The sequence below is a fragment of the Canis lupus genome, chromosome 15 (assembly GCF_011100685.1).
Source record: "Canis lupus familiaris isolate Mischka breed German Shepherd chromosome 15, alternate assembly UU_Cfam_GSD_1.0, whole genome shotgun sequence".
NCBI lineage: Eukaryota > Metazoa > Chordata > Mammalia > Carnivora > Canidae > Canis > Canis lupus.
In genome coordinates, this window is record NC_049236.1 from 15,651,688 (window position 1) to 16,222,266 (window position 570,579).

At 47.8% G+C, this 570,579-nt stretch overlaps 7 protein-coding genes, 6 long non-coding RNA genes, 2 other non-coding genes and 3 pseudogenes across 60 annotated transcripts in view; 11 read left to right on the forward strand and 7 right to left on the reverse strand.

The window, feature by feature from the left end:
- Positions 1 to 240: 240 nt before the first annotated feature.
- KIF2C (kinesin family member 2C) lies at positions 241 to 21,424 on the reverse strand. 6 transcript variants are annotated; one of them, XM_038558274.1, is made up of 21 exons: positions 21,204 to 21,375; positions 20,283 to 20,377; positions 16,848 to 16,949; positions 16,629 to 16,677; positions 13,097 to 13,219; positions 11,099 to 11,221; positions 10,464 to 10,564; positions 9,659 to 9,754; positions 9,162 to 9,216; positions 8,911 to 9,073; positions 6,579 to 6,669; positions 6,258 to 6,321; positions 6,088 to 6,179; positions 5,193 to 5,335; positions 4,179 to 4,383; positions 3,951 to 4,061; positions 2,704 to 2,771; positions 2,285 to 2,390; positions 2,076 to 2,189; positions 456 to 579; positions 241 to 356 (listed from the first exon to the last, which is right to left on the reverse strand). In XM_038558274.1, the coding sequence occupies exons 1-21, from the start codon at positions 21,265 to 21,267 to the stop codon at positions 274 to 276; spliced, it is 2,172 nt and encodes a 723-aa protein (XP_038414202.1). In that variant the 5' UTR covers positions 21,268 to 21,375; the 3' UTR covers positions 241 to 273. The 6 variants fall into 6 exon arrangements, 5 of the variants coding, with proteins under 5 accessions (XP_038414202.1, XP_038414206.1, XP_038414203.1 ...); XM_038558278.1 differs by lacking the exons at positions 20,283 to 20,377; positions 21,204 to 21,375 and adding an exon at positions 21,402 to 21,424; XM_038558275.1 differs by lacking the exon at positions 11,099 to 11,221 and having other exon boundaries at positions 21,204 to 21,376.
- Positions 21,425 to 26,872: 5,448 nt separating this feature from the next.
- On the forward strand, positions 26,873 to 26,988 carry LOC119869452. The gene has a single exon (XR_005371011.1). It is a non-coding gene; the product is annotated as a U5 spliceosomal RNA (small nuclear RNA).
- Positions 26,989 to 32,709: 5,721 nt separating this feature from the next.
- ARMH1 (armadillo like helical domain containing 1) lies at positions 32,710 to 82,016 on the reverse strand. 11 transcript variants are annotated; one of them, XM_038558288.1, is made up of 13 exons: positions 81,880 to 81,957; positions 67,241 to 67,366; positions 65,942 to 66,169; positions 59,657 to 59,725; positions 58,791 to 58,957; positions 57,107 to 57,303; positions 54,773 to 54,857; positions 33,972 to 34,112; positions 33,788 to 33,860; positions 33,571 to 33,700; positions 33,404 to 33,481; positions 33,082 to 33,163; positions 32,710 to 32,902 (listed from the first exon to the last, which is right to left on the reverse strand). In XM_038558288.1, the coding sequence occupies exons 3-13, from the start codon at positions 66,145 to 66,147 to the stop codon at positions 32,724 to 32,726; spliced, it is 1,407 nt and encodes a 468-aa protein (XP_038414216.1). In that variant the 5' UTR covers positions 66,148 to 66,169; positions 67,241 to 67,366; positions 81,880 to 81,957; the 3' UTR covers positions 32,710 to 32,723. The 11 variants fall into 11 exon arrangements, with proteins under 11 accessions (XP_038414216.1, XP_038414221.1, XP_038414214.1 ...); XM_038558293.1 differs by lacking the exon at positions 81,880 to 81,957 and adding an exon at positions 81,668 to 81,873 and having other exon boundaries at positions 33,972 to 34,094; XM_038558286.1 differs by lacking the exon at positions 81,880 to 81,957 and adding an exon at positions 81,668 to 81,873.
- Positions 36,826 to 36,938, forward strand: LOC119869454. The gene has a single exon (XR_005371013.1). It is a non-coding gene; the product is annotated as a U5 spliceosomal RNA (small nuclear RNA).
- A 69-nt stretch (positions 82,017 to 82,085) lies between the features above and the next one.
- TMEM53 (transmembrane protein 53) lies at positions 82,086 to 103,679 on the forward strand. Of its 4 annotated transcripts, XM_038558300.1 has the most exons (5): positions 82,108 to 82,264; positions 82,678 to 82,910; positions 83,152 to 83,269; positions 98,403 to 98,524; positions 102,956 to 103,679. In XM_038558300.1, exon 5 carries the CDS (start codon positions 102,992 to 102,994, stop codon positions 103,607 to 103,609), a length of 618 nt encoding a protein of 205 aa, XP_038414228.1. In that variant the 5' UTR covers positions 82,108 to 82,264; positions 82,678 to 82,910; positions 83,152 to 83,269; positions 98,403 to 98,524; positions 102,956 to 102,991; the 3' UTR covers positions 103,610 to 103,679. The 4 variants fall into 4 exon arrangements, with proteins under 4 accessions (XP_038414226.1, XP_038414228.1, XP_038414227.1 ...); XM_038558299.1 differs by lacking the exon at positions 83,152 to 83,269; XM_038558298.1 differs by lacking the exons at positions 82,678 to 82,910; positions 83,152 to 83,269 and having other exon boundaries at positions 82,086 to 82,264.
- Positions 103,680 to 105,873: 2,194 nt separating this feature from the next.
- RNF220 (ring finger protein 220) lies at positions 105,874 to 340,688 on the reverse strand. Of its 7 annotated transcripts, none has more exons than XM_038558283.1 (15): positions 340,435 to 340,688; positions 333,274 to 334,015; positions 141,407 to 141,539; positions 133,498 to 133,543; positions 129,966 to 130,067; positions 124,872 to 124,914; positions 121,581 to 121,702; positions 121,079 to 121,211; positions 113,017 to 113,113; positions 112,741 to 112,827; positions 112,528 to 112,583; positions 112,315 to 112,393; positions 107,825 to 107,933; positions 107,608 to 107,682; positions 105,874 to 106,898 (listed from the first exon to the last, which is right to left on the reverse strand). In XM_038558283.1, exons 2-15 carry the CDS (start codon positions 333,896 to 333,898, stop codon positions 106,827 to 106,829), a joined length of 1,779 nt encoding a protein of 592 aa, XP_038414211.1. In that variant the 5' UTR covers positions 333,899 to 334,015; positions 340,435 to 340,688; the 3' UTR covers positions 105,874 to 106,826. The 7 variants fall into 7 exon arrangements, with proteins under 7 accessions (XP_038414211.1, XP_038414209.1, XP_038414208.1 ...); XM_038558281.1 differs by having other exon boundaries at positions 340,439 to 340,562; XM_038558280.1 differs by lacking the exon at positions 340,435 to 340,688 and adding an exon at positions 339,711 to 339,770.
- On the forward strand, positions 110,422 to 121,526 carry LOC111098987. 2 transcript variants are annotated; one of them, XR_005370294.1, is made up of 3 exons: positions 110,422 to 112,443; positions 113,436 to 120,176; positions 120,787 to 121,526. It is a non-coding gene; the product is annotated as an uncharacterized LOC111098987 (long non-coding RNA). The 2 variants fall into 2 exon arrangements; XR_005370295.1 differs by lacking the exon at positions 120,787 to 121,526 and having other exon boundaries at positions 110,423 to 112,443; positions 114,191 to 116,612.
- On the reverse strand, positions 122,222 to 122,342 carry LOC119869479 (annotated as a pseudogene).
- LOC106559748 lies at positions 141,105 to 149,928 on the forward strand. Of its 3 annotated transcripts, none has more exons than XR_005370293.1 (7): positions 141,105 to 141,816; positions 144,244 to 144,371; positions 145,507 to 145,653; positions 146,253 to 146,453; positions 147,117 to 147,238; positions 149,069 to 149,225; positions 149,699 to 149,928. It is a non-coding gene; the product is annotated as an uncharacterized LOC106559748 (long non-coding RNA). The 3 variants fall into 3 exon arrangements; XR_005370292.1 differs by lacking the exon at positions 141,105 to 141,816 and adding an exon at positions 143,876 to 144,142; XR_005370291.1 differs by lacking the exons at positions 141,105 to 141,816; positions 144,244 to 144,371; positions 145,507 to 145,653; positions 146,253 to 146,453 and adding an exon at positions 146,517 to 146,724.
- On the forward strand, positions 315,057 to 327,117 carry LOC119877019. 3 transcript variants are annotated; one of them, XR_005370296.1, is made up of 4 exons: positions 315,057 to 315,214; positions 318,077 to 318,351; positions 325,190 to 325,316; positions 326,911 to 327,117. It is a non-coding gene; the product is annotated as an uncharacterized LOC119877019 (long non-coding RNA). The 3 variants fall into 3 exon arrangements; XR_005370298.1 differs by having other exon boundaries at positions 318,206 to 318,351; XR_005370297.1 differs by lacking the exons at positions 325,190 to 325,316; positions 326,911 to 327,117 and adding an exon at positions 320,146 to 320,665.
- Positions 340,689 to 353,371: 12,683 nt separating the features above from the next.
- Positions 353,372 to 355,055, forward strand: LOC106559728 (annotated as a pseudogene).
- A 21,891-nt stretch (positions 355,056 to 376,946) lies between these two features.
- Positions 376,947 to 387,272, forward strand: LOC111098884. Of its 4 annotated transcripts, XR_005369912.1 has the most exons (6): positions 376,947 to 377,308; positions 377,607 to 377,659; positions 377,932 to 378,042; positions 378,353 to 378,592; positions 383,772 to 383,900; positions 386,324 to 387,272. It is a non-coding gene; the product is annotated as an uncharacterized LOC111098884 (long non-coding RNA). The 4 variants fall into 4 exon arrangements; XR_005369911.1 differs by having other exon boundaries at positions 376,947 to 377,659; XR_005369914.1 differs by lacking the exon at positions 377,932 to 378,042.
- Positions 387,273 to 390,229: 2,957 nt separating this feature from the next.
- On the reverse strand, positions 390,230 to 391,350 carry LOC111098988. The gene is made up of 2 exons (XR_005370305.1): positions 391,047 to 391,350; positions 390,230 to 390,916 (listed from the first exon to the last, which is right to left on the reverse strand). It is a non-coding gene; the product is annotated as an uncharacterized LOC111098988 (long non-coding RNA).
- ERI3 (ERI1 exoribonuclease family member 3) lies at positions 391,324 to 519,396 on the forward strand. Of its 12 annotated transcripts, XR_005370299.1 has the most exons (11): positions 391,454 to 391,762; positions 393,777 to 393,852; positions 406,375 to 406,652; positions 406,762 to 406,815; positions 424,977 to 425,093; positions 431,555 to 431,614; positions 435,875 to 435,966; positions 458,043 to 458,115; positions 494,069 to 494,168; positions 512,411 to 513,018; positions 518,865 to 519,396. XR_005370299.1 is itself a non-coding variant. In XM_038558312.1 (10 exons), the coding sequence occupies exons 3-10, from the start codon at positions 406,398 to 406,400 to the stop codon at positions 518,945 to 518,947; spliced, it is 834 nt and encodes a 277-aa protein (XP_038414240.1). In that variant the 5' UTR covers positions 391,324 to 391,394; positions 393,777 to 393,852; positions 406,375 to 406,397; the 3' UTR covers positions 518,948 to 519,396. The 12 variants fall into 12 exon arrangements, 10 of the variants coding, with proteins under 10 accessions (XP_038414240.1, XP_038414238.1, XP_038414234.1 ...); XM_038558312.1 differs by lacking the exons at positions 391,454 to 391,762; positions 512,411 to 513,018 and adding an exon at positions 391,324 to 391,394; XM_038558304.1 differs by lacking the exon at positions 512,411 to 513,018 and having other exon boundaries at positions 391,469 to 391,762.
- Positions 519,397 to 519,753: 357 nt separating this feature from the next.
- Positions 519,754 to 528,340, reverse strand: DMAP1 (DNA methyltransferase 1 associated protein 1). The gene is made up of 11 exons (XM_038558303.1): positions 528,248 to 528,340; positions 527,937 to 528,086; positions 527,474 to 527,565; positions 527,024 to 527,219; positions 521,731 to 521,889; positions 521,439 to 521,606; positions 521,075 to 521,260; positions 520,873 to 520,944; positions 520,500 to 520,572; positions 520,112 to 520,407; positions 519,754 to 519,866 (listed from the first exon to the last, which is right to left on the reverse strand). Exons 2-11 carry the CDS (start codon positions 528,039 to 528,041, stop codon positions 519,807 to 519,809), a joined length of 1,407 nt encoding a protein of 468 aa, XP_038414231.1. The 5' UTR covers positions 528,042 to 528,086; positions 528,248 to 528,340; the 3' UTR covers positions 519,754 to 519,806.
- A 30-nt stretch (positions 528,341 to 528,370) lies between these two features.
- LOC100684830 lies at positions 528,371 to 555,973 on the forward strand (annotated as a pseudogene).
- A 263-nt stretch (positions 555,974 to 556,236) lies between these two features.
- Positions 556,237 to 569,846, reverse strand: LOC106559761. Of its 3 annotated transcripts, none has more exons than XR_005370302.1 (6): positions 569,534 to 569,845; positions 567,882 to 568,017; positions 566,729 to 566,859; positions 565,264 to 565,454; positions 558,913 to 559,125; positions 556,237 to 556,295 (listed from the first exon to the last, which is right to left on the reverse strand). It is a non-coding gene; the product is annotated as an uncharacterized LOC106559761 (long non-coding RNA). The 3 variants fall into 3 exon arrangements; XR_005370303.1 differs by lacking the exon at positions 556,237 to 556,295 and adding an exon at positions 556,779 to 558,244 and having other exon boundaries at positions 569,534 to 569,846; XR_005370304.1 differs by lacking the exon at positions 558,913 to 559,125 and having other exon boundaries at positions 556,252 to 556,295.
- Positions 569,847 to 570,002: 156 nt separating this feature from the next.
- The window catches only part of KLF18 (Kruppel like factor 18), a 7,098-nt gene continuing 6,521 nt past the window's right edge, over positions 570,003 to 570,579 (forward strand). The window contains exon 1 of the mRNA XM_038557640.1: positions 570,003 to 570,083. Coding sequence (XP_038413568.1) covers positions 570,003 to 570,083 — 81 coding nt within the window. The remainder of the gene's footprint in view (positions 570,084 to 570,579) is intronic.

The following is a 570,579-nucleotide window of genomic DNA, read 5'->3' on the forward strand; positions in this document are numbered from 1 at the left end:
CTTCTCCTCCTGGAGAGAGGGCAACACCCAGGATAAGTAAAAGGGTCTTTCCGTTTTCTCGGTTGTAGCCATCCAAGGAGCAAAGATGAGAAGAAAGTAGTGTCCTACATCACTTTGACCCCCCTCCCCAGCTGCCCCCATACTTGGCATTTACCAAAGCCTGTCCCAGTTCAGACCCTGACTAGACCCACCAGGTGCCCAAAGTTTGCTGGGGAGGGAAGAGGAGGGGAAGAGGCTAGGTGTGAAAACAAACAGATCTTTTATTTGCAGTCGTCACTGGGGCCGTTTCTTGTTGCTTATTTGTTTGCTGGCCTGCTCTTCCAGCTGCATGGCCAGACGCAAGGCCTTGATGACATCTGGAAGGAAGGGGTGGTGGTGCACTCGGGATTAGTGAGTGTCTCAGAGGCCCCTCTCCCTCAGGGTGGAGGCCCCATCTCCAGCCACACCCACTTTACCTTGCAGGGCTGAGAAGTGCTTGGCTTGCTGGATCATGACAGACTCTGCCTTGTTCACGAAGGTCTCCAGGTCATAGTCTGGCTGTTCAGTCATCTCGGAGAGCTCAAGCCAGCCTGGCCCTTGCTGCAGTGACATGGGGGAAGCTTGTCCACTCAAAAATGACCCAACCAATTTAGCAAATCCTTCCTGGGCCCCTACCCTCCAAAGCAGACAACACACACCAGATGCTCATTCCTCCAGCCATAGCCTGTATTCCACCTCTGGACCTCCTCCAGCAGATTATCTTTATCTTCAGCTTGAATTCCTCCTCTTTCCCACCTTGAACTGTCCCTCTCTCCCCAAATGAATGTCACAATCTGTCTTAACACCAAGTCAGAAATGAGAGCAACAACTTTATTCTTAACCCTCCTTATCCCCAGTATCCCCAGATCCTACCAATTTTGCCCCTAACTGGTACCTGAGTCTCACGTCCTCACTCCAGTCTAGGCCCCGGCCATAATCCATCTAGGCACCAACACCTCTCTTGAACTCTTAACAATCTCCTAACTGCTAACTCTTAAGTGCCTCCACTCATGCCCTCCCACGTTCCCAAACCAAGCTCCACATTGTATCTAAAGCTCTGAGAAGACCAGGTCATCTGATCCCACCACACTCTGCTTTACTCCTTTCAAAGGCATCCACTGCCCTCATAACCAAGTCCAGGTGTTCGGAGTGAACCATAGGTCCCTTAGCATCAGATCTTGCTGACCCAGCCACAGCCTTCATCTCCATCATCTGCTCACTGCTTTTGCTTGACCAGAGCGAACCTCTCATTCTTCCTGAAAGTACCATGTCCTTTCACACGTCTGTAACTCTGAGCACTCCAGGGAGGACATGCTTAAATGCTCACTCTTCATGTTCCCTCCTTGGTTCTAAGTGGCCCATGCTCCTTTCTGTGCTGCACCCTAAGCACCCTACTGGCAGAGTGCACTTTGGCCTCCCCTCACCCTCCCCTCCCGCAGCAGGAGTCACATCAGCACCAGCATCTACCACTTGCTACGTGCTGGGCACTACCTAATCCTCAGATGCAACTCTCCTGTCTTGCCCATTTTAGAGATGAAGAAACTGAGGCCTAGTGATGATAAATGACTTTCGTAAGGAAATCAGCTTATAAATAGAAGAGTCAGGACTGATCTGGTCTTATTTTAGGGCGTACTACCCATACCTCATGTTTTTGGTCCTTGGTTTCAGCACAGTGATTGACATATAGAAAGTACTCCTCAAACACTCACTGAATAAATAAATCAAGGTCTTTGCATATTAAAGTCACCCTCCAAAATTTCAATCAGGAGGACAGAGGGGAGAGACACTAACTCCAGCTAGTATAATGGAGGAGGCAAGCCTGTGTGGGCCAGGCTGGGGGTGGGTGGGGGTGGGTATGGTAATTTGTTGTTCTAGAACAGCTAGATGAATAGATGGGAGAATGAAGGAATGGTAGGTAGGAGGCCTGCCTCATGCCATCCCTATCTGAAGACCCGTGGGAGCAAAGCCCAGTCACGTTCAAGGAATGGTGCTGAGCACTACTGAGGGCCTGTGAGGGTGTATATCCAATCCCACCCCAGCCAGGGCCAGCTCCTCACTTGTATAATCTCCTTGAGCTCCTCCATAGCCCTTTCCTCCAATTCTCTGATCTGAGACATGGCTTCATTAAAGCTGGACATCTGGGAAGATAGTTCCTCATCTTCCTTGGAGAACTGAAGGGGCCAAAAGGAGAGGTACAACAGTGTGGCCTAAGTCCCGTCTCAGTAGGCCATGTTTCTGTTCTGCCTGGCCCCACCCTACACCTTACATTGCCTGAGATCAGGGACCCATGAGAGCTGGATTCCATCTCTTCTGTTTCCATTTGAACTGGCTGCTCCCCACTGGACCCACTGTGGGGGCTCAGCTCCTTGACCCTGAGGAAGAAAACAAGAAGGTGTCAGATCCCATAGGAGCCTTCTTGGCACTCACAAGACTGTAGCACCATCGGCCACGTGGTTCAAGGGGAGTAGCAGCTTTGATTTTGGCCTAGAGGACCCATGCTGGTGCCCAACCAAGGCCTGAAAGGGCAAGGGGACAAAGCAACTAGCATCATGTCAGAACTCCCAAGTCTCAGATTCACTGAGTCAGAGAATATAGAATAGGCCCTGTGAATCCAGGGCTTCCTCTCTCTTCCTTTCCTCCCTCCTGCACCCCTCTCCCCATCCCACTGGCCACGAGTACCAGTACCTGTCTGCATATCTTAGTGTGTTTAAAGTATATTCACAGGAGCTTATGCCTGGTGAGATCATGGCGATCTGCAAAAGGGGTAAATAGGTGGTTAAGGGTTAGGGATCAGAGGGTAAGGGCACCAGATTGCTGCTGGAGACTGCCAGGCATTGTCTATGGGCTGCTGACACCCACAGTATTGGAGCAGGGAGTTAATTAAGCACCTACTCTGTGCCTGGCAACTTGCCCCATGGGTAGTGAAAATTAGGGCATCTTGAAAACTGGTCCCCTGCCTTTTAAGGTGCATCTGGTTACCCCCTGTTGCTTTATCTCTTTATTGTCCCTCTCGCCAAGGTCATATCTCAAGGCTTTGTGGCTCCTGCTGGAACCTTCCATTCACCAAAGCTCAGGAATGATGGTTTTTTTTTTTTTTTTTTTTTTTTTTTTTGAATGATGGTTTAGAGCTTAGTTAGAACTTCCCACCTTCCCTAGTAGGCAGGGAAGAGGAGGAGATTCCCTGGAGGGGAAGGAGGGCAGACCCTAGCTAGCAGGGCTTATAGAGAAAATAAGGAAGGGAACAAAAAGCATTCAAGGCCATGGCCTTGGGCGGTTCAGTCAGTTAAACATCTGCCTTCAGCCCCAGTCATGACCCCAGGGTGCTGGGATAGAGTCCTGCATCAGGCTCCCTGCTTGGCGGGGAGTCTTCTCCCTCTACCCCATGCCTTCCCAGTCCACTCACATTCTCTCATTAAAAAACAAAAAACAAACCATAGCCCTTTCCTATTTACAAAGCTGGGAGCCAATGAACCTGAAGGAAGCCATAGAAGAGATGAGAATTTCTCCTGCTTTCCCCTGGTCCTTCTTCTGAATTCTGGGGCCCCATTACACCAGGGAGTACTGACCATCCCCAAACCAAGAGCTGCCCAGATATAAAGAGAATAGATCCTTTCCTTCCCCCCCCCCCCTTTTTTTTTTCTTTCCTTCCTTCTTAAATAGGTAAAGAGGAACTTGGTACTAAGGCATCGGTGTGGAGGGGACCTGCCTGGGTGGTGCAGTCAGTTTGGCATCCTACTCTTGATTTGGGCTCAGGGTCCTGGGATCAAGCCCCACATTGGGCTCTGCACTTGGTGAGGAGTCTGCTAGAAGATTCTGTCCTTCTCCATGTGCCTCTCCTCCTAACTCACGCATGCTAATGTTCTCTCTCTCAAATAAATAAATTTTTGCAACTCCGTGTCGTCCTACACCTCCTGCAAAGTGACCCTACTCACCATGCAGGTCCTTGAGTTCTCCCCGATAAAGGAGTCCCTCAGCACCTGTGTCAGCTTACTCTCTCGAAACGGGGTGTGAGCCTTGTTCTGTCCGAGGGCTCTGATGCACTCCTGTGGGGCAGACAGCAGGAGCCACTGAGGTCCCTTCTGTCCTTTGGAGCCACCTATTCCCTCTCCCCCTCGGCCAGGAGCCCTCCAGGCCAACCACCTCTGGCTAGGCTCTGTTACCTTCAGAGCCAGGAGACTCTTGTTGATTTCTGCACCCTCCATGCGGGTCTGCCGGTCAGCACTGGAAGTGTCTGCACCTCTCTCATTCCCTGCCAGATCCACCAAAGAGAACTTGCCATGCACTCTCCCTTTGGCTCGAAGAAGAATCTGGAAGCAGGCGTGGGAGCGGGATGAGTTGGAGTTGGCAAATGTCTGCCCAGAGGTCCTGTCAATGGAAAGCAAAGAAAGGGCATGAGCCTGTGAGGTTACCAGCCACTGTGGCTCCCCAGAGTTCAAGCCACCCCATTCCACAGCACTAAGCTCTCTGGTACAAGGGGCACAGGTCAGGACTCTGAACAGTCCTGTGTCCTACCCAGACTTCAGTTTTGTCCTCCCTAGGCAGCAGCTCTCCCTCTAGTTCTGGACTTAGCAAGTTTTCCTGGTAGTGAAAATACTAGACTCTGTGCTAGGGTCTTAGTCAGACCTGAGGGCCCAACAACACACGAGGAAGGAGGAGTTGCCTGTGTTCCTGGGCACATGGGAAGTAGGGGTCATCATGAACCACTTGTCAAAGCTTGATGGCCCTGAGGAGGAGGCCAGCCCCCTCCCCGGGCCTCTGTAAGTCACCCAGCATCCCACTGTACCATGCCGGGTGGAAGAGCATTTCCCTAAGTCTGTATAGAAGTTATGATCCCACCACTTCCAGCCTAGAACAGACCCAGAGCTCCTAGGTTCCTACCACAGAGGGAGGGGAACATCAAGGAAAAACCTAGAGAAGTCAGAAAGCATGCTTTGGGGTAAGAGCCTGGAAATATATCTGCCCTAGGTTAGACTTAAGATACTTTGACTTGTTCCTGATGAGCCTCCGGCCCTGGGTCATCTGTCCTATTGAGAGTCCTCAAGGCAGGGCCCTCATAGCGCTCAAAAAACTTCAGAGAGTGGCGGTGCTGTGTGGAAACAGCAATGGGCTCAGGGCGAGAGTCTGTCACCTGAACCAGGCATCAGGGGGTCCCCTCCCCTCCCCAGGACTCTGACCTGCAGGCACTGCCTAAGTCGATCATCTTGATGACATCATTAGCACAGTTCACCAGGTGCTCCTGCAGCCCCACCACCTGCACCTGCTGCTTGCCGTCCTCCAGCACACGCAGCTTGGCTTTCTTGTTGAGCAGATCAAACAGCTGTGCCAGGCAGGGGAACGAGGCTAAAACCATTAGGTGGCAGGCACCCCACCCGACACCCCATCCCTCTGGGCCTGTCCCAGCTTAGAGAAGGGCTGGCAGGAGGGAAGGCAGAAAGAAGCGAAGCTGGGTGGAGGGCAGTCCACTTGAGCAGAACGGGGCTGCCCTCAAGCTTGCTAGGACTCTGCTACTTTGCCAGCTATGGGAGCCTGGACCCAGACTTATTCCTCATCTGCAGAATAATGATGGTAATACCTCCTCATAGGTTATTGTAATGACTGAATGAGTTGAGATGAGTGCTTAGCACATGATACCGTACCGATAATCAACATTAGCTATAATTATCAAGATCCTGCTCTGGGAAAGGCAACTCTGCAAAAACACAATATAGAAGTGGTGATGGAAGGTACAGAGTGTAAGGGGTGGAGGAGAGAGTGAAAGAGAGTATGAACATGAGAAGGAACATGCATGATCAGGGGAAGGGTAGGAAGGTTATAAAGGGGGTGGGTCAAAGGAGGAACAGGGTACACACAGGGCACACTTCCCATGTGGGAGGGAGCCCTGAGGAGTGCTCCTGTCACACCTGCTGAGCCTGGGCCCCATCGTACCATCAGATGCCAGGGCAGAGCAGCCCATCAAAGGTTTGGCAGCCCATAGGTTGTTTGGTTTTTACAATTTCTAACTAACCTCAAGGATTTAGAAAGTTCAGGGACCCCAGTGGTATAAACAGGAGCTCCCTGGCAGCTAGTTACCTTCCCATTATAGATCTCGAAGAATGTCACATAGACTTCCAGGCCCAGGTTCTGGTAGCGAGGCTGATTCTTCAGGATGAAGACGTCTCGGGCTATGGGAGAGAGCTTGGGTTAAGTCAGCAACCTGCCTGTCTGTGCCCAACCCCACTGTGACACAACACAGTACTTACAGGCCATGGCATAGATCCCTTTGGATGCATTCTGGGCTTTGCCAGACAGGTCTCCGCCCATCGTCTGCAAAGGGAAGGGGCAGAAAACTGTGGTAAAAGGGCTCCAGGCCTAGGCCAGAGCCCTACAGGCTCCACTGCCACTGTGGGCCACCGCACCACAGTGAGAAGCTGCACCGGCTAAGGCATCTGGCACAGCAAGAGCACCTGGGCAGGGGCATCTGTACCAAGGGAACCTTCTGCAAGGAACTTATTTGCTTCTTTTTTAGGGACCCGGTAGGACACCATGGGCAGGTTTGTTCCCAGCCAGGCCTCAATACTCACATGTGTCTTGCCACTTCCTGTCTGGCCATATGCAAAACAGGTTGCTTTTCCCCCTTCAAAGATTGTCTGGACCAGTGGCCTTGCTGTGAACCTAGGAGAAAGCATAGTAAAGAATATTTATCTCTCCCCAGAATGTGGTCCTGCTGTTCTTCCACTGCAGAACTCCTAAGGTCCTCTCCTTCCAAGCATTAGCTCGCACTCTCCTGCAAAGTGGTCCCCCTGGACCCCAGCCCCACTTATAAATCTAAAATTCTCCCAGCCAACTGGGGAGGGCTGGCTGGCTTGACGTGCCAAGAGTAAGCAGGGGGCCTCCACTCCAACTGAGCCACCAGCCCACCCTCCGACCCTGGAGACCCCAAGGTGAAAACCTGAGCTTTGTAGCTGACTGCCAGCATAAGAAACACTACAAAGATCAGTGGAAACTCTATAAAGCAGGAACCTAAAATATTTTAGGCTTTGTAGGCCACATAGGTCTCTGTCACTTTAAAAGATTTTAAAGTCATCTCTACACCCAATCTACACCCAATATGGGTTTGAACTCACAACCCTGAGATCAAGAGTTGCATGCTCCTCCAACAGAGCCAGCCAGGCACCCTGCTGTCACATTGGAAAAAAAAAAAAAAATCCTTCAAAAACAGAAACTATTCATTTTAAGTTTTTAAATTTGAGATCCCTTTTTTAAAAAAAGATTGTTAGCCAAATTTGGCCTGTGGGCTGTAGTTTGTCATCCTCTGGTCTGGAGCAGTTCTGTTAATAGAACTTTCTGTGATGGGGTGCATGGGCAGCTTGGTCGATTAAGTGCTGGACTCTCGGTTTCAGCTCAGGTCATGAGATCAAGCCCCACGTTGGGCTTTGCGATCAGCTTTGCAATCAGCAGGGAGTCTGTTTGAAAGATATTCTCCCTTTGCCCCATGTGTGCATGTGCTCTCATATAAGTAAATGAGTATTATTTATTTATTTATTTATTTTTAATTTTTTACTTCATGATAGTCAGAGAGAGAGAGAGAGAGAGAGAGAGAGAGAGAGAGAGAGAGGCAGAGACATAGGCAGAGGGAGAAGCAGGCTCCATGCAGGGAGCCCGATGTGGGACTCGATCCCAGGTCTCCAGGATCAGGCCCTGGGCCAAAGGCAGGCGCTAAACCGCTGCGCCACCCAGGGATCCCTATTTTTTTTTTTTTTTTTTTTTTTTTTTTTAAGATTTTATGTATTTATTCGTGAGAGACAGAGAGAGAAAGAAGCAGAGACACAGGAAGAGGGAGAAGCACACTCCATGCAGGGAGCCTGATGTGGGACTCAATCCCAGGACTCCAGGATCACACCCTGTGCCAAAGGCAGATACTAAACCACTGAGCCACCCAGGCGTCCTGTAAGTGACTCTTAAAAACAAACAACTTTCTGTGATGATAGAAATGCTTCTAATAGCAGCTGCTGCCACATGTGGTCATGAAGCACTTAAAGTGTGCTAGTATGACTAAAGAATTGAATTCTGGGATGCCTGGCTGGCTCAGTTGGTAGAGCATGTGACTTGATCTCAGGGTCATGAGTTTAAGGAAAAAAAAGAAAGGAAATTCTTAATTTTGTTTGTTATTTAGATAGTCACATGATGAGGATCCCTGGGTGGCTCAGCGGTTTAGCGCCTGCCTTCGGCCCAGGGCCTGATCCTGGAGATCCGGGATCGAGTCCCACATCGGGCTCCCTGCATGGAGCCTGCTTCTCCCTCTGCCTGTGTCTCTGCCTTTCTCTGTGTGTCTCTCATGAATAAATAAATAAAATCTTTAAAAAAAAAAAAGATAGTCACATGATGGAGAGCCTTTAGCTGGCTCAGTCAGTGGAGCATGACTCTTGATCTTGGGGTTGTGAGTTCAAGCCCTATGTTAGGTACAAAGATTACTTAACTCTGAATAACAAACAAAAAGCAAAACCACATGAAGCTAATGGGTGCTATATTAGCCAAAGCAGTCCTAGTATTTTCTGAGTCTGCTAACCTCCGTGGGGAGCAGGGTGGCCACACAAGACGCTGGAAAAGCCCCTACAGCCTGTCCAGCCCAGCCTCAGAGGAGCGCAATGGGTAGTACCTCACTTCTGTCCCATTCAAGGATGGGCTACTACCGATGCAAAATGGGATGTGACAAGCCCAAACTGGGTCTTCCTGGTGCCCAGGAGTCAGAGTTGGAGCTAGAGCTAGCTCGGGGATGGCTGATCCTAAGAAAATACAAGGAGGCCAGGCCAGGAAGGGCCTCAGAGTTCAGTGCGGCCATGAGTAGTGTTACCACAATGTCCCACATTGATAAGAGGAAGGCTGGGGAAAGGAAAAAAGAGGCGAGAAACCAACCTGTAGACAACTTCATTTGAAGCTGTTTCATCAAATGCAAAGTCAAAGCAGAAGGCTTGGTTCTCCAGATACTTTGTTAAGTCCACTTTTAACTTGGGCTCATGGACCAAGAGGAGACACTTGCTGGGAATGGAAATCACATCAATTTCTTTCTTGGCCAATTCTGCAGAAGGAGAGTTATTTCAGGGGATGATTCCTGGACATGGAATCACGGTCAGTCCAGAGCCTCCTCCTGATTGATCAGGGCTTACCTTGTTTATTTAGTGGACGTTTCCTCACACAGACACATATCCTGTGCTCCTCGATCTTCAGAAGGATGAGAGAAGACAACCAACCAGCGAAAGGTCAGAGCAATAGTGAAAGAAGCCCTCCTCTTCTGATCCCACATCCAGCCCACTCAGGGGCCACAACCTGACCCTAGGACCCCTGCCTCCACCATTTGTTATTCTGGAGCACAGCGGCAGCTCTGAATTTCCTTCCCAGTTTTCTCACTCTGTTGCCTACGGGTTTCAGTGCTACTTCCATGATTATTAGTAAGGATCTAGCCAACCTATGGAAGCAAGGAATGTGGGAGTTTGGGAGATCAGACTCTCATCTAGCCTTACTAGCTCCAGTCCACCAAAAGCTGAAAATACTTCAAGGGTGAGTGGAGGTTCCTGCAGGCTCTCACTCCCCTAGAGGGGAGATCTGTCTCTTAATTGTACATTTAGTCAGGAAGGAGAAGTAGAAGCCCTTTGGGTTTACTTACAGGATCAGTCATAGTAAGTGGATGGCATTCCAAAGTAGTCCGAAATTCTTTAATCATCCGGGCAAATTCCCAGTTTGGAAAGTTGTTGTCATACTCCTGTTTGGGACAAGGGCGAAAAAGGATGGACTGTTGACACATAATTGCTTTCAGAGCTCAGTGCTAAGCAGCATCAGCAACAGTTCTTTATATTATGGACACAGCACTTCAGGTGACAAAGCCCCCCCACCCCCCCAATCTTACTTCCTTGGAACAATGAACCCAGTTAAGGGGAAATGCACCAAACTGGAATTCCATTGCAGCACTTCCCCCACCCCACCCCATGCCATACCCATAAGTAGGGGAGAGGAGGGCTGGAAGCAGGCAACTGTCCAGCTGCTCTGTTGCTACTGCACTGTGACGGGTGTGCCTATCAATCAGCATGAAATATTCCTCACCCGAAGTCTTCACAAAAATATCTGACTTATTTTTTCCTCTGAATCCTAATGAGAAACCAGTTAAATCTTCTAGATATCAGAACTGAAGCTTAAGAAATGGTGGGGCTCAAGGTGCCTGGCTGGTTCAGTTGGTTAAGTGTCTGCCTTCAGTTCAGGTCATGATCCCAGGGTCCTGGGATCCAGCCTGGTGTCGGGCTCCCTGCTCAGCGGGGAGCCTGCTTCTCCCTCTCCTCCCCACTCATGCTCTCTCAAATAAGTAACATTAAAAAAAAAAAAAAAAAAAAAAAATGCTGGGGCCCAACTGTATCTCTGTTGTTAGTAAAGGTGCAGTTAAGGAGAGCTGTCCAAAACCCTTGACCTAAGAAAAGTACCTGTGCTCGTTTTATTCTCATTTCAGAGTTCTGGGCCCTCTTCTCTTCTCTCTTGTTCTTCATTTTTTCCATTTCCTTCACAATACATGATTTCCTCCGAACTGTGGGGGAAAGGGGAAAAAGGAAGCCCACTTTTACCTGTCTAGGCCCGCCAGCCTACTCTTCTCCAGCTACTGTACTGAGTCCTGGCCTTTCCCAGGACAAGGCCTTCCCTAGACCCTTGCTCTTAAATGACCATATGCAAGGAGAAGCAGCAATAGTGGGACTATTGGGAGAGCCAAGCCTGCAAAGTAAAGACTTGCACAAGTCTAGGCCTAACCGAAGTTCTCTCCATGCCTTTGTGGCATTTTCTCAAATTTTCCCTAATTGCTCTTGATGGTCATTCTGGGCTGTTCTTCAGGTGTTGGCCAAGACTTGAGCTGTGACAACATCTCGACTACATAAGAGGGCTCTGGTCAGCTGGTGGGGACAGGGCTACTTCTTATGAAAGACTGATGCCACGGCCACAGGAAAACATGCCTCCATGTGACAAACATGGTTTGAACTCAGGTGCCAAAACAGGCCAGGTTTGGGACAGGATGTAACGACGTGTCCCGCACTAGAGAGCAGAACAGCAGACAGCTCAGTGTGTCTACCTGAGTTCACAGGGTTTGCAGAAGAGCTGCCTCGTACAGAATGGACTTGCTCCTCCACCTCCTCGCTGACCATCGTCAATGGTATTTCAGCCACTGCAGGGCAGGAGGGCCTAGGGGGGCCAGCTGTGGGAGAATAAGAGTCATTGGAGAAGCAGGCAGGCATACCAGAGCTGTGCTCCTTTGAGCTTGAGCACGTCATGGGCCAGGAGGAACGCAACTGAGTGCTAGCTCAGCAAGGGCTGAGAGCAGAGCTGGGGCTTTTCTCTTCACTTCAGTCATAACCCTGAACCCAGTCAGTCTCTGCAGGGGCTGGCTCTTGGAATCAAAAATCTTGGGAGGTTGGGCACCTGGCTGGCTCAGTCAGTAGAGCAGGTGACTCGAAGTTTGAGCCCTAGGTTGGGTATAGAGATTAGTTACAAATAAATTTTTTAAAAGATCTTATTTATTAATGAGAGACACAGAGAGAGAGAGGCAGAGACACAGAGGGAGAAGCAGGCTCCATGCAGGGAGCCCAACGTGGGACTCGATCCCAGGACTCCAGGATCACACCCTAAGCAGACAAAGGCAGATGCTTAACCACTGAACCACCCAGGTGTCCCAAAAATAAAATCTTTAAGGGGCGCCAGGGTGGCTCAGTCAGTTGAACATCTGACCTTTTTTTTTTTTTTTTTTTTTTTTTTAAGATTTTATTAATGAGAGACAGAGAGAGAGGCAGAGACACAGGCAGAGGGAGAAGCAGGCTCCATGCAGGGAGCCCGACGTGGGACTCGATCCCGGGTCTCCAGGAGCAGGCCCCAGGCAGAAGGCGGCGCTAAACTGCTGAGCCACCGGGACTGCCCTGAATATCTGACTCTTGATTTTGGCTCTGGTTGTGGTTTCAGGGTAATGAGATCGAGCCCTACGTCAGGGGAGTCTGCTTGAGATTCTCCTCTCTCTGCCTCCACCCCTTTCTCTCTAAAATAAACAAACAGGGGATGCCTGGGTGGCTCAGTGGTTTAGTGCCTGCCTTCGGCCCAGGGTGTAATCCTGGAGTCCCGGGATCGAGTCCCACGTTAGGCTCCCTGCGTGGAGCCTGCTTCTCCCTCTGCCTGTGTCTCTGCCTCTCTGTGTCTCTCATGATTAAATAAAATCTTAAAAACAAAAAACAAAAAAAACTTTAAAAAATAAAATCTTAAAAAAAAAAATCTAGATCTTAAAGGGTATGTGAGTAGCTCAGTATGGACTTTACTATGAAGGAAAAGCCTGAAGACTTTAGGCTTGACCCAAGCATGGGTTCTCAGGCCAGGACTTTATACTCTTTTGGAAGAAAAGCCAGGACTTTCTAACTTCTCCAAAGCTTTGCAGCCTGGATGGCTAACAGGAACAAAGACTGAAAAGGCAGGAATGACAGGAATCTGAGCAACAACTAAACATACTGATTCAACCCAGAAAGGTACATCCTATGATAATTCGTTACTTCCCATACCTGTTTGTGACCCTTTTGTTTCCCTTCATTTTATTAGAGCTGAATTTGATACACGTAAGATGCAATGACTTTATCTTACAAACTCTGCACCTGCTTTAGCTAATAAAAGTTAACAATTAAAAATATTTTTTAAAATTCCATTTATGCAAAGTCCCAAAAGGGAAAAGGTTAATTTATGCTATCAGAAGTCACGAGTATAGGTACTCTTAGGGGATTAGGAACTGGCAAGGAGTTTGAGGGGGACTTCTGGGTTGCTGGTAATGCTCTGTGATCTGGGCGTTAGTTATGTGAGTGTGTTCAGTTTGTGAACTATATACTCAATGAGATGTTTGCATTTCTGTATATATATGATGTTTCAATAAAATTAAAAGAGCAAAACTAATTTCCAAATAAGGGAGCAATGGAGTGGGGGGAAAAACAGAACTGAAGCTAGGGGGAATATAGGAATCTCAGGATACTCCAGAATAGGGACAGGGAAATGTGTGAAGAGCTGTTCCAGAACCTCAAACAGGGCAAAGAGATTCATTACTCACTGGGAACTGAAAGATGCTTGCGGGAATTTGTAGATGCTGGTAGCTCTACCTCCATATCATTCTCCTGAGTGGTAATGCGAACCTCTGAGACAGTGGACATTCGAGTGGAGCGGCTGCGGAGACCTGCAGAACCAAGGGTGACAGCCAGTCGGTGCGGCATGAACAGAAGGGCCAGTGGGGGCCATTAGGGGGCAGCCCTCCAAGATTCTCTATAGGGAGAGATGGGTCCAGACCACCAGGAAAGGACCCTACCCACCAACTTCCCATTCCTTCCATCCAAGGAAAGATTAGAAAGGCCAAGTACTAGTGACCCCAAAACTACTCTGTTCGTTCTGCCAATCTGAGAGCTTCCAAGAGCAAGGACATCTCCCACAAGAACATCTGTCTTGAGTAAATGGAGAAACCCTATAGCCAATCCAAAATCCTTTCTGAAGGGCCAGACCTAATCTCTGGGGGGGGGAAAAAAAAAAAAAAAAAAAAGCACTATTAAGCCTTAAGAGCAGTGACACCCACCACTGTACAATCTTCTCATATATTTTTTTAAAGATTTATTTAATTATTTATGATAGACCTAGAGAGAGAGAGGCAGAGACACAGGCAGAGGGAGAAGCAGGCTCCATGCCGGGAGCCCGATGGGGAACTCGATCCCCGGACTCCAGGACCTCGCCCTGGACCAAAGGCAGGGCAGGCGCTAAACCACTGAGCCACCCAGGGTTCCCCCAATTTTCTCATATTTCAAAACACCACCGTAAGGTAAATAACATTCTTCCCATCTGATGGAAGGGGGGGGGGCATGAAGGCTCAGAGAAATTAAGTGGCTTACTCATTGTCACTCAATTAGTAAATGTTAGAGCCAGTATGTGAACCCAAGAGTGTCAGATTCCAAACTCCGGGCTTTTTCCACTGCTCCAGGATCCTTTACAGAGCCAGGCGCAGGCCATGTCACCAGATCCCTGCATCATCAGGGTCAGCTATACTGATTTTCTGGAATCTTAAAAGAATGCTGAGACCAACAACTGAGCCACATTTTGAATCATTAACTCTACCGACTCACATAGTTTCCCTCCATAAGAGAGAAATGCTTTATCACCTATGAAGTCGGAAACTTGAAAAATAGAATACACGGTACAAAATAAGTAAATATCAACTTTTTATTTTTTTTATTTTTTTAAAATTTTTATTTATTTATGATAGTCACAGAGAGAGAGAGAGAGAGAGAGAGAGAGAGAGAGAGAGAGAGAGAGAAGAGAGGCAGAGACACAGGCAGAGGGAGAAGCAGGCTCCATGCACCGGGAGCCCGACGTGGGATTCGATCCCAGGTCTCCAGGATCGCGCCCTGGGCCAAAGGCAGGCGCCAAACCGCTGCGCCACCCAGGGATCCCAACTTTTTAAAAAAGATTTTATTTATTCATGAGAGACACAGAGAGAGAGAGAGGCAGAGGCACAGAGGGAGAAGCAGGCTCCACACAGGGAGCCCGACACAGGACTTGATCCCAGGACCCCAGGATCACGCCCTGGGCCAAAGGCAGGTGCTAAACCGCTGAGCCCCCCAGGCTGCCCCGTACTGAATTTCTGAGTCTCCTAAGTCTAGGCTGATCTGATGGCTCTGTATAATCCAGGTCTTTCATTAAGAGCATAGATAATTATAATTTTCCTGTTTCTCAAAAGATTTCCTGTTTGGTAATCTCATGTTTCATTTCTACTACTGAATAGCATGCACCTTTATTAGGATGGTTTTTCACTGACAGGGGCTGTGGCAATGTCCTTTGGGGACATACATAAAGACCATTCCCATTTCTCTTGCAGGTCCTTATGGTACAGCTAACAAGGTGGCCAGCACCACACCACTCAGGCCCAGCCCAAGCTTGCAAATGTACCACCTTTCACCTGGGCTCCTCCAAACCTGAAGCTCCTGGCAAGTAGTTCCTGGGCCCCTGTGGTAGCTTAGACCATGTCAGGGCAGTGAGATCACCTCTGGCTGGGATAGGCCATGCAGGCTGCAAGATACAGCTGGCTCTGAGTCCTAAGTTAGATTTCTTGGGCACTTTGCACCTATAGCCACCTCACCCCCTATAGTTAGAGACCACTGTAGTCAGTTGGTTTATGTTAACTACTTCTGCAGAGAAAACCTTCTATACTTCAAGGCAACACTACTATTCCTCCCATCCCACCCCACCCCCAGAGCTCCATAGCACTGTTGATTATACAGCCCAGACCTAGCTTTCCTCAAGGCCTGCTTACCACCTCACTCCAAAGCACACTGTTCTCTTGAGGAAAGAAAACAAGCCCATTAATGGCTGATTATTGCCCTGGATTCTAAAGGAATTGGCAAATCACCCACATGCATCAGGTCCCTGAGAGGTTGGCCTAAACACTGGATTTTTTTTTTTCTGAAAGCACTTCATCAAAGTATGACTGAAATACTGTAGATATTTGGGGTGCCTGGGTGGCTTAGTCAGTTAAGCATCTGTCTTTAGCTCAGGTCATGATCTTGGGGTCCTGGATCAAGCCCCACATCAGGTTCCTTGCTCAGCAGGAAGTCTGCTCTTCCCTCTACCTCTGCCTCTCCCCCTCTAACTGTGCTCTGTCTCTAATTAAAATCTAAAAAAAAAAAAAAAACAAAACAAAACCAAAAAAACCAAAAAAACCCAAACACCTGGGGCTTTTTGGGTGGCTCAAATGGTTGGGCGTCTGCCTTTGGCTCAGGTCGTGATCCCTAGGGCCTGGGATCAAGCCTCATGTTGGGCTCCCAGCTCAGTTGGGAGTCTGCTTCTTCCTTTGCTTGTGCTCTGTCTCTCTCTCTCTCTCAAGTGAATAAATAAATAAATATTAAAAAAAAAAAAAAAGCTATAGATATTTAATGTATTCAAAACTCAACATGTCTAGAGATAAACACCCATGAAACTATCATTATAATCAATGCCATAAGCTTACCCATCACTTCTTAAGGTTTGTTCCTGCTCCCCTTGTTTTGTATTTTATTTTTGCTTTGATTTCTTTATTTTTAAGATTTTATTTATTCATTCATAGAGACAGAGAGAGAGAGAGAGAGAGAGAGAGAGGCAGAGACACAGGCAGAGGGAGAAGGAGGCTCCATGCAGGGAGCCTGACGTGGGACTCGATCCCGGGTCTCCAGGATCACACCCGGGGCTGCAGGCAGCGCTAAACCGCTGCGCCACCGGGGCTGCCCTGCTTTGTTGTTAATATAAGATCTACTCTAATAGAAAAATTTTAAGTATACAGTAGAGAGTTGTTAATCATAGGCCAGATGTTGTACATTAGATCTCCAGAATTAATTTCCCATAAGTGAAGCATCTCATAAACTTTGGACTCTTCGACTACAGTCTCCCTATTTCTCCCTTTCCGTAGGTTGGCTTCTTCCTCATGAAAATGCTTAGAAGACAGGGCAGGACTCAGCCAACATAGAGCCACCTGTCAAAGTGGAGCAATGAGTTTATGTCACAACTTCCTGTGCCCCACGAACATTAATCCTGGCACAAACCCCATGAAAAGCCAATAGAAATCCATTTACCTTCCTTTGGAGCAGGAATTTTGGAGTGGACTGATCTGCGTTTTTGTTTCTGAAAAACAAAACGAACCATCACAATATATGGCTCCTATCAATGTTCAAGGACCTATCTTAGGTCCATGTTTTATACTCAAGTCCTAGGCAGTCCTAGAGAGTAAGCAAAAGCCAACAAGCCAAGCAAATCATCTGGGGCACTGGTTTGACCAGATGACAAGCACCTACCTGGACCGTTACATTCTCCTGCAGGGACAGATTGTCCTTTGGGTGTAAGGGAAGAAGTTGTAAAAGTTCTGGGTTTATTGCGGCCACATCATCAAAATCAATCTGCAAAGAGCAAATAAAAAGTTTCAGTGGAACAATATAGCTTCTTCAATCCAAGTGCATCTCTGCCACCAAGGTTGCCCCTAGATTCAGAATTTACCAACTTTAAGTTCCACCAAGTACCAATAGCTATAAACAAATAGTCCTTAGTCATAGTTTACCATCTAGATGGATATTGGTTTCTGATTGCCAAGCCAATGGTAGACGTCACTGATGAGAACGAGGTAAAGAGCTGGGCAGACACACAGGCAAACAGGTAGTCCACAGTAGATCTAGGCCACTTGGCTCCCCTATTGTTCTGCTGGGCACAGTCTCTGAGCACCTCTTGTTGGCTGACTTGGAGGAGGAAACAAGTTCTAACTGTCCCGGAGATAGACAAAAATGGAGGGCCCTTCAGGATCTTATGGGCAGGGACAAGTTCCCAAGAGCTGTTACCTAACCCTAAGTCTACCTACATTTTCTACTGGGCCCAGAAACTTCTACCTGAGTCAGGGCTGCCTGTTCATGCCTTTCCTACTTCTGCTCATGCCTATAATGAGGTCACAATTCTAGGTTTACATCACCAGAGTCCTGCAACCCTCCAGGAACAACTCAAACTTTATCAGCATACTTCACAGTACCAATAAGCCAACACAGTACCAACTTGGTTATCTGTATCTTGAAAATTTTTAAAAATATTTTATTTATGAGAGAGAGAGAGAGAGAGAGAGAGAGAGAGAGAAAGGCAGAGGGAAAAGCAGGCTCCATGCAGGGAGCCTGACATGGGACTCGATCCCAGGTCTCCAGGATCAGGCACTGGGCTGAAAGCGGCGCTAAACTGCTGAGCCACCTGGGCTGCCCCTCCTGAAATGTTTCAAAGCTGAATCATGTACTCCAGGATGACAGCTTTACCTCCTATATATGCAACCTATATTTATTAACTAGCTTACTTAAACATTTATTAGATGCGATTAAGGCAGTAGGGGGAAAATATTTAAAGATGAATTAAGACATACATTGCCTTTGCCTTCAATTAGCTCATAGTCTAATGGAGAAATCATATGCACAGAGGGCTAGAAACCAAAGCAGCAAAGGACAGACGAAGATAGAATCACCAAACATAAAAGCTGGCAAGTACTTTGGTAACTACACTTTTGTCCCCGTTTCTTGGACAGCTACAAACCTTTATACTACATACTCCTGTTTCTGACAAACCATAGAAAAACAACATAGGAGACCAATGATCTAACCCTAGTTCTGACATTAACTCTGATGCTGATGATTCATGATGAGTATCCCAGGAAGAAGGAGTTAAAGAGTGACTGTGAAGGCAACAAGGTACTAGGCATGGTCACAGAGTGGGCACCTGACCCATTTGCCCCTGGCACAGCATACTTTGGAAGTAGAGTGTATGGTACAAAGAAAAAAGCTGACTGAGGTCAGATCCTGAAAAGGCTTTGAATGCCTCGCTAAGAAGTTTAGACCTTATTCCACAGGCAGTATCTGAGCTGGAGTGAGGCCCAACAAGAGCTATATTTCTAAACAACAAAAATAAGCTAATGAACAAAAATCCCAAGGAATTATTAAACAGCTGGTTGAAAAGAATTTTAGGAATCTCGATTCAAGAGGCAGATAGTGTAAAGTATTCAGTCCTTTTATTTCTCAAAAGTACCCCCTAAATATCTGCATACCTACCATAAGGCACTATGCCAGGCAAGTCCCTTTCATGTGTTACCACATTATGCTCCATGAAAGAGGGTCCAGGTCTATCTCACCTGCCTCAGTGTAGTATCTGGCATTTTGGAACCAGCACAAAAATATCTGTTGAATAAATCCTCACAACAACCTCATCAGGAAGATATTATTATCATCCTCATTTCTGGGTGAGGAAACTGATTTTTTTTTTAAAAAAGATTTTATTTATTTATTCATAGAGACACACACACACACAAAGAGAGAGAGAGGCAGAGACACAGGCAGAGGGAGAAGCAGGCTCCATGCAGGGAGCCCGACGTGGGTCTCGATCCCGGGTCTCCAGGATCACGCCCTGGGCTGCAGGCAGCGCTAAACCGCTGCACCACTGGGGCTAGCCGGAAACTGAATTTCTAAGAGAGTTGGAAACCTGCCTGAGAACACAAAATAGTGGCAGACCCAGACTAGAATCCAGGTTTTCATACTTCTAACCTGGTGAACTTTTTATCACACGACAATGCCTCTAAAACATAAATGCCAGGCAGCCCCGGTGGCTCAGCAGTTTAGCGCCGCCTTTGGCCCAGGGTGTGATCCTAGAGACTCAGGGTTGAGTCCCACGTCAGGCTCTCTGCATGGAGCCTGCTTCTCCCTCTGCCTGTGTCTCTGCCTCTCATGCATAAATAAAATCTTAAAAAACAAACAAACATAAATGCCTTAGTCATATCTTTCCTCTTCTCAAAATCTTTCCAAGGCTCGCTAGTGCCTGCAGAATAAAACCTTAAACATCTTAGTGCAAGAGATGAAGACCCTCTGGTCTCCTTTATCAACTGTCCAGCATCCTGAGCCTTCCACTGCCTGAAGTGAGCTTCTTCACTAGTCCCCATCAGGGCCAGCTCACTATTTCTGCTTAGCCTACCCATCATGCCCCCATTAAGTCAAGCTCATCCACAGTGAGCTACCACCTGAGCTGCTCTAACACTATTCAGCTGTGCCATTTATCAGATACTTTGTTATTTGGTTTCAGAAATGCTTTTGTCTGCTCAACTGGGTTATCAGTTTTCCTCCTGAAGTCAATGTCATAGGTAGTTTGCGCTCAGAAGCTAGTGTACATAAGTAAGGTTTTAGGATTCTGTGCAGCTTGTCTTCCACAAACACACCAGAAACTGTTGATTGCTTCAATTTAGATCAGGCTTGACTAAACAAAATCCCAATGTGTCCAAAGGGGACCATGTTTAAGAAAGGCAACATCAGCGACAAGGACCTCACAAGTTCCATTTCCACACAGATCTTTTTGTTTGTTTTTAAGATTTTATTTGAGATAGACAGAGCGGGTGAGCGAGAGAGCAAGCATGAGCAGGGGGAGGGGGAGGGGCAGAGGGAGAGAGAGCAGCTGACTCTGCGCTGAGCAGGGAGCTCCATGCGGGGCTCCATCCCAGGACCTTGGGATCATGACCTGAGCCAAAGGCAGAGGCTTAACTGACTGAGCCACACAGATGCCCCTGTTTATTTCTTTAAAGTAATCTCTGCCCAATATGGGACTCGAACTCAGGACCCCGAGATCAAGCGTCACATGCTCTACCAACTGAGCCAGCCAGGTGCCCCTTCACACAGATCTTTTAGGGAGGAAGGTGTTAAATGCAGTAGAGGCATTCTCATAGAACTTACCTCTTTGCCCTTTGTGGCATCTCCTTCTGTCCATTCAACTGAAACGCAGGATTTCTCCAAGTTCACAGTCCTTACATTGGCACTGTGAATTATGCCTACAGTATGAAAGGTCCAGTTTACCCATCTTTTCCACTTTTAGGATCCCACAGAGACTCTCAATATGGAGTTGACCTGAAGGAAGGGACAGCTGCCTTTTTCTTTCTTTTTAACACTAAAAGCCAAATAAACCTCCTGGCACCTCACCCTTAGATCACATGATGACGCAGGCAGGGAACAGGTCTTGAAACCGAGCTGCAGGGGATAAGGACTCACCTCCACTCAAAGGAGCCTAGGTATGTCTAGGCAAGGGAGTCCCTCTAGTCCTTAGGTACTGTTCCTCACCACGCACGGAGGGTCTGGCGCCCTCGGGTTTCCCTATCTCGCTCCTGAAAGGTTATGTCTGACTGTCTGACTCCTAATGACAGAGTATTAGACCTGCCAGAGATGCGGCAGCTGTTTAACCAAAAAAAAAAAAAAAAAAAAGGACAGAACTGTAAGCTCCTGAAGAGTCAAGGGTCTTTTCTGCCTGATGAACCCTGAATCCCAGTGCCTGACGTACTGCAAGTGTGGAATATTTGGAGGAGAGTAAAGGGGCCAGGAAGCCGAGGTCCCTACAAAAGCAAGGGAGTTTCAGGGGAGAACTCTAACCCTAACTTCCCTAGCCCCGCCCACTTCCGAGGACAGGCAGGGGAATCCACCGCCGCCGGAGGCCCCCGGACCCGGGTGGAAAAGACCGACGGCCAGTGCAGAGACGCAGACGAGGCGCGGGCGGGGGAACCCCCCGCAGCGTCTCGGCCCCGCCGTTCGGAGCGGAGCAGCAACTGCAGCCGTCTAACCCCCCCCCCCCCCGCGTCCCCTTGGCTTCGCGACCCCGCCCCTCACCATTACTGCGTTGGATATTGATGGTGAGACCGGGAAACAGGCGAGACTGAAGCGACGAGTCCATGGGCAGTCGTCGGGAAGAGAAACGCGAAACGCAAAAGGGAAGAGCAACAACTACTCCACTACAACGCCGCGCAAACCGCCGCAATTTAAACCCCGCGCGCCCGCCTCCCTGGGGAACACCACGCCGCCGCCCACCTCGCTTCCGCCAGTCGCCGGCGCCCTCCACGGCCTTTTGGGATATGTAGTCTCGGCAGGATTCTTCCGGCGCCTAGGCCCGCCCACCCGCCTGGCCACGCCCCCGCCCGCCCGGCGGGAGGGTTCCGGTCGCCGGCCTTCCGCGCGGAGCGGCAGCGTGGTTGAGCTGCCCGGAGCTGAGCACCTGCTGGAGGTTAGAGACCGAGGGCTGTGCACTCCTTCAGCCGTGGGTTCGAATCCCGACTTCTTCGGTTACTAGCTCAGTGAACTTGGGCAGTTTAGAAACTGGACTCTGGGTTTCCTTCTTCGCACAGTGAGGAGCACGCTTTCTTCCTCACGGAGTTACTGCGAATTTTATTTTATTTTTTATTTTATTTTATTTTTTTTAAATTTTTTTCTTGTTGTTATTGTTTTTTTTTTTTTAATTTTTATTTATTTATGATAGTCACAGAGAGAGAGAGAGGCAGAGACACAGGCAGAGGGAGAAGCAGGCTCCATGCACCGGGAGCCCGACGTGGGACTCGATCCCGGGTCTCCAGGATCGCGCCCTGGGCCAAAGGCAGGCGCCAAACCGCTGCGCCACCCAGGGATCCCTACTGCGAATTTTAAATGAGGAACTACGTTTAAAGTGCCTGGGAGACACAGATTACCTGGATGTTTATGGTCTGCCACGTGCGGGACAGTGCTGGGGGCTCAGGACAATAATAGTGACCAGGATACAGTTCTTGCCCTCCTTGACCTAACATTTCTCATATAAACAGGGAACAAAAGAAGTAACAATTATGAATTGTGCTAAGTGCCCCGAGGGAAACTGACGGTGGAGATAGGAAATAATGGAAGGGCGCCTGCCTCCGGCTCAGGTCCTGATCCCAGGGCCCTGGCAGCCTGCCCGCCCCCTCTCCCTCTGCCTGCTGCCGCTCCGCGCGGAAGGCGGGCAACCGGAACCCTCCCGCCGGGCGGACGGGGGTGTGGCCAGGCGGGTGGGCGGGCCTAGGCGCCGGAAGAATCCTGCCGAGACTACATATCCCAAAAGGCCGTGGAGGGCGCAGTAATGGTGAGGGGCGGGGTCGCGAAGCCAAGGGACCCGTAGGGAGTTATTAGACGGCTGCTGTTGCTGCTCCGCTCCGAACCGACCGGCCGAGACGCTGCGGGGGGGGGCTCCCCCGCCCGCGCCTCGTCTGCGTCTCTGCACTGGAGAAACTTGAAGATGGAATAGGTATGAAAGATTTTAGGGAATTAGTTCTAATTTACTGAAGTATAATAATGATGCCATGATTATGTGAGAGAATATTCTTATTCTTGGGAGATGCATGAAATACTTAGAGCAAGAGAGTCATGATGTTTGCAACTTTTTTTTTTTTTTTTAAGATTTATTTATTCATGGGAGACACAGAGAGAGAGGCAGACATAGGCGGAGGGAGAAGCAGGCTCCATGCAGGGAGCCCGATGTGGGACTCGATCCTGGGACTCCAGGATCACGCCCTGGGCCAAAGGCAGATGTTCAACCGCTGAGCCACCCAGGTGTCCCATGTTTGCAACTTTCAACTAGTTCAGAAAAAGTAATGAAGAAAACCAGGATGTCACTCTAAAATGTGCCTCTTTGACATAAGAATTATTTTGAGTTGAAGCCAATTATGAAGCAGCATATACAGAAAAAGTTCTCTTTACCCTTCCCCTTTCTGCCTAAAGCCAGAATATCAATTTTCCTTTACTGGGGGGACTCTAGACCCTTACCCACCCAGTAATGGCACCAGAGGAATCTGCAAACAAGCTTTAACTCCATTAGCCTCCCCGTCCCCCCATATATTTATCTTCCCCGGGGTTTCCTGTTCTTGGAGCCTAAAACTTTTTTCCTTTGTCCTGTTATTTCTCTACAACTTTATCATTCTTTGTTCAAGATGCTATATAAGCCCAAGTTCTGGCCACCTCTTTAAGTTACTAATCCTTAAAATTTTCCCATGTATACAGGAGATACACATGTTAATGCACTACTGTTTGCTTTTCTCATTACTTTTTTTTTTTTTTTTAATAGGTTCCATGCCCAATATGGGGCTTGAATTCAGGATCCTGAGATTGAGAATTGAGAATACATGCTATATGTGTTAACTGAGCCAGCCAGGCACCCCCACCCCTCACCCTTTGCTTTTTTAATCCATCTATTGTTACAGAACCCCAACTGAGAACCTAGAAGGGTAGAAGGAAAGAATATTTTTCTTCCCCTATAATAACATACAAATAAGCTAAGGGTGAGACGGCACAATGTTAAGAGATGTTGAATTAGGTTGGTTGGTATATAGGTGGTTGCTATAGTAGTCCTTCAACCTTATTGTCTGAAATTTTTTTTTGAAATTTTTCATAACAAAAGTGGGGGAAATTATTAAATGGAGCGGATAAGATAGTGAATGAATCTACACTGATAATCTGGGATGCCTGGGTGGCTCAGTGGTTGAGTGTCTGCCTTTGGCTAAGGGCATGATCCCCGGGGTGTTGGGATTGAGACCCACATCGGGCTCCTTGCTTGGAGCCTGGTTTTCCCTCTGCCTGTGTCTCTGCCTCTTTCTGGGTCTCTAATGAATAAATAAATAAATAAATCTTTAAAAAAAATACTCCCGGGATCCCTGGATGGCTCAGCGGTTTGGCGCCTGCCTTTGGCCCAGGGCGTGATCCTGGAGACCTGGGATTGAGTCCCACGTTGGGCTCCCTGCATGGAGCCTGCTTCTCCCTCTGCTTGTGTCTCTGCATCTCTCTCTCTCTCTCTCATGAATAAATAAAATCTTTTTAAAAAAAATCCCCAAATTGTACCAATGTAAATGCATCCACAGTGAAGGTTCTTTAAGGGGAAACTCAGTGGGAGCTATCCATTTAGAATAAAAATCCCATTTGTTGTCTTGGGCTGCGGGAACTTTTTTTTTTTTTTTTTTTAAGTTTATTTAAGTAATCTCTGCACCCTAGGTGAGGCTGGAACTGATGACTGGAAGATCAAGAGTCACATACTCCTACAACCCAGCCAGCCAGGCATCCCTTTTCTTACTCTTATAATGCACTTTCATCATTTTTTAATGTTTTCAGTGCATTATTGTGATTCCAGTATCGTTAAGCGTTATATTAGTTTCAGGTGTACAGTATAGGGATTCAGCACCTCCATAATCACCTGGCCCTCATCACAGCTCCTTAACCCCCATCACCTAGTTCACCCATCTCTCTGCCTTCCCCCAGGAAAATTTTATTTTATTTTTTATTTTTTTTGGAAAATTTGTTTTTAATGAAAAGATTTCCATCAGAACTTTTTCTGAAACAAAAGCATAGGGTGAAGTTGTTTGGTCGTGGTTTTTCATTATATTCCAAAAGGAGAATGTGGTTGGAGGGCCAGCCGGCTCTTCCCACCCCCTACCCCTCTCCCCATTTTCTTCTTCGGCTGGGAGAGGAGGAGCCCCTGGGCCCGCGGGGACTACCCAGGGAGAGGGGGAAGAAGCCCCCAGGGGCCGGGGTGGGTGCCCGCCGTCTAGGTGGGGTCCTAGCGGAGGAGGGGCGGCTGCAGGGCGCGGGGAGCCGCAGGTACGGCGGCTCCGGGCGATGCCGACCTGGCGGAAGGTTGAGGGGTGCGCGGGGGGCGGGAGGCCGGCGGGCGGTCGTCCCGGGGCTGCGCACCCGCACCCGCACCCCGCCTCCCGGACCTGCCCTCCGCTGACCTTGGGGGGCGGGGAGAGCAGGCGGAGGGCTAGCCTGGGATCTCTGGCCTTTCCAGAAAGGGCTCTGGGGCTCCCCGCCTCCGTAGGGTGCCCGCCCCGGCCGCGGGCTCCGTGCCCCCCGGGACCGCCCTGGGCGGCGCCTCCCCTCGGCCCGCGGGCCTCACCACCCCCTTCCCGGGACTGCCCCCTGCTCCCGGTTTTCCGCCAAGTGCTCCCGCCGCCCCTCCCGCGGCCGCTGCTCCCCTGCCCTCCCCTCCCGGCATACTCGCGGCCTTTCCTGCTGGCTCTCCCCGAGGTCGCAAAACTTCTCGCCTCCAGAACCTCCAGGCGTTAGCCCGAGCAGGCGCTCGGTGGTTCTCGCTTCAGCTGCATCAGAATCCCCAGGGGCGCCTGGGTGGCTCGGGTCACGACCCCGGGTCCCGGGATCGAGTCCCGCCTCGGGCTCCCGGCAGGGAGCCTGCTTCTCCCTCTGCCTGGGTCTCTGCCTCTCTCTGTGTCTCTCATGAATAAATAAAATCTTAAAAACAAAAACAAAAACAAAACAAAAAAAACAACCCTCGATTGTCGACACAGACACTTGGGTCCCACCTCCTCCCCCAGTTTCTGACTTGGTAGATCTGGGATGCGGGTCGATCATTTGCGTTTCTAACACGTACCCAGGTGTATTTTCTAGAATTTCATAACAAAGTACCACAGACTGTGGGGCTTAAACCACAGAAATGTGTGGTCTCACAGTTCTAGAAGCCTCAACTAGTCACACCTGGAATGACCCTATTTCCCAATAAAGTCATATTCTGAGAGACTTCGAGTTAAGACTTCAAAAGACGAATTTGGGGAGGCACAATGTAAAGATTTTATTTATTTGAGAGAGAGGAGGAGAGAGCGAGCGGGAGCAGGGGCAGAGGGAGAAGCGGACTCTCCACAGAGCAGGGAGCCTGGAGGAAGGCGATTCAACTCGTAACACCAGTATCGCAGCTGATGCTGATGCTGATGCTGCTTCAGGAATAAAGAGCTTCCGTTGCCCCCCCCTTCCCCTCAAGGTAAGTGCAAGCTCTTTGCTTGGCCTTGAAGGCCCATCAAAATCTGGTCCTTGCCACTGAGCCTCTTGCCTTTCTCTACCTTGTTCGTCCTGCTTATGGGGCTGCCCTGAAGGCCCTCATCACCCGCCTCTGGTGAATCCTTTCATGCTTGGCCCGTGTGTCACTGAACATCGTGCTCACCACGCGTACCTAAGACCCAGCACAGGCTTTGACACAGTGTTCAATACATTTTTGTTGAATGAATGTATGAAGACAATGATATTCAAGAATTTTTTAAATTGTTTTTTATTTCCAAAAATTAAAAAAAAAAATCGATTTTAATTCAAGAGAAACTTCACCTTGGAGTGCCAATTGTAAAACAAAATGAAAACAAAAAACCAAAAGGAGACTTTCTGGTTGGACCAGGCGTCCGATTTCCTGCCAATCTGGCTTCTGCTCTGCCCCCTGGCGGTGGCTCTCGGCCTCAGCGGGGAAAGGAGCTTGGAGGAATTTCCGGCAACCTGGGGCGGGTGACAGCTTCATTTACATACCCACAATGCATTGCACCCGGATTATTACTTATTTTAAAACGGCTAGATTTTTCTTTTTCTTTCAACTTTTTTTTCCCCTCCCAGAAAGGAGACTGCCGTCACAGGATTGACTGAGAGAAAGGCAGAAGTTCCTGGCTCTTTTGGATAAATAACTACCATTGCTGATTTAGGAGTGACAGTTATCCGAGAGCTGTATGAGCAGGACCGCGGGCATACTCTGGTTTCTCTTCAGATCGTATAAATCTTTCGCCTTTTACTAAAGATTTCCGTGGAGAGGAACAATTCTGAGTGTTTACCCAATTTTTTGAGGCCTTGCGCTTGCAAGGCTTATTATCGCGTGTGAAAAACAGACCTTATTTGTGTTCTTTGTCCCTGCTTGGCTTTCAAAAAAAAAAAAATCTTTAAGTAGTTGTTCTGTTGTTACTAAGTTTTTTGTGTGTGGCGTTTGTGATATTTTAAAGTTAAAACTATATGCCTCTGTTAAAGTGTCTATTCCGAGCTTTGATCTAGGACCCTGAATTTGAGGTTCCTATCATATCAGTTTCTGCAGTTAATAGGAGGTCTCGTTTTTTGGCTTCTCTCCTGCACGAAAATCTTCCAAAATAGACATGAAAATAAGGTATGGTTTGGGGATAACTGTGGAAATCTTATCGCTATTTTAGATGTTAGTAGTTGGATAGATTTTATTGCTGCTGCAACAAGAAACTACAAACTTTGTGACTTTATGTATATTGGTTCTCTTACAGTTCTGGAGGTCCGCAGTCTCCAGTTAAGGGCAGGGCTGCCTTCCTTCTAGAGGCTTTAGGAGAGGATGTTTCCTTGCTTCTTTCAGCTTCTAGAAGCTGCCTGTCTGTGACCCCTTCACCACCCACTCCAGCCTCTTGCTTCTGTCTTGTCATCTTTTAGTTCTAACTCTGGATCCTCCTGTCTCTCTCTATAAGGACTCTTGTGATTACCTCTGGCCCACCTGGCTAATCCAGAATAATCTCCCCATCTCGAGACCCTTAATCACACCCACAAAATTCTTTACACCATGTAAAGTAACAGATTCACAGGTTCCAGGCATAGGATGTGGACATATTTGTGAACCATTACTCAGATCACCAAAATAATATTGTAATTACGTGGAATGTCCTTATTCTTAGTAGAAGCATAATGTGAAGTATTTAGTGACGTGTCATGATACCTGAAACTTTTATTTCTTTAAAAAGTATTTATTTATTATAGCCATAGAGAGAGAGGGAGAGACACAGAGGGAGAAGCAGGCTCCATGCAGGGAGCCCGACGTGGGACTTGATCCTGGGACCCCAGGACAGGTGCCCTGGGCCAAAGGCAGGTGCCAAACTGCTGGGCCACTCAGGGATCCCCCTGAAACTTTATTTTTTTTATTTTTATTTTTATTTTTTTTTAAATTTTTTAATTTTATGATAGTCACAGAGAGAGAGAAAGAGGCAGAGACACAAGCAGAGGGAGAAGCAGGCTCCATGCACCGGGAGCCCAATGTGGGATTCGATCCCGGGTCTCCAGGATCGTGCCCTGGGCCAAAGGCAGGCACCAAACCGCTGCGCCACCCAGGGATCCCTGAAACTTTATTTTTTAAAGTAATCTCTACCCTGGATGTGGAGTTTAAACTCAGGATCATGAGATCAAGAGTTGCACGATCTATCGACGGAGCCAGCCAGGTGCCCCAATAACTTCAACTTTCAAATGGAGAGAAAGCAAATGTGTCCAAGAGTGATAGGTATATAGGTATTGGTTGTATTTTCCTTTCAACTTTGTTATAGCTCTGAACTTGTAAAGAGTGGGGAAAATATGTATTAATTTCATGTAGGATGTTTTAGATATTTATATTATATTTAAGATTCAATTTTAAGAGTTCCATTGTTGGGATGTCTGGTGTCTCCGTGTGTGATCCCAGGGTCCTGGGATCGAGTCCTGCATCTGGCTCCCTGTGAGGAGCCTGCTTCTCCCTCTGCCTATGTCTGCCTCCGTGTGTCTCTCAGGAATAAATAAATAAAATCTTTAAAAAAGGTTCCATGGTTCCAATTTTAGTATATGTGCTGCCAAAGCGAGCACAAAAGTTCCATTGTTTTTATTAAATTATGGTCACCTTATCAGAAAAGACCCCGAATAGCCAGGGGAATTTTAAAAAAGAAAACCATATCTGGGGGCATCACAATGCCAGATTTCAGGTTGTACTACAAAGCTGTGTTCATCAAGACAGTGTGGTACTGGCACAAAAACAGACACATAGATCAATGGAACAGAATAGAGAACCCAGAAGTGGACCCTGAACTTTATGGTCAACTAATATTCGATAAAGGAGAAAGACTATCCATTGGAAGAAAGACAGTCTCTTCAGTAAATGGTGCTGGGAAAATTGGACATCCACATGCAGAAGAATGAAACTAGACCACTCTCTTTCACCATACACAAAGATAAACTCAAAATGGATGAAAGATCTAAATGTGAGACAAGATTCCATCAAAATCCTAGAGGAGAACACAGGCAACACCCTTTCGGAACTCGGCCTCAGTAACTTCTTGCAAGATACATGCATGAAGGCAAAAGAAACAAAAGCAAAAATGAACTATTGGGACTTCATCAAGCAAAGACGCTTTCGCACAGCAAAGGATACAGTCAACAAAGCTAAAAGACAACCTACAGGAATGGGAGAAGATATCTGCAAAAGACGTATCAGATAAAGGGCTAGTTTCCAAGATCTATAAAGAACTTACTAAACTCAACACCAAAGAAACAAACAATCCAATCATGAAATGGGCAAAAGACATGAACAGAAATCTCACAGAGGAAGACATAGACATGGCCAACGTGCATATGAGAAAATGCTCCGCATCACTTGCCATCAGGGAAATACAAATCAAAACCACAATGAGATACCACCTCACACCAGTGAGAATGGGGAAAATTAACAAGGCAGGAAACCACAAATGTTGGAGAGGATGTGGAGAAAAGGGAACCCTCATACACTGTTGGTGGGAATGTGAACTGGTGCAGCCACTCTGGAAAACTGTGTGGAGGTTCCTCAAAGAGTTAAAAATAGACCTGCCCTATGACCCAACAATTGCACTGTTGGGGATTTACCCCAAAGATACAGATGCAGTGAATCACCGGGACACCTGCACCCAGATGTTTCTAGCAGCAATGTCCACAATAGCCAAACTGTGGAAGGAGCCTCGGTGTCCAACGAAAGATGAATGGATAAAGAAGATGTGGTTTATGTATACAATGGAATATTACTCTGACATTAGAAATGACCAATACCCACCATTTGCTTCAACGTGGATGGAACTGGAGGGTATTATGCTGAGTGAAGTAAGTCAGTCGGTGAAGGACAAACATTATATGTTCTCATTCATTTGGGGAATATAAATAATAGTGAAAGGGAATATAAGGGAAGGGAGAAGAAATGTGTGGGAAATATCAGAAAGGGAGACAGAACGTAAAGACTCCTAACTCTGGGAAACGAGCTAGGGGTGGTGGAAGGGAGGAGGGCGGGGGGTGGGGGTGAATGGGTGACGGGCACTGCGGGTTATTCTGTATGTTAGTAAATTGAACACCAATAAAAATAAATTCAAAAAAATTATGGTCACCTTAGACCAGTGGCTTCCAGATTTTTGGATTTTCTGATTATTAAAGTTTCCAAAAAATTTCTGGGGTACTTTTTTTTTTTTTTTACCATCATTCTACAAAACAAAGAGCATCTGAAGAATAAAAACGGGCACTTCTTTAAAACAGAAAACCCCTTTAGCTTTATGTAAAGCATAACTACATTTTGTTAACTTTTCTCTCAAAGCCGGGTCGGTTTGAGGGAAACGCTGGCCCGCCTTAGATTAACAATATCAGGGCCGGTGATGCCCTCCTGTGGCCACTTGGGGAATTACGGCTTTCTGATTTCATTTCCTCTGATTTGATGGACAATTTCCTCAGACCTCAGTCATTAACATGGGCATGGCAGGCATTATTCTCAGTGTTAGGGATGTTTTGTAAGGAACAAAAATACCCCTGCCCTCGTTGAGCTTATGTATACATACAGGTGGAGAGACAGGCCATACACAAATAAAGTAATAAATGTGTTTGGGGGGAAAATAGCAGCTTAAGGGACTTGAGGGCCAGAGTATAGGGAGTGGTAATGTAGGTTAGCCCTCATCGAGAAGGTAAATTATGTATAGAGTTGCAAGGAGGTGAGGGGGTTCACCATGTAGCTACACCGCTGAGGTGAAAGGTTCTAAGAACCATGTAGTTATGCTCTCCAGTGAAGGGGAAAGAAGTAGGAGACAGTTCAGAGGTCACAGAAGACTAGATTGCCTACAGTCCTCCCTGCAGGCCACAGGAAGGACTTTAGCTTTACTGTTCCTGAAATGGAGAGCCATGTATGATTTTTTTTTTAAGATTTTTTTTTTTTTTTTTTAATTCATGAAAGACACAGAGACACAGGCAGAGGGAGAAGCAGGCTCCCTGCAGGGAGCCGGATGTGGGACTTGATCCTGGGACCACAGGATCACAACTTGAGCCAAAGGCAGATGCTCAACTGCTGAGCTACCCAGGCATCCCTGTTGTTTTTTAAAATTATTTATTTATTTTTATTTTATTTTTTTTAAGATTTATTTATTTATTCATTCAGAGAGAGGAGAGGCAGAGACACAGGCAGAGGGAGAAGCAGGCCCCATGCAGGAAGCCCGATGCGGGACTCGATCCCGGGTCTCCAGGATCACACCCCAGGCTGCAGGCGGCACCAAACCGCTGCGCCACTGGGGCTGCCCTTATTATTTTTTTTAAAAGATTTTATTTATTTATTCATGAGAGACACAGAGAGGGGCAGAGACACAGGCAGAGGGAGAAGCAGGCTCCACGCAGGGAGCCTAATGTGGGACTCGATCCCGGGACTCCAGGATCATGCCCTGAACCAAAGGCAGATGCTTTAACCGCTGAGCCACCCAGGTGTCCCGTCCCTGTTGTTTTTTAAAAAAGATTTATTAATGTATTTGACAGTGACAGAGCACATGTGCACAAGCAGGGAGCAGTCTCTCCACCGAGCAGGAGCTAGATGCTGGGCTCAATCCCAGGGACCCAGGGATCATGACCTGAGTGGAAGGCTGACTTAGACTAGAATCTAAGTTTAAAAGACTACCCTACTGCTATATTGAAAAGGGAATGGGGTAGAAAGACCACTAGAGGACACCTGGGTGGCTAGTGGTTGAGTGTCTGCCTTTGCCTCAGGTCATGATCCTGGGGTCCTGAGGGTCCTGGGATTGAGTCCTGTATAGGGCTCCCTGCGAGGAGCCTGCTTCTCCCTCTATGTCTCTGCCTCTCTCGAATAAATAAAAACGTTATGAAAGAAAAAAGAAAGAAAGAAAAGAAAGACCTCTAGAGTAGTCTAAGTAGTGGTGGGAAAACGAAGCAGGAAAAATGATGGTGGCTCAGGCTAGGGTATCAGCAACAGAGTAGTGAGATTATGGCTGGATTCTGGATGTACTCGGAAGGTAGAGTCAACAGACAAATGGATACAGATGTTGAAGAGAGACATTAAGGACGACGCTATTTCGTTCGGAGTCGCAGAGAGGATGGGTCGCCATCAGCTGCGTTGGGGAAGGCGGGAGGGGATCAGTTCAGTTTTGGCCGCAGAGAAGTGGAAATATTTAACCGGAAGTAGAAACGTGGGAGTCACTGGCATACAGATGGCCTTGAAAGCGGAGACTGGATGAGATCACCAGGGTAAAAAAGTAGATAAAGAGCGTCAAGGTCACTTCAATTTGAAAGCAGCTGGGTTGAGAGAATGAATCAGCAATAGGGAGTGAGAGGAAGAAGCAACCAGAGGGAGGGGAAAGAGCGGGTGGCCGTGGTCTCCCGGGAGAGCCAGGGGCCGGTGGGGAGCAGGGGGAGGCTCGCCCCAGGCCGGGCCTTAAACCTTCCGGGCTGTCGATGTTGCTTCCCTCTGCACCCGCTTTCCCCCTGCTGAGCAGAGGCGCCCCAGCCCTCCACAAAGCTCTCATTTCCCCCCTGCCCCCACAGAGAGGACAGACAGACAGACAGCAAGACTATTTATTGAGTCCTCGCCAGCCGGCAGCTCCCCCTGGCCCCCCGCAGCCTCCCGCCTGGGGCCGGTGGAGTCGCGGTGAGCGTGACCCCAGGGCCCGCCTGCCGGGCTCCCTGAACCGCGGCCCCGGCCCCTCCGGAAGGCCCGCAAGGCTCCGTCACTCCTTTCCTTCCGTATCTTCCTTCTGGAAGTAGGTGACGTAAGCCGGCCTCTCGGGCTCGTGAGCGCCGCGGTGAAAGCTCGAGTTGCGGTGGGAAACGCCGCTGAAGCACAACGCTGCGGGCGGGGCGCGGGGCGCGGGGCGCGGGGCTGAGCCTGGGGGGCCGCAGCTCCTGGCGCCGGGTCCCCTCGCTCCCCACTCACCTTTGGAGACGTTGACTTTGTTGGCCGCTAAGATGTCCGCCTGAATGCTGTCTATTTTCATGTACAAGTCCTCGGCATTGCTCTGAGGACGGGAGCCAGGGGCCCGAGGCAGTGGGGGCTCCTGGGCTGCGGGGGGCGCGGGGCGGGGCTGCGGGGGGCGGGCGGGGCGGCGAGGGGCGTGTCCGGGATGCGGGGGCGGGGCTGGGAGGAGGGGCGGGGCGAGGGGTGGGCTGGGGAGGGGCCACCGCCCGGGGCGAGGCCACCGGGCCCCCTCCGAGGCGGGGGTCCCGCGGGGTTCCCGCTCGGGGGGCGGAGCACTCACGAGGAAGAGCTGATAGAGCCCCTCTCCCATGGACCTGCGCACGTGCTCCTCCACCACCGGGAACATCTGCACCAAGTACTGCGGCGGCGGGCGGGAGGGTGACGGCTCTGCGCCCGCCCGGGGCCCGCCCGCCGCCCGCCGCCCGCCGCCCGCCGCCCGCCGCCCACCTCGAGCGTGAGGCTGGCCTGCCGCTGGCTGTTGCTGTGGTCCGTGTTGCCCATGGCGGCCATCAGGCTGTGCACCACGCGCTGGTGCAGCAGCTCCTCCGCGACGCTCGTGTTGCTGCGCGCCAGGACCCTGCGCGGGGAACCGGCGGCGGCGACCCCTCGGCACCCCGCGGCGCTCCTGGCTCGCCGCCTCCCCCCACTCCCGCTGCCCGCTTACCCGATGGCCTTGGCCGCCGCGGCCTGCTGCAGGAACACCGGCAGGTGGGCGGTGAACTGGGGAACCGAGGAGTCTGGTGGAGGCCCGGGGGCGGGAGGTGTGAGGCGCGAGGCCGGGCTCCCCCAAGCCCAACACGCACCCCCCTCCACCCCCCTCCGCGACCTCAGGCCGAGCCGCTCCCTACCGTTGAGGATCTTGGGCTGCGGTTTGCTGGTCTCCTTGACGGACGGTATCAACAGCGCCACGAGGCCCTTGAGCAGCGCCTGGCACACGTCGTAGTTGACCAGGTCCTTGATCAGCTCGATGGCTGCAGAAAAGCAGAAGCCTGGGGAGGCCTGACGCTCCAACACGCCCCGTCCCCACCAAGCAAGCCAAGACGCCCTTGAACCGAGTCTCTTCCCTTTACCTGCATCCCCTTCATGCACCTGTCCTAGCACCTTTTACTGGCCAGAACCGTGTGTGTGTGTGTGTGTGTGTGTGTGTGTGTGTGTGGAGAGCTGGGCAGGCAACATCTCAGTTCTGCCGTCCTCTGTCTGGGGCTAAAGAGGAGGAGGGGGCAGAACCTCATCCCCCACAATCAGCCCTCGAAGAACTAGGCGCAGAGGCAGGAGGAAGCGCTGGGTGGTGAGCCTACCCATCAAGGAGGCTTAGAGGCTGGCAGGGCCGGAGGCCCCTCGGCGGTGGCTCAGGGCAATCCTGGTGTCCTGGAGGTGGGAGCAGCTAGGTCTTCAAATGGAGAAAGGATGGGCAAAGACCCTGGGTGAGAGGGAGACAGAACTAGTGGGTGGAGGACGTGTGGCAGGGAGTGAGAAGGGTGGAAACAGGAGAGGCTGCGGTTTGGAGAAACCTTCACCTGGGTTCTCCACACAGCAGCCCATCGAAGGAAGAGCTGAAAAGAGATTTGAAAAGAGGTTTGCTTTGCAATAACCCTGTGACCGTTGGCCCATTTTAGGTTTGAGGGAACGAGCCACAGAGGTAAAGCAGTTTGGCTAAGGTCCCACGGCCAGGATAGGGGTGGAAGCAAAAGGCAAGACTTGGTTAGGGATAGGGAGGGGAAGGGAACTAGAATTTATTGAGGTTTTTCTACAGGTACTTTCCAGGCATTCACTCATTCCGGCATTCACACAGCCTTGGAGCAAATCTGCACCCAACACCTATTGTGCCAGGTGTACAGTGTGGTGTTCTTCATAGGGGTCAGGCTGCGGCGGGGGGGGGGGGGGGCCTGGGAAGGTGGGGGAAATGGAATATTTTTGCAGAAAGGAATCACAGAGAGGCCGAGCTGGAAGGGGACAGGGTGAGTTGGTATATGCTATTGGAAGACAGGATGTGCTGTTCCCCTGCACAGGAGACAGCCCCCCCCCCTCCGCTGACCCCCAGGGGAGCCAAGACTTCAGGAAGGCTGGGGTCTCTGACTAGGTCATTTGCATACCAGAACTCACATAGACACCTGGGAACTATTACCAGTATTATCTCTTCAAATAATGAAAAATTAACCTTTTATTTCCTTGTCGGGGAATTTTTACCCAGTAAGGCTATGCTTGAGATAATTCTCTGCAATGGAAGAAAAGCTTTGGTGGGCAGGTGCAAAGGCACGGCAAGCATAGGGGGATCAGCCCGTATCTGGAGCGGTGGGCATAGGGCTCCCCTGCATATTTTGTTTCTTTCCACTTTATTTTTTTTTCTTTCCACTTTAATTTGGGCCTTTAGTTTTTTTTTTTTTTTTTTTAATTTTTTTATTTTATTTTATGATAGTTACAGAGAGAGAGAGAGGCAGAGACACAGGCAGAGGGAGAAGCAGGCTCCATGCACCAGGAGCCCGATGTGGGATTCGATCCCGGGTCTCCAGGATCACGCCCTGGGCCAAAGGCAGGCGCCAAACCGCTGCGCCACCCAGGGATCCCAATTTGGGCCTTTAGTGTAGCTGCTGAAGGCTTTTGTGGGATGAAGCACGAGAGAATTGGTAGTGAAATTTTTGGAGGCCTTGCTTAGGCGAGGCTAAGTGTTGAGTGTCTAAAAGACAGATGCTTGGCTTGTGAAAGTGTTATTAGGTTCCTGATTTAATGCTTAGCGAATAACTAAGGTTTTTTTTTTTTTTTTTTTTTTTTTTTATAAGATTTTACTTATTTATCCATGAGACATGCAGAGAGAGAGAGAGGCAGAGGGAGAAGCAGGCTCCAGGCAGGAAGCCCTATGTGGGACTCAATCCCGCTGGGTTTTGTTGTTATTTTGGGGTGTGTCTTTTGCAAGCTCAAGGATGAATTAAGAGAGAACCTAAGTTTGGGTCGCCATATGGATTAGGGGCCCAGGCTTCTTAGGGCCCCCAGAGCCTTCCAGAGTTGGGCAACACCTTTAAAAAATATTTTTAAAGTCACTAATTATTGTCCTATCATGGAAATGCTTTTTTTTTTTTTTTTTTTTTTTTTAAGGACTCATTTATTTAGAGTACACGTGTTGGGGGCGAGGGGTAGAGAAAGAGCATCTTTCAAGCAGTCACCCCACTGGGCGAGGAGTCCGCGAGATCATGACCTGAGATGAAACCAGAGCCCCACCCTAGCCAGCTGAGCTACCCAAGCGCTTTTTCTTTTCTTTTCTTTTTTCTTTTTTTTTCTTTTCTTTTCTCTTCTTTCTTTTCTTTTCTTTTCTTTTCTTTTTTTTCTTTTCTTCTTTTCTTTTTTCTTTTCTTTCTTTTCTTCTTTCCCAGGCACTCTTTAAACAATGTTTTGGAAAAAAAATAAATAAACAATGTTTTGGGGTCCCTCACACTCAAAGCAGTGGGTGGGGCAGGTTGTGAACCTTGCACCACTGTCCGCCAACCCTAGCATCTCATCCAGAGGGCACATTTGCTTAACCAGGGTGCCAGCCTCGATACTACATTTAGGTTTAAAACTGCACATTTCCCTGTTTACTTGGACCAACTTACATCTTTTCCCAAAATTCCTTTCACAAGTTTTTCTAGCAGAGTGGCGGTAGCACAGGAATAGACACCAGTCTTGGGGAACTGCAGTCAATTGTGGAAAGAGTGGCAAACATAGCTGAGTATACTCTGGTTTCTCTTCAGATTGCATGTCTTGCCTTTTACTAAAGATTTCCATGGAGAGGAATATTTGTGAGTTTGTCTTATTTTTGAGCTCAAAGGAAAAGTTTCCAATGTTTCATCTATTAGGTATAGGTATGGCATTTGCTATAGTTTTCTGTAGATATCTCTTATTGGACAGACATTACATTTTTTTCAGACTTTTTTCCTATTATGATGATATATGTGCATTCCAAGATGACCTATTATCCTTAGCATATGCTGTTAGATTTAATTTGCTAATATTTTGGGTAGGGTTTATGCAGATTGGTGTATAATTTCTCTTTTTCATGCTATCATTGATGGATTTTTATATTAAGATTAGGCTAACCTTAAAAAAAGATTAGGCTAACCTTAGAAAATGAATTGGGGTTTGTATTCTCTTTTTCTAATCTTGGGAAGAGTTTGTGTAAAACTAGAATTTTATCTTGAATGTTTGATAGATTCTCTGAACTGATTTTATGGAAAAAATTACTGATACATTTTCTTTGTTGGTTAGAGGACTATTTGTGTTTTCTCTTTCGTCACAAGTCCATTTAGTAGGTTATAATTTATAGCACTTTTCATCTACATTTTCAAGCATATTTTAAAAAGTTCATTATATCATCTTTTTTTTTTTTTTTTAGATTTTATCTGTTTATTCAAGAGAGACACAGAGAGAGCAAGAGGCAGGCTCCATGCGGGGAGCCCGATGCGGGACTTGATCCCGGGACTCCAGAATCATGCCCTGGGCCAAAGGCAGGCGCCAAACCACTGAGCTACCCAGGGATCCCCATTATATTATCTTTTTTATCATTTTAATGACTGTAGCATCTTTAGTGATGTCTCCTTTTATATTCTTCATATTGATTATGTGACTTTTCTCTTTTTGCCTCAAATCCATTTGCCCCCAAGTCCCATTGAGGTAACACACACGGATGCCTGCTTGTGCAATGGTGTGCACTACAAAAAGAAACCCTGATCTCAGAGAACCTGAATGTTATAGTCAGTAAGCATGCCTGCCTTTTGCTCTAAAGGGGGAAATATCTTTATTTTCCAAAGCTGTTTGCTCACCAACATCCTAAAAAAGACAGTCTGGGACAAAGAGCAGTTGGTATTTCACTTGAAAGACATGCAGAAATGTGACAGATCTGTAGAGAATTGTCTCCTAGGATCATTTTTCTTTTGGTAGTAGTAATCCTTCAGTAAACATCCTTGCCTTTTTCCTGAACTTAGGGACAAAACACTCAGTGTTTCACTATTAAGTATAATGTTAGCTGTAGATTTTTTGGTAGATGCTTTTTTATCAAGTCGGGGAAGTCCTTCTCTAGTTCTATTTTCTTTTCTTTTTTTTAAATTTTATTTATTTATGATAGTCACACAGAGAGAGAGAGAGAGAGGCAGAGACACAGGCAGAGGGAGAAGCAGGCTCCATGCACCTGGAGCCTGACATGGGATTCGATCCCGGGTCTCCAGAATCGCGCCCTGGGCCAAAGGCAGGCGCCAAACCGCTGCGCCACCCAGGGGTCCCTAGTTCTATTTTCTTTAGGGTTTTTATCATCAATGGGTGCTGACTTTGTCAAATGCATTTTATGCACTGATTGACATAATAATATGAGTTTTTTTCTTTAGTCTGTTAATTTGGTAGATTAAATTTATTTTTTTTGGCTATTGAACCAGCCTTGCATTCTTGGAATGAACCCCAGTTGGTCATGATATATAATTCTTTTTATATATTGCTGAATCCTAATTGCTAATCTTTTGTTAAGGATTTTTGCCTCTGTATTGATGATGGATAGTGATCTGTACTTTTCTTGTACTGTCACTGTCTGGTTTTGATATTAGGGTAATACTAGCCTCATAAAATTAGTTTGGAATTATTCCCTTCCCTTTCTAGAAATATAGAATTGTGTTCTATAAATGTCAATTACACCCTGCTGGTTGATAGTGTTGTTGAGTTCTATATACTTGGTGATTTTTCTTTTCTTTTTCTTTTTCTTTTGTAAAAATTTATTTTAAGTAGCCTCCTTGCCCAATGTGTGGCTTGAACGCACTAACTGAGATCAAGAGTTGCATGCTCTACTGACTGAGCCAGCCAGGCACCTCTACTTGCTGATTTTACTAGTTGTTCTATACATTGTTGAGGGAGGGGTATAGATGTCTCTGTAATTGTAGATCTTTCTTTTCAATTCTCCCATTTTTGTTTCACATATTTTTAAAGTGTCTTGTCAGCACATATGCATTTAGGATCGCTTTATCTTCTTGGTGGACCTATCTTTTCATCATTATATGATGTCCCTCTCCATCTCTGGTAATTTTCTTTGCTCTGAAGTCTACTTTGTCTGATATTTCTTTCTAAGATTTTATTTATTTATTTGAGAGAGAGAGAATGAGCACAGTGGTGAGGGAGGGGTAGAGGGAAAGTCAGAAGAACAAGCAGACTTCCTGCTGAGCATAAAGCCTGACATGGGACTCCATCCCAGGACCCTGGGATCATGACCTGAGCTGAAGGCAGATGCTTAACTGACTGAGCCACCCAGACGTCCTTAGCTATAGTATTTTTAAGTTTGAGAAATTCCATCTGGTTACTTCTTAAATCTATTATGTCACTTTTTATAACTTTTTGTTTCCTAAAGTTATTTACCAGATTTTTTAAAACTTAGTTTTTGAGGGACACCTGGGTGGCTCAGCAGTCAAACGCCTGCCTTTGGCCCAGGGCGTGATCCTAGAGACCTGGGATCAAGTCCCACATCGGGCTCCCTGTGTGGAGCCTGCTTCTCTCTCTGCTTCTCTCTCTCTCTGTGTCTCTCATGAATAAATAAATAAAATCTTAAAAAGAAAAACCCTTAGTTTTTGATAGGTGGAAGTCTTTCTGAGTCAGTCACCTTCTAGTCTACTGGTGTGCATGATTGTCTTATTCTTTGTGTTGCCCTTGTATTTGGAAAATTATTTGTAGGAAAAAACTGCAGGATGGAGATACTTTCTTCCAGAGAGCATTGTCCTTTCTTTCTGTCAGTCACCTGGGCACTAACAGTTCTGAACCACTTTTGTCTAAGTTCAAGACTTGAAGTTTCCTGGACCACACAGGTGTTTGTATAATCCATGCAAGGTCATTTGAGGGCTGGCTTACTTCTGGCTCATCCTTATCAGGAGGACGTTGTCTTCTGGGGTCCCAGCTTAATGTATTTATGCTTGAGGTATCACATCTCCCACCTGAGACAGGCCAATTTTTCTTTTACAATTCTTTTTCCTTTTAGATATTTATGATATGATGGGAAATATTTTTTTTGCCCCTGGTTCCTAACACACATCTTCTAAAAACCCATGGAATCTCCAGAATGTGAAGAGATGTGAAGAGTATCCTTTATATGTCAAATGAAATAACTGGTGACTGGAAGCCTCTAGATGGCATTAGGATGGGGGCTAATCAGTAGAAAGACCAAGGAGTGATTACAGGATTGGAATGTTCAGCTCAATCCCCTGACCTCTGGGGAGGGGAGAGGGCCTGGATAGTGATTTAATCATGAATAGCCAATGATTTGCTCATCAATCATTAATAACCGTGCTTACACAATGAAACTTCCTTAAATACCTTGAAGTGATAGTTTCAGAGAACTTCTGGATTGGTGAACACATTGAGGTGTGGGAGGGTGGTGTGCCTGGGGCAGTCCCCAACCCATACCTTGCCCTATACATCTCTTCCATTTTCTTGTTCCTGAGCTGTAGCCTTTATACTACACTGCTAATAGTAAGCAAAATGCTTTCCTGAATTTTATGAGTTGTTCTAGTAAATGATTGAAACTGAAAGGAAGGAAGGAAGGGTTACAAGAACACCCCTGGCTTTGAAGCCAAGTGGGACAGAAGTATCAATAATATGGGGACCCAATACTTATGACTGGCATTTGAAGTGAGTGCAGTTTTGTGGTGCTGAGCCCTTAATCCTGTGGAGTCTGAAGCTGATTCTGGGTAGTTAGTGTCACAATTGAATTGAAGTGAATTGTAGGATACCCACTTGATGTCTGCGGAGACCTGGACAACTGCTTGGTGTGGAAACCTATTTGGTATTAGAAGTGCTGTGAGGAAAAACAACTCAACATCAAGCCCTCCAGAAGGAGGACTGATCCAAATTTCCTAGTCTACTATTATTAGGAAAAAGAGTTTTTTCCACCTAACTATTGTTACTTATTCTTTTAGACTCACCTCCGAAATTAGCTTTCAAGGGGCACCTGGCTGGCACAGTCAGTTAAGTGTCCAAAGCTTGGTTTCAGCTCAGGTGGTGTCAGGGTGTGAGATTGAACCTTGAGTCCGACTCTGTACTCAACGTGAGTCTGCTTAAGATTCTCTCTCTCTCCTCCTATCCTTCCCCACCATGTGCACATGTTCTCTTTCTCAAATAATTAAATAAATTTTTTTAAAAAGATTTAATTTATTTATTCATGAGAGACACACAGAGACAAGGGCAGAGACACAGGCAGAGGAAGAAGCAGGCTCCCACACATAGCCCAATGTGGGACTCGACCCCGGGACTCTGGGATCACACCCTGAGCCGAAGGCAGATGCTCAACCACTGAGCCACCCAGGTGTCCCTCAAATAAATAAATAAATCTTAAAGAAAAAAAAAAAGAAATTAGCTTTCAAGTAGTGTTGTCTGGCCTGTTCTCCCTCTGCCTCCACTCTGGACCACTCAGGAGTAGATGTCCTGTGTCTCTAGCTCTATGACACCATTTTCTCACCATGGAGTACCGGCGTCATCCAGTAACAGTCTCTCCACTACTGTGAACTCCAGTGAACATATATGAGACATCTCTGCCTTCCCAGAGCCTCAAACCAGTCCAGTCCATAAATGCTGAATAGAATTGACTAGATCCTATGTTCCTGCGCATTAGAGACCACTCAGGTAATGGCAACCTAGAACTCTGCTCAGAAACTGCCAGCCTGGTGGGAGATGATGTCAGGAGAGGCTCTGTGCTGCCCACCGCAGCCCTTGTCCACACTGAGCCATGGAACCATTCCTGGCTCTGCCCCTTCACAGGCTGGAGAGCCAGCCAGCACTGCCACAGTGCCATCCTTCCATCCCCCATGGCTGACTCTGAGAGAGTTCTTTGAAGCCAGGACCTTATACTTCCCAGTCAGCCCAGAACTGAGCCACATACCATGACTACTCGCTCCATATAAAGCAGGTATATGGAGAAGTGAAGGGACTGCAGCCCCTCCTGTATGGTGGGGGACGAGGGGCAGCCAGCAAAATGGCCAGTGACAGGGACCGCACGGATCTGCAGAGCACACAGGAGTGTGTATGGGAGGCTGCCTGCAGCTCTTGGAAGCTTTACTTGCTTAACTACAAACAAACATATGTTGCTTGCCCATGAGCATGTGCTGGTGATTTATAATCTTGTCAGAATACTGTCACCAACAGTCACCAACAGCACAGTGGCCTGTCTTCCAGAGGCAGAGGCTGGGGAGGAGGCCAGTACCCCATCCTGTGTCTCATACGCCCTACACTCTACCCTCCTGCCTGGTGCTGAGCACCAGAAGGAGGAGTGCCGACTTCTCCACCCCAGGGCTCAGAGTGTTCTTTGGCTGGTGAGCTGGTATAAGGAAAGGTACCAGTAAGGCCTCCCCGAAAATGCCCTTGTCTCAAGCCCTGGGGAGCCTCCCATCCACCCACACCGCAGAGCCATGGGGTGCGCAGAGATCCAGGCCTGAAGCCCCACACAAAGCCAGTCTTGTCTCGGCATATTTTTCCCAATCACAGAATCAAAGTTTTACTCTCTGGTAGGAGAACTCTTAAAGACATCCCTGTACCCCTTCTAGTGCTTAGTATTCTGGGGACAGGCCTTGGATGGCAGCCCTTCCCTCTCTGGGTGGTCGGCACCCCCCTCCCACCCACCTCTGGGGGGCCCTGTCAGCTGCAGCATGCTCTGCCCTAGTAGTTGGGCTCTTGGCACACGTCAGTGCCAGGACACTGGGGAAAAACGCTTGCGTCTAAGAGAGACTGCAGAGAGAAATGACTCAGAGAATATTCAGGGTGGAAAGAATGAATGAAAATATTTTTATGAAATTTCCCCTACCACAAACGGTATTCTCAGCCTGTGGAGGACCAAGTACTCCAGGAGATAAATATCTACTTTTGCCTGCTCACTTCACCCTAAATGCTCAAGCCGTCACTGCTAGTGTATCTGCAATACTTGGAACACCTCGGAAAAATGAAGATTTAGTCACTGAATCATTTTTGATTGAGTTTTAAAATTCACAGCTGTCAATGTTTACACCCAAAGTGAAAGTGCTAGACTCTGTCCAAATGTCTCCACAAGAACCGCAGTTACAACTCTTCATACACTGTGCTCGTTCCTAAGCATAGCAGAGTCATTCAGAGAGCAGAGAGCAACAGGGGATTACTGTCTTTGGCAGCTTTGACTGAAACCTGAGTTGCTGACAACACCCACCTTTCCTAAATTGGATCAGCCCCTGATTTATTCATTGGTTCATTCATTTACCTAACAAAATACTGAGCATCTTCTGTGTGCCAGACCCCTGTGCTAGGGCTATGAGGAGGACTAAGATACAATCTCTGCCCTCAGGGATGACACAGTTTAATAGGGGATGCCAGTAAGGAAACTGGTATGTAGGCCATAGCATTGTAAGAACCACGGGAACACAAAGGAAGTCAGTTGGTGTGAAGTATGTTGAGGAACTGGGGATAGGGAATCCGGAGAAGGCTCTCTTGGAGAAGGGGACATGTGAGCTAAAAATCCATGGAGGAGAAGGGAGGGACTGGAATGAAGAATGTGGCAAGTGCATGTCACCATTGTGGCCAGCCAAGCAGAGAGGTGTGGCTGGGACATGGGGTGTTGGGTCACAGAGTGAGAGCTAAGCTTGAGGAGACAGACTGGCTTCTGAGGACTTGGCAGGTGTTTCTTCTTGTCTTTCATTTCAAAGATTTTTTTTTTTTAAGATTTTATTTATTTATTCACAAGAGACACACAGAGAGAGGCAGAGACACAGGCAGAAGGAGAAGCAGGTCCCATGCCCGATGTGGGACTCGATCCCAGGTCTCCAGGATCAGGCCCTGGGCTGAAGGCGGTGCTAAACCGCTGAGCTACTTGGGCTGCCCTCATTTAATTTATTTAGAGAGAGAGAGTGCGAGCGTGCAAGAGCACACCTGAGAGCAGGGGGAGGGGCAGAGGGAGAGGACGAGAGAGAATCCCAAGCAAACTCTGCACTGAGCACAGAACCTCATGCAGGGCTCTATCCCATGACCCCAAGATCTTGACCTGAGCTGAAATCAAGAGTCCGACACTCAACTGGCTGAACCACTGAGTTGTCCCTCTTGTCTTTCATTTCAGAGGAAACTAACTCAAAAAGGTTGAGTAGCTTGCCTAAGGTCAAACATGAAAAAGTAGCAGAATAGCTCTGCTATTTCGGATTCCAAAACTCACATTCTTCACCACTAAGCTCTGCTGCCTCCGTTTGGGTGGAGGGGTGGGAGGACAGTAGCCACTGTGCTGGAGAGATGGAGATCGGTTTAGAGGTGAGAAATACAGAGACATGAGTTATAACAGTGGAAACAGAATGAAGAAGAGGGAGATTTGAACGATATGAAGGTGTTAAAGTTGACTGGTCGTGTTAGACGTTGGTTGCAGGTGGGAAGCAGGAAGAGAGGGCCATGACCTCCATTTCCAGCATTGGGAGCTTTTCACTGAGACTGGGACCTTATAGCCAGAATCTGAGGAGTCCAGTTCTGAACAGGGTCAGAGAGAGGTCATTCAACTGCTCTGTCCGTTTGCCACAACATGGGAATAATAATTGTGTCTACCCTGTCAGCTTGTTGTGAGGCTTCATGTGCAGAGAGCCGCAGCAGTACTGACAGGGAAGAGGCACCTCATAAAGGCCAGCCCTTGGTGTTTCTATCCTTATAGACGGTAATTGAAACCGTGGGAGTAGATGAGGTACCTCTGGGTACCCCTACCGAGAGCAGGGGACCCGGGATGGAATCATGAGAGAAAAAGAAGCCTGCACTTAAGGGATTGGTGGAGGGACCAGAAGGTACAAAGGACTGCGCCTCGGTTTCCAGAGAGACAGGAGGAAACTAGGAGAGCTCGGGCTCAGGGGAGGAAGTGCTCAGTGTGTTCAGGGAGGGGACTGTGAAAGGGGAGTATGATCTGGGGGGGTCTGAGCCACCAGGAGGTCACGGCCCAGGAGGCTGAGAAGCAGCTCCACAGGGCTCAGGCCCTCATGGACAAGCAACTGGGTGGCAGGGCTGCCCTGACAGCAGCAGGCGGCACAGACGCAAAGGCCGCCCTGCAGACTTCAATGCAAGAGACTCTGGAACCCACAGCCTGTCAGCTGCGGAAGAAAGTTCCGTGATCCCCTGTCTGATAGTTGAAGAAACGCTGAAAGAATGCCTTGCTCTGGGAATCACAATGAGGAGACAGGCTTGCAGCAGCTGGCTCAGCGTGGTTTGGGGCAGACACCTTAGAAATGGCATTGCACCCGGGGGCTGCGGCGATGGCATGCAACTATAGCTCTTTCTTTCCTTCTTTTTTTTTTTTTTTTTTTTAAGATTTATTTATTTATTCATGAGAGACATAGAGAGGCAGAGGGAGAAGCAGGCGGGCTTTCTGCAGGAGCCTGATTCAGGACTCGATCTCGGAACTCCAGGATCAGGCCCTGAGCCAAAGGCAGACGCTCAACCGCTGAGCCACCCAGGCATCCCATCTTTCCTTCTGTTTATTTATTTATTTTTAAAGATTTTATTTATTTATTCATGAGAGACACACAGAGAGGCAGAGACACAGGCAGAGGGAGAAGCAGGCTCCATGCAGGGAGCCGGACGGGGGACTCAATCCTGGGTCCCAGGATCACACCCTGGTTTGAAGGCAGGCTGAGCCACCCAGGGTTCCCCTTCCTTCTTTTTAAAGGTTGATTTAGGGATTCCCTGGGTGGCGCAGCAGTTTAGTGCCTGCCTTTGGCCCAGGGCCTGATCCTGGAGACCTGGGATTGAGTCCCATGTCGGGCTCCCTGCATGGAGCCTGCTTCTCCCTCTGCCTGTGTCTCTGCCTCTTTCTCTCTGTGTGACTATCATAAATAAATAAAAAATTAAAGGTTGATTGATTGATTTATTTGAGAGAGAGTGATCGCGTCGGGGGTTGGGGGTGTGGGGGTTAAAGGAGAGAGAATCTTATGTGGACTCACCCTGAGATCAGGGCCCTAAGATCACGACCTGAACCCAAACCAAGAGCCGGTTGCTAAACTGCCTGCACCAATCAGGCGCCCCAGCACGTAGCTCTCTCTAAGGGACTCAGCACTGAGGAAGTTTTTTGTTTTGTTTTGTTTTTTTAATAAGTCTTTGCTCCTGAGCCTCGGGAAGAAAGCCCGAGTTCTGGGCCTTCACCTCCACGCGAGACTGCCACCTCCTGGCCACACGGGAGAAACGCGCTTCAGTGAGGTCCGGACACGGGTTTGCTGCTTCCTTTTGCAGCCGGTAAGAGAGTGAGAACATTGGGCAAGTGGCTACTGGGTGGTAGAGACCCGGGTCAGGCATCTATCTCCCTGACCAGCTGCCTCCTACCTCTGATTCCTGGACATCTCACCACCTCTTTCACCACATCCTGTTCAAAGCTCCTTGTTGGGGGGCAGCCCTGGTGGCTAAGCGGTTTCAGCACCTGCCTTTGGCCCAGGGTGTGGTCCTGGGGTCCCAGGATCGAGTCCCATGTCCGGCTCTCTGCGTGCAGCCTGCTTCTCCCTCTGCCTGTGTCTCTGCCTCTGTCTCTCTGCCTCTCTCTCTCTCTCATGATTAAATAAATAAAATCTTAAAAAAAAACAAAAAACTCCTTGTTGGGAAAAAAAAAAGAGCATATTTTACACACTATTTCTTGTAAAAAAGTCAATCAATAAAGTAACCCATGTTATGTACTCTGGTGGTATATATACTGCTGAATTCAGAATGACTGTCGTGTGTCTTCCATGGGTATTTGCTCCTCTGGGCAAGGCTCACCAAGTCCAGCCAGCCTGTGCACGGGTGCTGTGTATTGGCCCTAACACCCGAGTGGAGCGCCCAGCACTGGTGGCCCCCGGGACACAAGGGGGAGGTGGTGCAGACACAGGTGTGGAGGGCCAGGCAAACCGGGCCATTAGAAAGGAGTGTTCCCCAAGGACTTTCTATTTAAAAATAAACAACTATGGGAGATTTTATTTTTTATTTTTTAAAAGATTTTATTTATTTATTCATGAGAGTCAGAGAAAGAGAGAGAGAGAGAGGCAGAGACAGAAGCAGGCTCCACACAGGAAGCCCGACATGGGACTCGATCCCCGGTCTCCAGGATCACACCCTGGGCTGAAGGCAGCGTTAAACCGCTGAGCCACCTGGGCTGCTCCAACTATGGGAGATTTTATAATAAAACTTATGAACAGTGAATTAAGTGTGGCAGTCAAAGTATAAGATTTTGGGGAGATAACATATCTTTTAAGAATATTCAGTAGATCTTTATGGCAAACTATCCTTTAGTGTCAGAGCCTTGTGGCTGTTGTTCAATGAAGTCACACAGGACAGGTGGCCTCTTACACAGCCCGAAAGGCTGAAACTCCTCCTGCTGATGTGGATTAGCTCAGAAGACGAAAGTAAAGGCACAAGGTTCTATGGGGCAGAAGGTGTAGTTTTAAAAATAAGATCTTACTGGGGCACCTGGGTGGCATCTGCCTTTGGCTCAGGTCATGATCCCAGGGTCTTGGGATCAAGTTCTGCTTCTGGGCTCCCTGCTCAGCGGAGAGCCTGCTTCTCCCTCTACCCCTCCCCCCAGCTTGTGCTCTCTCTGTCTCACACTTGCTCGCTCTCAAATAAATAAATAAATAAATAAATTTTAAAAAATGAGATATTATAGTATTTGCATGACCCTCAGAAGGGCATGAAGCTAAGAAAACATAATTATGTTTTATGGTACTAATAATATTGTCTCTCCTCAGATTTTTGACTGTTTCTCAAAAGTGGAAAAAAATTTAGAAGTCTTGTTTTCATAATACTGGAGAGACAGGAGAGTGTGGTAGTGATAATTCAGGTGCAGAGGTCAGACACCCTGGGTGTGAATCACAACTTTCCCACTTATTGTCCCCCAAGGGATAACCTGTTTCTTATACCTATGTGTTCATTTTTCAGCAATTCTTTTTTTTTTTTTTTAATTTTTTATTTATTTATTTATTATAGTCACAGAGAGAGAGAGAGAGAGGCAGAGACACAGGCAGAGGGAGAAGCAGGCTCCATGCACTGGGAGCCCGACGTGGGATTCGATCCCGGGTCTCCAGGATCGCGCCCTGGGCCAAAGGCAGGCGCTAAACCGCTGCGCCACCCAGGGATCCCCATTTTTCAGCAATTCTTATAAGATGATACAGTGGGGTGTTTTTTGTTTTTGTTTTTGTTTGTGTTTTTGAGATGGTACAGTGGTTTTAAAATATGTCCACAAGGATTCCTGGGTGGCTCAGTGGTTGAGCATCTGCCTTTAATCCAGGGTGTGATCCTGGGGTCTGAGATCAAGTCTCACATTGGGCTCCCTGCATGGAGCCTGCTTCTCCCTCTGCCTGTGTCTCTGCCTCTCTCTCTCACTGTGTCTCTCATGAATAAATATATAAAAATCTTTAATAAAAAAAATACATCCACAAAAGTTTTAGTATGTTTCCTCTCAAGGGGTAGAGCCCATTTTTCCCCTCGTTTCTAACGAAGAGGGTAAAACACAAGTGACAGTGTGCAACTTCTGAGATTAGATTACAAAAAGTAGTGGGGTCCCTTCTTTGCACTCACTCTTGGATCACTCACTCTGAGAGAAGCCAGCTGCCCTGTTGTGAAGACAGTCAAGAAGCCCGATGGAGAGGCCCTCATGGTGAAGACTCGAGGCTTCCTGTCAACAACTGGCTCTAACTCTCCAGGTGTGTGAGTGAGCCACACTGGAAGGGGGTCCTCCAGGCCCCGTCACACCTCTGGATGACCGCACCACCAGCTGACCGCTTGACTGCAATCTCATGAGATACCCAGAGCCAAAACCACTGAGTTAACCTGTTCCCAGAAAAACTGTGAGATAAAATATGTTTATATTTTTTAGCCACTAAGTTTTGAGGTAATTTGTTATATAGCAATGGGTAATGGATATAGATGGATTGATTTAACAGCTTTTGCAGATTTCTGCAAAGTTTGAATAGAATGGCTTTCATTTTGTCTTCAAAGCAGCATTTTAAGGAAACTTCATTTGTGTCTGCCCGAGCTCTGTAGCTGCTGTGGCAGGGAAGGGGGGCCGGGTGCGGGACCCTGCTGGAGGTCATTGTACTGCACGGCCTAGACCCCCCATCCTTGAGAAGAGGAGATGTGGAGAGGGGGGACAGAGAAACAGAGACCAGGGGCCAGAGAGGGCACCCAACAAAGGGCTCATGGGCCGAAAATTCCAACTTCTAGCTTTCAGGCCCTAACGATACAACCAATGCTCTAAACTTTACAAATGTTTATAGATTTTATTTATTTATTCATGATAGACATATATATAGAGAGAGGCAGAGACACAGGTAGAGGGAGAAGCAGGCTCCATGCTAGGAGCCCAACACAGGACTCGATCCCGGGACTCCAGAGTCGTGCTCTGGGCCAAAGGCAGGCGCCAAACCGCTGAGGGATCTCCAAACTTTACAAATGTTTAAAGGAAACATGTTGTCAGTAAATTGGTAATTTGGTGAGCTGGGCACTCAGTTGGTTAATTGATTTTTGGCAGGCATATATTTGGCAAATTAACTTACAGTGATTGGTCTGCTTCTAATTAAGTCATACATAGTAATTTTTATGATCCTGAGGTAATAATTTATTTGCAAAAGATATATTTACACACACATATATGTTTCAAATTCCCAACAGAACTCATTAATTTCTTCCTCTGCGAAACTTTCTATGACTTTGAAATTTCTCTTCTCTAGGAAGCGAGACCAGTGAGCGAGTACTTCTGTGGCTTTAGACTGCTCGTCATGATTAAGTCCCTGCCTGCCACCAATTCCTGGAATAGCAATCCTCCCTGGGAGGAAACCGCCATTTTTCACTTCACAGAAATCATAAATGGAGATAAATTCCAGGCAGTACCACTTTGAAGATGGCCTCTCTTAATTTTAATTTTGGCTCTCAAATGTTAAGTGGGATCATCATTAAAAGAAATTCTAAAATCTCAATTCTAATGGGAAAAAACTCCCTCTGAAATTAGTGGACATCAGTACCCTTTCCCTGGTTATTTCTACTTCAAAGTGAAGAGTAGACAAGAATGGACAACCAGAAGCCCCTGCACCAAGGACTAGAAAGCCATTCTTTGGCGCACAGGTTTCTCTTCTACTCTTTCGGAGGAAATAAGGTGCCATGTGAACCATACTGGGGTCTGAGGTGAAAGGAAGAATCAGTACTAGCCTCGAGTTCTAGTTGTGGTCCCCAGCTGTCTTCCAGGTGGGCCCCAGAAAACGTGGAGCAGAGATCACCCCCCTCTGTTGTGTCCTGTTGTAATACCTAACCTACATATTATGCGAGAGTAAAATAGTTGATAGTTCTATGACACTAAATTTGGGGTGGTTTGTTACAAGTAATAGGTGACCAGAGCATCCACTCTGTGTACTTGTGGCCTTCCCATCTCTTACCTTCCTCCAGGAAACTTTCCTTTTTTCTCCCCTCCAAACCCTCTTCCTTGGCCCTAACAACTCTCAGGAAATAAAGGGTCATTTAATACACACAGCCTCCACTTAGCCATCTGGGCTGAAAAAACAAGGCATTTCAAATTCTATTTCAGTATGATGACTGTCAGTATAAGCCAGGATATACATGATTCACTCATCTCCATTCATTCCTTCAACGAATATCTAAGAGGCTACACTGGCCAATACTGTCTAGACACCAGGGTACGGTGGTAGACAAAGAAGATGAAGTCTCAGCTCTTCTGGAGTGGAGTTTCTTTCTTTCTTTCTTTCTTTCTTTCTTTCTTTCTTTCTTTCTTTCTTTCTTTCTTTCTTTCTTTCTATCTTTCTTTCAAGATTTATTTATTTATTTTTGATAGACATAGAGAGAGAGAGAGAGAGGCAGAGACACAGGGAGAGGGAGAAGCAGGCTCCATGCAGGGAGCCTGACGCGGGACTTGATCCGGGGTCTCCAGGATCAGGCACTGGGCTGAAGGCGGCACTAAACCGCTGAGCCACTCGGGCTGCCCCTGGAGTGGAGTTTCTTACAGAGCACAGACACTAGACAAGTAAATGAACGAATGAGGTAATTTCTGCAGGAGGGAAGTGCAGTGATGTGGTGAGGTGGAGAAAGCCTGAGGGGGGCTGTGGGAGGCAGTGGGCAAACTTTAGAGAGCGTGGTCAGAGGCCTCTCCCAGAGGCGATGTCTGATCTGAAGTTGGAGAAGTTGTCCATCAATCCTAGGTCTAGGGGAAGAGACTTCCGGAAGTTTTGCTGGCCATGGCAAATGTGTAGATTTTAGTGTAGGTGCAATGGGAAGCTATTTTTGAAATGATTGTTCTGGCCACAATGGCAGAATGGATCACAGGAGGCCAGGATGGAAGCAGAAACTAGCAGGCAGAATGGCGGGTTAGCAGAGGGCCATTGCGGTAGGGACAGTGTAAGTAGGGACAGAGCTGGGAGGACTCGGTAAGGGTGGGACAGGGAGGAGGTGAGAGAATGCAGATCATTTGGTACTAGTCCTACACTTTTTTTAAAAAAAGATTTTATTTATTTACTCATGAGAAACAGAGAGAGGCAGAGACACAGGCAGAGGGAGGAAAAGCAGGCTCCATGCAGGGAGCCCGATGTAGGACTCGATCCCTGGACTCCGGGATCACACTCTGGGCCGAAGGTAGGCACTAAACCTCTGAGCCACCAGGACTTCCCTAGTCCTTCACTTTTTACTTGAGCAGTTGGGGTGGTGGTGGCACCTTTTACTGAAAATAGGAGACAGAACAGGATTTGGGAAGAAAGTCAAGAGTTCTGTTTTGGCTATGAATTTCAGATGTCTGGGGAGATATCAGGGGAGAGATCAGGCCAGGGACACAGTCTGGGACTTGAATATATAACATTTATGTGGTGTGTAAAGCTAGGGGGCTGGACAAAATCATGCAGGCAGAAGGTGTTGGTAAAGAGATGCGAAGTAGGCTGACCCAACAGTCTGGTAGAGAAAAAGGAGAAAGTATAGCAAAAATGGAAGACGCAGCTGGCAGGAGGAAAATTGGGAGCGGTATCACAGAAGCCCAGAGAAGAAAGCCGGTTGCTTTGGGCCAATTGGGTCAAAAGCCGCTGTGTGTGTGTGAGATCAAGTAGGAAGAAAATGGAACAATGAGTGAGTGGAGGCGAATTTGGGGTCAAAGAGGGGTATGAGTCCTTAAATGCTATCATTTAATTTAACTTGGGGGTGCAAATGTTTTATTTATTTATTTATTTTATTATTTTATTTTATTTTTTAAGATTTTATTTATTAGAGATACAGAGAGAGAGAGGCAGAGACACAGGCAGAGGGAGAAGCAGGCTCCACGCAGGGAGCCCCACGTGGGACTCGATCCCGGGTCTCCAGGATCACGCCCTGGACCAAAGGTGGCGCTAAACCGCTGAGCCACCCAGGCTGCCCTATTTATCTATTTTAAAAAGATTTTATTTATTTATTCATGAGAGAGAGGCAGAGACACAGGCAGAGGGAGAAGCAGTCTTCATGAAGGGAGCCTGATGTAGGACTCGATCCCGGGACCATGGGATCACAACCTGAGCTGAAGACAGACGCTCAACCACTGAGCCACCCAGGCATCCTGAGAGTGCACGTCTTTTAAATCTCTTTTAATCCCTAGATTTAAGCCCAGGAGAAAGAGAGAAGCTCTGTTTATGAGAAGGCTTTATGAATGTACCTCAGAGAATAAGCAGAAGCAGAAGAGCTGACTTGTGGTGGGAGCAGGGACACAGGGTTGTAATGGGAAAGAGAGCAGAGAATGTGGGTAACAGGCCAGGCAGGTTGGTAGATTTGGTGGAGGTGGGGAGGTGTGGTTCTCAATGAAAAAAGAGGTGAAGCTGTCACCTGGCTCCTGCACCACTGATCCACTATGAGGGAAAGAGTCACTTTGCCCCCTAAGCTTCTCCACTCCATTTTCATTGGACTTTCCCTGAGAATTCCACTTTCTCTGTAGCCTTCTCAGGGGAACAAGGTCACTACCCCTTTCCAGCATGGGAGGAGGGGCGCTCATCCTCTTTCCCCTCCTCCTTCTGAACTAGTCCTTTTTCTCCTCAATGCAAACAAACACAAGCAACCCCCCAGTACTTGGCATGGTGCTTGGCACACCATGTTCAATCAATATTTGGTTTTTAAAAACAAACTAACCCTGCCCTTTAAAAAAAAAAAAAGAGTTTATTTATTTATTCATTAGAGACACACAGAGTGAGGTAGAGACACAGGCAGAGGGAGAAGCAGGCTCCCTGTGGGGAGCCCGATGCAGGACTTGATCCCAGGACCCCAGAATCAGGCCCTGAACCGAAGGCAGACGCTCAACCACTGAGCCACCCAGGCGTCCCCAACACTACCCTTTTAAGGTTAGTTCCTTCAGCTGTATCACCCAATCCTCCTGGTCACAGTCTTCTCTACCATGACTGTGGCCATCACATTGGGAGGACTTGACCTTGGTCTTGCAATTTGGTGTCCTCCAGCTCAGAGAAATTCCTCTCTGATCCTCTCTGGTCAGCACTGTTAGGACCACATCTAAGACCTGTCAGACCTTCCCTCCTCTGCTTTAGGAGGATTTTCAGGGGGAGCCAAACACGGTGTTCTCTCCCTGAACCTCCACTCTGAGAATCGTGTGAAATAACTCCCCCTAGTGGACAACCACACACATACACGCTCTGTGTTCCCAGTCACACCAAGACGACTTTGAAGTCGGTGAAAATAATAATTCTTCATTCAACAGATATACCTTGAGCACCTGTTATGTATGAGTCTGGCCTATTTGAAATTATCTTGGGTCTCACAGTTCACTGTTATCACAGGAGCAGACATCAAGCTTCTCTGCCTCCGCCAGGGTTTAGGGTGTCTGTGCAGGACTCCCTCCCTCTCTCCCTCAACAAACATGCAGAGACTGCTCTGAGGACATCAGGACAGACGTGGCAAGAAGTGCACTGAAACTGGGCGCTTCGGTGGCTCAGGTCGTGATCTCAGGGTTGTGAGGTCAAGCCCCACGTTGGACTCCAAGCTCAGTGTGGAGTCCATTTAAGACTTTCTTTCTCCCTTTCCATCTGCCCTGTCCCCACCCCTCTGGGCAAACGCATACACACCCTCTCTCTCTCAAATAAATAAATCTTTTATTTTTTTTAGCTAAAAAAAAAAAGCATATGCTTTGAAGCCAAATCTGGTTTGATTCTGGTTGGCTGCATAACCTTGGGAAGCATTCTTAATATCTTTGTGTTCAATGCCTTAGCTTGAAAAACATAAAAGTACCTCCATCATTCATTCATCGGAGCATTCGAATACCTAATATGAGCCAGGCTCTGTACTCTTGGGGCTCTTTTGAGGATTAAATGAAGTGACACAAGGAAAGTAGCTGGCACATAGCAGTACCGAATAGGTGAAAACTCATCAGTCCTACCACTGTCCGGTTTAGTTTCTTAGAAGAAGGAGAGTCCTCTGGGTGATTTCTGCTTAGTGGGGAAGTACCACACATGACTGGGAACCAGAGCCAGGTGGACCATAGCAAATGGTAAAGTACCTCGAGGCTGGAGTACCAGCAGTGACTGTCATTGTCTGAATAACTTCTGACCAGACCGGGCCAGCACCTACCATCAGCCAAGGCTCTCCAGCACACCCAACGAGGTTCTTTGTGACTAAGGGAAAACTTTTAATAGCTAGTCTGTCTGGTTCTCAAGGCCACCTTCCGTCATCTGTGAGCAGGAGCAGAGCCAGCTACCTCCCTTACCTTCATACTGGACTTCCAGGTGCATCGTGCACAGTACCTTGAGCACGCAGTCCACGATGCTGGGGTGTGTGGTTCCAATGATCGACTGACAAGACAGACAACAGGACAAGGTGGTTACTCCTCAGATCCAGTCTACCAGGAAGACATGAAGGGCAGACTTCCAAACTGCATGGCAGCCTGGCTGAATGGGGAGCGGGAGGGCTGTTCTGAGTCCCTGGGCCTTGGCCCCTGTGCTGTACAAGGAAACTTCTTCTCCAGATAAAGTACAGAGATGGGCATCCAAGAATCAGACCGACAGTCTGTTGAGGTTGCCACCGACCCCTCTCGCTCAGGAGGCATTCAGTGAGGGGTTAGCCGGTCACCTGCTAGAGGTGCAGGGCCAGGCTGGCTACCGTGCTGGGGGAGGCTGAACTCAGCCAGGATCCTACATCTTCTGTCCTCAGGGACCTCACAGGATTGGGGAAGACGCCTTTCTACCTCTTCAACCTTTATCCTCTCATTTCCTGTCCTTTCACATGAAACACCCACAAGCTCACCCACTTACACACAACTGTCTCCATCCTCTCTTGCTATCATGCCTTTCCCCCACCTCCCCACCCCCGCACCTAAGCCTCCCAGGAGCCCAGGGGAAGCCACTTTGCCCTTCATGCATCCTTTGACAGGCTGCTGCAATTTAAGTTCTGCTATGGGACCAAAGTTGGGGTGAACCCCAACTTTTCATGCAGGGACCATCCTTCTGTTCTACCCATGCTTAGTCTCTGCAGTATTTGACCCACAGAAGTTTCACGTTCTCCCTGTTGGAACTCTTTTCCCTTCATTTATCACAGCCCTGTGTTTTTTCCCCGTTTCCCTTTAATGGCTTCCATTGGTCTTTTTCAAGGAGGCAGAGTGGCATATGGAAAGACTGAGAACTCTGGAGTTAGGGAGAGTTGGATTTGTACCAAGTTGCCTCTTCGTGTGTGGCCTTGAGTGCGTCACAGCACACCCCTCAAGGCTCAGTTACATCATCTTTGAAATGTCTGCCTCCATCAGCTATTGTAAAGACTAAAAGGCATCGCAGAGGTAAGCTCCTGGCACAGTGCCTGGTGGGTAGGAGGCACTTAATAAATGGAAACCTGGAAATAATAATGATAATCCAGCTGTTCCGCTGGACTGTCTTGCTCAGCTCCTCTCTTTAATGCTGGCGATGCTCCTTCTCTTGCTTCATCTTACCGGGCTGAGCTTGCTCCCTTCTGTTGTCTCAGTGATTACTTCTCTGTTCAGGAAACCCAACTGCCATCCTCATCTCGGGTCTCTTTCTGAGGCTTCAGACTTATTTTCTACTGTCGGCGCCTCTAGAAAATATCCTCAACACTAATTCCTCAATTGAGCTAGGAATCAGAATTACTTGGGGGAGCTTAGAAAGAATAAGCATTGCCAAAGGCTGCCTGAGAGCTGTCAAGATCTATGGGAGGGGGTTCCAGGATCCCTTTTTTTTTTTTTTTTTTACACAAATGGCCTATTGTATCTTCTGCAGCCGGCTAGGCCGGCTCCTTTGATGGCAGTTGGGAGCCACCAAGGCTCATGGAGTCAAAACCTAACTCCTCCCAAATTAACTCGGCTTTTTCCTGCTCTCTCCTGGTGGCACACAACTCAGCCTGCTGCTAGTCCAAAGTTGGGTGTCATTTTTGGCTGCTTTTGTTTTACTGCCCTCCATCCCATGCACTCCACCTCAGAAAGGTCTGTCTGACCAGGTCACTTCTATTCCCAGTGCCACAGGTCAGGCCTTACCATCCCTTTGATCTCTTGTCTCCCTGTCTCCACTGAGCATGGGGCTGTTTTGAGAGCTTTTGATAATTCATCTCAAGATCACTCTTGGAGCCTCTCTTACCTCCTTACTAGCACCGAGTATTCATGTGGCCACCGTGTCCCAAATCCGATTCTATTCACATTCAGGAAGGCAGAAGCCAGTAAGAGAAGAGGAGATTTCCCAAGCCCTGGCGATCTGGCCTCTCACTTCCATGCTATCTACAAACGCACGGGGATTCCTTCCCTACCAAATTGACTCCTGTGAGCTTTTCTACAGTCTTTTCATCATCCTTGTTGCTTGTCTCAACCACTTTTAAGTCTGCCAACATCTTTCTGATCCTTAAGTAAACAGGACAAATCACTCTGCTGGGAGGCATGAACTCTTTGCCCTGCCTTGGCCTTCTGGAAGTAACGCTGATTGAATAGCAGACATACAGCGGGAGGCTGAGCTCTGTTTCTCATGCCTGTGTGAAGTGCAACTGTGGTAGGTAATTTTAAGGTTAGTGTGTTGAATCAGAACCACAGGAGCATGCAGCCTGGACTTACCTGCGCAGTCCTGAGAGTCTGCAGGGACAGCTGCTGAGCTTTTGGGGACGCACAGGGCAGCAAAGCTATTAGACCTTTGTACACTTGATTCTGGTACTTGGGATTACCGTGGACCAAAGAATCCATCAGAATCTGCACTTCTTCCTGGGTCTCTTCTGATTTAGACTTTGCCAAAAACTCTGCTATGGATTGTACACCTGAGCAAAGAAGAAAGGAAATGCTCAATTGGAAGAGAGTTATGAAAACAATCCTCATTCAAGATTACATAATATCATGCTCTGGTTTCTCTTCAGATCGTATAAATCTTTCGCCTTTTACATAATATGGGGGAGGGGGACAACTGAGATGTGTTAACCAGGCCTGTTCAAACGAAGCAGAATCCAGGCTCAATTCTCATGTTGCCTCACTGTCTTGTTTACTTTAAGGCTCTGTGGCTAGAGGATTTTGTTTCAACATAGGCATGTCAGCTTGTCAAAGTCTGTTCTAAAGTTTAAAATGGCTCTGCAGGGATCCCTGGGTGGCTCAGCGGTTTGGCGCCTGCCTTTGGCCCAGGGCCTGATCCTGGATACCTGGGATGGAGTCCCATGTCAGGCTCCCTGCACGGAGCCTGCTTCTCCCTCTGCCTGGGTCTCTGCCTCTCTCTCTCTGTGTCTCTCATGAATAAATAAATGAAAATATAAAATAAGTAAATAAAATGGCTCTGCAAAATGCACAATTAAACATGTGTTTGGGATTGCCATATGATAATTATTTTTTTAAGATTTGATTTATTTTTTCATGAGAGAGAGATAAAGGCAGAGGGAGAAGCGTTCCCGGTGGGGAGCCTGATGTGGGACTCGATCCCAGGACCCCAGGATCACAATCTGAGCCGAAGGCAGCCGCTCAACCACTGAGCCACCCAGGCGCCCTGCCATATGATAATTAACACATGTGCAGCATCCAGGAATTTACTAGATGTTCCTGACAGATGCTGCCTCATTTGATCCCAGAAACATACTGAGAGGAAGGTGTTAGTCCCATTTTATGGATGTGTACAGTGAGGCCCAGGAGAGGCCATGGGGAGACATAGACGAGAACAATGATGAAAAGTTAAGAGAGGGAAGTGCTTTGAAAAAGGGATGCGTGGGGACATGATATCTTCCCCATCCACCTCCATCAGAGCACAGGATGGAACATATGGAAATGACAGGGTTATTTACCCTTCTCACCACACTGTAAGCTCTTTGAGGAGAAGGACTGTATTTTATTCATCTTCATATTCTCAGCACTCCCTATCTATCTATCTATCTATCTATCTATCTAATCTATCACACATATTCAATGATTTTATTTCCATTTTATTTCTAGAGTTATTCATAACTCACTTAATTTCACAAAGGATTTTAGGCAATGGCTTAATAAATCTTTGTTGAATGGATGCATGAAAGAGGATATATTTAAAATGGAGAAGTATTTCCAAAACCACCATGGAAAGATTTTGAGCAAATGATGAATCAGGAAAATCATAAATCTGACTCTCATGATGGTGATATGGACAGGAGCTAGTTGACTTCACTGTACAAAGTGCTTCTGTGCAACCTGCCCATGACATGTTTTCCTAGAGCAGTGCTGGGTACTGCCACCATTTCACCCAGGCCCCTAGGGAGACAGGGAATTGCCACCCCTGACATAACACAGTACCCACCATAACTTTCACAGATGAGCTCCTTGTACTTCCTGCCAGTGTTTGCAATAACCTGAAGTAGCCTGATGGATTCCTTCTTGTCCTCCTCCTTGATCTTCTCCATCCCAAGTATTTCCAAGAGTGTCAGGACTCCTCCAACCTCAAGAAATTCTTTAAGGTACCGATTACTGTCCAGAGGAATACAAAAGTAGAAATAAGACACTTGTCATGTTCCTGGGCACTCACCTTTCTAAGGGATCCCGAGGTCCAGGCAGTGTTCATGGGCAAAGTGACACAATAATTTGGAAGTTTTTCCTTCTAGCAATAAATGCAAAAGTTAAGTACATTGGACATTTCTTGTATTTGGTTTTCCAGAATCTGTTCCTCCTCTTCTTGAAATAGCACCTCAACTATCCTTTGGGGAATCACCCCTCTGCCTCTCATGGGCCATGCGGTTTTGGCAGGGTGAGCAGGTTACAGGGCATGCCATCATTCTGACTGCAGCAATTGGTTGGGACCAGCCATGTGACCTCAGTTGGTCCAATGAGGCTCAAAACCTGGAACTTTCGTGGGAACCCCTGGCAAAGATATGCTCTTTTTTTTTGGGTGTGGCTGAGCAAGAAGGATGCATGTCTGGAGCCTCTGAAGGCCACAGCACATGAAGGCCTATGAATACAGAGAGGGAGAGAGCTGAGAAATGAAGAAAGAGAGAGAGAGAGAGAGGCCAAGTACTGATGACATTTTTTGAGCCCCTGGATCTAGCCAGGCCTAAAATATGGATTTCTACCCATGTGGTAGAATGTGGTGGTCCCATGTGGTGTGAATGCCAAGGACACCATGAGCCCATATGCACTGAGATCCCAGAATCTCTCTAGAATGGAACTCACCTGCTCACAGCAGACAGGAAGATGCCAATAGACTTTAGAAGCTTATCTAAACAGGAGCCAGTCATATAGCTGTACGACAAGTTAAAGAGTGAATTCCAGGGTGGTTTTCCACACAGAAACCGGATCCTGTGTTGATTCCTCATAGCATCTGTGGCCCAGGATGACCAACAGTTGAATTGTGTCCTTTATCTGAGAGGGGCCGCTAGGTCGAAGGGGAAGTGGCAACAAACACATAGTGGGGGGACACAAGGGATGGTGCTAGCAGGCATGTTCGCCATTCCCCCAGGAAGCTTTTCTGGGGCAGTTTAGGCACCTTGGGTCTGACAGGCCCCCTAGAGAGCAAGAAGGCTCTGATGAATAAGAGGCGCATGGAGAAAGCATAGTCAATTTTCCAAGCCTTTCTACGCCATGACCATTGCACCCTTGGGTCTCAGCACAGTTCATTACTTTATGCCTCATTTTTAGACTTCTCTAAAAATAATCGGCTTCATCATTAATTCTCAATTTTGTACTTGCTCAAAGCTTTATACTGGAGGTCACTATCTTTATGAAGAATTGCGTGCCTTCCTAATAAGAACAACGGGAGATGGTGGAAAAATTAAACTCTGATTTAAAACAACCTCGGTATTTAGTGTTATTTTTTAATGTGAGCCTTGCAAAAAGCTTCATTGCAATAAAGCATCCAGAGCACGCATCGGCTCGGATATAAGGTACGAAATCAACCCACAACAGAAAAGGAACCAGTCAACAATTACTAGGCTCATAACACATCACAGGCTCTTAGAACACTTAAGAAATTAGCTGAAATTATTGCAGCTCGTGGAGGATGACTGAGAGCTTCCAAGACTGATAAAGGCTAATGTAATGGGTTGGAGGTAATGGTGCTTTGTTGGGGGGGAGGGCGCATGAGGCAAATTATCTCTGCTGCACCCTGGTTCCCAGGATGCCAATAGAAGTGGAGACAGATTGGCTCATTAGGAAAGGCTCTTTACTGCAAACACAGTGTTTGCTCCGGAGCCAGGCTCCCCCTGCCTGTTGCAGCTACAGCTGGAGGCCAGGCTGTCAGCCCAGAGGGTGGTCCTTGTATTCTCCTACACTGTCCTCCACCCATCTCCCCATGACCCCAGACCCTGTTCCTGCCTCACTGCCTTCTCCCTCTTTTCCTCAGTTGCCAGCCAGGCTCACCAACTGCCATCACCTGCTTTTCCTCTGTCCCAGGCTAGTCTTGCTTTCACAGTCACTCATTACACATGTTTCTGGCCCATTATTTCCAGCAATTAGTTCCAGAAGTTTGCCACAATGTCAGCCGGTGCTAACTAGTCCTAAGCCTTTATTGTGTGCCAGGCACTGTGCTGCTCTGCTTGCGTGGTCTCATTTAATTCTCACCGCACCCTGGGGTGGCTGCTATTAATATGGCCATTTACTTCATGAGGAAGCAATCTCAGATAGGTTAATGACCTGTCCAGGTCTCAGAGTTAATGGACAGAACTGGAATTTGAACCTGGCAGTCTAGCTCAGGGTTCCTCTTGTCAGGCCTTCCGCCTGTGGACAGATGGAGGGTGTAGGACTATTTACACAGCTCATCTCTGGGGATGGTGTTGGACATGGAGCTGTGGGTCTGCCCAGGGCCCTGGGGAGGGAGGCAGTGAAGGAGGGTGGATGGGTAAGGGCTTTGGGCCAGACAGACCCACTGCAAACCTCATCTCTGCCATTCGCTAGTAAATTACTCAACCTTTCGAAGCTCATCTCTCTTATCTATAAAACGGGATAATGCCAATCACCTATTAGGCTTGGTGTTCGGCTCCAACAAGATAATATTTGTACATCACATAGCTCAGTGCCCAGAGGATAAAAAGACATAGTAAGTGGCAACTAATACTTTTGTCATTATAATAGATAAATCCTTAGTGTTACTGGTCTCTTCTGGAAGTTCAAGGTTAGAAAAGGGGTTTGAAGCTACTGTGAGATTAGGTGGTAGTCAATTTTACAAAGCATAGTGATGCTGATATGTTTTCCTTCCAAATCCACCATAACTAGAGGGGTGGGGAGGAGATGTGAGGTCATTGATTTAACACACTCTATCACTTCAGCTGCTCTCTTTTCTCTGTTGCATGACAAGGTCACAAAATTTAGGAAACGGCATAATTTCAGGCATAGAAACTGAACATACAGCTATATACTGAAAGCATGGTTCTTCTCTTTTTTTAAAAAAAAAGATTTTTAATTTGTTTATTTATGAGAGACATACAGAGAGAGAAGCAGAGACATAGGCAGAGGGAGAACAGACTCCCTTTGGGGAGCCTGAAGCGAGACTCAGGCCCAGGACCCTGGGATCACGACTTGAGCCAAAGGCAGATGCTCAACCACTGAGCCACCCAGGCACCCCTGAAAGCATGTTTCTTTCAGTCATTCAATAAGTGTGCTTTGAGTGTCTCATCAATATTGGGCATTCTGACCTGCACTTGGGAGATGGGGAAGGACAATACAATGCCTAGAGCGGTAAGTGCAATGACTAAGTAAGAAAACATTACCACTTAAGGGGGAGGGAGGAAAGATCCTGCAACAGAGACTGAGAACTGGCCATGGGAGAAGGTGGGGGACAGGACATTGTAGGAAGGGGCAGTGATCAAGCAGGACTGGGGCTAGAGGGAGGTGAGTGCGCCATTTGCTTCAGTTGTGAAATTTCAGGGGGCATCAACCAACTCAGTAATCAAATAATGTTCCATAGCACTACGTAAAAAAATCAAAATTAATACCAAAAAATCCACGATGAATGAGATACTCCCAAGTTTTAAATGAAGATGGGATCTGCCCCTGCACTTGTACAACCCTGCCTGCCTCATTCACCTCGTCCTGAGGTCACATGGAAGATGCTGCCAAGTAAGATGAGGCGGGAAAAGGGTAGTCTGGATTTGGTGACAAAGAGGTTTCTGCTAACCTTGGTGAGGTTAGTGTCACAAGTTGTGAGGTGGAAGCCAGATTATAGGTGCTGATGTTTCTCAATGTATCATCTTTGGACGGCAGGCATCAGAGTCCTCCAGGGTGCTTATGAGAAACAAAGAGGCCAAGGGACTCTCCTTAAATCTACTAAATCAGAAAGTGTGGTTGGGGTGGGGAGGCAGCCTGGTTAACTGCATTTTATTTATTTATTTATTTAACAAATTATTTTATGGGATGCCTGGGTGGATTAGGGGTTGAGCGTCTGCCTTTGGCCCAGGGTGTGATCCTGGAGTCCCGGGATCGAATCTCATGTCAGGCTCCCTGCATGGAGCCTGCTTCTCCCTCTGCCTGTGTCTCTGCCTCTCTCTCTCTGTATCTCTCATGAATAAGTAAATAAAAAAATCTTTAAAAAATTATTTTATTTATTTGAGAGAGAGAGCATGAGCGGGGTGGGGCTGGGAGGTGGTGCAAGGGCAGAGGGAGAGGGAGAAGCAGATCCCCCACTGAGCAGGGAGCTCAATCCCAGGATCCTAGGACCATAACATGAGCTGAAGGCAGATGCTTAACCGTCTGAGCCACCCAGGCACCCCATGGTAATATGCATTTTAAAGCTCTTTCATGCACACTAATGTCTGAGGACATTGGGTTCAACCTAGAGACACCATCTGTAGTATTTCCCTTGGCCTGTTCCAGGCCTGAGTCTCATTAGTAATTTTGTCAATGACTTAACTGTAAGGAAAAGAGTTGTGGTTACTTTAGCCTTTAGTTCTGTCCAGTTGCAGACTCTGGTTCACTCATTCCTTTACTGAACAAACATGTAATAAGTACCCCTTATGTGCCAGGCATGGTCCTGGGCATTAGGAATATAAAGATGAGAAGAGATGTGATTCCTACCCTCACAGAGTCCAGTGGGGAAGATATATATATATATATATATATATATATATATATATATATATATATTTTTTTTTTTAAGATTTATTTATTTGAGGGCAGCCTGGGTGGCTCAGTGGTTTAGCGCCGCCTTCAGCCTGGGGTGTGATCCTGGAGACCCGGGATCGAGTCCCCACGTCGGGCTCCCTGGATGGAGCCTGCTTCTCCCTCATGCCTGTCCCCCACCTCTCTCTCTCAAATAAATAAATCTTTTAAAAAAGATTTTATTTATTTATTCATGAGACACACACACACACACACACACACACACACACACAGAGAGGCAGAGACACAGGCAGAGGGTTGAGGGAGAAAGAAACGAAGCAGACTGTGCTGAGCATGGAGTCCAATGCAGGGCTTGCTCTCTCACCCCTGAGATCACGACTTGAGCTGAAACCAAGATTCGATGCTTAATCGACTGAGCCACCCAAGCACTCGAGATATATTTTTTAAAGATTTATTTATTTGACAAAGAGAGAGCCTAATGAGGGGCTTTCCCAGGACCCTGAGATCATGACCTGAGCTGAAATTAAGAGCTGGATGCTTAACTGACTGAACTATGCAGGTGCCCCAATATTAAGTAGGTACGAACAATACAATGTTATGGTGACTGAGACAGAGGGGCTGCCATAAGCACATGTAACGGGGGAACCTAGGTCAGCCTAGGCTCAGAAAAGGGCTTCCTGAGGAAGGGATGTTTACACTGAGATCTCAGTAATGGAGTAAGAATTAGTCAAATAAGCAGTAGGTTTATTTTTTTAAATTTATTTTATTTATTATTATTATTATTTTAAGAATTTATTTATTCATGAGAGACACAGAGAGAGGTAGAGACACAGGCTGAGGGAGAAGCAGGCTCCATGCGGAGAGCCTGATGTGGGACTTGATCCCAGGATTCCGGGATCATGACCTGAGCTGAAGGCAGACGCTCAACTGCTGAGCCACCCAAGCGTCCCAAGGAGTAGGTTTAGAGAAGAGGAGAGGGTTCAGGCAAGGAGAAAAATATATAATAAAAGGATCTGAGAGGTGCCTGGATGGCTTGGTGGAGTATGCAGCTCTCAATCTCAGGGTTGTGAGTTTGAGCCCCACATTGGGTGTAGAGATTACTAAAAAATAAAATCCTAAAAAAAAGAAAAAAAAAAGAAAAACAAAAAAGGATCTGAGATGATCCATGGAATGCTGTGGGCACACAGAGCAGGAATATCCTCAAACACATTCATAACCTGAACTTTCAAATCTATCTTCAACCCATCTGTCTCTGGGATTCCTGAGCCGAGGCACTTCACATACGACATGTCCCAAACCAGACTTATCTACACCACCTTTTTTTGTATTCCCTTCCCACATAATGGCAACCCATTTACCTGGTTTCCCAAGCCAGAAATGTGAGTCATTCTGTGGGACAGAAGTGCAGATGGTAGTTGGATTAATAGGTATGGAATCAGATCCCAGAGAGAAATGTGGGCTGGGGCACACAACCGGAGAGCCCTTCAGGTGGAGTGGGGTTGACATCCTGATACTGGATTGGGTCACTGAGGGAGAGGGATGTGGGTGGAGTCTCAAGGAACATCCACATTTCAGGGAAGGCCGAGGAAAATTAGAGATGGGCAGAAAGAAAGGAGAAAACCAAGAGAACTGGTATCACAGACACCAAGGAAGAGTGTGCAGTTTTTTGTTTTTGTGATGATCTCCATGTGCTTTTTCTTCTTCCTTTTTTTCTTTCTTTTTTTTTTTTACTGAAGTTTAATTGGCATAGAACGTTATATGAGTTTAGGGAAGAGCGTTTTGGGAAGTGGTAATCGCTGACAATGCCGCTGAGAGGTCATGTGTAATGACCAAGGATGTGGCCACTGGGTTTTACAATTAGAACAGCATTGGTAACCTTGGTGAGACCTGCATCAGTGATGGAGACAGAAGTCACACTGCAGTGGGCAGAGGAGATAAGGGAGGTGAACTAGTGTAGACAGGGAAAGTCAATAACCTCTTCAACAAACATCACCATGAAGAGCAGGAAACAGGTGGCACACTGGTTTGAGATGGGGATTTAATTTTTTAAGGTAGAGAGATTTGAGTAGGCAAATGCCGATGCAAAAGCTGGTAAGGAGGCAAAAGAGGAGGTCATCAGAGAGAAAGAATAAAGGCCGTGAGGGCAGAGAGAGGATTAACCCCAGACAGAAGGAATACCCACTTCTAATCTGATGGTAGCAGAAGAGGTTACGAGTGAGAATGAGGATACATTTATCGGTTGGCAAGACAGGAAGGGAAGGAGTTCTTGACTTTGGGGATGCTACTTTGATCAGCAGACATCCTGATTTAAAATTTTAGAGAATCGAGAGAAGAGCCCTCTCAGTAATCTTTGTTCCTTTTCTCCTTTGAAGACTTCCCAGTTTATTTCTGTTTGGCAAAGGATACATGAGTCTAAGCCAGGTGGTCAAGCGTACCAGGAACAAGCTGCCTCCCTGTGAAAACTCTTGCTCCAGTTCAGGAGCCGTCTTGCCTTGGTTGGCCTTGATGAAACTGTCAAGGATGTGACTCCTTGCAACTTTGCCGGCGTTGTCCCAATCATGTAAGAAACTCAAGAGCCGGCTAATTGCTGCCTGTTCCTTTATGGAAGTCATGGTCAGTCAGGCCTGAAGTTGGCTACAGGGGAGGGAAAACAGACAGGTTACCAAGATGTTTAGAACCATGCAAGTCCTGTTACTCTGTGGGTTTGACTTTTCCAGCAATCAGCTGGAGGCAGGCGAGCCTCTGTCACCTGTGTGGACGTTGTAACATTCAAAAGTCCCCCCCCCCCCCCCCCGCAAAAAAAAAAATACACCTCTAGAACAGATCACCTCCTACTCGGACAGGGAGGATTTAGCTGTGTTGTCACAGAATTCCAAGGTGGTAAAGGTCTGATTCACGTTTAAGAGCTAGCATTTTAGCTCTTGGGATCCTCTGCTGATGGCAGCAACTAAAAGGACCAGCTGAGATGAAGATGCCTGCTAAAAACCTGGGTCCCGTTTCACCCCTCACTTCACATGGGGCCAGAGATTTGGGGCCTTTAGAGACCTGGCCCTTCTCATACCAATCAGCTAAGGAAAAATGCTCCTTAACCTTGTACCTTGGGCTTTTTATACTAACTCTCTTAAAAACAACTTTAAAAAAAAGTTAGTGAGAAGAAAAAGTTCCCATTCCATAGTTGGATTAATGGGCTGTGGTTTGTAGGAGTCTGTGTCCTTGGGAGAGTGTTTTCAGTGGGGGAGGGAAGGTTTAAAATAAACCCGTTTTCCAAAAATAGTTGTGATTGAAAGTGTTATTATCCATAACAAATGTTAGTGCTGATGGGAGAGAGGCATGTGTGATTCTTTTGTCTAACAGACAAGTGAAAGTCATATTTCACATTATCATGGGGTTTTCTGTGATTTACAGAATATTTGTGAAACATTACTTGCAGGGGCCATGATTGATATGGAGAGAACAGCTTGTGTGTAGGGGAGATGTGTATTTCACGAAGACTGTTCAACATGAAATTTACAGTCCCATAAAGTGCTTCTACATCTTCGCCAGAGATCTAGTTAAAAGGACTTTACAGTCTGAAACATCCTAAAATTGATTCTAAATTAACGTTTCCTCACATGTATTTGAGATATTGATGGGGCCCAGCTATCAGAATTTTATTAGGAAGCAATAATCTGAGGCACACGGAGACAGACATACATACACACCAACCTCCACTACTCCCCAGAGGACACTGGATATGTGCTCCCGGGGAAGGGCGTCCACGTAACCTCGGGAGCGGAGACAACCATGGATTCCTGTCAGCCTTAGCAGCCAGGTGAAGGGCTGTGGATCAACCTAAACACAAAAATGACTAAAATCCCTCCTAGGATCAGGGATCCATCACCGGGAATGACATTATAGCCCTAAGTCTGACAATAACTTTCAAGGGCCATGGCCACTTGCAACAGCCAAACAGGCCTCAAGAAAATAGAGACGAGTGGCTCTTCTGGACCCAAGGGAAGAGGAGTTGAAACACCACCATTGGCTATTTTATAAGGCAGGAAAGCACCCTGTGCCCACCCAGCTGCCCCCACCCCTTGTGTGGGTGGACCCTCCCTAGCATCAAAACTTAAAGTGCCACCAGAGATGCACCCAGCAATTCTAAATTCTAGGACACAGAGGGAGGGAAACTTCTAGCTCCCCGTTATCCCCCTTGGATCTTCCCTATCTTACTCTTTTCTTTTTCTTTCTTCTTTCTTTCTTTTCTTTCTTCCTTTCTCTCTCTTTCTTTTCTTTCTTCCTTTCTCTTTCTTTCTTTCTTTCTTTCTTTCTTTCTTTCTTTCTTTCTTTCTTTCTTTCTTTCTTTCTTCTTTCTCTTTCTTTCTTTTCTTCCTTTCTTCCTTTTCTTTCTTTCTTTCTTTCTTTCTTTCTTTCTTTCTTTCTTTCTTTCTTTCTTTCTTTCTTTCTTTCTTTCTCTTTCTTCTTTCTTTCTTTTTTTTTTTAATCTTACTCTTTTCTTAACAGGAAAAGGAAACCACAAATGGCAGCTTTAAAAGTCACAGCGATGCAGCTGTAAACCAGTGACCCTGCAGTGCAGGGACAGCCTGTGGCACCCTGTGAGGTGCCGTGGGAGATGAGGAGATGAATACGGCACTGCCGGGGCCCTGGGGGAGCCCCAGACCTTGAGGTATAGGGGAAGGACGTGAGATCTGGAGGCAGATCTCATGTTCTGGGAGCCAAGGAGAGAGGCCTCTGAAGAAGCCAATCCTGCAACTCCTTGATCTCAGACACCTTGGTCAGGACCTCTAGACCCTGAGATAACTAAGTCCTGTTGTTTAAGACCCTCCAGCCTATCGTGCTTTGTTATGGCAGCTCCAGGATCGAAGTAGTGCCCTTACTTCACTTAAACCTGTTAGTATTTACATTATTGACCAGATAGAGACACACGGTTCACTCAAGCTATAAACCACCATTACATTTCCTTTCTCTTGCCAGTTGGCTTCACCTGGATTAATATTTCTGACTACCTAGTGGTATTTTCTTCCAAGTATTCCAAACACACAGCAATTTTTCCAAACGTTCAACCCCTAAGTGATCAGTTCCATCTTTCCCCTGGCGACTGCTCTCCCACAGTCCTCTCTCTTTCTGCTCCAGTTTGGACCGGTGGCTTGCTAAGCCTGGCACACAAACATCCTGGGATTTCCCTCTGCCAGTTTTCTCTGTTGACTGTCCTGTTTCCCGGACCTGGCTCTTCCTCCTTTTTGGTCTGCTCTCTTATTTGGTCGAAGCACATTCCTCAGTAGTTTCCTAAGAAATGAAAATTACTTCTTGTGTGTATCCTTGACAGTCTGAAAGTATATTGACTTTGTGTTATACTGGTTGGGTATACAATACATGTCGGAAATAAACTTCCCTCGGTTTGAGCCTCCCTAGTGTTGCTGGTGGAGAAGTCTGACATCATTCTGATGTGGCTTGTTTTAATTCTTGATGCTTTTAAATACTTTTCTGAAATTGTAGTGTTGTATGTCATGTTACAAGTCTTTTTCACTTAGTGTTCTAGGCCCTTGGTGGGCTCTTGATCAGGTGCTATATCCTTTGGGTTTTGGAAATTTCAGGCAATACCTAATCTTTTCATTGAGGAACACATAAATGTTGGTCTGGAGGCTTTTTTTCTGACTCCTGGGGTCTTCGGGACTTTTCTACTTTTGGGTGTGTGTGTGTGATGAGAGGGTGGGGGTGCTGGATGCCTGGCATCTGGCATCCTGGGAGTGGAGTGAGGGAGGGGCTGGGGCTGCCACACACGGTGTGTAGGCTTTCCCTCCATCACTCACTTTCCACCCTATATCTCATTCCTGTCTTTCAAACTATGCCTGAGGTCTCTGAGTATGAAGGCCTCCAGAATTCAATTTCCTTCCTCCTTATGCAGCAAGAGAGCTTAGGGTAGGCATGTGGCTTTTTTTTTTTTAATTTTTAAAATTATTTTTTTATTTTTTGGGCATGCGGCTTTTGAGAAAGGAGAGCTCTAGGGTGGGGGCAAAGTGCTCTGCATACAGGCTTCAGCCAGTCCCCCTATGCTTAGCCCCACTCCTCATGTCTAACCTGTGGTAACTTGGGCCTCCAATGCACTAAGATTTTTGGAGGTTAAACTGGGTGAACTGACTTGCTTCTTGGTAATCTCTCCTGGTGGGCACTTAGTTTGTAACTTCTTAGGATGTTTCAAGCCAGGTAACATTCCCCCACCTGCCTTCTACCTTTCAAATATTTGTTGAGCTTTCATCTGCTGTTGCCTCCACCTCTGAACTTTTGTGACTTAATACCTTCCTATATTTCTTTTTTTTTTTTAATTTTTATTTATTTATGATAGTCACAGAGAGAGAGAGAGAGGCAGAGACACAGGCAGAGGGAGAAGCAGGCTCCATGCACCGGGAGCCCGACGTGGGATTCGATCCCAGGTCTCCAGGATCGCGCCCCGGGCCAAAGGCAGGCGCTAAACCACTGCGCCACCCAGGGATCCCTCTTTTTTTTTTTTTTTTTTTTTTAAGATTTATTTATTTGAGAGAGAGAGAGAGAGAATGAGTTGGGGGAGGGGAGAGGGAGAAGCATGACCCTGGGATCATGACCTGAGCTGATGGCAGATGCTTAACTGACTGAGCCACCCAGGAGCCTTTATATTTACTTTTAAAGGTTTTACTTATTTTTTTTTAGGCAGGGAGGGGCAGACAGGGAGAGAAAAACTTAAGCAGACTCTGCGCTGAGTGCAGAGCCTGACATGGGGCTCCATCTCACAGCCTTGAGACCACAATCAGCTAAATCCAAGAGTCGGTCACTTAACTGAGCCACCCAGGTACCCTGCCTCTGTATTTCTTTAGTGTTATGTCAGGGAGGTTTGGAGAGGTAGGGGAGATACAGGACTATAGTCATGTTTAATTAAGAGTCTCTAGTCATTTATTTTTATCTCAACCTTTCTTCAAAATAAGACCTTTTAAAATTTTTTAAATTTATTTTATTTAAATTAAATACATATAGTGTAGTATTAGTTTCAGAGATAGAGGCCAGTGACCCATCAGTTGTATATAATACCCAGTGTTCATTACATCATGTGCCCTCCTTAACGTCCATCACCTAGTTACCCCATCCTCCCACCCTGCCTCCCCACCAGCAACCCTCAGTTTTTTCCTATGACTAAGTCTCTTATGGTTTGTCTCTCTCTCTGATTTAATCTTGTTTTATTTTTCCTTCCCTTCCCCTAAGCTCCTCTGTGTTGTTTAACTTCTACATATGAGTGAAATCATGTAATTGTCTTTCTCTGATTGACTTGATGACTAGTTCGATCCCTGTCGTTGCAAATGGCAAGATTTCTTTTTTTTTTTATGGCTGAGTAGTGGTCCATTTTGTGTGTGTGTGTGTGTGTGTGTATGAGGATATATATATCCTCCATATATATGTATATATGATACATCATATATATATCATTTATATATATGATATGTCATATATATATCTTCTTTATCCATTCATCTGTCAATGGACATCTGGGCTCTTTTCATAGTTTGGCAATTGTGGACATTACTGCTATAAACACTCAGGTGCAGGTGTCCCTTCTGATCACTATATTTGTATCTTTGGCGTAAATAACTAGTAGTGCAATTGCTAGGTTGTAGGGTAGTTCTATTTTTAACTTCTTGAGGAACCTCCATATTGTTTTCCAGAGTGGCCACACCAGGTTACATTCCTGCTAACAGTGTGAGGGTTCTCTTTCTCTACATTTTCTCCAACATCCATCATTTCCTGACTTGTTAATTTTAGCCATTCTGACCTGTGTGAGGTGGTATCTCATTGTGGCTTTGATTTGTATTTCCCTGATGATGAGTGATGTTAAACATTTTTTCATGTGTCTGTTGGCCATTTGTATGTCTTTTTTTGAGAAATGTCTGTTCACATCCTCTGCCCAATTCTTGACTGGATTATTTGTTCTTTGGGTGTTGAGTTTGATAAGTTTATTATAGATTTTTTCTAGCCCTTTATCTGATAAGACATTTACAAATATCGTCTCCCATTCTGTAGGTTGTCTTTTGGTTTTGTCAACTGTTTCCTTTGCTGTGCAAAAGCTTTTTATCTTGATGAAGTCCCAATAGTTCATTTTTGCCTTTGTTTTCCTTGCCTTTGGAGACTTGTCTAGCAAGAAGTTGCTATGGCCGAGGTCGAAGAGGTTGCTTGCTGCCTGTGTTCTCCTCTAGGATTTTTTTTAAAGATTTTATTTATTTACTCATGAGAGAGAGAGAGAGAGAGAGGCTGAGACATAGACAGAAAGAGAAGCAGGCTCCCTGTGGGGAGCCCAATGTGGGACTCGATCCCAGGGCCTCGGGATCATGACCTGAGCCAAAGGCAGATGCTCAACCACTGAGCCACCCAGGTGCCCTCCTCTAGGATTCTGATGGATTCCTGTCTCATATTTAGGTCTTCCACCACAAAATAAGACTTGATAAGGATTATAAACCTCCCCTCCTTCCAAAAACTCCCAAACCAACCAGTAAATACAATTTTCAAAAGGATTAAAAAGAAGGAAAGAGTGGGAAAAGGAGAGAAATGTGCCAACTTCAGGAGGGAGTTGCTGGGATAAATTCTGTATCTTGAGTTTTTTCTTGAGGGGATACATAATGTGTCTTTCAAGGTGCAGGGAGGAGAGATGATGGCAGGGAGAAGAAACCAACATTTTTTTAGTGTTTATAAGAGCTAGTCACATAGAATATGTTTTATGGACATTATTTGTTTTAATTCTCTTAAGTTCCTGAGGAGGTAGTTATTATTATCCCTACTTCTCAGATGTAAAAACTAAGGTTTAGAGAGGTTTGCTCTTTTTTATTTTTATTTTGTTTTATTTTATTTTTTTAGGTTTGCTCTTTTATTGAAGGTCTCACAGCTCAACAGGGGTGTAAACAAACTGCACTCAGATTGTGTAAAACTCGAGTCCAGGTTCTCTCCCATGTATTGCAAAATGTCATCAGTAACCTTTTTTTTTTTTTAAGATTTTATTTATTCATGAGAGACACAGAAGAGAGAGAGGGGCAGAGACACAGGCAGAGGGAGAAGCAGGCTCCACGTAGGGAGCCCGATGTAGGACTTGATCCCGGGACTCCAGGATCAGCCCCTGGGCCAAAGGCAGGCACTCAACTGTTGAGCCACCCAGGCATCACACCAATAACCTCTTGTTGTCAAATTCCCTGGCTAACTTGCAGTCCAATCTTGCTTGGCTTCTGATGGGTTGTGGATGACTCTCCAAACATTTCTTTCCTGACCTCACTTCCTCCTGGTTCTATCCCTCCCTAGAGCCTCCTCAGACTCCTTCGTATGTCCGTTCTGTTCTCTGTTATTTCTCATGCTTTGTAATCTTCTTCAATCCCATCACTTTGTATTACACATGTAGGCTTCCGGATTCCCAAACCCATGTTGTCAGCCTGGGTCTCCCTCCTGAGGACCAGATGCCTGTATCTAAAGAGCTAGGGGAAGTCTTCATCCTTATGTTTCACACATTCTTCAAATCCTAAGTCCCCAGGGTGGCTCAGTTGGTTAAGCATCTGACTCTTTTTTTTTTTTTTAAGATTTTATTTATTTATTCATAGAGATGCAGAGAGAGGGAGAGAGAGGCAGAGACACAGGCAGAGGGAGAAGCAGGCTCCATGCAGAGAGCCTGACGTGAGACTCGATCCAGGGTCTCCAGGATCACGCCCTGGGCTGCAGGTGGCGCTAAACCGCTGCGCCACCGGGGCTGCCCTCTTTTTCTTTTTTTTTAAGATTTTATTTATATTTATGCATGAGAGACACAGAGAGAGAGAGAGAGAGAGAGAGAGAGAGAGAGAGAGAGGGAGGGAGAGACACAGGCAGAGGGAGAAGCAGGCTCCACGCAGGGAGCCTGACATTGGACTCAATCCTGGGTCTCCAGGATCAGGCCCTGGGCTGAAGGCGGCATTAAACCACTAAGCCACCAGGGCTGCCCAGAATCTGACTCTTGATTTTGGCTCAGGTCGTGATCTGAGGGTCCTGGGATCAAGCCCTGTGTTGTTGGGCCCTGCTCTCAGTGGGGAGTCTGCTGGAGCTCCCTCCCTCCCTCAGCTCACCCCTTCAAATAAATAAACCTTTAAAAATGCATATTTGACAGATGTCCCTACTTTAAACTTTTCGGTTGTTCCTCATTACCCTCAAGATAGAGTTTCAAACATCTCAGCCCAAAGAACTTGTCTCAATTCCGCCACAACTGAAATCTGACTTCCCTTCGGCCCCGCCCCTTGTCACGGCTTCTAGTGGGAATTAAGAGGAGGCTGCCAGCGTCCCCAGGCTTCACAAACCGGTGTCTACATTCCCGAACTAAATCCTGTCTTTTCCTGTAGCTCAAGCCTCCTGTCCTTCCCCCCTGCTGTGCCTTGGCGCTCATTTATGGGCCACTCCCTCCTGCCCACGAGGGCGTGGGCACCTGTCTTCCTGTTTACCCAAGCGCGGCTGGGCAGTGTCAACATCACCATGTTCTATCTTTGCACTCTGGGTGGCTGGTATCGTCCCTGGCACATAACGGGTGCTCAACAAGTGTTATTTAAACTGACATCCGACACAGTGTGCTCATAATGAGCACTTTAATTTCCTTAACTCCACACAGTAATTAATTAAACAGATGTCCTGGGTGCCAACCCCTAGCCAAGCACTGCCATTGGGACTGGTTAACATGACAAACAAAGTCTTTGAACCCTCAAGATTCTCAGAGATTTGGTGGGTGGAGAGAAAGGCAACCTGGTGATTTTAATTAAAAGTGAAAAGTGCTCTGATGGGGTAAATCCCAGGATGTGCTGGAGCAGGTAGGAGAGGCACAAAATCAAGACTATAATGACCTTGAACCTGTACTTCCAACTAACCCAGCACTGATACTCATGATCCACATGCTAAATGCTGTGACTTGCCTGTGATGTCTGCAATCCCCAGCTCCTTACCCTCCCACGTCTTCCATCTGTTCTCAAGACATCTATTCTTGCCACAAAGCAAGAATGTCCTCACAGTCCCTCATGTGATCTGTACCCACACCTGTCCTGTCTTCCTTCCCCTTCCGGAGCTATCCATCCTTCCTGCCTCCGTAGGGCCCTCACTCCATCCACTGCTCTCTCCTCTGTATCCTCAACTGCTCTATTTAGGCATTTTTCTGTTTATGTACTTAAAACAAAAGCAAAACATGAACACCAACCTACTTACCTCAACCACATGACTTCTTCCAGTTACCTCTCTGGTTTTCTCACTTCACAGCAAAGCTTTTTTTTTTCTTCACAGCAAAGCTTCTTAAAAACCTCTATGTACTCTTTCCTGTTCTCCCACTGACCATTCTCTCCTCAACCCACTGTGATTTGACTTTTCCCTCCCTCACTACCCATCCCCCACACTCCACTCCCACCACTATACCCAGTGTCTCTAACCTCCTAATTGCTCAGTTCAGTGAGGACAGTTCAGTCTTTTGCTCACTTGTCCTGTTACTGCAATAACTAACACCACTGACCGTGCCCTCCTGCTCAGAAGGCTTGCTTCCCTGATGCCTCTGCATCATGACATCTCCTGGTCTGCCTGCATCTCGGACAGCTGCCTCCCTCTGTCCCATCTCAGGCCTCTGGAACCTGTCGCATTGCACGAAGGCCTCAGTAAGTTGCTTCAAACACAATTGGGAGTCTCTCTGTCTGACTTCCAGTCTCACATTCCATTAAACATGAAATTCAACAAATCGTGGTAGACAAGTGTGTCCCATCTTTATGCTAGGCTTCTAGAGATAAGTGTGAAAAAGACACGGTTTGGGGTGGCATTGAGCCCTCTAGATAAGCAACTTCAGTTTCAATAGTGTACTAGGGGCACCTGGGTGGCTTAGTGGTTGAGCATCTATCTGCCTTCAGCTCAGGGTGTGATCCCGGGGTCCTGGGATCGAGTCCCACATTAGGCTCCCCACAGGGAGCCTATTTCTTCCTCTGCGGATGTGTCTGCCTTTCTCTCTGTGTGTCTCATGAATAAATAAAATCTTTTTTTTTTTTTTAAAGGGTGCTAAAGCACTACAATGGGGTGAGCACAGGATACTCTGAGAATGTGAACAAAGGCAGACTTCTAACCAGCCATGATTGGGGTAGTGGCTGTTCTGGAGGGCATTCCAGAAAAGATGCCATTTGAGCTGAAAGGTGATCTGTAGATAGCTAGGTGAAGAATGATGGAACTGTCTCTCAAGTAGGCAAGTGGAAGGCAGTACAGGCTGTGGTTAGGAACCCAGACACCAGAGCTCCATGATCTCCTTCCTCCTGGCTCTGTGACCTCACACAAAGTACTTAAATCCTTTAGGCGTCAGTTCTCTTACATGAGAAGAGGTGATACCTCACAGGGCCAGTAGACCACCTCACATAAAAAGCTTAGCTCCTATTTTCATTGCTGAGGTTGTTCAGAATGGCTGGAGCACAGTCTGAGGGTGAAAGCGGCAAGAGATTAAACTGAGGAAACAGGCAGAGGCCAGAGAATGAATGGGCTGTGCGTGCTGTGCTGCAGGGTGGGCCCTTCATCTAGAGGGCCATGTGAAGGTACTGAAGGGTTTGAAGTCCAGAGTGACAAGAAGAGAGTCTGTTCTAGAAATATCATCTTGACTGCAGTGTAGAAAGGTGACCGTAAGGGGGCGAGACGGGAAGTGGGGCACCGGTTAGGAAGCTGGCTGTCTCCCTTATCTTGGGAAAAGATGCTGGTGACAGTAGGGCTGGAGAGAAGCAGAAACGCCAAAGAGGGAGAAGCAACAGGACCTGGTGACGGGCAATGGAGGATGAAAATGGGGGAGGAATCAGGATGCCCATCCCACTGTTTCTGACTTCACAGAGAAAATAGGGCCCATCAGGCGCACCGCCCTTCTCTACCCTATCAGGTCAGTACCCAGCCCTTCCATGTGTGTGCGAGTCCGCCCCTCCGTCTTCAATCTTTCCATCTTTCTGACTCCCCTTAAACACCTGCTCAATTTTCATCAACCAAAATCAGTATGTAAATGGTGTCTTCCAAAAATTTAAATAATAAATAAATAAATAAATAAATAGTGTCTTCCTTGACTCCCTTTCCTGCCAGCTTCTATCCTTTCTCTCTTCTTTTCCCCAAACTTTCTCCTACTGGCCTACAGGGTAAAGTCTAAACACCACATGAATGTACAAGGCCCTTCAAACTTGGTCCCAGGCTAACCTCATCTCACTTCTTAACTTCCCAGGCCTTTCCCAGGCCCTCTGCTTCTCATTGCTGCTCTAACATCAAGAATGGCCAGCTTCCTTTTTGTCCTTTGGCTAATTCCCCAAGACAGCAGGTGCTGTTGGTTCTGTGGTCCCCTATTTCCCCTCTTTCCCTACTATTTTGTAAAACTTAACCATCCATCCCACTAGAGTGTGAGTTCCTCAAGGGCAGGGGTTGGTCTTCCCTATCTTTGTGTCCCCTTCCCTATCTTTGTGGCCTGGCATAATGCCTGGAACAAAATAGATGTTTAATAAATGTGTGCTGGGTGAATGGATGAAGAAATCAGCGAGCTCCTGTTTGGATGGTTATTTCCGAAGGTCCATGATATGTAGGTCCATAAAACTACCAACTTCCCAAAGCCGCCATGTGCAGAGTAGCAGAATCTCTATCCAAGAAGGCCAGTGCGAAGTCTATGAGGCATTTTACAGCTATGACAAGAAATAGCAATGTCAGCAACGGTGTCATCCCTGGACACTGAGGAAGGGATTCAGTGCCATGAACGGTCAGTTAAATTGTAATTGGAGTGAACTGTTCCTCTGCAAACCATAATGTTCTTTAGCTGCAGCCAAATGGCATTCAAGAAGGGGAGAGATTTTTTTGAAATGTCAAGGAAATTATTTCCAATTTGGTGCTCACAACCAGAGACTCTAATGATCAGTGGAAATGAGAAGCAAACAAATTAGCACTAATGGAAAATGGCTTTTGGAAAAGAGGATTTAATTTATAGTCAACTGATCATGGCATGCAGCATGCAGTAAAAGTCAGCCTCACCAGCTTGATCATAAGAATAGAGCACACATGGAATGCAGGAGAAAAATATACGTAAGCCATCACGCTTATTGGAATCTCTCTGTAAGTGGCAGCCAATTAAAATAGTCATTATTTTACCTTGGAGAGAAAATGGTCTGAAAAATCAAAGCACATGAAATTAAAATCCGGATTAGGAACCATGGTCCAAATTGGTTTGTTTGTGGCCTTTTCACCTTGGCAAAGTCTTCTGAAAGGACGACAAACCTACTTTGTCTTCAGCCCAGAGTCAACTCTTTGTTTTTAATTTCCTCTCCATTTTCAGAGGTGATTAATAAATCTGGACTCATCCATAAATCATTTCTATAGCAGGCGAATGGCTCTTCTTCATGCAGGGAAACTAAAAATCACAAAAATCTCAAAAAGCCCAGCTATTGTACTAAGTCAAAAGTCCTTAGTGACAAGAGAGAAGAGGTATTAAAAACCAAAAGGTCACTTGGTCTTGTTTCTAAATAAAATTTCTCAGAGGGCTTTTTTTTCTCCTCCTAAATCAAAGACACGTTTCTAAAAGCAAGAAGCCTCCAGGGCATTGCCAGCCTGGCTCCCTGTCCCCAGATGGCCTTGGAGACAAGGCAGTCACTGTCCCCTGTTCTTGCAAGATCCACCTGCAGAATGTGACAGGGGCCTTCTCCTTGGGCTCCCATCCGAACTCCTCACTCTCAGCTCCCCATTTGGAAAGAGGGAGGGAAGGAGGGAGAAGAGAGACAGAGAAAGAACATTCTCCTTCAGACCTCAGGCCCAGCCAGAGGGTGTTCTGGCCTTTACTTCTCCTTCAGGGCATACACGCTACAACCGGTCACTTCCTTCTCATAGATTCCCTTCCTTCTGCTCCCCCCTCATACCTTCTTCACAGGTCCCTCCAGCCACTCATTGGTTCCCTACAGACTCCCCCATACCCCATCTTTCCCCCCACAGCTGCCTTTCCCTCCATCTTCTCCCCAGAGACCACCTTTCTTCCCATCTCCCTCCTGCAAAGCCCTCTGGCTTCATCCCTCCTCAGACTTACCCTCACTCTCTACCCAGATCCCACTTTTCCTCTCAGATCACTTCTGCCCCCAACTCTGCTCCACAGACCTGCTCGCGTGCTCTCCCCACAAAAAAACTCTCTAGGCCAACCATCATCTTTTACCCACATTCTCCTCACCCCTGCACTGCTCTGTGCTTCCCCTTCCCTAACCTGATTTCCTACCCTCCTTCCTTCCCAGGCTTTTACTCTACCCTCAAAGGCCTCTGTTCCCAATCAGCAGCCTTCTCCACCCTTAGCTTCTGCCTCCCCTCAGCTTGTCTCCAAAGTTGGCTCTACCCCAGGTGCCACTTCTGCAGAGCCCTCCCAGGTGGAAGTTGCTTAAACTCTTACACCCCAGAGGTCTCAGGATTGGCACGGGTGGCGGCGGGTGGGCGGGGGGGGGGGGGGGGGGGGGGGGGGGTGGGGGGTGGGGGCTGGTAGTGTTTTCTGGCCAAGGCCCACCCAGTTCCTTATTCCACTTTTTTCTTGCAAGAACCTTTACTACTTTGAGGGTCATGCCACTCTGCTGTATTGACCATTACCCTTCCTCATATTCATATCATCACCTATAGACTCCAGAACAATGTACTTAATTCATCAAGGGCTTTGGTACCTGGCTCACAAGCATCCTTTCCCTCTTCAAGTCCTGCCATCACCTAAGGGGACTGGCCATGTCAACATCTTGATTGTGTTCTATATTCCACTCCAGCCACCAACTCCCATGGCTACACCCTGGACCTTGTCATCACTTGGAACAACTCAAGCTTCATGATTCCACTTTCTGATCACACCTGTCTCATTCAACTATTTCCAAGATATGTGTTCTATGACTTCACTGGGCCACCCAGTCCATAACACTGTCATACTGCTCTTTTATGCAGTGTAGGGTAGGTTCTAAGCTCCATCATCTCAGCCTTTTGCCAGGATCATCCACTTCCTGTCCTTCGTCCTTCCATTTCATCTACCTGATGAAACCCAAACCTGAAAGGATTCAATTAACCTCTCTGCGCTAGATGGCTGAATAACTTTTGGGGAAAAATATCTCCCACACAACCATGTAGACCGCTGCTGCTACAATGAATGGTCACCAACCTCAACAGGCCTCATAACTGCCCAGAAATCTGTATGCTGCTCAGTCATCTTGCACCCACTCTTCACTCACTGAGGCTAGTTCAGTCCTTCTCTGCTCTTCTCAGATCTCGCACACCACCTCCAATCCTACTCTCACTGTCTGATATCATGTCTGCATTTCAGAGAAAGTACAAACCACCAAACAAGGATTTCCTCAACTTCCTGCCACCAAAACTACTAATGTACTGATCTCACATGCTTCCTTTTTGTCACAATGCGAGTGTCTCTCTGCTTTCTAGATGAATTTCTCCACCAGTGCTTTGGATCCCTAACCTTATTCCTTTTCTGGGGGGTGTTATTGTCTCAGTTATCTCCTTTTCTCTGTTATTTTTTCTTTTTTCCTTTTGCTGGATCTATGCCAACAGCATTTCTCTTATCTGAATAAAAACCTTTGTCTCCTTCCAGCTATTGCCTTCTCCTTTTTTTTTCTTGGGAAGAGCCAAATGTCTCAAAAGTCTTCACTTCCTCACCTTCCCACTCACTTCTCAACTCACTGTAATTTGACCTCTGTTCCCATCGCTCCACTGAAACCACTTTTGCAAAGATCACCAACAACTTCCTTATTTCTAAATCCAGTGGATTTTTTCAGACCTTATTTTCTTGATTATTCATCAGCCTTCAACACTTTCTTCCCTTGGCTTCTGAGACACCATGGTCTACCACTGACTATCTTGCCATCTGCACAGTTCACCTCAATTAACTTTGCAGGTTCAGCCTCCTTTGCAGACATCAGACTTGGGGACTTCTCAGGGCTCTGTCCTAGGCCTTCTTTTCTTACGCCTGTATATACTTTCTGGAAAGCCCAACAAACCCATCCACTGGTGTGGCAGATGTCTACAAGGCACTACAGGCCACCACATTTCTATTTCTGATTTAGACTATTCTCGCAGGCTCCAGTCAGGCGTATTCCACTGCCTATGGGACACTTGCACTTGGATGTCCCACTGGCATCTCAAACTCATCAGAGCCAGAACATATCCTCTCCTAAAAACCCTGCCACCTCTTCCTTCTGTTTACTCAAGCCAGGAATTTAGAAGTCATTCTTCGTTTCTCCTACATGCCCCACCAGGCACCAAGTCCAGCTCTTTTTTAGCTCCCAAGTGTCTAAGGAATCCATCCCCACCTTCCCATTCTTTAGGCCACCATAATCTTTCCTCATTATTGAAACGACTTCCTAACTTGTCTCCCTCCTCCCAATTCCCAATCCATTCTCTGCAATGATCATTGATCTTTCTAAAATGCAAATTTGATTGCTCCTCCTTTGCTTAAAGGCCTTCCGTGATTCCCCACTGTCCTCAGGATATGATTCCCCACTGTCCTCAGGATATCGTCTGAACATTTGCACTCATAGGTATAAAACACACTAGAAGATTTTTACCATCTACCTATAAGCTCACAGCTGAGTTTGACATCCAAGACCCTCCAGGACCTGGGCCGAACTGTTCTTCCAAGTTAACTCTCACCTTAGTATCTCCTCTGGCCAGAAGACGCTCAAAATTTCTGGCACTCACCCCTGCTTCCTGTCTTGGAGTTCCTGCGAGGAGTCCTTTGTTCTCCATATCCCCACAACTGTTCACCGCCCAGCTCAAGACACATCCCCATTGTCATAAATGCCCCTTCAACACTTCCCGAGCCCCTAAAATACTTCGGGCCCACTCCTCTGTAGTATTTATCTCTCACACAGAATTAGAGTTGGTTCAGGCATGGTTTGTCTCCCTCTCCTTTTAAGACTTATGGAAGTCATGGCCAAAAGCTTCATCTTCACTAGAGCTCAGCCACCTAATAGGTGCTCAGTAAAAATTTTTAAATGCATGGATAATTTCAAGAAAACTGTACTCTTTAGCTCCTTTGTGTCGTCCAGGTACAAAGCATTCTCTAGAGCCTTCCCCTGAGGACACCACTCCCCCGCCTACCACTCACCCCACCGGCCAGGATAGGCCTCAACCTACTGGGTGGAGGATGGGCTGGCACGCGTCCCCTTGGCCGTTTTTTGTACGGTTTTCTACCTCCAGCCCTCGGAGCTGCGTCTCGTAAAGGATGGTGGAGGTAGCGGGTGAGGTAAGTCAAGAGGCACTGCCGTCCATCCCGTAGGAAACGACAGGTCGGGAAGGGAGACCCTCTCGTTTGCAGAACACCGCAAATCTCCCGCAGACCCTCTCACCTACACGGGGGGCGGGGACTCTCCCCGACCGGCGTCTCCGCTGACCAATACCTGGCCCAGGCCGGGCGAGCCAGCCAATGGCGGCGAAGCAGGGCCAGAAGGGGCGGGGCACGGTTGCTAGGGCCGGGCCGCGGGGCGCGGCGACGGTCGGAGAGGGACTCGGCGGTTGCTAGGACCGGAGGTCACAGAGCGCGGCTCGGGGATTGGGCGGCGACGGGGGCGGTGGGTGGTGATTGGGCGGCGCCCGGGAGGCTCCCGGGTGAGGCGCGGGCGCGCGAGCGGGAGTTCCGGCGGAGGCCCGTGCCGAGGGCTGGCGCCTTCACCATGGCCTCGGCTGAGCTGGACTACACCATCGAGATCCCGGATGAGCCCTGCCGGAGCCAGGGTATGGAACGAGGGTCGGGCCCACCGTGGGAAGGTGACCGAACGAGCCTGCGGGTCGCGGGCGCAGCCGTGGCCCCGCCCCTCCCGCAGCCCCGCCCCCTCGCGCCCCGCCCCCTCAGGGGGCCGCGGGTCCCGGACGCGGTCGGGCCCCGAGCCCCGCCCCGCCCCCGCCCCGCCCCCGAGTGGTCTCCGCCCCCCGCGGCCGCGGCTCGGCGCCGGGCTCTTTCTGTCCTTGCAGCCGCAGCTCGCAGGCCGCGGGCCTCGCGGCTGCCCCCGCGGCTGACGGCTGCCGAGCTCGGGGGGCGGCCCTGATTCCTGTGTTTGGGATCGGGCCTCCCGCCTCCAGCCTCTGCGGCGGTGTGCGTAGGGGGCCCACCCATTTTTCACCAGCTGTTTTCCCGGGGGTCCTTGCAGAAGCCGCCGGACACGGGACTCCTCCCCGCGCTCTCCGTGGCCGCGGGTAGCCCCGCAGTGCCTGCCGCCGGCAGGGAGAAGTCGGTTCAGACCCTCCGTTCAGTAGCTGGATGACCCTTGGCAGTTTCCTCATCTGCAGAGCGAGGCTCCTGACAGCAGCCTCCCTTCCAGGGCTGTGGGTTGCACAACTGAGGCAACTTGTGTAAAGGACCCAGCATAGTGTCTGGCGTGGAGTAAGTAGAGTGGTTAGCATTACTCCTTCCTACAGTCCTATCATTAAAGACAGGTGTGGGGGAGGCTCCAAGAGATGAGCAGCCTGTAGAGCAGGCCTGGGCCCCTGCAGTTGGGAGTTGGGCTGGGGCCCAGACAGTGGAACGTGTGGCTGGGACAGGGAATGCTGCTAGAGGAGGCTTGAGGCCCGGAGACCAGCATCTGCCTCCCTGCCTTAGTCCCCGTGGCCTCTCCGCCCTCCAGGTTTGGCTACCACAGTGATCGTCCTTAATGTAGAGGTTGGCTCGCACCACCCGTCTCCCCAAGACCCCTCAGTGGCTCCTGCTTGGCCTCAGGATAAATCAAGTCCAGGTTCCTGAAGGTGGCGTTCAAAGTTCTCATCGTTTGGCAGCCCCTGCTTGTCTCTCTGATCACCGTGCCCTTCTACTCACTGATCAATTTGAGTTTTATGTTCTTTTTTTTTTTTTTAAGGATTTTATTTATTTATTCATGAGAGACACAGAAAGAGAGAGAGGCAGAGACACAGGCAGAGGGAGAAGCAGACTCCATGCAGGGAGCCCAATGCGGGACTTGATCCCGGGACTCCAGCATCACACCCAGGTGCTAAACTGCTGAGCCATCCAGGGATCCCCGAGTTTTATGTTCTGGCAACCCAAACTGCTTGTGCTTCCCCACACACAAAGCAAAGGCTTCTCTGCCTTTGCTCCTGCTGTTCCTCTGTCTGAGATGCCCTTTCCCCTCCGCTGGCCCACACTGCCCCCTCGCTTGTCCTTGTCCAGCTTCTCACTGAAGGCTTCGCTCAGACATTGCCTTCTTCAGGAGAACCCTCCTGGCCCCCTCCCATAGCATCCTGTGTTACTTGGTTCAGATCTAGGAGGAGAGGGTGACCCCTAGGCTCCCACGGGACAGCTGGCCCTAGCCCAACTCTGTTTCCTTAGAGCTGGGTATGGTGGCGCAGGGCTCTTGGGCTTAGGGATGTAGAAATGCTTTTGAAGAGTTTTGACATCAGGGGGAGATGAAGCCAGTTAATGTTACTGCCCTCGGAGAGCCACACCAGCTGGAAAGGGCTGGAAGCTGCCCTCCGTGTGGCTAGGAGGGCACGTTTTCCCTCGGTGCAGGTGGGCAGCCTGGTGATCTCGGTTCACAATTCACTTTTACCCTCTACTGACTTTATGGCTTTGGCAAGTTACTGAACCTTCCTGGGCCTCAGATTCCTCCACTGTAGAATGGCCGTGCCTACTTCATGGGCTTGTTAGGGTTCACAGGATAGTGACTGATGTGTGTGCCTGGCATCGGTGTATCCCCTCTGCTAGTGGGTCACCTCACTGCTTCAGGGGGAGAGGTCTTAGAGTTGGAAGAAACCTCGGGGGGGCATTTAGTCCTACTGGCATAAGGGTATTCTGTTGCTTTCAGACCCTTCCCTGACAGGATGCTTCCTCCCAGACATGCTGGCCTGTTGTAGGTACCTGGGATTGTTAGAAAACACTTCCCTTTCTTGAGCCGTGATAGGCCTTCCTGTCATTTCTGCTTTTAGTTCAGTATTTGCTGTGTCCTGGCCACAGGCTCATTGCTGTTGCCTCGGAAATGATTCACACATGGGCTCACTGCAAGGAGCTGTGGTTCTGGGGAGGGGTGAGGATTTATAAGCAGGTCGCAATGATGCGGTAACTGCAGGACAAGAGGGTCATGGTGGGTACAATACAGCAAGGTAATCTCCCTTCCTCTCTCTTCAAGAGGTCAGCTCATGCCTTCCTCACATCTCTCTTCTCCAAGAGAAATAACTCTAGGGCTGTCAACTGCCCTTCCTCTGATGTGGTCCCGAGAGCCTCCTCTGGATGGCTTTAGTTCATCATGCCTTTCCCTCTCAAAGTGCATGCCCCAGAGCTGAGCTGGAGGTTGTAGGACCCCCTCAGAAGGAGATAATAACACCATGATCCCCTGAATCTGTTTCCCATCTTCAGAGAGCTCCCTCCAGGCTGAGATGGCTTCACACGGGGACAGCCTGTGGGGATCCTGAAGATTGTCTTTCTTTTGCATTTAATGGTGGAGAAGTATATAGGACAGTCATATTTGGTTTCTGGAATTTCTGTCCTCCATATTTAAACATCAAAACCGCAGTGCCCAACGCTGCTCTGAGTTGACAGGTGAGCGGCTGCTGCTGGCACATCAGTTAGCTGGAAGGCAGCTGCAGCTCCGGGGTGTTCAGAGCCCAGGCTGGGCAGCCTAGGAACCTTCTGTTGGGAATCCCACCAGCCAGTAGGTTGTGGGATGCTCATGCCGGGAGACTAGTTGCCTGGTGCTTTGCTGAAGCTGATCTCTTGACCTGGAATCTCCCTACATCCTTCTTGTCTGACCAGTGATCCCCTTCCCCTCCTAATACTGTGCTCCCGTCTCATTTTCTTGAGGAAGGTTCTGTTCTGACTTCCACATCAGGGATCCCTTTTGTAGTGCTTTTGTTGGTTTTGCTCACTGTTGCTAGAGCCTGGTATGGATGAGGTGCTAAATGAGCTGAATGTGGGCCTGAGCCAGAGATGCTCTGACATCCCAGGCCAAGGCTACGCTACGTTTTCTCCCAGCCAGAGAATGGGCAGCCAAGTTCTGCCCCAGGGCCCCTCTTTGGCTTGCAGGCAGGCCAGCAGGCCTTCTTAACGGCACTATATTGCTCTCATGTTAAGTAAACATTTTCAGAAATAATTGATTCACAGGGTCTGGGTACAAGGAAGGCTTTCGGAGGTCACAGAAGGGGAAGTGAGGAGTTTATTGTGAGCCCAGGTTTTATTGTGACTCTGCTTTTCTGCTAAGCTCTAGCAAAAAAAAAAAAAAAAAAAAAAGAATGAGGAGGGAAAGGCCATTTAACCTTCAGTTAGCTTTCACTGGCACCCAGGAAACAGTTCAGAGTTTTGAACACCATGGTGGGCTGCATTGGTCGGGATGGCTTCTGGAGAACAGTGGCCCAAGCTGGATCTAGAGCTTCACAGGGCTGATAGGTAGATGGTGTGAGAAAGAAAGTGCAAGAAGTAGGGGCGCTGGGGGAAACTGAGGTGGTCCCACAGACCTGTCACACCAGAGAAGTCTTAGAGACCCAGGTGAAGAGGGAGTTGGGACTCAATCCTCTCTTTGCCTGTGGGGCTCCCAAAGGGTTTTATTTTTTGTTTGTTTTTGTTTTTTTAAACAGAGGAGTTTAATTTACAGGCCTACCTTCTTTTTTTTTTACTTTTTAAAAAGACTTATTTATGATAGACATAGAGAGAGAGAGAGAGAGAGAGAGGCAGAGACACAGGCAGAGGGAGAAGCAGGCTCCATGCCAGGAGCCCGACGTGAGACTCGATCCCAGGACTCCAGGATCGCACCCTGGGCCAAAGGCAGGCACTAAACCGCTGAGCCACCCAGGGATCCCCATAGGCCTACCTTCTTTTATTGTGTTTTGCTTTATTGCACTTCGCAGATGTGCTTTTTTTTTTTTTTTTTTTTACAGATTGAAGGTTTGTGGCAACCTTGCATCAAGCAAGTGTATGGATGCCATGTTTTCCAACAGTATTTGCTCATTTCGTGTCTCTGTGTCACATTTTAGTAATTCCCATAATGTTTCAAACATTTTCATTATTATTATATTTTTTATGGTGATCTATGATCACCTTTGATATTACTATTGTTGTTGTTTTGAGGCACCATGAACCCCGCCAATACAAGACAGCAAACTTAATTGATTGGCTATTCCATCTTCTCTCTCCCTCTCCTTGGGCCTCCCTCTTCCCTGAGACACAGTATGGAAATTAGGTTAGTTAATAACTCACTAGTGGCCTCTAAGTGTTCAAGTCAAAGGAAGAAACAGGAGTCTCTGACTTTCAATCCAAAGCTAGAAATGAGTAAGCTTATTAAGGAAGGACTATGGAACACTGAGAGGCTGAACACCAGTTCTGTTGTGCCAGAGAGCCAAGCTGCGAATGCAAAGGAAAAGTTCTTGGGATCCCTGGGTGGCGCAGCGGTTTAGCGCCTGCCTTTGGCCCAGGGTGCGATCCTGGAGACCCGGGATCGAATCCCACGTCGGGCTCCCTGCATGGAGCCTGCTTCTCCCTCTGCCTGTGTCTCTGCCTCTCTCTCTCTCTCTGTGTGACTATCATAAAAAAAACAAAAAAACAAAAAACAAAGGAAAAGTTCTTGAAGGAAATAAAGTGCTACTCCAGTGAACACATGCATGATAAGAAAACAACCTTACTGGTAATGTAGAGAAAGTTTGTGTCATCTGGATAGAAGACTAAACGTTCCTTTAAGCCGAAGCCTCATCCCGAGCAAGACCCTCGTTCTCTTCAATTCTGTGAAGGCTGAAAGAGGGGAAGAAGCTGCAGAAGAAAAGCTGGAAGAAAAAAAAAAAAAAAAGCTGGAAGCTAGCACAAGTGGGGTCATGAGGCTGGAGGAAAGAAGCCGTTTCCATGACATGAAAGTGTAAGGTGAAGCAACAAGTTATGGTATAGAAAACACAGCAAAGTTATCCAGGAGATTTGGTTAAGATAATTCATGAAGGTGGCTACACTAAAGAACAGATTTTCTTTCTTTTTTTTTTTTAATATTTTATTTATTTATTCGTGAGAGATACAGAGAGAGAGGCAGAGACACAGGCAGAGGGGGAAGCAAGCTCCCTGCAGGGAGCCCGATGCTGGACTCCATCCCAGGAACCCAGGATCATGCCCCAAGCCGAAGGCAGATGCTCAACCGCTGAGCCACCCAGGCATCCCAAGAACAGATTTTCAGTGTAGATGAAACAGTCTTATACTGGAAGAAGATATGATTTAGGACTCTCATAGCTAGAGAGAAGTCAATGCTTGGCTTCAAAGCTTCCAAGGACAGGCTGATTCTCTTGCTAGGGGCTAAGGCAGCTGGTGACTTTAAGTTGAAGCCAATGCTCACTTACCATTCCGAAAATTCTAGGACCCTTAAGAATTATGATAAATCTACTCTCCCTGTGCTTTATAAATTGAACAGCAAAGCCTGGATGACAGCACATCTGTTTACAACTAGGTTTACTGAATAGTTTAAGCCCACTGTTGAGACCTTCTGCTCAGAAAAAAAAAGATTCTTTTCAAAATATTGCTGCTCATTGACAATGTAGCTGGTCACCCAAGAGCTCTGATGGAGACATATGATGAGATTAATGTTGTTTTCATGACTGATAACACAACATCTATTCTGCAGCCCCAGATCAAGGAGTAGTTTCAACTTTCGAGTCCTATTATTTAAGGAATACATTTCTTAAGGCTACAGCTGCCACAGATAGTGACTCTCTGATGGACCTAGGCAGAGTAAATTGAAAACCTTCTGGAAAGGATTCACCATTCTAAGTGCAATTAAGAATATTTGTGGTTCATGGGAAGAGGTCAAAATAGCAACATTACCAGGACTTTGGAAGAAGTTGATTCCAACCTTCATGGATGACTTTGAGGTGTAAGACTTCAGGGGAGGAAGTAACTACAGATGTGGTGGAGAGAGCAAGAGAACTAGAATTAGAAGTGGAGTCTGAAGATGTGACTGAAATGCTGCAATCTCATGATAAACCTGAACAGATGAGGAGTTACATCTTATGGACAAACAAAGTAATTTCTTGAGATGGAATCTACTCCTGGTAAAGATGCTGTGAAGATTGTGGAAATGAAAACAAAGGATTTAGGACATTCCATAGACTTAGTTGCTAAAGCAGTTTCAGGGTTTCAGAGGATTGACTCCAATTTTGAAAGAAGTTCTGCTGTGGGAAAAATGCTATCAAGCAGCATCACATGCTACAGGAAAATCACTTGTGAGAGGAAGAGTCAATCAGTGTGGCAAACTTCCTTGTTGTCCTATTTTAAGAAATCACCACAGCCACCCCAGCTTTCAGCACACACCTCCCTGACCAGGCTGCAGCCATTGACATCAGGGCAAGACCCTCCACCAGCGAAAAGATGATGACTCACTGAAAGCCCAGATGATGGTTTGCATTTTTTAGCAATGTATTTTTAAAGATTTTATTTATTTATTTATTTATTTATTTATTTATTTATTTATTTATTTATTTGAGACAGAGAGAGAGAGAGGCAGAGAAGCAGGCTCCTACGGGGAGGCCAATGTGGAACTTGATCCCAGGACCCCAGGATCATGCCCTGAACCGAAGGTAGATGCTCAACTTCTGAGCCACCCAGGCGCCCCTAAAGATTTTGTTTTTTTAAGTAAACTCTACACCCGATGTGGGGCTTGAACCCACAACCCTGAGATTAAGAGTTGCATGCTCTCCTGACTGAGCCAGCCAGGTGCCCCAGCGATATAGTGTTTTTAAACTAAGGTATGTATGTTGTTGTTGGGTTGTTTTTTTTTTTTTTTTTTTTTTGGATATAATGTTAGTGGCTACTTAATAGACTACCAGTATAATATAAACATAACTCTTGCATGCTCTGGGAAACCAAAAAATTCGTTATTGTGATACTCGCTTTATCGGGGTTGTCTGGAAATGAGCCCATAATAGCTTTGAGGTATGCCTGTGTTTTTTGAATCATAATCTCTTTTACACATTAATAAAAATGCTTTAGACTTTGTTTACTCTATACCAGGCGCTGTGCTAGGCTCTGGATGTGAGCTTCAGACCTGGTGGACCCTTTTCAGGTCTCCTGTCCCTGAGCTTACTGGGGTTTCCGCTGCTCTTATGCCATTGACCATGTCCTGCTCACATGCCAGGCCTGCCAGGAGCACCTGTTGCGATTTGATTAATGGGCAGCCACCTTATATAGGGAGGGCTCTTACACCCTTTTACCTATGAGGAGCAGACACTTGGGGAGCTGAAGTATCTTACCCCACGTGGTCCCAGATTTCAGCTCTGGAGCTCCACTCCTAAGCCAGTGGTGTGTAGCTTTCGGTTGCCATTTGGAAGGTGTTGCTTGAATACAGTTCCATTTCTAGGAAACAATTAAGGACACACACAAGGAAAGAGGTGTCCAATAAAGTTTTTTTTTATAATAGCAAAAATTGGAAACATCATGTCCGATAATGGGAGATTGGTCACCACAAATTATGAAATATTCTACAGTCGCTCCATAGCCACTAAACATATATTTTTTTAAATTTTTATTTATTTATGATAGTCACAGAGAGAGAGAGAGAGAGAGAGAGAGAGAGGGGCAGAGACATAGGCAGAGGGAGAAGCAGGCTCCATGCACCGGGAGCCCGACGTGGGACTCGATCCCGGGTCTCCAGGATCGCGCCCTGGACCAAAGGCAGGCGCCAAACCGCTGCGCCACCCAGGAATCCCTCCATAGCCACTAAAAAGAGTCATGGAGAAATATATAAACTGACATGGAGAGACGTTCACAATATATTGCTAAGTGGAAGAAAGCAGATTACAAAACAGTGGGATTCCAATTTTATTAGACATTTTCTCCTTTTCTCCTGTACGCACGTGTTCCTCGTGAAGGAACGGTGTCTCGGGTTCATTGAACTCTTTCTTTGTGCCGGATACGATGCACAGATATCTTATTTAATCTATATATCAACAGCCCCATTTTACAGATAAGGAAGTTGAAGTTTAGAGAGATTGCTCAAGGTCTGTCTTATAGTTATTCGTGGCAGAGCCAGGGATTTGGATGCAAATAAGGTTTTTGTTTTATTTTTGTAAAGTTTTTTATTTAATTTTTTAAAAAGATTTTATTTATTTATTTGAGACACAGATAGAGAGAGACAGACACAGGCAGAGGGAGAAGCAGGCTCCACGCAGGGAGCCAGATGAAGGACTCGATCCCGGGACTCCAGGATCGCGCCCTGGGCCAAAGGCAGGTGCTAAACCGCTGAGCCACCCAGGCATCCCCCGCTGCCCAACTTTTTAACTTTAATTCCAATTAATGTATCATTAGTTCCATACATACAATATAGTGATTCAGCACTTCCATACATCGCCTGGTGCTCATCACAGCTCCTTAATCCCCATCCCTTGCTTCACTCATCTCCCCCTCCCCGCGCCCTGGTCAGCATCAGTTCTGTATCCTTAAGAGTCTTTTTCTTGGTTTGTCTCCTTCTCTTGAATTCGGATATGGTTTTATAAAGTATGTACTCTTAAGATACTGTGCTACTGGGGCCCCTGGGTGGCTCAGTGGTTGAGCGTCTACCTTTGTCTCAGGGCGAGATCCCCGGGGTCCTGGGGTCCCACCTCGGGCTCCCTGTGGGGAGCCTGCTTCTCCCTCTGTGTCTCTGCCTTTCTTTCTGTGTCTCTCATGAATAAATAAATAAAATCTTAAAAAAATAGATATGGTGCTACTTTCCTAGGTAGGCTATTATTTCAAAAAGTTAAAAAAAAAAGGTAATTTTAAGTAAAGTAATTCAAATATATAAATATGGGAACTGGGGGAAACCTGGCTGGCTCGTTTAGGTAGAGCATGTGATTCTTCAGGCAGGGAGCCTGATACAGGACTTGATCCCAGGACCCTGGGACCACGACCTGAGCCAAAGGCAGATGTTCAACCACTGAGCCACCCAGGCACCTGAGCATGTAATTCTTGATCTTGGGGTCATGAGTTCAAGCCCATGTTTGGGACAGAGTTTACTTAAAAAAAAAAAAGCAAAAAAAAAAAAAAAAAAAAAAACAACCAGAACCAGGTATATGAGATTCTAGAAAGTATTTCTGGGGAGTAGAGGAAACTGAGGATTCTTTTATTCTTTGCATTTTAAAAAGAAAACATAGATTCTTTGCATTTTGATTCTGGCTTACAGATAAAAAGCACATATTGTGCCACAGACCCTCATGCCTTGTCAGCCTTTCCTTTGTCTTCTCCACATGCCCCTGGGATATAAAAAATCTAATTTATGCCTTAGTTTTATGACTTAAACTGTTGTACAATATATGTATCTGTAATTCTTATATTATTGGTGTCAGTGTTGTTTTGTTGAGAAATTCTAGAGGACAGGGAGCCTGTGAGAATAAATTGTTTTGTGCGTGCTCAAGAATTGCCGGGATCGAAAAGCATACTTCTGCTTTGCCAAAGGGCTAAAATAACATTTTAACTCTCATTGCAAAAGTAATGCATTACTGATTTTAGAAAATGGGTAAAAAAAAAAGAATGAAAAAGCAATTGCTTCTAATCCTAGAAATAATTGCTATTAATATTTGATGTGTTTTTTTCTATGTATCAGTATATAGGTGTGTATGTATGTGTGTATATATATATATATATATGTATATTCTGTTACATATGCTGCTTTTCAACTTGCTTTTTCACTTAATTTATTACTACTATTTTTTTCTTAAAGATTTTATTTTTAAGTAATCTCTTGACCCACCATGGGACTTGAACTTACAACATCAAGGTCACGAATTGTACGCTCTGCAGACTGAGCCAGCCAGGCACCCCTATTACTATTAATTTTTTTTAAATGATAGTATTGTTGGGATATAATTCACATGCCATAAAACTCACCCTTTTAAGATGTACAATTCATTGGTTTTTAGTATATTGGCAGGATGGTGCAACCACGCCACTAACTCCAGAACATTTCCGACACCTCAGAAGAAACCCTATACCCATTAGTAGTCACTCCCTGTTCCCCCCTCCCTTCAGCTCCTGGCAACCACTGCTCTACTCCTCTACGGATTTACCTGTTCTGGACATTTCATAAAATGGAATCATGCGGTAGATAGTCTTTTGTGGCTGGCTTCTTTTACTTAGCACAGATTTCCAAGGTTCATCCATGTTGTAGCCTGTGTTGGTACTTGATTGCTTTTTATGACCAAATAGTATTTTGTTGTATGGATATACCATCTCATTTTTAAAGGTGATAGGCATTTGGATGGTTTCTACTTGGTGGCTATTGGCTATTCTGAAGAAAGCTGCTATGAACATTTGTGTACAGGTTTTTGTGTTCATGTCTTCACTTCTCTTTTTTAAAAATTATATTTATTTATTTATGAGAGTCACAGAGAGAGAGGCAGTGATACAGGCAGAGGGAGAAGCAGATTCCATGTAGGGAGCCCGATGTGGGACTCGATCCCGGGACCCTGGGATCACACCCTGAGCCGAAGTCAGATGATCAACCGCTGAGCCACCCGGGTGTCCCCGTCTCTTCACTTCTCTTAAGTGTATATTTACCTAGGAAGAGAAGTGCTGGGTCCTATGATAACTTGATGTTTTATTTATTTATTTATTTATTTATTTATTTATTTATTTATTTATTTATTTATTTTAGGAAATGCCAAACCGTTTTCCAAACTAACTGCACCTTTTTGGATTCTAACCGGTAGTGTACGAGTAATCTGATTTCTCTACATCTTCATCAACACTTGTTAATATCTGGCTTTTTGATTATAGCCATCCTAGTGGGTATAACGTGGGATCTCATAGTTTTGATTTTTATTTCCCTAATGACTGTGATGTTGAGCATCTTCTCATGTGCTTATTGGTTATTCATATATCTACTTTGGAGAAATGTGTATTCAGATCCTTTGCCCATCTTAATCGGATTGTTTTTTTATTGTTGAATTGTAAGAGTTTTTTGGTATGCGTCAGATACAAGCCCCCTATCAGATATGTGATTTGCAGATATTGCCTCCTGTTCTGCAGGTTGTTATTTTCATTTTTTTTGATGCTGTCCTCTGAAGTACAAATGTTTTTAATTTTGATGAAGTCCCGTAAAAATTTTTTTGATGAAGTCCCAATTTATCCTTTTTTTTTCTTTTATTCCTTGCACTTTTGGTCACATCCAAGAAACCACTGCTTAATGCAAGGCCACAAGAGTTTACTCCTGTGTTTTCTTTTAAGAGTTTTATGGTTTTAGCTCTTATAGTTATGTGTCTAATTTGCTTAATGTATTATCAAACATTACCATATGATTAAACATTTTTCTTTCTCAGAAGTGGAATTTCTATGTCAAAGATTGCATATTTTTGAGACTTTTGATATATGTTCCAAAATTACTCTTGTCCCTGTCCTTTCCCTCTACCTGCCTACCTGTCTTCCACTGTTCTGGGTCAGACCTTTGCCATCTCTCACCGTGCATGTTAGAGCAGCCTCCTACCTGTTCCAGATGGACACTGCTTGGCAGTGTGATAAGCGCAGTGACATGGTGATGATGGGTGCTGTGACAGTACAGAGGAGGGGCATCTACCCCAGTCTGGTGATTGGGGTGGGAGATGAGAAGGGGTTGAGGAAGGCATCAGGCGAGGCTTCCTGGAAATGAAGAGTGACCTGACTCAGTAGGTGGAGTGGGCATTAGCCAATCATAAATGTGGAGCATCAGCATCCTGGGCCAGGGAGGGAGGAGCACGTGCGAAGTCTTGGGGGTGGGAGTGGGGTGGCATGGTGGTCCAGAGAGATGGAAGCCGGCTTTGGCTGCGTGTTCTTGGGGGAGAGGGACTTACTCTCTCTCTGTTTTAGTTTTCTTGTCTTTAAAATGGGAACAATAGTGACTGACTCCTAGGATGGTTGCAGAGCCAAATGATGTAACATATGCTGGGGCTCTGGCTGGGGTGACCGATCCCTGAGGAGGAGGAGGAGGAGGTGAAAGAGGTCAGAGTTGGATCTGTTGACATGCAAAGGTAGCTATGTGTACTCGTTTGGAACTGAGGTGATAGAGATGTGGTTCAGACTGTGGGCTTGGGTTTTGTTACCCAAGGCGCCAGCTGGGACAGTGGTTACAAGCTGGTCTCTAGACCACTTAGGTTTGGATTCCACTTTCACTGCTTATTAGTTGTGTGACCTTGAGCCAGTTATCGATTATCTCTGTGACTTGGTTGTTCATTGGTAAAATGAGAATAATGACAGTACATTTTTCATAGGATTGTTGTAAAGATTAAATGAGTTGATATATAAAAAAAATAAAAATAAAAATAAATGAGTTGATATATAAAGTGCGTAGAACAGTGCTTGACACATAATGCTCTTTTTCCTGGTATCATTATTGTTTTTCTTGGTGATGGGAAAGAGGGGGAGGTAAGAGCTGGACGGAGATGTGGATTTCAGATGGGCTGGAACCCGTCTGTGATGGCTTAGGAGGTGGATTTGATTGCCCGCACCGGGTCATGGGAAGTCTTAGAGTACAAATGAGAGATGGAGCCAGTGCCTGAGTCTTGCCCCTAAGGGACAGCAGCCAGAGGCCCTGAGATATCAGCCACAGGAGGGAAGTGGGTGATATGGCCGTGGAATAAGCATAAAGGGAACAGGGGCTTTTATAAAAGGATGGAGGAATCATGATCTGGAGGTGGCAATAAATAACAATAGCCATAACAATCACTTTTATTACTTTGGAAAGGGCAATGGGTAACAAGGAGAATGCTAGCTCTTTCTCCTTGGATCCATCCTTCACTTTGCAGCCACATGTTCATTCCAGCACGTTTCTCCTGAGTGCCTGAATGGGCCAGCTGCGGGGCTAGGCACTGGGGATGCGGTGATAAACATGCCACACTCGGTGCCTGCCTTCACGGAGCCCGCTGGCTAAAGGCAGAGACACACATTAATCGTGCAAGTCATTAATCAGTACAGATGGGATCCTGCTGCTTCCCCCAATTCCAGAATCATCATTTGCTCTCTACTCCTGTGAAATAAAATCCCAACTCCTATGCATGGCCTGAAAGGCCCTGTGGGATCAGGCCCCAGGCCCACTCTGGGCAGCTCTCCCAACCACTGCTCCTCCTCACCCAGGTTCTAGCCCCCCAGGACTGTTTGCTGGGCCCCAGACCGACTGTAGCATCTCCATGGCCTCCTGCCCCCGCTCATGACCTCTCTCTGCCTGGCATGTTCCTACTGGGCCTCCGGGCCAGTGCAGCAGATGTGTCTTCCTTTGGGAGGCCTTTCCTGGTCTCTAGCAATCTCAGCCAGAGCACCTCGGACTTTTCTGGGTTGTAGCCCTTGAAATACAGAATCAGAAGGGACAGCATGGCTCCGGTGGGAGAAGGTCAGGATAAAGGCTTAAGTTAGGAACCAGTATTGAGAATGGGGCCCCGGGAGGAGATTGTTGGGGGAATAGGAGATGCCCATAGACAGAAAGAACACCTGTGGCTCAGGGGAAGCCTCGAGTGCCTGGCTGGAGGGAGGGATCAATCCCCTCCCGTGAGGGGCAGTACGGAGAGGTTGGGGTCAGAGAGGCAGTGTGTTCAGGGTGTCTATATATATATATTATTTTTTTATTTTTTTAGATTTTATTGATTTACTTGAGAGAGAGGGAGAGAGAAAGGGAGAGTGAGAGGGAGAAGCAGGCTCCCCGCTGAACAGGGAGCCTGATGTGGGGCTTGATCCCAGGGTCCAGGGATCATGACCTGAGCCCAAGGCAGACGCTTAACCGACTGAGCCACCTGGATGCCCCAGGATGTCTATATTGTGAGAGTTTCTTCATGGAAATGCCTACCTAAGTCGGTGATGCCAAGGGTTCCCGTAAGACCCGGTGGAGCAGAATGGGGTTCCAAGTCCAGCTGTGGGAGAGGGTCAGGTCAGGCCCAGCAGAAGCTGTTGGAACCTTCCCCAACCCAGAATGCACCATCACTGCTGGTGGGGGCTGGCCTTAACTTCGGGGGCCACCAGGGGTTGTGACGTCCCTTGGCTGCCTTCTGCGTATGTGAGATAAATGCCGAGGCCGTTTGCTGTGTCTTGGTGGTGGCACGGGGGGGACCACTGCAAACCACCGTAGGGGAGGGGAGCCTGTGCTCAGGCGGCTGCACAGAGGTGAGGGAGCCTCCTTGGGGCAGGTCTCAGGAATCTAGTTCCAGGATCTCAGGGATTCCAAGGCAGATCCAAATGGGTGGCTGTTGATTGGTAGGAGGCTGTTGCGGCCTGAGCTTCATGGGTGGTCACCCCCAGTGATGTAGGTCTAGGGCCCCAGGGAGGCGCAGATGTGGCCTCTCCGCCAGAAGGGCCAGGGCAGTTGGAGAGCTGCCCTAGCAGCAGAGGGGGACACCCGATGGGGACACCGGGCCAGGAAAAGCAGTGCGATTATTTGGAGTGGCCTGAGTGAGATCTGTGGGCCCGTCTCCCTCACCAGGGGCCAGGCCAGCATCCGGGGATTCTGGGAGGGCTGGCAGGCGTCTGCAGGGCCTGAGGCGCTTGGCAGCTTCTGCTCCAGGCCAGGTTGCAGTCCAGCCTGGGATCCCCTGGGGGCGGGCAGTTAATCTCTGAAGGCCAGAGTCACCACTGCTGGAGAGCAGGAACACTGAACTTTTCAATCACATTAATTTCCACAGGAAATTGTTGTCTTCCTTTTGTCCAAAGGTTAGTGATTTATATTTACCATCCTCTTAACTAGCCTTGAAATTTACTGTTGCCAGGTCACCACTGGCATCCATAAATCTCGAGGTGGCAGCTGAGCATGGCCAAGTGGCTTGATACTTGGAAGGGCACAGCCCAGCCCTTTTGGGAGGGCAGAGAACTAGTAATGGACAGACCCTGCACAGAAGTCCCCCGAAGTGGCTGGGTCCCTACTCGGCCCGGGAAATGAGTGAGATCTGGCCAACAAGGTTACAGGGAGGCCTCTGGGAAACTAGCCACAGAGGAGGCAGCTGGCTTGTGCCTGGGCACCTCATGATGTGCTTCTTAGCTGGGGACGGTGCTGGTGGCACATAGGTCTCAGGTGGCTTAGTTCGGACAGGGAGGGGGCAGTGGCCAGATTCCCAGCCATATGCTTCCTGTGTGACCTTAGGCCACTACCCTAACCTCTCTGTGCCCTAGTTTCATCATCTGCAATAATATACCTGCTAGTGATGTTCTGAGTGTGAAGGCTCAGTACACATCGGCAAGGATTACAGGATGGGGTGGGCAGGTTGGTACGGGCCCTTAGGGGCTGCGTGCTCTTCCTCCCTGGTGTTACTGACCTATCCCTTTCTCCGTTTAAGGTCCTCTCCTTCCAACTACTTGTGAAATTAGAATAGGGCTGGCAGGCTTTTTCTGTAAAGGGCCCTAAGTATTTTAGGCTTTGCGAACCACAGGGACTCCGTTGCCACTACTCAGCTCTGCTGTTTTAGCATGAAAGCAGCTACACACAGCGAGTAGATGAATGAGCATGGCCGTGTTCCAATAAAACTTTATTGTGGACAATCAGACTGAAATTTTATATAACTTTCATGTGTCACAAAATGTTATTTCCTTTGATTTTTTTTAACCATTTAAAAATATAAAAACCTCTATTATTTTTAGTGTGTGGTTCCTACAAAACCAGACCATGGGCTGGATTCGGCCCATGGCTTGTAGTTGGCTGACCCCTGGATTAGAAGGTGAAATTGCATGGAGAAGGTTCTCACTTCTCTCACCAGGGCTACATCTTTGAGTTGCTAAAGAAAGGTGCCCTCATGTGGGTTTTTCCAGTGACCCCGCATCGCCTCCCGAGAGGCCTAAATGCCACTTGAGGCAGAATTAGAGGAGGGTGCCCCATGGGGACCCGAGTGCCTGCGTCTGGCACCTGTTGGCTCCTGGCCTACAGCTAGGTGGGCTCCGGGCTGGCCAGTGGGCCTCGCCCCACACCCCGCGTGGCCACTCGGTGCTCACAGCCCCACCATGTCTGTGTTTCAGAGAGCAGCTCCGACCCAGGCCGGAAGGAGGTGGGGGCCCGGCAGCCTTTGGTGATTCTCTTGGGCTGGGGTGGCTGCACCGACAAGAACCTTGCCAAGTACAGCGCCATCTACCACAAGAGGGTGAGTACCGCAGGCTCGGGGCGGGGGGGGGGGGGGGGGGGGGGCGCTGCCTGGGGGGCTGCTCTGTGGGGCGCTCAGCCCCCCCACCACCGCCAGCGCGGCAGGCCTGGCACCCAGAACGGCCGGGGCCACGGGGACTTCGGCAGGGTTATCCCGTCTTTGCTGCCAGCTCTGCGGCCGCTCTGTCTCCTTCGACCCGCTTCCCCCAGCCCCACAGCGGGCAGCCCCCAGCTGTGGAGTCGGCCCACACCTCAAGCTCTTGCTGAGCGAGAGCCTGGGCCCAGGGTGCTGGGCGGAGCGGGTACTCCCGGGATGGCCCCTTGCTGACCAGGTCGGTGTCTTAGGGTCGACCTGGCACCGCCACATGCCTCCCGTAGGAGGGCCTCTTGGAAAAGAGACTCAGGCTGGACGTTTTCTGGCTTCTTCTGAGGCCACCCCAAGAGTTCGGGACGCAGAGCTTGTGGTAACCGGAGAGAGCCTGAGGGGGCTCTGGTTATAGTTTAGAGGCCCCTTTCACATCTTTGGCCCCTGGCCGGGGCCTGCCCTCCTCAGCCCAGACCTCCCAAAGCAGGGAGAGCCAGTGCTGACAGCCCTGGTTGGCACCCCGAAGCCCTGGGCTGAGGGGGAGTGGGAATCTTCTGGGAGAAAGGCCAGTGCCGGTGCCCCCAGCCCCTTGCCTCGGCCTCCCTCCCCTGACCGCCGTTTGCAGTGGGCCTGTCGAGTGTGGGGGCCCCAGGATGAGAGAGGGGCTCGGGGCTGGGGTGGGGATTGTAGTTCTGAGCCCGAGGCCTTCCCCCCGACCAGAGGGCCGGTCCTCTGGCATCGCCCTTTACGCCCTTTATGAATGGCCTTGCTCTGCAGGTAGTTTCAGCCACTTCCGAATTCCACTCACTGGGCCAGGTTGGTTGTCTGGCTTCTCCAATGGACTAAGATCCCTGAGGGCAGGGGGAGACTAGGAGTAGGTGAGCGTGGCCAGAGCAGAGACTGCGGGGAAGGGCAAGTGTGCAGAGCGGAGGCTGGGGAAGGTCCTGGGGGGGTTGACGCGGGGGTGTGGGGTTAGATCCCAGGGTCCTCTGGGAAAGGAAGGGGGTCAGGACAGGATGGGTGTGGAGAAAAGCATTTTCTAACCCCAAAGTCTGGATACTTGATTTTTAAAAAGAAAGTAAAAATGCCCTATCTACCACCTGTGTTGACCGGCAGTGCCCATCCTTCCAGCTTTTCTCCGGGTATAGCTTTTCTTTCACTAAATGAGATCTATTTTATTTTATTTTACTTTAATTTTTAAAAATATTATATTTATTTACTCACGAGAGACACACACACAGAGAGAGAGAGAGGCAGAGACACAGGCAGAGGGAGAAGCAGGCTTTACGCAGGGAGCCCGACTTGGGACTCGATCCTGGGACGAGATCTATTTTATATACTTTTTTTGTATCCTGCTTATTTATTTACTTTTTTCAGATCATGATCTCCACCTTGCCATGTTAATCTGTTTTTATCTCCTTGAGTCCCCAGTCCATATTCAGATTCTCTCACGGTCCCCAGAATGTCCCAAACTGGGATCCAATCCAGGATCACCCACTGCATCTAGTTACTTTGTTCCTTAAGGCACTTTTATTTTTTATTTTTATTTTTTTAAAAAGATTTTATTTATTTATTCATGAGAGACACATAGAGGCAGAGACACAGGCAGAGGGAGAAGCAGGCTCCATGCAGGGAGCCCAATGTGGGACTCAATCCATTGACTCTGGGATCACACCCTGGGCTGAAGGCAGGCACTCAACCACTGAGGCACTCAGGCATCCCTATTTTTTATTTTTTTGAAGATTCTATTTTTAAGTAATCTCTATACCCAACGTGGGGCTACCAGAGAGTATAGTCAGGAGTGAGTGGTCACCAGCGCTGCTGGAAGGAGAGTACAGTGGGCATGAGGAGGTGTCATGGGATTTGGCCATTTGGGGAATTGAGGGGTGACCTTGGTGAGAGCAGGGCGGGGGAGTCAGTGGGAGGGGACGAGGTGGAGAGGGCAGGTGTCAAAGATTATCCAGGAAGGTGGAGAGAGGGTAGGAGAGAGTTAGAGGGGAACACAGTATAATAGAGGCTTTAAAAAAAATAGTAATGTTATTTATTTAAGAGAGAGCACATGTGGAAGAGGGGATGCGGAAGGGGCACAGGGAGAGGGAGAGAGACTCTTAAGTGGACTCCCCGCTGAGCACAGAGCCGGATGTGGGGCTCCGTCTCTGGACCCTGAGGTCACGACCTGAGCCCAAACCAAGAGTTAGATGCGTAACCGACTGTGCCACCCAGGTGCCCCGAAGGGGTGGCTGCTGTTGCTGCTGCTGCCACTTTTCTTTGATGAAATTGATTTGACAGGAATCTAGAGAGAGGAGGAGACTGAAAATACAGGAGAGAGAGGCAAGGAGCCACACAGGGCCCCGGGCCCAGTGTGCCCAGAGATGGGGAAATGCTTGGGGGGAACCTGGGATCTGACACGCGGGACTTCTGGGAGCATCTGCCTGGGGAGGTGGCCTCGGGGATGCCAGGCACCTGGGAAGCCTCGAAGTGAGGCCCAGACCCATGGGCACAGGGAGCCTTGGCACATGTGTGCCCTCCCTCAGGAGTGTTGGGCCCTTGTAGGACAAGTCCCGTGTGTGCACCCTCAGATGATGCGGAGCTAGAGGGTACACACCGTGTGTGTCCCCATAGATGACATATTCCCAGGAATTGTGGTTTATTTCTGCATGTGAATGCTCCAGGGGAGGAGTGTGTGTGTGTGTGTGTGTGTGTGTTTTGGAGGGTGTGCAGCATGTAACCATGCACCCACCTGTGGTATGTGTGCATGTGCATCTGTATTCACAGATGGTGTGATGAGTGCACGAGTGAGTGGGGGGTGCAAGTGTCTGCACCTGTGGGATGCGACATGGGTTTAGTTCTGGGAGTTGCGTGTGTGCGGTGGTGTGAGGCGGGAGTGTGTGTGCGTTTGTGGAGATGCTGTGTGTCGGTTGGGGTGGTTGGGAAGTTAGAACAGAGCACTTTATGGAGTGTCCCAGAGCCTGAGGGGCCAGGTGGCATCAGTGACCCCGTCTGCAGAATAAGAGGAGGCGGGCAGGTCAGGGCCTTGGTGAGAATAATGCCAGGAGGGGTCGGAGGCAGATGTCACCCTGGAGTCCGTGGGAAGGGTGAGGCTAGGGGGCTGGTGGCAGGGTTAGCTCGGCGACGTGTTTAGCTCTGGGTCGTTCGTCCTCAAGTGCTGCGGCCGAGCGCCGTGCTCCTTCGCACCGCTGGCCGTCCCGTCGGGTTACTGGGCCAGGGCGGCGTGGGGCCCCTAAAGTGCATTTTGTCATTCAGTCTCCACCTTAACCCTGTGAGATGGATGTCATCCCAGTTTACAGGTGGACGCACAGGCCCAGGAAATTACTCTTCGCTCGTGCTGTTGATAAGTGGTGCCAGGAAGCGAACCCCGACCCGTGTGACCCCCTGGGCCGACCTCAGGCCCCCCTGGCAATGGGCCCTTGGTCTCCCGAGTGGGACAGTGAGGGGGAGCCCAGGCGCATGGCGTAGGCCGTCGTTCTTTTTTTTTTTTAAGATTTTATTTATTTATTCATAGAGACAGAGAGAGGCAGAGACACAGGCAGAGGGAGAAGCAGGCTCCATGCAGAGAGCCTGACGTGGGATTCGATCCCGGGTCTCCAGGATCACGCCCTGGGCTGCAGGCGGCGCTAAACCGCTGCGCCACCAGGGCTGCCCCTAGGCCACTGTTCCTAAATGACCTAGAGGAGGATGTGCGTGGAGACTTGGAGGCGTGCTTGACCTGGGCACGGAGGGGTCCGGGAGCCGGAGAGATTGGCTCAGGTTGTAGAATTTGAGGAACAACAGTGTTACCATGTTCCGAATTTCAGGGCGAGTGGAAGGAGGGAGCCCGGGTTGGGTGCCAGGCCCTAGGCCCTGCCAGGCCCGGGAGGGACCCTGGGGGTCTGCGACGGGGCAGCTGAGGCCACTGGCTATTGCGATGCGGGCCCGGCGCACAAGTGGCCTCTGGCAGGGCTGGGGCATGCAGGCCGTGTCCCGGTGTGGGGTTGCCTGGGGTGCCCCCGGTGCCAGGCGGGGGGCCGGTGCAGAGGAGGGTCACTGCAGCCGGCGTGGCCAAGAGGGAGGCCTGAGTACGCCAGCAGCGTGCAGCAGATGAGGCACAGGGGACCGTAAGAGGGAGACGGGAGACGGGGCACGGGCCACGGGCCAGCCTGGAATGATCATTCCGGACGTGGGCCTTGAGTGCCGCCTCCAGTTGGGAGGGCCTGTGTCTGGGCGGGGAGCCCGTGCCTGGAGCGTGCCAGGCCCGTGGGCCCCCGCGGGCTGGTGGTTGGAGCTGCCGGCCGTCTGCCCCCTCCCCCCCCCCCCCCGGGACCCAGCAGGCCTCTCTCCTCTCCCCAGGGCTGCATCGTCATCCGATACACAGCCCCGTGGCACATGGTCTTCTTCTCCGAGTCCCTGGGCATCCCTTCACTTCGCGTTTTGGCCCAGAAGCTACTTGAGCTGCTCTTTGATCACGAGGTGGAGAAGGAGCCCCTGCTCTTCCATGTCTTCAGCAACGCGGGGGTCATGCTGTACCGGTACGTGCTGGAGCTGCTGCAGACCCACCGGCGCTTCTGCCGCCTGCGCGTCGTGGGCACCATCTTTGACAGCGGGCCCGGCGACAGCAACCTGGTGGGGGCCCTGCGGGCGCTGGCCGCCGTCCTGGAGCGCCGGCCTGCCGCGCTGCGCCTGCTGCTCCTGGTGGCCTTCGCCCTGGTGGCGGTCCTGTTCCACGGCCTGCTCGCGCCCCTCACGGCCCTCTTCCACACCCACTTCTATGACCGGCTGCTCGACGCCGCCTCACGCTGGCCCGAGCTCTACCTCTACTCGAGGGCCGACGAGGTGGTGCTGGCCAGGGACGTGGAGCGCATGGTGGAGGCCCGCCTGGCACACCGGGTCCTGGTGCGCTCAGTGGACTTCGTGTCGTCTGCACATGTCAGCCACCTCCGCGACTACCCCACTTACTACACGAGCCTCTGCGTCAACTTCATGCGCAGCTGCGTCCACTGCTGAGCCCCCTGCCCCACCCACTCACCCCGCCTCTGTTCCAGAAATAAATGCCCAACACCTCCCGCAACCTGTATCCATGGGTGGGGTCCTCTTTTGCTTCAACTCCCCTGTAGCCCTTGGGGACTGTCGTCCCGCAAGTAGAGGATTCCCACTGAAGCTCTGCCGCGGTGACTGGTTGTCCCGGCATCCCGGGAGCGCCTGGACGGGTTAACGTAGGAGTCTCGCAGTGGCTGCATGTGGGCAGGTGCGCGCAGGCTGCTGGTTCCTGTGGCTCTAGGCTCTGTAGGGTCAACCAAGTGGGGACAGTGGGGTTGATGAGCCTCAGGGTTGGTCTCTAGCTTCTTGGAAGGACGGTGAGCCCTGCGGGGAGGTGCCAGACAATAGGGTCAGGCTGGTGCGGGCGCTGCTTCTGCCCCAAAACCCCGGGAGAGCGAGGCCCTGCAGCATGAAGCAGCTCCGCACAGACCCCACTTAGTAGTTCACGTGGAGACGCTGCTCTCTCCTCCCTGCTGGAGAGTCTGAGGTAGGAGCCAGATGCGAAGCTGAGGATGCAGAGGAGGCAGGCCTGCCTGGCCCCCCACGCTTCGCCAGGAAGCCACTGGTCCAGGAAAGCTGCAGGGTGTTTCACAGGCAGGTAGGAAGCCCTCAGTGCCAGGAGGAGCCAGGGCGAGCTAAGTGAGTAGCCCCGAAGACCAGAACTGGGGCCAGGAGCCATTTGGCTAAAACAACGAACTCCCATCTCCTCAAGAGACCCGCTTGGATCATCTCCAGGCAGGAGGGGTGGCTTCCGGGGTTCTCCATCGTCGCTCGGGCTGTCAGTCCCTGCTGCACAATGCTGGCGCGTAGTAGGTAATCAAGGTCAGCTGACTGAGCTTACTGTGGCATTCGGGGACTTGGCTGGGCGGGGATGGGCTTTGGAAGTTTGGCAGTGAGGGAGCTGACCCTTAGGTTCTCCGGGCTGACGCACCCTTTACCTCCAGAGCCGACTCCGTGTGCATCTTGTCAGGCCTCTGGGCCCTCGGGGCGCTGCCACTGATCCCCAAGCTGTGTGGCTGCATTCCTAGCCATGGCCAACAGGTGGCAGTGCTGCCTGGGCCATGAGACCAGGCCTCAGGATCCCGTAGCAGGGTGGGCTTCACGACCTCGCTCAGGGTTAAGTCCCCTCTTAGAGAGCATATGCCCCCCACCCTGGGGGTGGGGAGAGTAACCAGCCATCGGGACCTATGGAGCCCACGGCAAGGCAAGGGGAGAGTCGAGCGAGACCTGAGGGGAGCCAGCCCACTGGGACTGGGCATTACCTACTTACCTTCCAAAACCTTAACCCCACGGGGCCGCTCTGCTGTGACAGGCCACGGACATTCCCTAGAATCTTAGGCCCCAGGATTGTTGTATTCAGGATATTTGGTGCCATCAGGCTGGGCCTGGGGCCATGCAGGGCCTTCGCTGGGCTCCAAGCAGGGTGACTTGTCACCTGGGTGCTGGAGGCTGGAGCTGCCAACTGGGCCCTGTTCTGTAGAATGTACCACAGGCACCCCAGATGTCGGGGTGTCTAAGGTGGGGGGTCCTGGGAAGATGGAGTTTGGGCCTGGGGTATGAGAATGTGTAAAGGACAGGACTCACCTGCAGCTTTGAGCACCCACCTGAGCACTCAGGATGCAGATGACTCACTGGCAGTAGGCAGCCTCAGGGATGACAGTTTGATAAGGTGCCATCTCCAGTGCTGGCTGCCCAGCTTCTGTTCCCGACGGGAGTCCAACTGGACAACTGGGGGTTCCTACCGTAGCCAGCTGAGGATCCAGGCAGTAGCTCTATTGGAGTGTTGGTTGGTCACTAGCAAGAAAGCCTTGGGGGCTGAGATGCTCATTTTGGTCCGTGGCTCATTTGAGGGGACTAGCAGGGTCTAGAGGCTTGGGGTTTGTGTCTTTGCCCAGCTCATAGCTGCTGCTGCTCTAGATTGGGGCATAGAGCTATGTACCCCCAAGCTCTGACCTCTTCTGTGATTAATGAGCTGACGATTCTGCATCGATAAGGAATTAACCTGGAGCCCCTACCCATCAATAGTCAGAGGAGTCCAGGTCCCCGGCCCCACCCCCACTCCTGACAGAGTGCTCCAGGGCCCCCCTGAACAGACCAACCCCACACTGCTTTGCACACCCACATTCTAGTCCTCTCCCCTACACTGCTGCCAGGAATTAACCCCTCACCTGCCCCCTGTCCACGCGGCCCCATCACAGACCCCTCCCTGCACACACACACAGAGGCAGCAGCTGTTTATATCGGTTTAATCCATGTCAAATGTAGTTTACAAAGGGAAAGGACAAGTACCTTTGTATAGAATATACAGACACAGCATCACACCGTGGGGCCCATGGGAGGGGCGGGGGAGACCACTTTCCCTGGGAACAGCAGTCCTAATCCCAGAAATGGTTCTTGGCAGAAGGCTGGGCAGCCAGGAGCACACTCTTCCAGGCCCCATCTCAGCCCCTGCTTCAGCTCGGTTCCCGTTTCCTGTGTCTCCCCACTCCCCCAACTCCTTATAAAGAGCCCCAGGAGCTAAGACTAAGGAGAGGATCGTGTCCCTTGGGGCATGTGCCCCATGTCTGGGGGAAGAAATATACACCACTGAACACCGAGCACATGGGAGAGGGAGAGGGATACCATGGGGGAGAGGCAGGCACCCTGAGAGGTGGATGGGCCGAGCCCCCAGCCAGCCCTGAAGGGGACACTGCTTCCAGGTGTTCTTAAAAAAAGAAGAAAATCATACAACCAAAGGGGAGGGGATGGAGGGCAAGGAGTTGTCCCATTTATACACAACATTGTAAACATACACAGTCTATATTACATGTGCTTCAGTCTGGTGTTTGCATGTCTGTCTGTCCGTCTGTCAGTCTGGGGGCTGGATCTCAGGAGCCTCGCCCCACTACTCCCCCTCACCTCCACCTCCCTGCCCTACCCTGGGAACAGGACCTGGAACAGGTATGGTCCCCAGGCTTAGTGGCAGCTAGCAGGCAGGGCCTGGGCCTCAGCCTCTGCTCTGGCTCCAGAGTCCTGTGTGTGTGTGTGTGTTGTGTGTGCGTGCGTGCACGCACATGTGTGGGCATGTGTGCGCGCATGTATGTACATGGGGAACCTGTGTGCAAGTATGTACAAGGGGGAGGGTCAGGTCACAGAGGCGGGCAGGCGGGGCTGCTTGAGGCAAGGCCTGCCAGGGGTGGCTAGCTCACAAGTAGATTCTCCGCAGGTCTCCGGGCGCTGTGATGGTGTTGCACTGAGGGCAGAGCTTCTTGGCGCCCTGCAGGGAGAACAGGGGGGCTCCGGTTAGACACGCTGCCGCATGTTTGCTCGGGAGAGCACCGGGCCTGCAGCCACGTCTCCCCGCACCAGTTGTGCGCTGGCACCTTGGTCCTGCCGGCCCAGGCCGGGGATGCACGGGCGGCCTCTGCAAGCAGGCAGGCACGCTCCTGTGCTGGGGGGACGCCAGGATCAAACCCGCCTGGCCAGCCCCGCAGCGGGAGCCCCGGTAATGAGAACAAGGCTGGGTCCAGCTGTGGCTGCGGCGGCCCTAACGAGATTACATGCGGCCTTTGATCAGGACACAGAGCCCACGTCCGGGCCTTTTATTGCTGTCTCCGGGCGACATTTTAATGGCTGCTCCGGAGCGAAGAACGGGCAGGAGCAGAAGGAGCTTAGTAATGGCAGGGGGAGGGGCCGAGGCCCCGGTCCTGCTTACCCACACTCAGCCTCCTCCTGACCCGGGATCTCACCACTAGTGTGAGAGTGGGCTTTGGGGGTGGGCAGGCAGTGAACCCACGGAGGGAGGGAATTTAATAAACCTGGTGGGGGAGCAAAGAGTGGGGGGACCTGGGGGGGTGACTATCCTGGCTTCCCGCCGCTGTGTTCGAGGCTCGTGCTCCCCTGGCTGTGTGCATCTCCCTCCCCTTAAGCAGGTTCAAGCATCACCGGAAACAGCCACCCACTCCCCGACCCCCATGCCACCTCACCAGGGTCCGCAGCCAGCACTCCTCGCAGTGCACATGCCAACACTGGATGGACGTGAGGGGCATCGAGTAGGAGTCCTAGGGAGGAGGGGGCAGAGAAGGAGTCACCCTGAGGCTGGCCCGCCCTCTAAAGCGCTCTGATCACAGTGCAGAGGCCCTGTCCACCCCCCAGAGGGCACTGAAGCCTGACCAGAGGCCTCCCAGGTTCCCTTTCTCTCACCATACAGATGAGGCATTTGTAACGGTCCCCACGGGATAGCTGCCGTTCAAGCTCCCTGACCCGAGCCTTCAGGGCCTCAAACGTGGTCACAGCTGAATCTTCGGTGATTCTGTAAAGAGGACGGCATGGTTGGGCAGGCAGCAGCCTGGCATCTCTAATCTGAACCTCCAGCCCACACCTCCCTTGAATTCTAGAAGCACACACATATATAAATGTCTCTCAAATGTCCCTGCCCCCTGCTTGCCCAAATCCCCTATCTGTAAATTCCACCTTCTAGAACTGAACTCCTAGTTCCTCCGCCTCCAAACCAGATACCTGGGAGCCATTCTCCAACTGTCCCCTCGACCCCTCCAATCTGTCCCCTCGTTCTCAGTCTCTCTGTAGTCTCTCCACTGCCACCACTGGTCCAGGCTCTCATGATCTCTCCCCCGATTCCACCGCTGACCTGAATGGCCCTTCTGCCTCCAGATCCCTCATTCTATTCTCTTAGCACCTAGAATTTGGCAAATCTGACCACTTCTACTTCCAACATCCCAGTTGCCCTCAGAATAAGGCTCTACCAAACCCCTCACAAGCTGACCAGGAACTCCTTGGTCTAGCCATCCACCACGTGCTGCTCCATCCACCAAAGAAGAAGCTGCCCACACACAGCACCGTTATTCACTCCCTTGGCCTCTCCGGCACCTTCTGCTTGCTCGGGACCACCCCACCTCCTAACTCACCAGAAGCCTCTCCTGACCCTTCTGCCAGCACCACCGCTGGTGGCTGCTGCCCTGTGCTCTCCAGCACCCTGCGCCAGACCACACAGAGGCACAGCTGCAAACGTCCTGGTCTCCTGTGCAAGACGTAGTTTCCCAAGGGCAAACTGCTCACACTACCAATACGGTCTATGGACATGAGCCCCACGGCGGGCACATGAGTACGAGTAAATGTTTGTTGACTGAAATGCCACGTAATTAAGAGATGTGGGGACTGCACAAGTCTCACAGAATCCAGGTCCTGGGCCATAGGCCTCAAGGGCTCCTTACTGTTTCTTCCTGGGCACATCGGATGCCCTGAAGAGTCCTCACCTGCTGGTTCAAGCCCTGCCCATGAAAGTCCTTGTAACTTCCAGAAGGCTCTGTGGGCCGCGGTACTGAACAGTGAAGAGCCAGGACTATCTCAAGGAGTGGAGGGATCCCTCCCATCCCTTCTAAAACAAGTGAACAGAACCGAGAGGAGCTCCCAGATGGGGAAGAGTAAGAATGCTGCCTGAAGGAACAGAAAAGATGCTACCAGAGATGGGCCTTAGGGGATAATAATGATAATAATACAAATAAAAGAACCAAAATTTATTAAGCGCTTACTAAATGCCAGAAATTGTACTGAGAGGGATTAAAAATTATTTTATTTATACCTCACAAAAACCCCATGAGGAGATTGTAATATTCCCATTTTATATACGAGGAAACTAAAGCAGCAGAGGAACATTAAGTAGCTTGCCTCTGGCTCAGAGTGAGGGAGGTGGGATGCAAACCCCGCAGACCCATGCTGTGATCAACCAAAAACTACGTGACTACCATTACCGCACTGGCAACGCCCAGGAGGAGCTGGGTCTCTAGGCCCAGGCACCACTCGCCCGTGGGCAAGCACAGCGTGCTCCAGTGGGAAAGGAGACAGTATCCGGGCAGACTTCGGGGGCCACACTCAGTGACAACCAGAAGTTGCTGGGCGCCCTGGAGGAGGCTGTGACAGGGAGGAGCCGAGGTTTAAAGGGGAAGTAAGAGCGGACTGAGGGAGAATCGTAAGCGTGGTGCCGTGCGGGCAGCGATGGCCCGTCCTGCCAGCCTGGAGCAGACAACTGGCTTAAAAAAAACCTGAAATCTTACAGGTGGTCTTTCCCTGTTGGGCCTAAGCAGTACTGGGGGGCATGGGGAGGATGGTAGGTAACATTCCATGGACAACAACAAACTCTGATCTCTGACTTTTCTCTCTTATGCACTAGCAGCAACAAAGAATGTGACTTCTTGATGGCTGTCCCTGTATCAGGGATGCCCTCCATCTATTACTCCACGGGTTCCGGACCCTCTCTGCCCTGCCTCTCTCCAGGGGAGCTGCGAAGGGTCTGCACTGGCTGATTTCTCTGGGAGGGTCCATTTGACTTTCCAATCTGGAGGCCTTCACCACCCTCTCGAACCTTACAAACACTGGCACAGCTGACGCTTCCCCTGGCACTCTGCCCAACGCCATGTGTGCCATCCTCATCTGGACTGCTGGTAAATTCCTGACAAGGGGACAAGGTAGCTGTGCTCCCTTGCTCTCCAAGAACCAGGCTGGACATCTGCCTCGTCTTTTGCAGTTATTTATTTATTTATTTTTTTAAAGGTTTTATTTATGAGAGATCCAGAGAGAAAGAGGCAGACACACAGAGGGAGAAGCAGGCTCCACACAGGGAGCCTGACGCGGGACTCGATCCTGGGTCTCCAGGATCATGCCCTGGGCTGAAGGAAAGTGCTAAACTGCTGAGCCACCCAGGCTGCCCTTACACAGTTATTTTTATTATTATTTTTTAAATTTTTAAAACATTCTGTTTTTTTTATTCACGAGACACACACAGAAGACAGAGGGAGAAGCAGGCTGCCAGGACCCCGGGATCACAACCTGAGCTGAAGGAAGATGCTCAGCCTTGAGCCACCCAGGTGCCCCTTATGCAGTAATTTAAAAAATTGAGAAACTAAGGCCTGGAACTAGGGGCACAGGCCGACCCCAGAACAGAGCAGAGCACTCTCAAACCCTGTATCAGACGAGTTAGAGCTAGAAAAGCAAAAAGGATGGGGCCAGGAGAGAATGAAGCCATCCCCTGCTTCATCTTCAAAAGCTCCACAGGCCACATCCAACTGCAGAGCCCACCTTATCGTGGATTTGCTCAGCATACACCTGGCCTGTAATCTCTGCTCTGGTGCGACACCCAATTCTCTAGTTCCTGACCCAGGCTGCTTGTGAGTTGTTATTCCAGAGACCATCCAGGGCAGGGGGTGGAAAATTTCCTGGAAGAAGCCATGGCATCCCGCCTTCCTGCTTCCCCTGGGTTGTGAAAAAGATCTAGGGTAGGAACACACGTTCTGTACCAGGAAGAGAGAAGTCCTAGGGACTGGAGAGTCCTAATCTTGGCAGATCCAGACCCAGTGGAGATCTCTGCATATACCTGGGCTAGTCTACGACTCATCCCAGAGAACCTCACCTACTGGTGCCTGTGCTCACACAGGTGGGACAGAAGTTGCAACTTCCCCCAGCCTTGGGTAGGTAGTACCTTCATGGATGGCCACTGGCTCTGGCCCCCACCTCCCCCTCGGGCGCCATCCCTGATTAATGATCTTGTCTTTCTGATTTATGAGCAGCCCCTCCAGACGAGGGTGGGCGCCCCTTGCGGCCCCGCCCGCCCCGCTCAGCTGGAGTAGGAGAGAATTATTAAATAAACATCCATACGTCATTCCTCCCCCCCCCAAGCTGGTTGCGCCGAACCCGTGCGGCCCGCTCCAGCACTGACACGGAGCAGCTGCGGTGATTCATGGGCAGCCGGGCCCCGAGCCGCGGCCCATACATCATGCCAGCAGCACTCGCGGCCCCAGCCGAGATAAACTGATCAACCACAACGGGCTGGAATGAATTTATGACAACACAAAATGGAGGGAAACAAATGGGAGGTGACCCTGGGCCACCGACCCGGCCTTGCACCGGCCTGCAATCCACTCTCCTGGCAGGAGGCAAGATGGAACACTGGCCCTGGAATGAAGAGGCTGCCTTTTAACCCCAGGCAACCTAGCCTCCAGCAGAGAGAGAGGGGTGGGGTGAGGGGAGGTAAGCAGTGGCCAACAGCAGCAACTCCAGGCAGCCAGAACTGGACAATGCCACTCTTAGGGCCAGAGCTGGCCTTGCTTGGGCTCCCGGAAAGGCAGTAAGACGCTCGGCTGATTCCAAGTCCTTGTGTCGCCTGGGGATCCAGGCCAGGGGCTGCCCAGCCCCATGTAAAGTGCTAACGGATCAGATCCCCTTTCCCCTGCCACTGAACCCAGGCCAAAAATTCCTACCAGAAGTGATGAGACCCAATGCTCCTGCCTAAAACCCACTGCGAGCGCCACCCGGGACAAGAAAAATGAAACCAATTTAGCTCCCGATTAAGAAACAGAAACTAGAGATGAATCAAGTGCGCCGGCTGGGCTGGGCAGCCATACATCACATTCCCGGGCGGAGGCCGCCGCAGCGGGCAGGCAGGCAGGCCGACTGCTCCTCCCTCCGCCAGGACTCCCAGGGCAGTGGCCCAGCGATCAATTCACAGAGTCACGCTTAGCACCAGCTGGGCCCCACTGCCGGTCGTGTGCCCAGGGCTGCAGGACTAAGCTGTGCTCTGGAGAGCCAGGAGCCCTGGCAGCAGACCTTTCTGCTAGCAAAGAGCACCCCCCACCCCCTGCACTGCCCTCCCAGGCGCCCCTCTCTCCTGGCCAGACACTCACTTCTCGATGTCACTATTCTTGCAGGTCTTCTGCATGGCCTCCTGCTTGCTGCTCTCACCATTGCTGGTAGATGGCATCTCTGCTGGGACAGAGGGGCAACTCATACTCTGGCCAGACGGGGCAGCACAGGTGAGGGATTGGGCTTGAGTCAGTCACCACCACCCAAAGGATGTCCCTTCTCCCCCATTACTCCTAAGGTGGGTCAGGACTTACCGTCACTGGCCCATTTAGAGAACTCAGGCGTGATGCGTGTGCTGGGAGGGCCGCCACTAGGGAGAGGAGGAGAAAACAGAGTGAGCCCTAAAGGGGCTCCTAAAGGGGAGCCCTAAAGGGGAGCCCTGGGGTGGGTACGGGGTTGACCCTTGCCTTCAGGACTTCCCATCCCTCTATCCCACCCCACCCACCCAAGCCTATGCCCACACTTGCTTTAGGACTGCGCCCCGAAGTGCCTCTCTTTCCTTGGCTTCACCAGGCTCCTCGCCTGTGCAGGGGATGACATCAGCCTCCGTGTATCTGGCATGGTGGTCAAGGACAACAGATCCTAGTTTGCAATAGGCCATGAAGGTTAAAGCTTTTACACTGACCCCAAGCGGGGGTGGACGGTATGAGCAAGTACCAGAGGTAGAGGTGCTGGCTACTTTTTAAATTCCCTTTGGCCTGTCCCACCAGCCCCCCCCTTGTCCCACAATGCCCCAAGGATACTGCGGCTTCCCGTACTCCAGAGTGTCATCCCCATCCACATCCAGGTCAGCATCGCTGTCCGGATTCTCCTTGCCGCTGCACATGACGAAGCCAGAGCCTGTGGGAAGCAGGATGTGAGCAGGGCCAGGGGCCAACAAGATGACGCCAAGGGTGCCCCTTCTTTGTTTCTAGGTAGGGCTCAGGTTTGGGGCCAGGCGAGGCCCAGATAGAAATTTGGGCCTGGAACACAGAGAGCCAATTACTCAGGTGCTCTTGGCTCTGATGTTTCAATCCCTTTCACTCTGTGTATCTCTTCCTCTTCCTCCTATGCCACTTCTCGCTGCTCCCAGTGGCCTCTACTCATAAACTAGCCCATTCATATACTACGTCAGGTCCTCAGGAGACACTCAAGCTGGCCCTGCTGTCCACCTGTCTTCCAGGTCTAGGACGAGCAGAAAGAGGACAAGAAATTCAGGTCTACGAAGAAGCCACTCGCACCGAGGACCTGGGCATCCCCTGTGGCCCATGGTCCACCGTGACAGTCCATCAGAGGGAAGAGCAAACTGGCTAGGGCCAGTCAGAGCCACACTGCAAGACCCCCAGCCAACGTCCTGATTTTGGCCGCCAGGTCCTTGCCAGCAAAAACACCAGGCAGCTGTTCAAATATTTGGTGTCTGAAGCGCCTGACATTAATTATTCATCTCCACCTCACTCAGCCCAGATTCCTGGACAAGTGCAGTTATAAAGGGATTAGGAAGGGACAGACGAGGGAGGATAGGCACGCACACCTGCTTCTCAGAGCAATCCACAAAGGCAACCGGGCTGCATGGAGGCAGGGCCATGGGCCAGGAAGCTGCTGACCCTACCAAGGTGCATCTGGCCCAGCCTCAGGCAAACCCCTGGCCAACAGGGACGGGTGAGCTGCCAAAGCCACCTCAGGGCTCCTTACCTGCCCTGTGCTCCCATCACCTTTCCTGAGAGCCAGGGTCAGGGGCCACAAAGGTGCTTCTCCCTCCCTGCCCCTGCCTCCTCCTCCCAGTGGTCTCACACCACATCCCCTGGCAGGCACAGCAGCCCCGCCAGGACACAGAGAGATGAGAACAATGGAATCTGTGGCAGGTAGAATCAGCAAGGAAACCCTCAGAGGCGAGGAAGCTCCAGAACTTGTTCTTGTCGTTCTTTCCATTCTCACCAGGACAACAGTCTTACAGGGGGCCCTCAAGCCTCTCATCTGTTCCTCCATCCTGCTTGCCACATGTTCTGACCCTTCTGTTCCTGGCTCCAAAACCAGCTATGGCTCCCACCAGGTGTATAATCTCAGCCAGATCTATCAACATGTGGATGCACCTACTTCTCCACCTTTGCTCATTTCCCTCCATGAGCACTATGCCTACAGACAACGTACTGCACCTCACACGAGCCCATATGTCCTGCTCTTGAGACCTTTGCTCATGCTCTTCACTCCATGTGGAATGTTCTCCATCTTTCAAGCCCACTTTCTTCCTGACCTTCCTTCCGCCACCTACGCTTCCAGTCTCTGGTCTCACGGAAGTTCCGTCCATCCCAAAGGCAAGTAGCACGAAGGAAGGAGAGGCGCTAGGCACTGCCTTGGCTCCACCCCTCCCTGACAATCCTCATTTCCCCTCCACACTGAGGCACCAACAAACTGACACACTGAGGCAGCAGGCAGGTCAGCAGCAGGGCCATTAAGCTGAGAAAACACCAAGTTACAGCTCTGTCTCCTGTTCACGGCCAGGTGTCCTGACAAGCAATTCCCTCCTTGTGGGTGAGTGGCACCTCTATAAACCCTCTGACAGTTTGGGAGACAAACTCCGCCATCAATCAGAATGTAGCTATCAGGTTCACTTACAGCCTGTGCCCCCGAACCCTGCCAACGCCCCCTCCCCCAAGTACACACAGCTCAGCAGTCAGCCTCACATCCTCTCCTCAGCCTGGCCCTGCCCAGCCCTGTCTGGTGAGTGTGCAAAAAAGAAAGCAAAGAACTGGTGGCGAAGCTGAGAGCAGGGTCCCACAAGGCTGCCAGGAAGAGTCCCAGTTTCTCAACACAGAGAGCAGCCCTGTGGCCTGAAGTCCTCTCCTCTGCCAGGCCCTGACCAGGACTCCTGCTCCAGTGGACAGGAGCTTTCCCCAAGCCTGTGCCCTTGCCTTTGTACATCCTGTTAATTCTTCTGCCTCCTGGTCTACAAAACAAACCCGGCTGGCTTGTTCACAAGTCTGACCCAGCTCAGCCATGCCTCCTGCTATGAACTCACAGTGCCTATGCGCATAGCTGCTCCAGAAATACCTCCTGAATGAACTCACCCCAGCAACATTCTTTCAACTTTTACTGAACTCATCATCCTCTGCCTGGTTTGGCATCTGAGACCCAAGAGTTTCAAGACCTGATCTGTACCCTCCAGTGCTGAGGGCAGAGATGTCCCCAGGTATTTCTACATAGCTGTCCTCTTCCTTGGTGTCCACCCAGACTCCCGGGCAACTCCAATCATATTTATTTGTATCGCCATGGTCCCTCACCAGATTCAAAACCCAGGTCTGATACACTGCTGTGGTCTCAGCATCATCCAGCAGAGCTGGCCAGGCCCACAGCAGTGATGGCTGGCCCCAACCTGGTAGGGCCCGAGAGCCCTGTGTCAGAAAGGAGGCTGAGGCCTGAAGCAGGTGACTTCCTGCTCCTCTGACCAGCTAGGTAGGACGGGGAGCATGACACATGCTGTGACCCTGACCCCATCCCCCAGTGCAGACAGGTGTAGGGAACCTCTCCCTGCCCCCACAGGTGTTCAGAACAGGCTGCTACTGCCAATTTCCCTCTTATGCTGCCCTAGCCTGCTCCAATCTCCTTCCCAGCACATTAAACTTTATTTTCTTAATGAAATGTCACTTGCTGACTTCTGGCAGAATCATAATAAAAAGAAACTGCCATAAAGCCGTTTTATGCAGACAGCGCCCCCACCAGCTTGCCCTCCCCCCCTGCTTTGAGAGGAAGGCTCCATAGCTGTTTTATGTTCTCAGCTGCTGGAACATCCCAAGCCAGTACTCAGAGGCAAGATGGCACACAGAGCTCCTTTCCAAGCCTCTGGCTCCTGTTCCATGTAGCTCTGGGGATAACAAGCAAGCTGCCACTCCTGCTGCTGCTATCCAGGGAAGCAACTCAGCTCCCAGGACCTCCAAGATGACCTGGAGTACCCTCCAGTCTACAGGGCAGGCCCCTTGCTGGGGCTCAACCCCACCTCAAGTGGCACAACACGATGGGCTGCTGTCTACAGTCAAGCTAAGCCTGACTGTCAACGACGCTCAGCAGAGTGGGTTCTGGGAGGGCAGGCAGTGTGAAAAACCACTTCCCTCCAAATGAAGACTTAGCAACAGAAGAGATTTAAATGCAGAAATGATAAGCAAGTCTAAATTTTATAAAAATGACCCCTCTCCCATAAACTCAATTCTTCCTGGGTCATCAAGGAGAAAAGGGGGAAAAAAAAAATCAGTGTTAATTTAATCAATTGATTAGGTGATCGATTGAGAAACTGGAGATGCCCGTTTACTGGGGACACTAACGTCCTGGAACCCGAAACCACAAAATAAAGGAGCCATCAATTTCCTCACCTGCTGCTCTTAACAAAACCTGAGCCCAGGGAGAAAGGAAAGTCTTGGGGCCCTCCAGAGGCCATGCTCTTGAGGGGAGGGGCGGGGGGAGAGACTGGGGCAGCAGCTTCCGGAGAGTTTTACACTGGAATTAGTTACAGATGCAGTTACGGTGTCTTGTGTAAACGCCATCGATTGGGGAGCTGACAGTCTGGGGAGCTGCGATGCGGGACAATCAATCGGCCTGCAGTGTCACCTGCCACCTCGCTGAACAGTTGACAATGCAATTATCCAGTGTGGAGGCAGGGAGTTGGCGTGTGTCAAACGCACTTAGCCACTTTCCGGGCCTCCTCAATAACGCGTTTCACTGCCTCACGTCAGGAGAGACGCAGAGAGACAGACGCCGTTTAAAACCATTGATACTTGCTCCTTCTGCCTGCACTCCCTCTGTCCCAGCTTAACAATTGTGTTCCAAAAGGCGATTAAATCCCCGTCAGTTGCCACAGGGGACAGAAGGTGCCCTGCTCCCTGCCACCTCTCCTCACCCCTCCCACCAGGCAGCAGTTAGAACTAAAGGCAGTAGGGAGCTAGAAGGCAGAAGCCCTAGCCATCCCCACTCCAAGACGGCCACCGGTGCTCCAGCACCTGTCACTGACCAGACCAAGCAGCGGGGCTGCACTGGGGGGTGCTTGTAGCCGTGGGGGCTCCCATCTTTTGGGGACTAATGTGCTAAAGGGGGCAGCGGCTAGGGGAGAGCCTAGCTCTCTGTGCCCTGGGACTCCCAGTACCTCTCACCTCCTGACCCAGAATCGGGTGGTTTTAGCAAGCCACAGCTGGTCAAAACATCCGGGAGACCTGCCAGGTCTTTTAGCTGTCCTGCCTGTCCTCTCTGTGAGATCTCATCCCTGGCTACTTGGAACCCGCCTAAAGCTGAGACGGGAACTTGAGAAAGATGCAGTCGCAGGGCAGACGCCTGCACAGCTGATTCTCTAGTGGCCTCATTCTCCCTCCCCTCCACCTGTTTGATTCAAACGTGCTCAGGCACAGAGTCTAGCAGTGTGCCTCCTGTCAGGGCTCACAGATGCAGCTGCGGCACCTTCTAGTTCCTGTGTGGCCTCCCGGGAAATTTTTCCATGTCACCACACTCTTGTGCCTGCCCCATCCCTGTTACCTTTTCTGAAACCAACCATTCCTGTGTCCTCTCTCCAGCCTGTCCATTCCAGACACGACGGGCTCCAGGCTCCTTAAATCCAGCAGGGTGAACTTTCACTAGCAACCAATACAGGGCAAGGATGAAAGCTCAACATAAGTCTCTTCTAGGACCCAGGGGCCAGAGACAGGCAAAGAGGAAAGGTGTGGCTCATTCATCACATACTTCCTTTGCCTACAGATGGGAGAGTTTTGTCCCAAAGGGCTGTGTAATTAGGTTTCCCTGAGGCCTGCTGCTCTAGCCTAGAGGCCCCTTGCTCTGCCCATGCTGGCATGATGTCCCAGAAGAGGATCTTTTTCTTCTACCTGCTAAGCTCTCTCAGGGAGATGTTGGGGAAGCACCAGGCCCTGTGCCACCCTTTATGCAATTCTAATGCTCAGTGGAGGAAATGGCAGGAGCCACTGAGCATCCCTTGGGTTCTGAGAGGACGTCAGCAGCTCGGGCACAGTCCATGACTTCTGAGAACTGGGAAGGCCACCGTATTTCCCAATGTTTTAGGTCTTCCAACCTACTGTCTTGAAATCTTTATTTCCTTTAGCCTCTTAAAGATCTAATCCTAGCTAGACCTATCTTGGTGCTTACTTACCTGTTCTGTCTGGTATTTCATTTTGTTCTAGATTCCAACTCCAAGCAATCCAGGGCCTGAGCTAGCTGGGCTTTGCCTTCGATAGCCACAGGTCCATCTCCAAGGCCTGTTCCCCTCAGCCAAGTGTCTCCACCAAAACTCTTGCTCACTCCCTGGCTCCAAAGCAGATCACATTCAAGGTAACAGATCTGCTCCATCAGACCAGTTCCCAGTGGGCTTGGTGGGAAGCTTTGCTGAGGATGATGAAGGGGCTCTGGTCTGGGAGGAGGGATAGGGGATGATCGGATACAGGAACTTATCTGCAATTCTTCAATTCTTTCATATCTAACAAGGACAGCAATCTCTGTTCTGTCAGCACGCACAGTGCCGCTTAAATGGGCCTCACCACTTGCCCGCTCATCCTGCCTCTGCTCCCTCTCTCTGAAGTCGGCTGGGCAGCTTCTTCAGCCGGCGTTATCACTCCCTCTAACCGGTCTTGGCAGGCAATCTAATTCCTCCTGAAAAGGTCACCGCCATTTTAACTGCCTTTCAATCACATTAAGCACGCGCTGCCCGGCTTGCGGCCCGGCCCGCCCGGCGGGCGATCAATGCGCAGCACTGACACCAGCCCGCCTGGCGGGGCCACACCCAACCCCCCAAGAGTTGAGGCCTACCGGTCCTGGCCAGGGAGGGTAGACTGACAGATGGCCAGCTTCTGCAGACAGGGTTTCAGGGGCAGAGGCAGGCAGGATCAACCAGGGTCTCCTTTGATGCCCCTCCCGCCCCCCCACCGAGGAGCCTCAGCCTCCTCTGCTCCACTGCGCCCCGCTCTCTGCCTCGTGGCCCCCGCTGATCTTGCTGTAAAACAGCCTTTCAAGTCTGCCTGTCTTTTGACTGCACTAAGCTGTTTAAGAGGCGGCAGCAGCTTCTATCAGGCAAGCTGGAGCCATTCTCTGCAGATAAAGGCACCTCCGGCCCTGCTCCCTCTTCAAGCCTCACTCTCATTCTCGCTCTCCAAATCGCTCAAAGAAAAGCCCCCCTTTGAACTACCCTCAGGAATTCTTGAAAGGAACAACCTCACACTGTAAACACTCAGGGAAAACTGACACCCGCCCAGGGCCTAAGAGCACAGCACACCCGCTCTGCAAGTGCGTCCCAGCGCAGGGGAAATACTCTGTCAAACCAGCAGGCCCCATGTATGCAGCTTTACCCCCTGGAAGCCTTGTCTGGTGCCCAGAAGCCATCAGGTCCAGTTCTGTGCCAGGAAACCTAAGAGGTTGCCACAGTCATGGAAGATGTGAGTATCTGCAGCTGCCAACAGAGTGAACCTAGGGCGGCATGCTGCAACAGACCCTGCATGGGCCACCACCAGACACCTGTGTGTGCGATTCCCAGGATCCTCGTTTTTTTTTGCTGCTCATCCTCCCAGGGCCTCACACACTCTAAAACTCTAGGACCAGAATGAAATGGCAAATGAACTTTCTCCAGCTCAGGCTCTGGCAATGGTTTGGGCTGATTTACTGTACTGATTTACACTCTGGATTGCCCCAAATGCTTGGGGGATGGAGAGAAACCCAGAGGCAGAAAGCCTCACCTGGACTCGGAGCCCTTCACGTGTCCAGTCTGCACTGCACCGGTGCTATGGAGACCGCTCCTCAGGACCAGCCCACACAGCATGGCCCCAACAAGGCAGAGACCCTCTGCCCAGCTGCTGTGAGATTCCCCGGGGACCAGACCCACCAGTACTCCCAAGGGTGTTGCCCAGGGAATTGGAGGCAGACGGGAAGCAGATTGGTTCACTTAATGATCGTAAGTTACAGTGCCAGCTGTGCTCGTGCACAGAAAGAGGAGAGCTAGAGGCCAGGCGGCAGACTCTTTCCCTTTCCTCCTGCCCAAAGCAGGGGAGTCTGACAAGAGGACATGACCCTAGGCATCCAACCGGTCGGTCTACTGTCCGACCTGGTGGGAGAATTCCACTGAGCTGAGCCCCTTGGTGGGAGAATTCCACTGAGCCATGTCCCCCTGTGGAGCTGGCAGGGCAATGGAGCTGGGCAAAGCCCTGCAGACCCCTATGCAGCACGGGAGAGAGCCCAAGGGAAGCAACGAGCAGCTGGGCCTAGGCCCTTCTTGCTGCAGGGCAGAGGGCGCCCAGGGAGAAGGGATGGGATCAGAGCTAAAATTAGATTCACCAATGAAGCTCATGGGAGGTCAGATTTTGCCATAACTCACTCTCTCCTCTGCAACTGATTTCCCTGACATGGGGCTGAGGAGGAGGAGGAGGAAAATCCAATGTGTTTGCCTGGAAGCCCTCAGGGCCCCCAGTGCTGGAGGTGTACAGCAGGTTGCTGGATTCTCATTTATCAGCCTTAAGAGGGATGGAGTGATAAATGCATAACCGTCCCTTTAATATTTTATGCAGGTACTAACGCGGCTTGGCTGTCACCTTCAATGCATCACCCGAGGCTGAGAGCCCCCCTCGTCACTCCTAGCTTGCAGCCTCACAATTCCATTTCCCCACCCAAATACATCCATTTTAATATGCACATCACAGGCAGGCAGCACGGTCACAAAGGAGCCCCGCCAGCAGCGGTTCCCACGTGGTGGAACGGATGACCAGCCACCGGCCCTGGCCTCTCAGCTCCCAACAGATGGATCCCCAGCGGAGGCCTGGCCACCAGAGTGCCACTGCTTTATGTGTCAGCTGCTTGTACCTCGGAAACCACCTTCCAGGAGAGTGGTGGCCCGTATCCGCTTCTGCCCGCACCACTCATATTCCTCAAAGCGGTTGCTGTTCTCGTGCTCGATGTCCACGGCATCATCCTCAGCCACGCAGGAGCCTTCCCTCTGTGAAGAGCAGAGTAGGATCATGCGGGTCCCAGGCCACACTACCTGCTCCCCAGAGTGTACGAGGAAGGCACAGGCCTGGCCCCCAGTTTGGTGTGCCAGATGGGCTCCTGGCTCCAGTGCTCCTTTCAAGTAAACAAATCTAGAAGTCAAAGATCTGGGCCTCTTCCCAATAATTTTCCACTGGAGCCCCAGGGGAGGGGAAGAAGAGTAAAAGCAAAGGAAGAGGGTGAAGAACAAAGAGGAAGAAGCTGCTGAGCCCACATGGAGACCCCAACATAGCCCATAAACCTGGGGGCAGCCAGCAGCTAGTGTCAGGGGAAGGGAGGGAGGGAGGGGAGAAGAGGTAGGTAGTGATAGCCCCTCTACCTTAGAAAGGCAATGCTCCACATGCCTACTCATCTCCTGCTCCGATCCTGCCAGGGGGCGGTTGCACAGGGGACATACCTGCCCTTCATCTTGCTTCCTCCGTTTCATTTTCCCAATCCGAGCTGCATGGAGAAACCGAAAACAAAGCACAGAACAGGCAGACGGTCACTGTAGCTCCCAGGGTCCCAGTGGAACTGACACATCCTGACCTCTTGGCAGCCATTAGCCCTTTTGTTCAGTGCCTGATCTGGCCCTCATTATGCAGCACCTTCTGCTCCTTTGGGGACTGGGCCTTGCCAAGGGCACCTGGGAAGGAGATTGGTGCTAGGGCAGCAAAGTGTCCACTTTTTGGCCACAGCTGGCTCAACTTCAACCCATACCTCCCTACCAGCAGTGCTCAGTAGGTCCAATGAGCAAAGACACTCCAAGTTGCTAGGTATCAGCCCAGAAGACCATGGGCTCCCATAGAGAACATCTCTTGGCTAGAACCCAAGGTCCCCCGGGGGGCCAATCTGGCCTGCTGTTCACTCCTCACCTAAAATCCCTTTGTTCTTGGGCCAAGGGCCTTGAGGCACAGCCCTTAGTATCCTACCTAGAATTCCTCAGGAAGATTTTCTCTCATGTCCACTGATCCCTTGTTAATTTTTATGGAACGCTTTATGAATTTGCATATCATCCTTGTGCAGGGGCCACGCTAATTTCTGTATCTTTTTTTTTTTTGTATCATTCCAATTTTAGTGTATGTGCTGCCGAAGTAAGCACTCCACTGGTCCCATTTTACAGAAGAGAAGACTGAGACCAGTCATAAAGGTATAGAGGATCTGAATCAGAGAGCCCAAGCTACTTGAGAAGACAGCCTTAATTGTGCCTACCCAAACCTGTTCCATCATTTCTAATCAGTGCAGGGGGCTGGCAGGCCCCTGAGGCAGACGGCTGCCTGCCATGCTGTCCCGCAGGGGGCTCAATTCCAAAGTGCACACTGTAAGCCCACAGCACTGCTAATTAATGCTGAGAGATGCAATCATTTCTAATTAGCTCACTAATCCCTCTCCGCAGCCCTCCTGTCACTGAAGCAGGAAGGGGTCAAAACAAGGGACTGCCACCTTCCTCATGCACTATCAAGAGCAGAGCTAGGCACTCTGAGATCAGACTGATGGGGGGGGGTGTGTGTGTGGGGGAACCAGCCAGGGAGAAAAAGGTTCCCCCCTGTAGGGCCAGGAAAAACTTTCTCAAGGACACTGACCCTGGTGGAAAGCTCATGAATTCTGTTTAGGGAGGGGAACACAGGTGAAAGCTGATGTTACAATTTAGAGCTTCAGCTGTGTATCAGACTCAGCATTAAATACCTTACAAGGGTAGCTTGTTTAATTCTATGTTCAACCTGAAAGCAAGGTTGCATTAACCATTTTAACAGAAGAAACTCAAGGCTTAGAGAGAACAAGACACTTGTTCGAGTAGCTAAAAAGTGGCAAAGGCAGGATAAGAAATCAGGCCTCCCTCCACAGGTTAAAATGGTCTCCTGTCCTAAGAGGTCTCCCCAGTTCCCCCCACTGACTTGAGAGTAGCAACAAAGACTGATCCCTGAGTGTGCTAGGGCAGTAAGAATGTGCACGTGGGGACCTACCTCTTTCCTGTTGAGTCTGAGAGGCAGGGAGCTACTCCAACTCCAGAATAGTAGCTCTAGAAAGACCCAAATCAATAGGAAAGCCATCACCCCACCAGAGGTGGCATGGAGTTTGAGAAGTCTTGGTCTGTAGCCTGACCCTTATCTTCAATTTCCTGTGTTCTCACTACAGGAGAGGGGACTATGTTCTAGTGATCTCTTTGGGTTTGTAGACAAAGATCTAGATCCCTCCACCTTGACCATCCTAACCCTTGGAATTTCAGGCTTGAGCCACTATGGCACCCTGCAGCCTGTGCTGGGATGGGGAAGGGATGCTAAACATCAGAAAGGCAAGGGACCTTGACAGGTTCTCGAAGACCATGTGGAGCAGTGTGCCAATTCAAAGGGCCTATGATAGACGCTGGTGACTGAATAAAGAAATCAATCTTACAGAACTGCCAAGGAGAGCGTGATACTGGACGCTGTTCTTGCCCAAGCCACTCAGAACAGGAGGTCCCTTATAACGCCAGGAAGGCACCCTCATGGGTTGGACACCACCTGAATAGTCTCAGATATGCAAGGTCGGTTTGGTTTAACTTGCCATTCATTTTGGAAGTCCTGAACTAAGCTTACTAAAGGCACAGGTAGGGAAAGGTCTGTATTTGCTTAAGGAGGTAGCATGACATGGGTACAGAAGCACAGGCTGTCGGAGGTAAACTTCAGTCTAAATCATGGTTCACTAATCCAGCTACGTGATTTTAAACAAATCACCTTCACCTTCTTCCAACCACAGTTTCCTTATCTACAAAATATGTTCCTACTTTCTTCTCAGCGGCCTCATAATGATAACGCTTAACATGGTGTCAGCCCATAACGAAAGCTTTCCTCTTCCCGGATCGGGGCTGGGCCAGGCAGCGGAAACCAAGTGGCAGGACCTGGGGATGGTGACTGTCCATAGCCTCGCTCACTTACCAGCTGGCCCAGAGACCCTCAGCCCCTTGCAGCCGGCACCCAAATGTACCACACCCTACTCAGCACAAAAAACTAGGATCATCCAATTGTGTTCAGCAAATAGTAATGCTCTAGAGGTTTGAATCCAAAAGGGGGGGGGGGCACCAGGTAGTGCATACACGACGTCCTTTCAGAGAAGGCCTCTAAGAGCTGTCGGGCCCACGCTGATCACCTTTGTGAAATGTGGGCCGACTGATAACTCAAAGAGCCCTGGGACGAGTTAGTTCCTGTTGCCGTGGGAACTCCAGATCTCACTGCATTGTCAAGTCTCAGCAGAGAGGCTGTATTCACGCTACTGGGCACTGATTAAAAACTGGAAGAAAAACATTTCCAGCGCCCTGCCGGCTTGTACAGTGAGGTCCCAGCAGTCTGCAAATTCAAAGCTGGGCTCCCGAGTGGAATTGTGTAGCCTGTTCCTCATTCTCTGGTACTTATTGCCCGCCAGGGTTCTTGAAGGCCTTTAGAGAGGCGTGGGCAAGAGCTGGAACCATAACCTCCATTAGACAGACGGGGAAACTGAGGGCGGCCGCCGCGGTTAGCACGTTCTCATGCGCGGTGACTGCGACCGAGCCAAAGGGCCCCAATGTCGAGGAGCCCCAGGCGAGCCTGGAGCCGCTCGCAGCGAGGGAGGGAGGAGGCCGGGGGTGGGGCGGTGGGAGGGGCCGGGCAAGACTCACCATTCAGTCGGGTCTGCCGGTTGGCTCGCACTCGCAGGAAGGTCTGGGAGAAGATCCCGAGCAGAAGCGAAAAAAAAGAAAAAAAAAAAAAGAAAAAAGAAAAAAAAAAAAAAAATAGCGTCAGGCGCGGCCTGGAGCCCTGGCCCCCGCCCCAGCACTAGACCCCGGGCCCCGCCTGCCCCGCCCCAAACAGCCCGTAAACAAACCTACTTCCTCCCTCCCGCCGGCCCCCCTGCTCCGCCGGCCGCTCCGGGCCCTCGGCATAGCCGCCGGGGGATGCTCTAACGGGACCCCGTGGCCGCCGCACGGTGCCGCCCCAACCCCGGTCTCTGGCGCTCTGGGCCCTGCGGCCGCCCGGCCGGCGAGGGCGGCGATGCGGGCGGATTCCCCCCGGCTGCCCGGCGGCGGCGGCACTTCAGCTCCCACCGGCGGCGGCGGCCATGTTGGCCCTGATCACGTGACCCGCTGCCGTCGCGCGCCGGGGTGAAAGTTCACGGGGGGGGTGGGGGCACGGCGGCCGGACCGGGACTAGGAAACAGCTGCTCGTACTCCGGTAGCAACCGGCTGGGGCCGCCCTGGGGCCCCTCCCACCGTCCGCCAAGCCTACCGGCCCGAGGTTCAGCCTGCCGCCGGGTCTTCCCAGCCACCCCCGCGCCCCCTGCCCGCGCGGGGCGTCTTCCGGCCCAGAGCCTCGCGTCGGACCCCGGCCGGGACCCCGCCTCCGCGCGGCCTGCGCTCTGCTGGGGGGTGGGGGGGGCGCCTGGGTCCCGGGTGGCTCCGGGCGATCCCACCGTGTGTCCTGACCCCGGGCTCTCTGCGGGTGCGGGGGGACTGTTAGAGGCCGTGGGACAGCCTCTGGAGGGTTCACCTGCACCGCGCGCCTAGGCCCCCCCAGCCGCGTCCCGCCAGGGGGCTCCGCGTCCCTCCAGGGGGCTCGGTTCCGGGGGAGGGGGGGGAGGCACCCGGGGGGGGGGCACCCGCCGGCCCCACCCTCCTTCAATCCGGCCGCAGATGTGGGACAGCCCAGCTTGAAAGGTCTCCTCAAAGTTCTCTCCACCTCTGTGCAGCTCCGACTCCTCGTTCCAGGCCTAAGCAAAATTCTTTCCCTCCCCCGTTAGAGTACTTCCATCGCTCTCTTCGTTGTAGCTCCTACACATTTTTATGGGGCGCTGACCGCTCCAGGGGTGGGGCCACGTGTGGGTCAGCCGGGTGACCCCAGGGCCCCCCACAAGGCTTGCGAAGCGTGCAGCCTCAGTGGCTGCAGCTGTCTTGAATGTTATTGCTCTAGTTCGTAGTCCCTGAGCTCTCAGAATTTGTCTCTCATCTGGCTTTCTGGCCTTCGGTTTCTCTCCCTGCGACCCATCCCTCAGGCTGCACACAATGTGATCTTTGTATTGTGCAAGATTGACCCCGTCTCCTTCCCCGCAACGTGGTTAAATCCTTCAGTGATTCTCCACCTAGAATATCTGCAGCCTGGCACACGGGCCTTATGTGACCTGCTTTTTTCCCTCAGACTCTCCTTCTTCTACCAGTTTTGCTCTGTTCCTTTGCCATCTTGACACTCAGCTTTGCTGAGTGTCTGGGCTCTGGACTTAATTATCCTCCATGCCTCCATCTTCCCTGCTTGGTAAATGGTTGTTCATCCCTTCAGGACTCCGGGAAGGCTTCGCTTTTCCCCAAAGGTTGAAAACTCCCCCGAGTTTTCCCCATCCCTTGGCTTCCCTCTGGTCTTGAGTATTGTGATTGTTTGCATGTGTGTCCCTTCTACTGGGGGTAGGGTCATCTCTATCTAGTCACCCAGCACAGGGTCTAGCCTTGCAAGAGATACCAGTGGGAAGGGGAGAAGGGTGTTTATGTGGGAAGCCTTTGAGCCTGGTGCAGAGCTGGAAAACAATCTAGGATTCAGGGCCAGACAGATTCCAGTTCAAATTCTGACTCTGTTACTCCTAATTTACATGTTCCCAAAAAAGCCACATCCCCTCTCTAGGCCTGTTTCCTTAGCAGTGAATTGGGGGCAGTGAATCCTAGCATGCACAGTTGCTATGAAGGTAAAATGAGGTCATGGTTAAGGGGGTTAGGTAACCCAGCAGAAGCTAAGTAAATGGGAATCCAAACCAGGAACCACTACCCTCCACTTTCAAAATCTAGTTTGATGATTAAAAAAAAAAAAAATCAAACTTAACTGATCAACTAGTACATGCCAGGCATTGTACAAAGATCAGGGGTTGGGATACCCAGCTAGCCCCTGGGGTACTTTCAGCTTCACCCCCTACCAATTCCCTGTGTGTTTTACACACTAACAAAACGGAACTGCCAGCAGGTCCCCAAATACATCCTTCCGTTATACCTCATGTCCTTTGCACACAGGGTTGCCTTGAAATGGCGGATTTTCTTCTTTGTCCACCAAAGTGAACTCCTACTTGTCCTCTGAAGCCCTGTTCAGTTGTTACCTCCTCCATGAAGCTTGCTCTGATTTGTCCCTCTTTATACTGTGTGGTCCCAGAAACTTATTTATAACTGTCATAGCACTTAAAATACTGGGCTATAATTATTTATTTGCAAATCTAACCCCTTGAAGACAAGGACACTGGGCTAAGCACGTTTGAGTACAGGAAGGGAGTGAAGAAGGATGAGACAAGGTCCTTGCCTTGGAGGAACTCCCAGTCTCGTGAAACAGTCATGCTCACTGTGATAGATTAAATGTGGCCACACTTCTTTGCAGCTCCTTCTGTCAAGAGCTGCATTTCCTCATCCCTTGATTATGGGTTAGCTTTGCGACTTGTTTTGCCAAGTAATGTGTGAGTTCCAGTGTCTGGGCCTCAAGAGGCTTTGCAGTTTTGGCCTTCACCCTCTTGGTGTGACACTGCCCTGAGGCTGCCAAGTAAAGAAGCTGATCTGACCTACTGGAGGATAGGAGGCCACATGAAAGAGAACCAAGGCACCCTGATCTCCCAGAATGCGAGGCTTTTCAGCCTAGTAGTCAGTCCTCCAGCTGAATGAACTGCATAAATGAACAAAGGCCCAGTCAACCAACAAAATCATGAGAAATAATAAATTGTGTTAAGCCACTACGTTTGGGATGGCTTGTTATACGTCAATGAATAATGGAAATATAGCTAAACAGGTGATCAGGGCAGCCCCGGTGGTGCAGTGGTTTAGCGCCGCCTACAGCCTGGGTGTGATCCTGGAGACCTGGGATCAAGTCCCACATCCGGCTCCCTGCATGGAGCCTGCTTCTCCCTCTGCCTGTGCCTCTGCCCCCCTCTCTCTCTCTCTCTGTGTCTCTATGAATAAATAAATAAAACCTTAAAAAAAATAAAAAAAAGAACAGGTGATCAATATAGGATGATAAGAGCAATCATAGGGACATACCGGGGTCATGAGAAGAGGGTAGCTAATTCAGAAAGGCTTCCTAGGGGAGACAGGTTTTGGGTAGGATTTTGAAGGGTAAATAGAAATGTGATGGGGGGCAGCCTGGGTGGCTCAGCGGTTTAGCGCCTGCCTTCGGACCAGGGCCTGATCCTGGAGACCCGGGATCAAGTTCCATGTCGGGCTCCCTGCATGGAGCCTGCTTCTCCCTCTGCCTGTGTCTCCGCCTCTCTCTCTCTCTCTCTCTCTCTCTCTCTGTCTGTCATGAATAAATAAATAAAATCTTAAAAAAAAAAAAAAAAGAAATGTGATGGGGTAAAATAGTCCCATTAGAAGAAAGAGCATGTGTAAAAGCGCGGGCAAGAAAGGAATGGCACAGCCAGAGAGTGGTTAGCATTAATTCTGTGAGGATAGCCCACAGGACTCACGGGGGGCAGTGTTAGGGATAGAAGCTGGAAATACGGATTGAACCTAAATCGCAGAAGACCTTAGTGCCATGCCTATGCCTGATGGCAGTTCTTTTCCTAGTTTGGTGGGTGCTGAGGCTGAACGCCATGACTGAAGTAGACAGGGAGGCAGGATGACCCCTAAGGGCAGGGCTCTGTCCATCCCTTTGGAGTGGAACTCTCTGGTACAGAGCCTTGTCTCCCTGTCAGATTAGGGAGATTAGGTTGGGTCATTTCTCCACTTATACTAGGGTTGTCTGGGTGAGAGCTGTGTTCCCCAGGGGCTGGACTTGGCTGCCTCTCTTGAACCAAGGTCTATGAGGGTGGGGCTCCCTCCCCAGGGCTAGGGCTTTGGGTCCCATGTAGAGTTTGAGTCCCCTATAGAGAGGCATCCAGCACAGGAGGTACCCTTGGAGGCTGCTGTCCACTCCCTTCTCTAAACTCTGCACAATGATGTGCAGTTGGGAGGACGGGGGGGGGTCCAAGGAGAACACCTCTAATTCTAACAGAGGCTTCCTGTGTGCCAGCAGTGACCCAGGCCTCCTATCCAGGATTATGGGCCCTGCTGCCTTGTCTTTGCATGTCAGACTACGGTTTCCAAGTCAGAGCTGTTTTCTCCTTTCGCACTGGGGTCCCTGAGAAGCCCCATTGCCATTTAGACAAATGTTTCTTGGAGCAGGGCTCTGTTTTCTTCCATCTGACCAAGGCTCCCAAGGGCAGGACTCTACCTCTCCTCAGAAGTTCCTGGGGGAGTTCTTTCCCTTTCCTATTACAGAGGAGATCCATATAGAGCTAGGATGTTACCCGTAGGCCCCCTCTTGCTATGATCTTTTAGGATTGTGTGATTACTCCCTTCCTGTCTGCTTGTTTCTCTCTCTGGGTCTGATACCAAGGTCTGGCCGGATTGAGTAGTTATTTGCTCAAAGGATCCTGGTCTTAAAGTCTGAAGTCTTCAGGGGATTTAGGACTACGTCTCTGGGTCCCTCATTAGACCAAACCACATAGGATCTCTCTTGATGAATGAGATGCTTCAGAGGTGCTCAGAGGCTGCCCGAACCCAGGTGACCTTGGCATCACTCCTTAAAACCCGTCCGTTGAGGCCCATTCCCTGACACCTGTGTCTGGGTTCACTTGGGGGACCCAGAGAGAACTAAATACAGCTCAGGTTTCTCTACACACACACCCCCGCCATGAGGAAGGGACGAGTTAGCACCAGGTAAGCCCCTCTAACCTTTCAGCGTGTGAGCTTCCCTCTGCTGCCCACCCACCCCTCCCTCACCTGGTATCTGTCTGAGTGGTGCAGGTCGTCGGTGGCAGAGGAGTGTGGTGACGCTGTTGGAGACTCTCCTTCTCTCTTGATGGAAGCAGACAACAACAGGGACTGGAAGAAGAAAGAGGACATGTCGCCTCAGGCCAAATGAGACCTGCAGTTCAGCCCCCTAGAGTTTCCAGTCCAACAGAGCTTTGGGGAGAGGGGCAGAGAGGAAGGCAGAGGGCATGTCCTCCACTACTCTTGCGCCTCGGGAGGCAGTCTCTGGGGCCCTGGCGGTGTGGTCATGGGAGAGGATGGCTTGATTCTAGGAATGGGTAGGGACCTCCCAAGAGTGTCCAAACCTCCCAGACCCCCGGTGACCTCTGCCCCACGGGAGGCAGGACTCCCTGCCCCCTCCCGGTGGGCTTTGTTCTCCCTTAGCAGACAGAGACTCTAGGACCCCCCTGAAGGGCTGGGGGTAAGGCCACATACCCGCTGCCCTGCCTGCCCCTAATACAGACTGGCGGCAGCCCTGCTAGGGAGACAGTAAATTAAATAGTATGTATGAGTTTCCCGCATGCAGCTTGGGATGTACGCTGGGTCCATTTATCCCTGCGCTGCGGCAGTGACCCCAGCAAGAACCCCGGCGGAACTAACCCCCCCACGTCAATCCTGCGCGGCCTCTCCTACATGCGCCTGCAGTTTAGATTAATAAACTGTCTGCTTTACATTGTGTGCGAGCGCCACAATTCTAAATACCACATGGCACGTTCAGCCTGCACTTGCTGGCTCTTGCCAAGGCCTGTTCAGCTGCAAACGGGGGGCCTGGAGGCCTGAAAGCAATCCCCACTTCCTTCCCCCACCCTCTCCAGCCTGCACAGCCCTGAGCCGGAAGCGTACAATTCCCTAGGAGGCCTCCCCAGCCTAGAAACCATGCCAAATCGCCAGTGACAGCCCAAAGAAAGCAATTTGGGAAAGATGGAGCAGCCATTTATCCTTCATCTCCGACCGAGCCTTAGGATGTGACCCGCATGCGGTGGCCAAGCTTGCACATCCTCAGGCAAGGGCCCTGGGAGGGGAGGGGCAGCTGCTGGTCTGGCAGGGCTCCCTGACTCAGCCTCTCTCCCCCGGAGCAGGGAGCAGGCGGAGGCAAGAGCTGGGAAGGGCCTGCAACTTGGAGCCCTTTCTTCACCCCGCCAGGCCCAGGGCACAGTGAGGTGGGCTTCCAGGCAAGGTCCCTCTCCGCTGGTCCCAGGGAGGATGCTGAGGAGGGGAAACAATGTGGGGTCCCTGCCCCCCCACCATGAGAGAGCTCGCTCTTGTGTGCTTTCTCTCTCTCTCTCTCATTCTCTCTAGGTTAGAAGCCCTGGGAGGCCCCAGCATTATACCTGGGGCAAGCAGAATAAAAAAAGGTCACTGGCGCTTTTTAAACATGGACCAAAAAGCAGTAAAATGTGTTTTGAAAAAAAAATCCAGGCATTAAATCATGACTTTTTGCCTGGCTCTTCGCCTCATTAAAAGTGGCCTTTTGGAAGGTAAAATTATCATTGTAAGCGATAAGATCTTTAAGAAAATAATTCACGGCTTCTTCACCCTTTAATATGATAGCCGCCACCGGCTAATTTTTTTCTTAATGGCAATGAGGCCATCAATCTTGTCTAAGGCCCCCTCGCCCTCTCCTCCTCCCCCCTCCCTCCTCCTCCCTGTCCTCTCAGTCTCTGGTTTGAACCTTCTGCCTCACGCCTCTTCCACTCATGACCTGCTTCCCTAAAGCCTCAGCTACAGGCAGGGGGACAGACCCTGAGATGGTCAGCTTTGGGGGCATGAGCATGAATCTAGGAGCGGTTGGGGGCCCTTGCCTGGGAGTCTGATTATCCACATGCCTGTGTCTGTAGTTGCAAGATCCACGCATGTTTTAAGACCTCCTGTGTCAGTATTCTGACCTCAGCGTGCATGCACCTGCGTTTGCACGGGACTAGATATGGACGTGGGTTGTATCTGTGTTTATCTTTCGAGCACAGGCCTCACTGGGGTCCACTCCCTAGTCCTGACAGACGTGCTCAGGTGTCAGGAGTCAGCAGCTGTGGTGGCTGACCTGGCAGCTTGACCACATGCACCGAATGCTACGGGGCCGGGCCAACCTCGGAGTGTGGCTCCCCCACCTGTAAGGTCCACAGCTGTGCGGCAGCCCCCACCTTTTCTCTTTGGGGCAGGAGGGCTTTGCTTCCTTGGGCAGGGCCTGCATCTGTCTCTGCCCCTCCTCTGTCCAGCTTTCTGTGTTGAGTGATGTCCTGAGTGAAGGTGCAAAATCCACTCACCCTTACTAAGGCCTCCAGGGTACTTGGGCCAACCCCTGGAGGTAATATTATCCCTCTGGCTCCTTTCCTCCAAGCTGCCCTCTCAGATGTCACCAGTGCTTCTCAATACAGTGACCCCCTTCTCCAGACTTTCTCTCTCTGACTGCTGGCCACCCCATAGGTGTTAGAACTTTTCTGCCCTAGGAGTCTCCCCTAGGGCACCATGCTCTCCTGTGCCCCTCCTAACTTGTGACTGTTCCTCCTCTGCCCCTTTCCTGGTACCTGCGCCTTATCTTGACTTCCCAGTGCAGGGGTCCCCAGAATCTCTTCTTGGCTTTTGCTCTGATTTCTCTGGGCTCTCCTCCTGATTGATTCCATCCATTTCTGAAGCTTTAACACTCACTCCTCACTCCCTAGAAAAAGGGCCAGAGATTCCTGCCTTTGCAAGTCATGTGAGAACTTTTAAGAAAGGATGTTGCCTTACCGAGGGTGAGGAAGGGGACACTCAGTGAGTAGGGTTTAGTTCTCCTCCCCATGTCCCCACTCCCTCAAAATCATCACCTTCGGGGAAGCAGTACCATCTGCCTCTGTGGCCACCTATGGGAGTGCTTGGTACAAATCGTGTGTCATTGTGCTAAGACCTCTCTGGCTCCTCCTTCGAGCCAGCTACATGCCCTTCATTTTTCCTTTCTCCATCTGATGCTCTCAAACTTCTCTCCCATAGTATCTGTTTAGAGGGGGCAGACTGTCCCCCCAGAGAAGCCCAACATCCTCCCTGGCTCCCTGCTGCCCTCAGGACAAAGTGCACACCCACGCACACCCACACACCACAGTCTGGCTTCTAAGGCCTGTGCCCTATCTGTCTTGACCTGCACTTCCATATTTTTTCTTAACGTGTTACAGCTCCCTTTCCTCCTTTGGGTCTTGGTGTCTGAGTTCCCCTTGCCCCCAGGTCATTCTTAGCTTTGCCCCCTGTCCTGACTGGAAGGGGAAGAAGTCAGATGAACATACTCTGGCTCACACTCAGACTACACACACACATGCACACGCACACGCGCGCGCACACACACACACACACACACACACTCTCTCTCAAGCACACAGGGCAGCCCTAAGCCTCAGGCTGATGATCAAACCCTGGAGACAGCTGGGGGGTGGGGGGTCCAGGAAGAGCTCCTTTTCCTCAAGGGGAATCAGTTATGGGTAGGCCTAGAGGCCTAGGTTAGGATGCGTAGGAGGAAAACACACAATTGTCCACCTACCTTGGGGGTGCCTGGAGCCATGGCATCCTTCAGAAGGGAATTCTTGCTGCCAAGAAAGAAGAGAACAGGGTGACCATCCCACTTGCTGCCCAGGGCATGCAAGAGAAGAATAGCAAGAAGACCCCAAAAAGAGAAGGCATAGCCAGCTTAGCCCAGCCCCGTTCAGCCAAGCTCCACCAAGGCCATTCAACCCCCGCTGGCCCTGACTAGCTCAGCCTCCATCAGGGACCAGTGGTCAGAGCTGGCCTCTGGGAGGGGGACGGAGACACTAGGCATGGAGGGCTCCCTCGTGCGCTGAGTAGGGGGCTTTACCTGACTCCTGGTATCAGCCCTGAGGATTTTGCTTGTCCTGGATGCCCCCTTCCCTCCACCTCCTGTCCCCAGCCTGCTCTTAGCTCCTATGGGATTGGGGTGATGGAGCTGACATGGCTCTTGTCAATTCTCCCTCCAACACGCTGCAAACTGCGTTAGGCCAGGAATGATCTCCCCCTGATTCAATTTGTCAGCCCCAGGCCCTCCGGCATCGGGCGCGGCAGGCGGGCGGGAGCTGGGCCCTGAAATATGGTGGGCGGCTTGGAGCAGGTGGGGGCGGGGGCGGGAGGTGATGGATGGGCTGTGGGGGAGGCGAGGACTGTGTTTAATAACAAAATTGGTATGCAAGGCCACATCCCGCGCTAAGCATGAGTGATCCAGAGCCACAAAGTATTACAAATCCCTGCTAAACAGATGCTGACAATGGAACAAGACGTATCAAATCAGATCCACTTCAGAAACATTAATATCCCTGTTCCTGTCCCTCCCTCCCTGCTGCCCCCACTGTGCTCACCACATCTGTGCTCACACATTCACGCACGTGCACTCACACACACATACAAATACGTGCACACAGAGGCACTGGCTGAGCCATGCAGGAGGCAGACACAGCCCGTTCACACGGGCCCCTGCACAGGCCAGCCCTGCAGGCCGGGCATACCCACAGAGAGACCCGTAAGGCACAAAAGACACATCGACACACCCAAGGCAGGATGCACGAAGCACGCACGGAGTCACAGGGCAAATGCACAGGGAGCACCCACAGAGGCAGACACAGACACACCCAGTATGTGAGCAAAGGCTTTTAGGCAGATTCAGATAAAGCAGTCGTTGTCGCCCGGGGGACCTGTGGCCACTGGAGACCTTTCTGACCGTTATGACCGGGGGCAGGGAGTTTGCTACTGGCACCTGGTGGGTAGGGGATATTGGCCATCCTACCATGTATGGGGTAGCCCCTCACAATGAAGAATTATCTGGCCCCAAATGTCAAGGGTGCTGAGGTTGAGGAACCCTGGTGTAAAGGCAAATACTCACATACCCACCGTCCATAATTCTGTCAACAGTCACTCTGACACATGTGGTCACAGCCAGAGGCTCAAACGTGTTGTAAATAAAGACACGTTCACAACGGTCACCCAGACGTGGGTGAAGAGCTGCTCAGGCCCCAACATCCACATAAATGCATGCATAGATACAGATACCCACATGCACTGAAACTCAGCCAGATACTCAGGTGTCCACACATGCAGACACATATGGACACACACCCACACAGACACACGCATCACAGTGCAGGGGCCACCAGGCTGAGCAGCAGGGTTGAGGCCAAGGTCTGAGTGTAAAAACAGAGCTGTCTGCCTGTCTGATCACACAGTGTGGCCATCATACACTGGGGAGGACAGCCAGACCAGGTTTCTATTCAGTTCCATTTGGTTCCTGAACAGTCCCTGTATTCCTGTGCCCTGCCAGGCCCTGATCTAGGCAATGGGGACACAGAGAGGAAACTGGGTGCCCTCGAGGAGCAACTAGTTGGTGACTTGATTCCTTTTAGCATCCCTTCAGTCCACAAGGATGGACATCCCATTACACCTGTATCTGGACAGGTACAGAAATGAAGCATCTACCTTGTGACAATGTTCTCACTGGACTCCCAGCCTGAGGTCTGAGCTTTGTCTGAACAGGATCAGGTTGGGACAGAAAAGGAAAGGGTGAACCATGATCGTGCACCAACCACATGTGATGGGTCTGGCAGCTGTGGGCCAGGGACTTTATATGTGTTCTGGTTTTGATCTTCACCAAAAACTTTACAAAGTTGCCTAACAGGTAAATGACACCTCTCTGTTCACACAGTCCACGTAGGGTTTGGGATTTGAGTTCCTGCCGCACCAAGTCCGAAGCCCTGCTTTTCGACTGCTCAAGCTGCTTCTCTAAAGATACTCAGGGGCTTAGGATGGAGGACGGAGCTTGGAGTTCTTTTGCTCTCTCCACTTTGGGGAGCATCCCACTGGCTCTGGGCTTTAGTTTCCTCTGCTGGTGAGCAGAAATAAGGACATCTAGGGGGAGAACATCCAGCCTCTCCCTTTTGCCAATTCTCTTCCCTTTCCCTCAGGTTGGACTGGTACTGCCTCAGGCTCCTTCCCTCTCTGTGCGCAAGTGCCCCCCCTTTCTTCCAACAACCTGATCGCCCCAAGTGTGCTTGGTGCCCCAGGGACAGGAGGCTGGTGAAAAGCCTGCCTCGGGAAGGAGAGGTCCGAGCCCCAGAGCTACAGGCAGATGGCTCCTACCCAGCCCATCCACTCCTCTGCTTTCCATCCCTCCCTGTTTCCACAGCCCGCCCCCAACGATTTCCTCCCTTCTCAGTCACTCGCTGCCTAGTGATCCATGGGTTTTAAATTATAACTGGGACCCAGGAAACGCGTTCCTAAGTACAATATTCATGGGCTGGGCTGACACTTTTAATTAAGGTGATTTACACTGAATTATCCTTGGAAATAAAGAAATGGTGTGCTGCCCGGGAATAAACCATCATCACCAGCCGCCTTTGTAAGTTACACTTCGTTTTAATCTATTTGGGGAATTGTTTATCTAGTTCATTACCCAACCAAACACCGAGGCCGGCCTTAAATAAGGCTTAAGTGGGGGTGGGGGCACTGCCATCTCCATACCCCGCCTTTCTAGAGTCACCCAGCCTCCCTGTGGCTCCTCTCAGCACTTTGAAAGCGCTGACCAGAGAGCTGGCTTCCCATCCTAGAGGCCAGAAGCCTTCCAGAAGAGGTCCCGGGGCTCAGGCCTTTGCACACATCCAGTCTCCACCCCATCGCCATCCCAGAGACATCTTAGGTTTAGCAGAGCCCTGTCCATTGTCTCCTCGTTTCCTCAGAAACTTGCTTCTCTGCCACCATCAGCCTTCGGGTCACCCAGGTCGGGAAGCGCTTCCTAGTGAGTACCTTGTGAGTAATCAGCTACCTCCTCCTGCTTCTCCCTCCACCAGTCTCTCATCATTCCCTCTTCCCCGTTCCCATTGCCACCGCCATTGTCCCAGGTCAGTGGGTCAGTTCGTCATCTGTCCCTTGGCCCTGCCAAACCTCCTCACTTGCCTTCCTGCTTCTCTCCTGGATTCACGCTCCACGCTGGCCTCCGGAGTGATTCTCCTACAGGTCTGCAATCTGGTCAAGTTTCTTGGCGGCTCAGCAATCTTCTAACACCCCCACTGCATCCAGGACAACCCTCCAGCCCTGGGAGCCCCCTACAGTCTGCCCTTAGTCTAACTTTGCCCTCCTTGTTCTAACTAGCTGAGTCCTGGGGTCCGTTTGTGCTCCTGGACAGGACGGAGAAAGGGGAGGCTGGGGTGAAGGAGCGTGCGTGGGCACAGACTCTAATCCCAAGTGTAAAAGTACTTTGAGGGGCGTCCGGGTGGCTCAGCGGTTGAGCGTCTGCCTTTCGCCAGGGTCATGATCCTGGGGTCCCGTGATTGAGTCCCACATCGGGCTCCCTGCATGGAGCCTGCTTCTCCCTCTGCCTGTGACTCTGCCTCTCTCTCTCTCTCTCATGAATAAATAAATAAAATCTTAAAAGCATAAAAAATAAAAGTACTTTGAAAAGTCTAAGTAAGTGCCTTGTCAGCAGGAGTTTTGAGTCTTCTCCTTGTAGGTGTCTGTGCGCCCATTCCCTGTGGGAATGAGCATGGGTGGGAAGCGGTTCTTTCAGGGTGCATGTGTGTGCGTATCTACGTGTGTTGGAATGTGGGGGTGTGCATGTGCCTGTATGTCATGTACACGTTTGCCTGTCTGTGAAAACCAGCCAGCTCTCGTTTGGGAGCAAGAGGTCCCTGCTTCTCTGGGTGAGCCCTCAGGTGTGTCTGAAGTAACAGCCTGCTGGGTGGGGGGATGGTGTTGGTCAGGGGGTGAGGGGTGGGGGGTGGGAGGAGGTTGCTGCTCTGTACTAAGGGAGGCAGGAGGCACACATAACAACCAGGCCCATTCTGAAGAACTTCGGGGGGAGGGCGGGAGGGAGGCGTCCCCGGTGGTGGAGAGGCCCCTGCAGCAGCACCCACAGACTCCCCAACCCACAGGGGTGGGGGAAGAGAGGCAAAGGCGGGGTAAGAGAAGGAAGGGGGCCGCTGGAGAGAAGAGAAGGGCCACGAGGCGGGAGGGAAAGGAGAGATTGGAGAGCCCGGGAGGAGGGCTCCGTGCGGTGGGTGGGGGACGCCCAGGCACACGCAAGCTCCGCCCTCCTGCAGGACTCAGTTTCCCCATCTGTGAAATGGCCGGTTGGAGGTCCCGTTCAGCTCGGGGAGCCGGTGGCTGGGAGGGAGGACGGAGGAGCCCGGGAGCCCGGGAGCCCGGGAGCCCAGGGGCGGCCCCCCTCCCCGCCTCCCCCCTCCGAGGCCCGGCAGGGGCGGGGCAAGGGCGGCAGGGCCAGGCTGTCCCGCCCGGAGGGAGCTGACACGCTCCTCGGGAATTTATCACGCACCCAATTACAATGTTAATTGGCAAGTTCCTGAAATCAATTAATTCGCAAATTTTTTCCAATTAAAAATCCAGATAAATCACGAGGGCGGCGGCGGCCAGTCCTGCCCGCAGCCGGGTGGGCGCAGCGGCCGCAGGGCGGGGCGGGGTGCAGGGGGGCGCGGGCGCGGGCGCGGGGGCGCGGGGGCGCGGCTGCCCTTGAACGCCTTTGCTGGCCGGTCGGACTGTCAGCGCCGGGCGCGGCGGGGCCGAGACAGATAAAACCATCGACCCGTCGCCGCCAGCGCTTCGGCTTTATCGATCCGACGGGAATTTCACTTGCTGTGCAGATCCCGCTGTCCGGCTGTCAGACACCGGGTGGGGGGCGTGCCAGGGGTTAGGGGTGCAGCGCCGGGCCCGCACGTGAGGGGCACAGAGGTGGGGGACGCAGGGCGCGGCCGGGAGGGGCGGGGGAGGGCGTGGGGGTGGGGAGAGGGCCTGGGGGAGGGGGTGCCCCGAGAAGACGTGGGGGCGGGTTGGGGGTGTGGGTGCGGGGCGCGTCTGCGGGTAGATGCGATGCCCCGCGCGGTGCAGGGGTGGGGCCGCCCCTGCCGAGGCCGCAAGAGAGAGCTTGGGCCCCCATTTGCCAGATCCTTAGGGGTCCCCGGCTTTTACAGGGCGCCGCAGGTCCCCCCACGTACCTGTCTCTATGCTCTGTTCTTACTCAGGGGAAGTCCCTCTGCGGGAAGTAAATTACTCGGAGACCCTCCAGACAGCTGCGGAAGGGCATTTCTCACGCTCTGCTGGTTCTAGGCTAGTCCCAGGTGTGTAGGTTTGGGGGTTCAGGGCTGTGTGTGTGTATGCTGGGAATTGGTTAAAAAGCATAAAAGCATGGCACTACAGTCAGAGCGCTTGGATTGGAATCTTATCCTTACCACTTTACAAGCTGTGCAACCTTAGAAAAGTCACCTAGCCCCTCTGATCCTCAGTTTTCCCCATCTGTAAAATGGAGTTAATCATAATCACCTACCCTAGACGGTTGTTGGGAAGGTTACATAGATTAATGGCATGGTAAGTACTTGGCATACAGCAAGTGTTCAAATCGGATTATTATTTTTATCATTTGTACAGTCTGCTGTGGTAGTTTTAAGTATTCTCACAAATTCTTTGATATTCCTCCTGTTAAGGAGAGTTAATAGACTTTAGTTCTCCTCTCTGGGGTCGGGGCTGGACTTGGTGACTTGCTTCTAATAAAGGGAATAGAATACACTGGAAGCAATAGTGTATGACTTCTGAGACTAGATCATGTAAGGCGTTGTGGCTTCCTCCCTGGCCTCTCTCTGGGATCACTTCCTCTGTGGGAAGTCAGCAGCCATGTCCTCGGGAAACTCAAGCTGTCCTCTGGAGACACCCACGTGTGGAGGAGCCTTCTTGGGAATGGCTCCCAAAGTCCCTGCATCAAACCAGAGGACTGCAGCCTTGGCTGACATCTGAACTGCAGTCTCACGAGAGACTGAGCCAGAAGCCACGACGACCCACAGCTACCCAACTAAGCTGTTTCTGAATTGATGGTCCATAGACACTGTAGATAATAAATGTTTGTTGTTTCAAGCCACTAGGTTTGAGGGTAATTTGTAACACAGCAATAGATAACTAATACTTCTTCCTTTAAAACTCAGCTCAGGCTGCCCCTCCCCTAGGAGGCCTCCTCTGCTCTGTGCTAGGGTTGGTGCTTTCTCCACACCCCATAGTTCTTCCCGTAGAGCAGCCTCTACCCCTCACAGTTTCTGTGGCTGCACCCCCCTTACTCCCATGCAGGGAGCTTCTGGGGTGGGACCAGTCCTGGTTCACCTTCGGGTCTCTGCACCCCACAAGGGGGATTAGGTGAGAGGGTAGAAGGAAGATCAGTCAAGTCTGATGACTTGGATTGAACAAGGGATGGGGTGGAGCTGGGAGTCGTGGTGCAGGCTGTCCCCCTCTGGCAGACAAATGTCCCAGAGGTGGCTGCAACCATGTCTCCTATCCCACATGTTCTCCTATCATACGACCTTGCCACCCTCCCATCAAGAGGTGGAGTGTGTGTCTGCTTTCCTTTAGTCCGGCTGGACTGATACTGCCTCGACCAATAGAGAACAGCAGAAGTGGCTTTAAGTGACTTTTGAGGCTAGACTTTTGTAAAAGGTGATCCAGAATCCATCTGGTCGGCTGGACTGTTTGCTTTAGTGCCCTAAGCTGTCATGTAGAGAACATGCAACCACCCGGAGGCTGCCCGGCTAGGAGAGAGCTCAGGCCTCCTGGAGAAACCAAGTGTAGGTGCTTCGGTCACAGCCACAGCTGAGATCCCAGCGGACAGCCAGAATCGGTCATCAGACAAGTGAGTGAAGAGGGCTCCAGATGATCCTGGTTCCCAGCCATTGAGTCTTCCTAGCTGGGGCCCCAGGATCCCGGAGCAGACATAAGCCTGTCTGAATTCCTGAACCCACAGATTCCATGAGTACAGTGAAATGGCTGCTTTAAATCACTAAGATTTGGGGGAAATTTGTCACATCCCTTGCTCTGTTCCTTTGATAACCTGGGTCCTCTATAAGACCCTCTGAGAGGTTGGTCCTTCTCACCTGAGATCCTCCTCACCTGGTCCTTCAGGCAGGGAGGAAGGAGGTAGGGGAGAGCAGGGGCTTAGGGGACACGCCTGAGCACATCCTTGATCGTCACCTTTCAGACCCTGAGATTCACAGAGAAGGTAGGGCTTACTCCCCTGGATGGCAGCACGAGGCCGCACTTCTCTGGTCAGGCTGCCAGGCCCGGTCCCTGCTTCTGTTACCCTACCCTGAGGCTTAGCACGGCCGTGCAAGGCCCGTGGGGCAGTGGCTCATCCCTTTCCAGCTCATCTTGTGCCCTTTTGAGGCTGAGGCCTGAAGAGGGGACCACTCTCTTCCCAATCTCAGAAAAAAACAGCAAGAAGGGAAAAGGCCATCGCCATTCAGCTGGAGGATCCGAGGACTGAAAGGAGAGTAGAGGAGAGTAACAGGAGGGCCTTGCCTTCTACCTAGAGACTGGGGAGTGCGCCAGGCGGCCGTTCCTGGGGCCTGGTGTCTAGAACCCTGAGCGCAATCCTCTGGCAGGCAGGCTCCCCCCGGCGGGTGGCTTACCTGGCAGGCAGCTGGGCCAGCTGTTCCAGTTCTTGCTCCATATGCTCCTGCAACTCACTGGGCCTTAGCAGGACCTGGCAGATGGGGCAAATAGGGGCCTGGCTGTCAAACAATGCTGCTGCCTTTTTCTTACCTGGGGAGGGAAGAAGAAGAGACAGACAGATAAGCTGGGCTAGTCTGTGGATGGAAACCCAGCGTCCCGATCCTGCAATCCAAGCCTGCTGCGTCCCAGGGCTTCCTGGCCTAGAGGAGGGTTGAGCCCGAGGGTCTTGGAGACCCTGACCATTCACTCTACTTTGTGGCTCGGAGCCGCAAATGCCACCTCCTCAGCTGTCTGCTCCTCTGGGAAATCTATCGGGACACAGTGAATGCTCCGTGCAATCCAACCTGGATCGCTTCATTTCATACAGGTTAGTGAAGGTCTTGGTTTAATCATACCATCACCCAGAATATCCAGTGCCCCCTCTGTCTCTCCCTTCTTCACTGGCTTTCATATTCTCCAAATATGGAGAAGGAAGAAAAGAGGGAGAAAGGGGATTCATTCCTGCAGTCATTCAACAAACGTTGTCTGGGGTCTCCTCTGAATCAGCCCCGGTGCAGAACTGTGGGACCACAGAATACAATCGGATCTAGTTCCTGCCCTTGAGGCCCTCACAGTAGAGTGGGAAGGAGCAAAAAGGACCCATGTGACTTTTGGGGGTAGTGTTCTCCAGCAGTTCCTCACCTTCCCAGGACTCTGCTTGAGCCTCTTCTTTCCCTATTCTGCATGCAGGACGATCTTCCTTCTGTGGCCCTAACTCCCATCTGTGCCCTGTAGACTCCAGAATCTGTGTCTCTGCCCCAGATCCCTCCCTGATTCTCTCGGCCCCTGGACCAAGCACCTAATGGACATCAGTGCCTGCATGTCCCCCAAGAATCTGAAACTCGATGAGCCAAAAACAAGTTCTTCAGTTTCTTCACCCCTTGCAAAACTGTTCCCCCTGTAGCACCACCCGTCTTAGTAAATGACACCAGCACTCACCCAGTCACCCAAGCCTGGAAACTATGCCTCCCCTGAGGCCCTTGCCCTTGTCTACTGTCCCTCCCACATTCATTTAACTACCAGGTCCTGTCTGTTCTGCTTCCTCAGTATTCCTGGAATCTATACTCTTCCTGTTTGGGTCTCACTACCTCTCACATGGATAACCTCATTGGCCTCTTGTAAGCCTAACAGATTTTGGGTTTCCCCCTCTAGAATACCCTTCAAATTGTATGGGAATACAAGTGGGTATTGTGCTGGCTTGGGGGCCAGCTGGGAACCTAAACTCTGTCCCAACTCTGTCACTGTCTCTGTCGCTGATGGTATCCAGAGCATACTATTCTAGAAAGGAGGCTGAAGGTTGCATACCTCTTGGGGGACCCTAAACCCTCTCCTTTGTTACTCTCTCTACCCACTGCTCCTCTGCCCTCTGCTTAAGGTGTGGGGCTGAAGAGGCCTATTCGTTCAGAAACATCCTTGCCTATCCATGTAAATGCTGACTGTAGAAAGACTTCTTTAGCTTTAGCCAAACTTTTCCTCCCTGCGTCTTCTTCCCACTTTTGCCCAGGGAGGGTCACAATTAGCTTTCAGAGAGATAAAGGCCCTGCCAGTAATGACGGAGGTGGTTGAGTTGGGTTGCCAGATTAAATATAAAATGCTCAGATTAAATATATTATGAGGCACCTGGGTGGCTCAGTTGGTTCAGCATCTGCCTTCGGCTTGGGTCATGATCTCAGAGTCCTGGAATCGAGCCCTATGTTGGGCATCTCTGCTCAGGAGGGAATCTGCTTCTCCCTCTCTCTCTGTGCTTTCTCTCTCTCTCTCTTTCTCTCAAATAAATAAATACAATCTTAAAAAATAAAAATACTCGGTTACATTTGAATTTCAGGTAAACAACAAATACTTCTTAAGTATAAGTATGTCCCAAATATTGCATGGTACGTACTTATGCTAAAAGTTATCATTGTTTTTCTAAAAGTCAAATTGACCTGGAGGCCTTATATTTTTATTTTTTTATTTATCTATTTATTTATTTTTTAAAGATTTATTTATTTATTTATTTATTTATTTATTCATGATAGACATAGAGAGAGAGAGAGAGAGAGAGAGAAGCAGAGTCACAGGCAGAGGGAGAAGCAGGCTCCATGCCGGGAGCCCGACGCAGGACTCGATCCAGGACTCCAGGAACATGCCCTGGGCCAAAGGAAGGTGCCAAACCGCTGAGCCACCCAGGGATCCCCAGTCTTATATTTTTATTTGCTAACTCTGGCAACTCCATGTCTGAGGGAGCTCCCAGTTCAGGCTGAGCACAAGAACCCACTTCCCCTTGACACAAGGCTGACGTTGGTCACAGCTCTCCTGGATGCCCAGAATGAGTCATCTGAGCACTCAGAGGAGGGCGTAGTTTATTCTGGGTGTACATTTTGAGGAGTGAAAAAAGGGAAGTCTTAACCAAAGAAATGAAATTTAAGTTGCACTTCAGATGTGTTTCAGGCAGAGAACAGGAGCAGACGAATGAGTCGTGAGTTTCTTGTAGGCAGGGGCCATTTCTTATCCAACTTTATAGACAATTGAAAACAGACCCGGCGTTGACTAGATGTGCAGTAATGAAGCGAAGGAGAAGAAAAGAGGAAGGGAGAGGGGGTAGGAACAAAGAGCAGATCGTCCTAGAAGCCAGATGATCTTCGCAGAGCTGGGATGCCCACCGTGGAAGCTTGGTGTGTGCAGGGTGGGGCAGGTGTAGCTCGAGTCTGTGTGGTCAGCTCTCGGAGAGGGGAAGGGGCCCCACTGATCATATGCTTTGGTGGCTACACCTCAGATGCTCAGAGGACAGCTGGAAGGCAGCTCTGAGTAAAAGAAGCAGATGTGGCCTGGTCTGGAAGATGGGAGATGAAGATTCTAGTCTCAGCTCCGCCTCAAACTTCATTTAGCCAGGGACTCTCCAAGGTGAGTGAGACCCTAGACATTCTGCCGGCCACTACCTTTGTTTTACAGTTGGGGAAACCGAGGCTCCAAATTGGATAGTGACCCCTGTACCCAGCTCATGATCTCAATCCTTCATTTATTTATCCACTCAGCAAACATTTTTTAAACAATTATTTAACTTCAAGTATTATTCTGGGAGAAATTGGAATTCAGAGAGAATTAAACACATTCTTGGCCTGAAGGAGGTCACAAAGTAATGGGAAAGCCAAAGAAAGGTCCACGGGTTCATTCAGTGTAGCCAGGGCTGAGGGAGGTTCGAATGGGGGCTCCAGGGTGGAGGCCAGAGGATGGTTGGTGGGGCGTGGGGTGGGGAGGAGGCAGGGCCTGATGGAAGGCATGAAGGGTGAATAAGGGAGAGTTGACAGGGCTGTTGAAACAGATCATTGAGGCAGGGCTTGGGGCATCACTGAGGGAAATGGTAAGGGAGGAGACCTGAGAAAGAGGAGGATCCAGGGCACAGGGGCTGAGGTGGAAATATCAGGGTTTGTGCCCTTTTAGGCTGGGACCCCAACTCTGGTTCTTAGGGATTCCTAGAGCCCAGGGTCTTTCCTTCAAGGCTGGGACCACAAATCCGCATTCCCAGACACTTGTTCTCAGTTCATCTGCTTTGGTGCCACAGAGATCCACTTTTCTGAGCTTGGCCTCAGTTTCCCTATCGGGACAATGGGTCCTCTTCCTGGCCCCAGCTTTAGGAATAGCATTGACAGGGATCAGCAGAGGAACCCTGAGCCTATGCCCTCCATCCCACCCCCATTTTCTCAGGGGTTAGAGTGGCAGGTGTCAGCCTGGCCATGGGCCCCCTGCTTCCCCTCCCCCGCTGTGTTTCCTATAATTTTATATTGAGACCTGTGGTCATGACGTGGGTTTTACTGCACTAACGACATGGCCTGCCCAGGTTTAATGACAAAATCCATACTCTGGCCCTGGGCCTGCTCCTCGTTTGCATAATTCCCAGAATACAGCTCCCTGAAGCTTTTGACCTGGGCCATTACAGTGGCCATAAAACGGGCCATAAAACCGCTGGGAATGGCCAAGAGGAGGGGGCTGTGGTCTTGCGGGGGTGGGAACCAAGTCCTCAACCCCTGTCTCTCCTTAGGCCTGGGAGTGGGCATCCTGGCCCATCTCTTCCACGGGTCCCAGAACCTGAGAGTCCTCCTCAGGCTGGAGAGGCTTCTGGGAAGCCCTAGTTCAGCTGCCCATCCACGTAGGAGGCGCTTCTCCAACGCCAACGCCAGCCTCATAGGTAGGCAGCCCAGGCAGACTGTCAGAACGCATCTCCTTCTGGAACATCCCTCATTCCCCCCCCCCCCAGCCCCCTCCGGGCACCCCAGCAGCCAGGCCCTGGGCCACAGGTGGGCCTGGGTCACTGGGCGTCGGCTCCATCGGGCCCCTCTTCAAGGCCAGGCTCCACGGGGAGGTCAGGAGGCAGGCCGAGCAGCCTAGTGGGGGACGTGAGAAGCACGAGGGACCGGGGACAGGGACTGGGACGGGCTGTCAGTGCTAAAGATGATGAATGGGGGAGGTGAGGCGGGAGGCCCAGTGTTATCGGTGCGGCTGGCGGTGCGGGCGCGCCGCTCCTGCTAATCCCCGGGCGCTGCCTCGGCCCTCGCACTGATAACGAGGAAATGGGACTGACAACAATTTTTAGCTGAGAGATTCTTCACCAAAATGCCAGGCGGCCCGAGGTCTGACAGCGCCTGATTGAGTGTGTGAGTGTGTGGGGGGGACGCCCGCAGCCCCCGCCTCCCACGCAAAGATGGATCGCTCATTCCGCCTCGCGTCCACATTCATTACCGCGCCGCCCCCGCTCGCTCTCGCCCGCCCGCCCGCCCGCCGCCGCAGGTACCCCGGCAGGAGCACCAGGCGCCCCGGCAGGAGCACCGAGCACCCCGAGCAGGAGCACCCGGCGCCCCAGGAGGAGCACCGGGCACCCCGGGAGGAGCACCAGGCACCCCCAGGAGGAGCACTGGGTACCCCGAGGAAGAGGAGCACCAGCTACCCCGAGGAGGAGGAGCATTGGGTACCCGCGTGCAAGAGGACCAGGTACCCCGAGGAGGAGGACTGGGTACTCTGAGCAGGAAGAGGGCTGGTTCAGAGGGCCCCACCCGGTCCTTAGCCCTCCCTAGGGTGCCACCAGCTCAAAGGGAGGGGATTATGGGGTCAAGCTCCCCCAAGCTGTGTGACCTCACAAGGTCCCCACCCAGCTGGTGCGGCTCCGCCAAGAAGTGGCCAACTGGGGGCTGAGAGGCCTCGAGGCCGGAGAGGCATGCTGAGGAGAGGACAGGGGTCAAGCCAAGTAGCCCTCTTCTTTGGGGTGTGTGTCTGGGGGGCCAGGCTCCCAGCAGTCCCGCCCTCAGGCCTTGGGCCTCAGGCACCTGGCGTCCCACATCAGCCCTCTGCTGCCCCCGTCTGTTGGGAAGTGCTGACCACTGGGAGCAGGCCACTCGAGGGCCCACGGAGCTGCTCCTCCTCTGCCATCTTCCCCGGTGAAGCCCGTGCACAGGCTGGAGGATGGGGGCTCATTCGGAGGGAAAGCCCTCCCTTCCTAGCCCTCACTAACCCACAACCCACCCTGCAACACCCTGTCATGGGATTGCTTCTGTGGCTTGGCCTGTTTGGTTGTGTCCTAGTTCTGTTGCCCACAGGTTCCATTCTTGCCTCTCTGTTCAAGCAGCAAGTCCCATCTTCATGATCTTTTCTCTATAGACCACAAGAGGCAGGGCTTGACCACCAGGTGTCTGATTTAAGAAAGAAGCAGGAAGGTTAACACGAGGGCGAAGGTACTGCTAATGACACATGGCGATGGAAGCTGGCCCCTTTAAGAGAAGGTATGTGTGTACATGTGTGTTTGTGTGTACACACGTGTGTGCTCCACCCTTCCCTTCCCTGAACTCCCCCCTGCATAGAAGGGCTTCCATTTCCTGGTGACCAAGACACAGAGGAACCTTCAAGCAGAATTCAACAGAGTTGTCTCTTACTGGCCCTGAGACCTTGGACAAATCACTTAACACTTCTGAGCTTAAGTGTGTGTCACACATTCTTTGTGTGACACAGGTATAATGATATCTAACTCCCAGGACTTTTGTGAGGATTCAGTTAAACCAGGGCTCTGCACAAAGTGATGAGTCATCATCTGTTTTTGTGATCATCATCACAGTTGTTTGTGCTTGTATCTGTCCCCTTCTGACACCAGCCTGTCCTTGCCCTGGATCTGGCCTCCTTCCCTGCAAATTATAGAGCTTGAGACATTGACACGTAGGTAAGACTGTGTATCATTCAGTATGTACCCTGGCCCTGGCCCTTCCGGCCTCCATGGAGGTCCTTCTTCTATCCATCATCCCCATATATCTCTTGATTGGTTTGTATGCCAATATATCCATCTGTCTGTCCATCTAACCATTTATCCGCTGTCTGTGTATTAATAACCATTGGGTGTTACTGTATGCCAGGCTGTAGGCTTAATGTGTATATTTTATCTCATTTCATCTTTACAACAGTCCTGTGGTACAGATACTATTCCTGCGATCACGCTGATGAGGAAAATGGAGTTTGGAACAATGAAGCGACAGTTAGAAGGTTCAGAGCAGGATTTAAATTTGGGTCTGTCTGACTCCAAAGCTAGTGCTCCTAACCACTGCGCAAGACCCAGCTACTTACCCACCTATCCACTCACCTAGGCAATAATTCAGTAGTTGCGTCCTAGTTGACATTCAACCAATGTCAACTGGATATTGACAATGGGTCTGCTATCGTAGGGATGCCACGCAAAAATAAACAAAACAGGTACACTCTTCTGTCCTCAAGGAGCTTAGGAACCAACTACAGATAGGGACATCATACAAACATCTCTGGAGAGGTTTTAGAAAAAGGAAAGCATGTGGAACTGTGGGAGTATATCCGTTGGCCTGGGAGGTGAAGGAAATGACATTCAAGCAAAGGTGTGAAGGATGAGTGGGAACCAGTCAGGTGATGATTGCTCTAGGCACACACAGCATGTTTGAAGGTAGAGAAGGGGAAAAAGCCCAACTGAAGAACTGAAAAATGTCCAGGGTGACTGCAGCAGAGTGAGTGAGGGCCAGAGTGTTGAGATATAATGAGAGAGAGAGGCCAGATCCTGGAGGACTTTTTAATCATGTTTAAATTATCATTACTATTATTATTTTTTAACCTACAGGAGAGTTTTAAGCAGAAGCAAGAGACATATCAGACTTGCATTTAAAAAAGATCATTCTAGGGGCACCTGGGTGGCTCAGTGGATGAACATCTGCCTTCGGCTCAGGTCTTGATCCTGGGGTCCTGGGATGGAGTACCGCATTGGGCTCCCCACAGGGAGCCTGCTTCTCCCTCAGCCTGTGTCTCTGCCTCTCTCGGTGTCCCTCATGAATAAATAAATAAAATCTTAAAAATAAAATAAAATAATAAAAAAGATCATCCTAACTGCAGAGAATGGTCTGAAGGGGCAAAGTAGAGAATGCAGGAAGGCCGTTTAGAAGGTGCTCTCACTAACTCAGGCGAGACGGGCTGGTGCCTTGCTGGAGGGAGATGCTGCTGCTGCTGGTGATGATGATGGAGGTGAACAGAAGGTGGATGGGTTGGATGTAGGGATAAAGGACTAAAGGAGCCAAGGATGACTCCAGGGTTTCTGGTTTGAGCAACAGGAGGAAGAGCTGCAGGCTTGGTGAGGAAGAAAATGAGTTCAGGTTTGGACGATGTGCTTAGTTGGAGGAGCTGTTAAGACATCCATGTGAAAATGCTTTCTAGGCACTCTACGGGAGCCAGAGCCAGAGTTCCAGAGCTGGAGACATTGACACGTAGGTAAGAGCCAAGGTTCACCAAGGCATTCTCTGTGCCTGGCACAATGTCTGGCATATGGTAAACAGCCAGTAAATACTTATTGAATGAACAAACCATTTACTGAAGTTGTGAGTAGGTAAGATCACCTAGGGAGCAAGGATACAGTAAGAAGAGGCTGGAACAGAGCCCTGAATAATTCCAACAGGTAGAGGAAGTTCAAGTCATCAAAGGCTAAGAAAGAACAGTCAAGAGGAGGATGAAAACAGGTGCAATGTCATCAAAGCCAAGAAGGACTGAGTTTCAAGGGGTAGGGAGTGTCACTGATAGGGTCACGTGCTGCTGAGAGGTCAAGAACATAAGGCATGAAGGTGTCCCCTCCACCCATTGTATCCACAACTGTCTACCCCACTTCATCCGTCCATCGCCGTCCAGACCATCTAATTACTCATCCTGCCCCCTCTCACTCGTCCCCTTTCTCCTTCTCTTCCCTCCAGAAAACCATGATTGGTGCCTCTGGTGAGTGTGGGGCAGGAAGAGTTAACATGCTGACAGATGGCATTTTTTACCTTCAGTCAATATGAACAAGGCCCCAAGACTATGATTCCAAACATCTGGATTTCATCAATATGTGATCTGTCATCGTATATTGGCATTCCCCAGTCCCCGCGCCAGAGCAATGCGGCTGGTTTTATTAATACGTCAAATACATTATCCGTGTAATACACTTGTCTGGCTGGGGCCTCCCGCTGGGGCGGGGCGGCGGATTTGAATGTATGATGAATCAGTTTGCATTACATGTTCGTAAGTCATCATTTGTCAGGATTAATAGGCATCCCTGGTCGAGGGGGTGGGGGTGGGGCAGCCAGAGGAGAGATGTGCATCTAGTGATGGCCCGTATTTATCTGCCAGTACCCAAGGATGCCCTGAAAACAACCGTGTACCCTCCTGCCCAGCCCCCAGGGCAGTGGCTGGTGCTCGGGGGAGGGTGACATTTTGAGCAGTTCCCGAGTCACTTGGACCAGATAGGCCCATCCGTCTCTGCTTTGGGCTTGCCACACAACCAAAAAGGATATGGCCGGGGCCATCTGCACAAGCCTGCTAACTCTTACTCTAAAGGACTCACAAGTCCTTCTTCCAGGGAGCCTTCCCTGACTCCCACAGACTGTACGAGGTACCTTTTCTGTGTCCCCACAGCCTCTTGTGCCATCTCCAGTGACACAGTGTTACAATTGCCTATTCTGTGTCGGTCACCCTCTTTAGACTATACATTTCTTGAGGGCAAGGATTAACTTGTTTACTGCTATAGCTTCAGCATCTAGCAGAAGACACAGCCCGAAGTAAGAGAAGAGTAATAGTAATAGTAGAAATCAATACATATTCTTCGAGGGAACGACTGAATAAATGACCACTGACCTTGCTCAACTCCCCAAAGGACGCAGGCATTTGCTGGGAGACGTCGTGGCAGTTTTCTTGACTTCCTGCCTCCACCCTGACCCTTACCCAGCATCTGCTCTGCTCATCTATCCTACTATCTATGCTTGTTCCTTCATTTGCTCCCCATCCTCCCATGAGACGGTGCAGACCCCCTCACACAGCACCAGGTTCTTTACATGCAGCATTTATACATAGAATACACAGGGTGACACATTTCTGCCTGCATACCATTAGCTCAGATTGGCACTGCCCACCCCACACGGCCTCCAACCACCTCTAGGTCCTTAGGAAACAAGAGCTTGGCTGGTGCCCTGACCCCCACTGTTATGGGTACGATTTACACCCTACCCTAGCAGTAGAGGGGGCCTGGATTGAGCCGGGCAGGTCTCCCGGGTGGCCAGTGGCCAACATATGCAGGACAGCCAGGCGGAGGTCAGCCATGGACAGGTTTAGGCTCAGACTTGGGCTCGAACTGGAGCCAAGGGTTCTAGGCCAACACACGATCGAGCTCACTGGGTCTGGGGCATGGAACCCCAGTTGTTGCCACCATCAGCCTTTGCTCCACCAAGGGCACCAGCCAACCTGTTTAGGGACTGATGGGGCTTCGGGGGTCACAGGTATTTCATAGCCCTGACCTTGGCTGTCCCAAACACAACTGCAGCCTCTCTCCTCTCTGGAGCTGCAGTTCAGCTCCCCTCCTCCCTTAGCTAATAACTTCCAGACAGAGCCCTGTGCTGGGCCAGGCCAGTGGTGGGTGGCAGCAGATGTAGCCTCCCAGGGTTCCCCATTACTGACGGTAGGAAAGGGCCCAAGTCAGGAAAATCTCCACATGTGGACACGCACACAGATCCTCTCAAATGTCTGGACACACGTTCACGTGAGGGCACTGGCACACACAGGTAGGGGCTCACACGAGCACGTCTAGAGAACCTCGCCAGAGTGTAGGTTCTACATCTGCGAGTGTAGACAGAGTATACCTGGACGCTCTCCCCGGCCTGCCCACCCACTTCACTCTCCCCCAGCGCCTTCCTTGCCATGGAGCCCAAGTGCTAGGACTGTACTGTTTAAAGTAAAGTAAATCCAAGTGTGCTTTACCCCCCGCTGGCTCTGACTATGGGCTTATAAAAATGAAGTGGGGAACCTCTGCAGCTGTGGGCAATAAATCCTGAACTGCGGAGGAGGGCACGTTACCTGCGTTCTGGGCTGATGGGTGGGACTTGGGGCACTGGTTACAGGGGCCTGCAGGCTGGGTGGGCAGCAGGCCAGCTCCTCGGCCTCAGGCACTGCCTGCTAGCCCAGCCCCGGCCAGCTGTGCCCCACAGACCTGCGGGGTCGGGAGCCTGGAACCCCTGAGCCCAGGCTGGCCGGTGGGCAAGGACAGAGAGAGAGAGAGAGAGAGAGAGAGAGAGAGAGAGACTGGAGCAGAGAGATGTAGGGAGGGGAAGAGGAGGAGGAGGAGGAGGAGGAGGCTGGGGTGGGGAGAGCGAGTAAGACAGGCACGTGCTGCTAAGGCTGAGGGGAGCCCTCGCATCTGGAGATCAATTAGCATCAATTACTGACTTCATTTAATTGTCGTCCAAGATGAATTTGTCATTTTTAGCTGGGAATTAATGGGAGACCTTCACCTCTCCCTGGCAGCAGCCGCGGAGCCCGCAGCGGTCACCCCAGTCTCCTAGGAGCCCTGAATCCTGCTGGGCCGGGCCAGGCCGAGGGGCGGGCAGCGGGCTTCGGGCAACTCCGCCTCCGGGGTCCCCCAGCCTGGCCCACTAGCCCGGGGCGCAGGTGGGGGCCGTGGGGCCCGCGGAGCAGTCCTTTGCTGCCTCTGGCTTCAGCCAGAAATTAATTTGCTGGGCTGAGCGTGTTTACCTTTTCCCAGCAAAGGCGAGACAGTAAACAGCGGACCGGCGGCTGAAATTGAATTGATAACTGCATCAACGTGCCAGATAACGCCTAAAATAATACGCCGATAAGGAAATTCGATTTGATTTGCTGCTGCGCATCAGATTGGCCCCATCTGTAGCTGCCTGTAATCATTTTCAATTGCGTTGGGAAACCTTATTTGTCCTTAAATATTTCTGTCATTTTTCATTGCTGGCGACAGATCCTCGGGCAGGTGGCAGGGGTGCGCTGCCTCTGCGGGCGCGGGGCAGCGGCCCGAGGAGGAGGGGTGGTGGGGACTCTCAGGAAGGGAGGCAGGGAGCCGGCGGCCGGGCGGCCCGGGCGGTGACAGCTGTTCCTCCAATCAATCACGCTGTCGACAGGGAGGGACGACTGGCTGGCAGAAATTGAGTTTGCCTCACAGGGGACGATTGAGCAAATTAATAGCCCATTAGCCAAGCAGTGACCTGAGAAATGAAGGTGCAGGGGTTCCTGCTCACTCAGGCCGGCTGGGGTGGGGCAGGGCAGGGGGAGGGGCTGGGGAGCAGGTGGGGGCACCTGGGGATGGGGCACTCGGAGGTGGGCCAGGGAAGGGAAGGTGAGGCAGGAGCCCTGGCAAGCTGGGGGAGGCCGGCTGGAGGGCGGAGGTCGGAGGAGAGATGCTGGGGGAGGAGAGGGGAGGTGGCTCCGGGGTCTCTGGACATCTCCAGGGCTCTGTGCCCCGCCAGAAGCTCTCCTTCCTCCATCCCTAGATGCTTCCTTCACTTTTTCTCATCCCTTTTCCCTGAAATGGGCCCCTCCCCTGGAGACACCACTCCCTGGAGTCGTCCAGGTGCAGGTGGTCTCTTCTCCCAAGTCCAGGTGGCTCAGGCCCTGGGAGGTGGGGTCAGTGGCTGGTGGGTGCTCACTGCCAGGCCGGCCCTCGGCCTCCCGCGCTGTGGGCTCTGATGTCAAGCACTGCCCTGTGCCCCGCATCCCTGGGCCTGCTCCCACTCGTCCACCCAAGCCCCACCACTGACCTCCCCTCCTCGATGGCCGTTCTTTCCCCTGTACTCACTTCCTCCTGGAGGACCTGCTCAACAGCCCCAATTGCTCTGTGGCTACAACTCCCTCTCCGCCCACCCTCCTAGGGCCTTACGCCCATCACACTTGCTTCTCCCGCTCTCCTCCTCCCACCTCCCGAGACACCACTCACTCGTGGACTGTAGCCCGAGTCCTAGGGCCCATCACCTCAACTCCCTCTTGCATCCTCTGCCTCCACAATCCAACTGTTCTCCTTTTTGTCTCAGACACACAGGCGGCTAAACGCAGCTGGGGAAAATCACAAAACCGCGCAGATATGTGCCAATAAAAATTCACAGTTTCCAATCTCGGCACTCCTAAGCAATCCCTTCACATGCCCTTGGTCAGCTCTGTCTCCCTTTTCCCACAGAGACAATCCAATAATATTTTACTATCTGGAGCCCCCTCCCCACCGCCCCATCTCCTGTCCCCAGCTCTCTTACTAGGTGGCCTTGCTTCCCACTTTGCTCAGAAATCTGAAGTCCTTAGGGAGGAGTTCCCTCAACTTCCAGATCCACACACACCTCTTTTTCTCTTCCAGTTTCAGTGGAAGAGGCATCCGTCTCCCTGTTCTAGCCAGGATCCCTTCTCTTGGGTTTAGAATCTCACTCCTGCCTATGTCTGTGGGGAAAGCTGCTGTGGGTGCCCTCTCTCCTGCGCCCCCCCTTCCCTCCTCAGGCCTCCATCCATCAGTATCTACATGCTTGGAGTCACCTCCACTGCAACAATATCAACAACTCCTCTCTCCCTTCTGTATGGCACCTTGTGACAAAGGCCCTCTTCTTCCCATCTCACCTAAGATGCTCCAAGGAGCCTTGCTTGCTGTCCATACTCCTTTCTCTTAGTAGTTCTTTTTTTTTGTTTTTTTTTTTAAGATTTTATTTATTCATGAGAGACACAAGAGAGAGGCAGAGACACAGGCAGAGGGAGAAACAGGCTCCACGCAGGGCTCGATCCAGGACCCTGGGATCACAACCTGAGCCCAATGCAGACGCTCAACCACTGAGCCACCCTGGTGGCCCTCTCTTAGCACTTCTTAACTCCCTGTGATCTGCACCCCCACTGCCCCACACTCTAATATTTATTGAGGGTCTTCCATGTGCTAGGCACTGCACCGAACTCTAAGGATACAACCAAATCTACGTCCTAATGGAGCTTACAAAGTAGGAGGAAACACACAATAAAATTATACAAACAACTGTAGTCATGCCAAAGAGAGGTGAACAGTGCTCATGCGGACCTGGAAATGCAGTTTTGCCCTGCTCAGAGGAAGCCAGCAAGGCCTCCCTGAGGACGAGACGCAGGCTGAGACGTGATGGGTAGGTACAAGCTGTACAGATGAGGAGGAAGGAAAGAGAATAACATCGATCAAATCCTTCCCTGTGCCAAGTACTTTACTACTTCGTAACTGAGGGAACGGGCAAGAAGCTCCATAACCTGCTCATGGTCACCCTGTAAGCGGTGGTGCTGGACCTCCAGCCTAAGCAGGGCAAGGCCAGAACCCGGGCTCTTAACCCTTCCACCCCACTCCCTGGGGCCAGCTATCACCTTGTCTTCGCCCACTCCTCTCTCTGCCCCCCACCCCCATCCCTACCTCCAGTCCTGTCCCATGCCTGTCACCATGCAGGATCCTCTGCTAGGATGACCCGCAGGCTCTTCAAGCCCAGTGCACCTGAAATAGGATTTACCTTCTCTGGACCTGCCTTCCACCTGCTTTTTCCATTTGCATGAGACACTTAAACCCCCCGCCCCGCCCCAGATTCCCTGCATCTGGGAGTCTTACTCTTTACTCTGGCCCCTCCATCAAGTAAGTCTACATCTTACTTGTCTTTATGTCCTAAGCAGCCCCTGGCACCATCTTTTCTACATTGCTTTGGTTCAGGCATCATCTCCAGTCTTTCCTGTCATCTCCTAACACATCTCTGTCCCCTCTAATCCATTTCTCTCTCTACAGCCAGCAGGATCCTCCTAAAACACAAATTGGGTCCTATCGTTCAGCCACTTAAGACCCTTCTTCGGCTCCCGAAGCCCACAGCATAAATTCCGGACTCCTTATCCCGCGAGCGCCTCTCCAGCCTGTAGCCTCTCCGGCAATGCTGTGTGGACAAGCCCCAGCTCTTCGCATGGTGTCCTTACCGCCAACGGTGCCCACGACATCCATCTCCCTATGGGCAACCCATAATTCCTTATTTATTCCTGAAGACTGCACCCAGACAATCCTTCCTCTTCGCAGCCTTCCCTGGTATTACCCTCCCATGCTATGTCTTACATGTCTTTACCTCTTCTCGCACACATCATGCATATAACATTGCAATGGTTTGTTTGTCCATCCGTCTCCCCTGGTGGACTCTGAGCTCCTTGATGGCAGGGAGCTTCTCTGATTTGCCTGGTCCGCTCAGGGCCTGACACAGGGCCCGGCGCAGAGTGCGTGGCAGTTAGGCTGCTGAAGGACTCAGTGGCCAAGCCAGTGGGAGGAGAACTTGAAGGGGCTGCAGGAGAATGGCTGAAAAGACAGTGAAAGCTGGGGTGGGTGGGAGGTGGAGGTGCGAGGGTGACAGGTAGGAGTAGGGGAAGGTCGGCAGTTGAGGGAATGCTGTCAATTTCTTTTGTTTAAATAAAGCCTGGTTTCATGGTCAGTGACAGGGACGAGGCCCAATGACTTTCAAAGGGAGGAGCCCTTGAAACACAGAAGCTCTAACTGTTCTAGAAAAAATAACAGTGTCCACAGACCTGGTGGGAAGGAGGTGGGCAGTGGTCCCCTGAACGCAGCTGGCCAGTCAAATCCTGTGCCTAGAAACACTGACAGGACAGACAGATACTCACGTGCTCACAGAGGGTCTCCAGGAGCCTCCCCCATCTCCGAGCCCTCCGGGGGCCTCTATGCTAGCCCAGCACCCCACCCAGAACCCCTGGGCTGCTCCCTCTCTCAGCAATTTCCCTACCCAAGAAAGCTCTAAGGGTTTCAATTACCGGCGCATGGGATTTAGTGCCCTGGGCTTCTCTGACTGGAGGAGATTTATTTGAAGGTTTAGTGTCGTGGAGAATTCACGTCTTCACTCCCAGGAGCCCAGCTTCCGTCCTGAGCCCCTAAATCAGGAACCAAGATGGGCTATTGTCACTTACCGCATTAGCCTCGTTAGCGGACCAGGAGGGGTGATTAATAGCAATGCACACACAGCCATCCTGCTCCCTGGCCCGGGAGGGGGTGGGGAAGCGGCTGAGCCTGCTCCAGGATAACCTGGGGGTCCGCATGGGAGCTCCCCCAGACACGGAGCCCCATGGACAGGTGAGCGCCTGGCCCAGACTGCCCCGTGGGAGGCCTCTGGGGCCTGCTCCTGGAGGGGCCGGTTCCAGGTGAAGGCCTGAAGCAGACACCTGTGTGCACGGGGGTGTGTGGGGGGGGGTGTAGGGCATGGGGAGCAGGGGGTCCCTGATTTCATTTCCCAAACACTCCATGAGTGCTGCCTATGGGCCAAGTGGTTTTCTAAGAGCTGGAAGCACAGCACTGGGGAGGACAGACAGGGCCCTGAGACAGAGGGGGTGTGTGTGTGAGCGGAAGGGAGCAGTGTAAAGAGAGAGCAGTTGGGGGAGAGAGAGAGGTGTGAACCCCTGAGCGAGGGAGAGGTTCACAGGAGAGGCAGGAGGAGAGAGGAGGGCAGGTGTGAGGGAGCGCCTGGGAGCCCTTGGTGTGACAGTGGGTGTGTAGACAGGATTGGGAAGGTGCTGGAGAGAGGAGGGAGTGTGTATAGGGGCAGAAGATGTGGGACAGAGGGCTGGGTGTGTACTTTCTTTCTCTGCAGTTTCTAGCACCTCCCAACCCCCCCCCCCCCCCACAGATTTTCTGGGGTCAGGCTAGCCTGGGTTTGAATGTCAGTGCTGGGTACTTCATTCACTTATTTATCCGTTCGCTCGCCTGACGTTTACTGAGCATTTACTAGCTTTTCCCTTCAGTGCCTCATTTTTCTTACCTGTAAAGCGGAGACTAACAGGGCAATGATGAGAACCCAGGGAAGTAATTTATTAAAGTGTCTTGTGAGCACACAGAATTAGGAGCCAGATGCACCGTGGCCCAGCACCTGGCGTGTGGGTCAAGAAGTAGTAGCTACAGAGCTGAGGTTGCCCTGCCCATCCTGTCTCCCCCTCTCTTTTTCCTCTCTCTTACCTCGTGCGCTCACAGTCACAGCTGAGCCATAGTATTAATTATTAGAGCCAATTGACTGTTTAGACTCTGATGTTTTAACTAATCACCACTAATGGCAGACACTGGTGGGCAATCACAATCATTTAGTTCCCAAGCAAACCCCTTCTCATAGTTGAGAGCAGCCCAGGGTGGGGCTGGGGTGTGTGGGTTCAACAATAACTGGGACTAGGAAGGGGAGTGAGGGGGTGACTGGTACCCAGAGGAGGCTCTTCTCTCCCCACCCGGGGTGGGGAGGGGGTGCCCTCTGGGCCAAGGGCCCTCCGGAGCAGTCAGGTCCCCTGGGGTGGGTCAGCTGAGCCCTACCTTGAAATGAGTTGCCTTCCTTCCCCGTCCTCTCACTTCTCTGCCCTTTGGCCTCAGTCTACCCTTTTGACCTAGAATCCTGTCACGGGAATTCAGTCTCCAGCAACCACCACCCTGCACCAGAAATATCCTAGCTGTTCGCCTTCTCCGAGTTGCTTTTCAATTGTAGTTCCTAAAAGACTGCTTCCGGGAAGAGTCGTTCAGACATGGGTTCAAATCCCACCTCCTTGATGGGCAGCAGCTGTAGGCTGGTTGGACTAGGAAGTGGCACCCTGCCCGTTTGGCTGAGGGCCTGGAGAAGAGGGCACGCATGTGCTCTGTGTCGCTGAGTGTGGAGAGCACACCAGGGATCGGGGTGTGTCCTGAGCCCTGTGCACCCGTGTACTTGCCCTGCCTTCTTCACACGGAGGCCTCAGGGCCCTGGCCCGCATGCAGCCCTGACCCATTTGAAGCCCGGGTCCATCCTACATCTGCTCCAGCCTAGCTGGGGAAGTCAGAGCCCCAGATCTCAGGAAAGCCAGCTTCAGGGTAGAGGCCAGGCAGGGCGGGACCGTGGGGTCCAGATGTCCTGGAGGGGGTGGCCTAGGTGCCCGTGGCCAGTAGGTGTCGCTGTGGCTCCAGCAGTGGGAGGGGGTGCCTGGCAGGGGGCCCTGGAGGAGGCCCTGGGGCTCCACGCCCTCTGGCCTTCCTGCCCTGGCCTCTCTCCTTTCTGCCAGAAAAGCTTCCCGGATGCTTCTCAAACTTTAAGTGAACAGAACTCTTGGAAGTTCACGTTAAAATGTAGATTTGGATTTGGTAGCTCTGAGGTGGGTCCCAAAGATTTTTTTTTTTAAGATTTTATTTATTCATTCATGAGACACACAGAGAGAGGCAAGAGACACACAGGCAGAGGGAGAAGCAGGCTCCCTGCAGGGAGCCCGACATGGGACTCGATCCCAAGACTCCAGGATCACACCCTGGGCCCAAGGCAGACGCTTGACCGCTGAGCCACCCAGGAGTCATGAATTACTGTTTTTTATTTGAATTTCTAAAGAGTTCGCAGGTAAAGCTGATGCTGCTGGTCTGTGACCACCCTCTGAGTAGCAAGGTCCTAGGGGAGACAGCTCCCTAGCTGGGGGACCCTGTCTGTCCTCCCTTCCAGAGCCAACACTCACCCTCACTCCCACTTCCTCGACAAAGATCCCAGACCAGAGGATGGGGTACCTAGTAGAGATTCCATCTTTTTGGAGACCAGCACGAAGCAGGCAGTCTACAGGGAAGCTCTGAAGCAAAATCTAACTCCAGTCTTCTGAGTCTGCCCAGCCTCACCACCTAGCTCAACTCCTAAATTTAAACCTAAACCTGAATCTACTCCCAATTTCCCAAAATAACCCCAGTTCCCACCGTCAGAGCTATATCCTGACACCAGCCTCAGCCCAGCTCTCGTGCCCCTTTAATCTAAATCCAACAATTGTACCATCCATTGCTTCAGGCCTGTCCCAGGACTGAATGTCCCCCCAGCCTCCCCGATAATCTTCCTGGCCCCCTGCCATACTCTTCTAGAGACCAGTTTGAGCCAGAACAGTGGGGCAATAGGATCTGAGAACAATTGCCTCATCAAGCTGGTCCAGGCCCGCCTTAGCAGCAGAGCTCAGGCGTTTGCCCCAAGCAGAGGGAAAAAGCAATTTAGCAGCCTGGTTGAGGGTAGGCATTCCCACACATTTTCTGGAAGTTTCCTTTCTGCTGGAGAGAGTGAGAAATCTTGTCCTTGGTCTATATTCTCCGTCCTAAAGGCTCCATTTTTTGGGGTGTTGGAGAAGGCAGGGAGGAAGTATATCCATTAGCCCAGCCTGATTGCAGGTGAAAAAGGAGGATATAGTGTGTGTGTGTGTGTGTGTGTGCACGCGCGCGCGTGCTGGGGAGTGAAGCAAGCAAAGCACCCTCTAGGGCTTTTTTTTTTTTTTTTTTTTCCTGAATCAAGGTTTTTCTGAGAGGCCCTCCTCTTTTCCCAGCTCTGTCTACTATCTGGTCCTCTCGGGAACGACAGAAGCTGATTATTACAGGTCGGACATTTTGTGATTTTTATTTTAAAGATTTATTTATTTATTAGGGAGAGACACAGGCACAGGGAGAAGAAGGCTCCATGCAGGGAGCCGGATGTGGGACTCAATCCCAGGACTCCAGGATCACGCCCTGGGCTGAAGGCAGGCGCCAAACCTCTGGGCCACCCAGGGTTCCCCCCATTTTGTGATTTTTAAAGAAAGAATGCAACTATAAATAGGAATTATTTGGTTTTGCCCTGGTGGACTACCCACTGTGACCCACTCTCCAACTCTGGGGTGCAGGAGTGGCTCAAATCAGAGAAGAACCATTTCTCACACCGTGAGGCACTGAATAACAAAAAATACTTCTACCTGTGTCAAACACTTCTGCCTTTAAAAAGCACTCCCCAGGATCCCTGGATGGCGCAGTGGTTTAGGGCCTGCCTTTGGCCCGGGGCGTGATCCTGGAGACCCGGGATCGAATCCCACATCCGGCTCCCGGTGCATGGAGCCTGCTTCTTCCCTCTGCCTGTGTCTCTGCCTCTCTCTCTCTCTCTCTCTCTCTCTCTGTGACTATCATAAATAAATTTAAAAAATTAAAAAAAAATAAAAAATAAAAAGCACTCCCCTTCTCCATTTATACGTAGCTCTACGTAGGAAAACTAGTTTCTAGAACATGTCCACGTTTACAAAGTAACTCTATAGGGGATCCCTGGGTGGCTCAGCAGTTTAGCGTCTGCCTTTGGTCTAGGGCACGATCCTGGAGTCCCGGGATCGAGTCCCACAGCAGGCTCCTGGCATGGGCCTGCTTCTCCCTCCTCCTGTGTCTCTGCCTCTCTCTCCCTCTGTGTCTATCATAAATGAATAAATCTTTATTTTTTTTAAGATTTATTTATTTATTCATGAGAATACACAGAAAGGAGAGAGAGGCAGAGACACAGGCAGAGGGAGAAACAGGCTCCATGCAGGGAGCCTGACATGGGACTCAATCCCGGGTCTCCAGAATCACGCCCTAGGCTGAAGGCGGCGCTAAACCCCTGAGCCACCAGAGCTGCCCCAATGTAAATCTTTAAAAAAAAAAAACAAAAAACAAAGTAACTCTATAGTTTTACAAATCACTTCTCATCAACCATTTATGGGAAAAGACCCTTTTGGAGACCTTGGAAAAATTCCTTCACTCCCCTGTGCCTCAGTTTTCTCATCTGTAAAATAGGAAGAATAGAAGTAGCTGCTTCACAGGGTTATGCATCAAGTCATTTGAGTAGTTCCTGGCACATCTAAGCCCTTTATGTCAAGTGTTTGCTATCATTATTGCTGCTGTTGTTATTACTAATATCCCGGGATATTTAGCACCTGAGGTAGGGAAAGTCTCTGTAGATCGGGGTAGGTGAAAGTACTTGTCCAAAGTCTGCTGCTGGTAAGCTTAGAAATGAATCTCTTGGGATGCCTGGCTGGCTTAGTGGGCACAGCGTGTGACTGCTGATCTCAGGGTGGTGAGTTCAAGTCCCATGTTGGACATGGAGCCTACTGAAAAAAAAAAAAAAGACTACAAAAATGAAAACTTTGAAAAAAAAAAAGAAAACTTTGGCTTCTTTGGTCCGGTGCTGTATCCTAACCACATTAAACACATCCGGCCAAAGCAATCCCTATCAGGAAACAGAGACTGAGTGGGGAGAAGGGTAGGGTCTTAGACCCTCTGGGGGGTCTAGGGCATGGAGGGAACAGAGGAGGAGGCCTAGCTTCCCCTTGTTGAGTGTGGGAACTGAAGGGGGGTGGGAGTGGGGGCAGGAGACTGGGTAGGCCCTGCTCCTGGATCTGTTCTGTGGCTGTCGGCTGGGCTCCCATGACCCTTAACCACGCAGCTCTAGACCCGATCCCCCCACCAGAAACATTTTCCTCTCCTCAAGCTTGTGTCTTTTTCGTTTCCACATTGGCATTCTCTTCCAGGCCAGGGGTGGGCTAAAGGTAGGCGGTAGGAGTAAGGAGCCTGGTGGGTGGAACGTGAGTTTTGGAGTCAGAGATCTGGTCCCGAAACCTACCTTAGCATTACCAGCCACGCACCCTTTGGGCAAGGGCCTTACTCTACGTGAGTCTCCACTTCCTCACACCTAGAGGCTGAGGGTAATGCTATTAGGCTCCCAGGTTGCTCTGAGGAATGAATCAGCATGCACAGCCTGAAGCACAAAGATCCGCACGGCTAGGTGTCAGCATGCCTCCCTGCCCTGCCTGGAAGTGGGGGTGCCAGGGGCCGCTGCAGGCTGAGGAGTGTAGGGGGCCCAGGCTGACAGCCTGGGAACCTTGGGGTACCCTTGGTCACTGGCTCTAGGGCTCCTCCTTCCACACAGGCCGAACCCTCCCCCAGGCAGAGTGGTCAATGGTCATCAGGACAACACAGGCCTGTGTCATGAGGAAGGCAGCTGTGTGGGGGGCTGGGCTGGAGGTTCTGTGCAGAGAGGGCGTGAGGCGGGGGGAGCTGGGTGGCCTGGCCAGGCACAGCCTGTTACCAGCTGCGCCCTGGGGCTCTCCACCCTGCCCCCACCAGCACCCTGTAGCTGGAAGTCACCAGCCCTGGGCTCCTGTGTCCTAGTTCTCGGTTCTAACTGTGACGTGGGGCTGAGGAATTTGGTGAAGTGTCCCACAGCTCAGGCTGGGTCTGCTCAAGAGAGAGCCTGCCCTCTGCTCCCTCTCCCTCTGTCCACTGGGTTGTCTGTCCCTTTCGCTCTCTTTTCAATTTTATTATGAGCTGTTCCAAACTTAGTCCTGGAACACCCTCAAAGTTTGGGGGCCAGTGCTTGGGAAAGAAAAGCAGCCCATGCTCCAGGGCTGGGCACAGAAGATCCCATTGCAGGGCCGAAGGGGGAGGGACTGAGGAGGACAGGGCTTCCTGGAGGAGGGAGCCCCAGAAGCCTGGCTTGTAGATGAGATGGCAGGAGAAGCAAGGGTGGAGCAGTAACCAAGGCAAAGGCGGGGAGACAGCCCAGCAAGGCTTGAGAACATGGCTGCAAGAGAGGAGGATGGAGCAGTAATGGGGCTGGGTGACATAGGCTGGCGGGGGGGGGGGGGGGGTCCCCTGGGCCTCTGTGCTATAGGCATCAGGAGCGAGGGATGTGTTGTGAGCCAGGGAATAACAAGGCCTTGGCATTTCAGACCATGAAATGGTCTGGGGAGACTTACAGCCCATGCCATTGACCCCCCTCAATCTTTAGACAGGGCATTGAGGCTTGCAACCAGAAGAGTCCTTTGCAGGAGGACGCGTCTTGGCCATGTCTGTAACTCCCATCAGCCAGCCACTGGCAAGCCTGCAGCAGCTGGATCCTTGCACACGGGGGAGGTAGCTGGGATTATCATCCCCATTTTACTGATGAGGCGGTGAGAGGCGTCAGGTGAGATGCCTGACGTCCCCCAGCGGCACATGATGGAGCTGGGACTTGCAAGGTTGGTTCATGGTCGACCACTGTTTACCGGCCAGCCTCGTCTCTTCCCCACTTCCTGCTGTGTACCCCACTGTTCCGGCCACACCGGATTCTTTTGGTTTCTCAAGTGGGCCACTTTCTCTCACCTGTGGGCCTTACCATATGCTGTTCCCTCCGCATGGATGGCAGGCCTCTCCGATCTCGGCTTCGCGGTGAACCGTCCGGGAAGCACTACTATTTTGAATCTTTTGGCTCCACCGTGCGTCCCCGCAGCCTCCAAGCCTCACCTGTCACATTGTGATTACACTCTCCTGGTCTGTTTTCTCAACAGGGCCTGGCGCAGTGATGTCAAGTGAGCTCAGGCCCACCCCAGCCTTCCTATCTAGCTGTGGCATCAGCAGCACCCCTCCACATGGGAAGGAGGGGCACCGGGACCTGACCAACACAGGAGGTGCTAAGGATGCTCCTGGGCCTGCCAGGAGCAAAGGGTCGGGGGGCGGGGGAGCGCTGGAGAAAGCAGAGACGCATGGGTATTTAAGGTCAGTGTAGCACCTGGCCTAACGCAGGCCTGGTGAGACTTCGGGGAGGAAAGGGGGCTCCTCCTAAAGGCTGCAGAGGTGCCTCTGGGACGAAGGCCCTTGAAGGATAGGGAATGCCACGCTTCCTGCAGAGCAGAGGACATCCCGGGGAATGAGTGGGAACAAACACGACAGAGGAAGGAATTCGGCTCCCTACCAAGACTCTCTGCCCAGAGGGCACCATATGGGGTTACCTGGGAGGCTGGTCCCTCTAACATGCTGAGTGGATGCCCCAAGGTGTCATAACTACACCTGTGGGTGCCCGTGCCCCAGCTCAGGGCTTACCACGGAAAGCACATTGTCTGAGGACCATACCATGAGCCAGCACCCCCTGGTCACAGAGCCACGCACATGTCAGTCCCAGTGTGCCCTGCCCATCCCTCCCGGGCCTCCATCCTCATATCTGGCTTTGCCTTGGGCCAGCGACTGCCCTCATTTCTCTTACAGCACTTTGCATCTTGACCTGTGCCAGAGTCCACAGCCCGCTCACCTGTCCATGCAGCCGCAACTCACCCCTACTGATTGCATGCACCCCCTCTGCCTGCACTGTACCTCCTCCAGAGTAGGAGCTCCCTGAATGCAGGGGCTTTGTTTTAGAATCATGTTGTTCCTGGGCGGCTGGGTGGCTCAGTGGGTTTAGCATCCGCCTCTTGATTTTGGCTCTGGTCGTGATCTCATTAGATAAAGCCCCATGTTGGGCTCCGCACTCAGCGGGGAGCCTGCTTCAGGATTCTTTCTCTCTTCCTCTGCCCTTCGCTCTCTCTCTCTCTTTCTCTCTAAAATAAATAAATCAACAAATCTTAAAAAAAAAAAAAGAATCATCTCGTTTTTTTGCAGTTCCCAGCCTACATATTGTTTGTAAATATATGTTAAATTTTAACTATTGGGAGGGACAGAGACGTATAGGATAAGGGATGAGGGCTTTGGCACCCTCAAGCCTGTTTTGCTACATGTATAACAGAGACAGTAATTCCCCATCGCCTGGGATCCTCGGGAAGCACAAGTGAGATTAAGATAGGCATTAGTCCACTTTTAAGAGGTGGATGTTCCTTTATCTCTATTTCACAGATAAGCACTTGGGGCTCAGAGAAGCTTGAGGACTTGCCCAGGGTCACACAGCAGGGAAGTGGAAGCGCCTGGGATTCAGATGAATCCTCTTCCCCTCTCTGCTGCTCTCCAGTTTGAAGCCGGTGGGTGGGGGTTTGGCTGCAGGTGGGGATATGTAAATCAAGAAGGGGAGACAGGTAAGGATCTTGTGGGGTATGGAGTTCAACCCGAAGCACACAGTTTGGCAGGGTGAACCAGAAGGGAGAAGTAGTGGGGAGGGGCCTGCCTGAAGCCAGGGGGCTCCTCAGGGAGAACACATGGCCTTGTCTTCTGGGTGCCGGATTTAATTCTGGGAGGGGAGGCAGGCCCCAGACACAGGAAAGGCAGCGGGTGAGTTGGGTGGCGGGGCGGGATGGTGAGGGAGGCTTGAGATCACAGCATCTGAAGGTGGGAGAGCCATCGGAAATGGGTGGCAGAGATGGGTCCAGCCAGCCCTGGTACTCTTCATACCCTGCTTCCGCAGGCAGGGCTGGCGCCTGGCCACCTGCCAGACTCCTTGCACCTGGGCTGGGGCCCAGCCCGTGGGCAGCCCTGGGCTCCTACTACCTCTGCCCCCTGGCCCAGCAGCAGGCCCAGCTGGCTCACCTTCTCAATCAATACTGTGCTCTTAATGGGCCCAGCCACCAGCACCAACCAGGGGCATTAAATGTTAATTATATCTATTTGGATTTGAAAAATTTTATTACTCAAGTTAATTATGGCTGGAGTCATAAAAAGGTTTCAGAGTGAAAGGGCTGCCTTATTGGGGCCACTTTCCCCAAGACAGATTGGAAAGGAAAAGAAGAAATAAAAGCATCTGGCTCAAAGGGCTGGGTGCTCCCCATCCACTAGGTTGAGAGCTCGGGGTTCCGGACCCGCATCCGCCAAAGCCTGAAGCATAGCTCACCCACCAGCAGTGCTGGGCCCCAGAAGACAGGAGAGGTCTGTCCTGGGAAGGCCGGGCCTCCGCTCACAGCCCGGGTGTGAGTGGTGCCATCAGCAGAGAAGGGCCCCCTGCCAGGGGAGGTCCAGGGAAAGCACTGAGGACATTTGGGCTTCCACAGATCTGGGATTGAAGGATATGCCCGGGGCTCCTCTCCAAGTGGTCTTGATACTGGGAACTCCTCCAGCCCAGCTCCCCACCCAGGGCGGCCCCACCCAGCCCAGTCTGATTGCTTCCTGCCAGCCCCACTTATGATTCATGGGCCTGACCTTCAGCTATAAAGTGCTCACTGTAGCCGGCATAGAGGCAGGATTTACAGCTCTGGGGTCAGCTGTAGGCAATGACACACACAATAGCTGACTCACGAGGGTGCCCCATTTCCAGCCCACACATAACTCTCTTTTGCACACACAGGTACACATGCACACATCTCGACAGAGACACAGATGCACGTTCACGCCCAGGAGCTCTCCTACTGGCACATTCGGTAATGGGAGTTCCATTTGTGGAGCAAGTATGGTGTGTTAGGTGCCTCACAGGCATTTGTCTAATCCTTAACACCAATCCTGTAAGGTTGAAGCAGTGCTACTCGTTTTATAGAAGAGGAAGCAAACCAAGGCTCAGGCAGGTTAAGTCATTTGAGCTCATGTGCCCAACAAGGGAACTGGCTCTGCACAGAGCCGCGATGTCAGCACAGTTGGCCAGGGAAAAGGTAAATCCGTCGGAGAACTGGCACTACAGCAGCCTAGGGAGTGGGGTGGTAAGCCAGGCCATCCCATCCCGCCTCCCTCTTCCCCATCAGGACCTAGAGGCTGGTTCAGAGTGGAAGAGAATGTTCCAGAAGCAGATCTCCCCCTGGGCCCCCTGCAAAATGATAGAAGGGAGACTAAAAACCAGGAGAGGAACGCCTTAACCAGATGAGACTGGAACTGAAAAGTGCACAAACTTTAAAAAGTCACAAGTCATTGCAGGTGGGGGGTGGGTGCCTGGGTGGCTCAGATGGTTAAGCGTCTGCCTTCAGCTCAGATCATGATCTCCAGGTCCTGGGATGGGGTCCCACGTCAGGCTCCCGGCTCAGCGGGGAGTCTGCTGCTCCCTCTCCCTCTGCCTCCGCCGCCCCCTGCTCATGCTCTCAATCTCTCTGTCTCTTTCTGTCTCAAATGAATAAATAAAATGTTAAAAAAAAAAGTCATTGGGAATTAGGTAGGATTTGCCCATGTTGTGAAAAGATCGACTGCCCATCTGACAAAGGGCACTCAAGAAAGGATAGTTGGTAGGGAGGGGAGAAGTTTCATATTTGTGTCTCCCAAGTTTGAGCTACTCAATATACTGGTTTTATTATCATTATTGTCATTCTTGTTCTTATTACTATCCTCTTCCTGGGAAGACCCTGCAGAAGAGGTCCACCATTCCTCTTGGGCTCACATAGCATTTGCCTCTAGCTGCCTCCCATTTTCTCAGGTCTCAGAATTTCCCCAAAGCTAGTGCCTACTGTCCCCGAGGGCCAGCCTGTCACAGTCCTCAGCGGGGGCTCCACTCTCAGGGCCGGTCCTCTTCCTCTCACTCTTGAGTTTTTGCCCGTAGATTAGTTCTTTCTTCGCAGTCTTCAATCGTGTGTGAAATTTCTCCCTGACCAAGGCCAGCCCTTCCCTTGATCTGGGAAATCCCTCTACGCCCTAAGTTTCTTCTGTCTTCTCATCCGCCTCCTGGAGTGAGGGCCTTCACCCTCTAGGATGGAGGGCCCATCACCACTGGCGTCACTACCGTGGCCTCACCCCTGGCTGCTCACCGGTGCCCCACAGAAGCTGTGACCCTTAGGTCCTCCATGGCCTCCTTCTCATGGCATCTGTAGCTATATCTCATGGCCCTGCCCTGCCATCTCCCCTCACCTCTGCTGTCCCTCCTGTCCTTTGTCGCCCCCTCCTCTTCAGCTGACCCGATGCCGGTATCTTGTCTCCTCTTCCCAGTCCTCCAGACTCAAGACTCGCTCCTGTGCTCTTTGCTCTTAGACAATTTATCCTCGGCGACTTTGACTTTCCCCCTCTCTATGTGACTCCCAGAGCTGCCTCCAATTTGATGTTTCTCCTGAATTCCCATCCTGAGTTGTCAACTGTCCAAAGGACATAACTGCTCAGACGCTCTACTGCCACTTCCAATGAAACGTGCTGAAATTGGTGATCACCTTTCTTCAAAATGGCTCACTTTCCTCCACCTCATTTCTATCCATGAAATAACTCTTGTTCTGGCTGCCCCGCCTCCCCAAACACCAGGTCCACTGATTAAATTAATAACACTGAGCAAATATTTTCCAGGTAACTTCATGTGCAAAGCCCAAATAGCCCAGGGTGGTGGGGGTGGAGCTGGGAGGCAGGACAGAGAGTAGTACGATGCCACTGAGGGGGAAGGCTTGGGAATCAGGTTAGATTTGGGTCCAAAGGCTGGCCCCACCACCACTTGTCCGCTACGTGCTATTAGGCAAGTTACTTGAACAGAGAGTGCTTCCTCTTTGCCATACCCTGACATAAAGGCCCTGCCCATCTAATCCACCTCATCCTCACCAACATCTTCACAATATCATCATAATTATTCCATTTTAGATATTGGAAAAACAGAAGGACCTCAGAGAGGTTAAGGAATCTGCCCTAGGTCACATAGCTTAGTAAGTGGCAGAACCCAAGGATGGACCCAGGCAGGCTGGCAGCCTGTACTTATGACCACTTTGCTATATTTAACCTCTTAGGGTCTCGGTTTTGTTCCGTTTTTTTTTTTTTTTTAATTTTTTTTATTGATTTATGATAGTCACACACAGAGAGAGAGAGAGGCAGAGACATAGGCAGAGGGAGAAGCAGGCTCCACGCCGGAAGCCTGACGTGGGATTCGATCCCGGGTCTCCAGGATCGCGCCCTGGGCCAAAGGCAGGCGCCAAACTGCTGCGCCACCCAGGGATCCCTGGTTTTGTTCCGTTTTGCTTACTATTGTGTCACCAGCATCCAGGAACCCGTTAAATATCTGTTGCGTAGAAGAGGACAGATAAATGGCCAAAATGCACCTGTTGGATTTGATAGCTTGAGTAGTTGCTGACCTTGGCAAAAGCGGGGTCAGGGAAGAGACAGGATCGCAGGGAAAGCTGCAGTGGTGTAAGGAGTGAATGGGGGGGGAAGGAGGCTATGGGGGTGTCAGGTGTGGACCAGCCATTCAAGAACTTGGAGGGAGGAGAGAGAGGGGCACAGGGTCTGGGTTGTGACTGTGGTGTGTTTTGTTTTAGTGTACGGAAAAGGGTTGGGGCTCCAGGAGGGAGCACCAGTGCCGGAGCCAGGCATCAGAGAGGACCCAAGGAATAGGATCCCAAGCACCAGGAAAGGGGGCGAATCCTGACCAGGAGGGATGTGGCTCTGTTGGAGAGAGATAGGAGTTAAACAGATCATGGCAGCCTCACTAGGGAAGGCCTGAGCTGAGGAAACCCCAGGGGCTGGAGAGCCTGGAGGAGAGGGACACCTCCTTAACACGATCTTTGCTGGGACAGCCAGTGATCTGGAGAGAGGGGCTCGGGTGGCTGGATCAGAAATGGCTACTTCTGTCTGTGCCAAGACAAGCTGGGGTGGGGGTGGGGGTAGGGGAGGGCAACCCTTGGGCTATGAGAACCCGAGCCCCCAAGCCCCAGTCTTGCTGGGACCAGCAGCTAGCTACTAGGGGACAGCCAGTGAGTATCCCCCCACTGCATCTTACACCCTGACTGGCGGAGCCAACCCCAATTTCCAGAGCTGGAGCCAGCTATGCTTTCCTTGAGTGAAGCAATAAAAGGGGAAAATCAACATCCCAATGATCTTGTTTATGGTGCTAAGTAAGCTGTACAGCTTAATACGTGGAGGTTAATGAATTTACGACTTGCTTTGGAGTTTGACAAGGGCCGTAAAAGAGGAATGAATGCTCTGGGCAGCTCTTTCCCTAGTGGCTACTTAGGGTTAGATCAGCCTGGCCAGGCCCACCCTGGTGAGGGAGGGGAGAAGACTGAAGTGGTGGGTTCATGGCCAGCCATCTGGGGTCTGGGCCGACAGGACCAGAGGAGGGACAATCCAAGGGCCCAAGGACCCTTTCCGCAACCCTCTGGTAGGCTGCAGTGAGCTGGAGCCCCCAGGCTCTCAGGATCGTTGCATCTTGGGCAAGTCATTTAACATCTCTGAGCCTCATCTGTAAGAAAGAGAGGGATGACACCAGCCGTGACAAAGATGTGAGGTACCACGTGTGAAGAAATTAGCATCAGCCCCTAATCAAGGTGATAACCACCGTCCTCGGTCTCACCTTGTCACCTGCTATTTATTCGTCTATGTCCCTCTTACCATTCACCCATTCCTTCAGAAACCCCATAAGTCTTCGTGAAGAGGTTACGCTGTGTGCCAGGCCCTGTGTCACACACAGTTTGGTGCAAGAGGCACATACTTTAAAACCCCTGTAAATGCAAAGAGACCAGTGCTGGGAAGGAGTGATGTGCAAGTTATTCTAGAAGCACAAAGAAAGGAGGGGCCAAGCCTGGCTGTCTCGTCTATGCCAGCCTGAATAATGCCTTGTTCTGATAGAGTGCTTGGCAGGTCACAGAATACTTCCACGTGATTCATTCTTTTGATTCTCACAGCAATCCCATAACGACCACATTTTCTAAGTCAAAAATTAGAACCCAGTGACCACCTGGCGTGACAGTAGCTCAGAACACTTGGAATTTGGGCAGTTTAAAAACTCTGTGACACACCGAGTTCCAGAAGCAAGAGAAGGCAGGGACTTCAGGATCTCTGAGCGGTCAGGAAAATGAAGCTAAAGTTGTCAGCGAGGGAACCGAGGCTTCACCTCATCCATCCACCCATTACTTCGGGAGGTTGCCAAAGTCAAGGGCTGTGCTGCTTACTTCTGGATGCAGAGGGCCGAGGGTGGAAGCTCGCAGAGATCAGGGCCCCAGGAAGTGTTTTTCAGATGAACATGAGAATCTCTGCGTGGATGTGTTTATCTGCTTCTGGGGGCAACACTCCCCAAGAGAGCCATCAATGTATTCCTCATGGTCCCTTCCTTCTCTCCCATCCTCTTTTTTAAAAAATATTTTATTTATTTATTCCTGAAATACACTGGTAGAGAGAGAGGCAGAGACACAGGCAGAGGGAGAAGCAGGCTCCACGCAGGGAGCCCGACGGGGGACTCGATCCTGGGTCTCTGGGATCACGCCCTGGGCTGAAGGCAGCACTAAACCACTGAGCTACCCGGGCTGCCCTTCCACCCTCTTTTGAACGTGCTCTTGCCAGTGTCATCCCATTTGCCAATCGGCGTGGTTAGAACTCAGTGACCCTCGCCTTACTCTACGGGCAGCAACTCTAGAGCAGGAGCTCACTCCTTCCTCCTCGAACCATCTGTTTAACTTGGCTTCTGTCACAACCCGCCCTCCTGGCTTCTTCTTGCCTCACTGGATGCGCCTTCTGAGTCTCCTTGCTGGAGATCCCTCCTTTTCTGATCCCCTAAATACTGGAGTGCGAGGCCAGGTCCTCAGGAAGGTGCACAGGAGCCTGTGAGCCAAGTGTAAGCCAACTCACACGCCGTGGGGGCTGCAGGGTCCTCTGCTTGTGCTGGGGTGCCGGTTTCTCAGGCTTTCCCTCAGGGAGTAGCCCTTTCCAGCTCCCCTCCTCCTAGCTCACCGGCCTCCAGTTCCAGTGTTTTCAAAGTGTCTCTCTAACTCTGACTGTCCTTGTTTTACTGTGAAACTAGAGTTCCTCTGTGATCTGTTGGTAGCTCCCTCCAGACAAACCACCGCAGAGACCAAGGTGTCTCCCATGTGGCTGGTAAAGAGATGGCCTCCCAAGGGGAGGGCTGGGTGCTCCATGTACCAGTGCAGGTCACACACGGGAGGTGGAGAAGGCACAGATGCCGGTGCCTCCTGGCCCATCCCTTGGGCCCACGGATGCCAGCATTGACTGATGCTGCCCCTCCCACGGACCTGGCCAGTGTGCCCAGCTGCTCCGTCCTAGAGATGGAACCTGACAGCATAAGGAGCACAAGGGTGGAGCGAGAAGACCAGGCTTGGGCTCCGGCCTTGCCAAAGAGGAATGAATCAAAGACCAGGAGATCCCAGGTTCTGTCCAGGCTCCCAAAGGAAGACCCAGGATCCTGCCCACTGTGGCCTCCCAGGCCTTTCTCTCCCCCCACATCCTCTATTTACTCAGAGCATCCACTCTGTACCCTCAGCTCTCTCTGAAGAGCTCCTCACATCTCCTTCCTTCTGCCCAAAGGATGATACTCTTGGGGAAACACTGAGGCTTTGGTTCTGTCTTTCCCCTTTCCATGCATTCCTGACCTGAAAGTCATGGTTCCCTGGCCAGAGAATTCATGTTCTGGCTACCAGCCCTCCTTCCTCCTCAGGCATGTGTGGGAAAGAGCTTGGCCAAAGCAAAGATTCCCTGGCTAGTGCCCTGGGGAGTCCTTTTGCTCTCCAGGGAGGGTCCCTGTGGGCTCCACCTGTCCAGCTGGCCCTACTGCAGGGGACAGGCAGCTGGGTCCCGTCCTGCAGGCGTAGAGGCTGAAACAGGCTAATGAATCCTGATGGGAGAAGTGACCTTTTCCAAATGCCACATGTCATTGGATTTTATATCACACAAGGACAATGTGCCATGGGTATTAAAATCGTTTTTCCAATAGTTATATATGTGTGTGAGTGTGGTGCAGAGTCTGTATGACGAGAGGAAAATCCTAATGAAGATGTCATCAGATGAGCCTTCCCTCCTCAAGCCCCAGACAGGCAGTCCTTTAGGACACTCCTTCTCTTAGCCAAGGTTTGGCCCTAGACCTTAGCTCTGGAACACAGATAAACTTTTCTCCCACGAAGTTTCCTGGTTCAGACCCTGGCTCGGCATCTGGCCTTGGCTCCACTTCCTGGTTTAGGAAGGTCTACCTGGCATCAGGGGAAAAAGCAAGACCTAGAGGCGGGAGTCCCCCAGAAGTTGATGTCCTATAGACACAGGCCCTAGGCATGTGGGTCTCCTCCCCTTGGTCTCCTGGAGAACCTAGAGGACACTTCCAGAAGGAAGGACATATAACCAGAGAGAGCTGCCTGGGTGGCAAATGTGATGCTTAGAGGCTTCCAGAGCCCTGAAGGCCAGGAGAGGCTGGACTTGGGGCCGAGAACCCCAGACTCTTCTGTTTAAATCCTCACTGTTCCCATGGTCTAGCTTATCTCTACAATATTCCTGACAGGTGGTCTGCCTAAACACCTCCAAGGCGGGGAGACTCCAGACATCCCCAGGAAGCATTTTGGCTCTGGAGAGCATTGGCTGTTTAGAAAGTTCACACACAGCTTGAACTAGAATCTATTTCGCTGGAAGTTCCACCCGCTAGTCTGTGTTTAACCCCTTGGGCCTCAGACAGAAAAGGTTTGATCTCTGTTTTACACAATAGCCTTTTGGGAGTCTGAAAACACTAAGGATGTTCCCTGGAGTCTTCTTTTCTCCAGGGCAAACATTCCCAGTCCATTCGCTGATTCCCAAGATGACCCCACTTCACATATCACCACCCTTAGGCACCCAGTTCTGTTATGCCCATTTTCTACTGTCATCATGGGCAAAGGAAGTCTGCATGATAAAGGGAGGAAAGAGCAAGCACCGGAGTCAGAGCCCAAAATCCCAGCCTCATTATTTAATAATGATATGAAGTTGAGTAAGGTGCTTCACCTTTTTGAGATACAGTTTTTTTTTATTGTAACACTAGGTGAATCAACAGCTTCCTCCCCGGGACAACCTCTTCAGAATGTGGTCGAAGGACAGGCCAGGACCTCAGTGGAGACCCACCCAGTCAGAGGTCAGCAGAGGTCATAGGATGAAGGGCAGAAAAAGTAAACACTATCCCCAAATAGCTCCTTGTCCCAGATGAGTGCCCAGAACTAACTGCCCCAAATCCCAGTCAAAAGCTTCAAACACACAGTCTGAACCCATTCTTGCCCTTCGTGCTCGGACAAACAAGCCAACGTGCAAGAGACTGCTCATCTCGGTAAGGGAGCCACTTCCTTCTTAGGCCCCACAGCACCAGAATGCAAGTATCTTGGCTCAGAGGGGGCTCCCCAAGTCCAGGGAGAGATTAAGATCCAGCCCTGCACTGCCTGCCCTAGCAACTAGTGCTGATTCCCAGAGAGTCTCCAGGTCTTGGGCTTGCTCAGACTCTTCTGTTACCTGGGTTTGAATCTTGGTCTAACAGCTTGCTAATTGTGTGCCCTTGGCCAAGTTACTTAACCCTCTGTACCTGTTCCTTCATTTGAAATATGCTGATAATTTACCTACCTCCAGGTTGTTGCAAGGATTATGTGATCTTATACATGGAAAACACTTAGAACAAAGAGAGTTGAGCACACGGTAAGCACTCAATAAATATTGGCTATTAGTATTATCCCACACCTAGGACAGCTGTGAAGGTCATGGGTGCTAGATAATAGGAACAGGTCATTCTTGGCAAACAATCAAGCTCTGTGATTCGAGTTGTTGCCTGCCTATTCTCCTGCATTGGACCTAGGCCTCCAGTTGGTCTGATCAGTGCAAAGTGGAGCAGAACTGTCTGTCTCTTCGATTGTTATGGGATCCCAATGATACCAGATACTTGGGGGGTAAGCCTTAGCACTTGCTGGAGTCTCCTGAATTTACTATCAAAGATTCCCCAGAGCTTTTCTAGCTCCCTTCCCTCTGCATGTACTCAAAATCAAATGTTGATCCTGGTTGCATTTCATCTGGCTGGAAGTTTCTACCCATTATTTGAGCCAATCAAGATCACTTGATATTCCGATTCAGTCATCTTTCCTTCTAGAGTTGTGTCTTCTGCAGGTCTCATCAACATGGTTTTAGATCTTTTGTGAAATTCCATAGTTCAGAGCCAGCAGAGAGAAAATATACCCTCTCCCAGGCAGCCAGCTGTTTCAAATCTTCCTTGTTCACCTGGTAAATTCATTCTCGCCCTTCAGGACCTAACACCAATGTCAAGCTTTCTTAAAAACCCTGCACTAAAAACAAAGTAGTAAAAAATAAAAGGCCAAGAATCCCAAAGAAGAAGAGAAAAAAACAAAACAAAACAAAAACAAAAACAAAACAAAAAAAAACCCTGCACTAATATTTAGTTTTTAAAAAAACATTTGTCAGAATACTTTATACTCACTAAGAAGACTATAACCAAAAGGACTATACCAAGTGCTGGTGAGGATGTAGAGAAACCGGGACCCTCATTATTTGCTGGTGGGAACATAAGATGGTGCAGCTGCTTTGAAAAACAGTTTGGCAGTTTCTAAAAATATTAAATATGGAGTTAACATAAGACCAAGCAATTCCACTCTGAGGTGTAACCCAAGAGAAGAGAAAACATGCTTTCATACAAAAACATTTATGTGAATGTTCATGGCAGCATTATTCATCAGAGCCAAGAAGTGGAAACAACTCAAATGCCCTTCAACTGATGAACCAATAAATAAAATGTGCTATATCCATACAATGGAATATTATTCGGTCATAAAAAGGAATGAGGTACTGACACATGGTACAGCATGGAAAAATGGAAAGCATACTAAATGGAAGAAGCCAGTCTCAAAAAATCCCCCATATATAATAGAATTCCATTGATATGAATCGCAAATTTTTAGAGATGGTAGTTTAGTGGTTGCTTAGGGTTGGGGAGGAGGAAGAGGGAGTTTGACTTCTAATGGGGTTTCCCTTAGGAGGGACAAAGTGTTCTAAAATTAGATTCTGGATTCTGGTGATGGTTGCACAGTCCTGTGAATACACTTTAAAAAAATCCCAATTATATTCAACTCTACATTTTAAATCGTATGGCATGTGAATTCTATCTCAACAATGCTTGCATTTGTTTGTTTGTTTGTTTATTTGAGAGAGAGCAGGGGGAGGAGCAAAGGGAGAGATTCTCTGCTTGAGAGAATCTCAGGCAGACTCCATGCTGAGTGCAAAGCCCGGGCAGGGGACACCATCTCACGACCTTGAGATCATGACCTGAGCCAAAACCAAGAGTCAGATGCTTAACTGACTGAGCCACTCAGGCACCCCTCATAATGCTCTTTTTAAAAAATTTATCAGGCATCTACTACATACTAAATATTGGTAGCAGCAGAACTGGGGGCTGGGAGACAGATTGGGGAAGGGGGTAAAGAGACATTCCCTGGAGTGAATGATGCTTGAGCCTAGTCTTCATGGAGGAGTAGATATTAGGCAAAGAAGTAGAGGCAAAGGATGTGCTCAGCAGAAGAACAGTAGGGCAAAAAGCATGAACTCTGTGGTCAGACTGTGTAGATTTGTTTTTTGTTTTTTTTTTTTAAGATTTATTTATTCATGAGAAACACAGAGAGAGAGAGAGAGAGAGAGAGAGAGAGAGAGGCAGAGGGAGAAGCAGGCTCCATGCAGGGAGCCTGAAGTGGGACTCAATCCTGGGTCTCCAGGATCAGGCCCTGGGCTGAAGGCGGCGCTAAACTGCTCAGCCACCCAGGCTACCCAGACTGCCTAGATTTGAATCCTAATTCTACCATGTACTAGCTACCTGACTTTGGTAAAGTTATTGAGCCTCTCTGTGCCTCAGTTTCTTCATCTCCAAAAGGGGGATGATTCTAGCAGAGTGTGCATGGTAAAATATTTTAAGAGTAACACAGTGTAATATGGCCAGGGTGATGATGAAATGAGTTAACACATGTCAAGTGCTTAGAACCAAGACAAAAAAAAAAAAAAAAAAAAAAAGAACCAAGACAAGATACATAATAAGGTCTCAATAAACATTAGTTATGGTGGCTATTGGGTACAGCGTGGTTTGGTGTTAAAGGATAAGGCATAGAATGAAGGGAGATGAGAAGGAAAAGGTAGAAATCGGATCACATGGGGACTTGGATGCAGGCAGAGAAGCTTGGTCTGGAACAAGAGGAGGCAGACCTCTGGAAAAGAAAGAAGGGGAGAAGAAAAGGCTTAAGTGAAGTTGAAGGGAAAAGCTCAAAGTTGAGAGATGTCAGGTATCCTGGGTTTCTATGTAAAGTAGGAAGCGAGAGTGGTAGAGGAATAGAAGCGAATCAACACTGAGGCTCAGATGATGTAGAGGACAGGTCTGTAGAGTTGAGTGATTTTGTTTACCAGCTCTCAGCCATGGGTGTAGAGACAGATTGTGGCAATGATCCAAGAGTTAGGGATTTGCTAAGTAGTGCCATAGGACAGGTGCAGAGGACTTGAGGAGTACTGGTGACAGGAGAGTTCAGGGGTTGAGTCTGGGTAATGAAATAATGAGCAGGGTGTGCTGATATCCTGGGGTAAAATGTTAGAATTGGGTACTGGATGTCTTTATGAGGTCAAAGGGGAGATGTTCAACTGTGATTTATTCGATTATTCATTCCCTCATGCAAGCAACACTTATTGGGAACCAACCCTGGGCCAGGGATACAAGAGTGGAACCTGGTGGATACTGTCTTTGCCCCTCCCTTGGGAGGTGGGTAGGACATGAAGTGGGAGTCTGGGGGTGAGAGACAGGAAAGCATAGATGGCTGGAGTGGACATTTTCAAAGGTAATGCAGTTTTATCCAGTGACTTAATCCTTAGACACCTTCCACTTGTACTTAGAATATACCCAAGCTTCATGCCATAGGCTAAAAGGCCCTACATAATCTGGCTCTTTCCTGCCTCTCTGACTTCATCTTATACCATCTTCCTCTTAATGCATTTTATCTACTCTGGCCTCCTTATCAGGTCTTTGATTACTCCCACTTCTTTCCCTTCCTGGGACCTTTCTTGGCATGCCTGCCTCCATTTCATCTAGCAGTTCTGAGCTCAAACATCACGGAGGAGTCCGTTCCCTGACCATCCTAAGCAGAGGAGTCCCTCCCACTATGACCCTCTATTTAGCTTGCTGTTTATTTCCTTCATAGTACCGATCACTCTAATTACCTGGTGTTTTTTTCATTATTTGTTTTCTGCCTCAAACACAAAAGTTTTTGAAAACAACGGGGTTTTGTTTAGCACTCTATCTCCGGTGCTGAGGACAGAGTAGGCGCTCAATGAACATGTGTGAAATGAATGAATGACATGCAATCAGGGATGGACAAATAAAGTCGTGGTAAAGACCACTCAAGTTGAGGTGGTCAAGCCCCAAGAACAGGGAGCACTGGATGGCTCATCACTTCACGGACCTTGAGATCCCCTAAGATGAGGGAGGGAATGGGGGAGATAAGACTGACACGGGTATATGCATTGGGGAACAAGAAAGAAGCCAGTAGATGACAAAGATAGCAAAGAGAAGTGGTCTGATGAAATATCAAGAGCTTGAAGGGAAAAGGGATTTTCTCTTTACATGAGGGTAGACTAGTGACAGCCTAAAGTGGCCCAGGAGAGGAGCATGAAGCTGGGATCCAGGAGAATGGGGACAAGAGCTGAGATGAGGCCTTTGCAGAAAGCTGCATTTCAGGCAGGGTGAGAAGTAGAGGGAAGACTCAGAAGCTGACGTTGTGTGGAATTGACTGGTGGCTACGTGTGGCAGAGGGGAAGATCTGGGAGACAGTGGGTCAGGGGAGGAGGGACATATTAATTTGGGGATGAAAACCCTGGGGAGAAGACTGTAGGGGCATGTACTTGGGCAGTGACTGGGGATGGCTGGGATGTGACATCAGATAGGAAGGACAGTCCTAGGGTTCCAAATGGAACCTTGGGGTCAAGATCACGGCAAGGTTAGGGTGACCTTGCTTTGCAGAAACAGAGTAGGGGCGTCCGAGACAATGTAGCTCAAGCTGTCTTGACTGGTTGGATCTCTGCTTTATGTTCTCTCAGTACCTTGGACACAACCCCATGGATGCGCGGAAACTTGGCAAATGCCCAGTTCCTTACCCTCCCATCAGCTCCTGGAGCCTGGCCCCACTTGTTTGCAGTCTCCATCTTTGGCCCCTTTCCCAGAAGTGAGCCTAGAGTAGAGAAGGAAGAGGGAGTTGAGGTGAGGGAGAGGAGATGTGGTGAGGAAGATTCCTCAGACTTTAGCTCAGCCCAGCCCGCCCCTGTCCCACAGTCAGCATAGCCACTGTCCGGCTGAAATAACAAGTCAGAGACTGAAAAACTGGCCAGCCCTGTTTGTTTACTCAGCTTTTCCCCCACCTTTTTCTTTGGACAATGCCCTGCTGGGTTGGGGCTGTCCTGCTGGGTTGTTGCTGGGGCTCCCCCGCCAAGATGGAGCCCAGCTGCTCAGCTGTTTACAAGGCGATTCCGGTTTACGCTGGGGCCCATCCTGTCCTGGCTGGGCTGGGAGTTCAAGTCAGAGCCCAGACAGTGGCCTCTCATGGCCCAGAGCTCCTCAGTCTCTTTCTCAGGCTGGGGAGCAATGGGCTGGGGGATCCTGGATGCCCAGTGCCCAGGGAAGGCACTGGCCTCAAGACAGAGTGAGAATGGAGTAAGACCTGGCCCCAAAGCCAAACTTCTGCCCTTAGGAGCCCCAGAGAAAGAAAAACTGCTGGAATCCCATGGCCTCTGTCTCTGTTCTTTCAGGTGGTGAAGTTGTGATAACAAAGATGGCAGCCCCTGCCCCCCCACATTCTTCCTGGTAGCTAAGGTCTGGGAACTGCTCTCTGCCTTATCTGCCACCATCCTCAAAGCTGAGGATCAAAGGAAATTATGTGTATGCCAAGACTTGAAAAGCACTTGTTACTATGATGAAATGATCTGCAGTAATTCATTGAAATGACACAGATGATCTCCAGCCCTAGATCGGCAGCTGCTCAAGGCAAGGCCCTTGTTCCGGTCAACTTGGTGGACTCAGGGCCCATCGTGGAGCATGGCACACGGTGGGGGCACAATTATTTCATTTATTAAACAAATATTTCTCAAGAAACTTTCAGACTGGTGGGAGAGACAGGTCATAAAAACACAGTGTGAGCAACGATAGAACAGGAACGAGCACAGGGTCTGAGTAAGTACAGAGGACAATGCATCCTCCCTGGCCTAGAGGTCAGGGAAGGCTCCTCTGAGGTAGCAGCATCCAAGATACAGTGAACAAATGTGCTGATAAAGTGAAGAAGGAACTTGCCGAATCCCTAAATGGCAGTTCAGGGGCAGGGTAACGTGGGTGATCTCTCTTATTCCCTTTTCCTCCCAAGTAGTACTAAAGGGCCTGGCTTTAGGCTCTTGGGCCCTGAGGTCAGTGAACTGTCTGGATCTAGTGAACCTATTAAGGAATCCTGTGGAGCCTTGGGAAGCCTTTGTCCACACTACCCAATCCTCTTCAACTGGAGCAGGAAGGGGGAAGCGTCAATGCACTTGTGGGCTGCAGGAAGCACACGGTAACCGTATGTTCTCCTGGACTTAGTGCATCAACCTTCTCACGGGCAAGCAATTTGAAGCTTGATCTTTTTTTTTTTTTTTTATGTTTTAAAGATTTTATTTATTTATTCATGAGAGATACAGAGAGAGAGAGAGAGAGGCAGAGACAAAGGCAGAAGGAGAAGCAGGCTCCATGCAGGGAGCCCAATGTGGGACTCGATCCCTGGTCTCCAGGATCACACCCTGGGCTGAAGGCAGTGCTAAACCACTGAGCCACCTGGGCTGCTCAAAGCGTAATCTTTAAATACGATCAGAAGGACAAGTAGGAGTTAGGCAAGTGAAAGAGGGTAGGGAAGAGATAGTTCCAAGCCAGAAGTGGTGGGGAGAGCCCAGGAAACAGGCTGCAGGTGGACCAGCAAGGTCTAGCTAGGGAAATCCAAGAATTACAATGAGGCCAGAGGGGAGAATAACTCTGGGGGAGACAGGGGGCCCTGAGGGCTGATTCCTGAGAGGTAGGCAAAGGCTGGTTGATGAAGGTCTTGTAAACCCAGCTCTTTGTCCTGAATGGGGATACACTTCCATGGAGTCAACTGCAGAATTTACATTCTGTTGATTTTAAATTTGTATCTTTACCCTGGAGCTCTCCTGGGGGTATCAGACTCTCATATCCAATTGTCACTGGTTGTAAACACCGGAAACTCAAACTAATCAATAGGAGCTCCCCCTGGTCTCCTTCCGAACTTAGTCCTGATCCTAGTATAGGCCTCTGCCCTGGTTCGGGTCTGGCCTCTTCCTTCTGACCTGGTGTCCCCATGGACCGATAGCTCAACACCCACCTCATTGTTTTCCTGATCCCAACATCTCCCTTTTTTGTATGCAGCATTCCACGTGCAGGCCCTACACAAATCTGACCGTGCAACTCCCCTCCTTCGAAGCCTTCAATGGATCCCCACGCCTTCAGGATAAACAAGATGAGTTTCAAACTCCTTAGCACTGAACTCGTAGAATTCTAGGGAAGGTGATGTGCATAAAGCATTTGGCATGCCACCTGGGACATTTTGGGCATTCAAGTAATAATAGGTATTATTACTATCATCATAATAAGTATACAATTAATATCATATTATAATCATATTCTAAGCTCCCTCCAACCCACATTCTGCAGCCCGTCTTTCTCTTCAGTCTCCTTTTATGCCATTCTCCTCCATGCTTTCTTCCACAAGCTCCTAGAGAACTCCTCTGTCAAGCCTCCATGTCCTTGTCCATTTTATCCAAACTCATTTCAGCCTGGAGGACCCTTCCTTTTATTTTTTACTCAATCAACTCCTCATCATCCTTCCTCACAAGCGTCTCTCCACAAGCAGAGCAGAAGAGCAAAAGTCTACGAACACGCATTTCTCTTAGACAGCAAGGGTTTCTTGGTGTTGTAGAGAGGAGGGGCGACAGGTGACAATGACTCAAATCTTTAGTGGCAGTAGCTGATGGTAGAGATCAGAAGCCACTCTTGGGGCAGTGAGTCACAGACACCCAGAGAGCTGAGAAGCAGCTGGGCCGGAGAGAATGGGCCTGGCGGGATGGCTGGCCTTACAGCTGTGGCGGCCGGCTGGTCAGGAGGAGAAGAAGGACAGGTATTTACTGGATGTTGTAATGTACCAAGGAGAGAATCAGTCTGTTGTTTAGTTAGCACACATGATTGGGCACCCACTCTGTGTTGACAATTTAGCTGTGAAAGAAGGGCTCATCATTTAGTGAGGGATCAGACAAGTAAACAGGCATTACAGTCCAATATGATAAATATTAGAATAATAGCAGTGGTGAGGTGCCATTGAGACATGGATTTCAAAAAGAATCCCTTCCTTTTTAAAAAAAAAATATTTTATTTATTTATTCATGAAAGACACAGAGGAGAGAGAGAGGCAGAGACACAGGCAGAGGAAGAAGCAGGCTCCGAGCAGGGAGCCTGACGTGGGACTCGATCCGGGACTCCAGGATCACACTCTGGGCCAAAGGCAGGCGCTAAACCGCTGAGCCACCCAGGGATTCCCAAGAATCCCTTCCTTAATGAATTTCAGGGTGACAATTACCTGCAATAAACATTCATGGTCCTGTGTCAGGCACTGTGCTAGGTGCTGAGGACACAGAGGACACAAAGATGAATGAGATGATTTCCGCCACCTAGTGGGAGGAGACAGCCAAGCTTAAAAATGCCACAAAAGCAGTCAAATGTCGCGTGTCTCCAGATTGCCTTTTCTTCCATTTAATGTGATAGGAATCATTATCATTTAATTCCTCAAGCTACAAGCCTGGACATTATCTCTGACTCCAAGATTTATGTTTTAGATGAAATATAAAATATTCTGTAGAGGATGGATTAGAGGGAAAGGAGACTGGAGGCCGGGAGACCAGCTAGAGGCTGATGTAGTAATTCAGCGGGGAGGTGATGGCTCTGGGTTGGATTAGGCCAGGAACCTGAGAGACCAAGATAGCTGGTAGATCTGAGAGCTTTTTAAGAGCAGGATTAGCAGAATTTGAATAGATGATTCAATGGGCGATTGAATGGATATACCGGTAAGAAAGAAGGAGGAGTCCAAAAATGATCCCAGGGTGCGGCACCTGGCTGGCCCAGTTGGTAGAACATGTGACTCCTGGCCTCTGGGTTGTGAAGTTCGAGCCCCATACTGGGTGTAGAGATTACTTAAAAATAAAATCTTAAAAAAAAAAAATCTGGATCAGATGTCTAAGATTATGGTGCCATTTAATGAGATGGGAATGAAAAGAGGGGGGAAATGATATGTACTGCACTTTAGATATCTTTATGAGAAGATGTCCAGTGGGTAGTTGGAAAGTGGGTTGGAAGCTCAGGAGGTTGATTTGGACTGAAGTTGAGATTTGGAAGCCATTGGCATAGTGGAGTAAGATTTATATTTGAGTGGATGAGATCGCCCAGACAGGCTGTGTGCAGAGAAAAGCGGAGCAAAAATTGATTCGTTAATGCATTCATTCATCATTCATTCATTCATTCATTCATTCATTCATTCATTCAATACATTTACTGGGCACTTACCGAATTCCGGGTACTGTTCCAGATGCTAGAAGTAAAACAGTGAACACGGAGTTTACCTTCTATTGGTGGAAACAGACAATGGACAAATAAAAATAGAACAGGAGGTCAGAAAGGGACAGGTACGACGAAGAAAAGTAAAGCAGGGTGAGGAGATGCGGAGAGCAGTGGTAGGCAGTCTGGGAGGGGCTCTCTGAAGAGGTGACATTTGAGCAAACATCTGAATGAAGTGAGCAAGAGACTCCTGGGAGTCTGTGGGAAGAGTGTTTCAGGCAGAGGAAACAAGGTCAAAGGCCCTAATGGGGAATATGCCTGGTGTATTAGGGAGCAGCAGGCCCATGTGGTTGGAGTGGAGGGAGCACTTGGGAGAGGAGCAGGAAATGGGGGCGGAGAGAAGCCAGGGGCCAGACCAGGGGGTCCTGCCGGCCAGGATGAGGAACTGGATTTTCTTCTATGTGTGACAGGAAGGCCTGGAAAAGTTTGGAGCAGGGAGTAAAATAATCTGACTTACGCTGCAAAGGATTACTCTGGTGGCTGTGCCGAGAACAGATTGTGGGAGGGCAAGAAAGGAAGTGGGAGACTGACTACTGCAGTAGTGCAGTGAGACGTGCTGGTGGCCTGCGTGACCACAGGAGCAATGAAGGTGGTGAGAAGTGGTCTGAACGCATTTCCATTGGCTGATGTATTGGACGAGCAAGGTAAGAAGAGGTCCAAGAATCAGAGGGGGATTAGAAAGGAGGAGACTTCGGTTTTCCTCTCTGTTCCGCTCTAACTCTTTGGTCTCGGGTCTGGTATCTGACCATCCTCTGCCGCATTTACATTCATCCAACAAACAGGTAGGGAGCGCCTACGGTATGCAGGCTTTGTCCCAGGTGTGGAGCAGAAGAGCTGAAATTCTAGTAGGAAGGAAAACAAGCAATTTGAGGAAGTAAATAAACATTACCCCAAAAATCAGGCAGAGTCCTGTCATAGGGAGTGACAAGGAAAGGAGGACGTGTAAGAAAAGCTCTCGTGGAGGGGACACTTGAGCTGAGTCAGGAGTCAGAACTGCACCCCTTGCTGAGTCTGTCCCCCAGCTTGGCTGGGTGTTCACCGAGACAATCGATAGAAAAGCACACTGGTGAAAGCAGTTACAGATGATAGTTTTAACTTGGCTCAGCTCTCTTCCCCCAAATACGCATCCCATCATTTCTGGTAAGACCCGAAAAAAACAAACAAACAAACAAACAAACAAACAAACAAACAAACAAACAAACCCACAACTCCTTCTCCAGCCCCTGTCTCTAGGGGACTTCACAGGATTATCCCAAGGATGCCAGGTCTTCCAGGAGCTCTTGGTATCTAGAACCACCACCAAGTGCCGTCCCACAAATCGTCATGGAGCTAAGCTCCCATTGGGGCCCAGGACACTGAAGGCAGAAGGCATCTAAGTAAATGACTATGGAAGGAATAGTCTAGAAAGAATGCCCCTTCTGCCTCCTTTTCTCCTCTCATCTCGCCATGGCCTCCCAGCTCCCTTTCTCTTGTTCTCTCTCAGTGCTCTCTACACCTTCCCACGGGGTCCTGGCCAGCGTCTGCCCCTGGAGGTCGTGCAAAGATCCTGAACTCTGTCAGGGTGGGGTCTAGGCCAGTCAGCCTAAGTCAGCAGGCTTTGCCCACAGCCCCACCCTGACAGGCGGTGCCTCTGGCAGCAAAGTCATGGCCCTGACTCCTCTGTCTCCACGTTTAAGAACATCTCTAACTGCTCCTTGGATAGCTCAATTAGTAAAGTGAATATATTATATAAAGTCTAAAAGATTAAACTATCATCGTCAGCCCATAATTTCATGAAGAAGTCAGGGGACCGTATCCCTCTTATTAACTCTATAACAAATGTGATGAAAATGTTCAAATAGAATGTTAATGCAATGTTACGTGTAATTTTCCCAGGCGATTTTCTGCTGAAATATTTCTTTATTAATAGTAATTGAGGGTATAAATTATGAATGAGGCGATTTTCTCCTTTCAGTAGGAAAGACGTACTAATGGCAATAATTCTTTATAATAATTTTTGGGGAGAGTGTGGCGGGGAGAGAGGCTAGTCTAAAAACAGACAAAAGCCCCCTTCCAAAGTCTCCCTGGGGGGACGACGCCTTTGCCACAGCCACCACTCTTCAGCTCTACGCACCCCAGACTGCCCGCAAGTGAAGTCTTTGTTCTTTATCAATTTTCCAAAAACCTCAAGGTCTGTTTGGAGGGCAGGAAGGAAGTTTTGCCTCTGGTCCTCGAACGGACCAAGTTCCCAAGACAAACTTTTCTGCCTGGAAACCATTCTAATAACAAGACCAAAGCCAGGCTCCTCTGCTGGGCTTCCAGATCCAATCAGTCTGGACCCAAACTGTTTTTATAGCATCCTAGAATATTCAAGGAAGAATGGCCCTCAGAAATCTTTCCATCTAATCCCCCCATCCCTGTCTATAAATGAGAGGGAAAAAAGGGTAGAGAGTGGGGATGGGTTATTCTATGCCACATAGTGAGTCGTGGGGAAAGCAGGGACTTAGCCCAAGTGACCCTCCTTGCCCCTCTGCAGGTGGACAGCCTCCAAGCCTCTCCTCTCCTGTCTCTTCAGCTTGTAGGGGAACATTTTCCAAATTCTGTAGAGTGGTTAGCCTTTCTCCGTGGTCTTTCTTCATTCAGGGATATCCCATTTAACATTTGCCCATTCAGTTATTCAGCAGACATTAAACATCAGCCATGTGCCAGGCACCATCCTAGGCACCAGCATTACAAGGATGAATTTATCCACTAAGAGTTAAGATCACAAGTGGAAAAGACAATAACAGGTACACAAGCACCCATGGAAATAACACATGCTTATTTCATAGCAAGTGTTTATTATTATTATTATTATTATTATTATTATCAATTATATGTTTGAGGAATGGCCTGGCAGCCCGTGTGGCTGGAGCAGAATGAAGGCAGGAGAGGCAGATCCTGCAGGATCTTGTGGCCACAGTAAGGATGTTACCCTGGGTGAGAGGAACGGTCACCAGAATGTTCTCAGCAGAGGGGTGGCATAGTGTTCCCCCCACTGATGGACTGCTAGTTGGCTGTGGAGGTCGAGGGTGAGGAAGCCATCTAGGATGAGTCGTAATTTTGGCTGCGGTGCCATTCACCGAGTTAGGGACACTGATGGGGGAACCGATTTGGGGACAGAGGACATGTTCAATTTTGGACAAGTTGAATCTGAGGAGTGTGGCAGTCAAACAAGTATGAGTGTCCAGAAGCCCAGGTGGAATCTGGAGCGGTGGGGTGAGGTTGGGCTCTGCGGACTGGTTTCAGCCAGGGGCCTCTGGGCTGGGAGGTGCCTTGCATGCTCCATATCGTCATCTGTGTTTACAGGTCTGTTTTTCTCTACTAGTCTTGAGCTCCTTGGGGCAAGAACTGGGCTGGGCTAATTTCTCCATCCTTGGTCACCAGCGTAGGGCAGGTTACACAGCAGTTGCTGGCAGCCAGAGGGCACTAAACAAGCAAATGAACCAATGAGTGAATGAAGGGAGGGGGAGCATTGCTTATGCTCTGTGAGGCACCCCCTGTGGTCTTGGGGGGCGCTTTAGAATCTCTCTGGATTGCTCTAAACAAAGGCTACCCCCACCCCCATCTAGACTCCAGGAAAGGTAGGCTCTCTCCAAGTCTCCAAAAGATCATGTGAGAAGTGCTACTGAGGACCTTAACAACTGCCATGATATGGGGCATTCTTGAGGTCATTCATAGGGCTCCCTCTGTCTGTCACTGCTTTGAGTGGAGCAGGAGAAATGGGCCCCCTCAGATCTGAAACTCTGGGTGGTCAACTTGTGTCCCTGCCCCAGGATCCCGCCCAGCTGGGAACCTCGTCACATGCCCTTCCCTCTACCTTCTTGCTATGTCCTGATCCCCAGTAGCTGGTCAGAAATGGGGCCACTGTGATAAGAAAATCTTGTTTTGTTCAAAATAATATTTTTCTAAGCCTTCTGTCTGGACCCTTCCTGGTTCCCTAACCAGAGTCCATAGCAGGAACATCCCACCTCTTGTGCCCAGATTAGGAACACAAACCCACCCACTCGATTCGGTTGCAAGAGCCCAGATTTCAGGAGAGAAGCCTGACAAGGGCTCTATGGACATATTCCAGGATAATTCTCCACCAGTTCTTCCCTGCCTTTCGCCATCTCTGGCTGTTCCTCCCCTTTAAACACCAAACCCTTAGGAGTATTCTGGGAGTCCTTGGCAGAGACAAGGGCCCAGGTCCCTATAATCAGGCTGGCTTAGTTCTCTGCCCTCTGAAAACAGTGAGGGTGGGGTGGGAAACGGAGCTATGTTAGTGATGTTCTCAGAGTGACATAGTGACCTCTTGACCAGAGGCCCCTGGGGTGACCTCCAAGGGCATCTCTATGTCTCCCCGAGCAGGGCCCTGGGGCCAGAAGGCCATGCAGAGTTCCAGAGGTCTTTCCTCCTCCCTCAGGGAAATCTATCCATTAGTAGTTGCCCTCCGAATTAGGATAATGTATGTGCTCCTGCACAGGCCCAACGCTGTAACAGCCAGCCCTGAGGCTTCCGCAGCTCTGTTTCAGATCCACGCCCCTTGTCTGGAGAGACCCCATCCCCTGTTCAATACTGGGTCACTTCTGGAGAAGGAAAGCTCAAGGCTAGCCCGAAGTGGCCTTGATGGGGAGGGGGACAGAGATCTGCCAGGCAGGGTGGAGGTCCCCAACTCTGGAGCCCATCCTCTGATCCCTTCCATGCCCTACAGGCCGAGGCCTGGGAAATAGGCAGGTTTCCCCGGAGAGGGGCTGGGACTTGATCCACACTCCACCCCCCAACAGGGGAGTCTTGGCTCCCCTGGGCACCGTCCTCCCACTTTGGCCCCCTTCCTTGTTGAGCCAACAGCTCGATCTTGATCTCTTGAACAGGAAGGTTGACTCCAGAGGGGCCTCCTCTGAAAGCCAATGCTAATCGGGTTAGGGGCCAGGCTAGGGCGCTGCACTCCCTCTGTAGGACCAAGTGCAAGTGAAAAAAAACGCCAATTACCAGATGACAAAAAGGGTCCCTGCCCCTGGGGAAGGGCAAGCTGGGGGAGGGACGGGAGGGGCACAGTAACTGAACACCTTGCCGGAAATAGCTCCCATCAGTCCACTTAGGGAGCCATCAGCCCCGGCAGATTTATGGGCAGCGTGCGCCCCTCTGATAGATCGGACTATTTAAAGGCAGCCGAAGCCTCCATTTATATCAATGTGGAGCAGGGAGGGAGGGCGAGAGGCTGTGGCGGGGGAGTGAGGAGCAGCACTGGGGGCAAGCCCCGCGTGGCTCAGTGGCTTCAGAGAAGAGGGGAGGCCCTGGCGGGAGCACTGGCTCAGGCCCGGGGACAGGAGTCGCCAGATCAAGTCCCAGTGGTGGGCACCCAAGCTTTCCGGGGGGCAGCACCTCTGCCCCCCAGCTCCCACCCACCCCCTTCGCCAGCCCCCCCCCCCCCCCTGGCTGCACGGGGTAGCTCGGGCTAAGACAGAAGTGGAACTCCTGATTGCATTTCCAGCCGGGCCCCCACCCTCCCAGCTGCGGGGCATGCTTGCCCTCCCTGCAACCTCCCCCTTGCCTGGGCTCCAAGAAGGAATTGGGTTAGGCTGGGGGCATTAGCGCTGAGGAATGGCCTGCTGCCTCCCGCCTGCTTGTCCCCAGCCTGCACTTCCTGGGGGCAGATTGAGCTGCGCCCATCGCTCTCCCTGGGCCTTCCTCCCTAACTCCATTATTCCCAGGCTGAGGTGCTTACCCGACCCATGGTGCTCCCACTGATAATTCACCTCTCAGGAAACTGCCTTTCTGACCTCTCGTTGCCTCCTCCCCCACTCCCGCCCTCCCCCTGCGCAGCCGCCTCCCCAGGCTTCCAGATCTGGACCCAACTGGCCATATTCTCCTGGCTCTGGGGTAAAGTGCGGTCATTCCCCAACATACTGCTAGAGACAGAACCGACGCCTATCAGGTTGTGGGTCACTGATTCATTAATTCATTCACTCACTCAGCGAGTGTGGACTGAACGCTGTCTATTGAGGGCTCTGGGCTGGGTCCTGGGGGTACTGAGCTGATTCGGGTACATCTCCATCCTGGGGGAACTTAAGATTGAAAGGCAGGTGAGCAAGGGAGCAGCACAACCAAACTTGTCCCCGTGGGGTGGAGCGCAGAAGGAGCTGGGGATGGGAGTAAGGGCAGGAGAGCAGAATAGTTCTCAGCTCTGGCCACACAATAGAATTAACCGGGGAGCATTAAGCGATGATGCTCAGGCCACACAGAGGAATCTCTGGGGAGAGATCCAGGTGTCAGGTTTTAAAAAGCCTACCCTATCAGGAGATTCCAACGTCCCCGAGCCAAGGTTGAAAACCAGTGAACGAGAAGTCTACTGCAATAGTCCAAGCAGAAGACAGTGATCTGAACAAGAGTATCAATGGCGTGGACGGAAGGGAGAGGAAATTTGAGAACTGTTTTTCTTGCAGCTGTTTCTAACTGGTCACACTCTCTGGTCCCCCATTCAACCTCTGCTCCCACCACTCTTATCATCTGACCGCAATCCTGACTTCACAGAAGAAACTGAGGCCACTGGGCAAAACTCTGTAGGATGGTAAGTCCCCGCAGGCAGGCAGCAGTTCTCAATTCACAGGGGTCAGTGGAACTCCTGCAGGATAAGCACCTAATAGACCCTGAACTGAATTGACTAGCGGGCAACCTAGAAGTATGGGTCCCCAGCTCAGGGGACAGATGTGAGGAGAAGACACAGACTGGGGGGACAGCAGCCCTGGGGAAGACCAAGGGGCTTGTGAGAGGAAAGGAGTGCAGGAAGGAGACAGAGGGGATGATCAGAGGGGGGACGGGGTTGTGGAGGAGGGAGCAAACCGACAGTCCTGCAGTGCTGTCCTGGGTGCCCAAGAGTTACCACTGCATTTGAACTTCACCTTTTGAAGGAAGTGCTCTGTCTTTGTTTTATAGGTGGAGATCCAGGCCCAGAGAGCGTAACTCATTGCAGGTTAGGGAACCCAAATTCAGGAGCGAAGATGTGAAACCATGTCTGTCCAATCGTAGGCATCTTGCACGATGGCACACCCCCAGACACACCCCCGCATACCAAGGGGTCACGGAGCCCAGTGACAGGGGATTTCAAGGAACAGGAAGGAGCTTCCCTTTATCCTGTTCATCCGGCCCCACCTGCCTGGACGGCCTTGGAACAGGCACCATCAGGGCTGAGAGGAAAGCACAGCGCCCCCAAGTCCTCAGCTCTTTTGGATAGAGCCCCTTTTTCCACAGTCACTGGGCCATTTCAGGCTCCTCCAGCAGCAGGGGCCCAGCAGCCCAGGCTCTGGGGCAGGGGTGTCAGGGGGTCTGCTTGAGCCGCAGCTCAGCCCAGTTGGTGCATGATCAACTCAGAGAGGGCCCAGCCTAGCCTTACCCTGCGGACCTAGGATGGTGCCGGGAAAGAAGGGGCTGCCTCCTTTCCCTCCAGCTCACAAAATCCTAATTTGGTAAGGCCCCGGTCCCATCGCCCCCTTCTTGGTGCAATATCCCGAATCTACTCCCCACTGCCTGGCCTCCCGAAGCACTCCTGCTCCCTTCCCTGCATCCCCACCACAGCGCTTCATTCATTTGGGCCTGTGAGAACTTGATCACAGTGTATTCCGTGACCTGGTAGGTGTTATTCTTGGCCCGAGTCAGGTCAACCAGCTACCCAAGGGCAGGAAGCAAGTATGATTCTTGACCAGATCCCCGACATTCTCTGTGGTGTGGCATTGGATAAATACACACAGATGGAATGACGCAAGAAACTCTAGGACAAGGCTGGAAGGGGACACGTGGGGTAGAAGAGGGGAAGGTAGGAGAAATGAGGCCTTTTGGGATTTATAATGGCCCAAGCAGCACAAATGGCCCTGGGCTTTCAGGCAACACTTCCAGTCCTTGAGAAGAACCACTGGGGGCGCATAGGGAGCTTGTACCTGCTTTTTTGGGCTTCCTTGAGCTAAGCATGTTCCAGTCCCTTCCAGGCACCCCCACTCAGCCCCCGTGGTTGCCTGGGACCTACTGAATCTGAGGCACAGATTGAAACAGTGGCAGCAACGACATGGCCAGGAGAGGCTGAAGGCGCTCCTATATCTTTGCTCAGGAAATGGCCTCATAAAAGTGACAGGGAGACGCACCTATGGATGCTTGTTAAAGTTTTATTACTAATCACCTCCAAAGTCAGCGAGGCAGAGGGAGGGAGCTGGGAATGGAGTCATCAAGGCCTGGGAGCAGGTGTCAGCTGCTTCCACATTGCATCGGAGGCAGAGAGTGCCCTGTGGGCTGAGGAGGCAACAGCTCCCTGCAGCACCCTGGGTCTACCTGGATGGGGCATGGGCCCAGAGCTCTCCCACCTTGTGAAACAGAAACTTCTGGGATCCCTGGGTGGCACAGCGGTTTGGCGCCTGCCTTTGGCCCAGGGCGCGATCCTGGAGACCTGGGATCGAATCCCACATCGGGCTCCCGGTGCATGGAGCCTGCTTCTCCCTCTGCCTGTGTCTCTGCCTCTCTCTCTCTCTGTGACTATCATAAATAAATAAAAAATTAAAAAAAAAGAAACTTCTTCTTCTTTTCCCGCATCTAGAAGGTCACCACACTGACTTCAAACCTCCTCTGAAGCATCTGACCCATCCTGCCCCTCCTCCCCAGGCAGCTGCCCTGGTCAGACGCACCACCTCTCACTAGGCCCATCCAGGCAGCCTCCCAAAGGGCTGTAGCATTTGGTTTTCGGTCGGTCTCTCTAGGACAACCTCTCCCACTGCTGCTGAGGTGATCATCCCTTTTCAGTGACCTCTAGCTGCCTTTAGAATGGGGCTAAGTCCTTGACCTAGCATGGACATTCCTTCAGGACTTGGGCCCCTCCTTGACCTCTCTCCTCACACTATTTTCCATTATTTCCTCCACGGCCGAGCAATTTGAATTTCCTCCTAGATCCATGTGTTGTCGACCAAGAAATGCCTTGTCCCCAAATGCTTGGTAAACATGTGCTCTTTTATGGGGCCTTAGCTGAGACATTTTTAGGAAGGCTTCCCTAACCCCTCAATGCACTCATCCCAATGTTGGATCATCGCAATTCCTTGTACAAGGGCTTCAGAGACTATGAACTCCTCTAGGGCAGGATTCATGTCTGATTCATTTCTCCATCCCTGGCTGCCTGGCTTGGCATCATGGTTTGCTGAACGAAAGGACGAATGTGGAATCGTTATGAAGTGTGCACTCCACAGGGCTGCACACTACACAAGGGTAGGGGCAGCGACCCTGACCCCGATGCCCCGGCCCAGGGAGAGGGGGTGCATCTCACCAGGGTGGCAACACTGGGGAGGAGGGGCAGGATGGGTCAGATGCTGCAGAGGAGGTTCGAACACAGCTTGCTCACTTGCTAGGTACAGGAGTTGAATAAGAAGAGTTCAGCTATTTATGGAGTATGTGAATGAGGATTAAATGAGACAGTGTATGGGAAAACGTTCAAACTCTAAAGATCCTGTTTTTCTTGTCCTGCTTCCCTGTGTTTCCTGCTAGTGTCCGTTTTCTTGTCTGTTTGGTCACCACCACCTCTATTCTCCTGGAGCCAAACTGACAAAGTCCAGACAGGAATCTGAAAATACTGGAAGACCTTGAGGCTGCTTTTCCTGTTGAGAAACTACACCTGCTCCTCGAGTACCTCATGGTCCTCTCCCCTCTCAGCATCTGAAGGGTGCGAGGGGGTACGGAGTCTTCCCTCACTCCCTCAGCCCCCAAGGTGACCTTCTGTAGAAGAAGCCCAGCTCTGAGCCAGGCTCCATGCTAGTGCTGGGGACAAAGAAGCATCTGACAAGTTCCTGCTCCCCACGAGCTCTCACCATGTCTCTGGAGGCGCTATAGTTAGCCAGTGGCCACCTCACTCCAAGGTGCTGAGCTCTGCTGGAGCTATCCAGGTGAGCATGGAAGAGTGTGGAAGCCAGGGAGCATGGAGGGGGCTCAAGGAGCCATGGCTTGGCAGGCAAGCCCCAAGTCCCACCTCAGGAACAGCCCTTCCCAGAGGAAGCGGGAGGGGGTGGTGCTCTGCTAGACCCTGCGCTCCCTTGGAGGGGGCCACTTCACCATGCTTCCCTGTATAGGTCCAACCTCCCACAAAGCACAGGTCATCCTCTTGCCTTCACAGTAGGCCAGCGAATACGGTCAGAGTTCTTCAGGAACTATGTGCCCAGGGCGAAGGGAATGACATTTGATGCAGAGGAGTGAGCATCCTCAAAGTGCGCCAAGATGCAGGGCACCTGGGTGGCTCAGCGGTTGAGCATCTGCCTTCGGCTCAGGTCGTGATGATCCTGGGGTTCAGGATGGAGTCCCACATCGGGCTCCCTGCAAGGAGCCTGCTTCTCCCTCTGCCTGTGTCTCTGCCTCTCTCTCTGTGTCTCTCATGAATAAATAAAAGTGGGCTCAAATGCCTTGACGACCTAGGGCCAAGTCCCTCCATCCACTGCACTGGATTGACAGCAGCTTCAGTGGTCACGGTTCTCCCCCTGTGCCCTCCTCTCTGCGAGTCAGAGCTTCGGCCCCTCTGCCTCGCAGGCACCACCCACCTGCTCCAGCTCCCACTCCTTTTCCTTCTGGACTCGAGGGAGGTCTCCCCCGACATGCCCCCTGCCTCGCCTACATGAGCTTGGTCAGATCCTGTGGAGCTGCCCGCCCCCCTTCCTCCTTCTCATCTCTATATATCTGTCTAATGAACATTTCAATAAGCCGAGCACAGCTTTTTCCACTTAATAAGCAGAGTGCTGACTTCATTGCGGGTTTGCTCTTCACTTATCTGTTCGGGGTCTTAAATCACTCCTAGGAAAAAGCTTAGCAAAGGGAAACCTGGTATCCTGGCTATTGGCTGCTCCTGTCAGTGCCCTGCCCTGCTGAGGCTGAGCTGAGGGGATGCCCTGCTTCCACAGAAAAGCTAGAAAATGCAAATAAGCGCCTGGTAGCCAAGAGACAGGAAGGCTGAAGACTGAGGCCAGGGGGTGTCAGAGCCACCACTATTGAAGGAAGTTATAGAAGCAAGGTGGAGGTGGCCGGGCAGAGCTGGCCTGGGGTGTCCTGCTCCAAGCGGGGGACGGGATGGGGTTGGAAGCCAGTGGAGCTCCATGGGGGAGACATGCTGACAAAGGTATGTTTAATGAACATCTACTATATGCTGGGACCTGGGCTAGATGCTAGGGGCAAAATGGTGAACGAAATTTTCACGAGCCCTGCCCTCATGGACTTGCTTTCCAGCAAGAAAGGAAAACAGCAGAACAATTTACTAAATAAATCAGGTCTGTGAGAGCCAATGACAAGGTGTCATGGGAATGAATAATGGGGTCTGAGGAAAGCTTCCCTCAGGAAATGAGGTATAAGCTAAAGTCTGAAAAGACTGGCTGAGACAGGTGACAGGTGACCAGGGAGAGACCAGAGAAGCCCAATAACTGCTCTTTCACCAGGGCTACTGCATGTTGTGTAACTGTTATGTGTTTAGACCACGTAATATAGCGGCAAAGGACAGAGACTTTGGAGCAAGACACACCTATACTTGAATTCCAGCTGCGAACTTACTAGCTGTGTGATCTTGGGGAAGTGAGTTAACCTCTCTGTGCCTTGATATCTTCATCTGTAAAATGGGGTTAAAGTACCCACCTTGTGGGGGTATTGTAGATTAAACTTGATCCTCATTGTAAAGAATGTATAAAGTACCTGGCGTGTAGGACATGCTCAATGAGCAGTAGTAGATGTTGCTGCTAATAGTCCCATCATCTGTGTCTATTTCCCCCCCAAGCCTACCATGAGGTCCTTGAAAACTTGGACAAAGTCGTATAGGTTTTGTGTCTGATTAGACATGGAGAACTGGGAGAGATTGCTATTTTACATGGTGCAAGGACTCTCCCAGAAAAGAGCACCAGGCATCCAGCCAAAGAAAGGTATGACCCTTGGAGTGTATGTGTGAATATATACATATATATAGAGAGGGGGAGGATGAGCCAGGGGATGCTGTTTTCCAGGATCCTTCTGGATCTAGTTGGCAGGAAGACTTCAGGGCAAAAGGGTACAGACTCAATTAAATGTGAGCAAGTGCAAGGCAGCGCCTTTTGTGATAAACACATCAAAATTCTCTCTCCAGTGTTCAACTCTGCATGGTCAGCCACGGTTCTGGCAAAGGACCTGGAAATCCTTCTTCATTTAGACAGTTCCCTGAGGCCGTTGGCCAAAAGACTAAGAGAATTGTGAATAAGATATGAAAAAAGAAGGAGAACCTACTTCTCGAGGTGTCCAGCCGGAACACTCCTACCTGCAGGGCTCTGCTGTGTCACTCTGTCCTGTCCTGGAGGAGATCCAGGCGGATGCGAGACTTCCTCAGTGGGAAAGGGTAAATGCCTTACTCTCAAGTCTGCAAAGTTGAAGGCTGAGGGGGGTGGAGGGGATATGCCGGAAATCACAAGCGGTGTAGAAAAGGTGATTAAAGACTTACTCATGAAATCCTGAAACCCTAGGCAAGTGGGTTCACTTTGAAAGCTTGAGCACATTGGAGATGAACAAAGGTGATTGCCATTTTACACAGGGGCCAGTAAACTTCAGAAATACATTAGCCCAAGTGCTGGGTCTAGCTGAAAACATAAATGAATTAAAAAGTATATGGACAAATTTATGAAAGACAGAGTCCTATATGTCCCTTGATCAGGGTTTGTTCAGGGAATGAACCAATGAATATGAATGATCCCAGTTTTTTAAGGTATTTCAATTCAATGCAATAAATATTCATGGAGTACCTACTATGACAAAGCATTGTGCAGGATGTAAACCTGAACAGTTTCTATCCAGAAGCTTACACTTTTATAAGAGGATTAGAAAGCACAGTGTCAACACAGGGAGAGCATCATGAGGAAAAATGTGAGAGGCCATGGGCACTCACAGAAGAGAGATTCCGTAAGGTTTGGAAAAGGGATCAAAAAAGATTTTATGAAGGAGGTGGTATTTAAAGAACAAGTTGAAGAACAAGTTGGTTTTTAGCAAGTGGCAAAGGAAATAAAGGTATCCCAGAAAGATGGAATGACAAATCCCAAGATGTAGAGGTGGAAAAATAAAAGGACATGTTTAGGTATAGATAGTAAGTATAGTAAGAAGGGGTGGGAAGGAGGGGAATGGGGAGCAAGAGAGAGGGATTGGGAGGGAGAGAAGAGACATGGAGAAGAACAGAGCAATGTCTGTTGAATAGTAAAGGAAAGCCTAGGCTGCCCTTTACTAAAGGCAGAGTCTGAATTCCCAAGGCAAGATCCTGAAGATCCTCTGACAACTGGGCCCTGAGATGGAAAGGAGCAGAGATTAGGGTAGCTCTTGAATTTAAGACTCAAAATAGCCAGTAGATTCCAGAGCTAAGCAGAAAGAAGCTCCTTCAGCTCAGCCCCTAGGGAGATGCAGAATGAGGCCCCATGGTTCCCCATTAGTACAGAAATGGTCTTTGCCATGTCTGGCCTCCTGGGGTTCTTAGTGAGCAAGAACATGGAGCTCAGTCACGCTGTGAGCTCCCTGGATACTCCCTCCCTGTCCAGCAACATTTGTACAGAGGGGAAATTTGATTAAAAGTGAACATCAGGGGCAGCCCTGGTGGCTCAGAGGTTTAGCGCCACCCTCAGCCAGGGCCGTGATCCTGGAGTCCCACATCGGGCTCCCTGCATGGAGCCTGCTTCTCCCTCTGCCTGTGTCTCTGCCTCTTTCTCTCTCTGTGTCTCTCATCAATCAATAAATAAAATCTTAAAAAAAAAAAAAAGTGAACATCAGGAGCAGCCAGGAAGAGACAAGAGAGGGAAGAGATATTAGAATTTGGTGCAGCCAGGCTGGGAGAGATCTGTTAAAAAGAGGGCGGGTTTACTAGAAGGCAGCGGCCGCATCTTGGGACAGAGAAGGGAGTCATATGTTCATTCGAGTTGTTATTAACTAGCAACTTATGGAGCATGTTTTATGTGCCAGGCACTGTGCTAGATCCAAGGAAATACAGAACCTGTCTTTAAGAAGCTCACAGTCTGGGAGGGGAGAGAGACATATGGACAGATCATTAGAACATGGTGTGGTTAGAAGAGTAAGTTCTGGGTGAGTACCAGGCAGGGGATGGTCAGCAACATCGAGGAGTGCTTTAAGGAGGCTATGTCAGTTGAGCTGCATCTTGGACCATGAATGGGAGTTCAGCAGGTGGATGAAGGGACAGAGGGCATTCTAGGCAGAGGGAAGAGTATGTGCAGTCAAGGAGGTAAAAATAAGTTAGTATTTGGAAAGGAAGTACTTTAGTATGGCCGGAATTGAGGGTATGCATGGAGGTGCCATAGGGGCTGAGACTGGACTTGATCCTATAGGCAAAAAGGAGCCATTGACGGAGTTAAGGAAAAGGTGAGACATGGTCAGGTTTGAGGTATCAATCCAGAAGCAGCATGGAGGAGAAATTAAGGCATCAGAATTGCTGGCAGGGAGACTAGCTGAGGAGCTATTGTAGAAGTCTAGGCGAAAGGATGAGGACAGGCCTGAGCTTGAACAATGGGAGCAGTTGGAATAAAGAGGACAGATCAAAACAGAGTGAAGAGGCGAGAGGGGAAGGTGAGGTGGGAAGGCCATTGCCTTTTACCTGCTTGCTCTGAAATTCCAGGCAGGACCTAGACTGGCTCTCCACCTGGCTGGTCGTGAGGACCTGCTCTATTCTGGAGCACTGGGTGGCAGGGCCCCAAGGGTTTGCCTCAGATGATTTCTAGGGAAAGGGTAGATCTTTCTGTCTCTCCATTCTCTCGTCAGTTGATTCTGGGTCCCTGGTCAATGCTCTACTCCCTCCCAGCCCACCTGTTTCCTGTTCTTGGGTCTATATCAGAGCTCTTCCTTCTACGCGCTGAAGAAGCTATAGGATGGTTCTTGCCTATATAGGACAGACAGCTCTGTTGAGCATGGATAGACCAGGGAATGTAATCTTGAGATATGTGCCAGGATCCTACTCTGCTTCACTTGGGGCCTAGTACCATGCTTGGGGTGTGAGATAGCAGAGGAGTAGGGCAGGGGAGAAGGACGCTCCCTATACAGTGATAAGAGGTTCTCACTTTTTGGCCAAAGTCTCTTCTCAATGCCCAGCTGGCTGCCAGCTCCCCACATTCTAGACTTTGCCTCTTCAGAGACTCTTGCTCTTTGTCTCAGTGAAGCCTGAGTGGAGGAGAGCCAGCCCTCCTCATCTCCATCCTGCCTCCATTTCAGGAGCAGGGGCTGGTGAAATCTGTTTGCCCCTCCAGTTCCACACACCGGCCTTCTCCATCCTATCCTGTGCCCAGGAAGCTGACTACTACGGATGGCCTCAACCAAGCGCCCTTGCCTTCAGGATTCTTACTGGGTTTGACACATGGAGGACACTGGTGGACAGGAGGAGAGAAGCAGTTGGGATAATATTATCCTGGCTCCTTCTTCCTCTACTGGTGGTCAGAGCTCCTAAGCACAGCCATAGCCCCATAGCCGTGGCCACAGCTCTGTCTGGGATCTGGCGTTTGCTCCCTCAGGCCAAATTGTTAACAGCTCCCCTGCTGCACTTCACCCTCTCTTTGCCGACAGACCCTTCAGCAGACTTTCCTCAGTTATTCCATTTGTGGACCTCTGTTTCCTGCTAGAATCCTGACTAATACGGCAGGCATCCTCGGATATATCATGCTAGCTAGACATACATTTGTTCTAGCAAGTTCTCTTCAGTTCCATCCTATTTTGTCTACCACGGGCCTTTCAGGATTGTATTAGTAAATGTCGCTCCCTGCTGGGTTGATGGGCAGACTGTAGAGCCAAACAAATTAAATTCCATGCTCTTAGTCTAGGCAGCTTCTCAGAGAGCTCTACTTAGATGTTCATTCCTACAGCTTTGCGGAGAGTACAATGGTGAAAAAGAAGTTAAACTGAGACACAGAATGTTAGAACTCAGAAGCTGGAGGGATTGAAGCATTCATTCATTCATTCATTCATTCATTCATTCATTTTTATACTTAGCAAATATTTGTGGAGCACTCACCATGTTCTAGATACTACACTAGGCACCATGGATACAACCAACAGTAAACAAAATATAATCCTGGACTCACTGCACATGTGATTTTGTTGGAGAGACAAAGGAGTAATTAGGCAATTATAGTAAGTTGACCTTATTAGAGGGATGTAAATGGGGTGTAGTGGAAATATATAAATGTGGCACCTATCCTAATCTTGGGGGGTGGGGCAGAGAAGGCTTCCCAGAGGAAGTGAGTCTAAGCTATGATCTGAAGGAAATCTTGAAATTGGCAGGAGCGGAGAGTAGGGGTATGGAGGGGGGAACAGCATGTACAAAGGCAAGGAGTGGGAACCTGGCATGATGGAAAGCTGAAGTAAGCCAGTACGGCTGGAGTTGGTAAGTCAGGGGCAGGGTAGTGAGACATTAGTCTGGAAAAGTGGTAGACCACATCATATAGAGCCTTCTAGACTGCATAAGGAGTTTGGACTCTGTTCCAAGAGCAATGGGGAGCCACTGGTGGTTTTTAACTAGGGAATGCACACAATCAGTTTAGTACCAAAGTAACCAGCTGTACTGTGGGGAATGGGCTGGAAAAGGCAAGATGGAAGGAGGGGACCATCTCAGAGGCTGAGACAGGGACAGGAGCGGGGACGGCAAGACTTGATCAAATACTGGCTAGTGAGTGATCGCTGTTGGGAAGAGTGGGAAGACAGAAGAGTCAGGGGCTGCTCCTATTTCCAACTTGGTGTCTGCAGAGAGTTGAAGGAAGAGGGGAAGAGCTGGTCTGGTGGGAGGTCGAAGATGAGTTTATTTGCATCCTTGAGGAGATGTTAGATGCACATGTCTGAGGACAACCTAAAGGATGCTGGTTACAGGGAACTGGGGTTTCCATATTCACAAGTTCTCAGCCCGCTGTTGAGCATCTTTTTTTGGAGCACCCTGACATGATCCCGGGTGAGGTTTATCAGAACCACTAAGTGCCTCCATACTTCCTGTCCCGATAGCCTGCTGCCTGTTCTTTGATGGCATCTCCTAGCACTGGAGGGGCACTAGCTCCCACTCGCATACATCAAACCAGTTCCAACTCTGGGTCAGGCTCCCGGAGGTGGTGGCTCCCATCCATCTCCCATAAGGAGGTAAAATGGAGGTACATGTCAGGAGGAGACAAAATATATGGTCTAGCTTGTGGAATGTCAGCTGAGGAGCTTTGCCTTATGCAGCACGTGAGCCTAGGAGCAGGACTGAAGATTCTGAGTAGGGAAGGAACATGGTGAAACCGTAACCTTAGGATATGTAACCTGATGGTAAATGGGGTGGAGGTAGGGAAGATGCCACAATAATTCAGAAAATGTTTGTTGGGGCAGCCCTGGTGGCTTAGAGGTTTAGCACTGCCTTTGGCCCTTGGCATGATCCTGGGGGCCTGGGATGGAATCCCATGTCGGGCTCCCTGCATGGAGTCTGCTTCTCCCTCTGCCTGTGTCTCTGCCTCTCTCAATCTCTGTGTGTCTCTCATGGGTGGATAGATAAAATCTTTAAAAAAAAGAAAAGAAAAGAAAAGAAAATGTTTGTTGGTTGTATAGTGTTTTCTAATGCTAATCAATTAGTAAAGGTTTAAAAATTGATAATGTGGTTAATGGTTTAAAAAAAATGGGTGTTGTTGGGGTCCCTGGGTGGCTCAGTTGGTTAAGCATCCAACTCGTGATCTCAGCTGAGGTCTTGATCTCAGGGTTGTGAGTTCAAGCCCCATGTGAGGTTCCATGCTGGGCATGGAGAAAAGAAAAGAAAATGGATAGTCTTCACTGCTGAGGAGACTGTGAATTGATATAACCTTTCTGGGGGAGACAGAACATGAGAGACTCCTAACTGGGAAACGAACTAGGGGTGGTAGAAAGGGAGGTGGGCGGGCAGGTGGGGGTGAATGGGTGACAGGCACTGAGGGGGGCACTTGATGGGATGAGCACTGGGTGTTATTCTATATGTTGGCAAATTGAACACCAATAAAAAATAAATTTATAAAAAAAAAGATATAACCTTTCTGGAAAGCTTTCTACCAATATGTATCAACAAATTTTTAAAAGTTCATACTATCAGATCCAATAATTTCTTTGCTAGGAATCTAATCTAAGGTAATTAATTGTCAGAAATTCTCAAAAATATGTATGCTCAAAAATGCTCATTAATGTATTATTAATAATAGCGAAAGAAAGAAAGAACCATCTAAGTACCCATAAAGGGAGAATGGTTCAATAAATTAAAATGCAAAGAAATAACAAGGAAAATAAATGATGAATTATTTTAACATCATTGGGAAGAAGGAGTTGGAAGCATATTTAAACAGAATTAGGAAATGTTCACGGTAGAGTGATAAGTGGTAAAATCACAATACAAATGAAATTTTGTATCTTGGATTGAATCCTGGACAGAGAAAAGATACCAGTGGAAAAACTGGAAATCTAAATGGAGTTTGTAGTTATAGTCCAATAGCTTGTTAATAATAACATTGTACTGGTGTTAACTAATTCCTAGTTCTGATAAACATGGTGATCTAAGATGTTAACATTAGGGGGAGCTGGATGAGGGGTTTATGGGAACGCTTTATCGATCTCTATAATTTTTCCTGTAAATCTGTAGCTAACATTTTTTGAGGCTTGCTACATGTCAGGCGTTGTGTAAACTACCTTCCTTACAATATTTCTTTCTTTCTTTCTTTCTTTCTTTCTTTCTTTCTTTCTTTCTTTCTTTCTTTCTTTCTTTCTTTCTTTCTTCTTTCTTTCTTCTTTCTTTCTTTCTTTCTTTCTTTCTTTCTTTCTTTCTTTCTTTTTTCTTTCAGATTTTATTTATTTATTCATGATAGACATAGAGAGAGAGAGGCAGAGACACAGGCAGAGGGAGAAGCAGGCTCCATGCCGGGAGCCCGACGTGGGACTCGATCGCGCCCTGGGCCAAAGGCAGGCGCTAAACTGCTGAGCCACCCAGGGATCCCCTACAATATTTAATTTAATCCTCATTACTCTCTTATGAGGTAGGTACTGTCATAGCCCACTGTAGAGACGAGGAAATGGAGGCTCCAAGTCACACAGCCTCTAAGTAGTAGAGCCGGGATTTGAATTCAGATATTCTTGATTCTGCGCTTTTTCAATTCTGCATCGAAAAAAGAAACACAGGGCAGCCCAGGTGGCTCAGCGGTTTAGCACTGTCTGCAGCCCAGGGTGTGATCCTGGAGGCCCGGGATCGAGTCCCACATGGAGCCTGCTTCTCCCCCTACCTGTGTCTCTGCCTCCCTCTGTCTCTTTCTGGGTCTCTCATGAATAAATAAATAAAATCTTAAAAAAAAAAAAAAAAAGAAACACAGTATCAACGGTTAATAGCAGGTTATCTCTGGGAGGTGGAGTCATATTCCTTTCTGTCCCCCTTGGGGGTTGTCGTGGGAAGAGAAAGGACAGGGGGATAGAATGGATAGGACTTCCCATCTGATGAGGTGATGAAGAGTCAAGGATTGAAGATGGAAGCACACGTAGTCGCTACGTCCAGAGAGGGGCCAGTGTTGCTGGGTGCTGGGGGAAGACAATGACTTTGGCTTTTGCTCTGCTGGGATAGAGGTGCTAGGGGATAGCCAATGTTCCCTGAACAACCTGAGTGGGAGGTCAGGGCCTGCCTGGGGGTCCCCATGGTTCTGGGAACCATGGTTTCAGTACACCATGTAGGCTAGGAGAAGGCACACATTCAGGGGTGGAGAGAGGGAATGAGACGAATGGGGCCCACCTACCCAGAGGAAGCATCACAGAGAGGCCCAAGAACTTTCTGTGTGTCTCCACTAAGCTGTAAGCTGCCACTGAAGCTGCTCCCAGGCTTGTGTTGTCCTTATGATCCATACGATACAGGCTTATGATACACTTTGGTACAGCCCCAGCCAGTGTAACCTCGGGGCTGGGACAAGGCGGGGCAGGTGTCTGGGACAAGTCCTCAGCAGATATAATTTTGCTCTCTGGAGAGGTTCTCGCTCACGAGGGTGGAAAAACACATTTTTCTGCATCTCTTTAGAATCTCTGGCTCTCCTGATTTCCCCATTTTTATTTTTCCCCTCAGCTCATCATTGATGACAAGCCCTCAGGTTCTCCCTAGATGCCCCGGGGAGGAGCTTTGCCCTGTTGTCCCTGAGTTCAGGGGACTGAATGCTGCTCAAACACTGCAGACTCAAGGGCGGCTGCTGGCACTCAGTGGCCTTCCCAGCTAATGCACCCTGAGACGGGCACATGGTGGGTTCTCTTATGGATGTCTCCCTGACCCCAAATATCTCCACCCGCCTCCTCATCAAACCTGCCTCACACAGCTGCAGTAGAAGAGGTCAGACCTGAGCCCTCTGGGTTTTTCTCTGGACCAGCCTTGGGCCACCTCTCCGAAACCCCCTGGACCTCCAGGCCTAGACAAGAGGACTATGGAGGGACACCAATCAGCAGCCAGGAAGGCCCAGGCATGCCCTTCCGCTCTCTTCTTGGTTGATTTGCTCTCTTTCTATTCCTCTGGGCAATTGGCCCTTAGGGCCTGAGGGCCTCCCAGGCTTTGGCCCTGCAGGGAACAAACTCCAAACTTCTCAGCTGGCTCCAGGTCCCTGCAGAGCTACGTCTGAGGACGGGGCTCTATGGTGGCTTGGGGCCCTTACTGCTTCTCTTTTTGGAGGTTGGACAGATGGAGCCCAGGCATAGGATAAATAAACCAATTAAATCTGAGAAAACAACGTCCTGCTACTTCTCTCCAGAACCACTGCCCACCCCCTGAGTCAGAGTGAGGGTGGGTCTGTCTGAGAGCTAAGAGGCTGGTGTGAGGACTCTCCCCATCCCTGGCTAGAGACCCCCTCCTTCAGGCTGGCGCCTGCAGCGTGCCGTATTTTCCTAACGTGGTGAACACATGTCTCTGGAGGATCATTGTTTTCTCTCTGAGGTCCTTCAGTTACACTGGAGGAAGGAATGGGAGAGGCCAGGTGTCCCCCAGCTAAGAGGCAGGGAGAGGAAGGGGAAGGGGTTGTAAGGTTGGGGAGGCAGAGTGGGGAGCAGCGACAGATCAGCCTTGGGGAAAGAGGGAGTTCCCAGACTTCAGAAACTTGAGGTTGGTGAATGCCTCCTAGCCACACACCAGGATCGGGCTGGGAACAATTGTGATGCAAGACAGAGATGATCACTTTTGGACTCTGCCTCTTTTGAGAACCTCAGAAAAGGTGGAGAGAAAAAAATGCCAGCTTAGATGAAGTTTCCTTAGGTATGCTGTGCTTCCTTTACTTAAATTTGACCTTTTTTTTTTTAAGATTTTATTTATTTATTTATTCATGAGAGGCACACACAGAGAGAGAGAGGCAGAGACACAGCAGAGGGAGAAGCAGGCTCCATGCAGGGAGCCCGATGTGGGACTCGATCCCGGCCTGAGCTGGGTCTTAAACAACGATTGGGAGTGTATGTGATAGAGGCTGAATGACAAGGTCGGGGTGGGGTGCTCGGGTGGAAGAGCACACGCCAAGTAAATGAGCATGAGCAACTGCGTGGAGAGTTGGGGGGCTTGGGGATTATCCTGGAGCAGTGAGGAGCCCTTCCCGGGCTTTAGACAGGTATGAGAATGGCATTCTAGCAACATCGCACTAGCAGCAAGGTGGAGGATGGCTGGGAGAGAGAAAGACTGGATGGTGAACACCAGTTGGGAGGATTTCTAGATAATATAAGTGAGACATATGGAGGACCCATCCTGAGCTAAGTCGGTAGCACGGGCTAGAGATGAGCAGACATACGCAAAGGATGGTAAGGAGTCCGTAGGACTTAGTGACTGATGGAACATGAGAGATGCAAGGCCCAGAGAGAAGAGAGCGAGGATGCCTCGGTTTCTGGATTACGTGCCTGAGAAAGTGTGGTGCTGTTCATGCTGAGAGAGAAATAAAGGAAAGAGGACAAGTCGTGTGTGTACGTGCGTGCGTGTCGAGGCGTCATAATGCTGTGCGGAGACAGCCCTGGCCCAGCTGGGGATATTCAGTATGCAGTGGGTTTACGGGTCTAGAGCCTCTATACCAAAGATCACTCCAGGATTTCATGACTGGGTAATTGAAAGGATGATAATGTCATCAACAGAAATAAGGACCACTGAAGGTGAATTATGATGGGGTGGGGGCGAGATGATGGATTGAATTTTGTGATGTCTACGGGACGTAGCACCGAAGGTATTCACCAGGCAGTTGGAAAAATGGGATCAGAGCAGCCCGAGGTCAGATTTGGAGCTTTATATTCAGGAGTCCTCGGAGTCAAGATGATAGTTGCAGCTGCAGAACGGATGAGATCATCAGATGCAAGTGTGTACGGTGAGCAGAGGGTCAAAGAGAGAATGCTGGAAGACACCTACTTCTTTTTAGGGTGGGAGGGGGCCACAGAGCCGGAGGAGGAGCTGTCTGCAAGAGCCAGGAGCGGGCCACCAGGGTGGCCAGCAGGTTAGCTAGGAGGTGCTGAGAAGTAGAGGCGGTTAAGTGTAAACAACCCTTGGAGCTGCCACGTGGCAGTGAAGGGTACAGATTTTTAAAATGAGTTAAGACTTGGCCCAGTTGCATTTCTGTGATGCACGCCAGGTCACGTGCACTTCAGTCCTCTCATGGGGCTGTTGGCGGTGCCCTTCCCTTGTCCTGGGGCCTCTTGTGGTCATAGATCCCTGGGGCCAGTGTGCTAGCAATGCTGGGGGAGGGGGCCCCTTCCACCTGCGACTCATGAACCCCTCGAGGCACTCCCCCCTTCTTTCTGCCCTGACTCCTCCTATTCCTTTGCAAAACAAACATTTACTGAACCCCTATTCTGTGTCACCTGCCTTAGGTGGCCCTGTACAGCCGGCAAGGCCTGCAGAGAGGGGAGGCAGGGCAGGGGGTCTGGCCGGGCTGCGGCAGTGAGCGGTGTGAGGTGGACAGCAGCAGGTGTGGGGAGAGGAGCGTAGCTCTGAGGGCTGTGTTTGAGAGAGACTCAGGCCTTTGAGACTAATTGGAAGAGGGCTGAGGGGAAAGAGAGGGGCAGATGTCACCTTAGAAGTTGCAGCTTCGGGGTGCTGGGGCGGCGGGGTCAGGATCGAGGCCCAAGGCCCTTCTGGCCTGCTCACAGCCAGAGCTGGGGGGCGTCAATGGTTCTGAAGCAGGCACTCCATCTCGGGGTAACATGATCCTGTAACGCAGGGCTCCTCTGATGTGGGCTGCTTGCCTTTTACAGCATTAGGGGAGCAACATTTCATGGAAAATTCAATAAATCCCCCTGTACAGCCAGACGTCTGTAAACAATGGCTTCCAAATTCAATCAGGCTGGGGACCCGCAGCAGCATTTATGAGCTCTAACGTGGAATATTATATAGGGGAGTGAGTAGCGGGGGCTGGGGGAAGGGCTTCCTGGAAGATGAGCACTCCTGGGCGGCTCCTGCTCTCCGATCCTGGCAGCGGAAGTGGTCCTCCAGGTAGAAAGCCAGGCCCAGGGGTCCCCCCACCAAGCCAAGGCTCTGAGCCTGGGGAGGAAGACAAGAGATTGAGCCTCTGGTACTGGCTGTGAGGAGGCTGCAGGGTCAGAACAGCCAAGGCTTGGGGGGAGCCACCCACCTGAAGCACGGAGCACCCTGGGGTGCGCATCCTATCTCTGCCACAGATGAAGGCCCTCTGGCTTTCAAATCTCCTTTCTATCAACCTTCTGCCCCTCTGGTTCTGCAGTCTGGCAGGGATCTTTAGAGAACTCGTCCCTCCCTCCTGCTCAGGTTTAGATGGTTCCTCACCTAGAACAGAGAGGTTTGCAGTAGGATCTGGCCGGGACAGGGACTGTAACTTTGAAAGGATAAGAGGGTTGATGGCTTAGGGAGGCTGAGGTCTCACCTGCTTTCCAGGTCCCCCCTACATCTCGCCTCTCCTTTGACCTTTTCACACTCCAAACTCTGGCCTGCTCTCCCCACGTCTCCCCCTCCAGAGTTGCTGCCTCTGGACCTCTGGCAGCCTTTCTCCGCAAACCCATATGGGACCTTACGCAGCAAAGGAAAGGCCCACAGCTCTGGATTCAAATCCAGTTCTTGTCACGGACCAGCTACGGGTCTTGGTTATGTCCCATTCTCTTCTGACTCTCAGTGTCCTTACCTGGGTGGGGAGAATAATATTAACTGCCTCGCAGAGCACCTCTGAGGTGAAATCGGACAGCGTAGGTGAAGTGCCTGACATTCCGGCATGTGATAGGCTCTAGCTTCCTTTTCCTTTTCCCACATCTCTCTTCCTCCCCTCAAGTTTCTCTTCCATAAAGCTTCTCTGCTAATCACTGGAAACTGCCCTCCATGCAGCCAAAGGTACCAGATGTCCCATCATCTCTTCTCTCACATCCTGCACATTTCTCAGGCTCCCTTGTGGGCCTGGATCCGACAGGAAGAGACTCAAAGACCATGGTAGGCCATGGCCACACTGGACAGCCCATGGCAGGGCCAGAGGCAATTCTGAGGTGTTCCAACTCTGAGGTACCTTCCTTATAGACCTGGGGGTAAGCTTCCTGAGGGCAGGGATTTTTGCCCCCCACCCCCTGTTTCTGGCTCTATTCCCTGTGTCTAGAACAGTGCTCAACACTTGGTAAGTGTTCAGGAGGTTTTCTTGAGTGAATCAATCACTTCAGTTTCTCTTACCATTTTCCTATGGTTCTAGAAGGAGAATGGATAGATGGCCTTCTAGAAAAACATACTGCAAACCCTCCTGAAAGTCAGGAATCCTCTCTTCCCTTTAAATGGCCTTGGAATGTTGGCCAGGCTTCTGCCACAGAGTGGGCAGGGAGTAGAATCACTGCCAGCAAGGATTCTCCTTGCAACCCACTGCTAGAAACATGAGTTTCAGAAGGATGAGGCGGAAAGGGTGATTCTTGCAATAAAGACTTTATGAAGGTTCTAGGCTCATCCACGCCTGGTTTTTAGAGACAGTGGAGATATAACTTCTGTGGATGTGGACTGGATATGCACTTCCTTCCCTCTGCGGAGGACAGTTCGATAAAGCAATTCCTCTTGTCAATCTTAAAATACAGGGCAAAAGGGAAAATAAGGTTGGCCAACCCCAGAATACTACTATGTAGCATTTATAAAGGGTTGATCACATGCCAGACTCTACATTCAACACTTCATGCATTAACTCATTTAAACTCCGCATCGGCCTATGTGGAAGGTACTAGTATGATCTCCATTTTACCGGTAAGGAAACCAAGGCTTACAGAGGTTAAAAAACATGCCAAGGTCACAGGGCCAAGAAGAAAAGGAACAGGATGGGATCCTAGAACTGTCTGGCTCCAGGACAAGCTATTAATCACTACTTTCTGCTGCCTCAGAAAAAGGTGGAGCCCAGTCCTTGGCTTGAATGGTTCTGAGGCCCTGATAGAGAGCAAGCATTCTCCATCTGCTTTTGCTATGTTTTGCTGCTCCTCCCACTCCCGACTTCACGATTGTCCCAGAGGTCATCTCCTCTGGGCTTCCAGCCCTCCTGCTGGGCACTCCTGGGGGAAGAGAAGGAAGGTGGGATGGGACCAGGGGAGAGCCCCAGCTCCCTGACCTGAGCTACAGGTACAAGGCGGATGCTCTCTGCTGCCCAGCTGGGACCATCTCCAGCCAACTGGGCACATGCCTGCAGTCTCAGGCTTGGTATATGGGCTTCACCACACTCAACATTCCACTCATCTGGACGGCGAGGTCCTTTAAGATTGGGGCCAATGTTGACCTTTTGGTTTTCCATTTGGCAGGATGGGGGAGAGGGTCCAAGGAGACAGAGCTAGATACCCAACCTCTGGGGCTCTGGGATTCACTCCTGAGGCAGTCGTGCAAAATTACTGTGTTTTTTTTCAAATGTCCAAAATATGATGCCATGTTCACTGTACACCCCCAGTCATGTACCCCTGTCCACGCACATGCGGCTTCAACATTGACTAGCTGGGTCTGTGCTCCAGGCTTTCTCTTTTTTTCTCTCTCTCTCAACTCCCCCCTCCCTCTCTCTCTCATTCTCCCTGCTAGCTGCTGTAAGGATCAGTCCCCAAAGAAAAATGCCCAATTTGTCATGTCATGTCCAGCTGTTAACCTCCCGTCGGTAAGCCATGGGGAAGACTTACTTTCTCCTATTTATTTATTTGCCACTTGGACAATAGAAGGCCCCAGGCCTGCTGAGTTCTCCATAATAAAGCCACCAACGATCTCCCCCATCACCCCTCCCCTCCCCCCAGCCCCATGTCAACAACACTAGCCAACCTGCAGGTGTCACTGGGCATTAACCCCGGGCTTAACTCTGGCTCTGCTGAACCGGAGGGAAGGGGGAGGGGGTGGTGAGCGAAGGTGGGGGGTCTGACGGGGAGGTCTCTGCACAAAGAGGAAGGCCTGGGGATGGGCTGGCTCATAACCATCCCTCCGGAAAGCTCACTGTGCTGAGGCTGGGGGAGGGAGGGAGGGATCAACCAAATAATGCAGCTCCTTCTTCCCAGCCTCCCCAGTGGTCTCCAGGCAGAGCCTTGGCCAGCCGGTGGCAGGCGCCGGGCTCACCGCACCTAGCAACACTGCCGAGAGACGGGGCCCTGCAGGAATGAGGCCCCGTGTGGCTGGCCCTGGAGTAGGCCCGGGAAGGGCTGGGGCAGGGCCTCGAGGCTCAGACCCTCCGGACTCCAGCCTGCTAGGTAACCCCCACTTTCTCTAGCACTCCCTTGCTCCTGTCTCCAGGTTTCTTTGGCCCAGGCCAATTTGCCAAAAAGAACTTGGCGCTCCAGGGAGGAACTGCTAGCAATGTCCAGGTTGGACTGCCAGTTCTCCTGGGGTTTAGACAAGAAGGGAGGGGGTGTAGGGGGAGGGGCTGCTTTTTAGTCAGTGGCCCCTCCTTCTGTTCAGATGTCAGAGTGAGTTACAGATCACACCAGAGTGCAGCTCCTGTGGCCTTTCATCCGGGGCTCCCAGGCCCATGGTGCCAATACCACTGTCCTATCTCCAGGGACTCTAGCTTTCCCTGAGACGAACTGTGGAAGGGAGAGCACGGATTAGGATTAGCTGGACTGTACACCCAGGCCATGGCTCTGTAATTCTGTACATCCTGTTGACCACCTTGCCACTCCCAACATCCTCCCCATCCCGCGAGAGAGGCAGTCTGAAGCATAGAGGCATTAGCAGGGCATTTCCCAAGGCTAGTCATGGGGGGTGGGCACTTGGTTTTTCACCCACCGGTGACTGTCCTTAGACTAGCAGTACTCAGAGACAAATGAAAGATTCGGTGAGCTCCTGCTCGCTGAGATTTCTTAGTTACCTATTTGTTTCACGGTAAGAGCTTGCTACTTGCTGCGTCAGAATGGAAAGAACCAGGAAAGGGAAAATGATAGTTGGCTGTAAACATGTCTTGAGGGTCCGCAGGGGTCCGTACTGGTACCCACTCTGTTCTTGGCCCAGTGCTGCCATTATTTATAGAAGAAGGAACTAGAGAGACTCTAGGGCCTTAGAAGGACCAGAGTGCCAAGACGGAGGTCAAAGCTCAGGAAGACCAGGCAGCCGCAGGTGATCAGCATTAGTTATGTCAAGCCCAGGCTCTCCTGCAGCACCCATCCTGGTCACCACCGTGAGGGAAGCAAGGCTACTTTCCATCTGAGGACTTCAAATGCTAAAATTGTTCTCAAGAGGACTTTCTCAATATTTCATTTTGTGAAATTACCTATATCCAAGAGACGTATGGTAAGAGGGATGCTAACAGTTGCCATGGGCCAGAGTGAGGCGACCAGAATGGGAAAGCATCTGACCAAACTGGAGATGTTCAGGTCACTATCCACTGTGAGAAGCACACATCTAGAACTATTCATTCCACGGGCTGCCTTGAAAAGTAACACCCTCCAGCAGGGGCTTGGTGACACCTATCCAGGACAGAAAAGGGGAAGATTCTATGGCTGGTAAAAGATGGGACTATGATATAGGTCTTGGAGGAGCTTTCCAATTAGTGCTCAGAAGTTATGCTTCTAGAGATTTCATGATCCAATCTAGGAGACAGTGTGTACAGAGGAACACATCCAGACAATGGTATGAGATGGATCTGGACTGGACTCCCAGCTCAGTTGATTACTAGCTACGTGACTTTGGATAAGTTACTTGACTCTTCTGAGGTTCAGTTTCCTACTCCATAAAATGAGCATAAGGATACCTAACTCCCGGTTGTTAGGAAGATTGAGTGAAATAATCTAAGGGAAAACACCTAGAATAAAGCCAGGTTTACAGCAAACATCACAATAAATGTCAATTACTGTCTCCTTTTCCTTATCTGGAACTTCCTTGGTTCAGTCTCTGCCTCAACGAGGAAACCCAATATATTGTACCCAGTGGCCACCATGGAAGGGGGAGATGTGTTAAGCACCCCTTTTCATGGCACCTGGCTTGTCCTCTCAAAGAGTTTGATCCTTCTTCCTCTCTACTTCCACATCACCCCTGGTTCTGGGCAGAGGCGCTGCAGTGGCTGGTTTGTGTGGGATGCATATACACATTTCTTATCTGGCCTGAATAGTAGGCATTAAAATGCATTTTGGTTCACCCAGGACAATAAAGAAAAAAAAGGAAGCTTTAAGTCACTAATAAAAATCAAATGTAGGCAGTTTGCAGGAGTGATCAGCTCAGAGCTTTGCTGTTCTCTTGTTAAGGGTCTGGAGCCATAAATAACTTCCCCATAAGAAGGCAGAGGCGAGGGGGAGTGAGTGAGAGGGAACGCAACAACACAAAATTTTTCATTTTTCTCCATAAATCATTTCAGCGTGCGATAATATTTGTTTTTTCTAATGAGTCTCTTGTGATCCATTCCAGGAGCTAACATCAGGGCCTGTCAGGGGGTGATGTGTGGTACAGTTCAACGCTTTACAAAAACTGCCTGCTACACAGATTTTTTTTCCTCTCTTCCTTATGCTAAGTATTCATGAAGCCCATTATTCTGTGCTCCTGCTTTACAGATTCTTCCTTTCTGTCTTTCTCCTTTGGGCAGCAACTGCCCTACTCTCTCCTCCTGCTTCTACTGAAGGGCTTTGCTGCACCCTGGGAAAGAGATGTAGGCAGTGAGAGAGGACGGTGGCTCAGAAGTATCGGTGGGAGGCCTTCAGGTGTAGACTTTGAGCTTCGGTGGGTGGGGGAGCATTCTTCAAAGTTCAACTGAAGGTATGGGAGAGAATGGCTCTTAGAGGCTGGAGTTCTCATGGCCAACTATGATGGACCCTATCAGAACAGGCAAGACCACCTGCGAGGCAAAAAGCACCCAGAGAGAGCCAAAACATTAACAGAGCCCAAGCTTGTAAGAGAGATTGTGCGTACCACGCTGGAGAATTTGGAGTTTATCTTATAAGCAAAAGGAGTCAAGAAAGTATTTTATAAATAATCGGATTTATCTTTTAGACTCTCATGATGAGCGTGGCGGATAGATTGAGGAGTCGTGCAGGTTGAAGGGAGCAAGGAATGAGACTGGAATCTGGAAATTCTGGAAGAGTGTTGCAGTGATACAGACGGAAAAAGGATAAGGTAGCAGATTCATCAATAAGAGATTTTTTTTTTTAGGACAGTTTAGTAAACCTCTACTCATCCTTTAAGACTCATTTTAGTATTACCTTTGCTGTGAAATCATTTCCACCCTCTCCAGATTGGCTCACTCATTCCTCTTGGCTCCTATAATATCTTTCTCATACCTCTCCTCCCTTCAAACACTCATCACATTGTATTATGACTATTAACTTGAGCTCTTTGAAGGTAGGGTCTGTGCTACATGAATCCTTGAATCTTACCAGCTAACATGTGGATGGCACATAGAATTACTCAGTGGCACCTATTTTGAAAAAGTAAACAAATGAACGAATAAAAAGAAGAGGGAAAACAGAACTAGAGGTAGAAAGCTGAGGGGTCTGGAGCAGGTGCAAGAAGCGGAGCCACCCAAGGAGACTAAGAAGGAATATTCAGAGTTAAGACAGAACTCTGAGAATCACGTCATGGGCTCGTGGCAAGTCATGGGAATAGAGCTTTTTAAGAAGAAGGTAACAAGAGGCGCCTGAGTGGCTCTGTCAGTTGAGCATCTGACTCTTGATTTCAGCTCAGGTCATGATCTCAGGGTTGTGAGATTGAACCCCTCTGCTGGGCTCTGTGCTCCATGGGGAGTCTGCTTGAGATTCTCTCCCTCTCCCTCTGACCTTCTTCTCTCCCTGCTGGCACATGCTCTCTCTCTCTCTCTCTCTTAAAATAAGAAAAGGCAATGGTTTTTGGTGCCAAATGCAAGAGTGAAATTAAATAAGACAGAGAGAAAAACGTCCATGGGATTTGGCAATTCAGAGGTTGTTAGCGATCTTTGTGAGAGCAGTTTAATTGGAGTGAGTGCAGAAGCCGGAGCAGCCAGTTCACTTCTGGATGAGAAGCAAGAAAGTGTGGACTCCTTTTTCAAGAAGGGAATGTGACACATAGGAGTACTTCAGGGGAAATACAGGGTCAAGGGGAGACGTTTTCAGGAAGGAGGAGGGTTTAAAAAACATTTGTAGGGTCAAACCAGACAGAAAAAAGAAGTGACACACATACAAGGAGCAAGTTAGGTAGATCCGGAGCACACTGGATAAGCATATCCACAGAATATTGATCAGGGTTTGGAAAAGAGGTCTTCAGTGACACACAGCAGGATTATGGCCTTTGCCCTGTTCAGCATTTTTATCAACAACTTGAAGTCGTAAACAATAAGGCTAACAAAGGTGTAAGTGAGACAAGGCTAACGACAGCCAGGATGGACTGCAGGATCAGGATTCAAAAGTCACTTCCGGGCAGCCTGGGTGGCTCAGTGGTTTAAGTGCTGCCTGGAGTCCTGGGATCGAGTCCCACGTCAGGCTCCCTGCATGGAGCTGCTTCTCCCTGAGCCTGTGTCTCTGCCTCTCTCTCTCTCTCTCTGTGTCTCTCATGAATGAATAAATAAAATCTCTCTTTTTTTTTTTAAAGAAAGTTTAATTTAAAAAAAAAAGTCACTTCCACGAGTTGGATCACAAGTGAAATTTAACAGAAAAAGTAAGTATTCTACATGCAGGCTAAAAAATATATAAAATTTGAGAAAGTATACGTTGGAGGAGTTCTACCTTGAGAAGAATTCTTAGGACGAAGACCTGGGGGTTCCGGGTGAGTTTACATTTGCTGAAAGACTTGTGAACACTTTGGCCACATTAGTGAGGTACATGCAGTGTACAGAACAAAGGAGTCTGGTCACACCACGGCTCGGTGGAGACGCTCTGCTCTGACTCAGGCTTCACACTACGGGCGGGCCATTGATAACTAGGGCGGGTTTGGTCAGGGTGGAAAGATGTCTTGGGACCGTGATTTGTGATCAATGGTTGTGGAAGCTGGGGAAAGAATAATTCGAGACATGTGATAGGAATTCTTAAGTATTCGTCAGGTTATCATATAGTAAAGAGGAGAGATTTCTTCCGAAGAGATTCACAGGGCAGAACTTTAATCCCAGGGCAAGAATTAAATAAAGGCAAATTCAATTTTGGCCTCATATGAGGTAAGAAGTCTATGGATTTCCCTCCCACCCTATGCATGAGTTTTAGGATTCCTAAAGCCAAATATAAAATGTATGGGGTCCAGTCAGTGATTTTCGACACATTTTTAAAGGGGTCTGCCACACACACACACACACACACACGAGATCTGTCTCTCAATTATGGCAATTGGAATGGAACTATGATTTCCAGAAGGAGCAGGCTTCCCAGTACTAGATATGCTCAAATAGAGGCAGAAAGACCTAGTTAAACCTCTATCAAGTTTGGAGGTCTGATTTGGGAAGAGGTTGGCTGTAGACCATGCAAAGGAAGAGGTGTGAGTGTGTGTGTGTGTGTGTGTGTGTGTGCAGAAGGGGAGAGAGATAGAGAGAGGGAGAGAGATAAAGGAGAAGGCAAGACAGAGGTACTGAGATAAACACTGTCATGGGCCGTTTCCATCATGTACTCACAAGAGCATAATAAAGCCCTTGTAATATACTAGAACTTGTGTGGTCCCGGGGCCTAATTTGCATACTAATTACTGAGTGCAAATGGGACCGAGGGGTAGGGAGGGAGGGTGGGGGAGGCATGCAGGGAGCGAGGGGCCTGGACTGTTTGCTCTGCCATTTCATATCATGCTAACAAGCTAATCCGGCGTGCAGTTAGCTCCTGATATATAACTGCTCATTAGTATTATAATAAAGTACATGAAACAACCATAAAACGTTATATACTGCACAAGTGTTGTTTTCTTGCCAATTATCTGCAGGCGGATTTATCACCACAGTTGTTTCGAATTCCCCTTGGTGAGGTTTGGGCGGAATAAAGAAAGGTGTTGGTGGCGGCAGCAGCAGAGGGGGGCCTTTTCGAGGGGCAGACCATGTGTTTTCTTAAGTAGCACTTACTGATGCGCCATTTCATGAGAGTGAAGCATCGAGATCCCATCCTTCCCCATCTCGGCAGCTGGGGGGCGGGTGGAAAGCAAGGAGGGTGGGCCCCAAGGAGGGCTGCAGGCCCATGGCTCGGGACCTGGAGACACAGCCCCCGTGGCCCTTTGGACAGCCCAGATCCGCCAGGGGCAGCATCCTGAATCAGGCCCACAGGCTGTTTAATGAGACCTTGTAAATCTGTACCACTTGCTTTCCAACCTTCCAGAGCAGTGGCTCAAGTAACCCAGTTCAAAGCAACACTTGGTCCCCACTGCCTCACCCCGCAGCCTTGTTTGGGGAAGACGGTCCAGAGATCAGTGGTTCTTGCGAAGAGGTGCTTTCTGCCTCGGTGCCGAGACACTCCTACACCCCAGTGCTCCACTCTGCAGGGGAAGCTGGTGGCAAGTGAGGGAACTCCCCAGGAATTGGGCCCAGGCCACACCTCTCATGGTCACTCTACTCCATCATCACCAGCAGACACAGGAGAGGCCCATAATGGTGCTGGGATTGGAAAACAGAGAGTCCCCCTTCTCAGTTTCTCTGTTAGATCCCCTTTATTTAGTGATGGAGCAGGAAGAGGCTCTGGGACCCTGTCACCCCTCCTCACCTCGCCCCAGGCTGCCGGACAATCGCTGAGCTCTCACTGCACTTGGCTGGCAAGGTCTCTTTTGGGTGGCACCACAGCATATGACCAGCTCTTGACAGCCTCGTTGTCAGGAATGGGCTGGCCACAGGATCCAAGAAGCCTTAGCTAGGCCCTGGGTGTCCTCTCAGACCTGCGTGGGGACATCGACTTTAGTAGTTCCCCGGGAGCCGTGGCAGGACAATGAGTCAATTTTGTCTTGCTCTGTGCTGTCTTGAAGTACCAAAGGATGCATGTGGGTTCCAGGAAATGCATGTCAACAGCAAAGGCTGGGGGTGTCCATTAATAGCCACACTTCCTTTACTGATCCACAGTGGATCTGCTAATTCACTCATTAAATTCAAACTTCGAATGCATTTGTCCTAGACTCTGGGCTCCTTCCCAAGAACCCAAATGATTATAAGCAAGACAAGGCAATAGCAATAGGAGTTCCACTAAATTCCCAGAAGCCCCTCCCCACATGGAAGGTAGGGATGGAATGGAGCTGTTTGGTCTACATGGCCACCACCGTCACGAAGCCACGTGGCTTTATTCCTAACAAGAGAACATGCTTTAACGACCCACTGGCCATACACATGCTGTATATGTGGTTTGTATATACATACATCCATGCTGTTACTGCCCCCTGGACAACTCAGTAGCTCCCTTTTCTCCCTGTGAATGACATCGCCACTTGAAGAGCTTAATGATATGTCAGAACTTTCTGTTCTAGATACGTTCTTTGTTGTCTTAATTCTACACCCTTTATTTTTATTATTTTTTAAAAAGATTTTATTTATTTATTCATGAGAGACACAGCGAGAGAGACAGAGACATAGGCAGAGACACAGGTAGAGGGAGAAGCAGGCCCCATGCAGGGAACCCGATATGGGACTCCATCCCAGGACCCCGGGATCACAACCTCAGCCAAAGGTAGACGCTCAATCTCTGAGCCACGCAGGTGCCCCAATTCTATACCCTTTAAATATCTGTCTGAATCAGACTACAGATGGCCAGAGAAGTGACTCTTGGACTCTCTTCTAATGCCAGAGGCATGCTTTCATGTCCCAGAGACTTTAGGTCAAGGAAATGGAGGATCAACATTCTCTCTCACACGCAATTCCATTTTATTATTCGGTTATCATGATAACCATGATGCTAACGATGATGGCAAAGATGATAAAAGAACGCCACCTCATCGTGACACCCGATAGTCCCCAAGTCCAAGGAGAGAACAGCAGGCTGAAAGGTGACTTGTGTCTCTAGAATAAACGCAGCAGAGTTCGGGACAAATAAACGGTAGTTGGGATATAGGGGCAATTGTTATGTGAATTGACTAAAGAATCAAGCTCAAGTTCTTTAGCAGAGGCTATAGGATCTCCTGTGGATGGGTACCCACCTTGCTCTTCACTCCATCTTCTGTGCTCTGCCCCTCCCCCAAGGCCCCTGCAACGCTGGGTTGGGTCTAGTTCCCCCTACCAAAGGAGGCTTTCCGTGTGCTTGTTCCGATCCCTCTGCCTGGAATGCCCATCAACTTTTTTCCACTGCCATCTCTTCATGCCTTGGGTTGGGCATTATCTCCTGCAGAAGCTTTTTCCAATACTCCACCCCTCACCTGATCTAATCTGCCCTCATGTGCTGTACTTACCTCTACCTCAGTGTGGACCAGCAGCTTTGGAACCTCTGCGGGGCGGGTGTCTTACTCCCTACAGCCCCAGCACCTAGCATAGGGCCTGACCCAGACCAAGCACTTAGTACATGTTTCTACTTATCGCAGTTTGAGACATCCGCTGTGGATTGAAGTTTTTTAGACTCACACCGGCATCCCAAACCAGACACAAACTTCGGTGGACTTTGGTTTACCCTCTAGTTAACAAACACTAATCCAGCATGTGTGAGGCACTCAAAGCCAAGCAGTCCTCTCCGAAACCAGAGAGAAGTATTACTGTTTCTGTGATACTGAAAGCCTTTTTGCTTCATTGTCATCTACTTTCTCCTTCCTTTGAGTCTCATCCTAAGGGTGCAGGTAGCGACTGACCCGGTCCCGGGACAACTCCACTGTGGCTCGGTCCTGCAGGCCACCACTCCCACTCCCCGAGGACCCTCTTCCTCCCATGCAGTGGGCAGTGGGTGTTCGGGGACTGTTCAACAGAAAGCCCCAGGACCCCCCCCTCTGCTCTGGGCTGCTCCCATCTGCAGGAGCCTTCGGTGGACCAGAGTGGGCTACTGATACCTTCCCCAGGGTAATGACCGAGAGGAACTGAGCCCACTGATGCAGCACTCCTGACACTGTGTCAGCCACCCACCAAGCACTGGCATTGGACCATGCAGTCCAAGCCATAGTCCAGAGGATGTGCTAACCTTCTTCCCCATTGGAAGACACACCAATGGTGTGTTATGATGAGAAGAGGAGGGGAAAAAAAAAGAACATGGGCTTGGAAGTCTGAAAACACTTCTGTCTCTTCTAAGCTATTCATCCTTGGGAAAACTGCTTGGCTTTCTCAGCTCCAGTTTTCCTACCTATAAAATGGAATTAATAAAGCCCACCCATAATGCTAATAAGGGCCAAAAAATTTGATAGAAGTTACCAATATATGCATAAATCTGAAGTGCCTACCCCTGGCAAACAGCAGGGACCCAATGAATAGTAAAGATAATAATAATAATAAAATGTAAAGGTCTGAATTTGGATCTAAAAACCCAACAGCGTAGAATGGGGTGAAAGAGATGTGACTCAGCAATGAACTGTTTGGGGTTTGGGTTGGTAAGCAGCTCAAGAGGAGCCAGCAGCTGATGAGAGATGCCACTGCATTCACAAAGCGGTGACAGGCTCACCCGGCTCTGTCCTTGGTCAGCTGCCTCGGGCAGGGCAGGTCCGGGCACTATTCTCCAAGAGCCCCAATGACCATATATGTGAAGACCTACTATAAACCATAGAGCTTTTATACATGGATAGCAGTACTTTGAGCCAGCAGCAATATATTAATAAGTGAGGTAGAGATAATCCATAGTGACTTCAGAGGGGAGCAAACAGTACTGAAAGGCAGGGCAGGGGACTTAGCACCATAGAAAGAAAGGAGGGATCATCAGTTTGTAAAAAGGAGGCTGATGATCCCAGAGAGAACTGATTCCTGTATGTCCCCCTTAAGGAAAACCCAAGAACAGGGAAGTGAAAGCTCATTTAGACTCCTCAAATTCGGATTCTTTTTAAGAAAAGTATTTTCTGACAGACAAGATATCCAGACAAGGACTGCTTTGAAAAGTAATGAGCTCCCCCTCATAAGAGGTATTCAAGTAGAGGATGGTTGATGTTAGTTGGTCCTAATAGAGGGAATCCAGACAAGGAGGTCGGGACCAGAGCTCTCCTACACTGAAATGTCATGGCTAGAAGGGCTCTTTGCCTCCTGTTCTCTATCACCAAAGGGGCAGGGAAGAGTCAGAAATCCTCAAATCGATCACTTATCCGACATTCATTAGACATCTAGTGCATGCCAGGCACTGTGCTAGATACTGAGAAAATAAGCAAAAATAAGGAAAAGATTTTGGCCTTGGCGCTCTTACAGTCTAATAGGGTTAACCGCCACGGCAGAGGTCTGGCCTAATGCCCGGGTGCAAGCCAGAGAGAATAACTAGGTGCCAGGAGTCCTCGAGCTGAGTCTTGAAGAAATGCTTTTACTGGATGGAAAAGGGGAGAGAGAATACAACAGGTCGAAGCGACAAGACGTGTAAAACCATGGCATCCTGCACAAACAGGGCACAACCAGGGAAGATGAGGTATGTGGGGAATGAGACTGAAGACATCGGTTCGGGTGAGGCACTTGGTGCAACTTACTGAGGACCCCTCTGATGTACGGGAAGGGTTATGGGAAGCATGGTGGGGATTGCAAACAGGGACACAGTCACTGCATTTAAAAATGATCACTGTCACGGGCCATAAGAAAGGACTGAAGTGGAAGGAGACTATGGTAAGTGGAAGCACAAGCAGGGAAGGATGATTGGTGACACATGCTCAGAATTTTTAAAAATATTTATTTATTTATTTGAGAGAGAGAGAGAGATAGAGAGAGAGCACATGAAGTGGCGGGGGCAGAGGGAGACAGAGAATCCTGAAGCAGACTCCCCATTGGGCACAGAGCCCAACACAGGTCTCCATCCCAGGACCCCGAGATCAGGACCTGAGCCAATTCAAGAGTCAGCCACTTAACCAACTGAGCCCCTCAGGCCCCCCCCTCCAAGTTTTTTCCTAATTGTAAATGTAACATATGCCCATTGTAGATAGTTTAGAAAATCAAGAGAATTTTAAGGAAGGATCCCACCACTCAGCATAATATGTTGGTGTGATTCTTTTTATTTTTTTCTCTGCATAGTTTTAACCTTATTTTAGGAGCTCTGCTGAAATATCCTTCAAAAACATGATATTTTAATGGCTGTGCAATATTCCATCATATGACTTTACTATACTTTATGTAACCATTCCTTTGTTGTTGAACATTTAGGTTATTTTCAGATTTTCCAGACTACAAATACTACTGAAATGGTTTGCATAAATCATTGACCACATGTCCAGTTATTTTCTTAGAATAGATTCCAAAAGAGAAATTACTAAAATAAAAGACATGAATATTTTAAGGCTTTTGCAACATATTATGAAGTTGCTTCCAGACAAATATGTGCTTTTACTGATAGTATATGAAAATACCTAACTCCACCTTCATTATTATTGAACTTCATAATTTTAAAAGTTGTCCATTTGTATAGGCAAAATGTTACCTCATCAATTTATACTAGCTGCATTAATTTGCAGGCTTTCATATTTCTTTTGCAAACTGCTTGCTCATGCCTTAGTTCATTTTCTATTGAGCTAGTAATACTTTTTATTGATTTTTTTAAAGATTTTATTTATTTATCCATGAGAGACTCAGAGAGAGACAGAGAGAGAGAGGCAGAAAGAGAAGCAGGCTCCTCCATGCAGGGAGCCAGATGTGGGACTCGACCTCGGGTCTCCAGGATCACACCCTGGGCTGAAGGCGGCGCTAAACCGCTGAGCCACCAGGGCTGCCCCTTTTTATTGATTTGTAAGAGCTCTTTATATATGAGAAATATCAACTGTTCTACTGTGTTTACAGCAAATCTTTGTTTTCCAGGAGTCATTTTGTTTTTGTTTTTTAAGATTTTTATTTATTCATGAGAGACAGAGAGAGAGAGAGGCAGAGACACAGGCAGAGGGAGAAGCAGGCTCCATGCAGGGAGCCCGACGTGGGACTTGATCCCGGGTCTCCAAGATCACACCCTGGGCAAAGGCAGGCACCAAACCGCTGAGCCACCCAGGGATCCCTCAGGAGTCATTTTGATATTTGTCTTTTATTTTTGTTTATAGTGGGACTTTTGTTGTATAGAAATTTAAAAGCTGGGATGCCTGGGTGGCTCAGCAGTTGAGCATCTGCCTTTGGCTCAGGGAGTGATCCCATACTCCTGGGATCGAGTCCCACATCAGGCTTCCTGCGAGGAGCCTGCTTCTCCCTCTATGACTCTGCCTCTCTCTGTGCCTCTCATGAATAAATAAAATCTTAAAAAAAAAAATTTAAAAGCTTTGGTAACTTATTCCATTCTGTTTATGCTAAGAAGGTCCTTCCCTAACCAGATACATACCCATATTTGATACAGATTTAGCTATTGCTTTATCCTTTGCATTTCAGTTTTTTAAAAAGATTTTATTTATTTATTTGAGAAGAGGGAGGGGAAGAGAAAGAGCATGAGCAGAGAGGTGGGGTGGAGGGAGAAGCAGACTCCTTAATGAGCAGGGAGCAGGATGCGGGATTCGATCCCAGGACCCTAGGATCATGACCTGAGCCAAAGGCAGACACTTAACTGACTGAACCACCCAGTGGCCCTGTATTTGGCTTTTTAATTCATCTGGAATTTATTTTGATATGAGGTATAAGGCAAGGGACTTACTCCTTTGCCACCTCCCAATATTCCTTTTCTTTTAAGGTGAAGGAGGAAAGGTAAAGGGCAGGGAAAGGGAAGAATCTAGACTGAACCAGGTTTTGCTTGTGTGTTTAGTTGGATGGTGCTTAAGGATCATTTAAGTTGCAGGCTGAAAAAATATAATGAGGTCACTTTTGAATATGTTGAATATGAGGTGCCCTGCAAGGGTTCAAGGGGAGGTAGTGAGTTGGCAGTCAGAATATGGGCATGAAGCTCAGGTGAGAGGTCGAGGCCAAAGTTGTAGACATGGAGTCATCAGTGTGTGGAGGGCAAGTGGTATGGCATGGATAAGCTCATGCAGGGCAGATGTATAAAGTAAAAAGAGACGAGTGTAGGTATTCTGGGCAGCAAGCATATTGAAGGAACATACAAAGGAGGAGAATCTAGGGAATGAGAAGGAGGAGATAAAATCCAAAGAAATGAGTTGGAGAAGTTGAGGAAAAAGAGAATTTGAAGATGGAAAAGGTGATCAAAGTACCCATAAAGTAGTAAGACAGAACATAGTCTACAATGAGCTGAGCGAGCTGGAGATGGGCCAGTGGACGTGCAAGAGTTATGACTGCTGTTGAACAAGTTTATCAGTAAAGAGGAAGAGGAAGATGGGGCAGCGGAAAGGCACCTGTAGGAAGAGGGTGATTGATGAAGACGTGGTGGTGCCAGGTCTCAAGGAGCAGCGTTGACGCACTAGGGTACGGGGAGAGGATTAATACTGAGTCAGGGTGCAAGGCTGTGAAGATGACCCCCTGGGTGGGGGCCATGGTTAGGAGGAGAGAAAAGTTGAGCTTTTGGCCTCTAGTCTCTCTGTAAAGTAGGAAACGAAGTCATCTAGGGAGAATGAGGTAAACAGAGGCAAGGAAGGAAATTTTTTTCTTAAGAGTTTATTTATTTATTCATGAGAGACAGAGAGAGAGAGAGAGAGAGAGGCAGAGACACAGGCAGAGGGAGAAGCAGGCTCTCTACGGGGAGCCCAATGTGGGACTTGATCAGAGGACTCCAGGATCACGCCCTGAGCTGAAGGCAGACGCTCTACTCCTAAGCCACCCAGGTGCCCCCGGAAGGAAATTTTTTGAGAGAAAGGAAGGCCCTAAAACAAATGCTGTGGGAAATGGAAAAGGGAATGGACTATAGGCCAAGCCCAGAGACTGGTGAGAAGCATTCAGGGCCTGGCTAAGGTTCATACTAGGCACACCGGTTGTGTGATTTTTCTCAGTCAAGCGTCGCAGGGCGGACGTAAAGGAGGAGGCAAATACTCACATGGAGCTGGATCTGAGATAGGCAGAAAGGCAAAGGGGTAAGGAAAGTGGACCAAGAAATTCTTTAAAGAGACCGATCAAAGGGCCGTTTGGGTAAGAAAAAAAGTGAACCCAAGAGGGAATGATGGGCTTGTTACATTGGAAATGGTCCAAGGATTGAGTCCAAAACCAGTGTCATGGGGAGTGAGGAAGGAGCACGGATGTCGGCATAGAAGGTCTGGTTAGAAGGTGGGATCTGAGGTGGAGAAATTCTGGGGTACAGACGGAGGCTGGGGCCACGTGCGTGGCCTTCTGCTACAGGAGTAGAGACTGGGGCAGGGAGTCCGGGATTTGGGTGGTCCCCGTGGGTGCTGAAATCCCCAGGCTGAAGGTGGGAATAGGGTTCCGGGAGACAGAGAGCCAAGGGCCAAAGTCCACGGTGGACAGGGGGTGGGGTGACATCAGGAGACGGCAGTGCCGAGAGGGTGAAGAGGCTGGCACAGGCCAGAGAGCAGCAGGGCTGCTTGTGTGAGGCGGAAAGCTCGACCCTCGACCTTGTGCGCCCCTGGACCCTGGCAGCCTGCACGCATCTGCTGCGGGCACCAGGGGCCAACAGGTTCGGGGCACAGGTAGGCCACCCAAAGCGGGGCGGCGGTGTCCAGGCTCTGTTTATTTTGTTGGTTGGTTCCATCACCAACCGTTCACTCAAAAGGGACTTGATGAGACGGGTCTCTGGGTCCCGAGCACCGTGCCAGGGGTTGCACCGAGCCTACCTCTTCGGGAGCAATGCACTGGAGCCAGCAGCCTTTCCCCTTTTTGCCAAAGGTGGCCCCACTCTCTCTCAGCAAGCCCCCCACACCAAAGTCCTGCCACCAAAGCCAGGCAGGCCCTGACACGGCTGATGGCCGGTAGGGGATCTTCTTGTTACAGCTTTTTCCCCAGAGATAAATAGGCCACAGTAAAAAAGATTGCTACATCCTTTCAATAAAGATTTTTTTTCTTTTCCAGACAGCTTGAGAAATGTTTTAAAAGCTTCTCACATTTCCAGTGAAACCCACAGAGAAGAATTTTGCTTGTTATCAGCCCTGGAAGCCTCTGATAGACGGGTGACATTTTTTTTCTTTTTCTTTCTCTTTTTCTCTTTTCCTTTTTTTCACCAGCTGAAGAGAGAGTCACAGTGTGTTTTATAACTGGCTCTCTGCATTTCAAAAGCTCAACGAGAGCTCTCTGCTAACCCCGATAAGCCTTGGGCTCTTAGCGTCTTAAATACCTCTGACAAGCTATACATTACAGCGCTAATAATTTGCCAAATTTGCGCCCATAATATGATATCTGTAAAACGTCAAGGGCAGTAATGCGATTAGCGGTCTCAAATGAAATATCGAACATTCAGCGTTTAGGTCCTGAATAGGGGGAGAAAGGAAAGGAAATCAATTTCAAAAGCAGGAGGGAAAAAGGCGATAAGCGTGTAATAAAAATAGAGAGAGACAGAGGAGAGATGCGGAGGAAGCGAGCCGGGCAGAGAGAGACCCGGGACGAGATAGAGCCCCGGCTCGTATTCATGTTTTCGGCAGGTAAGAGGCGGTTAAAAAAAAAAAAAAAAAAAAAAAAACTTTTACGAATTAGTTTGAATGCGAAGCTGGGAAATAACCTTTGGTCACCAAGCAACTGGCTTTGGGTGGAAGGCAGAGGCGGGGGCTGGAGGCAGCGAGGGCTCGGCCGAGCCTAGGGAGGGCCTTTCACTCTCTGCCCCCAACAGCCGCTTCCATAAAACACAGGAAGTTGAATTACAAGGAGTCTGAGGGTGGGCTCCCGCCCTGCCCCCACCCACCCGAGGTGGGAGAGTCGTAATGGACTAATTATCTGGCCAGCAGAGGCGGTGGCGGCAGTCGCAGGAGAGAGGGCCCGGGCTGTCACATACCAGGCTCTAGACTAAATAACAACATCTCACACCTGCAGCTTTACGAGCCCTCGCCGAGAGGGGAGCGCGAGCTGCCCCCTCCTCCACCCCCTCCTGCTTCTCCCCGTCCACTGTGGGCCCCCACTCGAGCCAGGCCGCAGTGGGGGCACTGGTGTGTGTGTGTGTGTGTGTGTGTGTGTGTGTGCAGGAGGGGGAGGTCCTGCTGCAGGTATCTCTGCAGGCAGTGCTCCTTCTCCTTCCCTCGGGTCTTCCATCCAGGTGATGTCTCCTGGGCCATCAGCAAGGCAGGGGGGCTGCACCCTCAATCCACCCCCTCCCAGGGCTCTTCGGTGAGCAGGTCTGCCTACACCCACCATCTATCTCAGGTCTCAATACATCCACCATGTATCTCAGGCCGAGGGACTGTCTCTGGGTTGGGCTGCCTTGGAGCATGAGGGCAAAAATGACTAGGGGGTCCTCTTAGACCTGAGGGGACAGCAGAGGCAGGAGCCCTCAGCACATCTCTCTGCTCTGCTCTTTTCATTTCTTGCCCTAATACCATGCTTCACAGAAAGAAGCACTTCTTTCAAAATGTGCTGTGCCTGCCCTTTCTGCACCACTTGGTCTTGGAAGTGACCCCATAACCCCGAACCTCCCTCTTTTGCAAAGAGATGAGACGGAGCTGCATCAAAAGAAGAAAGAAAACGGTGATGGATGTAGGAGCCAGTGCCTCATCGGGGAGATGGCAGTCCAGGAGAGCAGGGTCAAGTCCTTTCCCTGCTCTGAATGCCGAAGTCCTCCAGTCCCACGGTCACCCCGCGGGCAGCTGGAGGATGCCAACCAGGAGGCAGGCCAGCTCACCTAGGCCGAGAGGGCCTGGAAGGTGGTAGATGGGCCGGGGTGGGAGAAAAGCAAACAGGCTGCCTGGGGCCTGTCCCAGACCCTTCCCCGGGGCGGCCTGGAATGGCCATTCCAGGGCCACTTCTTGCGGCACCACGAGCCATTAAAATAGGAGTGCTCAGGGAGCCATCAGCCCAGCACAGATGACTTCCCCAGATGTGGCAGTGGGGCAGGATGTGGAAGCCCCCAACCCCAACTGCACAGACAAAACATTCCCGCACTAACCATCCTCGGAAACCCCACAGCCCAGAGCCCCTCTTACAGATGCTTTCTAGACCATTTAGCAGGAGGCAGTGTTTATTTTTGAACATATGTTCTTTCCCATCTCTCGCCTCCCTTCTCCCTTACTAGTCCTTCCATACCTAAAGCTACCCTCTGGATGGGCTGCTGTTGGTTGTTAGGGCCAAGCTCTAGGGTGGGTAGCATGCTTTGTTTTGGCTTGGCTGCATGCTTTAGTGTGTGCACGTGTGCGTCCGGGCACACATGCACCCGTGCGCGAGAACATTTGCTCAAAGCTCCATTGGTGGAGGGCGTGTACTATACAAGTTCAAAGAGTGCAGGTTCTCAGGAGTTGCCCAAGTTTGTGAGCAAATCCTGAACCAGGCCATAAGTTCCCTACTTTCCAAAACCTGTACACCAGTCAGAGATGGTTTCCTGGGCATTTTATTCCTATTGGGAAGGTGAGATAAGGGATAGAAGGTTGCTGCCCAGAAGGGAAATTTTTGGCCTCGAGTTTGGAATGGGCTTTACTTGGTTCTCTATCCATGCACAGGGCCCAGCATATTGCCGTGCTCGGTAATCGCCCACCCCCTCAGCTAAGGCCTCTCTCTTTTCTTTAATAAAATAGAATCCCCCAGTCCCTAAATGACCTGCTCAGATTTTGCCCCTATCAAAAAGCCTTCCTTGAGTGGTCCAGTCGGCCAGCTCAGGTCATGATCTCAGGGTCCTGGGATAGAGCCCTGAGTCAGGCTCCTTGCTCAGCCAAGACTCTGCTTGTCTCTCTCCCTCTGTTTCTGCTCCTTGCCTCCTCCTCTCATGTCCCTCACCCCCCTCCTGATCATGCTTTCTCTCTCTCAAATAAATAAATAAAATCTTGGAAAAAAAAATGAAGAAGCCTTCCTTAACTCAAATAGTCCAGAGTTCTTTTTCTTCTAATAGACATGTACTAGCTGCCTCTTGTGTACCAGGCACCACGTTAGGCATTTTACGTGTTATTTTATTTAGGTTTCAGAACTCTAGATATTATTTTTTTTAAGATTATTTATTTATTTATTCATGGGACACACACACAGAGAGAGAGAGAGAGAGAGAGAGAGAGGCAGAGACACAGGCAGAGGGAGAAGCAGGCTCCATGCAGGGAGCGCGACGTGGGACTCGATTCCGGGTCTCCAGGATCATGTCCTGGGCCGAAGGCGGCGCTAAACCACTGAGCCACCAGGGCTGCCCAGAACTCTAGATATTATAATTTCTATTTTATAGGCAAGAAAACAGGCTCTAGAGTGATTCGTCCAATCCAGTGAGCAAGTAGTAGAGCTGGAATTCAAACTCGGGTCTGTCTGAATCAGAAATCCCATGTTCTTTCCATTATGTGGTGGAACTTCCCACATGCAAATGTTTTGCAAATGTTTGTCGCAGTCCTTTCTAAAGTGTGGCCCTCAGGAAAGAAAATTACACCCTAGGTTTAGTCTAGCCAGGGCAGAGACTAGAAAGGTTTCTCTCAATGAAGCCTAAGTTTGTAGTCATCTATCTTACTTTGTTGTTTCATACATAGCTGACAGGTAACCAAACCCTGAGCCTGAGCTTTTCTCAGGCTCTAGGTGTCCCCCACACTATGTGGTGTCTCCCCACCCACACTATGTTCCCAGACACACTGGCCTTTGGTGCTTGTTCCCTCTGCCTGGGATGTCTACCGCCCCATTCATTCTCTTGCTAATTCATTCATTTACTCTTTCATTCATTCAATAAACATCAGTTGAGAGCCTACAACATGCCAGGTATGGTACTAGGCTCTGGGAATACACTGGTGAACAGAAAGAGACAAATCTCTTCACTGCACTTACAGTATAGGGACGGAACGGGCATTTGTCAAGTAACAACAGAAATACACGTGAGTCTGCGACAGAGGTAAGTTCTGCAAGAGCCACCCTGGGTGCTATAGGAGATGGGACCTTGTCAGGAAGGTCAGGGCAAGTTGACTTATGGGAAGTAATAACAGAGATGAGATCTGCTGAGAACCACACCTCCTATCCCAACCCCCACCACCAGGCCCCACCAACCCTTGACTTTGCCTAGAAAACTCCAGCAGTCTTTCAGGTCAGCTTTTTTTTTTTTTTTTTTAAATCATATCATAACCTGGTTTTTAAAAAGATTTTATTTATTTATTCATGAGACAGAGAGAGAGAGAGAGAGAGAGAAGCAGAGACATAGGCAGAGAGAGAAGCAGGCTCCATGCAGGGAGCCTGGTGTGGGAATCGATCCTGGGACTACAGGATCATGCCCTGGGCTGAAGCCAGGCACTAAACCGCTGAACCACCCAGGTGTCCCTCAGGTCAGCTTATATAGCACTTCTTCGCAGTCTTCCCTGGTCCTCCAGACCAGGTTAGATCTCCATTGCTCTCTATATTCTTCTCTACAGCGTTTCACTTACATGAACTACTTGTTTAAGATCTATCCTCCCTACAGACTGTAAACTCCATGAGGGCAAAGAATGTATCTCCTTGGTTGCCTGCTTGATATCTATTGTCAAGCACAGTACCTGGCATGTACTTGATATTCAACAGATGTTTGCTGAATGAATAATCTTGCTTTCACATCCTATCCTGGGGCAGCTGAAGTTTGGGATCCAAGTACAGGAATTTGCATTTATTAAATTTCACATTAGACCATCCCAGATATTAGTATTCTAATAAATCTCAATCTTTCTAATATTTAGAGCACCTACTGTTTACCCTGAATGTACCTGATGTTGGGAAATACAAAGAAACTAGCACAGTCTTAGCTCTAGGAGCTGATAGTCTAGTTTGGGAGATAGATAAGAAAACTAGTAGTTCTAGGGGCACCTGGGTGCCTCAGTCAGTTGAGCATCTGAATCTTGGTTTTGGCTCAGGTCACGTTCTCAGGGTCGTGATATTGAGCCTCTCATTAGGCTACACCCTTGGAAGGGAGTCTACTTGAGATTTTCTCTCCCTCTCCCCTCCCCCGGCCCCCTGCTTACACATTCTCTCTCTCTCTCTCTCATAAATAAATAAATAAATAAATAAATAAATAAATAAATAAATAAGTAAGTAAGTAAGTAAGTAAGTAAGTAAATAAATAAATAAATAAATAAATAAATAAGAAAACTAGTAGTTCTGGAGCTGTTGTTATGCCCAGAGAATGGAACTGCTAAATCTGGCTGGGCAAGAGGGGTAGGGAAGGCTGAACTAAGAAATAATTTAAGATGGACACGAGGCAGGGAGGACTTTTCAAGAAGAGGAGGCAAATGTATCTTGGCATAGAGGCAAATCCAGGACATGTGAGGTCAATACATGGCAAGTAGTTCAGTTGACTCACGAGGGTCAGAATAGGGACTTTTGTAGATAGCTTCTTATAATCATATACACACGCCACATTATCTCGGACTTCAAAATTTTCTTACCATTCTTTTTTTCCAATCTGAAGAATGTCTTCTTGGCAGAAAATATGACAGAAAGTGGCTTCTGGTTATGTCTCTGTTACTCCATTTTTCATACTAGCTATGAGTTATGTTTCTAAGATATGTATCTGATCATATCACCACCACCACCCTTCCTGATTTAAAGCTTTCAGTGGTTACCAATTACCCCTAGAAGTCAGATTCTTTATTATGGCAAATAAGGCTCTTGGTGCAAGCTTATGATTCCAAGCCCACTTTCTCCTCACATGCATCACGGGGAGCCACAGTGACTCTACTAACATGTGCACTTGACTTCCAGCATCATTTATTCTCTCTGAATGGGGAGACAGGAGGGATGTTGAAGAGGTCCATGGCTTGGATCTCTTACTACTTCCCATGGAGCATCCTGCTCCCAACACCATGATTCCCACTTGCCGAGTTATTTATAGTTCCCTGAATGCTTTCTTTCTTTTGCCACTGGGCTTTTGCACATGCTACTTCCTTTGCTTGGAACACCCTTTCCCTGGCTTTAAGTCAGGCTGGCACCTCCTTCCCCCAGTTTTCAGAATGCAAGGGAGGTGTTACTTTCTCCAGAAAGTCTTCCTGCCTCCACTTCTGAAGTCCCACAGAACTATGTGCTCACTTTTCTAAGGGCAAAACCACTCTGTTTTAATCTGCTTTCTGATCCCTTTCCCTTATTTGACTTATTTGACTTCATCTGACTTACTGTCTTATGTTAAGCATGTAGCATGGTACTAAACTTTGAATAGACATTTGTCGATTAAAGAATGATCATATAAGTGAATAAATGAATGGATAAACTTCTCATTGTTCCTGAAACACATTCTTATTGATGACTGTGCCTTCTCTGCAGGTCAGTTCTGAAACTGAGCTCTTCATTCCTCCCCACTTCTCCCCGCCCACCAGTGAATCGCCTCCTCCTCTCCCCTGTCCACCTCAGTAAGTGGTACCTATGCCCACTGGTTCATATCAGAAACTGAAGACTTTCTCATGGTTCATTTGTTCATTCAACATTTATTGAACACCTACTTTGTGCCAGGCACTTTGCTAAACAGTGAGGACATAGCCTCTGGCTTCACAGAGTTCCCTATCCAGTCAGGACTAAGTTTCTGAGGGCTCTCCATCCTGTCTCTGAAAAGAATTCCAGGAAGACCACATGCTGCCTGCCTATCTATGCTGGTTCTCACCCATAGGAGGGCAGGATGGTGGAGAGGAAAGTTCCAGGGCTTTGGCCTCAGGAAGAGGTGGGCTTAAATCCAAGCTCTTCTTTACCCTGAATCAGTTTCATTTAATATTATTTTTTAAATGAAACATATAATATTTAAAAATATAATATCCAAATATATGTATATATATACATATATATGTATATGTATATATATACATATATATATAATATCAATGCCTACTCAATGCTTGCTGTTGTGCAAGGTGGCCATGACTCAGTGGAGAACAAATGAGACATAGCACTGCCTGCACAGAATTTAGGCTTAGTGGAGGAGACAGATATTAAACACATAAACAAACATATCACTAGAATTCATCATAAACACTTAAAGACAAAGATAATAAATAGAAAAAATCAGAGGTATTTTTATTAGATTGAGAAGAGTTCTCTGGGGGAAATGGCATTTAAGCTAAGATCTGAAGCATAAGGACCCAGCTATGTGAAGAGGTGGGTGGGATGCAAAGACCCTTAAAGTGAGGGAAGAGTCTGGGCAGACAGGGAGCCCGTCTTGCCAGGTTAGGGATGATGAGCTGACTCTAGGGGCCATGCATGTTAAAGAGATTTCTGGGTTGCCGGGCTAGAGAGTCTGGATTGGGAGGTGGCAAGAATGGAAGAAAGATATCAAGGAAGACTATTTCTGCAGTAACAGATGATAGGAGATGATGGCCTGATTGGGAGTGGTGGAGCTAAGCGGGGTAGAAACGCATGCATTTGAGAGAAGTTTTAGATGCAGCATGGTCAGGATGGAGTGATGCATCGAATGTGGGGCTGAGCAAGAGGGAAAGGTCAAGAGTGGCTCTAGTTTCTTGTACAAGCAAGTGGCTAGGGAGATGGCATGGGAAGAGTGGAGAAGGAGCAGATTTGAGGGGGTGAGTTATTGGCAGCATCTGGACAGGTAAGTTGGAGTGTCTGTCAGAGATCCAAGTGGTGGTAGTAAACAGCAGGTGGGGGCTTCAAAGAAGGGTCGAGGTAAACTTGGAGAGGGAAGGGGGGGAGGGAGGTGGGCGGGAGAGGACGGAAGAGCGAGGAAGGATGAAGAAATTCATTCATCTCTCTGAACCACATCTTCTTCACTTCTAAAGTGGGAGCAATAACATGAAATGAGATCATGTAAAGCCTCCTGGCATATAACAGGCACTCAGTGAATGCTGCTTTCCTTCCTTTTTCTTCCTCTTTCCCTTTAATTTATGCCCACCTTCCTTCCTCCCTTCTTTTTTTGAAGATTTTATTTATTTATTCATGAGAGACATAGAGAGAGAGGCAGAGACACAAGCAGAGGGAGAAGCAGGCTCGCTGTGGGGAGCCTGATGCGGGACTCGATCCCAGGACCCCAGGATCACGCCCTGAGCCAAAGGCAGATGCTCACCCACCAAGCCGCCCAGGCGCCCCCATCTTCCTTTCCCTTAGTGGCTCTTTGAGCCCCTTTCCTTTCTCACTGTCCCTATACCTTGTGCACAATTGTCACAAAAATGAGGAGTGAGCTTCTTAGAAATGGCTAAGGAACTCAGGGCCAGGATTAGTTGACTTAAAATTCATGCTTTCAACAATTACTCTGCCTTCTGCTTGGAACACTCTTCTTTTGCTCTTCGGCTGCTTATCACACTTGTGTTCTCCCTAAAGCATCATTCCCAGTTTTGCCAGCTCTGTGACGCTTTCCCGAGGTCTCTAGCTGACTTAGGTGCTTGCTTCTGGGTGGTGCTGCAACTTGTTCATACATCTATCTTGGCACCTATCATAGCACATTGAAATGAACTCTTTAGCTGGGCTGTCTCCTCCATGAACTATGAATTCCTTGAAGCAGGAACTATTTTTAAATCTCTCCATCTCCAGCATTTAAGTTAGAGTAGGCAGTCTATTAAAAAATGTCGCATGACCTCCAAGGCTCTGAGATCCCATAATTTGAAGCAAAAAGTTTAGATGAGTGAAAAAGCAAGCACCACCCACAGCTCCTTTGATATCTTTTTAGGAGGGTGTATGCTATAACAGCTAAGATCACGTCCAAGGGAATCAGGCTGGAAGGTTTTAGCATCTTGTCTTCAGATCAACACGCTGCATTGACTGGCAAGCCAAGTGGTACCCAGAGGCACCTGCAGCCAAGTCATCATTCCAGATCCCAGTGAAAGGACTGTATTTTAGGAAAATGTCTGTAATTTACAATTTTAATATTCCTACACCGAGGTAATATAGGAGGACAAGGTTATCATCTCTGTGCTAAATGCCAAAAAGAAGGAAAATTCTGTAAGCTGCAGCTGTTCCCCTAGACTCTGGGAGCGTCTACAGAGCTTGGAGAACCCTGAGGTTGCCAAGAGAGCCTTCTCATATTTTGTGATTTTCCTTCAGGGAATGCCAGCCATTTTTTTTTTCCTTTACTCACACTCTCGATTCAGCATATAAAGGGAAAATAAAAGGGAAGTGACTTAAACAGTAGGTCTGGAGGGCTTTGGCCAAGCAGAGTGGGCCTCCCATAAATATTGGCACAAATAAATGATTCTAAAACCCCAAATGCCTCAGTTTTTCTTTTAGAATCTGTATTCTGAGCGTAGACAATCACTTTGTCCTCTCTCCTCCTAGAGAAATCTTATGAATCATTTATATCACTTGTTATCACTGTACCTAATTCCATACTGACCACATGGGCCACACCTGATATTATTCCAGAACTGTCCCCTGAAATGTATCTACTCATCCTCAGTTGGCATCTCAGTGATCGTCACAGCTCCAGGAGTATCATTCCATTCGATTCTAGCCACTGCTGCCCTCTCTGACCCCCAGCAATGTCCACATGGCCAGGGTTCTGGATTCCTCTGGTGGTCTTGGAACCTTCTACTTTGCCTGGGTTGAAAGTTTCTTCAGTTCATGAGGTAAAATGGAGAGGATGTAGAATATTGCCTTGTCTCTGCTGCTGGTACCTGTCCATTCCTGTTCTATACCAGTTTCCTGGACTCTCCTTTCTTTCTTTCTTAAGATTTTATTTATTTATTCATGAGAGACAGAGAGAGAGATAGAGACAGAGACAGAGACACAGGCAGAGGGAGAAGCAGGCTCCATGCAGGGAGCCCAATATGGGACTCGATCCCGGGTCCCCAGGATTAGGCCCTAGGCCGAAGGCGGTGCTAAACCGCTGAGCCACCCGGGCTGCCCTGGACTCTCCTTCCAAAACTGGTTTCCACACCACAGCAACTCCCTGGCACAGTCCCCACTGGGTCTTCCCTTTCTAACTTTGTTTTTTATTAATTTTTTTATTTTTTTATTTTTTTATTTATGATAGTCACACACAGAGAGAGAGAGAGGCAGAGACATAGGCAGAAGGAGAAGCAGGCTCCATGCACCGGGAGCCCGACGTGGGATTCGATCCGGGTCTCCAGGATCGCGCCCTGGGCCAAAGGCAGGCGCCAAACCGCTGCGCCACCCAGGGATCCCTTCCCTTTCTAACTTTGTTCCCCATGACTGACCCATTTCTAAGGACAAGCTCTTGCCCAGCCCAGTTCCTAGCCCCCTCATTTCTTGACTCCTGCTGGACATACCCATCTTTGCATTTTGGAGCTTGAGGGGTCATTGTTGAGGTTAGGGATGCAACTAGTAAAAGCTGGACTTCAATCAGAACCTGTAAAACCATATCCCAATCTGAGATTCTGTGATTCTGGTACCTCACGTTGAGGTCACCTGAAGAAAACATTTGATTTAGTTTCATTCACACATCTCATTACTACTTTAGTCAAAGGGTATACATTTTTTGAAAATCTAGACTTTTTTTTATTTGACAGAGAGAGACTGTGTACAAGCAGGGGGAAAGCAGAGGGAGAAGGAGAAACAGACTCTCCACTGAGGAGGGAGCCCAAAGCATGGCTTGATCCCAGGACCTGGGGATCATGATCTGAGCTGAAGGCAGATGCCACCCAGGTGCCCCTATTTTTTTGAAAATCTAAAAAGTAGCTGGATAGCTGACTATTGCTCAGCTTAGCCCACACCTTGTGCTTAATGTCCAGATCAAACAGGGAGCTACGGTCCATCTTGCAAGGCCCAAGTGGACCAGTCTACACTGGAAATGGTCACTAGCATTAATGAGTTGATTGGAGTTGACTGTAGAGCTTCTAGTACAGTTCACAACGGAGAAAGTCTGAACTACTAAGAACAAGTGATCAACACCTAATGTTCTAGTTTCACCACCACCTCAGAAGTCTTCCTGTCTGGCCACATTTCCAATAAGCAATGAAGAATCAATTCCCTGAATATTTTAGTACCCAAGACAAAAGTCTGATTCTTCAGCATTTTATACTCAGGAAGGTACAGTCTTCCAACTCAGCTACTGTTTCAACATAATTCTGTGATCCAGGGCCACCAAATACCAAATGCCTGCTGTGCGCTGGGCACTGTGCTGGGTGCTGAGATTACGGCACTGAGCAAGATAAAGTCCTGCATTCAAAGGGCTCACAGTCGCAGGAGTAGGAGTCAGACACTAAACAAATACAATTACCCAATCTATTACTTGGTTATATTTAGGATGAAGTGCTACAAGGATAAATGCAAGATGCCAGCAGACTCTATAGTGGATCTGAACAAGCAATGCTAAGGTGAAACGATTAAGGGTGACCTAATATATTACTCAAATGATTCTCTTTTTCTCCCTTCTTGTAGGCTCCTTCTACTTCTGAAAGAGAAACTTCCAAAGCTAACCAATGTTTCCAGTTGAGTAAGGGAGAAAATAGAAGGCATTGACAATGCAGGTACGCAATGCACATGTACCTAGGGGACAGATGCATGGCCATGTGTGCATACACATGTGCATATACACACAGGAGTATGCTCACACACACACACACACACACACACACACACACCCAGCAGAGGAAGACCCATGAAACATGCCCTGGAGGGAAGAAGAGGAAGAAAAAAAAATGAAATCCAAACAGTCTTTTTCACCCCGAAAACATATAATTTTGTGTAAATTTTTACTTTAAACATCTCTCTTTTCCTGAGCTGTGATATGGGCCCTGTCAAAGCCAGGGCCAATTACTGCCATTAGGTTCCCATCATGTCACCGCTTCTCCCCGTCAGGAAGGCCCTCGCCTCACAGGCCTATAATCTGCACTCACTTTCGCTCCATCACTTTCAGAAGGAACAAAATTGTTTTGTGTGTTTTTTTTAAAAGGGCCTTTATTTGGCCCCTGTCAACTCTGAAAAGAAGAGAGAAAGAGAGAGAGGGGGAGAGAGAAAAGAGGAGAAAGAAAGATTGTTTAAGTGTTTAACTGTGAGATTGCCAACAGGAAGCATGACGACAGGCAGCCCAGCTCTCCTGAGGGTCCAGGCTTGGGGACCCCTGGGCCTTGTCCCCCCTTTTTGGACAAGTTCTTTCTGCTCCTAGAGGAGCTCTTCTCACAGGTGCTGATCTCACAGCTTTGGAAAGACTCCATCAGAAGACATCCTGAGGGACTGGCCTGGCTATGAACCACCAGACCAGCTACAAAGAATGTCAGGCCAGAAAGCAGGGTAATCTTTTTGGGTTCCAACCCTCCTAAGTCATTGGCTGTGGTGGGGCCGGTGGGTCAGAGAGGACCCTCAGGAACACGGAAGGTGCTCTTCTTAGCAGAAGGTGAAATGAAAGCTGATCCATTGGGACAGTCTTGCCTGCTAAGAATGTGGGTTGGCTGGGTCCCTCCCTTAGCTCAGCAGGGATGTTCTGTGCTCTCTTCTGCTCCTCTGGTCAACTGGCTACTCCAGGAGCTCTGAGCTCACCGTTGGGAACCCCTCCCTGCATCTCTTTCCAAGGGAGGAGGCCGAGGCCCGTGCCCCACCTGAGCCAGCCGCTCCTCCTGCCCTGGAATTACACCTTTCCGAAATCTGCAGACAGTTATCACACCCCCAGCCCGGCCAGGCAGGCCCAGCATGCCGCTCCACTCCCGCCGCCTCCGTCGTCACTTAGCCAAGCTAAACAGATTTAGCTCCTTTAATCTTTCCTCATTAGCTGGCAATCTGGAAAGGAAACAAATGCTCACCCCATACAGGTTCAAGCTGTTGCTTTAACCTTGTAAAAGCGTGCAGGGCGCTGGGGCTGTGGAGTCAGTTAGGATCATTACCATGAGAGGCCACTCCCTCTCAGCCACCCGTAGGGGCCTTCCCCACTCTTTCCAAGCCACTCCAGAGTGTCACCCCCCCCTTGTAGGCCTGAGAGCTCTGCATCCAAACTTTGTGCATGAAGCCCCCAATGCTATGGCTCTCTTGGAAGACCAGGGAGAGTCGTCTTCCCCACCCCCATCCCCGCATTCATTTGTTCCAGCCCAGAGGGTCCCCACCACACACACACACACACACACACACACACACACACGCACGCACGCGCATAAGTAGGTGCTGACATCCACGACTTGTTCAGGCTCCTGCGTTACTCCCCAGCCTCATCCCCATCAGCTTCTTCAGCGCACACAGTCCTCCCCCTGCCCCACCCGGGACCAAAGTGAGACCTTGTCAATGGGCTCAGAATCCCTGTCCATTGGGAGGGTATCCTCCTCCCTGACTGGATTCTCTGCCACTGATTTTCCCTTTCTGTGCAGTCTTCGCTTCCATGTCTACACCACTGGCAAAAACCTGAACCTGTCTTAACAACAGCCACTTGTAGTGCACCTATTATAACACATCTGTTGTTCTGTTTCCAATTTGCTCACTTAGTACTATTCTGTTTGGTGTGGTTTGGCCCTTAGGCACACTTACACACATGCACAAGCACGTGCACACACGTGCACAAACACATATGCGCGCGCGCGTGCGCGCGTGCACACACACGCATGCACTCCTCTCAGTTCAATTTTCCTCTCGAGGATGACAGATCCCTCCCCCTCCCACTGTATCCAGCTCCAAACTAACTGGATGAACATTTTTAGGGCTGTTGTACCATTTTGTAGAAGTCACATCTGTTTCACTTGCCCAGGCTCCTGATGGCCCCTTTTACTTTCTATGATTTTCCAGACATAATTATAAGTGGTTCAATCAGCTCCCTGCTTAGCATGTTCCCAGAACACTAGCCTTAATACCTCATGATGGATGTCATCCTGGCTTGCTGATTTGTGAAATCCTTTACATTTTCTGAGTATTCTCCTACCTGCTTTCTATCAGTAACGATTTTTGCACCGTCTGCATTTACTTCCTAATTATCCAAATTCCTTTTTGTCATTTTTCTTTTTAAAGACTGATCTAAAAAATGAGCTGAGTATCTCTGCCCTGTAGGAGGTAAGATGAATCTCCCACTTCTCCTCATTTATTAAAGGTCTATATGCTCGCTGGTCTTTCCCCCACCTTTCCCTGCCCCTCACCCTCAATATATTGCAAAACATGTTTATTCCCTTTAACTCTTCACTAGTTCAAGTTTCTCTCCACCTCCTCTGGTTTGTCCTTTTGCCCACAGGCCCCAGGATCGCTCCTCTATTGCCTACCACAGACAATCCTTTTATTTTGCTGAATACTAGGGTGACCTCACCCAAAGCTATTCTAGCCAGCAAAACCTTTCTTGTCTCTTACTCTGCATCAGAACTGGCTGCAGTTCTGAGCATTCTTCAGCCTTCTCCTCTTCAGGGCTCCAAAATTGGACTGGCATCTTTGGAACATAAGGGAAAAACTGAAGCTGGCTGTCTGCCTTGCCTGCCTCACCTGAAAGACCTCAACTATCATTCCCATTTTCTCCCACCCCCTGCCCTGAAAGTGTTCTCTGTACCATTCAGGCTCTCTGGCTTCCATTATGGGGTTCTAAAGAAATTTTCTAGAGGTCAAAGCAACACCCAGTCCTCACTTTTACCTCTGGAAAGACTTGGTTTTCATTTTGCTCATTTTCTCTTTGAGTTGCTACCTTTCCTCCTCCTTCTGCTTGCATTCATTCATTCATTCAACATGTACTAAGTGCTTGAGTACCCACCACAAGCACTGGGGAGAGAGTAGTAAACAAAATGGCAGGACGTCTGCTCTCACAGTTCTTGGGAGAGATGTTAAACATTCTCCGAGTGTGATGAGAAAGTAAAACCGGAGGACCAAACTTACATTGGGAGGATGGGACAGGCTTCTTTAGGCAGTAAAATTTGCAGAACTGGGAAGGATGGGTAAGAGATGGGTGAAGTATACCCTCAGATGCCTAAAATGAAATTTGAGCATTTGATGAACCAAAGGAAAAGTAGTTGACTGAACACAGGGAAGAGGAGAAGCCCTGAGCTGAGGCTAGAGAAGAGTGCCCCGAACTGAGCATGAAATTCAAGACAAGGAATGGGCTTGGGAAGGAAAATTATGCTCTACTGTGCCTTTGAAGAGTTGAGGGACAACTCATTTCTAATACTTTGGAATATTCCAGTATCATCTCCCCTATTGCTTTGATGAAAACCAGAGCTGGTAAAAAAAAAAAAAAAATCAAGTGAAACCGTTGGGTTTATTCTCTCTTTTGCCTTAGCTAACTCAAGTGACCTTCCTGATTTTCTCACCCACAAATGGGACTCTATGCTTAGCTAAAGGAAAATGCGAAAGATACAATTCCATGAAACAATTCTACTCTGGAGTGAAGGTAGAGGTAGGAGGGGTGAAAGTTTTGGAATCTTTGGGGATGGATGGGCAATTTGTAAGAGGCCCCTCGGGGAGGCTGATGTGCCATCTAAGGGTTAATTTTTCAAAATTAACCCCTCTTGAAGTCCCAGTTTCCTCATCATAGAAAAGAGATTAGCCTTATCCACCTGTCTCCACAGATGAAGAGAAGACTCACATGAATCTTTTGAGAACTACAGAGTGTTCTTCAGGTACCAGTAGTTAGAATGGTGAGAGAAGTTTTCACTGTGGGGACCCAGGAAGAGCTGGGGGCCCTGCCATTGCTGTGTGGCCTAGAGGGAGGAAGAGACCAGCAAAGCCCATTGGAAGATCTGCCCCCAGAGCCCCAGGAAGATGGGCAAGGCCACGGGATGCAGCCCTGGGGATGTAAGAATGGTGGTGATTTCTGGCCATATTGTATTGTAGGTAGATTCTACGTTGCCATCGGAACAGGGTTGGAAAGGCCTTTGAGCACATGGAAGTCCAACACCACGTGAGCACAATCCCTTCTATGAGTGTTCTCCCCGTGTTCTGGGGCGCCCCTCCCAAGAGTTGACACTAAAAGGCAGGACTTCTTGAGGCGAAGAAGGGCAGAGGTGTAGAGAACACCGATCGCCATCAAGGGGCAACTGAAGGGTAGTGAAGAAGGTTCTCACTGCCCAGCAGTGGGTCTGCACTCCACCTGCTGCCTCCATGCAGTTACCCCCATCTCTCCTAGATTGGGCACTCCCCGGATTCACGAACAAACCCAATCTACACAGGTGGGACCTCAGGCCAAGGACACCAAGGGCTTCTCAGAATAGTCACCAGAGGAGAGGGTGCTCCGGCTGGCCTAAGGAAACAATCCCACTGCTCCCCACCCCCGCCCAACCCTGCCTCAGGAAGAAAGGTCATTCCCTCCTCCTCGTCTCCACAGCAGCTTTTCAAAGGTTAAATTCAACCAGCCCGCTCCACCACCCCCCTCACGCCCACCCCCAAACAAGAGAGGAAAAGTTAATTGAAAATGCTGTTTAATTTTTCAGCTCCAGTGGATCCTACCCCAGCACAGATGGCTCCCCCAGGACTGTCTGTCCCAAGCCTATCTCTACCACTCCATTGGTCCCCCCTCCCAAGCACGGGGGCAGAGGCACCGCCAGCAGTGGCTCAAAGGGAGAAAAGAGAAGGGGGAGGGTGGGGGGGGGCACCTCCACACAAAAGAGCATTCTGAGCCCTTGGTTCCCTGGCCCAGGGAACAATGCTCCCGACTTGATCCTTTCATAAAGAGAGTTTCTGGTGTCAGGAGACAGCCGTCCAGCGCCCAAGCCGCCCGCACAGGCCACTTCACTGCCCACCACCAACTGCTGTGCTGGCTGGGCTTCATTCCGCACCCCCCTCTGCGTCCAGCTGGAAGCGAGTGCGGTCCCAACCCCCACCCTCACCCCCCCACTTGGAGCAGCCCGCTACTTGTTGCCCCTCAAGGCTCTGACAGGGCCCCAGAGAGGCCAGCCAGCTGAGATGAAAGCCGAGGACTCTAACTGGATTACCCCAACCAGCCCCAGGACTAAAGAGGCCAAGAAGCCCTAATTAAAGCCATCCCCCTGCCCCCGCCCCCCCCCACCCCAATCACCGCAGCATTTCTCCTTTCATCCCAGGTTCTCCACTTTGTTCAAATTTCCGCTATTGATGAGTTACTAGGCTCTGGAGAGGTGGGGTGAGTGGAGAGAGGTACAAATCTCCGCAGCCTCCTGTAGCTTCAACATGCTTGGACTCTGGGGTCCCTCCCTTATAGCCGAGAGGGAGAAATCCTGGGGGCGGGGGCAGAAAAGGAGCTCGAGGCAAAGGAGCCCAAGAAGGAGAAGGGAATGGGCCCGAAGTGGAGAGGGGTTGAATGGGATCCCACTAGGTCCTACGCAGCCGGGGGTGGGGGGGGACCTGCCCTGATGACCAGCTAGGTGGAGGAGAGCGACAGAGATCCGCCCCCAAGGGGAGCCCTGGGGGCGGGCGCTGGGTGGGAGAGCTCTGCCTTCCTCCTCTCCCCTTCTTTTGTACCACCCCAAATCTCCCGGCTCCCATCTTCCCTTCCTTGGCCAGAATTAGCCCCTTGCCTTTGGCTGGAGAGCATGATGGGACATCTGAGCCCCCATGACAAACCCTACGGCAATGGTTCTGGGGTTTGTATTCATCTCTTACCTCCTTCTTGATCTTCATAATCTCACAAGGCAGGTATTTTTGCCTTCACTTTACTTTGAAATTGAGATGGAAAGGTTCCAAGGAACTTCCATTACCACAGTTCACTACCATTTGGTGGGAAAAACTGAGCCAAGAGCCCAGGGCCCCAACTCCTACTGTCGTGTGCCCTCCTCAGCCAAGTGCCCCAAATGTCAGGCCCAAGGAGAGTGCCCTTTCCAGTGATTCTGGGCTCGCTCTTAGGGAAGAGGGAGTTGAGGTTTTACTTTTCTTGGGTCACCCCAGCCTATGGGGCATTGCCAGAGGCTGAGAGATAACCCTCGGGGCAAACAGATGAAGGCTGGGAGCTCTCACCTCTGGAGAAGCAGAAGATTGACCCAGACACCCAGGGCACCTTCCCCCTTCACCATTCCCGGGTCATGACGATGGTCTTCCCCAGCAAGCCAGGGAGATGTGGGGCCTGGTGTGACAGCATGATGAAGACAAGAGGAAGAGTCGCGGTGGCCACTGGAGTCCATTTCCCAGTCCCACCATCAGAGGTTGCTGGCCAACCCAGTCTTCTGCGCACCTGCCCTCTCCGACCCCCGCAGGCCCGTCAGCCTGGACAGGTGCGCCCTAAGGAGATCCGTGTCCTAGTGAGCGCCAGTGCCCCGCTTCCCTGAATGAAGGGACAACCACCTCTGGGCCCGGAGGCCCGGGCATCCCTTGGGCACTGAGTCCATGCGGAGGAAGCCTCGGTGTTTGTGTTTATTCTTTTGTTCTGTCCTGTTTGCTGCCCAGGGGAGAAGTCAGGGGTAGGAGTGCTCTTTTCATCTAATTTTTCAAAATAAGGGGGTGCAGGTAGGGAGGGATACCTTCCTGAGGTGGGAAGGGTGGGGGAAAGCGATCCTACCAACCAGAGCAGGGCGGAGACTGGGCAGGGCATGGGGGGAGGGGAGCGGCCAGGATTGGAGGGAGGTCAAGGGAGAAACGAAGAAAAAGGAAAAAAGAAAAACCCAGCAGTGCGCCATGTCGCATTGTTCATGCTCAGCCCTTCAATTTGCTCTCTGCATTCTCCTGCCGTGGGGAGAATGTTACGCTGGCTTAAGGGACAAATCAGACACAAAATAAAGACCAACACTCAGCAGTAAAGCAATTATCGCAACATTTTATGCCAGGACTGTTCCTTTTGAAGGCAGCCTGGTGCTACCCGCATGTACCTTAACCCGTTCCTAATAACCATAAAGTTACCATTATTTACGGTACAAGACATTAAATAAATAATGCAAACTCAGGCAGGCGAGCAGTCCGGGCAGAGCTAGGCAAGAGCGCTTCCCTGCTGTGGGCCAGCCGCAGGGGTTAACAGGGGATGCAAGGGATGCTCCCAGCGACCTGTCTAGGCCTCCCTCTGCCCTCTCCCTGGGGAGCCCATGAAGGGCCAGGAGGGCACACAGCACAACAAGCCACAAGGGAAGGCCAGAAAGTAGGGAAGGCCTGACCCAGGGCCTAACCAAGATGGAATCGAGCCAGGACCGACGTGGCCCATGGACTTGGCCAGCGACCTGTCTCCTTGATGGCTGCCTGGGAGGGAGCCAGGACCTCCAGGAACTCTCTGAAAATGGTATGGTAAAGGGGTATGAACAGGAGCTCTGACGTCAGTCAGATCTGGGTTCAAATCCTACTGTTCCTTAAAAGCCAGCGGACCCTGCACAAGAGGCAATCTCTTCAAGCTGCAGTTTTCCTAGTGACAAAATAGGGGACAGGACGTGTAGTTTCGAGGGGTGCCATGAAGATAAATAAAATGAATGTAAAGCAGGGATCATAGTGCTTGGCACTCAGTATCTACCTAATGGTGATTTTAGGAATCACCTAAAAGGAAAGGAATTCTTAGCCTCACTTTTATAGATCAAAACTGGTCATGTGATCACAGCAATCTGAAATCCTGAGGATGCCAAAGGTTTCCAGCGCAAGGTGAGAGGCCAGAGACACAGATTGGATAAAAGGAGACATGCCACCTTCTTAAGACAGAAATGGTTATGCGGCCTCCAACAAGACACTGTCCATCTATGGCAAGAAAGATACTGACACCAAAGAGATGCAGGTGCTGGGGTCTCTTGAGCCTTGTTCCTGAGGCATCAGATACTTTGTGCAAAATCAAATATGGAAGAAGGGGCTTTGCGCTTTCCCCTGCCCTGTTCTAACCAACTCTTCATAACCTGTGCCCATCCAGAACCCCAGAGAATCAAACTGCGTTAGGTGTTGTTACAAGTCTGGATTCCTGATGGGAATCTCAAAGGAACCAGCCGCACCAGGTTGCCACTCCGTGCTTCTACCGGCCTCTCCTCCTCTTGCCAGGCCCTATTCTCTGATTTTGAGCACAGGAGGCCAGTGAGGATCAGAAGGGCCTGGGCCCCAGGTATCCACGATGAGGGGCCCTTAAAGCTTCTGTGTGACAGCCACTCATGTTCACACCCTTGGGCAGATGAGCCAACGATCTAACCCAAAGACAGGTGCTGGGCTGGGTGGGCCCACTGGCTTGGCTTCTACCCAGAGCAGGTTATTTACCTTTTTTAAGATTGATTGATTGATTGATTTATTATAGACATAGAGAGAGAGGCAGAGACACAGGAGGAGAGAGAAGCAGGCTCCATGCTGGGAGCCTGACATGGGACTTGATCCTGGGACTCTAGGATCACGCCCTGGGCCAAAGGCAGGCGCTAAACTGCTGAGCCACCCAGGGATCCCCCAGAGCAGGTTATTTTTGAGGCGCATCATGATTATCTAACCAAGAGTAGTTGATCAGCGTGCCTACAACTTTAAGGAGCATCAGAATCCGTTGGGAGCTTGTTAAAACACAAATTGCTGGGCTCACACCCAGAATTTCCGGTTTAATAGATCTGGAGTGGGGCCTGAGGATTCACGTTTCTAAATTCCCAGGTGATGTTGACATTACTGGTCCAGGGACCAGGCTTTGAGAACACTGGCCTAGAAATCTTCCTCTGGTCAACTACTCCAGTGCCCTCTCTTCACCTGTGACCAGGACCTGAAAGATGAACTGAAAGACCCCCTGGTGGAGGTGGGGATGAGGGTTGGGGTTGAGGGGGCCTGGGATTATTTTTTGGCTGCAAACCAGAGAGAGAACAAAATAAGGAAAGTACTTTCAGTGTGCCACTGGATGAAGGGCAGCACAGTTATGGACCTCTCTTAGCACATAAATTGGTGTGCACACAAAAATGGGTGTTTTCCTCCTTTATTCCTTTAGCCAGGATTTGGGGTCCATGCCTCTTCTTGCTCCCTGGGGCAAGTTTTCACCTCTGGAATACTTTTCCTTTGTAAACCTTTCAAATGTACCAGAATTAAAGACAAAAAATGTGGGCACCTGGGTTGCTCAGCGGTTGAGCCTCTGCTTTTGGCTCAGGGTGTGAACTCCAGGCGAAGCCTTGCCCTGTAACTGGGGAGAGGACACACAAATTCACACAAAGCTCTCTAGTATTTTCCTGTCAAATGAAAATAGATGTGATTTATGTCGTTGCGTGGTGTGGTGACAGCATTATTATCTCATTGGATTATAATTATTTGTTAATCTTTTTCTATTCTAGACTGTGAGCTCCTTGAGGACAGAGACAGTTCTTATTCCCTCTTGTCCCCAAGGGCCTCGCATAATGTTTAACATAAGGAATGTTTAACAAATATTTATTATTTATTTAACAAATATTTAATGGACACACACTGCTCCATGAGGAAGAGGCCTAGCACCATGCACAGTGTTTATTAAATGTAAAAATGAGAATAAGTCCAGTCACCGATTCTCCTTCTCTCTTCCTCAGACTCTCTTCCTCTCAAGTATTTCTAGGCTGGAGTCCAGGCTACAGTCCAGGCAGGTCTGTACCCCGTGGACCTAAAAGCACACGGTAGTACCAGTTGGAGAACATGGAGATTCCTCCGCCAGGACTCCCAGAACACCCCACGGACTCCCAGAAAACCCCATCGGATTGTGCCACAGTCTTATAAAGTGTGTGTGAGGGGGTGTATTCCTGCCACCAGTTCAGGGAAGGGAAAGACCAGAGGCCCAGGCCTATGGGTCTTCCCCCAGGCACTGAGCTGGGGAATGGCTGACCCCTGTTTCCTGGCTAGGGGTCCCTCCTCCTTTCTCTTTTCCTGCTGTTCCAAGGACTCCAACAGTGCCCCCGACTTTATGTTTCATTTTTGGGGGAGTTAGGGTGCTGGCAGGGGGGCGGTCAGCAGAGGCCCAGAGCAGGGAAACCAGCTGATTCTTGACCGCCAGGGGTTCCTAAGCCACCCTAGCCTCCTCCCCACCCCCACCCCCAAGCCTGCACTTATCACAAAGTCCTGGCACAGGCGCTGTGGCCCCTGGGGGCGGGGAGGGGAGACAGGGAGGGAACTCTGTTCTTTGCTGGCTTAAAATAAGTCAAAGGCTTGGTAAGACTGGAGAAGGGGAGAAGGAAGATCCTGGGCCCTGCCCAGCGGTGCTTCCCAGCTGACCAGCTTCTTCCCAACCCATCCAAGACTCCCGAGGGAGGCTTCTCTGCTCCTTCTCTAGCTCCTCTCTCCTCAATCCGCTTCCGGTGGAGGGAGCTGGGACTCCTGCGCCTTCCTGCTCTCCCATCCCAGCCTTTCTGCCGGCCTGGGGGTCCCACAGCTGACTGGCCTGCAAACAGGACTCCATCTCCAGAACCCACCCCCTCCCCCTCAACTTTAGCATTAACCTTTCTCTCTCTTACAACAAAAGCCAAACTCTTTCAAAGCCAATCTGATTGAAATTCAAAAACTTTCCAGGGCCTCGGCACCACTCTCTCTACTCCTCCCCATATTGACAGCCGCTCACCAGCCCCCCCAACCAACCTTCCAACCCCTCACCCCCCCCCAGCAATGCATAAAATAGAGGGACAAAGGGCTCTCCCACCCCCTTCCCCCAAGCACAAGACTCTCCCTTTGTATCATTGTATCACTTGAGGCTGGTGGAAAGGAGAGCTGGCTCTGGGCTCTCCATTGTCTCGGGCCATCCCCACCCCCACTGCCTTCTGCAGCTAGGAGGCCTAATGCTGGGACCAGCTTAGTTGACCAAACCAAGAGAAGTTGGGGCCCTCTGTGGAGGCTCAAGGCCCACCCTCTGATAGAAGGAAAAAGAATTGAGAGCAAGTCTAGGGCAAAAGAGGGCCTGGCCTCATGGCTCCTTAGCCACACATGCTGGGCTTGAGAGCAGACCTAGAACAGCAGACCCAAGCTTACTCCCTTGTTTTCCTGGACACCAGATGGAGATCCTCCCTCCCTCTTTCCTGTTTAGAGGCTCCCTCCCTCCCTCAGCTGCAGGAGCAATTAGAATGCTCTGGGAGGCTCTGGGGAGGGGTGGGGGCCCAGGTGGTGGCCAGGAGGCTATTAGAGAATAGAGAAAGGCAGCCTGGGGACACCTCCCTGAGCAGGGCGGCAGCCACTGGGGAGGAAAAATCTAAACAATTTTCAATTAATTAATTAATTCAACAAGTATTTATTGAGCACCTACCATATGCTCACTGGGGAAATGGCAGTGAACGAAATAAAGGTCTTCCTTGCAGAGCTTACATTCTAGTGGGTGAGAGATAATCAAGAGATCGAATCAATACATAATATTCAGGTATAAGTCTATATGGAAAAATAGAGACACAAAAGGGGCCAGAGAGCGCCAGGTGGGGTATTGTTAATGGGGGAGAGAAGGGTGTGTCATGAAGGCCTCCTGATAGAGTCAGAATTTAGATGGAGACCTATCTCGAGGAAGTGTCTGGGAAAGGAAGATCCCAGCCTGCGGGAACAGCAAGAGCAGAGGCCCTAAATTATTGATTAAGGAAGAGAAAGGCTGAAGTAGTGAGATCAAAGGGAGACTGTAAGCATGAGATTAGAGAGGAGCAGGGAGACCAGATAATGTAGGGTCTCTTAAGCCTTGATAAGGGGTTTGGATTTTACTCTGAATGGGTGGGAAGCCTGAGGGGTCAGATAATTTATGTTTTAAAAGTTCTCAGGGCAGGGATCCCTGGGTGGCGCAGCGGTTTAGCGCCTGCCTTTGGCCCAGGGCGCGATCCTGGAGACCCGGGATCGAATCCCACATCGGGCTCCTGGTGCATGGAGCCTGCTTCTCCCTCTGCCTGTGTCTCTGTCTCTCTCTCTCTCTCTGTGTGACTATCATGAATAAATAAAAAATTAAAAAAAATTTAAACAAAAAAAATAAATAAAAGTTCTCAGGGCAGATGCAAAGAGGGGAGACCTTATCAGGAGACGGTTGAAATTACCTGGGTGAGAGAGGATGGTGGCTCGGGCCAGGGACTGTGGTAGAAATGGAGAGGAGTGGCCAGATTTTGGATATGTCCGCTAGTAGAGCCAACAGGATTTGCTGTTTGGTTGTATGGAAGATGTGACAGAAAGGAATCCAGGATGACTTCAGGGTGTGGGGCCTGATCCAAATGAAAGACTGAAGTAGCCATTTATTGATAAGGTAGAGATAAAAGGGATATGTCTTTGGGCCTATGTGCTTAGAAGAATGAGGAGTTCAGTTCTGGGCTTATAAATCTGAGCTGCCTCTTAGACATCCAAGTGGAGATGTCCCGTAAGCAACTGGGGACAGAGGTTTGAAGTTCAGGAGGAAGGCCTGGGCTACAGATGTACATCCAAGAGTCACCAGCACAGGGCTGGTATTAAAGCCACGAGCCTGGCTGAGATTGCCTAGGATGGGAGTGTAGCTAGAAAAGAGGAGAAATCTGTGGGCCAAGTCCAAGGGTACACCAAAGTTTAGGGGTCCGAGAGAGGAAGAGGAACCAACAAAAGAGGAGCAAGCAGTGAGGCAGGAGAACCAAGGGAAAGAGGTGTCCCAAAAGGCTGGTGAAGAAAGGCTGGGAGAAAGGAATGATAGGTTGAGTGTGATGTGGACTGAGGACTGGTCATTGGATTTGGAGATAGGGGAAGTCACTAGGGACCTTGACAAAAGTCATTTCAGAGGAAAGATTGACGAAGAATCTGACTCACATTGGGGCTTGAGTGACAACGAAAGGAGAGGGTGACCACAAGGATGGACATAAGGGAGGAATGGGACAAATGGAAAAGTTCTTTAGAAGGTGATTTATAGGGACGCCTGGGTGGCTCAGCTGTTGAGTGTCTGCCTTCAGCTCAGGATGTGATTCTAGGGTCTGGGATTGAGTTTCACATAGGGCTCCTTGCAGGGAGCCTGTTTCTCCCTCTGCCTATGTCTCTGCTTCTCTCTCTGTGTCTCTCATGAATAAATAAATAAAATCTTAAATAAAAAGAATATGGTCAATATTAATAGATGTTTGCATGTTGATGGGAATGATCCAGCAGAGAGAGAAAAATCTGATGATGAGATGGAGAGGAGACAACTGGGAAAGTGAGTGTCCTTAAGGGAGTGGGAGGGACTGGGATCCAGAGCATAAGTGCAGGAGTTCTCCTTCTAGAGAAGAAGGACAAGTCACCCATACAATAGGAGAGGGCTCAAAAACGAGTACAGACACAAATGAGACGTGGTTCATGAGATGGTGGGAGGAGGTTGAAATTATCTTCCGATGGCTCCATTTTCTCAATTAAATGAGAAGCAAGAATTAAGTAGAGAGAAGGCAAGAGGTAGACTCAACAAGCTTTGGAGTTTTACTAAGAGAGGATAATGAAAGGGAGAGGGGTAATGGGATTGGTTGAGGGTACGCGCAAGGCAACAGAAATAACAGTGGGCCACGAAATCTATGCTAGCTGAGGAGAGAAGTTAGGGCATGGTGTGGTGAGGGACAGTGAAATGCTGGTAGGACCAGCAGAGTATTGTCCCACTAGGGTTGGAACTGGGACACTTAGAGGAAGTGAATTGGTGGCTGGAGGGAAGGATGCTCAACATAGATATTACAGAGGGGGGTACAGTTATTGGTAATGACAAGGTTTGGGGGATGAACTTCAAGGTCCCTGACTGAGGTAGGGTGGAAAACAAGATTACTGGAAGGGAGAAGGTCTAAGAACCAAGAGAGCAGGGAACTGGAAATGGTTCTCAGAGTGGGGTCCTTGGACCAGCAGCACTGACAACACTTGTGAACTTGTTAGAAGCACGCATCTTGGGGCTGCACTCCAGACCTACGCGCTCAGAAACTCAGAGGGGAGGGCCCAGAAATCCAACCCTCCTGGATGAGTTGATGATGTAAAAAATTTGACAATTACTGGTATTGCGGGTTTTGTTGGATTGTGTGGGTTGAGAGGGGGTGAGAGTGGGGTCAGATTAGGGCAGCAGTTCTCAACCCCAGCCACACAGTTTTAGAATCACCAGGAGAGCTTTAAAAACCCCAGTGCCCAGGATGTAGGGTGGAGTCAATGAAATTATAATCTGTCAGGGATGGGGAATTTGAGGATATGAGTATTTAAAAAAGTTTGTCCCATGGTTCCAATATGCAGGCAAGGTTGAGAACCACTAGATTATGGGATATACAGAGCCCTAAGGAATGACAGGGTCCAGCTGATGAAGACGTCCTGGGACCCAGGGGGGTTTTGTGGTGAGTGCAGCAAACAGAAAGCATGATGATACTGGTCCAGGTGGACTCTGGGGCAGAATTTGGTGGTGAGGCTGGCTGTGCTAGCACTGAAGGAGTGGCAGTATGATTAGGAGCATGTGGACCTCTGGAGTTTCCACTTCATACCTGCCAGGGTGTCTTTCTCTTCCAGGAATCCAGAAGAAATGTTGTTTCGGAGGACAGACAGATCTATAAATGAAAGAGGGGGGTTCACTGCACACCAGGTGCACTCTGTGGTAAATGCTGGCTGCCTCTGGGCCTGCCCAGGTCTAGGGAAGCAAGTACTGTCTGAGCCAAGGCCTGGCAGGGTCTCTGCTGATCCACTGCCTCCAATCAGGGAGCTCCCTGGCCAGACCAGGCTTTCCCCAGCCGGTTTGTTCTCACGGAAGCACAAGCAGCTTTTCATGCATCAGGCATCTTGGCCTCCACGTCCAGTCCAGATGCCTTGGGGGTTCAGATAAGAGAAGGAACATAATTAGCTTTGGAGGGAGATGTACCCTAAGAATTTAGGAGGCAACTTCAAGCAGAAAAGGGGTTTTTGAGAGCAGTATTATATGTGCTGAATAAATGTAGATAATCAATAAACTGAGAAATGAGAATTGTTGAATTTGGGAGGAATGGGGAGATTATCATGTACTGGGGAAAAGGAGTAAGGATGATCCTATACTCATGAGGTTTGGCCTCTATGTGGGAGGACTTGACTGGGGGAGATTCTCTCATATAATAAAACACTAAGGCCAAAGAGAAGGATTACCGCCTGGCGGTGATGGGGCGATAAATGATTATCACCCACAGGTGGATAGGAGGACTTGCCATACACTGGAGTCTGATCATACTCTGGTGAGATCTGACATTCACTTAGGATTCCAGATTAACCCCGACAAGTGCGTAAAGATCCAAGAGCATAAAGGGCAGGCGATTTCATACAGGAAGAGCTTGGTCTCTAAGCGTAGGGGAGAACTGTGGTGGTGGGGAAGGAATTATCAAGTACATACATGCCTGGAATCGCTAATACCCTTGAGAATATATCTGGACTGTGGGGCCAGGTGGATACCATCAGAACGGAGGGAACGGACACATGAAATACTCTGTCATAACAGCACTGAAAAGAAGCCCCGGAGATGCCTCAGGAATTCTGGGCTCTACAACTCGGAATTTATTTGAAAGGTAACATGTGTGTAACTCTTGCTCTGTGTCCAGGGAAAGGGGGAAGCGGTCATAGGAGAAATCGTCCTGAAGGTCCTGCCCCCATCCTCGGGCCAGGAGATGTTAGTGGCCAGGACTCTTCATCTTTGAAGCAATAGGCAGGGCAGCCTGGGTGGCTCAGTGGTTTAGCGCCGCCTTTGGCGGGGGGCGTGATCCTGGAGACCCAGGATCGAGTCCTGAGTCAGGCTCCTTGCGTGGAACCTGCTTCTCCCTTGCCTGTGTCTCTGCCTCTCTCTCTCTCTCTGGATCTCTCATGAATAAATACATAAAATATTTAAAAAAATAAAGCAATGGGCAGGAGGAAGGTGCCACTGTCGTTCTGTTCATCAAGGGTTTGGAGAGGGACTACAGCAAAGTGGAAGCACCTTTTGCAGCTCTCGTGCTAGAATTTTCTGCCTAGCGGTTCCTCGTTCTCTAGCGCAGGCTGCAAAATTATTCAGCATTCCTAAGTGAACATGCTTGATTAAGTTTTAATTTTAGCAACTTGCTAGGTGGAAAGGGGGGGCTGGTTCATTGTTGAGGTGGGGGAGGGAAGAACTAGATGAAGAGCGAGGCTCTGGACTGTCAGCCCACATCACACAAATCTATACACATCAGCAACACAGGGATGAGGGAGGTGAACAGGGCAGGGGTAAAAAGTGGGAGCTGCCGAGGTGGCGAGTGGCCCTTGCCTACTCCGTGGCACACACCTGTCTTCTCTTACACCAGCTGTGCAGCATGGGGTTGGGAGGGCGCACTGGTTCATCCATTTAAGCCTTCCCTTCTTTTCATAGCATTCCTCATCCTGCAGGTTTTTAGTCAAAGCTCTTCAGAGCAGGTTTCTGTGATTCATTCATTCATTCATTCACTCATTTTCATGCCATTCCACCCCTCTTCCATATCTCATTCACGTCCACAGCTTTAGTTATTACAGAAATGTTAGTGACTCTATCACCTGCCCAGACCCCTCTTCTCAATTCAATCCTGGGAAAACTGTCCAGCTTCACCAGGAGCCCCATAGGCACCTATCAAAAGTAGAGCTCATTCTCTCGCCCCTTCACATTAATTTGTCCTTCCATCTCCACGGAGGGTCCTTCTGTTCACTCTATCACCTGGTCTATCCTGGAGCTACTCTTTAATCTCCACTCTAGAGCCACACTGCTCTTTCTAAAGTACAAATCTGCGGTGTTTCCTAAAACTTAAAACCCTTCAATGGTTTCCCATTGTCTTTAGGATTCGATCCAAGCTCCTTAACAGGGCTTTTGAAAGCCCCACACGGCTGGCTTTTGCCTACCTCTCCCCCATCATCTCTTGTCACTGCTTCACTTATCCATTCCTTCAGTGACCATGCATTGAGTGCTTACTTTGCGCCAGACAGTATTCCAACCGGTGGGATAGAGCAGTGAATAAAATGGATCTCTGTCATCGTGGAGCTATAGCTATCCTGATTTAACCTTCTGTCCCCCTCTCACCTCTGGGCCAATATATGCAAAGTTTATTTTGCCTAGGAAGCTCACTGTCTTCTTCTACCAGAATGTCTCCCGACTCCAGTTACCCTTGCCTAGCTAACTCCTATTCATCATTTAGGTCTCTCTTGCTCTCCAGACTAGGTTAGGTTCCCTTAACTACACACTTGCAAAGCAACGTGTACCAGCCCCACCACAGCACTCAACCACATTTTCTTTGAACTACGTTTTATTTTAAATATTTTTTTTTAAGATTTATTTATTTATCCAGAGAGAAAGAGAGAGAGGGGCAGAGACACAGGCAGAGGGAGAAGCAGGCTCCATGCAGGAAGCCCGATGAGGGACTCGATCCCAGACCCCCGGGATCACACCCCAGGCTGCAGGAGGCGGCTAACCGCTGCGCCACTGGGGCTGCCCTGAACTACGTTTTAATGTCTGTATTGCCGTAAGACCATACATTCATTGAAGGCAGTTTTCGACATCATCTTGTTGTATCCTTAGTGCCTAGCATTGTGGAATTCTGAGAATATCTTGCCATCCAAACATAGTCTTCTTTTTCTTTTTTTAATTTTTAAAAAGATATTTATTTATTTATTTGAGAGAGAGACAGCATGAGCTATGGGGAGGGGCAGAGGGAGAAGCAGGCTCCCTGCTCCCTGATGTGGGGCTCAATCCCAGGACCCTGGGACCATGACCTGAGCCAAAGGCAGACACTTAACCACTTAACTGACTGAGCCACCCAGGTGCCTCCAAACATACTCTTCTTTAAAAAATCTGTATTTCCAGGCAGCCGGGGGGGTCAGCGGTTTAGTGACGCCTTCAGCCCAGGTTGTGATCCTGGAGACCTGGGATCGAGTCCCACATCGGGCTCCCTGCATGGAGCCTGCTTCTCCCTCTGCCTGTGTCTCTGCCTCTCTCTCTCTGTGTCTCTCATGAATAAATAAAATCTTTTTTAAAAATCTGTATTTCCTGTTCTTATTAGTAGTGTTACTCATTGCATACAGGCACCCAACTTAGAAACTTTATCAAGAATTTCTTTCTTTTTTTTTTTTTTTTTAATTTATTTATTTATGATAGTCACACAGAGAGAGAGAGAGAGAGAGAGGCAGAGACACAGGCAGAGGGAGAAGCAGGCTCCATGCACCGGGAGCCCGATGTGGGATTCGATCCCGGATGTCCGGGATCGCGCCCTGGGCCAAAGGCAGGCGCCAAACCGCTGTGCCACCCAGGGGTCCAAGAACTTATTTCTTCTTATGAGTCCATAACTCAAAATCTTAGCTAAGTCCAATAGATCCTCTAGCTCTGTCCACTTTCTTTAGTTTATCCTCTCTTTTTTAATTCTCACTATTACTGTTCCAGTTCAAGTCCTCAGCTTTCTTGTCTTTTTAAATATATCTTTACTGAGGTGTAATTTACATACCACACAACAGACCCATTTAAAGTGTAAAATGCAATGATTTGGATATATTCAGAGGCAGTTATGTAGCTAACACTACAATGAACTTTAGAACATTTTCATCACCTATCGCAAAAGCTATACCTTTAAGCTATCACCCCCAGTCCTCTTATTCCCCACAGTCCTACCAACCACTAATCTACTTTCTGTCTCTACAGCTTTGCCTATTCTGGAGCTTTCATATAAATGGAATCAAACAACGCATGGCCTGGCCTTTTGTGTGATGTATTCAAAGTTCGCCCATGTTATAGCACGTATCAGTAATTCATCCTTGGTTTTTTCCAGCTTTATTGAGATATAGGTGACATATAACATTGCATAAGTTTAGGGTATACATTGTGTTAATTTGATGCACACATATTACAAAATAATTATCACAATAGGGTTAGTTAACATTTCCATCACCTCACCTAATTACCATTTCTTTTTGTGGTGAGAACATTTAAGACTTACTCCCTTAGCAATTTTCAAGTATATAATATAGCATTGTTAACTATAATCACCATGCTGTACATTAGATCCCCCAGAACTTATCCATCTTATAACTAGATATTTGTGCTCTTTGCCCAACTTCTCTCCATTTCCCCCACCCACCAGCCCTTGGAAATGCCATTCTAATGTCTCCTTCTATGAGTTTGGCTTTTTAATTTATTTTTATTTTTTCTTTTTTAAGTCACCTCTACCCCCAATGTGAGGCTCAAACTCACGACCCCAAGATCAAGAGTTGTGTAAGTTGTGTACTCTACCGATGGAGCCAGCTAGGCACCCTCAAGTTTGGCTCTTTTTTTTTTTTTTTTTTTAAGTTTGGCTCTTTTAGATTCCACATATAAGTGATTTCCTACAATATGTCTTTCTCTGTCTGACATATTTCACTTAGCATAATGCTCTTAAGGTCCATCCACATTACTGCAAATGACAGGATTTCCTTCTTTTTTTTTTATAGTTGAATACAATTACACTGTATATGTATGCAGCACATTTTGTTTATCCATTCATCTGTTGATGGACACTTAGGTTGTTTCTGTGTCGGCTACTGTGAATAATGCTGCAATAAATGCGAGCAGGGATATCTCTTTGAGATTCTGATTTCATTTCCTTTGGATATATACCAAGAAGTGGAATTACTGTTCATATGGTAGTTGTATTTTTAGTTTTTTGAGGAACCTCCATACTGTTTTCTGTCGTAGCTGTGCCAAGATACATCCCCACCAATGGTGCCCAAGGGCTCCCTTTTCTCCAGATCCTCACCAACACTTGTTACCTCTTGTGTTTTTGGTGACAGTCATTCTAACAGGTGTGAGATGATATCTCATTGTGGTTTTAATTTGCATTTCCCTGATGATTAGTGATGTTGAGCACATTTCATGTATTTATTGGACATTTGATGTTTTCTTTGGAAAAATATTCAGATCCTCTGCTCAATTTTTCATTAGGTTTTTTTGGGGCTGTTGAGTTGTATGAGTTTCTTATATATTTTGGATGTTAACTCCTTATCCAATAAATGATTTGCAAATATCTTCTCCCACTCAGTATATTGCCTTTTCATTTTTAAAAAAGATTTTATTTATTTATTTGACACAAAGAGAGCACAAGCAGGGGGAGCAGTGGGCAGGAGAGGGAGAAGCAAGTAGAGAAGGGAACCCAATTTGAGGCTCCATCCCAGGACCCCAGGATCATGACCTGAGCCGAAGGCAGACATTTAACGGACTGAGCCACCCAGGTGCTCCATTGCCTTTACATTTTGTTAATGGTTTCTTTTGCTGTGCAGAAACTTTTTAGTTTGATGTAGTCCCACATACTTATTTGTGCTTTTGTTGTTCATGCTTCTGGTGTCAAACCTAAGAAATTGTTGCCAAAGAACAACATCAAGGAGAATTTTCTCTGTTTTCTCCCAGGAATTTTATGGTTTCAGACCTTACATTTAAGTCTTTAATCCATTTTGAGTTAAAATTTGCGAATGGTGTAAGACAGGAGTCCAATTTCATTCTTCTGCATGCGATTATTCAGTTTTCCCAGTTCAGTTATTCAGTTATTGAAGAGACTATCCTTTCTCCACTGAGTAGTCTGAAGTCCCTTGTCAAATATCAGTTGACTGTATATATGAGGGTTTATTTCTGGGCTCTCAGTTATCTCAGTTCAGCAGTTTCATTGCTCTGTGTATCTATTTTCATGCCAATACCACACAGTTTTGATTATTATAGCTTTGTAGATAGTTTGAGGTCGGGAAGTATGATGCCTCCAGCTCTGTTCTTTTTCAGGATTGCTTTGACTATTCAGTGTTCATTGTGGTTTCATGCAAATTGTTTGCTTTATTTCTGTGAAAAATGCCATTGGAATTTTGATGAGGATTGCATTGAATGCATAGGTGGTTCTGTGTAGTATGGACATTTTACCAGTATTAATTCTTCTGATCCATGAACATGGGTTATCTTTCCATTGATTTGTGTCTTTCTCAATTTCTTTCATCAAAGTCTTATAGTTTTCAGTGTACATCTCTTTTACCATCTTGGTTAAAGTTATTCTTAAGTAATTATTGTTTTTGATGCTATTGTGAATGGAATTGTTTTCTTTACTTCTTTTTCAGATATTCCACTGTTAGTGTATATTGATTTTGTATCTTGTAACCTTACTGATTTTGTTGATTTGTTCTAATAGGTTTTGTGTGTGTGTGTGTGTGTGTGTGTGTGTGTGTGAAGTCTTTAGGATTTCCTTTATACAGTATAATATCATCTGCAAACAGACAATTTTCCTTCTTTCTAATTTGGATGCTATTTATTTATTTATTTAGCCTCAAAGTTCCAGCTAAGACTTCCAGTACAATGTTGAATAGGAGTGGTGAGGGTGGGAATCCTTATATCATTCCTGATCTTAGAGGAGAAGCTTTTTGAATCTTTCATCACTAAGATGTTAGCTGTGAGCTGGTCATATGGCCTTTATTATGATTAGGTATGTTTCTATCATATCAATTTGTTGAGAAAAATTTTTAAGCTTATTTATTTATTTTAGAGAGAGAGAGAGAGAGAGGCAGAGAGGGCAGAGGGAAAGGGAGAGACAAACCTAAGCAGTCTCTCTACAGAGCCTGATGGAGGTGCAGAGCCTGTGGCAGGGCTTGATCTCACAAACCTGAGATCAGACCTGAGCTGAAACCAAGAGTTGGAACACTTAACCAACTGGGTCACCCAGACACCCCAAGAGAATTTTTATTATTAAAGGATGTGGCATTTTGTTAAATGCTTTTTCTGCATCTATTGAGATGATTATATGATTTTTATGTTTTATTCTATTAGTGTAGTTTATCAGACTTATTGATTTGCATATATTGAACCATCTTTCAAACCAGGGATAAATCCCACTTGATCATGGTGTATGATCCTTTTTCTAAAGTGCTGTTGAATTCAGCTTGTTAATATTTTGTTAAGAATTTTTGCATCTATAGTCATCAAAAGTATTGGCCTGTAGTTTTCTTTTCTTATAGTGGCCTTAACTGCCTTTGGTATCAAGGTAATGCTGGCCCTGTAAAATGAATTTGGGAGTGTTTCCTCCTCTTCAATTTTTTGGCAGAGTTTGAGAAAGATTAGTATTAATGCTTCTTTAAATGTTTGGTACTTCATGTACCATCCATTTTATGGCTGAATACTATTTCATTGTATGGATAAAACACATTTTGGTTATCCATTCATCACTTGATGAATATTTGGGTTCTTTCCACTTTTTGGCTATTTTGAATAATGCTTCTAGGAACATCTGTGTACAAATTTTTGGGTGGATATATGTTTTCAGTTCTTTGGAGCAATGTGTAGGAGTCAGAAATGCTGGGTCAAAGGGTAATTTTACATTTAAGTTTTTGGGGAATTACCAGACTGTTTTCCAAAGTGGCTATATCATTTTACATTCCCAATAGGAATTTATAAATGTTCTGATTCTCCACATCCTCACCAACATTTGTTTATCTGACTTTTTGATTATAGCCACCCTAGTGGGTATGAAGTAGAATCTCATTGTGATTTTTTAAAAAAATTTATTTTTCATTTCTTCTTTAGAGAAATAGCTATTCAAATCCTTTACCAATTTTAATATCGGGTTATTCTTTTTTATTATTGAGTTTACTTCTTTCTTCCCAATTGGATGTCTTTTATTTTATTTTCTTGCATAATTGCTCTGGCTAGACTCTCCAGTACAATGTTGAACATAAGTGGTGAGAGTGGACTTCTTGTCTTCTTTTTTAATACTCCCAACCTTTCATCATTGAGGAAGTTCCCTTCTATTTCTAGTTTCTTGAGTATTTTACCATGAAAGGCTGCTGAATTTGTCAAATGTTTTTCCCCCTTCTATTGAGATGCTCATATGGTTTTTGTCCTCTATTCTATTAATGTGGTGTATTACATTGATTTTTTTCAAATGTTAAACCAACTTTGCATTTCTGTTTTTTTCTTTTTTTTAATTTTTATTTATTTATGATAGTCACACACACACACAGAGAGAGAGAGAGAGAGAGGCAGAGACACAGGCAGAGGGAGAAGTAGGCTCCATGCACTGGGAGCCCGACGTGGGATTTGCTCCCGGGTCTCCAGGATCGCGCCCTGGGCCAAAGGCAGGCAGCTAAACTGCTGAGCCACCCAGGGTTCCCTGCATTTCTGTTTAGTTATGGTGCATGATCCTTCCTGTTTAGATGTTGCTGGATTTTGTTTGTTATAATTTTATTGGGGATTTTTGTGCATATATTCATATAGGATCTGTAATTTTATTTTCTTATGATCGATTTACCTGGTTTGTTATCACAGTAGTATTGTCCTCACAGGATACCTCACCTGGGAAGGAAGGGTTCCCTCCTCTTCTATGTTTTGGAAGAGTTTGTGAAATATTGTTCTTTAAAAGTTTGGGAGAATTCACCAGTAAAGCCATCTGGGGTGGGCTTTTCTTTGTGGGAAGTTTTAAAATTATTAATTCAATTTCTTTACCTGTTATAGGTCTACTCAGATTTTCTTTCTTTTTTGAGTCATTTTTGGTAGTTTTCATTTTTCCAGAAATTTGTCCATTTTACCTAGGTTATCTACTGTTTTTGGTATATAGTTGTTTACTGTATTCCCTAATAATGTTTGTTTATTTATTTTCTGCAAGGCTGGTAGTGATGTCTCCTCTTTCATTCCTGGATTTTGGTAATTTGAAAATTTTCCCTTTTTTTCTTAATCAGTCTAGCTAAAGGTTTGTCCATTTGTTGATCTTTCTGAAGAACCACGTTTTGGTTTTGTTGATTTTCTCTTTTGTTTTTTAATTTTGTATTTCATTTATTTTATTGCCTGATCTTTATTATTTCCTTCCTTCTGTTTGCTTTGGGTTTAGTTTGCTTTCCTTTTTCTAGTTTCTTAAGCTGAAAAGTTAGGTTATTGATCAGAGATATTTCTTCTTTTTAAACTATAGGTGACTAGAGCTATAAATTTCCCTCTGAGCACTGCTTTAGCTGCATCTCTTAAGTTTTGGTGTGTTGTGTTATCATTTTAATTCATCTCAATTTCTAATTTCCCTTTGATTTCTTCTTTGATACCTCCTTATGTATCTTTAACTGTCCCTAAGAAACATATCCAGTATTTCCTTTTCTACTTGATATTACATTTTGCTGCCTGACTAGTCTTATGAAGAACAGTTTGGTTTAGTAAACATTTCTTGAGTACCTACTATATTCAAGCTGAGGGTTGGGAATACAAAAATGTTTAAGACAGTTCCTGCACTGAAGTAATTCACAGTACAGTGGGAGAGATGACCCTGAAACAGATAAGTATAATATAGGTTGATAAATTCAATGACAGACTTATGTTTAAAGTTCAAAAGAATTTAGAAAAGAAAATAATTAGCTCCGTTTATCAGAGTAAATCTTACAATAGAGATAATTACTAAGCAGGGTTTTAAAGGACAAATAATAACTCATTAGTTAGGCAAAATTATGAAGGACTATTTCCCAGGCAGTGGAAACAGAATGTATAGACTTAGGTTGTGAAACAAAATATGGAATTCAAGACCACCCTTTCCCCCATCCTCAGACTATGAAATTCTGGTAAAGCAGTTTCCACCCCTCAATCCAGGGTAATGGATGTCACCCAGACATAAGACAATTCGAGCATTATGTTGTCCTGGACAAAATAATTAGCTCAGGATGACACAAGTCAAAGCCAAAAGGAGGTACTGGGACTTCAACTGGGATTTTGAGTAAAACGATTTGCCTTTCCATGCTGGAAAGTGCCTAATGAACAGCTAAAAACCCAAGTTATCCTCATTTGTTGAAACTAAGGAGATGTATGAGAGCCAAGGGAGAGTGCCTGGCACATAGTGAGAACACAAAAAATACTCATCCAACAAATGAATGAATGAACAATATGTTGAACAGAATCCTGAAGGATACCAGGAATTACCAGCTGAAAGCCATCTCAGCTTTCTCTGAATTCCCCCAGCTTCTCAGAATTGTTCTTATAGTGTTTAACAACTTTGATTTCATAGTAATCTATAAATCTACATTATCTGTTCTGTTAGGCTCTAATGCTTTCCTGATCCTACTGGAGATATATCTCCATATATATATTCAGCATCAACTTTTATCACTTCAGCAGTATTTTAAAACTTGAACATGCCATATGCACTTGTTTCTATCCTTCTCATATTCTAATCCCTATTTCAGAATACTTCAACTCAATTCAACAAGCAGTTTTTGAGAACTAACAAAGTAACTATCACAAAGTGAGATCCATTAGTGGAGGGTAATATCAACTTAAGAGTGATCATCAGCACCTTTAAATGAAATACAATAGAACAGAGTAAGACAGAAAATTGTAGAGTGCATCACATAAAGTAAGGATAATGTTTTCTTTGTGAAACTTCTGTTTCAGTTGGTGTGTACTGAGTCACATTGTAAAACATATTTTTTAAAATATAAACCATAAAGTTGGAAGGCTACTACTCTAAGACACCCATATTACCAAGATGAGCAGCTCTTTGGTTTGTAATCAAACAACTAAGAATGCCTGTGAACTTCTCTCCCTTTATGTCTAGTCAAAATTTGTCCTCAAGCCCAAACTCTGAAGAAGGATCTCAAATCAGGTTAGAGTACTTACTTCTGTTGCAACAACAACATTAAAAAAAATAAACCCAAACTATCCTTTCAAATCCAACACACAACCTGGCTCACAGCAGTTCACTGCTGTTAATTGTGCTACTTATAATAATAATTAGCAGTTATTTGGCATTTGGTGTTTGCCAGGCATTTTTCTAAACTCTTTACACGTATAATCATATTTACTCCTCACAGTAACCCTAGAGGTAGATAACACTATCGCCAGTTTCATTTTATAAATTAGGGAGACTGAGGCACAGGTATATTGACTCAATGTCCCCACAGCCACATTGCTACGAGGTGGTGGAGCTATTTGAATCCATGGAGTCTAGCATTTTAGCCCATGCTCTTAATCACTAAGATATGTGGCTTCCCAAGTGGGCATCACTGTTGGGCAGACACATGCATATCTTAAGGAACAACTCTTCTGGAATGGGCTTGAGTAGTTATCTCCTGAAGAATATTCTTTCCACTGTAGCTCCCGTCTTTCCTAACCATCCATTTTGATGAAGAACAGCCTAAGTTATTTGGGCCTGGTTTCAATGTTAATCTGCAGGTTGGTTTCTCTCACTAGTTCCTTTGGAGAGAGAGAAAAGGAGGAAAATGAGGCCAAAAATGCATTTCAATTTTTAGGGCTATTTTTAAAAAGCAAGATGATGGGGGAAGCGAGCATATATCTGTCTCTTGAAAGGAATGAGCCTCTGTCTCTTGCCCGTGGTTTTCTCTGGCTTTGAAGCTCTGCTTCCTGCTGGAGCCTCCGAGCTCTCTCAGCTCTGGGCGCTCTCTCAGCCCACGTGCTCCCGTTGAAGGTGATGAGGACAAAATTGGGCCAGGTCGCCAAAAAGACCCCCATCCTTTGTTCCCAGTGAATGCTCTCTTTCTGAAAATCCTCAGCTTTATCTAAGAAAGGGAAAGGGCAGACCCTATTCATTGGAAGAAAGGAAGAGGGTCTGGGAGACTGTTCCTTCCCCAAGTATTCAGCGAGTTGCTAAATAACAGGGAGAAGAGTCAGAGAAAGGACAAAAAAATAAAAAAATAAATAAAAATAAATAAAGAATAAAATGACACAGCACAGCTCTGAGTCTCTCTCCTATCAGGTTTTACAGAGGGGCAATAGATTTTCTTCATTGCCAGTCCTGACTTATCACAGCCTTGTTTTTAATGAGGTATAATAAGGGGAACATTTTGTAACAACACGGTTCCCCTATTTTATCCCGCAAACAGCTGTGTCATGCTTGTGGCTGGAAGAATGAATCATATCTCTGCCTGCATATGCTAACTCCCATGTAATTACCCCAGCATCTTAAATAAAGCAGGTCCTAAACCTGTCGCTCACATTACAAGCAAACGGTGCAGACCTCGTAACTGGGGCCTCTATCATTACAATTAATTTATCACAGAAGCAACTGAGATTAGAGGCTAGAATTAAAACCCAGAGCATGGAGAGTCATCGTAGTGACACTGAAAAACAGGCTCTTGAGAGGCGGCTGGCTCCAACGGTTGCCTGACTAATGCCTTTCCTGGGGAAAAGCAGCCTTAGTTGGATTTTGTTTTCTTTACATTTTTCCCACTCCAAGATTTTACTAAAGTGATTTCACTGCCTCTCTTGATTCAGAATGATGTTGGAAAGATTTTACCTGATACTTAACCAGAACTCTGAGCAGGAGTCACCATTTCCTCATTCTTAAAAGACCACTGTCTCTCCACACGAACTGATCCCCTGAGACCTCCCATTTGTTTTTGTTATTAGAAAGGAATTTCTCATGACATCAGTTTGTTTCCTTTCAGGGGGCAGGAGGCTGGGGGAAGAGGGGGAAAGAGCCCAGAGCATTTGCTTCAGATATAAAATGCTGTCCGCCCCTCCACAGGCAACGGTTCTCAACCAGGGTTCCTAGACTGAAACCTCAGGGACAGAAATATTACTTGAGTAGCGTTTTTTTTTTCATTCTCCTAAGGATGGTACAATTAGTCCATCTAGACAGTATATGCGTAAGAGAGAAGTTAATCCATTATGTTGAAGGGGGGCTTGGGGCGTCTGCTTACCCTGGTTGGAAAGGCTGACAAACAGATGCCTACAGCATCATTCGGAGAACCCACCAGAGAAACCTCCTCCAGGCCACGTGAGTTTGCCCACCCCCATCCTATTCAGAGTAGGTCTCCCTCATCCCTTCACGGGGGGCTCCTTTCATTCATGAGGTGGATCATGCCTCTACCAGCCATCCACCTAAAACCTGAAGTAGGATATTCTTGGTCTCCAGACACGGAAGTTGAGGGATCCTGTTGCTGCTTCGTTGTCATCATCATTACCAGAGATCAGTAGTCTACTGTGTCAGTTCCGCCTGTTGTGTGGCAGAGTCTACTGTGTGCCCACTGAAACCTGTTTCTTCCTTCTGGGCACACTAGATGGTCTTTCCTAGCTTCCCTTGTGGTTAGAGATGACTGAACTCTGGTCACTGGATCGTAGGTAAAGGTGATGTGTGCTATGCTATTTCCCCTGGGCCAATGGAAGTCTCCTACTTGATCCTTTATACCGGCTAGAACATCCAGCCGAGGATTTTGAACCCCAGGGGTTGATGGATCTGAATTCCAATCACTACTAAGAAGCTGTCCTCTGAACAGGGTTTGCTTGGTATAAAAATGACCTTACCCTGACTAATAAACTCTGAAAGTGAGCTGACCCAGCCCCTTCCTCAGGAGGCTCAACAGCTTGTGACGGGTAGGTGAGGAAGGAGAGTCTGGAGTCCAAGGCTGGGAAGCCAGATTTTGGAGAGGATAAATGACTGAGGATGGCAAAGGCCAGCTGTGAGCTGGACTCTAGGCCTGGAAAAGGGTGTTCGCAGCATTTGGGATTTCTTGGTCCCTCATACAGTTGACAATTTCATTTTGATAGGCTTTGGAAGGCTCGAGGAGAAAAGGTAATGGGGGAGGGCGGGTCTGAAAAATCTGATTCAAACAGATTAATAAACATGTATATGAAAGCAAACTATATATCATAATCTCAAATCTGGTCAAGTTGCACATTTTGGCCCTCTCTCATCTGGTTACTTGTCTACTCTTGCCTAGTACTGCTTGTTCTCCAGCTCCTTGGACATGTCTTCATCAAACATCTTTGCAAGGAAATCTGCTTGCCCACAAGCTTGGGAGCTCTTCAAGGTCAGGAGAGGAGCCTCATTTCACTCTACCCCCCCTTTGGTCAGCCTGGGGCCTGGAACCCAGGACTAGCACAATATCTGCCGAATGAATGGGTGTACAAGACACTGCACACGTTAATGTGATGAGTATATCTCCTGATACAGGCATGGCACTCCCCCCCTCTCCTTACTCTACACGTTGGGGTGCTTTCTAAAGTAGTGCTGTTGATACTGGAGATGCTGATGGTTCCTCCCCATACTTCTTTCAGCTTTCTTTCTGTTCCAGAGCAGGCATCTGCAAGCTGGCCTTCGGGCACTGAGCAGGGTGGAGCAGAGCTAACTGGCCCAGGAGGAGATGAACTGATCCCCTTGAAAGGTGTAGGTTAATTAACACCAAGATTGAATTAGCCACAGGCCACGCCAAGGGCTAGCAATGTGAAATGTGAAGAATCTCATTTCAGATCCCCTAGTACTCAAGTACCTCATGGCTACCAGAAAAAGCCCCTTTTCTTCCTATAGAAAGACTGCTAGCTCCATATAAAATATTCATTACTCACTGAGAGAAGGAACACAAAATGCTTTGAAAAATCTGTAGTATATAAAAGGGAAACAGGGCAGCCTAGGTGGCTCAGTGATTTAGCACTGCCTTGGGCCCAGGGCGTGATCCTGGGGTCCCGGGATCGAGTCCCACATTGGGCTCCCTGCATGGAGCCTGCTTCTCCCTCTGCCTGTGTTTCTGCCTCTCTGTCTCTCATGAATAAATAAATAAAATCTTTAAAAACAAAAGGGGAACAGATCGGTGTTAGCATTGGTCTGATCTGCCTCTTTCCTTTAAATGTCTTTACTGTAGCCCTCTCTCCCTATTCCTCCTGCTCGCTTGAGAAGGGAGCCTACAGAGATCTCATCTAGACCAGTTCTGGCCTTTATGCATTCTTGGTTTATCTTATTAAAAAATATTCCTCTATGGAAAAATGAATTGAATCAGTTTGGAATAGAAGTTAGGAGTGTGGGTTCAGGGACCCCTGGGTGGCACAGGCAGTTGAGCAACCAACTCTTGGTTTAGGCTCAGGTCTGATCTCAGGGTTGTCAGACAGAGCTTTGTGTCAGGCTCCCTGTTTAGTGTGGAGTCTGCTTGGAATTCTCTCTCTCTTTCCCTCTGCCCTCTCCTCCTTCCCCCAAATAAAGAAGGAAATCTTGAAAAGAAAAGAGTGTAGATTCAGAGTCAGACTGATTGGGTTCAAGTTCTAGTTCTGCTACTTGTAAGTGGAACAATCTTAGGAAAATTACTTCACCTCTTTAAGCCTCTGTTTTCTCATCTGTAAAGTGGGGATGAAATAAAACCAAGTTCACAGGGATTGAAGTATTGAATGCAAAACATTTAGCACAATGCCTGACAAATAAGAGGTACCCAGGAAACGTTGGCTATCATTGTTTTGGTTTCCTATCTCTGGATTAATACCCATCTTCCTGTTGAAAACCATGATCCTCTTCCTATTAAACTCTAGCCCTCCACATGTGTGTGCTCTGGATCCTAACCCTTCTTGCCTTTTAAAAACTGCATCATTAATCGTCATCTCTTTTTCTTGCACTATCAGTCATTTTCTTTGTCTGAATCATTTCCATCAGCATTTACACATGTCCTTGTATACTCTATTAAAAAAAAATCCCTCACTTAACTTCCCATCTCTTCACTTGCCATCGTATTTTTATGCTCTTCTTTATAGCCAAACATATCCAGTGTTGTCTACATATGCTATGTACCTTTTCTCACCTTTCATTAACTCTTCAATTCATGACAATTTGAATTTGCCCTGTCACTCCACTAAAATGACTCTCAAGGCTACCAATCACCTTCCATATTGCCAAACCCTGCAGGCACAACCCTTTACTTGATCTCTCAGTAGCATTTGACATAGTTCACCATTTGCTCTTTTCTTAAAACATTTCCCCCTTTTGCTTCTTGGTTTTACTATCCTTCTCAGACTCCTTTCCTCTTCCTCTTCTACTAAATCCTTAAATGTTACAGTTCACTGAGGGTTGGATCTGTGCCCTTTTATTTTCCCCTTTTTAACATGATTTGTCTTGGGGATTTCATCTTTTTTAATCACTCCCAATATTCAGATGGTGCTATAACAAAATAACAAAACATCTAAAATATAACAAAATAACAAAACATCTAAAATATAGGACCATGCATTGGCTTTGGAACTGGACAGAGCTGCAAGGAAGCTGATATAAAAGACTAGAAAAATAGCAACTTGTATCATGTAGAGGTAAACACTTGGTTCAACAATAGTAATCTGAAAGACAGAGAATGTATCTGGTGAACTAGTAGAGTTGGAAGAGATTTTTTTAAAAAGATTTTATTTATTCATGAGAGACAGAGACATAGGCAGAGGGAGAAGCAGGCTCCCTGCACCTGAGCCGAAGGCAGACACTCAACCACTGAGCCACCCAGGTGCCCCGAGTTGGAGATTTTATGGAAAATATTGAAACCATGAGCTGGTTGCTTTGAGCTACATTTGATGAGGCACTAACTAAGAAGAGAGATAAATTTTAAAAAGAACTAGCTAGTCTGCAAGCAGAACTCAGTGGAAATATAAAGAACTCAGAACTTAATGAGTTGAAACATAAAATTTTCTCAACTTTAGCTTCTTCAGTAAATGATTTTCAAAGTAACATCCATCCTGGAGCTAATGATCAAATTCGGGATGCTGCCAGAAGAGATTGTTCAAGTAAAAATTGTTGAAGTAAAAATCAAGGGTCTTGATGAAGCTCTGAGGGAAATAAGATGGCATCTAGCAGGTTCTTTCAGTTGGAAAAGAGGCTCCTAGATAGCTTGTGAGTGTGGTTCTCCAGCAGCCTGACAGGTCCAGACTGCTAGTAATTAAGTCTAGATAGATCAAGTCTTGCAAAAATTATGGATATGGCTTGTGGCACACAGAGTAGACTAGTATCATATACATAGGAAACCCACAAAGTTTGTGAGACAGTTGTATTGGCAAAAGCACTGCCAGCTCCAACTAAAAGAGACTGAGACTGTTCAAGATGTAAAAAGATCTTTTGAGTCCTCAGATTTCTATAGGCAGACAGTAGGCAGAAAAAGCTGCTCAATGATCAAAAAGACATATTATTTAATGCCCCCTTTAGAAGTGACCAAGGCAGGACACTGGCTTGGTGGCTCAGGTGGCTCAGTCAGTTAAGGATCTCTGTTTTTTTAATTTTTAAAATTTTTAATTTTTATTTTTTTTAAGGATCTGACTCTTGATTTCAGCTCAGGTCATGATCTCAGGGTCATGAGATTGAGCCCCATGTTGGGCTCCCTACTGGGCATGGAGTCTGCTTAAGATTCTCTCTCTCCCTCTGCCCCTCCCCACAACCTCCTTCCCTGGCTTGCTTGCATGTGTGCACATGCCCTCTTTCTCTCTTAAAAAAGGGGAGAAAAAAAGCATCCAAGGTTGATGGAAAAGGAAGAACTTCTAGAGGACATAACAAAGAGCCATAGAAAACAATGGATTGGAGATCTACTCTCAGAAAACAGAAACAAGGACTAATCAAAGAATTCCCAACTTTATCAATATTCGTCTGGTAGAATTTCAGAACTGCTATGGATTGATGATTTCTATATGCATCTAGTTATTCCCTTTTTTGAATGGAGTTTATTGCTGTTATCTTGTACCTAATTCCGCCACCGTGTATTAAACGGGGTTGGGGGGTTATTTATTCATTTTCATTCTTAGGTCTTCAGATGAAGAGAAACCATAGTTATGTCCAATGTAGAGATTATAAGATGCTGGACTTTAATAAGCCAGATGCCATGATTTAGATAAAAACTGGGGGAGTCTTGAAATTGTAGATAAGTGTATTTTGCAAGTGAGAGGAATATGAATATTCATGAACAAGAGGTAGACTTGCTAGATTAGATTATTGTCCAAAAATATTCACTACCCTGCTGCCTCCATGGAGAAGTTTACTTTCCTGGTTCTTGACTTTTGGCTCAATTATGTGATTGTCTGGGCTAATGATGGTACATTGGGTCAGATATGTCCCAAGCATGGGCTTGAAATGTACTTATGTGAAGAGAAGTTCTCCCTACATAGCTGCTATCTCTCCAGACCAAGCTGCAGAATGAGCATCCATGTATCAGACTAGAGTTCAACCCATTTGCAAGGCGCAAAGATGTCTGACCAAGCTGAAGCTAGATCAGTGGACTTACGGATGCATGAGAAGCGTGTGTTACTGTTGGATGCAACTGAGATTTTCGTGGTTGTTTGTTATGTAGTTATAGCTAACAGGTTCTTTCTAATTCTTCAAATGCAACAAGCACTCTCCTGCTTCAAGACTATTGAAATAACCTGTTCCTTATTTTTGAATGTGCCTTTTGCTCATTGCAGGTCTTAATACAAATGCATTTCTTCAGAGACCACCTTTAGTAGATCACTCAACTATTCTACATTATTATGACATTTATTTCATAACATTCATCCCATGTGTAATAATAAATATTTTGTTTTTTTTTTTTTTGCTTTCCCCACTGGACTATAGGCCTTGTAAGGGGAAGGACCATATCCACTTATTCACTAATGCAATTTGAAAGGCTTGGATTAGTATTGGTGCATAGTAGGTTATTAGTAATTATTTGTTGAGTAAAGGAATTTTTAAAGTGAGTGAATGAACCTAGATATGTTGGGAAATACTTGGAATATTCTTTGGGCTACTCAGAAAACAGCTTTAGAAAGTGTAATTCAATTTATTTCTATTCTTCATATGTTAAAAAATATTTTTAAAGGTTTTTTTTTTTTAAGATTTTATTTATTTATTCATGAGAGACACAGAGAAAGAGGCAGAGACACAGGCAGAGGGAGAAGCAGGCTCCATGCAGGGAGCCCGATGTGGGACTTGATCCCAGGTCTGCAGGATCATGCCCCGGACTGAAGGCGGTGCTTAAACGGCTGAGCCACCGGGGCTGCCCATATTTTTAAAGTTTTAAAAAAATTAATTAATTAACTAATTTGAGAGACAGCAAGAATGAGAGCACACAAGCTGGGAGAATGGCAGAGGGAGAAGGAGAAGCAGGCTTCCCACTGAGCAGGGAGGAGATGCGGGGCTCAATCCAGGGACCCTGGGATCATGACCTGAGCTGAAGGCAGATGCTTAACTTACTGAGTCAGCCAGGCACACTAAGGTTTGTTTACTTGTTTGAGAGAGAGAGAGAAAGAGCCAGGGGAGGGGCAGAGGGAGGGAGAGAATCCTGAAGCAGACTCCCTGCTTAGTGCAGAGTCCAACACAAGGCGCAACTCCAGGACCCCGAGACCATGACCCTAGCCAAAATCAAGAGTTGGCTGCTCAACCAACTGAGCCACCCCAGGCAACTCTCTTCTTATTTTTAATAGTAACTGCTTTGTTCCCTTCCTAATGAGCTATGCTTCCCAAGGAATTAGGTTGGTAACCAAACCAACCAACCTAGCTAAATTACATAACTAATGGGCTCCTTCTTTATGCTATGTCTGACTGCTTTGGGACAGATATTGTGACTTAGGGTCAAAGATGTAGATGAGGCCACCTGCTGTTCTGCCAAGGTCAGAGCAAATTTTGTCACCAAGCTTGGTTGATGTATTCCATCCACTCCAAAAACATAAGCATACCCATAAAAACACATGCAGATACACAGAACTTTGGTTCAAGGCTATGGCAGAAACCTGAAGCCCAAAGATATTTTCTATCATCAGCCTGATGACTCCAAGCCCAGAGCCTGGCAACCTAACACATTTCTTCCCCAAGCTACCATTAGCTTCCTCCCTGTAGCATTTGCTGCTCCTGCTACATGGTCCCCATGTCAGTCTCTACAATGTTTCTGAAGCCATGGACCACATACTGTGAAGGAACAGAGGGGTTCCAGAGCATGAAGGTCCTCCTATAAGGGAGAAGTAGAAAGAAAAGCCAGGTCCTAGATCCTGGTGTAAGCTACACAGATCGTTTGGCTTTCTAGCTTTTCTAACCCCAAGCCTCTCAAGTCAAGATCTTTGATGTTTTATCTTTTTCTTTTCTTTTTCTTTTTTGGAAGTAAGCTCTGTGTCCAACATTGGGCTTGAAATTATGACCCCAAGATCAAGAGTCACATGCTCTACTGACTGAGCACCAGCTAGGTGCTCCAAGACCTTTGACTTTAATCTCTATACTTTTCTACTTTTTCTTCTTTGTTCAGGCACTCACATTTTATTAAATATTATATGAATTGTATGGTACAAAGATATATTATACAGATATATCCTATATGATATGAAGATATGACCTGAAGATATGAAACATAATAATAAAATGAACATTTGTGAACCATGATCCAAACTTAAATAGAACATAACCACTAATAGTTATGTGCATCTTCTGGATCCCATCTCCCTACCTCTCTTATCCCTTCCCAGACTTGTGTGTGTTCTTTTGCAACTGTTTTTATTTTGTTTTACTCAATATTATATATATTTTTAAAGATTTTATTTATTTATTCATTAGAGACACACAGAGAGAGGTAGAGACATAAGCAGAGGGAGAAGCAGGCTCCTTGCAGGGAGCCCGGTGTGGGACTCGATCGCAGGACCCTGGGATCACAGCCTAAGACTAAGACAGACACTCAACCACTGAGCCCCTGCAGGCATCCCTCAATATTATATTTCTAAGAGTTCTCTATGTTGACTCATATGGTTATAGTGCTTTCATTTTCACCTCTTTATAGTATTCAGTTATATAAATACACCACAATCTGTTAATCCATTCTCTTGTTAATGGACACATAGGTTATTTACAGGCCTTGTTTTGTTGCTATTATGAACAATTCTGCTGTGAACATTCTTGTACACACATCTTTTGGAGTATGTGAGCAAGAGTTTCTCTAGGGAGTATACCAAGGGGTGGAAGTGCTAGGGGATATGATATATACATGTTCAGCTCTACAAGAATGTAAGCTACAATGCATGAGGTCAGTGTTTCCAGTCTATTCTGTTCATTACCATACCCCCAAAATATAGAACAGTGCTTGGCACAGAGTAGGCAACTCAGTAGTTATTGATTGAATAAATGAAGATAATGTTACATTTTTCCAAAGTGTTGACACCAACGCATATTTCCAGCAGTCTACTGGCTTCTACTTATAATTACTTTTTTGATCAAACACAAATATCCATGTGGTCCTGTATTCCACAGTAGACTTTTCATTTATTCTTGGTTCTTTAGCTAATGGACCTGAAGTGGTCACCCTCTCTGTGTGAACTAGCACAACTGAACTATTCTAAGCCTCAGTTTCCTAACTTGTAAAATGGGGATAGCAATGCCTTCCTCCTCAAAGATTTAACACACTCAATAATGATACCAATAAATGATAAATCTTATTACAGGGAAACCCTCTCATCCAACGCACTGGTTGATTATCAAAAAGTCCTGTAAAGCAGAATATCACTTTAAAAGATATATACTTACCTCAAACATTTTATTTTAACTTAAAATATACAAATGTAGATTCATTCTCCAATTTTTTGATGTAAAGCCAAGGAATGTGTCCGCTGACTGGCTTTCCAGATCTCTCCTGCATAAATCACACCCATAATACATTGTCTACAATTCTTGGTTTTAGATTTTTTTATAGCAGAACAAGAACTTAGAGAAATTTGAGTGCAGATTCTCAGATCGTTGTGATGTTTTGCCTCAATCAGTATTACTCACGGCTCTTTCAGCAGCCATTATTTTAAAAACTCACTTTCGTGTTCAACTTGGCTTTCATAAAACAACAGCAAAAAACACCTCTCCAATTTTATTGTTGAGTTTACAAAATATTTAATGAAATTGGGCAGTTGTAATAGCAGGTACCACTGGCATAAACAGGCTTAGGGCCAAGTCTAGCTGGGTCTTGGTTAGCATATAAATCAGCTGGTGGGAGAAGCAGTGAGATGGCATATTGTTCAAGAATAACATCAAAGGTAACCATCACCTGAGAGGACACTACAGGCACTAGTACATTTTACACAGGGCATAGAGAGCGATGGTTAACCAGCCAAGGATGTTAAGTGAAAGTTGGTTAAGAGAGCTACTCAACTACTATTCTCTTTGTTTCTACCACTGACAGTTACAAGGCCCATCTATCTCCTCAGCTGAGCTCCCTGAATGAGATAATCAACTTACATTAAGCTTGGTTCATTGTCTAGGTTTGCCCCTTGGCCAGTGAGGGACAGAGGAAGACATGGACTCCCCAGTGAATGAAGCCTGGTAGGATGGAGGAGATTTCTAAAACACTCAGTTATTGAAGGGTTGCTTTTGCTTTCTAAGGGTTCTTTGTCCCTGATAAACTTGAGATAGGAACAGAGGTAGAGAGAAGGTTCCACCCTTCTACATTGTCCTCTGACAGGGCACAGCACTGCGGTGAGGAAAAAGGCCTGACTTTAATTAGTCAGACCATCACCCTACTAAACTCCACTGCAACCAAAACAAACCAGGCAGTCCCATATGTCATAAGAATTAAAGGCATGGTTCCCACTTCCTAACGATGCTTTTACAGAAACCGTTCCACTGTAAAACTTTATGATTTGAATCTTTATAGCCGCCAGCAGAGCACATGTTCACTGCCTTAAATTATAACTTAATCACAATAGAAGCTGACTTTCCAGCCCTTTGCAGGCAAGACAAGAGAGGAAAGGGCCTACAGAGAAAACTGGCCACTATTCCTCTGCCCACCTGCCTCCTCCTGGGTTGTAGAGTCCCAGGATGTGTAGTGACACAAAGAAACACACAACGTCCAGGATGGCCTAAGCAAGAACCATTCAGTAAGGTCTAGAGACATAAATATAGTCCTATGTGGCACTCACATGGTTTGATCAGGACAAAGTGAGTGCTGCCAAGAGATTAAGAGTAAGAAAGGAAACACCAGCAGGGCTTGCAGGTGTCCTGATCCCACCTCATCACTTCACTGCTCAGATGACTCTTAACTTTGGTTAAGCATCCTCCATTACTGGAGACCGAGTCAACAAAAAAGGATACAAAAAGTACAGTCCCCCTACCTCTCCTCAGTTCAATATGGCAAAAACATCAACCCAGGGGAGGAGAGTAACAGAAGGTGTTGAACAGAAAAAAAGCTGAGGCCATATCCTGAAGGGCCTTGTAGGACACACTGAGAAATTTTCGTTTTTTTATTTAGACAATAGGGAGTAATTAAAAATTTTTAGTACTGAAGTGCCATGATGAAATTGCTTTTTTAAAAAGACTCTGCATCCAAAGAAGATGTACAAGTGGCCAAAAAATGAAAAGATGCTCAACATCATTAGTTGTTAGAGAAATGCAAATTAAAACCACAATGATATGCCACTCCACATCCAGTAGGATGACCATTAAAAACAGACAAACCGGGCAGCCTGCGTGGCTCAGTGATTTAGCGCCGCCTTCAGCCCAGGGCGTGATCCTGGAGACCCGGGATCGAGTCCCACGTCAGGCTCCCTGCATGTCAGGTAGCCTGCTTCTACCTCTGCCTGTGTCTCTGCCTCTCTCTCTCTCTCTCTCTCTCTGTATCTCTCATGAATAAATAAATTTAAAAATCTAAAAATAAAAAAAATTTAAAAACCAGACAAACCAACCAGAATAAAAGCAAGTATTGGATGTGGAGAAAAGTGGAACCCTCATACACTATTAATGGGAATGGTGGCTGTCAATCGTGCAGACACTATGGAAAACTGTATAGCAGTTCCTCAAAATGTTAAACACAGAGTTAATGAATGACCCAGCAATTCCACTCCTAGGTATACACCCAAGAGAAATGAAAACACGTGTCCACATAAAACCTACGCTAGTGCTCATAATAGCATTGTTCATAATAGCTGAGAAGGTGAGACAACCCCAATGTTCACCAACTGATGAATGGATAAAGAAAATGTGATACATCCATATGATGGAATGTTATTCAGCCATAAAAAAAGAATGAAGTATTGACAGACGCTGTAATATGAATGTTCCTCAAAAATATTATGTTAAGTGAAAAAGCCAAACACAAAACCATACATTGTATGATTCCACTTATGTACAATGTCCAGAAAAGGCAAATCCATAAATACTGAAAGTAGATTAGTGGTTGCCAAAAGATGGAGGCTGGGAAGCACAGAGTTTCTTTTTGGGGTGATGGGAAAGTCCTGTAATTAGTCAGTGGTGATGGCTGTACCACATTGTGAACAGACTACACACCACCAAGTTGTGCACTTTAAAATGATAGAATGATGGATTTTATCTCAGTTAAAAAAAAAAAAAAAAGACTGGAGAGGAACAAGATAAAGGCCAGAGAGACTAGTTTAGAAACCTATTCAAATAATCTAGGTGAGCTACAAGAGTAAGAAAAGAAAAAACAGCAGGGATCTGATGAGGGACTGGACAAAGATAGTAGTAGTGGGGATAGAGGAAGATACAGATTTAATCATATTTAGGGGTAAAAAAATCAAATCTTAGTGTTTAATGTGAGGCATTTGGATGACTAGACTGGCAAGCCTACCATTAACCAGAACAGGAAAAGAAAGAAAAAAAAAAAAGAGGAGGAGTGGGTTGGAAGGAAAAGATGATTTCTTTTTTGGACGTGGCAATTGTGAGGTGCTTATGGGAGTTTGTAGGTGCTTCATTCATTCTACCAATATTTAACAAATACCTACCAGGAGTCTGGGGGGACTATCCAGCAGGCAGGTAGAAACACATTTTCAGAGTTTGATAGAGTTCTGAGCTGGATGTAGCTATTTTGGGATTCACAACACAGAGAGTGGATAGGATCAATGGATAGATGAGGCATGAAGGAGGGTGAAGACACTCCTTGAAGGTTAGGATTCCTCAAAAAAGCCGAAGGAAAAGTAGACAGGCAGAAATGCAGACTTCGAGGAATGTAGAGTGTGAGAAGAAAGGCAACAAGGCCAGCAACAACAAAGAGCCCTTATAAAAGAAAGGCTGGAGAGTACCCACTGGATTCTGTCAACACCGCCACTTGCAGTGGGTTAAGGAAGAGGAGACCATCATCCCCTGGATGCCTGCTATGTGTCAGGTGATGATACGGAGGAGATCCTTCTGGGAGGGCTGGAAATAATGGGAAGGAAAGCAACAGGCCAGAACATGCAGGAGGACGTGGACGCAGAGGGGAGGGAAAGTGCAAGGACGGGGAAGCACAGTGCGAGAAGTTCAAGGCTGGTGAGTTCCGAGTGGAAAGGTTCGCGGTGTGGCCGTGGGGCTAACCAGTGACCTGAGTGGTGACAAAGGTCTTTAGAAATTAATAGGCCAAGAGGTATCCATGTCAGGTATTGGATCATTCCATCCAGCTGATGAGGAGGAGAGAAGAGAGTCAGAAAATAGACCAATGACAGAAGAAGGAATGGACAACAGACTAGTGGAACAGAAGGGGCCTCAGAGGGGGTACAGTGTTTAATTCTTTGACCCCCTTTATTACCAATAAGCAAACCCATGAGTCCACCACCAGCTGTGCCGCAGATGCCCCACAGTAGATGCTGCTGACCAAGGTGTCCTCTCAAAGGCATCTGTTTCCACCCCCAACTCTGATGCTTCCCCCCAAACCCAGTTCTCTCTGGGTTATTTTCTGTGAACAGTACCATCATCTCTCCAGTCAGGAAGCATTATTGACATTTTCCTTCCTCCCCGTCACTCCTCAGATGGAGTCCACCATGGGGTCCTGCCCAGGTCGCCTCCCAGGCATCTTTGCACCTGGGTCCACTTCAGCGCTGGAACCCCTGGCGTCCTCCTAGCCCACCTCCAGGGTGCAATCCGCTCCTGCCTCCCCCTCGTCACTCCCCCCCCCCCCCATAGCCAGAGTAATAGTTTAAAGCTGTGCATCTGCTCCAGGCCCTGGTCCCCTTCTCCTCTATCCCCAAACTCTCCGGAGGGTTTCCATGGCCCTGAGGGTTCTGACTGAGCTCCGGAAGGCCAGACCCCTGTCTCCTCAGCCTCCCCTCGTACCACACAGTCATCACCGAGTCTACTGTTTGCCCTCCTAGGCCTTGTGGGGAGCCCTCCTCAGGCACCCTTCCCCTCTCCCTGTTGCCTCACTAAACTCCTATTCAATTTCCCTAAAATCCCCGTTGGGGTCACATCATACCCTTAGGCTTTCACAGCCTGCCACAGTAGCAATTTTACATTTGTTTGAATAAATATTTGATTAATGTCTGTCTCCATGAAGACAGGGGCTGTGCCTGACACACACAGGAGGAGCTCAGTAAATATTTATTGAATGAATGATATAGTAATAAACTTGCCCAGTGTTAACAAGTGGCAAATCTGGGACTGCGTCTCAAGAGACAGAGTGTTAGGTGGCAGGTTCCCTTGCATTTCTGAGATTTTGTGCTTTCTAGGGGACTTTTCATTATTTTCGTTTTCCTTCTTACCCTAGGCCTTGTGAACACCCCTCCATTGGGTACCAGAAGGAATTAAGGCCTCTAAGGACAAGAATGAATTCTTTCCTTCAGATGCTAGAAACTTTTCCTGTGTCAGATGTGTAAAAGAGACGCCTCAATGGCAACCTTAGTAATCCGTCACTGAGTCTCCACATCTAATAACAAAGCTCAGTTGTTCTCTGAAGGAGTCCTTCTGATTTTTCCTTTATTTTCTTTAATAATGCATGAGTTGGGCATTTTTTTTCCATGTAATTACTGGCCTTTTATTTTTTTTCTAAAATTAGTATTTATATCCTTTACCTATTTCTCCCTCTGTCTCTCTCTATTCTTCTTTTTTTTAAAATTGTATTTATTTATTCATGAGAGACACAGAGAGAGGCAGAGACATAGGCAGAGGGAGAAGCAGGATTCTTATGGGGAGCCTGATGCAGGACTCGATCCCAGGACCCCAGGATCACGACCTGAGCCAAAGGCAGATGCTCAACCGCTGAGCCACCCAGGCATCCCTCCCCATGTCTTAATTTAACTGATTTATAAACTCTGTAGGTAAAGGACATTAGCCCTTTGCCATATCATGTTACAAATACATTTTCCAGTTTGTTGATCCTCTGATACTGTTGATGTCATCTAAACAGTATTCTAAATGGAACAAAATGTAAAAGATACACATCCACAAAGAAATCTTCCTCTCATCCTTGTTCTGCTCAATTCCCCTCCCAAAGGCAAGTGCTTATAACAGTTTCTTGGATACCTTTCCAGAGCTTGCTTTAACAACAATAACATACATGGGGATCTGTTTCCCCCCCAACCCCAGGCATAGAAAGTAACCACTGTTCTGTAACTTTCCTTCTTACTTACAACACAAGGTGTACTGGAGACTTCCCTGTGTCAGTCCATAAAGAGTTGACTGGCATTGCCCAGCTGCCCTCCACAGAGGACGAATGATTTACACTCCCATCAGCAGTACGTGTGAATGTGTTTTTCCACACCCTTTACCAATACAATGTTCAAACATTTTTTTGATCCCTGCTAACCTGGTACAAAAAGGCTATATGCATTTAAGAAAGAAGTTAAACATCTTTTTATATATTTAAAGTGCTGATGGCCATTTAAAACTTTTTGTGGCTTCAAGACCTTTCCATTTTCCAAGAATTAGGATTAGGAAGGATTATCGTGATTATGGGAGAAAGAATCTTTACTAATCTCGATCTAGTAGCCTACTTTCCCACTGGTGTAGCAGTGGGAGGGTTTGAGCTTTATCCTTATTTTTATCAGCAACACATCTGTGACTAAGTCTAAATTATGGTAGAGTAGAAAGAGCTTGGGCTTTAAGGTCATGCAGACTTTAATCGGAGTCCCATCTTCCTTCTTTCCTTATTGAAGGATCCTGAAGATTCAAAGATAAGTAAAATGCAGTTCTTGCCATCCAGAAGCTCTCAATACAATGAAGGAGCAAGGTGCATAAACCAGTAAGTGTAATGCAAAATACAAAACAATGATGCTGATGCTGATGCTGACAGGATACTGATGATAGCTGGCAGCTCTGTGGATGATGAATTGGGAAAGGACAAGACCAGAGACAAGGAGAGCAGGTATTAGGCTGTAGCAGCCATCTACGCAAGCATGAAGAAGAACCACATTCTAGATATAATGAAGCAAAATAAGGAAAACTTAGCAGTTTTGGTAAAAGCAGGGAAAGAGAATAGACTAGTACATTGAGGACTGGGAGGTGAGGAAATTTAATCTTTCTTCACTATGACAGCTCTTGTGGCATATTAGATGATGGTTCATCAGATAGTTGCTCTTTCCATGCCTCCACCTCCATCTTCCTTGCTCCCTGATGCTGCTTTGCCCATGTGGTTTGCTTTGTCTTCAAAACAAGGCAGAGTGATTTTTCCTACCCTTGAATTTGGGCCTGGCTATTGATAGGATTCATCCAGGGGAATGTTAGCAGATATTATGCCAGCAGAGGCTTGAACTGTGCTTACAAAGTTGGCCTTGGGCTCTTGCCTTTCACCATGAGAAAAAACATGCCTCTGGTAGCTGCTGGTTCAAGGAGGATAAAGGACACACGGAGCAGACCTGGACCTCACCCACAGTGGAGCCAAGCCTGGCAGAGCCAGCCCAGATCAGCTAAACCTTGGCTGATCCAAATACCTGTGCGCTCAAGAAATGAATACCCACCCACTTCAAGCACTGAATTTTCAGTGGTTATGCAATGTTGTGGTAAGAGCTGCTAAGATAGGTTTCCAACAGAGAGATCTCTTCTCTGACTAAATATCCTCACTTCCTTTCCCTGGTCATCATATGCCTTCTCCTTTCTCAGCAAGATATACCAACTGGGACCAATTAGGAGGCACCCCCAAAAGTCATCAGATTAGAATTCTGTATGCATGAGGTCCTCTTCTCCCTCTTCCCTTCAACTCTACCTCCATTCTAGAGCCAGCCAAATGGCAAAGGAAGAACGAATCTGTCCTTGGGGCCTCGGCTCAAAGAGACTTAAGAATTAAGAGTTTCAAGCTCAAACACCATGAATGAATCAGAAGGGAGTGGTCTTCAGCTCCTGGTTAATTCTAGAAACTCAACTTATTCTATAAACCAAAAAAGGCCAGGAGCCATCTGAAAGGTTGACATGGAAAGAATCATACACCAATTGTCTGTAGTTGGAACGCTAAAGATGATAGTGCTTTTTTATCCCAAACTACGGAACACTAGGAAGATAAAGGAGGATTAGGGGCAGATTCATGTTTTGTGGCACCTAAATCCTAGCATATACAACTTTGAAGGCCCTCTTAAAAAGAAAAGAAACAAAAGTAAAACTATAAAATTAGGTTCAAAAGTGAGTATTTATTTAGCATGACAAATGATAGCACAACAAATAACAAAATTTTTAAAGTTGACCATAAATATCACAAAAATTTTTTAATATGATTTTAAAATTGCCTGATATACCCCTAAGTGATTATTTCCTACAATTTTTGGGCTGCAGACTTTTTGATTGACTCTTCATATGAACAATTTTAAGCGTCATTTTCTATAGACAAATAGAAATATAATTCAGTCTTCTATCATTGTTGATCAAACTTTATTATTTATAATTTAGAAGATTTTCTTTCAGCTTCAAAATTCCTTATCAGTACTGTTATATAAATCTTTTAGGACTATTGTGAAATTTGGGGAAACATCTATCAAGTTTCTTTCATACAGGAGCTGTGAAATTTCAGGGCATTTCAAATTTTCCTTGGACTTTATTGACTCTTCTTTTTTTTCTTTTTCCAGTTTATTATTGATGCCCTAGCTATAATGGCATATTAGGAGTTTTATGTTTCTTTGGGTGATGCCAATATACTGGAGAGATGTAAAATATAGAACTTCACATAAGAATGCACTCATTATTAATAGTGTTGCTATGGGCTTATGCCCTATAAAAACAGGAATTTTAGTAAACTCTATCCTATATGAGTTCCTTTTTTAAAAATGTGTGTGATACCTTTGTCATTGTATACGCTCCACTAAGAAGTATATTCCCAATGGGCAAGAGGCTCTGTTTTGACCAGGCATTAATAAGAATAAAAATTTCCACTGAAAAAAAAAAAAAAACCACAAAATTTCTACTGAGAATTTTACATATATGGTGACTAGTTTCTGGATCCATACAATTTAAGCCTTGTTTCTCTTCTATTGCAGGCTGCCATGGGGCACATTCATGTTCCCTACAAGCTCTGGCTATGCATCTTCGTGTCCTGACACCCAGTGAGTTAGCATAGTGGACAGGAGCGGTACCCCTGAGAGCCATTTCTACACCGAGACAGCCAGTAGTAAGTTGACACAGCATGGAAGAAACTGCAGCCCACATAAATAGATTTCATTAAACCCAAATAAACTAAATATATTCCCAATTCAACTTCCCTTAACCAGGTCCCCCAAACACCCACTGTCACTCCAAAGCCATTCCACAGGAAGGGGATATGTGAAGTCCAAGCAGAATCAGTGATCTCATTTAATTTTGATAAAAGTATTTCCTTTTTGCAAATCTTTTTAAAAAGTGTGACCATATAAAAGTGTTGTTAAGGCCTCTCCCAGGATCTTCAAAGAAGCCCTGTAAGTAAGGGGCCCTTATAAGTTTCAATTTCATTAGCTTCATAGAAAATCTACTTCTAGGGGGTAAAAACAATCTCAGCTTTCCCTTGGTCTAGGCTCCATCAAAAGACAGCAGTACTTGTGGGGTTTTCTCCATTAAGCACATGTTTATTGAATACTGACTATGTGCCAGGCACTAGGAGTAGGGTACTGCTAAGATGAACACAGTCTCTCATGAGCTTATGCTTTAGCTAAGAGATGGACAGCAATCAAAGAGTCATTCTTTAGATCAATATCATGAGAGTATTCTTTTAACATGCCTGTTAATGCCCCGATCAAACTGGTTATTGTGATTTGTGGGCATGAGAGGGGAAGGCCAGGAAAGCAAGGAGCTACTTAGTGGAAGACCCCTCAGGAGCAGCTCTCCTCTGACCTTGTGGTTCTCTGTGGGCTCAGAGTCTGGCCCCTGAGCTCACACCTGCTGCGATCAGCTTGGCATCACCGTCAGCCTCTTCCTCTAGGAACATGAGGCTAGAAAAGGCTTGCTCAGTAGGGCTTCTCCAGCAGGAGAACACAGGTCCCAAAGCCCAGCAGAGGAAACTCTGGATGCTGGTCCAAGGAAGCTGAAGAAGGTCCCTGAAGTGAGTAGTAGTTAGTGCAGCTAAGTACAACTCATCCTAACTAAAAATGGGAAAACGTAAATTTTTAAAAAGATTTATTTATTGGAGAGAGAAAGAGCATGTGTGAGCACACAGTAGAGAGGGGCAGAGGGAGAGGGAGAGAAAATCTCCAGCAGACTCTGCACTGAGCAGCCCACTGCAGGGCTCGATTCCAGGATCCTGAGACCCTGACCTGAGCTGAAACCAAGAGTCTGTGCCACTCAGGTGCCCTGTGAAGCTCTTCAATGAACATCACCAGGATGTTCTGACCTTCTGTTACACCTGCCCTTCTTTCCTCCCCTCTACAGAGTCAGCCTGTTGACCTATCTTCTACCTTCTTTCAGCCAAGCACCTTGAAATAGATACCTACACTCATTATTTCCACTTCTCACCTCCAATTTACTACTAACCTACACACATCTGGCTTCTGCTACTGAAACTGCAGATACCAAGAGTCACAGGTGCTGTCACTGCCCTGTCCATACCTCCGCCCCTACTCCTAGAGTGCACACCAGACTTCCAACTGCCAGGACCTACGTTCATTCGCTTCCTTATACAAGCAAGGTCTGCTCTGTTGCCCAAGCAGCAGGTTGGAAAAGTCACTGAGTTATGCCCTCCAAGAGCAGCTCTCAACCAGTGACCCGCAGGAGTTGGTATATAAATATTCCAGGTCCCTCATCCCTTAAGAGGGATAACTATGAGCTGGGTGTTCTGCACTGATCTCTCGAATTTTCCATGGGAAATTAAACTTTAACTGCTCACTGTGGTTGCTGGCTTGGTAACTCATCCTTTATTGGCTGTTCCCCAGTCCTGTTTCACTCTATCCCACCTCCCAGGGTTTCTTCATCTTCCAAATACACCGATCCTTATCTCAGGGTCTGCTTAGGGAAAACCCAAACCTAGGACCAAGATCACCACCAACATCCTAATCATTTCAGTCCTAATTAGTCAGTTAACAAGTGTGCACTGAGTATCTACGTGGTGCTGGGCACCATCTAATCTTACTTCACCTCTTTGTTATGTTTAATACTGGTAACCACTCCTTCTTGAAGCCCTCTTTCCATGGATTCTGGCTTCCTTCTATCATCGGCAGCTCCTTTTCCACCTATTCCCCACACAGTAGTATTCCCCAGAGTTCTCATGCCCTGTTTTAGTGATGTGACATACTCACATGGGGTCAAATCCCACTTACTTATCGAAGATTTCCAAATCTACTTTTACTTTCTCCTGGGTTCTAGACTTTTATGTCCAACTGCCTGTTGGATATTTTTACCCAGAAGCTGCAAAATCACTCCAAATTCAATATATCCAGTGTTTAAGGGGCTACTGGATGGCTTCTATGTCAAGATAAGTATGTAAGGAAATGGGGTAGAAGATATTGGCAAGAAAGCAGTTAAAGGCAATGGACCATAGGGTCTAGGCTCAAAAAGGAGGAAAGTGATTCTAGAAGGCTGAGAGATTGGCAAGAAAATGGAAGAGTCAAAGGCAATGCGGGATTACCCAATAGATACATTCATTCTCAGGGCACCAGCAAAGGGACCACCTACAACATTTTTGGGGAAAGAATTTGAAATTGAAAAAACAACAAAAAAACAAAGCACTGAAATAATCACCATGGGAAAAGTCAGAACTTTATTGGACTTCCTTATGCTTATTTTACAAGTTAGTATTGTTTTTATTTTAAATTCCATAGGGGAGCATTCTCTTTTCTGGTGCTTCGGAAGATTAAAGGTCTGGCCTGGGTCTAAGAAGTTGATGAAATTAAAACATAGCTAGAAAAAAAAAAAAAAAAACATAGCTAGAATAGGAGCAAGGGAGAGAGGATGCTGGAAGGATAGAGGTTGTCATCCAGGATTAGATGCTCTCTTAACTGATCGTGTCTTTACTGACCTACTGGGCTCACTATATACCTTTTCCTCCCCATTGTAAGATGCACTAATTAATGACCACGGCACCCTGAATATTCCTGGTGAATAAGCTACTCTAGTACGTCCATGTCTGCCTCCACCAGTTGAGTGTAAGTCACCAATTCATGTCAAATTTGTTTATGCCGATGGTAATGGTTACTGAATTGATAAAATTTAAATAAATATTTTGTAAACCAACAGTACAAAAATAAAGAGAATGTTTCCAAGAATACAAAACCAAATGCTTTGGCAAGTCTCAATAAAGGTAAATCCCTTTTTCATTTCATTCTATGTATGTATTTAATTTAGAAAGAGAGAGTGAGGGCAGCTCGGGTGGCTCAGCAGTTTAGCACCGCCTTCAGCCCAAGGCATGATCCTGGAGACCCGGAATGGAGTCCCATGTAGGGCTCCCTGCATGGAGCCTGCTTCTCCCTCTGCCTATGTCTCTGCCTCTCTCTCTCTCTGTCTCACATGAATAAATAAGTAAAATCTTAAGAAAAAAAAAAGAAAGAGAGAGCAAGAGAGCAGAGGTGGAGAGTAGAGGGAGAGAGAGAGTATTTCAAGCAGACTCCACACTGAGCATGGAGCCTGATGCAGGGCTCGATCTCACGACCCTGAGATCATGACCAGAACTGAAACCAAGAGTTGGATGCTTAACGGACCGGGCCACCCAGGTGCCCCTAGATCTCCTTTTAATTAATTTATTATATATTTTTTTATTTTTAAAGATTTTATTTATTTATTCATGAGAGACACAGAAAGAAAGGCAGAGACATAGGCAGAGGGAGAAGCAGGCTCCCTGCAGGGAGCCTGATGTGGGACTCGATCCCAGGATCCTGGGATCACACCCTGAGCCAAAGACACTCAACTACTGAGCCACCCAGGTGCCCCCTAGATCTCCTTTTTATAAAACGCTGTTGAATTAGGGCATGAGTAGGACAACAGGAAAACAGTTAACATCTATAGAACATTTCCTGTGTGTCAGGTACCACATAAAGCCTTTATATCAAATATCTTTTTGATCATTGTGATAACCCTCTGAAGTGAGTGTTGAAGAAGCTGAAGCACAAAGAGACAAAACAACTTGTCCGAGTTAGGAAGCAGTGCATCTGGCATTTGAACCCAGGTGGTTTGGCTTGAGAGGCTATGCTCTTAATCATTATTATGCTATCATGTACAAAACCTGAAAAATCATGCTAAGGTTATTTTACAAGAAATATTTAAGTTTCTTGTTCAACTTTAAAGACTTTAAAGACGTTGAAGCTAAGATCCAAAGATGCTTCCATATGGGTGCAGTCATTTAAGAATCAAGGACTCCACGCTTAAGGAAAGGCCTTGGACCTGTACCTGAAGATCAGTCCATGGTTGTGATTTATATGTTCTAAATTAGAATAAAATGTTGAACACATCTATGTAGTGCTTTTTATGATTTCCTACTTTAACTGAGTTTGATTCATAAACCTAGTAGCGATGCTGTTTTAGAATTTAAAATTTTGGAGATGGAATACCAAGAGATAAAGAATCTGTTATCTTCTGAAAACACAGATCTGAATAACATTCTTTTGCTTAAAAGCCTTTGATTTCCATTCCTTTCCCTCACTCCCAACTGGGAAAAAATCCAAAGATACAAACAGGCTCCTGCTTACCTTTATGATTTTATCTTCAGCCAACCCCCTTATTCATATTTCATATTTTGCCAATTACAGGCATACCTCATTTTATTATGCTTCACAGATAATGAGTTTTTTACAAACTGAAGCTTTATGGCAACCCTGTGTCGTGAAAGTCTATGGGTGCCATTTTTCCAACAGCATTTGCTCACTTTGTGTGTCAGTGCCATAGTTCGGTAATGCTTGCAATATCTCAAAATTTTTCATTATTATTATACTTTTAGGGTGATCTGTGATTGGTGATCTTTGAGGTTACTATTGTAATTGTTTTGGGGTGCCATGAACCCTGCCCGTATAAGACAGTGAACCTAATCAATAAATGTTGTGAGTGTTCTGACTGTTCCGCTAACCTAGCAGTTCCCCTGGTGTCTCTCCCTTCCTATTCCATGGAGACACAATAGTAAAATTAGGCGATGAATAACCTACAAGGAGGTCTAAGTGTTTGAGTAAAAGGAGGAGTTGCACATCTGTCACTTTAAATCAAAAGCTAGAAATGATTAAGTTTAGCAAGGAAGAAATGTGGAAAGCCAACACAGGCCAAAAGCTAGGCCCTCTCATGCCTAATAGCCAAGTTGCGAATGCAAAGGAAAAGTTCTTGAGGGAAATTAAAAGTGCCACTCCAGTGAACACACCAATGATAAGAAAGCAAAACAATCTTACTGCTGATATGGAGAAAGTTTTTTTTTTTTAAAGATTTTATTTATTTATCCATGAAAGACACACACAGAGAGAGAGAGGCAGAGACACAGGCAGAGGGAGAAGCAGGCTCCATGCAGTAAGCCAGACATGTGACTCGATCCGGGGTCTCCAGGATCACACCCCAGGCTAAAGGCGGCGCTAAACCGCTGAGCCACTCAGGCTAACCTGATATGGAGAAAGTTTGAGGGGTCTGGATAGAAGATCAAACCAGCCACAACACTCCCTTAAATCAAAGCCTAACCCAGAGCAAAGGTTCAGGGTTCTCTTCAATTCTGTGAAGGCTGAGAGAGGTGAGGAAGCTGCAGAAGAAAAGCTGGAAGCTAGCAAAGGTGGTCATGAGGTTGGAGGAAAGAAGTCATCCCCATAACATGAAAGTCCAAGGTTAAAGTAGCAAGTGCTGATGTAGAAGCAAATTATCTAGAAGATCTAGCTAAGACCATTAAGGAAAGTGGTTACACTAAACAATAGATCTTCAATGTAGATGAAAACAGCCTTATATTGGAAAAAGATGTCATCTAGGACTTTCATAACTAGTTAGAGTCAATGTCTGGTTTCAAAGCTTCAAAGGACAGGCTGACTCTCTTGCTGTAGGCTAATGCAGCTGGTGACTTTAAGTTGAAGCCAATGCTCATTTACCATTCTGTTTACAACATGGTGTACTGAATATTTTAATCCCACTATTGAGAAAAAAGATTTCTTTCAAAATATTGCTGCTCATTGACAATGCACCTGGTCATCCAAGAGCTCTAATGGAGATGTACAATGAGATTAATGTTGTTTACAGATCTGCTAATACATCATCCATTCTGCAGTCTGTGGATCAAAGACTAATTTCAGCTTTCAAGTCTTGTTATTTAAGAAATACATTTTGTAAGGTTATAGCTGCCATAGAGAGTGATTCCTCTGACAAATTTGGGCAAAGTATATTGAAAACCTTCTGTAAAAGATTCACCATTCTAGATGTCATTAAGAAAGAACATTTATGATTCATGGGAAGAGGTCAAAACAGCAACATGAACAGGAGTTTGGAGGAAGTTGATTGCGACCGTCATGGATGACTTTGAGGGGTTAAAGACTTCAGTGGGGGAAGTAACTGTAAATGGGGTAGAAAGAGCAAGAGAACTGGAATTAGAAGGGGAGCCTGAAGATGTGACTGAAATGCTGTAATCTCATGATGACACTTGAATGGAGTTGCTTCTTATGGATGAACAAAGAAAGTGGTTTCTTGAGATGGAATCTCCTCCTGGAGAAGATGCTGTGAAAATTGTTGATATGGCAACAAAGGACTTAGAATATTGCATAAACTTAGTTGATAAAGCAGCAGCAGGGTTGAGAGGATTAACTGCAATTTTGAAAGAAGTTCTACTGTGAGTAAAAAGCTATCAAATAACATTGCATGCTACAGAGAAATTGTTTGTGAGAGGAAGAGTCAACCGATGAGGATGAGACAAATCTCACTGCTGTCTCATTTTAAGAAATCGCCACAGCCACCTCAGCCTTCAGCACCCACCACCCTGACCAGGCTGCAGCCATCCACATGAGGCAAGACCCTCCACCAGCAAAATTATGACTTGCTGAAAACTCAGATGATTTTTTTAGCAATAAAGTATTTTTTTAAAGATTTTATTTTAAGTAAACTCCACGCCCAATGTGGTTCAAACACGACCCCGAGATCAAGTCATATGCTCTACCGACAGAGCCAGCCAGGCACCTGAGCAATAAAGTATCCTTACATTAAGGTATGTATGCTGTTTTTTTAGACATAATGCTATTGCTCACTTAATAGGCTAAGTATAGTGTAAACATAACTTTTATATGCACTAGGAAACCAAAAAACTCATTTGACTCGCTGTAGTGCAATATGTGCTTTTTTTGGGGTGGTCTGGAACTGAACGTGCAATATCTCTGAGCTGTGCCCATACTTCATGCCTATTCATGCTTCTGTATCTTTGCACATACCATATTTTTGGCCTGGAATTCTCTTACTGTATTTTCCAACTTGAGATATCTTACTGATAATGAATTGTCATTCATTCAACAAATAATTCAGGACATGTATTTGTGTGAATCATAAACCAACATATATAATATATATTTATATGTCCTCACTGAAATGAATGATAAGGTACTTTTTCCCCACAAAGCATTTATCACAATTTCCCATTTTCTTTTCTTTTTTTTTTAAAGATTTTATTTATTTATTTGACAGAGAGAGGGAGCACAAGCAAGGGGAGTGGCAGGCAGAGGGAGAGGGAGAAGCAAGCTCCCCATTCAGCAGGGAGCCCCATGTGGGGCTCGATCCCAGGATCCTGAGATCATGACCTGAATTGAAGGCAGATGCTTAATGGATGGAGCCACCCAGGCATCACCCACAATTTCCTATTTTCTCTTTATTTTTTGGTTCATGTGTTTGGTGTCTGAGGGAAAGGGGAGAGGAGAAGTGGCCAAGTAGGGTACACACAAGTGGAGTACATGCGGCTTACAGGAAAAGGGGAATGGTCAGGAGGACTTCGAGGAATTCAATTTGGAGCTGAGAAAGGGTAAGTGGGACTAACGGGAAAAGTGGGCTAGCAGCAGGGGTCAGGAGGGGCAAGAAGTGCTGTAGGAGGACACAGATTCCTTTTTTTTAAGATTTTATTCATTTATTCATGAGAGACGCAGGGAGAGGCAGAGACACAGGCAGAGGAAGAAGCAGGCTCCTTGTGGGGACCCTGATGTGGGACTCGATCCCAGGACCCCAGGATCACGACCTGAGCCAAAGGCAGACCTTCAACCACTGAGCCACCCAGGCACCCAGGAGGATCCAGATTCAAGGGAACAGCAGGTGCCAAGCTCCTGAGGCAGATGGTGGGAGAACATGTTGGAAAAACTGAAAGAAAGCAATGGTGCAGGATTGCAGGGCGTAAGGGAGACTGCAGGAGGATAAGTCCAGGGCCTTGGGGGCCCCAGGCAGGCTAACATGACTTGGGGATCTTTACCAGAAAGGCAAAGAGAAGCCGTTGGTGAGACAGCAAGGGAATAACCTTTTCAGGCCTGTGATTTTAAAAAATTCTTTCTGAAAAAAAAAAAAAAAAAAAAAAAAATTCTTTCTGGAAAAAAAAAAATTATTTCTGGCTGCCTCATAGAGACAGATTGGGAGGGAGTGTGGCCAGGGTCGGTCCTCCCTTAAGCCTTCCCTGGTCCCAGGCAGACAGAATGATTTCTCCCATGTGTTCCCACCCAACTGAGAAGCTTCCTGAGGGCAGGGCCTTGGTCTGTTTGTCCACTGCTGTATCCTCAGTGCCTTAGACAGTACCCAGCACTAAGTAGGTTCCTAATAAATGTTACCTAAATAACGCCACTCGATGATATAATTTCTCACACTCCACTGTAAGTTATTTCTGTACATAGGAGGGATCCTGTCTCCATGCCTTGTCCAGTGCCTGAGAGGTAAAAGATCTCTCTTGTAAAAGGGAAACCAAAGTTCTACTTAATGCACTGTTAGAGCTGTGAATAAAAACCATTTAATCAAAAAAAAAAAAAAAAAAACCCTTTAATCAGAAGGGAGGAGACATTTGCCACCAGATTCTCTCCTTCTCTTACAACATGGAGTAACCAGACCTCATAATGGGAGCACTGGACAAAAAATCCCATCAATTCTGCCGTGGAAAAGAGTTTCATTCTCTCCCAAGAACTCATTTCCAGGGATGGATGAGAACTGTCTTGGCTCAGATTGCCCAAAAGCCTTTACTTGCTCTTTCCCACTGAAGGCCTTGGGGCCTTTTTCCAAGCCAAGAGAGTCCTTACTCTTATTCCGGGAATGTGACACTTGAGTAGTATTTTCACTAGAATCACAAGATCCTAAGCTAGAGAAGATCATAAGGCTAGAAAAGTGCTTCAGAGTCATGTCATCTACCTCTCACCCCCACCCCAAAGCATAAACCCCCTCAGGAACATTTCTGCTCAACACTTAGCTGTCTGGCCTCAGGGTATCCGTAGACAAGCCCGTAGACACCAACCAGGGTCAGAGGTCAGGTACCAGAGCCCGAGAACCCAGAAATTCATCCTTGGTCTTTGCAAGGTTTCCATGTTTATTCAAAAAGTTTGTGTTAGGGATCCCTGGGTGGCGCAGCCTGCCTTTGGCTCAGGGCGTGATCCTGGCGACCCGGGATCGAATCCCACGTGGGGCTCCCGGTGCATGGAGCCTGCTTCTCCCTCTGCCTATGTCTCTGCCTCTCTCTCTCTCTCTCTCTCTCTCTGTGTGTGTGTGTGTGTGTGTGACTATCGTAAATAAAAATTTTTTTAAAAAACTTAAAAAAAAAAAGAAAAAGGTTTGTGTTATATTTACGGCTTTAAGTCTTGCCAAATCCTTCCCTTACCCTAGACCATTAAAATAGTTCACAGGATTCTTTTCCCCTCTCAACTTACTCATCTTTCTGTATTGTTCTCACTGTTTTCACCTCTTTGGTTCATTTGTTTGTAGTTCTAATGAACTTCTACTTCTGCAACCAACTTAAAATGTCAAGTTCTAGAGGCGCCTGGATGGCTTAGTCGGTTAAGTGTCTGCCTTCAGCTCAGGTCATGATCTCAGGGTACTGGGATGGAGCCCCACATCAGGCTCCCTGCTCAGTGGGGGGTCTGCTTGTCCCTGTCCCTCTACCCCTCCCCACAGATTTTGCTCTCTCTCAAATAAATAAGTAAAATCTTAATAAAATAAAATACCAAGTTCTTTAATTGTTAATTAAAAAAGCATTTATTGAGTACCTACTATATTTTCCATCCCACAATTTTTTCTTTCTCTGGTAACATCATGATCGCCCGAGACTCTTAGAGCAGCCTCACAGCTGGGCCCATCTCAGCCTCTGTCCTTTTCCCAAACTCCAATCTCATCACAATCATCACTGGGATCAGACCATTCCTCTTTCCCAAAGTCCACAGTGGCTTAACCTCTCTACTCATATTGAACCTTGGAACCACAGGCTTTCAGGATCTGCACTAGTAGTTTCTGGCCCACCTCCCCTACCCTACTGCCCTCAAGGCCACTGCTCTAGGCTACCATGACACCATGATGTGACATTAAGGTATTACCCAGTAGCACTTTTATTTTCATTTATTTTCTTCCCCTTCTGCTTTCTTTTTTCATCTTTCCGATTTTCCTCCTCTCCCTCCTATGACCCCCAGGGTTGTCTCACTTGGAAAAACTTAATATCATTTTGCTCAACCACTTCCCAAGTCTTGTCACTGAGGTGTCCTCTCTGGTGTTTTATGCTTGAGGCATTGTGGTGTGCCCTATGCCCTTGCTAAGGTGAATTAGCAAGAGGAGACCAAACTCACATTCTAAAAAAAAGAGATTTGACAGAAGCAAGGGAAAGAACAAAACAAATAGAAATCCAGTAAACAGAGAATGATAGGAAAACGATTTGGCGTTTCTTATAAAGTCAAACATACACTTATCATATGACCTAGAAATTCTACTCCTAGGTATTTATTCAAGAAAAATGAAAACTAAAATTTATACAAAAACATATTTGCAAATGTTCATAGTGGCTTTATTCATAATCACCCCAAACTGGAAACAACCTATATATGCTTCAACTGGTGAATGGATGCAGTGCATCCATATAATGGAATATTACTGAGAAAAAAAAACAAATAAACTACTAAAACAGGAAACATGATGCCAGAAACTGAAGATCAAGGGGGAGCTGACTGCAAAGGGGAATGAGGGAATTTTTGAGGATGACAGAAACTTTTCTGTATCCTAATTGGCTAGTGGTTACATGATTGTATGCATTTGTCAAAACTCATAGAACTGTACACTATAAAGGGTGTATTTTACTATGTGTAAATTATGTGTCAATAAATATGACTTTAAAAATAAATCCACCAAAATAAAAGAATAAGGAGAGATGCAGAAACAAACAAAAGAACAATAAATGTGATTAATAATACAAAAAGTGGTCCTTTAAAATATACCAATACATAACAATACAATAGATAAAATTTTAGCAAACTCAAATGAGAATAAAAGAGAAAACACACAGGCAAACAATATGGGAAATGAAAAAGCAGATTTAATTTGTGACATAAGGAAAATTTAAGAATTATAATTTAAGCATTATCATAACTTATACTTAAAAAATAAAAATCTACATAAAATTGCATGTTTTTCTAGGTAAAGATGAATGTATAAATTGACTTAAGAAGAGATATAAAACCTGATTAGGCCAATAATCATATGGGGAATTGAAATGGTAGGCAAAGATATAACATTCCAAAAACCATAAGTTCCAAATAATTTACAGATAAGTTCTACCTTCAAGACACAAATAATTTCTTTGTTATTTATATAGTACAGGGGGAAAAATGGAAACTTTGCAACCCATTCTGCTAGCCAGCAGTTCTCAAAGTGTGGTCTAGGGATCCTTTAAGATCCTTGGGGCCTCTTCTGGTAGACCATAAGGTCAAAACTATTTTGCTAATAATATTAAGATGTTTTGACTTTTTCATTTTCATTTTTTCACACAACTGTAGTTGGCATTTCTAGAGACTAATGGAATATGATGTAATGATGTCATTGTTCTGGCAGTTGATGAAATGTGTGCTTGTACATTGTTGAATTTTAAAACTTGCTTCATTTTAGTTTTTGACAGGAAACACATAAACAAAAGTCCTTTGAGGTTTCTCAATAATTTTTAAGAGTATATGGGTCCTGGGAGAAAAAAACGCTCTCAGGTAAACTAGTATTACCCCAACATGAAAAACCAAGAGGAAAACTATCCACTTACTTAAGAACATCAATACAAATATCTTAAACTTAATTTTTCTAAAAAACTGTTTTCAGGATGCGTGGGTGTCTCAGTGGTTGCGCATCTGCCTTCCACCCAGGGCGTAATCCCAGAATCCCAGGATTGAGTCCTGTATTGGCCTCCCTGCATGGAGCCTGCTTCTCTCTCTGCTTATGTCTCTGCCTCTCTCTGTGTCTCTCATGAACAAATAAATAAAATCTTAAAAAAAAAAAACAAAACTTTTTTCATGACTAATAACAGATAAGATTTATCCAGAAATGTAAGGGCTGACTCTCTACATCAATAGATTAAAGGAGTGGCAGCACGGGTGGCTCAGCGGTTTAGTGCTGCCTTTGACCCAGGGTGTGATCTTGGAGACCAGGGATCAAGTCCCACATTGGGCTCCCTGCATGGAGCCTGCTTCTCCTGCTGCCTGTGTCTGTGCCTCTCTCTCTCTCTCCCTGTGTCTCATGAATAAATAGATAAAATCTTTTTAAAAAATAGATTAGGGAGATCCCTGGGTGGCACAGCGGTTTGGTGCCTGCCTTTGACCAGGGCGCGATCCTGGAGACCCGGGATCGAATCCCACATCGGGCTCCCGGTGCATGGAGCCTGCTTCTCCCTTCTCCCTCTGACTACGTCTCTGCTTCTCTCTCTCTCTGTGTGACTATCATAAATAAATAAAAAAATTTAAAAAATTAAAAAAATAGATTAAAGGAGAAAAACATCATGATTACCACACAAAAAGATACTTTATTTTTTAAGATTTTATTTATTTATTCATGAGAGACAGAGAGAGGCAGAGACATAGGCAGAGGGAGAGGCAGGCTCCATGCTGGGAGCCCGACATGGGACTCGATCCCAGGACCCCAGGATCATCCCTTGGGCCGAAGGCAGATGCTTAACTGCTGAGCCACCCAGGTGTCCCCAAAAAGATACTTTAAAAAGTGATATATTTTAATTCCCATTTCTGATTCTAAGAGGCAAGCAAGCAGACCAAGAAAAAATGAAGCAAAAATTTAAAAACTCATGGCAAGCCAGCAATAGAAGGAAATTTCTTTAATTTGACAAAGGACATTTACTATTCCCAGTAAAGTCAGGAAGAAGAAAAAAATGCCAGCTTTCATTGCTATCACTGTAACTACTAAACATGGCACTGGAGGTCCTAGCTGGTCCAATAAGACAAGAAAAAGAAATAGAAGTATTACAAAGTCAGACATAAAATGGTCACAATTTATAAATGATTTAATTTTCAACTTAGAAAATCTAAAAATTGGGCAGCCCCGGTGGTGCAGCGGTTTAGCGCTGCCTGCAGCCCAGGGTGTGATCCTGGAGACCCTGGATCGAGTCCCACGTCCCTGCATGGAGCCTGCTTCTCCCTCTGCCTGTGTCTCTGCCTCTCTCTCTCTCTGTGTCTCTATAAATAAAATCTTTAAAAAAAAAATCTAAAAATTAACTATAACAAAACAAATACTAGATTTCAGGAAAAGCTTGATACAAGATCAACAACAACCACTCCTTTCCTACACACCAACTATAACCAAATAGAAAAATGTATTGGAAAATATCTTATTTATCATAGGAAGCAAATTGTAAAATACATGTAACTAAACTCACCAATGTGTCTAAGATTTATATGAAGAAACTGTAAACTTTATTGAAAGACATTAAGAGAAGACAAAAATAAATGAAGAATACATCATGTTCTTGGATGAAACTCAAATTAAACTATAAATTTAATGAAATTCCAATGAAAATACTTATAGAATATTTTATAGAACTTGGCAAATTGATTCCAAAGTTCACTTGGTAGAGGAAATGTACAAAGGCAGTCAAGAAAATTATGAGAAAGAAAAACAATGTGACAAAAAAAAAAGAGAAACATAATAAAAAGGTAGAATATGCAGTTGTGGGGTCCATAAAATGTAAAAATGTCCTATAATGCTATAGTGATTGAAACAGAGTGGTGTTGGCACACACACACACAAAAAAAAAAAAAAAAAATCAAGGGAATAGGATAGAATCCAGAAACAGACCTGTGTACAACCTGGCATCTCAAATCAGTGGGAGAAGGTGGAGTATTTAATTAATTATGTTGGCACAATTAGAAATTACCTTAGAAAAAACTAAGATTATAATCTTAATTCACACTGTTGATATTTATTTTAATTGTATTAAAGATCTAACTTGGACAATAAAACTGTGAAAGCATTGAAAAGAAAAGGATTATATACATATAAAATCTTCTGAAAGAAGGAATGGCATTCTAAGCAAAAGACAAATCTAAGAGATTATCATAGAAAAAGACTGGCAGGTTTTACTTTTTTATTATTATTTTTTTACTGGCAGGTTTTACTAATAAGAAAACCTTTTGTGTGATATAAAAGTGTAAATGAAGACAAGAAAAAAAAAAAGACAAGCAATAGGCTTGGAAAAAATATCTGTAATGTATATAACAGAGAAAGAATTAATATCGAAATGTAATGATGCAAGCCTTCAAATCAATGAGAAAAAGACAACAATCTAATAGGGAAATAGGCAAATAATAAAGACATCCATTTGCAGAAGAAATACAAATGATCAATAAATATATGGAAGCATGCTCAAATTGACTAGTAACCACAGTAATACAAATCTGTAAAAGATGAATAGAGCTTTTTTACTCATTAGATTTGCAAAAACTGAAGAACTGATAATAGCCAGTCTGGGTGAGATGTGTTTCCACATCTGAATGAGTATTCTCATTCACTGTTGGATGGCAGTGTAAACAGATACAGTCTTTTTGGAGCACACTCTAACAAAAACTTAAATTCTTACATCTTTTATCTCAGCCCTTCCACTACCAGAAACTTACTTGCAGAAACAATTAGATACATCCATAAAAACATGTGTGTAAAAAGTTCACCACTGCATTGCTTATAATAGTGAAAAATGAAGCAATAGAAGGATTTCAATAGGGAAGCAACTAAATAAATTATGATAGTTACAAAATATGGAATAGCACTAGGGGCTAAAAGAATAAGATGATTCTATTATGTATTGACATGAAAAAAATTTAAAGATATATTGTTAAGGGGTGCCTGGGTGGCCCAGTTGGTTAGACGTCGGACTCTTGGTTTCAGCTCAGGTTGTGACCTCGGGGTTGTAAGGTCGAGCCCTGCATTGGGCTCTGCAAGGGTGCAGAGTCTGCCTAAGACTCTCTCTGTCCATTGTCCCTCCCTGCTGCACACTCTCCCTCTCAAATAAATAAATACATCTTTAAAAAAAGATATATTGCTAAATAAAAAAAGCAAGAAATATGTTTATGGTACGATCTCATTTGTATAAAAACATATCTTAACCTACATTTAACTATATCTTTATCTATATAAGCATACACATCTATAAATGGGAAAAGGTCTAAAGGAGGTACCTAGCAAACTATAAATAGTGTTAACCTTTGTGGATGCGAGTAGGATTACAGAAGTGGAGTAAAAGAGACTTTAACTTTGTAATTATTCTGTAATTTACTTTTTTTCCCAATGAGCACCTATTTCTGGTTTCCCTATATATTTTGGAAATCAATAAGGAGGAGGAGAGAAAGAGGGAAGGAGGGGTAAGTGGAGGAGGACAGGAGAAGGAAGAAGAAAGAAAAGAGAAAGAAGAGGAAGAGGAAAAAGGAAGAACTCCTGTAATATCCACAGTTGGAGGTGACATAGGTTGAAGTGAGAGCACTTGAAAGGAGGAAAGAATATCTCTCCCAGGCTCTTTTTAATGCACTTTTAATGCACTTCGTGCATTTCCATTAAGTGGATCACTTAAAGGCTGTGACTATGTATGTATCTGCCTTCACAAACACAGAGACTGGTAAGTATTCCTCTCTGTGTCTTTGGAGCCTAACAACGTGTTTGGCATTCAGTAGATGTTGAGTAAGTGTATGTCGAATGAGCCATCATCTGGAAGATAACAAAACAGTAGAACATACAGTTTTAGGTAACTAAGTAGATGAGATGGAGTGAAGGTGAGGGTTGGAGTGGGTAATGGTGTCATTACCAAGTAAAGAACATAGGAAGTTTGGGGGAATTATGATAATAGCTACCATTTAATGATTACTGACTATGTGCAGATCCTGTGCTAAATGCTTTATATCCATTATCATTCTCACAATGACTCCGAGGAACAACCCCACACAAGGAAAGAAGAGTTCAGAGACTTTCCCAAGGTCATGCAGCCATTAAGTACAGGAGCTGCGAATCAAACCAATATCCCAGGCTCCATGCTCTTAATCCTGAGGTTACAGTGCCTCTCCAAAGATGGAAAGTTAATAAAATCAATTTTGACATGTTGTGATTGAGATGCTAATGGGATATTCATTGAGGTGGAGCTGTCCAGGGGGCAGCTGGATATCACAAGCCTGCAGCTTCTTAGGGAGGTCAGAGCTAGAGATATGGATTGGAAGTTGTCTATGGGAGAGTGCCATCTTGGAGGTCAACATTCAATAATCATTCAATAAATATTTATTGAGCCCCCATATAAGCTACAGGCACATATGATATCAAACATTCACTTCAAACCCATTCATAAAATGCTTACTATGTGAAAGTACTGTGATCTTGTATTTTTAATTGTTAGTCATTTCTTTGTTCATGTCTAATGCTCCCAATTATACCATAAAGTATCTTAGAATACTAAATTTCTTGTATTCCCTGTTGTTATAAGGCTCAAAACAGGTTTAAAAAAAAACCCAGAATATGTTTGCTGATTGAATGCTTGAGAAAACATTAAGAAATGAGCAGCCATTCACAAAGGCTAGCCTACCTAAGTCTTGGGAAACCAAGTGCAGATAGTCTCCATCTCTGTTACTATCAAAAAGTCTATAGAGGCAGTCAGGTTTCAAACCAAATAAAAGATTTTTTCATAAAAAATTTTTTTTTCATCACTGTCATCAAGGTTAATGATAGGCATCAGAAAATTGTAGTCTGGAGCAGTAGGCTGGTTGCAAGAAGACTCATCAAGAGATGTTTCCCTTGGCAAATCTATCCAAGCCCAGAATCTGGCCCTCACCCTCACTGGTCCAGAAACTCAATCTTGTCAGTTGAGAGAAACCAGGGAGGTTTACGCATGTTCACTAAGTCATAAAAGACTGAAAAACTAGCATGTTAGTTTATTGATGCACGACTAGGTATTTGCATTCACCATCATCTCCCTATAGCCAAGTGATGTGCAAAGCCAAATTATTAGGAGACCGTATTGTAATCTCAGATTCAGCACACAGGGAGTTAATAATAGGATCAGGATGTTTAACAGCACCAGGCTCTGACAACCTGACGCAGAGGCAGCATGGAACAGGAACAGAGCAAAAACTTTGGAACCAGATTAACCTGGATACACACAGAGCTCCTTGCTTCCCAGCACAGTGGCTGTGGGCAAGTCACTCAATCTCTCCAAACTCTAGTTTTTGAAAGGTGAACGATGATACCTACATCTCAGGTTTATTGTGGAGGATTAAATGAGATCATGCATAAAATGCTAGACCAGCCTCTGTCATGTGAAAAATGCTAGACCAGCCTCTGTCATGTGATAGACACTCAGTAAATGGCAGCTCTATCTCCATCTCCATACCAGGGACATACCTGTTAAGGGTTCAGGTCAGCCTTTGAGAATATTTGCTTTGAAGGAAACAAGGCAAGTAAGGGTGGGAGCAAAAGACCAGTAAGAAGGCTGCTGCAGAAATCTGGAACATGATACTACTGGCTCAAAACAGGGTTACAGCCGGTATGGAGTAGGGAGTGGCGAGAGAGATGTATACAGATTTGAAAGATATTTAGGAGGTAGGCACTATGCTGGGTGTTTTACACAATTATTTATAGTCCTGACAGCAACTTATAAAGTAGCCCATTTTTCAGATGAAAGTCAGAGATATTAAGCAACTAGCTCAGGATCACATGGCAGTGACTACACAGCAAAATGAATCACAATTGGTACCATTCCAAAGTTTCTCATCTCTCTACAAATAAAATATACCACTGTTCATATCTTTGGTTCTCAACCAAGATGTCAATTGTGAGGAATATAGTAATTTCTTACCACTAATAATTAAAGTATTGAAGTTTGGAGAAATGATTGAGTTTTTAGAAAACATAACTTGGAGCACATCGAGATTATCACTATAATAAATTATGTCATGATTGCACACTTCCATTATGATATGCTTTCTTGTGGGGGAGACAGAGAGAAGGAGGCCGAGCTCCAGAGCTCTGGAGGACCAGAAATTATACATCACTGTAGATTTGTCTATGACAGATTACCATGCAAGGGAACTTCATCTACTGTGTGGAGATGAAAATAGCTTAAGAATGGTTACTCCAAGGAAGAGGTGTTCTTTTTGAGCAAAGAAAGTCTTAGCCAAGCCATCTACAAGATGTCACTGTAACACTGACAAGCTCTTCAGACAGCAGACATAGGTGCTAACCAAAGGATAATCTCCTAGGACCTCGTTCTTAGATTTGCATCTTTCCAGTCACACTCACATACAAATTATAATCTGCTGCAAAAGCTTCATCTTTCTAGATGAAGGACAATATCAAATAACAGATTTCAGCTCCTCTTCCACAGGAACGGACACATCAGGCTTTTCCCACTTTTACTTTTACAGCTTAAATTTTTAGCCCAAGCATAAAATTTTACATTTGTTCCTCTAAAATTTCACTCTGAATTTATTTGAGATTAAAATTTCATCCTCGTAAAGTGGATGCAAATCAGCTCTGTTCCTCTGAGAATATAATATACACGGCTTCTATATTCCTACTTCAAATATCACTTTAAAACAATCACTGTTGGAGCACCAGGGTGGCTCAGGGGTTGAGCGCCTGCCTTTGCCTCAAGGTTGTGATCCCAGAGTCCAGGGAGCCTGCCTCTCCCTCTGCCTATGTCTCTACCTCTCTCTGTGTCTCTCATGAATAAATAAATAAAATCTTAAAAAAAACAAAAATAAATAAATAAATAAATAAATAAATAAATAAAACAAGCAATGTTTTCAGAAGTTTTTGTAAGTTATTTATTCATTCAACAAATGTCACTGCTTGCCACCTGTGCGGGGTCCTCAAGGAATTCACAATCTAATAAGGAAACAGGTGGACATGTACTCATAATAACATTAATAATACTAATGACAATGTCTACTATACTATTTACTGCTACTTTCTCTGTACCAGGCACTGTGGTAGGCCCGAGATTAAAGAGAGGAGTGGGATCCCTGGGTGGCGCAGCGGTTTAGCGCCTGCCTTTGGCCCAGGGCGCGATCCTGGGGACCCAGGATCGAATCTCATATCGGGCTCCCTGAATGGAGCCTGCTTCTCCCTCTGCCTGTGTCTCTGCCCCCCTCTCTCTCTCTCTCTCTCTGTGTGACTATCATGAATAAATAAATAAAATCTTTAAAAAAAAAAGAGAGAGAGAGAGGAGTAAGAAATATGGCTCCATTCAAGGGGCTCCCCATGCCTTCGGAGGACGTATGTATAGCCTAGTGGGCAAGGGAGGTATATTAACCAGTATATGCAGTAGAATAAACAGGTAACCTACTAGCAATAATAATGTATTTAATAGGAGGACAAAGGATGGTGAGGTTAATGAAGGATGAGAAAGAGAGCTGGAAAGGTCTTAAAGAAGGAGTGACCTTTGAAATGAATTTAAAAACGGTAAGTAGGTACTCTCCCAATTAAAGACAAAGGGGAAAAAAAGTATAACTCGAACAAAGGCAGGTATAAAATGGTTTTATGTGTGTTCAAGGGACAGCAAGTTTAGTAGAATTGGAGGTTACAGTAAATAAAGAGGAAGAAGGCAGTTGAGTGGATCCAGCAAAAACCGAGGCTTTTAGGGCAGATGATGGAGGGCCTCACATGTTATGTTGTCCAGGAGGCAATGGGGAGACACTAAAGGGTTTCAGGCATGGGAATTACAAGAACAAGGTTTGTCTTAGAAACAAAACTCTCATAGCCATGAAAAAGATGGAATAAAAGGATCTGAGTAGAAATGAGGAGATTAATAAGGATATATAGGGTTGGGGTGAGTGGGTGGCTCAGTTGGTTAAGCATCTGCCTTAGGCTCGTCATGATCCCAGGGTCTTGGGATCAAGCCCCAATTTGGGCTCCCTGCTCAGCTGGGGAGTCTGCTTCTTCCTCTCCCTCTGCCAATCTCCTACTCATGCTCGCTCTCTCTTTAAAAAAAAAAAAAAAAAAAGAATATATAAGCTATCTTTATATAAGGAGCAGTCTCTGAGTAGGAGAAATACTAAGTCTATGTGAAGAAATCAGGGAAGAGACAACCCAGTAGAAAAATGGGCAGAACCCTCAACAGGCACTTAACAAAAGAGAAAATCAAATGGCCAAGAAATATGAGAGGGTGCTGTATCTTATCAGGAATCAGAAGTATATGGGGACCCTGGGTGGCTCAGTCAGTTAAGTGTCTGCCTTTGCCTCAGGTCATGATCTTGGGATTCTGGAATCTGATGACCTCATGGTTCATAGCACATAACAAGTATTCAATATATTTGTGGAATAAGTGAATGAAAACGATGACCTGCTGTTCACTTCTCTTACCATAACGTCTCAAGTATTCTCTGCACTCCACTCCGCAGAGATCAGGAACCTTCTCCACGTACTGTTTCCAACCGTCACTCTATCCTTTCCTCCACAGTTCTCCACAATGTATCTTGCTTCCTACTTTAAATGTGGAGGCCATGGCATCTTCCTCCTCATCCATTTAGAATTTTCTCTTCTATCACTCTTCTTAGATTTGCTGCTCATCTCCAAAGCTAACCATTTTATCTATCACCTTAATTATATCTGTCCCACTTCTTTCTCAGATTTGCAACCTTCATTGTTCCCAATCTCAATGATCATACATGTTATCTTCCCCTTCAATCACTCATACCAGCTCGGAGAATGTGAAGGTAACATACTCACCCTAGAAGATACCAGACTTGGGAATGAAACTAAAGTAGAGTTCACATTCTGTTGGTTATATTCTCTTTAATATCCTCCCAGGTATGACTTTCATTGGCTCAGAAAATGCTTGGTGCTATGACAGCAAATTAAAAGCTTCAGCTCACCCTCTCCAAAAAAATTTTTTTTAATTAAAAAATAAAAACTTCAGTCCCTATGACTGCTTAGGGGTGGGGCAGACAGGGCCTAACACATTCCTCAACTGCTGGACGAGATAGATGGGCTTGTATTAAGGCAAGGACTTCCCTCTTTAGCTGGCGATCAGCACTCTTCCTTTCTGAAGATAGTATCTTGGAAGTGGCCACCACATAGGTTCTAGGTCAGGGATGACTTAAGTCACATATTCTGATACTCATGAGGACCTCTGACAGGTTTCAGATGGGGTTCTTCAAGCTGGTTGCTCTTTTTGGTAATGTAGTCTTGGTTCTTTTTTTTATTTTTTTTTTATTTTAAATATTTTATTTATTTATTCATGAGAGAGACAGAGAGAAAGGCAGAGGCACAGGCAGAGGGAGAAGCAGGCTCCACGCAGGGAGCCCGATGCGGGACTCGATCCCGGGACCAGGATCACACCCTGAGCCAAAGGCAAACGCTCAACCACTGGGCCACCCAGGCATCCCTGTAGTCTTGGTTCTAAAGTCAGCCCCTGGACAGAGCTTCCCCTTGAATTTGCCTAATATCAAGGTCTCTTGGACAGCTGAAGGAGTTTCTCTTGGGAGACTCAGGAATCAAGAGACCTAAAGTTCCAAAGAAAGGGGGCACCTGGGTGGCTCAGTGGTGGAGCATCTGTCTTTGGCTCAGATCGTGATTCCAGGATCCTGGAATTGAGTCCCGCATCAGGCTCTCTGCAACGAGCCTGTTTCTCTCTCTGTGTCTCTGCCTCTTTCTGTGTGTCTCTCATGAATAAATAATCTTAAAAAAAAAAAAAAAGTTCCAAAGAAAGCTCTGCCTCTAAGTTCTCCCTCTCTCTCCCTCTCACACTTCCAGGCTGGGTCCTAAGCTCACCCTTGAGTAATACTCCCAGAATAGAGTACCAAGTTGAGAAGGGATCTGTTCTAAGTCAGAATCCCTTCTATCCTGATCCAATAGATCACTCAGTAGAGCTTTCTGAGTCAACTGAAGTGACGGAAAGAGTACAGATTTTTGGCATCAGACAGGTCTGACTTTGAATCTCAGTTCTGTCACTAACGAGGTGTGTGTTGGTCAAATGTCTTGAGTTCTCTCAGTCTCTGCTGCACTGTCCATAAAACGGAGATAAAATCTACCAGAGAGGTTGATGTATAATAAAAGTTAAATTTATTCCCGTTTCCTTCCTACTTCCTCTATAATAGGCTGGGAACATTGGCCCCAATACCACAGTCAGCTTCGACTAAGTCCCTGCATTCTTTGCTCTGTCCTCTTCATCTTTTGCCACCCCCCTCTGTCGTACACTATGTACCTACTGGAGTGAACTCTTTTCAGTTCCCTGAATACATAAAGCTCTTTCTCCACAGTGCTGTCCCACAGAACTTTCTAAAATAATGAAAAAGCTTTGTACCTGAGCTGGTCACTGTAATAGCTACTAGTCACATGTGGGTAGTCAGCACTTGAATTGTAGCAAGTGGGACTGAGAAAAAAAATTTTTTTAATCTTATTCAATTCTATTTAAATAGCCCCCATAGCTGGTGGCCACATAACTGACAGTTTTAGACTATAGGTCTCTGGGTTTGCCATTCCCTGCGTGAAATGCATTTTGCCTAGCTAACTTCTAATCAGGCTTAAAATCCCAACTTGAACATTTATTCTTCCAGGATGCATATCCTGAAGAATAAAGAAGTTCCCAGTATAAAGAAGTTCCCCAAACCGGACCCAGTTTGGTTTCCCCTTTTTTACCTTTGAAGCATCATCTATGCTTCTCCTATTAGATACTGTCTGTCCATATTTACCATTAGGTTGTGAACTTCTTTGGTCATCCTACCAATGGACTACCTCCCAGTTCTGGATGCCGCCTATACTTCTTTTTAGTGGACATCCACAGGAGCTCGGGATTTAGACTTTTTCCAAAATAATAATAATAATAATAATTTGGGGACCATTATCTTTGAGATAACTATTGCATATTTGAATATGCTTTAGGGATTGATTGATACTAGATTATCCTTATACCTTTCTCAGGATAAGCCTAAGTCAGAAACTAAAAAGAATAGAAACCATAAAATGACCCATTAAAAATTAAAAACTTCTATATGCAAAGTAAACAACAAAACTCCATTATTTTAATATATCGAGACAAATGATAACGGGAAAAAATGTACAACATACATGATACATAAAAAAGAATGAGTAGTCTTCTAAAAAGAGCTCTTAAAGTCTAAGAGAAAGATAGAGAAAGGATACAAACAAGAAATTAAAAAAAAAAGACTAGGGGCAGCCCTGGTGGCTTAGTGGTTTAGCGCTGCCTTTAGCCTGGGGTGTGATCCTAGAGACCCGGGATCGAGTCCCACGTCGGGCTCCCTGCATGGGGCCTGCTTCTCCCTCTGCCTGTGTCTCTGTATCTCTCATGAATAAATTTTAAAAAATCTTTAAAAAAACAAAACAAAAAAAACAACAAAAAGACTAATGTCAATAAACATTTTTAAAATGTTTAACTCCATTAGTAATTAAAGAACGCAGACGAAATAAAGAAAATACAATTTTTTGTCCATTGAATTGACAAAATGGGGGATGCCTGGGTGGCTCAGTGGTTAAGTGTCTGCCTTCGGCTGAGGGCGTGATCCCGGAGTCCAGGAATCAAGTCCCACATCAGGCTCCCTGCATGGAGCCTGCTTCTCCCTCTGCCTATGTCTCTGCCTCTCTCTCTGTGTTTCATGAACAAATAAATAAAATCTTTAAAAAATAAAAAAAAAAGCAAATTGAAACGAAAATGCTTTATAATACATTGATGAGTATAAAATAAAATGAAAATGTTTTATAATACATTGATAAGAGTATAAAGAGGGACACCTGGTTGGCTCAGCAGTTAAACATCTGCCTTTGGCTTAGTGTTGTGATCCTGGAGTCTCCAGATCGAGTCCCACATCGGGCTCCCAGCATGGAGCCTGCTTCACCCTCGGCCTATATCTCTGCCTCTCTGTGTCTCTCATGAATAAATAAATAAAATATATTTTTAAGATTTTATTTATTTATTCAGATACAGAGAGAGAGAGAGAGAGAGAGAGAGAGAGAGGCAGAGACACAGGCAGAGGGAGAAGCAGGCTCCACACAGGGAGCCCGACATGGGACTCGATCCTGGGTCTCCAGGATCACACCCCAGGCTGAAGGCAGTGCTAAACTGCTGGGCCACCGGGGCTGCCCTATAAATAAAATCTTAAAAAAAAAAAAAAAAAAAAAAAAAGAGTATAAAGAAATAGGTAAAAAAAAAAAAAGGTAATGGGGCAATAAGCATAAAAATTTATTTTTTAAGCATAAAAATTTCAATAAATATATATTTTAAAAATATTTTACTTATTTATTCATAAGAGACACACACAGAGAGGCAGAGACACAGGCAGAGGGGAGAAGCAGACTCCCTGCAGGGAGCCCGATGAGGGACTGGTCCCAGGATCCTGGGATCACGACCTGAGCCAAAGGCAGATGCTCAATCCCTGAGCCAACCAGGTGCCCCATATTGTTTTCACTTGATCTTAGCCAAAAGACGGAGAAGCGATGCCCTATATTTTTTTTTACAGCTTGCATATTGGGGGGAGGGGCAGAGGAAGAAGGAGAGAGAGAGAATCTTAAGCAGACTCTAAACCCATTGTGGAGCCAATGTGAGACCCTGAGATAATGACTTGGGCTGAAATTAAGAGAGGACACTTAACCCACTGAACCACCATGGCACCCCAAATATGTGCATTTTTTTATTCAACAATTCTCCTTTCAGGAATATATCCTGAGAAAATAATCAGATACTTGGGCAGCCCGGGTGGCTCAGCAGTTTAGCGATGCCTTCAGCCCAGGGCCTGATCCTGGAGACCCAGGATCAAGTCCCACATTGGGCTCCTGCATGAAGCCTGCTTCTCCCTCTGCCTGTGTCTCTGCCTCTCTCTCTCCCTCTCTGTGTCTCTCATGAATAAATAAATAAAAATTTTTTAAAAAGAAAGAAAATAATCAGATATTTGCTGAAGGTGAAGTTACAAAGATGTTCTATGCAGTGTTGTTTATAACACTGAAAAGCTGGAAACAAAATAATTAGCTAACCAGACATTGGTTACATAAAATGATACATCTCTGCAATGGAATACTAAGTAGCTATTTAAGGGTGGTGCTATAGATCTGTATTTATTGACGTGGAGCATTATCTATAATAAATAAAAAGGTGAGGGACGCCTGGGTGGCTCAGTGGTTGAGCATCTGCCTTTGGCTCAAGGCATGATCTCAGGGTCCTGCGATCAACTTCTGCCTCAGGTTCCCTGCAGGATCAAGCCTGCTTCTCCCTCTGCCTATGTCTCTGCCTCTCTCTCTGTGTCTCTCATGAATAAATAAATAAAATCTATAAAAAATAAGTCAATAAATAAGTGGAAAAGTGAAAAAAAAAAGCATGTTAGTAGGATCCTACTTGTATAAGAATATTTGTCAGCTTACTTATCTATCAACTCATGAAAAGGAATCTGGAAGGACATATGCCAAAATATTAATGATTCTCGCTCTTCCTCACTTAAATTCATGGCGGTTAGCCAGTGGGAGGTCCTACTCAGGATTATCTGGTGTAGGGTTTGGCATCCCCTCAATGGGTCACAGAGAACCTGAGAAATATCCAATACTAGGTTTCCTGGTTGATGTAGATGTAAGTCACTGGGAGCACGGACCCTATCTAACTTATTCCCTGCAGTATCCCTGGTATCTTGAATTGCTTGGCACTTAGTAGGCATTCAAAAAATATGTGTTCAATTAATGAACTGTATCAGAGCACCAATTTTACTTAATGATAAGCATATTTAAACATTGTTGTCATAAATTAAACCCAGAAGGTAAAATCCACAAAAGTTTAAGGTAATACAAGACTCCCAAATGTTTTTTATTTCCTATATACCATTACAATGCTGAGGGCCAGAAGTGCATTTTCTTTTATCATTTGTGTATTCTCCCAGAAGAATTTGAGAAGCAGTGAATAACGTCTTTGTGCAAGGCCTTTCCCAACCACTTTTGAGGCTACATATTCCAACCTCTGACTCACAGATGAGAAAAATGAAGGTTTGGTGATTGCTCAAGGTCACACAGTTAAAAAGCAGGAGAATCAGGATCCAAATCCAGGCCCATTTGTCTCCTAAACTCACGTGTGGCTTGAAAGGTGCAAAGTATGACAATGAAAAGGACATTGCAGCTCTGTGACAGCTAATGTCTGTGCCTCCTAACGAGTCACCACCACTTAGCCCGGAGCTCCCATGTCTAAGAGGTGCTTTTTCTTAACCCTTGGAGAATCCAGAGGACGATTTGTCACCGGGGTTATTAGCATTTTTCCCTGGATATCGACAGCTTGTCTTTCCTCCCTCCAACCAGTGACTGATTTCTTCAAATGCTCGCCAAATACAGCCCAAGTCACCATGGTAAACGTATTGACGGAATCATATTAACAGCTACTGAGCATTTACAGGGTTGTAAGTTATGCAGAGGGAAGAAAAGATAAGAAAAAAAACACAGGAAAATAAAACAAGTTCAATCAGCAGTGACAATTATTTATTTAGAAGCTGTTGGTTGAAACAGTTTTTTAAATATATTTTAATTGCTAATTAAGGTTTCTTCAAGAGAGTGGCCTGAGTCCGTTGCTCCACCTCAGAGCTAACCATTAATATTTTAGCTGCTCAGCTCAGAAACTGTGCTTGTTGCAGTTGACGCACCCACAGCTGTGTCTATGCAGTCGGCTTTAGCTTCAGGGGCTTGCTTTGGTAACAGAAATTCAACCGCACTGGGTAGCTTGCCACACCAATCCTCTAGTCTGCTCCTCCATTTGCCAGAAGGCAGCAGACATTTCCGTCCTTAGTTCTCGAAAGATTGAGGTTGGTTCAATAAGCAAAATTCTGCTCTGAGCCACCAAGACAACTGACAATTTTTCAAAGGAATGACCTATCTTTTCTAAGTTAATTTACACCTTTTATTGGGGAACATAAGTGTGGCCTTAGGCAAGATAGAGAATACAGAAGAGTTTGTTTTCGGTTTCTAATTCCCTGGGTACTCCTAGGTGAACCTTATAACAAATAAGGTCAGCCCCTAGGCCCAGGGAGGTACTGCGGGAACACAGGCATGAGGGCACTCTGGGGTCCCTGTGTGTGAGTGTGTTTGGGCACAGCCTCGTCTCCCGTGTCCAACTTTGCCTGCTTCTTAAGGAGAATCTAATCCTCACGGGAGAATTTAATCTGTTCATTTGCACGCATCTCATCAGCACCCTGCTTTGTTGAGGACTGTTTGATGTCCCAAGGAAAAGACTTCGAAGTCTTTTATTTTTTTATTTTTTTTTTTTTTTAAAGCCTTTTTGATGTGAACCAGAAAATCACGTTTTGTCAAGAGTGCACTCAACTTGAACCTCAAAAGGTTCAGGACTCAGAAACCACACGGTTCAAGTGGGATTTAAACTGGGTAAAATCACTTCCTTGTCTTCCCCTGCAAGGCCCTCCCCTGGCCTTTGTGCCACCAGTTTCTGTGCACTATTGGGCCATTTTTCAACTTCTTCTTATTCTCTCTCTTTCACACACACACACACACACACACACACACACACACACATACATCTTGGCAAGAGAATCTTAAGAAAAAGAAAACTCTATTACCCCCAAAGAAGTAGCTATCTCCCCACTAAGGATAAAAACTGTCTCTAGCTCCATCAAGTCGTCACAGGTTCAGAATGATCATTGCTGCGGCCTCAGAGGCCTGGGCCACTGTAGGTGAGGGTCAAATGATACACAGAGCTGAACAGCTACGACTGCATCCCTCCTCGAGGTGTTTTAACCAGGTACAAGTCTAGAGCTTCCTGTGCCCCCACCAGCTTTTACAGAGAAAACTGGAAATTTGCCTCAGAGGGTAGCTAGTTTGTGTGTGAACGAAGCACATACCTTAGGACTTCACAGTTCAATTTGGGAATTAAGGGACAGGAGATTTCCCAAAATCAGGGGAAAGAACTGAGCTAACCAAGAAGATGCTAACCATAACTGTCTCTCTCCCAAGATTTCTTCTATTTTTTTCCCTTTTAAGACTCGCAAACACAGTTACTCAAAGGCTAGCAAAATTTAGATTCAGGATATGGGATCTCAACTGGTAAAAGGTCCAAAGTGTTCCTGATATCCTAAGGAACACCAGCTGCTCTGTTCCCTGTGGCTATATCCACATCAAAGCTTCCCTGACCACTAGCTCATGTCCTAACCATAATGGTCGCGATTGATTGAGTACTTACTGTGTATCAGACACTATGCTAAAAATACAATATCAATATTTTGTTTCAATAAAAAAAAATGTGTCAGCTTATTCCTATTTTGCAGACGAGGAAACTGAGGCTCCAAGAGTTTAAATTACCACCTCAAAGTAGCACATCTAATAAGTGCCTGAGCTGCAACTGAAGCCCAACCTGTTGAACTACAAAGTCAATGGTCTTGGCTTACCACCTGCTCTACTGCAGTTTTGGTGTTTTTTTTTTTTTTTTTTTAAAGCATTTAGTGTTTATAGATTTATTTATTTAGTATTTATTGGGTACCTACCATGGGAATTGTGGATATTTCAGGAAGTATAAGGTACTATTCCTTCCCCTTCTCTCATTGTGGCTACTGCAACGGCCTTTTTACAATGATCTTTTTTACTAACACCCTACTTCAATCCATTATTCACACAATAGCCACAGTCATCTTTTAAATGATAAGTCATAACATGGTATTTCTTCATTTAAAACACTCTGTAGGGGCACGTGGGTGGCTCAGTGGTTGAGCGTCTGCCTTCGGCTCAGGGCGTGATCCCGGGGCCCTAGGATCGAGTCCCACATGGGGCTCCCCATGAGGAGCCTGCTTCTCCCTCTGCCTGTGTCTCTGCCTCTCTCTGTGTGTGTCTCATGAATAAATACATAAAATCTTTTAAAAAAAAAATAAAACACTCTGTGGCTTCCTGTTAGAGAATAAAATCCTTTTTATCCTGCATAGAGGATAAAATCCAAACTATGATTTAAAAGATTCACGAAGGGCAGCCCAGGTGGCTCAGTGGTTTAGTGCCTGCCTTCAGCCCAGGGCATGATCCTGTAGTCCCGGGATCGAGTCCCACGTCGGGCTCCCTGCATTGGAGTCTGCTTCTCCCTCTTCCTGTGTCTCTGCCTCTCTCTCTCTCTCTCTCTCATGAATAAATACAATCTTAAAAAAAAAATTCATGGAGACCTGGCTGTTCTTTCTTTCTTATACTGCTGTATTTCCCCACGTTCACTCCATCCCAGTCCTCAGACTCTCTGTCCCTCAAATGTACCAGGACCCAAACCCTTATGTAGTTGTCACTTGCTCACCATTCATATTCAATTCAAACATCACCTCCAGGGCCATACTGGGCATGTTGGACACAGCGCATCATTTTTTATGACAAATAAATAATCATGTCATAATCAATGATAACAATTATTTTCTTGATTGATTCTTCAGTTTTAACATAAGTGATTAACAATCTTTTTTTTTTTAGGATTTTATTTATTTATTCATGAGAGACACACAGAGAGAGAGAGAGAGAGAGAGAGAGAGAGAGAGAGGCAGAGACACAGGCAGAGGGAGAAGCAGGTTCCATGCAGGGAGCCTTATGTGGGACTCGATCCCAGTCTCCAGGATCAGGCCTTGGGCTGAAGGCGGTGCTAAACCGCTGAGCTACCTGGGCTGCCCATTTTAGATTAACAATCTAACATTTTTTTTTTAATGTTTTATTTTTAAAGATATTCTAGTCTAGTAAACTGTTTACTAGATGAACTAAAATTTGCATATACCAAATGAAAATGTCACACCCCACTTCTTAGTTTGTATCACTGTTTCAAAATTTAAACATAAAGGACTCCAAGAAGTCAAGAAGAATGGCAGCCTGAGACAGCTCGATTTTTGTTTATCTTTACACTTAATGTGCTTTATTTTGAATTTACTGTTTACATGCAGAAGGGTGCAGTATCACAGGAGCTGGAGTCCTAAGTGAGCTCAACTGCTTCTGAACTGTTAGGCCCCTGCTCTCAAAGCAAAGTGAGCCTGCAGGTGTCATGGATCCACAGTATAACTAAAAGTTCTCTCAATTCTTCCCTATAGAATGCAATGTAATTAAAGAATAAAATTGGGATCCCTGGGTGGCGCAGCGGTTTGGCACCTGCCTTTGGCCCAGGGCGCAATCCTGGAGACCCGGGATCGAATCCCATGTCGGGCTCCCGGTGCATGGAGCCTGCTTCTCTCTCTGCCTGTGTCTCTGCCTCTCTCTCTCTCTCTCTCTGTGAGACTATCATAAATAAATAAAAATTAAAAAAAAAAAGAATAAAATTTAAACATGCTTATTTAAAAGTTACATATATATATATAAGAGTCACTACAGCAATCTTTATTTTTAGAACTTAGGCCAACAAAAGAGATTTTTGGGGAGAAATGTTTTATAACTGACAAACTGATGTTATTTAAAATTGCCAGCACACAATGACATTAAAAAGCAGACCAACTTTCAGGTGACTGGTGTTTTAAAATTCCTCTACAGGCTAACATAGCACTTTACTCCCCTCACCAATGCACATGATACTCTATCACAATAAAAAAGTTGTAAGTGCTGTGATACAGGGAAACACAGGTACTGTGGGAACAGAAACAAGGGCAAAGGAGGAGGAGAAGAACAATGGAAGTATAATGTCCCAGAAGCCAAGGGAGTAGGAATTCCAAGAAATATGAAGTCAGCAGTTAGTTGCAACCAATACTGCAAAGGAGCCCTCCTCTGAATTGGGTGCTAGGGCCAATGTGAGTAAGGCCTAGAGATCTCCCTTTACTACATGGAAAGGTAAAACTAACTCTGCCTTCCTCTGGCCGGCATGTAAGTTAGTTCAAAGGGAAAATTCTTATCTTTGGTCTTAACTATTTCTTATTATCAGAGGCAGAAAGATAGAAGAGCACATATTGGGACACCTGGGTGGCTCAGCAGTTTGGCACCTGCCTTAAGCCCAGGGCATGATCCTGGAGACCCGGGATCGAGTCCCAGGTCGTGTTCCCTGCACAGAGCCTGCTTCCCTCTCTCTCTACCTCTCTCTCTGTACCACTCATGAATGAATAAATAAAATCTTAAAAAAAGAAGAAGAAGAAGAAGAAGAAGAAGAAGAAGAGGAGGAGGAGGAGGAGGAGGAGCACATATTATATTAAGCCAATGGCAGGTCTGCATTCTCTAGACCCTAATCCTGCACAGAACTCAGCTAATGGCCAGCACTGGCCCTGGCCAGTGCCTGAGAAGGGAAGAGAGCCCACTTAGAAGATGGGTTTAGGAACAGAGTCTTCTGGCCTGCTCCTACTTGGCCATAGCGCCAAATCTCATATAAATAACCACAAACAGAACTGCTTAAGTGGAATACAATTTAATCCTCACATCTGCTCTCTGTTCACCCCGCCGTGCTCACTTGAATAAAGCAGGAAGCATTTGGCCACCATAAAGTCTCTTTTCATGTTTAAACTCCCTTCACTAGGTAGCTCCTGCACCTGTACTTTTTGGATGGTGAAGCTGAAATAGCCATCAGTTAATTTAATCTTTTTATAAACTAATTCAGAAAAGAAAATTAACTTTTTAAGAAACAACAACAAAATCAGACACTTTCACAGCAATTGTGACTATCCATCCCATTCCACTTTGCATTCGGAAGAAACAGAACCAATCAGTAATGAGTTCTAGAACTACAGAAATCATCCAGCTTTATCAAATCATCTCTCTAAGATTCAATCTTTAAAGGCTAGGTCATGGGCCTTTCCTGTAATATAGTCTTCCAAATTGTCTTTTTTTTTTTTTTAATTGTCCTTTTTTATTTAAGTGGAGTCCAATTCAGGGCTTGAACTCATGACCCTGAGATCAAGACCTGAGCTGAGATCAAGAGCCGGATGTTTAACTAACTGAGCCACCCAGGTGCCCCCAAATTGTCTGTCTAATATAAACTTCTTTAGAAGTTTTTAAATTTACAGAAAAATTGCAAAGATAGTACAGGCAGTTCCCATATTCCTCACACCCAGTTGCCCCTATGATTTACATCTTATTTTAAGTATGCTGCATTTGTTATAACTAATGAGCCAATGTTGATACACTATTACTAACTCAAGTTCATACTTTATTCAGATTTCTTTAGTTTTTTCACCTAACATCCTTGATCTATTCTAGCACCTCCAAACTACGTTTTAAATCATAAACTGGATTTTTAAATTGTAAAAATAGTACATACATATGTTACCTATTCAAATACTGCAGAAGAGCATAAAATAAAAAGTACTATTTCTACTTTCCTTCCCAGTCATACTCCCCAAATAAAACTACTGTTAACAACCTCTTTTGTTCCCTTCCAAAAGTTTTATACGCATATAAAGATATATATGTATGTATCTTCTTTTCTGTACAAAGGAGTCCTGTACTTTTCTGTACCTTGTTTTATATATAAGCACACCCGGCCCTAACTTACTTTTTAAAACCATGACACAGTTTTCTACAAGAGAGATGTATGATAACTTATCAATTCCCTATCAATGTACATTTAGGGGGTTTTCAAATTACTAACAATATTATAAAGTACATACATCTTCCTACAGTTGAACTGCATCAAAGGATATTTGCATTAAAAAAATTTTTTTTTTTGCATTTAAAATTTTCATAGATATTGCCAAATTGCCTTCCAAAGAGACTAGGCCGGGATCCCTGGGTGGCGCAGCGGTTTAGCGCCTGCCTTTGGCCCAGGGCGCAATCCTGGAGACCAGGGATCAAATCCCACATCGGGCTCCCGGTACATGGAGCCTGCTTCTCCCTCTGCCTATGTCTCTGCCTCTCTCTCTCTCTCTCTCTCTGTGTGACTATCATAAATAAATAAATAAAAATAAATAAAAAAAAAACAAAACAAAGAGACTAGGCCACTTTACATTCCCACCTATGCATACAGGGCCTGGTGTCCCCACAGCTTCACCAACAAGGGGTATGTTATGAAACAAATGGTTCGTAATTTCCTTAAATGTTTCCAATGTTCCATCATCTTCCCACAGCCATCTTCAAGCATTCTCTCCTTCTTTTTAGCTTTCTGATCACTTTTGGTTTTCTTCCTGCCCTCTCTGAGACTGTCCTGTACTTTTCTTAAAAAAATGTTATTATTGAAGTAGTGTTGACATACAATATTACATTAGTTTCAGATGTACAACATAGTGATTCAACAACTCTCTACATGACACAAGGTTCACCATGATAAATGCAGTCATCCCCGTCACCATATAAGCTTATTACAATATTATTGACTATATTCCCTATGTTTCTCTTTTTAGCTTCCTGACTTATTTTATAACTAGATGTCTGTACCTCTTAAACCCCCCTTCACCTGTCTCGCTGTACTTTTTTTTCTACACTTACACTCTTGATTTCCTTTCCTCACTTCTCCAGCAACCTTGGTTTTCCTGCTCACAAATTTCCTTTATAGTTTTCCTGCAGCTCAAGATGGTTTAACAAAAAACACTCTTCCCCTGCCCTGCTCTCCCAACCTGCTGGCCCTTCTGAACCAAGAGAGAATGTTAATAGGGAAATCTGAAGATCTTTAATCTGGGCCAAAATATCAGAAGGCATAAATTCATCTTGGTGTAACTCTAAAGAAAAAGAACATTGAGAAGAATTCTGCATTGTTTCCTTTGTTAGAATCGAATCTGTTATTCTTTTTCTACATTCCACACCTGGATTTCCTCTCTTTGAATCAACAGTTCATAATTTTTAGTCATTGCTCCCTTTTTTGTAGCTAGAATTAGAGAGGAGGCAAAGGGTGGAAGGAAAAAAAGGAAAAATCCCAAAGTGGCTGATTGAAGAAGAGGAACAAATGGGCAGGAAGGATAGAGGTAAGAGGCAAAGCACAGCTCAAAAAGAAAAAAAAAAAAAAAAAAAAGCCAACTTCTTAAGTCCTCAAAGAAAAGTTCTTTACTTTGGCTCCGTCACCACCCCTTTCATTCCTGAGCTCTGAAAACAGGATCCTAGTGCAGGAATGGGTTTGAGGGTGGGGAACAGTGGAAGAGGGAGTGAAAGTATCCTATTCCTAAAACTGCAACACCCCCCCCCCCCCATCCAACTTCTTATGCAGCAAAGCTCTATCCACCACCAAGAATCAGCTTAATAGAATAAACCACTTAGGGCTAAAGCTCAGAGAAAAGTCAAAGACCCTACAATCTCCTTGCCTATTAAGCTTCTTAGAAGTTAGAATGCTGCTAAAGAAAGTGATATTATGGCCGAGCTACTTAGAAAGAACACAAAGATGCTAAGTTGGGAAGAGGGAGGCCAGTTTGGGGATTTATGGGCATCTATCATTAATGAGAGATGATAGGGCAGGAATGGGAGCAAAAGTAGCCAGCATGAGAACAGGTGCTCTTGTGAGTCTTCAAGTTGAGACTGAGGAGATGGGTATTTACAGAATGTACAAATGGGATGAGAATCTGAATAGAGAAGTAATTGTTTTCTTCCGATAAAGAGGAAAACATGGCTTCATGTAAGCTCCACATAAGTAATCAGAGAGCAAGCAAAATAAAGCAACCTGCGACAGTTCCTTCCTAGGTCAATTTTCCCAATGATTTCAGGCACTCTGACACTTCCTTATCTTCTCCCAAGTATAGCTGCCAGAGTCCACAAGCTTGCTCTCTGAAAGGCTGGCAAGGAAGAGGCCAAGAACAAGACTAACCAAACGCTTTATTCCCAGATAAAGTCCTGATGGCTCCCTGTCCTTCCCCAAGTAGGAGTGTAGTGTGGAATTCTGGTTATTTCTACCCTGTGCCATTTAGGGTAGTTACAAGGGGCGATCATTGAGGTGAGCTGTAGTCATTCTTGCTCCAGCCCCCATTTAACTGGAGCCAAGAAGGAAAGACAACATCATAGGTACCAGTTCCTTAATGTCAATTGGGAATTTTTTTCAGCTATCGAAAGAACTGTCACAAACCCCTAAGAGATCAGGACTCACCAGTCACTGCCCCTATGATGTAATCAGGAATAGAAACTGGGACTAGGGCAGCCCAGTGGCTCGGCGGTTTAGCGCTGCCTTCAGCCCAGGGCCTGATCCTGGAGTCCCAGGATTGAGTCCCACATCGGGTTCCCTGCATGGAGCCTGCTTCTCCCTCTGCCTGTGTCTCTGTCTCTCTCTGTGTGTGTCTCTCATGAATAAATAAATAAAATCTTTAAGAAAACAAAAACAAAAACAAAAACAAAAAAAAAAAGAAAGAAAGAAACTGGGACTAACTAGAATTTAAATAAAAATTTGAAAGAAAAAAAATTTTGAAAGAAAAAAAAGAATAGAGGCTGGTGGGGAAGAGCCTTGTTCAAGAGACTTCAAAACTGTGCTTGAGCCCTTGTAATAGAGATTATTAAATCTAACATGTGTTTAAGGCCTACTTGGGGCCAGGAACTATTCTTGACACTTTATTTGCATCTTATATTAACCCCTTTAACCCTTATAACACCCCTAGGGACTGGTATTAGTGTTAGTCCCGCTTTATCCTGAGAAAACTGAGGCACAGAAAGACTAGAAGCATCCATCTCAGAGCTAGCTCTCCCTGCACTGCTCTGTGAAGTGCAGGGTACCACACAGGCGGGCTCTGCACCACAAACAGCATGAGGAGTCAGCAGATGCTAAGCCATCTGCCCCCTCTCCCATCAACACAGACTGGGTTTTGTTTTAGATCACAACTAGTAAGTTCCAGGCAACACGTTAGAGACTGAGATCAGAGAGGAGTAAGACACAGTCCCTACCTCAAGGAACTCACAGCACAGGCAGGGTGACCAAGGACTGTGAGTGGGCTAAAAGAGACTGTGCCTTGGGGCTGCCTCACTGTGAAGGGCTCCCACAATTTCTCCCAGTGTGGACACAGCCTGGCATACAGACACGAGGTGCCGAGAAGCATCTGGCACGCTGTGAACAGACACAAGTCCTATTCTTACTACCTCACGACTTCCCTCTTTTGGGGTTTTCCACCTTCCCATAGGCTCTAGAGCTGCCTGCATCTGAATCTCCTCTCTGCTAGCCCTAGCTTTTCCGACAGTGGGTACACCACTTAAATGCTCTGGGCCTCAGTTTCCTCATCTGTGAAATGGACATGGTAACAACCCTGCTCCTGGAGGGATTTTATGAGGACTAAATACACAATTACTTGTAAAGGACTCAGAACAGTGTCTGACTCGTGGAAAGCACTCAAAAGGTGTTAGCTTTTCTTATTAGGAGTAGTGCTCGGTGCCTGCCTTTGCCCGCAGTCATTTCTCTTGCAATAAAAAGACCGAATTTAAATGCGTCTGGAATGGTTAGTTTAAGGAGGATAGGAAGTCTCTGGGACTAAATAGGAGGAGAACAGTTCCCCTGGGAAGTTGGAGGAATAACCCTGGAACTTGTTAATTAAGATCTTGTTAATGAATCTGCTTGTTAATGGTCTATTAAATAATCACACAATGAAGTTTACCGCACAAGTAAAGCCTTTTTCAAATGCTTGCTCTTTCCAATCCTCCTGGCTCAAGCTCTGACTTCTAAAGATCTCGCCTGCAGGGCAAGTCCTTCCAAATCCTTCCAAATCTGATGGCCCTCTTCATCTTGTCATACTCGCCTGTAGAGAGTGGCTATTCTTGCAGCCTAGGCAAGGTCTCGAGGACAGAAAGCCCTCTTCACCTCTCTTCTGCCCCTCATTCCTTAGGCTAAGACCTTCTAAGTCAAAATATTTCCCTCCCCAAAGTAGGAAGAGAGAGTCACGGGCCCTGGGAATTGAAAAAGAAAGGTGCTCTGAACTTTGCTGAGAAGAAAGGCAGAAGATGAATTCATTTCAGTGGGAATCCAGCAAAATAATATTTCAGCTCTGATGTCACAGATCTGTACGGAGAGTGGCCTGCCAACCTACATCCACAAAGAGTCTACAAAACTTTTGTCCCAAACCACCGAGGAAAATAATGCTTCAGCCGGTGGCAGGGAACGCAGCCTCTCTTCTGGAGTCCAGCAGCAAGGATGCAACTGCAGGTAGGAGGGCTCCCTCTAGGTTGAACATTCAGGTATTTCATAAACTGCTTTACCCCCCACCCCTCCGCCCCCCAAGACCATGCTGCTCCTTAGACAGATGCTCTCCGAAGGGGATGAATACATTATACAGTGAATGCGTTATCCGTGCTCTCGGTGTTTGTGTGCCATTTATACGGTAACTTTTGGATGACAAAACACATCTGTGTTACCTTTCCTGATTCAACAACCCTGTAAAGTAGGGCAGGGATTGTTTGCCACCTTTCATTTTATATATGAGGCACTGGGGCTCAGAGAGACAGTGACATACCCAAAGGTACACAGCTTGGAAATGAGAAGCTGGAGCCTCTGGCTTTGTCCTTTCGCCCTGTCGCTGAGCTGTTTCCAAAGCTTCTATTTGTAGTCATCACTTCCCACTTGTAAATGTGCCAAGGGGTGCCCAGCCCTGTGGTGGATTCTGTGTGGTCCTTCAGACTATGTCAGAGTGGGTAGAGCCAGCTGGCAACACTCAGCATAACTCGGTCGAGGAAACAGTGACCCTGGGTTCACTTATTCTCACAACAAATATTTATTGAGCCAGGTGCTACACGAGGAGAAACACTGGGTAGAGTCACATAAGGAGACAGACTCAAGCTGACGGAGGAGGGACAATTAGGCAAATGATTACAATGTGATGAATAGTTTAAAAGGAGTATGTTGGGAAAAGGACGCCACTCCCAAGTCCATGACCAAAACTGATGAGAGTATCCACTCGTGTGTACAGGTGCCTGAACCACCTGAACCTCAGCCCCAGCCCCTACTCATGGTTCATTTAACTTTCTATCCACTGGCAGCTGTCCCCAGCAGGGTTAAAGCTTGAAGCAGAGAGCCAATCTGCAGGTGTTGACTAATTCAGCCTCAGAGAGATTCCTCTAACTCTCCAACCCGCCACTCTTATTTCTTTACAAATGAGCATTTTAGCATAAGAAGAAAGCTTAAGGGCTGGGGAAGAGGAGAGAGGAGGCTGGCAAAAACCCTCTCCAGCCCCAACTCGGCAGTAACAGCAGTGAGAAAGCCAAGCTGGCTGGAGCCCAAGAAGCACCAAAGCGCGCACTGGCTCCCTCACATCTGGCTAAGCACCGTGAGCCCCTCCACTGGGCCACCTTACAGCTACAATATTGCACCAAGAAAGGGGCGGTCTGAGCATGTACAATCAGCCGGTCAGCAATAAGGGAGAAAAGGGGAAACAACCCGAGGAGGAGCAAAGGCCAAGGGGGCAACTAGAAGCAGTTGGGCAGATCCTACCCATAACAGGAGACTAGAGAAGAAAGATACTGTCTTAAGCGGAGACTTCATCTTCACTCTTGCCATCCCGGGCTTCTGGGTGGAATCCCAGCCTCTTCCTCTCTACTCGCCTATGCTGACTCCCCTTCCTCCAAAGCTGTGTACTCCTTGGTGAAAGCTTCCCTCTGAGACTCTTACTCTGGGGGAAGGGGGGAGGGTAAGACACACTTGAAGGAGTCTAAGAATCCCCTGCTTGCTAAATGTACAGATTTCCAGGTCACATTCCCTGTGATTCTGATTAGCTGGTCTGGAGAGGGCCCTGGGAATCTGCATTCAATATTCCCCTCCTCACCCCCAAACCACTCCCTCCTCCCTCACAGGTGGTAGGGGAAGCTGGTGGTCCTAAGATCACATTTTAAGAAACCTAGCATTGGGAATGACTCTTCTTGAAATCCCAGAGCCATTGTTGTCTGTTATTTTATGCTATTATTTCTTTTTCATATATATATCCCATCCACTCACCTTAACCATAAGGCCCTCAAGAAGAGGAAGTATCATCTACTTTTTTGACTCCTCTGCAAACAGCCCCTAGCACTGCTCTCTACAGGAAACGCTGTGGATGTTGAGTGATGACCACGATAAGAGGCCAGGGGAAGGAAAACCACAAGAGGGATGGCAGCGTGCGAAGCCCTGGCTGGAGTGAACTGTTTTTAGTATGCCTACATGTGCCAGCCTGGAACAACGGTTTCCTTGCCTTCTTTTTTTCCTTCTTCAATAGTCTTGGCACTAAAAGTCTAACCTCCCTCATGAAAGTCATGCCTGAGCAAAGCACCTCCCATAGGAAACTTTGCCAAGAAATCCTGCCAAGAATCCTGGGTGCTGTGTGGCTTAGTTTAACGGTCAGGGTAGTTTAACTACAGATCTTGAGACCTATTGGGTCTCTGTGCAAGCAAAGTATAGAGCTGAGCATGAACTTGAGTAAAAAGGCCAGAGCTCCTGACCTACCCCCCTAAACATCATCAGGGTAATGGTCTTTTATATTCAATAAATATTTCCTGAGTACTTTGTACCAACCATGGTTCTGGGTGCTCATGGGTCTTAAGATATCATATGTCATTAGAAAGTATTTTATAGTGGCTTGTGTTTAGAAAGTTATTTTGTTTTGTATTGTTTTTGTTTTGCATAGCGAAAGATGACCCTCTGAATGGGAGGCGATATATGCAAGTGATATATCTGATAAGGGGTTAGTATCCAAAGTGTATAAAGAATTTATACAACTCAATACAAAAAAAAAAAAAAAAAAAACCCCACAGATAATCCAATTAAAAATGGGCAGGGGACCTGAACAGAAATTTTTCCAAAAAAAAAGAAAGAAAATTTTCCAAAGTGGACATAGAGATGGCCAACAGACACATGGTAAGATGCTCAACACCACTAATTATCAGGGAAATGCAAACCAAAACTATGGTGAGATATATTACCTTATATCTGTCAGAATGGCTAGACTCAAAAACACAAAAAATAACGAGTGTTGGGGAGGATGTGGAAGGAAAGTGCACTGTTGGTGGGAATATGAATTGGTGCAGCCACTGTGAAAAACAAGATGGAGTATTCTCAAAAAAAATTTAAAACTAGAATTACCCTATGATCCAGGAATTCCACTAGTGGGTATCTACCCAAAGAAAATGAAAACACTATTTTGAAAAGATATATGCGCCCCTATGTTGATTGCAGCATTATTTACAATAGCCAAGATATGAAAGCAACCCTAGTGTACATCTATAGATGCATTGGCAAAGAAGTTGTGGTTATATATATACTATAGACTATAACACAGCCATAAAAAAGAATGGGATCTTGCCATTTTCAACAACATGGAGGGACCTAGAAGGTATAATTCAGTAATTATAATTAAGTCAGTGAGAGAAAGACAAATACCCTACTATTTCAATCATATGCTGAATACCCTACTATTTCAATCATATGCCGAGTTTAATAAACAAAACAAAAGACAAAAAAACCCAGACTCTTAAATACAGAGAATAAACAGGTGGTTACCAGAGGGGAAGTGAGTGGGGAAGGATGGGTGAAATAGGTGAAGGGAATTAAGAGGAACACTTATCTTGATGAGCACTGCACTGAGTAATGTATAGAATTGTTGAATTACTATATTGTATGCCTGAAACTAATGCCTGCTACTACTGTATGTTAATTAGCTACTACATCTACTACTTTAGTTAATTATACTTCAACAAAACAAACGGACAAAACGAAAGAAGGTTACTTCAAAAGCAAAACCCTATAGGATATTTGGCTTCTGAACCATATAAGCACCAAACGAATGTTCTCAAGAACACCTGGCCGTAGCATGATCTGAGGTCATGTCTCAGGTCCTGGCAGACAGAAATTCTATTTTTACTTTATCATGAGCAATCCTTGGCAGCTCTGAAGTTCTTCTTCCTCTCTCAGATGCTATACTTTGTCCAGAAAGGCAAACTGCCACACCTAGCCCCTTTGAATAAGTAATTCCTTTTTGATTTCCAGATACCAGTTTAAAGGTCACTAGGTTCCAGAAAGTTATCTGCACTCATAGACAAGATTAGGTGCTCCAGTTTCTAATCCCATGGCATTTTATACTTCTCTTATAGGACTTTTCACAACTTCCTGCAATTGCTTGCTAAACTTTAAATTCTAGTAAAGCCGGGACTATGTTCCACTCATGGTTATGTCCCCAGCACTTAGCAAAGCACCTGGAACAATGCGGCTACTTAGTAAATACTGATTGAATAATTAAATGAATTAATGAGTGCATCATACTAGCAAGATGGAAACTGAATCATGCCTCATGTACTCTGCCAGTTTTATCCATAATACGCCAATAAACACCTAAGACAAGCAGCACCAGTCCTTCTGTGGTGCCAGTACTGTATGGAGGCAGAGCTGAGGCTCACAGCATCACCCGATACAGACTCCAGGAGGCACTTCCCATGACCAAGGATGGATATAATGCTCCAAAGTCAATATAACGTCACCAAGAGCCTGAGAGTTAAATCGGCCATAAGCCACAATGCCAGCCCTGTCACAGACTGGATGCTGAGATCTCTTTCAAGTCATTCAACTTTTCGTAGACTCAGCTTTCTTTCTCATGAAGAGGGTATGAAGCCCTTCAGCAGCAGGTACCCTCTTTAAATAAAGAACAAATGGCAGTAAGAAGCTAACTCACACCCATGATGGGAAGTTGGAAGAAGAGGGCAGCCTTGGCAATAAGTCATCTCTGCAGTTAGGAAAGGGTTAAGCCTAAACGTCTGTCTGGGATCTCTTACCAGTAAATCAGCCTTGACTGCTGCTCAGGCTGAATGAAGCCCCCACCAGGTTGGCCTGTCAGGAAGGAAGCCCATGCGTCCAGACTTTTGTTGTTCTAAGGATTTTTTTTTTTTTTTAATTTTACTGCTCAGGAAGGAAGTCGAAAGCCTAGGCCCTAACTGCAGTCCTGCTGATTCCTTACCCTACCATGAGCTACTGCCTCTACTTCTCCATCCACCTCTTGGGTCCAACTCAGAACTCTTTTCTGGAATTCCTTCCTTCCAATGACTTTGGCATTTGGGCCTAGATCTCAGACTTTCCTCCTTCTTTAACAATTCAAAATTCAGAATGGTGAGCATTTCCCTTCCTACCCCCGGTCCACCTTTGTGTAGGGACACAACACAGCACCAACAGTGACGTGAACCCCTTCTTGGCAACAAAGCCATGTAGGAACCAGTAAGGATTGAGGGGTCAGCCTCAGTTGGCTTCCAATGGCTATTTATGCTACATTCCTATGTGAACAGGAGACTTTTCAAATACGAACCACTATATTTAATAGACTCAAATCCAAAGACCTTAGGCAGAAGGTCAGGCTTGCCCACTCCCATCCCCCTACTCCCCACCTCTCCCACTGATATGCAGAATCATTCTCTGATACTCCCAAGCCCCACGGGGCTTTCTTTCTACAAAGAAGAAAACACTGAGTTTATTTGTGCACTCAGGGTAATGGACAGCCCTCTTTTACTCCTAGAAAATGCACACAGACACCATGGAAGAGGCCTATCCCCGCCCAACCCTGCCCTCCCCTTCCCCTGCTAATCCCTCCCCAGCAGCTCTCCCAGCTCAGTCCTGCTGCTGTATTTCTCTCCTGACCTACAAGGCCCCTTCAAGCCCCGTCCTAAGCCTCCCCCAAGCAGAGACAATCCATCATGCTCTGAGGCTGTGACACACACAGATGGGGGAAGGTTCACAGATTTCTCTCACACAGGCAAGAGGGTAAAAGTGCCTATATAACTTAAAATCTAGGGACACCCTGGAAACTCGGGGACTTGGAATTCTAATACAGTCAAATACCATTACAGAAAACCTGATTATGTAGAGCTCAAATCTCTACCACAAATACTAATGGTCCATTTATTTCAAATGCCATCTGATAATACAAAGTTCCAGAATCAGAAAATATGATGAGATCTGGCCTCTCTGACCTGGGCCACTGCCTAGACACCTAACCCTGGTCAAGCCTCTTCCAGACTCAGACTTGGTTTTTCTTTAAATATTGCCTTGCTTCTAAATAAAACAGAGGAGAAAGAGGTCAGAGGGCCACCAGGGCTAATCCTGGTGGATGGGTAATAATGAAGGGAGGTGAAGCAGCTGGCTGTCACAGAAAAGGACTCTGTGACTTTCTCTCTCTCTTTTGCCACATTGCCATAAGGCACAGATATGTGAAAGGATCCTACATACATGCTAGTTGTTAATGTGTTTGGCTAAATGGGTGCTTCTGACAATGAAGATTATACCACCAGATTATCCTTGAAGTAAATCATTATGCCTTGAATGCTTAGTATGTATGGGGAACTGTTCTAAGCATTATCTGTGTACTTAATCTCATTCAATCCTTCACAACAGCCCTTGAAGGTTGTTGTATAACTCCCATTTTACAGTTGAGAATACCGAGGCCCAGGGAGGTCAAGTAATCTGCCTAGGGTCACAGAGTAAGTAAGCTAAAGGGTCAGGATCTTACTCCAGAGGCTGAACTCATAACTCCTAGGTTACTATGGTCTCCCCACCTTTGATCTGAAACATCTTCAAGTTGAGGCTCAAGGGGGCAAATGCAACATTTATTCCTCTCACAGGTATTTATTCTGTTAGGCCACTCTGACTTGGTATAAATCACACCCCAAAAAGCAAGGCCAAACGACAGCACTATAGGCTTAGCTGGCACCTAAATGGGAATCATATACCTGAAAATAAAGCAAAGGTCTCTCCAGGGCTGGCCCTTGCCCCCTCCCTACAGCTTCTCACTGTCTGCTGCTCTAAGATGGATGCAAAGCCATAAGTCTCAGCCTGCAAATGAATTTCAGTGGAAAAAGACAACCCTCATCTGGTGAGTCACACTCAGGCTTACTGGGCTTGATTTCTCATGAGACTGTACCAAAAGGTTCCTTCTTCACACATCCAGCTCTGGACCTCCCTAAAGCTCCATGTCTCCCGGACAGAATGTACTGGATGCAGCACCATGTCTTTCCCCCCAAAACACAACTTTCATTTCCTCTAGGTCATCTTCAATCAGAACACATTCCACAGAGAAAATTGACGGTCAAATGTCTGAATTGCCAGATGGTTATATGTGTCTACAAAACCCCCACATCACTTGTCTGTTTCCAGCTTCAACCAGGACCTGGGTAGGAACTTGTTTTTTTTAAAAATACACATCAAAAGCGGATCAGCATTTGTGGACTCCATGATAGGGGATGTAATGCTGTGAGAAAACATTTGGGAAGGGGATAGCCTCTGATCTTAGGTTTCTAGAGTGTTGTTAGGTGAGAAAAGCAAATTTTAAATTGTTTTTTAAGCTATGAAATATCCTTTTGGCACCCCAAAATAATCAACACAGTAAGTCTGTATTTGAGAAAGGCAATTTCACATGTTTCTTGAAAAACTCCCTACCTACTTTTATCATTATTAAACCTCAAGGCAAAAATAAATTCTTTTTTTTTCCCTCAAAATTCTACACCTTTGGGATAGCATAGTCTGATATTATCCAGTGCAATGCTGAGTGGTGGCAAACTGATGAAAACTTAAGAGAAAAAATTAGATTACCCTCACACCATTAATTTATTCAGTACTCAACTAACACTTACTGAACCCTTTGGTGTGATTGGCACCAATGCCAGAAAAAAAATTTTTTTAGCACTAAAACTAAACTGTGATTAAAATTATAGAAAAACCTGGGATCCCTGGGTGGCGCAGCGGTTTAGCGCCTGCCTTTGGCCCAGGGTGCGATCCTGGAGACCCGGGATCGAGGCCCACGTTGGGCTCCCGGTGCATGGAGCCTGCTTCTCCCTCTGCCTGTGTCTCTGCCTCTCTCTCTCTCACTGTGTGCCTATCATAAATAAATAAATAAAAATTAAAAAAAAAAAAAAGATTATAGAAAAACCTAATCCATTGGGTAAAAACGGAAGGGAATGAATTTCTCCTGTTTACTTTGCATCTATGAGGTTTACTGATTCATACCACAGCCTATCATTTCTCTAGGCCTAAGCCCATGGTCCCAAATCAGGATCTTTTCCTGGAAAAGGCATAAGAGAGAGACTAAGTAGGTGAAAGTTCTTTTGCAGAAAATTCTCCTCCTTGTCCAAAGAAAGGGATATTTACAAATTCCCACCCACAGCACACACTTTTAGGTTCTGTTCAACCACAAATGCCACCATTTAAATGGTATTTTTTTTAAATGTGAAGGCATGTTAGCTGCTATACAGCAATAAGTTATCCTCAAGTCTGCAACTCATCTGTCTTTAAGAGGGCTAAAATAGCATTGAGAAGTGCTGTTAAACTGTTGGGAGAAAATATTCAAATTCAAAAATTATTGTAATTTTCATGTTAAATCATGTGGATTTTACACTTAAAACGTATCATCACTCCAAATCCCAAGGATTTATAAAGAGTACACTCCAGCATGTACACTGATATTTACTGACCAGATGGAAGTGGTTAATAAGTTAAAAATATAAAAAAAATTATGAAAATAGAACTCTATTAAATGTATTGTCACTCCAAATGCCGAGTATTTACAAAGAGTACATTGCAGCGTGTGCTAATGTTTATTAACCAGATGGATGTAGTTAACAAGGGTTAAAGATAAGAAAAACTATTATAAAAAATATAATTCTATTTTTTCAGTTTCCTCTTCTGTCTAATGAGGAAAGGGGATGGGGAGGGGAAAGCAACTTTTGTTATTAGGATACAATGTGTGTTTTTTGTTTTCAAACAAAAAAGGGCCACCAAATAATCAACCTGGGGCCGCTGACCGGAAGGCAGCCCCGGAAAACTTCCCGTGGGAAGAGTTCCAGAAATTGCCCGGACTTTTAACAAGCCCCGCTGTGCTGGCTGCGACCTCGCCTCGCCCGAACATCACCGGCCGTCCTGCGGGTTCAGCAAGGCCAGGGCTCCGGAGACAGTCCCCGGAACGGTTTACAAATTTGCAAAGCAAGACTGGGGGGGGGGGGGGGGGACACATTTCGAATCTACAGGGGAAGCCGCAAAGTCCTCGGGCGCCTGGGGAAATGCGGGGCCCCGATGCGAGGGCCCCCATGCGTTCTCCCCACGCCCCCACCCGCACTCCCCGCCCCCTGCCCCCCATGTCCCCTCCCTGCGCCCCCTGCCCCCACCCTCACTGCCCGCCCCCTGCCCTCCCACGCCCTGCTCCCACTCCCACTCCCCACCCCTGCCCCCCACGCCCCCTCCCTGCTCCCTTGACCCCCACGCCCTGCCCCCCCTCCTGCGCCCCTGCCCTCCACACCCTGCCCCCACTCCCACTCCCCGCCCCCTGCCCCCCATGTCCCCTCCCTGCGCCCCCTGCCCTCCCACGCCCTGCTCCCACTCCCACTTCCCACCCCTGCCCCCCACGCCCCCTCCCTGCTCCCTTGACCCCCACGCCCTGCCCCCCCTCCTGCGCCCCTGCCCTCCACACCCTGCCCCCACTCCCCCTGCCCCCCACGCCCCCCACGCCCCCTGCCCCCACTCCCCGCCCCCGCCCCCACTCCCACTGCCCTACCCCTGCCCCCCGCTCGTCCCCTCCCTGCGTCCCCTGCCCCCCTCGCCCGCGCGGGGTCCCCCGCCTCCTCCCGCCGCCACCCGCCCACCTGCACCTCCCGCCGCGCCCCCCGTCACACTCGCTCCCTGTCCCCTCACCCCATCCCCACACTCCCCGTGCGGCTCAGACGGCAGCACAGGAAGCCGACCGAGGGCTCCGCTCCTAGCGCGACCCGGGGGCGCGGCCGCGGGGCGGGCGGGGGTGGGGCGCCCAGGCGGCCGGGGGACCCGGGGGCCGGGCCGCAGGTGGCGGCGGGGGGCGGGGCGAGGCGGGGCGAGGCGGGGCGCGCCCCCGGACTTCTCCCGCAGCCTCCGAGTCCGGCCGAGCGACGGCGAGGTCACCGACATTTCTGCCGCCGCTTGAAGGCCATCTCGGTGGCGGGGGCCGGGTCCTCTCCAAGGGAGCCGACGGGGCGCGCCCGCGGGCCCGGCTCCCCCGCCCCGCCCCCCCCCCCCCCTGCGATCAATTACCAGCCACCCCGCAGCCGGAGCGGCGAGGGCTGGCTGGCGGCCGCGGGAAACGGCAGCCCGGATCGCTTCTGCATGACAATTGCTGGGAGGGCGGGCGCGAGGCGCGGAGGGAGGACGGCTGCGGCGGCCGCTTTCTCACCATGGTGATTAGGCATTCCGGCCGCGCGGGGAGGCGGCCGCCGGCCAGGCAGCGCGGCGCGGAGCGAGCACCGGGACAGCGGGCGCGGGCGCGGGAGCGAGCCCGGGCGGCGGGCGGCGGGCGGCGGGCGGCGGGCGGCGGGCGGCGCGCTGAGCCGAGCCAAGCCAGGCCAGATGGCTCTGCAGCCATCAGGGACTGCTCCCGTCCAGCCCGGCCCCACTTTAGCTGTGCAAACATTTCTTTATCCCGACAAGACAATTAAACCCGGCAGCATGAAAAGGAGTCTCCATGACTGTGCTGGGAGTGAACAACCAGAAACAACCCCACATCACAGGAGTTCTTGCCCTCCACCCCCAGAGGGAGGAGAAGAAGGGGCTCCGGGAGGAATCGGGGGGCAGCTGAGCCGCAACTGGGCTGGGTCTGGGCGTTCAGTATGGAGGGAAGCATCCCACCCATCTCCCCTGGTGATCTGCTGGCCCTTTCACAGGGTCATCTGCTCCAGCTAAAACCCAGAAGTTGAGCCTGGTGACCTGACAACTGTCCCAAACATTTTCCCCCCTCAAGAGCAATTCTTCTAAAAGCCCAGGTTAGGGTCCCTGGCCGCTCCAGTCCCAGAGCCCTTGGGAAGTAACCCCCTTCATGCCACCCCCATGATGTAGTGGGAACTCCTCATTCCATGCTGCCCTTGGGCCTGTGTGGGCTCAGCTGATCTGATTGTTAGGACGCAGGATCTTCGGCGATACATGGTTTTATAAAGACACATTCTCCTAGTACAAAATACTGTTTCCTACTCAGGGCTTTAGGGGCCCAAGAATGACTTTTCAAATACATCAAAGATGAGAGCAAAGCAGAACATTCAGGAACTGCTGTGAGCCACCCAGTTTGCCTGCCTACCTGTGAATCTGCCTGACACAGGGAAGGGCCAAGGAAACAGGGCCACTGTGGGGTCAGTACCCACTGCCATCCCTGAGGTAAATCAGAGGGCCAGTCACTGCTCCAACTGGGACAATTCTGGTTCCTCTCAGCTCTCTGGTGAGCATGCATACTAGCCAACTCCAATTTGGGCTGACTGAGTAGAATGACTGGCAGGCTGGCCAAAAACAAAACAACAACAACAACAAAAAAACCCCAAAACCAAAACCAAAAAAACTCCCTCTGTCACCCAGGCAGGCAGGAATCTGGGCATAGAGGTGGCCAACAGAGAACAATCAGGAAATGCACATGATAAGAGCCAGGGCGCTAAGGGGGTAATAAATGTATAGATTTGAGCACAAGGCAGCAGACAATACTTATCTTCCCTTTTGTTGTAAAGTTTCCTTAATGAGGAAATGTTTATTTTAAAAGCCCTGGGAAACATATCTGTAGACACTTCATATGTAAGATACACGTGGACCATTCGTAATTGGTCCATAAATTTTAGCATCATTTCCCTGGACAAGAAGCCTTGGAGACCAGTTCAGGGAGTGACAATAAACAGGAGTTACCTCAGTTCCCTTCCTGGGGAATTACGCATCCTCCATGAACGGCTTCTCACAAAACATCTCCCTTTCTCCAGGGCAAGTAAGTCAGTCCTGTGGAGTAAAGGCTTCTTTTTCCCATAGAACCCAACACCTACCTCACGAACCACCTGTGATGCCAGGTAGATGAACAGGCAAGCAAACTGGAAATCATCCACTAGGAGAGACAACACTTAACCCAAATAGCTACATTTTGGTCTGCAAAAATGCATATTTAATCACAAAAGACATCCTGCCTATCGGCACCCAGATTTAAGGAGAGAACATGTGTGCATTACACCATGTCTGCAGGCCCCTCTTTCAAATGCTCTCACATGTGGACATATCTGCATATGGATGCAGTGTGTGAGCAGGGGGTGGCTGCAACAGTAAAAACTGTCAGTGTTTCCATTGTAAAACTGATTTTTCATTGACCTCAAACTCAGTCATAAAACTTCTACTCTAAGTAAAGGACACACACATACACACATCCATACTCACTCCCCACCCCCCACACCCCCCAAAAAAACCCTTAAGCTAAGTGCCTATTTAGGAGTTTTACTGTTGTATTTAATTAAAAGATTTTTTTAAAAAACATTTTATGAGAAAAATGTATTTATATGAAGAAAACTGAAAAATAAGTCAACCACATCAGAAATGAACTCTTAAATTTTCAGAATAAAAAACTAGAATATACACAGTTAATTTTGGTCATCTGACCAAAAGCTACTGCATCCCTACTACTTTGCTCTTTTGAACACTTTCTATCCTCTCTCTCTTCTCGCCTCCCCACCCCCCTCACTGCCCCATCTGCCCCTTAAGCTCTCCCTTTGGAAGCAGTCTTGTACACTGTCACTCGATTATCTGAGAAATATTACTTATTTCAAAACGGTTCTGTAGGGAGGACCTGAAAGGCATCTAGTGGGAATAATCAGGCCTTCTAACGGCCCTTAAATATGTATTTACATAAAACAGACCATAAATATTCCGACACACGTCGGCATATGACAGGAGCCAAGAAAGCTGCTGCAGACTTTGTCACAGTGCCTCTTCAACCCTTCCCTACAGAAAAATGTTTCTCCTGCCTTCCAAAAACTCAAAATCAAAAGCACAAACGCTGCCCAGTACCACCCTGTGAAGGGGGCTCTGGCACCTAAGGAAAGGAAAGGAGGAAGGAGCCCAGATCCAGGGCTATCAGAGGCAAAGAGGCTCCTCTTCACTTTGCATCTTTGTTTCTTGTCAAAGATTAGTCACAAATGCAATTCTAGATAATAATGCGGGTGTGCAAACATCCTACACTCATAGACAAGCCCGTAGGTTTTATGTTTGTGTAAGAGAAGAAAGGAACACAAAGTACTCTCTAAAGAAAGAATATTTTAAGCAAATAAAAGGGACAAGGGTTCCAATTTCTGTAACACAATTTGAAATAAAGAAGTTTCTCCACCCTTCTGATCAGAATCTCATTAATTTCAAGGTCAGAATTCCATTTCACTTTGGGAGATAGACTCATTTAATTTTTCTCCACCCAGGCGTATTCCTGTGTGAGGGATCCATCTCCATGGGGGATGGCACCACCACACAATGCAAACCAGGCAAACGGAAGAGTTATGGCTTTGACACTCAGAGGGGTAATGGACAGCCACATCTATGAGTTCTGACTTGACTTACAAGCTGGCTCCTGCTCTGGGGATCTGACACAGGTTTGGGCTAAAAAGAGAGAAAAATGGAGACAAGCCGGATCTGTTGGGAGAGAAGAAAGGAATCTTGATCTCCAGATGTCACTTTGTGGCCTATTAGTTTTGAGAGGATTTCATTTTCAACTTGTATTTGGAGCAAAAAAAGGGACAGAACCCGTCGTACCCTCACCCAGGGCAGCTTTAGCCAGAGGTCAGACTACAGCTCGCCTTGATCACTCTGCACACTGACAAATGAACACTGCCCGAAAGTAAAACAGAACAGACCAACGCAATGCCAACTGGGTGTCCGGCGGGTGTACCCAGAAAGCAAATGGTAACACACACACCAGCTGTCCAGAAGGGGAGAGTGGGGAAGTGAGAGAACACACGGGCACTCGTGCTGGCATACAGCAGCTTCTCCCTGAAGTGAGGAGGTCTCGGGCTTACAGACGCTGACATAAAAGACACACTTGCAACATATTTCAAAACCAAAGAGCGATGGATTTACAAGGCAGGTTGATTTTATGATGACTTTTATTGAAAAGGTACGCTGGGTTTAGGCAGATGCCTTTTAGCACAGGAAAGTTAACACAGTGCCTAATTCAAGGAGACAGCCTGAGGAAGCAGTGCCGACAGGGGAGAGAGCTGCAATGTCTCTATTACTCTCCTCGGCATCATAAAGAGAAGAGAAAAAAAAAATGGTATTCGTGTTGGTGGTTATAGAGAGGACAGGAGCACAAGAAATAGAGAAGAGGGGAAAGCAAACCTCAGATGTAGTTTTCTTAAGAAAATAAAATGAACCAAGTCTTAGAACAAAGGGTTGGGTGGAAAAACACCCTCAGTTCATAAATTCTCACCAGGCTTGAAGAAAACTGCTCTGCCTACCCATAGCCCGAAAGCGTCAGAACGCAATTATTTTCTGATTCCGTTAGAGGAGAAGATTGCAGGGTTCAGCACTCCTGGTCTACAAGTTCCAAATAAAGGTTTAGTTCCAAATATTAGCGAGGGTCGCCAAAGCTCACCGAGGCACTGGGAGAACACGAGAAAGCTGTTCCATAAGCAGAAATTAATAATAGTTGTGAACATCAAATATGGAGCAGTTACACAGGTTAACCGTGTCTAGTCCTAAAAGTGAGCCCCAGGATAAGCATCCAGCAAACCTGTTAAATCCCAAGAGAAGTCGGCTTTCTAGCCTTGCGATCGCAAGGAAAACACAGCTGTTTGAAATGCTTTATGGTGATTGACGACACCTTTGTCCTTCTCTGAAAAACAGCCTGATGTAGACAAGGGCTGGGAGTTGGGAAAATAAAATCATGTGGAGTCCACTGGATGTGATACAATGGAAAAGCTAAAAAATAATGCCAAGTTCAGGGAAATATAATGAGGATAACAAAGAGGGGAGGGATGGATGAGTTTCTTCAGGCCCCCCCCCCCAATCCCTAGGAACCTACGCTTTCTAATAAAATGACATTCACTCTAGTATACATTGGCACCCCTCTTCACTCCAGAGTCCCCAGAGAATAAGCCAATCATGCCCCGGAGAGAGGCAGCGTGGAGGCCAACTTGCCTCTGGCTACCTTCAGAAAAACATGTCCTATCGGAACTGTCAACGCTCAGCGACAAGAGACAAGTAAATGTTAGCGCTCGGCAGCCACCGAGTGGGAAGTAGTGGGCCCTCCCGGTTACTAGGAGCGTGAGACCTGTTGAACACGACTGTGAGGCAGGGCTCGCTGGGGATAGGGAAGGCTCGCACCAAAGTACTTACATCTGTCATTCCGATCCTCTGGGCTAGAAGAGGCTTCCCGATCCGAAATGAGGCCAGAGACAGCAAAAATCTTCTTCCCAGTATCGTCAACCTTAAGTGAACCGGGAGAGCTAGATGGCAGCTGTGTCCCAAAGTCATATTCCTTGCCATCTGCATCTGAGAAGCGCAAGTGGGGAGACTCTGTGTCGTGGCAGTTCTTGAGTCGCTTGGCCGGCGTGAAGGCTGACTGATAACTCTCCCGGTCCTCAGTGGAGGCGAAGGGACGGAAAGCCCCCACTCCGCTATGATTCAGCATACTGATCGGGGTGCAATCTAGATTTGGGGGAGCGAACTGAGGGTGGAGGTGTAGTAAAGAAGGGGGGAAATCACGATTGGCAAAAGTGCCTGGCACCCCACCTTGCCGATGGTACATAGAGGCAAAGGTGTAGGAACCGTTGGTGAATGGAATATGCACGTCCTTGTCTACTGAGACAGGTACACCAAAGGGTCGTGGCTGCTGACAAGGGATGGAAGCATCGCGGCTGGCCTCAGCTGTGGACGCCAGGACCATCAGTGCTGGGGAGGCCAGTGGGTTGGGGAGGTAGGATGAGTTCTCCATCTTGAAGGCTGCCCGGTGTAAGTCCATCGGAGTCTCTTTCTATGGCTGGTGTCACACAAGAAGCAGTCTTCCCTGGGAGGGAGGCCGAGTGGCACCTTGGATCAGGGCAGGGAATATTACTGGGGAATCATCCCCTTCTACGACCTGTGGAAACAGCAGAGAGAAAAAAAAAAAAAAAGAGGGGAGGAGGAAGGTCAGGGGGAGGAAAAAAAAGGGAAACCCCAAGTGATCGAAACACCATCCTTCTGGCTTACAAGATGCTCGGGCAAGAGACACCACGGGCTTTAGGAGCCAGTGGGCAGCAGCATCAGACCATTTTCATTCAGGAAAATCAATAGACAACTTACTGTGATGTACGCATAGCTGACTTTGGTCCCTACACGTTCCGGGTGAAATGCGCCTGAGCCCAGCAAAGGAAAAAAAATCATAAAACCTCCAAATACAATATTCCCTGAGCAAATGAGCTTTGGAGGGCCAAGTCACCCAGTAGATTAGGTGGGGTCTATATTTTAAAGGGCTTCCACCTGCACACACTACTCGTGGCAGGCCTGATGTTCAGACAGAGGCGGGGTTCTCCCTATATGACCCCCCAGGAACACAGCCTCTCTTCATCTCCCCTAACAATGCCCTGGTGCTGAAAAATTCCTAAATCAGGCACATCTAGACCATCTGCACATGCTAGTTGGTACGAATTGTACGTGTAAATAAACCACACATGTTGGCACAAATATAAACACACATCTTCATGTATCACCTAAGACCGTTTCCAGAAAGAAGTGCTATGTGAAGAAACAAGAGCAACATTGTTTTTGATGCACACCTCTCTCTAATCACACAGGTTTTCTCTTTTCTGAGAAGGAACAAAACCTTCATCAGTAAAATGCCTGGCATCTCTGACAATATTTAAAACCATAATGGGTGCCTTTGGCATATGTTCTCTAGAAGCGGCTGTCTTCCAGGGGCAGCAAAGAACCGATCGGTAATTTTAGTTACTAATGCACTCGCTCTTAAGTAGATTTGTAAACAGCCTTGAATTTGCCATTAACATTTGGAGCAAAATGTTAACAAAATTTCTGACTTATTTTGCTCTGCTTATTGGACCAGTCAGAGTTGATGTCTGATAAAGGCCCCCGCAACAAACTGGAGTTCAGAGACTTCCTTCAATTCCCTTTTTAAATTTAGGTTGCACATTTCCATAGCCACCGATTCCATTTCAAAATGTATTTTGAGTTGGGAGGAGAAGGGCTAGATATCAAAAGTCAGGCTAACAAAAGATGAATGCTAGAATTTATTAGCTTCAAAAATATACCCTAGATAGAAACTTAATGAAACTCCAAGTGTAACCAAAAAAAATCACCATCTGCTACAAATTACTACCTTAAAATCGAGAGTCGTATCTCAAATAAGAATATACCCCCTCCCTTAAAAAAACAAAACAAAACAACACCCAGATAATGGAGTATCTTTGGTATTCCCTCAAATGGAGAAGCCTCAGTTAAACAGTAGATGAATTCCCTTGGCTTAATGCAGTGCAAAGAGAGTATTTCCTTCTCTCATCCTGTAGCAGACGTGTCAATGGCTGTTATTAATTGGGAAGATGAGTGCACATCATCAGACTGCTTCCTCATTTGGCATCTCTCCTTATAGACATCATTGCTAAATTACCAGATTATGTATCTCACATTAACGGATTTTTCTCTCTTCCAAATTTTAAATAACTTTCCTGTCAAGTTACAGCAGTGCAGGGAATGATCTGCCAAGGACAGCCAGTTAGCCTGACAAGTCTGGTCTGGGAATCCTGTTCTTGGCTGTTTTCAAGTCAGATTAATAGTCACACAACATGGACGTTCTAAAAGTGGGTCTAGGGCTGTTCCAAGGGTTCTGAGCATCTCTTCATAACAGAAATAACTACTTGTCTCTCAACAAGCAATATTACATGAGGCAAGCAGGGGAAAAGGACACACATACCACACTGGGGGTGAAGGGTGGAATGTTTTCCCCCCCAAATAACCCGTTGCCCAGAGAATTCACTTTCTATTTTTACTTCCTGGATCACCTCATTATGTTAAATGAGTTTCATAAATTAGTAATCTGGCGACAGCACCGGACACTCCAGCAGGACACGGTGAATCACTCAAACCTGGTTATTCATTTGAAACTTCATTATACTGAAAATAAATCAACAATATTTTTCCAGGCCACATCTCTTTTACTCCACTGTGTGGGCGTTGGTCTCTGTGGGGGCAGGGGGAGTGTTTTTTTTTTCTTTTTCCTTTTCTTTCTTACCCCCTCCTCACATTAACAACTTGTATAGATGAGGCTTCAGCAGACCACACTCATTATGAAAATCTATAGTTAATACACTCCCAATGTCAAAATGTCATGGGTTTAAACACAGAACCCAAAATAAGAAAACTAACTGACCCTCTTAATTAAAAAAATATGGATCGTAAGATAATCAGCTTGATGGAGCATTTGGGCGACTGTAAAGAACCAGGCAAAGGGAAAGTAAGTAACTGTTACTTTTCTGCCTCTATGCTGATTTTTTTTAATTTAGCACTTCGTGCAAATCCAGATTAAAATAACTCCAGCTATTGATCCGAGCAGTGGAATTGACATTAATTTTAGTTCACTTCTCACTTTGCAAAGGGATCAATAGGAAGTAATAACAGCTGACATCCCCGCTGAAAGGAGGAGAAAGAAGGGCTGAAGACAGAAATCGAAAAGCAACCAAATAAATCATCAGCTACTTTTCCACGGCATCAGACAAACTCCAAACAGATTGCAAAAAGTCTTTGTTGAATTAACTAAACAAGGAGGAGGGATCAATCCACGAAGCTAAATAAATTGTCTGGCAGGCAGTGAGGTTGGACGGAGGGGACCAACAAATATTGAGTTTTAAAAATTTCAAATCCTTGACGTGATGGGCTTGGTTCAGGGTCTGCGTGCGTGGGAGTTTTGTTTGTTAAATCGCACACCGACCCTTGTTTAAAGTGATTACAAAACGCCAGCTAACTGAATAATTGGGGAGATCACTAATTGCGTGGTTAAACATGCCAGAACCAAGACAAATGCAACGAAGAAACTGGCTTTGGGAACGTGAAAATGTCTGAAGCTGGGCTGATGCGCAGCGCTCCGCGCTCTCCGGCGGCGCGAACTCGCCACTTTCGCATTGAAAAACCGAAAGCCAGAAAGAAAGTCCCGGAGAGTGGGCATCCTCCCAGGCCAGCCTCGGACCATCCCTGTCCAGGGTCTGGGCTTCCTGACCCGCGCTGGGATCAGCTTGGAAGGAAGCGGCGCTGCTGCGGCGGCTGCTGGGAGCCAAACCCACTTGCAAATGACTGCCACAAAGAAAAGCTGCAAAGCCTCTTTCCCGGAGCCCTAGCTCTGAACGCCCACCAAACTACGACTCTGCTGGCAATTAAAACGCACACACAACACCCCTCTGCTTATTACAACAGGTGACATTTTTGTGGTCTCTGAATCGTTTCCAAAAGCCAGGAATTAAAATAATAGAACAAATTAAACGATATTTTTCCTTTGCATAAATAAACTTTTAAAAAATTAACAGGCAACTTAAAAAGCAAAGAACAATGGGAAATGGGGCCAGGGCAGTGGGGGGTGGTGAAGAACTCAGGAAAGAATTTTTTTCCTTTTTTTTTTTTTTTTTTTTTTAAGTTCACAGACTTCTTCGCTGGAAGAGAATTCCCGCACACCAAACGCCCAGGGGGTATTTGGAAACACCGCTCTAACAGAAATTTTACCACCATATGCAAGAGCTCAGGAAGCATAAGCTTAACACTATTCCAAAGGCTGGGGCCAACGCCTGCGATTCAGACGTGGCCGGGTATCGGGCCCAGATTTGGACCCGGCCCCAGGCCCGGCTTGGCCGACGGGTGCGAATCGGAATCGGCCCGGCCTGTCGAAGAAGAGAGCGGGGCTGCGGGGTTGCCAGCTCAGCTAAGAGGTGCAAGATCCAGCCGGTAGGAGTCTCAACCAGGGAAAACCAACTCTTTTAGGGAAAACGGAGGAAGAAGAGGCGAAGGCGAGACCTGCAAAAACTTGGGGCCAACGTAGAGCCGGGCCCCCCGCTCCCCGGCCTGACCTCTCCCTCCAGCTCTCGGCCGCCACTGCACAAAGAATACTTTAGGTCCCGACAACCTCCGCACGAAACAAGCTGCTTGGAACTTTGGGGAACCGGGGCGCCGGCCAGGGAAGAACCGAGCAGGGCGCGGAGCCCAGGTCCACAGCAGGGCAGGGCCCGCGGGACACGGCCTGGGGGGGAGGCTGCCTTCGGGCAAAGTCCGAGGACCTCGTGCCCCCGCACAACCCCGCCCCGCGGGTCACCCGGGTCTCCCCGCCGCGCGCCGCCGCCTCGCCGGGCAGCCACCGGGCGCTCCCGCGGATGCGGGCCGGCGCGGAGCCCCCGAGCCCTCCGGGGTCCGGGACTGCGGCCCCGGGGCGAGGGCGGGCGGGCTCCGCCCGTCGCGCCGCCGCGGCCCGGCCGCCGCCCACGACGCGGCTCGCAGAACAGGTGTGTGTCCTGCCGGCGGGGCGCCCGGGCGGGCCCCGTCGGAGTGCAGCGGGCCGGCGCCGCCCTGTCCGCGGCCTTCCCCCACCTCGCCCCGGGTCGCAGCGAGCGAACTCACGCCACTTCGGCCGGGCTTCCGCGGGCCGGCAGGGACGGGAACGGAAGGCTCCCGCATCTCTTCCTCGACGCTCTTCCTGCCTTCCCCCCGCGGTTCCTTCTCCATTTTCGGCGAGAACCCCCGCGACGGGCAGAAGGGGAGGCCGGGCGTCCCTGGCCGCTCTGCTCCCTCTGGGCCGACCCGCCGCCTCCTCGCTGCCCGCCCTTTTGCCTCTTTATTTTTCCTTTCTTCCCCCTTTGCCCCTCGGGCCGGGTCCGGAGCGGGGGCTGCAGGAGCGGCGTGGCCGGCGGGCATCGGCGGGCACCGGCGGGCATCGGCGGGCAGGGAGCGCCCCAGCCCTCCCCCTCGGCCGCCCCGGGGCGCGCAGGCGGCGCAGGCCACGGACCCCGGCCGCCCGGGCCCGCCACGCCACGCCACGCCGGGCAGCGCCGAACCCCACGCCGAGCGCCCCCGCCCCCGCCCCCGGGCCCGGGCCCCGGCCCTCCGCTGCAGCCGCGGCCGGGGCCGGGGTCCAAACGAGCGGCGCGTTCCGAACGGGAAGCGCGAGCTCTTCCTCCGCCTCCGGGCGGCCGGAGCCCCCGCCACTTCGGGGCTCCCGCGCGCCCTCGCCGGCCGGGGTCCCCCCGGGCCCCGAGCGCTCGGAGGGGCGCGTGGAGCCACGGGCGGCCCGGGCATCCCCTCAGACGGCCTCCCCAGCGGGGGCGGCCTCGCCCGGGGGGCCACACGGAAGCGCTCCGCCCAAGTTTGCGGTGCCCTGGAAGAAAAGGCTTTCCCTTACAAAGCACAAAGGCGAAACGCCCCGGCCGAGCCCTGAGAGCCCGGGGCTGGGGAGGGGGCCCGGCCCGGGGCTCGGGAGCGCGGTGGCGGGGCCCGGCTCCGGGCCGACCCGGTCGCTCCGCGGGGGCGGACGAGCACCGCGGCGGCGGCCGCAGGACTGCGGCGACCTGCGTGCTCGCTGAAAAGTTTTGTTCCCAAGTCGGAGGAAGAGAAATTGTTACTCAGTTGAAGGCAGGTCTGAGATCAAAATAAAACTAGGGCGAGAGCTACGCGCCGCTGTCTACACGGCGGTCCTCCCGCCCCGCTCGGCAGGAGCGCGGGGCGCAGAGTCCCGACCCCGAAAATCCCGGGAGGCCCCCCGCGGTCCTGTGCTCCGGGGCCGGGCGGTCCGCCGGGCGGAGCAGGGAGTTTACCGGTTGCGTTCAGAACGGAGCACCTCAGTGCCAGCACCTGCCTCCTCGCCGCGCGCCGCGACTCCCCCCCCCTCCCTCCACGCCCTTCGCACCCGCCCCCGCTGGGAAGAAGTGAGCCAGCACCCCGCGGCCGGAGGCTCCCAGCCGCGCGCGGGGACCCCGCCGGGCGCCTCGCGTGCGGCGTGGGGGCGGCGGCGACCCTCCGCCCCGGGGTCTCCCCGCCGCCCTCCCGCCCGCCGCCTCGGGCTCCCCGCTGTGCGCCGCCCCGGCCGGGCCCCGCCGGAAATCACCGCGGGGTACGCGGGGGAGCGCGGCGACCGGGCATTCTCCCCGTCGCCCCCAACAAAGTGGGAACGGGGCTTATTAGAAGATGGAGAAAAGAAGTCCTGCTCCCTTCCCTGGCTGTCCCCTCACCCTCCCTGCTTGTCCAATTCCCGCATCTGGTCCCTCCCCCTCGCACCCCCCAAATAAAACGCATTAAGGAAAACTCAAGACGGAAAGTTTGAGCGCACGGAGCGCGCAGGGCACCGATGCCGGGAGGCACCGTCGCGGCGATCAGAGACGCGCCAGCCCGGGTCCCAGCCCTCGCCCCTGTCGGGAGGCGCCGCCCGAATCCCTAGGAAACGGACCCGGAAAGTTAGTGAGGTTCCCGAGCAGCCCGCCGCTCTCGCACCCACCCCTCTGGGTACGCGCACACACCCACACCCCTTTCTGGTCTCCGTACTTGCCGTGGAAATTCCTTGGGAGAACGGTCGCACTTTTCAGGACACGGAGGGAAGGAGGCGGTGAGTGTGGTGCATGAAAAGTCCGGGGTGCGCAGAGCCGGCGGAGGCAGCGGCGGCGGCGGCGGCGGCGGCAGCGGCAGCGGCAGCAGCAGGCGGCCGGCCCCGGGTTTGTGGTCGCGAGCTGCCTGGGATTGCATGTACAGATCAAGAGACTCGGTTGGTGTGAGAGAAGGAGCAGTGCTGCCTCTCAGCGCTGGCTCTAATCAGTGAATGAGCCTCCACTCTCCCAGGGACTCGGAGACACACACACACACACACGCACGCACACACACGCACACATTCTCTCACACTCACACACATACAGGCACTCTGAGCACTGAATACATTAGGGCACTAAGGGACTCTGGGAAATGGAGTCCAGACCCAGGGCACTCCTGGAGAACAGACAGACCTGCTGGCCCTCACCAAAGAGCTCCAAAGTCTTGGGGTCGCCGGACACTGGGGTTACCGAAGGGAGCTCTTGCTTTTTTTGTTGTTGTTGTTGTTCACATTTTCCCCATCCCTTCCCCGCCACCCCCCCCCCCCCCCCAATCTCAACGAATGCTTTGGTGCTCTTCTTCCTTTTTGGAACCCAAAGTGATCACGAGTAAATGGGTACATCTTTGAGGCTGACACCCTCTGCAGCAAAATGACCCCCAAATCCTGGCTCCCTCATAAACTCTTGTCTTTTTTCCAGAAAAATCTTACCTACTGCTTTGCTCCTGGAATGCTGCACAGGGTCTTTGCCTATAATAATAAGATAACAGATGAATGTAAGTAAAACTACAACTTTCAGAGATGGTGGGGAAGGCCTAGCTTAGCACCCAGAATCAAGAATTTAAAATTTTATTGGTATCCGTATTACAGTTCTTTTTCCCCCCAAATCATCTTATATCATTTTTTAATTCACCAAGGACAGAAAGATAAATAGGGGGAAATGGATGGAGAACTAACATTCCCCGAGAGCCTTCTAAGAGCCAGGTTACAGGACTAAATGCCTTTACATAACCTCATTCAACCCTTAGATTAATTCTGGAGATAATATTATCATTATTTTATATATAAAATAGGAACCTGAAGTTTAAAGGGTTTTGCAATTTGCCCATGGAACATGGTTAAAAAATCTAGGATAGCAGGTACTCCTAGCTCTGAAAGCAAAGCCCAACCAAAGTCTAATCCTGGTTTAAGAAATCACTCCTTTGTTTGTGGCTCAGTTTCTGAAACCTCAGATTTCTCATCTAAAAAAAAGGGGGGGGGGAGGTAGGGTACATACTGATAATCCACTCAGCAAATAACCACATGGGATTACAAACTGTCTCTTTAAAAAACACAGAGCCCTCAAAGTCTCATTCTTGCTATTATTTCATGGTTCTTTTTCTCATGTGTAACATTAAGGTAACATCTACACGTCATGTATGTTTATGTGTATATGTGTGGCTTGTATTTCAAAATTTTAATTAGCAACCCTTTTAAGTAAATGATTATTGATTTGATCAATCTAGAGTTCTATGGGTATGACTATTTCTGTATCTGTAATTCATCGGACTAGGGCTGTTTGTTAGGAGCCTCTAAGTCTTAATCCACATTTAGTCATTCAGTCACAGCAGCATTTGTTGTATTAGGTGCTATTCTTCCCATTAGATAATTCTTTATGTTGGATTGTAAGCTTCCTGAGGGCAAGAACCATTTTGGTCTTATTCAACATTATATCCTCAGTATCTAAACAGTGGCAATCTCTTAGTTGAATGCATAAGCGAGGTTATAAAAATAAAATCGACAAACAAAATTTCTGCCCCCAAAGAGCTCATCATCTGGTAGAGGAGACTAGAGGTAGAAAACAATTGGGATGACCGTGTAATTTATTGGTGTGAGACAAATCTGAGGGTGAAAAGGAGCATTATTAATTATGCTGCTATGCCCAGTGTGAACAGGGACCATCCTGAGCTGAGCAGGTTAAATGGTCAACCCAGCTACATAGGGTGTTTTATCCATTTATTTAACAAGCATCTGTTGAGAATTCTCTTCTGTGATGTGCTTAAGGAGCTATAAGCCACTTGATTTCCCTAGAAATTGAAGTATGAGTCATTGAGCAGCAAGAGATAATCAAGACAAGTGGGGGCAAATCACAAAAAGCTATGTATACTAGGGGCACCTGGGTGGCTCAGTGGTTGAACTTCTGCCTTCTGCTCAGGGTGTGATCCCAGGATCCTGGGATCGAGTCCCACATCGGGCTCCCTACAGGGAGCCTACTTCTCCCTCTGCCTATGTCTCTGTCTCTCTTTCTGTGTCTCTCATGAATAAATAAATCTTAAAAAAAAAAAAAAAGCTGTGTATACCAAAGAAAGTGGACTTTATCCTATAGCTGATGAGAAATCCTAGAGGGTTTTTCAGGGGGGTGACATGGTAAGATTTCTGCTTTAAAAAAGTACTAAGTTACTGGGTGAGCATGGTGGAGGTTAGACAGGAGGCCAGGAAGACCAATTAAGAAGTTTGTTACAGGTAAGTGAGTTGGGATCTAGTAGGGCCTGAACCAAGGTATTGAGATAGTAAATGGAGAAGAAGGGACTCATTACAGATCTAAAATGTGAATTAACAGGATTTAGGGGCCACTGGCTGGCTCAGTTGGTAAAACATGTGACTCTTGATCTCAGGGTTTAAGTTTGAGTCCCACATTGGGTGTAGAGATTACTTTAAAAAAAAAATTAAAAAACTTTTAAAAGACAGAGGTGCCTGGGTGGCTCAATTAAGCCTCGGACTCTTGATTTCAGCTCAGGTCTTGATCTCAGAGTAGTGAGTTCAAGCCCCTCCTCCGGCTCCACATTGGGTGTGGAGTCTACTTAAAAAAAAAAAAAAAAAGGACAACTGGATTTAGCCACTTTCTATGGGAGATGAAGCAGAAGGGAGACCCTATATAAATCTGAAATAGAATTTTATTATTTATGGAACAAGATGCTATCAGTACTTTAACATTCATTAGTAGTAAAGGACTTCCTCAGATCAGCTTCTAAAGTTTTCATAAATCCAGTGGATATTCTCACAGGTAGATGATACAGATAAGAAGCCCTATGTCAATCATCAAGCCAAACATTTTTAACTGCTACCATATCAATACTTTGCACGTAATGCAAGTACTGAAGAATGACATGAAATAATGAAAAAATTAAATCCACAAAATCATAGCAAAGTTATATAATGCAAAATTGAATATGTAATGCCTCACGAATTCACAGGTCATTGTCCAGCAACCTCAGCTATCCAAAACACAATGGACCAGGAAACAAGCAAAAAAGGGTCCCAGAATAGCCAAAATAAACACTACAAAGTCCTTGCACTAAAGTTAACACATTTTACTCCTAGGAGAATTCCTCAAGCCTTCACTCAGAGCCGATTTACTCTTTCTTAGGTACAATTCTAATAAGCTTGATTATTTGGCTTTCCCATTTACAGCTGATTAAGATTGTCAAATTAAAAGGGGGCAGCCATTAAAAAGAAGGAGATAGACTTGGATGTACTGACATGCAAGAATATCTATTGTATATTGTCAGGTGGGAAGAGAAGCAAGTTGTATAAGGGCATGCATAATATGATTGGATATTTGTATGTACCCAAGTATGCACACATATCGACAGAAATGGCCTGTGGGGATATACATTAAACTGCCAACAACGGTTATGCCAAGGAGGGGGAGTGGGGATGTGGGTGAGTGCTGGGGGCGGATGGGGGAGGGGTGGAGCAGGAATGAAGAAGGGATTTTTTGCTTCAAATGCTTCCATTTGTGTTTCAGGGAACATATATTTTGTCATTTTAATATCCATTAAAAAGCATATAAAAGGAGCAAAGGGCAATGTGGTTAGAACAAACACACTCACAGCCAGAAGTGGGGACCAATATACAAGAAGCGAGCACAAGAACTCAAAGAAGAGGATGGAGTTCTTCAGTGTGGAGGCAAAAGGTCCTATCCCATCAGTGGCCCCTAGAGGATGTCACAAATTCCAAACCAGCATAACCCGAATGCTTTCAGGAATAAGCCATCAAGGAACACACCATACTTAGTATATTTTACTTATGAGAGCAAGCAAGTATGTAAAAGCTTAAAAAAATAAATTCGCACCAAAAGCAGATTTTTATACTTTAGGAAGTAAATTTCAGTTGTCTGGAAAACATACGTTCATAGAATACATCATTCCCTGAAAATGAGAGGTAAAGAAAATATTACTTTACGTAAGAGTAGAGGTGATGCAGAGTAAGGAATGATCCATAAATACTACTTTCAATAGACATTTATTGCGCCAGACACTAAGGACACAAAGGGTAAATTTTAAAATAGTCCATCCCTGTCCTAGAGAAGCCTACAATTCCAGGAGCAGAGCCGAGGAAGCAGCTGGTGAGCAGTGCTGTACAATGTGAGCAGCGCTGTGACTGAGATTCTGAGTAAAGGATGGCAGGAGGTACTCACTCTGCCTGGAGCTATGAGGAAAGGAGGCAGGGGTTGAAGTGGGTATTCAAAAAATAACCACTTTAGGGGCACCTAGGTGGCTCAGTTGGTTAAGTGTCTGCCTTCAGCTCAGGTCATGATCTTAGGGTCCTGGGATTGAGCCCAATGTCAGGCTCCCTGCTCAGTGGGGAGTCTGCTTCTCCCTCTTCCTCTGCTCCCCCCCTTCTTGTGTTCTTTTTCTCTCAAATAAATAAATGAGATCTTAAAAATAACCATTATATGGGATGACATTTAAACAGTGTTAAGAACGATTATTATGCGGGGGCCTGGGTGGCTCAGTTGGTTAAGTGTCAGACTCTTGATTTTGGCTCCGGTCATGCATGATCTCAGGATCATGAGATCGATCCCCACAATGAACTCCATGCTGGGTGTGGAGCCTGCTTGAGATTCTCTCTCTCCCTCTTCCTCTGCCTTCCCCTATGCTCCTCCCATTGGCATGTTCTCTTTTTCTCTCTCTCTCCTCCCCCCAAAAAACACTATATGGGAAAACACTTAAGTTGCGCTTTGAAGGATCCAGTTTACCTAGGGAGGAGAAAAGTGATGAGGGAACAGTATATGCTAAGGCATAGAGACATGAAAGTTCTTGGTGTATTCATATATTGCATTTCAAACTTTTCTACAAGAAAGGGGTGATGGTGGATACCAGTGTCTAAGGGCAAGCCTGAAATTTATGTATCAGGTTTTATCTTGAAAAAAATTAATGGAAATTTTGCCTTCAACTCCACAAATATATTATGTTTGAATATAAAACAATGTTCTCAGTGATTTATCAGCTGATAAAACTGATGCTCCAGAAAGATGCACCACATTTATCCAGTGCTTTCTCATATTGCATGTATAACACTAAATGATCCAGGGGCTCTTGTTTCTAGTTTGAAAAACAAAGGCATAGAAGATATAAGGGCACACTGGAAAGGTAGATCAATGAATTGTGAAGGATTTTGTTTGTTGGTTAAGGATCCAGATTATGCCGTATCTAGCCAACTCCTATTCATACTTCAAGACCCTGCTTAGGCTTGTCTCTTCCAGGAAGTTGCACTACCCACCAGTCCTCTCTTTTCCTCAACCTGTGTTATTGTAGCATGCTATGTATTTATCTATCCACTCACCATGCTGTGCTGGAATTATTGATTAAATTTTCAGGCACCTCCACTAGACTTTGATCTGTTTAGAAGCAGTTGTTTTGCATAGGACTTTGCACAATAGATACTAGTATCTGTTAGATTGAATTGATTTAAAGCTAAGGACAAGATTCAGGAAGCACTACTTGACTTCCCAAGACAGCACAAGGTGCTCCTCTACACAATCCCACAGAATCGTGTGCTTCCTCTGTCAAAGCTAGTATTAAACTATACTGAAACTATCTGCTTATTTGTCTCCTGGTCTAGACTATAAGCTTCTTAAAGGGAAGGACTGTTTGCTTACCACCCCATCCCAAACACTTAACATCACAGTAGGTGATCGATGACTATACAAAATGAGTGAATGAGGAGCCGTTAAAAATTCTCAGGTCAGGAATGACACCATCAGATCAAGGTTTAGAAACAATAGATTTGGGGGCAATTTTAAATGTATGCTGGAGAGGGATAAGACTGGCGACAAAGAAATTAAGATAAAAACTGAAAAAGAAACATAGGACATACTGGTAAAAGACTGTCCTTTCTTAATAAATGTCTTTCTAATTGGCTAATTTGATTAGATGTTTATATGTATTTTACAAGGCTGACCTCTTTAGTCTCTTAGGATTCCCTAAGGGAGAATATTCAGTTACCTCGTTGAGAAAGCCTTCCCTGACCCCAACCCCCACCAAGTTGGTGCCTTCATGTACATCTGGAGGTCATTGAGGGCAGTGACTACGTCTTATTCATCTTAGTATCTCCAATGCCTAGGACATGCCTGCTCAATAAATGTTTGCTGAATGAATGAACACATAAATTGATCTATTAGTATACTGTACTCAAGCTCCGACCAAGACACAGAGGACCTAATGATCCCTAGTGTGCAGGTTTCTGGATACAGGAAACAGAACAAATAAAACAAGACTAGATACGGAGGTACACCTATTCCACAGGTAACACAGGGTAAATTTCTCTCTCTGACCCCTCCATCCTCATTCTGAAGAATAACTCTCATTGAGTGAAAATCAATAAAAGTCATTTTAAGGGAAGTAGGTTTAGAAAAAGGCTCTGAAGGAGGAGAAAGGAGGAGGAGGGAAACTTCAAGTTCAACCAATTTGGGCTTTTTTTTTTTTTTTTTATGAGAACTTGTAAGCTGGAAAAACCTTTACAAAATAAAAAGTCTGCTTTTCTACAGTCCCTTTCAAAGGAACCCCCCACTGCCCTTATACACATACAAACCCATATTCTTTTTGAGATTCCCAGCTTTGTAACCAAAAAAGAAAAATAAAATCCACTGCAGAAATAATAATAAATCTTCCATTTCTCTTTTTTTTTTAATATTTTATTTATTTATTCATGACAGACACAGAGAGAGGGGCAGAGACATAGGCAGAGGGAGAAGCAGCCCATCCCAAGGGGAGCCTGATGTGGGACTCGATCCCAGGACCCCAGGATCACAACCTGAGCCAAAGGCAGACGCTCAACCACTGAGCCACCCAGGCGCCCTAAATCCTCCATTTCTCCAATTAACATCAACAAGAAACTTTCTGAAGTAGCTGCAGACAGTTCTCAGAAACAATCAACCCATATCCATGGTGAGATTGGCCCAGCAATCTTTGTTTTTATTTATTTATTTTTTAAGATTTTATTTATTTATTCATGAGAGACACAGAGAGAGAGAGAGATAAGCAGAGACACAGGCAGAGGGAGAAGCAGGCTCCATGCACCGGGAGCCCGACGTGGGATTCGATCCCGGGTCTCCAGGATCATACCCCAGGCTGAAGGAGGTGCCAAACTGCTGAGCCACCCGGGCTGCCCTGGCCCCACAATCTTTAGCAATAAATATTGACTACAAACCATGGACAAGGCATTAAGAGTAAGTTTTAAAGATGTTCAGAAAGAAAGAAAGAAAGACAAAATAAAAAGGCATAGGATGTACCTCCTATCCCCTAAGAAGCTTGTGGAATTGTGCTGTTAAGTCATTATCATAAGAAAATCCTATGAAAAGCTCAAAAGAAAAGTGAACATTCTCAATTACAATGCAGAAAAATTTCACCAAGTGAGAAGCACAAACTGTTGTAGGATTTCAAAGACAGAGAGACCATTAGGATTTGAGGTGTCCTGAAGTGTTTAGTGAGAAAGTAGGACTTTTTGAAAAAGATTATTTATTTATTCATGAGAGACACACAGAGAGAGGCAGAGACATAGGCAGAGGGAGAAGCAGCTCCATGCAGGGAGCCCAATGTGGGACCCGATCCTAGGACTCCAGGATCATGACCTGAGCTGAAGGCAGGTGCTCAACCACTGAGCCATCCAGGTGTTCTGAGAAAGTAGGATTTAAGTAGGGCACTAATGGAGATAGAATTTGTATCTTGAAGAGCAGGAAATATCACAAGAGAATAAAGCCCATGGCATGCCAGGGAACATTTTACTGATGACTGTACCATGAAGAGTGATAAGTCTGCAGTGATAAGAGTTAAAATCTGAGATGGACCCACAGCACCACAATTAAGAAAAATGAAGGCAGATCTGGGTTTGAATCCTGTCTCTACCACTAATCGGTTGAGTGGCCTTGTCACATTTATCCTCTCTGAAGCTCAGTTTCCACCATCTTAAAACGGAGACAGTATTAATTACGCCTGCTTCATAAAGTCCGTATGAAGATAAAATGAGAGTTACTCTCCATAGTTCTCAGCAAATAAGTGCTCAGTAGGGTGACTATTCCATGCTCTCCCCCCAGGTCAGAGTTTGTGGTCTGAAACTTCAAGAGATTGAAAAAGAATTTTTTAAATTAAAAGTATAGAACAAAGCAGGCCATAGAACAGATAGTCAGCTTTTTTGCTTTTACTTTATCCAATAGAGCAGCATTTTCCCTGCTGATTTCCATTTGGAGCATGACTTTAGTATACATATTGTTTGATTTTGAAACATCCTTTCCCAAGAAGCATTCTTCCTAAAGAATACTCTTCCTGAAAAATATTCTGAATCCTGCTCACCTCCACTATCATCTCCATGCTTTTCTAGACAACAGAATGCTTCTAGAGGAAAATAAGAAATGATGTGGATTTCAGATTTGTGTTACTTGCATTTATTCATCCATTGATTTAATCAATATTTATTGAGTACCTATTTTTGAAAGATGAAAGGCCATCAAGGGGAAGCTACTTCACTTCCCACCTCCTACCTGCACCTATAATTCCCTTTCTGTGTTCTCTTCTGTCACAAGGAGGGAAGAAGAGCCTCTCCTCCTTTATTTATTTATTTATTTATTTATTTATTTATTTATTTATTTATTTATTTATTTTTACAGATTTTATTTATTTATTAATGAGAGACACAGAGAGACAGAGACATAGACAGGGAGCCTGATGCAGGACTCGATCCTCGGACTCTATCCCAGGACCCAGGGATCATGCCCTGAGCCAAAGGCAGACGCTCAACTGCTGAGCCACCCAGGGGGCCAGCCTTTAAAAGGAGGAGGGGCTTGGGATTCCTGGGGGGCTCAGCGCTTGAGCATCTGCCTTTAGCTCAGGTCTGCCTTTGGCTCAGGGCGTGATCCCTGGAGTCCTAGGATCAGGTCTCACATTGGGCTCCCTGCATGGAGCCTGCTCCCTCTGTCTCTGTCTCTGTCTCTCTGTCTCTCTCTCTGTTTCTCATGAATAAATAAATAAAATCTTTAAAAATTAAATTAAATTAAAGGCTGGCCCCTCCACCTGTGCTTTGGAGCCCTCGCTTTCATAGGAGGTCTTTGCCTTAGTATTGTCTCTTTCCTGTTTCCAACCTCTTCCTCTTTAGTGGTTCCTTTCTAGTCAATATTTAAACATACTCAAGTATCCCTCATTAAAAGAAAAAAAAAGATAAATGCTCTTTAGTCTTTCATCCACATCTTCCTTATGTTCTCTCTCCCTTCTCTCCTTTCTAAAGTTGTAGAAAGTGTGGCCAACAGACTCTGCCTTGATTTTATTAACCACCCCTTACTCCTCAACCCCATCAAAACTGGAATTTGTGCCTGCCAATCCTCAAAAACTGCCTCAGTAAGATCATCAAATTTTATTTCTCATTTTGCTTTGACCAATTACCTGTTTGAAATTCTTTCTTCCTTTAACTTCTGTGATATCACACATTTCTGATTTTCTTCTCTCTTCTCTAGATGTTCCTTTTTACCCATCTTTGACAGCTCTCCCTTTGTGAGACCATTAAATGTTTTTCACGTTCTTTTCTAATGCACACATCTCTTCCTACTCTGGCTTTTTCCTAAGGAAAATGCATTCACTCCCATGGCTTTATTACCAATGGCATATCTGCAACTCTCAAATCTCTAGCTCCAGATCCACATATCCAACTGCCTCCATAAGCCCTCTACCTGAATTTTCCACTGGCACCTCAAACTCAGCATATCCAAACCTGGACTCATCGTCTTCATTCCCAAACCTGGTTCTTCTCTGGTGTTTCTCAGCTCAGTAAATGATAATACCAGCTGCTTTAAGAGTCATCTCTGACCATTCCTTCTTCATCATTCATTACAAATCAATGACTAATTTTGTCATCATACTTTCTAGATATTCTGAAAACCATCTTTTCTCCATTTTTACCACCATCATTTCTTATCTAAGCTACTGCAACAGTCTTCTTTTAAAAAGGGCAAATCTGTTTATATCATTGTCAATGCCTATATTAAAGCTGTCCATTGAACTGGGGATAAAGTCCAAAATCCTTAATACGGTCTACAAGGTCTTATATGTTCTGACCCCTATCTGTGTTTCTACCTTCATTCTATGTTCTTTTCTCCCACTTTTCTCTCCTCGGCTGACATGCTAGTTTCCCATCAGTGCTTCAATGCATCATACTCTCTCCTCTTTCACACCTATTTCTCCTCCACTCCCCTAGCAATCTCTACCCCTCACCTAACTACTCGTATTTGTCTTTTCAGGTTTCAGCTGAATTGAAAGCAAAATTGACTAGTTCTTCTTCTATACATTCACATTATGCCCCATTCTCATCCTTTGTAACACTCCTCACTTTTATATTGTCTACCTTAACTAATTGTCTATAAGTTCCAGGGGCTATACCTGCCATGCTTATCAATGTATTATTAGTGCATAGTATAGTATCTGACAAATTTAGGCAATAAAATATATATTAATTCATTCATACAGTGATAGGTCCGCTTCACCTTTATTTCTGCCAAGTCGTCCTTGACTCATTCAAGCAGAATTGGTAACTTTCATATTAATATAACCACTATACAGGGGATCCCTGGGTGGCTCAGCGGTTTAGCGCCTGCCTTTGGCTCAGGGCATGATCCTGGAGACCTGGGATCGAGTCCCACATCGGGCTCCCTGCATGGAGCCTGCTTCTCCCTTTGCCTGTGTCTCTGCCTCTCTCTCTCTCTCTCTCATGAATAAATAAAATATTAAATATATATATATATATATATATATATATATATATATATAACCACTATACCAAAGATACTATCTGTATCTTATTTCTCTTTGTGCCCCTAGCACTTCACTTGGTGTCTGGAACAAAATGAATGCTCAATCTATGCTTATAGAATTGAACTAACAGAGACTTTGCCAACTGGCTGGATATGAGATCTGAAGGAATATAGAAAGTCAAAGATAAACTCTGAAGGGTGGGCTAGCCTTTAACACAAATGGAAAAGTTGGTAAAGGAAGGTGGTTTAGAAAGTAAATATATGCAGTTCTGAGCATAGGTATTGATAGTGTAGTGACAGAGGGGAGAGTTTATACAAAAAGTCATTAAAGCCCTTTCACAAAGATGGCGCCAAAGGCGAAGAAGGAAGCCCCTGCCCCTCCCAAAGCTGAAGCCAAAGCAAAGACTTTGAAAGCTAAGAAAGTGGTGCTGAAAGGCATGCACAGTCACACACACACAAAAAAGAAGAAGATCCATACGTCACCTACATTCCAACGACCCAAGACCCTGTGTCTCCAAAGGCAGCGCAAATATCCTCGAAAGAGCACCCCCAGGAGAAACAAGCTTGATCACTATGCCATCATCAAGTTCCCCCTGACTACTGAGTCAGCCATGAAGAAAATAGAAGACAACAACACACTTGCGTTCATTGTGGATGTCAAGGCCAAATAAGCACCAGATCAAACAGGCTGTGAAGAAGCTCTATGACATTGATGTGGCCAAGGTCAACACCTTGATCAGGCCTGATGGAGGGAAGAAAGCATATGTTTGACTGGCTCCTGACTATGATGCTTTGGATGCTGCCAACAAAACTGGGGTCATCTAAACTGAGTCCAGCTGGCTATCAATATAAATATAAATTTTTCACCACAAAAAAAAAAAAGTCAGTAAAGCCATGGAGTCCTGAAATGGCAACATGAAGATAATTCCCGAGGTTGGAAGCAGTCTGCTGGAGCCAGAGAAGGCTAACGGATGGGATACATTCTAATTTGCCTAGGACAATCCCAGTTTACACCTATTATCCTAACATAATAATTGATGGTGCTGCCGCCTTGTATGCTTAAAAGTGTCCAAATAAATTAGGCGTACCCAGTTGGCTCAGTTGGTAAAGCATGCAACTCTTGACCTCAGGGTCTTGAATCAAGCCCCATGTTGGCCATACAGCTTACTTAAAAAAAAAAAAAAAAAAAAAAAGTGCCCAATAAACTATATGACCAGCCAACCAGAAGACCATGTGAATTTGGAAAAGTTAAGTGAGTTAAGGGCAAGAACATTTAGGACAAGAGCAGAGCAAGAAATTACAGTGATTTCGAGTTGTAGATAGTGAAGGAATGTACTGAATTGAATGACATTTTATAAAGAGCTATGAAATGAACTAGCTACCATTTCTGGATGGACAATGTCACAAAAACCCTGATAGGTAGGCATTTCCATCCATATTTTATAGATAAAATAATCAAAGCTTAGATTAAACACCCACTCAGAAAATTAGCTAAAATATAGCTTAATAAGTAAAATACAGTGACTTTTCCTCACTCATAGCCATCTTAGCAGCTGCTCTTGGTTGGGGCCTGCTCAAAACCTAAGGCAGAGGGATCCCTGGGTGGCGCAGCGGTTTGGCGCCTGCCTTTGGCCCAGGGCGCGATCCTGGAGACCCGGGATCGAATCCCACATCGGGCTCCCGGTGCATGGAGCCTGCTTCTCCCTCTGCCTATGTCTCTGCCTCTCTCTCTCTCTCTCTCTCTGTGACTATCATAAATAAATAAAAATTAAAAAAAAATTCTTAAAAAAAAAAAAAAAAAAAAAAAAAAACCTAAGGCAGGAAATACAGTGGATGCATAGAAGATGAAAAGGCCACTGGAATCTTTCTACTCTGGGCTCCAACTCATCATGAAAAGTGGAAAGTATGTGTTGGGGTACAAGCAGAATCTGAAAATAATCAGAGATGGCAAAAGCAACACTGATCATCCTTGCCAACAACTGCCCAGCTTTGAGGAAATCTGAAATAGAGTATTAAGCCATGTTGGCCAAACCTGGTGTCCATCATCAGTACAGTGGCAAGACTATTGAATTGGGTTTAGAATGTGGGAAATACTGTGGAGTATGCACACTGGTTATCATTAATCCAGGTGATTCTGATATCATTAGAAGCATGTCAGAACAGACTGGTGAAAAGCAAAACATGAAAAATCTCTCTCTAATAAAATTGGCCAGAGCTTGTTTGTTTGTTTGTTTGTTTGTTTTTAAAGATTTTATTTATTTATTCATGAGAATACACAGAGAGGAGAGAGAGAGAGAGGCAGAGACACAGGCAGAGAGAGAAGCAGGCTCCCTGCAGGGAGCCTGACATGGGACTGGATCCCGGGTCTCCAGGATCACACCAGGGACTGAAGGCGGCGCTAAGCCGCTGAGCCACCCCGGCTGCCCCAGAGCTTTTTTGGAAAAAAAAAAAAAAAAAAGTAAAACCTAGCTAGAGAGCAAAACTAACTAAATATAAATGAATAATTGAAAAAAGAAGTCAAAGGGGGAAATATCTGGAAGTCACAAGAAGTCCCTTCTCCAATAACTTGTAAGCATCTTGAGTGGGAAAGGAAAAATAAAGCATTGATATGGTAACTTCCCCATAAAGGAGGGTAACCACTGCTACCAAGATCCTTCACTATAACTTGCAAAATTACTGCTCACTATTTTCTGAAGTAGCTTCATTGAAAACCATCCTTCTTTCCCCAAGAGACAAGTAATTCCAGGAAGTAACTTTTTAAATAAAGACTTTATTTATTTGACAGAGAGATGGAGAGAGAGAGAAAGAGAGTGAGCATGAGCAGGGTGAGGGGCAGAGGGAGAAGCAGACTCCCCGCTGAGAAGGGAGCCTGATGCGAGGCTGAATCCCAGGACTCTGGGATCATGACCTGAGCCAAAGGCAGCAGCTTAACCTGAGCCACCCAAGTGTCCCTCCAGGAAATAACTTCAGTGAAATGGAAAATAGACACTTCTACCCTGGAACACACCTGACTTCAAAACCAGCTTGTAGGTAGGGAAAAACCAAATATTCAGGGGCAAAAGGAATTTAATCTTGCTAAAATGGATGTCAGAGAAGATATCATTGCAATGAAAGCAAAAGCAAGAAAGGGAATAACCTAAGGAGAGCCTGGAAATGTATATGTAGAGGCAAAGATTACTCCGAAAGTCGAATCAAAGCTAAGCAGTGGAGAGTGACACCACAGCGGCATGGGCAGAAAAGGTAAGACAAAGGAATATAAACATTTCATGAGGATGACTTAAGGATTCTAAGTTAGTTGATACTTGTGATGATTCCTTCAAAGTGAATGAAAATTGCATTTTAGCAGCAAATGTCCTTCAATCTTTCCCAAGAGCTAAATAAGGTGCTCTTTACTAAGTAATAATAGGAGTTTCACTTTTTTTACTGCCTCCCTCATTGAACGATGCCTAAAAGCAATTATACTTCAGCTGTGCTGCATCTTTTCCCTTTCCCCTTTTCTCCTTCTTCTGAAGACTAGAAAGAGATTAATGCAACAGCACATATGCAGTTAGAATTTCACTTTAAAGCAATCAGTTTTAAGAAGCACTTTGTACAAATGCGCTGCATTTAAGAATGATTTTGGTGCATGTGTCTTTCCATGGGACAACCCAGCTCAATGTAAAGAACAAGTACTATAAACCAAGAAACCAAGCCTGACTAGTTGTGGAACTTAGGTAAATCATATACTTTCCCTATTATTCATTTTTTAAAGTTTATTTATTTAAGTAATCCCTACACCTAATGTGGGGCTCGAAATTACAACCCCAAGATTAAGAGTTGCATGCTACCCTGACTGAGCCAGCCACATATCCCATAAAGTGAGTGTTTTTTTTTTTTTAAGATTTTATTTATTTATTCATGAGAGACAGAGAGAGAAAGAGGCAGAGACATAGGCAGAGGGAGAAACAGGCTCCATGCAGGGAGCCCGACGTGGGATTCGATCCCAGGACTCCAGGATCACGCCCTGGGCCGAAGGCAGGCGCCAACCCGCTGAGCCGCCCAGGGATCCCTTTTTTTTTTTAAAAAGTAATCCTGGGATACCTGAGTGGCTCAGCCGTTGAGCATCTGCCTTTGGCCCAGGGCGTGATCCTTGGAATCCCAGGATCGAGTCCCACGTCAGGCTCCCTGCATAGAGCCTGCTTCTCCCTCTGCCTGTGTCTCTGCCTCTCTCTGTGTGTCTTTCATGAATAAATAAATAAAATCTTTAAGAAAATAAAATAAAATAAAAATAGTAATCCCTACATCCAATGTGGGGCTTGAACTCATGATCCCAAGATCATGCTCTATGGACTGAGGCGTCAAGCATCCCTCTGTTATTCTAATAGCCATATATCTATATCTATATCTATCTATCTATATATATCTTATATATAGCATGGTTTGTTGTTTTGGTGAAAAATTCTACACAAAAGTAAGGTACGTGCTGTTAAGGAATGCCTTGTAAATATTAAATCCATTTTAAATAATTATAAAGGCAGATGAATTATTACACTTTCTTTATTCCTTTCCTCTATTTTTGTAACAACCTAACATTTTATTGAATAAAGACTTATGAAACTTAAGAGTCTGAATAAATGCTGGAGGTCAAGTTAAAATTGGTATTTAAGAAATAATTCAACTTGTATGGCCTCTTCTTAATTTACATATTAGTCAATCAATAAACAAACATTTGTTCAGTGCTTCCTGTGTGTCAGGAATTATGTTAGGCTGTGGGAGGGGAGGGATACCAAGGACTATATTTCAGCAAATAAAAGACAGCTCGGATTATGAGAAGTATATCAGTTTCTGAGCTGTTAAAATGTAGAAAAATATGCATCTAAGAAGGGATTATATGTGGGTAAAAAACAAAGAGCTTCCATGGTGAAAAAATAGAATATATCCATAATAGATACCAAGTGTTAGAAACCAAAAGCATCCCCAGAAGTTTAGTGAACAAGAAGTCCCAAGGAGCTGAGGGCCGTGAGGGAGATGCACTGTATATGACACTGGCCTAGTTCTGCTAATGTATTTTCTATCGATTCTATAAGACATTGGCAAGAAAAGAACAAATTAAAAACTAAGATTTATACTTTCCCTCCTGAAATGTGACAACTTTAAGTTTCGTTGAGACTTCTGAATTCTATAGTTATACCAACCTGAAACCATGATTTCTCTTGCATTGGAAAATTTAACTTACCAACGATTATGTAAATTACGAATTAAGCAAATACACGCTTTGCTAAAATACAAAGGAAACTTGGGGCAAATGGCCCAGATCATTTAAAATTTGAGCCTGTAATAACGAGTGAAAATACTTTGAGATAATAGTTTTGGCATCATTTCTCATTTGGCATTGAGAGAGTAAAAATAAAAATTTTTCTCCAGTGGAAGTTCTTTTAAGATTTTATTTATTCACTTGAGAGAGAGAGAGAGGGAACAAATGTGGGGGAGAGGCAGACTCCCTGCTGAGCAGGGAGCCAGATATGGGGCTCCATCCCAGGACCTGGAGATCCTGATCTGAGCTGAAGGCAGATGCCAAACATCTGAGCCACCCAGGGGCCCCACCAGTGGAAGCCCTAAACTAGACCTGCATCTGTAGCTCTAGGCTCAGTTCCTGGGCTACTACTAAGTCCCTCTTTCTCATACCCTACCCCGAGCTCTAAGTACCAAGGCCTCCAACCCCTGATTAAAGAGGGCACCAGTTGATGCTACGCCTAAGAATTTAATCTTAGGACCACTGTTCATTCCTTCCCTCAAAGAAACTTGAACTTCAAGCCTCTTAGCTCCCATTACTGTCCTCTGTTGCATCTACTGTGACTAATCACACTTGTGCATGAAAACAAAAACTTGTAGGATCTTACAGACTACAGCTGACTTTTATTAAGACTTTATGTCCACTATTCTCCAAGAGTCAGCTGTGACTACATCTGGCAAGCTTCATTCCCATTTTGTTGTTGTTTTAAAGATTTTATTTATTCATTCATAAGAGACACAGAAAGGCAGAGACACAGGCAGAGGGAGAAGCAGGCTCCATGAAGAGAGTCCGATGTGGGACCTGATCTGGGGACCATGGGATATGCCCTGAGCCAAAGGCAGGGGCTCAACCGCTGAGCCACCCAGGTGTCCCATCTTTCCTATTTCATTCCTATTTTGATAGGTCAAAGCCCCAAATATAATTACCTGCTCTCTACCCCTGTCCTCTATGGAACTGTCATTCCTAAAATGCTCTGAACTTCCTTAAGCCTAGTACAATCCCTATCCTCTCTCCCTATGCAAACCTTCCATTTGTCCTCTGGAATTCCAACTTCTACACAATCATTTTCCTGAATGTTCCTTCCACTTTTCAAAAAAAATTTTTTTTTAAAGATTTTACCCATTTATTCATGACAGACAACAGATACAGAGAGTGAGAGAGAGAGAGAGAGTGAGGCAGAGACACAGGCAGAGGGAGAAGCAGGCTCCATGCAGGGAGCCTGATGTGGGACGCGATCCTAGGTCTCCAGGATCACGCCCTGGGCCGAAGGTGGCGCTAAACAGCTGGGCCACCAGGGCTACCCTCCTTCCACTTCTATACTTATGTAAACCTGGCCTTCTCTAGGTCAGTACCTTCTGTGCTGCTCCCTCCAGTGAGGTCTGCTCACACTTTCACACCTATTTAGTGTCAGGAGACTAGGATACTCCCCAGTGCTATTTGGAGTCCACTGCTTCCCCCACCCTTTTGTAAAAACCCCTGCCATCCTCTCCCTCACTAACTGTAATCTATCTGCCTCCCATGTACTCATTGTTCACAGAAGATATTGGCACTCATTACTGTGTTATCTTGTACCGCCAGTACAAGTGAACTCATCCTAAGTGAGTTCAGAGTCCTCATGAAAGACCCACCTAATCTCCAACGTCCTCCTCTAATGTTACTTGACCACCTACCGCCCCCCGCCCCAGTCACTCCCTGGACCTTGTCATCATCTCCTAAAACTCCTCTACTTTCTTCATTCCTAAAATCACTAAATTCTTTTCCCCCTTCCCCTAAAATCTCTAATTCTAAAAGTCCACTTTCTGACCACAATCACCTATACCTCCAGCTCACTTACTATACCAGTCTGAGTGCAATTGTCCTTCCCTTTGTTTGAAAAGATTATTGATCACTTCACTTCCTTTCTATTACCCCCTTCCTGTCTTTACTTCTCTGTTTATCTAGCTTAGTGTTCATGGTCCATCATTTCACTCACTCTTAGAATTAACCTTGAACTCCCTCCTTGAATGCACTCTTTCCTTGTCTTCTAAGACACCATACTCTCCTGGTTTCTCTTGTCTGGCAGCCTTTTACAGACATTTTTACTGGCTTCTCCCTCCTGTATTACTAAACCTTTAAATGTCGGAGTGTTTCAGCAATCTGTCCTGGGAGCTTTTCTCTTTTGATTCAATACCCTTTCCTTAAGTAATTGTAGCTCTTCCCATGGGTTTAATTATTATCAGTATGCATATACTCCTCAAATTCATACCCGAGTTCAGAATTCTTGTTTCAGCTCCAGATTGATATACCTGCTTACCTGACATCTTCAAATGAATATCTCCAAGGTATCTCCAACTCAGCGTGTTTAAAAGAAAACTCATCACTTTCCCATTAAATCTATTCCTTCCAGAAACCTGAATCACCTTTGAATCTCCCTCTCTCACATCTCCCCAAATTTAAATAATCTCTCTATATTTATTTTTTTTAAATATTTTATTTATTTATTCATAAGAAACAGAAAGAGAGAGAGAGAGGTAGAGACACAGGCAGAGGGAGAAGCAAGCTCCCTGCAGGGAGCCCGAAGCGCCCTGGGCGGAAGGTGGCGCTAAACCACTTAGCCACCCGGGCTGCCCAGATTTTGTCATCTCTTGATGTAAGGATTAAACTAGATTATGCATGTAAAGGATTTAGTGCCTGGCACATGATAATCAATAAATGCTATTCAGTGGATATATGTTGGATAATTCAGTAAATGATTTTGGAATAACTGGTCATCCATTTAGAATGACCATCCATTTAGAAAAAATACAAATTTATCCCTACCTCACTTCTTAGACCCAAGTATGTGGGGGGAATGAAACCATAAAAATACTTGAAGAAGACATGGGGAAATATTTGTATAACCTTGGAGTTGAAGAAAGCCTTTCAAAACATGTCCCAAAAGTTAGAAGCTGTAAAGAACAACCAGTAACCACATACCAATGTAAACATTCTGCATGGTGAGAAAGCCATAAATAAGACCAGAAGACAAATAACAAATAGTGAAAATATTTATAATACTTAATTAAAAGGAGTTAATAACAAATATCTAACTAGCTCTTATAAATCAACAAGAAAATATTAACAACCTACTAGCAAAAGGTCAAGCTGCATAAATACAAAATTCAGTCTAAGATCTACAAGTGTCTAATAGTCTAAAGAAAATACAAATAGGGGATCCCTGGGTGGCTCAGTGGTTTGGCACCTGCCTTTGACCCAGGGCGCGATCCTGGAGTCCCGGGATGGAGTCCCATGTCGGGCTCCTGGCATGGAGCCTGCTTCTCCCTCCTCTTGTGTCTCTGCCTCTCTCTCTCTCTATGTCTATCATAAATAAATAAATATTTTAAAAAAGAAAATACAAATAAAACAATAAGCTATTACATTTTACTTATAGATTAGAAAGGTTGACTACATTTCGTGTAGGTAAGGAGAATGGGCACTAACCTGCTCTGTAGGTGGAGCATAAATTTGAACAATCTTTCTGGAAATAGTTTGACAATGGAGAACATAATATGAAATGTGTGTACCTCTTGATATAGTAATCCCACCTCCAGAAATTTACTCTAAAGAGATCATTTAAATGTTTCAAAGAGATATATGCTGAGAATGTTCACTGCATAATTTATAAAATTGGAAATAAATATTTATTGAAACAGCAATAGTCTTCTTGGGCACTGCTCATGATAGTGGGGATACAGAAATGACAATAGAGAGATAAAATTCCTTTCTCATGGAATTTACATTCCAAGGGTTAGAAAGACATTAAACTAATAAATAAGATACTTTCAAATAGTGACACATGCTTTGGAAACGTAAAACCAGGTGCAAGAACACAACAAATTAAAAAGAAAAGGTGCTTTAATATATGACAGAAGAAATTTTTCCTGATATGAAGAGCTGTGGAGAACTGAATCTACACATGAAAAGGACATACTGTATTGCAAGAAAACCAACAATGAACAACTGAAACTAAAATATATCCTGATTAAGTTCTTCAGCTTTCAGGATAAAGAAGCAATTCTTTTGCAGAATTCTGCAGAAAAAACAGGTCACTTATAAGAAGGAAGAATCAGGCCTGACTCAGATTTCTCCACAGCAGCATTCAGTGCCTGCAAAGTTTCTAGGGAAATAAAGTGAGCCCAAGAATATAATATCTGGTCAGGTTGTCATTTAAGTCAACAAGCCAACAACACACATTTTCAAACAAGCAAGAACTTGGGAAGTAAATAACATACAATCCTTCCTGAAAAAACAACTTAAGATGAAATCAAGCCAACCAAGAGATGAATGGAAGTGCTGGGGTAAAAGTAAAGCAACATTCAATATCAGAAAAACAATGAAGCATGACTTCAGGGGTGTGAGGAGAAGCAAATGCAACCCATGAATTTTCTTCTTAGTTGAGTTGTTTTTCAAGTAAGTTATATCTTGTTTTATTGTACATCGCTTTATGGCATTTCATAGTTTTTTATAAATTGTGGCAATCCTGCATTAAGCAAGTCTATTTGCACCGTTTTTCCAACAGCATTTGCTCATTTTGTGTCTCTATGACACATATTGGTAACTTTTAAAAAAGATTTACTTTATATTTTATTTGAGTAATAGCATAAACAGAAGGGATAGAGAGAGAATCTCAAGCAGACTCCATGCTGAGCGCAGAGCCTAAGGCAGGCCTAATCCCACAACCATGAGATTACAACCTGATTTGAAAACAAGAGTCAGAGCCTTGACTGACTATACCAGGCAGGTGCCCCTCATTTTGGTAATTCTTGCAATATCTCAAACTTTTTCATTATTATTAGTTTTGTTATGGTGACCTGTGATCAGTGACCTTTGATATTACTATTGTCATTGTTTTGGGGCACCATGAACTGTGTTTATATATAAGCTGGCAAACTTTTTAAAAAAGATTTTATTTATTTATTCATGAGAGACATACAGAGAGAGGCAGAGACACAGGCAGAGGGAGAAGCAGGTTTCCTGCAAGCAGCCTGATGCAGAACCCGATCCCCGGACCTGGGACCACACCCTGAACTAAAGGTAGATGCTCAACCACTGAGCCACCCAGGCACCCCTAAACTGGCAACCTTAATCCATAAATCTTTTATGTGTTCTAACTGCTCCACTAACTGGCAGTTCTCCTGGTCTCTCTCCCCAGGCCTTCCTAGTCTCTGAGATAAAACTGTACTGAAGTTAGGCCAGTTAATAACCCTACAGTGGCCTCTTAAGTGTTTGAGCAAAAGGAAGGTTGTACATCTCTCATTTTTAGTCAAAAGATAGAAATGATTAAGTGTAGCAAGGGAGGCATGTCAAAAGCTGCAATAGGCCAAAAGCTAGGCCCCTTAAGCCAAATAGTTAGTCAAGTCACAAATGCAAAGGGAAAGTTCTTGAATGAAATTAAAAGTGCCAGGGAGGGGCAGCCCAGGCGGCTCAGCAGTTTAGCACCTGCCTTCGGCCCAGGGCGTGATCCTGGAGACCTGGTATCGAGTCCCACGTCAGGATCCCTGCATGGAGCCTGCTTCTCCCTCTGCCTGTGTCTCTGCCTCTGTCTCTCATGAATGAATAAATAAAATCTTAAAAAAAAAAAAGAAAGAAATTAAAAGTGCTATTCCAGTGAACACATCAACGAAAAGAAAACAAAACATCCTTATTGCTAATATAGAAAAAATTTGAGAGGTCTGGATAGAAGATTAAACCAACCACAATATTCTCTTAACTCAAAACCTAATCCAGAGAAAGGCCCTCACTCCCTTCGATTCTGTGAAGGCCAAGAGATGACAAAACTGCAGAAGAAAAGTGGGAAGCTAGCAGAGGTGGGTTCATGAGGTTGGAGGAATGAAGTCATCTCTGTAGCAGAACAGTGCAAGGTGAAGCAGCAAGTGCTGATGCAGAAGCCGCAGCAAATTATCCAGAAGATCTGGCTATAAGACAATTAATGAAGATTGTTAGACTAAACAACAGATTCAATATAGACAAAACAGCCTTATATTGGAAGAAGATACTATCTAAAACTTTCATAGCTAGAGAGAAGTCAATGCCTGGCTTCAAAGCATCAAAGGGCAGACTGACTCTCTTGCTAGAGGTCACTACAGCGGGAAATTTTAAGTTGAAGCAAATGCTCATTTATCATTCTGTTTACAACATAGTTTACTGAATACTTTAAGCCCACCGTTGAGAATTACTGCTCAGGAGAAAAGATCCCTTTCAAAATATTGCTGCTCATTGGGATCCCTGGGTGGCGCAGCGGTTTGGCGCCTGCCTTTGGCCCAGGGTGCAATCCTGGAGACCCGAGATCGAATCCCACGTCGGGCTCCCGGTGCATGGAGCCTGCTTCTCCCTCTGCCTGTGTCTCTGCCCCTCTCTCTCTCTCTCTCTCTGTGTGACTATCATAAATTAAAAAAAATTAAAAAAAAATATTGCTGCTCATTGATGGTGCACGTGGTTACCCAAGAGCTCTAATGGGGATGTACAATGAGATTTTTTTTTTTTAAAGATTTTATTTATTTATTCATGAGAGACAGAGAGAAAGAGAGAGAGAGAGGCAGAGACACAGGCAGAGGGAGGAGCAGGGAGTCTGATATGGGACTCGATCCTGGGACGTCAAGATCACGCCCTGGGCTGAAGGCAGGCACTTAAACCACTGAGCCACCCAGGCTGCCCTATACAGTGAGATTAATGTTGTTTTCGTGCCTGCTAACACAGCATTCATTCTGGTGCCCTTGGATCAAGGAGTAATTTCAACTTTCAAATTTATTATTTAAGAAATACATTTTGTAAAGTTATAGCTGCCATAGAGAGTGATTCCTCTGATGAATCTGGGCAAAGTACATTGAAAACTTTCTCAAAAGGATTCACTATTCCAGATGCCATTAAGAACGTTTGTGATTCATGGGAAGAGGTCAAAACGGCAACATTAATAGGAATTTGGAGGAAGTTGATTCCAATCCTCATAGATGACTTTGAAGGGTTCAAGACTTTAGTGGAGAAGTAGCTGCGATGTGGAGTAGTAGATGTGATAGAAGGAGCAAGAGAACTAGAATTAGAAGGGGAGCCTCAAAATGTGGCTGAATTGATGCAATCTCATAGTAAAACCTGAATGGATTAGGAGTTGTTTCCTATGGATGAACAAAGAAAGTGGTTTCTTGAGATGGAATCTCCTTCCAATGAAGATACTGTGAAGATTGTGGAAATGATAAAGGATTTAGGATATAACATAAAATTAGTTGGTTAAGAGATCCCTGGGTGGCGCAGCAGTTTGGCGCCTGCCTTTGGCCCAGGACGTGATCCTGGAGACCAGGGGTCGAATCCCACGTCGGACTCCTGGTGCATGGAGCCTGCTTCTCCCTCTGCCTGTGTCTCTGCCTCTCTCTCTCTCTCTCTCTCTCTCTGTGTGTGTGTGACTATCATAAATAAATAAAAATTTATAAAAAAAATTAGTTGGTTAAGTTTGCAAAGATTAAGTCCAATTTTGAAAGAAATTCTAATGTGGGTTAAATGCTGTCGAATAGCATTGCATACTATAGAGAAATCTTTTGTGAAAGGAAGAGTTAATCAATGAGACAGACTGCCCTGTTGTCTTATTTTAAGAAATTGTCACAGCCATCCCAGCTTTGAACAACCATCACCCTGACCAGTCAGCAGCCATCAACATCAAGGGAAGACCCTCCACCAGCAAAAAGATTAGGTCTCACTAAAAGCTCAGATGAAGGTTAGCATTTTTTACCAATAAAGCATTTTTTAATTAAGGTATATGTATTTTTTAGACATAACGTTATTGCATACTTAATAGACTACAGGGTAGTGTAAATATAACTTTTATATGCATTGGGAAATAAAAAATTCATTTGACTGGCTTTATTGTGACATTCGCTTTATTGTGACATTTGCTTTAATGGGGTGGCCTGGAACCTAACCTGCAATATCTCTGAGATGTGCCTATATAATAGCAAGTCACATTTGGATATATCCTTCCAAGTGATCCTCCAAAAGAAGCCGTACTAACACAGCCCATTAACAGTATTTGAAAATATGTTTTCCCATACCCTCATCAATTGTATTAAAAACACTAACAATTTTTAAATTAAATAGCAGTTATATGCCCCTCTCATGTATCTTTTTAAAATTATAGCAATCTTATGGAAGAGGTTAAAAGTGAACTTGAACCATTTTCAAATGTTTCTGAGACATATTATTAGATATATTTTATGTCACTTTTCTAATTTATATCCTCTGCTCATTCTTCTCTTGAGTTGTCTTTTCCTTATTTATTATTAGGTTTTCTTCATACATGGTGGATAGGAATCCTTTATTTATTATGTAAGTAGCCAATGTGTGATCCTAGTCTATTGTGTCTTTCAAATTTGTTTATAGTGTTTTTCTTTGTATAGAAGTTAAGTATTTTCCTTTATAGATTCTGGATGGTAGGTCTTACTTAAAAGGAGCATTTCAACCACATGATTAAAAAAATATTCTACTGTATTTTCTCCTACCTCATAAGTTTCATCTTTTTTTGCTAATATCTTTACTAAATTATCAGATTCACGTAAACTAAGATTGTCAGATTCACACAAAGAATAGAGATATACTTTTCAATTAACTGGAATGCTTAAAATCCTATCAGAGGCGCCCCCATCTCAATATCTAAATACCTAAGAAGCAGAATTAGTAAACCAGTAGCCTGATGGGATTGCCAGACCTAGTAATTTAAAAAAGAGGACTATTTCATCCAGGAGATCGAAGATGACTAGAATGCTGAGTATCTTTATTAGAGACATACAAGGGAGGAAGACCAGGTTCTCCTGTTTCCAACTGTCTTTCTTTGTCCCATGGTCAATGCTGGACGCATTCAGTTAACGTTGATCTCTGTGGCTTTCTTCTATTTTGAGTTGTATTGCAGACCACACTGAAGCTTTCTTTCCTTATATGTGTTCAGATCACTGATTAGTAGTCAAGTAACCGTTCCCAGGGGCCCAGGAGACCTCGGGTTCCTTTCATCACCTGCCCATTAAGTTAGATTCTCTCAGGAGCAACCTTATTTTCCTTATTTGCAAGTTCTAAGTCCTTCCTAACTACAACAGTTTTATCTGGGAAGAGACGTCTAAATTGAAGAAAGATTGCTGAGCACTTCAAGACAGTATATAACAGAGAATTGTGTAGTACAAGAGTTAGCCAAGGTTTTTACGCATGGAAATGAGTGACAAGGAAGGCAGGGACATTAGTCTGGAGGCTGCTGTAGTAACCTAGACAAGGCCAGCTCCAAATTCTAGGCCATAGACTCCCTACCAAATTCCTCTCTAGGGCAGCCTGGGCAGCTCAGCGGTTTAGTGCCTGCCTTTGGCCCAGGGCATGATCCTGGAAACCCGGGATCGAGTCCCATGTCAGGCTCCCTGCATGGAGCCTGCTTCTTCCTCTGCCTGTCTCTGCCTCTCTCTCTCTTTCTGTGTCTCTCATGAATAAATAAAATATTAAAAAAAAAATTCCTCTCTAGATCCTCAGCCCTTAGTCCTAAGGGAATTTGAAACTTCAGGTATTTTTTTAAAATGTTGTACACCAAAACATTGTTTGTCCTATTAACTTATTAATCCTCTCAATTTGGCTTAGTAATACCTTTCTTTGTAATAATGTCAACCATTTATCAAGGGCCCACAATGTGACAGACATTTAAACATTTTTCTATAATCTCATAACAAACCTATAATGATTTACAGATAAGCAAAGCAAGGTTCAGAGAGTTTTAAGACACTTGTACAAGGTTTCACAGACAGAAAATGACAGTCCAGACACCAAATAACATATCATAAATTAAGAGAAGTGAAGTTTTATCCCATCACTTTTCTGGAAAACAATAATTATTTTTGACAAAACCTGAGATACAGATAAACTGAAATAGTGGTCTCCAAACTTCTTGACAGTGCATACTCGGTAAAAAAAAAAAAAAAGCACACCAGCTCTCAATATATGTATATTTATTTCTAAATTACTACCATCAGCTAATATCTTAAGGTACAATATATACTTAGGGTAGAATTCACTATAATGTATGTAAATCCATATTTCAAATACTCTTCTTAATAAATTCAAAAGGTAGGGATCCTTGGGTGGCGCAGCAGTTTAGCGCCTGCCTTTGGCCCAGGGCACAATCCTGGAGACCAGGGATTGAGTCCCACGTCGGGCTCCCTGCATGGAGCCTGCTTCTCTCTCTGCCTCTCTCTCTCTCTCTGTGTGTGTCTATCATGAATAAATAAATAAATAAATAAATAAATAAATAAATAAATAAATAAATCTTTTAAATAAATAAATAAATAAATTCAAAAGATTATTGCTGACTCCTTGTCAGATCTGATTGGCTTCCAATTGTTTTTATCTGATAATCTGTCTAAGGGTTCCCACTAGGAGTAGAAGCCATTGTGCTTACATTTTTTGTAAGCACTAAATTACATTACACAATAATGTAAACATTATTTAAAAATCATGTTTTCTTTATAGGAATCTTTTTTATTTTATTTTATCTTATTTTATTTTATTTATGATAGGCACACAGTGAGAGAGAGAGAGAGGCAGAGACACAGACAGAGGGAGAAGCAGGCTCCATGCACCGGAGCCCGACGTGGGACTCGATCCCGATTCTCCAGGATCGCGCCCTGGGCCAAAGGCAGGCGCTAAACCGCTGCGCCACCCAGGGATCCCTATAGGAATCTTTTAAACACTGTCCATTCTATGAAGATGTTTAGCTAAAACTAGTTAAAATTGGGATCCCTGGATGGCGCAGCGGTTTAGCGCCTGCCTTTGGCCCAGGGCGCGATCCTGGAGAATCGGGATCGAGTCCCACGTCGGGCTCCGGTGCATGGAGCCTGCTTCTCCCTCTGTCTGTGTCTCTGCCTCTCTCTCTCTCTCACTGTGTGCCTATCATAAATAAATTAATTAATTAATTAAAAAAAATAAAACTAGTTAAAATAATCAGTAAATCCCTTAATTGGGCACATGTTAATTGCAACACATCTTAAGAACCTCTGTCAATCTTCCATATTGTTGAATTCCCTGCTTCCTTTCAGGATACATCGTGTTCCTTCATGAAGGTGACCTACCAGGTAGGGTGCCTATCCCAAAGTGTATGTCAAATATCAGTAAAACCCAATTTCTTTCTTCCTTACATTTATTTTTTTTTTCTTCCTTACATTTAAAATACATACAAATTCTAATCTTTTCTTCCTGGACTAAGGAATCACCTTTGAAGATCCCTAGACTAGATGACTGTCTCCAAGTAACAAGGTTGGAAGTTTTCTAGCTGGCTCTAATTCTTAATCCAGAGTTTTCCTGAAAATGTTCTTCCAATGAAGAAACCTGTACATCTGGGCCTTTTTGTTCACTTGGATGGTGGGTAAGCCTACTCTGTGTCAGGAATGTGGGAGAGGACCAGGGGTTTGGCCTATACATTTAAGTTTTAAGGTTCCAGAGCTTAGAAGAGTCATAGTAAGACCTCAGGTCTGCTCTCTCATTTTCCTTTATGCAACAACCACAATAAGAGACAGAATCTCATACAGGCTTGTGGCTGGAAGAGGCTTTTAGGGGAAGCTTGTCAGAGTTCCTTGTTTTACTTTAGAGGGAAATGTGGCATGAGGTGCACAAGCCTCCCCACTCCATAGGCCTGTGGCTTTCCAGGACCCACCCAGAGACCAGGTTTCCTTACCTACTCAGCTCATCTCCATCCCATTACCACTTTGGGTCAGGGCCAAGAACCAGGATGTTCCCTCTTCCCTAGAGTGGTCACTGTTCCTCATTCCCCTTGAGTTTTTAGGAGGCCCAGATCCTGAGGGCAGCAGGGAGGGTAAGAGGAGGCCAGCTAATTAGCTGGTCATTGTGATTAGCCATGAGAGCCACTCTCCCTCCAAAATCCAGACAGTCAGGCAGGGGTAGAGCAGGGGTACAGGGCCACCTGCCCACTGCACAGATGTCCTGCCCCTGGGGCAGTGCCTGCAATGCCACCTCTCCCACTCCCCTGCCTGGGCCCGTATACTCTTCCCTCCCATTCTAGACCTCCTTCTACAGGTTTCCTAGACTGTGCTCAGAAAGGCAAGAGAATAGTCATTCCTCCCCCTACTCTTAGGTATAACATCAGTTTTGTCAAAGGGGGTGCCAGGCAGCTCCCACTCCTTAATGTACCCTGAAAGGCTGTGAGTCTTTAATGACCTGGAACCCAGCCTTTTCCCTTCCAAAAACCCTACAGAGATGGAACTATCTGGACTTTACCAGGAGTCTACTCAGCATCCCACCATATACACCATTCCTGCCTAAATCTTCAGTCCTTCTCCTCAACTCCCCTTCACTTTGAATGACTTAGAAATTGACTTCCAAACACCCATTTTGAGCACCACAGCCTCCCATAGGCCCTCTTGTCTCTTCCCAATAAGTAACAGTAGCTAGCTAGCTCTTTTTTTTTTTTTTTAATTTTTATTTATTTATGATAGTCACAGAGAGAGAGAGAGAGAGAGGCAGAGGGAGAAGCAGGCTCCATGCACCGGGAGCCCGACATGGGATTCGATCCCGGGTCTCCAGGATCGCGCCCTGGGCCAAAGGCAGGCGCCAAACCGCTGCGCCACCCAGGGATCCCAGCTAGCTAGCTCTTAAAGAAGACTTATTATATGCTCAACAATTTATATGGATTAACTCATTTAATCTTCACAAGTCTGTAAGGTAGACACTACAGTTATCCACATTTTATAGATGAGGAAATTAGATCATAGAGAAGCTAAAGCCCTTGCTTGAGGTCACCTCAATGGTTAATGGTGAAGCTAAAGTTTGAGCCCAAGCAATATAGATCCAAAGGTCTGCCCTTAGCCACTCTACTATGCACCAAGATAAACCTTATATAGAAAATTTATGTTTTCTCCACTTTTGTAATGTATGACTAAAAGCATGTTAGGAAATATTATTGATCTGCATCATATAAGCTTCACAAATTCAGCTTCAGGTTAAATCCCCCAGCTGCCTTCCAGTCAAATTGCTGCTGCCCCAAAGATCTTCCTACATAGAAATTCTGGAACCACTGCAGCAAATGCCCTTCATTTTGCTCCTTCTTGAGACCCTTGATATCCTGTGGACACCTTCATTGGTGGTCTTGTCTGCTCTCAATGATATTCCTTTCCACTCCTCAAGGGAACACCTGCAGTGCTCACTAGCTGAATGTTTACTCCTCTTTCTGGAAGGAAGATGAAAGCGAGCAAGGAGAGCTGGGTACACAGACATCCATCAACTGGGCTTTTGATCTCTCTGCCCCGGGAAGCAGATTTCACACCCACGCCAACTGCAACAAGCTTTACTAGTGAAGTTTCCTGTAATATCCCATGCAGTCTGCAGTTGAATCTGCACAGTGGCGGGTCCCCTCAATGCCATGCCCCCCAACGGCCTAGGGTTGGCTGTGGCGTGGGTACAGTTAACACTTGGCATAGCTGTCAATTCCTGTGGTTTGAGCAACATCAGACCCCAAACTCAGAATTCCTACTATGTGCAGAACCCATCCCATCATGTGTCCATACTTGCCACCACCACCAGCACAGGAGAGAGACGGGCTGGACATCAAGGCCAACCCTGCCCAGGGCTCTTGCCCTTGGACCCTTGAATTCTGATACAGGATCAAGTAGGGAACCTGGGCACCAGTGAAGAAATTGTCTCATGGCCCTCTGACAAAAGGGGTTTGGTGAACGGATGAGGGGGCTGCCCGGGGGGCTGCCAGGTGGCAGCTGGAGGAGAAGAGAAGCAGTCAGTGCAGGCAAGAAAGGCAGGGGACCAGCTGTGGCAGAGGCCAGACAGCTGGCTGGCCAGAAGAAACCCTTTAGGATGTCGTTCAGGGCTGAAATGCACCCTCAGCAGGGAAAGTTATTGCGACGCCCTTGCAAATATAAAGTGCTGTACAAACACTAAATCTAAAATGGCTAATAATTTTGTTATGTTAAAGCATTCGTGTCAGGTAATTAATGTACTCATTGTGATCATTTAATTTTATGGCAGGTAGTGTAGGGCTGGACAGAAATAGGGCTCTTTGGCCCAGTCCCCTCGTTTCTCGTTAGATAAGCCAGCAGCGCAGTCTCCCCCCATCCTGCCGGAGGGGGCTGAGGCGGGGGCTGAGCCGGGGACCTGGGCCTCCAAGCTTCAGGGATTTCATGCTCCTTGGCCCCTGGTGCCTAGAGGCCCTAGTGCCCCCTGGTGGTGCCTGACGTACCACCACTTCCTCAAAGGAAATGCCTGGCTGAATTCGTGGGGGAGAGAAAATTGTGATCTCCTAATGGAAACTTCTCCCTTGACAAGTGTGCCTCAAGGCTACCAGGTGCTAGGCACAGTAAAGGGGGAGTTGGCGTTGCTGTGTGGCGTTCCTTGGGGAGGGGGGACGGCAGACCAGGTTTTGTAGCAGTTGGAGCACCTGGAGGGAACCCAGAGGCCCAGCCTTACTGGCCCAGAAAGCCCCAAAGGGAGGTGAAGTGGTTCAGGCTCCAGCCCCCAGTGCAGGCCACCATGGAGCTCTGTCGTTGCTCTTTGCTCAGTCTACCGAGGGTCCAGCCTGTGGCAGGGACCCCATCTTCCCTCTGCTCTCTCTATTCCTTCTCCCTGCCCACCACCCCTCTGCCTCCTCCACATACCCCGACCCAAGGCAACTACTCGCATTCCTTTTCCAAAACATTCTCATAGTCTCTTCCATGGGGATCCCTTCCTGGTTAAGTAGGTTCCAAAGAAGAACCTCATCTTCTATCAGCATTCAGTCTCAGTCTGTATGCCAGCCTGGAGTGGAGCTCAAGAGGGTGTAAGCCTGGCCACACCTTGCCCTGAATGAACCTCCAATCTCAGACATGTCTACATTCACATAAAGGCACAGATAGCCATCTCCATCTCATCGTTGGCTGCCGAGACAGGGGGACCAGAAGACTCCTCCACACTGGAAATATTAAGATTGGCTTGGTTAGATACTGAGTTATAACTTGTGGAATCCTTGACTGCGGTCAACGTACCCTCTTGTTTCTCTCTCTTCTCTCCCCTTATTCTCTGTTGGACATACCTGTAACTTCAAGAGATTGAGGGTCTAGCAACCTGCTTGCCCAGTAACTAATATATTTATTGCTGATCCAGAAAGGTTTGATACATTCAGTGGCTTTCTTTGCTAAAATCAGCAATAGCTGCCTAGATGACACATAAACTCCAGGTTACTTGTAACCAGGTAGGCGAGGCCACAGGGAAAAAACAGTAAGTCCAGCCTGCGGACCATGGCCTTGCCAGCCTCAGGATCAGTGCGTGCTTAGGCAGCTCTCTGTGTGATAGGACCCTACCCACTCAGGTGAGGGAAAGATGTGACTCCTGCCTTCCAGACCTATATCTAGCCTAGAGCTTTATGATTATTAGCATGAATCTCACAAAGGAAAATCACAATGATACTATTACTGAGGCATCACCATGTGCCAGGGACTATAGAAAAGCACTTTATATATATTGGCTCATTTACTGTACCCGAGGTTCCTATGTCATTGGTGCCATTGTGGCTTCACTTTCCAGATGTAAGAACTAAGTCTCAGGGAGGTTAAGAGGCTTACTTAAAGTCATATGGTTGCTGGGGAGCAGAGCTGGGATCTGAACTCAAGCAGTCATTGGCAAGAATCCACATGCTAAACCACTACTCTGTATTGCCTCCTTTTGTGCTGTGTTGTTTGGATGCACTGGCCTTCCATTCTGCATAATTATTGTTGTCTACTCTGTGCTGGGCACTGTGCTGAGCCCTTGGGAGGGATGGACATTATATATAAGAATGATTGATTGATTGAGGTTTCCCATTTGAAAGTCACTGTTGTAAGTCATTTATACCAGAGAGTGAATAACTGCCACACCTATAGCTCCTTGCTAGGAGAAGGGGCTCTGGGTGCTTCCTTATGCATAGATGACCATGCTTTGTATCAAGTAACTTTACTACTCACTCTGGCCACAGCTAACTGGGTCAGGGATGGACACGTGACCCAAAGGCAGCCAATCTATTTGTTGGTCAGGAGGCCATGAAGTGGTCTAGCTAGAAATTCTGCTTGGTGGAGTTACTGACTGGGATGCGGCCAAGCCATTTAGATCCTTTTCCTTAGAAAATATAAACTCATGTTAATTTTAAGTGTTAGGGGGGATTCCTGGGTGGCTCAGTGGCTTAGCGCCTGCCTTTGGCACAGAGCGTGATCCTGGAGTCCCGGGATCGAGTCCCACATTGGACTCCCTGCATGGAGCCTGCTTCTCCCTCTGCCTGTGTCTCTGCCTCTCTCTCTCTTTCTCTCTGTGTCTCTCATGAATAAATAAATAAAATCTTAAAAAAAAACTATTAATTTTAAGTGTTAGGTGCTGCGGAAGCAAGGACAGAGTACTAAGTGACTATACTGGTGAAAGACAAGAGTGGAGATCAATGCATGCTTACTCAGAGGCAGAAATAAACACACCTCCTTGCTAGAAACACACTGTGTCTGAAACAACAGCATTCTCAGAGTTTCTATAGGCTCTGTGATGGCTCATGGTGTGCCTGTCTTGCCTTCCTTATTTCTTTCTATGTCCTCACAAGGATCCTCTATTATCAACAGAATCTCAATGTGTCCTCATGGAATTCACGGGTAAGTGGGGGAACACAGACAGGTAATGAAGCAATTACAATGGAACGTGATAAATGCAACCATGATGGAAGCCTAGGAGGCTGTGAGAGCACAGAGGAGGCACCAGGAAGAGTAGATCCAGCCAGAGACAGTCAGGGAGAGCTTCCTGGAGGAAGGTGAATCACATACACTTCTCATTTTACTTAAAGCAAAAATCATCACCCTCCTGCCTTAGGATCTTTGCTTTTGCTCTTCTCTTTCCCCGGAATGTCTCCAGATACTCACTTGTTCAACTCTCTTACTTCCTTTAAATTTTGCTGAAATCTCATCTTCTCAATGAGGCCCATTCTGTCTGCTAACTCCTATACCCAGGAAGTACTGATTTCCTGACTCTGCTCTACTTTTTCTTTATTCCTTAGAACTTATCATACTTACCATCTTCCAACATACTCAATGATTTCCTTACTTATTTGTTTATGGTTTTTGCCTGCTTCCCCCTCTAGAACGTAAGCTCAACATGGAGAGAGGTCTTATTCTGTTTATTGACTGTCATATGTAGTGTTCCCCAGGAAGAAGGTTCTGAGACAAAGATTAGTATGCAAGATGTGTAGCAGACTGCTCTTGGGATCAGTACCAGTAGAGAGAAACATGATTAGGCAGGGGGAGAAACTCAGTTGTGAAGCAGTCCCAGCAAGGCCTCAGCCAGTCCCATAGGAAGCCCTGGAAAGCTGGGATGATCTTTCAAAATTACCCGGAGTTGGGACAAGGGGCTTGATCATTATGCCCCAGTATTGATCAGTCATTGTCCTTAGAAGAAGGCGGGCAGGGATCCCTGGGTGGCGCAGCGGTTTGGCGCCTGCCTTTGGCCCAGGGCGTGATCCTGGAGACCCGGGATCGAATCCCACATCAGGCTCCCGGTGCATGGAGCCTGCTTCTCCCTCTGCCTGTGTCTCTGCCTCTCTCTCTCTCTTTCTCTCTCTCTCTCTCTGTGACTATCATAAATAAAAAAAAAAAAAAAGAAGAAGGCGGGCAAAGAAGTTCTCTTCAGCTGCAGCCAGCCCCCAACAAGGCTAGCTGTTGAGGGCTGCTAGCAGCACTGCCAGTAATTGGTGGAATTGGTCCTTCATTTCTGAAGGGGGATCTAGGCAGCAGATCACTGCATTCACTGCACTTGACCCTGGTACCACCTGGATTCCCTTTTTCATATTGGTTCTGAGAGCACCTCCGTCAGGCTCTCTGTGGGCATCTCTTTCCGTGGGGAACTTAGAAGAACAAGGTTTGAAGAATGAAATACAGACCCCACAGTTGCTGCTGGTCTCAGGGTCACAGCTTATATCTATTATACTCCTCCTCTTCTCACAGTTCTAGATTCCTTTCACCCTCAGCTAGCACATCTGTTGGTCTTGATAGCTTAGCTGGTGGCATGATGCAGACTCTCATCCTTGAGGGATCTCAGACTGGTTACCATTCCCTTCTCAGTCTGGGGTTGTTGCACTTGTACTTACACCATCAAATTAGGAGAAGTGAGTACCAATAGATCAAGTATCAAGTAGGTCACCAGGCTGTTCCCACCGTGTAAGAGCAGCCCTACTGCCCCTGATGATCTGAGCCAATTACCTTTGCCAAGATATGGTGTCACTTCTGCTTGCCTGTTGTCCTTGACATAACGAACCTGGAGGACCTAGGCAGGAGCCATATCATACAGTTTAATGGGATTCTTGCTGTGTCTTCTAATAGAAGGGTTCCCATTCAGGAGTCAGCTCTTCTGAATTTGCCAAGCCCAGCATTGTATATTCCACAAGTAGATCATTGGGAGTAATTGTAAATGCGGTGGTTTCTGGACCCCACTAGGGACACATCTCTATATAAAGATCTTTGATTTAAAATGGATACTGTGGGGATGCCTGGGTGGCTCAGTGGTTAAGTGACTGCCTCCGGCTCAGGATGTGATCCTGGAGTCCCGGGATTGAGTCCCACATCGGGCTTCCTGCATGGAGCCTGCTTCTCCCTCTGCCTGTGTCTCTGCCTTTCTCTCTCTGTGTGTCTCTCATGAATAAATAATAAATAATTTTTTTAATAAATAAAATCTTTTTTTTTAATAAATAAAATCTTAAAAACAAATGGATACTGTGTCCTAGGGGGCACCTGGGTGGCTTAGTTGGTTAAGCGTCTGACTCTTGATTTTGGCTCAGGTGATGATTTCAGGGTTGTGAGATGGAGCCCCACGTCAGGCTTTGCATTGGGCATGGAGCTTGCTTCTGCCTCTCTCTCTCTCTCTGTCACTCCCCCCTCCTCAAATGTGTTCTGTGCCCTAGAACAGGGTTTCTCAATCTTGGCACTACTGACATCTTGCACAGGATAATTATTTGGGTGTGTGGCAGAGGGGGACAAGATTGTCCTGTGCGTTGTAGGATGCACACTCCTAGTTTCTATCTACTAGATGCCAGTAGCATTACCTCCCTTCCCTTCCTCCAGGTGCAAAAATGAAACATGTCTCCAGATATTACCCAATGACCCTATGGGGCAAACTGTCCCCAGTTGAGAGCCAGTATCCAAAAAGATGGTGCCCCATTCTCATAGAGTATCACCTCCTCAGGACCCAATGGAACTCAGTTTTAGTGAAAGGATGAAGTTCTAGGACCTCCCTGAAAAACCACGCAGCAGCAGGGGGAGTACGGGCCCACAGAGAAGGTTTGAAGGCATACAAAGTGGGGAGAAAGGGAGCATTAAGATATTTTCTCTATGACTGTTTTAATTTTCTCTATCATTTTAATTCTATTGAATCCTACTCCAGGGCATCCGGGGTAGCTCAGCAGTTTAGCGCCTGCCTTCAGCACAGGGCGTGATCCTGGAGACCTGGGATCGAGTCCCACATCGGGCTCCCTGTGTGGAGCCTGCTTCTCCCTCTGCCTGTGTCTCTGCCTCTCTCTCGTGTGTCTCTCATGAATAAATAGATAAAATCTTTAAAAAATAAAATAAATAAAAATAAATAAATCCTACTCCATCTGCGTAGTACTTAAGTTCTATGAGCCAGGCACTGTACTAACTTCTTCACATGAACTGTTATGAATTATTAATTCAATCCACACAACATATGAAGTGGGCACTATTATTATTCCCATTTTACAGGTGAAACTGGGACTTAGGGGGTTTAAAGCACATGGCACTGGCAAGTAGTGGAGCAAAGTCTGAATCCCAGGATGGTCTGACTCCAAGGCTTAATCTTTAAACAGCCACATACTATCAGCCATTCTCTTCACGCCAGCTGCCTTGAGATAGAATGAGGAAAGAGGGTGTGTGTGCGCGCGCGTGTGCATATGTGCATGTGCCTGTGTGTGCACCTATGGCAGGCAGGGGAGATTTTTCTAGCACCGGCTGTGCTGAAGAGCTTCAGGATTTTTACTAGTTCATCCAACCCTTTATCCAACTAACATTCAATGAATACCTAGTTACTAGAGAATAATAAGGAGTGAAACAGATGTCTTGCCATTATGCCCTCACCACTTCCCTTAGGGAAGGTTCTTCTGTAAGGGGAGGGTTGCCGCTGGAGACAGGAGCAGAAAAGGGAAGGCCTCTATAGGGAAGGCTGTACTCCTTGGCCCAGATAGCTCGGAGGGCTGGAGGAGGAATAATAGGATTGGCTATTTGGCCCAAGATGCCAACCGCTTTCCTCTGCTTCAAGAGCTACCCCTGATGGGTCTGGTCAGAAGTACTGATGGTCTAGTCCTCAGAGTTCCCTTCAGTTATGGCCTGTGTGTCATCTTCCCTTCCTTGGGGATCTCGGTCCTGTACCCTGACCCACCACATCGCTAGAGTGATTGGTTACTCTCTACCCGCCCCCCCCTCAAGTTTCCCTATCAAGTAACCACCTGTCTACTTGGCCTCCTGCATGCATTTTGGAGGTGCAGTCCTACCTTGGCCCAAATTTTCTTTTTTCTTTTTTTCTTTTTTTTTTTGGTTTTGTTTTGCTTTGAGTTCAGCTTGGAAATACTAACTATCAAAATAGTAATAATTTACATTTAGTGAGCATGTACTGTGTATCAGGCCTTGTGCCAAAAGCTCTATGCATGACTTCATTTCATTATTCTGAGTTGACCCTGTGATGGGAGGTCGGGCCTACGGTTAGAGGAGAGCCCGAGATAGGGGTGCAGGAGGACTCTGCTGGTGAGACTCGCTGCTGCTCCTGTGCTTGTCCTGCAGGTTCAGCCCACTACAGAGCGCCACCGGCCTCAGGCGACACCCAGTGTCCCCAGGTGAGCCGAGGGTTCGCAGGGCTCAGCGCTGGGCTCGGCCTGTCGCTCCCCTTCTCGGAGCAGGCATCTCTGCCAGGTCGGCGCCCTTTCCCTTGGCTTCCTTTGTGCTTTTCCTGGCCGTGGCTCATGCTGTTCCTTCTGCCCAGAATCCCTCTTTTCCGTTTTCTGCCTGGTAAAATCCTTATTTTTCAAGCCATGCTTTAATGTCACCCTGACCTCCCTGCCCTCCCCTGTCAGAATTAATTGCTCCCTCCTTTTGTGTTGCTCAACAGCACTTATCACCGCGAACTGTAGTTACTTGTTTCGCCACTCAGCCTGGGGGAAAGGGAGGCAGAGGCCCCTTTCGATTCACCTTCTGGTCTCCAGGGCTCAGGGGCCGCCCAGTAAGTGTTTGCTGAAGCCCACTGGGACTGGGGCAGGGGGCTGGGGGCCCCTGCCCCCCCAATCCCTGCTCTCTAAACCTCTAGCTCCCAGGCTGGCCCAAACCCGATCCCAGGGACTAGGATAGGATCCCCTCAGCGGGGAATATATCTGTCCTTCTTCCCCACTCCCCAGATGACTCCCCTTCTTCAGGGGCCAGCCTGCCCACCGGCTTCTCTCTTGGCACCCCCTTCTAGCCCAGGGCTCCCCTCTCTCCCCATTTAGCGGCATCTGCGGATTTCATTAACTTGCTACTTAACCCCTCTCGCTCAGATCAGCTCTGAAGATGATAAATCAGGCCCGGGGCTCATCCGTGCAGCGGCCAGCCTCTCCACACCCCTCCTCTAAAGAGGCTCTGGCTGCCTCTATTCATCACCGGCTGCCCTCCCTTCCTCCTGCCGGCCTCCTTGCTTCGTACCCCCCACACCCCCAAGCAGACGGTGTCAGTGTTGCTACGGCCCAGCCACTTGGGGTTGAATTCTGGACGGAGATTCAGGACATACCCTGGAGCTGGTGAGCTTCCTAGGCCAGATCACCTTTGTCCCTTGGGGGGCTGTGGGCCTCGGCTTCCCTGGACATGGCAGGGGTTAGCCCAGAGGCAGCACCCAGGGGCTGCAGTAGAGGGAGACCCTGGCCTGGAAAATGATGGGAGGGATGAGAGAGCAGAGGCTCCCTTCCTAGCTACCTTTATTTCTCTGTGTGTGCAGGGGGTGGGGTGGTGCGGGTGGTGGTGGTGGTGGCAGCCAGGGTGGCTGGCTGGACCTGCCTTCTCATTCCTTCCTTTCTTTCTCAAGACCTTCCACTCCTTCCCTGCCTAGATCTTCCCAAGAGCCCTCCTTTAAATGTCCTTCTCGGTGACACCGCTAGTCTCACAGGCACCCACCCTTTCTTCACCTCCTCCTAGACATGGGTGGGATGATGACTGCTGTAGCAGTGGCCCTGGTGGTGGGGTGTGCAGAGCAGCGCCCAGACTCTTCCCCATCCAGTTCCCCCACTGTGGCAAAGCTGCCCCTGCTCTGGGACTTCCTTCTCCCCCTCATCTTTGTAGCTCCCTCTCCCCTTATTTCTTGAGGCTCCTCTGCTTACACTCAACCTGTGACCCCTCTATCCTACTGCCACCTGTCACTGAGGCTGCCCTTCTGCCCTGTGGGCAGATTACCTGTGCCTCAGTGGAGTGCTAGAGCTGGCCAGCAGTGTGGTTTTTCTTGGTTTAGCAAAATGGCCCCTTTCCCTTCCACCCTCCACCCCAGCTGCTTCTTTAAGCCCTGCCCAAATACCATCTTTAATTTTCCTTTCTCCCTATGGTTACCTTTTCCTCTCTCCCTCAGGCTCCAGGTCTCTCCTCCTGGCCCCTCTCTCCTTCCCTCCCATGGCTCCTCTCCTATTCTCTTCCCCCATTTATAGGACTTCCTAAAAGGTACCACCCCAAATTTGTCAGAAACCTCACCTTTTTGTCATTCTAATCAGGATCCTTCTGGTTCTCTCTGTCTTTTTTTTTTTTTATGATAGTCACAGAGAGAGAGAGAGAGAGAGAGAGAGGCAGAGACACAGGCAGAGGGAGAAGCAGGCTCCATGCACCGGGAGCCCGATGTGGGATTCGATCCCGGGTCTCCAGGATCGCGCCCTGGGCCAAAGGCAGGCGCTAAACCGCTGCGCCACCCAGGGATCCCGGTTCTCTCTGTCTTTAGAGATCTCACCTCTCTGGGCCCCTTCCTATCACCTCCACCTGCCCTCCTTGTGTCCCCTCCAGCACACATTCTCACTGTCATTCTAGCCTTCCCAGGGGACAGTGTCCTGCCCCCTGCCTCTGCCCCCAGTTCGTACCCTACCCCTTTCCAGTCCTCCTCTCCTTTAGCATTCTTCTTCTAAGGGAGTCTAAGCCATTGGATGTTCCTTCAGCAACCCCCGCCCCCACCACCACGTGTGCTTTTGTCAGGTGCTATTTCTACGATGTCTTCATTACCTCCTAATTGGCCAAATCTCTTTTCTTTATTTTTCTTGTTAAAGACAGATTTAAAGAACGAGTTCAGTAGCTCAGCCATTTTCAGACCATCATTAATTTCCCCGCCTTCTTATTTATTAATGGGGCAACTTCCTTGCTGGTATTTCTTGTTCCCTGGATATCTCTGTAAAAGCCTGCCTGGCTCATGCAGCCCCTGGGACCAGTGCTAACTCACTCTGACTTTGTGCTGCCCTCAGCTGCTCTGGCATTCCCTGCACAGTCCCCTCTGTTCTTGCAGCCCTCCTTGGCCAAGATCGCCCCTTCTGCTCCCTGCATTGAGGCCCAGAGCCTTCCCTCCTATACACGGAGAAGACTGAGGCTCCCAGTTCTCTGCTCCATGCCTCCTCCCTTTCCACAGCATCCTAGGTTCTACTTGAAGCCAAACAAACACATGCATGCTATCTTACTGACTCCCCAAGATCTTAACACAAAAGGACAGGCTAAAGCTCAGGGAGCAGTGCTGACTTGTGCAGGGCCACTTTGCTTAGAAGGGTTAGGGCCAGGATGGGAACCCAGCTTCACCTGGCCCCACGGCTAGTGCTTTTCCTCTCTGCCAGCCCACCTCAGGGAACCCCGCATAGAAAGGTCACGTTTAGGGTAAGTTGTGATAGTTGTGATCCAGACAGCAATGCTGGGATCAGTGAAGGCAGCAGCACAGTGGGGAGTAGAGGTCAGCAGCCTAAGCCTCAGTAGGGCTGTGGTCAGCAAGCAGTACTGGGTGACCGGTCTCCTTCTTCAGCACCTGACCTTTCTGGGTTCCACTTTCTTTGCCTCCAACGCCAGTTAGCTAAAGGACTCGTGTTCTGATGAGGGCATTACTAACACGTGGGAGCAGTATCTGGGCTCTTTCTATGCTTCTGAAGGCTGGGTCTGTGCATATACTCTTTTTGAGGCCTTTTGATTCTAGTTCTCTGGGAGCCTCAGCCCTTCTCTGCAGGTGAGAGGGTTGGTCCTGCTGCTGCCCACCCACCTCTGCCCATGCACAGGTGGAAGTCAAAATCAGTAAGCACTGGGCTCCTCTGGCAGACAGCTACCGCCCTAGAATCCAGACCCCAGGTCCAAGCATATGCTGACTCCACTAATGGCTCCTAAACCTTCTTGAATATGAAAGATGGGGGGTCTAGCCTAAGATAGAGGCTACTTAAAAGCAAAAAGACTTCTGATATGGTCTTGTTAAGATCTTTCCATAATCAGGAATATTCCTGTTATCCCTAGGCTCTGAGCCCAGACTCCAGGTGAGGATGTAGCATGCCCAGGGACCATCGTTAAGGCTGTAGCTGCTTCCACATTGCCAGTGAGAGATGAGATGGTGATGAGGATAGTGATCCCAAGTCAGGGTAGAGGCCTTGAGGTCCCCCGTGGTTGCCACTAAATGCCAAGTCATTGCTCTTCTCTTTGGAAAAGAAAGCTCTGGGCAGGCCCATCGCAGGATCCGGGGAAGAAAAGGCAGAGACTGAACTCAGGACAGAATCATCCTGTGCAATCTGGCCCTCTGGCAGCAGTAGCTGGGAGCAGCAGCAGCAGCAGCAGCACAGGGGAGGAATCCCCTGAGGCCATGCCCTGGGAGCCATGTTTTTACACTAAAAGACCTTGTTTCTTGTCTCGTCCTGGTCATAACCCTGCTTAATAGAGACATTAAGATGAATGATTGAAACTGCCTCTTTCCCTGCAGCTAGAAGGGGAGGGGCAGCCTGGGTGACCCTGGACAGAGGGGACACTCTGTGGGATGGGGTTGGGGTGGGAGGGGATCCACAAAGCATCCCTCTCCAACACAGAGCCTCAGCTTTTGTAGACTGAAACCTCCTGTCCCAAAAGTGTTCCCCAAAGGCTGCCTCATCCAGCAGGGCTTCTCTGCACTGACCTCCAAGGCTGCATCTGCCTCCCCAGCATTAGAGAGGGGCTGATGCCAGTAGGAAAAACCATCCCACGTAAGGGGATGGCAGGGATTTTTGTTTATACAGACTTTCAAAGGGGCTTTCATAAGCTTCTAGACACACAAGTTTTCATATTTATAAAGACAATGGCTAACAGTTCTTGGGTTTTCTCTGCATGTTTCAGGGGCTGTGTTTTATATGCATTGTCATACGCAGTCTCACAATAGCCTCGTGATACAGAAAGAATTATTATCCCCAATTTACAGATGAGAAAACTGAAGTTTTGAGACGTTAAGCCACTTGCCCAAGGTCACCCAGCTAATAAGTAGTAGTGTTTGGCTATGAATCCAGACAGTCTGACTTCAGAGCCTGGGCTGGGAACCGCTGCATCATATACTGTCTGCAGTCTTAAAAACTGTCATGGTCTTGGATTGGGAGGATCGGGGTTTTTGTATCAGATAGGGAATTGATTTAGAGGTCAGAGACAACCGTTAGGGATAAACAGGCTCATCTCTGGATGGGGTTGCAGAAGCAGTGGGAGCCCCAGGGAGTACCACTGAGACAGGCCTCATTTACCATGTTTATGACAGGTCTGGCAGAGGGCAGCTCAGGGAAAGCTGCCCCTTCAGAGATGATGCCGAACATTTTGGGCAGGAAAATGTCTTGCTTTTTGTTTTTCTCCAGACCCCCTACCCCTACTCCCTGCACCTGGTCTTATGCTGGACGGGCATGGAGCAAATAAATATTCAATAAACAGCTTCTAAAAGATAGAGGCTACTTAAAAGCAAAGAGCCACAGCAGCCTTGGACCATTTTCAGTGGAAAGGAGAATGCTCTGTGCTTGCAGATGTGAGTGGATGCATTCGGGGAAGGCGGGCAGGTGGGCCAGAAGGATTGCTACTCCATGTGTGGCCCGGGGGCCAGCAGCATCACTTAGGAATTTGTTAGAAATGCAGCATCTGAGGCCTTTCTTAGAGTCCATAATTACAGTTTGCATTTTAACAAGATTCCCAGGTGACAGGAATGCACACTAGTTTGAGAAGCAATGCGCTAGCACGGAACAGACCTCATCACTGCTCTACTTTAAAGCTTTTCCGTGGCTCTCTATTGCCCTCAAGCTCAAGTCCAAACCTATTAAGGAGGCTCACTTTAAGACTAAGCATGGTCTAACTCTTGCCTACTTCAAACTCCTCTTTCACCACGGGCTCTGTCACCCTTGCTGCTCCAGTAATGCCAATTTTTTTCTTTGTAGGGCTCATTTCTTTGCCTTGTGACTCATTTCCTTGCCTCATGGCTTTGCTCATGCTATTCCCTTTGTCTGGACTGCTCTCTCTTCTTCACTCCTTTCTTCCCCACTATTCCTTGGCCTGGGAAATTCCTACTCAGAAAAAGACTTGACTTCAATGCTAAACTGTTCAAGTTGTGATCAGTACCTCCTCTTCAAACTTTCACTGCAATTGGTCTCTCTCTATGATTACAGTTATCTGAGTGACACATTTCTTTACCAGTGTCTGCCTCATTACAGTGTAAGCTCTATGAGGGCGGAACTGTGTCTCTTGTTCTTGTTCCTGTCCTGTGCATTCAAGGAGCCAAGTACAAAGCAGATATTCAAAGAATATTGTTGAATCTTGGGAAAGTATATACTTTGAGAAGGATGGGCTCAAGCTCTTAGTTCAGCTGCGGTTGCTGGAGGAGATCTCCTGAAGTGTTCGGATGCCTCCTAAAAGCCCTACAGCATTCTCAGGTCCTGGGGGTGTGGTCAGGCACTGCCTACAGATTAAAATGCTGAGGGGCACCTGGCTGGCTCTCTATTTCAGGGTTGTGAGTTCAAGCCCCACAGTGGATGTGAAATCAACTTAAAAAGAAGAAGAAGGAGGAGGAGGAAGAGGAGGAGGAAAGGGAGAAAAAGAAGAAGAATGCTGAGCAAGCCCCTCTCCTGTGGATTAGTGAGTGCCACGCAGGGTAGGACACATAGATGGGGTCTAAGGGCTTAGAGAGAGAAGGAAAAGAAGCAATCACATCCTGGGGCAGGGCACATTTCTCAGGAGGTTCAATGGTAGAGATGGAAACAGGGAAGGCACCTCGTTGAGAGAACATCATCAGCAAAGAAAGTCTTGGAGCAGAGAAGTAAGTGCAAATACCTTGATGAGTAACAATTAATCCTTTTGGGCTGGAAGAGAGGGGAGGTAAAGAACTACTAGGAAAGAAGCCTGGAAGTGTAGGTTGGAGCTGTGTGTAAAGCACTTGAAGGCCAAATCAAGATCAGGAAGGAGGAACTATGAAATCACAAGGGGTCCAGTGGAAGGACAAGGCTGTATTTGTCTGAGAAGGCCAAGAAAAGTGGCAGACAGTACCAGTTTATACATTGAATCTTAGGGGGAATATGCAGTGTAATGGAGGTCCTAGTGGGTTGGGGCTGATACTGGGCTACATCCATGGTGGGGAGTTAGGCAACACTCCTGACCCAAACATCTATTTGTTTTTTTTTTTTTTTATTTATTTATGATAGTCACACACAGAGAGAGAGAGAGAGGCAGAGACACAGGCAGAGGGAGAAGCAGGCTCCATGCACCAGGAGCCCAATGTGGGATTCGATCCCAGATCTCCAGGATCGTGCCCTGGGCCAAAGGCAGGCGCCAAACCGCTGCGCCACCCAGGGATCCCCAAACATCTATTTGAATCTACCATTTACATGGGGCTACACAGCCAAACAAATTAATTTGAACCAAGCCTGAACCATAACTGGATCAGGTATATACCAGCATGATTACAGTGCGGGAGTATGGACAACCCAATGGATAGCAGATTGCCAGAATAGCCAATAGAGCTTGAGAGAGAGAGGCTTAATGATAGAGGGGCAATGAGCCAGTTTCCACAGTAAGACTAATGGTTCAAGAGGACCATGGCTCTGATTCAGTATGGTGATTTTTACATAAACTCACCCAATCCTGGCTACTCTCATGGTAGGAGGTATGCAGAATGAGAAGAAAAAGGACTAGTTGAATAAGTGGAAAGAGTTGTCTCCAAAACACTTAAGAGCTCAAATACCCTGCTGCAGGGCTTCATATCCTACTAGCTGAATGTAATATGTAGGGATTCTTCTTACTTCGTGAAAGAATGCTGTGTTCTCACACTGTCATGGTGTCACTAGAACTGAGCGCGCCAAGCAGAGGCATTCAAGGCCAGCATCTATGGTGCACTTAGTGATAGAAGCCAGCAGAGCACAGTAGCTTGGATTGATCCATGGTCACAACTGAGGGGTTTGTTTTTTTTTAAAGATTTTATTATTTATTTATTTATTTATGTATTTATTTATTTGAGAGAGAGAGAGAGAGAGAGAGAGGCAGAGGGAGAAGCAGACTCCATGCAGGGAGCCTGATGTGGTACTAGATCCTGGGACTTTAGGATCATGTCCTGAGCCAAAGGCAGTTGCTTAACCACTGAGCTACCCAGGCATCCCAACAACTGAGGGTTTTTAAAGAAACATTGCTGGGGACTGGTGCTTCTACAGGAGCAGGTAGGGTCCTAGGATTAGCAAGACTGGCGTGTTGTGTTAATGTTAACATAGACTCGTTGGTATCGCCAGCCGGAATGGCCTTGCATCAGACAAGCTACAAGGCAGTCTGGGGAATAGACACAGAGCCATCAGGCGGCAGCAGTTTGTGAGTGGGTTTACAAAAACTGAGGGAGCCTGGCCTGGAGGAGAGGAGACATCAGTGTCACTCCAAAGGGTCCAGGGTGAACACTGGCATCTGATCAGTGATGGGAAGCTATAACAGGCAACAGGAGACAGCTGAACTTGAAGCTGAGATGGAAACAGGCAAAAGAGGGGAGCGCTGGTGGCTGATGACCAACCTCAAGAGACACCTGATGAAGGAAACTTGACTCACTGAGCATCCTATGTGACGTTGGGTGTGTACTGTGGTTGGTGCTTTCTTCACTCTATTGGTTATGCAGGTATTATCTCCATTTCATAGTGGAAGAAACAGGCCAAGATAAGGTGACTTTGCTTATTCATCAAATATACACACTTGGAATATAAAGACGATTAAAACACAGTCCTCTTCTTTGAGGACCACAGAATATTGGTCCAGAGGCAGACAAGGGAAGACATAAGCATGAAGCGCAATGACACTACAAAGAGGTTCCCCAAGCCACAGAGTCAGTAAGTATCAGAGCCAGGATCCAATTCCTGGATTATCTGGATCCAAACTTTAGTGCCTGCCCCCGCTAGCTGCATCATAGCTGCATGATAATAGTTGTCAGCTTAGTCAGAGTCCAAGTTCTGAGAAACAGCAGTAGGGGTAGCCCCTGCAGCTGGCAAGGAATTTGTTTGTTTTTTTAAAAGATTTTGTTTGTTTATTCATAGAGACACACACAGAGAGAGGCAGAGACACAGGCAGAGACACAGGCAGAGGGAGAAGCAGGCCCCCTACAGGAAGCCTGACGTGGGACTTGATCCCGAATCTCCAGGATCACACCCCAGGCTGCAGGCGGCACTAAACCGCAAGGAATTTGTAAGAGCAAGAAGAGGACATTGGGAATTGGGATGGGACATGTACAGGTGACCCAGCAGCAGCCCAGGTCCAGAAGAGATAGATGATGGTGGCCTCAGGGTTATCAGGTCATGGAGGCCTTCCCCTAGGACAAGACTGATTCCAGTGCCTAGAGGTGGCAGTGTGTGGTTCTAGTTCTGTCAGCCACTGGAGGCAAGAAACCAGGCTGCTTCTTAGAGAGGCAGATTGGGACCAGAAAATTGGAGGGGAGGGGGTGTCTCAAAAATCAAGTTGGGAGTGAGAGGAGAGCCCATATTGGGAATGGGAGTAGGGAAATGGGAATGAAATCAGACAGTTTAGGGGCTGGAAGGAAAACCTGTCCAGTCTCCTTTTTGCTTCTATTGAGTTCAATACACCCTGACAGGATTGTCTGCCTTTTTGAAACACCTCTTTTGCTTTAAAAACTTGTCTTTTCCCTCCCCTCTGAGCATCAGATCTAGAAGAGGCCTGGGGCCCCCAATCTTTTCTAGGGATGCTTTGCCTCTGACTAGAGTGGACTGGACAACCCAAGCCAAGCTTCCATACTTAGGGTAGGGCTGTGAGCCATACCCCTGGGCCATGTGAATCACCACGCCCTCTGGAACAGTGGGCAAGGCAGGGAGAAGTCTGAGGATGAGAGGCAGGGAGGCTAGGACAGAGAAGGCAGGGTGGAATAGCTTGGGGGAAGAGAGCCTCCCTGGGCAGGTGGCTCCATTTGATTTCCGATTTAAAGGGGAGGCTTAGATGGCCAAGAAGAAAAAGGCTAATAAGAAAAATATTAAACTGCAGTGTGTGTGTCCCCAGGGACTTCCTGTTGCCATGACTGACCTCCAGGAGAGCGCCATTCGTTCCCGAGCATGGCAGCTTTATAGGCACTTGTAGGCCTGCAAAGAACACCAATTTGCTGCCGCAGTTTGTTTTGATAACTGAAACTTTCAATAAATCTATATTAAAATCAAAGGGAAAATTAACTGGGCCCCAGTGAGGGGCACGGAGATAAGGGAGCACATTACCACCCTGGCCTCAGCCACCCCACATCCATCTCTCAGTTCAGATTCAGGTCACCAGGGAGATGAATGGCTTGGGCTCATGGGGAACAGCCTTGGGGAAAGCCAGGCAGAGAAGGCACAACCAGGTCTGGCTCCCACTGCTCCTGCAGCAGACTGTGGGGGGCAGAGGATTGGGGGTGGGGGTAGGAAGGTGGGGGAGTGGTCATGGTGGGAAGAGGAGTTGGACAGAGGCATGGGGGAGGGGCAAGAATAATAGTAATAACAGCCAGTATTTACTGAACTCTTTCTGCTGGATGCTATACTAAGCGTGTTTGTATTTAATTCTAATAAGGAGATACTAGTGTTACCTCCACTCTAGAAATGAAGCAATGCAGCCTCATTGCTGTGGCTTGCCTAAGGTCACAGAGTTAGGACTCAAACCTGAGCAGGCTGTCTCTGGGCTCACACTCCTAACTGCACCGTGTGGGCTTATGCAGCGTACAGTTTTCCCCATTTTTAGATAAAATGGTTTCAGACCCAGCCTGGGTTCGCTCAGCCTTGTCAAGTTTGTGGGCTGTCATGCCGGCACTGTCGTTGGGTCCTTGTCCTTGGGTCTCCTCCATTGCTGGTTAAGGTCCCAGCTTTGCTGGCCATCTTGCTGTTTTCCCTTGTGGTTTCACAGAGCAGCCGAAGAACCAACCTGGCCGTCTAATTCCTGCTCTGTGTTCACTTTGGCTCAGTCACTTCATCCATCAGGCAGCCTCCTGATGCACAGGTATATCTGTGTCTGTGTCCTGGACTCAGTTCATCTGCCTCCAAAAATTCACTTGCCCCATCTGTACCCCCACCCCGTGCCTTGGCCACTTGTCTTCTGGACAGCCCAGCTGCCATTACTGTCACCTCATTTACTAACACAGCTGGTTGTCTTAGCCTCCTCAGGAGGAGGGTTACGTTTTGACAGAGCTTCCCGTGTGCCCACTGTACGGGGACTGCAATGGGCCCAATTTGGCCAAACCAGGGCTGTGACTCCTCTCATCATTTCTAGTCTCAGATGAATCCCTGAGCTTTTAGGGTGTGGAATCTGGTGCCCCCTGTGGCTACCGGAGTGCTTGGGGTAACACAACCTCCCTTTCCTTTTAAAAGTGATGGCTTGGGATCCCTGGGTGGTACAGTGGTTTAGCGCCTGCCTTTGGCCCAGGGTGTGATCCTGGAGACCGGGGGTCGAATCCCACGTTGGACTCCTGGTGCATGGAGCCTGCTTCTCCCTCTGCCTATGTTTCTGCCTCTCTCATCTCTCTCTCTGTGACTATCATAAATAAATAAATAAAAATAAAAAAAAAATTAAAAGTGATGGTTCTATATGGCCTCCATGACAGAGCAACTAGCTGTGTTTCTGTTTTCACATACAACCTTGTATTTTCTTCCTTTTCTTCTCTGCCTCACTTGCCTTTGTCTCCTCAACTCTTGCTGCCTTGGGATTATATTTCCCAATGAAGTTTTACCATATAAGCTTTACCTTAGGCTCTGTTTTCTAGGAAATCAGAAAACAGAGGGAATTACAACAGAGCCAAAGGCTTAAGGGAACCAAATGTATGTTAGGCAACAGTGTAAGGCACCAATGTATACTCATCTCTTAAACTGTTCTATTATTTTATTTTTTAAAAAGATTTTAAAAAGATGAAAAGATTTAAAAGATTTAAAAAGATCTATTTTTTAAAAAGATTTTTTAAAAGATTTCTTCATGAAAGACAGAGAGAGAGAGAGAGAGAGAGGCAGAGACACAGGCAGAGGGAGAAGCAGGTTCCATGCAGGGAGCCCAACATGGGACTTGATCCCAGGTCCCCAGGATCATGCTCTGAGCCAAAGGCAGACGTTTAACCGCTGAGCCACCCAGGCATCCCAAACTGTTCTATTATTTGAATACACTCTGCCTGGAATTTGTCCAAAAAGAGCTTATATATAACATAGTTTGGTGAGGTCCTGGAAGTGTAGGGGTGAGCTCTAGAGCACCGAGGAAAGAGCACATGCTGGGGAAGTTAAGGGCACCATGGAAGGCTCCATGGAGGATATTGGTGCTGGGCCTTAAAGGAAACTTCCAATTCAGACACTGTAGGTTGACTTCATTCTAACAGCAAGGAAGGTTGATTGTGCCCTATTTTTAGGCCAGATTCAGGACATATGAAAGACAGGGACAGGAGGAACCATCTCAGGGCCTCTAATTTGTCAAATTTAATTTATCTGCTTACTTATTTATTGTTTGTTCTGCCTCTCCCTTCCCCTTCCCAGTATAAAGGCGCCTCAAGGATACAGGTGTGCCTTATTGCCTAGCGAATCCCTAGCACCAGAAACAGTGCTGACGCTTAGCAGAGGCATTATAAATATATGTTGACTGACTAATTAACCGCAATTAATGTCTAGATGACATTAACAGGAGCAAGAAGACCCAATCCCAGCTCCAAAAATCAGAGAATAGGAAGGTATGTCTCCACTTTACTGACCTTGGGTTAAGTGACATCTGTCCTTGCTGACGTCTATTTCTTCCTTTGTCCACAAACATTTACCAGATTCCTGCTTTATATTCGGAACTGCGCTGGGAATTACGGATACACCATGAACAATACAGAAGTAATGCTTACCTTAAATGAATTTACAGCCCTGGGGTGGGAGAGACAACAAGGAAATCGGTAATTACAAAACAACACGATGAGCTCTGTAGGTGCCGAGTAGAAACACCTAACTCGTTAGGCGGGATTGAGCAAGACATTCCTTCAATATGGTATTCTCAAGCATTCCCAGCTCAGGCAGGAACCATTACGTTAAGGTCAGATCTCACAGAAATGGTGGGCCCAGAAGTGACATCATTTTGTTATGCGAAAATATGCAAATGACAGAGAGAGGGCTTGGCGACCAAAGCTGGGCCCGGAAGTGACATCATTTTGTTATGCGAAAATATGCAAATGACAGAGAGAGGGCTTGGCGAGCCAAAGCTGGGCCCGGAAGTGACATCATTTTCTTATGCGAAAATATGCAAATGACAGACGGAGGGCTTGGCGACCAAAGCTGGGCCCGGAAGTGACATCATTTTCTTATGTGAAAATATGCAAATGGCAGACAGGGGGCTTGACGACCAAAGCTGGGCTCGGAGGATGCCTCCTGCTGGTTGGGAAGCTGTTGGAGCCATCACCGGTTCGGCCAGGGCTGGGGGTTCCCCCCTAGAACCTGTTACCCATAACTTCCCAACGAGCCATAGACAAGATGAAGGAGCCCCTCTCTGGCTTTAGCTAGACTTCTCTCTGGGCGACAGAACAGATGCGGTAGCTCCCGAAGCTGGAGGCCGGAATCCTTTCAACTCCGCCGTTCCCTCCGGGGCCAATTCAAACAAATCCGTTCTCTCTTCCGTAGGAAGGCCCTCCAAAATCGAAGGATCTTCTTCTTAGCCTAAAATCGGCCTCCTCTTAGCTCTCCCCAGTCCTCCCTCAGAGAGTGGAGGATAATGACTTGTTGAACCAACAAGTCGCGAGAAGGTGTCCCCTAAATCGAACCCGTCGTGTTATGAGCCTATACTCACCTCATAAGTATATTGGGAGGTGGGGAAACGGAAGAGGGGGGCCTGGGTCGCTCTAGGCCTTAGGAAGTTTTCGTTATTTAAAACATTTCTTTCCCAGCTCGTGAGCGAGCTCCCCCTTCACTTCTTCTGAGTACGTGCAACCTCAAAACTACAAGTCCCATAAGGCCAGCCGCGGGGAGGCACCATCTTGACACACTTTAGCGCGCATGTCGGCGGGAGAGCGAGCATTTGGGGGGAAGAAGCCCCGCCCCCTTGCAGCCCATTGGTCGGGGCCGAAAGCGGCGGGCTCAGCGGTTGGCCACCGCGCCCGCCCGTCAGTCGCGTCGGCCGGGGTCAGAGTGCGCGGAGGTGAGTCGGTGTGTTGTGGACTCGTGGTGCTGGCTGCCGCTGTTGAGGCGGCCGGGAACGGGCGGTGGGGAGCGGGCGGAGCTGGCCTTGCCTCCGCCTGGCCGGCGCCGCAGTCGGCGCGGGCCGCGCCCGCCGCCGTAAACTGCCCTGAGCGCCTGCTGAGGCCGAGGGAGACGTCGGGGCCTGCACCTGGAGGGAGCCTGCCGCGCTGGCCCCGAGGAGGGGGCGTTGCCATGGCGACAGCCTCTCCCGCCGCTGACGGGGGGCGGGGGCGGCCCTGGGAAGGAGGGCTGGTCTCCTGGCCCCCTGCCCCTCCCCTTACTCTCCCCTGGACTTGGATGGGCCCGAGTTGGGGGCAACACCCTGGGGTGGGTGATGCGGAGAGGCCCCCCAGATTGGGCCCTGGTGAATGCATGTGGGGTGAGGGTCGCGGCGCGCAGTTTGTGCAGTCTGAGGTGCTGGCCCGTGTGCTCGCCCTGGATGCATGATCTACTGAGTAACGTTCTGGCCGAGAGGGAGCGGGGCAGGGCTTTGGAAGACCGACTGGGTGGGGTGATTAGGGTGCTGACTTCTTACTTGAGATTACTAGGGAAGAGGAAAAGAGGTTTGACTACGGAGAATAGAAACTGAACAAAGAGGTAGCGGATAGAATAACCCCACTCTTACCTCTCCAGCACATACACGAGGTTAGCACTTCACCTCTTGGTAGATCTGTAGCTGGTGTAGATGTAGATGGTGGAAGGAGTGAATAATGGGCCTAACCTAGCTAGCTTTCTCTTTGTTTTTACTGCAAATGTTCCAGCAACAGGTGTTCTCTTAAAACAAAAAAGCATGAACTTGGATTGAGGCTTGACTGTGAGTTCTTGCATAATGTAACTTCTGGTTGACTTGGAAGGAAGATGCTGAATGTGGCCCCTTCCTGGGGGGTTTGGGTTCTACCCTTAGGGTTGGATTCTTGCAAACTGATAATGCCCATCATTGTCTCTGCTCTAGGTCTCTGGCCACCTCTATGGTATTAGCTCTTATCAGACATTTTAGCAATCTCCGAGCTAAAGGGCAAAAAAACACGAATCCCATTGGCTAAAGACTATACACTATTTGAACTATAGTAGCTTGTGATTGGCTGAGTGGTTTTTGATTGTAGAGTTTCTACCAGAAATTGGCTTCATCAAATTCTGCTTTATTCTGACTTTATCATACATGGCATGCCTTGTTTTAGTGGGTTCGTGCCTGGAGCTTAAGTATATTATACCTGAATCCCCTACCATTTAAAAGCCAATTTATAAACAGGGACTTGGAGTGTGACTCCACTAATGTGTGTGTCTGTGATCTTGGTTAGAAACCCACTTGGCTGCCTTTCCTCAGAGAGGTGGGGTGTGGGGGAAGGGAGCTGCCGGGAAGTGATTGATAAGGTTTCCTTTATGGATTCTGTGGTGCTTCACTGGAGCTCAGAGCACTTTGGCAACTTAAGCACTCCAAATTAAAAGCTCATTAACAATTCCTGCCCAAGGATCCTGTAAATAATCGGCTAGCTAGGTCCTAGAGCTTGGCTGAGAGCTCTCCTTCCAACTTGAAATTTCCAAATAAAAGTGCCTTTATTCCCTTTCATTTTGAAAAGTGTTTTCTTTGTGGTAGGGTAAGTCGGTGAGTGGTCTTTCCCAGGGGATCTGAGTAGCATAAAATCTTAAATGCGTAGAGTGTTAGACTAGAGGAATACAGGAATAGATTGGTTCCAAACCCAAGTGTTTCTTTGTGCAAAGGGCGTTGCTAGCTTACAAGAGCACCTCTGCAGCTTCTAGTCTTTTGGAAAATCTGAATTAGGTGATAAATATGATAGGTGTCCAGTAATGGTTTGACTTATGGTTTGGTTACACTTTGACTTTCTTAGGACTTGAGGTAGACCTGGAAGTATATTGCAAGTGTTTAAAGGTCTGTTTGGCCATTTGCAGTATGGCCTGTGGGTTTGTGGAAACCAGCCCCGCCCCCAATCCTGTCCGTAGTTTCTGAGTTCTGAACATTGTCAGTCTTACCAGTGTCCTCTTCTTGATTAGGCTAGGATTCTGGTGTTATCCTGAGAGACACTACTTTCTTGGTCCAAGCTCAGATATTACAAATGTTTAGTGTTTCTAGGAGTTAACCTCCTTAGGAAGAAAGGTATGCTACTAGAAAACATGAAATTCATCCTTCCAAAAATATATTGTACTAGTAGCTTCTGAAAGCTCTATTCAGGATTATTCTTCCACATAAATCCCAAAGTAGTGTGAGTTTAGGAGTTTGAGGTTTGGTATGGTCCTTAAATTGTTTCAAATAGCAGCAGTCCCCAGGGGATTTGATCCTTTATACTGAAATAGACTTGTTGCAGAGATGTGTATTTATCCACAGCATTGGGGCTTTCCAGCTCTCACAGAACCTTCAGCATCCCCAGCTGGCAGTCTTGGCATCTTCGAAGTCAGGAGAGGTGAGAATCTTTTTCATGGTCAAGTTTGGCTTGACTTCTTTCTTATGAGTATTTATTTGGGTTTGAAGGGTGAGGGGATGGTGGTCGGTGTAGACTGTATTTTTCTGTGGCTTTTTCTGATTAGACACCATGAGCTCAAAGACTACTGAAATGTACCCAAAGTCTATAAAGTGGTGAGAATTAGAGGTAGGGTATCCATACTCTCAAGTTCTGTCATGATTTCTTTGTGGGCATTGCATGAGCACCTACTTTAGGTTCAGGAAGGCTGAATAGAGCTGGAATAACCCTGCATCTTGAGAAATACACAGCTTAAAAATAACAGGAAAGAACACATCGATTTGGCTTTTGATAATGCATTTGACCAAGGCCTTTAGGATTTTGGTTTGATTTGGGTTGGGAGTCACCGTTGGGTGGATGGTTAATCCCAGCCTATCTCCATTTTACAAGGATCAGAGCTGGCTAAAAAGACTGACTCTGATGATTGATATCCAGGATCTCAGAGTCTGTTTGTTCAATAATGAAGGGCCAGACACTTTGCTAGGACTGGAACTGTAGTAGGAGTAAGACAGCTGCTGTCTCTGATGCCAGAGGGCTTACAAATTCAGGTGTCTAGAGATAGGTAGTAAAAAATCAGTTCTGATACACTCTAGGAATACTATAATAAGGTAAATTTAGGTGCTTTGGGAGTACTCAAGGGTCCTCAACTCAGACTTGTAGGCTCAGAGAGGGCTTCTCAGAGGAAGGAACCCCTTTATCTAGAATTAAATGAAAACATGAGGGACCAAGTGTGAAGGTCAGAGTTTTGTTGAGTTTGAGAAACTGAAGTTCAGTGTGATTAAAACAGCATAATCAGTAGGCAGAGGGTTGGAGAATATGGTGAGAAATGAAGCAGGAAAAGTAAGCAGAGGCCAAGGCCTTATAAACTCTCAGGATTAGGTGGTAGATAGAGAAAAGGTTAGACTAGGTCAGCAAAAGACTAGGTCCTTTTTCTTAAAGGACCAGATAGTAACTATTTAGGCCTTGTGGGTCTCTGTCACAACTATACAACTCCATTCAACCCTGCTGTTACAGCATGAAAGCGGCTATAGTACAAAAATGCATGAACATGGCTATGTTTGAGTAAAACTTTATAAAAATGAGTGGCAGCTGGATTTGGCCCATGGAACATAGTTTGCCAACACCTGGATCAGACTATCGTAAGAGCAGTAAGAAGCCGTTAAAAAGTTTTTTAAGTCATGGACTGATAACTAGATTTGTGTTTTAGAACATTTGCTCTGATTTCAGTATTAAGAATGGACTGAAGGGGACAATACTGGAGGCAGAGACCAGTTAAGGAGCCTGTGACAGTTACATGGGCGGGGGGGGGCATTTTATATTTACCCCTTGAGGCAGTATTTTGACACTTAAAAATTGAGTGTAACTGAATTTTTGCAAATTGTATATACTGGTTATCTATTAATTTCCTGGCCATCAACTAGAACTTAAAGCAAGCCTACCAAAGAATTTGTTGGTAAAACCAGCTTCTATTTTACAGACTAGAAAAGATGTAGGTATAAAATGAATGAAAAGGTTTGGGGAACTCTTCTAATCAAAGAAGTGGGGAATAAATGGATCTCTGGTAGGAATGTTGGTCTTAGGGCTCATAGCTTAATGTCAATTGCTTTAAACTTTTTGAACAATATAAACAAAGGAGGACCCATTTTCTTAAGTTTTCTAGGGAATTGTCATCATTCTGTTACATATCCTACTTCGTCTTTTCTTTTTTTTTTTAAGATTTTATTTATTTAATCATGAGAGACACAGAGAGAGAGGCAGAGACACAGGCAGAGGGAGAAGCAGGCTCCATGCAGGGAACCCGATGTGGGACTCAATCCCGGGACTCCAGGATTACTCCCTGGGCCGAGGGCAGTGCTAAACCGGTGAGCCACCCGGGGGCTGCCCATGTCCCACTCAGTCTTAACTTTCCTTGCTTATAGCAAATTGATGATCTTTTTCTGGTTTGGGGACCGTCTCCTGGTTCAGATATGATAGTATATGCCAGGCACAGGAGCCAGAGTGTTTGTTGAATGTCTGATGGATTGTCTTCCTCCTCCTGCAAGCCTACTTGCCTTGCTAGAAGGAAGCCTGTAGGTTTCTGATAACTACATTATAGCGTTTATGTAACCTTGGGCAAGTGACTTACCTCTCTGAGTTTTACCTTCCTATCTGTGAAATGCAGATAATGGGACTTAAGAGGGTTGATTAATGGGTTTAATGAGATAAGTGTTTTAATAACTTTTGTTACTAATAGTATTTTACCCAATTAATAATTTTTTAAAAAAACAGCCCACAAATGGATGAGTTGGCCTTTGGCTTAGTATTTATTTTGGGTCCTCACAGTTGTCATTATGGCCATGTGGTAGAAATATAACCACTAGTGGTGAGAGCCAGTAGACAGGAGGAAGTTATAACTAATGCAAGGGGCCACTCTTCATAATTGAAAATTTTCGGGCATCAGGAGTCCAGAAAACCAGAACTTGCTTCAGGATAGACCTTAGCCCCAGTACCATCAGTGAAGCGAATCGAGTGAGCAGCTATCTGAAAGAGATTCACCAAAGTGTGACCAGTCATTTCTCCCAGTTGGTCAGGGTTATTTATTAGTGTTGCCACCCTTGTGGCCCTATATCTTTGTAAAGTGCCTCTTGAATGTTTTTTATTACTTTTCACCGTCACTCTGGGAATGAGTCAGGTGGTCAGTATTATTGTCTCTGCTACCCCTGTGAGGAAACTGAGGCCCTGGAAGGTTAAGTGTGGTGCCTGAGGTCATGTTATGCTGTGAGGTGCCGTCAGAGCGGATTTGCCTCCAGATGAAATTGTGTTCGTTTATTGCTGTGATTTCTCTTCCTTTGAGTGAAAGATGTGTAGTCATTGCAGAACAGCACACTGATGCATGCTTTGTCCAGATGCGCCAGGAGTGATTTGGGTCCCACTTTGTCCACTTGGTCCTGGTGGGTTTTCATTGATGACTGCTGGACCAGGGAAGCAGATTCCCTTTGGGTCATTGTTTTTAGCCCCTCCTCCTTTGGGGACATTCTTAGGGGAGCCTTGGGTTACAAGAGATTGCTTTGATATGTTCAAAATTGTGCCTTGTGCCCCACAGCTACAGGTAAAATCAAAAGGCGGATAATTTATGGGAGTGTCAGAGCTGGCCGCTGGCACCTCAGGAGGCCATTAGTATGCCTGTTCAGACCCTCTGTGTCCTTGCAATTGATTCCTCTTTGCATGAGCTTGATTTGGGAAGCTGTAGATCTGTGGGTAGTGATTGGATGTGACAGTCCAAACACCGGTCCCTAAATTAATCCTTTTAATAGTATTCCTGCACCAAGGCAGTGTGGTATCTCTCTGTCTTTAACTGGGGAGGACAGAATGGGGTGGGCTAGGAAGGAGATAGGGGAAAAAAAAAAAAAAAAAAAAAAGCTTTGCTTGGTGCTTAGGGTCTGCTCTGTTCTTTTTTTTTTTTTTTTTAGGATTTTATTTATTTGAGAGAGAGAGTGAGAGCACAAGTCGGGGTGGGGAGCGCAGAGGGAGAGAGAGAATTGGGCTGGACCCTGGGATCATGACCTGAGCCAAAGCAGATGCTCAAATGATTGTCCCACCCATATGCCCCTGGGTCTGTTCTGTTCTAACGTGACATCAGGATGTCGGGCATATTCATTCAACAAACACTGATTCACACTAACGTTGTGCCTGGTCTTGTGCTGGGTGCTGGGACTACAGAAGTGAATAAAATGTGGTCCTTGCCCTTAAGGGTATATGTCTTAGTGTTTCTTGGAGTTTTTAAACTTTTTTTTTTTTTAAGATTTTATTTATTTATTCATGAGAGAAAGAGGCAGAGACACAGGCAGAGGGAGAAGCAGGCCCTCCACAGGAGCCCTTAATCCTGGAACCCCAGGATCACACCCTGAGTCAAAGGCAGAGGCTCTACCGCTGAGCCACTCAGGTCCCTTTTCTCAGTTTTTAAACCCATGCACTATTTAGGTGAAAAAATCTTATACTTTTCTTTAATGCTACTTCAAATTTTAAAATGCATGAAAGGGTCTGACAAACAAATCAAAGAAATTATGCTTTTTTTTTTTTTAGACCTACATGCGCGCGCGCGCATACACACACACACACACACACACACACACACACACCCCTATACCTTCTCTCTTAAATCCTTCTCACCTAACTCTCTGAAAGTTATAGTAGGAGAAATAGATTAAAATTTTACAATATAGTGAGACAAAAGTTATGAAATAGGAATAGAGTCTGTTACTGGATCACACTTAAGTAATTAACTTTCTGATGGAGTATCAGAGAAAGCTACTAAAAGGGAGTTTTGAGCTGCATTTTGAAGAAGGAGTCTGGTGAAAATGGATGTAACATTCCAAACCAGGGGGTGCAGCATTGGTGACGGCACAGATTTGTAAAAGGAAACATCACATTTGGGGACCTGAGCAAGAGCTAGTTGCCCTGCCTCCTACCAGTTGCTCTGCTCCTCTGGAATTGTGTTTGAGAAGAGGCTTTGAGTTTCTGGTGCTGCAGTTTTAGTCCAGGCTTCCCCTTCCTGTTTCTGCTTTTTTATATCCAGGGCTACAATTTGTTTTTCCTGTTAAAATATGATAAATGTATTATGAGAACAAATTTGGATGATTTGGACATACTTTTTTTTTTTAATTTTTATTTATTTATGATAGTCACACAGAGAGAGAGAGAGAGAGAGAGAGAGGCAGAGACACAGGCAGAGACACAGGCAGAGGGAGAAGCAGGCTCCATGCAGGGAGCCCGACGTGGGAGTCGATCCAGGGTCTCCAGGATCACGCCCTGGGCCAAAGGCAGGCGCCAAACCGCTGCGCCACCCAGGGATCCCTGATTTGGACATACTTGATCATTGCTTATGGTTGAGTTACTTTTAGTTAAAGCCACATCCTAACCTCAAGGGAAAAACTGAAGTTGATATGCATTTTTAGCTCTTTGGCAGGTAGGGGACTCAATCAAGTAGGGAATGTGGGCCCTCCAGACATGGGAGAGGAGAACAGAGCTTTGAAGTGCTGAGTACCTCAGAGGCTTAGTTTGCTTGTATGTAAAATGGGAATACTGTTACCCATTTTGCTTGAGAGTTAGGAGATGAAATATGTAGGTCACTAATACAATGCCTGGCTTATAATCTTGTTTCCCTCTCCTCTTTCTCGTGCATTAACAACAGTAGTTCTCTTTTACTGAGTCCTTTAAATGTGCAAAGTGCTTTACATACGTTGTGTGGTTGTGAACTGAACCCCAAAGAGATAGATATTATTATTATAGCTATTATTAGGAATATGTGGTAGAGGGGCGCCTGGCTGGTTCAGTGGGTAGAGCATGCAACTCTTGATCCTGGGGTCAAGAGTTCAAGCCCCACATTGGGTGTGGAACCTACTTAAAAAAAAAAAAAAAAGAATATGTGGTAGAATTAGGATTTGAACGTAGACTTGCCTAATTCCAATGTTTGAACATCTGGGCTGTGTAACTCGTTTCTAGAACAGTTCCATCTTGGAAGCAGGGGAATGGAAGGTTCTTGATACCTCTCCTCTGGGGTCAGATGTTGTCTATAAGTGTGAGAGGTGCTTAAAGGGGTAAGAGTAGCACACTCTGCCCTTCCTCCATGTCTGTCCTTAGAAACTTTGCCCTCTTTTACCTATGATGGGTATCACAGCTGACTTGTAAGACTTTGCAAAGAGTTATTTCCCAGCTTTGCCCCTCAAAGGAGTTTGTCCAAACTACTGAGTGTAGCTGGTGAGTTAGCAAACAGCAGGGAAATCACAGTCCCTTCTTTTTATGTGCTGCCTTGAGCTGCTGAGATGGCCAACCGAGGAGGAGAGTAAGCCTCCTGTGGCCTGTGATGTTGCCATCAGGATGTTGTGTTCCTGAAGGTCTTTAGTGACTGTAGCTCTCCTGATAATTTAGGGTTAGTAGCTGCTTCTTATGCTGAGAATGCTCTCTCTAGCCCCACTTTGGAACAGAAGCAGTTGTAGCTACAGGCCAAGGGAGTGACAGGTTGTAGAGAGGAGGAGAGGGTTTTGTTGAGATGAGGACTTAGCTTCAGAGTTGCTGCTTCCATTCCATGCTGGGGCCATCAGGAAGTCGTGTAGAGACTTGTAGAGGGCATGTCAGGCTTTGTTCTGCCTCAACCTCTGGCTTTCAGCTGACTAGGCCAAGCCCTCAGACCCTTGGCCTCCACTGTGAGACTTCAGAGGAGCTTGGGAGGTGAGCGGTGAGGCCTGCTCCTTGTGCTGGGCCAGTGGTCTGAGACCCTGGTGGGGAGTCAGGAGCCCTGGCTTCTGGTGTTACTTGCTATGTGAATCTTGGGCAGTCCTTTTCTCTTCCTGGGGCCCATTTTCCCTGGCTAGCTGTACTGTGTCTCCCCTTAGGTTTTCTGTTACCTTTGGCAATTTGTGATTTTCACAGAAAGTGCTCTGGCAGCAAGGATACATTCATTAGATTGAAGATTATGACTTTTGAGGGCATGCAGTTTATTTAGCTTTTTTCCAGGCTATTTTTAGCTTCCTAATACAGAGCCTGTGACTGAGTGGTTCCAGACAGGTATTACCGTGCCCTCTGTTGATGCCTCTGTGACTCCGGTACCTGAGCCCTTGTGATATTGTAGGTCAGATTGGGACAGGGACTGGACCTGGGGAAGCTGCAGCTCTCTCCCGTGTTTCTAGTCAGCTGGACTCAGAGCCTGCCAGTAGTGCCTTAGAGTTCCTCTGAAATGTACTCCTGTCTCCCAGTCCTCCCAGTCTAGTTTTTGATGGAATGGATTGAATCCAGGGATGGTACAAGTCTAAACCCTCCCCAGGGATTCCAAGTACAGTTGACCCTTGAACAACACAGGTTTGTACTGCACAGATCCACTTACATGTCGATTTTTTTCAGTAAATACAGTACAGTACCGTAAATGTATTTTCTCTTCCTTATGATCTTCTTGACATTTTCTTTATCTTTATTATAGGAATACGTATATAATACATACATAAGATATGTATTAATTGACTGTTTATGTTATTGGTAAGGCTTCCAGTCAACAGTACTATCAGTAGTTAAGTTTTTGGAGAGTCGAAAGTTATAGGCGGATTTTCCACTTTGTGGGTGGGGGAGTTGGTCCCCTAACCCCTGTGTTGTTCAAGGGTCAATGTATTTGCAGTTGGGGAGGTGGGGTGGGAGTAGACCCTATATTTCATGATGGCCCTCTCTTCTATCCTATCCCCCAGGTTCCCGTGGCCTGTGTATGTGGATGTTAAAGGATGGCCCCCTCCCTTTGCTCTCTCTTCCCCCCTCAGTAATGGAAGGCTATAAAATGTCTATTTACCCAAGACACCAGAATGACTCCTCTGTGGTTCCACTAATCTGGTGATTTGGTGCTTCTCTGGTCTCTCAGGTAAATACAGATTGAGGCTTTTTATAAAGGCATATTATTTCCCTCATTAAATGTGTGTTTTGGCACATGCGTTATTTACCTGACGGACAGTAATGGCTGCAGAGGAGCCATTGGTGTCTGTTGTGTAAATACTCTGCACAGAGACCATCCTCCAGGGGCTGTGGCACAGGCCTGTTTCTCCAAATCGGCCTGGCCCCACAGCAGTCCCTATTTACCACTCCCCTGTCCCCACTGGGGCCCTGATCCTTTCATTTTTGAGGAGGGAATAATTTATTTTCCTCCTTGCCATAGGCTACTTACTGCCTTTAATTACTAGGAAAAGAAAAAGGATGTCTGAGAATAAACGTGTGCGAGTCTTGGTCTCTGATGAGAGACAGTATGCAGAAATATATAGAATCATAAACTGTTCCTTTTGAGTTCTGCCCCTTGACTAGACATTCAAAGTCCCAATTGATGATACAAGTTAGAGGCTTATAGTCTACAAACTTGTGACTAAAGTATAAAGATAGCAGTAGGAAAGGGGAATCTGTAAGATGCCAGAGGGTGCAAGGCAGGTGGGATGCCTCTGCAGGGAGTGTAGGGGTGTTTCCTAAGAAGGCTCTAATGGTGGTAGGAATCCCTGGTGAGGGGGCATTGAGTGGGGGCTCTTCTCCTGGAAACTTGATGTTTTACGGGCTGGCTTTTGCTAGCCTCCCTGCTGAAGGAGAGCCTACAGCCTACAGCCTGCCTTCCGTGGGCAGTATGGAGAGTTGAGCCCTCACATACCCTCTCTTCTCTCTCTTTTTTTTCCTCTCTCTCTTTTTTAGACCACAGTGCAGTGTATAGATTTAAAAAATAATTTTTAAAAAGTTTGGAATAGGCCAAATTTACACACAAGCTGGAATTATGGTACAAAGGATTTTTTGTGAAACTATTTGAGAGTTAATGTTGACCTAATGCCCCGTCACCCTGAATGAATACTTCGGGTGCATTTCCTACACGCAAGGACATTTTCTTTCCTAACTACAGTTCAACCAGCAAAACCAGGAAATGAATATTGGTACTTTACCTCCTTCTAATTCTGAAACCCCATTCAAGTTTGCCGATCGTCCCAGTAATGTTCTTTGTAGCAAAATGATCTAGTTCAGAATGTGCATTGCATTTAGTTCGCCAAGTCCCTTTAATCTCCTTCAAATTTTGCTCAGTAAAAGTTCCTTGACATTCATGACCTTGATACTTTTGAAGATTACAGGCTAGTTATTATGTAGACTCTCCCTCAATTAGGGTTTGTTGGATATTTTCTCATGATTAGAGTTAGATTATGCATCTTTGACAGGAATATCACAGAAACGATGCTTTATTCTCATTGCATCCTGTCATGTGCATGATTTTGATTTATCCCATTATGTTCATTTTGATCACTTGATTAAGGTGATGTCTGCCAGGCTTCTCCATTGTATACTTACTTCCTGTTATGATTAATAAACATTCTGTGGGGAGATAGTTTGAAACTATGTGACTGTCCCTTATCAGACTTAATTAATTAATTAATTAATTAATTTGTGTATTTTACACTCATGGTTTCCTTTTTTAGTCAATGCAATATAATCTATTAATATCATCATTTATTTGCCAGTCAGAGCCCCTTCAAGCTGGCTTCTGCATCCTTCTTTTTTTCTTAGATTTATTTATTAATTCATGAGAGACACACAGAGAGAGAGAGGCAGAGACACAGGCGGAGGGAGAAGCAGGTTCCCCGCAGGGAGCCCAATGCGGGACTCCATCCTGGGTCCCCGGGGTCATACCCTGGACCCAAGGCGGGCGCTCAACCTCTGAGCCACCCAGGTGTCCCTTCTGTATCCTTTTGATAAGTTCCCATCATTCTTGAGCATTCGCTTGCTCTCTGGCCCCAAAACAAAATGTTCTAGACTCATTTTGTACTTTTCTTGCCACAGTCGTGGAATCAACCATTTCTCCAAAGAGTTCTGGTTCTTCTACTGAAGAATGTTGTTTAGAAGGCAGCTGGGTGCTAGGTGTGCTCATTGCTGCTGGAGTGTTGCTGCTCCCTGGCCCTTTGATAGGCAGAGCTAGAAAATAGATGGGTGTGTGTGTGTGTATGTGTGTGTGTGTGTGTATTCATATTCACAATTATGTCTAGCTTTATTTTTATATATTATATACCAGAAACCATGAGTTCACACTGTTTCCTCCAATTTTAATTTGACACTAGGGATTTTTTTTCCTCTTTCCATATTTTAATTCCATCCTCTAACAGTGAGAAACCTGGTTCTCATCACCCTTAATATATGCTCTTCTTTGATCAATCCCTCTGTATGTAACCAATCTCCCATTGTTGCCATTGCTCTTTCCCCCTCTTGACTGCCTCTTTTACCCTGCCCATGACTCCCTGCATCAGACTTGCTCCCACCTCCCCATGCCCTCCACACCCCACATGGGCTATGACATGCTACATCACACCTTCTTGCCTCTGTACAGATTCCTTCCTTACTCTGCTTGGGCTCTAATACCCTCCACCCCCACCCCCAGACTCTTCTGCTCCTCCCACTCAACTTGTAGATACTTAACCTTACTCTGCCACAACTAATGGCTCTAAAGCTGTAAGATTGACTTTTTCAGGAAGGGAAGAGGAAGAGCTGCCCTCTGTGTCTTGTCTTGAGTTGAACTTGGTTTTTAGAAGTAAGGGAAGTACAGAATCCAGTGATTACTGACATGTGGAGGCCTGGTCTCCTATTGTTTATTCTCAGGACTAACCTGCAAGAGCAGCTTTTTGATGTGGGTGAAAGAAATCAGGTGAGAAGGCAAGGCCTGTAGGCAAGAAGACCAATGTGTTGTTCTTGGAAGGGAAGAGGGCACATATAGTATGCTATATGGGAGGTTTAGAGCATTCTGGGTATGCAGGAAATTTTGATGTTACTCTCTGAGGTTGCCTTATACATTAATTGGATATGTAGCCCCCAAGCATGGGGATCCAGGCCTGGCCAGGTGGGTATAGCCCGATAAAATAGTAGTAGTAATAATAGTAAGCTAATATTTATTGAGCCTCTATGTGCCATACACTGCTCTTAGTGCTTTACATGTGTCCTCTCATTTAATTCTCACTTAAGGACTAAGAGCTATTACTGTTGTCATTTTACAGGTGAGAAATGGAAGAACAGAGCTTGCCCAAGGTGCCATGGCAAAAAAGTGGCTAAGCCAGGATTCAGACCTGGAAACCCTCCTTAGTTATGCTTAATTGCTGGTATTTTTTGGTAGATGGGGTCTGGTTGACTATATATACTATATACACACTCTCTGCATATTAACAAACATTAGGACTCTCAAATGTCCTTATCCTGGCCTGACTTTAAGGAGTTAGAGGAGAGTTCTAAGGCCCTGAGGGACTTTGGATCCAAACTATAATCCTATAATCTGCATAATCTGAACAGACTGGTGTCTCCCATCTCAGCAAGGCTTCCAGTTCAAGGAAGGGGGGTGGGGGTGATGTGAAGTTATTTTGGATCTGGTTTTCAAAGGAATGTTGGCCCCTTTGGCTTTCCAAGGATTTCCATAATGAAATCCCAGCCAGCCTTTGTCTACCCTGAGCTGAAGAGTTGAGGCTGCATTTTTGGAGATGCTGTAAAGCCATGGTGAGAGCAAGCTGTGCTCTGTAGGATCCATGAGTTTATAATACTTTTCAGTCTTAGCACCTCTGAATCTCCATGGAATCTCACTACAGGGATGGGGAAATTGAGGACCCACATTAGCATGTGTCTTAGTAAATAGGCAAGTTATTGTAAGTCATTCAGTGAGTCAGGGAAGAGCCGGGAGGAAAAGTGATACTTGGCATTGTACATGTCCATTCAGGTAGTAGGGACCTCATTGCCTCTGAGGGTGCTCTGGACTTCATGGCTTTCTATCCTCTCAGCCCTACAGGAAGGAGCCAGTGCCCATTTGCAGCCTTTCAGAGGCAAGCTTTTGGTTCTATTAGAATGGGGCTTCAGAAGGCATAAATTATGGCCATTGCTGCTTTGAGCAGAGAGATTTCTTGTTTAACTTTGAGGATTAAAGTTGAGTGAATTTGAATATTGAGTGTAAGAGGCGTAAAAACAAAATTTCTGGTTGTTCCTCTTTTTTTTTTTTTAAGGGAAGCTTGAGTTATTTGTGAGTAAAACTTAGGCTTTGATTTTTATATTTAGTTAACCCTCTAAGGAGCAGACATTCTGCAAATTTAAAGGGAAAACTTGAAAAGTGATTTGGAATTTTTTTTGCACATGTTCAGTCAGAAAACTTTACTAGATTTTTTTTTTTTTTTTTTAAAGCAGTGCTCCCATTACTGCCACATCTGGGTTTTCTCTTTTTCTTCCCTGTTTAAAAAAGTTCCGCAGTCATTCAGGGCCTCTAGTAGAGAGAGTCTGAAGGCAGCGAATGGGGGGAAGGCCTGAGGCTGTTGCCAGCTGTGCTTTCCAGGCGGCATTCATTCCCCCAGGGTGCCACTTCCTGCCACGTGGGCGGGGGCAGCGCCCGCACGTCAGGAGCAAGCTCCCCTGTGATTGGCTGTGTTCCATTTCACCTTGGGAGACCGGAGGGAGGGTATGTGGAGACGTGAGCAGCGCACTGGAAAGCCAAGGGGCCACTGGCTTGTAATGGAGCTGAGGAGAGAATCTTTGGCATTTTCCACTCTTCTGTCTGAGGCTCCTTAGCTCCTGAGACTGATTGTGCAGCTGGGTCACCTCATGCTACTTTGGGAACCTTAGCTTTATGTTGTTAACTGTTGCCACCTGAGAAATGACCACAGAATTTTTCTCTCCCCTCTCTTTTGAACTTTAGAGCTCCATTTAAAGATGAAGGCCAGCGTGACAGGTTGTCCTGAGAATGATCTTGGAGACCCAGAGGTGTCTTAATGCTGCAGGGACCAGTATTAGGGTCTTGAACTTCAGTAATGAATACTGTTGATTTAGAAGAGGGGTCCAGAAACACTGGGGAGTGGTTCATGTTGTGTGACTATTCCTGAAGACCAGATGGAACAGGGCCGCAGTGGGAGGGGAGTAACCCAGGCTCTTTGTTCTTTTTTTTTTTTTTTTTTTTTTTTTAAACTTTCCTCCCCTAAGTTTTAGATGCTTCTGGATGTTCAATGCTAGCACCTTTACAGACTGGAGCAGCTCGATTTTCTTCATATTTACTTTCAAGAGCAAGAAAAGTGCTGGGCTCCCACTTATTTTCTCCCTGTGGTGTTCCGGAGTTCTGCTCCATATCCACCAGAAAGCTGGCGGCCCACGGCTTTGGCGCATCCATGGCGGCAATGGTGCCCTTCCCTCCCCAGAGGTATCACTACTTTTTAGTGCTGGACTTTGAGGCCACGTGCGACAAGCCACAGATTCATCCTCAGGTAACTGTTGCATCATTGCTTCAGAAAGGTGGGGTGGGCAAAGAGGGAGGGAGGATAGTCTTGCTTTCTGTGTTCCAGAGGAACTTTCTCATGTCTTCCTGGCTTTCAGCTACTCATCGGGAGTTCCTGCCTAGGAAGCCGGACTTGGTTCAGGCATGCTAGGGTAAGGTAGACCTGAGAAGTGTCTGGAGAGAACGGGGCATATTGTTTCTCTCTGGTCTCAGCCTTTGGGAATCAAAATATTTCCTTCTGTCCCATCCTTCCTCTCTCCTTTCCCTTCCCTCCTTCCTTCTCCTGCTATTGCCACATGTTATTTTAAGGAATACTGTGGTAGTCAGCCTCTAAGATGGCACCCAATGATCCTTGCCTTCTAAGATTCATACCCTTGGTAGTTTCTCTCCCATACTGAATCAGGGATAGCCTTGTGTAACCAGGAGAATATAGAGGAAAAGACATCGTGTGACTTCTGAGGTTAAGTCATAAAAAGCACTGCGGTTGGCCTTGCTCTTTTGGATCACTTGCTCTGGAGGAAGCCAGCTGCCATGCATTGAGGACTCCAGTGGCCTGTAGGGAAGATGGCCTGTAGGGAAGCACATGTGTACAGGAACTGAGATTCTTAGCTAAATACCAGTACCACTTGCTATTCATGTTTCTTGGTACTGTCTTGGAAGTGAATCTGCCAGCCCCAGTGGCCATCTGACGTCAACCTCAGGAGAGACCCTGAGCCAGGCTGGGTAGCCGAGCCACTCCTGAATTCCTGGCTGGCAGAAACTGTGAGAGATAAGTGATTGTTGATGTTTTGAGTCACTAAGTTTGGGGGTGATGGTGTTTCACAGCATTAGAAACCCTGAACCAGTACAACTGTTGGTCTGTTGGAAAGGAAAATTTCTTTGCTTGTTTTTTTTTTTTTTCCCTTACTCGTCAACTGTGTTCAGAGACGTTTTACCTTTTAAGGTAGTGCTACTAGGAAGTTTGGATTAACAGCAGAGAGGCACCTGTGTTTGGAGACAATGGTGTGCTTGGTACTTGTTTTGGGGGAATGATTTGGGACCGATGTGGCAGTTCATTATACTGTGGAGGCCTTGAGTACCCCCAGCTCTAGGACTATGTAACTCTTCCTCCTGGGGCTGGGTTATTAAGGTGTAATTTGGGATGTATAGACATGTTAGTCTGAGAGCAGCTTTCAGTGGTAGGGAGGATAGGGGAAAAGGGGATGGTAGCATCAGGCAATTGGGAGACAGGGAAGAGTGGGGTCCATTCGAAGATAAACTGGGTTCACTTCTCATGGTTGTGTTTTGTTTTGTTTTTTTCCCCCATGAAGAGGTTCTATCTTTAGAATAGTAGATTATTTTCCATAAAGGAGATACCACCACCCTTTTACCTTCCCTCTTCTCTCTCCTCTTTCATATTCTCCCAAGTTGTGGTCTGTCTTTGGGAGCAGTGGAATTAGGCCTGTGGAGGTTTGGGATGACAGGAGCAGGATGAGGAGAATGTCCTGAGGGAAGGAACTTTGCATAAAAAGGAATGTGGCTTAGGTGCTGCCTGAACCACCCTTACTTTCTCAGCTGCCTGTTCCTGTGTGTGCTGTAGAGTTGTCTTCTTGGCCTCCCAAAACTATTGGAGATTCTGTGCTGGCTGTTCTTGGGTGGTGGGAGGGAATTTTGGTTACATGGATTCTCCTAGGTTAGAAATCAGGGATCCATATCCTAACACACCATATTATCTCCCTTACTGATGTAGATTTTGATAACTGAGTAAGCCCTAGTGGGACATGAGTCTAAAATCAACACATCCCTATTGGATATGAGTCATCCCTCTTCTGAACTCTCATAATCACTTGACACCTCCTTTAAGGCATTTTCTACATTCTGCTTTCTGGCACATGCCTATGTATGTTTGTTTCTGAACTTTTCAGTTAGATTGTAAGCTCAGATAATTATGTAGCTCTGTTCTCTTGTCCTACAGACGGTCTTGTCAATGTTGCTGAAGGTGAAGCCTGATTCATGTCTCAATTTGGTCTGTCAGTATCACCTTTCATTTCTCTTTCAAGGGCATTGTTCTTTTTATTTATTTATTGCAATGCTGAAGATATAATGCAATACAGATTTAAATCATTCGTATCACCAAGTTCCCACCTAGACTTAGGCACCAAGGCCTTCCTGACCTAGGCTGAGGTAAGACTTCATGCCGTTGACCAGGATCTGGGGCCTGATTAAAGATTATCTCCAGAATCAATGAACCCTGATGATGTGATTCCAAGGGCACTTAAAGAATTGGCTGCCCTGGCTCATTATTAGAAAGCATTAGCTGTTGCTTTAGAGAACTCCAGAAGAAGCATTCACTGTCTTGCTTATCTTTAAAAGGGGAATACGAATGATCTTAGGAAATTATAGACCCGTTAGTTTACTGTGATTCCAGAGAAGATACTTGACCTGATCGTCAGATAATCAATCAGCAAACAGCTAGAAGAGCATAGGGTACTGAGTAATAACTTACATGGGTTTGCGAAGAAGAGCAAATCCTGTCAGATCAATCTAACTTCTTGCTGTGACATAGTGATGGATTTGAGTGGATCTGGGGTAAGTGATAAATGTAATGCATCTCTACTTCATTAAGCCTCCACAATGCTGTGATCAACAGGTAGGAAGGTGAGTTTGGGGCCAGGCAGCCAGGCACTTGGACTACCCATTGGATCATTCTCAGGAAAGGAATGGGTAGCTCAGGAGTGATTTGAGACTTGTTTGTGGCAACTTAAAGCGTCTCTCTCTTTTAAAAAAAAACATCTTCTCTAAAGTTTGCAAATAGCAGGATCCTGGTAGGATTCAGAAGGATTTTGGAAGATGGTTTGGAGAAGCTGTCAGTTCCACATAGGATAGCATCCTTTCCTGAGGTCATCATAGGTCAGGTTGTCATTAGAGCCTCTGTGCTGTGTAGGGGGCAGTGGAGAAATTGAAAAAGCTCAGGATAAGAGGAAAAAAATCATTAGGGGTATGAAAATAGGGCTTAGAAAGACAGAAGAGACATTGAATATGTTTTAGTGACTTATTTCTTATTCAGACTAAAAAAAATTCGTCATATGGGCGGTAGTTGTTCCAAGGAGTATACTAATAACTTGCTCCTCATTTTAATAAGGATAAAAAAAAAGAGAAATGAATTTAAATGGAAACAGGAAAGATTGAGATTTGGGATGAGAATGAACCTTTAGAGGGACAGGAAAAGGACTAGAAGATGAGCTGCAGGTTGAATCCAGGCCTCCCTAGCTCTCTTAGAACAGCTTAATGGCTGTCCACTTGACAGAGATGCTTTCTGGGCAGTCTCTGTGCTTCCTGGGGATGAGATTGGGACTGTGAGTCAGAACCATCCCAGCCCTCCTTTTCCCTGGCTTCCAGTTGCTTTCAATACTTGAAGCCTCTACCCAGTCCGTTTCTAATCCTTACACCATTACTCCCAGGTGTAGGAGGTGTAGGAGGCAGAAACAAGTTTGGGGCCAAGATCTCTCTGGAGGCTTGGCATGGGGTTCATTTTTCTGATCTATTTTTGGTCTTCAGAAGTCCGTGTGACAGCTTATTGGGACTGTCCTTAAGGAATGGCACCATGAGAACTAACAGGTATAAGCTTTGTTGTGCTTGGATGAGTAACAATATTGGTTATAAACATGTTGAAGCATCTAGTATTTTCCATTTGTCATCATTTTTGGTGTTTATTTTTGTACTTTGTTCGGGTAGGTGAAACTGGAGTGGTCGGTTTACCAATAATAGGCTTCACTTTCTGATTTTTGCACTCCTTTTGATTTACGTTTTGATTTCGATTAACATGATAGATATTGGCAAAATATGAGACTCTACATTTGAAAACATTTTTCCACTTAAATATTAATTTAGGTGGTTTAAATTGCTTTAGAGACTCTTAAGTTTGGGGAATAGGATTCCTTTCTTGCTTTAGGAAATGTTAGGGTAGGTTGGGAGGGAGGGAGGTTTTCATCTGGTTTGGGAGAGTCCTGACTCCTTTGTCCTGGCTAGCAGGAGTTCATGTTGCTCATTTTGGTGTGGATGTGTATGGAATAATGGTGGTTGTGACCCTGAGGCCCAGAGAGCAGCCTGAAAGCTTTGGTGGGATCTTAAATTGTCCATCTTTAACCTGGGGGCAAGTTCTCTCACCACCTCCGTGTTTAGAAAGGAACAAAGCAAATGTAAGTGAGGACAATGAGGTAAGGCCATAGCACAGGAGGAGAAGGAAGTAACCTGAGCTATCGGGAAGGCCAGAGAGAAGGCAGCCCTGTTTTTCCCTTCCTGGGGAACGAAGTCCTGGCTGCTGCTGCCCTCTCTCCCTGAGTTCCCTCTGGCCCTCCATCAGGTTCCTGGGTATGGTCTCTTTATCACTGCTCTGCAGCTGCCCTGTGACTGTTTTCCTTCTCATCTGTATTCAAGTGCCCATAACTTTGGAGAAAAATGACCTTTGGGGTTGAGGTTTTCTAGTGTTTGGTCTTTGTCCACAGGGGCTTTTTTTTCTTTTTCTTTTCTTTTTTTTTTTAAGGAAACCTTGAAGAAACTCCCATCTGCATTTTGAGTTAGAACTATGAGTAAAGGAGTTTCTCTTTTATAGAAAATTGTCCAGATGCTAGGTTATTTTGGGAGGGTAGGGTAGAGGAAGGTTAATGGTGACAGGAGAAATAATAATATAGCCGAGAGACATTTGGAGGATTTCAGTATGACTTAGAACTGATACATCATTATTAGTCCTTTGTGAGAGAAACATTTTGGAAAACTTTATAGGAAATTGGTTAAGATCCCTACAAATCAAACTATCGATTCCCTTTTGCATTCAGGGCTGAAAGCAGGACCCCCCCCCCCCCCCCACACACACACACACACTCTCTCCCCCAGCATCCAGCCAATTTGCATATACACACGTTGCTCTCACTGGGCATTTTACCTTTGCCTTTTCCCTGCTCTTGGCTCTTGCGCACTCCAAGTGGATGGAAAGGCAGTTCCCAAGAGAAGAAACCACCCTTCTCGCCCCATTTGCTTGTCCTAGTCAGGGCTCCTTCAAGTAGGAGGGGTCCGCCCAGGTTTTCTATTGCCAGAGCCCAGTTGTTGGGTTGTGGTCCATCAGCCTGTGGGCCCCAGGCAGCCTGCACTTTTTTCTCTATGGACAGGCGAAGGCGCTGACGCTATTCTTCTAAACTGGGAAATGAAATGCAAAACCGACGTTAATGTAACATTATGGTTGAGATTAAATGCACCCAAATCAGGAAATTCAAAGTTATGCTTCCCACAGCAACTATAATTCAGCCTCATCTGGCGTGTGTAGTATTTTGTGTTAGTGCGGATGGTGTTATATGTTAAGACATTAAAGTTAACACCATAAGCAGAGCACAAAATGCTTGAGGGGGCTGAGTTATGACGACTGTGTGAGCTGTAAGTGTTCTTGCAAAGGCTCCCGACTCCTGGTATAATTTTTCCCTTGCCCATCAGACCAATTATTGCCTTTCTTTTTAGTTATATTTCTGCTTTAACACATCTCTTTTTCCAGGGTCACCGTAAATGAATTCCTCTATTGGTGGCCAGTGATGGTGGTGGGAATGGGACAGCCCATTAGGCGCTTTTGTCCTTTTTGTTGCTGCTTCCATAAAAGTGGAAGCTTCCCCCTCTACCTCCAAAAAGCCCCCTCCTTCACAGACTGCTGTTTCCTGGTGGTCTGTCACAGGGATCCCCACCCCCATCCCCACCATCCCTTTACTCTGACAGTCACTGTGGGTCCTCACAACGGCTCCCTGAATGGGAACAAGCATTTGCTGTGTCCGGGTCTTGGCCTTGTTGTAACTTCATGTGAAAGCCAAAGGACCCTTCTTTATTTGGAGCAGACATAGCAATGCAGAAGTAAAATATACATCCTGGGGAGTGGAGCACCGATGCGTGGTGGTGCTGCCTTATGTGTTTGGCATAGCAGAGGCATAGATCGAAGTGGGTTTATTTGCTCTATTCAGATTGCTTCTCTATCTTCCCCAGGGTTTATACCTCTAAGCTGCTGTGGTGTGTAGTTAGGGCTGTGGAGTTGCCTGGGGGTGGGACCAGGAACTTTCCTTGGGGAGCATTGGGTCATTGGTAACAAAATCACCACATAATTTAGTACAAATCAGGAAACCTCCCCCTAGCCTCTTATTATCCTGGTGGCCTCCCCAGGGCTGAGACAGCTGTTGGAATGCAGATTTTGTTAGACACTGGGCTAAGGTTGGTGGTGGGGAAGAGCTGTAAAGAATAGGGCCATTGATAAATGATGAATGAAATCAGGGACTGTAAACGAACAGTGACACTGAGCTGCCTTTTAAAGTTTTTGTTGGACATGACAAAACCAACCAAGTAAGCAAAGGAATAGGGAGGACCTCATTGACCTCATTGTAACTACTTTAGAGGCAATGAAAAGGCCTCTTTCTACTCTTTAGATAGCAACTTCAAGCTCTGCGTTAGATGCTGGAGACATAGAAACAAGTAAGAAATGGTCCCTACCCTCAAGGAGCTCATAGTCGAGGAGGGTAGACCTATATGTAACCACAGTTAAGCATTTGATTTTATCATGCAGGTGAGAACTTGGTGTGGTGAGGGGTCAGGGGAGGAGAATGATCAACCCTGCTCATGGGGTGAAGGAGGGGTTGCATAGGTTTGATGTTAAGAGAAATCTAGTAGATCTGGGATCCCTGGGTGGTGCAGCGGTTTGGCGCCTGCCTTTGGCCCAGGGCGCGATCCTGGAGACCCGGGATCGAATCCCACATCGGGCTCCCGGTGCATGGAGCCTGCTTCTCCCTCTGCCTATGTCTCTGCCTCTCTCTCTCTCTCTCTCTCTGTGACTATCATAAATAAATAAAAAAAAAAAATTAAAAAAAAAAAAAAAGAGAAATCTAGTAGATCTAAGAGGGGCCAAATCAGCCTATCACCTCTCACAATTGTTGTAGCAGGAATGAAAGAAGGTACTTGCATAGTAAGCCAGGATGAATTAACCTAAGCCTGAAAAACTGACCTGGATTGCAGGGTGGTTTGTGGGAGTGTTGAAAAAGAGGAAAAGAGAATGAAGACTTTGTACCTGACAGATATTTTACCATTTGCTTAATTAGTAGGAGTATCCACTATTGGTTATATAGTATTTCTCACATTCAAGCTAGAAGGTTTTTTGTTTGTTTGTTTTTACATTTATTTATTTGTTTGTTTGTTTGGTTTATTTATTTATTTATTTATTTATTTATTTATTTATTTATTTATTTAAGAGAGAGAGAATACAAGTGCACAAGAGTGGCAGGAAGGGGCAGAGGGAGAGGGAGAAGCAGACTCCCTGCTGAGCAAGGAGTCTGATGTGAGGTTCCATCCTAGGACCCCGGGACAATGACCTGAGCCAAAGGCAGATGCTTAACTGACTGAGCTGTACAGGCACCCCGCAAGGTAGACAGTCTTAGTGGGGTCTGTGAGAGTATGAAGGCTAGAATAGGTTTGAGAGAATTTTAGCCAATAAAGTTTGGACAAAAAGGTAAGGGTCAACAAAAAAATATGTGAGCTGAGGCCCTGAGGTATTGTCAGGGTTGGGCTACTCGGCCTCTGGGGAGAAGGAAGGGCTGGAGAATGACACGACACCTCCCCCAAACCCCCAGGAGTACTGGCAGTTTGGATCTGGATCTGTGAGACATCCCTGGGAAGACCTACCTTCCATAGACTGGGGAGGTTTAGACCCGTCAAACTGATAAACAACTGGCTGACTGACATTGAGAGACACGATGGAAGGATTAGGGAAGAGGCAGGCAGGCCTGGGTAATAAGAGAAAATGTGCTAGAGCAGAGGTGACTGGAGGGCGTTGAGATGGGGGATTAGCTCTCCCTCTGAACAGCAGCAACAGGTACACAGCCATAGAAAGAAAGTGAGTAGTTTGGAATGGGGTAGTGAAGAAGAGAAATCCAAAGGAGTGTTTAGGGTAGGTCCATAGGCTTCTCTTCTCCCTGCCTCCATCCTGTCTTGTTTTTCTTCTCTCTGATATTGATTACATTTCTTACTTTGTAGATTGATCTTGGTTGTTTGACATGAGGAAACTGATATTAGGAGATGTTTTCTTCATCTCTTTGTCTTGTTGGGGAAAAGGATCCTGCATCATTTTGATTAAGATGCTATTGGGATGATTATTTTTTATTCTCTTATCCTGGGTGTTCACAATACTTTAAAAAAAACCAAAACCCACAGCTATATATTTATGTGATGAGTTTTGAGCTCTAACTGTGACAATTAAGTTATAGCCTTAAAAGCCTGAAATAAGAGTGTTCCCAGATTGGCACTAGCCCCATAGGCTGGTAGGTCTGCAGCAGAAGGGCAAGCTGCCTGGGACAGGCAGAGAAGGGTTTGTGCACATGAAGTGCTGCCATGGACAAAGCCCTGTCAGTGCTGAGAGAGTTGGAAAGGAGGTAAGTGGACTCTGGAGGGAGAGACAAACATTAGCAAGGTACCTGACATGCAGATACCTTGGAATAGGCTGCTGTTTTGGTCCTGTCCCTGTATGTAGTGGGCAGTGGGCGATCTTGGCCGGTGGGCAGGAAAACATATCTGTTGTGTAGCAGTCCACTGCTATTCCAGTGCTGTGGTCATTGTCTAGTCCGAGAGAGGCCCTTCCAGCCAAGGATTAGTCTGGAGGCTAACTACTGGCTGAGTTTCTTATTTGGAGATGCTGATGTTGCTGAAAGGAAAGGAGTCCATGGTACAGAGGCTGGGAGCAAGGTTGGTGAGCCAGAAGGAGTGTGAAGATGTTGTTGGATGGAATAGAAGAAAGAGAAAGAGATGTTGTAAGCCAAAGTTCATAGGAATGGCAAGAGAAGGTGTTCCAGAGGGTTAAAGATGGATGCGGGGAACCTGATTAGGAGACATTATTTGGAAGAGTTGTTAGGTTGAACTAAAGTGGTGATGGTGGGGATGGGGAGAAGTTATGTATTGTAGCTTTTAGATGTGCTGGGAAAGAAGTGAGCTTGAGAACCATGCTGTTAAGTAGCTAGTGGCTCCTTTGGATACTGGTGATCCCCTGGGAGTCAGTGGTGCTAAGAGATTTGGCAAGGAGTAAAGGTGGAACCTATTGTTGTAAATGGGGTGTTCTGAAAATCGATATTAGTGAGAACTAATAAGGTGAGTTCCTTAGTGGTGTTGTAAGTAGGATCTTTTTGATGAACTAGCCATTGGCCTATGGGAGATAGGTAGTGATTGTTAGGTAGATAGGTTAATAACTGGAAAAAAAAGCTTGGAATCTTGCTCTCCAAAAGTGTGATAGAAACTGAGAGCCATGGCTTGAAACTGTGATGTTTGAAAATGGAATTCCAGGGAGTCTGTCTGCATTGTTCATGGGTTTTGTTGTTGTTGTTGTTTTTTCTTTCCCCAGTGCTAGCAACATTTGAATGAAATGCCAACTGAGGGACTGAAAGGGATTGGTAGTTAATTGGGAATGGAGGAGGTAGGCACTGAAGAATGGGATGTGAAACATGCCATTTTGATAAGGTCCACTTTGGCTAGAAAGATGAGTGACTAAAGAAACAAGGCTGGGGGTAGGTCTTAAAAGGAAGCTAATGGTGATGGTGTAGAATGTGGTGGTTGGTTGATGTGGGTGAAGAATCTCCAGCTTGGTGCCTCAGGATATTGCAGGAATTGCTATGATCCTGTTCCAGATCTGTGGCCACAGTTAGGTCTTTCTCAAGAAGGTCTTCATTGGAAAAGTATCCAATCCTGCTTTTTGATTCATTTGGACAGAAGGAAGGTTTTTCTCTGGAGAGGATAGGGTGAGTGCTCTGTGGGTAGCTGATGCCCTGATCTTGACAGTATTCTTTAAGGGAGCACACATTGTCATGAAAGAAGACCTCTTGCTGGCTTCCTAACAGAGAGTGCCACCTTGCTCAATAAAAGTCTGGGATATGACATGCCAGTTTTTCTCCCCAGGATTGTGGTGGCCAGGCTAATGAAATGTCTGATGGCAAGAGCCAGGAGTGGTTAGCAGATCTAAAGGGCTTGTCCCAGGTGCTTGAGAGTGGGCCAAGTAAGGGTTTGTTCTGAGAAAGCAACTAAAACCTGTGGCTTGGATTCTCACTTGGTCAGTGTATCTGTGAGAAAGAGGTAGTCTCATAGATGTTCCAGACTACACCTCTGTTATTTGAAGTGTGGTCTAAGAACCAGCAGCATTTTCATCCTCTAGGAGCCTATTAGAAGTGCAGAGTATCAGGCCCTGCTCCAGCACTAAATAGAATCTGTAATTTGATAAGATCAAATTTGAAGTAATTTGAAGTCTGAGAGACACTGCTCTGGTCTACATCAATAGTTCTTAAACTTTAGTAATCAGAATTGTGATCAGAATCACCTGGACAGCTGGTTAAAACACAGCTTACTGGCCCCTCAGGGTGTCTGATCCAGAGTCTGGGGTGGAGGCCACGAATTTGTATTTCTAATAAATTCCCAAGTGATGGGATGCTCCCTGTGAGGGAGCATGCTTTGAGAACCACTGACCTCCCTAGCTTTTTCTTTTCTTTTTTTTTTTTTTAAGATTTATTTATTTATGATAGACATAGAGAGAGAGAGGCAGAGACACAGGAGGAGGGAGAAGCAGGCCCATGCTGGGAGCCTGACGTGGGACTCCAGGATTGCGCCTCGGGCCAAAGGCAGACGCTAAACCGCTGAGCCACCCAGGGATCCCCTCCCTAGCTTTTTCGTCTGTAAAATAGGGCAGTGATCATGCCTGCCTCACAGAGATGTAAGATCAGATGAGCCAGTGTGTGAGAAAAGAGTTCAGTGCATTGTAGGTGGGATGTCAGTTTGTGTATTGGTTGCTCCATGGTCAGTGATTTTAAAAATCTACCATCCTACCAGCACAACTGTTTTCCTGTCCTGGCTTCTGGCCAGTTGCTTCGTACAAAGAACAGGGAATCTATGAGGCACCCCATGGAAATAAGTCTTCTGTGAAGAGACCAGCAGCCCCTTCAGGAGGAGGTGCTCCCACAGCCCAGATAGTTTCTCTGGTCTACTTCCCAGAACCTCTGTCTACCTTAGTGGGCCTGGGCCTGTTTTGATCACCTGTTACCCCAAGGTAGCAGATCTTTGTACAGTATTTGCACTGATTGGGAAATGGTCTTTGACTAACCAAACCCCTGATTCATCTTGTGATCCTGAGCATGTTCCATGACTTTTCCTCACCTTATTGGTTGATTAAATAAATAGTCATTGACTGCATGTGCCCAAGTCCCAGGATATGAACTCTGGACCTGCAGAATGAGGGAAACTGAGGTGGAGGCTGTCCTGATGAGAAGCAATATAGCATAATAATTTATAGAGCGTAGATTGCAGAACTGGAATCTGGATTTGAACCCAGTCTCCATCACCTACGAACAGTATGACTTGCCCTTAGGCAAATTACTAGTACTCTTTATGCTTCAGTTGCCCTATTGGCAAAAAAGGGGATTAATCATAGCACCAGTCTTAACAGGACTGTTGGGAGGATAAAATATAAGTGCTTAGAACAGTGCCTGACATGTAATAGCTATAGGAGTTAGCTCTTATTAGTAGAATTAGTACTAGTAGTGTTCTTATTCATGGCCTCATTGCAGGGTATTGGGATATAGCAGGTGGCTGGGAAGCACGCCCTGCTTCAGGAAACATAGAGAAAGCCTTTAGGTCCTCTATCAACATAGTGGGGAGAGCTGAGGCACCACCCAGAGATATTTTTTTCTCTCCACTGGAATGGTAAGTTGGACTTGGCACCCTTCCACTTCCACACCCTCCCTTAGTCCTGCCTCTGGGGGGCTTCTCCTACACACAACCCCAAGATTTACTTAAATTAATTTTATGACCAATATATATACAGGTAGCTACAAAGAAATCATTTGGTTGCTTGCTGCCCTGAAGGGTCAGCTTCACAGAGGCCACTAATATCTGCAGTTATTTACAATTGAGTACATAAGAATGCTTGAACTGAGGTGGATCCAGAGTCATGTGAAGGTAGACACATGTGTGCACACTCCTGGGTGAGGATGCAGTTTTGGAAACTTTTGGTCTCCTTCATTTATTGGTATTATCATTTTGTTTTTTAAATTCAGATTTCAGTAAAAGTAAATTATAAATCATCCTGCACACCGCTCCCTGCCCCCCAATAAAGAATAGCAGTGTCTATTTTCAGCTCCTTTTCTACATTTTAATTGCTTTGGGGTCTATAGGGATAGTGAAAAGGGACATGTAGGTGAAAAATCAGCCTTTTAAAGCTCCGATTTTTTACCCTTCCTTGTCCTGAAACTTCGAGCATCAGCTCTCATCTGTCAAAGTGTAAATCAGCAATTAAAACCCAAACAGCCAAATGCCAAAGATGACCCGAAGCACAAAGCAACTGACAAACAAGTCCGGACAAATCGACGGGTAATTTATAAGCTTTGCCCTAAAATCTAATTATTTGGCAATTCGAATTTGCAGCCAGCCAGGGCTCGGCAATAAATTTAACCCGCCATAAATTATTTAGGAGCAGGCTGTGGTGTAAATCAAAACCACGAGTGTTTGTTTAAGAAATAAGCTCCTTGTGCATAAAATGTCTTTTTTTTTTTTCCTCAAGGGAGAAACTGTTAAGCAAACTGTGCCCTATTCGTTGCCCAGTGCAGCCTTCACTTTCCCCTCTCAACTTCCCCTCTTCCCTGTGGCCAGGAGGCTCCTTGATCCCTTGAGGAAGGGCCGTCCTTTGCATGGGATTGGTAGCCAAAAACCAAGTATTTGCATAAAACTCATGTTTTTGCCATGTACTGCCTTTTCTACCTTGTGTGATGTCACTTTTGGATCTATCAAGTCTGTGTAGGGGTGTACACGTTTTGGAATTTTTTTCAGAGGGATGGAGGGAAGGGATAGATTAGTTGTTACCATCTCTAAATTGTAGGAATGCCAGTTCCTAGCTTGAGAGGAGGAAGCTGTGAAAAATGATTTGCCGATTCCTTATTTCAGACAGGACCATAGAACCATCAGCTCAGGCAAAGGAGAATCTGTTCTTTGGAGAAAAGGTCTGTAAGAACACGACACTATTAAGCCTTCTGTCCCATTGTCAAGAAATTCCAGCAGTCTAACCTAAGTCCCTTCTGCTTAAAATCCTTTTGTTGTTGTTCTATCTTCAAATATAATCTTATCACTGAAGACACTTTAGTTGAAGGGAGTTTGAATACCCTGAAAGCAACCTACACGTTTATTTCTTGTAATCTACTGATTGTAGGTGTGAAATTTCACTTGCGATGCTATTACACTTTTGTCCTCAGTTAATCAAGACAATCTCTAGTATTCCTTATTGAGCAACTAGAAAGCAACTGTGTCTAAAACCTTTGCTCCAGCTTTTACCTCTGCTCTCTTAAAAACGTAAAAGAATGTTTATGTGGTGCGTCCTTTTTATCTGCTACCTTCACCTTAAAAAACAAATTAAGGCTTGCTGCTGGCACTTTATTGAGGGAGACAACAGACGCAGTAGGTTTGGAACCCTGTATACTTTGAGAGATCCAAGTTCTGAGGCTTTTGTCTTCAGTTGTCAAGTTGTGGCTAGTTCCCATCCACCACCAGTAGACCAGCTTTTTCTGACTATTGTGCTCTGTCCTTGAACAACCTACTAGTATAGGTAGCTGTGGACAGTGTAGGGTGACCAACTGTCCCAGTTTTACCTCTGAAATTTCTGTGTTCCAGAAAACCTTGGTCTGGACAGACAGAAAACTGGGATGTTTGTGGTTTGTAGCAGTTGTGGAGGGAGGATGAGAAGCCACTTAAAGATGAGAGACAAAAGTGCTTTAGGGTGTTTTGTGTCTGGGTTTGAATCCTGGCTCCACCACCATCTATATACCCTGTTTTTCACCTTCAGTAGATCACTTTGCCTCCCTGGTCTTGTGGATAGCTCTGCAAAAGCAGAGATGTTTCTGTTAGAGCCATGTACTTGGCTTCCATCTTTCCATTTATTGGCCCCTTCAGATGTTACTCACTAGACAGGGAGAGAACAAGGACAGCTGGGTGCTGAAGATGCAAACCGAAGGCTCCTGGTTCTCACCCTCCCTGAGCTCAGAGCATAGCGCCATCTGTGTCACCACAGTTGCAGTGGAGCCTCTGCAGCAGTGGGCTTCCAAGACTTTCTGCTTGGGTAGGCCACATTCAGGGCTCCTGTAACTGAGAGCAGCCTCTCTTGCTAGGAGACAGCAGACCGAGCTTCCTAAGGACACCCTTTCAGGCTGGAAGAATCAGCTCTTGACCCGTCAGATTTTGAAAACTGCGAATTTTGTTCTCTTTAAATCTCATTTCCACATTTGGAGTCCCAGCTCTGCCCCTCAAGCAAGTTACCACTTCTTCTTGGGCCTTAGTTTATCTGTAAAATAAGGATCCTAGCGATTCCCACCTCCTGAGTTGTTGGTTGTTAGGAAGCTTCAATGAGGTCATTCCTGTTAAGCATTTAGCAGTCTGCCAGCCATGTGGTAAAGAACAAATGAAGGAATGAAATGATTCCATTTTCCATGTGTCCCTGAGGGTGTCGGGCCAGCTCTTCTTTACCTTTTGCCCAGACTCCAAGCACCTTAGACAGAGGAGCCATATCTCATTGTATTTGTCTATGTGTCTATACCCAGCCCCTGCCAGGTAGATATTAGGCGCTTAATAGCATTGGTTTATGAGCTGCTGCTGCTGCTGATATGACCTATCTTCCACGATTAATAAGGGTAAGATAAGAAAATGTATTTGCAAGCACACTGTAAGTTGAAAGTCCTAACATTCAGTATGTCCCCCCACTAAGATATTTATCATAGTGCATCATTATTTGTTCAGTATCTTCTCTGCTCACTAGTCTGTGCACTTCTCCAAAGCAGAGGCTACATCTTCTCTCTAAATCCCACTCCAACGCTGGTACAGTGCCCTGCACCCAGTAGACGCTACTCAGGCAGTTTAATTGAATGCAAATGACGTACGGATGTAAGGAATTGTGAAACTGCTCTTAGGGGAGCAAGAGAGAGCTGGTGAACATACAGTGGTTCTTCTTTCCTTCCTGGTGCTACCTCCACAGAGGTAGACACTCAACTACTAAAAACTTCTTCCCAGGGGAATTAGGAGATAGAGAGGGAAAAAGAGGAGGGGCAGGAATAACAGTTTCATTATCGGAGTAATCCTCTAGAAGATAGCAGGGAGGCACAGCTTCCCAAGCTCCTGGTTGGAATTAATGTGATCGCCCTGTAACTTTGTTGTTACCATTCTGATCCTCATGAACTGAAAACTGCTTAAGTGTTTGGCCTCCTGCAGTTGCACTGGCTGCAGAGTCCTGCCAACTTGGTAGAGATTAGGGTTCCTTTCCCATGAGGGAGAGGGCTGTTGAGGCCAGTATTTTGAGGTTCTGGGCTTGGTTGGGTAATATGGGAAGATAAGAAGTACCTAAGTGAGATCCTTTCTGCTCTGACTCCCCAGGGGGGTCTTCTGTCAGAAGCTCCTCTTTGGCACCTCATTGGCTTAAATGAGTCTGTCAGTGTGCAGGGCCATTGTTACAACAGCTGCTGATGGTGCTGAGAAAGGGCCCATGCAGAGTCATGTTCTAAGATTGGCTCTTGAAAGTCCCTCTTCTTGGTCTTGAGGAGGTGTGGCTGATGGACTAGTGACTCTGGAGAGGTATGTTTATCATAGGTCCAGTCCGTTGTGTCCTTGACGCCCATGCCTTTCAGGGATCTCCCCTTCTTTGTGCTTAGAGCTGAGACTGCCTTATTCTTCCTCTCTGGGAGGGTACAACTGAGGGTGAGCACAGATTAGCTCCATTTCACTAGGGGTGAGGAAGCCAGCAGCAAGAGAGCTTGAAGAGCAAGCTGCAGTGGGGAAACCCAAAGGCCAGGTTTTCAGAGAATCTACTGGGGATGCCAACTTGGTGCTGGTCAGAGCAGGAGCTGAAGCGCTTACTATTTTATAATAAATACTAATGAAATTCTAGGTCTATAATAACATTTAGATATCTAAAACAAACCATGTGCTTGTAAAAAAGTGGAAAGAGATCAACTTTAAGCCATAAATTCTTGGTAATAGAGGGTTTTTTTTCTATTTATGTTTGATAGATATTTTTGTTTCCAGAGGAATGTCAACTCCTAATTTCATAATGTATCATGGGCTTAAGAAAATTGAATTTAATAAAAGCCAGAGATGAATGGCATCCTTAAAGGTCCCAACACTTGTCTTTATTAGCAGGACAAACTGCAGGTCTCCAAACACTGCTTCTCTCCAAATGAAAGTTTAAATGAAAAGTACAGTTGTGTCACAGGTTAAATTTCATTGTGGGCCCAGCTAACATTGTTAGTGAGAACTGGCTGTATTTGTTCTTTAGACACCAGGGCAGCCAAACTCACCAGCCAGTGGAGCTCCTATTGGGGAAGTGCTGCTTTTACATAGTGGGAGAAGCAAGATATATCATAAATTTGGGTGTCAGATGATTCCCACTTCAGAGTTAGTGTTTGGAAATCTTGGATATCTGGTTTTTCAGGGGGCCCGATATCTATCTATCTATCTATCTATCTATCTATCTATCTATCTATCTATCTATCGTGTGTGTGTGTGCACGTGTGCATGCATGCATATGTGCCTCCATTTTATTTTTCAGCACAAAATTGTCCATCAGGTCTGCTAAGGAGTGCTTTGTGAGGAGTGAGAGGGGCCCAGGGAATTGGGGGATAAGCCCCCCCTTCAAGTTGCAAGGAAACGTATCACCTACTCTAATCAAAGCTGGGGCCTCCTTGCCATGCCCCCTCTGGCTCAGCCTTGTTACCCTTCCTATCTCTGGGGGCTCCTGTCAGCTTCCCCATTTTGGGGAAACCATGCAACCAGAACCTTTGGATTTTTCTGCCTTGATTTGGTCTTCCATCTTGCTTTAATGTGTTGGATAAAAACAGATGCTTTAAAAACAAGCCCGATAGTCATTCATAGGTGTGTTTGAGGGAGGGGCTACCTGGCTGCCCTGGGATGTCAAGGACATTGGCTGTTTCTCCTGTCTTCTCACTCGTCCACATCCTGCACGTGGTCAGGTGTCAACAGCTTCTGTGCTGTTTCTCCAGGCTGTCCCTGGAGAGAACCAGTTTGCCTTGATTTTAGTGGTACTAGAAAGGTCCCTTCCAGACCTGGGGACCTGGGGTAGGGATGCTACTGGAGCTGACTGCTGGGGCCACAGAGTGGGCAAAGCCCCCCTTCTCTCTCTGCAGTGGAAGCCTTTTCCACATGCTAATTTTACTCGGAGGATTTTGCTTTTATTTATTTTTTTTATTATTTCCTATTTGTCTCTTCCAGATGTTTTCAGGGCAGTTTTTTTGTGTTGTAAACTAATTCCATTCATGTTTTAAAAATTTATGAAAGCGCTAATAAAAATGTCAAAGTGGTAAAAATGTTAGCTTTTCCTCTGCTTTGATTAAATTTTGCAAACTGTTTTTGAATATTAAAAAGCAATAATTTTTTTTATTCTCTCTCCTCGCTTTCCCTTTTCTCTCTGGTGCGTGTGTGCTCTCCTGCCCTCTCCCTCTCCCCCCTCTGGTGCATTCCTCCCTTCCCAGGAGCGATGTAGGAGGCATACTGCACAGCCAGCGTTCTGCAAGCCTGTTTGCACACCAGGACCTTGGTGCTGTGCATCTCTATTAAATAACGGAGACAAATTAATCTTAGAGACACCAAACAAATTGTCACTCCTCCTCCTTCTCTTCCATTACGTTCCAGTGGACTGGGAAGGGCTGGCTAAGTGATTGGGGGGAGCAGCCTGGGGGAGGGTGTACTGCCTGAAAGAAAGGTGGGAGGCACTAGCTCCTATTACTCTTACTCATTTTGCTTCTTCTCTTTAGTATCCCCTTTGGCTTTATTTATTATTTATCCTTTTTTTTTTTTTTTTTTTGAAAATGAATGAAGAAACTCATCGGTTCTGCTTAAACTTTCAATGCAGAAGGCTCTGATTGGTCTTATGGCTGGTTGTCTAGGTGACTGGAGATCCAGGCCATTCAGGGCAGAAGGCTGAGCAAGGGGAAGGGGCGGGGCTACTTTTATGGGCTCCAGTGAAGGCTTCTGGCAGAGAACCAGTTGGGGTAACTGGGGCAGCTTGTACTACTGTCTTCTTTCTCCTTTCCAGAGATGGTGGGGATCTAGTCCTGTCACCTGTGAGGGTAGTAACAGCGGGAAGGTTAGGGTTAGAGCTAAGCTGGCACCATCTTACTCAGTCTTGGGTCTGGCTTGGCAGGAGCTAATGAGTCCAAAACACTGTGTCATTCTTGACTCTGAGTTACTTGAAATGGTTGGCTAGAAAAAATCGTATTCTTTTTCTTTGTCTTTGCCATTCCAGGAAATCATCGAGTTCCCCATCCTGAAGCTAAATGGCCGGACCATGGAGATTGAGTCTACCTTTCACATGTATGTCCAGCCCGTAGTCCATCCACAGCTTACTCCCTTCTGTACAGAGGTAAGGGCCCTGGAGCTGGGCAGCACGGGCTGCTGGAAAAGGAGCCTTTGGGTCACTGGTGCACCATACATGCCACTTTGGGACAGCTTTAGTCCTCCTAGTGGTTACAGCAGGTGTGCACTGGACCCAGCAGTTGGCCTTTTACAAAGTCTGTCACTCCTCTTGCACCACTGTGGTCACTGGGGACCCAAGGAGAAATAGCACAATCGGTCCCAGCTTTCCCAGTGTTTTCCCTTCCTTATAGTCCCTCCCCCTCCTGGTGACCAGGCACTTGGAGTGGTGCACCACTGCAGGGTGGTGGTTCTGGGAGTCAGCTTCTTTTCAGTTCCATTTCCCTTGGGGCCTCCTGATGAGAGGTGAAGATTGCAGCTTCTTGGAAGGACAGGTTATGTTCGGGCTCTCAGCTTCTGGTGAGGTTTTCCTGTCCTTGAGCAAAGTGGCCCTGCGTGAAGCATTGATTGAGTTTGTAGGAAGCACAGCTCCATCGTTGAAGAAAGAGAGGGCAGGCCAAGTGGGGTATGAGGCTGAAACGTCCTTATCCTTATCCTGTGCAGGTGTTGTACTTGGCCAGCCAGCAGGTTAGTATTGGCCCCATTTTGCGGATTGTGAAATTGAGCTGAGATCTTGATGCTTGCTAGGGGGCTCAGAAGAGCTAATGGAAGCAAGGAGGTGCCCCTGAAGAGGTCTTACTCTTGAGACCCTCTGTAACTGCCTTCCCCCATGACCTATCATGCTAGGTACTCTGGTAGCCACAGGCTGTGGTGGAATCATAGACCAAGTATGTGTGGTAGTAGAAGTCATGGGAAAACGTGAGTGTTTCTGGAATGTTTTTAAGAATTTGGGGCTAGAGTACATTTGAGACTTCGTGCTGTCATTTAGAGATCTTTCTGCATATGAGTGAAACATGAGGGAGAAGTTCTTGAATGATCCCAAAAAGATTGTCTTGGCGTGGGGAATGCCTGCCTGCCTGCCTGCCACTGGTGGGAGGGCCCCGTGGGCTCTGAGGCTGCCTTAAGCTCAGATACAAAGTTTCAGGGGTCACTCCTGAGCTTGATGCCAGTGTTTGCCACCCAACCCACACAAGCCTTTAGGTGCAGGAATCCATCTGCCAAGGTGTGTAGTCTCTCACCCCCTTCATTGTTCCCACTAATGTTGAGATTCCTGCTCCCTCTGGGATCTACCCTTTTCCCCCCCTTGCCCCTGGACATCACCTGTACCACCAGGGGGCGCTGATCTGCTCTTTTTGCCCCTTGTGGGAAAAAAAATCACCACTTTAAAGGTGAAAATCGCCTTGTGGAAAGGGAAGACTTTCCTAACTTAAGCCAGCCAGTTACCTGAGCTTCCACTGGACTGAAAATGGAGTATCCTCTTGTGCTTCTCTTCCTCTTTGTGAGCGGATTCCCCTCCTGGGGGCTCCAGCTGCAGCTAAGCTGCGTTTGGGAAAGGTTGCTAGTAGCTATTTAGGGATGGAACTCAGCCCCGGGCAGGGGTGATGCTTGAGAGTATTGGGGAAAAGGGATCTTTTTGAGGTCAGGGCTGCTGTTGCTGCTGCTCTGGGAGAGGGGAGGAGAGATTGTGAGACTGTGATGAGAGCTATATTTCTTTTTTCTGGAAAGTTTCACTCCAGGAACACATACATAATTTGGAGGGCAGGCGGCATGGTGGGGTTGGGACTGTTGTCCTGAAGCCTTATCTGAAAGTGAAGATGTAACTGTGGCACCTAGGGTGCTGTTTCACCTCAGGCTTCCAGAGCCCCCAACTCTCCCTGCCTTTTTGTCCAGCCTCACATCTCCCTGCTTCATGCCCCGTCACTTCCCTCACCTAAGGTTGCCCCCTCCCAGTCTGCCTTTGCACATGATACTCTTGCCTAGATGCTACTCCCACTCTCCTCCCCCACCCCTGCTTGTCCTCTAGGACTTGCTCAGGGTCACCTTCTCGGAGGAGCTTTCCCTGAGCCCCTGGCTGGTCCCACCACCCAAAGCACTGATCAAATGCATTATACTGTATTTATTTACATGTCTCCTCACTAGACTGTGAGTTCCTTCAGGGCAGAAACTAGATCTGATCCATCTCTGGCCCATCATTAGGGCCTGGTGTCAAGTAAATGCTTAAGACGTGTTCCTTAAATGAATGAGTATTGTCAAAGAGTATCCAACAATACCTTGTTGCCCACTGCCCTACCCCTGCCCCCCCCACAAAGTAACTGTCCTGCTGACACGTTCTTTTGAGTAAGTGAACTCTTCTCAGATCATCTAAATATTATCCTGTCTCCATATCAGATGGAGTTGTAATGTCAAGAGAGGCATGGACACAGGATGGGGGCCTGTGGTCCCCACAGAGGTGGGACCTTGTTCAGTGTGGCAGTAGCTGCCTTTGGGGTAGAGATAGAGATCATCATAGTTAGAGAGAATCTTTCCCTGGTGTGAGGAACAACCCAAAACCTCTGGGTTGTGCCTAAGCAGCTCCTCTAGTAGAATTTTCTGTTGTGCACAAGCAGTTCTTAAGAACCCTGGCCTGTGTGCATGTGTATGCATGCATGCACGTGCACCTCTGTGCACACACAGGACACCTGAGTACCTATATAAGCACATGATTGTGGGGGGAGAGACAGGCTCAGTTCTGGGCAGCAGGAAGAGGGATTCTGTGTCTGCAGCCAACATACAGACACTCTTACCGCTCTGTGTAATGGACATGTTGTTAGCCTTCTTGAGATCTCTCTTAGTTCCAGTTGACAGTCTGCCTGGAGACTCGTTTCTGACAGAGACGGGATGGGATAAGTTTCATCCCTTCCAAGCCCTTTCCCTACCACCTCTAGAGTCTACTCCAACCCATCAGATCTCTGCCTGTAGCAGCTGGGCTGCTGCACAGTCCCTGACCATGTGTAGTCTTTTTTTGTTGTTGTTGTCACTGTCTTGAAAAAAACTAGGAAAAAAAATTTACCAATTTTGCTAAATGCCAGTAAAGGGCTTTGTCTTGCACCTGTACTTATAAAGGGTGAGATTTATTGGTCTCTTTGTCTGAGGAGAAAGAGTGGGTCTGATTATCAGATTGCACAACAGAGACAAGTGCTTATGTAATCAACAAACTGTCTTGGTGTCAGAATACGATTGTGTTGGAGATAAACTGTGAAAGGAGAAAGCGCTGGATGCTGACATGCTATTGGCATTGAGTGTCCTGGGCTGCTTCCTGTAGTTGCTAGTGTTTATGATGAAGCCAGCTCGTCCCTGGACAAAGCCCTTGTGTGGGCAGGGTATCTCAGTAACCAGTCATGTTATCAGTCCGGGTCAAAAGCCTCTCGCCTTGTGGTTTCCGAGTCTGGAGAAGCGGGAGTTAATCTGTAATCCCTCGGTGAAAGGAGCCACAGAGCACACATTAATTCTTCCTCTCACCTCTCCAGCTTTAAGTGGTTAAGGTCTTTGAGCTCTGTTTAGCCTGTGAGCCCTGGTTCTCAGCTTAATAATACTTGGCTTTGCTCTAGTACCTTTCATTGTGAGGATGTGAAAGCTTTTTACAAATATATATTAACCCAAGTGGGATTGGGTTTAAACTGCAGCATGAAGGATTTAAGTTATGCCTAAGGTAGAACTTTCCAGTATATATGTTTTTTAATTGGCTGTCTCTTTCATGGCTTCTTGTGTAAGTCTTAGAGACATCTTATAATGTGTCAGTACCAGGTAAAAGGACTCATTCTTTTTTTTTCTTTTTTAAAGATTTTTTTTTTTTTTAATTTATTCATGAGAGACACACACAGAGAGAGGCAGAGACACAGGCAGAGGGAGAAGCAGGCTCCATGCCGGGAGCCCAACATGGGACTTGATCCCGGGTCTCTAGGATCACACCCTGGGCTGAAGGCGGCGCTAAACTGCTGAGCCACCAGGGCTGCCCTAGGGACTCATTTCTTAATTTCACACTCTATTCATCTAGTGCCTTGGAAGAGCCAGCAAGATGTAGTCCATCCTCTGGAAGGATTCATATGGGGAAGTAAGGCCTCCCCCTGGAAGAGTGCCTCTAGCTGAACCAATAGTTCAAGCCCCTGTGTCTCTGGCGATTGAGTTCAAGCCCTCTAGGAGCTCAGCTGTAAGCCATGTCTTGCTGAACCGCAGGTGGTCTAGAAAGCATGGAGAGAGAGGCTTGGGCTTGGAGAGGCTCCTCCAGGCCAATAATTCTAGGATTGCTGACCAGTGGACAGGAATGTGAGAAAGCCCCAGGCCCCTGGAGCCCTACCACCTACCACCTGGGTGGAAGAAGCAGGCCTCGTCTGTAGTGAGAGACTGCAGAGCAGAGCCCTAGTTTTCCTTTTTAGGGCAGTGACTTTCTTTCCCCACATTAGTGATTTTCCTGGGGCCCAGAACAGGTGCTTGTGGGATACACAGATGCTGACCTAAGGCCCATCTCCAAGGAGGGGGCTCTCTTGGCAAGGGTGCCTTTGGTTTCTTCTGTGAGTGAGCCTTTCTGGAAGTCCTTCAGTGTTCAGCTCATCCGAGTGACTCTTGCTTGGTGTAGGAGTCGAGAAGTGGTAGACCTAACCTTGCCCCACAAGACTCAGACTAGATGTGAGACTGGCACGCAGACCCCAGAGCTTTCTACGTAAGAGTGGCTGTAGGTTTTCCAGGATAGTCCTGACCCTAAACCCTAGCTGTAAGCTTGGGGATATGGCTTGGCCCTGGAAGAACTAAGCAGGAGAGGAGGAGGGCCAGGAAGGGCAGTGGTGGGTACAAGGGTGCTAGTCAGTCATCTGGGTGTTCACCTGGAGTCAGCCACAGCTTACTCTGGACTCTAGCCCCTAAGTGCCTGAGACAAAACACAGGCACTGCTGTGCTATGACACCGCCTGCTCAGTGTGGGGCTCTGGAAGGTGTACAGGCTTTGGGTGCTGGCTGGGCTGGGCATAGAGGGGCTGCCAAGTAGAACGCAGATTCCATGAGGCAGGGATTTCATGTTTTTCCTTATGACTGGATCCCTAATTTCTGGAATGGGGCCCAGCACATTGTAGGCTGGCAATGAATAGCTGTTGACTAAATAAAAGGAGAAGTCTTAGCACTCCAAGATTAAAGCCGCTGACCCAGAGCTCTTTCTCACCCCTCATCTGCCAGCCCCACCCCTAGCCCTCAGTGGACCAACTTTTCTTCTCTTTGGCTCAGGCCCTCCCTCTGCTGGGCAGTTCTTTGGTCTCCCAAGCAAAGAAAGGGTGTGGAGGTGCCAGCCGGGTGGGCATGCTGTGGGTTAAAGCCTTGCGAAACAACAGTGTAGTTAATCTTTCTAATTTATTTTCCTTTTAGACCATGGGAAGTCTGTAGGCAGCAGCTGTTACCCAATTAAAATACAGATTAATATAAAAACAGTTTCTGGAATATAAAATAGAGTGGCTGTGTCCTTACACTTCCTTAAAATACCACCTAATAATGACTTGATGAACTACAGAAACCCACCTAGAGGAACTCAGCGTTCTTAAAATGAAAATTTCTTCCCTAAAAGGTGTGTATTACCATTCCATGTAAGTCGCTATGAGAAAATAACCTTCCCTCTTAGAGCCAGCAGTTCCTGTGAGTTGGGTATTTGATATTCATTAAATGTAATTATAGTTTAATTGGAGTTTAATCCCCCCCCCCAACACTTAAAAAAAAAAAAGAAGAAATTCCCCAGCAAGCCTGAGATCTTACTCTGTGTAGAGGTAGCCAGGGGCACATTGGACATGGTGATTTCCAGCTGGGTCCAGGTCTGTGGCTAGGGGCCTCCTGCCTCAGATCCCTGAGGCAGTTTGTCTTTGTCTGTGTTCGAGGGATATTTTCACTTCAAATCAAAACAAAGCAGAGCAAAGTAACAAGCTTGTTTGAACCTAGGCCTGACCTGGGTGGAGCAGCCTGAGTCAGTTGTTCTGTAGACCAGGTTCCTTTATTAGGTCTTTCGTCTGAGTTTCCCCATCAGTTAAAGGATCCTATTTCTTGCTTACCTAGTTGGTATTGAGGGCCCAGGTATTCAGGGTAAAGGGTGGATGCCTGTGGGGCTCCCCTGGTTCTTCACCGATGTTAGAGGAGGAAATGCTGGACATTGAGACCCAGAGAAGGGGTGGACTTGAATCCAAATGTGGCTGCCCTAAGTTCTACAGGAACTTCTGTGAAGCTTGGAGGTAAACTTTAGATTCTAATTTGTAGGGATTTATTGAGCCTATTGAATACAAGACACATAACATCTTTTTTTTCCCTCCCAAAATGAAAGCTGAAATAGGTATGAAACACACCCTGCAGTCAGCATATAGATGTGTTTCTCCCTCTCAGGGCAGGATATTGTGGGGAAAGTTCACCCTGTGTCCTGGGACTTCATTCCCAAGGCTTCTGGCAAGTTCTGAGCTGAAAGCAGTGCAGGCCAGGGCCTTTCGTAGAATGAAAAAGGAAAGGATCCAGTCCGGCTTTGAGACTCTGCACCCTGCTGTTCCACCTATTGGCTGTTTCTCTTTCCTTTCAGCTCACCGGGATTATTCAAGCCATGGTGGATGGTCAGCCAAGCCTGCAGCAAGTGCTGGAGGTAAGTTGAGTGACCTTTAATTCCTGACCTCTGACCCTTTCCTGCTGCCTTTCTCTCCCTCCCCTCCTGTGAATGTAGCCGTGTAATTTGACTATGATTATGGCTTGATTAGAATAACATTTGCTGTCACATCAGTGACATGCTGTTGAGAGTATCGAACCATTGATCTGTCATCTCCAGCTGTTCCCGTCAGGGTTACTGGCAAGATGTCCGAGTGCTGCCCCGAGTTCCACACAGGCCCCCACCCCCTCCTGGCCCCTGGCCCTCTGCTGGGCAGCCCATGCAGCCTGTGCTGGGCTTGTTGGAAGGAGGGGAGCTGAGCTATGGCACTGCAGAACTAGCCCTGGGGACCGAAGGTGTTTTTGTTTAGCTTTAGTGTTGGCTTCCTGTGGCATGTGAGCACTTCATTAACTCACCCAGAACTCCCCATCGATGGCTTTTGTTTGCTGTCAGCTCCTCCAGGAGGTGCGGTTGGGCCCGCCTGCCCCACTGCAGCTTGCCGCTGGATGCATTGTGTCTGTCAGGGGTGCAGAGGCTGCACTGGGTAATGATTCCTAATCAGAATAATTACAACAATTGCCCATGTGAAGGAAATCAAATTAAAGGCTTTAGAACCCTTGGCAGAGACCACACTTCTAGGATGTTCTCCTCAGGGAGCTGGAAAAGGTTAAGACGCTGCTGCTTATGCTCCAGCCTGAGGGAATAAGGATGGGCTGCGCTTGGCCTCAGCTTGGCTCCCACCGCTTTTGGCCTGGGGGTTTGCATTGAGGGAGAGGATCCCTCTCTCCCTCCCTCCTCTCTAAGGGGAGGGGAGAAGAGAAAAAAGCCTGTGGATCTCATTAGGTGCTTTATTTATCTTTAAGACTAGTAAACCCAAAGCTCAGTTCCTATCAAAGCACAGGAGAAAGCAGAGTATGGGGGGGATAGCAGGACACATCTGCATTGCTGGTATTCAGCCTAGAGGAGGTTGGGTGGTGGCAGGGGGAGGGAGGAAGGTCTCTATATAGCCAAGAGACCCTGTCCCATGGGAGAGAGAAATGCAGACTGAATTTCCTGGGGTTTCCCAGGATGGAGTCAGGTTTAAGCTCACCCAGTGGCAGGTATGCTCCCTAGGTTCTGTGACTGGTCAAATTCTGGGTAGGGTTAGTGTTAGGGTACCTGCAATAGGTTGGAAGAAGAGAAGATGAGCTCTGAGGTGTCTCCCAGTCTTACTGACCCTCTTTTTTTGAGGGGAAATTCACTCCTATTATTGAGGGGTCTCCTCCACATTGACTGCTCCCTGTAAGACTAGACTCATGGAGAAAGAGGGGACTCATTGTTTCCTATGGCCCAGGCAGGGCCTAGCCCCTGAGGGAGGCCACATAGCAGGCAACTATTCCCTGGAATGTCTCTGGCCAGGATCCTAAGAGGAAGATGCTTGCTGTAGGTCAGCACTGAACCAGAGCTTTTGAGGTTATGGGATTTTTTTTTTTTTTTCTCCTCAGTGGTATTGGTTGAGAGGGAGCGATGGTCTTGAGGAGGCTTTCTCCTGCTAACCTCAGGCCAGGCTGGAGCAGGATGCTCCAGGGATTCTGACTCATCCATGAAGCTACTGTCTACTATTTCAGCATACTTTGTGGGATGAAGAGGGAAGGTTCCTGGCATCAGCCTGAATAGGGAGTCTGGCGAGGAGACCAGAATGGGCTCTGCTTTGTCCTATTAACCCTGAGTTTGTCATACATCTAAAAAAGCTGAATTCTTGTTCTAACCAAGGCCTTGAGCAGGTGGCCAGCTGGATTTTTGCCTGACTCATTTAGTCCAGGTAGGACCCATGCTAGACGTAGCTGGGAGGGCTAACCCAGCTGGTTGGGGGTTGTCTTGGTGATTCCTCCAACTGTTTATCCATATAAGCAGAGTAGGAAAGGAAAAGGACAGGCTTTATTCCAAATGTAGTATCACTTTCCTGGACAGGCTCATAGTACAAGGTTTTCACTAAATATCTATTGAATGAGTGAATGGCGTAGGTCCTAAGCTTCCAAGGACCTCTGTGAGTATTAAGTGCTTCTCATGGGGAAGGCCAGGTCTTGCTGACCAGGCTCCTGACAGTCCTGTCTTGCTCTCTTTTCCAAGACCACCTTGTAGGACTTGAGGCATTGGGGAGCCCTCCTCTACTGCCCCCAGTTGGGGCATTTACCTTGGAGATTTAACACCAGTGAGCTGGAGCAAGGTTAGCTGACATAGGAGCTCTAGGTTTGCCTTCTTTTCTTATATTAAGTCTTAGAAAGGATACATGAGTGTGAGTGTGTGCATGTCATTCAGTGTAAGTGGGCCATAGTGGCTGGGGAGACAAGCCATTCAGTAGCAGAAGGTCTAGAATTTAGCTTGCTGGGGAGACTCTTGAGCTGAGGGGGATTCTCCCGTGTACAGACTATGAAGAGGTTCTGCACAGTCTGGCTCGAGGAGCAGCTCTGACCTCCTGGGAGGTAGGACAGCTGTAGCCTTGGAACGACCTAGGATCGTTGGCCCTACTCAAAGACTGCTTCGGCGTGGACGAGGCCTTCAGGATCTCTGAGATGTCCCAGGGAGCCAGCCTCCACCTGCTAGAAGTGATCTTACTCAGGACTTCAGTGGGCTCTCCATTACGTGCCTGAGTCTTCACAGTCTGGCCCACCTAGTCCCCAACGTCATTTCCTAGCCCGCCTTTCTACACATTGTACATGGGTCACACTACTCCTAACTCATATTTCAGTCAGTCAGCAGGTATCTGTTGAGAAGACACTGCTGGGGTTAGGGATTGTGACAGTGAGTTAAGACAGAAGTTCCTGCCTTCATGGTGCTCGTAGTCCAGTGGGGAAGGCAGACAGTAAACACATAATTGCTTCTCAAATACAAAATGATTGTGCCCGTGCCTGTGTCTCTGCCTGTGGTATCCTTTGCTGTGCTCCATCCACCCTGTCAGGCAGACCCAACCACCAAGTCCCTAGATCCGTTGTCTTCTTTGTGAAGCCTTCCTTCCCAATTCCTTTCTCTGTAAAAGGTAGAGCTAGTCGCTTCCTCCTCTTGGTCCTATAGCATTCTGGTCACTTCTCCATGGCTGCATTTATTATATTGTATTATGATCTGACTTTCTCTCCTCCTCAGTCTACTGTCTATTTTGTGGTAGCCATTTAATACATTATTATGTTTAATTCTCAAAACAACCCCATAAGGTTAGTCATCCTGCCTCATTTTATAGATGAAGGAAACTGAAGTTCAGAGAGGTTAAATGACTTTTAAATGACTTCCCATCAGTGACACAGTCAGGATATAGAAGAGCCAAGGTTAGAACCCAGATGTGTCTGACTTTCAATCCTGCATTTCTAGCTACTTTGCCATGTAGCCTTTAAAAACTAATCCGTCTGTGTGAGTGGAGTGGTAGTGATCTGCTGTACTCTCACCCCATGCCTGGGATCTTCTGAAAAATAGGCAATGCTTCATGAATGTTTTATGATAATTCTCTCATTAAATACTGAGTTTAGTATTTGTACTTCCAATGTGAGTGCAAATAATAAGACTGATCAAAGAGATGAAAGGAAAGAAATACTTAAAGTGTGTTTAGGAGCTGTTTTATCTCTTAGTCTAGAAATTGAACTCAGCCTTCAAAAGGTTCCACCGAATTTGAATTTGAATCCTCAACCAGGAGAGGAGAAACATAAAATCTGGGGCCAGTTTATGAGCTTTCAGCGACTGAAGTGGAATGGGGTTCCAGCCCAGCAAGTGAGCTTTTTCTGCTAGACTCACAGTGAAGATAAACTTCACCATCATTTGGGGGAATAACCAAATTCATAAATTTGGTTAATAAACCTTTGGTGGGAGGGTGAAATGAATAAGTGAATGAATGAACCTGAGGATTGGAGTCCCTTCTTGGGGCCTCCTTCCAGCCTGTTCTCATGGCCAAGGGCATCCTGTGTCTGTACTAGGCTTTGCTTTTGAGGGCCGACTTACTGGGATATGTCCTTATCCCATCTGGAGCAGGCTGCTCGGCAGTGGGGCAGTGGAGAGGTTCCCTCCCCCGACTCACTCAGGCTTGTGGATCTTCCTGTAGGGATCATCCTCCTAGTGCTCCCATAGCCCTGAGCCAAGGCTGAGAGCCCAGAACAGAGCCATGGCTGGATAAGATTACAGTTTTCTCCTGCTCTGATTACAAGCAGCTTATCTGCGTTTCACTGTTGTGGCTCTTCACAGACTTGGAAAGAAAAAAAAAAGGAAAAATCTCATCTGTTCTTGTTGTGTACTTTTCAGAGGGTCGATGAGTGGATGGCGAAAGAAGGCCTCTTAGATCCAAACGTCAAGTCAATTTTTGTCACCTGTGGCGACTGGGACTTGAAAGTCATGTGAGTATAAGAAGGACTACTTTGCTGACAGGGCTTGGAATCAGTGGGACCAGGTCTTGCCTTTCGCAGGCTTACATGTCCAAGCCTACAGGGCAGCTGGGTCAGAGAGTCCCTGGATCTTTGGGGCTGCCAAGGTGAGAAGAGGGCAGGGAACCCTACCTTCTGCCTCTGGAGCAGGGAGTAGATAAGTCAAGGACCCTACTGGGACTGCTATTGTTGGGGCCTTCCTGCCTTTGCCAGGTCTCACTGCTTAGGACAGCCCTTCCGGTTGTGGGCTACATATTGTTGCCCTGGAAGGGAAGAGTTAAAAGCAGATCTTTTTTTTTTAGTGTTTATTACCCTTAATGCTTTAAAAATAGTAACGCATTTAATAAACCTTGGTACTTTTGTTCCTGTTTTATAGATAAGGGAATTAAAGCACAGAGAGGTTAAGTAACTTGCCCAAGAACACACAGAGCTAGGATTCAAACCCAGGCAACCTGGCTCCAGGGTCCTGTCTTAACCATTACGCCGTGCCTACCCTTTTATCTGGGGAACAAGGCCCTGATGATTCAACTGCAAGCCCTATAGTGGGATGAGAGAGGGCTGCTTCTAGGGAACTACCCAATTCCCCAGCCTCCTTGTTCCTCTTTCGTTCCCACTGCTTTTTCTCCTTTGTCTCCGGGTCCTGCCCTGCTTATAGAAGACAGAACTGGTTCCTCTGCTGGGTTGACACTTTTGCCTCTTGTCTATCCTCATGGATACCTGGTTTCAGACAGCCCCCAGGGAGCTAAAGTGGGGTGGAGGTGGTGGGGGCATTGTTTGCTGAGGATTGATAGAATCGATACCTCTGTGTTCTTTGTGACCGAAGGCAGCCGCAAGCATTCTGGGTGTGTGTGTGTGTGTGTGTGCGTGCATGCTTTTGTGCATAGGTGGGGTATTGTTGGGGGGTGAGGAATAGTAGCTCTGAGGTGACATTTTCTACCAAATAGGCATTGTCTTCTCAACGAGGTCCTTTTTTATGCCTTTTGGATGCTGGATGTTGAGGTGAAGTTAGGCACTCAGGTGGATGTCAAGCCTGCTCTTGGACACCATTTCCCTAGGTGACAGGAGGAAGAACAAGTCCAGATCACATAAACACATTTCCACATCCCTCAGGTCGTGTACACACGTTGACTGCATACCTCTAGGTGTGCGCACACGACTCCCAGAGCTCCAGAGGATCTCTGTGTTCCCAGCTGACACTCCTGTGTCAGGGAAATTACAGAGGCTGGACCTGGAAGCAGATATGAATCAGGGGAGGATTCTATGGAGAAGGTGAGGAGGAGGAGGCTGTTGCTCTTATTTATGGCATCTTGGGCAGCTCTGAGTACTTGAATCTTCAGAGAAGGGATTTAGGTGGAGCTCTGTAGCATATAAGAGAAGCTCTTTGGGGTGGGCAGGGTTCAGGCTGATACCCAGCACCTGGGGCTCATGTAGCCCAGTCCAGAGGCCCAGTTTCTCCAGATAGCCTTCCAGGACTTCCATTCTTCCAAGTGTTTTTCACTCTTTGGTGTGTTTGTATCCCAGATACTCACATTTCAGAATCTTCTGCATTAACTGTGAATGGCATGTCCATATGTGTGTATATGAAAACTTCCCTGTTCATCCACGCGGGGACTATCTGGTCAGGCCTCCTAAGTTTGGATTTGGTTTCTCCATGAGGAGAGGGGGATTTTCAGAGAGTGCTGTCTTCTTTGGGTCTGGCCCATTCTGGCCTATAGCACCAGTTCACCTCAGTAGGCCTGGGACAGATTTTGTTGGCTCTGGAGGCTGCTTTGCATCTTCACAAGAAATGATGTAATCAAGAAAAGGGATTGGGTCAAAACATACAGGAAAAGAAACCCCCACCCCAATTTTTTTAAAAAAGATTTTATTCATTTATTTTAAAGAACGAGCATGAGTGGGAGGGGCAGAGGGAGAGAGAGAATCTCAAGGGGACTCCACACTGAACGCAGAGCCTGACATGGGGGCTCCATCCCAGAACTCTGAGATCACGACCTAAGCTAAAACCAAGAGTCAGATGCTTAACTGACTGAGCCACCCAAGCGCCCCAAAACCAAATTTTAAAGAGCATGTACCAAATTTCATTCAGTCCTCCCAACTATCTTCCTTGGTAGAAGGGGATATCTCCCTTTATAGATAGAAAAAAACCAAAACAAAACAATTTGAAACTGAGGCCCAAATTGGTAGACTCATAGGTACACAGAATTGAATTCTAAGACCACGTTGCTTCTAAAAGAGCTGGGTTGGGCAGACTTTGGTAGCCTGTTTGGGTTTGTATTGAAAAGACCACTGAAGCTCTAAAAAAGAATATGCAGGAAGGAAGCAGATGTCAGGTGGCAGGAGCTGGGGGGAGGAGAGCTTTGTGACTGCCTTTTAGAAGCAGGAGTCCGCATAACTGCTGGGAAGGCTCTTAATTAAATGTGTAACAAAATAAAAACAGCCAGAGAGGAAACCTAAGTAGTGCTTCGTGACAGTGCACAGCTTATCGGTGTTCCTGGAACCTCTCGTCAGATGGCTCTCATCAGAGCCATCACCTTTTTATGCGTCTGGTAAAGGCTGCTGAGGAGCCTGACAAGGGTGGTGTTAAATTGACACCCGCAACTTGTTAGTATGGGGCTTACTTCTTATTTTGACATCCATTTTCAGATTTAACTAAGTCTAAGGGATTCAAATATTTTCATTTCCCACTCTAGTTTCCTGGAGCCATGGCTCCTTCTCGTTGCTGCCCTTCCCCTCTCTCCCAGCACCCACCCCCAACCAGCTTCACATCACTTTTGTTGGAAAGGGCCTGATTAGTGAGCCACTGAGAAATGGGAACTGAAGTGGCAGCAGAAATCCCACTGGAGAAGAGAAATCTGCTCAGGTCCCGACAGAAACATTTTGTGTCCATCTTTTGTCAAAGCCAGATGAGTTGATACTCTGTGGGCTTTGATGCTATAGTCACAGATCCTGCTGAGGTGGGTTTTAATTTAGTGGGCATGGATTTAATTTTCCTTCTCAACTTGTTTAAGAAATGACATGACACTTGTTATGGCTTTGGTGCTTGGTCAGCTTGCCTCCCCTACCTGACCTACCCTTTCTTTGCCTTACCTTGTGGTTCTTGAAGCTCTTCATGGCATTTAGTGTTCTTTCTCTAGTTTTTTCTCTTCTCTGCCTACCCAGGCAGGGAATGTCTCTGTAGAGGGGTTCCATCTTTGACATGGCAGCAGAGATCTTGCTGGAAGAAAGCAGTCTGGACATGTACTTATTTATACATGAGATTGTATCGTGCCTCCCTCTACTTCTCCTTATTACTAGATTGTGGGCACCATTATAACCTTGGATAGTGTTTGGCACTTAGTAGTTGTTCAATAAATGTTTGTTGAATAAATGACAGCTAAGTAATGGAGTGGGCTTGTGGTATTTGTACTCAGGAAGAATGACAGAGGATCAATGGAAGGTAGATTCAGGGAGAATGGAACAGGAGAGGAAATCTTGGGCCTTCCTGTACCAATCTGAGTGTGAGGGGTTGGAGAACTATGCTGCTAATGCCAGGTGGCCCCTGGATTTTCTCACACCAGCACTGGGTGTTGGGTCCTCCCTTCATGTTGGGTACTGGGTGAGATGGCCCACAGGCCTGGGTCGTGGAGGAGTTTGGTCCTCAGCTGGCTGAAGGCCTTTCTCAGAGATTTGTGCCTTCCAACACTGAGGGCTGGGATTGCTCTGGGGACATTTATATCATAAGAAAAATAGCATGTATCGAGCGCTTATTACGTATCATATCAGGAGTCTGCTGTGCTATTTATTTACACATCATCTCATTTAATTCTGCCACAATACTATGAAATAAATTCTTTTTATAACCTTTTTTTTTTTTTTTTAAATGATGAGGAAACTGGAGCCCAGGGAGGTAAGTTTGTCAAGGGAACACAACCAGTTTGTGGCAGGCGTATGAACCTAGGCATTCTGACTCTAGAACCAGTGTGTTTAACCACTATGCCATCTGACCATCTGCTTCTGCCCTTCATGGCCCATGGCTTTGTGATGATAGGGGGGATGCCCTTCCCGCTTTCCTTTGTTTGCACTGAGTGGCTGACGTTCTCTGACACCCTAGGCTGCTGGTACCCCATGTGGTGTTGGTGGAGGTCTGGACTGTTACATGTATTTTGGTATGGGGGCATGGTTGGCCAGGGGGTGTATTGAGGGATGATTTGGGGCTGCTGAGAGCCTCCTTGATGAGCTACAAATGAATGAATCCTCAGATCTGTTTTAAGGAAACCACTTCCAGTATCATTTTGGATACCTCTATCCTATAGTATGTCTGGAAGCATGTGGGGGACCTCATCATGTCACTAAGCTCATGAAAGCCTTACCCCTTGCCCATGGGTGTGCCAGTTGGTCCCAGCTCTGAGCTATATCACTTCTGATTAGCAGCCTGCTGGGGGAAGGGGCTTGAGTAAGAACTCCCTGGCAGTTCTGACTTGTCTCATTTCCCGATACTTTTATCTGTCACTGCAAGTGCTTGGGCTCCCCTCCTGAACTAATTAAGTTTGCATGTGTTTAGACACATTGCCAAATAGGGCTTAGCAAAGCGGAACTGAGCTACATCTCTTTCCGAGTAGGGAAGGAAGGGTAAATGAATGCTCTCCCACAAGGGCCAGGGAGAACTGTGGATGACATGGAGTGGGTGTGTGTACAGATGATAGGCATTTTGCCCTGGCCCTCCTAGGGACGTGGTGAGCTTGCAGAGCAGCCTTCTGATTGGCTGGCAGGGGCAGGTGAGGGCCCAGTCTCCAGCTCTTTTAGTGAATTGGGCATTCTGAGAGGGCCGAGGATGGATAGAGGACAGGCTTTGATGTATGATTGTTATCCCAAGCACAGGCAAAACTGAATGTCAAATTCAGGATATAACAGGAGGAGTTTGTAGGGCTGTGTGCTGTTTGCCGCCAGCCTGAACCACCTACCTAGTCCCTAGGCCTAAAACCACCTGTATGAATAACAGCGTTCAGGGTAGCCTTTCTTCTAAGTCTCTGAGAAGTATGCTGGAAATGTGGACGCTGTTTTACCAGAAGACCCCAGGTTCCCCTGTTCAGTCTTGTGATCGCTATGAGACGGCCTCAGGGGGAGGTGGAGAAAAGGAGTAGTATTGTATAGAATCCCCTGACCTTAGAGGCTCACTATAGTGAGGCAGTAGCTGACAGGATGTTTTTGAGTCAGGCCAATGCCCACCTCTTCCCTAGTGCTGGGTAGCCTGAGATGTTCTGTGGCAGGATGTACTTGGATCCTGTCCAGACAGCAGATATGGGGGCAGATATGGGGGACAGTGGACTCCTCCTCTGAAGTAGGGAGGGTGGGTATTTCCTACACAAAGTAGTTAGGAAAGCGAGCCGCCAGCTGTGGTCAATCTTACAGTTTGGAGGCCAATGGGTCAGCTTCCTGGCCACGAAGAGGCTTTCTCAGTGGGCAAGACTGGCTTCCAGTGCACACTGAGTGTGTGTGGCGGGTGGGGAGGGTGTTCTGGAGGTTGTATAGGAATTCTGGGCCTTCAAGCTATAGCCTAAGCCCAGAGAGAACAAGAAACAGACCTTCTGCCCTCCCTTCAGCTTCCCTAGAGCCCTCTCGTCAGCAGAGGTGCATCGGGTTAGCCCCAAGAAGGCAGCTTGAGTTGATGGGGTCATGTTTCAGCTGCAGCTAATCCAAGTCACTCGATATAAATCTCTCCCTGCTGTCTCTCCCCTCCCTCCCATCCCCAACCCACAGACAGGGAAATGAATCCTGGCCCTCGCCCTGAATACATCATGGCAGGCCTGCCTCTAATGAGAGAGGGCCATTCATTGTAGGGTGAAGCTCCCTGCAGAGCCTGGGATGCCATTAATTAAAGAAGAGCCACCTGAAGCCAGTCGTGCGGTGCAGCCTGCCACGCTCAGATGGAGTGGTGGTGGGGTAGCCTCGTTAGCCTGACAGCTCCTTGGGCCGAGAGTTCTTGGGCTCTGAGGAGCGAGGGGTGCCCCGCCTCCCCCTGAGAGCTTGCAGGCCTCTGGGGCCAGCCTACTCACAGATGCATGAGACTTCCCTCTGGCACATGTCCTGGTGCCTAGCACTAGTGGTAAAGGGGCTCCTGAGTGTGGGCTTGGTGCGGGTTATCCATTTCCTATGGGCAGTCTCTAGGGCAGGAGCAGGTTTCTGTGGAGTCCATGGGAACTCTTAGGCCCCTGCCTGCGCCCCCTTTCCGCTCTTCTCCTTGTGGTCCTGGAGCTACAGGTTAGTAGGCAGCTCAGCTTTTATCCTTACCTCAGAGCCTGAGTTTGGGACAATTAGTCTGCTCTGGAAAGATTTTGGACCTAGAGGGGCATTGGGGAGGAGCTTTGTTGTCCAATCAATAAGTTCGGTCCCTCCTTGGCAGGCAGAGCCTCTGGTGATCCACCTTCTGGGCAGTTTTACCCAGAAGTCTTACCACTTCTGGGCTGAGTGATAAGACTCTAATGTTGGCCTCATCTCATCCACTAGGAAGGTGTCAAAGGGTCTAAAGCACTCCAGTGATTTTTGGAACCCCTGGAATGGAAGTTTTGCTTGGTTAAAATCCTGATAAAATGATAAAGTCATTTGTGTATTAACTCCTCAGGCTTTGAGATGTGTGTGGTAATGGGAGACCCATGCTTTGGCCTGCTACAGAGCTGCTGACTGGATGGCTCTTTACTGTGTCCTGAGGCAAGTGTTGCTGCCTAAGTATGGGCCCTCAGAGTTATACTCCCCTTGACCATCTGTGAGAGTCTTATCACCTCCTCTTGCTGGCAGGGGGGGCCGTAGGCACTGAGACCTTTGTATGGCCCAGAGTTGGAGTAGCTCAGCCAGTGTCTGCCTGGCTTGTCAAGAAGACAAATTGGTCCTGTGGCTCTTTGGGACTGTCTCTGGAAGTCTGGTTCTATCCTTTGTAGCAGTATCTGACAGGCTGCTTCAGAGAGCCTCAGAACCAGCTGGGGCCATGGCTTAACCATATGTTCCATCTCTGCTTCCCCACATCTCACCTGGTACAGAATAGAGGCTGCTACTACCTCCTAGGTCTGGGACTTGGGTTGCACTTCTTTGTGTTTTGAGTATTTCTGGACCTTGCAAGGCCTTGGCCATTTGTTTGGGCTCCTCTGTCCTCTGGCAGCTAGAGAGTGCAGGCTGGAGGGCTTGCCCCTGAACTCCTAAGGAGAAGGAGCCACTGTTGTTCCTGGAAAATGTTTTGCTTCGGGTGAGATATTTTTGTGTTTGTTTTTTTTTTTTTTTTTAAACTTGTGTGACTCTTGAGACCCAACTCTTTTTTTTTTTTCCCTAATATTTTTAGAAATCAAGGTATGAAACAGGCACAGTAGGGTACATAAAGCATACAAACATGAAATGCACAGCTCCATATGTTTTTATGCGAGTATGGGCCTGTGTAACCACCACCCAGATCAAGATAAAGAACCTTTTCCATCATCCTAGAAATTGCCTCGTGCCCCTCCTCAGTTAGTAATGCCCTCCGCCTGTCAGGTAACCACTGTTCTGACTTCTATTACTTTTGGTTCATTTTGACTGTTCTTTTTATTTTATTTTATTTTATTTTATTTTATTTTATTTTATTTATTTTATTTTATTTTATTTTATTTATTTTTTTAATTTTTATTTATTTATGATAGTCACACGGGGAGAGAGAGAGAGAGAGAGGCAGAGACACAGGCAGAGGGAGAAGCAGGCTCCGTGCACCGGGAGCCCGACGTGGGATTCGATCCCGGATCTCCAGGATCATGCCCTGGGCCAATATTTTGACTGTTCTTGACTTTGAATAAGTAGAATCATACAAAATGTACTCTTTTATGTCTGACTTCCTTTGCTCAACATTATGAGAGAGTCCTCCACGGTTGTTGTATATATTAGTATTCAGCCTTTTCATTGCTGTATAGTGTTACATTATATCTCCTTAGGGTACTTTATCCCTTCTCCTTTTGTTGAACTGCATACCTTTAGCCCTTAGGTACATGTTTGTCGAATGAGTATGTGAATGTTCAGTCTGATAGAATATCCCGAGGCCTGTCAGCTTGTCCAAATCTCCCTCCTCCTTTAAAACCTAATTCCAGTCCTTTGGATATGTGGCCTTCTTGTCTCTTCTGGAATCTGCACCAGCTTCCCTCTTTGAACTCCTATGATAGGGAGAAGCTGGCCCCAGGCCTGTGGAAGTGGTCTTTGGGCCATACTGACCCATTTAGTTAGTCTTTCAGTAGATGTTGATTGAATACCCACTCTGTGTCTCATACTATTCTAGGTATTGAGGATACAGCAGTGATCAAAGAGATAAACCTTTAAAACATCCTGCCTTCATGGAGTTTACATTCCAGGGCATGCAGCCAGCACTGCCCTCTGCGCTTTGGACCGTGGTGCCAGAAGAATCTTGGTTTTGTCCAGGCTCCTCTGTGAGGTTCTGCAGGAGCTGGGTGGCATTGGCTCTTGCCATCTTGACAAGGCCTCTGTAGGGCATGTGGGCTTTTGTCTCCCTCTCCTGCTGCTGCTGCTGCTGCTTGGCAGTGAAAGGGTTTCCTCAGTATTGGTGCATCCTTTCTACTCTCCAGGAGTCTGATTCCCTCGGTGAGAGGAGAGAATTAATCTCCAACTTTCCATGCCTGTAAGGTGAGTGACCTCTGTTTTGTCAGCACTTGCCAATCTGTCCTCTAATTCCCAGCAAGGGGATCCCTGGGTGGCGCAGCGGTTTGGCGCCTGCCTTTGGCCCAGGGCGCGATCCTGGAGACCCGGGATCGAATCCCACGTCAGGCTCCCGGTGCATGGAGCCTGCTTCTCCCTCTGCCTATGTCTCTGCCTCTCTCTCTCTCTCTCTCTGTGACTATCATAAATAAATAAAAAAAAAAAAAAAAAAAAAAAAATAATTCCCAGCAAGGGTAGGTAATGGAGACATAACTCTGTGCTAAAGCAAACCACTAGTTTTCCTTGTGGCGATATGGAACTGATCCAGGCACTGGGAATGATGGGGCAGTCTGTGGGGATCTCACAGGTGCACGGTCATCTGGAGACTGCAGGGGCATTGACACCTGAGCTCCTTTGGTCCTGAATTGCAGTTGGCAGATTCAAGGAGGGAAAACGCCCTGCCATCGTATTCTCTTTAACCACCACCCATGCCTGTGGGGCAGTTGCCTCAGTTTGGTCTAAAATACGTTTCCAGTTGTTGGGCTTCTAAGAGCACATGGGAGGCTGCAAACACCCCAGTGAGGAAGAGGAGTCCAGAAGGATGGGTCTTAGAAGATGAAGGCTGGGGAACTCCAGGCTGCAGCTGGTGTAGTGACCTGTGCCTGAATGATCTGTGGACTTTGGAGGCTTAGCTCAGTAGGGCTTGGGAAAGATGGCTGTGAGTGGGTGGGATAAATTTTCAGTGTCCCTGGCTAAAGGGTGACATACTCAGACTTGATAGTTCTGTAAAACTGTTTCTTCCAAAGCCTGCAAGGATGTTGGTTTGGGGAAGAAAGCTAGCCGCCCAGAGAATCCCGAGAGCCTGACAGGCCTTTTTCTCTGCGATTCTTTCTTGCAGGCAGCCTGAGGCAGCCTGTCTCTTTGTTAACAGAGTGACAGCAATGTGACACCATGGAAATAATTACTAACAAATCACGGTGCTGACTGCAAACAGCTCTCTGTCTTCAGAGGCATGTCAGGGTGCATTAGAGCAGGACTGGAGGAGTGGCACATGTGGGGGCCAAGGCACAGCCCGCACTCAGACGCTCTCCTCTTCTTCCCCCAGCCTGACCCCTTTCTGCTATGGCTGACTCTCCTGCTTGTTGCCTTTTCCTAGAGGTCAGCTGAGGAGGCAGCTGGATAAGTGACATGTGGCTAGTCCCACTTCTTCTGGGCAGGTAGCTCAGACTCCCATCTTTGCTAAGGAACACCTGGGTAGTGATGAGATCCAGGAGTTTTTACATTATGAAGCCTTCAAAAGGTGGAGGGATGCACCCTTTCTGATTTACTCTGCCAGTGGTTTTGGGGTGATGGGAAATATTTGCTCCAGCTGGAGTCAGACTATGGGGGAATGCCTCAGTGTGGGCCCAGCTCCCTTCCCCCACAGCCCTGGTTTCTTCTTCAATTGCCATAGTCAATTTTTGGTAAGTCGACTTTGTCCATTCCCTCTTGGTTAGCAGAGTGATTGCTCTGACTGTCAGGGCTGTAAATAATGTTCCTGGTATGTGTGGCTGGAGGCAGCCATGTGGGGTAGGGAACAGAGTGGAAGGAGGAGCAGCACTCTGAGGGCTCCCTCGCTCTCCCCCCTCCCCTCTCATACAATATTTATCCAGGGACGGGAGTCAGATGCAGCGACCTCAGGGGTCACCCAGTTAAATAGCTTCTGAACCTCCCTGCATTCTAATTGCTGCAGTTGTCCTTTGCTCTGGAGACTTCTCCTCCCCATTGTCTGCTGAGGCACACACTAATGGCTCTCTTCCCTGGCCCTGCTGGGAGGCATATGGGGGGGGGGGGGTGCAAGGGAGAGGGCTCATTGCTACCTTCCTTTCCCCCGGGATAAGGGAATCTAGGGCCTATTAACAAGTGGCTTTAGCTAGAAGGAGCACAGATCCCTGCCTCCCTCCTGCCCCTTCCCCAGAGTTGGCTGGAGAAGGAGCCCAGGCAATGGGGCTTGGTTTATGGGGCCAAGGGTCTTCACCCATTTCCAGTCCTATAAGCAGAATTGTGAGACTAGTGACTCTTCTGCAAGGCAACAGATCCAGGAGCACTCAGCTGAGGAGTGTCATCTTGTGTTTCTATGGATGGTCCCACATTCAGGCTTTGGAAACTTCTAATGAATGATATTTCCTGTGGGAATATCTGCATTTTGCCCAAAGATTGGCCCATTGAAAAGTCTCTTTGATCCCCCAGAGGTTGAGGTTGATTTAGGTGATGGATGAGGGTAGCAGGTGTGCCCCCATTTGGTGATTTAGGAGTGGCATATGCCACGTGTCTTCACTAGGCCCTTCTTTGTAAATGTCAGCTCTTCTCTCTCAAGGAATTCTTTTGGAAACTGCCACTGAAGGTGCGGACTGCTGTGCATGCTGGAGGTGCTGGTATATTCCAGCAGTAGCCTGAAGTCAGCCCCTGTTGAAAGATGCTCCGGGCCGGGAAGTCCTGTGCTAGGGACTGTCAGGACTGATCACCAGGTGATCAGGACAGAAAGTAGCACGTGAATAAACCACCTGCACACTGGGTAAGGTGGAGTGTGAGAGCACCACGTAGGGAAGATACCGAACAAGTGCCGTTGAGAACCCAGAGGAGGAACAGCAGAGAGACTGAATGGGTAGTATTTTTTAGCAGGAAACTTTTTAAAAAACCAAAATATTAAAGCCTAACATTACAAAATATATAAAAGTTGAGCTGCTCTGGTTGAAGCTGGGGCAAGGCCCTACCTACCGTTCTTCCTCCTATTCCCCCAGTCCCCAACGTGGCCTGATGTCCCTTCTAGAATCCTCGAACCCCATCGAGCACAGTTTAAAAACCACTGGGCTGTTCTGATGCCCACCTGGAAGGGTTCACTCCGTGTAGGCCACGTGCTTACCTGTTTTGAAAGGAGTTCAGGGCGTTGGGATCAGGGCGGAGGAGATCATCCAGAGGGTTCGGGGAACAGCTGTGTCCTTGAGTGTATCCGAGCAGATCGACAGAACCTGACCGCCTGCAGATGCCTCTCCGTGGAGCCTCCAGAGGGCATTGTAGGCCACACAAAAGCAGCCCAGGCAAAGGGTCAAGATGGCCATAGGCTAGGTGGAGGCTGTAGTGGGGGGGTGAGTGAGATATCTTGGAAACAGCTCAAACTGCTAAGGAACTCTCGATTTCCTTGGCCAAAAGAGAGGACAGCTCATCAGCTGAGACACTGACCAAAGTGTCCTGGAAAGCTCCTGTCACCTGCTCCCCTCCTCCCCCCACTCCTGCCTGCCTCCTGCTGGGGCCTCTGCCATTCTATCTGGGAAAGAGCTCTCGCCAGGAACCGGTGGCAGCTCTGACACTTCCCCGCAGTCACAACAGGTGGGGCACCGTGCCCTTCCCTTGGAGGAATCGGCCTCAGGGAATTCCGGAGAGATGCTTGTCCTACTGTTCCCACTGTAGAGGGGCTAGGGAGATAGAAGGTGTTTGATTTCTTGAACTCTCTGTGGCACAGGGGAAATGTGTATTATACTGTTCCACAGCGTGTCTGTGGCACTTGTGTGCTTCTTGTCATTTTTGTGGGCTTGGTGTGGGGAAACGGTTGGCAAGTGGGCTGGCAAGCAGTGGAGCAGGGAGGTGCCGTTTACGTATCACTGCCTCTCGGAGGCTTTGGGTATCTGCTTGGCAATGGGGATTTGAGGTTGGTTTTCTCAGGGACAACCAGCAGCCTGGCCTGTGGGGCGTCCCTCTGCTCTGCCTGTGTTCTGGTTTCTGTTTGGGAACTCTCCAGAGCAGCATGTCTGGGAACACTTCCAGCTGTGCCGCCAGACCCAGACGCAGGTGACGGCCTTTCGTCTGTACCATAGGGAAACCAAGAGGAAATTAAATGTCATTTGCCCCCTGCACAGCAGGTCGCTGCCAGAGCAGACACTGCTGATCAGAGTTGTGCAGAGGGTACCTGAGGGAAGGCTTATGCCTGCAGCTATGCCCTCTGAGCTGTGGAGACTCCCAGGTGATGGCCTGGCTCACTCCCAGAGCTTTCTTTGCCAGGCTGGATTCACCCTGGCTTGGAGCCCAGCCCTGTGCTACATGGCAGCTGTGGCCTATGCCAGGCCAGAGGTGTGTGTGTACCAGTGGGAGGGAATGGAGGGAGACGGGCAGGGCCTGGGAGAAGAGGACACACAGGAGGTAATGAGGTGATCAGCCCTTCCCAGAGAAGCTACATGGTATTGTGGAAAGAGATGGGCCTTTAGAATTAGGAGACCTCGGTTCGAGTCCTGACTCCAGTACTTAGGAGTTGTAGGATCTTGGGCAAGTCACATTCCCACTCAACCTCCACATACTTATCTGTAAAATGGAGATTATGATAAGCTCTGGTTCCTGCCACCTGTGGGGGAAGTACTTCCTGTTGGGACTGGTGCCAGTTTCCTCCCCCCTCACCTCCCCTAGATCTGGAAGGGAGTCCCTGGAGCCCCTTGCCCTGGGCCTTCCTGTGAAGTGAGTTGGCTGAAGTTGATGGGGAAAAGGGGTGGGCAGTAGGTCTGGCCTGGAAGCATAGCTGGTGATCTCCCCCCACCTGAGGCCTTTCCTTCCTGTCCTGGTCTATGGGTCGTGGTGGTCACCCTCCCAATTACAGGGCTCACCTGGCCCCCTCCAGCCTCATACATAGCATTCTCCCGTTGGGAGGCTTGTCCCCACCCCTCCTTTGCTTTGGTGTCCTAGCGGTAGGCCATAGTTCTCCGCTCTGCAGTGACATTTATTAACAGGGCTTTGGGAAAAGATGTTTTAATACTGCGAGGTTCTCCCTAGAAAACTCCCCACCCCCATATTCCCCCCCACCCCCCCATCTGAAGCATGGCTGCTGGTGGTGAAATTCATTAGTGTTCCCTGACAGGCAGTGGCGACAGAGGCGCTCACTGTCTGCTTCCCGCTCCCTCGCTCTCGTGCTCCTGCTTCACGCACACTGATATTTAAAGCTGATGGGCTGCTTATAGACTTCTTGTACCATGACAAGTTTGGGGAGGGGGGTGGGGGAGGAAGAGACAGACAAGGAGCCAGCTGTCACGCTGGTATTTCAAACAGTACTCTCTCCTGACCCTTCGCAGGCTCCAGCAAGTGTATCATCTTTCTGAAGCCTGTGGTTGGAATTGTAACCTGCAGCTGTCCCAGAGGATGGGGGCAAGTGTGAGAGCAAAGTGGGCTGAGGAGTCGGTGCTCTCCCAGGGCTATAGGCAGGCAGAGAAGAAGGAATGGAGGGAGAGGGGGAGAGAGAGAGAGAGAGAGAGAGAGAGAGAAAGTGTGTGTGTGTGTATGTGTGTTCATGTTCCAACAGAGGGGACTGAAGCAGAATGTTTGTAAATGTTCCCCAGCAGTGCTCTCCCATCATCAGAAATGGGATGGCCCTTTTATCTTTCCTAAGGTGATCTTTATGTTTCATGCTGTGATTATCTTCTGTGTGGTCTTGGAATCTCCTTGAATCTAGGAATCAGGTTTGATTGGTTTCTGCCCTTGAGGGTCCTGGGTCTCAGCGATGCCCTTAAGTATGTGGTGACAATTAAGGTGGAAAGTTCTCCCATTTAATGTCTTGGTGCCTTGACTTTTGTTCCCACCGATTTGTGTACTGATTCTTTAGATTTGGAGAATGAGTTCCGAGGTGCCTCCTCCATGCACAACTCCTCTCATCCCCAGGCTTCTTGGAATTCATTTTTTTGTAATTGTTCAGTGGTTTTAGAACTTCCCTTTCTGTGTCATCCCTAGCAAAGTTTCACTGGTGTATTTTTCCTGACTAAGGCACTGTCTTCTCAAGGCAGGTGGCCTGGAAGCCTCTCTAAAGGCTGTTGCAGGTTTGGTCACAGCTGACCTCCTTATAGCCAGCACTTCATGAGTGCTTATGTAGGAATGTGTTTCCCTTGGCTAGCTCCTACAACCTTCACAGAGCAGGGCACGGACGTGACGTAACTTGCTCAAGGACACATGGGCACTTGACCAAGTTGTCTCTTGGTGCAGCAGAGCCATGTGCTGGGTGGGGTCGTACTGCCCTCTCCCTCCTCCCGCCCCCTTCTAGCTCTGGGGGTCTGCAGTGGGGGAGCCATTAGGGAATGGGCCTGACTCCTCTACTCCTGGCTCTTTTAGCCTTGTTGCCATCAGTCCTGCCATTGGCTTCCTCAGTTTCAGCACAACTGTGTGTGTGTGTGTGTGTGTGTGTGTGTGTGTGTGTCTGTTTACTTAAGGGGCAGAGAGGGGTTACTGGACACCTCTCTTAAAGCACCCAGGACATCTCCAGGTGGAGAGTGGAGCCAGAATGCTGCTTCTGTCTGGAGACTGAGGTACATTCTTGAACTGCCCAGGATCATCTTTAAGTGATCACCTTCTCCAGCCCCCCTGGCCTCCATCCCTCACCGCACCCTGCACCCTCTCCTCTAGGCTTCTAGGAGGGGTTGCCGGCATGGGGCTGCTGTCTCGGGCAGCACTTTTGTCTCCCTTCCTGACCTTGCCGATCCCTGCATTGTCTGAAAGTCCCGAGTGTGCAGCCTGCCACGGATGGCCCAGGCCATGTCTCCTGCCATGGTGCATCTCGCAGGTGAGACGGAAACTAACCAGCTTTGATAAGCAGGAGGCTCAAGCATTAATTTTTTATACGTCAGCAGTGGCCGAGTGAGTGAATTCAATTATGAGTCTGCCCCCCCCAGTGTAGGTGTTCAGAGCAGAGACTAAGGAACCTGTTGAAATGAGAAACCCCTATTTCCTGGCTTGACCCCCTCACTAATTCGGGTTAAATTGCTACGCTATTGCAGTGGTGACACATTGTGCCTGCCTCTGTTTGTACAAGAGGATGCGGTGGGGGAGGAGGAGGGACCAATTTGCGCAGAGATAAAGGTGTCGTGGCAGATAACTAACGTCCCAGCCTTGTGCCCGCTCTCATTGTAGCTCAATTTGCTCCGTGTGGAAGCCCAGCCTTCCCCTCTTTCTTCCTTCCCTCCCCTTGCTCATATTTTACCTCGATGCCACAGTGTAATGATGCCCTGCGTAGTGGGGGAGGAGATAGGCACCTCTGGCTGACAGCCCTTCCCGATAACCAAATTCCAGCCCATCCATCACTAGCTACTCTCCTCAACTTGAGGAAAAGTGATCGTGAAAGGCGGGCCGTTTATCACCCAGGGTCTGTTTATCTCCTCTGGTGGGGGGGAACGGAAACAGAGACAAAGAGCTGCGTCCCTAGCTAAGTGCTGCCTTGCCTGGGACAGCCTGCGTGTGCCGGGTGCACGCTCATCACACCGGCCAGCAAGGCTCTGACTAGGTGCGCCTCCCAGACTGGGATCCAGTGGAAACGGGACCTTTCCCGAGGCCTAGGAAACATGGCAGCTCTGAAACATAGGACAGCGGTGACAACATTCTGTGGGCACGTTTGTGTCAGAATGAGCAAACGTAGGGAGCCTACATGGAAGTAAACCCCACTCCCCCTCATGGGTGTCCCTTTGGCAGGAGCATCCATCTGGCTGATTGGTTGGGTCTCTTGGCCTACTCCTTCCCCGGGCTGGGCCTTCCCTCCCTCCATGGTGAAACTGTGACTTGGAAGAAGACTGAGACAAGCCTTTTTCTCTCCCACCTCTTTTCTTTGTTCCTTAACACTCCTCCGTTTCCACGTATCAGATGGGATAAAATAGTTTGCCGTTGTAGGTGAGCAGTATGTGCCTCCTCGAGCTTTTGGACACCAGGACTCACAGCCTACATTACTTCAAGATCTGGGTCTCACGGCCTTCCCAGAGCAGCAGAAAAGGGATCACGTACGGCTCCAGATTCAGCTGGCCTCCTGTTCTTTAAGGGCTCAAGTCTGCTAAAAGTGAGAGTGGCCTGTATCTCCCTGGGATCGAGTTGCCCTCAGACTTAGAAAAGCACAGAAGGAATAGGCTGCATAGCCTTTGCCAGCACTGGTGCCTGCGCTCCTGCTGGTCATGGCTGTTGGTGTCTGCCAGTCTGTCTGTCAGACCTCCATGGATGCTGCTGGCCTCCTCAACCCAAGCCTAGCGGTTCTAGCAGAGCCCCCCCAGCTCTGTTTCACCTAATCTTCAAAGCTGAGCTCCTGTTCACAATGGCTTCATCCTGCCCCTACCCATTAGCGAGGGTGGTGTTCCCTTAACGAGCTAGTCCCCTGCCTTGGCTGGCGCCGAGCTGCTCACACCTGTTTGCCATCAGGGCTGTCTGGGCCCAGCCCAAACGCTGGACTGCAGGTGGTGGGGCTGGATGAGGGGTGGGGAGGGCTGGGTCCCTTATGCTTTGTGCCTGATACTTGTTGGAGGAGGGCAGTTTCTTGTACCCCTCTTCCTCCCACTATTCTTTCTAAATGGCGGGATCTCTGCTTCCTTTTTTTATTATTTGGAAGGAGTAATGAGGGAACTTGAGGAATACCCCATCTTTTCTAGCTCTTGCCTGGAGTTAGAAGTAGCGAGGAGCTACTCAGGCTTCTTTGAGCAGGGTTTGATGTTCTGTGCTGATGACCCTGGGGCCCAGTGTGATAAGAGCAGCGTCACATGAGAAGTGCTGAAGGTGGAGCCCCTTTGTAGCCCTAGGCCCCACAGTATTTGGAAAGTGATCATAATCCCTCGGTTTAGAGCCCACGGCAGGACTGGGGGGCCCTTCCTTAAAGGGGGCCCCTTGCATTCATGAAGCTAAAGGAAGTTTTGATTTGGTTGAAAAAATCTCATTCCTTTTTATGGCCTGGACATAATTGGCTCTTTTCTATTGGCCATCAGTGATGTCATTCCGACCCTCATAAAGAAGGGGAAATCACACCTGTGGACTTGGTGCATAAAATTTCATTGGGCAGCAGTAATAAGCATGGCCAGATGATGTTTGGGCAGTTGCGGAGCTCTGTGCCCAGTGATTCCAGCTGCACAGAGACCTGGGCACCATAAACCTGCCTGCACGTTCATGCCCGCAGGCTAGTTCAGGGCCCACTGCCAGTGGCTCTTTCCCTGGGATCAGTATCTGGTAGGAACTCACAGCATTTAGACCCTTTGTGCCAGTGGGGCTTTTGCCCTTTTCCTTTACAAGTTGATGGAACCATGTACCCCATGGTACCCACAGACCCTAGCCTTAGGCTCCTAAGAACCTTGGAGCCAGATGTGACCTTGAGCAGTAACCGCCATGCCTACCATGCTACCTGCCTCTCTAAGGCCCCAGCCCTTACCTCCCTGGGGACTGTAAAGAGCTCTGAGTGCATGTGCATGACTGATGCCTTGTGCAGTCAGAAGGCTGAGATCCTACTTCTCATTCTCCCCTTGGTTTGTTATGTGATTGAGCAAATCCTTTTTCTTCTCTGGGCATTGCTTTCCTATTTTATGTAGGGTCTGATGACTATTCTGACCTACCCTCCTCCATGGCTTCTCTTGGTGCTCTCTAAGCTGGGTAGGGTTCTGTCATAGAAATGCGTAGCTGTCTTCCCATGAGGCATCTGGAAGTTCAAGTTCTGGCATTTGGCTCTGAGTCTCTTGTGAAGATGGGCCTGGACCATGCTACATCTCTACTGCTTGTGTCTTGGAGTCACAGGGCTAGAACCAGCCACAGACTGGAGGACTCAACAACCTAAATGCCTGTGAGTCTGCAAACTGCATGTGTCCCTGCAAGTACTAGAGCCTGAGTGAAAATTATAGTCCCATCCTCCTCTGCTTCAGTCAGCCATGGGGTACAGATAGCACTCAGGGTCGCTGCTGAGCCTCATCTGAGGCTGACCATCCAGCCTGACAGTCTGTCTCCTCTGTCTTTGACACGGCCTCTCTGGTATGGGTCCTCCTCTGAGAGGATCAGGTAAGATTCTACTGTGCTAGACCCTTCCTACCTGGGTAGAAATGGCTACTTTTGAAATCTTGCTGGAGAGGGAGCCCCCCCGCCTGCACCCCCAACCAAGGGTAGCCACAGCCAGTAGGGCTCCTGGTCCATCTCAAAGAATTGAGGCACTGGGAATGGCTAAGGGAGAATATGATAGGTAGCCCAGGACCCCTGCTTTTTGCTGGCCAGTCCCCCTGACCTCTTCCTTTGCAGATTCTGCTGCTTCTGGTGACCCCCTTCACTCACAAGACCTTAATATGAGTTTTCAAAAATAGCTGAGCTCAGCAAGCATTTTCACAAATAACAAGGGTAAGGAACATGAAAGAAAAATAGAAGGAAATAAAATTATCTAGACAATACAGTTCTCCTTAAGCAACCACACTTTAGCTCCTAAGGCTATCTATCTTTCATCCTTCAAAACCTTGCCTAGGGACACCTGGGTGGCTCAGCAGTTGAGTGTCTGCCTTTGGCTTAGGTGGTGATCCTGGGGTCCTGGGATCAAGTCCCGAATCAAGCTCCTTTCAAGGAGCCTGCTGCTCCCTCTGCCTGTATTTCTCTCTCTCTCTCTCTCTCTCTCTCTCTCTCATGAATAAATAAAATCTTTAAAAAAACAGAAAAAAAGCCTTACCTAGTCTCTTTACATTCTTGGTCCTCAGTTCCCACATGGGGATGTGCTCCCTGCATATTACTTCATCTTGGTCTCAGCCAGAATTTGCCTTCTGGGAAATTGGTTGTAATTAATGTACCTGAGCCGCCTGGATATTTGAGAGGAACCTCCCTTCAAGTAAGATATCTCAGGTCTCAGAAAAGTAAATCCTTACTATACTGCCTGAAATATGGGTATCACTTTCCTCTCAGAGTCTGTCAAATAATGGAGGGAAGGCTGGACTGCCCTGGATCTTTCTCTGACGGAACCAATCATCTTAACTGGATTCTTACTGCCAAACTTCCTCAAAAAGGAGCTTACAGTGTGGTCTCCACTTTCTTATCTCTTAATCCTTGTTTGACATGTTGCATGCTGCCTTCTGCTCCCACCAACCCACTGATACCAAATTCATTAGGTTTTTCTCAGGTCTCATCTTGCTTGACTACTCCATGCCATTTGATACTAATGATCTGTAATTTAAGCTCAGAAATCTGTTGTATATATTCCAGAAAGGGGAAATGTGCTTTTAGATTGTTTAGATTGACTACAAGTTGATGTAAAGTGAGGTTAAAGAGCATGTGTGGCTCTGGGTATCTGATACCCTGAAAAAGGTCCAGGAGCTCTGCCCTCTAGGAATGAAGGTGGGTTGGTAAGTCCTGACTCATAGTCCAGTATCTCCTGTGGAATTCTGGAAGGAGCTGAGCAGGGACCTCTGGGGGAAGCTTCCTGGGCCCTTAGATCTGGGAAGTATTCTGTAGGGAAGAGTTGGAAGTCTCACTCTCTAGTTTCTAAGGACTCATGGGTAGAAAATATAAAGAGATAGGTTTTAGTTTAGTATTAAGGAAGGATGTTCTAGAATTGAAGGAGTCCCAAACTAGAGCTGATTGTCATGTAAAGTAGTGAGTTCCACTGTGTGGTGATGGTCTTCTAGGATGACTTCATTTCATTTTAGTTCAGTAACACTTACGAGACATTAGCCTGGGCCCTCTGCTCATCTCACTCCATACTCTTCCTTGTTGATCTACTTGTGTGGCTTTAATTTCATTTAAATTACATTAATGAGGGATCTCTGGGTGGCGCAGCGGTTTGGCGCCTGCCTTTGACCCAGGGCACGATCCTAGGGACCCGGGATCGAATCCCATGTCGGGCTCCCGGTGCATGGAGCCTGCTTCTCCCTCTGCCTGTCTCTGCTTCTCTCTCTCTGTGTGTGTGTGTGTGTGACTATCATAAATAAATAAAAAGAAAAAGAAAAAAAATTACATTAATGATTTAGTAGTTTATATCTCCAGTCCAGACCTCTCCTCAAAACTGGATATCCAGCTGCCTCTGTAGTTATCATCCCACTGCCGCATGTCTCCTAGGCACTTTGAGTGCTTACCATGCACCATGCATGTATATAAAACTGCGTTCCCAAACTTGTGCCTCCTTCCAGTGGTGCATTAGGGGTGAGACAATGAGCAGTTCACTGTGATTTGGGCAGAGAATTTAAAAACAGTAATAAAGTTGACTAGCCACTAGTCAGCTCTGGGTGTCAGATATCCTCTCTCTGCCCCTGCCTCCTCCTCTGCCTGACCCAGTGAGTAGCGTGAAGCTCGTCAAGCCACAGAGCTTTGAATTGGTCTGTACCACTTCCTCTCCTTTGGCCCCACATCCCATTTGGTTACCAAGGCCTCCTTCACATCTCCTATCTGTTCCTTGCTCATTATCTCTACAGTCTTTGCCTAGCTCTGAGCTACTACCCAGCCTTTTCAGGGTATTGTTTTTGTTGTCCCAGAAAAATATTTGTAAACCACAACTCTTCAGAGGCTCTCCCTTGCCTGTGGCCAAGCTCTTCTCTTAGCAAGAAAGTTCTGTGATCTTTCCCAGCTACTATTTCTGGTATCTTCTTCCATGTTTCCATGTATCCCAGTGCTCCTACTTAAGGCTGTTTCGTCTATTTATTTCTTTTCTTGTCTGTCCCATTGAACAAATTGTGAGCCCCTTAGAGGCAGGGGCTAAGTCTTACGGTTTTTTTTGTTTTTGTTTTTGTTTTTTTAAGTCTTACGTTTTGAGCCCTAAGTACCTGTCTATTATTAAACATCAGTAAATGTTTGGTTGAATGGATTTATGAGGATACGACATCCTATCTAGAGGGAAAGATCATTTATAAATTATAAGAAAAAACAAGGACAACCCCTTAGTTTAAATTCTGACCTCTTGGGCAGCCCAGGTGGCTCAGTGGTTTAGCGCCTGCCTTTGGCCCAGGACGTGATCCTGGAGTCCCAGGATTGAGTCCCTCATCAGGCTCCCTGCATGGAGCCTGCTTCTCCCTCTGCCTGTGTCTCTGCCTCTCTCTCTGATGAATAAGTAAATAAAATCTTAAAAAAAAAAAATTCTGACCTCTTATCCTTTTGCATGGTCTCTTCTCTATTTGTAGAAAGCTTCTTGCTAGAGACTTAAATGTGAACTTAAGGCCCTGCCCAGCTATCACCAACTTGCAAGCTCCTTCTGTCCCTCCTCCCACCTTATATCCCTCCCTCTCTGCTGTAATAAAAGTTACAAACTGGTGCATTGGAAAGAACATAGGCTTTGGGGTGAGGTAGACCTGGGTTCAATTCTTGGCACTGTCAGTTTTTAGCTATGGGACCTGCGGTGACCCCTCTCATTTTCTCATCTGTAGAAGGTAGGCAACAATACCTTCTAGCATCATCACACTGAGGAATCACCTGCCAAGGCAGGTAAGATCCTTAGCATATTGCAGGCCATCAGAAAATAGTAGCTGCTAGAGGCTCCAGGTGCTCACATTTAGATCTGGAGCCCAGTGCCCACGGTGCTAGAGGCAGGGTGCCTTTCTTGGGCAGGGTGGGACCTGTGGCTAATGGATTAGCCTTCTGAGGTCTGTTTGCATTTCCTAGACTCAGACTCTATACCTGGGATGTGGATGTTCCCAACTTGTTGTCTTTTCCCTTTCTTGTAGGCTCCCAGGCCAGTGCCAGTACTTGGGCTTGCCAGTGGCGGATTACTTCAAGCAGTGGATTAATCTGAAAAAGGTACCGTGTCTGAGCCCCATGTGGGTGCTTCCTCTGGGTCTCCTGTGCCTTCAATCCCCTCCCTCACTCACTTTTTTTATTCATTTCTCTTTTTGTTGTCATCTCTTTCCTTTTCTTTGTGTTCTCTTTTCTCAACATCCTTCCTTCCTTTTCCCTAACTAATATGCACTGGAAGATTGTGGTTCTTTCTGGGAGTGGGGAGCTGCTTGGGGATCAGGCTTCAGTGTAGAGCATGACACCGTCCTATGTGGTGTCATCCAGATGTGCAGAGAAGTCCCAAAGAAGGGGATTTTCTAGGTTCTTGCTCAGATCTGAGTCCCTGGGCTGAGCTGCATTGTCCTTAGGAGAGCTGTGGTGCTAGCTGAGTCTCTGGGAAAGTGTCCTTCTTTGATGTGATCATGAGTGTGGCCTCTGACCCTCCTGAGTGGCCCTGGGGTGTCCCTCTGGTTGGGAGATAGAATTGGTTCAGGCTGGCTTTGGTCCTGCCTCGCCCCAGCGGAGCCTTGCTCATGTGAGAAGGATCGTGGAAACTAGAGTCCAATTACCTCTGGGTATGAGGAAGGACATTGGCCCTAATGCAGCACCAAGTGCCAGGGGAGTGGGTGCCGGGGCTGTGGGCTGGGAGGGACCCCATGTGGCTATGAAATTGGGCCCTAGTGGAGAATGGATTACCCAGAAAAGTGTACTTTTCCAGTGTGTGCTATACTTCTCAGGTAAGCAGAAGAAAGGAAGTGTAGGTATAGATTCCCAAGATCCCTGCTCTGTTGGGATACTTCTTCCATGAGGCCCAGTCTGCTAGAAAGACTCACTCCCATAATATTGATATAAGGGTAATAGCCTTGGAGCAGCCTCAAAACCCCATGCTGCTGATCAGCTTAGTGACACCCAGGAAATCGGAGAAGAGAGAACACACCAGGGTTCAGAGTAGGTGGCTCCCGGGGGGCTTAGAGAAGAGAGAGGTCATTGAAGGCTAAGATGTATTGTGAGGATTTGGGTCTTGAACTGGGTGTTTGATGGAATATGGGTCTGAAAGAGAGAAAGACTTTCCGGGCAAAGGGAGCAGCATGCTTTTGGTGTATGTTTGAGTTGGAGCTAAGTGAGCATGTGGAAGAAGAGGAAAGGAGAATGACTTTGGACTTAGTTCCATTGATCTCAGGGCAGCCATTCTTTATGGCGACATTTGTGAGCTCCTCTATTTTCGCCTGGTACTCAGATCCTTCACACTTGGTCCTTGGCTTGTTTGTACTTTAACCCTTACCCACCTCTCCAAATGATCTCCCTTGGACTGGAGCAGTCGCTATTTACTACCTTCCATCTTTGGCTGAGGGGGCCAGGCTCTGTCCTATCTTCAGGTCGTGGCCTATGGCCTTACCTCAGTCTGAAGCGTCCCCCAGTCATATTCATCAGGCACATTCGATCTTGAGGATTCAGCTCAGATATCACCTCTTCTGAGGTCAGCAGTCAATCTCTTGTCTTGAGACTCCTTGACCCTTTGGATATCAGTGATCTTTGAGTATTGAAACTGAGTCCCTATATGTTTCCTCAAAGACCTATCCATCTGGAGCATGGAGATTGAGGCTGGTTCCTCTCTGCGTCTGAAGTGGCCAGATCAGGGCTATGTACAGAGGACGCGCCAGTGGCTAGTGGCTGGCTGATGATCTTTGAGAACTGGCTCCACAAGCCCTCTCACTCAGGGCTTGGCGGAGCTCTGCACGAGGGTGTGGCTAGGTCTGCGCTCCTGGAAGACAGCATACCAGCTGTCAGAGTGCATCTGAGGCTACTTGCTGGCCTCAGCAAATGCAATGTGAAGGCCCGGCCAGGCGAGGCAGGCGCTGACCATGAACAATTGCTCTGTGAAGTTCACTAGACTTTTTGGTGTCTGGATAACTCTCTGCCTCCAGGTTCCTTGGCAGAGAGGAGGAAAACAGCCGACCCGTGTGTTAACATTGCCACTCATGGCTACCTTGATGCTGCCGGGGTTGGAGGCAGGCTGTTCTGAGCCTGTTCAGCATAGTTCTCTGCCAGACTGTGCTGAACCGTAGGAGGGAAATGAGTACAGGTAGAAACTGGAGACTCTGTTCCCAGGTGGCCTTGTGATTGCCTCTTGGTAGGTAAACTGAGCAGGTTTAGGAAAAACAAGAATGGCATGAGGTGAGTGGCATTAGAGGGGCCTAATCTCTTCCTTCCCCAAATCATGTTCCAGCTATGTCAGAGGGCCCAGCAGGAGAGATGACTCAGTTCAGAACTTTGGGCCAGTCCTTGCCAGCAGCTATTCAAAAGAGAGGCTGCAGGGCTCTGGAGGTCCAGGGGCCTGGTGATCTTTTTGACTTATACTGCATGAATTAGTGCATGGTGCACAAAGATTCCTCCTCCCTTAAAATGAGTAACAGTAAGAGCAAGCCAGAGAGATCATTGCCAGGGTTGCGTGGGTATTGTGCAACATATTACTCCATGCCTTTCTTTCCCCCTGTATGACCCAGGTCCTGGCTGTCTCCAGGACTGCCAAGATTTGCCCAGTGAGTGAACTGGAGCTGAATTCACCATCCCCATTTCTTAAGGCCTCTGCTGTCCAGAAATGATGTGTACTGTGTCAGGGAAGAGCAGTTTTTCAGTGGCCAGGCTTCCACATCTCCCGCCTCCACCTACTTTCCCTGTAGCAGAGTGGAGCAAGCCAGTGTTTGCTGACATTTGGAGTGTCATTGAATGATCTTACACTCTTATTGAACTGTCAGCTTAGAGAAGACTTGGGGCCCTGCTCCCAGCTCCCTTCAGGAGGTCAGAGCTGTCACTGAGGAGCCAGAAGAACACATACACACACACACACACACAGGTGCAAAAATACACACATGTTTACTTATGTGAATGATTATACCCAAGTAGGCATATCCAAAATTGTATGTATGTTTCCATCCATACGTAGGGGTGTATATACGTAGTCACATATTCACCTTCAGAAATATACGGAAATATACACCGGCACACCTTTATACATACGTATCGTAAAACATGAAGACATTTGGAGATAGATAGATGTATATAGCTATATCATATATGTATATATATAAACATACATACCTTCATCAATAAATACATATTCTTAAGTGCCCTCTGTGTTCCAGGTACTGTACTAGGCCTGGAGACATAACAGGAAAAATGGATATTAAATAATTCTTATTGTGTCATAACCCTGCTAAATCCAGAGTCATGGCATCATTTCAAAAGTGCACCTGACTGGGAGGGGCGTGGGTGCAGGGTCAGAAAATAGTTCCCTGAGGAAGGGTGTCTAAGCTGAGATCTGAAGGATGAGTAGAAATTGGCTAAGCATGTGGCAAGGCCCTGAGGTAAGGAGAGGCTTGGCAGCTTCATGGGATGAGAATGTGAGTTCCGTGGGAGTGGAGAATTTTTGTCTCCTCTGTTCACTAGTCTGTTCTCATCACTTTGAATAGTTCCTAGCACACAGTGATGTTTAGTCATTATTTGTTGATTGAATGACTGCTTAGAGCATAGAGAATGTGGGGAAGACAGGAGAGTGGCATTGGATGAAACTGGAGGGGGAGGCCACACTTTAGATTTTGATCCTTATCCTTAGGGTTAGGGGGAGGCTATTGAAGGGTACTAAATGTAGGAGAGGTGTCATCGGATTTGCTTTTTGAAAAAGCTCTTGCTACAGTGTAGAAAGAGCTGAGAGTTAATACAGGGGTATCAGTACTGGCTTTTCTTACTGGGGCTATTAGTTGGCATCTTGGGGTGGGAGAAATCGTTGTATGGACAACATTGCTGAACTTTGTAGCATTCTTGTCCCCCCTGCCTCCCTCCAGGTCCTTGTGACAACCAAAAACACTCCCTCGCTGCCAGATACACATACGTTTCCAGCAGCCTAGACATGGGTGAAAGTGGGGAGGTACTGTCCCCGGTTGAGAACCACAGAATTAGAGCATTGCTCCAGCCCAGGTGAAAGATGATCGTTACCAGGATTGAACTGATAGCAGTGGGAATGTAGAGGACTGGATTGATTCTATGGTGTTAAGTGGTACAGTCCGTTTTGCTATAATGCAACATAGACCTTCTTAAAAATCACTGTGCTATGAAAAGTTGTAATGAAAAGTTGCAATAAAAATGGGGTTAGGAAAAAAAAAAATGGGGTTAGGAGCACAATACTCAAAAACTTCATCAGTGACATATAAAAAAGATAGGAATTTAATAAAAATGGTAGCATAATTTTACGCATGTTAAATGGCTAAGAAATACATAAATACTACAGTAAATATGGCACTCTACCTTGAAAAAAAACCCTGAAGTTTGCTTGGCAGTGGGCGTAAGAAAGTTATTGCGCAGGAGAGTTCTCTGGAATCATTTGGTAAGTTGTAGCCAGGTGGATGTGACTTATATATGTAGTGTTCTAGAAAGCTACTATGTTTGAACTGTGAGCATGTGTGCATTCTGCATGTTCTTACATAGCTCTCTTCAGCTGTGTATACTTTCCTGTGTTTATCTAGTATTGATTATGGACAAAATGACACATAAACAAAAGCAAAATTTACATTATGCTAAACTGTTTCCTAATACATTGACTACATGAGAATTTACTCTTTCAAAAACAAGTATTATAGCAGAATGGACTACAAAAGACAGGAAAGGGTGATTGGCTATGAAGGTTGATGATAGAGGAAACTACAATGACTCAAGGTTTATGATTTGAGCAACTGGGTGAATTGAAGTGAACGTACTGAGTTAATGGAAGGAGGAGAAGTTTGGAGATAAGAAGAGAAGATGCATTGGGACATGTAGAGTTCAGAGGCTTGCAGATGTTCTCGTGAAGCTACAGAGGGGTAGTTGAATATATAGGTCTGGGCTCAGGGATAAGGGATAGATATGAGCTACAGATTCAGAGGAGTCACTGGTGTATGAATGACCATTAAAGCCATGAGAGCATAGAGTATACAGGATAAGAAGAAATGAGGACCTAGGATGAGCACTGAGAAATACCAACACTTAATAGAGGAGGAAGAGTCAGACAGAGAAGGAGTGGTCACTGATAAGTAGTGATAAAAGTTCTTATTTATTGATTGCATTTCCTGTGGTAGACCTATGTTATCCAATATAGTTGCCAATTTTTTTCATTTTAAAGTTCAATTAAAATATAAATAAACTTTCTTGAAGAACTTTTAAGTATATTTAGAACAACCTGTGTTGGTGAGTTTACATTTTCAACTGTCAGCAGTTTACAATCTAAATACAGATCTAGTATTTCTAATGAAGGTTTAGTGTCTGAATTGACATGTACTTTAAGTCTAAATTACACACTTAAATACAACGTAGTTCATTAATTTTTTCTTGTTCACTAATAATTTTTATATTATTACTTCTTGAAATGATCACCTGTTATTATTTGGTTATCTTTTGCGTTTTAAGGTTGAAAAAACAGGCACGTAGTGATGATGCAACTTGTTTGTGTCCCACATTGATACCTGGCAGAGGTAGAATGTAAATTTAGCTTTACCTGACCCTTTGTGCTAAAGAGAGTAAAGAGGGTAAAAACAAGAGAGTAAAGAGTGGTAGAGAAGGGGTAGACCAGGAGTGGGTGGTGCCATGGAAACCAAGGAAAGAAAGAGTTTTCAGGACAAGAGGACTGGGTCAGTTTCAGAGCCATGTAACAGAAAGACTGAGCAACAAGTGCCTAAGATGGAAGGGCTTCGGGACCTTGGTGAAAACTCAGTGGCGCGAGAGGGACTGGAGCCAAATTGGAACGAATTGGGGAGTAAATGAGGCAATGGAGAAATTTTAACCTTTTCAGAAACGCTGCTTTGAAGGAGAGAGAAAGGACAAGAGCCGTGATGGGGCAAGTGTGGGGTTGAGGCAGGTGGTATGTTGTAAGATGGAGACAAGTGCTTGTTTGTAGGCAGTGTTAGAGAAGGAACGTTGGAAAATGGCAGGCATGAGTGAGGTCTTGGAGCTGGTGAGAAGAGGTGGGGTGGAGAAAACAGTGGAATGGAAATTGGCTCTCTGCAGGAAGAAGGCCCCTCTTCTGCCACGAGAGGGAAGGTGGTGGTGGTAGGTGCGGTAGAGGTGGAAGGTGTGCGAACTTGCTGGCAAGTGGAAGTAGTCCCCATCTGATGGCTTGTATTTTTCTCAATGAAGCCAGTGAGCTAATAACTAATAGGGGAGGGACTGGAAAGGTGTGTAGACAGTAGGAAAGGATTGTTGTAGTTTTAGTAAAAAGAAATGTGAGCCAACTTGAGACATAGAGTAGGATTTCTAAGCAGTATTGAGAGTCCCATCGAGCTTGATGGCATTCAGTCATGGTGGAACCACTGTTCAGTTGTAGGACTTTTCTTTTTTACATTTATTTTTATTTTTATTTTTTAATTTTTATTATTTTATTTTTTAAAAGATTTTATTTATTTATTCATGAGAGACACAGAAAGAGAGGCAGAGACATAGGCAGAGGAAGAAGCAGGCTCTCTGCAGGAGCCCGATGTGGGACTCGATCCCAGACCCCGGGATCATGCCCTGAGTCAAAGGCAGACACCCAACCGCTGAGCCACCCATGTGTCCCTCTTTTTTTTTTTTTTTAAGATTTTATTTATTTATTCATGAAATAGAGAGAGAGGAAGAGGGAGAAGCAGGCTCCATGCAAAGCATGCCAAAGGCAGCGCTAAACCACTGAGTCACCCGGGCTGCCCTGTAGGACTTTTCTTTAGCAGAGCTTGGCTGTCTGGCTGTAGGCATGCCGAAAGCAGACATTTAGATTCATCCAAAGTGGAGACTTTCCCAAGAAGTGTGATGAAAGAAACAAAGGAGTTGTTGAAAATACTGGCAAGACTGGTTGCCCAGATGGACTATGAGACCTCAGCTGGATATTGAGGAAAGACAAGACAGCAGGGGGCCTGATGGATATGGAAAAAGTTTAAGGCGAGGAAAGGTATATAGAAATCAGGTGTAGTTGAGCATGCCACATGGAAAGATAAGAGGTTATGGTTAGACTGGGATGTCTGAGTTAGTGAATTCAGAGATGGGGCAGTTCTCCGTGTTGACAGGTTCCAAGGTGTGCCCATGGAGTGAGTAGCTAAGATTGGGTGGAGGAAAATGTTAACAAGAGGTTAAGAAAGGGAGTATGTGGATACACACATGCACACATAATGTGTATGTTCTTACTGCATGTGCATGGACACATGGGGATAAATGTATATATAGATACACGTCTGCGTGTATGCACATACAGTTCATGTACATTCAGACCAGGCCATGCAAGCGCATGCACAACATGCAAATGATCTGGAATTCCCTCGCCTGTTTAGATGGGCTTTGGGGGAAGCAGGCGGGCAGTCTTAGGAGGATTCTGAGACAGTCCTGTCCGACAGGGCTCAACCAGTCATACTCAGAAGTTGTAGGGAGGGGGCCACCTAGAATTTAACAGACCCAGATGTGCCAGGGTGTGAAGATCACTGTTCCACTTTTCCTCTGCCGTCTGTGCTATCTGCCCTGCTGTAATTTCTGGGTATTCTGAAGGGGGTGGGGGTGGGACCAGCTGTGAAAGAGAGAGTAAGGAGGAGGAGACCTCCATGGGCCCCTCCAAGAAGGAGAAGCATTTCTCCAAGAAGCCTTTCTGTCTCCCCCCTCCCCTGGGAGCGGAGAGCAGGAAAAACTGCTGAAGGGAAGGTTGGTGTCTACGATTGAGCGCGACTTTTTCTGACCTTGGAGCATTCAGAGTCCCAATCAGTGCAGTAATAAATTAAGGGCTTATGGAGGAATAAATTCTTGGCCTTAATGAAGTTCTTTGCTGGGGGCCATAGGCAGGTCAGCAGGTCGGGATGATGCAGATTGGAGGCTCCAGCGAGTGGGCTCAGCTAGCTGGGAAGCCATCAGGAGTGAAAAGACCTGAAAGTCTGTTGGTCAGGTCACTATTTTGGAGCTGTGGGGATAAAGCTGCTCCAGTAATAGGCAGCCTGACAGAGGCTGGGACTCTTTAGCATGGTGGCTACATGGTGCCACCTGCAGAGCACCTCCATTAGGGTTATTCAGAAGCTAATTTGGAAGAGGAAGAAAAAAAACAAAACCGAACTGAAAACCAAGACAGGGGTGTGAAGATCTAGGGGCCCTGCAAGGTGTTTTATTTTATTTTGGAGGACTGGGGTTTTGTGCCAAGATGAATGCTTCTGGATCACTCAGTGGTCAGACCCAGATGGGCTGTAGTCCAAGTCTTTGGCATCATCCAAAATACAGAGCATTGTCTGTTGGGCAGTGGGCAGTTATGGGCCACTATCCTGGTGGGAGCCAGCTCTGAGGCCAGGGCCTCTAGCTGTCTTTGGGAAGAAATATGTACACAGAGGACAGGATACAGAGCACCAGGTATAAATGAGGAAGAAGTGGGGACGCAGGCATGGGACAAGGAAGGGGGCGAGTGGGACAGCAGCCTGGAGCGCTTGCTGCTGGATTTGATGCTGAAGTCCTGGGAGGAGCCAGTCTTGGGGACTGGTGGCCCCTGAATTGTAGAGCTGAAACTAGAACCCAGGCCTCAAGACTCCACATTCTGAGCTCTTTCTCCCATCATCTCACCCTCTGCAATGTCTGCCTTTGGGCATGAGCTTTTGGGATGTGGTCCAGAGGTAGCAGAGGGAACAGTGCAGTATTTGGGATCAGGGGCAGCTGGAGCTGGCGAGAATATCTCCTTTCTTCGTATCTCCCTGCCCCCATGGTGTAGTGCCCTGCCCGGCTTTTCCTTTAAATATGTCTTACAGCTGTCTGAACTCTGAAATTTCTTTCACTCCTTCCCTCGCCTTGTTAACATGTGTTGCCTTTGGGGTAATCAGGGAAAAAATATTATGTCCTTTTACAATTACCGGGTTTTGGAATATTAAAATGTCTCGCTGCATCGGCACTGTTATTTTGATTGGTATTCTAACCTTTGACTAGCCCATAAAGCGCGCCGCTCCTGAAGCCAATATTGCAGGACTGAAATTTAATTCCGAAATGATTCCAGATAATAGGGAGACAGATAATATATGCATGAAGGATATTATGTTTGGACTAACTGCAGCAGGGCCAGGGCTGGGGAGCTGAATAATAGCCCAGAGTGAGTTATAATCTGTGGGACAGAAATGCCTTACTGTCAGGGCCAGGAGAGGAACTCTTAAATCAAAGGCACAGGAAAGGGTGCGATTGTAGTGTGCTTGTTTTGACAGGAAAAGCACTGGAGCCAAGAGGGTAGGTATGGAAGGCTGTGGCCCAACCTGTCCCTTGAGCAAAGTACCCAAGCCTCTGGATGGACTGTCTCATTGCAGCATCCCTAGCTTTGTATCTCCTGTCCCTCTAATATTTTGGCAATATCAAACTTCTTGCCATTCTTCAAATACACTCTTCAAAGAGACTGTTCACTTCCCTTTGCTCATTCTGTTCCCTTTGCCTACATTGCCTTTCCTCTTTTAGTATGTTGGGAAAACTCCTGTTCATCCTTCAAAACCCTCCTCTATGAAGCCTTTTCTGATGTTCCTCGACCCCTGGTAGAAATAGTCGATTACCTCCTCCTTTGTATGGTTTCAGCACTTTGTAAATGAATGTATTACGTGCTTTTGTAATTATCTACTTATATGTTTTTATTTCCTACTCGACTGTGAGCTCTAAGGTCTGTGTGCCATCCATCTCTCTATATCCAGTGCTCAGCACTGGACTTGGCACACACTAGGCATCAACAAGAACTAACTGAACCCACACTGAATATAGGACTAGACTAATGAGCCCTGGAGTCCAGATGCCTTTTCCCCTGCCAGATTTCCCAGACAGATAGTCTTAGAGACACTAAGTGACTTGCCTAAGGGCACATAGCCAGGAAGAGGTAAAGCTAGGATTTGAGCCCAGTTAAGGGAGTTCTTTTCCCCAGACCATATATCTTAGGCAGGTGGGCAGGGAAGGGGCTGGAGGCCAGGGTCAAAAAAGACAGAAACTCTCTTCCCTGACTCCTTCCTTCCTTTCATAACTCAGGATTGGAGTCCTCTTTGCGAGAGATGGCATTGGTTCTTAACATTCATGGGCCTCAAGTCCCAGATGGGATTGTGCCTCCTGTCACTGCTAATGGCCTTTGGACAGTCATTCCACACAAAAGACACTTCTCTTCTGTGCATTTGTAACTAAGGATTGGGAAAGTGCCTTGAGAAAGTGCCTGCATGTGGTTTTGGAGAGCTCTTAAGGAGGTAGGCAGGCAGAGTACATGAAGCCCTTAGAAATGCCAGAAAACTTGACAGACATTCCTTCTCCTCCTCAGCACTTGATGGAACGTAGGTTTTGGGTGTTTAGAGATAAGATAAGGGAAGTCCATAATGAAAAAAGCTACAGTAAATTTGGTTGGCTCTTAAATGGATTTCTTCTTGTTAATGACAACACTATCTGCAAAAACCTACATAAATAAATGGTATGGCTATAGGTGAGATGTACCCTTTACTTAGGGTGATGCTCAGTGTATACACTGGCCCCTGGGGATGTAGCTCACAGGCTGGAGAACATTAGTGCAAGAGAAAGAGTTTTAGGATCAGACGAGTCTGTCTCAAACTTCAGACATTGCTCCCAACTAGCTATGTGATCTAAAGCAAATTCCTTAACCTCTCTGAACCTATAAAAGACAACTAATACCTGACACACAGAATGTGGGCTCTGGAGTCCAGTAGGCTTGATTTAGAATCCTGACTGCACTTACTAGCTATGGGGTTTCAGTAAAGTCACTTCTTTCAGCTTCAGTATCATTCTTTGTAGAACAGGAAAAACATTACCCACTCCTAGAGTTGTCTTAGACATGAATGTTAGTGCTGTGCCTCTGCTCCTCCTCTGTCCTCATACTGACCACTAGGACTGAGGTGACTAGGCTAGGGTGAAGGAGAGAGGAGCTAAAGGTAGACTTTGTGTATAGGAAGTAGGAGAAAGAGGCTCCCCCAGCAGAATTCATGTGAGTACCAGGGAGGAGGAGCCTCATGCTGCCTGTGGACGAGCTTACCCCGAGTGTGAAGGTAGTGAACAGAGTTGACTATCTCATGTTCTTTTTTTTTTTTTAAATTTTTTATTAAGATTTCATTTATTCATGAGAGACACAGAGAAGCAGAGACATAGGCAGAGGGAGACACAGGATCCCTGCGGGGACCCCAATGCGGGACTCGATCCCAGGACCCCAAAGGCAGAGCCTCAACCACTGAGCCAGCCAGGTGCCCTGATCATCTCATGTTCTTGAGTCCTGCTGCCATCAGCATGCCTGGTGTCCAGTGGGAGTACAGAGTCACATTTACCTTCAGATGATTCCTGGCTCTGTCACCACCACATGGTGGTGTCATGACCTTGGACAAGTTACTTAGTTTCTCAGAAACTTGGTTTCTTCCTTTATAAAATAGAGATAATTAATAAAAATGAAGAGCTAATGCTCTAAATGGTTTTTGTGAATTAGCTCACTAATCCTCAATTCTATAAGTACTATTATTAGCATCTTACAGATGAGGAGCCTGAGATCCAGAGAGGTTAAGTATATTCCATGGGGTTTAACAGCTAATGAGTGATGGAGCCGGTATCTGATCCAGGCAGTAGACTCCAGAGACCATGCTCTTATTGCTGTGTTGCCTCCAGTGCAGAGGAGGGAGGAGTCATTTTTGTCTGGGGTACAAGAGAGAGTCAACAAAGATTTCATTGACAACGTTTGACTTGGGCCTTGAAAGTGTTGGGGAGACAGGGTAGGGAGGGCATTCTAGGTGGAGGGAGCAGCTTACACAAAGGCCCGAAGGAATGTGGCAGTTTGCTGGATGGGGAACTACAACATACGACAGTTTTGAAGGTTTCTTAAGCTACTTATGTGGGCCAGCCATGTGTATGCCTTTTCCCAGAGAGCAAATGAGAACAGTTAGGTACCATTGCCTGATGTCTAGATGGAGCCAGCCTAAGTTTCCTTCTAAGAATGGGGCAGTAACTCCAGAAAAATGTCATGATTACGTCCAGGTGAGGGAAGAAAGAGTCTATGGGCCCGGGATAGCGGGAAGGGAAAGGGCACCATGCCTTGTAGCGTTATCGGCTATGGGCAGTCCGACACTATTGCGCCAGAAGACCTCCCTCCCTGTCCTTTTTTTTTTATCTTGTTTTGTTTTTTTAATTTTTATTTATTTATGATAGTCACACAGAGAGAGAGAGAGGCAGAGACATAGGCAGAGGTAGAAGCAGACTCCATGCACCGGGAGCCCGATGTGGGATTCGATCCCGGGTCTCTAGGATCGCGCCCTGGGCCAAAGGCAGGCGCCAAACCGCTGCGCCACCCAGGGATCCCTCCCTCCCTGTCCTTAAGGCAGAATGTAGCAGAGTATAGTGTGAGGCATCGGGTTGCCTGGAGGCTCAGTCAGTTAAGGCTTTTAACTCTAGATTTTGACTCAAATCAGGATTATAGGGCTGTGAGATTAAGCCTTGCCTCAGGCTCCATGCCCAGCACAGAGCCTGCTTAAGATTCTCTCTTTCCCCCTCCCCCCTCCAAAAGAATAGTGCGAGGAATCAATTAGGTCACTAGGTGTTTGTAAAGCTTTTAGAAGAGTATGGCACTCGGTGTGTGAGTGGTTAGCTGAGCACACTCTCACCCAGAGGGCTAGCCCACCTTGCTCTTGCTCTGTATCCCTGGCGAGTCTGGCCTTAAGGGGAAATGGAACAGGTGAGGCAGTCAGCTCAAGGCATTCCTCCTTCCTTGGTGAGGTTCCCTGCCACTGCTCTAAATCGACCTTTACCCTGGAGTTGCTTGCAGTGCCCTCCAGGGCAGGTCTTTGCAATGAGGCCCACCACATGGTCGGCCTACCTCTTGCTGGCTGCTGCTCAGAGTCACATGTGTCCTGTCATATGTGTCCTGTCACATGATGCCACCTCTTTCCCCTGGTCCCACTGTGAGCCTCCTCTGTCTTTTGTGTCCATGAGGATGTGAATCCTGAGAATGAGGGAGTGTGTGAGCCTTCTCCTGGGTCTCTTTGGGGCTTGGATTTAAGCCTAGGCACCCCAAATGTCCAGCCTATACTGTAGCCCTCAGGCTTGCCTCTGGGACCCAGAGTAGCCCAAGCTCCATGCCTCTTGATTATTTTGTGTGGTCTGGTCTGTCCTTGTGTGGGACCATGAGACACTGAAGCATAGGGATAAGGACTAGATCTCATTCTTGAATCCATCAGAATTCTCAGTCCACAGAGCTAGGTCAGCAGAGGGAACATCAGGACACTGAGGGAGAGCTGCTGGGGAGAGAGGCGAGGCAAGGGAGAGATCAACTCATCCACACTCAGTATTAAGTCCAAGAGAAGTAAGGGAACCAGGAATTACTGTGACTTCTTTCAAGTTTTTGTTTTGTTTCTTTTTTTTTTTTTTTTTTGTATTGTTTTTTTTTGTTGTCATTATTGTTACTGTTACTCTGGACCCTAGAAACCAAAGGACTTACAGAAAAGGAGAGAAAAGGACAAAGACACTTCCTTGAAGTCAGGAGGCACAGCCGTGCCACCCTTCTCCCTCCCATATCACCCTACTGCCGCTCTGGAAAAGCAGGGCTGACCATGTCAGTATCAATAATAGAGCACCCACGTTTGGAGCCCCAGTTGGTGCCAGCTTCTTTGCTAGGTGCTTTACACAGGTTAATTCATCTCCTCTTCACAGCTACTCAGCAAGGGAGGGGCTGTTGTCCTTGTTTCATGGGTACTGAAGTAGAGACTCGGAAATTAAGAAGCTTGCCCAAGGCCCCATGACCAGGAGATAAATTTAGCTTCTCTCTTTTTGTGGCTTCTTTCTTGTCACTTATCCCATAGCAGATACCACCTAAAGGCAGTTCCTTTGGTCTAGCCTGGTTGGAGCAGGAACCTGGGGCAAACACATAACCACAGCCATTACTAGTTATAGGGTCAGTGAAAGGCAGTGATTGGGGAAGGTTAGGGATTGGCCTTATAATCTAGGTCTCTTGGGAGTGGCACCTGTTTAATGGGGATCTATCTGTTTATGTACAGGCGTGTGCCCATGTGTACGTGGATATCTGATGTGTTTAAAGAAGTATATTTGTCCACGTGGGAGGTTTGTGTCTGTGTATACTCAGACACATGGGACATGTTTGCACATGCCCATGTGTAAGAATATGATACGGATGTAAATATGGGATCTGTGGATATATGTGCCCACCTAAAGGTGAGCAGATGAGGCCCTTATCTCTAGAGAACAGCTTGGCACAATACCACAAGAACCCTGGGCTGCACTTGAAGCTAGAAGATTAAAGACATGGGCTCTGGTGTTGGGTCACTTGCCTTTTCTTTCCTCCTTTCTTCTCCTTCCTTTCCCTTCCCTCACAGGACCCTTAAGACACTAGGCTTCCCTTCCCCTCCCTCCCTTCCTTCCTAAGATTTTATTTATTTGAAAGAGAGTGAGTGAGAGAGCACATGAGCAGGGGCAGAGGGCAGAAGGAGAAGCAGACTCTCCTGCTGAGCAGGGAGCCCAATACAGGGCTCTATCTCAGGACCCTGCCATCACGTCCTGAGCCAAAGGCAGATGCTTAACCGACTGAGCCACCCAGGTGCCCTCACTTGCCTTTTCTGAGCTGTTACTTTCCTCATCTAACAAATGAGGGAGCTAGAGAAGGTAATCTCTTCTACCTTTGCCATTCTGAGATCATTCATGGTATCTTAGGTTTCCTCTTTTTTGTTCTCAGCAAAAAAATGAGATGGAAGGAAGGAAGGTGAGAAAAGTTCCCCTTTGATCTCGAGCCTTGGGACTACTCTACTATCCCACTGGGAAAGCAGAGCATTGCCTGGCATCAGGTCGGGAGAGCTGGGGCTCAGGTATTGGGGAGGGGTTTAGATAGCTAGTCCACAGTTTGGGGAGACCTAGAGTTGAATGCCATTAAGACTTTGGATTTCTCCATGAGACCATGGGGTGAGGTAAAGCTTGTTGTCTCCTTGCTTCCTTGAGGGGAGTGGTAGTAAGGGGACCTCTCGATACTCTAAAGGCAGAGTGCAGCCCAGGCTTTTCTTCTGGCCTCTGATCCCTCTTGTTTATCTTGGCAGGTGCAGGCAGGTAGAGACCAGAACAAGTAGCTGGACATGTGTTCACATTCATATGGGACTTGCTCGTTCAACCCGAGGTCATTGTGTGAGCTCACTTAGCCTGCTGTCAGCTCTTTTGGGGGAAGAGTGGCTTAGGGTTGGGTGCTTTAATTTTCCCCAGGCTGATTCTTCAAAGCTGATTTGAGGGGCTCCTTTAGCTATCTCAGCCTTCAAATGAGATTGTAGCAGGGTTTTGTCTCTTCTGTCCCATGAATTAGCCACCAGTTCCCTGAAATTTCTGTTTGACTGGCTGGGTCTCTAGAGAAGGAACAGGCATTGTGTGGATTCACAGGGAGGCATCCTCGGCGCCAGATATCTATAAGTTGAGCTTGGAATAAGCCTGGACTTAGGCCCCAGGTAGCAAGTGACTTGTGCTCTGCCTGCACCAGGACCTCTAAATTCGCACTCAGCCACCAATCACTCACTAAAGTCCTGTGTATCAGGGCATTTAGACTCTGAGATGAATCAGGTCTAGTCTTTACCTCTACAGGGCTCCCGGTCTAGCAGGGAAAATCAGGAAAAATACAATAGAGATAGTTAAGTATAGTAATAGGAATTATGTGTATAACATGTTTAGGTGTGTTCTTAAAAACAACTTATTTTGGATTCAGCTTTGTATGAGTTAGAATTCACAGAAGAGAGTCCACGTAAGCATGTGTTTGTGTTTATATGTCTGCTGCCTATGTAACTCAATAAGCTCAGAGCTACCCACCTGGGTGGCTCATCCCAGCTGCAGCTAGGCCACTTTTTCAAGGGCCTTAACACAGGACCCTCTAGAGATGCTAGGCTGCCCTACTTGGTAAAGAGGAGTGGTCCTTCTGGGAAGATGAGGTCCAGGCTAGCTGCTTGGCAAGTGCTTATGTATGGGTGTGGACAGCTGTGCCTGTGAGTGTGCACAGGCATGAACCCAAGTGTGCATAGGGTAGCAGCCAGAGGTCCGTCTTCAGCACCATGACCAGGGCTTATGGTGCTAGGCCTGGGCTTTGCACCTACTTGGCTGCTGGCTAGAGGACAGGCTGCAGGCAGATCCCAGGGCAACCCTGAGGCCTCCCCAGTGGTGTGTTTGCTGTGCCTAATTACCCGGCAGTTGTTTAACTATGCAAGCTGCATGCCTGCCTTTATTGCGCTGTGATTGCCGAGCTGCCTATGGGGAGTGTCATAAAAAGATATAAAATGCCCATTATCTGTCTGACGCCCTCCTCCTGGACTGTGGGTGTTTGTGTTTTATTTTATTTTTATGGCTCAAGGGAAGCTCTGCAGGAAGGAAAGGGAGGGAAGAACAGGGAGGGGAGGGGAGGCCCTACAGGAATTGGGGGCTGGGAGACTAAGGAGCCCCCTTCGTACTGTGGTCAGCCGTGAGCTGAAGGGCTCTCCTGACCAGAGGGGAGAAGTGCAAATGGCGGATCTCTAGGGTCAGAACAGGGTGTTCAGGAAATAAGGCCCAGACCTTCCCTTCCTCATCCACCTGCAGCTTATGTTCCCACCCTGCCTCTATGCTGGCACCCCTCCCTGCATGTAGGCCCACTGCCTTGGGTGCTGGGTCCCCCTTCTACAGACGGGTGTGGGAATGGTCTCTCATTCCCTCTCAAGTCCTCATTGGCTTTGATAACTGGAATTGCCTACTGGCGTCCTAGAGCACCCTGGCTTGCTGTGGGTCGCGTACCTTGGGCACCACCACCTGCTCCTAAGACCTTGTACCCCTACAGCTTCAGCTCCTCTTTTCTTGTCAGCCACTGCAACAGGTTTGTGCCACACCTATCCAAGATTCACTGGGTCTTAGGGAGACCTCCTAGACCACAAGAGAGGGAGGGGAATTAATACAATTCCAGTACTTGCCCTATGCTGTACAGAGCCTGGGTGAGTCACTGAAGTTGAGCTCACACACAGACCCTGCCTGTGAAGAGCTCACACTGTGTAACCAGTGTGAACTTCGTAGTAGATGTTAAATCAGTGTTTGCCAAATGGGACTAGATTCAATGTGGTCATTCCTTCATTCATTTTCATTCAGTAAATGGCTGTTGACCATCTACTAGGGTCAGGCACTCTGCCAACCACTGGGAATAAAGCAAGCAAAATAGACAGAATTCCAGCCCTTTCATTGGTCATTCAAGTTTATTGGGAGAAAAATTAAAGGATTTAAATGCTGGATATGTGACTCTAGAAACCATGGCCTAGCACCTGTGACATGTTTCCCATACCTAAACCGTCAAAGCCCAAGATATTCCTGTCATCTAACTTCTCTACTTGAAAAATCTTGCTGTCTGCTGTGTGAAATACAAGCTCTCTGGCCTACCTCATGAAACCCCTTTTGGGTTTTCAGCTATACCAAGATAGCTTGCATGGTCACTCACTCCCAGGCCTTATTCATATTTGTTCCATTTACCTGGAATGCACTTTGCTGCATTTCTGCCTAGAGAGCTTCTACTTACCCTTCATGACCGGACACCTGGCTCAGTCAGTTAAGTGTCTGCCTTCGGCACAGGTCATGATCCCAGGGTCCTGGCATCGTGTCCTGCATCAGGCTCCTTGCTCAGCAGGGAACCAGCTTCTCCTTCTCCCTCTGCTTGCCCCCCTGCTTATGTTCTCTCTATCCCTGTAAGATAAATGTATCAGATCTTAAAAACAAAAACGTAACCCCTTTATGTCCTCTTGGAAGACTTGTTGCATTTCCCATTGGGAACTTCCTTTTCCTTCAGACACTATATTAAGTGCCTGGATAGCGTGGTGGAGCTTTCTGGCTTTGTTCACTTAGGTGAGCTCTTTGCACCTCCTCTGTGGTACTGTATTTAAAGGGTTTTTTGAGCTACAATTCACATACCATACAATTTACTCAGTTAAAGTATACCGTTCAGTATTTTTTAGTATATTCCTACGGCTGTGCAACCATCATCAGCATCTAAGTTTAGAACATTTTTTGTCTCCCCCCTAAAAGAAACTCTGTTAGCAGTCACTTCCCATTTCCCCAGAATGCCCCAGCCCTAGCCAACCACTAATCTACTTTCAGTCTATAAATTTGCCTATTCTTGCAATTATGGGAATTTCTTATATGTGACCTTTGTGACTGGCTTCTTTCACTTCACATCATTTCCAAGATTCATCCATGTGGTACTATGAATCAGCACTTCATTTCTTTTCGTTATTGAATAATACTCCGTTGTATGGATACATCACATTTTATTTATCCACTTGTTAGGTTGGTAGACATTTCAGTTTCTACTTTTTGGCTGTTATGAATAATGCCTTTATGAATATTTGTGTACAAGTTCACTTTATTACTTTTGCAGTTTTTAGTGTTCTGTTTATTTGTTTTATACCTGTCTTTCCGAGTAGACTGTGAGCTCCTAAGAGTAAGGGTCCCTTCTCTACTGATCATGGCTATATCCCCACCACTTAGCCCATGGTTAGCACTCAGTAAATGTCAGTGGATAAATACATGCATGCTTTCGAATTCTCTTCCCCTTGGGATGTAATGGCAAATTCCCCAAGCTGCTCTGCCCCCCTATATCTGTATTTGCATATCTGCAACCCATGTTGCCGTGTAAGTTCATTCATCAGTGTCCTGGACAATTCCCTACCTGTTCCACTGTTGGCCTTTCTGGTGTTAAGTCCTTTGCCCAACAACAGCTAATCTGGGAAGCTTTCCTGAGTTGCCCCCTTGATGGCAAATCAGACCAGTAAGGTCTCTGGCTAACTCAACACTGTGGCAGAGACTGCCTCCTCCCTCCCCTCCCCTCTTCTCCTGAGGGGCCCTGGATTGTTTTATACAAGGAGAGTAGAATCTGTGGAAAGACCCTGGAGGGAGTATTGAGCTGGGTGGCCTCCCGGCTCTAGGCCAGGCTGGCTTTGTGACAGCTCCAGATGCCTGGGCATCTGAGGAGGAGAAGAGTTTGCCCCTGCCATTCTAGCCAGTAGCCCATATGAACCAGGTCTGTAAAAGAAAAGGAATTTCTAGAACCAATGGCCTCTGAGAGATTAGTAAAACCAATATTTCTCTTTTCTTTGCATTTACTCACCTTAATAGTTTGAGCCCATAATTAGAATTGGGCTTTATTAGGCTAATTAGGAGGTAGGAATGATGGCAGGAGGGCATGTGGAGATGCATCAGGGTGGTGGGCAGTAAATCTAGGGTTTTAATAGGTTTGTTCCATAATCAGGTGGTCTGAAAGGCTGACTGGGTGGCTGGGCCCTCTCCCCTCCCTTCCTTCTATTCCCATCACTCCTTGAAGTGGCCTTCACACTTTGCCGTCCTTGTCCTCGATACTGGCAGCGGTGCTGGGATATGGGGGACTCAGGAGGGAGGGAGGAGACCCCACCCGGAGCTTCATTGCCTATGCACGCGCCGTCCAGCCTGGCGGCATGATTACCTTGCTGAGAAATCCGTCCAGGCGCAGGGCTGCTGATAGCAATCATTGATTAAGAGGGTAATTGTCCTGAAAATTCAGATTGATCAGAAGGCAGAAATGATAACTTGTGTAACTGTGTTTAAAGCCACGTCCTGTCAATAGACGAGACTGAGATGTATCGCGCCAAGAGGGGGGCAGAACGGATGGGTGTGTGCGGGCGGGCGGGTGCTGCCATCCTTCTCTCAGGGCTGAGCAGGATGTTTCTTGTCAGTAACCTGGACTATTGGAGATTCAATCACTTTTATCTCCCCCTCTCTCTCAATCCAAATGCCTTTTCATATTAGGAAATTAGAATCGGCCCTGCTCATGCAAGATTTATTAGCTCTGCTGAGCAGTCACACCGAAGAGTAAATGATTTTGCTTTGCTGGAGCTTTTTACACATTAGGACCCAACTTCTTCCCTGCTCTATGCCACTGGCTGCCTGGGGAGTGGGCTCTAGAACTAGACACTCAAGGGGGTGAGCTTTCAAAGTCTGGTTCAAGGAAAAGCACCACTGGGATCTAGCTTCTTGACCTGCTAGGGACCCTGCTGTGTCTGGCTGACTTCCTTCTATCTGCTCCCCAGATAGGTCCCTTAATGGGGTCTAGATTGTCCCTCTCAGTTGAAGGGGTCAAACCCCCTGAAGGAATGAGGTTCATCCCTCCGAGTTGGGTGACATAGTGGAGGCTTACCTAGAGGGTTGGCGCTGAGACTATATATTGAGTAAAGATTGGCAATAGAGGCAGAAGATGGAGGAGCTGCCATGACTTCTCTTCTCAGAGCCTGGGGATTGACATCCTGTCTGGGGTAAGGCTGCAACAACTAGAGCATCTTTCTGAGCCCCTGGGGAAGTTGCCCAGGAAGTTGCCTGGGAGTTTAGAGCCCTGAAGTTAGTTAGAGTAAGTTTAGGTGTTACTAGGCCTGCTGACTGCCCATGTTTAGAGGGCTGCAGTGTTGACTAGCCGAGGAGCTCTCTGATCTGCCAGTAATATAGGCTCTTAGGGAAGGAAGGGGCCAAGATCCATGTTTCTGGAATTCTCCTGTGGCCTTAGGCTAGAAGGCAGTATGGGCCTGTGTACCAGCTGAACCTAGCCTGCTGTGGAGATCAGGGTACCAGTGGGCTAGGTTGGTTGTAGGGGGACCATTCTCCTTCACTGAGACTGTATGGTTCTCTCTTACCCACCTCCTTGGGTCACTTGGACTCATTGACAGATATCAGCCACTGTCATTCTTTTCACTCTCTGTTGTTAGTGTCTGATCCTGGAGGTCTTGTGGAACAGGTGACCATAGAGAGTCCTGAAACAGGGCTAAAGAAAGGTTACCAGAGGGATCCCTGGGGGGCGCAGCGGTTTAGCACCTGCCTTTGGCCCAGGGCGCGATCCTGGAGACCCGGGATCGAATCCCACGTCGGGCTCCTGGTGCATGGAGCCTGCTTCTCCCTCTGCCTATGTCTCTGCCTCTCTCTCTCTCTGTGTGTGACTATCATAAATAAATAAAAAAATTTAAAAAAAAAAAAAGGTTACCAGATTTCCTGTTTTTTTTTTTTTCATGAGAGGGATATGGTCCCAAGGGCTGCCCTCTACCCACTTGCTCTTTTAGTTGGCCCTATGAAGCCTCCAGTTCTCTCTGCTTTCAAGTTCTTTCCCCAAATCTGAGGGTTGGAGCTGTAAGTGATAGAGTCCCCAGGAATGAATGGTAGGTAGGTAGCAGCCAATTTGATCCAAAAGGAGGACTGTGTAGGGGGAGGGGGGCCTGGGGAGGCTTTTTAGAGGAAAGTAGCCTGGCAAGTGTCGGCAAGACATTCCCTAAGTAGGACTTGCCCCTAAACAGACCCGCCACCAGCTGGGTCTGCTTCTCTGCTGTTTGCCACCAATCTCTGTCCTTGGAGAAGCCTCGACTCTCTCAGCTCCTCCTACTAGGCTGGGTTGGACAAGGTAGGCCGGCCTTCTGCACATGCGCCACCCCACCTCCCACCATGAGAATGTACTGAGGGATAGAGCAGTCTGAGGAGCTTGCCATAAAAAAATTTTTCAGATGGGGCACCTGGGTGGCTCAGTCAGTTAAATGTCTGCGTTTAGCTCAGGTCATGGTCCCAGGGTCCTGGGATCGAGCCCTGCATTGGGCGCTGCACTTAGCCGGGAAGTCTGCTTCTCTCTCTGCCCCTCCCCTGCTCTTGCGCGTGTGCTCTCTGTCTCTCAAATAAAATCTTTAAAAAAAATGTTCACATCATATGTATGTGGTGCAGACTTCTATGTAAAAAAAATTTGTACAACTTTCTATGCAATATTCTCATCTGGCACATTCTAATCAGATGTAAGTCAATAAAGGTTTTGGATTGTTAAAAAAAATCCACCTTGCCCCACTTTGATGGATTGTGAAGGAAGTGGGTGTGCAGGGCCGAGAGGGTTTCCCAGCTAGCTGTCCCTCGCAGCTGGGCTTGCAGGCAGCCTGGGAATACTTTGCAGTCTGCCTGGGAATACTTTGCAGTCCAGAGGGAGGGTCAACTCTTGTTTGGCTTAGTCTTCTGCTACAGCTAGTTTGGTCAAAGTCAAAAAGGAACGGAAGTATCATGGGTAGCTTGGACCTGGGAATAGAGAACTCAGAATTCTTACAGACTCCCAGTGGGGTGAGGGAGACAGATAGTCACTACGGGGTGATGTAAATGGTGTTACTTTCCAGAGCCCAGAAGAGGGAGTGCCTGAATTCTCCTGGAAGAGCTCAGAGGGGCATCCAGAAGGGGGGGTGCCTCTTGAACTGAGTCTGTGAGGAGGATGGGGGCTGTGCAATGGAGACAAGTGTGGGCAAGCCTCTGGGCAGCGAGAACAAGGAGAGTCGTCACAGATCAGCTGTGTTACGGCTGGGACCCAGTGGGGTTTATTTTCCCAGGCATACTTATCCATCATAATGTGATGGGTCACACCTCAGTTTTAGCAAACCTGAGTGGTGCCTACTTTTACCATCTACTTGGGCTGCTGGGGGCAAATGGCCTCCCGTGGGATGAGCCAGAGCTTTGGGAGGGAAAGATGCACAGGACAGAGCCTTAGGAAATGGACCCTGGGCCCTCCCTCTGCTCTGTCTCCTCTCCTGGTCAGCCTAAAGAGCAAGGCAGGGGGCCGGGCTAAGGCAACAGCCCCGCAGAAGCGTAGGCCAGCTCGCCCACCTTTGCTCAACCCATTCCCAGCCCTGCCTGGGCCCACATCCAGCCCTGCCGAGGCCCAACTGGTTCCCTGGGCCTGGCAGGGAGGCTGGGAGGAGCCCGGGAAGCCGGGAGACTCATTTTCACTAGAATTTGACCTAAAGCAGGATTGGAAGGGAAGAAAAGAATCGGAACAAAAGTGCAGGCAGGAAGGAGCTGTTAACGAGCCTTTCTTTCTCTTCAGGGATGGAGCGGAGCGCATAGCGGGGCGCAGCGGCCCGCTCTCCTCGGTGGCTCTGTGAGGCAGCTGTAGTCTCTGGCCGCTGCCTGCTCTCGCTCGCTCTCCTTTTTTCCCTCTCCTCTTTCTCGGCTCTCTCTATTATGGGGACTTGCTCCAGCTCTTTCTCTCTCTTCTGTCTCTCCTTTTGTTCTCTCTTTGTCTATTTATCACACTGTGAAGGTTGAAAGAGATGTTATTAATCTGGGAGAATGAAGGCAGGATTAGTGGTATGAATCGGATTTTGAGAGGTGTAATGATAGAAAGACTCGCTCGGCTGGCGGCCTGCGTGAGCTTGATAAATGGGGAGCACTCCAGACTGACTCGCGCCTTCCCCGCGCTGTGCGCCCTGCCCGCTGGGGCGTGCCGCGCTCTCAGATCTGCCAGCCGGCCCACCCCGCTCCTACCTGAACCAGAGCAAAAAGCCAAGGGTAAAGCAGACACAAATATCTCCCATCGCACTCGGAGACATCATTGCTTTCAGCACCCTTTTCAAGTAGAGGCCTCTCGAGTTCTCAAAGGACTGTGGACAGAGGGAGTGGGGACCCAGACTTCTGCCTGCTTCTGGGGCCTGCAAGAGTGGAGCTCCCCTCCTGCCTCCAAAATGGATGTCAGGGGTCAGGGAGAGACAAGACAGTCCCCACACCAGTTAAGTAAGAGAACCGGAGCCCATGTGATACGTAATTAAGCAGAGTGCTATAGTGCAGTTCATAGTATGGACTGTAGAGGTCAGGGTGGGATGTGGGGGAGGGAGGAAGAGAAATCAGGAGGGGCTTCCTGAAGGTGATGTCCTGGCAGACAAGTAGGATTTGGAGAGGATGGAGGAAGGCCAGTGTTTGGGGGGTGAGATAGCATAAGCAAAGATATGGGATCAGAAATGAACCTGAGTTTTGGGAGGTTCCCCTCAGATCCTGTGAATTTCAGATCAGGAAGAGACCTAAGGAGTAATTAAGCCCTTACTTTCCAAAGAGGAAGCAGGTCTGGGGACTAGAGTTACCATTTCCTGAAATGATTTCCTATTTGAGTACTGTTGCTTATTCTAAAAGTGCCCTTTCCATCATCCTGGGATGATACAGTGAGCCTTTCCCTCCTCTGCCATCTATAGCTTTGGCCACATCCTTCCATCCTTCATGTGTGTAATCAGAAGATCCTGGCTCAATTTCATTGCTGCCCGGTCTCCAGCCGTTTCCCCAGAGCCTTGGCTCAGGGTCCTCCTCCCGCTCTGCCCCCAGCCCAATCTGCAGTCTGTGTGGGAGTGCTTGTCCCAACCAGCCACCTGCTGTTTGCACGGGGAGGAGAGGACCAGGAGGCAGCACACCTCTTCTGGGCTCCAGCTGCCCCTGGGCCTAAGTACTTTGTTCCTTCATAATACTACTGCAGTTCTCACTGATCACTTTGTCACGGTGACTGAGCACTTCCTGGCATCTGTATTCATTTCCCTGCAAAGGACTGTGAGTTCTTGAGGGCAGGCTGTACATGTGATTCAGTTGAGGTGCCAGGGTCTGGCAGGCCTTCAGCGAATGTGTGTGTCTTCGATGAATGAATGAATGAATGAATGAATGAATGAATGAATGAATGAATGAGTCCCTCTCCTTTCTGAAGAAAATGGTCTTGGCTCTCTATTAGCTTTTCCCAGGCCTGACTACCCTTAGGAATAGGGAGGGGTAGATGTGCAAAGCAACTAACTTTTGACTTTGGTACAGCGCCCTAAGACCACATCGCATGACAGTAGTAGACCTTTGGATGGCTTCCCATCACCTTAGGAAACAGTAATGAAACCCTTTATTGTGTCCTCTGAGGCCCTACATGGCCATGCATCTCCTGCCTTCCTCATCAAACTCATCTCAAACTTGCCTCCTGTGCTCCAAGGATACCGAGTGTTTGATTCCTTCCAAGTGCCACTACCCTTTGCCTAAAGGCCTTGGCGTGCATCATTCCCTTGACACCAAACACCTCCCCCTCCCGGTCCATCCGTTTCAGCTTACCTGTCCTCAGGGAAGTGTTTCCCCATCTAGGTCAGGTTCTCGTTTTCTATCCTATCCTAACCATCTACCTTTCTTCTTTGAGTCCTTGCTACAGGTACAACTTAATGGTTATTTATGTTGCTGTTTATTTAACATCTGCTTTTTCCAACAAAGTGAAGCTCTCTGAGGACAGTACTGTGTCTGTATTGCTAATGTATGCATGTGGTCTGGCGTATAATAGGCCAGTAAATGTTTGTCATGAGCGAGTCAGTGTGATTGCAAAGCCTGCACTCTTCCATCGAACCGCATCCAGGTGGAGTGAAGGTGGTGGTGATAAGGGCGTGCCCAGAGAGGAGGCTCTTTGGGCATTGATTCGGGAGGCTCTAGAGTTTCACCCTTCCGTGTCTGGGCCTTTCTCTTTTCCCTCCAAACATCAACGAAGAGAGGGCCTCTTCTGACCCTAAAGCCTTTTTTATTCTCTTCTGGTTGATCTTACCTAGAGTTTCAAGTGCCACCCATACACATTCTTAGGACTTTCTTGTCTCAGCTCACCCCTCTGAACTGAGCTCCAGGCCCACATGTCCACCATCCCTAGGCATCCTGCCTTGAATGTCCTACTGAAGGCCACATCAGTCTTCTAGATGATTTCCCTCCAGGCCTGGTTAGGGTTTCTACGTTGGGGCTCTTGTTACAGGATCTTGGCCCTCCACTGTATGTGATCTTCTGTGTTTCTCTTTGTAACCTGGAAGCTCCTTAAAGGCAGTGGCTTAGTCCATGTGATCTGTGTGTCTCCACCTAGCACAGAGCTTGGCACACGGTAGTTACTCAATAAGTATGTGTTATATGAGCAAGCCAATGAAGATGGAGGGAGGTCTGAGTTGAAAGTTTTGAACACCTTTTTCGTTTTTCTCAGGGAGAAAGAAAGTGAAGTTGTATGTGCTATGTGTAAGCAGGCACATGCTTTTGTGTGTGAGGGGTTGGTGGTAGTAGTGGTGGTGGTGGTGGTGTCACATGCTCAGTAAAGGATTATATTTTAATTTGGAAAGCACTTTAGAAACTTAAAGTGCTTTGCCTAAGTGCTGACTGCTATTAGTGTCTCCTTTTTATTAGGAAAAAGGACATGATTTTTCTCTTTTATCTTCAGGCCTGTCCAACTTCTGAGAGTCAAACTTAGCAAAATGCCTGCCCCTCACTGAGGACTAGTTACATGCCAAGTTCAAAGCTTTGGACTTGAAACACAGAATTCTGCTTTGCAGACTGGTTCTGACACCCCTGAGGGGATTAGCCCTAATAGCTCAGTATCAGGAAGGGGGTGGTGGGAGAGACAGGGTCATTTGACATAGTTCAAGCTGCAGTCTCAGGCCCCTCCCCTTTCCATATAGGTCTGGGTGGGAGGACATAAGCACCTGGACCATTTGGGGGGGTGGAGGAACAACCCCCAGTGGTTACCAAAAACCCACTTGTCATGCAATATGAAGGACCAGGCTTCAGAGAGAGAACTGGGGAGGAACAGCCACAGGAAGAATTGGGCTTGTTCAGCTCAGGGATTTTAGGACCAAGAGGCAAAGACATCACAGCTATTGGACCTGGTGATGTTAAGAGCCACCACCACAGAGGGCTAGGTCAGAGAAAGGGAATATGTGTAGCAGTAGCAAAGACATTCTGATCTAGGAGACCATGAGGCAGGAATTTGCCTTGTGCCTTGCAAGCACCTTTGAGAGCCTTACTGGTTGGAAGGAAAGGTAACACTCCTCCCCATGGAGAAGATTTGGTGCTGCAATGACAGGAGGTCTGGAAGGCCCAGCTGAGCCTTGTCATTGGGCCCCTCTGTGTAGCCTCTACCTCAGGCTCTTTACTGAGCATCTCTGGTCTCCATCTGTCCTATCTCTGCCAGTCCTGGATGCTGAAGGCTCTGCCCATGGCTCAGGCACTGGGAGGTGGGAGCTTTGACCCAACATGCTAGTGCCCTGCAGTTCCCAGCTCCTAATCGAGCCCTAATCTGGGGAAGCTAGGGTGGGGATGGGGTGAGGGGAGTACATTGAGCCTTCTGCCTTAACTGAATTTCCATACCTCCTGTTGTTAATTATAGAGATGTAATAATGCGATTAGTGCACGATTAAAAAAAATCCCTGATATGATTACCATGGATTTAATATCACATGATATATCATTATATCGTTATGCAGTGACAGATGTAATTGAAATACACTTATTGGAGCCGGGGGTGGTGTTTCATTCAATCCCCAGCACCCCAGGGAGGAAAGGGCCAGCTAAAAAGAAGCAATGGGAGAGGAAATTGTAATGAAAACAAAGAAAACTCACAAGGTAGCTCTCACCCTGGGCAGCTGGCTGAGATCTGCTGCCTTCAACTGTGTAACAGTGCACGTGGAGCCCCAGCGAGGCCAGACTCTTCCGTGGGGGCTCAGGAGCTCCTTACCTGGTCCTCACCTCAGAAACCCCAGTGTCCCCAAGTCCCCCCTGACTCAGCAACGAAGCAAGGGCTCTGGATTACTCCACCTGAAAATGGACTTCGGACCCTCATGGGATCAAGCTGAGTTGTCAGCTGTCTCCCAAATGCTGCGGGCCCTGGACATGTGGTACAGCCCCTGCCTTGGCTGTGGTGGCGGTCCAGCACTGGAGGCAGCTGTCCTGTTGGGGGCCATGCGCAGGCATATTAAGTACACAGAAGCAGTAATTATGCCACTCAGGTTCTGCTGGTGGACAGAGGCAGCGGCCACTCTGGAGCCCCCGAAGTATGTCGGTAGCCAGGGAACACTGTGAGCACACAGAGCTACTCACTGGGGGTAGAGAGGTTGGGTTTGGTCAGTCGACGTGAGTGTCCACACTCTGCTGCTATAGTTATGCCCGCCAAGCCTCTGCTGGGCCACGGGAATGGAGTGGGAGCTACCTGTAAAGCCAGAGAGCTCAGAAAAAGAGAAGGGAGACAAGAACAGTCTCCCATTCCCTCCTCACACAGGCAGCCGAGCCCCCAGTTCTAAGGTTGGCTGGGGTGGCATTGCTGGTGTGCTGGGCAGGGACAACTGGTTCCTGGAGGAGACCAGATAGTCAACAGGAACAGCAGCCCCGAAAACCAGGCAGAATCAGGCCCATCGAGAGGTCTCATTCTCCCTTCCCTCAGTGGAGACCCTGTAGAGGAAGGGCAGACACAGCTCCCACCTTTAGGAATCTCCCAGCATTGTGGGGTAACGTCTCTGTAAACGTGCACCACGTGCACCGTTAGAGATGCCTTTCAGAGTATGGATGGGTTTAAAGAAGGGACGAGTCAGGGAAGGTACTTCAGTTAGTCGTGAAAGAAGAGTATGTGTTCCCTAGGACAGAAAATGAGAGAAGGCCGAGGGCAACCTGGGCAGGCTGAAGGAACTGCTCAAGTCAAGTCTTGGAGCGTGAAACAGCAATCCCAGGATGCAGGGGGCAGTAAGGAAGAAGGAAGCACAGTTGACCCCACATTTCTGATAGACTGATAGTACAGAGATGGTAATGGCTTTCATAGGGATCTGGGAACCCAAGAGAAGGAGAACTTGGGAGATGAGATGTTGAAATGGTTAGGGGTTTTTTTTGTTGTTGTTTTTGTTTTTTTAGATTTTTGGGTTTTGTTTTTGTTTTGTTTTGTTTTAATGTTTGAGAATAAAGTACCTGAGTGAAATCCAGGTGGAAATGTCAGGTGGACAATAGAATAATATATGTGTCTGATACTCAAGTATTGGCAAAGAATATCGATTTGGAAGTCAGAAGGTGAAAGACAAAGAGGTTGAAAGTCACCCAGGGAAAGCAGTAGAGTGTAGAGGAAAACAGAAGTGAGAGCACCTGAGCTCCTAAAGGTGGCCTGTGTGCAGAAGAGACCGGGAGATTATGAGGCAAGTGGCAGGATAGAGAGATAAGAAAACTTAAAAGAGAACTGAAGGAGAAGAGTTTCAAAACTGAAGCAGGCCACAGAGAGGTAGAGCTAGCAAAGCCTTGAAACTCCCTAGACATGGGCAGCGTGGAGAGGACCATCGGCTCTAGCAGGAGCCGAGTGATGTCAGTAAGGCTGGAAACCAGACTGCAGGGGTGAAGGAGCAATGGGAAGGTAAGTGGAGGCGAGTGGGCACAACTTTGGGAAGTTTGGTTGCTAACAGGAAAACAGTCACCGGATAGGGATATGGAGGGCTTTAAAAATAATAATTTAATACTGATGTAACTTTCAAAGGGCCAGGTGTTTTAAACACTTCATGCACAATAATTCATTTAATCCTCACATCAACTCTCTGGAGTAGGAACTGTTATTACCTCCATTTTACAAAGAGGAGCCTGAGACACAAGAAGATATATGAAGTTGATAGAGATTCAAACACTGGCTACAATACTAGTGCAAAGGAGCCAGCAGAGAGGGGGAGGGTAAGGGTTTAGAAAGAAAGGGGATCCCAGAAGGAGCAGGACCAAGCAGGGAGGAGAAGGGTGAGATATAAAGCACAAGTACAGGATTGGCCTTAGGTGAGAAGCGAGGTGTCCCTTCCATTAGAACAGATTTGGTGGAGCAGCAGGTGTGGAAGGCTACAGGTGCACTTGTAGACGAGGTGTATGCAGTTGAAAGAGTTCTGTGCCACAGCTTTATTAGCTTTGTGAAAGGAGTAGGATTGTTGCATACCACTGAGAATTGCTCAGGTTGTGATCTTGTACCCACAGTAGCCACTGTCTGTGCATGAGTGACTTTCCGGCTTAGCTCAAGCGCAAATGTGGAGAAATGGAGTCACAACTGGGTTTTTTCGGGGAAGGTGTAGTAGGATAAGTGGGCAGGGGAGGTGAAGACTGAGGAATGGGTGCTTGAAGTGATAGATCCCAGGGCTCCAGGCTTGGTAGGAAAAGGATTGAGGCCAGAAGGGGATGGAGAGCTTACGAGAAGAGCAAGAGCAGAGGGTACAAAAACTGGAAGGATGGGAGGGTGGGGTCAGAGCAGAATCTGTCATGATAAGATTTCTGAGGGATAACAAGGCCCTGAGTGTGGCCGTAGGGATGGAGGGCTGAAACAGGTAGAGGAGAAGGCTCTTAGAGCACGGAACTTGAGCAACTGAAAGGCAGTGTTCATGGGTAGACTGTCCTGTAGAAACTAAAGTTACCTGGCGTGATGATGACCTGGCGTGAAGTCCCAGAGAGGGGCACAGTAGTGTCGGAGCAACCAGAAGTTGAAGGTATTGGCAGAGCATATCCAGGGTGTTGGTGGTCTAGTTAGCATTGCCACATAATTAATCACCCCTACATTTAGCGACTTAACAGCAGCTAGTTTATTGTATCTGGTGGTTTCTGTGGGTCAGGAATTCAGGAAGGGCTCAGTGAGGTGGTTCTGGTTCAGCTTCTCTCATCCATTTGTAGTTAGTCCTTGAAGCTGGCCCCGGGTGTGATTGATCAGCCGGGGGCTGGCTGGGCCTCTGCCTCTCTCGGCCTAGTCGCACGGCTTCTGCATGTGGTCTCTGCACACACCTTGTTCGGCTTCCTCACATCATGGCTGCCCTGGAGCAGTCTGGCGACTTACAGAGCAGCTCTGGGCTCCAGGGCCAGTGCTCCAGTGAATGAGGTGGAAGCTGCCTCCTCTGTTTCTGAAATAGCCTTGAAGTCCCGTAGTCTTGCTGCTGCGTTACTCTGTTAGTTGAAGTAGTCGCAAAGGCCTCTGCTGTTTATCACACAGACACCTCTCTTGGTAACAGGTGTATCAAAGTCACATTGTAAGAGCATGCGAGATGGGAGATGGTGTTGCAGCCCTCCCTGGAAAACGGAGTCTGCTCCCGTTGGTGCTAGGCTGAGCCCAGAAAAGGGAGAGGGAGCGGCATTCTCAAAAGCAATGTGCATTTTGGGTGATGGCACCAAGAATATCTGGAGGTCACAGTGGGAGGGGGTGTTCCCGAGTGACCTCAGACATATCTGGGGAAAGAACTGTCATCCCATGTTGTAGGACAGGAGACCGAGGCTCGGCGAGTTCCCATGACTCCTCCGAAGTGACTGTGCCGACTGGCAGAAGTGGGAACCAAACCCGTGTCTGTCTGACTCCTGAGCCTGACCACACTGCCCTTCTCTGAGGCCTGGGCTGCTGGGTCTGCCGTCCTCGTGTTTACCTGTGGCCTTGGTACTGGTTCACCAGCTGGAGAAGTGCCGGCCAATTAGAGAAGGGATTAAGGAGTAGTCGTGTCTGTGAGGCTTTCTCTCCCCTATCCTCCAGAGTATCCCCCTTACAGCCTCATCTGTTGGGTGTTTGTGGGAATGGCAGGTGATTTGATTTGCTTCCTCAGCTTGGGAAATGACCCATTAGCCTTAGGTCTACCAGGTGACACGTCACCCAGAGGTGCCCTGCTCCTCCCCACCTCATGGGAAGCTGGAGAGGTCCAATGTGCTGGTTCTGGCTTGGAAGCTCTGGGTTTTCTGGAAGTAACAGCGCAGCCTGCGCTTCTGTGTGCAGTCTGAGCTAGGGTTATAACCCCAACTACTGCCGCGCCCACCCCGTGGCCACCCCATCCTTGGGGCCATGGCAGATAGCAAATGGGTGGGCAGAGACACCCTAGCAGCCATCGATGCCTCTTCCTTCCTCTTTGAAGGATCTGATGCTGCTGCCGATGAGGGCTACTTCATCTATTAAACCCAATACACTTGTCGCAGCTGCTAAGCCCCCGTAAGCCGCCGGGCGCCGTGTTTGTGATGGGACTGACAGTGCATGGAGGAGGCTGATTATACACGATTCCATTTCGCGGGCCCAGCAATGTAATTTCACAGGGCGATCAGCGTTTGCATGTAATAGCAGGCTGTGCTGAGGTGTCAGAATATTAAAGGCGCTAATGGCAAAGCTCCCTGTTACACAGGGGGCCACCCGCCGCGCCTACAGCAGGGCTGCGCGGCAGGCCCGTCGCAGATGGCTGGCCACTAAGCTAATGGGGCAGCAGCCAAGGCGGGCAGAGCCGCGAGAGAGGAGAGCCAGCCGGGAGCAGCTCGGCACCTGCTTCCCCGCGCATAGAAATTACAGCAGCCCAGGGGAAGGGAAGTGTGCGTGCCTGCCTGGCACAGGGCTGTGGTGGGATGGTTTGCTAAACCCCGCGTCTTTTACTCCAACCCTACCTGCCCCGGACAGGGCTCAGGGGCTCCTCAGTCATCCTTCTGTCTGCCCCACTCTTTGGCCGGGAAGCCACAGCTGGGCTGGCGGGGATGGGGGGGTCCCTGGTGGCTGGGAGAGGTGCAGCTGGAGAAGTGGCACCCCAAGAATTTGGAACCAGTCTGGGAAAGGGACTTGGAACAGGCTTTTTGGCAAGAGCTCTCAAAACCGATTCCTGCCTGTGCTGTTGGAGGTCAGAAAGCTCGTAGGTCCCTTACCCCCACACTGTGCAGGCTGGCAGGAGAGAGGGAGGGAGCAGGGATAGGAAGCAAGCGAGAGAAAGAGGATGGACAATAATTAGGTTCCTTGATTGATGCCCATGTTGCCATTGGTACAGGGAAGTGAGAGGCGGCCCCTCAAGATACGGGTCTTTCTGGCTCTTTCCATCCTTGGTGGCTGCCCCTGCCACACCCAGGTCCTTGCCTGTGCTCTCACCGGGCTTGCTTCTGCCATTCTCCTTTGTCCTTGCTGTGTCTCCTGCCTGCAGTGTTGTCGTCACCACCACCACCACCCACCCAGCTGTCCACTACCACTCCCTCCAGGAAGCTTTCCTAGCTGCCTCCAATGCCAGACAGGCCTGTTTATCTCTATTGTCCCTGTGGACAGCCACAGGGGATGGTCTCCCCGATCCTCCTGGTCTACCGGTTCCCTAGGTCCCAGCCTTGCCTTCTCAGCCAGAATCTCTGAGACACAGCCCGTATCACCTTGTCCTGAGCTGGGCTCCTGGGAAGGCTCTGCTCAGATTCACAGACAGATGTAATCTTGGGGAGGACGCCTGGAGGGAACGGGGAGTGGAAGGATAAGCCGAGTAACCTGAGGGAGAGTTTGGTGCCTGTGTGGGTATGCACGCTTGATAGTGTATGTATCTGGCAGGGAGACACTTCAGAAGTGCGTGCTGGGGGAGAGGGGGGGCAGGGGTGGTGTGGGTAGCAGGTGTGAGGATCCAGACCACCCATTGGTAGGAGGAACACAGAGTGCCATAGGACCCTGTGTTCTCTGGGTGGCTTTCTGTGTCCCCTGGCTGTGACCGAGGGGTACCTCAGATGGCAGGAGCTGGAGGGAGCTTGTGGTGCCGTGCCCTAGCACGTGCCTGGGGGGGGTTCCTTGAGATTGGTGGTCACTTCTGAAGGTTCAACTCTGCAGGGGTACCTGGGGGAGACATGCCAGGGTTCTCAGCAGGGGCAGCAGGGGGAGAGCCCAGGCTGAAGGAGAGCAGTTTTAATTAACCGTTTTTAATATCATTTTGGACTTTGGCTGGTATGTGAAGGCCCCGCTGGAAGCAGCATTTGTAAAAATTAAATCCCTCTTATTAGGAGCTTGGCAGACCCATGTGCACGTGCTGCCCCCTTCCCCCCGCCTGTGCCCCCCTGAGGAAGTGCTGGATGAGGCCGTGTCACAGCAGCAATTGGTTATCATGCCTTATCTGGGAATATGAAACTGTGCGCATGACACCCACGGCCACGCTGGAGACGCCAATTCATCTCGCCCTCGCTCTGACAAGCTAGACTGCCCTTCCTGAAAGGCATCCGTCAGGCGGGCCCAGGCCGCCGCCTCGCCTGCTGCCTCTCCTTTCCTGCCTGGGTCCCGGCTCATCCTGGTCCGGCAGGCCCAGCCCGGCCCTCCTGGGCTCTGGCCCTCTCCTCCCCCTTGCGCATGTCCCAGTCTAAGGACGATCTTGGGGGGGAGTCGTTATAATAATAATCTAGTCACAGTGACGCGTCAGGGCAAGCGTCTAATGTTATCTGAAGTGGTCTTCCCGCTTAGCTTTGATAAGACTCGGGATGACGTGCAGATAACGTTGAGCTGCCCTGTCCCCCAGCCCCGAGCAGAGCAGAGGGGCCTCCGCTGCCCGCCCGCCGCTCTAAGCCGGGAAGCGGCAGCACCTGCTAATGCAAGTGTTTAATATTTGATGGGCTGGGATAAAGCAGGATCACCTTCGAATTGAATTGAGTGTCAGCCGAGAATCTATTACTGAAATTCGGGTGTGATTTGACAGCAAAGTAGACGATGTTATTCTTCACTAGTTACTGCAATCTTCTCCCCGACATCACTTAAATATTTTTTTCTTTGCTTGAGTAAACACACATTATCCTTCTTTTTTCCCCCTTCCTTCCCTTTTTCCTTTTTAGAGGGGAAAAAAACCCATCCAGCTCGCCTTCTCCAGGCTGATAGGGTAGATTGTTATTTCTTTATTTGTCCTATTAAATGGAATTTCTGATCGTTTAATCCGGCCTTTGTAAGTGATTTTAAAGTACTTGAAAGCCGGCCCGCCACTGCTCTCTGGCCCACTGCGCTCCAGCCATGGCCCTGACCACGCTCAGCAGCTTATCCAGCTGTGCACCACCCACTGGCTGCTTTCCCTCGCTGCCTGCGTTCCCCAGCGCTGCCTTCACTGCCCTGGCTGTACACCAGCGTTCTCTCCCCTGCCCTTGAGCCTTGCACTCAGCCCCCGGTTTGTGGGTCCAGCTGTGGCCTGGGAAAGTGTGGGAGGGTTGGCTGGGAAGTCAGGTTGTGGCTGGTACCTCTTGGTCAAGGAAACTAGCTCGGGAGGGCACTGATGTTGAAGGACCTGCAGGGCCGGGGCTTGGTTCCTGCAGCTGAGAAGGCAGGGTACCAGCCCCTTGGCCTCAGCACAGACTCTGTATCCAGCCTCCTCTCCTGTCTTTGGTTTCTGACCCAGTGTTAGGCCCTCCCTGCTGTGAGGGAGTCTCTGGTGGGATGGGGACCTCCACACCCGAGCACGAGTGGGGACACCACAGTGCCTATCTGACCGTGGCTGCAGTCACCTCAGTTCGACTAGTGACCCTCGGGTCTAGCTTCTGGGAATTCCTCAGGCTACATTCCTATTGACCACATCTCATATGCTTCCTGCCATTGGGAGCAGGGCAGCCTAGGATTCCAGGACTTCAAAGGTGAGGGGATGGGTAATGTCTGAAGGACCAGCCAGCTACACAACTCCCCCCCCCAACCCCCCCCCCCCCCCGCCCCGCAAAAGCCCAGGCTAGCAGGCAGAGCAGGGATTCAGTTCTAACTTAATAGCTTTCTAACCCTTGTATAAGTCTCTTCTTTCTGGGCCTCAGTTTCCTCATCTGTGATGTCAAATCAGTTGTTCCTATAAGGGATTGTGAAAGAAAGTGCCATCCCTGGTCCTGCTATGTACCACCCCTCACTGTGGAGGTTGGTGGCGGCCAGGTGGCGCGAGTAGGGGATGGAGGGGGGCAATGAAGTGCTAGGGGCCTGAGCAGATCGATGCCCCCAGCACTTCCTTCCCCAACCCCAGGAAAACAATTAAGTACAGATCGATGGGTGGCTGCTTTGAATATGCATAAGTGAGCACTTGACCTTCAGCAGAGATCTGTTCCCCCCTAACACACACACACACACACACAGACGCGCGCGCAAGCTCTCTTCATGTGTTCCCCTCACAGCTGCTTGAGTCTACCAGGTGACCTTACCCCTCTCAGTTGAGCCCATGCATGGCACTCAGCCTTCCATAGCCTGGCCTGCCTCTCAACCTAAAGCAAGTAGACCATGGGCAGTTGGTCCTCTCTGTAGAGTGAAGTTTGGATATGTTGGTCTCCACATCCTTCATGACACCAGGCTTTATGACCAACAGTACTGTGGTGAGGGGCCCAGCACAGTGCTGGGTGCACTGGAGACCGGGAGACTAACAGGGCTGTCTGGTGAAGGGAGTGCCCTGATGACAGGATGGTCCTGATAAGGAGGGTCTTAGTAAATGGGAGCTCTCTAGAGGAGCCTGGCAAAGGGGCACCCAGTGGGGGCTGGAGGTCTCTGATGGGGAGATGCCTAGCACAAAAGGAGCTCTGAAAGAAGGGATTTTCTGGTGGGGGTCTTGGTGGCAAGGGGACCCAGTGAGGGGGGACTCCCATGAAGTGACACAATGAGAGGAAGCCCCTAGTGGGAAGATTTGGCTGGAGGGTGGAGGTGGTGAGTACTGGGGGTCAGGGCCTCTGTTAACCATTCTTGCCTCCTGTCTTCCAGGCTTACAGCTTCGCCATGGGCTGCTGGCCCAAGAATGGACTTCTAGACATGAACAAGGGCCTCAGCCTGCAGCACATAGGCCGGCCCCACAGCGGCATTGGTCAGTCCCTCCACATATACCCCTGGCAGCTTGGTCAGCCCCCTGCCCGCATGCCCTCATCCCCTAGTGCACAGAGGGGTTCTGCGGCTCATTCTGTGCTCTAATGGGGTGCTTTCCATAGATGGGGGGAGTGGGGAAGGAGGGTGGAGTAGGGGAGAGTGGAACCAGACCATTGGAAAAAATCTCTCAAAACACTGTTTAGGAGGACAGTGGGGCCTGGGCTTTGGGTGGGTTGCAGGTGGCCTTGGATTCAGGCCAAGCTATCCCTGACCCTGCCTGCATCTCTGGTGGGTGATGTCCTCAGAGGGGTGGGCACATGTCTGTTTACCCACCCCCACGGAGCTAGAGGAGGCTGTTTAATATTGTTTCAAGTCTGTGGCTACTAAACTGGGCGATCAATGGGAGTTAAGGAGATGAATTATTTAAACCTCACCAGCTTTTAATTAGTCGGGGTCCTTCTGACCGATGGCTCCGTCCACAGGGTATTGACTCCCCTGCAGGAGCAGCAGCCTCCATTGAGCGGTGCCTCGGTTGGGAGGGGCCACTTGGGGTACCAGGTGGGGGTGCACCCTCAGAGGGATCCCTGCTTGGGAGGGGGCTGGAGTGGCTGTGGTTCTAGGCATTGGAGGCTCGGCTAACTTCCGATATATCAGTATTGGGGTGTGTGTGTGTGTCTGTGTAACAATATATCTGGGTTGATTTTCCTGAGGGCATTTGTCTGTTTATGGAAGCAACCATCAACTTGTGTGTGTATCCACCAGAAAGTGTGTCTTTTCATTTCTGTGTATCTCATTTTCTGTGCGTGAGCACACGTCATGCAAATGCTTTCAGGCTTGGTACTTGACAAGATAGGCTTTGTTCCAAGTGGGGAGGAGGGGGAGTATTCCTGGGAGGTGGTATGACATTATCATAACTTGTGTACCTTTGGGGAGCTGTGACAGCAGAGGGGACTGGCAAGATACACCAGAAGGACCCAGTCACCTCTCAGAGACTAGCCCTTCCTCCTTCCCGCAGACATCACTGGTGCCTAGTGGGTGCTGGGCATGCTAAGTGGAGATTCTTGTCCTCAAGGAGGCCACATCCTAGGACGAGACGGATGAACTGGGTACTCGGGGTACTGAGGGCCATGATAGGAATGCCTAGGCTGCTCTGTGGGAGGGTTCCCCTGACCTCAGGTGCCAAGGTGACTTCTGCTTCTTTATTTACATCTCCCTGACTTCAGGGACGCTCTGTATCATTCTTATTGGGACACCTCAAGGCTCTCCTGGGGTCCAGGGGGAAAAGAGGAAGCAGTCAACATGCCTGAGGGAATTGGGGCTGCCCCACAACAACTGCTGTTCTCCGAAGGAGCTATTCCATACAACCTGGAGAAGACCCCAAACCTAGCAAGGTGATATGCTTGGGAGCTCAGCAGGGAGTTTCCTAGAGAAGAAGACTCTCGAGTCAGGAAATCCTTGAAAGATGAATAGGAGTTCGCTAGGTAGAAAAATGGGGGAAGGATTTTCTACTTAAGTGCAGCTGTGTGTACAAAAGCACAAGGGCACGTTAAAGACCACTTAGACCCCTACAAATAGTTTGCCGTGACTGGAATGGGGGGGACATTTGGATCAGGGAACAGCTGGAAAAGAAATGGGGAAATAAGCGGGTCTTTAATGCCAGGTTAAAGGGTTGGCTTTTTGATGAGGTTCTTAGGAGACAAGAGGTTTGGGAGGGAGAGGACAGCGCTATCAGAGCTCTTTCTCAGAGCTGACGGGGCAGCACACGTTGCACACTTCGATTCTTAGTAGATGCTCAGTAAGCACTGCGGGGTGGGCGGCTGGATAAACAAGTGAGTCAGTGAGTCAGTGACTGAGGGATGGGAAAGGGAGGGACCAGAGAATGAGAATTAGTGAGAAGACTTGCCCTGGCCCAGGCGGGGAGGGGCTGCAGCAGGACCCACAGGACTGGGTCGGCCTTGAGCTGGGTGCCCTGCGTCTGTGAATGTGTCCCAGGTGTGTTTGTGAGACGAAGAGGTTCCTTCTTGCCTGTTAGGACTCCTGAGATGTTCCTTCCCTTTCCAGGGAAGGTTTTTCCATCTGGCTGGGCCACAAGAGGACAGTCCAAGGTGACAGGTGATAATGGAACCAAGAGGAAGTTCTGGCTCTACCACCCAGAGCCCTGTGACTTTAGACAAGGGACCCTGCCAGTGACTCTCAGGGCTGTTGGGGAGGTTCAGTGAAGCGCCTATGTAAAGTGCTTATGTAGTACCTGGCCCGGCACACAGTGGGTGCTCAAGTAGCCCCCTCCTCTATGGCCAGGCTCACACCATGGTCTCCCCAGGGCACTGGGGGTTCCTGGCCCTGGGTCTTTGTATCTTTGAATGCAGAGGGCTGTCCTGCCAGCTCCGAGCTGCCTCTGAGGTGTGGGTGAGGGTGTTTGGAGGGGAGGGAGGATGCAGGGCATTAATTGGGCTGGGAGAGGCGGGGAGGGGAGGCGTTGGTTTTGAGCAGTGAGGTTAATGGCCCTCGCGCCAAAGAGACAGCTTTAATGAGCTTCAGCTGGCGGTGCCCCGAGTTACTGTGCGTGCTAAAAGGGTCGCGCTGTAAGAGTTTGATGTAGACTGTTTCCCAGCCCTGGGGTCAAGGGTCAGCTCCTGTCACTGGCCACTCAGGCTGGTCCTCAGTGACATAGTGCTAATTAACTGCATGAGGAGCTGCCAGCCTGAAGTGGGGAGTGGTATGCATATTGGTTGGGGGGGGGTGGCATTGGTGATGCTGGGCAAGGGTTCTGCAGATCCCACAGCTTGGCCATCTCTGGAATCTGCTCAGCTCTCCCATGATGCCACAGTGGTGGGGCGGGGAGGGAGGCAGTGGTTCTGTGTGCAAATCACTGATGATCCTAGGCCCTAGAGGGATCTTCTGAGCCTCTTTGTAAGGTATGAGTGGCAGGGGGAGGTTTGTGGGGCCTACCTGGTGGGGACTGCCGCTGAGCACTGGGTGTGTGGCCCCTAAGAGAGCAAGGGGCAGGCATGCTGGAGGGTTGGGCAATGGCTCGGGGCCAGGGCCAGGAGGTAGGCTGTAGGAGGGGATGGGGCCCATTGGGATGGATGTGCACAGCTGAGCTGTCTGAGGGGGAGCCGTGGGAGCGTCCTGGCAGAGGAGTGACGTGGTCAGAATTGGGCTTTAGAGCAGTCTGAGAGTTTGCACAGGGAGGGTAACGAGGAGAAACTATAGAAGAGGAAGTTGACTAGGGTGCACAGAAGTGACGGTTAATTCAGAGCCAGCAGTAGCCTTGGGAACGGAAGCAGAGGACCAGGTCAGTGAGTGTCTACCTCACACCTGCTCTGTGTCAGGAGCTGTGCTGGGCATACCTATGAGGATAACGGACAGAGTGCCCTGCCCCCCAGAGCTCAGCTCCGATCGTCCACACAGGTACAGCTGGCCCTGGCAGCTGAGGGAGAGGTAGGCTCAGGAGTGGAGACAGTGGAGCTCCAGGTACAAAGGGCGGGGGGGGTGTCGGGGGCTGTCGGCATGGCCTCTGTCGAGAGAGGGACACTTCCTTCTGGGGTGCTGGATTTGGCCTTGTGAGCCTGGTTGAGCAGGGTGGCGTGGAGCGGGTTGTGGGCAAAGAGGACCCCGTGTCTGTGGGACTGCTGCCACCCATGCTGTCAGTGGGCTCTGTCTGCATCCTTGGTGTGGACCAAAGGCTTGGAGGCGGGTGCTCTGTGGTGCTTCTCGTGTTTCTGCAAAGGGTCAGCAAGTATTCAGGGGTACTTTTTATTAACAAATGTAATTTTCACACCAGTTTTATGGAAGGCAGGCATTATCATCCCCGTTTTAGAGACTAGGAAGCTGAGACTCAGTTAAGTGACTGGCCTGAGGTCACACAGCCAGTTGAATTGAAGAGCCAGGACTCAAACCCAGGCCCTTCTGAGTGCAGAGTCTGTGTCCTTACCACTGTGCTGAACTAGGAAGCACCTTTTTGGTGTCGGGCTTTGTGCTTCCAACAGAGACGATGAGGACGGACACAAGCTCACTTCCCTTGTTTCCCTCTGTTAATGTGAAACATACAGGCCTTGACCAAGCCTTGCCAAGGAAGAGAAAAAAGGAGGCATTGCCACCGCTTCACCCCTGCTGCAGTCGCCCTCCGAGCCAGAGCCCGGCAATTCTGACCTCCTTCTGACAGTTCTTACTCTGATTTGTTTGCTCTTCACCTTGTTGACCAGGAAAATCCTGCCCATTTTCCCAGGACCACCTCTTCTGGGAATCTTGCCTGATTTCCTAGTGTGAATGTACAAAATACATCCTTGGGCCCCACTTACAGTCTTGGGGGTGTGATGTTCAGGCCCTACAGACTTGATCTAACACTAGGACCCAGGCCTTCTTCCCTTCTTCCTTTTTAGAAATCTGCACAGAAAATGTCAGTAAAATCTCACCTGTTGTTGGGACAGGAACGCTCCACAGACTGCTGATTTTCAGCTGGCCGGGAGAATAACGGGAACCTTCCCTGATGCCCAGCCGGGTGGTCCTGCCCTGGCTCCTTAGCCCCCCTGCTCAGGCCCTGAGGAGGGTCTCTCTGAGGCTCATGGTAGGAGGGATACCCAACACCCAAGTGGACTCTCAGGAGCTCGTTTCCCAGCATGGTTTGGCAAAAAGAGCTGGGCTGGCAGGTGGCAAGGTGGGGGCCTGGGCCCAGGGGGGCAGCACTGGCCTGTGGTCTCCCCTGAAGGAGTAGGGTGTCTATCAAGAGTCCAGTCAGAGCGCATTAGCTCTGTGACACAGATCTCATTAGCTCCCGTGAGAGGTGTCACTGCAGGAGAATCGTCGGCTCAGGGAGATGCTTGTACCAAAAGGAAGAAAGGACAGTGACAGCCTTTTCTCTGCCGCCTCTGTTGCCACGCTCCCTGGGCCGCCCGCCTTCCTCCTCGTGGGGGGGTGGGGGTGCCGGCTAATGAGCTCGTCTGCAGTACAGCTTTGCCTTCCCCTCCTTGAAGTTCCCCAGGTCCCTCTGAAGACCTCAGGCCCGGGATTAGCACACACCAAACGCCAGCCCCCCTCTTGCCCAGCAGGGAGTGCCTTCTGATCACCCTGCTCCGATACCTTCAGTGAGAGAAAGGAGGTGGGGCCAAGGCAGAGCCACCGTGGCTGCCAGGGAGGGAGGGGGCTTCCACCCTTGGAAGGCTCAGGCCTCCTGCTTCCCTTGACAGAGTGACCACATCCATTTTTCTGCAGTGGGTTCTTTCTTTCCAGAGTTGCAATCTTATCCTCTCTTCCCCTTTTCCCATGACAGCTTTCCAGGTGGTGCCCCATCCCGATGGGGAACCCTTCTCCCGAGGCACAGAAGAATGTGGGGACGGCGGTTGAGGGTTCAGTGGGCACAGCATTCAGATCTAATCTGAGCTAAGGCTTTCTGGCTATAAGCCAGGGGGGCTTCAGAATCAGCTAGAAACCAGTCTGGGCTTTGGAACACCTGAGGGTGGTGAAGTATTGATAAAGGCCCCTGCGGACCTAGTAGCCCTCTCCCTGGCTGTCCCAGAGAGAGAGGCGCTGCTCGGGCCACCCCCCACCCCCCTACCCACACTTCGGGCATCCTCAAGTTGGGTTCAAGAGGGGGCAGAGACAGTTGGAGTATGTGCTTCCCCGGCACTACTGCCACCCCCTACTCCTGTCTAGTTCTTCTGGTGTGGCCCAGAGAAAGTGAGCAGCTGGGGAGAGGATGGTCATGAGAATGGATAACTCTCCAGGCATCCACAGGGGCTCCATGGGCATGGGCCTGCCTGGAGGCAGTATTCACCTAGAGGGGTACTCACTCCCTCCTCTCTGAGCTGGCACCCTTGGAGTCCTGGGGGACATCTGAGGAATCGGTCCTTGCCTAGACACCAGGTTCTAGTCTTCAGTAGAAACCACAGATGGAAAATGGATAGACAGATGGACGAGTGGATTGCTGGATGGATGGGGGAAGGTTCTGGTATGTTTATGTATGTGTTCTGTGTGTGTGATGCAGTGGGAAGTACAATCTTTGTTTCCCTACCTTCCTAGCCCCGGGCCCGGCCTGGCCTCCCCTTGTCTCTCTCTGTATCTCCTGTCAAACCATCGCAGACGTAAATGACAAAGAAATCAGAAAGACAGATCAATGCCGGCCAAATTAGCACTTGCAGATAGACTGTGCGGGGATGTCAGCGCCCTGACCCCTGGTGATCTTGCAGCCTCCACCGCTGATATTATGCAAATTGCATCCATCTGGCAGGACCTGCGTGCTGGCTGTTCCTACTCAGAGGAGTAATGGGCTGGGGGTGGGCGGGAGTGTTGGAGCAAGAGTCGGTGGAACGGGTGTGTGCGTGTGTGTGCATGTGTGAGCATGTGCTTGAGTGTGTGTGAAGGCGTGTGGTGCCCACCGAGCACTCTGGGCGGTGATGGAGTGATTGACAGGGCAGATAAGGGGCTGCATTGGATTCCTTTGGGCTGGGGGATTAGGAGCAGCCACAGATGGGAGATAACTGGACTTCATTTCAGTTTATTTTCCTCCTTATCCTCGCTCCCCACCTTCACTCCCCGAAAAACACAATCTCTGTAGTTTGCGTTTTCATCAATATTTGCAAGTCATTACCACTGGTTTAAGGTGAGAGACAATGTCAGGGCCCAGAGCAGGCCAGCCCTCCCCTGATTGTATCCAGGTTTGGTACCCTGAAAATGAGCTCCATGAGTAGCGAGACAGCCTTCACTCTCGCCGTGTTCCCAGCATCGCTCCTCTCAGGCCCTCAGTACTCCTGGGATGCGCCACGCCTCGTGGCCAGCCCCAGACCTACCTCCCCAGCTGACCTGGCAGTCCCTAAGCTGGGCCCTGCCCTTGCCACCTGAAGCTGCCGTGTGACATCCCTGCCCCCAGGCTGAGGCTGCAGCATAGGTGCTTCCGCCCCTGGTATGAGCTGTGCCTCTGGGAACTGCTGTCCTCTTCTGCAGGGCTCTGGACCTTTCCCCACAGCTCCTCCTGCCCTGGACACTGCTGACCAGGGTCCAGACCCCACCTGGGCAAAGTGGGGCTGTGGCCTGTGGAGGGGGCAGCTTGGTCTGGATTGCATCCCTCCACATTTGCGGAGTGCCAGATGTAGTACAGAAGAGTTCACATCTGTCCTCTCATTGAGTTCCCAAACCCTGTAAGATAGGGGCTGTCCCCACTAGTGGGTGTGAGAAATCTGGAGCTCGAGAAGGTTACTGTTCACCCAAGGCTGCGGAGCCAGGATGTGGGAGCGCCGGGATGTAAATGCATGTCTCTCTAAGGTCAGAGTTTGTAACCACCAAGTTGGGCTTCACTGCGGCGGCGGCAGCCCTGGGCGCCCTACGCATTAGTGTGCCTGAGCCCGCGGAGGGAACCACCCTGGTACGCCGGGCAGCCCCGTTCCTTCGGCTCCCAGCCTCTGAACACAGACCGTGACCCAGACCAGACCCCTTGCCAGGCTGAGCCAGACCAAAAGGGACGGGATTCAAACACATCCCGCTGTCAGGAGCAGTGTGTCTGAGACAGTCGGGCTGTAGCAAGAAGGACGCACAGAGGACAGAACGCACCCAGCGGCTGAGCCAGCCCAGGGATCTGTCCCCACATGTGGCATCCAGGCCCCTGCAGCTCAAGGAGAGGGGCTGAGCAGCTCAGTCCAGGCAGCTGTGGGGGCACAGGGTCTCGCTGTCCCAGGGGCCCCTGCAAAACTGGGTCCCCACCGTACCCTCCTACCAGGCAGGGTTGGGAGCTGAGAGTGCTGGGGACATGTCCGGGGACACGTGTGCAAGGGGAGCTTGTCCTAATGAGGAGAACATGGCTGCTAGTTAGGCGAGGGGCGGGCGGGGAGCCGCAGAGCTGATTGAAGGCAGGGGCAGGGGTCAGACAATTAGGCCCAGATCCGGCCGTTTGATGTGAGTTCTGAGGCCTCAAAGCCTCCCTTCAGCCCGCTCCCTCCACTCCCTCCACTCCCTCCTCTCCCTCCTCTTTCCTTTCTTCTTCTGCCCAAAGGCAGGAAGGATGGAAACGCTTACTCTCACTGTTACTATTATTAAACTCTGCGGCAGGCCAGCCAGACCCCAGGACTCCTGCCCACAGGGGGCACCCCAGGCCCCCAGGAGGCTTCTTGGGCCCCAGGGGGCATCTGGCCAGAGGCTAGGACCAACCTGAGGGCAGGGATGAGCTGAGCCCCTGGAACAGGGTAACCTTGCTCCCTTTCTTGCTTCTGAGGCCGAAATGAATAGGGCTGCCCAGTGGAGGTTTGGGCCCAGGGCTGCTTTGACCATCACCTCCTACAGCCACCTAGTTCTTTTCTGTTCTGTCTGGGGTTTGAGGGTGAGGGTAGGTTCATTCACACGCTTACCCCATCACACAAACAGTTGTCTGCAGCAATCACGCCAAAACCCTGCCCTGCAAGGGGAAGCTACATAAAGCCACACAGCCCTACGGTACTGTCACACCAAAGTAGAGCGTGTGTCGTCCCCCCCACCCCAATGTCCTAGTCACACATAGCATCACAGGGTCCCTTACTTTATCACACCCACTAAGGCTCCGCCTCCTGCAGCAGGGCCCTGGGAGCTCAGCCCCTCCCCAGAGTGTCTGGGAACAGCAGTCGGATCTTGTGGCCAGGGTGGGTGGGTGCTGAGACCTTCCAGTCCCCCATCCCAGGATATCAGCCTAGAGAGCAGGTACTGACCAGAGAGTGGGAGGAAGCCAGACTGGGGGGGCAGTGGGGAGAGGGAGGGTGGGAGCAGAGATAAATGTTAGCTCATTTCTTCCGTAATTAGTTACTCCCTCATCCCCGCGTTGTAATTGTGAACAAGCTGTAATGTTTAATTAGTCTGTAAATGAAACCCCAATTTCATAATGGCCTGGCTGACAGGGCTAAGTGAGCAGGGGAGGAGGCAGCGGGGAGGTAATAGGGAGGGCCTGTGATGGGGGGCGTGAGGGGAGCACCAGGGGGCGGTGGCTTGTGGGATCACCTCCCCTTTGGCCCCAGCTGGGGCTCTGTGCCTAGGCCTAGTACTTGCACTCTCCCCCTCTAATGTCCTCTCCACCAACCCTCCTTACCAGAGAAAGGAGGCGGGAGGGAAGGCTGCTGGCACCCTTCTGCCCCGCTCCCTGCCTGCTCTCCAGTTCTTAGGGTGGGATACCACAATCCCAGCCCAACGTACGTGCTTCTGGTTAGAGAAACTGGCTCTGAGGGCGTAGGCCTTGTGACTCCAGCAAGGATGATGCTTCCTCCCTAGCTCCAACTTTCCTCCTTCTCAAATCATCCTCCTGGGAGGCCTTTGCTCAGGCCTCGGGATCTGGTCCTCCACCTAAAGGAGCCGGTGATTGGCACAGGATAGGCCCTTCCCCCTCCAGCCCCTCTGTGAGGCAGGATCCAGCATCTGTGCCAGGCCGACCCCCCAGACCTGACCTTGCTCTCCGTGGGTATCACCGCAGACTGTGATAAACTGGAGCTGCCGCAGGGGGGAGCCCCCGGCCCCACCACTCTCTCATCGGTCTCCCTGTCTCCCCCACAACATCCTCACCGCCTGCACACGCCCCTACCCCGCCTGCTGCAGCCATAAATCTCAATTTACGAGGGCGGCTCTGGTGGGGGAGGGAGGCAGCGCCGCTAATGACGGCTCCTCAGCCGGATTTTTCATGTTGCACAGTCATAAATTTTTAAGAACAGCATGGGCAGCACGTTAGCGAGTTATCGAGGCTGCCTCCGTGCTGGCTGCCTAGCTCCAAGAGCAGAGAAGAAGGCAAGGCAGAGGTGGCACTTGGGGCAGGGGTGGGGCCCAGCAGCCAGACTAGCCTGAAGGCCAGGGGACCGCTGGGCCAGGCAGCCAGGCCAGTGTGAGCTCTTGCGCAGGGCCGGGCAGCACTGCCACGGCAGCTGGGAGCCAGGGACGGGCACACGGTGTGGACAGGCACGTGGGCACACAGACCATGGCGTTGGGAGGTGCTGATGGATGCCTCTGCTCCAGGACTTGACACCATGATATACAGGGAGCCTGGAGACATATGGATTTTCAAAGTGGCCACTTTGAATAGAATTACAAACCCTGACATATGCACAGTGAGGCCTCCGCCCTGGCGGAGCTACATTTGGTTCATAAACGAGGGGGGGTCCTTCTGGGATCGTTCTTGAGAGCTCGGGTCCCTGGAGCTACCGAGGGAGATCCCTGGGGAAATAGGCACAGAGGGGGACAGACCTATGGATATGCTGAAGCCAGGAGCCTGGAAACGGGAAGACCTCGTTCTAGTCAAGGCTCATCACTCCCAGGTTGTGTGGTCCTGGGTAAGTCACTCACCACTCTGGGCCTCTGTCTCTTTTTCTTTAAAATGGGGCTGATGGTGACTTCTACCTCCCAGGCTTATGGTGAGGAGGAAGGAGGTAATGTGCCTGAAAATACTGTAAACCTCCCACTGAGTACCAGTTGGCTCATTGGTCTATTTTCCATCTCTGTAGAAGTTTTTGAGAAGAGTGTCTGTGGAAAAGATATTTGTGGAGGATAGAGGGGCATTTGCTTTTGTTCAGTCTTTCAGAAGATGCTTGCTCAGGCCCCTGGGTGCCCAGTGCAGTGCTGGATTTCAGAGCTGAGGGAGGTTCCTTCCTGGGAGGTGACGTGAGCACTCTTGGCTGGGAGCAGCTCTGTTCCCAGCCCTGTGCCTGGTCCCCACGTAGAGTCAATGGGCCAGAACCAGCCCTGTCCTGCCATGGGCACACCTGCGCTTCAGGGCACTGAGGGGCCCACACAGGCCTTCTCATAACCCCCAGGCTGAATGCACATCTGAGTTTCCTAATCTGTGCAATTGAGGGTTAATGATCTTGACAATCTCTCAGGAGCCACAAGCAAAAGGTCAAGAAATCGGGATGTTGCTCAAGTCAGCAGAGGACATATGACAGGATGAGTCCGTGGTAATCCACCAGGAACAAGTGCCAGTCATTTAGGGAGAAGAGCACCCCTGAGCTGGGCCCTGCCCCCCACCCCTTCTCAAGCCACTCTCCTCACGCCCTGTGTACTCCAGCACAAGGCCCTCCCCTATTTTCCGGAAACTGCCATTCCTTCTCTTACCTCAAGGCTTTCCCATGTGCCTTTATGGCCCTTGGAATCCCCCCATTCCCATCCCTTGCCCTGATGACTTCCTGCTCATCCTTCAGAGCACAGCTCAAAGTTTGCTTCCCCAGGGATGCCTCCCCTGACTCCTAGAGTTGGTTAGGTCCTCCCCTGTGCACACCCTCCTAACACCCAGCACTTCCCTGCACAGCATTTCCTCACAATCCTAATTAAGAAATAGTCGTCTAACACCTGTCTCCCCAACTGGATTGTAAGTTCCCTGAGGGCAGGAACTTATGTCTGTTTGTTCAGCTTGTATCCCCAAAGGGTAACCTTATGTCTGACTCATGTAGGCAGATAGTAAATAAAATGTGTTGCTTTGAATCAAGTTGGGCTGAAGTGGCCCTGGCCCACCCCTGGGTGCCAGGGCAGGGGGAGGCAGCTAGGGCAGTGCCTGGAGCTGAGGTGCTTCCCATTAGTCCTCATGATTAATTCACAGCCACACTGTGATGGAGTGGGCTTGTCCCCAGTCAGCGCCTCCGCTGGGGCCCACCTGTTAGCGACAAACAAACAAAGGGGATAAATAATGCATTGGGAGCTGAGCCAGGCAAGGCGGCGGTATTGAAATTAATAGGGATTAGCTGAGCAGCTTGAGGATGAAATATTTACCAGGTGGGACTGGGCTTCGGGAGGGCAGCTCCCCTCGCAGAGTCCCCAGGCAGAGCCAGCCCCTTCTCCAGGGCATCACTGCTAGCACTGGGGAGCCCCAACACCGCTGCTGCTGCCACCCCAGATGCCTCGGTTTGCTGGCCAGACTGGTGGCCAGACTGCTGAGAGCTCAGGTCCCAGCCAGTGTCTTGGCCCAGCAGGTCTTGGGGGAAATCAAGAGAGTAGGAAGGAATGGAGGTGGGGAAAGTGGTGAAGCCTGCAGCACTTTGGAAGCTGGAGACAAGGACCTTGACTAATTTTCAGGGCCTGGACATGTCTAGGCTTCGGGCAACGGATGTCAGGGCCGTGATCTTGTCTTGCATCCTTCCCTCTTTCTTTTCTTCCAGTTCTTCTTTCTTCCACTTAATACGTGTTTACTGAGAGCTCTGCACAGGTAACATTAGTGCCTCAGGTTTGTGGTCTAGCAGGAGGTGACAGGCCATCACAGTGGAGGAACATTGGGTGCTGTGAAACACGTAGAAGGATCGCTAACACAGACCTGAGGGCCCAGGTAAGGCACTTGAGGAAATGATAGCGAGGGGCGGGACTTTCCAGTGGAAGGACAGGCATGTGAAAAAGCTGAGAAGCAAAAGAACCTGAACTTGGGTCCAGCAAGAGAGTGAGGAAAATGAGACTGTGGGCGGGGGGAGGAAGAGGGGGCACACCTGGGAAGATTCCCCAGAACTTTATAAAGAAGTGTGGACACTATCCTGCGAGCAGTGAGGCGCTATTGGACTGGTGGTAGTTTTAATTATTAACTCTTAGAATTTTTACTTTGAATCAATTTTACATTGCAGAGAAGGTTCTATATACATCTCTTCCCCAGCTTTCTCTCGTGTTAGCATCTGACATAATCACGGTACGGTTATCAGCACCAGGAAATGAACGTGGCTACTATACTGTCAGCTGAACTGGAGGTCTTATTTGGATTTTACCAGTGTTTCCAATGCTGTCCTTTTTCTGTTCCAGGATCATTGCAGGGTTTTAAGACAGGGAGTGAAATGACCAGATTTGTGGCTTAGAAGGACACCTTGGAGGAGATTGGCGGGGGCACTGCTGTCTCCTGGGTGAGAGGTGGTGGCGCCCTGGACCAGGGCGGTGGTAGTGGGAATATAGGTTTAGAAATCCCTGGGACATCTATGGTAGATATAGCTCAGGGCTGCGTAAGTATGCCCAAGGAGAGAAGAGAGAGAAGGGGGGCCAGTGGCAGCTCTGAGCAACACCCATTTTGTAGGGATGGTCACATGAAAGATGCGTGCAAAGAAGCTGAAGAGTTGGATAGGGAGGGAAGGTGCTGTCACTGAACCAGGGGAGAAGGGCGTCAGGGCAGGAGTTAGTCCACTAGGGCCGTCTTAGCCACTGGACTTCAGCCCCGTGAGGTCAGAGGGGTCATTAGAAAAAGCGGTTCAGCGGGACGCAGGTGGGGCAATCAGAATGCAGTGTGGGGAATGAGGGAATGAGGCCTTGAGCGTTAACAGGGAAGTTTGGCTACGAACAGGAGGAGAGGTTGGGTACCAGGCTCGTAGAAGAGCTAAGAGGAGGTTGTTTTTAGAGATGGGAGAGATCTGATAGGTTTACATGCTTCTGTGAAAGAAGTAGTGCAGAAAAACAGTTGAGACCCTATCAGAAAGGAGGTTGCTCATCACGTAAGTCCCCTGAAAAGGAAGTGGGGTGGAGAACCCAGGTGGTGTGAGGGTGGGCTTTAGAAGTGCCATCAGGACGTGCCCCCTCTCCTCTCTCCGTGACAGGTGAGAGGAAAGTGCCTCCTGTGTGTCCTGTGAAATAGGAGGCAAAACTGTGGGAGAAGGTTCGGGGGTAGGGGACTTGGGAATAGTGGACAGTAGAGAAAGTTCGGCGATGCCACAGGGAGGAAGGGCGAGGGCATGCACACTGCTCGCAGGACATCAGCTGGGCGGTTTTAGACACCCATTTGAGGTTGAGGACTCTGATTCTAGGAACGGCGCGAGTCTGTGTGGTTGTGATGCTCTCTAGTCCCACTCCGTCTAGGTGCAGGCACAGAGGAAGGCAGTGTGGGTTTTTCCAGGCAGGGATGATGGAAGGAAAAGGAAGCAAGACAGTTGAGAATATTGGCAAGAAAGGACTGAGGCGATGAACCATGGAATCCAGGTTCCTGTTGGCGGTGTGCCGGCTATGTGGCGAGGACGGAATGCGTGGTACATACCCAGTACCCTTTGTCTTCCTTCCCCACTAAATGGAGCCCTTGGATACCCAGGGGCAGCGGTGTGTACCCAGTTAAAACACCGTAGTTGTTGTTGCAGTTTTAAGTTCCTCATACAGCTAGATATGGTTACGTCCCTGAGTTCTGGCCAGTGAGATAAAAGGGAAAAGGTGGTGTGAGACCTCTGGGAATGATACTTCAAAGGAAATGACTTGCCCGGGAGGAAGTACATTATTCTTGGTGTTTCCTCCTTCCCCTTTCCTAAAATGTGGATGTGATCCTTGGAGCTCCCGTAGCCATTTTGGACCCGAGGTAACCTGGACGTTGGAAGCGACATGCTGAGAGGGGCAGAAAGGAGAAGTCTGAGCCCCTGATGACTTTGTGAAGCTGTGGGACTTTCAGGCAACTCAGATCGCAAGCCAGAGACATAAAAATTTTTTCTTCGTTCAGTTGTGTTTTCTTCCCTGTTTTCATGTAGGTTCCCATCAAAACTTGACTCTTTTAGCCTTTTTAGTGGCCTGTGTCTTGAGATAGAGCAGGAAACAATTTGGTCAAATGTTTCAAGAGAGCATAACAAGAGTTACCAACTTCCTGGCTTGAAATAACAGCGCCCTCATTGCCCTTTGCCCTCCCGCCTCCCTTCAGCCAAGTTTATGTTATAGGGCCCATTTGTTATGTCATTCTCTTTCCTGTCTTTACAGTCTGTATCAGTTAATATGCTTCTGGCTACAAGAAAAAAGAAAACCCAGTGTGAGATATCTTAAATAATGGGATTTATTGCCTCACAAAAGTTTGGAGATAAGGTGATCCTAGGGTTAGTTAATTCACCACCTCAGCAATGTCATAAAGGACTTAGGCTTTTCCCATTTTTCTGTCCTTTTATCTTCAGCATGTTCCTTATAGGCTGACTACCCTAATGGTCGGACAGTGGCTTCTGCAGTCCCAGACATGATGTGTAGACATGAGAACATGAGGCAGAATGTAAAAGACTGTCTCCTCCTTGTGTTTCTCTTCATAAGAGTGAAGAAGTTTTCCTTGAAGGGCTTTCAGCAAACGTAGCCTCCCATCTCCGTTGCCAGAATGCAATGAGCAGCCAGGGGGACAGGATGATGGTGGGAGGCTCAGACCCAGAGGCCTCATCCGTCACGCGAGGGAGGAGGGGCCCTGGCAGGTGGGCAGCAAGGGAATGACTGCTGGGTGAGCGACCAGAAGTAGGGGAGAAAGTGGAGGGAGGCGGCGGCTGGGGTACCTGGGGAGAGTAGAGGTGGTAACGTTGCAAGGTTCCAGCGAGATGAAAGCAAAGTGTATTATTGTCAGTAACTAGGGAGATTTGGATTTAATATTTCAAAGGAAGAGCAGTGGAGGATGTTAAAAAGGTAGAAGGTGTAACTGTGGGAATGAGTGGAAATAGGATAGAGTAGAAACAGCCGTCAGTGCTGAGGTCAAAGAACCAGGAGCTGGCAGCGAGTTTCTCAAAGGACAGGTTGTAGAGGCGGTGACAGCAGGTCTCTTGGGAAGCAGGTGGCCAGGGTCTGGATTGCTAGGCTTCAGATAGGCTGCTGGCACATCGGTCTGGGGCCAGGCCACAGGGGCCTGGGTGGTACTGGCAAGTGGCCCAACCTATCTGTCTCCCAGGGTTCGCATTTTTGGAAAAAAATCCACCCTGGTTGGTCAGGCCATTCTGGAAAGGGGTAGGGCCCTGTCACCTTCCTGCTGGAGCCACTCAGGGACCCTCAGAAGATCGTCTCATGGGAGACCCCCAGGGACCGGGTAAGGTGGAAGCTTGGCTGGGCAGGTGGCTACCAGGTGTGGCAGATGTGCTCAGCTGTTCTCAGTGGCTGCGTCTTGTCCCCAGCCCAGCCAAGTCCCCTCACTCAGCCTTAGTTGTCTGGCTACCTCTGGCACTTCCAGCCGTAGCATCCCAGAGTCAGGAGGAGGGCAAGGCTTCGCGGCCCCTCTACCTGGATGGGGCCTTGGCTGAGGAGGAGTGGGGGAGGCGGGCACCCATTGTAATGGCCAGAGCAGCCGCCCTGTTACTACGGCGTATTTCACTTTTAATTCTGACATATAATGTAATGATCTTTTTTAAGGCCCGATGATATTATCTGCCTGACTAGATTATTGAGTCTTCATCATCTCCAGATAAATTTATGGCCAGGACGAGGCTCAGGATTTATCATCAGTCAATAGAGCTCGATACTCTAACAAGGCGTGTAATAAGATATACATATTTAATGATCCAAGGGGAGGAGCGCTAATGGGAGCCCAGAGTGAGTGGTCCACGGGGCCGGGGCTCTGGCCCAGGGCTGCCATAGCTGTAGGGGCATGCATGTGCTCTTTGCCCTGTGGTCTCCACCTCTGGCCTTTCTCACGACCACCCCAGTGTCATCCTTGTGAAGATCCAGAGGGAGAGGTGGACAGGGAAAGGAAGAGGAGGCAGGAGAAAAAGTGCTGGAGCTGGGGCCTAGGCCTCTTCGGTCCAAGGGGTGTAGTGACACCCCACCAGGGAAGTCCTCTCCCTGCTTCTGGGCCTGGGGTTGGGAGTAGCGGGCAGCGGTGTCCTGAGACCTGTACACCCAGGCCCCTGAGCATTAGGGCAGGCCCACAAGGGGAGGGAGTGCCGGGGCTGCGTGCCCAGGCCGCGCTGATGGTGACGGATGGTTTTTCATTACAGCCTCTCAGGTCCTGCCCGCGCCCTGTGTGGAAATTCTATTTATTCCCTAATTTGTAAAAATTCCCTCTTTATCTGATCCCAATCAGGGCGGGGTAATTGGCTCTCTGGGGCAGCGGCTGGGGTCCTTGATGAAGAGCTATGTGGATGTACCCAGCCTGGCCCCCACCCAGCCCGCCACCAGGGCCCACAATTAATAATGATTTGCAAATGGCAGACAAGCAATAACACAGAAAGATGTGGCGTCCGCGCTGCCTCTTCATTTCCTCCCCTCACAGATATAAATGGCCACAGAACAAAAACCCAGCACTATAAATTCTGGAATTAGTTATTCACTGGGATAAATGGGACCTGGAGCCTCCAGCCCCTCTCCCACCACCCTTCTTGCCTGCTTTCCTGATCCAGGTCTGTCCCCAGGTGTGTTCCTGGGCCTGACCCTTGGCTGCTCTGTATCTCTGGCTCCGGGCTCAGTTCCCCAGGTCCCTCCTAGACCCTTCCTCACCCACCATAACTAGCCCTTCCTGTGTGGCCCAGAGGTGGGAGTGGATCGCTGGCTTCTGTCCCTGCTCTGCGCTACGGTTTGAATGGAGGTCACAGGTCCTACCCAGCCTGGGAGTCTGGATCAGGGTTGGTCTTGGGTGTCTGCTTTGGCATGTGAGACCGATCTGGTCATTCGCCTGGCCAAGTCTGAGTTGGGCTTCTGGTGGCCAAGTGTGATGTAAGTGACATAAGGGCTTTGACGCCTGCTTACTGGCCAGGCTGTTGTGGGATGTTGGCACAGGCGTTTCCGGGCACAGTGCCCTCTCGGCCAGGCACATCCTCTCCCCGCCCCCCAAGTGGCTGTGAGCTGGCGGGTAATGGGCGTGTAATGGCCTCATTTCCATGCCCGGCCTCCAGGAGCGGCGGTAAGTGTTTGATTGCCTTAATTTCCAAACACATCATTATCCCAGCTTTACCAGCGCTTAATAAACACTTTATGAGGATTTTTTTAAAAACATCTTCGGTCCGCATACTTCTCTGAAGTGATAAACTCTAATTAAGTCTAATATTTAAAAATATGGTAATGGTGAGTTGTTTGAATAAGTGGACTGCATTTCTGTAATTTCATTATTACGTAAAACACGCTAATTATTTGGAGCGCGCTTATTACGGAGAGAGAAATCGCCTGCTAATCAAGATGAAATTGCCTTTTCCCCTTATTGTGGAACCACCGTCATCCTTCACCATCAGCCCTGTGGCACCTCCAGGCACCTCGGTGGGGCGGAGGGGGCGGAGGGGAGGGGCTGGAAGAAGGGGTCACTTTGGAGTAGAGGCTGTCAGGGCCCTGTCTCGGGGGGGAGCAGAAGGAGCTGTGGGAGCCGTGTCTGGGGAGAGGGGTCTATATCTGGGAGTGGTGTCAGGTGGGCCAGGGTAGCCCTGTCTGGGCACCCAAGGGGACTGCGTGAGTCATGTCTGGGACGAGGCACAGGGGCTTGTGGGATACCAAGGTGTTACTGCTGGAATAACATTATTATTGGATGTTATTGGAATAGCAACCACAATAATAATCACTAACCCAGCCACTGTTTTAAGCACTTCACAAATAAAAACTCATTTCATCTTTTCAACAACCCTTTGAGGGAAGTAGTTGCTATAATTATCATTATTGTTCCCATTTTAGAAAAGAAGAAACCGAGACACAGAGAGGTGAAATAAAAGCGCGGTAACTTGCTCAAGTTCACAGTTACGAAGTGATGGAGTTTGGATTCGAACCCAGAATCTCAGGATATCCAAGGCCCCCTGCTGGTTCAGTCCTAAATTCACTGCTTTGGCGCCTGTCTTCCTTCTGAGCTGCCATTTGCGGCTGTACCTTTGAATTGTATCCAGCTGTAGTTTGAGGTGCTGGCCCCCAGCAAAGAGTTATCTGGTTAGCAAATAAAAATGTAGGACTCCAATTAAACCAATTAAATCTGAACTTCAGCCACACAACAGATAACTTTTTAGTATAAGTATGTCCCTTCTGGGGCTGGGGACTTATTCCTCTGGCAGGCCCAGCATTGACCCACTGGCCCCTTGCTGTCAGGCATGATGCTGCCACGATGTCCAGACAGACAGATAGATGTAATAACAGAATGAGGTTCTAGAATGTCAGCACGCTGGGGTTCCTGCACCCTAGCCCATCCTTGCTGGCCCCTCCTCCGTGGGCTCTGGCCCTGTTCCTCACCAGCTCCTGGAGATCACTGAGAGAGGGTGCTTCCCAGGTTGGGCTTCTTGGAGAGGAGGCCTCAGGTGTGTCTGAATCTTCTTTTAGGCCACACCCCCTTGCAGGCCCAGAAAGTCAGCAGCTTATCACCCTGCTGTCCCTGAGGTCTCCAGTCCAGTTCGCCTCTTTGATCATTTCATGTTCATTCTCTTTTCCTCGTTCCAACAGACTCACGTAAGGGAATTCTATGTATAATAGAGGCATCGTTTCAGAGGGGTGGGGAACATGCGGACAGTTCAATCAATGCTGATAGGACAATGGCTCTCCATTAGGGGAAAGAAAGTAAAGTTAGATCTTCTATTTCTCACCATATACAAAAATAAATTCCAGGTAGATTAAAAAGTTAAATAGAAAAAGCATTAGAGGAAAATATATGATAGTTTTCTAATAGCGGTGGGATATGGGAGGCCTTTTTCAGTGAGATACAAAGCCTAGAAGCTGCAAAGGAAATGCCTGATCCGTTTAAATGTCCCATAGGAATCTTAAGATTTAACACTGAGGTCGTCACCACCTCAGACCTACGCCACCTCCGATTTGCTTTACCTCCGCGAGTGGGGACTAAGATCCCAGCCTCGGCCCCACACTCTCATCTGCCCCCGTTAAGGTTGCTCGTTCTCTTCCCTTAAAATCTCTGGCCTCTGTCCACCTCTCCATGCCGCCGACATCCCCACCTGCATCTCCACCACCACTGGCCTGGACCGTGGTACAGTCTGCTAATGGGTGCCTGTGCCTTCAGGGTTAACCCCTCCAAGGCTTGATGATAATTCTGAAACACAGATGTGGTCCTGTCTTCCTCCTCCTCGGCTCTGTTAGTGTTTCCCCGTCGGTCCCCGAATAATCAACTCTGAAGCTCCTTAGCTTAGCATGCAGTCTGCTGGGTGTCTTTTTTTTTTTTTTTTTTTTTAATTTATGATAGTCACAGAGAGAGAGAGAGGCAGAGACACAGGCAGAGGGAGAAGCAGGCTCCATGCACCGGGAGCCCGATGTGGGATTCGATCCCGGGTCTCCAGGATCGCGCCCTGGGCCAAAGGCAGGCGCCAAACCGCTGCGCCACCCAGGGATCCCTGCTGGGTGTCTTTTGGCCAGTCGCTGCTGACCTGGCCAGCTTCCTCTCACCACTCCCCTGCCTCTTCCTCACCCCCCACCCACCTGCTAGACTTGCAGGTTTGGGCCCCCCCCCCCCTCCCCCCAGCAGTGTGCCTATGCTGTTCACTATGCCAGGACCACCGGCCCACCTGAAGCCCAGTTTGCTGGCCAGCCCCCTCCCACACACCCTCAGACATCTGCCTGGCTTTGTCCTCTGGGGAACCCTTTCCTAATTCTCGGGGCCTTTTCTGCGCCCCTTCTTCCCGTAGCACTGCTCACACCCCACCACTTACAGGTCTGCCTCTGAGCTCCTTGAGGGCAGGGAGCAACGGAGTCTGTGCGGCCAGGCCTGTGTCCCAGCACAGCCCTTGTGCACCCAGCACACAGAGGTGTCAGTGCGTGTATGCTGAATGAGCAAGTGCACAAATAAATGCTTCTCCAGGAGCTCCCTTGGGCCCCTTTCCTCCTGAGGGTGAAAAAGAGCAGGGCCTGGCACCCTCGCCCAGGCCCTGCTCACCTGCCCTCTACTGTTCAATTCCCAGACAAGTGCAGCTAACTGGAGCCGGTCAGCCTCAGGCCGCTGCCCTGTCGGCCCTGTCGCAGCCCTCACTGGCTGCCCTACGTGGTCTGAGCCACCCTTCCACTGGCAGCTTTGCCAAGCAGGTATTTGGCCCCTTGGGCCCAGCCAACAAGCTCATCCTTTGTCAGGTGCTAGCCTCACTCACCTCTCTGAGGAGTTTAAACGGCTGCACATCTCCCATTATGGCCTTGGCAATATAAAAATATTTCCGACATTAAGAATACTAATGCCCGGGATCCCTGGGTGGCGCAGCGGTTTGGCTCCTGCTTTTGGCCCAGGGCGCGATCCTGGAGACCCGGGATCGAGTCCCACGTTGGGCTCCCGGTGCATGGAGCCTGCTTTTCCCTCTGCCTGTGTCTCTGCTTCTCTGTCTCTCTCTCTGATGACACTCATGAATAAATAAAATCTTAAAAAAAAAAAAAAAAAGAATACTAATGCCCCAAACACAAGAGGGTCATTTTGTCACAAGCTGATAACGCTGCAGGAACATAAAACCAGGTTAGTCTTCTAGAACTTGGAGGTAAGGAAGATCTACTTTGGGGGCCTCCTCCCCTGTGGGCATAAGGCTGTGTGCCTCCCACCCCTTACCTAATTCTACACCATAACGGCTTCAGGTTGACCTCATTAGCTCAGTGAGAGGTGCGGGGGGGCGGGGAAGGTAATGGGGGTTACTGCTGAGCCATGTGGCCCCAGTGCTTCACACAGAGGACTCTCCCAGAGGCCATGTTGTCACCAGCCTCATCCTGCTGCTGCTCGCTCGCTCTCTGAACTTCTGGCCTGTTAAAAGGCCCAGATTTTTCTCTTCGCTTCTGCCCCATTTCCTCATTTTCTAGCTGCACCATTAACTTTTTAAACTGATCAGTAGGTTGCACTGACTCATGAGGTTTCAAGGGCTGGATAAAGAGCCTAGGCTAGAAGCCCGTAACTGCCATACTACTGACTTGGTGAACTGAAACAAGTGTGTTCCCCAGTCTGGGTCGGTCTCTTTCTCTCTCTCTCTCTCTCTCTCTCTCCCTTTCCCTCTCTCCCTCTCCCCATCGCTCTCCCTCTCCCCTCCCCCCCACCTCTCTGTCTTGTAGTGGACCAGTTACAACAAGTTAGACTCCAGAAACCTCAGTAAATGGGATCAGTAGTCAGTGTGAGTTCGTGGAATGAATGATGGTTTCATCAAGTGTGCTGGCCTGTCATCTGTGCCTTAGGTTATACAGTATATACCTTCTACCGTTGGGTCATCCAAGAAACTAGCATCCTTGCCTCCCCTCCAAGAAAAGGAAGTATTCTAAGCCTAAAGCACGGACAAAGACGGGGGTGGGGGTCACCTGCACAGTGCTCACAGTTAACACGGGTGGTGTCCCTTGCCACCCCTAGTGGAGGAACCTGAAGAAAAAGGAACTTAAGCATTTGCCACAAGTACACAGCCAGTGGGCAAAGTTAAGACTAGAAACAGATCTATCCTTGTCATTTTCAGAAAACAGTGGTTCCTGGAGATTGGAACACAGGGATCGGGGGTAGAAAATGGCAGAGATGAGACCAGAGACAGCAGGCACCCCTTTGTACAGGCCTTTGGCTCTAAGTCCTTTTAAAAAGAGGATAGCCTTGAACTTGGGGGCAGCAGGAGCCATTGAAAGGATTGAGACAAGGATGTGATCAGATTTGTAAGATCACTTGGGCTACGAGAGAATGGATTAGAGGGAGAAGAAAGAGGGTAGGTTGTGTAAGAGCAAGAGTGATGGGGTCTTCGCTGGGGTGAGGGGGGCTGCCCAAAGGAAGGGAAGTAGATGATGAATAAGATGAAATCCACAGTTGATACTTGACATTTGGGAAGGGAGAGGGCGAAGTGTCAAGCCCAGTTTCTCAGGCTTCTTTGGGAGCACTTGAGGTGCTGTTCACCGAGATGGGGGAACACTGGGTAGTGAAGACGTGGGGAAGGAAATTGGCGCATTGCTGCATGTTTTGAGTTTGTCTGGAAATCTAGAGAGAGCTGTTCCGGAGTCAGGGGAGGCGCAGGCAGGGGACGGCGATGTTCAGGGCGATGTTGGGGGCTTGCCGAAGCGCCGGTGCCAAGCGCCCAGGGGTCAAGGACAGCCGGGCCAGGCACAGGTGGGAGGTCAGCGCTCGCCCACTGGATGGCTGGAGGCCTGGGGGAGGGGCCGGGCACACTCGCTTGGGCCGGGGGAGGTAGATTGAGCGATTTGTCCGGCAATGAGGGAGGAGCCAGATGAAGTCAATAGAAAACTAATTTTCTTTTCTGCTGGAAGAAATGAGGTGTGTGGCCGCTGGGTAATTGCAGATAACGAGGGGACTTATTCTTAATATGCACAGCGGCCGTGGTCCCCAGAGTACAGGAGACAGGAAGGATTGGAGGTGCCCTGGCAAGGCCAGACTTCTCTGGGAAGAAAATCACCCTGTCGTAGCCCTGTAGACGGTGCCATCACCACCCGCGGACCTTCCTAAACCCACCTGCTCCCGGACCCTTCCCGCCCCATGGCCAACCCGCCCTCCTGCACTGCCCTCCTGCCCCCTTCCCCTTCCCGTCAGCTGCCTCCTCCCTTCCCCCGCCCTCCACCCTCTACCCCTACAGCACAGGCACACGCACTAAGGGAGACAAATGACGGGGCCTCAGCTGAGCGGGGCGCGTGTCCGGCCCATAAACCACGGGGATGGGTCACGTCTGGAGTTGCCATGGTCGCCACCACCCTCCCATCCGTCTTCCCACTGTCCTGCCGCAGACCAGCCCTCGTGGCTTCCTGAGTCCCTGGAGGAAGGTGTCCCCACGTCTGGGTCCTGCGTCCACTTCTCTGAGCCCACATCCCCCTCGGGTACATTCACGTTGAGGCCTGCGAGCCAGGACCCTGCGTGACAGGGCTCGCAGTCGTGTCTGGCTAAGGACGCAGGGACCTGGGCTGACCGGGACTCCCGCCACCACAGCCCTTTCCTAGCCCCGTTGGGCCCTGTTTCCTAGTCTGAGCTTCTGGCGGGGTCAGGCTGGAGGGCTCAGTGGAGGGGGTTAGGCCTTGACAGATGCGGAGGCCTCCTGACCCCACCTTGACCTTGCCACTGCCCGCACCTGATTAGGACATGGAAGTATAATGCTTCTGCAGTCGCAGCATCGATCCCAGGAGGGCTGGCAGCCGGGGGGCCTGGTTGCGGCCCAGGAGCATCTGCGGGGGGCGGGAGGCGGGAGGCGGTGGGAGGAGAGCCGGCCGTGCTCTGGGCAGCGGAACAGAAGACCCCTGGGCGCTTGGCCCATTTCTGCCCTTGGCCGCCTGTAGGGGGACAAGTGTTGGGCAGCTGCACCTCCTGCTGGTGGCATCGGAACAGGTCCTAGCCCGTGTCTGTGATACTGAAAGCCCAGGGTACTGTACTGCCCCTGCAGCTGCCGGGGTTCCAGGAGTTGGCGCGTGGACTTTCTCACAGGGACCAGTGCTGGAAAGACCGCGGGGACGGGGACAGGGACAGGGTCTGCAGGAACAGACATAAGATAGAGCTGGAGACAGGACTGACGCCTGACTAGCACCAGCTTTGAACGCAGCGGGGTGGAGAGGCAGGGCGCAGCCGGGGTGCACAGGCCCGCCTAGGAGCACTGCGGGCCAGGGTATGGGGACCGCGAACCCTCGCCGCTCTGGGGTACGCAGGAGCAGGTGCCCAGGACCCAGCCCGGAAGTGCCAAGGCTTGTGCCTCATTACCAGCGATTATGGCCCAGGGCCCCATCTCTCACACGCACGCAAGTGCCGGCAAAGTCACCCTGGCCGTGGGCGTGATGAATGGCCGCACAGTAATGAAATGGAGACATCAAGGCGGGTGGCGGGAAGACGGAGTGTGGCGGACGGGCCGTCCCCACGCGGCGGCAACAAGAAGGATCGCCCAGCGGCCGGGGGCCGTCAAGGGAGAAATTACACATTTACTCTGCCTTTTTCTTACTGCGACGGTGCCCATACATCACCGCTGGGGCCGGGGCGGGACATGCCGGCCAATTTCCAGCATGAATTATGGGACTGAGCAGCACGGAGACACTTCCTGCCGGCCTAGCAGGAAGCCTAACCTGAGGCTGGAGACGCTGCCACCAAGGGACAGGACCCCTGGCTAAGAGCCTGTGGCTCCAGAATCTGAGCCTGCTCCCCTCCCCCACCCACGTTAAGAGCACCCATGGGCACAGAGGGGCAGGATCTGGGACCCATCTAAATGTCTTCTCTTTCTCTTCTTAGATGACTGCAAGAACATTGCCAACATCATGAAGACACTTGCATATCAAGGCTTCATCTTCAAGCAGACATCAAAGCCATTCTGATTGGCCGAGGACGGGATGGGGCAGGACAGGGTAGCTGCTTGGCCCAGCCCAGAACCCTCCTTTCCCTCACCAGAGGGGAAAAGGGAGAGTGGCACAGCTCTACATCCAGAGTGTCCCCCAGCCTGCCCTGTGGGCTTATGCCCTGGGTAAGGGCTTGGCCACTCGGCCCCTCTGGAGCAGACACTTTGTGCCCCCCTGCCCCAACCCCTCAACCTCAGCCCAGTATTAGCCCCTCCCATTGTGGGCCTGGGCTAGGGGAACCCAGGCACTCACCGCCTCTTCCCTGGTACACAGGCTTCTGCTGGGGCCACCAAGCCCCCCTGTGCCCCCTCCCATCTGTAGTGCATGGTGTGTGGTGCCCCCAGGGCTCCAGGACAGATCAGGCCCCACCTTGTGTCTACCCCCATCCCCGCTGTGAACGTGCCACTGAATAAAGTCGGGGAAACAAGGCTCTGGGTATGTGTGGACTGGGGGGCTGCTGTGCTGAAGGCCACCGGTGTGGCCGGCAGCCACTGGAGTACCTGGGAGACCCTCCCCAAGTGAGCACAGCACCATGGGGACTGTCTGAGCATAAGGCAACATTCAAAGTTGCTGGTATCTGAGGCCACTACTGTGTGTGAACCATCTTGAGTGCAGAACCAAGTACAGGTGTTCGGGCAAAGCTGGCAGTGGCAAGAGGGCTGCTAAGGGCCTCTGCACAGGCAAGTTCCAATGCCACCCCTGTGCAGTGGGTGTGGCGACCAGCTCCTGCCCACCCTCCCAGCCAGGGGCATCACAAGAGGTGGGAAGGAAGAGGAAGCAGCCCAGTCCGACTCAGCAGTTCTATTTACACAGCAGCACCCACACCCCGTGTGGCCTCTTATGGCTTCTTGGCTTTCTTCACAGAAGAGGAGCTGGAGGCCGATTCCCGTCGCTTCCTCTGAGAAGACACAGAAGGTGCTGGGGTCAGTGGCCCCCAAAGCTCGATTCGGGCTTGGTGCATGCATTTCACACTCAGGGCAGGTGATACCCACTGGCCACCCACTCCTACCCTCCATCTCAGGACCCATCAGAGTGACCACTCCCAGTGTGGGCACTAGAGGGAGCGGCGGGGCCCGTACACACTGGGGCGCTTGCTCTTCCGCTGAGCCAGTCCGTGCTCCCCTCACCCAGCCAGGCTCTTACCGAATTGGGTGTGAGGGGTGCGCCCACCACATCAATGATGGTATCCTTGGTGGGGTCAGGGCCGAGACCGGGTTCAGGTACTGCTGGCTCAGCAGAGGCTGGGGCCGGGCCCGATGCCGGTGTGGCAGGGCCCCCCAGCACGCCTGCCCTCGCCAGGGCCTCGTGCCTGTGCCGCAGCATCTGCAGCTCGTACTCGCAGTTGGCGCAGGCCTGCTTGAGCTCGTAGAGCAGCACTAGGTCACTCCGCAGCTCGTTGAACATGTGCACCAGCTCCTCCGTGGGTGTCGGGCTCAGCTCTGTGGGTGGTGGGTGGAAGGTGTTGGCAGAGCCAGGGGGTGTGAGGAGGCCAGCCACAGGACATACCCTCTCCTGCCCAGCCCCCACTCACCCACACCAAGCTCCAGCAGCATCTGCTCCAGGGCCTTGATCTTCTTCTGTCCTACAGAGCTTGGCAGCTTCATCTGCAATGACCCAGGCTGCTAAGCCCTCTCCCGGGCAAGTGGTTAAGAATGAGGGGGACCAAAGGCAAGGGGGAGCAGAAGAGAAGTGAACCCCTGGAGGCAGCTCTACATCCAAAAAGGAAATAGCCAGCAGGTGGAACAAAGCAAGAGCTTGAGAGCTTTGACTTCAGCCTGGCCACATCCCGAGACCTCCCCACATGCAGCACATGGCACAACCTCTCGTGGTGCTCCAGCGCCACCCCTGCAGCATGCAGGCTGCGGGGAGCCCGGGGCCCGGCACGACCACGGAGGGGCACATACCCGCTGGCTCCGCAGGGTGACGCCTGCAGACTTGAAGTCCGGAAACTTGATGCCTGCAGTCTCCGGAACAGCCTGGGGGAGAATAGGTTATGGAGACCAAGGTGCGGCAGGGACAGAGCCCAGGGTTAGTCCCACACACCCTTCTAACGCTGGGTGCTCTCGGAGCCCTCCACCCTGAGCTGGGCTGACTGCGCTTCCGCACCGGCTTCTCGGCCTCCTTCTTCTGGGGTAGCTTCTTCTTGGGGGCTTTGCGTTCCGTGCGCCGCTGCTCCGCAGTGGTGTCTGCAGCCGTTATCAGCTTCTGCAGGTCCTGGCTGCGCTTCTCCCGCTCCTTCTTCCGGGCCTCGATCTTCCGCAGCTCCTGCAGCAGATACTCCTCCTCGGCCACCTGGGAATGCAAGATGCAGAGGTGAGGGCAGACGGGAGGGAGTGCAGGTGGCGGGGGTGCGGGGCCACTGGGCTGTGAGGGACTCCAGGAGGAAAGGAACCACGGGGGAGGTGGGGGAAAGGGTGCAGGACGGAGGCACCCAGGCCACGAGGCAGAGGCGGCGAGGCCTGGGGCTGACCTGCTCCGGGGTCCGGTTGTAGAGCCGCTCCAGCTGTTCCTTCCGCCGCCGCTCATGCCCCGCATCAAACACTGGGATCTTGAGGTCTGTGCCTGGCACGGCCCGCACGTTGGCAAGCTTGGCACAGATGTGGTAGTACCGCTCCTTCAGGTCCTCCACGGAACGCTTCTGAGGATGGGGATGCGGTCGGGAGGGAGGATGAACGGCCAGGGCCCCTGGAAGGGGTGGCGGGAAGGCGGGGCCTGCCAGGCCCAGGGCTGGGCACACAGGCAGATGCCTGACGCCCGCTCACCTTGAACTGCTGGTGGTCGTACCGGTCATGGATGACCACGAAACGTAAGTCAAAGCGGCGGCTGAGGTCAAAGAGATGGTCGGTCTCTGCCTTAGTCCAAGCGTCGTCGTGAAGGTACAGCTGGTACTCCTGCTCTGAGTACACGGGAACCTGCACAGTCTGCTGGCACAGAGGGGGGCACGCCATATCAGGTCGTGTCCAGGCCGCCCCAGCCCTGGGGACCACAGCCCCTCCTGTTTACCGCCCGTCCCTAGGCTGGACCAAAGCGAAGCCTGCCCTGGCAGCCTGGGAATAATGTTTCCACTTGACAAAACCCACGGCTCGCCTAGACACCTCTGGCTTGGGCCCTGGAGCTACTTCACCATGCCTTCTGCTGCGGAGCCTCAGTACCAGGATGTGTGCTCCTGTCCCCACGGCTAAGGTGAGGGGCTCACATGTAAGTGCTCCTGTGGAGTCCAAAGGTTAACTCTGGAGTAGAGCAGATGCCTAAATACTGGAGAAAGGCCCAGGATCCCCTAGTGCGTGGGACACTTGTCTGAAGCACTCCTGCCACCCAGTGGTCACAATGAGACTTGCAGCTCTTCTCTACAGAAGAGGGGCCTGAATCCTACTCCCAGCACATGCTGCCCCACACCCGGCACCTGCACCCAGCACAGCGCACATGTCCCTGCTTCCCCGCGGCCACGCTCCAACTCCCAGGTCTTCATCAGGGACAAAACGCAGCACCAGCAGCAGGGCCCATAGTCAGGAGTCCAGGCCTCCAGGAAGGAGTCGATGTCAGGCTGGACCAGGGAAGCCCCTTTTCTCTCTCCAAGACCACACTGGCTCTGAACCTGCTCTCAAGACCCTATTGCCAGCTGCCTCTTGGACTTCTCCCAGAGGTCCCACATACACCTCAAACTTTGTATGTTCAGATGATGGATGTGAACCAGACTTACTGTGGTGATCATTTTGCAATATACACAAATACCAATCATGATGTGCACCCGAAGCTAACAATATTGTGTGTTGATTATACCTCAACAGAAATATATGCATGTGTTTGGTACTGGACTCATCACCCTCCCTCGAACCTCTAGCTCTTCCAGTTCAGTTCTCATGTCACCATTAGCCAACACAGGTGCCCAAGCAGAGGCCTGGGAAGCAGGCTCCCCCTCCCCTTCCAAAAGCTGTGGCTTTACCTCCAGAATCTCTATCTCCACCTGCCACATCACAGTCCAGAACAGCACCACCTGCCTGCATCAGAGAAACAGCCTATCCACTGGCCTCTCTGCCTCCATTTGATCCTCCTCCAAGCAATTCTCCAACTGCAGCCAAGATGTGATCTCTCGGACCACTGTTACCTAAAGGATAGCCTGCAGACCAGTGCTGCTCCCAAACTGGTACCACTGGTCCGTGTATGTTCAGAGTAGACGATTAGAAACCTTTATGACAATTTCACAGAAATCACATGCTACTGAATTGAATATGAAGAAATATAGGGGACGCCTGCGTGACTCAGGTCGTGATCTCAGTGATCTCAGGCTCGAGGATCAAGCCCTGTGTCGGGGCGGTGGGGAGGGGTCCCTGGTCAGTGAGGAGTCGGCTTTTTCCTCTCCCACTACCCCCCACAGGCTTCTGCTCACTCTCTCTCAAATAAATAAATAAAATCTTAAAAAAAAAACACACACACACACGGACTTATATTTAGTTTTTTCTTTTAATCTTACTATCTTTATCAGTCTGATGGATTGGAAATATTCTTTTAAAGTCCTTCATCATAGATAATTTCAGAAGCATTATTCTAGAATAAATATCATGTCACCCAACCATCTCTTACTAAAAGTCTCAGAAGTTCTCCACTGCACTAAAAGTGCCTTCTAGATATTCACAAACTCCTCAAGAGCAAGGGTTGTCTGGTTCATTGCCTATCTTCAGGGTTCAGCACAGGGCCAGGCACACTAGTATCAATATTTACAGAATCAACCAATGAACACATGGGTGCATGACCTGGCCTCTCTCTGCAGCCACTGTCCCTTGTGCATCTGAAGTAAATGACTAGCAGTGTCGGGAACACAGTAGGCTCTCCCCCTCAGCCTCTGTTGTTCTTGCCTAACGTGTGTTCCCACTTCCATATTCTTTCTTCTACATAGACAACTTCTCATCCTTTTGCTCTCTTTCAGGCAGTAGCTCCTCTAGGAAGTCTCTGGTTTCCCAGGCTTGGTTAAGTATCCCTCCTATGCATTCTAATCCAATTAAAAGAAAAAAAAAAAACTAAAAAACTCAGAACTATGTAGCCAGTCCTGCTCTCTCAAGGAGCTCACAGTCAGGTGAGGAAGATATCCCTTCATTCAACAAATATTTATCCTGGGCCTGCCAGACCTATGCTGGGAACACAGTGCTGAATAAGACAGACAGTGGCCTTACCTTCTCAGAGTTCACAGTCCAGCTTGAAAATATAATTTAGTCCAGAGTGGCAAGTCTGATGACAAAACTGTAATGAGTGACACCTGATCCAGCCTGGGGACAAGGCTTAGTCCCAGAGCAGGTGACAGGAGACACTAAAGTTACTTTGAAAGAGGAGAGTGAAATGATCATGATTCTCTTTTTATAAAGACCACCCTGGCAGCAGTAAGGACAGATGGGGTGAAACCAGAGCCTGGGAAGCCAGCTGGAAGGCTGTGGAAATAATCCAAGTGAGAAGTGAAAAAGCCTGAACTAAAAGTACCAGTGGAAGGGAGAGAACAGGGCACACACATAACTTTGGGTTAAAACCACAAGACTTGGCACCTGGATGAGGGGTGAAGGAAGATGCCATCACAAGTGACTCCTGGGTCCCAAGCTGGAGCAAGAGTGGCTGGGGAGCCACAGACTGAGAGTGGGGCCCCAGGAGCAAGCAGTACTGGAGGAACAATCATGAGTTCACCTTACTCCATTCTCCACCTGTAGTCACCATGATCTTTCTAAGACTCAAATCAGATCCGACCCTACTCTACTTAAACATCGGTCGGTAGCTCTCCAAAGATATTAGGGCAGAGCCCAGATTCCCGAGCCTGGCTGCCAAGCCCTGCCTGACCCGGCCCTGCTGACCTCTCAGGCCTCACCTTCCACCAAGTCCTACCCTGGGCTCTAGGCTTCATCAACAGGGAAATGCCGGCAGCCTGCCATTCACGTGACTCCTTTCTCCTTATGCCTTTGCTCCTGCTGGCCCCTCTGCCTGAAAAAGTCACCACACTCCTTAACATCACCTGGTGACATCCTTTAGGGCTCAACTCCAGCTCTAACTGCTCCAGAAGCTTCCATGACCTTCAGGTCCTCCCCAAACAGCATGTATCCCACCAAACTATAATTGCCTGTGCCTCTCCCTACTCCCTCCCCCACAATATCGAGAGTTTTTTGTGGGCCAATATTGTTTCTGATGCATTTTTGTGTCCTCAGTGCTGACTTGGCATGAAGCAGCATTTACCAAATACAAAATGAACATTCTGGGGATCCCTGGGTGGCTCAGCGGTTTGGCGCCTGCCTTCGGCCCAGGGTGTGATCCTGGAGTCCCGGGATCGAGTCCCGCATTGGGCTCCCTGCATGGAGCCTGCTTCTCCCTCTGCCTTTGTCTCTGCTTTTCTCTCTCTCTCTCTCTCTCTCTCTGTGTGTGTGTGTGTGTGTGTGTGTGCGCGTCTGTCACAAATAAATAAATAAAATCTTTTAAAAAAATTCTTTGGTCTTTTCCTCAAATTGTGTCATCCAACCTTCCCTCCCATTAACTCAACATCTCACCTCTTGGTTGTCTTTTCTCAATCCTACACCTCCAGCCTCTCCCTCCACTGGACCTGAGGGGGTCTGAGGATGGTGGTGAGATGGAGGAAAACCAGGTCTCCCTGAGCAGATGAATGATGAGTCACACCCAGATGTGCTCAGTCCAAGAAGCCCGTGAGCCATCCAGGCAGAGCTGTCAAGGGACAACTGGCTACACTGGCCTGAGGGACTTGAAATCCTGGGATCAGGCCCCTACTGTTTTCAGCCTCCAAGTCTAGGCTGCTCCAGGCTGCAGGGACTGTGACACCATATTGTATACTGGCTTGAACAGCCTAGGAAATCCTAGCCTAGCCCGGCTCTGCCTCTCACTGGCTGGGGTAGTGTGGATAAGGCCCTGTAAGGCCCTGCTCTATGTGGGCCTCAATCTAGACCAGAGATGATTCAATTTGGACTAGGATGCCAGCACAGGGAATGAAGAACAAAGGCAGACGTGATTTATTATGGAAACAGAATCAGGAGGACTCAATGACCACACATATCGCAGAGATTTAGTTCAGGTGCCACCTTCTCAAAGAGGCCCACCATGACCACTTTATCTAAATTAGGCCTCCCCTAAGCCTACAAGTTCACTCTCAACTCATTTCATATTCCATTCATATCTGGCTTCATTCTACTGATGGCTCTTATCTGAAAGAACCCAATTTATTTGCTCCCGTGTTTGTTATCTATCTTTCCCTACCTCCTCTGTCCTGTTGTTGACTGAAATAATTGGGAGACTATAGGAGAAGTCAAGGATGATTCCCAAGTTTCGGGTCTGGGCAGCTGGATAACCAGTGGTGACATTCACTGATAAGAGTAAGGAAGAAGGGCAGTCCCGGTGGCGCAGCAGTTTAGCGCCGCCTGCAGCCCAGGGGGTGATCCTGGAGACTGGGGATCGAGTCCCACATCAGGCTCCCTGCATGGAGCCTGCTTCTCCCTCTGCCTGTGTCTCTGCCTCTCTCTCTCTCTCTCTCTGTGTTTCTCATGAATGAATGAATGAATGAATGAATGAATGAATGAATAAATAAATCTTTAAAAAAAAAAGTGAGAAAGAAAGGGAATGGATGAGTTCTGCTCAAGGATACCCACTTGATCTGAAGTACCTGCGGGGCCTTCAGAGAGAGACATTAAGTAAATGACTGTTATCACTCTGGCCTAGAGATATTAGGTGGGGTCCCTGGCATACAGGGGGCAACTGAAGCCACAGAGAAAATGAGACACGCTAGGGAGAAAGTGCAGAGAGACCAGGACACAGCTCCGAGGAACCAAACAGCAACATTTGAAGGGCCAAGAAAAGCCACCAAAAACCAGACCAGGTCCAGGGAAGGACAGGATCCCACAGGCAGAAGAGACCCACAAAGTCTCACTTGGCAGGCAGTTGTCATGTGGACGGAGCCGGTAGCCGTGATTGAGACACAGACTGAGTGCGCCTCTGGAGCCAACCCCAGGAGGCTGAGAGCTCACAGGAGGCGCTCAGAGGGGGTGAGCAACCTTGGCCCACGTCTGAATGGCGGTGGCTCACCTTATTGAACCTGGCGAAGGGGTAGTCCTTTCCCTCCTCAGCTGCCCGTCGCCAGTGGAAGAACATAGCTCCATCCTTGCGGGCTGGGTTGGTGAATGGCATCCACTTCCAGGGCCGCACCTTCTTAGAGCCCAGCTTGGCCTTCACCGTGCGGTAGCCTTGACCAGTGTCACTGGGTAGCAGCGGGGGTGCATCCCTGGCAGCAAGGTTCGGAGAGATGAGAGCTTAGAGTCGGAGGTGTGTAGGGAACCTTTGGGCCCAGGCTGAGCCACCCTAGAGGAAGTCGCATCCTGGAGTGGGAAGCCTGGGCTCCTCCTGCACCCTGCTAAGCAAATGGGAGGCTTGGCCGGGGAGGGCCGGCAGGGAGAGAACTAGCAGAGAAAACCAGGAGACGGGGGCACGCCGGGGGAGGGGGGACCAGGCCCGGGGCTGTGGGGTTCCAATACTTGCTTCTTGTCGGAGTAGAGCAGCGCGTAGACCTCCCGGTGCATGCCCTCGGGCCTCTTGAAGGTCAGTGTCTCGGAGGACTTCTTGGACTTTTTCTGAGAAGGGAAGCCACAGGATAGGAAGCACAGCCTGGACCCCTCCTTCCCTGAAATTCTCTAGCTAGGCTAGAGCTCAATCCCCGCCACAGGCAAGGGCGGGCTATGAAAGCGCGCCCGGGGGCACTCCTCCGACCCGTCCGACTAGGAGATCCGTTTCCACCGCCTCTCGGCAGGTGGCAGCGACTTGGGGCCACCACCCCCCGACCCCACAAGCGTCTCTGCTGCTCCGCTCATCGCTGACGGGGTCGCGCCGGTTCCCACGCGTGCCCCACACCTCGCCGAGGCAGCACACGGTCTCCGTCCCCTGACGTCACCGCTCTGCCCCCCGCCCCCCTCCCAGGACCCAAGGCTCCCGGCCGCCCCGCCACCTTGTCCGGGTTGATAATGTCCTTCTTGCTGATGGTCCCGGAGGCTGCGTCCCCCTCTGGGCCCCCGAGTTCCAGGATGTCCCGCACATCCGCGCCGGTGGCCATCGCGCCGGAGAGCAGGGGGAGCGCCCCGAGGTCAGGGGTCAGCGCCTGGGGAGGGAGCAGGCTCGGGTGAGGGGGGCGGAGCCACTGCAGCCCCCCGGGAGCGGGGAGAGGCGGGCCGCCGGCGGGAGGGCAGCGGGCGCGGGGCGGGGCTCCGCCGGGGTCTCCCTCGCGGCCCGGCCCGCCGCCCAGGCCCAGAGCCTCCGCACCCGGATCCCCCGACGGCCGCCGCCGCCGCTCGCCTCTCCCCGCAGACCCGCGGACAGAAACTTCCGGCCGTGCGCCCTCGAAACTCCGCCGGCAGGAGCACTTCCGGTGTGCGCTGCGCGGAAATGGGGCCGGCTGGCAGCCTCGCGGGGAAGCCGCACCCTGCGGGGCCCCGGCTCGCGGCCTCGGCTCCCGGGCCCCCGGCGCCCCCGGCGCCCCCGGCGCCCCCGGCGTCCCTGCCTCGCCGTAGCTCCGCCGCGCCCTGCGCCGCAGGAACAGCGCTCGGTGACCTTGCAAGTCGCCTGATTCCTCCGCACCCGTCTCGCTTGCGAAACGGAAATCGTGCTGGCACCTGCTTAAATGAGGCACCGACAGTCCACGCAACACATCAGCAAGTAGCCTGGCACGTTTAAAAAAAAAAAAATTTTTTTTATTAAATGAATCAGTGGTGTTAATCGCCCCTGTCCCTGAAATGCTAAGCGTGTACCAGGCCCGGCGCTGAGCGCCCGAGACGAAGAGACCAGCGGGTCAGGGCGGGCATCCCGGCGGCGGCGGCCTGCACTGCAGCCAAGCAGGGGGCAGGGAGGAAGTCTCTTTGATTTTTTTTTTTTTTTAAGATTTTATTTATTTAACAGAGCGCACAAGCAGGGGGAGCACCAGGCCGAGGGAGAGGGAGAAGCAGACTCCCGCTGAGCAGAGAGCACGCTGTGGGGCTCATCCCAGGCCCCCCGGGTCACCGTAGGAGGCCACCAACCGAGCCACCCAGGCGCCCCAACAAGTCTCTTTTCAAGGGGCACCTGGGTGGCTCAGGGATTGAGCGTCTGCCTTTGGCTTAGGGCGTGATCCCAGGGTCCCGGGGTCGAGTCCCCCATGGGGATCCCTGCATGGAGCCTGCTTCTCCCTCTGCCTGTGTCTCTGCCTCTCTCTGTGTGTCTCTCATGAATAAATAAAATCTTGAAGAAAAAGAAGAAGAACAACTCTTTTGAGGGAAGAAACTAATCTCCCTGGAGAGAGAGATGTCTAGAACAGGACCGCCTGAGGAGGGCAGGAGGAAAGAGAAAGGCGCTCAGACTTCAGCCTCAGCATCCCCGCCTGCAAACATGGAAGAAGGCTTCCTAAGGCATTGGGGAGACCACACCCCAGGCCGGCCTGCCAAGGAACCAAGCAGGGACGGGAGGGCACACAGCCTCTGCAAGTTAACTCTCCGTGTGCAGCCTCTTCTGGCTTGGAGGAGACAGGGACACAGCAGCTGCAGCTGCAAGCCCAGCTACACCCCACAACTTTGGAGAACTGGGCCTGGAGGTAGAAACCTTGCCCTCTTCCAGAGACCTGATTCCTGGGTGAAACCTGTGGGCTCTAGACAGTTCCTAGGCAAAGCCAGTGTCTTGCTACAGAAATTGCCCACAGGAGAAGAGAATGGTCCTTGCAGCCAGAAGTGGACAGAGCAATGGGAAAGAGTCCTGCACCTCTGCCTCAAACACTTGACTCTACTTGTAGTTAGTTGTGTAATTATTTGTTTAATATATATCTCCCCAAAAAGAGTTTGTTTTGAAATTTATTGGGGGTGTTTGTTTTTGTTTTGTTTGTTTTTTAATTTTTATTTATTTATGATAGTCACAGAGAGAGAGAGAGAGAGAGAGAGGCAGAGACATAGGCCGAGGGAGAAGCAGGCTCCATGCACCGGGAGCCCGATGTGGGACTCGATCCCGGGTCTCCAGGATCGCGCCCTGGGCCAAAGGCAGGCACCAAACTGCTGCGCCACCCAGGGATCCCTGTTTTTGTTTTTTTGAGAGAGAGAAAGCACATGAGTGAGGGTGTAGTGGGGGAGCAGAGGGAGAGAGCAAGAGAGAATTTTCAGCAGGCTTCATGCCCAGTGCAGAGCCCGATGCCAGCTCCATCTCACAACCCTGAGATCACGACCTGAGCTGAAATCAAGAGTCCAATGCTTAGCTGACTGAGCCACCCAGGTGCCCTACCCCTGATAGATTTTTTCCATGAGAATCATGGTATGTAAATATATGTGTGTATCAGGCATTGTTCTAGGCTCTGGGGATGCAGTGGGTGAATGAAATACAAATGTCCCTGGGTGGGGCTTATATCTAGTGGGAGAAGAGAAACACTGAGCATATAAACAATAAAACAATGTACATTTTGATGGTGACGAGAGCTACGAAAAAAATAAAATAGGGTAATAGGATAGGGGACTACTTTAGTAGTGCGGTCAGGGAAACCTTCCCCGAAATCTGAGCTGAGGTTTAACTGCTGCAAGCAGCCGCACAGCATACCTGGAGAAGGAATGTTTCAGGCAGGAAGAATAACAAGTAGCTGATGGCATTGGGAAGGTCCCCGGATGACCGGTCCAGAGCTTCTCATCCCCTGGGGAAGCTGAGTCCAAGGATTGGGAGACGGGGACAAGAGAAGGATGCCTCTCTCTTGACCCTCAGAGGAGCCACTGCCCACACTTCCTCAACCAGACTACAGGTGGCAACAGGTTCCACCGTCAATCCAGAGAGGGGCTTGCTCCGCTGTACTCACCCAGCCAATCCTCTGTGGGATCACAGCATCACTTCTGGAGAGGCTCTCGCACTACAGTGACCTAGTGAGTGAGGAGCCAGGGGGAGGGACTTCAGGTGGGGACACTCTGGGGCTGCAACTTCTTTTTTTTTTAATTTCATGAGAGACACAGAGAGACAGAAGCAAAGACACAGGCTGAGGGAGAAGCAGGCTCCATGCAGGGAGCCTTATGCGGGACTCGATCCCAGGACCCCGGGATCATGGCCTGAGCTGAAGGCAGACCTCAACCACTGAGCCACCCAGGTGTCCCCAGAGCCAACTTTAAAGGAAGTTTTACTTAACCCTAAGAACAGCAGGAAGCCACTGCTTGGGAGCAGGCTGGCTGGCCTGCCAGTGGGGAGGGCAGAGCTGGAGGCAGGAGAACCAGGGGGGAGGCAGTGGAATCGGGAACCCATTGGATGGGGATAGAGGAAGCAGAATTTCAAAGGGACCTGGTAGCCCATCCCTCCTCACCTGGGCCTAGAAATAGTAGACCAGAGCTCCTGAGTGCCTGGCCTGGCTCCCTCCTCCCTTTCCTCTTCTTCCTCTCCCACCTCCACCCAGGCTCCTCCCCCAGACTGTGCACTCCTTAGCCATGGCAGTGGGTCTCCTCGTCCCCAGCAGGTGAGTGTGTGCTTTATTTGCACGGGCTCCTTAGAAAGTGTGAAAAAGGGGAGGCACTGTGTGTGTGTGGTGTGATCAAGATCCAGAGCATCTCAATCTGACCTGGTCTTGCTCAGCTTAATTATAAGGAACATTTTCCAACTAACGAGGACCAATTTCACATTTTTTAAAATGGGCAAAGAGCGTGATTAGGAAAGTCACAGAAAAAGTGCTACAATTACTGTAGAGGTAAATATGCAGCATCACTGGTATTCAAAGAAATGAAAAATTGAAAACTATAATGAGAGACCAGGTTTTGCCTTATCAGGTAGGTAAAAACCTAAATCATAATTGTGATACCTATTCTTGATGAGAGTACTACGGAAATAGCCACCCGCCTACCCTGTTGATGAGAATGGAAATTGGCCTGGTTTTGGTCATTAGTTCACTCAACAAATTGCTTAGCACTAAGCATAAGCGACTTAGACGTGCAGCACTCGGGGCGCCTGGCTGGCTGTCAGCGGAGCGCGCGACTCATGATCTCAGGGTCCTAAGTTCAAGCCCCATGTTGAGTGTAGAGATTATGTGAATAAAGTTTTAAAAAAGAAGCAGCAGCAGCACATGGCACTCTATGCCAGGCCCTGTGCTAGCCCTGAGCATACAGCAGAAAAGACAAACGTGATCGCTGCCTTCAGCTGGTACTTTTAAGAGCTGTGCACTTTATCCTATGAGAGTTATTCCTTAATAAGAAGAAACAAGTCAGGGCACTGAGTGGCTCAGTCAGTTGAGTGTCTGACTCTTGATTTTGGCTCAGGTCATGGTGTCAGGGTCGTGGGATCAGAGCCCCTTGTGGGGAATCTGCATGCAGCGGGGAGTCTGCTTGAGATTCTCTCTCTTTTTCTCCTCTGCCCCTCCCTCTGTGTCTCTCAATCTGTCTCTCAAATAAATAAAATCGAAGAAGAAGGAGAAGAGGAGGAGGAGGAAGAAGAAGAGGAAGAGGAGGAGGAAGAAGAAGAAGAAACAGTAGGGGCACCTGGGGTGGCTTAGTCGGTTAAGCATCTGACTTCAGTTCGGTCATGATCCCAGGTACCTGCTGAGCAGGGAGCCTGCTTCTCCCTCTCCCTCTCCAAGGCACCCAGACTTCCAGGAAGATCCTTTGGGGGAAAGGCCCATCGGGAGCTGGGGATCAGGATGTCTGGGGCAAGAAGCTGGGACAAGGGCTTTGACGAGGACCGTGTGGGCCCCCATCAGTTTTGTGATCAAGAAAGATGACCTCTTCCAGGAATGACTGAAGGACACAGCCCGCGCCAGCACCCAGCAGTCAGAGCGGACTGAGGCCTTCTTGCAGGGCTCTCTGGGCAGCCCCCAACCCCCAGCACTGAGTCTTCAGTTGTTCAGCCCAGTGGGTCCCTCCTCCTGCATCTGCCACAAAGGAAAATACTGCTGTTGGTCCCCTCACCTCCAGGGTCTCTGGGGAGCTCTCTCCCCTTGCCATTTCAACTCTTCTGGAATTCTCTCCCTTGCATGCATCTCTCTTCTCCTTCCTCTGCCAGTGTCCTATCAACAGTTATCAGCTTTCCAGAGTGGATTCCTGACTCCTTCTCTCACCCCACCCTCACCTCTGGACTGTTTTATATAATTTGGCTCCTTCTTTATTGATTTTATTTTATTTTTTTAGCAGAGTGGACTTCCCAGCTGCCAGAACTGTGATAAAATAAGTTTCTGGAGATCCCTGGGTGGCGCAGCAGTTTAGCGCCTGCCTTTGGCCCAGGGCACGATCCTGGAGACCCGGGATCGAGTCCCACGTCAGGCTCCTGGTGCATGGAGCCTGCTTCTCCTTCTGCCTATGTCTCTGCCTCTCTCTCTCTCTCTCTCTGTGACTATCATAAATTTAAAAAAAATTAAAAAAATAAAATAAAATAAGTTTCTATTGCTTAAGCCACCCAGCCTGTAATAGTTCTGTTAGAACAGCTCAAACCGAAACATTTTTCTTTTAAATACATGTTTGTATTTGGCGAGCCAATCCTTCTAAAGTCTGGAGTCCCTTACAAATCTTTGTAAGTCAATTCTTTTGCTTTTCTAAATTAAGCAAATAAATAAAAAGCAATGTCAGACCCAAGACATGGCACCTTGTACCAGCCGTGTCAAATAAAGTGTTACAGAGCTCAATGGTCCTCTTTGGATTTGGAGGCCACACATTCCACATTTGGACAGGCTGCTCTGATTCATTCACCAGGTAACCATTAAGGTCAGAGAGGGGCCTGGCTCAAAAAAGAGGTTCTCCATTAGATCCAGGTTGCAATGTGAGCTGTGTTAGCAATTTGGCCTGATTATCCAACAGACCCAGTGGTCTGGGAAGTATTTTTTTTTTTTTTTTAATTTATGATAGGCACACAGTGAGAGAGAGAGAGAGAGGCAGAGACACAGGCAGAGGGAGAAGCAGGCTCCATGCATCGGGAGCCTGATGTGGGATTCGATCCCGGGTCTCCAGGATCGCGCCCTGGGCCAAAGGCAGGCGCTAAACTACTGTGCCACCCAGGGATCCCTGGGAAGTATTTTGTGCCAAGGATCTTATATGCACCTTCAGGCAACCCCAGTGGGAGACTCACAGCACAGGCACCCAGGATTTTGCAGTAAGGCTGTGATCCTGCCTGCAAATAGGTGGCTACCACTTGGAAAGCAGTTTCTGGTACCACTGGTAGAAACTCAGTGCCTGCCCATGAGACACTAAGTAGGAAACTGGAACTGCCCCACGTGAACTGAGGATTGTCCTATCCCCTGAACCATACAGGTGGGGATGCAAGTCGGCATTCCATGCTAAAATGTAAGGAGTATGTAGGGGCTCCTGGGTGGCTCAGTCAGTCAAGTGTCTGCCTTTGGCTCAGGTCATGGTCCCAGGGTCCTGAGATCGAGCCCTCATCAGGCTCCCTGCTCATCATCGGGCTCCCCACTCCTCATCCTTGTTGTCAGGCTCCCAGCTCATGTTGTCATCCTTGTTGTCTTCGTCAGGCTTCCTGCTCTGCTCCACCCACCCCCCACTTGTGCTTGCTCTCTCTTTCTGTCATACAAATAAATAAAATCTTAAAAATAAATAAATAAATAAAATGTAAGGGTTATATAGACCTTTCTTCTCTTCCATTATAAATACTTAGTGCTCTAAGTTTCACCATAATCACTGCTTTAGCTGCATCCTGCAAATTTTGTTACATTTTCATTATCATTCTAATTTCCCTGCAATTGCTTCTTTGATCCATGGATCATTTAGAACTATGTGGCTTACTATATTTCCAAATATTTGAGCGTTTTCAAGGTATCTTATGATCATTGATATCTAATTTAATTCCACTGTGGCCAGAGAACACGTTCTATGTAATTTCAATCCTTTTAAGTTTATTGAGATTTGTATTATGACCCAGCATATGATCCATTGATGAATATAACATGTATAAAAAATATGTGTCCCACAGTTTGGTATAGGGTTCTATAAATACCAATTAGGTCAATATGATTGACAGTATTTTCTTTTTTTATTAAAATATTTTATTTTAATGTCTCTTCATGAGAGACACACACAGAAAGACAGAGAGAGGCAGAGACACAGGCAGAGGCAGAAGCAGGCTCCATGCAGGGAGCCCGATGTGGGACTCGATCCCATGACTCCAGGATCACGCCCTGGGCTGAAGGTGATGCTAAACCGCTGAGCCACCCAGGCGTCCAAACAGTATTTTCAAATAATCTCCTCTTTTGATTTTTTTGGCCTATTGTATCAATTGCTGAGGGGGGTTTAAAATCTCCAACAATGATTGTGGAATCATCTGTTTCTTCCTTTAATTCTGTCCATTTTTGTTCCATATATTTTGAAGCTCTGTTACTAGGCACATACACATTTATAATTGCTATATCTTCCTGGTGAATTGACCCATTTATTATTATGAAATATCTATCTTTATTTCTGGGAATAGTCTTTTTTTATTGAAGTGTAATTTAATTGATATTATAGCCACTCCAGCCTTTGCAAGCTTGCTATTTGCATGGTATATCTTTTTCCTGCCATTTTCTCTCATCTTGTTGGTATATTTACATTTTGCATCTGTTATACATATTTGACTTTTACTCTTTTTCATCCTTTTGGACAATCTCTGCCTCTTGAGACCATAGGTGTTGGATGGGTAGCAAAAAAGAACAAGCTTAAGCCTGGCCTCATCTGTATCCTTTCTTCTTGATGATGAATGCTAGTGGACACTACAGACTTTATAGTGGACCAAATAGTTTGCAGGCTGCATTGGGCACTTCAGTTTGCAAGGTCACCTGGTTGTCCCATGGACAAGCATTCCGTCTTTACCAGGGCCCCGTAGTAAGATAAAACTGTTTCTCAAAGGGAGATCAGTTGCTTGCCAAACAGGGCATGACTTTCTTCATAAATCCCAGGGGCTTCTTCTGCAATGTTCCTCCTGGCTTGCTATAGACCCTATCAGCATGGGGCATCAACGTGATTGGATCTGGTGGGTCATGGAGACCAAGTGGCCTATTTACATTGCAGCCTAGACCAACTGGACAGTTTTCCTTTGCTCTGGATTCCTCTCAAAGCTGACAGCCTTTCAGGTCACTCAGTAAATGAATGGGGTGCAAGACACCCAAATATGATGTATGCTCCTCAAAAATCCAAGAAGAACACCAAGTACCATATTTCAACTAATCTAAGTCACCATCAACTGAAGAGTGCACCTTCATTTATATTCCACTATGAAGATTTTTTTAAAGGTACTATCAGTTAAGCCACAATATACCATTAATTGTAAGATGAATTCTCATGTTAGAGATGTTAAAATGTGAGGAAACAAACGTTGTGAATGTACTAAATGCCACTGAATTGTTCACGTTAAAATGGTTAATTTTATGTTATGTGTATTTTACTTTATTTTTTTAATGTGAACCAATGAAATAGAGTTTTCTGTCCCTTTCATATGGTAGGAGGGCGTAAGGTGAAGCAACCTGTACTTAAGAGGGGACACTGTGACACTCACTACAACACTGGACCTCCAGAAACACTCCTGAAGTGTGTTTTCATGGGTTTTACTTGATTTCATTGAATCTCAGATGCTGTGATCCTGGCACATTCTTTTTTTTTTTTCTTTTTTTAATTTTTTAATTTTTTAAGATTTATTTATTTATTTGTGATAGACATAGAGAGAGAGAGAGAGGCAGAGACACAGGAGGAAGGAGAAGCAGGCTCCATGCCAGGAGCCCGACTCAGGACTCAATCCCGGGACTTCAGGAACATGCCCTGGGCCAAAGGTAGGCTCCAAACCACTGAGCCACCCAGGGATCCCCCCCGCCACCGCCGCCTTTTTTTTTTTCTTTTTAAAACATATTTATTTATTTTAGAGAGAGGGAGAGCATGGGGGGAGGGGCAGTGGGAGAGGGAGACTCTCAAGCAGTCTCCATGCTGAGTGTGGAGCCTGATGCCAGGCTCACTCTCACCACCCTGAGATCACAACGTGAGCCGAAACCAAGAGACGGCCACTTAACCCACTGTGCCACCCAGGCGTGTCCTCGCCCTCAGCACATTCTTGATTGACCGGAAGGTGTCAACAGGCTTTCACAGAACTATGTCACTATTTCCTCCTGTTGACCAGGATTGTCAGGAGTCACTCATTAACCTCAGCAGAGGAAGAAAGAGGAACTTCTGTCAGCAAGGAGGCTCAAGGAGGTAAAATTTGGGATGCTGCAAGTCATCCAAATGCCTTTTTTAAAAATAAATTTATTTTTTATTGGTGTTCAATTTGTCAACATACAGAATAACACCCAATGCTCATCCCATCAAGTGCCCCCCTCAGTGCCCGCCACCCAGTCACCCCCACCCCCCGCCCTCCTCCCCTTCCACCACCCCTAGTTCGTTTCCCAGAGTTAGGAGTCTTTATGTTCTGTCTCCCTTTCGGATATTTCCCACTTATGTTTTCTCCTTTCCCCAAATGCTTTATTTTCTGATCAGTGCTTCAACATTCACATAAGAGACCTGGCAAGGCTCTCATTTTTACCTGATATTGTACTACAACAATTCTCAGTATCACACTTTAGATCTAATTTTCAATTATTATCAGCCCCATGACTACAAGAGAGAAATCATTTTTATTATAGACATAAAAAGTCAATGGATTAGGACTTGTCTTGAGCCAAAATTTCAGGAGCTCAACATTCTTTTTCTTTACTCTGTCTAGAAAAAAAACCCCTCTTCACTGAAGTTCCCAAAGCCCCCAGTCCTCATGCTGCTCCGTAGCAGAGGCCATTTTAGTTCCCCAAAGCTTTGCCTTCAGTGCAACTTTCATTCAGATGATAATCAATTGTGATTGTGGGTGTAAATTAGTGGCAGGCCCAGGGCTGCCTTTGATGTTAGTTGGGTTTTCACTGCCCAAAAATAAATACCAAATTCATGACTGTCTTTATTAGTTAAAGCCATAATTTTTAGTTATGTTTTCTAATAAAAACAAGCAGCCGAAATTGTTCCAAGAAGAATTAGGAGACCAAATAGAGCAATAACCATAGAAAAACTAAAAATATTGTTACTGAGCTTCAATTTTAAAAAGTAACAGACTTTGGGGCAGCCCGGGGGGCTCAGTGGTTTAGCGCTGCCTTCAGCCCAGGGCCTGATCCTGGAGACCCGGGATCAAGTCCCATGTTGGGTTCCCTGCATGGAGCCTGCTTCTCCCTCTGCCTGTGTCTTTGCCTCTCTCTCTGTATCTCTCATGAATAAATAAATAAATAAAATCTTTATTTAAAAAAAAGGTAACAGACTGAAGATTATAAATAGATAAGTTCTAGTTGACCTTCAAGGAACAGAATATTTCTCATTTATTCAAGTTGACTTTACAGCATATAAGAAATTGACATTTTTATACTTACCTGGCAGGGGAAACACCATGATCAAGAAATTGACATTTTTCTCAATTCAAATTGAGACTAGCACCATATCAGAGTCTAAGAGAGGAATGCTTTGAAGAGAACATAATTCTCATCTTATATAAACAATTTAAGGAAATCAGAAAAGGCTGAACATTTTGCTCACCAGTCAGGATGTATGGTGGGGCAGAGCTGGAGAGTGGGACAGTCAAGCTACTCCAGAGGTTGGAAAAACCATGCCAGGCAAAGAACTTGCATCAAGACCAGGACTGAAATACATTCATGTGAGTGATTTAGCTCAAGAGGTCTGAACACCGGATGTCATGGAGTCTGGTGAGAAGGCTTCTCCCAAGAGGATGCCAAAAGATGCACAGATGATGGCTGAAATCCTGAAGGATATGGAGATACAGAATGCGAGGCATGAGTTGTAAATCAGGTGTTGGAGTTTGCCTTACAAATTATGACCACCATCCTAAATGATGCAAAAATTCATGCAAAGCCATGCTACGATAGCTATTGTTGGTGCAGATCATGTGCGCTGGCCACCCAGTGTTGCTCTGACCAGTCTTTTACTTCCTCTTCCTTAGAGAGAGTTTTTATTAGATATTTCCAGGCAGGGATCCCTGGGTAGCGTAGCAGTTTAGCTGCCTGCCTTTGGCCCAGGGCGCAATCCTGGAGACCCAGGATCGAATCCCACGTCGGGCTCCTGGTGCATGGAGCCTGCTTTTCCCTCTGCCTGTGTCTCTGCCTCTCTCTCTCTCACTGTGTGCCTATCATAAGTAAATAAAAATTAAAAAAAAAAAAAGATATTTCCAGGCAAAGTAATCAACCCTCTTTTCCATTGATCAAGCCATATTCAGGCCCTAGAGTGCCACTTGATTGACATTGTTTAACTGCTCCAAATTACACACTCAAGCCTCTACCAAAAAAAGCAACTACTTCTTTTTTTTTTTTTTTTTTTATTTATGATAGTCACAGAGAGAGAGAGAGAGGCAGAGACACAGGCAGAGGGAGAAGCAGGCTCCATGCACCGGGAGCCCGACGTGGGATTCGATCCCGGGTCTCCAGGATCGCGCCCTGGGCCAAAGACAGGCGCTAAACCGCTGCGCCACCCAGGGATCCCAAGCAACTACTTCTGCAAGAAGAAAAACAGTTCCATGACTGAATGTTGGTTCAGTTGCTAGCGGGCCAAGTACTCCCACTATGGGCACACAATCCCCACAAACCATGTCTGTTTCGGCTAAGACAGGGACTCCAACATCCCTCACAAGGCAAAGGATTGCAGTACAGATACCCATTTCAAAGTTCTCAGCTGTGAAAGCATCAATTCCTGCCATATCAGCAGTTCAGAATGTTCTGATTAATCCATCACCAGTAACGTTTTCATTGCAAAATAATACCAATGACTCATCAAAGGCATTAAAACAAAATGTGAAGATGGTAATAAGAGTGATGACAATGGCCACTATCATTTATAGTCCAACCTTGATGCATGTAACATGTATACTTGGTCTTGAGACCATTGTACTGAAATTCAACATGCATATTGGATGTTTTACAGTTGTTTTAGAAAACTTAAATACTATTTATTGAGTAAATATAGTTACCATACTTTTCAGTTGAGATATAAGATTTTCTTTATAACTAATCATTTTTTATCAGCCTTTAAATGTAAAAAATGAAATTGTCATTCATCAAAAAAAGAAAAGATTTTTTAAAAGAAAGAGAAGAGGAGATAGAAAACTATCTAACACATTTTACTAACTAGTATGTCCTGAAAAACAAAGCTAGAGAAGGACAAGATAAAAAATATATGCATGATCCCACATAAGAACAGTGAAGCAAAATCTTAAATAAAATGTAACAAACTAAATTCAGCTGTGTAAAAATAATAAGTAAATAAATAGATAAATAAATAAATAAATTTAGCAGTGTTTTAAAAGAACAATTCATCAAATCCAAAGAGGATTTATCCCAGAATTGCTAAGATAGCTCAGGATTAGAAATATATCAATTTAGCGATGCCTGTGTGGCTCAGTCAGTTAAGCCTCTGACTTTTGATTTTGGCTCAGGTCATGATCTCAGGATCATGAGATTGAGCCTGGCCTCGGGCTCTGTGCTGGTTGGTCATGGAGCCTGCTTAAGATTCTCTCTCTCTCCCTCTGCACCTCCCCCTGTCTGCTGCTGCATGCACTCAGGCTCTCTCTCAAAAAATTATTTTAAAAAAATAATGAATATGTAATCAATTTAAATTATATTAATAATTTTAAATGTTTAAATATGATGGTTTTAATAAATTCAATACCCCTTAGTGATCTAAAGGAAAAAAGTCTCCTAGCAAACTAGGAAAAGAATAGCCTTAATTTGATACATTATTTATTTCTAATGAAACAATGATAAAAACCTACAGCAAATGGGGCACCTGGATGGCACAGTTGGTTAAGCATCTGCCTCTTGGTTTTGGCTCAGGTCATGATCTCAGGGTCATGAGATCAAGCCCCCTGTCTAGCTCTGCACTCAGCATAGAGTCTGCTTGGGATGCCCCTCTCTCTCACTTGCCTGCTTTTTCTCTTTCTCTTTCTCTCTGTCTCTCTAAAAATAGATAAAATCTTTAAAAACAACAACTACTCCACAGCAAATGCCACACTTACTGGTGAAACAATAGATACATTCCAACTGAAGTCAAGAATAGGACAAGAATGACCTTTATCACCATTACTATTCAAAATGGTGTCAGATGTTCTAATTGAAGAAAGGAAGAAAAGCAATAAGAGGTATAAACATTAGAAAAGAAAGAGGCAAATTGTGATTATTTGCAGATAACACTATTGCTTACATAGAAAAACCTAAAAAAATCAACTGACAAATTATTAAAATGAATAAGAGAATTTACCAAGGTAACTACATACAAGATCAAAGTGCAAAAATCAATAGCTTTCCTATATACCAGCAATAACCAATTAGAAAATGTAATAGAAAATAAAATTACATTCAGAATTGCAACAAAATCTATTAACCACCTAAGAATAAACCTAAAAAATAGAATTTATCTCAGGCCAATAAAGGGAGTACAAAATTAGAAAATCCATCAACCCAATTAATGACATTAATAAAATCAAATTCAAAGTTATACAATTACATAGCAGCTGAGGAAATTCAAGAACCATTTCTGGAAAAAACACCAAGTAAAACAAAAGACACAGGACATTCCTTAACTATGATAAAAGTAGTCAATTTTCCTTTTCCAAGAAACAAAGAGCAAACATCATATTAAGTGGCTAAATGCACTGCCATTAAAGTCAGGAACAGGAAGGCAGCAATTATCACTGCCCCTCAAAATTTGTTTCGTGTAAAAGTGAAACAGAATTTGAAAATGGGAGTAACAGAAGAGCCTAGGTGGCTCAGTCAGTTGAGCATCCAACCGACTGGAGGGTTCAGGTCATGATCTCATTGGTTTGGGGATCAAGCCCTGTGATGAGCTTCATGCTCAGTGGGGAGTCTGCTTGAGATTCTCTCCCTCTGCCCCTCCCCCCACACACGTATCCTCTCTCTCAAATAAATAAATATATCTAAAAAAGAAAGAACAAAAGAAAGAAAAGAGAAAGAAAGAAAGAAAGAAAGAAAAAAGAAAAAGAAAGAAAGAAAAGAAAGAAAGAAAGAAGAAAGAAAGAAAGAAAGAAAGAAAGAAAGAAAGAAAGAAAGAAAGAAAATGGGAGTAACAACCTAACCAGAAAAAAAAAAAAAAAAAAAAAAAAAAAAAAACAACCTAACCAGATCTCATTCCAGAGTCTGACAAAATATACAGGGGAATGCCCCCTCTGTAAACAAGACTACTTTGGTTTCATATTATACAAATAGGATGTAAGTTGAAATCACACTCAGATATAGATACTGATAAAAAGAGTCTTACTTTCTTTTTTTATTTTTATTTTTTAATTTTTTTATTTTTTTACTTTTTAAAAAGATTTTATATTTGAGAGAGAGAGTGAGCATGTGAGCAAGGAGAGGGGCAGAGGAGCAGGGAGCCTGACACAGGGCTTGATTCCAAAACCCTGGGATCATGACCTGAGCTGAAGGCAGACACTTAACCAACTGAGCCACCCAGGTGCCCCCAAAGGGTCTTATTTTCTTTTATTTTCTTTTTTTTTTTTTAACCTATCAAAGCCATTGCCAAGTACTATCCAGATTTTATTCAGACTATCCCTATCCTCTGCTTGAGGGAGAGATTTAAGACCCAGAGCTGGTTTTGGCAATGGGGAAATGAGGGCAATGAACTAATGGGGGCTGGTGGCACAAAGGAGGGTCTGAGTGAGGGACAGCCACACCCTAAGGGCACAAATGCTGTCATACCAATGGCTCTGGCACCTTTCACTACTCTCCTCATGCTCAGAAGTGTTGGAATCTTTTGATATCCTATCTCAACTTTACCTTGTTTTAGATACTGAAAAGTCTAGGTTTATTTCTTTTTAAAAAAATTTTAGACAAGACAGAGAGAGTGGGGTGGAGGAGGCAGAGGGAGAGAGAGAGAGAGAGAGAATCTTAAACAGGTTCCAGGCTGAGCACAGAGCCCAATGCAGGACTCTACCTCACAACCTTGAGATCATGACCTGAGCTGAAATCAAGAGTCAGACAACTGACTGAGCCACTGTGCCCCAATTCCTTTTTTTTAAAGAAGAAGAAAGGAAACCCCATCCAGATGAGTTCTAAAGAAAGTTGTGGTTTAGCTTTCTCTAAGAAAGAGCAAACACAGGTTATTTTAGAGCAAATGAGCAGAGTAAGTTGGAGGTGGGATGAGGGACTGTTTTGAGTCTCTGCCTCTCTTCTCATAAAAACAGTACTATTAAGGTCCTTGAGAAGCATACTCTGGAACAGAGATATTATATCTCCTATATCGTACTCTTGGTACCAATATCTGTAGAGGGAAAAGGGAAAAGCTGGTTTGGGCTTTTCTATTATTAACATTATTGTACTAGTCTGAGGGAGACGTTGGACTATGATAAAATCCCAGCAAGTCCTCAGCTGGCACGTGAGGTGCTCTGAAGGAGAGATGACCCTTCAGAGTTGTCTCTAGATGGAGTGAGGAGACCAGGCCTTTGTATTCCCATTCCAACCAGTCATCAGATGTGGGCTATCCTGGGGAGGGGATTGACCTTGAGTGAGGCCAGAAGACTAAATTACTTATAAATTTTAAAAATCAGGTTTTTTAAAAAAGATTTTATTCATTCATGAGAGACATAGAGAGAGAGGCAGAGACACAGGCAGAGGGAGAAGCAGGCTCCATGCAGGGAGCCCAACACAGGACTCGATCCCGGGTCTCCAGGATCAGGCCCTGGGCTAAAGGCAGCGCTAAACCGCTGAGCCACCCAGGAATCCCAGGATATCAGTTTTGCATCAATGTTTTCATCAAAACACTTCATACCAGAAGATAATAAAGTAATAACCTTAAAATACTCAAGAAAATATGGACCAAACATTTTATATCCAGCTAACATGACCAGAAAGTATAATGCCATAGACAAGTGTTATGAACATGTGAAAACTCAGCAAATGTTCCCATGAGATCAATCCTGAGGAATCTACTAGAGAATGGACTTCAACCAAAAAAAAGAGAGAGAGAGAGAGAGAGCATGGACTTCATAAAACTGTGAAATAATTAGAAAAGCTTCAACACAGGGTTGGCAGTAAACACTGAATGTATTTAGTTGTAGAACTATTTTTTTTTATTTATTTTTATTTATTTTTTATTTTTTTTTATTTTTATTTATTTATGATAGTCACAGAGAGAGAGAGAGAGAGAGAGAGGCAGAGACACAGGCAGAGGGAGAAGCAGGCTCCATGCACCGGGAGCCCGATGTGGGATTCGATCCCGGGTCTCCAGGATCGCGCCCTGGGCCAAAGGCAGGCGCCAAACCGCTGCGCCACCCAGGGATCCCCCTAGTTGTAGAACTAAAAGCAAATGTCGAGAGTAAGGATGATAGAATGGCATGTAGTTGTTATGTGCTCTGATGACGTACGTAAAGTGCAATATCAAAAATGGGGGAAAGGGGGCACCTGGGTGGCTCAGTGGTTGAGTGACTGCCTTTGGCTCAGGGCATGATCCCAGGGTCCTGGGATGGAGTCCTGAATCAGGCTCCCCACAGGAAGTCTGCTTTTCCCTCTGCCTGTGTCTCTGCCTCTCTCTGTGTGTCTCTCATGAAAAAATAAATAAAATCCTTTCCAAAAATGGGGGAAAGGGAGAATATATGAAAAATGGGGTAAACTCACCAATTGCCTTATAGTTTTTTTTTTTTAATTTTTATTTATTTATGATAGTCACAGAGAGAGAGAGAGGCAGAGACACAGGCAGAGGGAGAAGCAGGCTCCATGCACCGGGAGCCTGATGTGGGACTTGATCCTGGGTCTCCAGGATCGTGCCCTGGGCCAAAGGCAGGCGCCAAACCGCTGCGCCACCCAGGGATCCCTGCCTTATAGTTATTAAGAGTGAATAATAACGTATCATTTTAACTAGATGTCAGGCAGAGGGAGCAGAATGTGAAAAACGTGTTGCTTATTAACTTTAATATTGCTCAAAGTAGAAGACCAGTGTACTATTATCTAAAAAAAGAAGGACATAGTATTTTGCAAAGGTATTATTATGAAAATGTACAGGACAAAATGTAGAACTCCCTAAATGCCAAAAGAAATATTTTTTGAAGCTCAAGAGAGAGAGAAAGAGAGAAAACAGGTGACAATATAGTGAAATACTTTAAATTAAAAAAGATGTCAGTCTTTATCAATAATATAAATGAGGCAAACTCACATATTGAATGAAAGTATTTTCAAATCATCAAATCATCAAACAAAGCAAAGTCTAACCCTGTTCCATAGAAGACACCTGAAAACAAAGATACTGAGACTGTTTAAAAATAAAAGAATCGACAGGCAAATATATACCAGGCAAAATATAAAACACAGAAAATGCAAGGGTCAAGTTAGAATTCTGACCTCCACCTATCTATCAAGTTAGAATTCTGACCAAGAAGCATTAAAAAGAAAAAGAAGGGCTTTTTATAATGCTACTGGCTGAATTTAACAATGGACACATATATCTGTTTCACAACCCAGCAAAAGACAAAACTACAGGAGATGCAGATGAACTAGAAACATATCAATAAGAGGAAAGTTTAACACATTACTCTCAGTTGAAGACAAGTCAAGTGGACGAAGAAATGAATAAGGATTTAGGAAACCTAATCCAGTGCCACCAAAAATGTGGTTAGAGACAGCTTCAAGTTCATGAACAGTGGTTACCAGATGCAGTGAGATAGGAAGCTTGCTCCAGAATATAAATCAACACACCACTTCCTTCATAAAGTCTTGCCACCAAAGCAGGGGGATCAGCTGAACTGTTATGTGCTTACGGTGACACAGTAGACTGGCCACTTTGAGCCGCGCTGACCTAATGACATAATCAATCAATACATACCAAATTATGAATCCCAATATTAGGGAATATGCCTCATTTTGAAGTGCACTTGGAATGTTCATATGGATGTGTCAGGCCATAAAGAAAAACTGCAATAAAATGCAAATAACACAACAGTGCTGTCTGACTACAATGCTAGAAACTGATAGAGCTGATAATCAAGTTTCTTCCACTCGAATTTTTTTTTTAATTTTTATTTATGATAGTCACACAGAGAGAGAGAAAGAGAGGCAGAGACACAGGCAGAGGGAGAAGCAGGCTCCATGCACCGGGAGCCCGACGTGGGATTCGATCCCGGGTCTCCAGGATCGCGCCCTGGGCCAAAGACAGGCGCTAAACCGCTGCGCCACCCAGGGATCCTCCACTCGAATTTTTTAATGCACATACTTTTAAGTACTTCCTGCAAAAAAAGGGAAAATGAAAAAGTAGAACTCTTGGAAATACTACTACTAATAATGAAATCATCACATCTGAATAAGCAATCTACAGTAAAAATCATCAGAGGGAAATTCATACACTAGATATCTATATCAATGAAATGAAGGTAAACAAATGAAATATTTGATTGAAAAAATCAAAGGAGGGCAGCCTCGGTAGCCCAGCGGTTTAGCGCTGCCTTAACCCCGGGGCATGATTCTGGAGACCCGGAATCGAGTCTCGTTGGGCTTCCCTGCGTGGAGCCTGCTTCTCCCTCTGCCTGTGACTTTGCATCTCTCTCTCTCTGTGCCTCTCATGAATAAATAAAATGAAATCTTTAAAAAAAAAAAAAAAGAAAGAAAAAGATCAAAGGAAAGCATAAGGAAGGAATTATTAAGATAAGAGTGAAAAATTAGTGAATTAAAAAAACAAACAGGGTAAAAGTAGTACATACATAAGAAGGCTTATTATTTGAAAACACTAATAATATACACAAACTATTAGATAACTTTTTCTTTAAGAGAGAAAGTACAAATATACAAGCTAAATGATAAGGGATAGTGGCCACCAAAACATAGCTTACTAAGTTGTATAATTTTATGTAAATGAAGATGAAAGTCTCAATGAAATGGATAACTTTCTAGGTAAATATAATTTACCAAAATTGAACCCAGTAGAGACATAGTCTCATATGTAGAACTACAAATTTGTAAAACAGAAACCCAACAAAAAGTTATCAGACCAAGGCACCTGGGTGGCTCAGTTGGTTAAGCATCTATCTGCCTTCCACTCAGGTCATGATCCCAGAGTCCTTGCTCAGTGTGGAGTCTGCTTCTCCCTCTTCCCCTCACTCTGTTCATGCTTTCTCTATCTTTTTTTTTTTTTTTTAAGATTTTATTTATTTATTCATGAGAGATACAGAGAGAGAGAGAGAGAGAGAGAGAGCAGAGGGAGAAGCAGGCTCCATGTAGGGAGCCTGACATGGGACTTGATCCCAGGTCTCCAGGGTCAGGCCCTGGGCTGAAGGCGGCGCTAAACCGCTGAGCCACCAGGCTGCCCTGCTTTCTCTATCTTGTCTTTCTCTCTCTCCCTCAAATAAAGAAATAAATAATCTTAAAAAAAAAAAGTATCAGATCAACATGACTTCACAGAGGATTTATACTAAATCTTTAAAGCAAAGATCATCTGAATGTTACTTCAACAATTCTAGAGCATAGAAGGTGAAGAAATACTTCCAATTTATTTTTTGTGAAACAAAGTATAACATTGATAGTAAATCAATAAAAAGGGTAAAACATTAGCAAACATAACTCAGCACATTTAAATAAATACATAAGTAGGGTTTATTTCAGGAATACAAAGATCATTTAACATCAGGAAATCTGTTAACATAATGTATCAAATTTATACATGTAATGAGAAAATGAACTGATCAACTCCACAGACCCTGAAAAGGCATTTGACAAATCCAAAGCCCATACATGTTAAAGACTCAATGAAACAGAAATTGAGGGATACTTCCATTATATATCTTGATTCCAAATTTGGCATCAATATTAATGGCATCAAATTAATTAAACACTAGAGTCTTCCTTGTTTGTGATCTAATAAAAAATAAATTTGGTATTTTTCCCAGGTTCCTGGTACAGAGCTTCAAAAACCCTTGAAATTTCCTGAATGATAGGAATGTCTTGTTATTCATGAATCTCTTGATAGTTGAGTTTATAAACTCAATACTTTATAAGATCAGTACTTGAGTTTATGAGGATAAGATGATTCGTGGTAATGATTGATGGGGGGGATGGGTTTGATAGCTTCAGAATGGGGGCTAGGGCCAGAGGAACCAACCATGTGATTAGAGGGTTGGAAAATCTCAGCAACCTGCCATCCAACATACACACACACTAACTTGAGGAAAGGGAGAGGGACTGGATATAAGTCATGAAGACAATGACTTTTTTTTTAAGATTTATTTATTTATGATAGACATAGAGAGAGGGAGAGAGAGAGAGAGGCAGAAACACAGGAGGAGGGAGAAGCAGGCTCCGTGCCGGGAGCCGGACGCGGGAGTCGATCCCAGGACTCCAGGGTCGTGCCCTGGGCCAAAGGCAGGCGCCAAACAGCTGAGCCACCCAGGGATACCCATGAAAACAATGATTTAATAATCCTGGACCATAAGGGAGCTTCCCCAGTTGCTAAATACTTTGATAGGCTCAGAGGGTAGCAGGCTTAGATTCTGTAAGGACAGGGCATGGGAACTCTGGTCAAGCCCTTCCCTTAAAGATCTTGCCCTATTCTTCATTTGGCTGTTCAATAGTATCCTTTATAATCAAATGATAACTATAAATAGTGAATTACCAATCTGAGGAGGTTTTAAGAAGCCTCCAGTTTGTAGTCAGCAAGGCAGAAGCATAAATGGCTTAAGAACACCATCTAGGATTTTCTTTTTTAAAGATTTGATTTATTTATTCATGAGAGACGTAGAGAGGCAGAGACACAGGCAGAGGGAGAACCAGGCTCCTCGCGGGAGCCCGATGTGGGACTCAATCCCGGGACCCCAGGATCATGCCCTGAGCCAAAGGCAGACACCCAACCACTGAGCCACCCAGGTATCCCACCATCCAGGATTTTCAGCCAGCTTCTGATGCAGGGCCATGACGCTGCATGTGCTATCATGACTGAGAATTTTAACCTGTCAGGGTCTTCACAGACCCCCTGTAGGTAGTTACTGTCAAAACTGAACTGAATTGTAGGACACTCAGTATCAGATAATTGGTGTTGGAATTCACTGCAAAAATCAGAAACAAGACAAGGGTGGCCACTATTTTAATACAACAAAAAGCAATTAGAGGCATAAGAATTTAAAAAGACAAGATAAAATTACATACATGTGCAGATGATATGTTTCTAGGAAACCTAAAATGACAACCTCCTATGAATAGTAAAACCATTTTGTAAAGTAGCAAGATATAAAATTAACATATAGAAATAGTTTTCATAACCATTTAGAAGAAACAGTAACCACTTGGAAGAAATAATGGAAAAGATCCCAGATCCCATTTATAATAGCAGAAGCAAGATAAAACAAAATGTAGGCACACGTTTTTGTTTTTGTTTTTAAGATTTTATTTATTTATTCATGAGAGACAGAGAGAGAGAGAGAGAGAGAGAGAGACAGGCAGAGGGAGAAGCAGGCTCCCTGCAAGGAGCCCAACATGGGACTCAATCCCCAGACCCTGGGGTCACGCCGTGGGCCAAAGGCAAGCGCTAAACCTTTGAGTGTAGGTGCAAATTTAATGAGAATTGTGTAAAACCTACATGAGAAAAACTGTAAAACATTCTTACAGGACAAAAAGTAGACTTGAACAAATGGGAAAAGATGCCATGTTTTTCATCAGAAGAATCAATATCGGAAAGATATCAACTTTCTCCAAGTTAAAATTTACAAACTTAATGGGATTCCAATAAAAATATCCAAGTTATTAATTTTTTTCTGGAGCTAGATAAGTTGATTATTATTTATTTTGGAAAATAAATGCAAGACTAGCCAGGAATCTCCCCCTACCCCCAAAAAATAGCAATGGGGGACTACCTACACATTGAAACATTTATAAAGCCCCTGTAATTAAAACATTATGCTATTGGTGCATAAATAGACAAATGGCTAATGGAAGAGAACATAAAATCCATAGACTCCAAAGGCATATGGAAATTTAGTGTTTGATAAACAAATAGCGTTGGAACAACTGATAGCCATGTGGATAAAGATAAAATTGGATTCATTCCTCACACCTTACACTAGGATAAATGCCAAATGGATCAGATACCTACATGTAAAAAATATTGAGTCATACAAATACTAGAGGAAAATATAGCTCAATTTCTTTACGACCTAGGAAGGAGGAGGACTTTCCTAACTGTGATTCTATATCTGGAATCAATAAAGGAAAATGGGAAAATTTGTCTAAAATTTTTTTAAAATTTAAATGCCTACCCAACATACCATCAAGAATATATGTATTAAAAAAAGAATATCAAAAGTTAAATTAAAAAATGGGACAAAATTGTAACTAATATCACAAAGGGCCAATATCCTTAATATACCCAAATTTTCTAAATATTGAAAAGAGGGGATCCCTGTGTAGCTCAGCGGTTTAGTGCCGCCTTCGGCCCAGGGTGTGATCCTGGAGTCCCTGGATCGAGTCCCACATCGGGCTCCCTGCATGGAGCCTGCTTCTCCCTCCGCCTGTGTCTCTGCCTCTCTCTCTCTCTCTCTCTCTGTGTGTCTCTCATGAATAAATGAATAAGATTTAAAAATAAATAAATAAATAAATGTTTAAAAAATAAATAAATAAATAAATATTGAAAAGAAACTCAAATCCTAGTCTAACAACCCAGTAGAAAAATGTGAAAATTATAGAAAAATAAATGCTAATAGCTCTTAAATATATGGAAAAATGCTGAACTTTGCTCATAATAAGACAATTGCACATTAAAACTAAACTGAGATCCATTACTTACCTATCAGATTGGCAAAAATCCCAAACTTGACAACGCACCAAGTTGGTGAGACTGCAGAGAAGCATGTGCTTTCCTGTGTTGCTGATGGGGATGAAAATGGTACGACCCTGGACAGAGATTTGACAATAGCTAGCAGGATTACCTGTGCATTTACCCTTTGCCCAAACAACCTCCTTTCTAGGTAAATATACTTGAGATACAGTGGTAAAACCTTGAAATGATGGAAGCTTAAGGTTATTTATTGTAGCACATTTTGTAATAATAAAAGGCTGCAAACAGCCAGCATATCTTTCTTTTTTTCTTTAAAGTAGGCTTCAGGGATCCCTGGGTGGCATAGCGGTTTAGCGCCTGCCTTTGGTCCAGGGCGCGATCCTGGAGACCGGGGATCGAATCCCACGTCGGGCTCCCGGTGCATGGAGCCTGCTTCTCCCTCTGCCTGTGTCTCTGCCTCTCTCTCTCACTGTCTGCCTATCATAAATAAATAATAAAAAAAAAAATTAAAGTAGGCTTCACATCCAACCTGGGGCTTGAACTCACAGCCCCAAGGCTAAAAGTCCCATGCTCTACCAACTGCCAGCCAGGCGCCCCCTGCATGTCTTTCCATAGAGGATGGGACAGGTGAATAAACCATGGGACATACATGCCCTGGAATACTATTAAACTCTAAAAAGAATGAAGAATCTCTCTATATTGCTGAAGAGTGATCTCTAGAATAAAGGTGAAAAAAGTAACATGCGAAAAGGTGTGTATAGTATTATATTTTTTATGTAATAATGAAAGGAAAATAAAAGTATATAAATATACATACCTTTATATATAATTTTTTAAAGATTTTATTTATTCATGAGAGACACAGAGAGAGGCAGAGACACAGGCAGAGGGAGAAGCAGGCTTCACATGGGGAGCCCGATGTGGGACTCGATCCCAGGACTCTGGGATCACGCCCTGAGCCAAAGGTAGACGCTCAACCACTGAGCCACCCAGGCGTCCCTTATATACAATTTTACATACAATTTCAGCATCAAGAAAACTATTGACTACAAAGAATAAAAACACATGGAATTTATAAACATCCATGAATTCATAATGATAATAATTTTTTGAAACATCATTGCTACATGCTAACCCTTTGTGTCTCATACCTACTGCTGCATAATAAGCCCACCCCAAAATGTGATGGCTTAAAAAAACAAAACCTCGTTGATCACCCCTGGACGTTGCTAGAGTATGATCTCATTATTCTGAAAGTTGATTTTTTTTTTTAAGATTTTATTTATTTATTCACGAGACACACAGAGAGAGAGACAGAGACAGAGACACAGGCAGAGGGAGGAGCAGGCTCCCTGCGGGAAGCTAATGTGGGACTCGATCCCAGGACCCCGGGATCAAGACCTGAGCTGAAGGCAGACGCTGAACTGCTGAGCCACCCAGGTGTCCTGTTAAATTTTTTTTAATTTTATTTATTTTTTATTTATTTTATTATTTTTTTTATTTATTTATGATAGTCACAGAGAGAGAGAGAGAGAGAGAGAGGCGGAGACACAGGCAGAGGGAGAAGCAGGCTCCATGCACTGGGAGCCCGACGTGGGATTCGATCCTGGGTCTTCAGGATCACGCCCTGGGCCAAAGGCAGGCGCTAAACCGCTGCGCCACCCAGGGATCCCAAATTTTTTTTTTAAAGGGAAAGATCCAGGTGCCTTTCCTGCATGTCTTGTATTTCAAACTATCAGAATCAATGGTGAGAGAAAATAATTTACAGAAAAACCACAGCTAACAAATGAAAAAAAAAAAAAAAAAAAAAAAGGTGGAAACAGAAAAATCACTACTTTGCATTCCTTTATGAAATAATGGATCTAAGCAATCATCATCAATTATTATTAAAAGTTTGGGGTGGAAAGTTGATGACAAACTTTAAACCAGGCTGGAAACTCCTGAACCCACTGATTAATCTCAACATCACTACAAATTGGACCACGCCCTGATCTGATGCAGTGGAGCCTAGAGAGCACTGCTCACAAAGTACTGAGTGACAAAAACAAAAATTATCAAGCCTCTAGATACAGTTATCAGTTTATAAAGAATACGGAGGTTAGAAAAATGTTAAATGACATCACAAGATTACAAACCCAAATCCATAATGTGAGAAATCCCATATGACAAATTACCCAGTTACTTCAATAAAACAAAACCAAAATGAAACCAGTAACAAAGACAGAGTAGCCATTCTACTGATTGAGAGAGACTTAAAAGTGGCAAAGTTCAGGCCCAGCAAGATGGTGGCTGCCTTGGAGCTCAGCTGCTGGGGAAGTGGGGGGAGGCTCCCATTGTACACAGTGGTGTAACCTGGTGGTGATGGTTTAGGCCAAATTTTCTGATGCACTCTTGGACATCAGTGTCATAGATAATACGCTGAGAGGTTCAAGAGGAGCGGTACCAACATGATTTCTCAGCTGACAAAAACACTAAATTTTTTAAGAACGCAAATATAGGGGCACCTGGGTGGCTCAGTCGGTTAAGCATCTGCCTCCAGCTCAGGGCATGATCCCCAGGTCCTGGGATCAAGTGCCTCATCATGCTCCAGGCCCAGTGGGGGACTGCTTCTCCCTCTCCCTCTCCCTCTGCCCTACTCATGCTTCTCTCTCCTTCTGTCTCAAACAAATAAATAAAACCTTAAAAAAAAGGGGGGGGGGGACGCCTGGGTGGCTCAGCAGTTGAGCATCTGCCTTCATTTCAGGTGGTGATCCTAGGGTCCTGGGATCGAGTCCCGCATGGGCTCCCCACATGGAAACTGCTCCTCCCTCTGCCTGTCTCTGCCTCTCTCTCTTATGAATAAGTAAATAAAATCTTTAAAATTAATTTTTTTAAATTCAAAAAATTAAAAAAGAACACAAGTACAGTTCTGACTATGAATTCTTGGCAAAACAGGGGGCAGATACACTGGCTTACATTGCTCTCCTAGAAAAGGCACTTGATTGAGAGGCACAAATTCTTTACTGTGACAAAATTATTGGGTTTGCTTCACGAATTCCTTTTCTCTTTGGTTTGATCCTGCCTGGAAGGATGTCTTAAGGAGCACTGAACATAATTTTCTCCTGATGGGAGGAGAATCTCCCCTCTGAGAAGTGGAAGCACATATACACAGACATGCCAGGGGGTGCCTAAGCCTTCTGGCAAACAGACTGGGGACACGTCCATTTTCCTTTGGAGATATGCCTACTTTGGATGCCTGTGTGTTTGGTTTTCCTGCACCTCTTAATAAAGTGTACTTTTCTAAAGTTTGGTTATAAGAACATTTGAAACAGCTCTCCAGCCTATGTCGCTTTTGTGAGGACATCCTAAACAGTTATTTTAGATGTGGCCCCTTGGAGACGGATGACAATCTCTGCCGAAGCCTTCCACTTCCTCCTTGGAAACTACCAATGTGCGCGAGTGGCTTCTCCCACAGGAAAAAAGCAGTTCCATACAATGACAGTCACCCTGCTCGGTGCCCAAGTGTTTGCCTTGGAGTCACACGATTGTGCAGTAATATCTTACACTAAGTATGTGAAGGCAAAAAGGAAATCCTGCTGATATGTACAAGGAGGACTTTTTTTTGTACAAGATTTAAACCAAAGGGAATTTTCTATGCCATCTTTTTTTGAAATTGCATTAAATATTTGTTGAATTTGTTTTCAAAGATTTTATTTATTTATTTGAGAGAGAGAGAGTGAACATGAGGCAGAGGGAGAGGGAGAAGCAGACTACCTGCTGAGCAGGGAGCAGGTCAGGGCTCGACCCCAGGACCCTGAGATCATGACCCCAGCCGAAGGCAGCAGCATAACTGACTGAGCTACCCAGGGGCCCCATATCTGTTAAATTTTTAAACTGTATTTAAAAGCTTGTGGGACAATAGCCAAACTGTGGAAGGAGACTCGGTGTCCATCGAAAGATGAATGGATAAAGAAGATGTGGTTTATGTATACAATGGAATATTACTCAGCTATTAGAAATGACAAATACCCACCATTTGCTTCAACGTGGATGGAACTGGAGGGTATTATGCTGAGTGAAATAAGTAAAAAGGAGAACGACAAACATTATATGTTCTCATTCATTTGGGGAATATAAATAATAGTGAAAGGGAATAGAAGGGAAGGGAGAAGAAATGTGTGGGAAATATCAGAAAGGGAGACAGAACATAAAGATTCCTAACTCTGGGAAATGAACTAGGGGTGGTGGAAGGGGAGGAGGGCACGGGGTGGGGTGACTGGGTGATGGGCACTGAGAGGGGCACTTGACGGGATGAGCACTGGGTGTTATTCTGTATGTTGGTAAATTGAACACCAATAAAAAATAAATTTATTTAAAAATAAATAAATAAAAGCTTGTGGAAGGGCAGCCTGGGTGGCTCAGCAGTTTAGTGCCACCTTCAGTCTGGGGTGTGATCCTGGAGACCCGGGATTGAGTCCCACATCGGGCTCCCTGCACGGACTCTGCTTCTCCCTCTGCCTGTGTCTCTGCCTCTCTCTCTCAAGAATGAATAAATAAATTAAAAAATCTTAAAAAATAAAATAATAAAATAAAATAAAATAAAATAAAATAAAATAAAATAAAATAAAATAAAAGCTTGTGGGATCCCTGGGTGGCCCAGCGGTTTAGCGCCTGCCTTCGGCCCAGGGCGTGATCCTAGAGTCCTGGGATCGAGTCCCACATCGGGCTCCCTACATGGAGCCTGCTTCTCCTTCTGCCTGTGTCTCTGCCTCTCTCTCTCTCTGTCTCTTGAATAAATAAATAACATCTTTTTTAAAAAATGAAAGCTTGTATTCACACTATATAATATAAAGATGAACACAACATGAACTTGGAGGGAAAAAAATAAAACATGTAGTGTTGTATATATTTTTAAAAAATAAAAGACATTTCCTCTTCAAGGAGATGGCCTTGTGGCAGACGCAGAGTTGCAGATCTTTGTGAAGACCCTCACCAGCAAGACCATGACCCTCGAGGTCGAGCCCAGGGACACCACTGAGAATGCCAAAGCCAAAATCCAAGACAAGGAGGGCATCCTGCTGACCCAGCAGCATCTGATTTTTGCTGGCCAACAGTCAGAGGACAGCCCCATTGTCTCAGACAACAATAGCCAGAAAAAGTCCATCCTGCACTCGGTGCTTCACCTGAGAGGGGGCATCATTGAGCCTCCCTCCGCCAGCTGGCCCAGAAATACAACTGCGACAAGATGATTGGCCACAAGTGTTAGGCTCAGTGCACCCCGGCACTGTCACCTGCCAAGTAGTGCAGCCCCACCAACTACCTGGCCCCAGGAAGGTCGAATAAGGCTCCCGCACCAGCTCTTCCTTGGCTGGGGGTGGCCTCCTGCCAGAGCCCCAATGCCCTGGGGCCTCGGTAAAGTTTTCCTCTCATTGACTGGAGCAGTAAAAGAAAAATAAATAAGTAACAATAAGAAACCTGCCTTAGGGATCCCTGGGTGGCGCAGCGGTTTGGCGCCTGCCTTTGGCCCAGGGCGTGATCCTGGAGACCGGAGATCGAATCCCACGTCGGGCTCCCGGTGCTGAGCCTGCTTCTCCTTCTGCCTGTGTCTCTGCCTCTCTCTGTGACTATCATAAACAATATAAAAAAATTAACAAAAAAAAAAAAAAAAAAGAAAGAAACCTGCCTTAATCTTGGCAGATTTTTGCCTTTGGTTCGGGTGTCTCTAACTAAAGGCTACGGTTTTGTTTTGTTTTTTTAAGATTTTATTTATTTATTCATAGAGACAGAGAGAGGCAGAGACACAGGCAGAGGGAGAAGCAGGCACCATACAGAGAGCCTGACGTGGGACTCGATCCAGGGTCTCCAGGATCACGCCCTGGGCTGCAGGCGGCGCTAAACCGCTGCACCACCGGGGCTACCCAAGGCTATGGTTCTGTTGTGCAAGTTCACCTTAATGTATTCAAATTCATTTATTCATTATCAGTTTTCTTGGGCCAGTCTGAATGTCTCATACATGACTCTTCAGCTAAGGCTTTTTTGTTGGGTTTAGAAATGTGATGTCTATTTTAGGAAACAGGAAGAAATATAAATTACTTCAGCAGAAAGCCTGTATTTAACTTTTTTAAAAGAGAAAGAGGCTAAAGATACCTACCAACCAAATGCAATATGTAGATTATGTTTAGATCTTGATTTAAATCAGCCAACTATAAAAAGGCATTTTGAGACAACTGGGGAAAACTGAACACTGACTGATTTTTAGATGAATTAGGAATTATTAATTTTGCTGGGTATGATAATAAAGTTATGGTTATGTTATGGCTATAAAATTTGTATGTGTTAAGAGATTTTTATTGAAGTATTTACAAGTGAAATGATATGATGTCTTGGATTGTTTTAAAATACTCTAGCAAAAGAAAAAAAACTCGTGGTGGGAAGGACAAAATATAAATAAGAGGAACAGAGTGTTGATAATCACTGAAGCTGGGCGATGGGTGTATAGAGGCTTAAGATTCCATTCTCTCTATGTATGTTTGAAACTTTCCATAATAAAAAGGTATGAATTCCCTCACTCACATCTCCCCTGGTGAAGCCATTGAACTCAAAAGAGCAAGATAAAGTGTTAGATCGAATAAAAGTTTTATAATATAAATTGCTTTCTTTAAGTTGCTTTCTTTGGTCTTGAAAGGCTTTTAACAGATAGAAGTTAAAATATTATGGAAAAATAAAAGACCATTGTCACAGTCTGTTAATCCCATATGCTTCCCATGAGAAGGATAAATACTTATATGGCAGTTTTATGGGATCCAGAGCCCAATATAGGAAAATTTCCCAAAGGGCTCTCTAACTCTCCATACTTTATTTCTTCCTCATTTTTTTTTTTAATCAGTAGGTAGGAGGAGCAAGTGGGAGAAAATTTGAGGTATAAAATAATCTCTTATTTGACCAGTTAGAGCAAAGCAAAGATGAGGGCTCTCTGGTTTGAGATACACTGGTATGATAGAAACATATGTACATTAAGGCCAGCAGGATAAGCATTTGAAATTGCCAGGTGAAGCTAGCTTTGCCCTAATAGAGTATCATTGAGAAAGCATTTCTTCAGCAAATGGCTCTTTTGAGAAGCTACTGAACTCCAGGACGGTATAAAAACACTCAGCCATGAAATACTTGGTGACTCCACAGCCCAAACTGATCCCAAACCATAAAATAGAGTGCACATCACCCATTAATTACAAGTGATACTTCTAAGACCAGGCTCAAGTCTAACTATATAAGTAAGCCACATGAGCTGCTTCCATTCCCAGTATGTCTACTCCTATCATGTGTCATCCATGCTCAGCCTATGCCTAGGACCTCACGGAGAGCTTCCTATGATCAGTGAGCTAAGAGAGAAAGCTTTTAGCCTTTATAGGCTACAGCACAGGAGACTGGCAGTGGTGAAAATTATACTGTTATACTGTATGCGCCATTATATTATATTCTGTAGAGAAGAAAATTCCTTCTAGTGGGTAGAACTTCAGGTAGCACATCTTGTTGTCCACTTTCCCTATTAGGGGAGCTGGGTTGAGATAAGGCCCTACAGTGATACAAAAAAAGGAGGCCAATTGTTAGCTGTATGTCAGGGACTTGGAGGGGGAAGGTAAGAAAATAGATGACAAGGAAGATAAGAGATATGTGGATAGATTTAAGATCCTCTTAAATTGGGTCTAGACTATGAAAGTATTTATGCATCTTGTGCATCTTCAAAATGAAGGAGACTTTCCACCATCTGGACCTATTCTGTGAGTGCTGGTCAGCTTCCTCCCCCCATCACCCCAGAACTTGCTCAATGGATTCATAAATAAAATGGGCTCAATGACATGGATTTCCCCTTACTAATGTGCTTACTGACATCACTATTACCCGATGTACCAGCAAAGTGGCTAATCTTTAGCCACATGCACTTGGGGACAGCCAGGCACCTTGGGGCAGGTTGATCATACCATAAAGTGGTACTGACCTGCCTCCAATGGAATAGACACTCATTCTGATGTTGATTTGTTTCCCCTGCTCACCATGTCTCTGGAAGCATCACCAACTAAGGCTTGTTAAGTGCTGTATGTAGTTCTGGTATCTCATACTTATGGATAATGTTAATTTAAATACAAAAAAAAATTTTTTGAATATAGAATTCCATTAGTCATAGGTTTGTCTTATTTCTCTTATTCTTATTCATGAAAGGAAAAGAGAACATATCTAACATACCCAGTAAAGAGTACATCTGTGAAATTGTAGTATGTCTGGAATTCTCGAAAATAGCTGTTTCTTGGCTCTTATAGAGATATTATTCCCATGCAGAGATATTATGTTCCAGGTAGTGGACTCAGGGCACCAAAACTGTAATTTTTTTTTTCAAAAAAGCAGTATGGCTTGTTTAGGCTTTACAGGAAAGATAGTTGTTCTCTTTGCAGGCATCTACTGAAGGAAGAGCAATAGATCATCATTATGTTAAATGAGACTAAGCAATCAGGAAACATGATATTATTTAAACCTTTTAAAATCGTTTGGTAAAATACATAGGCCTTGGAATGTCTTTTACGTAGGTTGGAACAAAGAAGGTAGAATCAAGCTATATAAGTTATTATAAAATACTTAGCAGTAGTTGGCATGTTGGACAGTGTTGTGGCTGAATTAGGGGCAACTGGAAATGAAGGCAGTAACGTTTCATTAAGAGAGTAGAAATATTGAATTAAAATATAAGTATTTTTACTAACTTTGTGGCCTTCCTACAAAGTATCTAGGTACAGAAAGGCTCTTGTTGGATGTTTGTTTGTTAAAAGTGATATAGTTATAGAAGGGATACCTTCTTCTGCTTCTTGATGCAAAGGATATATATTGGTTTGCTAGGGCTGCCATAGACTGGGTGGCTTAAACAATAGAAGTTTATTTTCTCACAGTTCTAGAAGCTAGAAGGCTGAGATCAAGGTGTTGTCAGGATTGGTTTCTTTTGAAACCTCTCTCCTTGGCTTGTAGATGTCTCTGTTCTCCTTGGGTCTTCCCACGGTCTTCTCTGTATATCTGTCTGTGTCAAAATCTCCTTGTCTTATAAAGATAACTGTCAGATTGGATTAAGGTTCATCCTAATGTCCTCATTTTAACTTAATTACCTCTTTAAAGACCTAATCTCCAAATACAGTCATATTCTAAGGCCAACTGGGGGTTAGGAATTCAGCATACGAATTTGGGGGAAAAGCAATTCAGCGCATAACAGGTACTTTGAGAAAAGATTCATCTGCAAGAAGTGGTCACTGCAGGGCTTCCCCCCACCCACCCATGTTCTCAGTTCCCACTTATCAGCTTTGTACACCCTTCCTCCAGCTTCTGCACGCTCTGCTGCTACAAGCTTACACTCACTTGCAGCTTTCTGAGGATTGCCCTTGAGCACTGGACTCCTGCTGCTCCTCGCCTTCCCCCACCCCCACACACCATTGAACTCCGCCTCACAGTGCAGAGGGTTGGAAGTGCCTGGGAGTATTACAAATCCACTTGACCTCCCACCCCAGCCCTTGAGCAGTCATTGGCTAGGAGTACAAAAGCCTCTGTCTTTAGGACAGGACAAACTGAAGCCTAATTGTTACCCTAGAGCTCCCAGCAGGTCCAGGTGTGTCTGGGGCATCACACGCAATCTGACTCTGGTTCCTGCCCCTTTGGGAAACTGCTTCACCACTCCCTCACTTGTTCTCCTGAGGACTTTCCTTACTAAGCCACTTCCATATGGGTCCCTGACTCAGAGAGGGCTTCTGGAAGGATCCTACACAAAACCTATTTTAATTGGTAAAACAGAACAAATAATTCAACCTAATATGTCAAGACCAGAAGGAAAGAGGCACAGAAGGAGGAGTTCTTGTTGTTTAAAGGTCATTGAAATAGGATTTTCAGAAGTAGACACTGAAAATTTAGTCAGTTACTAACACAGAAGTTCCTGCCCTGTGGGTGTGGTGTCTTCTAGAAATTCTCCACCAGGTCACCTGATGGAGATTCTTTTGTTTTAAGATTTTATTTATTCATTCATGAGAGACACATAGAGAAAGGCAAAGACATAGGCAGGAGAGGCAGAGTCCCCACTGAGCAGGGAGCCTGATGCCAGACTTGATCCCAGGACCCCAGGATCATGACCTGAGTCAAAGGCAGACGCTCAACCACTGAGCCGCCCAGGCATCTCCAATGGAGATTTCTAAAGGGAATTATGACTCAATAGGTTGACAGTAAAGGAAGGATTTAATTAAAAGCAGAATGGGAAAAAAAAAAAAAAAAAGCAAAATAGCCCTAAGGTAATATTTGCATTGGGAGAGGTAGAAGTCACAATTTATTTTTTTAAATTTTATTTATTTATTCATGAGAGACACAGACATAGACAGAGACAGAGACACAGGTAGAGGGAGAAGCAGGCCCCACGCAGGGAGCCTGATATAGGACTCCATCCCAGGACTCCAGGATCACATCCTGAGTCAAAGGCAGATGCCCAACCGCTGGGCCGCCCAGGTGTCCCCAGAAGTCACAATTTAATTAGAAATTCCCATAGCATTAAAATTTTCTGAAGAGGGATGCCTGGGTGGTTCAATCAGTTAAGTGTCTACCTTCACCTCATGTCATGATCCCATAGTGCTGGGACTGAGCTCCACATTGGGCTCCCTGCTCAGTTGGGAGTCTGCTCCTCCTTCTCCCTCTTCCTCTCCCTTAGCTTGTGTTCTCTCCTCTCTTGCTCACTTTCTCTCTCTAATAAATAAATCTTTAAAAAAGTTTTTTTTTCTGAAGAGACACCTGTCAAAACTTATCAGAAATGGAACATGGCGGGGATCCCTGGGTGGCTCAGCGATTTAGCGCCTGCCTTCCGCCCAGGGCATGACCCTGGAGTCCCAGGATCAAGTCCCACATCAGGCTCCCTGCAGGGAGCCTGCTTCTCCCTCTGCCTCTCTCTGCGTCTCTCTCTCTCACTCTCTGTGTCTCTCATGAATAAATAAATAAATTAATTAAAAAAAAAAAAAAGAAAGAAATGGAATATGGGGACAGACCTTTGACTTGGGTGCCACCTAGTATATGAAAGACATGAAGACCAGAGTGACCTAGGGTTCCTGCCATGTGAAAATAACCTTTCAAGTAAGCAGATCCAGGGATGTCTGGGTGGCTCAGGTGTTGAGCATCTGCCTTCAGCTCAGGGCTTGATCCTGGAGTCCCAGGATCAAGTCCCACATCAGGCTCCCTGCATGGAGCCTGCTTCTTTATCCCTCTGCCTATGTCCCCCCCCTCCCTTTCTCTCTGTCTCTCATGAATAAATAAATAAATAAATAAATAAATAAATAAATAAATAAATTTTTAAAAGGCAGATCCAACACATCCATAATTTTTTTTTAAGATTTTAATTATTTATTTGAGAAAGATAGATAGTAAGGGCAAGCAAGGGGAGGAGCAGAGGGAGAGGGACAAGCAGACTCTGTGCTGAGCTTGAAGCCCAACATGAGGCTCAATCCCACGATCCCAAGATTATGACTTGAGCCAAAATCAAGAGTCAGACACTTAACTGAAAGAGCCACTCAGGTAGCCCTCATTCATGATTTTTAAAAATATATTCACTGAACTTAAAAAAAAAAACAAAAAAACAACTATATACTTTATCCATGAATTTTCCTCTAGAATAGGTAGTTTCCTAATGATGAAGAAAGGCAATGTGCTTCTTGCCAATAGGTTTCCCTCTGACATAAGTCAAAGATCCACTTTGGTTTACCTGTAGTCTGCTAAAGCATCTGACATGATAATTTAATTTTAGTTCTTATAAGGAAGAACCCTCAAATTAACGATCAGTAGAATTTTACCATATGATGGTGGATGCTGCCTAGAACTGATATTTGCCACATCTCCCTCTAACCATCAAATAGAAAATTGAGAGCAAATAAAAACACCCAGAACTTATTCTCATAGTATAATTCACAAACAGGAAAGACTACACATTCCAATTCAAGAGAAAAGGAGGGAGATAAATGCCAGTGACTAGCAGAACTGGGGCTGGAGCCCAATAGACGTGGCTGTGCAAGAGTGGAGAATGTGGGTAGTCCTACCAGTGGCAGAACATAGGTAATATCAACAAGATTCACCCCTCAAAGGAAAGGAACCCATCCTGAAGGGAACTACTGAGAGCAGATCTGAGACTGATGTGTTAAAGCACTAGCAATAGAGAAGTCACAGGAAGTGGCTTGGAAAGTGCCTGTGACCTTTGGAAGTACTACTTCTATGGGAAAAAAGGGAGGCACCCTGAAAGATAGCAGTGGCCCCAAAAGGTTTCCATAGATGATGAAGAAAAGGAAAGAAGTAGCTCAGAATAAGGATTTTTCTTAAATAGATGAGATCAGAGAAAGCTTGACTAGAAATAAAGGTATCCTACATTAAAGAAACAGCCCTACAATGTGGCAACAGAAGAGGGAACTCTTGAACTGAGCATTAGTAAAAATACTTAAACCTTCCCTCTTTACCCTCCAGAAATTCCTCCTTCAAATGATTCATTGAGAAAAAAACCAACACATTCCAAATATGAACAAAAAACTTAAAATCAAGCATCAAAGATATAAGTGTTAAAAATGAGAATCAATTATGTTTGTCAGATGAAAACACTCAGAAAAATTCCTATCATGAGGCAAGGGAAAATTGCAAAATAATGATCCAACCTGAATTTAGAATACTTGAAAAAGCAATTGTAGATATGGCCAGGGGGTGGGGGTGAGGGTGTTGTTGGATCACAAGAAACAAAAATGCAAAAATAGAGAATGGACCAAACCAGAAGATGATGGAAAATGTAGCTGATAAGTTTAGGAAAGAGACTGAAAAAGGTAAAATTATCTCAGAAATGAAGGTTAAATTACCAATGTCCAAGGGAGAATAAATTAGCTGAAAATACAGTAAAGGATACAGAGAATATAAGTGAAAGAAGCCAAGAAAATGATTCAAAAATTAGGAGTTTTTTTTTCAAAGATCAGAAAGCAATAGATACAGAAAATAGGCAAGGAGGATCAACAGATGTATAATTGGAGTCTCTGAGAAAGAAAAGCAAAACAGTGGAATGGAACTAATTTTTAAATTCCAATTCAAAAAAGTGTTTTGAAATTAAATAGGATCCAAGCATGCATATTTTATTATCTTTTAAAAGCACCACATTTGCCTGGAGAAATCAACTCAGGACAGGTAGAATTTTCAGTCTTTAAAGATTAAAAAAATTCTTAGGGACTCTAAGCAGAAAGACCAAGTCACTTAACAAGGGGAAAATCAGTACAGCATTGTATTCTCAGGAATACATAACATAAACATTCAGTACAAGAAACAGTGGAATAGCATCTACAAAAGGAGTTGTGGGACACTTTACCTATAATACCAAGGCTGTAGGAAAGCAAGTTCAAACATGCCCCCAACTCAGGCAATATCGTTCTTGCCAGCTCTTTCTGAAAGAGGAATAGAGTTGCATAGGAGCTCAGTTTGTATATGCTATTGAAGTTAAGCTGGCATAAATTCAAATTAGAGCATTAAAATTTTGAGATGTGAAAGATAGTCCCTATGGTAGCCACAAAGAAAATACCTAAACAATATAAGCAAAAGGAAACCAGAAAGAAATGAAAACCTACAAAAAAACAACTAAATACAAAAGAAGACAGTAGTGCAGGAGATGAGGGGGGAAGTCCTATAAGGCATATAGAAAACAAATGGCAAAACAGTAGAATTAAATCCTTTCTTGTCAGTAATTACATTAAATGTAAATGGATTAAACTCTCCAAAGCCAGAGATTAGTAGAATGGATTTAAAACACATGATCCAACACATGCTGTTTATAAAAAACTTTCACTTTGATCCAAAGACCCAAATAGGTTGAAAGTGAAAGAATAGGAAAAAGACATTCCATACAAGTGGTAGCCAAGATGGAGGAGAAGTTGCTAAACTAATACCAGACAAAACAGTTGCAAAATGAGATGCCTGAGTGGCTCAGTCAGTTGGGTGTCCAACACTTGATCTCAGCTCAGCCCTTGATCTCAGGGTCACGAGTTCAAACCTACTTTGGGCTCCATGGTTACAACAGACAAAGAAGGATGTTGTGCGTTAATAAAAGTTTTGATACACCAAGAAAATATAACAATTATAAACATCTATGTATGTAATAACAAAGATTCATAAAGCAAAAACTGAAAAATTGAAAAGAGAAATAGAATTTTACAGTAATTGTTGGGAGACTTTAATACCCCACTCTCAATAAACAACCAGAGAATAAGTGAGAGGACTTGAACAACACACACAAAAAAACAGTTCTAACTATCAAACTTTTCACCCAACAACAAAATATACTTCTTTTTCAAGTGCCCGTGGAACATTCTCCAACATAGACCCTATATTAAGCCACAAATCAATTCTTAATAAATTTTTAAAAAGTAAATATCTTCAAAGCATTTTCTCTGACCTTGACAGGATGAAGTTAGAAATCAAGAACAGAAGGGAAGTTTTAAAATTCACAAATTTGTGGAAATCAAACAACACATTCTATTTTTTTAAGTCATGTAAAGTTAATCCATGTCTTAAAATCATTACCTTAAAATAGTGCATCTTTGGGGCACCTGGGTGGCGTGGCCGGTTAAGTATCTGCCTTTGGCTCAGGTCATGGTCCCAGGTGCTGGGGATCCAGCCTCACCTCTGGCTCCCAGCTCAGTGGGAATCTGCTTCTCCCTCTCCTCCTTGCTGGTGTGCTCTCTCTTGCTATCTCTCTCCTTCTCAAATAAAATCTTTGAAAAAAAATAGTGCATCTTTGCATTAGCTTTATTATTTATAAGAACCACCTGGTGAGCTTATTATTAAAATACAGATTCTGGGGCTAACCTCCAGAGATTCTGATTCAGTAGGTCTCGGGTAGGCCTGGAGAACCTGAACTTAACACACTCTGACATGATGCTGCTCCTGTCAACCAATAGACTATTTTGTGTAACTCTGTCCCAGAACAAAACATAGTAGTTAATTTTGTTTTAAAACAATTTAAAGTTTTGGGATGCCTGGGTGGCTCAGCAGCTGAGTGTCTGCCTTCAGCTCACAGGATCCAGGATCGAGTCCCACATCGGGCTCCCTGTGGGAAGCCTGCTTCTCCCTCTGCCTGTGTCTTTGCCTCTCTCTCTCTCTCTCTGTGTCTCTCATGAATAAATAAATCATTAAAAAAATAAAACAGTTTAAAGCTTTGAATAATATCATTATTTCAAACCTATTGTTTGACGTGACTGTATAAATACACGCAGATAGACATACGTATACAACTGTCAATGTATAATGAAGTTAGAAATTATAAGAAATGTATGAAAGAGAGAGATTGGTAGCTCAAATGAAAAAGAATTGGACTCTGGGTACAGAACTGGTGCTCAAAACTTGGTAGAAAAATGCTCTTTGGCTTTCATCTCTCCTGCCTTGACCTTACCCAAGTACCTCTCCTAGCCTCAAGCGTGTTGCCATCTGGACTGACTGGCATGACATTTTTGGATAGTCCAACTTGAGACATTGGTGAAAGAAGAAGGCTTCTCCTGCTTGAAAGAGTGGAAGTGTCTAATGATCTTGTCACTTTCTGCCTGGATGTAATAAACATTGATGTGACGAATAACACAGGCAAGGGTATAGCCATTCCTCAGTCACCTTTACTCTCTGTTGTGAAGTTGTAAACTGGCCTGTTTTTTTCTTGGTGACTTTTCTTTATCCAGGCTCTCTCTTGCTTCCAGATTATTTTTTGCCCGTGCCCCCTGCCTAGACAGTCACTGAATATTACCAAAAGTTTGCTCCTCCTCTTGCTTGGGTGTCCTAAGGCAATGTCTCCTCAAAAACATTTTAGAAAAAAAAAATGTGCTTTTAGAAGAAAAAAATTGCTTTGCTCCTAATTCTTCTGGTGTTGTTCAACAATGCAGCAAAAACTGCCTTGTTTACCATTTCCACAACGTGGGGAAAACTGTCAGGGCAAAGAGATAAAGTCCCACATTACCATAATGTAATTTCCACCCCAAAGAGAAATAAGTCATGTTCATACCGTGTACCTCTGATAGGGCACTTCCCCTCTGTGATCTTCTCAGCACAGAAGTCTGATTGAGATTCTCTCTCTCCCTCTGCCCTTTTCCCTGCTTGCAGACTTTCCCCTTCTCTAAAAAAAAAAAAAAAATCCTAAAAAATAACACAACAAAATTTATGCTATTAGTATAGTTAGCATTATTCCATTATTTCATAGGCTCACATAATTTTCATTTTTTGTCTGAGATTTACAAGGATAAACTTTATAAAGATACCAGTTTTGCTAGTTTTGCTTTAAGTGTATAATTGACACACAATGTTGCATTAGTTTCTAGTGTACAACATAGTGATACAGCATCTCTATACATTATGCTATCCTCACCACGAAGTGTAGCTACCAGCTCTCCCCATACCTATTACAGTATCATCCACTATATTTCCTGTGCTGTGACTCATTCCTGTGACTCATTCATTCCAAAACTTGGAAGCCTGCATCCCTCACTCCTCTTCACCTATTTGGCTCCACCCCTCACCTCAGCCAGGGTAACCCCTCTGGTAACCAACCACCAGTTCTCTGTATTGATGGATCTGATTCTGCTTTGGGGTTTGTTCATTTGTTTTTTAGATTCCAAGTGAAATCATATGGTATCTGTCTTTCTCTGACTTATTTAACTTAGCATAATATTTTCTGGACCCATTCAGTTTGTCACAAAGGGGAAGATCTTTTTTTTTAAGATCTTTTTTAAAAAAAAATCTTTTTTTTTAATGGCTAGTAATATTCCATTGTATGCATATGCCACATCTTCTTTACCCATTCATCTATGATGCACCCTCAGGTTGCTTCCATATAAACGTACTGTCTATTTAAGTTATAATTCAAGGTAATTGTACACCTGTGTTTACATTTAGGATTCTTACATATTAGTGTAAATAATAATAAGCTATTTGCCTCACAAGGCAATTTTAAGGAATTTAGGTGATTCTTTTAATCTAGCCTTTTTATTGAAATCAAATAGAGTCTTACATAAATCAGGCTGTTTGCATGTTTATTTACACGCAGTTGAAATCTAGGAGTCATACAGCCATCCTTTAAACCCCAGACTCTCCAGTTTAACTTATCAAAGAGTTTGCCTTGATTGAATATATTTAATTAATAGTGATGAAATTTTGATTACCTTGATTTCATTCACTTCCTGAATCTCAATTAAAAGTCTTAGTAGAAGGGCGCCTGCCTGACCGGCTCAGTCAGTAGAGCATGGGACTTTGATCTCAAGGTTGTGAATTTAAGTCTCACATTTGGTCTGGAGCCTACTTTAAAAAAAAAAAAAAAAAAAAGTCTTAGTACAAAAGACTTTCTTAAAACCTTTCTTATGACTCGTAATTGTTGATCTGGTATCAACTTGCACATCTTCACTCTGTATTTCCAACCCAGCAGTGACATGAGCGCCAAAGGCGGCTTAACTTTTCTTATCAGACACATTCTTCAGGCAAAGGAATTAGGTGAATACTATTTAACATGTTTCTAATAACTTAGTTGTTTACACGGTTATTTACATGAAGTTCCAAATTTTTATTAGAATGTGATGTTTACCTTTTAAACAAAGTTTTATTTATTCACTTTTAAAAGATTTATCCATTTGGCAGAGAGAGAGAGAGAGAGAGAGAGAGAGCAGGGGGAGGGGCAGAGGGAGAAGCCGGCTCCTGCTGAGCAGGGAGCCCAACCCAGGGCTCCAACCAGGACCCTGGGACCATGACCTGAGCCAAAGACAGACACCTAACTGACTAAGCCACCTTTTGGGTAAAGGTGCCCCTTACCCAAAGTTTTAGAACTCATTCTAGTCCAAGTGAAAAAAAGTTTTCACTTGCCTGGGACTTTTCTTTTTTTCTGAAACAGAAAATCGCCTTAGGATTCAGAGTACTAAAGATTAACTTCTTCAAACTATTTGCTGCACTCCTTTAATAGTTCAATACGAATTCAATCAGCGACAACAAATTTGAGGGGTTTACACCCTTGACTTTCCAGGCATCTATGAGGGTAGACTGGCCTCCCTTATCCAATGGTAATTTCCCAACTTCTTCGAAGGTAACCTCCAGAGGAACCGCCTTTCCTTTGCCTTGGTGGTTGTGCTCACACCAAACGCTTCCCTACTTGCGTTGCTTCAGAATCAGAGAAGCCAGTCTCTCTCGTGAGGGCCCTGAGACCCCTTGGAGGCCCCTCCTCATTTCTACAAAGGGCAAGAGCAGCAGTTAAAAGGCTAATTCGCTATTCACATGAATGGATGTCAAGACCTAACATCCCGTGAAAAAAGGCAAATTTCAGAATAAGTGGTGAATAATGACACTTCTATGTATTTAACAGCACATAAAAACATTAATATCGTGGGAGAAAGCAGATTAGTAGTTGCCTGGGGATGAAGTGAGAAATCAGTAGGGATTACAAGTGTATCCCACGGTGGCAGCTCCTCGGGGCGGCCTTCCAGCAGCCGAGAGCCCCAGCCAGGGTCTGGGAGTCCCTGCGGCTCCTCTCCCCGCACCTCTCAACCCATCCCAAGCCCCAGGCAAAGGGGCGTGGGCCACTTGGATAAAAAATTTTAGAGACCTGAGGCTGGAGGGGGTGGGGGTGGCCCTAGGGCGGGACTTTCTGGGGATCGCTAAAGCCCCAAGGCTAGTTGGTGACAGTTAGGCCTTCGGTGGTGGGGACCCAGCGGAGACCTAGAGGCGAGTTTCGGGGGAGGTCAGGAGTCACTCGTGCAACCCCAGACGTGCGTCCCTTGGCTGAGGATCTGAGGACTGGAGGAAGGAAGATGGGCCTCGAGAATGCCATTACCATTTCCAGGCGACCTGATGGAATCTGTTGAGTTTTACCCTGGAAGTAATCTGATTAAATCCACAGCAACGAGATGGCCTCTGCGGGCCTGAGTGGCTGATGGGATTTAGGACCGAGGCCTCGCAGGCCGAGGCGCGGATTCCCAGCGCAGATCCTCGGAGTCGAAGGCCCGGTTCTCAGCTCCGGGATCGGCCGAGCCGCGGCCAACCACTCGCCTTAACGGCTCGGAGCTCCAGTTTTCACGTCGTAAGACCCACCTCGGGGGCCCGTGGCGGGGATGAGGGGGCCGGGCCGCGCCACGCGCCGGGCGCCCGGTGGGGCCGCGGGGGCCGCCTGGCAGGTAACGCGATGGGCCGCGGTCGCGAGAGGTCGAGCGCACAGGTGGCGGGATGCGCCCCGGCTCCGCCCCGAGGGGCGTGGCCGGCCGAGGGCGCGAAGCTGCGGGCGCGGCGCATCCGGCGGGCAGCACATGGAGCCAGGCCGCGCTCCGGGCGCCTCGGAGCCGCCGCGCCCGGCCTCGCCCCGCGTCCTCGCGCCGGAGCCGCCGATGGTGAGGTCCGGGGGGGTGGGGGAGCCCCGGGCCCCCCAGGTGGGCCGTCGGGAGCCGCAGCCCCGCGTGCGGAGGCGGGGGCCGGACCTCGCAGAGGGCTCCTTCCCTCGAGGGCGTGTTCGGGGCACCCCCAGCCCCGCGCCCCGTGCCCGGCCTGCCCCGGGGGCGCCCCCCTCCCGGCGGACGCGGCCTGCAGCGGGGGCACCGAGGGCTGGGCCTGCTGCTCGTCCGTCCGCGGCTCTCGAGGGCCTGGCGGCTGCCTGCCCGGAGCCCCCCGGGGGCCCGCGGCCCTGGGCCCGGCCGCGCAGACGTCGCGGGAGGGACCGCGGGGGCGGGGGGTGGCAGGGATGGGCAGGGATGGCAGGGATGGCAGGGTGGGCAGGTGGGCCCGGCTGGTCCTGCTACAAACCAGCCATCTGCCGCCGGACGTGGAGCCGGGGACGCACTCCTTCCTCCTCTCTCTCCTTTCCCGCCATCCTTCCTTCCCTTTTTTTTT

Excerpts from the sequence above, each read along its gene's own strand:
- ARMH1 (XM_038558292.1), bottom strand. The coding sequence starts at position 66,147 with ATGACTTCCATAAAGGAACAGGCAGCAATTAGCCGGCTCTTGAGTTTC. Across the intron at positions 33,701-33,787 it reads GCGGCGGCCAAGGCCATCGG|GGTCCTGGCGCGCAGCAACA; the intron begins GTAAGCGGGCAG and ends TTCCCCGCGCAG. Across the intron at positions 32,903-33,081 it reads CAAAGTCAACGTCTCCAAAG|AAGGAAGATACGGAAGGAAA; the intron begins GTGAGTGGGGAG and ends ACCTACTTCCAG.
- DMAP1 (XM_038558303.1), bottom strand. The coding sequence starts at position 528,041 with ATGGCCACCGGCGCGGATGTGCGGGACATCCTGGAACTCGGGGGCCCA. Across the intron at positions 527,566-527,936 it reads ACATTATCAACCCGGACAAG|AAAAAGTCCAAGAAGTCCTC; the intron begins GTGGCGGGGCGG and ends TTCCCTTCTCAG. Across the intron at positions 521,261-521,438 it reads ACAACCGGACCCCGGAGCAG|GTGGCCGAGGAGGAGTATCT; the intron begins GTCAGCCCCAGG and ends TTGCATTCCCAG.
- KIF2C (XM_038558274.1), bottom strand. The coding sequence starts at position 21,267 with ATGGACTCGTCGCTTCAGTCTCGCCTGTTTCCCGGTCTCACCATCAAT. Across the intron at positions 6,670-8,910 it reads TCAAATGAAGTTGTCTACAG|GTTCACAGCAAGGCCACTGG; the intron begins GTTGGTTTCTCG and ends GCTTTCTCCTAG. Across the intron at positions 357-455 it reads GCACTTCTCAGCCCTGCAAG|ATGTCATCAAGGCCTTGCGT; the intron begins GTAAAGTGGGTG and ends CCTTCCTTCCAG.
- ERI3 (XM_038558304.1), top strand. The coding sequence starts at position 391,628 with ATGGCGACAGCCTCTCCCGCCGCTGACGGGGGGCGGGGGCGGCCCTGG. Across the intron at positions 391,763-393,776 it reads GTTGGGGGCAACACCCTGGG|CATTGGGGCTTTCCAGCTCT; the intron begins GTGGGTGATGCG and ends ATTTATCCACAG. Across the intron at positions 435,967-458,042 it reads GACTGGGACTTGAAAGTCAT|GCTCCCAGGCCAGTGCCAGT; the intron begins GTGAGTATAAGA and ends CCTTTCTTGTAG.
- TMEM53 (XM_038558298.1), top strand. The coding sequence starts at position 82,204 with ATGGCCTCGGCTGAGCTGGACTACACCATCGAGATCCCGGATGAGCCC. Across the intron at positions 82,265-98,402 it reads TGAGCCCTGCCGGAGCCAGG|AGAGCAGCTCCGACCCAGGC; the intron begins GTATGGAACGAG and ends TCTGTGTTTCAG. Across the intron at positions 98,525-102,955 it reads GCGCCATCTACCACAAGAGG|GGCTGCATCGTCATCCGATA; the intron begins GTGAGTACCGCA and ends TCCTCTCCCCAG.
- RNF220 (XM_038558283.1), bottom strand. The coding sequence starts at position 333,898 with ATGGACTTACACCGGGCAGCCTTCAAGATGGAGAACTCATCCTACCTC. Across the intron at positions 133,544-141,406 it reads CTGGCCCAGCTGCCTGCCAG|CAAGAATTCCCTTCTGAAGG; the intron begins GTAAGCCACCCG and ends CTTTCTTGGCAG. Across the intron at positions 107,934-112,314 it reads AAGAATAGTGACATCGAGAA|AATCACCGAAGATTCAGCTG; the intron begins GTGAGTGTCTGG and ends TCCTCTTTACAG.